This window comes from Trichosurus vulpecula, chromosome 1 (genome assembly GCF_011100635.1).
Source record: "Trichosurus vulpecula isolate mTriVul1 chromosome 1, mTriVul1.pri, whole genome shotgun sequence".
Taxonomy (NCBI): Eukaryota; Metazoa; Chordata; class Mammalia; order Diprotodontia; family Phalangeridae; genus Trichosurus; species Trichosurus vulpecula.
In genome coordinates, this window is record NC_050573.1 from 493,203,566 (window position 1) to 493,780,281 (window position 576,716).

Consider the following 576,716-nt stretch of genomic DNA (forward strand, 5'->3'; position numbering starts at 1 on the left):
TGAGGGAGCCTTATCCTCAAAGAATTTATAGTATAGTAAAGAAGATAAGATAAATATACAAATAATTTCAATATCTGGGGAGGCACACTCCCAACTCACGCATGGGTGCCATCAGATAACTTGCTCCAGGTTTAAGGTACTCCATGGGTATACACCTCAAAAACCATAGCTTCCAAGTGCCTGCTGATATAAACACATTTTTTACCAGTGAGCTGAAAAACACAGTTCAAAGTTGCTCTGTATTTATCGTGTGTGTATGTACATGTCTAGTATATATTTACACATATATATAGCCTAGTATATACATACATAGTATATACATGTATGCATGTATATGCACATATATGTAGTTTCCCCCATTACAATGCAGTTCTTTGAGAAGAGAACTTTTTGTTTTTCTTTTTTTTTTGTATACCGATGCTATATACTTGGCATGATATATGGAACATAGAAAATGCTAAACAATTGCTTTGTGATCAATTGATTGGTTGATAAACCTGGGGTTTAATCTCCTACAAATACATGCAACATCCACTGTAGGTGGGAAGAATGGACACATTTAAAGACTGCACGTAGAAAAGCACATATGTGGGACACACTCATGGAGGCCCATACAGAGGGTACACATGAAGCAAGGACATGTATGTGAAGAGACAAGTCATGTTTAATGCAGCAGGCCCAATAACATCTGCTGAGTGTCATCATCTTGCTGCCCTCCCTAGACCTACACCCACACTGATCTCACATGGTACATACTCTCTGACATACATTGTCTCTGCTACACATTGCTTCCTCCTGGTCTCTTACGACCATTACTTGATGGTTTTGTGCTGGTCCTGTTGTTGCTGATTGTCATTTCCAGACATGGCTCTGATAGACACAATTTTGTTGAATTTCTCTCTGCTTCTGGCTTCTGGCTGGGGCGCTACTCTATTCCTATTAGGGGAAGTGTGGACTCTCTTTTATCTAAGGCTCCAGAGGCTTATGTTTCAACTTTTTGAAAGTCAGGGTCTTTACATATCCAGTTGTTAGACTAGGGGACTTAAAATCAGCCAACCTACTGTCTGAGCTCAGCGTTAACTTATTTCTTCATTTCTTGGTAACAATGGATTAAGTTTTAAATGTTTCAAGCCGTAAAGAGTCCATTTCTCTAGTCCCTGTCTCTGGGAGATAGAACTCCTCTTGCCCTTACAAACACATTTCTCCCATTTCTCTGGTCCATTCCTATAGGGGAGCTCTTTTTTACTATTTGACTACAAACTGAGACAGAAGTTTTGTCTTTATCCTTGGTTATTAAGTAAAAAAGATAATTTTTCCCTGACTATCCTAAGATTTTTCCCCAGCGGTTCATACTTTCTGTTCCCCATCATCCCTATTTTAAAGCTCCTAGAGCTACTAGAGCTCTAGCCTGCTGGTAGCTCCTTCTCTCTTATTTTTAACTCTTTCCTTTCTATCTTAGCTGCAGCAATTTCTCTGGTTACTTATATAGCTGACACTGTCATACACATGGAGTTGTTGTCCCTTTTGGTTTTATCCTGGAATATGGGCTCCTTCTCATTGGAGGCTATTAGACACAGAGTCACTTAATCTAAGCCACAATATTCTCTTCCAATGAACCTGACTCCACTATGCTACTAGGGTTCCCTACTATTCCAAGCTTCTCTTCTTGCTCAAAACAGAAGACCTTGTTAGCCTTCTCACCAATTTTCTTGGACCTCAGAGCTTGGTGACACAGTGGACAGAGTGCTAGACCTGGAGTCAGGAAGACCTGAGTTCAATTCTAGCCTCAGACACTTGCCAGCTGTGTGACCCTGGCCAATTTGCTTCATCTCAGTCAGCTTCAGTTTCCAAATCTGCAAAATGAGAATAATAACCTTAAAATGAGAATATTAGCAAAGTTGCAAGCCTTAAAGCACTATATAAATGCTAGTTGCTGTTAGTATTATTACTACTTATTTATTATTGCAGCTTCCTGGTCTCCCTGGTTAACAAGTAAATGTAAGGTATCTAGAGCAAATGCCACTTGGGGCTACTGAATTAGTGCAGTGAAATAGAAACAACATTGGCTTTGGCATAAGAGGAACTTGTGTTCAAATCCTGCCTCTGATTCTTGTTCCCTCTGTGACCTTAAGCAAGTAATGAACTCCCCAGGGCTTGGTTTTCTTATTCGTAAAATGAAGGACTTGGATTAGATGGCCTCGGAAGTATCTTCCAGATCTATATCTATAAATGTCTTTTCCTCTTCTCCAAATCTTCCTATGTCCTTGAGCTTCAGGCTGATGAGTCATGTTTCATATCCCTAAACTCCTTTTTCACAAGAAAAGTAATACTTGGCACATATAGTACATACTGCAATAGCAACCATACATTATATAACATCAAATATAGTCCCTACTCCAACAAATGTAGAATCCATCACCGTAACAATAAAAAAACACTTCCTTGTTCTATTGAACCCTAGTTTAGAACACTAGAGTTATCCTTTATTCTCCACTCTCTCTCACCACCACCTTCCTCCCCGCCATGTAATTAATTAATTTTTAACACTCTCACATCTACCCCCTTCTCTGCACCCAAACAAACATCAAGAAGACTGGTAGAGGCTCTCTTCCCACCTAGATAACCAGAATATTACTAATTAGTCTACCTGCTTCAAAGCTTTCTCATCTGTAATTCATCCTCCACTTAGTTACCAAATAGCCAGTCAGTCAATAAGCATTTATTAAGTGCCTACAATGCACCAGGCACTGTGCTAAATGCTAGGGAAACAAAAGGAGGCAAAAGACAACCCTCACCCTCAAGGATCTCACAATCTAATGGAGGAGACAGGCAAACAAAGAGTATAAACAAGCTATATATATGTATATATATGATAAATATGAAATAATTAATAGAGGGAAGACACTAGAATTAAGAGGGGCTAGTAAAGTTTTCCCTTAGAAGATGAGATTTTAGAAGGAAACCAAGAAAGCCAGGAGGCAGAGATAAGGAGGGAAAGCATTCCAAGCAGGGAGGACAGCCAGAGAAAATGTCCAAAGCCAAGAAACAGAGTCTTATTTGTGGAACAGGAAGGAGGCTGATGTGACTGGATTGAAGAATATAAGATGAGGAGGAAGGTGTAAGAAGACTGGAAAGGTCAGAGGGGTGGTAGATAATGAAGAGCTTTGGACACCAAACAGAGAATTTTTATTTGATCCTGGAGGTGATAGGGAATCACTGGAGTTTATTGAGTCAAGGTGAAGCACTGACATGGTTGGACTTGTGCTATTAGCAAAATCACTTTGGTGACTGAATGGAGGATGAATTAGAGGGGAGAAAGGCTTGAAATATGCTGACGCAACAGCAAGCTATTGCAAGTCTAAGCATTAGGTGATGAGGACCTGTACTAGGGTGCTAGAAGTATGAGAGGACAGAAAGGGACATATCTGAGAGATGTTACAAAGGCAAGATCAACAGGCCTTGGCAATATAGGGAGGGTCAGAGATAGATAGGAGTCAAGGATGACTCCTAGGTTGCAAGCCTGACAGTATCAAAGAAGTTTGAAGAGGGGGTAAGGCAAGAAGGGAGGGTTTAAGGGAAAAGACAATGAGTTCAGTTTTGGACGTGCTGAGTTTAAGATATCTAACTCTAGATAAATGGCAGGCATTTGGAGATTGGAGATGAGCAGAGAGGTTAGGGTAGGATAGGTAGATCATTAGCATAGAGATAATAACGAAAATCATGGAAGTTGATGAGATCACCAAGGGAAGTGGTATAGAGGGAAAAGAAAAGAGGACCCAGGACAGAACCCTGTGGGACACCTACTATTAGAGGGTATGATCTGGATAATAACCCAGCAAGGGAAACTGAGGAATGCCCAATAAGTAGAGGGAGAACCAAGAAAAAGTGGTATCCACAAAAGAAAGAAAGCATCAAGGATAAGAAGCTGAGCAACAACGTCAAAGGCTCTAGGAGGTCAAGGTGAATGAGAACTGATAAAAGGTCACTGATTTGGAAATTTCGAGATCACTAGTAACTTTGAATAATCTTCCTAAAGCACACACCTGACCACGCCACTCATTTGGTTAGAAATTCTTGATTATCTCCCCACTGCCTCTAGGATAAAATACAAATTCTCAGTCTGTTATTTAAAGCCATTGATTATATTACTCCTAACTACTGTGTCAGTCTTGTTTTGTATTGTTCCCCTTCGTTCACTCTCCATTATAGTCAAGCTGGTCTTCCAACTATTTACCACCTCTAGGTCTTTTTCCAGGTGGTATCCCATACCTGGAATTCATTCCCTCCTCACCTCCACCCCTTAGACTAATTTCTTTCAAAGCACATGATAGGTCCCTCTCCTTACAGGAAACCCTTTCTGAGCTGCTAAACTGTTATTGGGAACCTCTTAAAATTACTTTGTACTACTTCATAAATACTGTGCATTTATATATTTCTGTGTGTTGAACCCTTATGTAGAATATAAGCTCCTAAAGGGAAAAGACTTGTTCTTGTTATCCCTAGTTTCTAGCAGAGAATCTCATGTTCAATAGATGTTTGTCGCATATCTGATTAGATTTTGAAATGAGCAGGTGCTATGTAATATCAATTTAGAGAAGTCAATGTGGTCCAGAATAAATGGGGAAGGTTCTTTGGAGGAGCATAAAAGATGGGTAGGATATGGACCAGAAGAGAGAGAAGAAGAATGAATTAAGCCTACCTTTGGTTAACACCATAAACAATGGTTCAGAGGCAAGAATGAGCCTGTCATTTTTAGGGCTCAAAGAAGACATTGAGAGAAAGCAGAGATTCTATGTTGGGAAACAGTAAGAAGTAAAATTGGATAATTTGGGTGGGATTGGATTAAGAGTTTTGAATGGCAGATTTTTGCAAAACAAAAATGGAAAATCATTGAAGATTTTCAAATAGGGCTTTTGAAGTGGCATTTTAGAAAGAGAATATGTGTGGAATTCATCACAATAATTCAGGCTCTAGGTGAAAGAGTCCCGGACTAGGCTTTCAGTGGTGAGAATGACAATGACACATGCATTTGAGAGATATGTCAAAAGAAGAACCACCAAGACTTGGTGGAACTGAATATAGTGGATGGCCTTGGACAAGTCACTTAATCTCTCCAGACCTCAATTTCCCCAATTACAAAATTAGAGTGCTGCTCATGAAGGCCTCTGATATTCCTGAAAGGGAATGTATGGCTTTAATTTTATGATCCTAAGATATTTAAAAATAAAATATACAGTAACAACAATATTGTTTTAAAACAATTTTGAGGGACTAAGTCATTTTAACTTATAAATAACCCAAATTAACTACAAAGAACATATGAAGAAAGACCCCATCTGCATCCAGAGAAATAACCAATAAATAGAAGTATGTATAGAATGGTTTCACATAGATACGTATTTATATCTAATGGTAGTCATCTCTACTGCAGGGGGAAGAAAAAAGGGGAAAAAAGAAAATCACATGATAACTTTATTATATATTTAAAGAGAACAACAGGCTGTATATAATAGATTTTCAGTTTCATGTGCATCTTTTTATCCTATGGTGTTAGGCAAATGCTTGTTTTATTAAGTTTGGAATAAAATAAATAAAAAATTTAAAAATATAAAATATAATTGGATACTTTGGACTAAAAACATTAATTGTTTAAGAAAGACTCAAAAGGGAGAAAGGATTGAGTAATAATTCTAGGACCTCTTTTTCATCAAAGATGAATACACTTACTTCAGAAATCCAGGAGCCAATGAGGAGTCAATGTACATAAAGTCCCTCAAATAAACAAAAAAGGAAACAGGAAAGCATATTTTTAGTGTTTGTTATAGATCTTTCCATAGATTTCAGTGAGCTAAATCTCTAAACAGAGAATATGGACTCATTATTTTCTGTAACAGATGAGTCTTCATTTTGTTTGCTTTCCCTCCCAGAAACCAATTGGGACTAAGTCTTATAGATTTTTCCAGAGGACCATTCACAATGTATGGATATTCTAAATATCAAACATTCAAGATGAGTGTTGGAAGTAGACACCAAGGAATGACAACTTCGGGGAACGTTTCTCTCTATGGCTTGGCCTAATTTTCTTCCTGGAAAGGAAAATTCTCTTTCTACTGCCAGAGAAGCCAGCAGACATGACTAGTGAGTGAACCCAAAGGCGCTAATGCAGGTGCAGGAGGAGATTCAGTTTTTGACAACAATGGGGCAAAAAGCAAGAACTCCAACACCCAGCAGTATAATCTATAGCACTGACAAATCCACCCTCTCCCTTAGCTCGTAGTAATTGAGGTATTTGTTTAAATACCTAAATTTTCTGCTTATTTCATTCCTGAAGCTAGAACTAGTGAGGGTGAATTCCTCCCAGCTTGGGGGAGAAGAACTGAGATGATTGCCACTTCAGTCACACATATCAGAATTTACTTTTTTTTGCTATTCTTTTATCTAATTCAATTAAACTGTTTACTAAAATAACGACACTGTACCATATTATTTCAATTGGAACTGTGAAGGGAGGGCTAAGTGGCTAAGTAGGTAAAAGCCAAGAAATTTTGATTGGTGAACAAACAAATGCCTCAGTGAGTAGGGGACAAAACCGATGGGTGAGTTGGGGAGACAGTTACTAGGTACCTTGAGAATATTAAGCTCGGCTGATATCCACAGTATTCTCAAACACCAGTGACATGTGTAAACTTGTTTCGGTCAAATTATTTTTAGAATTCGATTTTCTTTGGAAGTTTGCAGGTTATATTTCTTCATGCCTAAAGATATTTTTCTTTTGGTCGAAATGTTTTTCTCCACTTTTCCCAAGCTTTAGACTGTATTGACAATTCAGAATTGTATTGTTCCTCTGGATTACTTTCTCGAAGTGAAGAACATTTCTCACTGTGCCTCTAATTTTAGGCTATTGCTTCTATTTGTACGCTGTTGTTATAAGGTGTTGCTTATCATTGTTGCATAAAATGATAAAATTTTCACATTTGTTGAATTGCTGCATGTGATTTAAGTGAGAAAATAAGCAAAATGGATATTACATCCTCAGGACACTGATGTACAACAGTATACTTAGAGCTTCACAGAGGACTCTGGGTGTTGAGGTGTCCGGTGCTGTTGAGGACAAAAACATCGAGAGTGCTCTTTGTGTTCCTATGAATAATTTGGAGGGACCCAGAGCCCTTCCTAAATTGTATCAAAATGAAGAAAAACCTGCCTGCCTTCTATAAATTAGCTTAACCAATGGTACATTGCAGCATCCTTGGAGAGAAAAAATTTGGAAATTGTCTATAAAATGATCATAAGACCCCCCCCCGGATAAAAAGATCCCACAGAGGGTCAAAAAATGGCCAAACAATGAGAGATTGTTTGAGGATAGAGGGCAGGATCCCTTGTGAGATCAGTACTTATGAGATCAGCAACAGCTGGAGATGAAGCTCAAATTATATTCATACAAATTTGTGGATCTCATTATCCCCAGTTTAGAAAGTTTTTGTATTTTGTTTTGTTTTGTGAGGAGAAACGCAGGTCACACTAAGGAAAAACCATTTCAGTCACATCCAACTCTTCATGACCACATTTGGGATTTTCTTGGCAAAGATACTAGAGTGTTTTGCTGTTTCTCCAGCTCATTTTACAGATGAGGAAACAGAGGAAACAAGGTTAAGTGACTTATCCAGGGTCTACTTGTAGCTAGTAAGTATCTGAGGTTGGATTTGAACTCATGAAGATGAGTGTTCCTGACTCCAGGCCCAGTGCTCTATCCACTGCACCACCCAGCTACCCCAAGTACTAGATAGGGTATGCCATATCATCAGAGACTAGGGGCTGCTGTGAAGTGGAATTAATAGAAAGTCTCAAGGGAACAGCATTTGATATGTTCCATCTGAAATAATTGGATTCTGAGGTTGCAGTACTGGAATTTTTGCAAAGATGAGGAAATTGCCAGGCCTGGTGTCAAGGAGACCTGAGTCCAAATCCAGCCTCAGAAATACTAGTTGTGTGACCCTGGGCAAGCCACTTCATCCCCTTTGCCTCACTTTCCCTATCTGTAAAATGAACTGGAGGAGGAAACGGCAAACTACTCCAGTATCTTTGTGAAGAAAACCCCAGATGGAATCATCAAGAGTCAGGCAAAGTTGAAACAACAACAAAGATCAGTGATCGCTCAGCAAGCTTTTATCCAGTTCATAAATCCCTATGAGCACGAACCGGAGAAGTCTCTAATTTTGTGCTAATGAAGGTAGGCTGCTTCAGAGGCTGGTAGTCAAAAGGACAAGTGAAGAAAGAAGTGAACGTCACCAAACCATCACAAGTGAGTAGTGGGCTCATGAGCATCATGAATCTAAGGGTGTGCCTAGCTACCATGAAGGGGATAGAAGGCAAATTGCATAGAATCACTTGCTACAAAGAATGAGGCTATTTGAGGAAAAGCCAGAGGACGAAAAGAAAAGTCTATGGTGCAAAAGGCAAAACAAAACCAAAACCAACTTCAACTAGCTCCAAAACATTTTCTGATGTAGAGGCCACTGAAGCAGGAAAAGATACCATGCTTAATAACTGAAATTTGAAGATTGGTTCATGAAATCTACCGAGAAATGAAGCAAGGAGTAAAACAAAAAAAAAAACCCAAAGTATTGTTGGGCCAGAGGACTTAGAAGCCTAATGTGCAAATACAATTAGCAGAGTACACTGAAAAAAATAGAGCTATATGCTGCCACTGAATGCACTTAAGATAAGTGGGCACGATAGGTCAAAAGCTGAATGAGGTAAGATTTGATTTAGCAAAAGAGGACAAGGTCACCTCATATCCCTGTATACTTAAACCAAGTCCCATCCACAATCTTTCCTGGTTCCTTTACATTCAGAGGACCACAAGCAGCAGGGACTATGAGGATTGAACATGGAGGGTATCTCATTGTGTTGGATAGTGTGCATCAAGTGACTATTGCATTACAGTAATACTCTGAGAGATATTTGCAAAAGATATATGTTGCATGTTGGTGAAATTGTGAGATGATCAATCATTTTGGAGAGAAAACTGGAATTATGTCCAAAGAGTTATTAAACTTCCTATACTCTTTCACCCAGCAATACCACTACTTGGTCTGTCTCCAAAGATGATTAGGGAAAAAGGACAAGAACCTGTATGATCAAGAATGTTTATAGCAGCACTCTTGGTGGTAGCAAAGAACTGGAAATTGCAGGGATGACTATCAGTAGAGGAGTGGCTGAACAGGTTGTGGTATATGATTGTGATAGAATACAACCATGCTATAAGAAATAAATAGTTCAATGATTTTAGAAAAACATGGAAAGACTTGCAGGAAAAAATAAAGTGAAATGAGCAGAACCAAGAGAAATTGTACACAACAACAGAAATATTGTTGTAAGAATAACTTTGAATGAATAAGTTATTTTACTTATTAAATACCCAAATTAACTATAAAAGACATATGAAAAAAGATGCTATCTGTATCAAGAGAAAGAACTGATATATAGAAGTGTGTATAGAATAATTTTACATATATATATATATATAAGTATATACCTATTTGTATTTAATGGTAGCCATTTGGGGGAGGAAAGGGAAGAAAAAGAAAGAAAAGAAATTTATATGATAATTTTGTAGTAGATTTGAAAGGAATAGCAAGTTGTACATATTAGATTTGCAGTTTCATTTATAATCATCTTTTTATTTTACTATGTTATGGAAATATTTGTTTTATTTCATAAAAATAACATTAAAAATAAAAATAAGCAAATATATCCACAGACCATGCAGAGGCAAGGCCTCTATGGGCTTCCAAAGATCAATATTTAGGCTTTATCAGTGTATGCTCAGAGTTCCCTAAGGAAATTATGAGCGTCAGAGAAAAAGTAGACAATATGGTAACTATCTCCAGCGTCTGAGCATTGCCTAAAACCAATTCCAGCTCATTCAAAGTATGAACACAATATTGCAGGAAGTAATCTGCGTTACAACACCTGGACACCCTGTCAATCTGTATGGAAGATTACAAGAAAACAGACATCAGTGCAGGAAAGCAGGGGGGTAGACTACGTTGACAGAGAGCTGAATCCTTCACCTATAGAGAGGGCCTGGAGTTTAACATTGGTAACTCTCCACTTGCTATACCATAGAAGGATCATTTGAGGAATCAATTAATAAGAGAACAAGTATTTGTTTCATGCTATGTGTCAATCACTGTGCTAGCTAGGTACCAGAACTCATCTTAATGACTGAAGTGTTCTTATTGAATGGTAGAAAAATGGGGATGTGGCACAATGCACAGAATTCACCTCAGCCACTCCTGACCTTTCCAAGAGCCATCTGACCTCTCAGAGACAGAGGACCTCAAAAACCATTTGAAAGAATTATTAGTCCAAGGCCATTATCACAGTATCCTGTAGTCCATCCACATGTGGTTTGGAAGAAAAATGTAAAAATTCAGACATATAAAAATGACCACATTGAAGAAGAGGACTGATGGGTTCGAGATACCCTGGTGTTGTGGGCCAAGAGAGGCATAAGTTGACTTCCACATATATTCTTACAATGCCAGCCAGTACTTGTATTTTTTATTTTTAATTTAAAACACTCAGTTTCACAAGTTTTTGAGTTTCAAATTTTCTCCCCCTCTTTCCTTTCCCCTCCCCCCAAGACAACATGTAATCCAATATAGGTTCTACATATACCTTCACATTAAACTTATTTACACAATAGTCAAGTTGTAAAGAAGAATTATAATCAATGGAATGAATCATGAGAAAGAAGAAACAAAACCAAAAAGAGAGAGAGCAAATAGTTTGCTTCAATCTGCATTCAGACTTCGTAATTCTTTCAATGCAGATAGTTTTTCCATCATGAATCTTTTGGAGCTGTCTTTGAACCTTGCATTGCTGAGAATAGCCAAGTCTATCAAAGTTAGTCCTTACAGATACCATGTGTCTATAATCATGTATAATGTTCTCCTGGTTCTGCTCCCCTCACTCAGCATCAGATCACATTAGTCTTTCCAGGTTTTTATGAAGCCCCTCTGCTCCCCATTTCTTATAGCACAATAGTATTCCATTACTTTCATACACCACAACTTGTTTAACCATTCCCCAATTAATGGACATCCCTTTGATTTCCAGTTCTTTGGCACGACAAAAAGAGCTGCTATAAATATTTTTGTACATATGGGTCCCTTTCCCACTTGTGTGATCTCTTTGGGATACAGCCCTGGAAGTGGTATTGCTGGGTCAAAGGGTACACACTTTTTATAGCCCTTTGGGCATAGTTCCTAGTTGCTCTCCAGAATGGCTGGATCAGTTCACAACTCACCAACAATGTAACAGTGTTTCAGTTTTCCCATATCCTGTCCAGCATTTATGATTTTCCTGTTTTGTCATCTTAGCCAATCTGACAGGAGAGATGTGGTACCTAAGAGTTGTTTTGATTTGCATTTCTCTAATCAATAGTGATTTGGACCATTTTTTCATATGACTATATCTTTAATTTCTTCCTCTGAAAACTGCCTGTTCATATCTTTTGACCATTTATCAATTGGGTAATGACTTGTATACCTATAAATTTGACTAAGTTCCTTGTATATTTTAGAGATAAGGCCTTTATCAGAGACACTGGTTGTAAAAATTCTTTCCCAATTTTCTGCTTCCCTCCTAATCTTTGTTGTATTGGCTTGGTTTGTATAAAAACTTTTCAATATAACACAATCAAAATTATCCATTTTGCATTTGTAATGCTCCCTATCTCTTGTTTGGTTAGAAATTCTTCCCTTCTCCATAAATTTGACAGGTAAACTATTCATTGTTCTCCCAAATTGCTTATAGTATCAGCCTTTATACCTAAATTGTGAACCCATTTTGCCTTTATTTTGGTATACGGTGTAAGATATTGGACTATGCCCAGTTTCTGCAATACTATTTTCCAGTTTTCCCAGCAGTTTGGGTGAAATAGTGAATTCTTAACCCAGAAGCTGAACTCTTTGGATTTCTCAAAGAGTAGCTTGCTGTAGTCATTGACTACTGTGTCTTGTGTACCCGGCCTATTCCACCGATCCACCACTCTATTTCTTAGTCAACCCCCAGTACTCTTGTAAGCAAAAGTTGTGGTACAGACCTGGGCCAACTTTGGGTTAACTTATCCAACTGCGGATATTTTGTGCAAGAAGAGCATGAAATAAGTTTTTAGGATTTTGTTGGGGAGCTCCTGAGGCCCCCAAGGATCATTCTTTCAAGTTGCTTTTTATCTCCTTTTTGATGATTTTTTAACTGCTTTGAGAGCTACTAGAGTACTACGAGAGGGCTTTGGAATATGTTTTTAGTAAAAGGACTTTTTTACCTGACCCCTTGGCCTCTGAATGATACATTGCACATAATGTTGAATAGAAGACTAGGAAAATTCAGGTATATGCGGACTACTTTGAACAAGAGAACTAAAGACCAAATGTACCCTGCTAGGAGTTCAGGGTACCTCTGACTATCTGTTCAACAATTAGCAGTTTTTTGTTCAGGAGCTGAACCATAAATATCATTGCATCCTCATGGCATGGCAAAATAAGAAGGCAGGCTTTTTCTGGATGGAAGAATTCTACCTTGCAGCCCGAGGAAATCAACGGGGAGGCATCTGTCACTTTTCAGGGTCCTATGAGAGAGGTAGTGGAAAACAAAAACTACCTGCAAATGTTGGGATATATGGATGACCTCATCATAGGATCATAATAGTTTGAGAATTAGAAGGGGCATAAGAAGTTATCTAGTACATCGATTTTTAAAAAGTCATCTAGTTCAGCTTCTACCTTTTTTAGATGAGGAAATTAAGACCACAGAATAGATAATTAGTATTTCCTAGGTCACCCAAAGAGTAAGAAAGACAGGATTTAAATCCCAGGATCTGGGACTTAGAATCACAGAAACACGGAATTACACAATTAAGAGTCAGAAGAGACCTCAAAAGCTCTCTGGTCTAACCCATACACAAAAGGAATCTCTACTGTCATGTATTCCAAAAGTGGTCATTCAGCTTCTATTTAATGACCACCAAGGTGGTCTAACCTACAACTGCTCCAGGCAGCAAATGTAATTTTTGGACAGTTGTAATTGTTAGAAAATTTATCCTGAGATCTAGCCTAAATTCATCTCTGTAACTTCCGTCAAGTGACCCTGGTTCTGCCCACTGAGACCAAGAAGAACAAGTTTAATTCATCTGCGTTATAAGAGCCCTTCACATACCTGAACATGGCTATGATATCTCCTTTGAATTTTCTTTTCTCCAGGTTAAACATGCCCAGTTCCTTTAACTCATACCCATATTACAGGGCAAAGACTCTTAACTACCCTGATTGCTTTCTTTTGGAAATTCCCATTTATCATGGCCTTTTCACATTGTGGAACCCAAAGCTTCAGATGAGTTACACTGAGAGTACATTGAGATGATCACCTGCTTATTCCTGGAAGCTATCCACTTAATGCAGCCCAAGATTACATTTCCTTTTGTTTTTTGGCTGCTACATCACTTTGCTGAATGAGGTTGCAGTGCAACTGTTTCAACAATCCGGCTAGCAGCTGTTGTGGGGGTGAAAGACCAACACAAGCCCAACACCAAGAACACTACCAGCATGCTGCAAAAGCACAGGTTCTTTTGATCTGCTTTTCTAAGGCAAGCAACGTTAAGAGGTTGACAAGCTTACTTTAATTGAGCACACAAATATCATTCACTTAGTTCAGGGGGAAAAGGCCAGCACCCTGAACTTCAGAGCAAAATACAAACAAAGTACAAACATCGACAGACAGACCTTGTCTGATTCAAATCCCAATACGTAGTTACTGGAGTTTAACAAAGTCTCAGCATCCAGGTTGCAAGCTGGAGGGCTCTTAGCTACAGCTTCCCGGGAGTCTCCGCATCAGCACTACTGTGAGTGAGAGCCCTGTGCAAATGGCTCTGTCTTCTCTTCTTAAAGCATTTCAGACATCATCAAACGTCATCTGAATGACCAGGACTTAGGCTCCTATGATTGGCTCTGGAGTTAGCACCTCCCCTCAGTTAGCCCCACCTTGGGCCCCACCTTAGTTACAAATCCACACCCACATAGGTTTTACACCTAATAGGGTTTTGGGCCTGGGGCTTAGCACCTAGTAAGACTCAATGAAATACACTGAATTACTCAAAGGAAACAAAAGCCAAACTCTTCAAGGGCACTAGGTTGAACTAAGTGCTAAGAGCCCATTTTACTTACCAACACAGCAACAAAACCACCAGACCTTTTTCAGAACAGCTTGTATCTAACCTTTGAGCTTGATAATAATAGCCATCACCGTTACTAAGTAATGGCTAACATTTACAGAAACCATACTATGTGCCAATCACTGCACCAAGCACTCTACAATCATTATCTCATTTGATCTTCACCACAACCCTTGGAGGTAGGTGCTATTATTATCCCTACTTTATAGATGAGGAAACTGGGGCAGACAGGCGTTAAGTGACTTGCCCAGGGTCACACAGATAGTATCCAAGGCTATTTATTTAAACTCAGGGCTTTTTGACTCTAGGCCCAATTACTCCATCTATGGTACTGCACTTAGTCCAGCATTCTAGCCTGCCAGGATATTTTTGGATCGCAACTCTGTAGTGCAATGTGTTAATTACCTCTCCCAATATTTTGTTATCAGCAAAATTGTGAAGTATAATCTTTGCCACAATCCAAGTCATTGATAAAATTATAAAATAACACAGGGCCAAGCAAAATCCCTGGGGTATGCATGGTGGAGACCTCCCATCACTCTTACACTGAACTATTCCTCCTTGAATCTGACCACCCAACCAGCTCTGAATCCATCTGGTTGTATTCTCTAATCTGCATCTCTGCATCTTCTTCCCATGAACAGTATGAGATATGTTATCAAAGCTTTGCTAAAATAGAGGTATCCATATCATTCCCCTTAACGGTAGTCATTCTCCTTAGTTTAGCTATTCAGTTGGAAAAGGAAATGGGTTCCGTCTGGCATGACTTATCTTTGACAAAGCCATGCTGACTTTTTGTAATCACCATTTCCTTTTCTGATGTTTACCAACCATCTCTTTCGAGATGCATTCCATAAGTTTTCCAATAATCAAAGTCAAGTTTCCTGGCCTATAGTGCCCACTATTCTCTTTCTATTTTTAATTCAGGGCATTGCTTTCCCCCAATATGTTGGTACCCTCTTGTCTTCCATGATCTTTCATATATTACTAATAGTAAATCAATAATCACATTTGGCATTTTAAATGTGTATAGTTCATGTAAATTTGAATCCATTAAGGGCAGCTAGAAAATCTCTTACCACTTCCTTACTTATTTTAGTTATCAACTCTCTATTAGTAATTTTTTCTCTTTAATTTCCAGTGCAAAGTTTGTTCTCCTTGGTAGAGAAAACAGAAGCAAAATATGAATAAAGTAGTCCTGTCTTCTCTCTATTATTGGTTATCATCATTCCATCCACCTCAATTCTTTTACCTTTGCCCTTATTTATCCAAATAAGCTAATAATAATAAACATTTTTCATTGTCCTTGCTTTTCTTCAATAACTTCATATCATTTTTAGCTTTTGCATTCCTGGCATTATTTTTACAGAACCATACCATGCATCCTAGATCTATTACCTGGCCTTGTTTCCATCTTTTTTATATTTCTTTTCAAAAATCTAATTTGGTTGCAAGTTCCACGTACATCAATCTCTTCAGACAAAACCAGTGTTTCCTCTTCATTGAAGCTGTTTCCCTTTGTGTCTTCAGAATTTCATTCTTGGGGATTTTCTATCTCTTATGGACTGGCTTCCTCAGTGTAATTTTAGTTCATGGGAAACTATCTCTCCCTAGAAATGGTTCAAATGTTCTTTCCCAAAATCTAGGGTGTATGTGAGACTATGCACAGATGTACTCCTCTCTAACATAAACTCAAGGGAAGAATGGTCATTTTCTTCTTCCTTCCGACTCCCTCCACCTGAAACGGTTCACACCATTTCCATCAAAGCAACTACTTCTTTCTTGTTACTGAAAATCAGAGCCAGGATAAAATTTCCACTTATTGGCTTTCATCTTTTTAAAAATGTATTTTATTTTCAATTCAGAGAACAAAACAAGCATTTCCATAATGGTACCAAAAAAAAGATGGTTGGACATGAAACCACAAATCTACCATATACAACTTGCTATTCCTTCCAAATATACAAGAAAATTATCATGTATATTTTTTCCCTTTTTTTCTTCCCTCCTCCCCACAACCCTAGAAATGGCTACCATTAGACATAAATAGGGGTGTGTGTGTGTGTGTGTGTGTGTGTGTGTGTGTGTGTGTGTGTGTAAAATTATTCTGTAAATACTTCTGTTTATCAGAAAGAAAAATATAACTAAGATAAGTCAAGAAGTTATTTGCAATTCTTTGGAAGAAGGCAGGAGAGAGGGTGGGGTGGCAGGAGGCAAGGAGAGGAAGAGGGAGAGAGAGAAGGAGAGGAAGAGAGTGACTCTATTAGATGTCTAGATAATCGAAATTTCCCACAACTATTATATCACACCTCTGTGCCAGGCTTATTGTGTTTCCCAGACTACTAATCTATTCCCCATTTCTGCCCAGATGGTTTGCAGAATACTCCAATGACAAAATTATTTGTGTCTCCCTCTATTTACCTTCACCTAAATACATTCTTTTATTCTTCCTTTCCCTAGTTCCTAGATTTCTTCACATAAGTATACCATCTCAATATACAATGTTACCCCCTTCATGCATACATATACACATGCTTTTTAAAAAATCTATACCCACCCACAACCATGGTCCAATTATGGGTTTCATCCACCATGTCTCAATAACATCTATTGGATCAAATTTACTTCCTTACTTTAGGACCCCTAGTTACTTTTGTTTGTTGCCTGAACTTGGGTATGTGTGTGTAGGCATTTGAGGCCATGGGTTTTACTACTGGCTTCTTTCTTGGATTTTGTTTCCTATGAACTTCTTGATGTCTCAACTGCTATCCTTCCTCCTCCTTTGAAGGTGCTGTATGGTATCTAATTTGAAAGTTATGCATAGGCTGTCTTCTCCTCCCTCATCCTCTTCATTTTAAAGCCTTGATGGTTAGAATTGTAAGACATCCAGAAAATGCATTCTCATCAAGTTTTGCTTGGTATATACTCTATCCAGTCAATATTTCAAGGATTTTGTAAATGTAGTTACTCCCTCCACCAATTCACATTATGACTCTGTTACAAATTTATATAATGTCTCTTAGAGTTTCTGTGACCAAAAAATTCATCAGCCAATGGCTTGGTCAGATGACCCCCTCTGAATTTTTCTAAGATGACCCTTTGTCAACAGATATAGACTGTCTCTAGGCTAGTATTTGATCAGAATATGCATTTTGTTGGCATAGTTTTTGAGAACCCAAAGTTATATCCAGGCCACGATGAGAGAATGGAGTAGGAGTTTAAAGGAGATCTCGGCAAGTTATTTCTCATTTTGTAGAAATGATAGCATTTGGTAGAATCAGCCAGATAATTCATTCACTGTACAACTAAGTATATTCAGTGTGCCTATAAAGAAATAATTGAAATGAAAAAAGGAGGAAGAAGAAAAAAATAACCAAACTACATTGTATGCCCTTATTCCACCACTGGTATTATGTTGTTAGTGAATTGAATGAAATCATCATTCTTTTCCACTGTACTATATAAATAATTTCTCTCTATGGGCAAGTGAGCAAATGACATTTTCCAAAAATGAATAATGGGATGTTTTACAGAAATAGAAAGTTAAGGGGGGGGAGGGTGGTTGTTATTGTTTCTTGACAATTATAAAAGTAGACAGATCCCTTGGTATCCAGTGGAAGACCTGTACTTGAATCCCCCATTAGGCATAAGACCAAAGCTAACTTAGAATGCAGGAAAATTTCAAACATTTTCTTTCAGGCACAAGAAAGAGTTCTCATTTCAATAAAAATGGTTCAGTAAGGCTACTTTACTTATATGACTGGTGTCACCATTTTGACTACATTGGCCAGCTATCCACCAGTTGATTGGCTGAATCACAATGAATCGATTTGGAGAAAATGGTCATGGGTATAATCACAGCCTATCAGGGATGCAAATTATAGCAGTTAGGTTAACACCTTCCATCATTATAATGTATGTGTTCAAACATAATTTGACAAGTTTGTTGACATATGCCAAGTGCTGACATATGATGTAAGTGCTTCAGATTATGATTAATGTGCAAATTTAGAGGCAGAAGTTATCATCCCTGGCCATACAGAGCTTCACCTCTCTCTCTCTCTCTCTCTCTCTCTCTCTCTCTCTCTCTCTCTCTCTCTCTTCCATGGCCAGAAACAATTGGTTCATCAATGTACTGATGTGTACAACTGCTCAGGAGTTTCGTTGATAGGACACAAAGGGTTCAGCCCACATCATGAGTCACTACTTTTAAAAAAAGACTCAAAAACACATGTTGTTCTGACAAGGGATCTGTAGCATCATCTTTCTATCCAGGGAACAGTACATTTTTTTAATCCAATTTTAGAGATATCTTTCTGAACTAAGTACATTTGAGGTTACAACTAAACCAAATAACCTTTGTGATTATTCCAGAACATTTAGAATTATGTGTGTTTTGTGAGCAAAATATTTTTCTAAGACTGCTTAGTTCCCTCATATATAAATTCTACCATTCCAATTTCATCTGAGGAAACAATTTGTGAACAAAAGCTGTCTTGGCCCTGAATGAATTCTAGATCTAGAAGCTAATGATTTTTTTTGCCCAAAGGAAAACAAGTAAGCCAATGCTTATCTTAAGCATTCGGCATGAAAGTTAAAACATTTTCAGAATGCCAAAAAAAGCTACATTCTTTCTTTTGCCTGTCTACTAAACCAGTGAATAATTTGAAGGTTAATATTATGTTTTTCTAATTAGAAATCATTTGTATATTGGTCAGTCTGGGAAATATAAAAACCTATGTATCAAATACAGCAGAGAACTTAATGGTATTTTTCATGATACAATTACTCTGATTAGTTTGATTTAAATTTTCTTTGCATAGGATTAAAAAGTCCCATTTTCTTCCAAGTACTAAGATGGTCTATAACTTGGCATGTTTGTTAGACTGTCAGAAAGGGGGCTATTCAAATGAAGTGATGAAGGTAATGGATTTTATTCTTGCCAGTGCCCAAGGAACTCACTGATAATAAGAAACATGACAAATTTAGCATTTCCTAGGTAAAATTTGAATAGGTCCACATGCCAGTGCATTAGGGTGGCTAGACCCAAAGGCGCCAGGCTATTTGACGCATCCTGCTATTCAGTGCTCATATATTATGATTTTATGCATACACACACATAAAATAAGAAACCCTCTCTCTGGTCCCTTTGGGTCTTAGATTCATTTTATAACTGCCAGAGTCTCTTCAGTGCACCCAGGAGGGTTGAATTCCTACCCATCCATAAAGTCCAAGTCAAATATCACTTCCTCTTCTCTGATCCACCCTGCCAGTTATTACCTTCCCCTCTCACATAGCACTTTGGTTTGTATATCTCTGATGCCTTTGTAATGCAATATTGTTTACTATCGATGTCCGTGTTTCTATCTTCTCTCCATAATAATTTGTAAGCTCCCTGAGGTCAGGAATGCTATTTTATTTAAATATTATTCTCTTCCCCTTTGTCTAGCACCGCACTCTGCAAATAGTTGTTTTAATAAATATTTGCAAATGAATGAAAATAGAATTGGGTCTGGATGCTCTGCCCTAATTAAAACTGCTCCAATAAATCTGCTCAGAACATAGGTTGCCCTTTAGTTTGCAGAACTTCTATCCATGTGGATCAGAATCTCAGAGATTTAAATTTGTTTTGGGTGTTGGAGTTTCTCTGCCTCCTTGAATGGAAGACCACTGTTGGAGGGTTCTTAGGAAGAACCAACTTTCCATGGTGGTCACAGGAAACAGGTTCTTGTAGATCTTTGTGTGTCAAGATGTCCTTGAAACATACATCAAAGAGTGGTTTATCGACCCTCCCTGGAGACTCCCCTTTTCACTCTGCTATCCCATCCCCCAAGGTAGTAGCTATGGGGTTCCATTCCTGGTTCAGAGTCAGCATAGAAGAGTGCGTTCCATACTGACTGACACGCAGAGCAAGGCCATAATCTTGTTTCTGAGTATGTTTCCTAGGAAAACTAACAGGAGCATCTTGAAATCTGACCCATTATTTTGACCCTTTAGCATGAAATTCTAATCATATAAGCTACCTAGTCACAGACATCAAATGGTGAAATTCTTGTGGGAACCAGGAGGATGAGATGACTCAGTGAGGCAGTCAGTGAGGGAGGAGTTAATTAAATCTAGCTGAATAGAAAAAAAGACTTGAGATTCTTACAAATATAATCATTTCTAAGACAACCCCCCAACCTGACCACTCAATTCCATTATCAGTAAAGTGTAATGTAGGCATTTAAATTGTTTCTACCTAATATAAAACATGTGTAGCATGGACAGATAGATTTTTGATCTGCAAACTAGCCTAACCATATCCAAGTGAGACTATAATTTTTACCTTTGTGGGAAACAAGAGTACGGCTTACCCCTAACTCTACTGCCCCATCTCTAAGGGGGACATTGCTCTGGAATTATATCTGTCCACCACACATAAGATATTTGTGGTCTGGGTCCAAGATTCTTTCAGTGTTCAGGACAAGGGCCACTTTATCTGATTGCTCTGAAGAGGAGGGTAGTTAATTTGTTCTTGTCATTTTGTTCTCCTTTCATCAAACTCTTAGTACACATGCGAAAATAATTCTCAGATAACAAGCAAACCCATTTTTTTTTCAATCAAGTGGTAAACACAAACTAGGGAAGTTATACAGATCAGATTGGCCAAGGCCCCTCAATTTCACTTTTGCAAGATCTCTTGATTACTGCCCCCCCTCCTCTGACACTGACACCAGTCTCATGCAACTCCTCATCACCTCACATCCTGATTATTGCAATAGCCTGCTGGTGAATCTGCATGCCCCAAGTCTCTCCCAACTGCAAGTCATCCTCCATTCAGTCACTAAAGTGATTTTCCTAAAGTGGAGATCTGATCTTGTCACCACCACCTACTCCTCGCACACTCAATAAACTTAAGTGGTTCCCTAGTGCTTCCAGGAGAAAATACAAAATACTCCATCTGGTATTCAAAAACCTTCATAACCCAGTACCCTCCTGCTTTTCCAGTCTTCTTATACATTATTCCCTGACAACTAGTCTTTAGTCCATTGACTGGCCTCCTGGCTCTTCCATGAGCCCCATTCATTCAAAGGGCTCCATACCTCAACTCTGGGCATTCTCTCTGTCTGTCCTTCATGCCTGAATCACTCTCCCTCCTGTGCTCTAATGACCGACCTCCCTGGCTTCCTTTAATTCCCAATTAAAATCCCTCCTTCTACAGGAAGACTTTCCTAACCCATCTTAATTCCAGCACCTTCACTCTGTTAACTATTTCCTTTTACGCAGTATATACTTTATTTTGTATATCTCCTCCATTAGATTACAAGCTTCTGAGGGCAAGGGTCTTCTTTGCCTCTTTTTGTATCCTCAACACTTAGCATAGTGCCTATTATATAGCAGACACTTAATAAATGTTAATTAATTGATTTACAGTCAAAAAAATTTTATTAAGCTCCTGCTCTGTGTCAGAAATTGTGGTAAGCATTGAGGATACAAAGAAAGGTAAAAATCAGTCCCAGCTTTAAAGAGCTTGTGTTTTAATGGGGAAGACAACATGTAAATAACTATGTAAGTACAAGATATGTATATATGTGTGTATGTGTATATATATGTATGTGTGTATATATATATATACACATATATGTATGCATGCATGTATATATAAAATCTAAGATAGAAGGCAAGAATAGTGGGGATGGGGTGGGAGGAACTGGAAGAGACCTCTTACAAAAAGTCAGATTTGAACTAGTCTTAGAGGAAGACAGGAAAGCCAGAAGGTAGAGACAAGGAGGGAGATCATTCCAGGCATGGGGGACAGACAATGAAAGGAAACTGAGTAGAGAAAAGAGGAATTGTGTCTACGGAATAGGAAGAAGGCCAGTGTTGCTGAGTATGTGAAGAAGAGTTAGTATGATTAGGTGAAATACAGAAGTGGATGAGTTCTTCAACAGGGTCACCTCAACCAAATTGAGAACCACATATTGTTAGGGAAGTCCACCCTCAGCAGTTTCTAGGTTCGCGAAGGCTGGTAGTCAAGGGGTACATTGGAAGCTGGCTTACCCACGTGTCTGCAGCTCCAAGGAGATCTCCCACTTGTAGTTCTCTAGTTTACTCTCCTCTCTCCCCATCTTTCTCCAACTCCCATCTCCAAAGTCTCTCGATAGTTGTTCTCCAAGATCTCCCCACAATTACATAACACCCCGGGCAAGATTCTCTCAACCAACTAAGAATCATGTCTCTCTGCATATGCAGTACTCAGAATCACAGGACAGGGCTATCTGCCAGAAAACTGCCCCAAGCTTGGGACAGAAGTGGGGTAATAAAAGCAACACTGGGATTTAATGATTGGTACAAATGCATCAGATTTCACATTATTATTTTTTAACCATTTTAATCAAGAATGTCTTTGTTCTTTACATCAGTGAGATTTTACTTGGGTAAAATATAGATGGGTAAAGGGCAGCCAGGTGGCACAAGTGGACAGAGCACCAGATCTGGCCTCAGACACTTACTAGCTATGTGACCTTGGGCAAGTGACTTATCTCTGCTTTCTTCAGGTACTCATCTGTAAAGTGAGCTAGAAAAGGAAATGGCAAACCACTCCAGTATCTTTGCCAAGAAAACCCCAAATGGGGTCACAAAGAGTCAGACATGACTGAAAACAGAAAAGGAGAGCAAAAATGAAACAGCTTGATTTGTCCCAGGCCTTTTTCTCTCCTAGATATGGCCCTGGTGAATAGAATGGAACTATATACTCTCGAAACTAAACCTAGATTTTGAATCCCAAATAAGCAAATTTGCTTCTTTCATTCTGAATATCTTGAATTCATTTTGTTGTCATTGATGATGATTTTTTTTGTTTCTTTTGAAGTTGTTTTTTAGGGGGAGGGTGGGATGATATTAAATAAAACATTAATTAAACCAAACCACTCTATTTGTATGAATTCCCACAGGTCCATTTGGTCTGGTAAAATGTAGTAATTACAAAACAGTCTGAAGCTGATTGCAAATTGTCCTAAATGTTTACAGTCAGAGTATCACTAAGGAGAGAGCTATATAACTCCAGAGAGATTTCTAACACATTGGGAATTATTCAAATGATAGCAGATGACAAATAAATGCTGACAAGAATTGCCTAGGCATATCATGTACAAGTGTGGTTTCTGAGTTGGCAAGAACCTCTTAGGAAAAAGGCATAAGACTCATCAGCATATTTCTAAGTGTATGACTACCTTGTGAGTAGCAAAACCAAACAGAATGCCTGGGTACATAGGAAGGAGTTAGAAAATAGCAGAGAAAAATAGTACCATGACTTCATATTGCTATGAGGCATACTAGAAACACTGCTATATTTGGAGTCAAATGGCCTGTATTTGAATCTCCACCCTGTTATTTAAGAACTCTATTATTGTTGTTGCTGCTGCTGCTGCTCTTCAGTTGACTCAGTAATTTTCAAATCTTTGTGGCCCTTGCAAAGACACTGGAGTGGTTTGCTATTTCCTTCTACAGCTCATTTTACAGATGAGAAAACTAAGGTAAACAGGGTTAAGTGACTTGCCCAGGGTCACACAGCTAGTTAGTGTCTGGGGTTGGATTTTAACTCAGGTCTTCCTAACCTCTTGATCTGGCACTCTACCCTCTGTGCCACATACCTGCCCCTTGTATATATGTGTATAAACACATACTTGTGTGTATCTATATACATTATACATGTATATGTATATTTGTTTAGGGAACCAAAAAAAAAGCCTATCTCCTCCTCCAAGATAGACCTAATTGATAGATATAGATTAGATAGAGATATACACATGGATATAGATTAGATATAATTACATCATTGAGAAAATTAGAAGACACCAAAACTTGTACAAGGACATAGTGCCCTGGTTAGACATATGCCAGTTGGGATAATTAATCTGTAAGATTTTCAAATTCTGTTTTTCATAACAGAACATCTGCCTGAAGACTGTGATGTACAAGAACACATCTAACAAAGAACCTGTTGATCAAGCTGATCTAGCACTGTTACTATCTAAAGTAGTATACAATCTACAATGGCATGCTATTTTAACAATGACCAGAAATTACATAAATAAGTGTTCACTTTGGCATGATCATGTAAAAAGCAATAAATACAAATGCAACATAAAGAGATTCAATAGATCAAATTCAGTGAAAGCTAGTAAACAGAGAAGAAATACAATTAGAAAAAAAATTCAATGATTGAACAGAATTCAAAACACAGTCTAAATGACAATTGCAACGAAGGAAAGAAAACAAAATATTTTAACAGAATATGAAAGTATGCTTCAAAGGTTAACTGTATATCAAAATTATACCCCAAAATTGACAGTTTCCCCTAAAGAATCAGGATGGACATTTGGCAAAATGCTACATGGATTCTCTGAGTGGCCACTGTGGTTGAGTTTATACTTAGGTTTTAGCATGTTTTACACAACTGGCTTTCCAGTTTTTAGATTCCTCCTACCCAAGGGGAGGAGGGTAATATTGAAAAACTGGGGAGAGAGTTCTCTGGGACACAAATAAAATAGATTCTCTGAGAAGTCTTTGCATCTGGATCTCTTCTCCACTCTTTTTTTAGTGTTTCTGTGGGCTGTCTATTTCCTTCTTTCAAAAATAATTTTTAATGAGTATGTATTTATTTTGTCTCTCTCTTCCACATCACTCCTCAAAGAAAATATAGAAAAATGAAGCCTTTCTAACAAAAATGCATAGTCGATGGGATCATAAAGAAATTCCAGAACAAATCCCTGGGATACATGCATGAATACCCAGAGGAACATTGATGATGATTCTACAAAGGAGAATGTAATGGATCCATCAATTAAGTAGGAAGAGCAATGTCACAAAAACTCAGGAAGGAGAGAGTATTCTGAAGGAGGGAGTGATAATTAACAGTATCATGTTACAAGGAGGTCAAAAAGCATGTGGTTCCTTCAAACTCTATGCTGAAGTGTGCAATCTTGATCATGTCCTACCAAGGTGGGAAGTCTTTTGAGTGCAGCATTGGATTATCTATGTGATTTTAGAAGAACAGAACATTCAAGTTCAAAGGAAACCATTACAAGAATGGTGGCTACCAAGTAAAGATATTTTTTTCAACCACAGCAACTCATGAAACCATCCACTATTTTGGGGAGTGTGGGGGAGGGTTGGAGTACAATCAACAATAGTGGGAGAAAAATTACACTGATTAAATCACAAGTACACTTATTATCTGTGAGATATTGAGACAATAATTTAGCCTCACTGACTCTTATTTTTCTTATCTGTAAAATAAGGAGTTCAGACTAGATGACCTCTAAAGTCCTTCTGGATCTCAATATATGCTCCTATGATCATATGTACTTGACAATAAAATGCTTCTTTAAAAAAATTTGACTGTGAGCTTCCTCCAGTTTGTCTGTGTTCTTGGTTTCTAAGGACAGTTCCTCCTTTTGGTCCTTATATTCTTCTTTAGCTGTGCCCTAAACTATGAAGCGCAGGAAAATTTGAGATCCTCTGCAACTAGAGATAAAAGAACCAGTATAAAACGGTCCCTGCAAAATGAATACAATTGCAAAAATGTTCTACACATATGTATATATGCTCATTTATTAAAATTTGTTCATTTGGGGTTGAAAAACTTGAACATCAAGCACATAAAATCAAATAATTCATTAGCATATCTTTTTATAATTGATCTAGCCCTATTATTCAAGGTTATTAAGAAGGATGGAAATTTCTAACCAGTATGTAGTTCATCTCTTAATTAAATCCAGATCTGTGTTCTTTAGGAATTTCTAGGTTTGGCCTAGACCTATTCAGTTTTATGCAGAAAAAATTAAAACAAAAATTGAAAACATAAATTTCAGCACCAGAACTGTACTCCTCCCAACCACTGACCACAATCGAGGGCATGAATTGTTTCATTCCATTTTTGCTTTTGTAGTCCAAGGCTTGTTCGATTGATTAGGTCGATCTGTAAAATGTGGCACCTTTCCAAATGTCAGGTCCTTCTAAAATGTCTCTTTGTTCTACCAGTACATCTCCTCATATTCTTTCAGATGATTCCAACAATAGTAATGAATGTCCAAATGTTACAGGTCAGCTGTGCTTATCAGTGTTTCCAAAAAATTGACTTCCATTTACATTGTCAAATATTTACCAAATCACGGAATCAACTTAGATGCAAAGGTTATATAGAACTACCCAACCACAAGCATACAGAAAAGTAACTAAAGCAGCTTCACAATTCTGTTGGATTCTGATGACGGAGCTTCATCCTACTTTCAAAATCTCTTTGAACCTACTACATGTTTTCTTACCATCAAAATCATCATCATCCACAAGCATTTATTAGGCATTTATTATGTGCCAGGAACTGTGCTATAATGTTTCCTGATTATAACAATACAGTGGATGATGAATCTATTTCCAGAAATATGTACACCTACAGAGATTTAACTCTCCAATATCATTGTCAGTCACACAACAAGCCCTTCTTACCAAGGCAGGCCCCTTTCCGTATGCCCTCGATCCCATCCTCTTCCAGCTTCTCCAACAAATTGCCCCCGTTATTATCCCCATTTTTCCCTTCAATCTCTCTATTTACTGGATCTATCACTGCTGCCTACAACCATGTCCATTTCTCCCCTACCCTTAAAAACTTTCTTCTCCCTTTTGTGACTAAATTCCTTGAGAATATCATCTACAATTAGTGCCTCCACTTCTCCTCTCACTCACTTCTAAACTCTTTGAGATGTGGCTTGTGACCTCATCCTTTAATTGACACTGCCTTCTCCAAAGTGATCTCTTAAGGGAAAAATCAAATATGTTCTTCTCAATACTAATCCTATTTGACCTCTATGCAGCATTTGACACTATAAATCACCTCCTTTTGAATACTGTTTCCTCTTTAGGTTTTTATGGCATTGCTCTTTCCTAGTTCTCTGCCTATCTGTTCAACCACTTTCTCATTCTCCTTTCTTAAAGAAGTTAAGTGGATTATTTCACTTTTTTTTTTAATTTTTGGAGGGGGGAAGGCAGGGCAATTGGGGTTAAGTGACTTGAGCAAGGTCACACAGCTAGTGAATGTGTCAAGTGTCTGAGGTCGGATTTGAACTCAGGTCCTCCTGACTCCAGAGCCGTTGCTCCACTTACTGCACCACCTAGCTGCCCCAGATTATTTCATTTTTTTTAAAAATTAGGAAAGAATGAAAGAAAGTAACCTTTTACAACTGTAGCCAGGGGGCAAATTCCTAGCCAAGCATAAGACAGAAAAGATCATAAAACAGAAAATAAGAATTTTAATTACATAAAATATAAAAGCTCTTGCACAAACAAAACAAGTGTAGGTAGAATAAGAAGATAAACTGTCCAGTGTGGGAAAATATTTGTATCCAATACCATCAATAAAAAGTTACTATTCAAAACATAAAGGGAACTGATGGAAATACATAACATGAGGAACCACCCTCCAATAGATGTGTTTAGAGGATATGAAATTTTCAGAAGAGAATGTTGTATACTTGGTCAGATATATTTACTATGTCCAATGTTTTTACATAATTGTTTTTATTTGTTATAAGGGACAGTTCAATCTGGAGGCAGGGAGTCTTTTTCAGGAAATCGTTGTGATGTGGGTGCAAAAGAAAGACAAACATATAACTTAAAATAATAATAAATAAGTTTTCCTTGAATGAAGAATAGAATGGTCTCTGTTTCAGTGACTGTAGACCCTCAACAGAGAGCTGAGATCTCTAGAGGCTAGATTGATCTAATAAGATAAAATTTAATAGAAATGAAAGCAGGAATTTACATTTGGATTAAAACAGTTACCTGTTTAAGTACAGGATGAGGGAGGCATGACTTGACAATATTTTGTTTTGGAAAAAAATCTGAGGATTCTTGTGCACTTAATATGATAAACAGTGTAACATGGCAGCAAAAAAAAAAAATGTGATACAATCCTAGGATATTAAGTAAGAGATGTAGTATCCAAAACAAAGAAGCTAAATTTTTTACTTTACCCTTCCCTTTTCAGACCATGCCTGCAGTATGTGTTCATTTCTGGGCACATCATTTTAAGAATCATACTTGCAAGCTGGGTGGCATCCATGGAAAATTAACCAGGATGATGAGTGCCTGGAAGTCTAGCCACGTGGTGATAGGTTGAAGGAACGTGGGACATTTGGCCTAGGGAAAAGAACACTTGGGAAGGGACCTTCCAAAAACTGGAAAGTTTTCACACAGAAGAGAATCTAGATTTATTCTGCTTGACCATAGAAGGAAGAACTGCTGAGAAGAAAAAGCGAGATATTCCAGAGTAAATGAGCTACCTTGAGAAGTACTAGGTTTTCCATTAGTAGAGTCTTTTTTGGGTACAGGTTTGATGCCCTTCAGACAATACCAGTTTAGGTACAGGTTGGATTTGGTGATCACCTGTGTTTCCTCCATCTCTGACATGGTGGGGAGAAATCAGGTATTAATCAATAAGCATTTATTAAATACTTACTAAGTTCCAGGGACTCTGATAGATGCTGGAGATAACAAAGATAAAAATGAAACAATCCCTTCTCTCAAGAAAAGAGACAGCATGAACATGAATATATGCAAAATAAATAAAAGAATTTTCAAAAAAGTGGTCATTAGTGGCTAGGGGAATCAAAAAGAAATTTTTATGTAGAAGATGTTGCTTGAGCAGAGTTCTGAAAGAAACAAGGGATTCCTTATTTTCCATTTTTTAAAAACAATTTTTTTCTTATTTTGAACTTCACAGACACAAATAGACATGAGCAATTCCACGCAAAAAGAACATATCAAGAGGATTGTATATGAAACTGCAAATCTCTATTACATACAACTTTTTAAAGTCTATAATAAGTTAATTTCATAGCTATTCTGTTTGTCTGAGTCTCCCTCCAAACTTCCTTCATCTTCTATACAATTTTTCTTTAAATCCTCCTTTCTCCTTTTTTTTTAACCTCACTACCATTAGCCTCTTTTATGCCTTCCTGTTTTGTCCCTCCCCTATAAATTTGAAGGGTGTTAGATGGGACCTTCACTGTTTTAATGTATATTTCTCTATTAGAGATTTTCATGTGGTTTTTGATAGTTTGCACTTCTTTCCTTAAGAACTATTTATTCATATCACATTACCACTTCTCAGAGAATGGTTAATGCTCTTATGTATTTGAATTAATTTCTTAAATACCTTCCTTAGCTATCAGATCTTTATTAGAGAAACTTTTAGGTCATCAAAATTATACATTTTAACTCCTATTATCCTTTCAATCCCTTATTTGACCCAGAATTCTTCTAGTTCTTCTGGTTAAATAAATTCTTCTAGTTAAATAAATAAATAAATATCCTTCCCTTCCCTATTTAATTTATTATGTGACCATATACATCTGGATCCTATATCCATTTGTAGCTTGTTGTGATGTGTGATATGAAATACTGGTCTAACCCTAATTTCTGCCAGACTTCTTTCTGGCTTTTCCAGCGGTTTGTTTTCAAATCACAAGTACTTATTCCAAGAGTTGGGGATCTTTGAGTTTATCAAATAATGGATTATTTTGCTTGTTTCTGTGACTTGTACACCTAATTTTTTCTACTTATTAGCAATTTTCTATCAGTGCCAAATAGTTTGGGTGATGATTGCTTTGTATTATAGTTTGGGATCTGATACTGGTAGGCCCCTTACCTTCTCACTTTTTTCATTATTTCCCTTGAGAGTCTTGACCTTTTGGTTTTTAAATTAATTTTGTCATTTTTTTTCCTAGTTCCATATGGTAACACTTTGGTAGTTTAATTAGTATAGAACTAAATAAGTAAATTTATTTAGACAGTATTATAATTTTTATCGTATTGGCATAGCCCAACCATAGGCAATTAATATAACCCTAATTATGTATGTCTACATATAATATTTGGTAGTTGTATTCATATAATATCTATGTGTTTCTTGGTAGATGGACTTCTAAATATTTTATACAGTTATAGTTATTTTGAATAGAATTCCTAATTAAGTTGTTTTTGGGGGGGGGGTTGTAACAGAAAAAATCTAATGATTTATGTGAGGTTATTTTATATCCTGTTACTTTGTTACAGTTATTATTTCAATTAACTTGGTCGAATCTTTAAAGTTCTCCAAGTAGACCATGATAACATCTGAAAAAAGCAATAATTTTGTTTCTTCTTTACCTAAGATCCTTCCCACAATTTCTGTTTTTCTTAACATGATTACAACTAACATTTCTAACACAATGTCAAATAATAGTGGTGATAATGAACATCTTTATTTTACCCTAGAACTTATTGGAAAAAAAAAACTGTAGCATTTCTCCATTACAGATAAAGTGTTGTGATTTGCATAGACATTATTTACTATATTATCCAAAGTCCATTTATTCCCTAGTGTTTTTAACAGAAATTGGTGGTATGTTTTGTCAAGAACTTTTTTTTAATCAATGGATTTAATCATATGACTTTGCTGATTTTTTTTGTAATTAACATGATTTGTTATATCCACAATTTTCCTAATATTAAAGCAACCCTGCATTCTTATAAATCCAACCTTGTGATAGTATATAACCTTTTAAAATATGTTGCTGTAGCCACTTTACTAATGTTTCATTTACTATTTTAATTGTTATTCATTTGGAATATTGATTTATAGTTTTCTTTCTCCGCTTTGTGTTTTAGGTATCAAGACTATATTTCTATCATGAAAGGAGTTTGGTAGCATACCATATTTTCTTATTTTTGCAAACAATTTGTATAACATTGGAATTAATTTTATTTTGAATACTTGATAAAAGTCATTTGTGTGTCCATCTGGTCTTAGGGTGTTTTTTCCTTTTGAAGTAATTTATGGCTTCTTCAATTTTGTCTTCTGAGATTGGTTCATTTAAATTCTCTATTTCCTATTCAACTGATCTGAATATTTTAGATTTTTGTAAAAATTCATTCATGTGATTTGTTATAGGTTTTATTGGATAATATAATAAGCAATATAATTTTGAATAGTTTCTGCTCTATTTCTTGTGAACTTTATTTGATTTTTGATGCTAACAATTTGATTCTTTTTACCTCTCTATCAGAAGTCAAATTAACTAAAGATATCTACTTCATTGGTTTTAAAATGTAGCTCCTATTATTGCTTTAAGTTCTGCTAATTTGTCTAAATTTTTAAATTTTTATGTTTGGCTGAGGTTTTTTTTTAATGTACTACTTTTTTCATGTCAAATTCATTACATTGTTCTTTCTTTTTTTATTGTAAATAAAAAGTGTTTGTAGAAATAGAAATATTCTCTTAAAGGTTTCTTTGACTGCATCCCAACAGTTTTGCTATATTGTCTTATTGTTGTTATTTCTTTAATAAAGTTATCTATTATATCTATAATTTGTGCTTTGAGCTACCAATTCTTTATGACTAAAATTATTTATTCTCCATTTAAGTTTGATTCCTTTCTTCAAAAGTCTTTTGTTGGTTATAATTTTATTGCTTTGTGATCAAAGATATGTGTAATATTTCTTCTTTAATGAATATATTACAATTTTAATGAAATTTTTACACCATAGCAAATGGTTGTTTTTTGCAAAGATGTGCTATGTAACTGAAAAATATATATATATATATTCCTTTCAATTCCCTTTCAGTATAAACCAGAAATCTATATCTAACTTTCCTAAAATTCCAGTCAAATCCTTAACTTCTTTTTTGTTTATCTTTTTTGTTCAATTTGGAAGAGGTGTATTGAGGTCCATAACCATTATAATTTTATGTTTTCTATATCCCGTTAATTTGATTAATTTTTCCTTTAAGAATGAATATAACACACCATTCAGTTCATATATACAATAATTCAGTTCACATATAACATACTGTTGTATGTATGTATATAATACTATCGGTAATATTGTTATGATCTAGTTTCTCTGCTTATCTCCTTTCGTTACATACATTTTTACTGATGCCTTACTTGAACTAATTACTGCTGCCTTTTCTTTTTTTAGTTCAAGAAAAGCATAGTAAATTCCATATTAATCTTAATGTTTCAAAATTGTTTCTTATTCATATTGTTGGATTCTGCTTTCTAGTCCATTCTACTATCTTCTTCAGTTTTATTCATTCATGTTAATATTTCCAAATATCTGTATATTTCTCTCCAATCATATCTTTATATTTTTCCTGCTTTATTTCTCCCTCACTTTAAAAAAGGCAATAAAAGAGGAGTGGGATCACTGCTAGTGATCTATTAATTGAATTGGTCTGTTTGCACACCACTGCCTCTTTTCTTTTCCCTTCAACCAAACACTGATCATTGATTTTTATGTTTCTTTCCATTCCTTTTAGTCTTCCTTAATTACATACCCTATGAAGTTGTAGTCATTTTTTTTGCTGTGACTATCCCAACCAAACTACACCTGCTGTCTTAAACTCCCCATTTTCCCTTTCTCTCTGACCACATGTGTGTCCTTGTTGATTTCAATGTATTTCTATGACAAGTTTGAATCCACTCTTCTCTTGGATATGGCATGCTTTTGTGGGGAACCAAGTCCAAGGCTTCTGGAAATAATGTTTTGTACCAACTGGTACTAGGACCATAAAATAGACATCCTTGCAAGTGCCACTGAACAAAATAGGAACCAATGAAATGTGTGTATGTGTGTGTGTGGTCTTATTTTTTAAGTATGGGGAATTCAGTATAGTCCATTTCATTATAAACTGCTAAGGAGAATACAGTGCAATAAACTACATTACAAACAACTAAGGTCCCTTTCATCTCTAAATCTATGAACCTTGAAGGTGGGAAGTACAGACCACCATTTATACCTTGGCAAAACTGAAGATAGAGCTGCTAATTGCCCATTTACTAGAAAATAAATTCCTGCCACCACAAAGCACTTAGATGAATGGGTTGGCTGAGTCCAGATGAGTAAGTGAGAAAGAGTAAGATAGATTGCATTTAGGGTGTTATGAAAGACATTTCAATTTTTTCCAAGATGCTCCCTAATACAAAAACCAATCTTTTTAACGCCAATATTATTCTTATGATTCTGGAACATCACAATTTTCAAATAGCCCAAGTTGTAAGTTACCCAAGGGGCAATTTAACAATGCAGTTTAAGAAGATAGTAAATGGCCAGTAATGAATTTCCCACAAAAAAATAGCATACAAGACATCATGAAGGAAATGATTAGAAAAGGAAGTGGGTTGGTCATGTAGCAAGAGTGCCCTAGGGACAAGAGAACATACAGCCCAAGTGACACAATGGTACACATAAAATATCAACAGACCTTTAGAAGATCTTCAGAAGGTTGGGGAGAGTTTCCCATGGTGTAATTATGGGAAGACACAGATTAGACTTGTGTAGGATGAGTAGGTATGGATGGGTTGCTAACTACATCATGGGAGGGATCCAAAGAAAATGAGGTCATGGAACCATTAAGGGAGGAGAAGAAGAAAACAAGCATTTATTAAATGTCTATTATGTACCAGGCATTTTACAAATCTATTATTTGCTCTTGCCAACAGCCTGTGAGGTAGGTGATATTATTTTCCCCATTATACAATGGAGGAAACTGAGGCAGACAGGGGTTAATTGACTTGCCTAAGGTCTCATAGCTAGTAAGTGTCTGAGGCAAGATTTGAACTCAGATCTTCCTGACTCCAGACCTAGTGCTTTATCTACTGCATCACTGTATCAACTAGCTGAAGTACAAGGATTAGATTTAGAGATGTGATAAAGATGACTTTGCTTGATTTCAACAAAGCATTTCTCTAAATCGCCTATGACATCTTTCTGGGTATGATGGTAAAATTTTATTTAGATATGGATAATACAATAGATGACAGCATGACAAATCCAAAACATCGCAAAAGGTTGGAACACTGGGCTAAAACCAACAAGATGAAATTTACCAGGAATAAATGTCAAGTCTTGCATTTAAATTTTTAAAAAATCAGTTGTACAGGATGAGGTAGACTTGGCTTTGCAACAGTTCATGTTAAACAGACCTGGCATTTTTACCTGACCACCAGTTCAATAAAAGTCAATTGCATAGCACAGCTGCTTAAAAAACGACAAATTTTAGCTGCAATAATAAAAGTGTAGGATCTAGCTCACTGGAAATAATAACCATATTGCTCTCTGCCAATCAGACCAATTTGATCTATTGTATTAAATTATGAATACAACATTTTTAAAAGGACATTTGTAAACTGGAATTGTTTTTCAAAAGGTGATCATCACTGTGAGCGGCCTGTAAACCATGCTATATGAAAAAGAGCTAACAGAACAAGGAATGTTGAGTCTGGAAAAGAGAAAACCAAGTAGAGACATATGCTTTTCTTCCAATTATTGGAAGGGATGTCCTGCGGACAAGGCAGTAGTCTTGTTCTATATTGTTCCTGATGGCAGAACTAGGGTCAATACATGAAAGTCACAGGGATCAAACTTTAGCTCATTGAAGGGAAGGACTTCCTAGCCACAAAATTGTCTAACAAATACAATGGACTGCCTCATGAAGTAGTGAGGTTGCCATCGATGTAAGTATTTAAGCCAAGGCTGGATATTCATCTATCAAAAATGTTGAGGCATTACCATATGCTTTGCTGCTGCACTCTGAGGTCTACAGGATCATTCCATCTGACTGGCAGTTCAATCCTTCCATATAAGTTGTCTCCCCCTTTAGAATGGGAGCTCCTTGAAAGCAGAGACTGTCTTACTCTTCTGTTTGTATCCTTAGCACTCAGTACAGGGCTTTGTGCATGGTAAGCGTTTAATAAATGCTGCATTCATTCATTTGTATTACAGAAGGGATTTTAGCACAGTGTAGAAGGTTGAATTTGATCATCTGTAAAGTCCCTTTAATTTCTAGAATTAAACGGTTCCATGCCTAGAAAAAGTGCTTGTAAGTAAGTTAAGAATCCCAAGAGCCAGACACTAAGATATCACCTACATTATTTTTAAAAGACAGTTCAGATTCATTAGAAAAGAAAGGAGAGGAGGAAAAAATAAGTCTTGGAGTGCTACATGACAGGAGAAAAGGTGTAGTCTTGTTATGTATTGCTCTAGAGGGCAAAATGAGAATTAAGGGTAAAGTTCCTAGACAGTGGGAGTCAGGTCCCCTACTTCCTTTACAGTAACCATAATACTGAGTGTCATATTTGTAGTAGTAGACAAATATTTCTAAGTGAAATTGAAAAGAAGAGAGTCAATGAAACATAGAAATTAAGGAGATACTAAAGAGTCCATAAAAAGGAACAGTTCATCTGAGACTAAGGATTTGGAGGAAAGGAAGAAGCTAGTGATAGTGTTGTCCCCCTAAAAAGAAGAAAATAACTTAGATCACTGCTGAAGAATCTTTAAAATTCACAAAAGGGAATCAAAAGAACTTCAGAGGGAAACACAAATAAGCAGGATAGCCAAGAAAGTAATATGTTGAGATACATACATATATACATATATATACACATACACATATGCACATATATACACACATGCATACAGGTATAATAAACATACATATTTTAAAGCAATCTGTATATAATAGAGATTCACATATAATCTGTTTTGCTTTGTATTTGAAAATATTCTCAGTTTTTTGGTGTTCATTAAATTCAGAACTGATTTTTAAAAGAGATACCCTTTATCATTAGAATATATTCATTGAATAAGGAGAAGGCAATGGAAGAACCATTTATAGAGCACCTACTCTGTGCCAGGTACTGAGCTAAGGTCTTCACAAACATAATCTCATTTTATCTTTCCAAAAATCCTGTGAGATAGGTTACTGAAGCAAACAGAGGTTGAGTGATTTCCCCAGGTTCTAACAGCTGCTAAGTACTAGATTTGAACTCAGGTCTTCCTAACTCCAAGCTCAGCACTCTATGTCCAAGGATTGAAAAACTCTGAGCCAGGTCATAACTATGAATCAGAGCTTTAAAAAAAGCAGCTTTTGTACCTGGGGCAAGTAACACAAAATGCATATGAAACATCCTCAGACACTGTTGGCAAAGCCACCATGTGTATATGTAAGGGTTGAGTGGGATGGGTCAGAGAAAAGCTCATCTGGATATGGCTGCTAGTATCTGGTAGCTTCCTATTTTAATTAATTATTCTTGGTTGACTAGGTACTAGTTAAATTCTTTCTACACTGTTGAAAGATTTATTTGTACTGTCATCACCCTCAAAATCTTGATGCCCTGGGGCAAAACCCCTCCTAGTGTTGTCCTTGGGATGGATCTGGTTGAATTGTGCATGCGTAGTTCATCTCAATATTACTCATTAGCACACAAGAAAGTATCCTTGAGTAGAGGACAATGGAGTGCAAGAACCATACTGTCTTTCATTTCTTGAGCAAAATTAGCCTTTCTCAAGCTATATTCACTTATTCACTGCTTCCCATCCATTTATTACATCATCTTCCCCTCCCTGCCCCTCCACCTGGGGCTCCTACCCCATCCCCCACCCTGGGAGGGAGAAGGCAAAGGGGAGAATTTATTGTAGACAGAGCCCTATCTGGGGGGTGTGGGGAGATAGGGTTGGTGGAGAATCAATGGGTAAATTGGGATGCTTGTTCCAATTTGTCCCGGGTCTTGATGTTCAGGAAAGCAGCCTCTCTGTGTCTATGCAGAACAACTAAATTGTATGGTGGGCCTGGTGGAGGAGGGAGATGTCCAGAACATGATGCCTCAAGGTTCTGCCCACCTCCTTCTAGTTGAGTCCTCCTAGGATGGCATTCTACCTTGATGGCATTCACCAGGATCTGCAACAGGTTCCCTCCAGTGAGCAGGTGGATGATCTCAAAGGCATGGATCAGTGTGAATACTGTCATGTTTCTTGCCCTTCCTGCTGCCATGGATCATCATGGAGTTAGTGAGCCACTCTGAAATTGGGCACTGTGCCTTCAGAAAGTGCCTTTGCCAAGTAAAGCCCTGAGCTGTAGGGGAAGTACTTGGCACACTCCTCCTTCAGGGGAATGAGGTCCTGTGGGGAAGATGTTGATCTGTATATCACCTGTTCTCTACTTGTCAAACCACTTGATGTTAGAAGTCTTTGCTCCCTGCAGGCACTGCTGTCTCCCACTCAGTCATCTCTGTCAGTGGAGCTGGGCATGAGCTCAGGGTCAAACCAGCTTTTGCTCCAAGTGACTTGTTCTCACGCCAGAACAGGGTGGAAAAAAGCTTACTGCAGCATTATTTATCCTTCTTTTACTGCTGTTACAGAGGGGAAAAAAAGCAAAGAAGCATGGTTAAGGTCAGTAAATCAGAGCTGGAGTCAGGAAGGCAGCCAAGGTTTTTGACTCCATGTCCCAAGGTGTAATCAATAGACTGTATTCTATTCCTCCTATACTATTAGATACTGCACCAAATCTTAGTATTTGTGGATACTGAGGTTGAGTTAATGGGGAAAAGGAAGCTCAATTTTTGTACTTCCTGGGCATTCATGCCTGGAAATGTTCTTATTCTTACATAGACTCAACTGAGAACCAACACTTCTCTTTGAATTGGATGGGGGCCTGGGGAGTATTTAAATGAGGAGAGAAAAGTTAGTTTTCTATTTGAACTGTCCCTGATCCACTTACCAAAGTCATGTTATCACTCTGTCCCTCATATATTTGTTCTGCCTATGTAATGCTCACTGAACTGGAAAGGAAACTCCAATGACAGAAAAGATAAACTAGTATGAAAGAGAAATAATGATCCATCAGTCTCAGGGGTTTGGGGGGAGGGCAGGAGGGAGAACTGACCTATTTTAAAGATGCTGTTGTTTTCCTTCTTCTTACACCTATGATTGTTGAACAGAGTCCTTTCTTTTCTTTTCTTTCTAAGTACGTCCTCTTATGGAACACTAGGTATAGCTATGAGAACCGATCTTCAGGAAGCATTTAAATTTGTAATACCATGTATGACAGGGTTAAGTGACTTGCCCAGGGTTGCACAGTAAGTGTCTGAAGTCAAATTTGAACTCAGGTCTTCCTGACTCCAAGCCCAGCACTCTATCCATTGCACCATCTAGTTGCTGAATGCCTCCTGGGATGTTAGGTGGACTAGAACCTCTGGTGGGAGGGCTTGTCAAGCCCTTTTCAGGGCTGCTCATCCACCTTTGGTGTCCACCTGAATTTCCTGAACTTCCTCTCACCTGTGGCTCCAAGAAGCGGTAGTGTATGCAGCGGTCATACCCCAGTAAACCATCTCAGTAGATGGGCTAAACCAGGTTGAGGGTAACCAACAGGCCTCAAACCTGCCAATGAGTTAGGGGAATGTTCACCCCAAGCATGTGAAGACTTTCCCCAGAAGAATGAGTGTATGAGAACAACTTGTTATAAGGGCCCAGGCATTGTGGAGTGCTTAGAGCTTGATCAGGCATTGAAGACACCAAGATCATCCACTCCATTCAGGGCCATCACCACTCGTCTTGACTTTTGTTCTACCATTTGACTTTGATGACTCAAAAAGAAAGAATGAAGCTGAGGACTTTGTGCAAATCTGCCTTACTTGAATCCAATTCACATGCAAGTCAAAACATCACCTGTGATGCTGTTGGTCCTCTTAGAGAATGAAGGACAAAACAACAAGACTATGAAGTTAACTGTGTGGCGGGGTGCAGTATACCATTTATAGTACAACTTCCTGGGCTATTTCCCATATCCCCAGAAAGTGGCTGTCTACTTTTCCTTCAGGAACCTAGGGATAATCCTAAAGGTCATTGGGATTTTTTTGGTATCATCATGCATGAGCCCCCATCAGTGTGCTTCCCATTGATTATCAGTCAGTACTTCATTAGTTTTGGAAAAATAGGATTTATTCTAAGCATGTATAGGAGGGAAAGTTGGTACAAAAACATTCTTCCTCAAAAGTCTAGGACATACTCTCCCAAAATTACTCCCAGAGTTATGGTGAAAATGATCTTAAGCTTAGAGAGCACATGTGGTAAAATGATAATACTACAGTTATCCCAGATCCCAGAGGTTAGTGTCACAGTGCCCCTGCAATCCGGAAAACTCAAATACAATTTTTCGGCCCTCCCTTCATACCAGAGAATTACAATTTTTTTCTTTTTTTTTTCATGGGGTATTTACAGTATACCTTAATGCATATTTTGGGTTAAATATTTGGTCATAGGCTCTGTGTTATCTGCTGGCCTTCACATGTCATCTCAAACTTCTGCAAAAACTCCCCCCAAATTCTTATTTAATTTCTTATGCCAAACCACAGTATATTGAAACTACAATGGAGAAAGTCATGATGTGGAAGGGATAACTGTACTTCAGGTTACTGGAAGTACTTTTTTCCTTCATGGGATCCTCATAAAGGTACCCTAGGTAAATAGATCCTTGAGAGGCTCTGAATGTCAGTGGAGTCCTAAAGCTACTTTTCCTCAGTGTAACTATTTTGCCCTCCATGTGTCTTTCAGCTTCCTCCAACCCCTGCTGCTCTGGGGATACTGCTATTATTTGAAAGTCCAAATCTTCCAACATTTTGAGATTCATAAAGTCAAAGAGCTAGAGGAGGAGAGCACTCAATCTCCCACTACTCTAAGGACAATTCCTTTAACAACCACCATACTGGCTTGCTAATAGAATGCTCCTACTGGAAATGTCTTGCTATATGATATACATAGACCCAGATATATGTCTGATTCTTTCAACCACTCCCAATGTATTTTCCGTATGGCATCATCTTATTTCATCCAATGAGCAAAATACTCCACTCCTTTCAAACTGATTAAAAACTTGTTCATACCTAGCTTATATCTCCAATAAATTTATTCACTTGAGAAGTCTTGAGTTTCTGTGTTTAGTTGGGTTAGGGTGGACCTCCACCCTCATATATAATTTTTTGAAAAGATAGTTATGTAGACCCTTTGCTTTCCTTCATTTCTCCTGATGCTTCTTACCTTTTAGTCATTTTTGGCAGCTAAAGGATGCATTGGGTCTGAAGTCAGGAAGACCTGAATTCAAATCAATCTCAAACACTTACTTAACACTTATGTGACCCTGAACAAGTCACTTAACCTATCTCTGCTTCCATTTCCGTTTGTAGAATGCTGATAATAATAATAATAATAATGATAATAATAATAATAATAATAACACTTACCTTACAGAGTCATTGTGACGCTCAAATGACATAGTATTTGTGAAGCCTGACACATAGTAGTCACTATATAAATGCTAGCTATTGTTAATGTTATCACCTGTTGTTGACCCATGAGAAGGAAGCAGGGCGAAACAGGGGCAAGGTATGGAAAATATGGTAATATTAATAGCTCTGCTTAAACATTGGGTGAGGGGTTGGAAATTAAACTATTAGTAACAATAGAAGGCATAGGTTGTTTCTGTGACTTATAATGACCTAAGCCTTCCTCAATCTCAGGCATCCAATTGGATAATCAAAACTCCCATACAAATAGATTAATTAGAAATCAGCATCAATTGAACCAGCGCACATGGAGAGTATACAACTCCTACCAGAGCTGAGATGATGTGTTATAGCCCAAGACAACCACACACACACACACACACACACACACACACACACACACACACATTGCAAGACATAAAACTTGGCCTAGAAGTCAAAGGCTATTTTTAGAGCAACATATCTGTGTGTCAGAGCTAAGGACTGAACTTATGATTTGATTGTAAGGCCTTTGAATACAGGTCCTATATTGTACCTGTTTTTACCTTTTGCACCGCGTACAGTGTCAGAGCACAGTGTTTTACATATACTTCGATGCTTCTTTAATAATTTCGCTGGTGTTGATGGGATTGTTGGCACTACCCTCCCCCCCCCCCCACCTATCTAATGATGCGGTGCTTGGGTGCTTGTGCTTGGACTCCAGTTTTAAAAATCATATTTCCTCCTAGCTTCAAAACGCTATTCCTGACAGTTTACTCCCCAGCCCAAGGACACTATGCCTAGGAATAACTCATGAGTGAGCCCCAGTAAGACAAACTACCTTTCCCTGCAATTACTCGTAAGCAGGTCCCTATAAAATAAGCTATTTTTCCCCATCACAAGAACAAGTTGACCTCTAAAGAAATTCCTTTGTGAAAACAGGACTATCTTATAACCACAGAATTATCATGTATTGATTCCCAAAGTTATCACATTCAATCCAGAGGTCAAGCTATAGCCATCAACTCTCAAAGCTCTCTTGCTACAGATGTAACAGACCAAAGAATCACCCCTGAGAAACCCCTTCACCTGTTTTCTAGTAGTGAATGATGCCTGTGACCAAGGTTGTATGTTATCACCTAATTAGCACATCTGGCACATAATCCACCACTTTTTCTATAGAAGCTTTAGCATCATTCCTGTTAAGTTGCATTCCCTAAGGAGCTCTGCCCACTATATTGGTGTTACAATAAACCTTTGCCACCTTGACTCGAAGAATGATTGAGTCCATGAATTCATTCCAGATGCCCCTCTACTATACTAGTCTGTGGAGGGGTCCCTGAATCTCCACCCTCAAACCTCATCATTTCTTTGGTGCCCACTATGGGGCCAGTACTTCAGTCCTTGAGGGGTCCCCCCCTCAAACCTCATCAGTGTAAGCACTCTTTTTATATCTTTTCATATTGCTCATGTCTTTCCATAAAGTATTTGCACAAGGTGACTATTTTTGTTGAATTAAATTAAATTAATATCCCTTACGAAGTCAGTAAAAGAGATAAGGACTGGACTTACGATTTCATTTGAATGTGGAACTCTTAGGTTATGAAACTCCCTCCCCAGTATAGGTTGGCATTTTTCTTGAAATTCATAGTCCATACTAGATTGTTGCCTAGAGCACAACCACCATGTGTCAGAGGTAGGACTTGGATCCAGCTGTTCCTGACTTCAAGGTCAGCTCTCAGTCAACTATGTCACATTTCCTCACAGGGTCAACCCAATAAAAATGGTGAAATTGGCAAAATTTGTCATTAGCACCCTTCTTTGATCTTGGTATGCCCTTATCACCTTGGTACAGAACAGAGCAAGTCTTCCATCTGGGTTAAGGTTATTTACATGATTTGATTCCAAGTGTGTTGGAAAGGCTCTTTGCTTTAAAAAAATATACCTCCCTGTTTTAACAATCCAGCTAGCAGCTCCTGTGGGGGCGTAAGATCCCCCCACAGCCAGCACCCAGGAGGCTGCTGGCACGCCGGGAAAACACAGGTTCTTTTTATCTGCTTAAACAAGGAAAGCACGGTGAAGGGGTTGACCAGCTTACTTTAGTCCAGCATTCAGTTAGCATACAGACAACATTCATTTAGTTCAGGGGAAAACGCCAGCATTCAGTTAGCATTCAATTAGTTCAGGGGAGCAAAGAGACAAGCATCAACAGACAGGCCAAATACAGATTACAGTCAGCTAGTTCAGGGGAACAAACAGCCAGCACCCTGAAGTTCAGAACATTCATTTAGTTTGAGGGAAAATAAAACCACTATCCCGAACTTCAGAACTAAATACAAACAAATTACAAATATCAGCAGACAGACCCAATACAGATTCATTCACTTGCTTCAGGGGAAAAAGCCAGCACCCTGAAGTTCAGAACATTCATTTAGTTCGGGGGAAAAAACCAGCACCCCGAACTTCAGAACTAAATACAAACAAATTACAAATATCAACAAACAGACCCAATACAATTCATAGTTACCAACATCTGGGCTCAGCCCAAGAGCAAGGGCTGGCCCAGAGTCACACTCCCCACTGCTCCCACGCCAACCAGAAAAGGAAATAGAGCTCTTCAAGCTGTCCTCTCCCCTCTTATAGAGTTTTTGACATCATCAAGCACCGCCTGAATGACCAGGGCCGATTGGTTCTTGAGTTGGCCCCTCCCCCTAGCGTAGACTAGGTTAACACCCAATAGGGCATAGCTGTGGAGTTAACACCTCCCCTCAGCCAGCCCCATTTCTCATCACACAGGAAGTTCTCTTCTTCCTGGCATGGTTTCTGGGCTTCCTGCCCCGGAAAAGAAGCCCCAGCACCCAGCTCACCAATGAGGTAAGCTGAGTCACTCAAAGAAAACAAAGGCCATTCTGGCCACACTCCCTTATAGCTCTGGGAATGTCAATTGAAAACCCAAAGGAATACATCTCTAATGGCAAAATTTCTGGCACTGTAGATATCACCTGGAGAGATAACTTTGCAAGAGGAGATTTGTTTCTATGACCTTATAATCATACTATACTTGTATTTTCAAGACATCTGGGCTTGCCCCTTTAAAATTATTTAGTTGGTGTATTACTTGTGGATTTATTGTGAAGGGTAGTCATCAGTTAACTTAAGTACTGTCCTATGCTTTGATCAGTCTGTTATGACAAGGGAATGACTAAAAGTAGGGCTTATCAGGAAAAGTTAGAAGAATGCAATTCAAATACATGCATGATTTTTTCATGAATTTTTTTACTAACAGGCACAAGTGGTTTTATAAACTAAGGAGACCTCCAGTTCAAACAAATGATTGCAGTTGATAATTAAAATGTAAACATTCTAACCAATGAATTTGTCAATAGCTTTTCCACATTTTTAGACACTGGCAAAAGTTTGGTCTTTAACCATGAGATAAGCACAGACAGCAAATCACAATATTCAATAGTAACTGATCCGTGGTACCATAATTCATCCATCCATCCAGTCATCTATTTGTTTACTTGACAAAAAGTCATTAAGTACCTACTGGGTATAAAGCTCTGTTGCTAGTACCTGGGGGGAAATATAAAGTTTAGGTACAATAAGCATCATGCTCTCAAGGAGCTTTCAGCCTCATAGAGGGATAAGACACCTGCTTAGGGCTATGGGGCAGAGTAGGTGCTACTCAAATAACTTTTACAAGTCCTTCAAGCTCCTGGATAAAAAGGCTTTTGTGTTGGTTCTAAGCAAGATTTATTTAATATGCCTTGACCTTAATGAACTTGACACTGGATGTGGTCCTGGCAGCAGAGCAACCAGAGCTTTGTCCCAGGTCACCAATATTTAGAGTACTTATACTACTTGTGAAATTGAGATGATTGATTAATAGTTAAGAGTTTTAGTAATTCATTGTAACCAATTTCTAGGGCTTAGATTGGGATTTATTTTGTGTAGTCCTTGATAAAAAAAAAAGTTTGTGACTATGCGCCCAACTGGTCCTGCCTCTTTAGGGAGATGAAGAAGATTGATGGAGGATGATTCACTCTGGTAAGGAGATGTTTTTCCTAGCAAAGGGCCTCTCTGGTATAGGGGGCATATCTTGTTGGGGACTTTCAGAGGATGTTGTTCAACTCTGTGCTTTCCCCATTGCTGTGGGTTTTGGAGCAAGTCAGCATAATAATGGATCAATCACAGTCTCAGTTTAGTTGGCACTTAGTTTAGCTGACATTATGTAAAAAACTTATGTAACCAAACAGTATAAAAATCTGCTCTTTCAGGTGCATCTTTGCCACTAGGGGCCACTGACCTCTATTACTGGCAATTGTTAGGCTTGCTAATAAATAGACTATGCTCATACTTTTGTGCCTCATTTTCTCTTAAGCCCAGTTTTATAGAGACTTCAATGACATAAAAATGACCAAATTAAGTACCTGGTTAGCTAGAATAATTAGTTAAAATAAGAAACTACCAGAAAGCTTCCTTCCTCTCCATCCTACTTAATGTTCCCTCCTATCCCTTACAGAAGCCACAAGTAAATTTCTCCATTCTATTACCAACCCAGGGTGATGTCTTTTATGAGTGTCAGCGTCTCTTAAATGCAACATAATGTTCTTAGATTTCTCTCTCGATTTTAATTTGTCTTTTAAAGTTGATAATAGTAGATTTTTAACCTGGGATACAATCACTTTTAAAATATTTCACTAAATATATTTCAATATATTTGGTTTGTTTTGTGATCCTATGTGTTATATTTCATACATTTAAAAACATTATTCTGAGAACAAGTCCAAAAGTTACACCGAGCACCCAAAGGGATTCATGACCCCCCCGAAAAGGTTAAAACCCTCAGATTTAAGGGTTCATGTCATGCTATTTGGCCTGGGTATGTTTGTTGGTTGGTTTATTTGTTTTCTTAAGTTTGCTCTTTGTGACGCTTGCCTCAGATAATAAAATTGCTAATTATGACTCTTCCTGGTAGTATGTTATTAGTATATTATATTGTGCTATATAGTACATTATATTGTATATTGAGTTGAAGGGAATACCATTTGTTATATGTGTATGAGATTAATAACAGAAGGTTCAGAAATAGAAGAGACCTCAGAGATTATCCAGTCCAATCGTTGGAAATCTGAGGGCTGAAGACTCTGGTAGTGTGGAAGTTATTAAGAGATCTCTGAGTCTAAATTTGCATCAAACATTGCAATTTTTTAGTTCCAACAAATGTACTGCAGGTGTCAGTATGATAAATAAGCAAACCAACCTTCTGTAGATTCAAAAATATGCCTCCTACACATACATATTACTATTTATCAAATACACACACACATTTTATATATATATATATATATATATATATATATAGGCGCGATTAATAAAATAAAAATTTATTTGCTGAATTCATAGCAACTTCTTGTCGTATTTTATCTTTGTGATCAATGGATACTAAAAGGATAGTAAAACTACTATCTCTTGGGGTCTTTGTCATGAAAAAGATATTTTTAAGACCACTAGGCTATTTCAATTCACTACTTAAATTGGAATAGCCTATAAAAATATATATATGATGCAATCCCTTCCCTCTAAGGAAATATGACAGGCGTGTCCTGCTTTTCACATAAACGTTATACTATACACATAAACTGAATGAATGGTTGTTTTTAGGGTGATTCCAGAAAACATTTTTATGTCCTAGCTTTGTTCTTTTCCAATGGAATGGGGGGCAGACAGATTGTTTAGTGCCAATGCAAACTGAGTCACTAAAGGATTTTTTAAGAGGAAAACGAAAAAAAACTGGAAGAAGGAAATCACTTTAGTTCAATACAATTAACAGTATGGATTGTTTGACAAGGATTTAGCATATATTCATCTATTTTTAAAGTTAGTTTAATTTTGAAGAAAGGTAAAGTTATGGGGGGAGGTTCTCTACTTCGTATTTTTAAAATGACGTAGTTAAAGTATGCTAACAATAGGGAAATACAGTCATCTTTTTAGGAGGTAAAGATGGAAACAATCAGACAACAAACGTTGAATACCTACTATGAGCCAGGAGCTCTGCTAAGCTATAGGAATACAAACAAAAAATCAAACTAAACCAAACCAAATAAAATTCTTAAGTACTTCACAGCCCAATGGAGCAGTTAAAAGAGTTTGGAGATGGAAAAGAGTGAAGTAGGGAAGTTGCATACACATAGATGAAAAGGCTATAAGGCTATCCCATAATTAAGCAAACACTTGGGCTCTGACAAGGTAAGAAGATTCCAAGACACCTTTCATAATTATTGACACTAACTAGTCTCACATTTATATGCTATGGTGGGGCAAGGGAGGGCAGGATGTTTGTAGTGGTTTTGTCTTTCTAGTTGGCACTATATTCCCCCCTAGACAATTTGACCCTGGTCCCTTGGCACAAAGCCCTGGGGACAGTGAGATTTTTCTCTAGGGAGGGCCTCAGACTAGAGGAAGCTAACAAGACTACTCAATTTTATTTTTTCTGTGATTGTCCTAGAATTACATGGAAAGACCTTGGAAGTTACCAGGTTAAAGGGCCTCATTTTGCAAATGTGAAACCTAAGGGGGAGGACCTCAGTCCATGACAGAACCCAGCCCTCCTGACTCATTCATTTCAGGGGCTATATTCCAATAGCTCAACCACGGCTTTATACAGAAGAGAAAACAGAGGCCCACAGAGTTTGCTATTTTTCTGAGGTCACACAGCTAGTTAATGGCCTTTCTTATCCTTTGAGATAATCCTGCATTTCATCGGACCACAGGATAATAGAGCATAGACCTGAAGAGACCCTTACAGGCCATCTAGTCTAAAATCTAAAACCCTCATTCAATAGTTGAGGAAACTGGAACCCAGAGACATTGTGACTTGGCCAAGGTCATACAATATAAGTGGCAGGAAGTGGAACTTGAAAACAGCTATTCCAAATCCATTAACTAAAATATAAAATAGCTATATTCTAAAATACGATTTTTGAGTTTATTTATTTATTTATTTTGTAAGATAATGCTAGGATGACGTCAGGGAGTTGGCAACACTTTTCAGCCTCTGGCAACCTGGGACAGCGCCGACTGACTGCCCAACACATAAACCTGTCTGGTTCCTACTCGCTCCCCTCCCGTTCTCCAAATCTCCACTGCAGAGACAACCCTGCAAGAGACTGCAGCAGTCGCTCCAGCTTCCAATCCCCGGTGAGTGAACAGAGGGATGGAGAGACATTCAGGAGGGAGAGCCTGCTACGGCACCGCTGAACCCAGCATATAGGAGAGAGGGAGGGGCCAGAGGGGGCGGAGGGAGCTGCTTGGCCAGGGTGCAGCACTGGTTGCGGCTCCCGCTGGTCAATCTCATCCTGGAGCTTGTCCTGGGGCTGGGAAGAGACGCCTTTTGGGGAGAACCTGTGCCTTTGCGGCCAGACCTCTGGAAAAGGAATGGAATAAGTGGGAGGTGAAGAGGGAGGGGAGGAGAGAGAGAGGGAGAGAGAAGGTGAAGGACGATTCTAGAGGAAAGCAAAAGGGAATAGCGGCTACACTTCCACTGATGTGGGAACCGGAGAGAGCCTAGTGCAGGGTAAGTATGAGGCTGGAGACTCGCCTTCCCTGGGCGCGGACTCGCCGCCTTGGGGGGCGGGGGGGGTGTGTGCGGCATTGGGGGCGGGGGAGGTGGTGGGAGCGGTCACAGTCTCCTGCTCTCCGGGAACCCATCACTCTTGCCCACAGCTCCTTCTCAGGAGTTCGAGCCTCACAGGTGGTTCAAATGTGGGAAACATTGGGTGGGGTGGGAGGCTGTTTCCCCCCCACCAAAAAAAAAATAGTTCATAAACTCGCTCCCCTCGCCAGATGTCTTCAGGACACCCAAAACAGAGCCTCGATCATCCTCTACCCGCCTATGCACAAAACCCTAACACCCCAACCTTACCACTTCGCGGGAAGGTGTAGCTAAGGTTATTAAAATCAAACCTAAATCCGCTCGGCCATAGCAGGGGACCCCAGTAAGAAGCAGCTGGCTGCTGTGATAAAATACCTGCCAAGCCAGTCAATTGCAGGCCGATTGGCAACCCTACACTTACTTCGCTGGTTCCGTCCCTGTGAGAAGAGTGAGGGACACAGCTGTTTTGGAGAGGGCAATCGGAGGTTGGAGAGACAAACATTTAGTATCCTCCAACACAGAACATCTCTCTCTCTCTCTCTCTCTCTCTCTCTCTCTCTCTCTCTCTCTCACTCACTCACTCACACACACACACACACGTACCCATCAGTTCCCAAAGATGTTATCATAAAGACATAATGCTTGGTCGGGTCTCCAGTTCTTCCTCCAGAATGGAGTTTGTTGGCTGCCTGTGTTTATTTTTCTATTCTGTTAGACTGACAAGGGAAAGTTTGAGATCCTTTCGGGCAAAGTTACAAAGTTGTGGTGAGGTCTGTGGCGCACTTTTGCGAGTGGGTGCAGCTCTCTGCACGGGGGAGAAAACAGATGAGTACATTGGAGAAAGGGATGGAGGGTGGGTTTGCAGAGTACCTGGCCTGAGCTGGGATTGGGTGAAGCAGGAGCTGAGCCCTGAGATTTCATGATGTGTCTGAAGCCTTAGCGCTTTGTGACTGCAAAGCTCCACCATCTAGAGTCAGTCCAGGAATATCCATGATTAATTAGGCTAATCATGGGGGTAGCAGCTCTATTTCCGTAATTTGTCTTAGCCTGCTCTAAAAACTTGAGTCCAGACTACTCAGTGTTTAGGGTGTCTTTGGCTCCCCTATATGTGACGTGTTCTCTATGGATGCCTCTAAAGGGAGGTTGTTGATTTGGAGAAATATTCTTTTAAAAGTTGTTTGTTTTTAAATAGAATATATTGTTTTGTGAGATAACTTTTAGATCTCCTGTTAAATGAAAAACAATAGAAAATTTTGCTATTGATAGTTAATCTATGTTCAGTTGCACTTTGCAAACAGTATTTTTGCTAAATGTTTATGGAAATTAATGCAGAGCATATCTAATCAAAATGTTTACAAAAGGCAGATTTGACAACCAGTGACAGCCTCCTTATAGAGTTGACTTTCATTTCAATCTTCAGCAAGTCTGAAGATTAAAAAAAAAAACTTTCAGTATAAACATATTTATTTGGTCATTAAATCTGGACACGTTCCTCTAAGCCTGATGTTTAAAAGGCATATTTTCTTATCCATAAAATATGCCTGATTTGATAAAAAAAATAATCACATGCTATGAAAAATTGCATTCTTGAATCAATCATCAACATCATCTCCATCCTACCCTCCCATAGCTATTCATATTTATTTATAAATATTAGGATGAGCTTTAGAAATTTTTGCTTCTGGATTGATTTGTTGTTATGATTGCCCCTGAGTTCAGAATTGTTGGATATGCAATCACATAACCACATAGTATAATACGAATGGTTATTAGTAGTGCCTTTTTACCACTGTGGCACATTCTTACATAGTTTTCCATTTCTGGGAAGCTTTTCGCTTGTGCTGCAATATTGGATGCTAAAAGATGAGAGGGAGGGGTAATTTATCTGAGAGATTTAAAAGGATGTGATTACTGTAGAGCCACCCAATTTTTGTTGCTAGTTCCCATTTAATGTTAAAAATTAACCAGACGTTACTAGATTTAATGAAAAGCTTTTTTTTGGCTTATGCCAATTGTGCAAGATCTATTTCACTTAACCTTTTATAATTTGGGCAGAATTGCTTTTTTAAAGTCAGTTGTTTATGTTTAACACTATTATTGTTAACTCAACATCATCTATATTCTTTTTAAAGCATAAATGAAGAGTGGTTTTCACATGAAATAAAAAAGCACTTGATTATAGAAGAACATTGCAAACATCATTTTTAACCTAAAAATATCAGGAAAAAGTATGAAAGAGCAAACCAATTGATCCACAAACCTGGAAACCATCGTATCCACTAGAAGACACAGCATGGCCCTGCATCAAACCTTCACTACGAGATTTCTTGAAGAATGGTGCTTGGATAAATCACTATCTGGCTGCAGGAAGCACCAGAATGTCTGGAAAAAACTGAGACAAATACGCATCATAGGGCTCTGCATGGGCATAATGGCCATTTGCACGTTCTCACTTTCAACTAGTGCCTTTTTCAAGATAGAGACACACAGCACAGATCGGGCCAACAGTTTAAGTCATCCAGAATTAATGTCTGGATACCATCAAAGAACTCTGTTAGACTTAAAGGAGAAGGTTCAGGATGGTACTCCGGAGCCGCTTCCTGCAAAATATGAAAATGCAACTGAAGGTCCTCAAGGAGACTATCCAAGAGACCTCTTTTCCCTTCAGGAGCGAAGAAGAGGTGCAATAATTCTTCATGTCCTTGGAATGATCTACATGTTCATTGCCTTAGCCATAGTCTGTGACGAATTCTTTGTTCCTTCTCTGACTGTCATCACTGAAAAGTTGGCCATTTCTGATGATGTAGCCGGGGCAACTTTCATGGCTGCTGGGGGCTCAGCCCCAGAACTTTTCACATCTCTGATAGGAGTCTTCATAGCTCATAGCAATGTTGGCATTGGCACAATTGTAGGCTCAGCAGTATTCAATATCCTGTTTGTTATTGGGATGTGTGCATTGTTTTCAAGAGAGATCTTAAACCTTACCTGGTGGCCACTCTTTAGGGATGTCTCATTTTATATTGTTGACTTGGTCATGCTTATCATTTTTTTTCTGGATAATTTCATCACATGGTGGGAGAGCTTGTTGCTATTAGCAGCTTATATTTGCTATGTGACTTTCATGAAATTCAACGTTCAGGTGGAAGCATGGGTGAAGCAGCTGCTAAATAGAAACAAAGTCGTGAAAGTAACTGCAGCCACATCAGCAGCAGCAGCAGCAGAGAATGATGCAAAGGTTGGTTGTGTGTTCTTTTTTCTCTTTTTTATTCATTTAACCAATATTCTTTTGCAATTTGAAATCTGCCATTTGTGAAGTTGTGGTGGAGTCATGGGTCATCATAGATAATATGCAGTGTATCATGAATAACAATTGAGCTAACATATCATTATATGTTGGAGCTGGACATTAACCTCTCAGGTCACCCAGAGCTGCAGATGTGGAGGTGCCATTAGAAAAACTCTACCCTCACATTCTGCCTCCCCTCTCCCCACCACCTTATGGCTGTGGCTGTGGCAGATGCTCTTGAAAGACAGAGCCTGCACTATGGGGTAGTGAATGGTGAGTAAGAGTTGAGCCAATAGCCCCATTGACAAAGTAGTTTCAGGAAATAGTCTCAGAAGAATATGGTATGTTCTATGTAGTCATGAGCTAGCAGCTGTTCTGACCTCAGGTATTAGGATACTAGAAATTACTGACCCAATACAAACATAGGGTTATAAAAAATACATCCACATGGCTCAAAAGAATGCAGCTGTCCTACACAAGACAAGGATATACATTGAATTTATGGTCAAATGTCCAACTTTCTCCTTGTTCTGTCATGGGGACAAATGCTGGAGTGGCAGGAGATGGAAAGCAGCTTACATCAAGTGAAAGATCCACCAGATTTTGAGGAGGCAGAATGCTGCCGCCAAAGATGATTTTTACAGGGTCATGGGGACACCAGGGACCATATCACCAACACAAACCTTCCATTATGTATGAAACAAAGAAACCTTTATGTCCTAGCTATCAACATGTACCATCTAGCAGCATCCCCTAATTCCCATAGGATTTATAATACCATTTGTTTCACAGCTTAAGGACTTCTCCCTTGAAATTCTTCCTGCATCACAGGGCCCACTTAAATACAAGTAATGTGCATAGGTATGGCAGTGGCCTATTATGTTTTTGCCTACTGTGGTACATATGGGAGACAACATGGTATAGTGTATAAAAAGCTGGCCTTGGAGTCTAGAAGACCTGGGGTTTACAGCCCATCATTGACTTTTATTGACTTTGTGACCATGGCCAAGTTCCTTAACATCTTGGGGCCCCAAACAACTCTCTGAAAGTCTAAGTCCCAGAACAACTGCTTATCTACATTGGTAGAATGAATCTCTTGCCCCACCCTCACCCCAGTTCCATACACCAAGGAAATCACAGATCTGGATTTAAAAAATAGTAGGATATATAATATACTTTATTTACAACATTTATCTCAGAACTGAAAATGAAATATTTGTGAGTATTGATAATTTAGAAGTAACTAGGACAATCTTAGCCTTTGCCTTCTCTCTAGATGTCAGAAGGGGTAGTGGTTGAAAAGATTTTGTGTGTAGTGTTTATGTCAAAATATTCATGTGAATAGCCTTTCATACTGTAATTCAGTAGTGTTGGGAATTCATGGAGTGGAAGTTCCCATCACCAATGTTGATCTCAACTGATCTATGTCTTAGTAGCTAAGTCCTAGGCAAGTTTATTTTTTTAAGATACATAGGGGTCAAGAGACTTGTCCAGAGTCACATAGCCAGCTTATGTCAGAAGCGAGTTTTTAACCCAAGTCATCCTGAATCCAATTCCAGCATTCTATTCTTTATATCGGCTTTATCTGATTTTTTCTATCCTACACTCCAGCACTAAAAAAAATTAAGAATGTACCCCCAATAGATGTAGTTACTTACTTATAAACTATATGCATTTTCTACTTTCCTAATAGAAAACTTATACCAAAATGGTAATTTCAAAGATGACTTTTGATCATAGGGCAGTGACATGGGAGCAGGGAAGTGACATGGAGAGACACACTTTAGGAAAATCACTTTGGAGCTGTATGAAGGATGGATTGAAGAAGAGAAAAATTTGTGGCACGGAGACCAATTGAAAGGCAATTGCCACAAGCCAGGTGGAACATGATGGGGGCCTGACCTTAGCTGATGGCTGGGATAGTAGAGAGAAGGGGCAGGTATGAGAGATGGTAAGATAGAACCATCAAGACATGGTGATCAATTGGATGTGTAGGCTAAGGGAAAGTGAAGAGTCAAGGGTGAAACTGAAGTTGTGAAGGTTACTGGAAGAATGGTGTTTGGGAGTGGTAGGCTTGTGGGAAAAGACAAAGTAATCATTCTGAAATTCAGATTACAACACATCCATGCCCATGCATCCTTTGCCACTTACTCAGTATCACTCAAAATAGAAAGGGGATAGGTAGGAACTCTTACTCATCGTTCACTGCCCCAAAATGTAGACACAGTCTTCCAAGGGTGCCCGTCACAGCCATAAGGTGATCTGAGGGCACGGGATGTGGGGATAGAATTTCACTATAGGCACCTCCACAGCTGCTGCTCTTAGCCACTAAGCCATAGATCAATTGATGGGCATTTCCACACCATAAATTCCCCATGCTACTGAATTACAATATGAAAGGCTATTCACATGAATATTTTGACATAAATGCTACACACAAAATCTTTGTAACTACTACTCTTTCAGATGTCTTGAGAGAAGGTGAAGTGCCCAGAGAGGCTATTGCCCAGTTCAAAAAGGATGAGATCAGGAATTTGCACAACATAGGTAGGGGATTGTTGGAGGACAAGGGTATTTTTGTTGGAGACAAGCTGGAATGAGGGTAGGATGTGATTCAACTCAACTTTTCATCCTCCAATTTGTTTCTCACATACCCACTGAGACGAGTCCAGGCCTCTTGAGATGAGGCAGTGGTCCCCACTTCCCCACTTAGCAGAGCACCGCTCTATATCGTGCCACCTTTTCACATCCTAGTGGGAGGCATTTTGGTATAGGGGAGAAAGTGCTGAAGTTAAAATTAAAGTTAGCGTTAAGGTAAACCTTGGTTCCAATCTCACCTCTGCCACTTAGTGACTGTGTAACCATGAGTCGATCTCTTGACATCTCTGAGTGTCCTTGTCCTTCTCTGTAAAAAATGGAAACAATAATCCTATATACCTAAGGGTTGTTAGGAGAATTGGATGGGCATTTCATAGTTAGCAATGCGATTTTTAAGTTATATGAGGATTGTTTAGAATTAGCTCTTTAAAAGGTGTTTTGGGAGAGTGTTATACTTTTTATCAATAAGACTACATCACTGAACCTTTTGAGTAAGTTGACTATGGCATGATAGACTTAATAACACAGTTTGGCACAGTCAGTCCTCTTGCTCTATGTAGATGAGCTTCTATTGAGCTGGCCAGAAAGCAATCTGGATTCATAAAAACACATAGTCATCACTGAACTGTGCTCGAGGCTTCTGCTATTCAATGATTTGTTTGGAAATTTTATAATAAATATGTCCTAAAACATAATACTATATCTTTATTAACATGGGTCAAGCAATCTCTTATACTTTAATGGTCTATCTGACCTGCAGGCAGGAAGAGATTATGGAACAGGTAAACATAGTACAGGAAAAGTAAATTTGTGAAATTATTCTGCTACAAAATTACCTTTTATTTACTGAAATGTGGTTATGGAGATTTAGAGACTAACACTAATACATTCCTGAGGCTGGTTTTAAACAGAGAAGCAAATACATATGCAAAGTTGTCATACCAGCATCTGGGTGAATTTTTATGTATACATAAAACAAATGTTAGCATAAGGGTGGGATTTTTATCACAAAGAAAATAACAAGAATATTTTATTGAATTTGCATAAGCCCTTGCCAGTAAAATGTGATAACCATTTTTGCAGATGTCTCAAAATGATGGTGAAGGATAGAAGTGACATTGATGATAATTTTCTTTTCCTGAAGTGACCCCATGTATTTAACAGTTAGGCCCAAGTTTGTATGTATAATGAAACTTGTGAAGTGGCCATGTTAATTGTAATTTGCACCATATGTTTCCATTGATCTGGAATCAATGACCATATTTCATATAGTCATTATTTCAAATTGTGTGCATTCAAATACATGTGATCACTTCAGGAAGTTCATTATTCACACTAATCAGAATCTTCCTGCTATCAAAATCAGTTTCTCTTCAGAAAGATGTTATAACCTGATTATTTACATGTACTATTTCATTTGACCTTCACAAGGGCTTTGTGAGGGAGGTAAAGTTTTGTCATCCTCATATTAGAGGTGAGGAACTCAGAGGCAAGTGACTTAGCTAAGGTCACAAGCTAATGAGTAATACACGTGGAGGTGATCATAGATCATGAATGGGTCTTCTTGATGTGGGCGCTCCCTCTAATGGTGTAGATTTCAATAAGGACACTAGTATTTTGTATTCTCTGCATACATAATATACCCAATGCAGTGGAGGCCTTCCTCTGGTTGTCCTAATATTTTGTAAATACCAGGAAAGCACTTGGATTTTGCATCTGTTACCTCTCACTCTCAATATACGACTTATTTTCTGTTCTTACTTGTCTAAGAGTATGTTTATTTGTGTACATGTGGGTCTATTTCTGTCTACATATACATATCTGATAAGTGTGTCAATGCATACCATAATATTAGAGCTGCAAACAGCCTTGCAAAGTCATCACCATGATGCAGTGGTGCTTATTTAAGAAAAACATCTTTTTTAAGCACTCTCAAAACAACTTAACAACACCATTTACACAAAACAAAGTGCTAGATACAAATAAATCTTATCTGCTCATTAAAGAAGTCCTACAAGGAGTCTAATTTGAAAATCCCTTATCGGGGATTTTTCTTTTTGTCAGATATATTTAAAAATAACAAAATGGCATTTTTTCTAAATTAAGTCAGAATAACTCATCCAAACTGACCATTTCCCTTAGTTATGCCCAATTTGCTATATTCAGATATTCCATGTTTACATGGAAATTTTATACATAAATTCTATGTTTAATTTTAATGTAAAAACAGAGGAGAACAAAATCATAATGACTATTACCTTCCCAACAATGCATATCACTAACAAGTGAGATATATCAATGATTTTATAGCTCAAGTACATATATTCTTTTGCAAGTCTGTCTTTAAGGTTAACTTTTAAGGAAATTGTTTCACCATTGTTAATTCCTTTGATATAGATGTAGATATATTATCAATAACAGCAGCATTTACATATTATCTTAAGGGTTGTAAAATGTTTTCCTCACAGTAATCACATGAGGTAGGTGCTGCAAACATCATAAGTCCCATTTTACAGATGAGAAAATTGAGCTCCTGAGAGTTTGTGACTTGTCCAGGGGCACACATAATGTTATAAATGCTGAGGTGGGATTTAAAGATAGACCTCTCCTGATTCCAAGTTCAGGACTCTTCCTAGGATGCAATTCTGCCTCTACATTAATTGGAATTAGCTTGCAACCAAACTAAGAGCAGAAAAGCAAATTAAAGATGCCTTTACATTGTTACCCGATATATTTGCTCTTCTTCAAAAGTGATAGTAAACATTTATGAATTTTTAAGTTAAAATTGCATAATTGAGAGGTTATATGACATCCTAGAGAGACCCCTGAATTTAAAGTCATCAGACAACTGGATTCAAAATCCATTTCCAGCATTTATTAGTCACGTGACCCTGACCAAGCCACTTAATCTCACTGAGCTTCAGTTTCCTCTCTGGTAAAGTGGAGATAATAGTAACCATAGAGTTTACCAAACAGCATGATGAGGATCAAAAGAGATGTTGTATAGGAGATAATTTTGTAAACCATAAAACACTATTTAAATGTCAATTATCGTAATTATTATTATGCTGAGTAATTTTATTAAGGAAATTCCTTTGATTTTATTTCTGAGTTGAGTGAAAATATTTCTTGGCAATTGTTATCTATTATCATGCTTTGAGAGCTTTTTAGAAATCTTCCCTCGAAGTACTGAACATAAGATGTACTGTAGCATTATTTTTTTAGTCTATACACGTTTGGGCAGCTGCCCTGCTTCTCTAGTTGTTAATGTTGGCCTGTAGCCATATAGGCTGCCTTGCCATCCAGAATTCACTGCCCTGTGGCATTAGCAGGTGGACAGTCAGAAAATAAATTCCAAGCTAATTGCTTCCCTCAGTTCTTAGGTCCCCACTGAGAGGAATGTTCTCTCCAAGTATGCGGAATGAAAATTGTTGTGTATGTAATGGCTATTTGTATAAGCATTGTACCAGCTCCTTGTCTTATCTTTTGGATCCTAAAGCAGGATACCCTGAAAGATAGTTTTAGAGGCTCCTTAATCTATATGGTATGGTGAGAACAAGAAATTAGAAGACCTGGATCTGAAGCCTGGCTTTACTGCTTACTAGCTCTGTGACTTTGGGCAAACTATCTAACCTCTTTGGGTTTCAGTTTTCTCAGCTGTAAAATTAAAGAGTTGGCCTAGATAAACTCAAAAGCTCCTTCTAGCTCTAAATTTCAGTAGTATTGATTAAAGCACTCATTGTTTAGCTTCTACGCATTGTAAAAATAATTTAGAAAGACTTCTTGGAAAATGAGAAAGAATGTTAATTTCATTCATTTTAGTAAGTCTTACTCTTCCTTTTTTTGATCTTGAAGTATGGTTTTATTGGTGCAATTTTTAAAACTCCCCAGGAAGAAAATGCCATCATCCAATACTATAGCAATGTCTCTACCACTTAGGGTCTAAGAGAGCCATCAGGCACACTGAGGGGTTAAATAGCATTCAGGATCACACAAGTATGATTCATAGGTAGAACTTTAATCCAGGTCTCTCAGACTCTGAATTCATCTCTCTGTCTACTATACCACAGTATGTTAAAGGAGAGTAAATGCCAAGTAAAAAAAAGTTTACTCATAATTTATCCAGTTATCAACAAGCCTGCCAATTAGATCAACTAATATTTTATTAGCTTTTGGAGTTATTACAGCCCATTATTTTTATTTCAAAATATCTTCTAACTCCTTGTTTCAACAATCTAGCTAGCAGCTGTTGTGGGGGTAAAAGACCAACACAAGCCCAGCAACAAGCACGCTACCAGCACGCTGCAAAAGCCTTGGTTCTTTTGATCTGCTTTACTAAGGAAAGCAGCATTAAAGGGTTGACAAGTTTGCTTTAATTCAGCATACAAATACCATTCACTGAGTTCAGGGGAAAAAGCCAGCATCCTGAACTTCGGAGCAAATACAAACAAATTACAAACGTCGACAAATAGACCTTGTCTGATTCAAATCCCAATAAATAGCGTGAAACCAAACATCATCTGAATGACCAGAACTTAGGCTCCTATGATTGACTCTTGAGTAAGCACCTCCCCTTAGTACCCTGGGAGCTTAACACCCACATAGGCTCAGCACCTAATAGGGGTTTGGGCCTGGGGCTTAGCACCTAGTAAGACTCAATGAAATACGCTGAATTAATCAAAGGAAACAAAAGCCAAACTCTTCAGGGGCACTTGGTTGAACTGAGTGCTAAGAGCCCATTTTGCTTACCAACACACTCCTTTAAAAAGTTGCATGAAGCACATTAAATTAAAATGAATTAAATCAATTTTGTTTTAATAATTATTTGATAACTTTATAACATTCTTGATAATTGCATAGAAATTTCACAAAACCAGGGCTAGGAATCATTGATTCAAAGAGACAAAATTTGTGTTGCTATGGATGTTTATTTTATAACATTTATAACTTCCCCCTCCACCAAAAACAAGGACCACCACCATATGGAGAGGTCAGATATTACAAAGAAAATTTAAGAAATTATTCAAGGTTTTTGGAGCCTTGAAACTATTTTGTAATTATTTTGGTTGAAATAAGTAAATTTTGACGTGAACTTCAGAGTTTCTTTGTTATGCAGCAATTTTTATTTTTAATAATATTTACTATAATATTTTCTGAAATGTTTAGAGCTATACACAACAGGTCATGGCTTAATTCTTTGTAACAGGGTAAGAAAATATTGTAGTACTGCAGAATGTGACTTAGTTGAGTTTCAATGCACACAGAATGAGATTCTATATAGATAAGGCTGTTGTGTTATCTATATGCTGTCCATATCTCTGTTGTGGTAGAAGGTGTTTGGCTGGGAAAGCTGCTGTCCATGGTATTTTGCTTCTAGGAAATTGTGCTACAATTTGATAACTAGTCAGTCAAGTTCTGATGAAAGAAAAAGGCAGGAAGCTATAAAGATTTTTTAATTAAATTTGGAGGGTTGGTGGATCAAGTATCTTTAGATATGTGTTTTCTTTGATTTGTGCAATTACAATGCAAAATGTAAAACCTTTTATGTAAACTGAATCTTTAAAAATCAATTCATGTTACAAAGGTTCTAAGAGAGCAACTAGATAAAGAAATTCTGTAGTAAATACTTATCATAAAGTAAAAAATCATTTTATAAAGTGAATAATAACTCCTTCCTGTGTGATATTTTGTGACTATATGTATATATGTATATTATAATAAACAGATGAAACTAGGTATATTTATATAAGTTTGACTACATCCCCCAAAACACTTGGATTTTAGTAAAATGAAAATACAAATTTTGAGAAAGGTAAAAACCTCCCTAGGGTAATTAAAAATGTCTTCCAATAAAAAGAAATGCATTGCCTATTTTCCTCAAAAGCATTAAAATCTTGGCTCTTTTGAATGAAAATTGTTGGCTGAATAAGTGAGATGACATATTAAGGCATCTAGGGACATAGCACTGCAAAGTTGCCTTGCTTTCAAGTACCCTCTCCTGACATTAAAATGATAACAATCCTATGAAATGTTTCTGCTACAGTGACTGTTCATGGAGTGAAGTTCCCATTCTGGAGCCCTCTCAAAGGGGGTAGGAAGGATTTCATAAACTTCATTGCAGTGACTGGGGCCTATTGCTGAGGGTGTTCTCATTGACATTCATGTCACCTTGGTCTTTCCAACCTGAGTTGACACAAACCTTAGAGTCAAGACATCTTTGTAGTACCTCACAGAAGGCTGGGAACTCAGCTTCTCCTTCATCTTTATTAAAGATAGAACTAGAAATGTGAACCTCAGTTTTAGCAAAAAGGATTTTGATTGAAGTCCTGAATTGCTCTGGCTACTGAGAAGGTGATTTCATTCATACCACAGGATTGGTGAAGGAATTAATTTCACTTCAATTCAATAAGCATTTATTAAGGGCCTACTGTATACCAAGAACAAAGACAAGGAGGCGGAATGGTATAATGGAAAGACTGACAACTTTGGCTCAGAGGACCTGAGCTCATATACCACCACTGATGCTCACTGTGTGTCCTTAGGCAAGTCACAACCTCTCTGGGTTTCAGTTTTCTAATCTGTAAAATGGGAGGGGGTGAAATAGATGGTGCCTAATGTCCATTCTAGTCTTAGACCTATGAATCTGTTACCTCTGCCCTCAAGGCATTCACATTCTAAGAGGTGGAGGTTGGCATGTACACAAGTAAATTGAAAATATGTGAATAACAACAGCATTTATATAGATAGCACTTACTGTGTGCCAGGCACTACACTAAGCTTTACAGTTATTATTTCATTTGATCCTCACACAACCCTGGGAAGGAGGTGCTATTACTAACCTCATCTTACAGGTGAGGAAACTAAGACAAACAGAGGTCGTGACTTGCCCAGGGTTACACAACTAGTAAGTTTCTGAGGTCAGATTTCCATTCAGGTCTTCCTGACTCCAAATCCAGAACTTTATCCACTGCACCACCTAGCTGCCCTCATAAATAAATTAAAAATACATGCAAAGTAGTCCTAAGGAGAGAGAACTAACAATTATGGTGATCAGAATAGAGCAGGGGTGGGGAACTTGCAGCCTCAAGGCCATGTGTGGCCCTCTAGGTCCTCAAGTGCAGCCCTTTGATTGAGTCCAAGTTTTGCAGAACAAATCTTTTTATTAAGGGGATTTGTTTTGGGAAGTTTGGATTCTGTTAAAGGGCTGCATTTGAGGACCTAGAGGGACACGTGTGACCTTGAGGCTGCAGGTTCGACACCCCTAGAATAGACCATAGATAGAGGTGGCACTTGATGAGTCTTGAAGGAAGATAAAGACTTAGAGATGGAGAGGAAGCAGTGCCTCTTGACATGGAGGTTAGCCAAAGTCAAGTCACAGAGAAGGGAAATGGAATATTGTGCACAGGAAACAGTAATAGGGCAGTTTAGCAGGAATGGAGAGTTTACAAAGGACAGTAATGTGCAAAAAGCCTAGAAAAGTAGGCTAAGGCCATAGTGTGAAGGACTTTAAATGTCAAACTGAAGAGTTTGTATTTTTGCCTAGAAGCAATAGGGAACCCCTGATGTTTATTCAGCTGAGAAAGGGTATGGTCATACCTGTGTTTTTATGAATATCAGTTTGGCAAAGGTGTGAAGAATTGATTGGAAAGGAGAGAGACTTGAGGCAAATAGAGGTTATTAATTAGATGGATATTTCAATAACCCAGGTGAGTGAAAATGATGGAAAACCCCTAGAGTCCAGAATTCTTTTTTACCTACTATATGCTCAATAAATACTGCAATAGACTTGGTTTTCGGTATTAACAGAAATATTATGAATATGAAAACTTTTGAGTCCAATAAAATCCAAAAAAAATTGATGATATTTTAAAGTGTGATGGTATGTCCTAATATTAGTATACACTAATGGTATGTATTAATGGTTTGTGCTAATACTGTACTTCTTAAGTGTGTTTGCTAAGAACCATAGAATTCTGGCAGAACTGTGTAACTATAAGTTCATCTCAACATTTATGCCTTCCCACCATCTCCCCTACAGGAAGAAATTCAGGAATTTTGTATTGTTTTGTTTAATTAATGAGCTACTTAGAAAAAAAAACCAACTTGCTATTGTGGGAAGAGCATAGAAGTCTAGGAACCTGGAGAGCATGGTTATAATTTTGATTCTGCCACTCTCTGGGTGACCTTGGGAAAATCATTCAACTGGGTCCATTTCCTTATCTGTCTAATTATAGAGTTGAACTAAATGATTTTTTAGGTTCCTTCTAGCTCTGGTCCAATGCTCTGGAGTGCTAGTTATTTTTAATTATTGTTAGACAACTCTGAAGATGAAAGATTAATTTAATGCCTTTATGTTAGAGGGAGACCCAGATTGTGACTAGAAATTATAACTACATCACCCCCAAAACTACATTTTTTCATTTATTGATTGAATTCAGTTAAATAAATATTCATTGACAATTTTATAGTGCAAGTCTCTGTGCTAGGGCCTGGGGTGATGCAATGATAAGACAGATTCCCTGTCCTCAGTCAATCCAGCTTATCGGGAAGCGTAGAAAACATCAGGTGCTAGCTTATTCCACATACTTACTGAAAATAGACCTGGATGAAATGAATTCATTTTTAGCAAAAGGGATTTAAGGTAATCTGCCCTATTGTTCCAATTTATAATCTAGCTAGGGAGATAGAGTATGGTCACAAATAATTCTGATTACAAAATAAAACATATACACATGGGAGATTAAAACCAAGCGTAAGATTTCAGAGAAGGGAGGTGGTACCTCTCTTATGGCTAAAGGCTTCATGAAGAGGGTGGAATTTCAACCTGACCCCAGTTCAGTGACTTTGGTTGTCTGACCAGTTCAGATTTCCAAATGATCATATAACACCAAAGGCTGTCAAGCCATGGCTTTTCCCATGACTGTCATTCAGACTGTGAATTCTGAGTAAGGAAAGAACAGGCTGCAGCAAACAACGTGATGTGCATTCCTTGCAAAGACAGAGTCGTTTTTTCTCACCATATGGAAAACAAATGGAGGCAGAGCAGGCAGGGTGTGAAATGAGTGAGACTGAAAATGTTTACAAGGAAGCCTGAACAGCATTATAATCAGTTTACCTTCATGTTCACGAGCATCTGAATTACGAAGTTTGATAACGTAGCTACCAAATAGAGTGATTATGTTCATTTGCTTGTGAGGTAAATACAGTGACTTTGAAAGGGATCAACTTACTATACTATATTAAAATTTTTGGTTTTATTACTATAAAAATTATTAAAACAAATATTATCAAATTATTTAATATTTAATTTATTTAATAATTTATTATATAAATTGTTATTTAATTTAATACTATTTAATTAATATTTAATAATTTAATATATTATTAAAATATATTATTATATTATAAAGGGATCAACTTACTATACTATATTAAATATCATTTTACAAGTATGGCATCACCACCACCAATCAATCAATAAACATTTATTAAGCACCTACTGTTTACCAGGAATTGTACTAAGTTCTGCGGATATGGAAAAAGAGGCAAAAGACAGTCCCTGCCCCCAAGGGACTATCTAATAGGTACAGCAGGACCATCAAACAAGGCACAATATGACAACATGCAAACAAAGATATACAGCACAACCTAGACACCATTATTATCACCAACTTATCTATCATTTCTGTAACACTTTCAGGTTTGCAAAGTACTTTACACATAATCTGATTGTATCCTCAATAACCTCATGAAATATGGAAATTATTCTCCTCATTTTACAGATGGGAAAATATAGGGCTCACAGAGATTACATGACTTGTCCATGATCACACAACTAGTGCTAGAATCAGGACTCAAATGTGGCTCATCCTAATATATTAAATGCTTTATCTATTATACTCTTATCGCCTTTCAGCAAGTACAATACAAGACTAAACCTACCACTGATACATATTAGCATGTATGACAAGTCATTGAAATTCTGTGTGCTTCAGGAAACTCTCTAGGACTTAATTAATAAATATAGAGAGGATTTTGCCCCACATTGAGAAATGGAGATCCCAGTGCTGAAAAAAAAACCATAGATCTTTTACATACTTGAGTACTTCACATCATGTTTGTAGTTTTAAAAAATAGCAAGAATATGGAAGTCAAGAGACCTGTCCCAGTTCTGTTAGGCATGACCTTGGGCAATTCTTTGGCTCTCCTTAGGCTTCAATGTCCTTATCTATAAGAATTAAAATGAACCAGAAAAAAACATTCTCTAAATTCCATCCCTTTCAGCTTTAAAATTTCTATAATTCTATACTGACAACACAAGAATCTAGCAGCTAGGTGGACAGAGTTCTGGGTCAGGAGTCAGGAACACTCCTGAGTTCAGATCTGGTCTCAGACACTTACTAGCTGTGTGACCCTGGACAGATCACTTAACCCTGTTTGCCTCAGTTTCCTCATCTATGAAATGAGCTGGAGAGGGAAATGGCAAACCACTCCAATATCTTTGCTAAGAAAACTCCAAATGGGGTCAAAAAGAGTTAGACATGATGAAAAAAACAATTCAACAGCAAAAACAAATGCAGGAATCATCATTTGTCCTCATTTTAGGGATGAGGAAACTACAAGTCAGAGAATTTTAGAGACTTACTCAAGGCCAACCAGATAAATGCCAGAGATGGGGTCCGAGCCCAAGTCTAATCCATAGTCTTTCTACTATACCATGATGTCTTTTTGTTTGCCTAGTAATTTGTGGAATTCAAAAGACATGGTCCATAGCTTTAAGAATTTACAACTTAATTGTCTAGTTCCTAGTCATATTCATTTCTCAGCTCCCCCAGCTATATTCATGGTCCCTTTTTCCTTATTTCCTTTCCACATAAAATCATATCTTCCTCTTCTTTATTGGAGACATTTCAGTCATATTTTAGTAAAATTAATTCTTTTTAAAAGTTTACTGTAGGGGCAGCTAGGTGGCAATCCAGCCTCAGACACGTACTAGCTATGTGACCCTTGCCAAGTCACTTAGCCCCAATTTCCTCCAAGAAAAAAAAATTAAAAGTTCATTGTAACATTTAATCCTTAGCACAGTGCCTGGGGTGCTTAATAAATGCTCATTAGCAAGAATCATTGTAACACATGGCTGCAATTTACTGCACATTTAACCAAAAAGATTTTCAGGTAGTAAATAACATTTCAAAAGGATTTTTTTCTAATTAGAAATGTGCAATTAAAAGGTAAGTACCCTTACCATAGCAGAAATTACATCTTCTTTAACATACATGTGGGAAGCATGACATAGTGGATAGACAGCAATCAGGAAGACCTGAGTTCAAGAGCTGCCTCTGACATATTAGCTGCATTTCCTTGGGTACAGCCAGAACCAAATTAAAGTCCAATTGGGAAATATTTAACAAAAATGCAATAAAACATAGATAATATTACATTTTAAAACTAAGTCAATATATGGCCCACAAGAATCCTCATATATGGATTAGTGGCCTCTATTTCTATTTGAGTTTGACACCACCGTTCTAGGCAATGCTTTTAGACTGTAAGTTTCAGATAAGGTGCCAACATACATTTGGAGACGTTTACTCACCTTGGAGTTCCCTAACCAGTGAAAGCATAGTTCCATTCCCTTTCCCTATCCTAACGCACATAGGGGCTAGAATAGTGTTATTTATACAGTGACTACTTCTTGGGAAAGAGGATGCTGATTATGACCATAGGTTTAGAGACCACAGGAACCTTGGATATCTTCTAGTTTGAATCCTTATCTTATAGTTGACAAAACTGAGGACCAGAATATTGAAGAGACATGCCTAAGGATTACACAGATAGTAAATAGAAGAACCAGGAATTGAACCCAGGTCCTCTGACTTCAGATTCAGGATCACACTACAGCTCTCATGGCCAAGTTATTCTCATCTTGATAATTTCCCCAGATACAGGTAGGGGATGAGTAGATTTAGCTCTTATTTTACTATTTGACAAGCATCTTAAGGACTCTGGATTCTATCTTCATATCTCTGGTGACTAGATTAGGGCCTGATATATAGCAGATGTTTTTTAAATTTTTTATTAATTCTGAACTTAAATAAAAAAGACACACAAAAAACAATATTTCCATGTACACAAGAATATTTCCACAGACACAGCACAACATTAAAAAGAGAATTCAATTTAAAACCATGAATTTAAATTTCATACTGTTTACTTTCTTAAAAAACTATGTAATAAATATTATTCATAATTTTCAAGGCTAGCCTGTTTTTCTGTGCTTCCTTCTAAATTTTCTTTTGTTCTCTGCTGCACTTTTTTATTTTTTCCCCTCCATCCCCACCTTGCCCTAGAGAAGGCTACCATTAGACACAAATATGTATGTGTGCATGTGTATGTGTATATGTACGTATCTGTGTCTGTCTATGTGTATGTGTGTGTAAAACCATACTATACATACTTCTATTTATCAGCTCTTTCTCTTGAGGTAGATAGCACCTTCCTTCATAGGTCTTTTTATTTGATTTGAGTATTTACAATTCTCAAAATGAATTATTCACTCAAAGTTGTTCTTATCACAATATTTCTGTCACTACGTAAGACATTATCTTGGTTCTCCTCATTTCACTTTCATTATTTCATGTAAGTCTTTCCATGTTTTTCTAAAGTCAACCAGCTTATCATTTTTTATGTAGCAGGTGTTTAGTAATTGCTCGTTGAGTTGAATTGAAATGACAGATCTGTCAATGGAAGGCAGGGTTGTTGAGGGCTATTTCTTCTTCTTCCTATTTTTCCTATATCTACCATTCATTCCCCTAACAACCTACTTCATGCTAATTCTCTGATCCATCTTTTATTTCCACATTACCTGTCAATAAGCTATTGACTAAATGCCTAATGTAATAGTAACAACAAACATTTCTATAATGTTTACGTATCAGAAGACGTAGCAATGCAAAGATCCAGATCAGAGAACTTGGGTTCAAAGTCTGCTTCTGCTGCTTACTGTCCAGGTAATGTTAGACCGGGCATTTTACCTCTGCAGGCCTCCGTTTCCTATAAAATGGGGGTGGGAGGTAAATTATTGCTAATATCTGTTCCTTCTCTGAGTCCTTTGATCTGAAGCTGGTGATAGGGAGAAGTCAAAACCTTGGCTTTTAGCAGAGCTATTTGTCAGTATTAACCTAAACGGTAAGACTTACAAAGCTTTCCTAATTACAACTCTGAGAGGAGTGTGAGTTTTACTATCCCTATTTTAAAGATGGGATAACTGGCTCAGGGAGGACCTTTGACTTATTCAGGAGCATGTGGATAGTCCATACCAGGGCTGGTTTGAACCCAAGTCTTTTCACAATACCGCAATGGCTTTCTATGTGCATGGTACTTTATGGAATTCAAAAGACACAGTCATAGCCTGAGAAATTCCCACCTTAGTTGTCTGATTTACAGCCTAATTTATGTCTTAGGTCCCCCAGCTATACTCATGAGCTCTTTTTCTCTTACTTTTATCCCACACACAGTCATATCTGCCTTTTCTCTATTGAAGACATTTGAGTTACACTTTTTTGTAAAATTAATTAGTTTAAAAGCTGAATATTCTTGAGTTAACTTTTATCCATGGTACAGGACTTAGGATAGTGGCAGTTTTTGTCAGGGAGCTCTGCCTGTAGCAGAAGGGCATGATCTAAGAATGTGTCTGAGTAATGCTGAAGCCTAAGATTGACCACATATTTGGAACCTCATGGGAACTGCCACTGTGGCATGAATTTTTCCTCTAAGATAGGACGGTTCCTAGTCAGGGGGTGGGGAGCTCACAAATTTTTCAAACTGCTCCTTGGATGCTCTAGAAAGGTCCCATTTTGATAACTGTCTCGTGTGGAGTGGCTATGATGAAACGGCAAACTGGCTTTTGTTTCGAAGAGCTTCTTTTGGATCTCTGGTACCAGCCTAACTTGGAAGTACATTCATTCTTTGGAAGCTGTTGACTGGAGCAAGGGTTTACAGCTATGTTTTCAGAGTCAGCCACTGAATAAACATATATTAAGCACCTACTATACGCTAACCACTGCACTAAACACTGGGGATGCAAAAGAAGGCAAAAGGGGTCCCTAGTCTCAAGTTGCTCATAGTCTAATGGGGGGAAAACATGTAAACAGCAATCTACAAGCAAGCTATACACAGGATAAACTGGAAATCATTCACTGGCTGAAGGCACTAGAATTAAAGGGGATTGGGAGAGTATTCTTGTGAAAGGGGATTTTAGCTAGAACTTAAAGGAAGCCAGAGAAGCCAGAAGGCAGAGATGAGGAGGGAGAACATTCTAACCAGTTAAAATGCACAAAACAGTTTCTTTTTTGAGGACCAGCATGGAGGCCACTGTCATTGGATCATAGAATAAATGGAGGGAGGTGAGGGATAGGTGTAAGAAAACTAGAAAGGAGGTGTGGGCATCTTATGAAAGGCTTTGAATACCAGAGGATTTTACATCTGATCTTGATGGTGATACAGAGGCACTGGAGTTGAGTAAGCAGGAGGGTAATATAATCAGACCTGTGCTCCAGGATGATCTCTTTGACACCTGAGTTGAGGATAGACTGGAGTAGGAAGAGTCTTGTGCCAGAGAGACAAACCAGCAGACTATTTCAGTAATATAGTTGTGAGGTCATGAGGTCTTCTACCAGGGTGATGATGGTGTCAGAGAAGAGAAAGGGATGTAGGTGAGACACGTTACAAAAGCAAAACCAGCAGGCATTGGCAACAGATTGGATATAGGGGTTAGAGAGAGGGTAAGGAGTTGAGGGTGATACCCAGGTTGCAAGCCTGGATGACTAGAAGAATGGTGGTCACTTGGAACCAGAATCTCAATAACGTACTAAAATGTGGATTAAGGGGCCTTTTGTGTCAACTTACATCCTTTAATGTGGATATTTTGGCATAGGACATCTTGCCATTAGTCAGCCCACAAATTAGAACCAGTTTAATAGTTCTGTTCCACAAGAATTTGTTAAGTGCTTACTCTGTGCCAGGCACTGTGCTAAACTCTGAGCATATAAGTACAAGAAAAAAAAGCCCCTTCCCCAAAGAGCTTACATTCTAATGAGGGGAAAATAGGACATAAAAATAGAGCCGAAAATCTGGGGAAAGGGAGGGAAGGTACCCTCACCTGGGCATAGTGGCAAAGTCCAGTGCACACATTGCCCCACATCTTGCTTTTGACATGATCCACCCATGACTCTCTCTCTTCATGTTTGGGATAGCCTCCTAGCAGCAAAGTCTATTTTCTCTTCAAATCTTTTTCCCATTACCTCACCATAAGGCCCTCTAATAAACCAGTAGGTCTATAGTTGATCATTTCCCTTTGTTTATTTCATTTATCTGTGGTAGCTTAGCTTTGGGTTTCTAAGCTGACACTCCCCCAGCCTCCCCTCCCCCACTCTAAGAGTTACATCAATTTTTCAGAGCTGTGTATATTTATGGAAACATATGCAGTAACATCGATAGTGGTGATGACGATCCGTTCTATCATTGTCTAGCTTATATTGTAATTGCCCAAGCCTAATGTGCATCTTCAGAGGACAAAAATAAATTACAATCCTGCTTTGCACAAAAGCACAGAATGGGTTAACAACTGAGAATGCTTTAAAGCAGCTTAGAAAAAATATCTTCTCTCTGGCCTCTGCAGTGAATTGGCTATACTATCCGTAACTGGCAGCATGTTTTGGAAATTTCATGATCCCAACTAAGATGCAGATTTCATGAAATGTAGTTCAGATACGCCTCACCTCCCTTTTGACGGCTATATAGGACCATGGCAAATCTCATGTTTTCCACCAAGTTAAAAAAAATCCAATTAATTAGAGAGCCATAAATAGCTATGACCTTGAAAGCCTATGTGAAGGTGGGATATGAGAACAGGCTTAGAAAACATATGTTTTAGAGTGCTAACAGCTCTGAAAGTCATACACACTTAAGGAAAATAAATAGAACAGTACAAGATAGTGTTATGTTTTAGGGGGAGGAATATAAATGTATTGGGAAATATCACCACATGCTTCGCTGGCATAAATTATGCTAAAATTAATCTATCACCTATCCACTTAGCACGATGAGACAAGCTTCAAATGAGTGGTGGTAGCAGAAATGAGTATTGCATAATCATATCCTATCGATACCCGTTTTATGTCATTACCAAAGTATCCTTGTCTTCCAGCAACATCCTGTTTCATTTTATTGGCTTTTTTTTTTCAAAAGGTCATGCTGTTTGAGAGAGTGCCCCACGAATGTTTCTGTAGGTTTCTTTGAAAATGTCAGCCATAGGTTGAATCTGCAAGGGGTTATTTAACTTCTGGTGTTGAATCAGTATGAGGAGTTCTGTTGTTGTTCAGTCATTTCATTTGCGTCCCACTCTTCATGACCTCATTTGGAGTTTTCTTAACAAAAATACTGGAGAGCATTGCCATTTCCATCTCCAGCTCATTTTACAGATGAAGAAACTGAGGCAAAGAGGATTAAGTGACTTGCCTAGGGTCACACAGCTAGTAAGTGTCCAAGGTTAGATTTGAACTCAGGAAGAAGAATGCCCTGCTCTCTATCCATTGTACCACCTAGTTGCCCATATAAGAAGTTACCATCCAACAAAGAGTATTTTTGACCTCTGTTATACTATAATATTTGTCGTCAGAGCATCAAGAAAAGTGTAGTGTCCAGGACAAAAGAGGTAGCAGCTTCACTGGCCCCCACCCCATCTGTCCTCCTCTAGACCACTGTGTTTAGTTCTGGATGTCACTTCTGAGATTTGGCATTGATGAGCCAGAGTAAAGGTGAGAAAGGTGACTGGAGACCATGCAACAAGAGAATTGGCTGAAGAAACTGCTGGTGTTTAGATAGGGTTAAGAGGAGACTTAGCAGGAACATGATAATTGTGGTCAAGTATCTGAAGGCCTGGCATGTGGAAGAGAGATTCTACTTGTTCTGCTGCTTAGTCTCAAAAAAGAGAAGAAGAATCAATGGGGAGAAGTCATGAAGGAGATTTGGGATTGATTTTTTTTTAAAAAAATAAGCTTTCTAATAATCAGTGCTGTCCAAAAATGAAATATGCTGCTTTAGGAGGTTTGGGATTCTAAAATCACTGGAGGTCTTAAAGAAAAACTACCACCCAGCAAGAAGTAAATGCCTACTATGTGCCAGGATACAGAGACAAAAATGAAACAGTGCATTTTATCACCGGCAAAAGCTGATGGCCTCTCATCAGGAAGGCCACAAAGGGGATTCCTGGTCAGATACCAGCTAAACTAGGCGACTTCTGAAATCTCTTCCAACTTTGAGGTTCTGTGGCCACATCACCATGTTTCTTTATGAACTTTTAATAGGAACACGCAAACATGTAGTCTGAATTGTAAAGCTAGGACATAAACTCCTTAAGAACAAAAATATTTTTATTTCTGTATTTGTATGTTGGCACATAATGAGTGCTTAATCAATGCTTGTTGGCAGCTTGCATGATTAGAAATGTATAAGGTAGTATTATTCAGGAGGAAAAAAACTACTATATTAAGAAGAGGCTAGTGATATGTTGCATTACCAGATAACAAATAAATTAACAAATAAACAAGCAACAAAGAGAATGATTTTTCTCTTCATCATGTCATGTAGGTTTTCCATATTTCCTTATTTAATTTTTTTCTTTTTATGGTACAATAACATTCCATTTTATTGATTTATTAAAATTAATTCAATCATTCTTCATTTGCGAGATAGGGACATAGAGATTGTTTCTATGTTTTTTCTTTGTTATTACAAATAAAATAGCCATGAATTTTTTTTGTATTTTTATGATATTTTGGTAATAGAGTACTACTGTAGTAATGGATTAAAAAGTTTGATCCAGAAGTTTTAGTGCTTCATTTTTTGCATCTGTGTGTGTGTGTGTGTGTGTATAAAGAGAGAGAGTGTGTGTGTAATGTTGTGTAACATAGAATAGATATCACATGTATGTGTACATGTATGTGTATATATGATAGATACTATATACATACATAGACACATAGACACACATATAATTGCTATTGCCGTAGTCACTCTCACACCATCCAAGGAAATATGCATGAGCCCATCTTCCCCTATTTTTTAGTCATAAAACAAAGGTATATGGCTGCTCGGTCTTACTTTGTGGGATGGTATAAGAATTAATGAGATAGTAAGAATATATCTGATGCTTTGAGCGCATGGAAGAAAAATATCCAGAAATGAAGGTACATTTGTAAAATAGTCTCTGGAAATCTCAGGAAATTGAATCAGAATGATTTCAATTTGTGTGTGTGAAGCGTTCAAATAAATCATCTTCCTTGAAAGGATTAATCTACCAGGGGACTTTCTAAAGTGTAGATAAAAGTATCAACTAGTAAGCTGGATGATAAGTGCTTATTGAAGTATTTTCATATTTAAAATAGCTTTTGTTATAAATTTGTGGACCATCAACAACAACAAAAGACACACGCAGATGATGTAAAGGATAAAAACTAGCCCCCCAAAATAGACAAGCAACAAAGAGAATGATTTTCCTCTTCATCATGTCTTATGGGTTTCCTTACTTAATTTTTTTATTATTTTATTGCCCCATAAGTAATGTGAAAATAGCATGCTTCGATCTGCATTCAGACTCTCAGCAGTTCTTTCTCTGGATGTGGATAGTATTTTCCATCATGAGTCTTTTGGAATTATCTTGGATTATTGCATTGCCGAGAAGAGCTAAGTCTATCATAGTTGTTTATCACACAATTTTGCCATTGCGGTATACAATGTTCTCCTGGTTCTGCTCACTGCACTCAGCATCAGTTCATGTAAGTCTTCTGAGTTTTTAATGAAATCCACCTGCTCATCATTTCTTATAACATAGTAGTTTCCATTACATCCATATACCACAATTCGTTCAGCCATTCCCCAACCGATAGGCATTCTTTCAATTTTCAATATTTTGCCACCACGAAGAGGGCTGCTATAAATATTTTTTGTACATGTAGGTCCTTTTCCCTTTTTTATGATCTTGTGTATGTTAAAGGGTGTAAAATGTAAGAAGACTGGAAAGATAGGTGGGGCCAGGTTAAAAGTATCTGGTCCTAAAGAAAATAGGAAGCAATCAGAGTTTATTATTGATATGATCAGAGATATGCATTAGAAAAAAATCAGTTTGGTAACTGTGTGGAGGATAGCTTAGAGGAGAAAGAGGCTTAAGGTAATGATAATAATAACTGGCACTTATGTAGCACTTTACAAAGATCTCATCTGATCCTCGCAACAAACGTGGAAGGCAGGTACTATTATTATTCCTACTTTATAAGTGAGGAAACTGAGTCAGGAAGAAGTTAAATGACCTATCCAGGTCACACAGCGAGCAAGTGTCACTTAACCTCTTTGGGATGTAGTTTCCTTATTTGTAAAATGGGAGGAGGCAGTCAGCCCCAGTGGCTTCCAAGGTCTCTTTCAGTTCTAAATAGGTCATGCTTCATAGAGCTATTCAAGTGCCACCTTTCTCATATAAAGGCCTATACTTATCCATTCCTCCCCCCAAATTTAAACTTTTGTTGATCTTGTATATATTTTTGTGTATAAAAGCTTGTATGTTTATATCTATAGAGATATATATTCATAGACACATGTATACGTATATATATATGTGTGTACATACATCATGTACATATACATACATCTGAGCAAAATGCAAGCCTTTTGAATGTAGGAACTATTTGGTCAATTCTGTTCTTCTAATCATATGTCCCCCTGAAGGACATGTGAGGACTGGACCAGGGTCTCACATTTCTCATGTCAGTAGATTAGTTAATATTTATAAATAGTCTAAAAATTTTGTGACTTGGCATCCTCTATCCCCTTTTGTGTCCCCTTCTGACACTATCATTTGCAGAAGCAAAAGTGAGTTTCCTAGGATAGGGTTGTTATTTATTTCATGGTTCACCATCGTCACAAAGTTCATCACTGAGTACCCAGCCTATTTGTCTTGTCTCCTCATAGTTAAGTAGACCAGACCTTGGAAAACAGAAAATGTCTGTTGCCAGGATCTTCCTTGAAGCCTTCATGATATGGAAGAAGCCGTCAGAGCTTGAGCTCTTCAGGCTTAGCTTCTAGTGACCCAAGGTCACCTTCAGACTATAATGAAGAATGAAGGTATGAATTGTTGGATTGTAAATTAGGAGAAATGACTGGATATTCCAATTTTAATGATTTTCTCAAAATCCTTTTTTTTCAAATATGGCCTACTCATATAACAGGATTATTGATCTTTTTCTTAACAGCTTTGTTCTTGGTGACTGATTCAGAATCATTCTTTACAGCTAGGGTTGTCTGGGGTAATGTCATAGATAATTCAGCTTATGAATTCATTGTGCATTTGAAAAGCAGGAAAAATTTCTGTGTATAATATAATCCACTCCCTAATATGCTCTGGTAAAAGCTGATTATTAAATAGTTATGTATCTCATGGAACTTAATAGGTAAAATTCTATGCAACATCTGCTGATCTATTGGACACACAAACACAAAAATAGTACACTGGTAGTGCATTCCGGGAAGATGGCAGAATAGGTCAGAAATTTCTAGGCTCTCCAGATTTCCTCCACAATTTAAACGGACTCATCTTCCTGTAAGAGGAATAGTAAGAGTTGGAAAATAAATCACTTTGATATTTTGGTTCAGGTTTTAAGTCTATGTGTGGCTATCTTTCATTTCACCTTCTTTGAATTGATAGATGTACTTTATTTCTCCTTGCCTGCTTAAATAAATGCCATGGAGGAAATTGATAGACAGAAGACTGGATGCAATACAACCTTGACCCAGAGTAATTACGTAAGCATTTTTTGACTTCTAAGAAGAAATGTGGATATGAGTAATGTAGGAGAGTACGGGGTGAATTTTTGGGTACAGGAATGAAGATAATCTTTAATTAGAAGGAGGAGACACATTTTAGCAACTACTTGATTTATTAACTGAAATTCTTCAGATGTATCAGTACTAAGTAGTGGGGAACGTACTAGAAAAATGAGCACTTGCAATGCTCTGCATAATGGTGCTTTCTCTTTCCATTTAAAGTTTTAGAAGCATGTCGCAAAGAGCCTAAATCTATGGCTGAGAAGAACCTGTTATCTATCAGCATGTATATTCCATCTCCGAAAGTATTTGCCCAAAGTTTTCCTCTGTACTTTCATGAATTCATCCATTTGGCAAATTAATTGACTTACTGTAATGAGTGAATAGATGATGTGAATGAATGGATGGATGGGTGGAAGGCGCATTTATTAAGGCTATCTTCTAAGCACTAGGGATACAAATAGAAAAATGGTCCCTGCTCTCAAGGGGATCATATTCTCATTGGAGGATTAAATACTTATTGGAAGGTTTAGCTTCCACGTAAATGGAAAGATCCAATGATCCTAAAAGTGGCAAAGCAGGAAGGCCAAGATGGCCCCAGAGTACTCAGGATGTATTGGATATGCAGGTCAGATGGCAATGTATGAAAGTGTGCACCGCATGGTGTCATGATATACAGTAAGGCCCAATGACTCCTAGGATAGCAAGACTTAATGCATAGCTAATCTATCAGAAGTGTTGTAGCTGTTGACTCTGCTCTGCTGAAAGGGGGTCGGTGAGCTGTCAGTGATAATGTCCGGTGTCAAATGATGGAATGTTATGTGCAAGAAATAGGAAGGAGGCCGGTGTCACTGGATAACAGTGTGTGAAGAGAAGTAAGGTACAAGAAAACTGGAGGGGCTGGATCTTAGGCTATGAAGTGTTTAAAAGGCTAACAGAGGATTTTATAGTTTATCCTGGAGGCAACATTGGGGGTGGGGTGGAGAAAGGGGGACGTGACTTAGTCAGCATTAGGAGGATCAGTTTGAAAGATGAATAGAGGATGGGCTAGAGGAGAAATTTGAGGCAGTGCACAACCAGTAGGCTAGTGTAATGGGCCAAGAGTGGTGATGGGGGCCTACATCAGAGTAGGTGTGTGTGTGTGTGTGTGTGTGTGTGTGTGTGTGTGTGTGTGAGAGAGAGAGAGAGAGAGAGAGAGAGAGAGAGAGAGAGAGAGTGTTTGTGTGTGTAGGGCCAGATAGATGACACAATGGATAGAGTGCTGGACCTGAAGTCTGAAGGAACCAAGTTCAAGTTGGGCCTCAGCACTAACTAGCTGGATGACCCTGGACAAGTCACTTAACTCTGTTTGCCTCAGTTTCCTGATCTATAAAATAAACTGGAGAAGGAAATGGCAAACCATTACAGTATCTTTGCTAAGAAAACCCCAAATGGGGTCACAAAGAGTTAGACGCAGCTAGTCAACTGCACTGCAACCACTGTCTGTGTGTGTGTATCATACTTCCTTCTTCCCTCTGGCACTACAAGGAGAGAGACAGACAGACACAGAGACAGAGAGAGTATATACATATATATATATATATATATATATATATATATATGTATATATGTATAGTGTGTGTGTGTGTGTGTGTATAATTTCAAGCATTTCAAAATGTCCAGTAGGTAGCTGGAGATGTAAGAATGGAGATGAAGACAGAGCTTAGGACTGGACAAATTGATCTCAGAATCATTTGTGTAGAGATGATAATTGAACCCATGGGAGCTATTGAGAGCACCAAGCTAAATAGCATAGAGAGAAAAGAGAAGAGGGTCCAGGACTGAGTCTTGGGTGATACCCACAGTTAGCAGTCAGTACCTAAATGAAGATCTGACTAAGGAGAATGAAAAGTGGCCAGATAGGGGTAGCATTAGGAAAGAGCAGTTTCTCAAAAACCTAGGGAGAAGTGAGCATCAAGGAGAAGTGTCAAAGGTTTCAGAGAAGTCAAGGAAGATAAGGACTGAGAAAGATCATTAGATTTTGTAATTAGGAGATCATTAATAACTTTAGAGGAAGTAGTTTCAAATGAGTAATCAGAGAGGACACCAGCCTCCAGATAAATCAGAAGAGATTGAAAGGAAAGGAAGTGGAGGCTCGAGGAATTTAGCCACAAAAGGGGAGAGAGTTACAGGATGATAGCTAGTAAGAATGGACAGTTCAAGTGAGGGTTTTTTGAGGATGGGGACACTTGGACATGCTTGTAGGTACCAGGGAAGCATCCATTTGGCAGTGAAGAGAGTGAGCGTGATTGAAGGGGCATTCATCTGGAGAAGACAGTATGGAATGGGATGACTTGTGAAGGAAGGGTCTGTCTTAACGAGAAAAAGGGCCATCTCTTCATGTGAAATATGAGTGGAGAAGATGTAGCCAAAGGTATATGAGTGAAGTGAGATGAAGAGGAGGGAAGAAGAGGGTGCTCTTAGCAAATTGCCTAAACTTTTTCCGGGAAATACGAGGCAAGATTCTCAGCTGAGAGAGTAGAGGAAGAGAGTTATTGGTGTCTTACTGTCAACTGTTGAAAAAATAAGCTTCTAAAAGGGGTGGGCAGGAAATGCTATTTTATTTTATTAATGTAGAGTTGATAGAAACCCATAAGGGATCTGTTTACTTGGATGGGGAAAATTATTATTATTCCAAAATAATTGGTTTCCTTTGCAATGCTGTGTATTTTATCTTATGCATTTAAAAACATTACTCTAAGAAGAGTCCAGAGGCTTCACCAGACTACCAAAGGGGTCTATGACACCTTTCCAAGATTAAGAACACCTGGTTTAAAGCATCCTGCCCCTCTTCTTGGCTTTGGATCTGAACACAGGAAAGGTAACCAACAAAAACTATGACGAGTGTGGTAAGCTAGATCATGAAACATGCAGGAGGAACAATGAGGGGTACTTTTGAACATTGCTTTTTTAAAAGTCAAGTATAATGTGTTATAATGAATGCCCAAATTTTCTAAGGGATAGCAACATGGGGAGGAGGGCCAAATTACAAACCTTGGCTTGGATATGCAAATGTCTTATTCAGACTTGTAGAGATTGGCTAATTAATTGATATTAATATAGAAAATTAATATAGAAAATTGATATTAATGTAGAAAATTCCTTAACATAGAAAATTAATATAGAAAATTATTACTAATATGGAAATTTAATATAGAAAATTCCTTGTTCAACTGGATGTATGGTGGATAATTCATTATTTAAAACTAATGACACTTATTTTAGAGTAGAAAAGCTGAGTGACTCAGCTTGGGAATTCTAGTTAAGCGCTTGTCTTTGGAAGATCACAGGTCTTTTATCTAAAAGGAAACATAATAGAATAGAAGTCATCTATTCCACCCTCTTTGTTTTCTAAATGATGAAACTGGGACCAACTGAGGATAAATCATTGTCTGCGATCCCACAGTTAGCAAGTGGCATAGCCAGAATTCAAACCCAGGACCATTTATTCCAAAGCCAATATTCTTTCCATGATGCCACACTGTCTCCCAAATGCTGAGAATAGCCTTCTGTGTGGTAGGAACTTGGAATATGAGGACCTGTTTTCCTGTTATTTACCAGAATATTCTTTCACATACAGTTTTTAAAAATGTTCACATTGACCAGAAAGAATATTTGAATGTATTCAGTGGAAAATGGGATGATCATAGCAATGACTGACTGCTTTCAAAGATTTAAATTCACAATGATGTACAATCATAGAACCTCGGGGTTGGAAGGGATCTCAAGATTATCTAGTTCAGGACACACTTAAAGATGAATCCTTTCCATAAGGGCCTAGTCCTACCACAAACCAGGGTACCATTAGATCAGCAAAACTGTCTGACACATTTAAATATTATTTAGTGCCTCCGGCAAGGTAATTCAATAAATAGTAATTTTACTTTCTAGGGAAAATATTCAATTCAATAAATATTAACTAAGTACCTACTATTTTCATGCCATTATGCTATGAAAATGCTAAGATAAAAATAAAATAGCCCCTGCCCTCAAAGAGCTTACACTTTAACACCAGCAAGAGATAGGGTTTTTCTGGAAACATAGATAACATCCAATGTGGGATGTCCCTCTAGGTAAACATTCCATTTCTTTACTACTGTGACTTTAAGGCAGTCCACAATCAATCAACAGATATTTATTAGACAACTACTGTTTGCGGGGCACTGGGCTTCTTGCTAGAAATACAAGTACAAAGAATAAAGCAATCCTCACTTGCAACAAGTTTATGTCATACTGGGGAAGATGTTAATGCAAACCAAAATACATTCAGCATAAGAATAGAGTTAAGAAATAACAATATATACAAAGGTAGTTTGGGAAGGAGGGCACTAGAGTTATGGCTCCCAAGAAATGCTTTATACAGGAAATTCTATAAGAGCTGCAATTTAGAGGAAGAGAGTAACGAGGAAGGAGTGCATTTCAAGTAGAGTGGTGAAAAGACAGTCAGAGAGAAGGTGAGGTACTGTGAGAAACAGAGAGAAGACCAATTTGGCTGGATTGCAGAGTGAGGAAGAGGGATTGACACCCAATGGGGCTGAAAAAATAGGTTGGGGCCAGGTTGGTATAGGGTTTTAAAAGCTAAACAGAGAAACTTAGATTTTATTCTAGAGGCAATAGGAAACCCCTGGAGTTGTTGGAATAATGGAGTCACATAGTCAGATCTAAGGACAATTATTTTGATAGCAGTGTGTAGGATGGATTGGAGTAGGGAAAGATTTGAGGCAGGGAGACCAATTAGAAGGCTGTTGCAATATCCTAACAATATTACTTCTGCTATTGGCCTTCCATGATGCCACTGTTCCTTCCCAGTTGGAATGAAATTTCCATTATCATAGGCACTCTCCTAGGCATGACAACAAAGGCTAGGACTAACTCTGGACAAGATTATTAAGTAAGGGAAATGTGAGTCTGTTAACTTCTCACTTCCTTCTGCACCCCTCTCCCTCTTTTCTGCATTGACACATAAATATGCAATATCTTGATACTGCCTCCAACAACCCAGAATCTTGTTTGCCTCTTCCTGGATCTATTATCTTCCCCTCAGTCCTTCCCACTTCCTGAATAAAAATTTATCTATCTTGTTCTTTTCAATCATTTGGGGCCTTCTCTGAAAACAGATAGATAGATAGATAGATAGATAGAGATAGACAGACAGACAGAGGGATAGACAGACAGACAAATAGTCAGACAGAGGGATAGACAGACAGAGAGAGAGATAGACAGAAAAACAGACAGAGAGAGAGATAGGTAGATAGACAGAAAGACAGACCAATAGAGAGATAGATAGACAGACAGACAGATAGGTAGAGAAGTAGATAGGTATAGATTATATATGTATGTATATCATAGAAAGGCCATAAGAGCTGATAACAGCACGATTTACTACTTTCCATCAATATTTGTGTTTTAACAGGGGACTCCTCTGCAGATTGAGTGCTTTAACCTAAAGGAATTACTCTCTAAGGAAGGAATTTTACCCACAATTCCAAGCAACTAGGGGACAATTTTTATAAATAGGGTCTTTTTTTGGCAACTCTCTGGAATCATGTGGGTGAATGTCTATTCTCTCTACTCATAAATGTAGCCATGACAGAAATTTTTTCTTCAAAATGGCAAGTTTAAATGTACCATATATAAAAATGTACCCTAGGAGGAAAGGTTGCCTTCTTCCATTAGCATTTTCTGAGGTATTGGTTTATCAGATTATGTAGCTGTCACCTTGGAAGACACTAACAATTCTGTGCTAAGAGGATGGGATATGAGAGGTGATTCTTAGTGAGTGTGAGGAGAAAGGTTAAAGTAATGTAGGGACAAGACCAGAGAATGCAGGCCCAGAGTAATAAGAAAGGTAGGGCCCCAAAAATATGGTCTCACTCACTGGAGAAAGGTTTTTTTTCCCCATATTTCCCTGCCACTTGTATTCCAACCCCCTTCTTTCAGGCCTCACATTATTTTATGCCTAGAAACTTGATATTTGCATAGGCCAAATACTGCCCATGTTGTGTGATTTCAAGGGTCCTGGGGAAAGACTCCTCAAAATTCCTCCCCCATCAGCTACCCATTCACTAACGACTGAATCCAAATTTCCATCATCAGCTAAATCCTCCAAAAAGGATTTAGAGCATGGAGGGACATTAAAGATCATTTTATCTGACCCCTATCATTTAATAAGAGAGGAAAATGAGACCTAGAAAGACTTCCCCAAGGTCACTCTGGAAGTAAGTAGTGCAGACATATTTTGAACCCAGGACCTCTGTCTTCACATCCAGTACCATTTCTGCTACACTATATTCTTAATGCCAGGCCCAGATTCTCTTCTCTGACACACTATACTCCTCTCTCTTTGATAAAATGACTTGATTGTAAAATTAGTAACTAGCAGAGCTAGAAATCTAACCCAGGGCCCTCAGCCCCCACATCTAGTGCTCTTTCTGCTACGTCACACTGCTCTGTCTTTAAAAGGCTTACCATTTCCCCACCAGCATCAGGAACTAGCACAGTGGACAGTGGCATGCCACCTCTCACTGTTCCCTCTCTACCTCTTTCCGTTATTCTTGTGCTCAGTGCCCCCAGAGCATTTAGAAGAGCTCTATCTGCTTCTAACAGTCCCAGACACTGACAGACCTATCATTCTGCAATGAGATAAGGCAGATAGCCTTTGGAGAAGCAAGTCAAAGATTAAAATTCAAAATGATGTTCAATCACAGAATCTCAGAGTTGGAAGGCACCTCAGAGGTCATTCTAGTTCAACCCACACTTGAACAAGAATCCTTTCTATAATTTTGTTGCCCTTTAGAAGCGACTATTCAACTTCTGCTGAAAGACCTCCATGGCTAAAAAGCCCACTGCTTCCTAAGGCAGCCCACTCAACTTTGGTATACTTCCAAATGATAGGACAAATTTCCTTGCATCAAGCAGCAATCTGTCTGTCTCTGCACAACTAGGCATTGCCCATACTTCTGTCCTCGGAGATCATGAAAACGAAACTGACCCCCTATTTCTCAGCACAGACTTTCACACATTTGAATCCCTAAGTTTTCTTTTCTCAAAGCTAAATAAACATCCCTGCTTCCCTCAGCTGATCTTTGTATTGCCCTGTTCTCAATCCTTTTATCTTGTCACTGTCCTCTGGAGTTACTTTTATTTGTCAATGTCTTCCTGAAAGGTGGCATCCAGAACTGAGCACAATACTCTAAATGTGGCTTGACCAGGGAATACTAAAACAGAACTTTCCTCTCCCTTTTTCTATACTTCTTGATTTAGCCTAAGATTAAGTTTATTATGAATGATGATCCTATGAGCTGTTATAAAACATGATCTGCCAGTCACTGATTTCACTCAAATAATTCCATGTGAGTTTTATCCCTTTTTAAAAAAATTTCCACAACATTCAATTTGATGATATGAAAGACAGTAAAGGAATCAGCTGATTTTCCATAATTAAAATCCTATTTTTAATAGAAGAGAAGCTGGATGGCACAGTGGATAGAGAACCAGACCTGGAGGGTCAGGAAGACTCATCTTCCTGAGTTCAAATCTGGCTTCAGACATTAGCTGTGTGACCCAGGGCAAGTCACTTACCCCTATTTGCCTCAGCTGTATCATCTGTAAAATGAGCTGGAGAAGGAAATGACTAACAACCCCAGTGTCTTTGCCGGGAAAACCCCAAATGGAGTCACAAGGAGTTAGACCAACCGAAACAGCTAAATAGCAAAAAATTTAATATAATGAAGACGTTCAGGAAGGCATTTATTTTTTCCTAATGGACAAGTTTTTTAGCCTCAATATTTGAATGATTTTACCAACCATCAAATTACCTGGCCTTTCAGTTTGATTTAACAGTTGATTTGTCAGATAGGAGGTAACCAAGGGAATTGATGAGCCCCTTATTTCATTCACATTTAAAATACTGGTCCTCTAGATCTCTCCCTAGGTATGGGCTGAATAGATGTCTTATTTCTTTGTTGGAATGGTATTTTGAAGAAGTAGCACTTCTAAAGAGGACCTTGAGTAGGTAATCAGAACACATAGCCTAATGAATGGGAAAATATTGGAGAATAAGTACAAAAATCATGAGCTTGTAGTCTCAGTTCCCATTTTTCCAAATTCCAGTTAAACTTATGTCTTGGGCAATGGAAATAAAGAGCACATTATCCAAAGATTTAAAAAATAAGAAATGAAATCAGTTGTACGCTAGACTGTCTGGTATGCGCTGAGTTATATATGAAATGGACAAGCTATGTGAATAGTTCAGAGTCATTACAATTTTCCCTTTGTGTTATGCTATTAGCTCTGTAAATAAGCACTTAGAAAGCCCCTGAATAAGAACCATTCCCATTCCCTAAAAGGAGAATGTTTTGGCAATAAAAATTCAAAATTTCAAAAGAATCTGAGAACACTGTAATATGGTCCTTGTAGAGAGGTACCAGGGAGACGAACTGCATGATTAGATAATTAGATAAGAGCTCAGCCTGACAGCTTCCTTCTGAACTGCTGAATTTGTCTGGGAGCTATAGAAAGGTAATTCAGATGATAGTATACAGACAGGAAAAGGCACGCACCACAACAAGCATTTATTAAGCACCTACTATGTACCAGGCCCTTTGCCAAGCACTGAGGACCACAAGTAAGGCCCTGCCATCACATTCTAATGGGGAAAACATGTTTAAAAATGTTCAAGGATTCTCATTCTAGAAAGAACTATGGAACGCTCCAGTGTGTGGAAAAACCTCAACTCACAGTGAGTATAGCATTTTCCCCCACTATTTTAATCTCCAGGCAGCCTGGACAATGATATTTTTGACTCTCATGCTAGTCTCTCCTCCATCTAATCCATGAGTGCAGGGAAGCACCTAACTCCTCAAACCCAAAAGATTGCAGTAATAAAACTGTCCAGAGCTCTGGTGGTCATTTTCACAACCTCCCCTCAAACCATGAGGGATTTCTCCTCCAAAACCCTTTCTCTTCACCTAGCCAGGGGCTGAGCATACACAGTTACTTCACATAATGTGAGGAATGATCCAAGTTTAAATTATACACACATAGGTAACATACTGGTAATGAAACCAGGGTGGCATAGCTTTCTAGGACGGTCAAACTTTCTTCTCACTGTTTTGTCTCCAGACTACTCAGCTCCTGATTCATGCTTCATTCCAGTCTCAGGAGACACTTTTCTTCTCATTACAATCTAAGTACAATATTCAGTTTCAAATACAAACTTCCCTTTCCACGATCACCTGAACCTGAACATCTAGTGATTTTCTCCTTTCCTGAATTTCGTCCCGCACCTCTTCAGCAAGTACACCTTACCTAGGCACTTTATGGCCTTCTGCTATAATTCTTCCAGACCTCCCCCACTCTTCTTTCTACTCCTTTTTCTTAAAACGATTTCTTTTTTTTGTCCATCCCTGTCTCCACCCCAATTGCCAATTTGCATGCATGTCTTATAGCTGTCTGTCAATCAATAAGGAAATGAGCCTTTCTTTATATTTGATGAGTTTTGCCTTACATGGAAAAGGGATGCTATACTATACAAGGAAACATTTCTTTACAAGGCTGCACCTCCTGCTCTGCTTCCGTGCAAGAGAGGAATAGGACCAATTCTGTCTTTAGCTGAATATCACAACTCATAGGCACACAGATGTCTCATCCAGCTCAGCTCGCCCCTTCTTACCAGGCAATGTGTGAAATACCTCAAGTTTAGAGGAGCCTTTTACTTTGCCCACCCTTGCTACATTCTCTTCTGAAGCCAAGATTTTACTGAGATATAGGAGGGAACGGCAGTGACATAGCAGGAAGCTTATAGGGGAGAGATGTCAGGGTTCAAGAAGAGCTGCCATGAGACACTTAAACAGATGGTCGGCTCGGTGTTATCTTCCTAATGATGACTGAATAGGACCCCTCATGATCCACCAGTGTGACAGATATGCCTATGCATTTCTATGCTCCTTCATTCTCCCTCCTTGACACGTACAAAAGAGCCCTGCCTGTTCCTGTGCCTCCACCTTGCTTAGAGGTTAGTCCAGATATTGTGCTTATGCCCTAAGGAAGCTGTCTGTAAAAGGAAAGTACCCATATACATAAAAAATGTATAGCAACCTTTTTATGATAGCAAAGAATCAGAAACAGAGTAGATGTCTGTCGATTAAGGAATGGCTAAGCAAATTGTGGTATGTGAATGGAATGGAATATTTCTGTTTCATAAGAAATAATAAATGTGACAAATACAGAGAAACATGGAAGGATCCACACAATCTGATGCACAGTGAAGTAAGCAGAGTCAAGAAAACAATAAACACAATAGCCACAACCATGTAAATGGAAGGAACAACACACCAAAAAAAACCAGAAGTGAATGTAACAAAATCATAGGCTCAAACAAGACTCAAATGAAGAGATGTGAGAAGTCTCTCTCAACCCACCTCTTCATGGAGGTGGGAAGTCCACAGGTGTTATACATTGCACATGTTTTTAAACTTTTTTTTAATGTATCAATCTGTTGTGCTGATTTTTTTTCTTCCTCTTTTAAAAAATACTATTTGTTATGTGGTATGGCTCTCCAGAAGGGAGAAGGGAAAGGATACTGTGGAAAACTATGATGATATAAAAAAATAGAAAACATCAACAAATTAATTATGGGAATTAATATGGAGTCAATGGGGGGGTCATCTCCATGCCCCTAGGCTGGTTTTTGCTCTGGTGTACTTGCACTTTAACTAGCTAATGAACCTGCAGGTGTGTGACTGGGGTCTGCTTTAACATAGACTGTTCCCTGGGGAAATTTAGTCATGGAACAGTCCTATGCAACTGCCATGTAAGGCAGATGCACGCAATTGCCCTGCTGTGTAACCTCTTCATTGATTAAATTCTGCTTTCTAACCCACAAATTTTAGAATTAAACTAATTGAGACTTATGAAATAAGGTGCCTCTAAGTATCCTTTCATCCGTGACCTACTTCAAAGAGAGACTGTGCATAAGTTATCTTTGTAAGTAGGACCTAAAAATCCCTGACTAGTCTTTGGAAATCGGGCAGAGTGCCCCAAAGAAATAGGGATTTCACTTTCCTATTTTGTGTCATTTTTAATTGCTTTTCTTAAAAGCCATATTTATGTGAACTGTGCAGGGATTTTCTGCCTAAAGACGGATGCTTTGATTTTTGGCCTATGGATACATGACCCTAGTTATGAGGACAGCAAAAAAGAGGTGACTTTAGTTAGTGAGGCCAGGGCTGAGGCCTGTTTTGTAGATCAAAAAGAATTCAGAAAGACCTCCTAGATATTTGAAAGCTGCTTGTGAACTGCTTTTAACAATCCTAGACAGATGGGTGTCATTCTGTTCCTAAAAGTCCCTAAGGAGAGCGGTTACAAAACCATTGTCAACAACCTGTTCACCACAGAGGGTTATTTCCTATAAAATCCTTCCAAGTAAAATGTAAATCTTCATTCTTTGTGTGCTGCCATCATCTGAAACAAAGAACAGTTATTTGCCACCTCCTGTTTGTCTCATGATGTATTGGGTCTCTCTAGGTCAGTACATTTGAACCATCAGGTTTGGACTAGTGGATACAGATGCTCTCATGGTTTTCTGCTTTTTATGTCATGTCAACCCTCATGACATCTGGGTAAAGAAGAGCTAGGAGAAGATGGCAAAAGTGAAGGATATTTTGAATTATGTGGAAAAAAACAAGAGTCAAAATAATTAAAGCAAGACTAAGGTACTCATTTAAAGGAGATTTCCCAGTGCTTTTGAAAATGTATTTGGGGATAAAGGAGGTGATTGTGCAGATCTGCTAACCACCAGGCAGCCAGGTGAATTGGAAAGAGCACCAAAAATCTAGAGTCAGAAGATCTGGGACCCAGTTCTGCTGTGTTCCTCAGCACCTGTGTTACCTTGAGCAGGTTGCTTCATCTACATGACACAGTTTCCCTATCTGTTAAATAAGGGGGATCATGATACTAGGATAGTTTTGCAAGATGGAAATATAATTCTTTAGACTCATTGCCATCCTTCCTCAATGTGGTACAGTGGAAAGAATGCTAGGCTTGGAGTCAAGGAACCTGGGTTTGAATCCTAGCTTTGCCACTTACTAACTTTGTGTCTTTGGGCAAGTCACCTAACTTTTCTGTGTCATATTCCTCCTCAGCAAAATGAGAAGGTGAGACTATATGATCTCCAATGTCCCTTCCTGCTCTAAACCTACAAACCATAATCTGATAAATTATGAGATATTTTTCCTAAGGTACTAAATAAATGCTTGTTGAATGAATTGAACTCAAAGTTTATCACCAAATCGATAGAAAGGTCAGGTTTGTATTTTTTCTGTGTTATTGTAATCAGTCTCCATCAATGAGGAGAGTCTTATGTAAATGGACTTTGAGTGGTGACTTAGACATTAATGATCAGTTCCTTATAGCACAGAATTAGACTGATACCTCATAAGGGAAGAGTTAATTTGTTTAAATACTCTAAAGAATTGATGAAAAAAATATTTTAAGTTTTCATAGGGCACCAAAAATAAACTACACTCTTGATGTCACATACTAAATCTTTTTATTGTAGTAATACTCAAAGTTATAATTTTAGCATGATAAACATTAACTATTAATAGTTTCAGCAAATAATTCAATAAATATCCAGAGAAGCACGTACAATGTGGCATACCTTTAAATTGCTAAACATTTTCAATATTAAAAAATCCTTTGGAATTGTTTTTACTGGTTGACAGTCTTTTATTATGTGCAGTAATGCATCTGTCATATAAGACCTAAAGCTTTCCAAAACCAGGAAAATAAATTATATGGTGAAGACAAATGCATTGGTAGAATTGTTCTGTATTTGTTGCTGGATTTAGTTAAGGATACTTCTACATGTTTTCTTTAGAGAACAATATGAAGTAAATAAAAAAGGATGATTTTACTTTGATTAAAAAAGAAACACCATCTTGGAAATAAAGAAATAAAATTATGAAGAGGAGACTGCACTAAAATTGGCAAATGCTATCTCCACTTAAGGCAAAAATGGGTTTGTTTTAGAAAATCTAATATGGTTTCATCCATCAGTCATTGAATGGTTGACCATAGTTGTTGATTATAAGGAGAAATAAAAGGGAGAAATGTCTAAAGAAATCAATGTAGCAATTCAAGTATCTCACTGACAAACTGGTACCACCACCACATTAGAAAGACTTGTATAGTAAGAGGAAACTAGAGCAAGAAACAAAAGAGTATCTAGTCCCACCATAATAATGCCCAGTTAAGACTTATGATGAATGACAAAGAAAGTATTTCTGTTAACTATCATGGGGCAAGAAAAAGATCATAGGAGGGACAAGACTCCACTATGTAGGATAAATGAGACAATGATATTATATTTCCATCTTGCAAAACTATCCTAGTATCATGATTCCCTTATTTAACAGATAGGGAAACTGTCATGTAGATGAATCAACCTGCTCAAGGTAAGACAAGGTGCTGAGGTATACAGCAGGACAGAGAAGAAATACCATTTCTATTTTGATTTGTGGGATTTTTTTCTACCACGGAGAAAAATCTTCCAATTGGAAAGTATAGAACAAAAATAATCAATAGAAAATTGGCACACAAGACAAATGAATATATGGAAAGACATTTTAGTGAGTCCAAGTTACCTGGTTCAGATTCATGAACTTATTGAGGAAATCACTAAGCTTTGAAATATCTTAGGGAGTTGCTACAGAACTAAAAGACTGCCAAATTTTGCCCCAATTTTCAAAAGGAAGAAAGGAGTTAATCCTTCAGACAATAGACCAGTGGATTTGGCTTTGTTTTTTGTCAAAATTCTTGAATATATTATTAAGGATATGGTTTTTAAGCTCTTAGAAAAAGAAGGAAAGATCAGCATAAGCTAGTATGAATTCATCAAGAATAAATCTTGCCAGACTAACCTCATTTCTTTCTTGTCAGTACTCCAAAACTGGTAGATGAGAGGAGAAATGTAGATGTAATACGCATTAACTTCAGCAAGGCAGTTGAGAAAGTCTTTCATGACGTCCTTGAGAACAAGATTGAGAGAAATAGACTGGATTGGAAAACTGATAGTTGCATTCAGAATTGTTTAATTGACAGGACCCAAAGAATGGGGATTAATGGTTTGACATCGACCTGATGTGAGCTTTATTGGAATGCCATGAATCTGTTTAATATTTTTACAAATTATTTGAATGAAGACATAGTTGGCAGCTTTGTTGATTACATAAACCTGGGAGGAAAAGCTAATATATTGGATGACAAAACCAAGATTCAAAATTATCTCAACAGTATAGAGTAATGGTTTAAATTGAATAAAATGAATGTAATGTCCTGTAATTAGATTAAAGAAATTAACTGCATAATTACGTGGCATAAGAAAAGTGTCTGAATAGAAGTTCATTAGAAAAAAGAAACATGGTTGTAAATGTACTGAAAGCTCTATATGCCTTAACAATATGATGTGGCAGCAAAAAGTAATAATGTAATCAGTGGCAACTTAAATAGAAACACACCCATAATCAAACTCTAGTAGATAAGGAAATCTGTGAAAAAAAATTTATAACACATCCACCTCCAGAGAGTGAGCTGATGAACTCTCAGTGTAAATTGAAACATTTTTGACTTTATTTTTCTTCCTTTTTTCACAACATGGTGAATGTGGAAATATGTTTTGCATGATCCCATATGTGTGACAGGTATTGTATTTCTTGCTTTCTCAATGGGTGTGGGATGGGTACAGAGAGGGAGAGAATTTGAAACTGAAGATTAAAAAATGTTTAAAAAAATTTATGGTACCATTGTAAATTTCCTTCTTAGAAGTAACATAATTGAAAAGTAAAAAAAAAAAATGGAAATAACCCACTGGGTAAACTGTAATCATCAAACAAATAAGCTACGGACATTTAATTTATCAGTAGAATTATTTTTATTGGATTTTGTTTTTTTGCCTTTCAATGTCCAGACATGAGTTTTCACCTGAAATAAGGAATCAGGTTTCTTTCTATGATTCTGACATTATTGTAAATATCAGCCTTCCAATCAATATTCTTAATAAAAATTAAAACTCTTTCATGACATGTCAATGTTGTAACTTTTTTCTACATAAGAAGCACAACTTTTATTAACACAGTATAATGTCATCACAGCAACAAAGACTTTTTAAAGACTTTAATTTTATAGTAGTCACAGGAAATCTCGCATAAAAACATGCCTCTATCCTCCTATCCATTGGTTCAACAAAAGTTTATTGTATGACTTCTATGTGGAACTGAAATTAAAGTTACCTTACCATAAAAAAGAAATTGAATATTGGTAAATTATAATGGTCAACTTTGGCCCTGAGAAGAGTTAAATGCACCACCATCCCTTCTCTTTCAAAGGCAGGAGACCATGCATGTGAAATAGTGGATATGCTATTAGACATATTAATATGTTGGTTGGCTATGTCGAATTGTTTCTTTTTCCACTTTTCAAATATTTGTTGTGATGGACATCTTGATAGGTAATGGATGGTAAAGAGATATATTGGGAAATGAAGATGATATAAAAACAAAGGATATTAATAAAAGAATAATATTTTCCCACATTGTGATTTCATCAGCATAGGAAACTCCTTCCATTGCAGATTGATACCCTCTCTGAAACTTCTCTAGTGTTGTGGAGTTGCCTGGGGCACAGAAAAGAGACATGAATCCTAGATCTTCCTGACTTTGAAACCAGCTAGCTCTCTCTTCCTCTCTCTCTCTTCCTCTCTCTCTCTCTCTCTCTCTCTCTCTCTCTCTCTCTCTCTCTCTCTCTCTCTCTCTCTCTCTCTCTCTCTCTCCTATGTCATGCTACCACTCTGTAGCAAAAGACTTTAAAAAGCTCATTAGCTTACCCAAAAATCCTCCCCTCTTCCTAACCTACCTATTACTTTTGAAGGCAATACTATCCTTCTAATAACCCTGGCTTGTAACTTCAGCATCATCTTTGACTCTTCTTTCTCTCTCACCCCTCACATCCAATCAGTTTCTAAATCTTGTCAAATCTGCCTCTTCTGTATATTAGCTATCCTTTCTCCCTTCACAAAGCCATCACCCTAGTTCAGGTCTTTATCATAACTCATCTGTACCATTAGAATAGCCCCCTAATTGGTTCCTCAGCCTTGACTTTGTCCCCTTGCCAATCCCATCTCCACAGAGCTGCCAAACTGATATTTCTAAAGTGAAGACAATTATAGAAATTTGGTCTAATATAAAGACAGCCAGTCAAAAAGCATTTATTAAACACCTAGTATGTTTGAGGCACTGTGCTAAGGGCAAAGGACAGTCTCTGTTCTCAAGGTGCTCATACTCCAGTGGGGGAGACAACATGCAAACAACTACATACAAGGAAGATAGATATTGATAGATAGAGGTTCACAGATATAGATAAATACACAAATATGTATATATATAATACATATATGATAAATTGGAAATAATAAACAGGGGCAAGGTGCTATCACTGATTTGGAAGTCAGAAGATTGAGTTTTGATCTCCCTTCCATTAAACAACTATATGATGACCCTAAGGCAAGTCGCTTAATCTCTCAATGACAGTGTCATCTTCTGCAAACTGAGGATAAAGAGCACTGCCTTAGTTACTCGACTATGTTATTCTGTGGATAAAATGAAATAATCGATGTGAAAGGATTGCCATTTAGAAGAGCAAATAGACATGTTCTGTTTTGTTCCAAAAGCCTGGACTAGAATCAATGGCAGATTTTGGCTCAACATAATATATAATGTAATTCCTAAGAACTCCATATAAACTATAAAAGGCACTCAAAAATGTTATTCCTTGTATTGAGCCCAAATCTGCCAATGATTCTAGTCAAGGTTTAATAGTAGATTTTGGCTCAACACAAGGTATAACGTTTTCAAGTGTACTTTATAGCATTTATATAGAGGTCTCAGAAAAGAGGTCTCACAGAAAAAATTCCCCCCCCACCCCCCGCCATGGATTCAATGAAATGAAATCTTTAGTGACAGTAAATGACTGTTCAGTTCTTTTTTAAAAAATGAATACATTTGGCACCATACACATCTAAATCACTGTTTTCTGACTGGCAGCATTTAAAGCTGATGTATAATTTATGAAGTGAATCACAAAGCCCTGGGTCTGAACTTAGCAACTGACAGAAGTGATAAGCTGGTTGACACTCTGAAATGGACCCAGAGAAATTATTTAGCTAGGTGGCAGCTGGCCATTTTATTAGTCAGGTGAATTTGTGCTGATGGTGAGGGAAAGGAACAATTTTTGTTTCTTAACTTGCGCTGACTGGATGGTAAGATTTCTATCACTCGCTTTTCTGGAGAGCTGTTTAGTGAAGATGAATGAGGAGGGAAATGGTCCAAGAAAATATTTACCTTTTCATAATAATATATCCCAGGTCAAGGATACTGTACCATCCCTTCTACCTCCTCACCTCTAGTAAACTGGATTCTGCCTGGAGGCACCTTGACTTTAGTAGGTCAGCTTTTGCCTTTACCTTCTGCACTCCAGACCCACTGGAGGTCAGAACTTCTTCCTGCCCTGCTCCATACTCTTGGAGCAAGGCCCCAACCCTCAGCCCAATTTTTCAGTTATGTTTTCAGTATGTCTTACATACCTTCTCTAATAGAAGTAAGCTCCTTGAGGATAGTCACTGTTTTGCTTACTCATATGTGTACCCACAGCACTTAGCATAGTGCTTGTCACGTAACACTTCAGCAATGGTTTGTCTTCTTATTTATCTATTTTAATCCTCTGTTTAAGCTGTGAAATAAAATCACGGTATCTCTACCTGTGGCCTTCAGTTACTGGTATGTGGTCTTCATTTTTTTCATCCTTCACCTGAGTTTCTACATGCCAACCATATTTCCTGAGCTGTAATTCAGGCTTTTGGAGCAAAACAGAATATGTCTATTTGCTCTTCTAAATGGCAATCTTTTCATATCTATTATTTCATTTTATCCACAGAATAATGTTGTTGAATAAGTAAGACAGAGCTCTTTCTCCTCAGTTTGTCATCAAAAGGTTAAGTGACTTAAGGTCATTATACAGCTGCTTAATGGAAGGGCCAGGACCAAAATCCAATCTTCTTGTTTAAAAATTGTGGTACCATCTCGCATCAATTAATCACTTTGATAGTGATTGCTTCCAGGCATAACTATCGCCTCTGTATCTGAAGGATTGAAATATAAATTTCATTCACCATAGGTTATTTTAAGGGGGCTAAAAATAATTTATAGAAAAAAAATGCTTCCATAGTGCCTTCAAAACTGTCATTAAGCATTCGGCCTCAGACACTTACTAGTTGGGTGATCCTGGGAAGTCACTTAACTCTGTTTGCCTCAGTTTTTGCATTTGTAAAATGAGTTGGAGAAGGAAATTACAAGCCACAATACTGTTAAAGTCAAATCCTATAAATAAATGTTGAATATATATATGAAGTATAAACCAAAAAAAAAAAACCACCACATTTTCAATTATTCAAGGTTGTTGATGTTGCTTATTTCAATGCCTCAAAAGACCTATTGTATCATATATGGATCATTCCTCCACCGGTATAGGTTGTAATCTCTTCAGAACTTAGTGGACCACCTTCAAAAGTTTCTGTAGTTTAAAAAAAAATCATCACCTGGTAGCTAGCCCACTCATGATGAGTCTTTGTGAACTTAGCTAAACTTGTCATCGGTCAGTTGGTCAACGTTTAATTAAGTACCCACTATGTGTCAGGCATAGTGCTAGACATTGTGGATACAAAGACAAAAATGGAAGAGTCCCTGCCCTCATGCAGTTTAAATTCTATGGACAGGGGTTTGGGGAAAGAGGACAGCATACAAAATAAATAATGCAAGCTAATAGGGAGGAAAGAGTAGCTAAAAGCTGGAGTTATCAGGAAAAACTTTATGTATAAGGTGGAAAATAAACAGTTTTGAAGGAAATAAGGAAAAGGGTGAGGAGAATGTTCATTCCAGGAATGCAGAGCCAATACTAAAAATATTCAGAGATAGGATATGGAATGGCATTTGTGAGGAACAGGAAGAAGACCAGTTTAGCTATACCATAAAGTGCATAAATGAATGTATAATAAGGCTGAAAATAGAGATTGGGGCCTGATTATGAAGACCTTTAAATGCCAAAAAGTAGAGTTCTTATTTGATCCTTGAAGAAAAAGGATGCATAGGAATTTTTTTTTGAGTAGGAGAGTGACGTGATCAGGCCTGTGCTTTGGGAAAATCAGCTCAGCAGTTGTGCATTAGTTGAATTCAAAAGGGGAGAGACTTGAATCAAAGAGATGATTTGCAATGAGGTATTGCAATAGTCCATTTGAGAGATGATGAGAGTCTGATTTAAAGTGGGAGCTGTGTTTGTAGAGACAAGAGGATAGATGAAAGAAATGTTGTGAAGCTAGAATGAACAGGCTTTGTCCACTGACTGGATATTTGCAGTAAGGGAAAATGGGAAGTCAAAGGTATTGCTGAGTTTTCAAACTCAGATGACTAAAGGGAAGCTGCTCCCCTTTACAGACATACGGAATTCAAAAGGAGATTGGGTTTGGGAGTAAATATAATGAGTTCTGTTCTTAACATGTTAGGTTTGAGATACCTATAGGACATCTATTTTTAAAATGTCTAATGGGGAGTAGATATCAGATTTACAAATGGAATTCAAGAGAAAGAAAGGGATGGCATCTATATTATTTCAGAAGTCATCTACAGACAGCATGGTGTCAACAAATAAAGGAGTGTTGAGACAGAAAATGAGAAGACTAGGATACAGTCTTGGGATACATCCATAGTTGGGGAGGTAGTATAGAAAATGATCCAATAGAAGAGACCAAGAAGCAGTCAAGCAGATAGTAAGGTAACTAAGAAAGAATAATGAAAACTCAGAGAAGAGGAAGTATTTAGGAGAGGGTGTTCAGAAGTGTCAACTGCTTTGGAGAGATCAAGAAGGATGAGGGAAAGCCATCTTATTTGGCAATTAATATGTTTTTTCAGGGATGTGCTGCAACCAGCTTGAACCAGCTCCCAGGAGTCAATTATTAAATTTTCTATATGAACATTTACACCTCAGAACTCAGCAAATATTACAAGTTAGGGCTTGATTTATTGTTTTGTTGAGTACCTAGACCTAGAAAGTGATGGAGAAAATGTTAACAAAACAGATTAAATTGTAAAGTGTGTTATGCGTGTTTTTTTTCAAAGAGTCTATTGTTAAACATTTCCCAGTACACCAGTAATCACTGAGGCTACTTGGTAGCCATTAAAAATGGAAAAGCAGAGAAGTAGAACAGATTAGACTTGGAAGAAGCAGAAATAAGTTATCTCAATTAATAATGTTTGATAAGCCTCCAAACATAAATTACCTTGGGATGAACTCTTTTTTGACAAAAATTGCTGAGAAAACTAGAAAATAATATGGAAATGAAGTATAGACCAGCACTTTATATAGTCCAAAATGGATATGTGACATGAATATGAGTGTCATACCATAAATTTTTTTTAATTAAAAGAGAACAATAACAGATATATTTAACAACTCTGAATAAGGGGTAAATTCTAAACCATACAAGGGACAGATATGATCACAAAAGATAAAATGTATAATATTGATTATATGAAATTAAAAAGATTTCACATGAATAAAATTAATGCAACTAGGAGAAAAAGAGAAGCAGTTAACTGTGGAGGGAAAAAACTTCAACAAATATCTGTGATGAGTCTGATATACAAAATATAGATGAAACTAACAGAAATGTATTACCAAAATTAATTCCCTAAAAATAAGTCTTCAAGAACATTAACAAGCAGTTCTCAAAGGAATATTTACAAACTATTAATAACCATAGGAAAGAATTCTCCAAATCTCTAATAAGAGAAGTGCACATCAAAACAATTTTGAAGATTCATTGCCCACCCCAACAAATTTGCAAAGATGATAAAAGATGGGAATAACAAATACTGAAAGTTAGAAAGATAGTCACTATTGGTAGAGCTGCGAATTGGTCCAAGCATTCTAAAAAGCAGCTTAGAATTATCCAAAGACAGTAACTATAATGTCTAAATCAGGGGTGGGTAACTTGCGGCCTCAAGGGAACATGCGGTCCTCTAGGTCCTCAAGTGCAGCCCTTTGACTGAATCCAAACTTCACAGAACAAGTTCCCAGTCCCTGGTCTATACCTTTTGATCCAAAGATCCCACTGCTAAACATATATTCCATGTTAGTCAATGATAAAAAGAAAATCCTACATATATACCAACGTGTTTGCAGTAGTACTTTTTATAGTAGAGAAGAACTGGAAACAGTAGATACACATAGATTGTAGGTTACATAAGTTTTGATACATGAATGTAATGGAATATTACTGTATTTTAAAGGACAGTGAATAAGGAAAAGAATAGGAAGACATAAACTGTCGCAAACTGAAGTAAGCAAGACCAGTAAAACAATATCCTGTAAAACTACAACAATGTAAATAAAAAGAATGCTATGAAATTATACTGAATGTTATAAAATTGTCTTGGCTAAGCTTGACCTCAAAGAAAAGATATGAGACTGCACTTCCCCCATCTTCTGAGGACAACTATGGGCATGACACACTGAACATAACGTTAGACTTTTTCTATGTGTTGCTTACTTTTACTGAACTATTTTTTCCCTCTTTTCGTCCTTGGGAAGCGTGGGGGTCAGGAATACATGGGGAAGTGACACACTTAGGTCCTGATTGGTACAAACAACGAATCCCCTAAATGATCACATTTTTTAAAATTCAGGCTGTATATTTCCATTGGGCTAAAACTAATTACTATATTTTAAATAATTATAATTTCAAATAGTGCAAATCTAAAATCATGTGACCACCTAAAGAGATTCATTACTTATACTAATTGGGGCCTAATATCAAAACTTTATTTTTAAAGAGAACATTGGTAACTTCAAAGCTGTTTCAGTTAAGTGATCAATTCAGAAGCCAAGTCACAAGGGGTTAAGAAGTGAGTGGGAAGAAAGAGGTTGGTAACAAGTATACATAGCTTTTTCAAAGAAGAAGAGTAACTTAAAAATTACGTCCCTAGACTACAAATATTCTCTCAGAGAAGAACGTAACAACCAGCCTCCTGGCCCCTTTTGCTCTATTCTAGGAAGGAATCAAGTCTCCCTTGAATATGAGAGGATAAGATTCCAGACAACTCTATCCATACCTCCCGGGGAGCCACATTAAGCAACCCATGTAGATAGATATACCTTACATGTGCAGTGCACCCCTTACACTTAATTAATCTGTTCCTCAGGCAACAGAAATGAGCTATATAGCCAGGCCCCTACTCAATCAGGTATGTTGACACACTCTGCTAGTGGTGAGGTTGAGGCTAATGGATTGCTTTAACTCAAGATTTCTGAGCAGCAGTGGGGTAAGACAATCAGGTGGCTGCACTAAGTTTGGCATCAATATGGCAAGCTCCCAGTAGTTGGAAGCTACCAGGCTAGTAAGGAGAGGCAAGCCAGCCCAGGTTGGAGACTGAACAGTTCAAAACTCCCTTGACACTCAGGAGTGGGATCAAGCCCATAAGTGGCTATTGCACTTTGAGCCTCAGTGAAATAGGGAGAACCAGTCTTAAAAACAAATGAAAAACAGACTGTTACTGAAAAACTTCCCATCCTTGTAAAAGCTTCCAGGAAAGAGAAAAATAATTATACAAGTAACTAATACAAGGTAGATTTTTTTGTTTTAATTTTTCCTTTTTTAATACAAAGTTAATTAACATTGGTAAACATGACATTTTCATATGACAAGAAGTACAGAAGAGGATTGTACATGAAATTGTACATGAAAAGTTAATTTTTAAGTGTATATTAAATTTAACACAGTAGTAACAAAACTGCCTTTCTTCTCTGTGTCTCCTTTTGAACTTCCTTCATCTCTCTTCTTAGTATTTTTAAATATTTATTATGCTTTCGTCTTCCCTTTTTCCATCACCATCAGGACTCCGTAAGCTCTCCCTCTCCTCACCTGCCCCCACACATAATAGAAGCCCTCACTCATTCTGGTAAAGGGAACATCTTTGTATGCTCTCAACTAAAGAACTTCATGAATGGTTTAACAAATAAGCAGAATTAAAACAAATCCTCCCCACTGGCCATGCTTAAAAACATGTCTCATTTTGCACCTATAGGCCATCACCTCTCTGCCAAGTCAGGAAAGCACTATCAGTCTTCCGTAGTCATTATGGGTTGTTGTATTGGTCAAAATTAAAGAGTCTTCCAAATTGTTTTTCATTATGTTATTATGGTCATTGTATAAACTGTTCTGGTTCTACTCACTGCATTCTGCATCTGTTCATATAAATCTTTCCAAGTTTCTCTGATTCTATGATATTCATTGTTTCTTGTAGTATAATAATATTCTATTATATTCATGTAACATAAATTGTTCAGACATTCTCTAACCTATTGGCATTCAGTTTGTTTCCAGTTCTTTGGTATAACAAAAAGTGCTATAAATACTATTGTGCATACGGCTCTTTTCCCTTTTTATTTAAACTTTTGGAGTTATAAACCTGGTAGTGTATTGTTATTGCTGGGTCAAAGGATATGTATGCACTTTAACAACTTTTTGCATGGTATTCACAGTTGACTTCCAAATTATTTTCCAGAATGTACCTTACATATCTATTAGTAATAAATTAATATTCCTGTTCTCCCATAGGCCTTTCAATAATTTTCATTTTCCTATTTTATTACCTTTGCCAGTTTACTGGGTACAAGGCGAAACCTCAGAATCATTTCAATTTACGTTTTTTGAAGTAATGATTGTGAGCATATGCTTCATACAATTGTTGCCTTTCTTTTGAGAACTTTGTTCATATCTGTTAACCATTTATCTGTTGGGAAATCAATCACTTGTTCTGATATATTTGTACTAGTTGCTCTTACATCTTTGGTATCAGAACTTTATCAGAGAAATTCACTAGAAAGATTTTGTCCCAATTTACTACTATTTGTATTCTAACTGCAATGACTTTGCTTGTGCAAAAGCTTTTCAACTGTATGAATTCAAATCTCCCCCTAGTTATGGTTCTGAGATATAGCTTCTTCTCTTTGACTCTAATGTGTTTAGATGTGACCTTTTATAATTTTGTCACATGACTCTATTTGGAGCTTCAGATCTGGTATGAGATATTAGCCTAAATCTAATTTTTGCCAATCCATTTTTCAGTTTTCCTAGCAAATGGGAAGTCATTAATTACCCCCCAAATTTAACATCCTTGGGTTTATTAAACTATATTTGATTGCTTCTAAGTCTTATTTATCCTGCTCAATAAACATTTTTCTCTTTACTTAATCATTACCAAATAGTTTTTATGATTACTGCTTTGTAGTACAATTTGAGATCTGTACTGCTAGGACCTCATCCCTGCTTTTTAATTTTTCATTATATCCCTTCAGATACTTGGCTTTTTTTCCCTCAAGATGAATTTTTTTTATTCTTTTGTCTGTTACTGGAAAGTAACACTTTATATGGGTTTGGCACTAAATCTGTGAATTAATTTAGACAGTATTGTTGCTTTCATTATACTAAGTAAAATATGCAAGGTATAGAAATATTTCTGGGAAGATAAGAGAAATATAAGACCATCAGTGTAGAGCTAAAGGGTATTTTAGCAATCACTGAGAAGAATTCCCTAATGTATAGATAAGGAAACTAAGCCACAGAAAGCTTAAATGACTTGACCAGGCCACCCAAATAGTAAGAAGAAGATCTGGGATTTGAGCCACTTCCAAATTCGGGTTTTGTAGAGGAGTAAGAGTTTGTCTGGCTCTTGAATAAACAAGTACAGCTGGATGGGGGGAAGTATAATACTATTGAAGGGAATAGCATCTTTGTTCGTCTCAACTAAAGAACTGCAAGAATTATTTCATAACGTATTTGGTCATTGATGGAAATGTCTCTATAGAAGCCCATATTTATATAATTTCAGGTGGGAACATTAAACTCCTTATTTTTTTAATTTGGAGAAACAAAATTGTCAGGATACTCAGCATCCAATTATATAAGCAAAATGATAAAAAGAATCAGGCAAATTAGGTTTAATAAGATACAATTTGAATGATCATTATAGACTTTATAGACATTTATAAATTATATATTTGTTTTATAAAATTTTATTAAAGTATATAAATTTTTATGAACATTTCAAAATTTGTATAGATGTTTTAAATATTTTATAGACATTTTACATTCTTTGCTAAATCTTTTAAGCAGCATCTAAAAATTAAGATAGAATATACAGATGAGAGAAAGTAGCTAACATTAATATTTCATTTGCCAGCCACCTGCTATACCATACTTTGATTTGTACTAGGCTATCTTGTCTTGAAAAATGTAGAGAGACAAATTAATATTCCTAAGCACTTGAACATAATGGATGTAAGTAAAATGAATAGCATGGCTGCTTAAAATACCTCCAACTGTTTGAAACCAGGTTGACATTTAGCATTAGGATGGGGGTGGGAGGTGGAACTTATGGGTAATTTCACCTTAAATCTCTTCTCTTTAGATTTGACATTATATTCAGAGCTTTAACCATATACTAACTCTATTTTCCTAACCTTATCTCTTTATTTCTTGCAGATACTTCTATTTCCTCTAATACTTTCTTTGTATACTGTGACTTTAGATACAGTTTCAGGTGTTGTGTGTGTATGTGTGTGTGTGTTGGGGGGCGGGGAGGGAAGTATGTGCATATTGGGGAGAAAGTTGTAGTGTTTGGGAAACTAGCAAGTTTGCTCCCATTTTTTAAAAAATTGCATTCTACATTACAACCTTATTCAGTCTCATCGAACTAGCAATTAGCCTTGCCAGTTCTTAAGGCTATGGCTTGTTTGCTGGTCTGATGAAACATTTGTATACCAAAACGAATTTTCAACATCTTCCTTATTTTTATGCAGTGACATCCTGACCTTTTCTCCCTGGCAGACAAGTTTTAGAAACTTCTGCTGTCCTCCATATAGACTGTGACTAAGTGATAGTAAGAAATAGCAATCGACTCAGATTCTGTTGTAGTCATTTCTATTTTCTTCTCTATTGTTGCTCCCAGAGGCGATAAAACTTGGGAGCTTCTCAAATATCTTTTTGCAGAAATCGACCATGACAGAAAAGTCTATAAACACTTCATGTTTTGATATTATTCTTCCCTACTAATTTTTCACCTATCTCTATTCCTGTATACTCAAACTAATTCAAGACTTATATTTCCAATTCCCTGCAGTACCCCTGAATTTGGTTAATTTTATTACCTTAAATTCATAATTGGTCCAGATATGTCATTTTACTGATATGAGGAATCTGAAGCAGAAATTCTTATATCAATGCAAAGAAATAACTCTTCTACAACATATTTGTAGAGAACTGCCTCAGATTACAGAGATTAAGTGATTTGTTCAGGTCCCCCAGTAAATGTTGCAGAAGCTACAGTTGAATCCAAGTCTTCTTGATTTTAAGGCTGGCTCTCTACCCACAATTCTGTATTGCCTCTTTAAACCCAAAATATCCCAGACTGAATTCCTCATCACACACACACACAAACACACACACACACACACACACACACACACACACACACACACACACCCCAATTGGATCTTTTTCCCAACTTCACCATTTCTGATCATGGTGCTTCCATTCTTCTGATCACTAAACTTGAAATCTGAGATCAAGGCTAGCCTTACACACAGAACAGGCACCTGCCTCTGTGATATGATTTCAAGTCCTACCCACCTACCCCCCAAAAAGGCCCACTGTACCACTTCACCCCACCAATATCCCTACTTGCTAACTCATGCCTGAAATTCCATCTAAGGTCTTCTATTCTTTGAAACTTTGATTAATTTTAAAATGCAAACATCCTTAAAAAGTATCCCTTTAAATTGTTATCATTCATTTATTCCAAGGTATAAATTAGCTTCAAAAGGCAGGATGATGGCTTTGTCTTCAGCTAGGAAGACCTGGGTTTAAGTTTCTCCTCTGAACCCTCTGGCTTTGTGACCTTGGACAAGTTACTCAACCTCCCAATGTTCCATGCAACTCTTTAATACTTTTTAAACTACAAGGCAGTCACCATTTAGCCAATGGTATGTAGAAATTCCTCATTGGGAATTCCATACAATAATAAAATCAAAGGTCCAGGTACACATACACACACACACACACACACACACACACACACACACACACAAAATATAAAAAATAGTTTCATATTCTTTTATAAGAACACATCTTGATTGAGGACAGACTTTGAAGGGGATTAGACTCTGAAAAGAATGGGGGCTAAGGGAAAGGCCAAAGAGTAGAGAGGCTAAGAATGACAAAGATATATTTTACTTCATAATTTTTCAAAGGGCTAGTTCAATCTTGGGTCATCATTGATTTCTCTTGCACCTTTTCAACATTTAACAAATATTTTAGGTGCCTACCATACCCATTTAGTTGTGAAATACCGTGGATTTTTCCTTTGTAATATCTCTCAGATTTTCTTTTTCCACTCTAGTTTCTATTTTTCCTGACAGAATCTTTACCCATGGCCTGTTTACCTCATGTCTAAATGGATGAAAGAAATGGAATATCTTACCTCCCTGATAATTAGAAATAAGCAAACAGAATTCAATGGCTCCAAAAGACAATAAGAAATTTTAGAATAAAATCAAAAGACTTAAAAATTAGAAGAAAATATATGTCATATACTATCAAGAACTATTGACCTGGAAAGTAAGTCAGGGAGAGATCATTTATAACTCATAAGACTCCTGAGAACCATGACCATTTAAAAAACTCTGTATATTATATTTCAAGAAATCATAAATGAAAACTATACAGATCTGTGAGAACCAGAAGCCAAAATAAAAATAGAAATGAAATATCAATCACCTCCTGACAGAAGCACTAAAATGAAACTTTTTAGAACGTCATAGCCAATATCCAGAGGTTCCTTGTCAAAGATAAAATATTGGAAGCATCCAAAAAGGAAACCGTCAAGTACTAAGGAACTACAGTCAAGACTACATAAGACTTAGCATCAACTACTTTGAAATAAAGAAAATCTTGGAATATGACATCTCAAAAGGTTTACAACCAAGAATAACCTGCTTATAAACAAAAACAAAACAAAACCACACATCTAATAGAAGAGAGCATTTTAGGCACTCCTGTTTAAAAGACAGGAACTGAGTAGAAACTTTGAAATGGTGATTTGACTTTAGGAAGCCATTTAACTTCCATGGGTCTCAATTTCTTCATCTGTAAAATGAAAGGGTTAGCGTAGATGATTTCTTAGATCCCTCCCAGTTCTAGAACTATTATCTTCCCCACACTTAAAATTTTCCAAAAGTTCTTTGTCTGATCTTTTCCAAACTCCCTAGTTATTTCCAAACTGTGATGCCTCTACTCCAGCCATCCACCTTATTTTTCTCCCACTGGAAGTTGAGTTCTGTACATGAACCTTTGACTTTGATGGATATTTTGCTAGGAACACATGCCACCACTCACTTCCTGCCATTCCCAAATCGTGCTGCTGCATGTATATGCCCAACCCATTACAGCTCTGTATTTTCTTCCCCTATTTGGAATGTAAGCTCCTTGAGGTAGGGAATATATTGCTTGCTTGAATTTATATTCTCAGTGCTTAGTACAATGTTTGACACATAGCAAATACTTAATAAATGTCTTTTTTATTCATACATTCATTCATCAGGTATACATGATTTGGTCAGTGTAGGTCCTACCTCTACCAACATAAACCGCAATGCTTCTACATTATAGTAAAGAGTCTTCTGGAATTGTTGAAGGTGAAAAATTCCTCAGTCTGCTACTAACCTGGTGATAACTCTCCCTAAACTTACTTAAAATGGCTCTTGGAGTTGTCTGTCACTTGACCCATATGTAAAAGCTTCCTGTCATGGTCAAACCTTTCTGATCATGTATTCAGCTGGCGTAGTCTTTATAATCTTACAGTCTCCTCCATTAATGCAAAGGCATTAAAATAAAACATTAAGAAACGACCACATTCTACTTTGTATTTATTTAAATTTATCCATCTATATCTTATCCCATCTGCTACCACATACTAGAGTATTAATTTCAAGAGGGCAAGAATTGTATTTTTTTCTTTGTTTTTTTTTCAGTACCAGACCTAGCACTTTAAGCACAGTTTGTCATTGATAAATGTTTGTTGCATGTATACAACCATAGATCTTGAGGTGGAAAGACATCAAAAGCCATCTAGTCCAACCCTTCATTTCATAGATGAGGAAAGAATAGAGACTTTAAGTGACTTTTCCAAAGTCACACAAGTAAGATTCAAACCCAAATCCTCTGAGCCAGAGCCGCTATTCTTTCCACTCTCCTGTGCTCCTTCCCAGTTAAAATGGAATATACTAAATGAATGTTCATATGGTGCCTAATGCTGTACGAGATGGCTGGGATAGAAACTAGCATTTATTTATAGAATCATTTGATTTATAGGATAAAGGGACTTTATAAATCAACTAGTTCAACTCTCCTTTTTCCAAATGAAAAAATTAAAGAGAGGTCAAGTAACTTGCATAGGGAATTAGTGGTAGAAAATTCAGAAAAGAACTTGAATTCAGGTTTCTTTCTACTATACAATACTACCCTTGGTGACAAATACTGTATTTTGTACTAGATGTAATATGGGATTAAAAGGGGAAAGGATCCAAGGTCATGGAATATTAGAGCTGGAAGAGGTAAGATATTATAGATCATCTAGCCTAACCATCTCATTTAACAGGTGAGCAACCTGAGACCCAGATGCAATTTTTGCCTTCAAGTAACTTAGAACTTAGTTAGGAAGGCAAAACTAAGGCACATTAAAGAGCATTTAAATATTAAGTTTTATCATATTGACTTCAAGAGCAAAAAAAGATTTGGAAAAATCCCAAAATAAGCACAGAGGTTTTTATAGTTTAGGATCTTGAAGAATGAGTGCGATTTGGATGGAAGAAGAGAAAAGAAAATAGGAACAAAGGCATAAGAACTAAAAGTATAACAATGTAGTCTAACTTTATCTTCTACTTTTCCCCACCACAACCTTATTCATTAAGGAGACAAGATGTGGATATATATATATATATATATATATATATATATATATATATATGTATTTATGTATGTATGTGTCTATATGTATGTGTGTATGTATATATATATATATGTATATGTATATGAGCATGCATACAATCTGGGCTGAAAGTGTTTCTCATACTTCCTTTGTGTTACACCATGGCTTCTAGCAGAGTCCTGGAAAACAGCAGGTACCTAATAAATATAGCAAAGTGAGGTTCTAGCCCAGATTTTACTACTAACTGGCTTTGGGTCATTGAGTAAATCATTTCCTTTCCTAAATCTCTGATTTTAAAGGTCCCTTCTAGCCCTGACATTCTGCAATTATGTGAATTGAAAGTTTTTCAGTTTCAGTTTCAGGGATATGAGATTTGTTACAAAATTATCAGTAAAACAGTCTGCTTTGTAATCAAAATAGTTGCAAAGAATCAGATAATTTTATGTCTCTAAGGTAACTTAGAGAAATAAACTTTACAGTCTGGGACCATGTGAGTCTTAATATCAGAAACAATGATAGTCACCTGGTATCTATTCAAATGTACTTGGTATATTTGTAGGTGGCAGCTAAGTGGTACAGTGGATAGAGTTCTGGATTCATGAAAACTTGAGTTCTAATCCAGCCTCAAGGACTTAGTAGTTGTATAGTCTGAGCAAGTCACTTAATTACTCTCTGCCTTAATTTCCTAATCTGTAAAATGAGGATAATTATAGTACCCACATCCCAGGGTTGTTATGAGGTTAAAATGAGATAGTATTTGTAAAGCACTTTATAAACCTTAAAACACGATATAAATGCTAGCTATCAGTAGTAGTAGTAGTAGTAGTAGTAGTAGTAGTAGTAGTAGTAGTAGTTGTAGTAGTTGTTGTTGTAGTCATGGTTATAGTCACCATAGTAGTAGTAGTACCTATATCGTGGTCCAATTTTTGAATCTCCTTTTAAAAACATAGCCTATATATTGTGCTGATTGTATATAGGTTAGTCTGTATAATAGTTTCTATTCAGCCAGACTCTTTTGAATCCCAACTTGAAAACAAATTTTTAAAAAGTTTATAACTTATTTTAGTTCAGGAGGCATGTGTCCTGTGGGAAGGAAATGGATTTTTGTGTCAGACGATGTGGGTTCAAATCCTAGCCCTGCTGTCCAATTATGTGACCTTAGGATCACCTATGATCCTATCATCGAATGAAATCATCAGGTCTGGATAAGTGTGGATTTCTGATAGGAAGAAACACAGAAGGGAAGAAGGGGAAAATATAAATATACATAGTTACCAAAATCAATGAATAATTATTTTTGCTACTCAATTAAAACTTTTTTATAGAAAGTTTTTATTACTATTGTTATTTTATGAGTTAACAAATGGGAAGATTTTTTAAAAGTTCCAATTTTATGATTCTCTCTTCTTTTTATCCTGAGACCACAGATTATTTTGAGATCTCTGTACATGACCATTTAAGGCTTTTTATTATTGAACTGAAGCAGTAAGAACAATAGAATCCAAATGAAAGGTATGTTCTTCTGAACTGAAACATATTATTTCACTAAATTGTTTGAAAAGATAAAAAATATGTATTAAAAATATTGCCAGGCTAGCACTTTGGATGCTTAGTTGCTAGAATTGATGAGAGATCACTCTTATTAAATACATGAATAAATGAATGAATAAAAATGTGAGGTTTTTTGAGAGGGAGAAAAGAGAAAGGCTAAGGAGGTGCTGAAAACACTTGAGAGATGATGCAGTTTCCAAATGGTGGATAAAGATGTTCTCAAAAAAACAAATCAAAAAGGACCAGTATTTGTTGAGAGTGGTTTTAATTAATCATATGTTCTTTGTATTCCAGAGAGTTTTCTTTTTACTATTTCAGAAGAGATGAAAATAATGGATTATTCCTGATAGAAAGGTGTTCATTGATTTAAGTATTAAAAGTACTAAATAAAGGGAAAAGAAACATGGTTTGACATTTTTGACAGTGTAAAGTGTAATAATGATACAAGTGAATATAATCTTAGTTATAAGGTAAGAATCTGATTTACAATCACAATTACAGAAAAAAATAGTTCTTAATCATCTTATATGGCTTTTGCCTTTGAAAGCCACAAGCACCACTGTTCTAAAGTACTCTCAAATAAATAAAACATCTTTGTTCCTAGATAGGCTAAGCTGTCATGAGTACTAGGAATTTTAAACTAAGGTCATAGCATTGTCAGAGAACTCGGCAGCCTGATTAAGAGGTAGATAGTTGGAGAGCTTATATAATGGGCATCTTTACTTTGACTGCAAAGGAAGAAAAAAAATGCCATTCTCTAAGAATTATTTTCACCATAAATGATTAAAGTCCATAGATAAAATAGGAACAAACAGTAATTGTAGGACCTGAGTCAACATAAAGATTCAGAGGATAATCATAGGTGATAAATCTAGAACTGGAAGGAACATGAAAGGTCCTCTAGTCCAGTGGTGTCAAACTCAGATAAAAAAGGGGGCAATTAATCAGAACGTAAGGTTCCTACAGGCTCCATGTTGAGCTTGTTTTAAAATGTTATATTATCTATGTTTTACTGCATTTTTATTTATTTTGCTAAATATTTCCCAATGACATTTCAATCTGGCTCAAGTCCCACTTGAGACTGCTGTGGGATGCATATGGTCCCTGTGCTTGACCTCTCTGATCTGGTCCAAGTTCTTCATTTTATGGATAAGGAAACTGTAGCCCAGAAAGGTTATAAACTGCCCAGAGTGACACAGATTCAGACTTAGTCCCTTTCTACTCAAAGTCCAGTGCTTTTTACCCCACTGTATCAGGGTACTTTTGCTTTGATGTGATGCAATATATACCAATAAGTAAATGAAATCAGATTTTCCTGACATGAAAAGAAACCAATATTTTTCACAAATTCTCACTATAACTTCAAAGCCATTCTAATCACTTTCCTAGGCAAGAAACAAACATATTTTTTTTAAAACCTTACCCCTTCTGCCAAACAAATCATTGTATGAGTAGAATTAGCCTGAGGGTAGATGAACTAATTCTAGATGAACCAATAAAACAATAAACTATTGCTAATATACTAACACGTGAATAATGTTTTGTCTACAATTTAGGAACTGGTAATCTTTTTTAAGTGAGTCATCCGCATAACAGCAAAAGAATATTTAATGCCAAATAGATGTATTAGCCAGAGGAATTTGATAATTACAAAGCCTGCACAAATCTATTTAACACCCTGTTCATTTCTGAGAAGGTCACTTAGGTCTTTCATTTCCAGACAAATGCATCTCTCTTAACATTCTTTTTCAGTGAGAGTGCTGATTTCTCTTTAAAGGCAGTAGCCACATTGCAATTTAGGTTGACTTAATGCTCGGTGTTGCAATGGATAGTTGCAGTGCCAGGCCTAGAGTCAGGAAGATTCATCTTCCTAAGTTCAAATCTGGCCTCAGACACTTATTAGCTATGTGACCCTAGGCACTTAACCCTGTTTGCCTCAGTTTTCCTCATTTGTAAATGAGCTGGAAAAAAGGAAATGGCAAACCACTCCAGAATCCTTGCCAAGAAAACCCCCAAATGGGGTCACAAAGAGTTGAACTCGACTGAAAACAACTGAACAACAAAAAACAACTGCTAAATTGCAGGATTAAAAGAGAAGAATACAGATTTCTGGTTGCAGAAAGGAGAAGCTTCTATTTACATTTACTGACTCAGCTTCCCTGACCAGGCTTCCCTGAGCTTATGTTAGACACTGGAAGATTAATTAACTCTTTGAGGTCAATAGGACACTATTAAGTTACTGCTTCATGGCAGCTACCTAACAAGAGAGATGGAATACTTGGAAGATATTTGTCACATCCTTTGAAAGTATTGCCACAAAAAGTAATTTTGTCCAGGGTACCCAGCTTTTGTTTACAATATGGTCTTTTTTAGTATAGTGTCTTAGCACATGCTTGTGCCTTTCCGGGCAAAATTCATAAATAAACTAACTTTGTGTTTGTAAATCAGAATCCTCAAAGATCATTCATTCTCTAACCAGATTCTACAACTCTAAAGAAAGCATTCAACAAGTTTGTAATGACTGAAAAAAATGAGTGAATGAATGAATTAAAAAGCATTTAAATACCAATAATGTGACAGGCAACCTCCCCGGTAAGAGTGATGGTGAGAGAAGCTTGTGGGGTCTGTAAATCACAGGGATGTCGAGAGGGCCAATAAGGTTGTCAAGTGCCATGCCTCTTCCAGAAACAGTGTTGTGTTATTTCTTTGCTTATCCTTCCCAGAGCAAAAGGTAAAAGATGGGGTAAAGGAGATACTCTAGGAGGACAGGTCAGAGAATGGCTCCAGGGAAAGTACATTAGGTCTGGGGCTAACCAGACATTGTGATGCCTTATCAGGTAGAACCTCCTGACCTCAATGTGAGATTCCAAAGCTCCCCCAAGGGAGCCAAAATGGAGTAAATATAAAGTCTTGAGCCACATACTGTGCCTTTATTACTCATGTTACTCACTGTAAATTGGGTCTTGAGTTGCATTAAGTCATTTAGAGAAATACAGGAGTCAGCGTTATGTGTGCAGTGTAAAGTGTCCTATATTTGGAATCTGAGGGGCTGAGATGAATGACCTATAGTGTTCCTTCCAGCTCTAAATCTGTGACCCTTTAGTAAATGAAAACATTTTTGATTAGCTACTAACTGCAAGTATTTTAGAGGATAGTAAGAATTATAGAATGTATACCCTTATTTAAGGCAGGAACCTAATTGGAGAGATAAGATGTCACAATATCATAGAACCACAGGCCATTTCAACCATCCTTATTCCACCTTGCCCATTTTAAAGATAAGGAAACCGAGGCCCTCTGAAGGGAAATTAATTACCCAAGGTGACATGGACAGTAAATAGTAGAGCTAAGATTTAGGCCTAAATCCCCTGATTCCATCACTCTTTCAAGTGGAGAAAATCACTACAATACAAAGCATTATATCACCTATGCCATGTTACTGGTGTAGACCATAAGTCCCACAAGGAGAAAGTACATTTGGTTGGAATAGTGAAGACTTCATGGGCTTACTACCTGCATGAGGCTAAGCAAGTGACTGAACTTCCCTAGGCCTCAGGTCCTTCAACTGCAAGATGGTAGAGTTGGACTGGATGACCCTGGAGGTCATTTCCACTCCTAAATCTATGATCTTTTGGTTTCAACAATTATCTGTTAGGAAGAGGAAGACAATCTACCAAACAGTGATTTACCTCTCGTGTGATTTTTTTTTTTAATTCGGCACTTCAGCCTATTGGATACAGTAGTTCCCTAATGGCCTTAATTGAACTATTGCAATTTTTCAAATATTTCATTTAAGAGCAGCAAGAGAATCTGGCTTGGAGTTTTAATGTGACTGAATTCTGTCTGAACTCTGTATGATGGCGTCTTTGAAGTTTTGAGATTTGGAGGTGACTGGCTTAAGCACAAGCTCACAACTCCCCTATTTATAACCTCTTAAACAAACTGTTAAATTTCCCATATTTTCAAGGACAGTGATAAACTAAAATGGGACTTGGATCGATTATAGAATCAGTACTATTTTTTTCAGTACGAGTCTTCATTTTTTAATTTTTTAAATTTATTTAATTTCAGTTCTCAACATTCACTTTGTTCATACAAAAGCTTTTCAATTTAATGTGATCAAACATATTTTCTCTAAAACAGTAAGAAGATGACGTGTCCTCAAAAGAGTTAGAGCTGAGAAACAGATGCTGTTAGATCTACTATGAAGGAACATTTTTATCTCCCTCTTTAATTTTTTTTTCAATCAAATTGAGTGACATTTAGTCAAGCACTTAATGAAGTAAGAAAGATTACTCATTGCTAAATGTTATTCAGGTGGGCAAATTCTTAACTATCCAAACAAAAAGTCCTTCAGTCAGGAAGAGTGCTATGAAGTTACTCTTCTGACATGAACCTTTCCTTTCTCATCGGTCTTGATGAAATTTCATGGTCATTGGAAGCATAAGATTGTGAGAAATTTATGTTGATGTCGATGTTCCTATTGAAATGCCATGAATATTATTGACTCACATGAATTGGGGTAAAGCCACTTTGAACTAGTAGAAGGTCTGAGTTATAAAACACTTTAAAAGAAAAGCAATTCCATTACTTTTAGCAAAGATACTGTAACCAAAATGAAATTAATAAAATGCTGTCAAGGGGAGCATTTTTAGCAACAGCTTTTAGGATAGATAAAAGTGAACTATAATTAGCAGGTAATTTTGAAAAAAAATATACAATACTCTCCTAGAAAATTACTTAACTTTAAGTTCCCAGGGAATGTAATGAAGCTTTACTGATTCTGTAAGTTTGAGAAGGTGGTGAAGGAGATTGAGTGCTGGCCTGAAGTTAGGAAGATCTGAGATCAAATCCAGCCTTAGATACTTACTAGCTGTATAAATAGGCTAGTCACAACCTCTTTTCAGTGTCTTCAAATTTAGAATAGAGATAATAAGAACACCTACCTCCCAGGGTTCGTGTGAGGATCAAATGAGGTAAGATGTGTAAAGTGCTTAGCACAGTGCCTGGCACATGGCTGGTTGTTCTCCACGGTTCTCGAAAAGGACAGAAATGACATCACTATGTTGGGGTCAAGGTACAGTGTTGCTACTGTGGCTGATCAGACCAATACAAGCTCAGAATGCTCTACCACATATCAAGCACAAATAGTCCACTTAAACATTTGGATCAGAGGTGTCTAAATTTGTGCATCTCATGTTTCTTTCGAGCTACTACAATTCTGCTTTGCTCACGGAGCACAGCACCGTCTTTGATGTAGGCACACCATACTGGACATTCTGTGCCAATGTCTCCCATGTCTCACAATCGATTCCATACTTCTTCAGAGCGACCTTGAGAGTGTCCCTGCATCATTTCTTCTGACCTCCATGTGAGCACTTGCCTTGTGTGAATTCCCAGTGAAATAGTCTTTTAGACAAACGTACATTTAGCATTTGGAGGCACTATATAAATGCACTATTACTGTTGTTCTTAAAGACTGAGGATGTTCAAATCACACTTACTTAAACACTACAAAGATCTGTATTTGTCCCTGCCTTCCCTCTATTCTGCTTTTATCTCGTATAGGCCTGCTTATTTACATGTTGTTTTCCATATTAGAATAGGATTCCCTTGACAACAGAGAACTATTTTTGCCTTTCTTTATATCCTCAACATTTGTCATAGCATCTCACATATAGGAAACACTTAACAAATGTGGACTAACAGGCATTTTAGCAACTAATGCACTAATAGGCATTAGTCTCCATGAGTTGCTGAGACTGAAAAATAAATCCTTCACCTTGTAACTTCTGCTCCTCTAATCAAAAGTCAATGTTCAGTAAAGATTCCCAGGCCTTAGATTTTGGTGAGATGTTAATTTAAGTTTCCCATCACTGTGAGCCTTCACTAAAGCTCTATTCAAGATGGCTTTAGAGGTTGCACTGTATGCTCACACCAGCAGTATCCAAGATGTGGCCCAGATGACACGGGCTCAGGAATATGGCTGTCACCCAATGCCCACACTGATTAAGTCAGAAGGTGAAGACTGACTACTCACACCTTCATAGACTGGATTGCAATCTATATGGGGAGGGGAGGGAGATTAGTAATTTCTCTCAACTAACCATAAAATGTTGTCTCGTTTAGAACAAATCTACATTTCACTTCAGACCAAGGGCTCTTACCATTTTGTGTCATGGACCCCTTTGGAAGTCTGGTGAAGCTTATGAACTCATCATCGTCATCTTCATTATCATCAATATAACTAGCATCTACATGACCCTCTAACGTTTGCAAAGTATTTCACAGATATTATCTCATTTTTATCCTCACGGTAACCCTGGGGGAGGGAGGGTGTGCTATCATTAGCTCCATTTTGCAGTAGAGGAAATCGAGGTAGACAGAAGTTAAGTGGCTTGCCAAGGGTCTCACACACACACAATAAATGTCTGAGGCTGGATTGTAATTTAGGTCTTCCTGACTGTGCGACTTTCAAAGTATTTCTTCTCTAATGCATAAACTCTCTTTGTTACCAGTCAGCCACAAATGATGGACCCAGTATCTCCAATCATTCACACTCACAAGGTGGCCTCCCCTGTTAGACACATCATGAGCCATCAAAGAAACATAAAGCAGTATAGGCAGTCACAGACTCAGGGTCAGTCACCTAGCTGAATCTCCCATCTCTAGGTGATATTTGAGAACAATTGCAGGGGTGTGCTGGAGCCAGCTCTCACCAGGTGAGGATAGGTGATTAAATTCTCAGTATGAGCATTTATAAGGCAGCTAGGTGGTACAGTGGACAGCATGTGGGGCCTAGAGTCAGGAAGACCCATGGGATGTCCCAGGGATAATTATTTTTGTATGTACCTTGTTTATACTACAATCCTTGTGGAAGACTGGCTGCTGTCCAAAACAGCGCCAAACAATACAGAGAGACTCTTCACCAGCAAGTTGAACATTTAGATGGTGGATTGTTAGACCATGACAACCTACAAAACAGATAAAATACAAAATAATCTTCAGTCCTACCTAAGTCCTCTTCTGCTTCTGTAAAAATGTTAGCAAAAAGAGGAGCAAAGAGTTGCTAACAATCAGTATTTCTTCGATTATCGACCATTACTAACTGTCAGGCAGCTAGAGTACCAAGCCTGGAGTTAGGAAGACTCTTCTTCCTGAGTTCAAATCTGCCTCAGACACTTACTGGCAGTGTGAACCTGGGCAAGTCACTTAACCCTGTTTGCCTCAGTTTCCTCATCTGTAAAATGAATTAGAGAAGGGAATGGCATACCACTCCTGTATCTTTTCCAAGAAAATCTCGAAGGAGTCATAAAGAATTGGACATGACTGAAAAAATGACTTGACAACAACAACAATTGTATTAACTGTGGGGCCACTTACTGTGATATCTTTGCGAATGACCAGTGTCAGCGGACCATTGAGTAAATCATAGCTACATTGCCAACATCGCATAAAAATGAAACCGGAAGGAATAAAGAAATTGCAACTAAATGGAAGGGATGGCTCAGTTCTCCTCCAAAAGATGAACAAAGCATTTAGTGGAATTAGTTTGATCATGTGCAAATTGGCCACAAGAAACCAGTTCATAAGATAGTTGGTCCTTTTACTTTTCAGTACTCAGAAAGACCATAGGGAGAGGGCTACCATAAACACAATTATATATGCCCTGGTGTAAGTTGTGGCAACATGGTATATGGGTCGAGTTGACTTGGAGTTAGGAAGACCTGAGTTTAAATCCTGCCTTATGCTCTTAGAAACTATTTGACCTTGGGGACATCACTTAATCTCTCTGCACCTCAGTTGCCTCACCTGAGCAATGGGGGGAGGAGGGGTTGGACTTGATGTCCAAAATCTCTTCCAGTTCTCAATCTCTGAAGAACTTGAGTATTTTTTTTCAAACCAAGTAAATAGGAAACTTGAGTGCTCAAAGTAGGTGTTGAATAAACATTTGTTGAATGTGTTAATGATAATATACATGATGGCTTCAACATCAGGGAAGCATAAGAAAAGATGGGGAAAATATGCTGGAAGGCAATGATTAAAATGAATAAATGAAAATGGCCAAAGGCTTATAGCTTACTAATAAGTCTTGTCTCTCTGTCCCTATCTCTGTCTCTGTCTCCATTTCTGTCTCTGTCTCTCTCTCTGTCTCTGTCTTGGTCTAATATATATGTATACATATATATGTATATGTATATATGTATATACACACATATATATATATAAGACAAATACATATATATTAGACTAAGAGAGAGAAAGAGACAGAGAGACAGACACGCAGAGAGGGAGAGAGAATTGATTGCTAAGTACTTATTATGTGCCAGGCAATGTGTTAAGTCCTGGAAGAAGGGTACAAAAAAAACAAAAATTCCTATTTTTCATAATCTGCAACTTGTTTAAATAGGTAGCCTGAGTTATTTATAGCCAGCACAAAATATTAAATGACTCATATGAAGGTCCCCACTGTGCTGAATAAATTATTTATGAAAAATTTGTGAAAGGATATGGACAAAGAATTCCATAGAATGTGAAGGTATGGTTGGGTTTCTATCTGCACTGATGGAGAGAATATTCAAACAAATAAGAACAATCCATCTTTCAAATGTAGAAATATTGTTTTCATTTTGGTTAAGTAAACCACTGAGTTGCTTAGGATGTAATAAATTTTACAGACTAAAAATCATGTCTACTAATTGAGGCAGTGCCTAAAATAAATCTTACAAGCTATTTAGGAAATGATTTTGAACTAAATTGCAGAAGTTCAAATGATTAAAAACTGATCTGTACTTTTAAAAATAGATTACCATTAAAAACTGATTTACATTCTTTTTTCTAATTATATGTCTATAAGTTTTCACATCCCTGACTTGTGTCACTCCCAATTCCCCATTCATCTGCCACCCCCAAAAAGGAAAAAAACTCAATAGTATTTTAAATTCAAATCATCTTAGGACTTACATTCAAATAAAAATTGGTCAACCTTATTGGAATTTTGAATAGGCAACAGTAACAGCAATGAGCAGAAAGTATTTCATTATTTTCAAAGGTGACCCTTCTATTTCTATTAGTGCTAGAAAATTGCCTTTAGCGACTTGATGCAAGACCCAGCTTGAAGTCCTCCTATGGCAACATCACCAATTCCTAGCACTCCAGAAGCTGTTTCTTCCCCCAAATAGCCTTTTATCCTTACAAAACTCCCCTAACCAACTGGAGTTAGTGATGTATGTGTTTTTAGGCTCTTCATTATTTTGCTTGTGCAGTCTTCTCCACTTGATTGAAAGTTGCTTTAAGATAGGGATTGTATCTTTGGCTTCCTATATACCAAATCTGCAAGAAATAAATATAGCATTTCTATCTGGGAGGATTTGGGGGGGTCATCTAATAACTCCCTCGTTTTTTAGATTAGAAAACCGATAGAGAGGGTTAAGTAACTTGCCTAGTATTACACAGATGGTGAGAAGGATCAGAGGATTTAGGAAAGGAATATCTGGAGATCATCTAATCTAATCTTCTCATTATACTGACTGGGAAACTGAAGCCGTATGGGAGTAAGTGCCTTGCCAAGGTCACATAGGTAGTGTCAGAGCCAATATTTGAACTGAGGTTCTCCTAATTTAAATCTAGCGCTCTTTCTACTTTGTCCTCAGCAGAGCCAAGATTCTAATCCAACTCTTCTGACTCTGACTCCATAACACTGTGCTCCACATTCATTAGGTGTCATTAAATAGCTTTACTGTTAGATAGAGTACATGGCTTTTCAACAAAGATCTTTGTTCCGTTTGCATGTAGGATGGGGACCAGACATTACAAGTACAGATGAATCGACAGTATCCAGTACTGTTGTCAAAAAAAATTTTCAAAGTATGTGGATACCTGAGTCATCTCGCCATTCCATATAATTATAAAATTTTATCTTAAGCAAGACCAAATTATTTGTACAACACAGAATCCTCCACTAGTCCCCCTTAAATCCTTTGGGAAATTACATTTTTAGGTCTTGTCAGAACACTCCTAATTGCATGGTTTTTACAGTGGACATTTTTCAAAACTATGTGCAAACTAGGTTGATAATTATTTCTTTCTCATTACTCCTTGGTCTTCTTAAAGATACTGCTTTCTAAATTCTAACTTTACTCTCTCTCTCACTATACATATATATATGAATATATATGCATGTGTACACATATGTATGTTACATAAACATACATACATATTATATATGTATATATAAACATATATACACACACAGATATGAGATGCAGTATTATAGAGTAGAAATAGTACTTGGTTCAGATGCCACCACTGATAGTCACTACCTGTATTACCTTGGCAGGTCCCTTAACCTCCCCACACCTGTTTCCCCATCAATAAAATTAGTGGTGTTGATTGGGTAGCTTCTAAGTTCCCTTCTGCCTCTAGACCAATGATCCTATGATAATTTAAGTATTTTTAAACCATCAAATGCCTTTTTAAAAAGGCTTTGGATGTACTATGCACAAATTAAGTGTAAGAGTCATAATTAGACCCTTTTCAAGAATAAAATCATAGAATGTTAGAGCTAGAATAGACCAGGGAAATCATTTAGTGCTCTTCCTTTTACAGACATGAAAACTAAAGCCTAAAAAATAACCTGTTTTACCAGGATCACTACTTAATGATATCACTTGTATCTAAACTACTAGATAATGTAGCTATTAAGTGCTAAAACTTGGACTGGAACCCCCTTAGAATGGCTCTCCTGACTGCTAGTCATGGAACTATATATTTAGAGCTAGAAGAGACATCAGATGTTTTGTGCCCAATTCCCTAATTCTGCAAGTGAAGGAACTAAGTCCCAGAGAGGTCACGTCAGAGGGTCATATAGCTAGTGAGGCTTTGAGGTGGGATTCAAACTGAGGTTTTCCTGACTCTGACTCCAGCACTCTACACTATTCCATGTGGCCTGGGTTCCTTTTCTGTGTTGCACAGCCAATAAGAAATGATGAACCTAGATACAGTAGAAAGGAACCAACAATGACGAGGCAGCTGGGTGGAACAATGGGTGGAGAACTGGGCCTGAAGTTAGGAAGACCTGACTTCAAATCCAGTCTTAGACACTTCCTAGCTATGTGGCCCTCAGCTCCTTTACCTATAAAATGAGCCAGAGAAGGAAATGGCAAACCACTCCAGTATTTTTGCCAAGGAAACCCCAAATAGGGTCACAAAGAGTCAAATACAACTGAAATGACTGAACAACAACAAATTAAAATTTTTAAAGTGAGGTCGAGGAAATGAGAATTAAATCTAAAGACAAATCAGTTTGCTGTAATTCAGTGACTGGCCACTATGTCTCAATATACACCTATGTGTGTATGTATAAATATGACATACAAAGAAGAGAAAATGGACTTTAAATTGCAGTGATGTAATTGAAAAAATTTAAATTAAATATAAATAAAATTTTCATGGCAATGAGATTTAAGTGCTGGAATGGGTCATTTTGGAATCTCATCCTGGGCATCATTATAAGTGGATTAGGCCCATGAGTGTTTGAAACTGCATAAATGTAACCTGGTCAGAATCTTAGTGACCTTGGAAGATTCTACTATTCTAATATTTCTTTTAATACATTATTTATTTTCAGAAACAAATAATTGATTTCTTGTTTAAGCTAACCTGATCAGAATTACTGTCACATATTCTTTAAGCCTTCATTGTAACCAAGAAAAGGAAAATTTTGTTGTCTCCATTAGAATACATTTCTTATCCTTCTTTCACCCTTTTTCCCCTTTAAATGATATCAATCGAAGAAAATAATAGCACAGAAGTAAGTACTATGTCATCCTAGCTTGAACAGGAACTCATCTGGCCATTGTAGCAAGTAGTATTGACATGAGATGGACCTTTAATCTAACATAATACTCTTTGTAGGGTGAATGGAGGTCACAAGCTTAGCTGGTGCTATTAATTTGCACTCATGCCTACAGATTCTTGAATAGTCAATTTTTGATATCAATTAGGTCGATAATTTTTTTCAGTTAGAAAAGCTCTCAAGATGGGCAGAAAATAATTTGGATTTTTACAGTGAATTTTGAATTTCATTTGCTATGAAGATTCTAAGGGAAATTCTTTGAAAAGAATAAAATAGTTAGCCCAAGAGTGTAATGAATCTCTTATTTCTGTCAATGGGACTACATACATTAGTGCTGAGGAACTGATAGAGAAATAATTATTTGTGTTGAGCATTGATTTTCAGACATGTAGGTTTAATATCAAGAGAAACGAATATAGCATGTTAAAATAGCTCAGAGAAATAGGTTATAGGGAACACAGAGGGTGGTTAAGATACATTGATGTGTCATCAAGAAAAATGTCAGGAAAAGAATCATTTCAGAATAGCAGTGATAACCAGTATATTAAAGTTCTGCAATGCTAGCCACATACTTACTATAGAACCACATTCAGAATAAGACCAGTCCATAAGTTGAGTTTAGTTATTCAAAAAAAGAATGTCTTTTTAAAGTTTTCTCCATCCAAGACTCCAAGGACATCACTATAGGTTTCAATGCATAAATTATAAGCTGTGGATAAGCTCTTTTGAGAAGCATGAACAGTCATAGCTTGATTCCTGCATTAAAGTAATAGGGGTCAGAAAAGTCCTATATTGTAAGAAGTCCTTGTGATGTTCAAAATTTTTATCAGTGATTTTGAAAAAGCCATAAAAGATTGATGGTAAAATAAAAATGTTATTCAATGTTTAAAATACCATACATAGCTCCTCTTTTGCTACTTTAATCAAGACTATATCTAAAGCATGAGATCTTAATCTTTTTTGTATGATGGACCCCTTTGATGATCCGGTAAAACCCAGGGATCCCATCTCAGAATGTTTTAAATGCATAAGATAACATACAGAGGATTACAAAGAGAACTAATTATATTGAAATGCAATTTTTGAAATATTTTCAAAACAAATTCACAGGTCCTAAGTTAAGAACTCCTAGAAAATATCTCAGTTAAACACTTTCACCTTTGAAGTCGTCTCTTTTCATTCGGTTGCTTTTCAAGTGTTGTGTAATGGTCTATTCACTTTGCATTTGTAATGACTGATAAAATCCTGGATTTATATTTAATTAAACATACTTGTGAAGCAATGTGTGTCCTCAGTACTGTACAGTCAGCTCTGTTTTCTGCATTAATGGGAGTGTGGGGGCAGCATAATCCAAAGCAGTGGCTAAGAATACAAGAGATTTTGTATTAACTTAGAATTGTAGTCACATGGAGCTGGCCTGGGACAAAAAAGATACTGTATTTGTCAGTGAGACTATCTATAGATTTATAAACATGCAAATGTTGAATGGATTAAATATTGCAATGTTTCAATGTCACTTCCCCCTCCAATATAATGTTGTGCTGCAAAATGCATACCCATACTTATGGTTAACTGCTGAAGGAGTATTTATAATATTAATAAACAACAGCAAGGTATAATAAGAAAATCACTGGATTTGAAAGGTCTGGGAGATCGAGGGTAAGTGATTTGTCTCCGTAATAAAATATATAGTTTAGATTAGAAGCCAAACTTGAATCCAGATCTTCCAGAGTCTAAGACTAACCCTTTTACTCTGTGTTACATATAAGTACCATAAGAGATGTGTTTGTCAAATCTGCAGATGAAGATCATAGAATCATAGATTTAGAGCTAAAGGCAACCTCTGAGATCACAGAGTACAGTCATCTCATCACGGTTGATTAAAATGAGGCCAGAGAGATTAAATGCCCAAAATGACCACAGGTAGCATGTGGGAGAGCCAGAATATGAACATAGGGACAGCTACCATGTTGGATGAGGATCAAAAAAAAAAAATCTGAACAGACTAGAATGACAGGCTACATCTAATATTATTAAATTGAATAAGAATGAGTTTAAGGCCTGCACTTGGGTTTAAACATTCCACTTCAGAAGTATAAGATGGAGGGATATGTGGCTAGACAACAACAGCTACTGTGAAAATGATCTGGGTATTTTCACATAGGCTCAGTGTGAGTCAGTTGTGTATAGGACAGCCAAAAAAAAGAGAATGTTCTCTTAGGCTACATTAAGAGAAACATGGTTTCCAGAATAATAGAGATAATAACTCTATTGCATTTTACTCCAGTAAGGGAACATTTCAAGTATTATGATCCCTTCTGGGTGCCACAATCTAGAAAGGGTATAGATTATCTGGAGCATGTCCAGAGAAGGGTAACCAGGATAGTGAGAAGCCGGGAGACCATGACATAAGGGACTCCGATGAAGGAACTGAGGATATTTAACCTGGAAAAAGTAGCCTTAGCAAGGGATTATAACCATATTCATGTATATCAAGGGCTATTATGGAGAAAGATTAGACTTCTGCTCAGTCTTAAAAGGCAGAATTATGAGGAATGGGTGGAAGTTACAAAGAAACAGCTTTAGATTTGTTATAAGGAAAAGCTTCCTTTTCTGTGCTGGCTCTAACTCAGGCCAATCCAGGGATTCAGGCTTGTTGTTAGAATAAAATGATACCCTTCTACACCATAAAATGCAACAAAAGCAACTTTTACAAGAAGGACTAAAACAGACACAATTCGATACTAAGTCAGATGAAATGCTATGCCCCTCTGCCTCCACATTCACCTTGGCAATGGGGTAGGCAAAGTCAGAAAGACATTCCCACCAAGCAGTAGAAATTCCTGGAAAATTTCTGACATTGACTCCCCCATAGGTGGGGCCTTTTATTCTTCAGGTAACAAGGAAGTCAAATCAATGATGATCCAAAACAAAATAGCCTTCCTGCCCCCACAACTCATAATCTCTAAATGGAATGGACTGCCTTTGGGAGATGATGGATTCACCTCACTAGAAGTCCTCAAGGAGAAATTAGATGACTATTTATTGGGAATGTTCTTTGAGAAATTCTTGTTCAGTTATGGGTTAAATTATATAACCTCAGGGTCCTCTCCAGCTCAAAATCTATGATCCTAAGATGGCTTCGGAGGTCCCTTCTAGCTCTTAGAATCTGAGATTTAAAGTAGGTATCTAATAACCATAAACTAAAATATAGCATTGTGGGTGAGTAAGACAAAAAACACCTCCAAAACACTCCCCAAAATAATAAAGTAGTAAATAATTCATGTTCAGAAGAACATATCAATTTGGCAACTGTGAGTAGGATGGATTAGAGAGAGACTAATTAAGAAGCTATTGCAATACTCCAGGAGTGAGTAGATGAGGACCTGAACTAGGTTAGAGGCTGTGTGAGTACAGAATACAGAACAGAGGTGGGAGATGTTGCAGAGAAAGGACCACAATACTTGGCAACTAATCAAATATGGGAGTTGAGGAAGAGAGAAGAATCCAGAATGACTTGGGACATACTATAGCCTTTTCTAACTGGCTTTCCCATGCATTACTTTCAGTGTGAGCACCTCAGAAATGAGTAATTGCAACAAATCAGGGCTTGATTTATTAAATTCTTGATTGTTTTTAGGGGTGGGGAACCTGCGACCTCCAGGCCACTTGCGGCCCTCCAGGTCCTCAAGTGCAGCCCTTTGAATCCAAACTTCACAGAACAAATCCCCTTAATAAAATGATTTGTTCTGTAAAACTTGGACTCAGTCAAAAGGCTTCACCCAAGGACCTAGAAGGCCACATGTTGCCTCGAAGCCACAGGCTCCCCACCCCTGGTTTAGACTTTAAAAAGTATTAATAATGGAAATTAAACATAAAAGTGCATGTGCCCTACATTCCCCCCCAGCTCACTCCTATATTGCTGTATAAATTTTGCTTGAGCTCAGCAGAAATGCAGTAGGAGGTTCAGGTAATAAAGTCATCACCAGACTGAAGGCATGGTGACTGCATGGTAATAGTAATAATGACAATGATTAATAATAATAATAGGCATTTATATTGCACTCTAAGGTCTACTGATAGCTTTACAGCCATTACCTCATTTGAGTCTCACAATGCCTGAGTATCACTCAATGGTCATGCATCTCATTGACTAGAAGGAGGATTGTATCCTGAACAGAAATGGGCAAGTTAGAAGGAGGGATGGGTTTGGGAGGAAATGTACCTTTGAATCCTAGCCATGCTATCCACCAGCTAGGAGACTTTGGGCACCCAAGTTTCTTAACCTCCTGGGCCTCAAGTTTCCTCATGTATAAAATCAGAGAACCAAACTCTATGAGAGGTTCTTAACCTGGAGTCCTTAGACCTCTCCCCCCTCACCTCATGTGTGCAGATTTCAAGGGGTCTGTGAATCAAAATGGGGAACAATTACATTTTTTAAAAATGTGATTTGGTTCCTTTGTAATCCTACTTATTTTATCTTATGCATTTAAGTGCATTTATGCATTATTCTGAGGATTCCATAGGTTTCACCATACTGCCAAGAAGTCCATGAAAAAAAGAAGTTTAAGAATCTCTTGAAGACATAAATGATCTCTAAGGACCCTTGTAGATATAACTCTTATGATAAAAACATTCTTGATGGAGCTATTGCATGAACAGTTCCAATTATACGGAAATCATAACCTCGGAAAGCAGCCCCAATCCATTGCTGGACAACTCTCTTTGTTGGAAAGTCTTTTATATTGATTTGAAATCTACTTCCCAATAAGAATGCTTACACATTGCTCCCAGTTTTGTACTCTGGAGTCACATAAAACAAGATTGCTCTTACTTCTGCATGGCAGCCCTTCTTATATTTAAAATGACTATCAGGTTCTTCCAGCCTTCTCTTTTCCAAGCTAAACTTTGTGTGCTCCACATTTGGTTGGTCTAATTAGTGAGCAGCAGAGGCATCGTCACCTCTGTTTGCTTTTGGAAGAATAAATCCAGTTTTTCCCTCGCGTTAAAAGGCCATTTGGTAATCGATTCAAAGTAAGATATTTTATTTTGGGATACATACCAATCTCCTTTGCATTTCAAATTACGGGAATATTGTATTCTAGTATCTCCTTTTAATATTTCCAAAATAACAGAAGTTCTCAAGTTCCAGGGGTGAGGAACCTGCGACCTTGAGGCCACACATAGCCTTCTAGGTCCTCAGGTGCAGTCTTTTGACTGAGTCCAAGTTTTACAGAACAAATCCTTTTATTAAGTGGATTTGTTCTGTGAAGTTTGGATTCAGTCAAAGGGCTGTACTTGAGGGCCTGGAGGCCTCAGGTTCCCCACCCCTGGCATACCAGCCAAATTCGTCCAGGTAGTTGCAGAGCTGAGAATAGAAGCCAACTCTGTTGAACCATAATCCAGGGATCTTTATTCCTTGTTACCCTCACTTCCAGTGATTTCCTTGGAACATTTTTTCTTAGTAGGAAGGAAAGAAGGAATTATGCATTTATTAAGCACCTACAGAGCAGGTGCACTGTACTAAGGGCTTTACAAATATTATCTCATAATATGTTAAAATGATTGTACATATATAACATATATCAGATTGCTTGCTGTCTTGGGGAGTTGCGAGGGGAGGGAGGGAGAAAAATTTGGAACTCAGAATCTTACATGAATTTTAAAAACTATCTTTACATGTAATTGGGGAAAAAACCAAAATACTATTAAAGAGCAAAAAAAAAAAAACCCAAACCCAAATACTATCTCATTGATCCATACAGCAACCACAAGAGGTAGATCCTATCATTATTCCCATTTTAGAGTTGAGGAAACCGAGGCAGACCAAGATTAAGTGACTTGCCTAGGGTCACACAGCTAGTTAAGTATCTGAGGTTGAATTTGAATGCAGGTCTCCCTGACTCCGGGCCCGGCACTCTATCCACACCACCTAGCATCCTCCAGTTGGTCCTGCTTTCCAGGAGTTTACAATATAAAAAGGGGAAAGGTGAGATATAACTCAGATGCCAGCTCTTCTCTGTGTGGAGTCCTTACCTACAAGGAAATTGAAGCTCAGAGAGCTCGTGTGACTTAACAAATGTCATACAGCTAGTTAATCAGGGAGTTGAATTCAGGTCTGCTGATTCAAAGTCCACTTCTCTTTCAACCACCCATGCTGTCTCCCATTTAGAGTTCTTGAAATTTGTGAAATTACATGGTATGGAAAGGTGCAGAGTGGAATTCAGGAGAGAATTTTGATTGCATTATGCCAACATTCAACTTGACAGCTTGTTACAGATGGATTTCTCTTCCTCATATATTTTTCAAACATATCAGGGTAAATGTGTCCCATTTTCCTTAGGCTGACTTTAAAACTTCAAAAGGCCAGAAACCTGAATAAATTCAGAGGGTGTCATGAGGGAAATAAGTTGACACCATACTTTTAAGTTCCAGGCATTGGGGAAAAGAAAAATGGGTCATCTTTTAATGCATTAATAGGCAACAACTCCCAGGATGAAAAGTATTAGTCCAAATGGTGATAGGAGAATCACAGAATTAGGGAATTTGGTAATCATAGAATCCTATTATTGCAGAATTGAAAGGAACCTCAGATCATCTAGTTCAACTCATGCCTGAAGCATGAACCCCTCCATAAATTCCCCAGAACCGGTAAGCCAAGTTCTTCTCAGAATCTACCAGCAATGGAGATTTTACCTAAGAAGCTAATGGTGACTTTCCACAGGTGTGCAACATTGAACATTTTTCATATTTTCCCGATATATTGCTAAATTTTGTTTTATTTATTTCATTTTCCCCTCAATTTCTTTTTTTTAATCTCTCTGAAAGGAAGGAGAGTGATACAGGGAGAAACGTAGGCAATGTAAAGATAAGAGATCAATAAAAATTTATTTTTTTAAATTTATTTAATATATTTAGTTTTCAGCATTGATTTTCACAAGAGTTTGAATTACAAATTTTCTACCCTTCCCCCCACTCCAAGATGGCGTATATTCTGGTTGCCCTGTTCCCCATTCAGCCCTCCCTTCTGTCACCCCACTCCCCTCCAATCCCCTTTTCCCTTCCTTTCCTGTAGGGCAAGATAAATTTCTACACCCCATTGCCTGTGTATCTTATTTTCTAGTTGCATGCAAAAACTGTTTTTTTGTTTTTGAACATCTGTTTTTAAAACTTTGAGTTCCAAATTCTCTCCCCTCTTCCCTTCCCATCCACCCTCCCTAAGAAGTCAAGCAATTCAACATAGGCTACATGTGTATCATCATGTATAACCCTTCCACAATACTCATGTTGTGAAAGGCTAACTATATTTTGCTCCTTCCCAACCCATCCCCCTTTATTGAATTTTCTCCCTTGACCCTGTCCCCTTTCCAAAGTGTTTGTTTTTGATTACCTCCACCACCATCTGCCCTCCCCTCCATCATCCCCCCTTTTTTTATCTTCTTCCCCCTTCTTTCCTGTGGGGTAAGATACCCAATTGAGTATGTATGGTATTCCTTCCTCAAGCCAAATCTGATGAGAGCAAGATTCACTCATTCCCCCCCTCACCTGCCCTCTCCCCTCCTCCCGCAGAACTGCTTCCTCTTGCCACCTTTATGCAAGATAATCCACCCCATTCTATCTCTCCCTATCTCCCTCTCTCAATATATTCCTCTCTCATCCCTTAATTTGATTTTATTTCTTTTAGATATCTTCCTTTCATCTTCAACTCACCCTGTGTCTGCTCTCTCTCTCTTTATATATATATACACATACATATATACATACATGCACATTGACTTATATATATATATATATATATATATATATAATAAACACATATATATATGCATATTCCCTTCAGCTACTCTAATACTGAGATCTCATGAATCATACACATCATCTTTCCATGTAGGAATGTAAACAAAACAGTTCAACTTTAGTAAGTCCCTTGCAATTTCTTTTTCTTGATTACCTTTTCATGCTTCTCTTGATTCTTGTGTTTGAAAGTCAAATTTTCTATTCAGCTCTGGTCGTTTCACTGAGAAAGCTTGAAAGTCCTCTATTTTATTGAAAATCCATATTTTGCCTTGGAGCATGATACTCAGTTTTGCTGGGTAGGTGATTCTTGGTTTTAATCCTAGCTCCATTGACCTCTGGAATATTGTATTCCAAGCCCTTTGATCTCTTAATGTAGAAGCTGCCAGATCTTTGGTTATTCTGATTATGTTTCCACAATACTCAAATTGTTTCTTTCTGTCTGCTTGCAGTATTTTCTCCTTGATCTGGGAGCTCTGGAATTTGGCGACAATATTCCTAGGAGATTTCTTTTTGGGATCTATTTGAGGAGGCGATCGATGGATTCTTTCAATTTCTATTTTGCCCTGTGGCTCTCAGTCCTACTACTAACTTTAAATTTTCTTAAGAAAATTTAAAGTTGGTGGTAGGACTGATCCCAGACTCTTGCTAGTTCTCGGAATGAGCAATGGTGGATGGTGCCGAAATTAAAATCCTTCTGAAATAAAAGCCTGGCCATCTGTGATCACCACAGCTTCTAGAATGGGATAGAGAACACACTCATACTGTGCTGCAAATCATTGTAACAGCAGTCATTCCTACCTCTCTTTGGTTCTATGATGGAAGCAGGAAGTTGGAGACAGCAAGGCCCAGATCAAGCAATGGGATGTGCCAGGAGTGTGCTGGTGCCAATTTGACTAGAAAACCAGTTGCTTAGTTTTCAACATGAGCATTTATACCTTGACTTAATGTTCTGTTGTGTGTCTAGACTTTAGAAAATGATGGGAAAATGTCAATAATGCAGATTATACTTAAAAATGTGTTGTTCATTTTCAGAGAGCCGGTTATTAAATATTTACTAGCAATTCCTGTTAGCAATCATGGTCATCCACTTCAAGGTTGCATATTGGTTTCCGATCCTTCTATTCTCTCCTGAGTACCACTACCCTTAGTGTCACGTAGCTCAGCCAGATGGTTAATTTTACCCATAGAGTTCTGTTTTTAGTTTGCATTTGATTGCAACAGATTTTTAAAAATAATTTATGATCTGATCCTTTGTGGAAATGCCTTAGGTGATTTTAGACTTCCAGCATAATCACTTATTAGTGTGCTTCAAATGATGTTAGTCACAGGAAGGATGAGAAGTCTGTGCAAATTTAGCTTCAGAAATAATTAAAGAGCTTTTTAAAGGTCTAGAAATCGGAGCAAGAAACATTGAGCCAGTGATCCTTTTAATATAGAATACTAGGCAACATTCTTGTTAAATTATCATGAAGTACCTGGATGTATATGGTGCTGCATATCTACCTAAAATTCAATTCAATTCCACACATTTATTAAGCAGCTACTGTTAATGTGCTTGGAGGATACAAAGATAAAAATAAAATAATGCCTCCCCTCGTTCTACTTTCTATAATAGTACTATAAACTTCCATTTATTCATAATCCAAACAAGCAAATTTAGCCATGATCTTTTTCAGTACAGTACAATGGTAATTAATATTCCTAATGATGGCATGGTAAAACTCTAAAATGCCTTATGAATTATCAAATCAAGTTTAATTAATATTTAATTTCCTCTTACTACTTAGAATATTTTATTTGAATTCTTTCCAAATTGGCAATCCTGGCATGTATGGCAACTCTCAGTTAACAAGAATATAGTATTAACCAGAGAACCCAGATATCCCCAGATATTTACTATATACAATAGTATAGTAAATTATTTATTTCATTTATTTTATGGAATATAAGATAATACAGACCACTAATTAGATCTGAACTGTGGTATATCCCTGAGTAACATATATGCTACTTCAATAGGCCTGCATATATCATTGACTGAGTCACAAGCATACTGGACCCACTTACTAAGCCTGACTTTGGCCACTATTTTTTTTTCCAAACTAGAAATTTTAAAAACAGGACAAAGCTTTGTGTTTTGCCTTTAGTCTGAGAGCGAGATTCAAATCTTGCATTCTTACGTTAGCCAAACTGGGTGTGTGTGTGGCGGGGAGGGGGGTTAGTATATTTTAATGGTTCCTTAAAATATAGGACCAGTAGGCTCTTGGTGAAGGATGGATTTAACTGAACAAGGTCTAGTAGAAAATAGAAGACTTAGGGAAAACAATACACTTTATTTTGGATTTTTAGTCTTATAAAGTTCTTTGCATACATGTGATCCTCAAAGTGACTCTGTTAATCCAGTGTGTGTATTATCTTCTCCATTTCATAGATGAACAATTGAAGCCTGGAGGGGTTATGTCCTGCTTTTGCTCACACAAATAATAAGTGATAAGTTTGAAACCAGTAATCTCTTGACTCTAAGTCTGCTGCCCTTTCTACAAAACCACACTACCTATTTTGACAGATTTCTTCAAATATTTGCAAGACTGTGATATTTGGAAGAGAGACAAAATTTGTCATCATTTTTTCTCAAAGTGCAGGAAAAAATTAGCCAATAACATTTATGTAATACCTTAGGGTTTGCAAAACATTTTAAGTATGTTATCTCCTTTGGTTCTCACAACAACTCCATGAAACATGTGCTATTATGGTCCCCATTCTATAGATTGTGAAACTTAACTCAGAAAGGTTAAATGTCATGCCCAGGAACATTCAACTAGTAAGTATATGAGGGAGAATTCAAACTCGGATGCATCTGACTGCTAGTCTAACACTCTTTCCACCTAACCAAATTTCATCTCAAAAAAAGGAGAGGAATTTAGAGATTCATAGGTTGGGGCTTAATAGGGAAAATGGCTAACAATTCGGTTGTTCCGTCATTTTTCAGTCATATCTGACTCTTCATGACCCCATTAGGGGTTTTCTTGACAAAAATACTGGAGTGTTTTGCCATTTCCTTCTCCATCTCATTTGACAGATGAGGAAACTGAGGCAAACAGGGTTAAGTGACTTGGCCAGGGTCACACAACTAATAAGTGTCTGAGACCAGATTTGGACTCAGTTCTTCTTGACTCCAGGTCCAGAACTCTATCCATTGTGTCACCTAACTGCCCCAACAATTAGAGTTGTCCGAAAGTTTAAAAAAAAGCTGCCTTGGAAGAGAGTGGACCACTGTGCAATGAAGGTTTTCAAGTAAAAAAGGAGACTCCCTGTCAGCAGCATGATAGAAATAATTCTTGGTTAGGTCAGAGTTAAGCTAAATAATCTCTTAATGTCCCTTCCAATTCAGAGATTCCTGGGGTTCTGATAAAGTTTTGTCTGGATGTCAGACTTGCAGGGTCGTCAAGCATCCAGATTAGTGCCCTGAAAGGGAAAAGGAAGAGTGGAAAGATATGATCCTCGACAATGAAAAGCAATACCAGAGTTAGTTGAGATGAGCTGAAGAACCAAATATTTATGGTGACACACTGTAAAGGGTTGATTCATTGATCAAAAAGAAGAGAATATTCTCCTTATTCTGGCTTAGTCTATATAAGTCAGTACCCAGCAGCCTTTTTGGAAGCAGCTAGGTGGCTCAGCAGATAGAGCACTGGACCTCAAGTAAGGAAGATCTGAGTTCTAATCCACCCTCAGACACTTCCTAGCTGGGTGACCCTGGGCCAATCATTGAGCCTCTATTTGCCTTAATCCACCGGAGAAGAAAATGACATATCACTTCAGTATCTTTGCCAAGAAAACCCCATGGACAATATGGTCCATGGAATCATGAAGAGTCAGACACAATCAGCCTTTAGTGCAAAGTCTGAGCTAGGTATAGGGGAAAGGACTGGTTTTCATGGGTGTAGGCAGCTCCCAGCTACAAACTTCCTCTTCCAATGTACAGGGTGTTCCTAAAGCCTGGACACATGGGCAAAAATGCATATTTTCAAGAAATGAAATGAATGAAATTTTCAACATTTTATTTAATTGGAATATTAACAAACATCTTCCATATGATTTCCATCATTTGTGATGCAAAGGTTGACGCACTTTGCAAGATTCACATGAACTTGATGCAATAACTCCACATTGCCATCAATTTTAGCACATTCACTCTTTATACGTCCAATCAAGTGTGTTGCATCTGTGATTTTCATTGAGTACACCTTCTCCTTTAGCATACCCCAGAAAAAGAAGTCAAGGGGGCTAAGGTCTGTTAATATTTCAAATTATGTATTTTGCCTATGTGTCCAGAATTTAGGGACACCCTGTACATTGGCACCTTCTCTGCAACTCGTGGTCATAAAGAGTTGCCTGGCAATGAGAGGTTAAGGGACTTGCCCAGAGTCACATAGCCAGCATGTGTCAGAAGTGAGATTTGAACTCAGGTCTTACTGGCTTTATCTGCTAAGAGTTAAAAAAATGACAAGTGACAAATAAAGTGAGATATGAGAGAAGCAAGAGAAAAATGTGGCTGAGTGAAAAGCTGATATTAGAGAAAAAAAGACAATAGAAGAGAAGAGCCCAGGTTTGGAGAGACATAACTTCTCGGGCCAAGAGAGACATGGAGAGGGGGACTAGCCATGGGGTTCTTGAATGCCATCATTCTGGTATGCTGAGAGTTCCTAAAACCTCAGTCTTTCAGAGGAATTCCAAGAGTTCCTGAACCCCTCCCTCTATCCAAGGGATTTCTTGGACCACATTGAATTCCAGGAGAACTGTGAGCTATGGCTTTCTGGAATAAGAATAGGAAATTCCTGAGTAACACCAGTATCCCCCTTCCCATCAGATCTTTATTGTCTGAATCACTCATAGAAGTAACAGAGGACAAAGTCCAAGTCTGTCTTCCCCATAATATACTTAGTCCCTTGAAGCTTTAGCCATGAACCATCCTCTTCTCCCCTAGAGAATAGGGTTGCTCAGGAACTTTCCCTTTTCCCTCAAGACAACCGGATCCTTGAATTCTCCATGAACTTAACATCATCTAGGAAATTTCCTCTCTTCTGACCAGTAGCTTACAGTTCAGGAACTCAACATTTCCCCAAAAGGCCATAGGCAACATAGCTTAGTGGAAAGAGCAGTGGACCTGAGTTCAACTTCTGTCTCTGCTTCCTATAAGATTTATCTTCACATCTGTAAAATGAGGAAGATAGGATAGATGGCCTCTAATGTCCTTTCCAGAAATAAATTTATGATGCTAGGAACTCCCACCAATTGGCTACATGGTTCCCCTCTTCATGGCTGCAATCTCTTGATCTGAATAGTTAGGTTCTTCCCTTCCCTACCTGGGACCAGGATGACTGTTCTCTGGCAGTAAGGGTGAGAGGCACACAACTGCAGTGTGCCTCTGACCCAAGGTATCCAATGGTGACTTGGGTAAGAGTGAGGGACAGAGGCTGTGTATAATCACAAGTTTTTTTTTTCTCTCCTGGGCCCCAGGTCCCCTCCAATCTATGCTTCTCTCTCTCAGAAGTTCTCTGAAAAGAGAAGTGAGCACTTTTGTAGACACAACAAAAGGATTAGCTCAAACATACAACAGTCCTAAACAACTAAATTCTCCCCAGATCTCAGGAGTTGTCTTTAATCTTCTCCATGAAATTATCAATGGGCACATCCCACAATCCTCCATAGGGAGATGAAATCAAAGTTGATCGGGGAACTTTTCCTGACCAACCTCCTACAGATCTTTAAATTTGTGTTGCCATTAAGAGCATAACCAGTCCATATCACCTAGCTCCCCAATAAAAAAATGTTATTAGAATTATGTTAAATTACCCTACAAAATTTTTGGTATTGTTGAGAGGGGTTTGCAAAATAAAACAAAACAAAAAACTGGGAACCACTGCTCTAGGGCCAAGCAGAAGTCTAGTCCTTTTTCCAATATCCCTTTAGATATCTGAGGACAATTAGTCAGACAACAAACATTTATTAAGCACTATGTGCCAAGTACCAGGGATACAGAGAAAGGCAAAAATAGCCCCTATGCTAAGGAAGCTCATATTCTAATGGGGAAGATAAATTGTGAGTAACTAAATCCATACAAAATCGATCCAGAATAGATGAAAGGTAACCTGAGTGGAGAAGCCATCTGCAGTGGGGGTGAGGGATAGAAAGGGTTCCTCCTAAAAGTAGGATTTGAGGTAAATACTGAAAGAAGTCAGGGAACTGAAGAGTCAGTGAATTCTAGGCATGGGACACAACCAGCACAAAAGTATGGAGGCTGGAGATGAAATATCGTATTTGAGCAAGTAGACTGGTGTAGCTGAACAGCTGTATTCCATGCAGGGGAATAAAGTGTAGGTCTCTATGAATATATTAATCTGTATGTACTAAGATATCAAAAAAGTTCAAAGTTTTGGAAACTTCTGGAAAATACAAAACCTGTTGAGCATTGCTGGACTATATACACAATGGAAGGGAGGGCCTAGACTGCATTCCTCCAAGTTTTGAGAAGACAAGTTCATTGCTCCCCAGGTTCTTAGATGGTAAAATCAAGGCTATAGTAATAATATTTCCACCAGGTTGTTGCAAAATGCGTGCTTTTTAAGTTGTAAAGTGCTATGTAAATGTAAGCTATCATTGTTATCATTTGTTGGATGTCTGAATGACATTTTACCTTTTTCCTCAATTACATGTTAAAATTATTTTTGACAATTTTTTAAAGTTTTGAGTTCCAAATTCTATCCCTCCCTTTCTTCCTCTCCTCCTCACTCCCTGAGATGGTTAGCAGTCTGATATCGGTTATCCATGTGCAGTCATGTAAACGTTTCCATATTAGTCATTTTGCACAAAAAAAAATCTCAAAAAGGAAGAAGGAAGCAAGGGAGGAAGGAAGGAAGGAAGGAAGGGAGGAAGGAAGGAAGGAAGGAAGGAAGGGAGGAAGGAAGGGAGGAAGGAAGGAAGGAAGGAAGGAAGGAAGGAAGGAAGGAAGGAAGGGAAGAAAAGTAGGAAGGAAGGAAGGAAGGAAGGAAGGAAGGAAGGAAGGAAGGAAGGGAAGGAAGGAAGGAAGGAAGGAAGGAAGGAAGGAAGGAAGGAAGGAAGGAAGGGAAGGAAGGAAGGAAAGGAAAGGAAGGAAGGAAGGAAGGAAGGAAGGAAGGAAGGAAAGGAAGGAAAGAGGGAAGGAAGGGAAGGAAGGAAAGGAAGGAAGGGAAGGAAGGAAGGAAGGGAAGGAAGGAAAAGTAGCATATCATTGTTATCACTAATAAGTTATTATTGAAATGAGCTGAGTCATCAGCACATGCACTGTCAACACTGAAGGGGCCCTTAATCCTAAAAACATGGGACTTCAAATGAGGACAGCTAGGTTCAAGCCCCAGCTCTGCTATGGACTCTGCTCCTAACCTCTCTAAGCCTCAGATTTCTCATCTGAGAAGTAGTGATAATAACACTTGGTATTCCAACTACCCAAGGTTGGGAGAATCAGATGGGACAATGTACCTAGAAGTGGCTTATAAGCATCATTTAATTGAAGTCTCTCATTTAACAGATGAGATCTGTTACTCAATACTGTGACATAGAGGGGGATAGAACTTAAATTCTCCTGGTGAAATGCTTTCCCCCCCTTATTCTCATCAGTCCCTGCCCTTCCCCTTTTCTTTGATCTACGTACTAAACTATTTAAGCCACATCTGTACTGTGAATCAAATCAATAGTGATGGAAGTCAGTTCAACTTTTGTCACTGTTATAATGGTCAAACCCTGAACAGGGGGTTAGATGCTGAATAATATCATCAGTTTGGTCTTTTTTTTTTAATTGGACCTATGATTTCATTGGTCTAGGTAGAACCAGTGAGGAAGCTTCCCCTACCACTGAAGGTTGGCACTGGCTCCACAACTTGAGTCTTAAAGAACTGACTGCTTTAGTCACCACCTTGGAAGACTTAAATAACTACACAGGCCAATTGTGTTCTGATCAATTCAATCTTCATTCTTGGAGTGCATTAACCACTGAACAAACCAATGCATTGTTCATCTCCCAACCTGAAACTGGTCAAATTAGCATTTCTAGAGACTTGGTTTTTTAAAATCTAAATGCAAAACTAGAATTAAGTGAATCGACTCAGAACATAAACACTAAATATTTTCAAGTGCCATTTAATACCATCAAGGAGATGTTTAAAAGTTATTCCATCTGAAGGGTTCATACCACAATTCAAGGATATTCTATCACTAGACAATAGAGGTCAAGTTAGAATGCTGTTGCTTTTGAATCAAAAGCCATGGCAAGACTCCCATCGAGCTAAGAGTAGATTCAAAATGGTAGAGCTGAAAGGGAATCCAAAGAAGATCTACATCAACTCCCTTGTTTAGCAGATAAGGAAACTCAGGCTTTTGAGGGGGGTGAAGACCTCACATAACAGAATCATCAACAGAGGGCTGGACTTGAAGACAGGAGGACCTGGGTGCTCTGGTGACCCAGGGCAAACCACTTACTCTCTCTTTGCCTCAGTTTCTTCAGTTGTAACATGAGCAGGTTAAACTCAATGACCACTAAGATTCCTTTTTAGCTCTACATCTATGATCTTGTGAAGAAAAACAAAATGACCTATGAATTCACCTAAGCCTTTCTTAAACAAATTAATATTTTCCACCTGAATGCCCTTTAGGAATAATAAATTATACACATTTTCTATTTGCTACCTAAAGTCAAATTTTATTTAATTTGTCCTAAATTTATCTATTTAAAGCTTCAGAGTGTTCCCTAGCTTGAGTGCTCCAGCCAGCTGTGGGATTTTAGAGATTGGGATCATATCATACCTTTTCAGTTAGTGACTTTCCAGATAGATAGGATGGTTTTTTTAGCCTGTTCCCAAACTGCTGCTTCTTTGATCATTTTAATTGCCCTTCACTGGACTGTCTCCAGTTCACTTATGGTCTTTCAAATTTTCCATGATTGCAACTGCATATACTAATATAGGCCTGGAGGCATCATGAATTTGCACAAGAGTAAAATGATATTTTCTTTTTTTGTTGTTTGTTTATTTTCAGTACCCTTCATGGTGACAGGTAGCATTTTGTTGGCTTTGTGGTAGGAGTTAAGGAAGGGAATTGGGGGTCACAGTAGAGGAGGAGGTTGAATTCAGAAAATGAAGGGACTACTGTGTAATAGGGTAAAAAGCAACTTTGATTCATCTTAAATATACTTTGATTCATCTTAAATATTAAGTCCGTACTATGTTCAAGACATAATGTTAGGAGGCAGGTAGGTGGGGCAGTGGATAGAGTGCTAGACTTGGAGGTAGGAAGATCTGAGTTCAAGTGCTGCCTCAGACACTTCCTAGATGTGTAGCCCTAGTAACCTCTGCTTGCCTTGGTTTCCTCATCTGTAAAAGGGGGATAATAATAGTTATGAAGATTAAATGACATAGTATTTCTAAAACACTTCGCAAACCTTAAAGCATTATATAAATATTAGCTGTATCAGGCATCAGGGGATGCAAAGACTGAAAATAGTCCATGCCATTTAGGACCTTACATCCTACTGGAGGATATGACAGTGTAAAGAAGTAAGTACAAGATAATTGGAAGGTAGAAAATCATTAACAAATGGGGGTATTAGGTAAGATTTTATGGAGGAGGTAGCGCCTTAGCTGAGCCTGGAAGGAAGATAAGAACTCTAAGACACAGAGATGAGGAAGGAGTGTATTTCAGGCATGGAAGCTAGCCTACGCAAAGATACGCACAGTGACCGAACATGAAATGCCAATTTCGGGGAATGGCAAAAGGTCCATTTTTCTGTAACTTAGAGTGCATGGAAAGGAATCATGTGAAATAAGTCTAGAAAGGTAAGCTGGAGTCGGACTGAGAAAGACTTTAAATACCAGAGTGAGAAATTTGTATTTTATCCCAAAGGCAATGGGGAACTGGTCAAAATTTCTGAGCTGAGGAGTGATACAATTAGGTCTATGCTCTAAGAAGACTATTTGGGCAGCTGTTTGGAAAATAGATTGCAAAGGAGGAAGACCGGAATCAGGGAAACCAATTAGGAGGCCATTGCCACATCCAGGTAAGAGGTGATAATGATCCAGGTAATTAGGCTGGTAGTCATGGAAGCAGAAAGAAAGAGACACATGGGAAATGTAGACATAGAATAAACGTCTTGCCAACTGTTTGGCTATAGGGAGCAAGGAAGAGGAAAGAAATCAGGATGACTCTGGGTCTGTCATGGATGACTGGAAGAAAGTGTTCAGATAAAATCTATCTACAGTGATTCTAAAACCCCTTTCCTCAGTGTTAACTAATAGCTTAGTTATATACTCATCCTATACACACAGTTAGGATTATTTCTCCTAAATGTGATATCTTATACTTGCCCACACTACTGTTCAGATGCCACTTTCCTGCTTACTCATATAGCCTCAGGAAATCTTTTCCTAGGATTTTATGAGCAAATCATTTCACCTCTCAGTACCTCAGCTTTAGAACTTTTGTTTTTTTAACAAGGGATGAAGTAGTTTCTACTGAGCTCACAAAAAGCAGAGCTTGTGCTTCATATTAAGTATAGAAATTCTTTTAAAAACATGCATATGTATATACACACATATATATCTCTACGTCTGGAAAGCCTACCTCCCATCTCCTCTACTTGTGGAAGTTTTGCATATTCACTAAAGCCCAACTCAAAACCGTCACCCTTCCCTCTATGGCATCAAATAACTTCTTGCTTGCACCTCTCTAATATGCTTATCACATATTTTATAATATATTTTTTCATATACTAGATTATAAACTACAAGAAGTTAGGGACCATGTGTGTCATATCTTATCTTTCTATCTATATGTGTCTAGCTTGTTGTTGTCGTTCATCCCGAGTTCTCTTTTTTTGGAGTTGAGGGACTTGCCCAAAGTCACGAAGCTAGTAAGTGTCTGAGGCCAGATTTGAACTCAGGTCCTCCTGACTCTAGGGCTGGTGCTCTATCTACTGTGCCACCTATCTGCCCCCATCCAGAGTTCTCAAAGAGAACCACCAATCACCAGGGTGATATCTTGATTTGCAGCTGAATTGGATGGAAGTGAGACAGAACTGTGCAAAGTCATCAGCCTCACTTTCTCCTCCAGCATCATTGGAGTTCAGTGCCAAGGCAAAAGTCAAGACAGTGGCTAGAGCAGCAGGCCAGATTCAGGAAGATCTGAGTTCAGATTCGGCCTCTCAGACACCCTCCAACTGTGGGACTCTAGGGAAGTCCCTTATCCTCTTCCTTCCTCAGTTTCCTTAACTGCAAAATGAGAATAATAGCACCCACCTCCCAAAGTGGTTGTGGATATCTAATAAGAAAATATTTGTAAAACACTTATCATAATGCTCTAAACAAATCAGGCATATTTTTAACTGAATCTATTAAGGTCTTTATTTTCTTTAGATGGAATGCAGTGCCTTATACATAAAATGCCAGACATTTTCATCATTATTGTACCCGTACTTATTATGGAAAACATCACTGAATTGACAGCACAACAGAATTCAGAATTACACCCTCGAGTCAGTACTATCTACCATCAATCATAAGTCTGCCAAGCTCTAATAAAAAAAAAATGGTTGTTTTTCAAGGACCTACTCAAGATGGTACTAAAGGATGTTTTGTATTTAAACAACCACATTATTTTAGGGATGTTGTTTGCATCTCAAATATATTGTCCTTTGTCTTGCTTCTACTAATTAAGGAGCAGCCTCATCAGCTTAACCCTCACCTGTATTGCAGAGGCTTATCTCTTTCCCTGGAGGAAAGGAATGCCCTACATTGGAAAGGATAACAGTAACTACAGAAGTTTAAACTAAAATTTCCAAAAGGTAAGAAATCCTATGAACATAGAGATCTGACAGAATTATCTTAACAATAGATTCTTTCAGACATGGTCCAAGAGATCCCAAGAGTATAACATAAAAGCTGCATTTACTTGTTTCATACCCAATGGAAAATTCCTATCTTTTACGTCTTACTCTCCTCTGACATGTCTAGTTACACTGATTAGGTCCCTGTGGATGGTTCCCTTCCAGAGGAGCCTGTTGATTCATGCTTATTGTTCCAGAGAGGTCTCTCAATTCAGAAAGGTTTTTGTTGTTGTTGTTGAAATAAATCTGAATGGACAATAAATAATTCATTCCAAATATGAGGTCAAAGCTTAGCCTTGGGTCTTAGCTTCCCATGTCTTTACTTTGATCTTTTGTCTGCAGTGAATGCAGAGGTAGTTCTTTGCTATTGTTATTTAATAATAAATCTCTTTAGAGTTCCTTATTTTATTTCTTGCCATCTATTACTCATTTATCGATTGCCAACATTTCTTGGCATTTACTATATATAAAATTTACTATATAAATAAATTTTACATTTATATTACATAGAAATAAAATTTACTTATAACATTTACTACATATAAAATACCATACTAAATGCTAAAGGAGATGCAAAGATAAAGAAAACACAGCCCCTACCCTCAAAGAACTTACAATCAAGTAAAGGAGTTAAGTGGTAGCTAGGTGGCACAAGGCCTGGAATCAAGAAGACTCATCTTCCTGAGTTCAAATCTAGCCTCAGATACTTACTAGCTATGTGACCCTGGGCAAGTCACTTAATCCTGTTTGCATCAGTTCCTCAGCTATAAAATGAGCTGGAGAAGGAAATAGCAGACCACTCTAGTATCTTTGCCAAGAAAATGCCAAAATGGGGTCACAAAGAGTCAGACACAACTAAAATGACTCAACAACAAAAACAACAACAAGGGAGATAGGACTTATGCTCAAATAACTAATACAGAATAGCAATCATTTAATTTCATTAAAGAATTACAAAAAAGATGCTATGAGAATCCAGAGGGAGAAAAGTTCACTTCTGGCTGGAGACAGCAATGAAATCTTCTTAGAAGTGGCAATTGAAGCAGTCCTTGAAGGACAGATAGGATTACAACAGGCAAAGATTGGAGGAAGGGCACAGCTCTTGATGGTGACCATTCTCTAGGGCTCAACTTAAGCCTGCTCCATGAGACATCCCCTCACCCCCTATGCCTCCAGGAACAGATTCTTCCTCTGAACTTCCATAATATTGGTTGTCTATACCACTCATTCTACCATTTACTCAAATACTTCCTTGTTTTGCTATTATTTAAATTTCACATGCATATATTTCATCTCCCTGACTAAAGTGCAGCTGCCTAAGAACATGGATTGTGTCTTATCATGATTCTGTATCCCGTTTTGATATCTAATGCAGTTTAAGTTCCTTGTACAGTACCAGGGACCAAAAAAAGGTGATCAATGAATGTTTGTTGTGAATGAGCAAATGAATGAATGATGAAAAATAGACCAACAGACCAAATTATTTGACAAATGAGTAACTGGTCTGGTTTATGATTATTGATGTATCTACTTAGTGGAACAGCAATACCTCAAGAGCTTCTGAAGATGACTTTAGTTTGTGAGTATGACAAAGGAGTTGAATCCAATTGTGAAAATTAAGTTTCATCAAAGTAAAGCCAGTTAATTATCTCTTTACCTGGAGCATCAGCTAAACATTATTAGAAAGTGATACAGACACTACAAGTTAATCACCAATATTTATTTATGTCAATATAGAATGTGACTTTGTGAGCATTGAACACTTACTCCAGGCAGGACATTGTACCATATAAGGCTGATATTTTTATTATTGGATTATTTAGGAAAAGATGTATACTTCAAATTAGTCATAATTAGAACCTCTTCTCAAAGAGTTTAGTTATTTCTGATCTTTGGGGTCCTTTTAATGCATATAATAAAAATAGAAACAATAAAGTTTAGATGAGGTCATATGGCATGTTCAGCAAATGTGGAAACGATACCGAATTAGCAGGTTTATAAATTGGATGATAACATCAGGATATAAAAATATGCTAGTTAACATGCTGGAATAGTGAGCTAATAATTGCCTTTAATAGGATCCAAACTTGGATTTAAAAATTCCGCTGTACCAGTATAAAATAATGGTAAGCAGGAATAGACAATGGTGTATGGGAAAGAGACTGGGATGTGTAAATGGACTACAATTTCAATATGAGTAAATAGTTGGGCATGATATCCAAAACTTAATGTGATCTTAGGCTGCTATAACAGTAGAATTGTTGTTGCTTGGCCTTCATTCTCAAAGAGGTCCATGATATCAGGGAGGTGATGTCATGACTTGCAAGTGAATTGGATTTAAGTGACGCAGGTCTGTGCAAAGTCACCAGCCTCACTTTCACCTCTGGAGCCATCTGGGTCCAGTGGCCAGATACAGATCAGGAGAATGGTGTCTAAAATGACGGAAGTGGTAATCCCACAGAGATCTGCCTTGATCAAACTATATCTGGGGTAGTGTGCTCAGTTCTGCGAACCAAACATTCTAGAAAGGACATTGATAAACTGAGCACATCCAAAAGGAGGGTGACCAAGATTTTGAAGGAACTAGAGACCATGTCATAAGAGGGCTATATGAAGAAACATGGAATTTTAGACAAGAGAAGAGAAAAGTTAGGGGAGATGGGTTATGAGTCTTCAAGACTTTGAAGGTTATCCTGTAAAAGAGGAATTATAATTGTTTTCTTTGACTCCAAACAGTTAGAACTAGAAGGAATAGATAGGACTTGCAATGAAGCGTAATTTAGCTCGAAATAAAGGGGAAAGAAACTTTACAATAATTAGATTAATACAAAAATTCAGCTAACTCAGCAATTAGGGTTTCCCATCCCTGAAGGCTTGAGCAACTGGGGATGTTGTAGAAAGAATCCTGTGTACAAAGACAAAAGACTAGATGGCCACTGGTGACTCTTCCAACTTTGAGCTTCTTTGATTTTATACTTTGCTAGGAACTGTATTTGTCTGAAAAATTAAAGATTCATATTAATCAACAAACATGTATTGAGCACTTTCTGCATGCCAGGCACTGTGCTACGTACTGAGGATACAATGGTGAAAATGAAAATCTTTGTCCTCAAGGAGCTTACTGTCTATCCAGGAGAACGTCTATTTGTTGTTGTTCAGTCATTCCGCTCTTTGTAGCTCATATGGGGTTTTCTTGGCAGAGACAATGGAATGATGCGCTATTTCCTTCTCCGGCTCATTTTACAGATAAGGAAATGAGGCAAACAGGGTTAAGTGACTTTCCTAAGGTCACATAGCAAGTAAGTGTCTGAGGCCAGACTTGACCTCGGAAGATGAGTCTTTCTGACTCCAAGCCCAGCACTCTATCCACTAAGCCACCTAGCTGCCCTGTGATGCATATAAGTACATGCATAATATATGATGAGTTACTGGCCTTTTCGTCTATGAACAGTTTGGTTCCTGAAAGAGACATAAAAGGAACCTTATTGTGAGGAAAACTGGTCAAATCAATTTGAAAAGAAACATAACCTCTCCTAAGGAGATATACTTACTATTCTGAGGACCATAATGCCTTGCAGACATCATTAGTACTGTCATCTGAAGGTCATTTCTCTTTCTGTTCCTGGGGTCCTCAAAACCCCAACATTTTATCTGAGGGTCTCACATTGATTTTATCAGTTTTCCTTATACAAATGTTCTTTTTCTGCCTTCAGCAACCAAACTGTTCATATACAAAAGGGACAGCACTTTACATCTGGAAAATAAAACCAGCAATTTCCATGAGAGAGAAATTAGCCCCTGGAGAGAATTTTAAGGGTCTCATATGGTAGGTGGCATTTGAGGCAAACATTGAAGGAAACGCAGGATTTAAGAGGCAAATCAGAGAAAGGATTCCATTTCAGGCATGGACCTCTCCACTTAGCCTGCTCTTACCTCAAATTCAACATATTTAAAATAAAGCTAAGAAATTTCCCACACAACCCTACTCACTCTTTCTGAAAAAACATGGAAAGTCCCTCTCTTACCTTACCTATTTTTATTAACTTTATCCTCATTCTCCCAAGTTCAAAAATCTCTACATGGTCCTCTTTCTTCACTCCTTGCCCCGAAAAATCCAATCAGCAACAAAGGCTTATCAGCTCCTCCTTCATGATATCTCTCACATCTGTCCCCTCTCTTCCATCCCTCATCACCTCACAAGTGAGTTACTGTAATAGCCTGTCAACTGTTCTCTTCTGACTAAGCTCAGAACAGCATTGATGCTTTCAACAGTGTTTTCAAGCCTGTTCAAAAATCTTCCGTCATTCTCAACTGTTTACAGGATCAAGTCCAAGTTCCCTAGCTCAGCATTCAAAGTTTCCTTAATCCAACCGCAGCCTACCTTGGTTTTACTCCCAGGGTTTTCCTATGTAAACTGTCTATTCTAGACAGACGGATCTACTTACCGTTCCCCAAATATACTAATGCATTCCTTTTTATGTAGCTCATGTCCATCTCTCTTGAAGATCCTCACTCTATCACTCCATTTATCTTAATTTTATCCATCCCTCAAAGTCCATATCAACTTGTTCCACTTGTGTGAAGTCTTCCTTCTTCATCCCAGTTCATGATGATTTTTCCTTCTCTTGAATTCTTTTTATCTTATTGTATATTTGAACAGCATAGTATAGTGGACAGAGAGTTGGCCTTGAAATCAGGACCTAGATTTAAATTCTGCCTCTAACACATACTGACTGTGTGACTCTAGGAAAATTATGTAGCCTCTTGATGCTCTAGATGACTTTCTGAGACTATAAGTTGCACAGAAGGTAACAATTTGCATTGGTAGGGGGAATTTCCTTATCTGGAGGACCCTATATTAATGAAATCATAGGTCTCTTCCTATCCCTGTATACCACTGATTTGATAGCTAATCATGTATTGTCTTCTATTGTTCTTTATTACTGTTTCCTACATATGTGACCTTATGCAGGCCACTTCTTCTCTTGGGGTCTCCTCATTTGTGAGATGAGGAAGTTTAGATTCTAAACTTTTCACATTTAAATCCTATGATTCATCTTTAACTTTTTAATGTGTATATAACTTGTTTCCCCAAACTCAACTGTAAGCTTTTTAAGGTTAGGGCCCCAGTATTTCTTTTATTTCTTTGCTTCTCCCGCAATACCTCATAGAGCTTTGTGCACATGGTTAATGCTTAATTAATTTTGTTGAAGAAATCTGTTTCCCATTTATAAAAATGAAAACAATTCCACCTACTTTGAATAAAAATACTGTTGCATTTTAGTAGGCTCTCCACTTGCTCTTGCAACCAGTCATCTCAAAATGCAATGTCCCTTTTTCAGTCCTCATCTTTTCTGAAATGCTTCTCTCTGAAGCACTTGGCACTACTGACTTCCCTTTCTTTCTAAACATTCTCTGCTCCCTTGGCTTCCAAAGCACCATGGTCTCTGGCCATTTCTTCCAGAAAGTCTTCTCGGACATTGCCATTGCATAATGACCCTAGTGCTCAGTCCTCACATAACAATTTTTTGGTGACTCTTTATACTTATCACTTAATATTAGACATTATAGCAATCTTTGTTAGAATCTCATCCCTTTTCTATCCTCTATCTCTTCACCCTCTACCTTATACACAAATTTTTTTCTGATTCTCCCCCAATTTTTAAAAGCTCCTCTTCCCAAAACTACTTGTATTTATCTTGAACTTTTTTGTCTGTGTTCGTGTTGAATGCCCCTAGGAGACTATAAGCTCCTTGAGAACAAGGACTATTTTGTTTATCTTTGTATCCAAGCACCTAGCACAGACCTTGGTACACAATAGGTGCTTAATAAATGCTTGTTGGATTGTAATGGATCATATGCTGAGGTTTTGAGAGGTTGATGATAGACTGTGTTTTGTATATATTTAAGGGGCTGCCAGGACATGAAGGTCAAGATGTCCTATAAGTAGTTGGAAACACCCAACCTGCCCTTAGGAGCAAGGTCAGGATGGAGTCTTTGGTATATAAGAATAAATATAATTGCCAAAGCACTGGAGCACTACACCTCCCATGTGCAGGCTGTGGCATAGGCTGTCCCCTGTGTCCCTCTTAATCTCTGCCTAGATGTCCCTAGTTTCATTTAAGGCTCAGCTCATGTGCCATTTCCTGGGGAGAGCCTTTTCTAATACCTTTTGGTGTGTTCTCTCCTTCTTCCTCAAATGATGTCTATACTTATCTGTTTGTATGGTATCATCCCTGAGGAGAATGTAATCTCCTTGAGGGCAATTGACTGTTTTTTACTTTCTCTTTTTTCCATCCAACACCTAACACAGTACTTTGCCCCCAGTAGAGGCTTAATAAATGTTTATTGGATTGGATTCAATTAGATTGGTGAGAGTGCTGAGAGGAAAAAGGGAGGAGGGCAGGACTTTGGAAAATACATGCCTTCAAGAAATGGGAAAGGAGTCAGTAGGAAGAAACAGAGAAAGGACAATCATAGAAGTAGGAGGAGAATGAATCTGTCAAAGAAGTAGTGAGGTGTCATCAAAATGAAAGTGAGAAACATTATTAGGAAGTGCAGGGAGAATAACAAGAGCAGGAAAAGAATTGTTAGTAGTTTCAAATGCAAGCCAGGATAAAGACTAAGAAAATTATATCCTGGGGGGAGGGGAGAGGAGAAAGGGGGGGGAGGAAAGAAGGTGGGGCAGGAATCTTCACAAAAGAAAACCTGGAGATCAAATGACCTAAATTGGAATTTCTTTCTTTGGTTAAACCTTATTCTTGAATGTATTTAAGCACGCAAAGTACAGGTGTACAAAGTGTACAATTTTTAAAAATTTATTCCTCTTCTCATATACACAATTACATTTTGGACATATGAACATCCTGAAATATAAATCCCTCAGGTCTGTGTCCCTTAGAATGTAGTAGCACTGTTGGGAGTTAAGAAAATTGATTTTCAAATGGGTAAGATTGATGATTTTAAAATATACTATAAAGCAGTAATCATCATAATTATTTGGTATGGGTTGAAAAATAGAAAAGTTGATCAGTGGAACAGATTGGAGTCACAAAAAGCTCAAAAGCATTTTGTTTAAGAAACCAAAGGTCTTCATCTACTGTATTAAGGACTTAGTACATGATGAAAACTGCTGGGAAAAATGAAAAGCAGTCTGGTAGAAACTAAGTTTATGCCGAAATCTCATACCATATACCTCAATAAGCACCAAATGGACATATGACTGAGACATAAAAGATCATATCCCAAATTAATGAGAGGAATAGGGAAGGAGATACCTTTGACAGCTACGGATAGGAAAGAGTTTTTAACCAAACAAAGGATAGAGATCACAGGAGGTGAAATAGACAACTTTGATTATATGAATTTGAAAAGTTCCTGCAAGTCAATTAAAATTAAAAGGGAAACATTTAAAAGGCAGAAATATTTATAATTAATTTCTCTGATAAAGCTAAGCTATTTAAGATACATAGGGAATTGATATATATAAAGGCAAGAAGCATTTCCCAAAAGATTTGCAGAGACAGGCAAACTATCAACGACCAAAAAACTGTTCTATATTACTAATAATAAGAAAATACAAGTTCAAAATCAAACCTCACACTTATCAGATTGGCAAAGATAACAAAAAAGAAAACTGGCAATTGTTGGAAGGATTGTGAGAAGACAGGCACACTAATACACTGTTGGAACTGTGAAGTGGTCTGATAATTCTGGAAAGCAATTTGCCACTATGCCCCAAAAGTGAATGTATAAATCTTTTGACAGAGTGACATCACTATGAGACTTATTTTTAAAAAGAGATAAGAGAAATGAATCATGTATAAAAATATTATAGCAGCACTTTGTGTTACAGACTGACAAAAATGTGGATATCTATCAATTGGGAAATGGCTGAATAAATTATAGTATATAAATATAATAGAATATTATTGTGCCATAAGCAATGACAAAAGGGACAGATTCAAAGAATCCAAGAAGGACTTGTTTGAATTGATGCAGAATGAAATGAACAGAAGTATAAGGAAAATATATATGATTACTAAATCAAGAATTAAAAACAACTGTGAAAGACTTAAGAGCTAGCTATGGTCACCATATCTAGTTACAGCTCCAGAACACTAATGATGGATCATGCTTCCTACCCCCAGTAGAGAATTGATGAGTTAGAGGTACGGAAGTGTACATTTTCAGACACAAACAATATATGGATTTGTTTTGTGTGGCTATAATTATTTGTTAAAAGGAAGTGGTTTTATTTGGAAAAAGGCGGAGTAGTGAAACTGAAAAAGGAAGGAAGAACATCAATCCACATTTTAAAAATAAACTGAAAAGAGCAAAAGGAAGTTCAGAAAGGAAAGGACAAGCAGGGCAGTGTTGTAATCACCCTGTTAAATTTGAATCGTTAAAAAAAAGTTATGCATAGCAAATAAAACGAATAATTGTACATAACTGAAGTTCACAGTTGCATATGTAATCCTTTTCTTAGTTTTTCTGCGCGTATTGAAATGTTCATAATTTTCAACGTTTAGCAGATAATATAAGAAAAAATTAAAGAAAATAGAGGTTAATTAAAGGAAATGTTTGAAACTCGAACTTGCTTATTAACACCAGAGAAGTAGAGCCAGGCAGATTCTAAGATCTGCACACTTGCTAAACATCACATGCATCTCTAGCAAGGCAAGCAGTATATGAAGGGCAGGAAGCAGCTCAGATTGCTTCAGTCCAGCTGGGGCAAGGACATCAAGTTTTCTTCTCTCACCTAGGTGCTGGCTTGAAATATCTTGATTTAGATTTCAGGGTCAAGTTGCACAGTGAGGCTAGTCACACTTATCAAACAGAAACACAGAGATTTCCTCCAACTGTGTGGACAGTAGTTGGTGCTGGTCCAAACCATAAAAAAGTATAGAACTAACAAAAAAACCTATACAGTTTGGAAATATATTACAATTATAAAGGATAGGATGGCTAGGTGGTTTAAGCCAATGGGCTGCAAACTGAGGGAATATGAAGTGCACTGCATTAGATACTGGGGCCTGTTGTTGTTGTTGATCCGTAACAAGGGTAGTGTATTGATTTGCACATGAATTAGATGTGAGGCAGAGCTGTGCAATGTCGTCAGCTTCATTCTCTCCTCCAGAGTCATTGAAGTCAAGTGACAAGACAAAAGTCAAGACACAATGACCCAGGATGCAGTGGGTAACCTTGACCTTTCTAAATTAAAGTCTACAAAGAGGAAAGAAAACTCAGGCCTTGCCCTAGAAGACAGGACAAATACAAGTACACAAAACATTTTAATAGAAATTATTCCTTCCCTCTAAGCCTTGATTTCCTTCTGATTTTAAAAATTTCCATCAGTGGCATCACAATTCACCCTATTTCCAAAGTTTGAAACTATAATGTTGGGTCTCCCTTCTCCAGCAATTTACCAAGTCCTATTGATTCACCATTACAATATTTCTCACGTGTATCCTGTCTTGACCACTTCCATTGCCTCTACCTTAGTATGGGCCCTCATTGTCACCCACCTATTCCGTAATAATGTGTTCTGTAAAAAATCTTCTTGTTTCTACACTCTCTCTCCTCTCCAAACCCTCCACTTTATCACTACCAGATTTATCTTGGACTTGGAGTCAGGATGATTCCAATTCAAATCCCACCTTGGACACTAATTGCGTGACCCTGGGAAGGCCATTCCTTATCTTAGGCTTGCTTTCCTCATTTCTAAAATGAGGATAATAACAGCATCTATCTAGGGTTGTAGTGAGGGGAAACCGAAACAACATGTTTGGCACTTTGTAAATCTTAAAATATCCTATAAATGCTATTATTAGCATCAGCATCTCCTTTACAATCACATAATTTCTTTTCTCAGAACTCTTCAGTGGCATCTTATTAGCTTATCCTTAAAGCAGTAGTTCTTTTGTCTGGCATTCAAAGACCTCCACAAGTTGGTGCCATGATCCTACCATTCTGGCCTTATCTCCTACTACTCCTTTCCATGTAATCTATGCACGTCAAACCGGAAAACTTGTCACTTCTCAGGATATCTTGAACTTTGGCACCATTGTGCTTTTTCATTGTTCTCTATGCCTAGAATGTCTTCCCTCCCCTGTTCCTTTTGAGCACTAACCACTTTTTAAAATCAAATGTCACCTCCTCCAGCATACCTTCCCTGGTTCCCCCTGTTCATGACCTTTCTTCCCATAGACTTTACATATTACTTTGCTTACACTCCTCTAATGCAAATAAAGACATAATTTTATACCACAGATACCTGTGTAGATCTCATAGCCCCCAAAAGACTCTAAACTCTAATGGGGAAGGGACATTGTCACATATAAACTTTGCACCTTCCCTAATACTTAACACAGGAGTCTGTGCAGAGTGGGCACACAGTAAAAGAGAATGACCTGAGAGATTTAAAGGTGAAAAGACCTCCTAGTGTGGGAGGAACCAGAAGAGATTTCATGGAGGAGGTGACACCTGAGCTAGGATTTCAAAGCAAAAAAAGGATTTCAGCAGGGAGATGCCATGGTGGAGAGACAACACCAAGGCTGGAGGATGGTGTGAGCAAAGACAAAGAAGCTAAAACAGCAAGATCAGGGAATAGTGAATAGTCCAGTTTGACTAGAACTTACAATTGTTTTGATAAGACAGAATGGATCCAGGTTGTGAAGGGCCTTAAAGGTGAGGCTTAGGCATTTGTGCCTTATTATATGAGCAATAAGGAGATGCTGTAGTTTTTTGAGTGATGAGATGATATGGTTAGGTCTGTGCATTATAAAAAAGCATTCTAGCCAAAATTTTATGTAAAACCTTTTGGTAGAGCTCTATTTAAAATAATATTGAAAATTGCAGAAACTTAAAAGTAACCAGACTGGGTCGATTAATCCAAAAAGATGCCGTGAGAATGTTTCGGGCAAACATTTTTGCCACCTTGTGCATAGACAGCCCATGTGTTCTAATGAAGCACTACCATGGACTTACTCTGTGACAATGAACTGACAAACATTTCAACTAACAAATATTTATTAATTGCCTACTATGTACCAAGCAATGTATTAGGTGCCATGGACAGAGACAAAAATGAAACAATCTCTTTTCTCAAGGAGCTTACAAGTGACAACTTCTCCATGCCTCCTTTCCTCACCAGTTTTTTTTAAAACAAAACTTTGTAGTTCTGTGAACTTGGGTAATAATAAGGTGGCATACATGAAAATAGAATTATGATCTGATAATTTCATTTGCCAAAGGTAATGCAATTGGATACTTGGGAAATCATTAGCTGAACCACCTCTAGTTCAACAGCATATTCATGAATGGTTGGGTGATATTTTCAACAAGCCTTATTGGGCCAAATAATTACTGCAAAAAGCACTAGACTTAAATTGCTTAATTTAAATAAAAACATAATCTCTCACATTCTGAGTTTTTTCCAATGACATTTTTATTTTAGCTAATAAGCATATGTCTCTTTAAATGTGGAATTATCTTTGTAGTTATCTGTTTTGCTTAAAAATTTAAATAGACTATTTCAGCCACATCAACATGAAACTCTTAAATATGAGATTTTACCTAATTTATCTATTTAATTTAATATCAATCTTTGTATATTCTAATGTTTATCTTGTTATATTTACTTATCTTAGTGTATTTAGATTTCATCTAATATTTGTCAAACTCAGTCATCAATCAACAAGCAGTCTTTAGGCATCTACTAGGTGGTATAGAAGATACAGCACTGGGCCTGAAGGCAGGAAGACTCACCTCCCTGAGTTCAAATCCAGCCTTAGACACTTTCTAGCTGTGTGACTCTGGGCATATCAGTTAACCCTGTTTGCCTCAGTTTCCTCATCTGTAAAATGACCTGGAGAAGGAAATGGCAAACCATTCCAACATCTCTACCAGGAAAATCCCAAATGGGGTCACAAGGAGTGAGGCATAACTGAATAACAACATGTGCCTACTATATTCTACTGCCACCTTCTTTCTCTTCATTCAAAGAGGGGAAAGAAAGAAATTTCTGTCTTTTTCAATTCTTGAAAGATTTCTCAATGTAGAAAAATGTAGGTTGAAAGAAGAAACTGATCTTTGTTGTATGGTTTCATTGTGTACTATAGAAATCATTTCTACCATTTTAGTTATCTTTAGTGAATCCAAATGGGAATAGTAGCGCCAACCTCACAGGGTTAATGTCAAGATCAAATGAGATAATTTATTATCGCATTTTACATGCATTAAATTGCCATGCTTCTGTTATTTAACTAAACAAGGACATCTTTTAAGAAAAATAGTGTAAACATTGTTTTAAAACTTTAAAACTTTTTAAAATAAATAATTGGTCTTCTATCAGTATTAGTATCAGTCTAGATACTTAACTTTGTAGTTCATGTTTTCCTAACACTTTAGACTATAAAACTGTTTTAAGGAATAAAATTTAAAAGCAAAAGTACCCAAGAAATGAGTAGCCTTCTATTTGACCAATTAAAATTTAAAGTTGAGCTTGAAGTGACCATCCTCTCTGTGTTGATTTTCTTCAAATGTGTTGTATACTTCAATACAGCTATATATCTTTGATGTGGATGCTTACTCATTGATACATAGTTACTGAATCAACAGTTGTAAATTAGCCAATTAACAAGCATTTATTAAGTGCTAAGTGCATTTTTAGTAATAATGTATTGTTAGGCACTGTGCTAACTACCTGGGATACAAAAAAAAAATTTAAAAACAGTCCCGTAATCAAGAAGCTGTGGAAGACAACATGAAGGCATTACAAGATACATACAGAGTAGACAGAAGGTGTTGTGGAGAATGAAATTACAAGATTTGGCAACTAATTGTGTATATAGGGGTGAGTAAGAACGAAAAGTGAATAATGACACTGAAGTTTCAAACCTGAATGAATAGAAGAATAGTGGTATCCACATTAGTAGTAAGGAAATTCAAAACTATATGCTTGAAGGCAAAGATAATGAGTTGTGTTAGATACGTTGAGTTTAAGGTGCCTATGGGACACACAGTTCAAAATGTCTAAAGTCAGTTTGTGATATCAGACACCAACTCAGGAAAGGGTCTTTTGTTGTTGTTCAGTTGTTTTCAGTCATGTTTGACTCTTTTCACCCCATTTGTGGTTTTCTTGGCAAGGATACTGGAGTGGTTTGCCGTTGTCTTCCCCAGCTCATTTTACAGATAAAGAAACTGAAGAAAACGTGATGAAGTGACTTGCCCAGGGTCACACAGCTAATAAGTGTCTGAAGCTAGATTTGAACTCAGGAAAATGAGTCTCCCTGATTCCAGAACCGGATCTCTATCCACTGTACCACCAAACTACCCTTAGGAAAGGGTCTAGAGCCAGACAGATAGATCTGGAAATCATTTGCATAGTAATAACCATTAAAACTATAAGACCTAATGAGATGACTAAAAGGGAGTGTATAGAGAGAAAAGAGAAGGGCCAGGACAGAGCCTTGGGTAATCCCCACACTTGGTGGATATGACATGGTTGGTTAAAGATCCAGAGAAGAAAAAAATAATACCATCCAAAACTAAATTTTGTTTCAATAGGATGGAGAAATTAGCTTGTACTAGATGTATTATGTGGATCTCTATATGTTACATAGAGAAATTGTTATATTATTTGTAAATAATCTGTTAGAAAATGAACAATTCACTTATGTCACTTCATTCATGGGGAGATTTAATAGTAGTATTTATCTAATACTTTTTATCTAGGCATTTCCCAAGATTTTACTAACTCATCCTCATTTTACTCTTTTGAGATATTCAGATCACACATATTAATGGCTCCATTTTATTAGCAGACAAATGATGGATAAAATGACTCTCTTGTACGGGTGTCATCTCTAACTATTGGTGAAATCAGCACAAAACTAGATTTGCCCATTAGTCAAACCCTATCTTTACATAAGAGATTACATTCACTTCTTCATCAGACATTGATCAGGCACTTACTATGTGTAAGGGACAATATGCTTAGCACTCAGAGACATAAAAAGATACAGTTCCTAAAATGTGGTCACTGCATTGTAAAAAGAAGAAAATGAACAAGATAATGAAAAGAATCAAGGCTATCATACAAGAAAGGTTGGATGACCTAGGCTTTAGCCCAGAGAAGATAGAAGTGGGGGTGGGGGAAGGTGGGACACAATAGCTACCTTTGAATGTTAAAAGGACTGTTATGTGGATGTGGGGCTGGGCTTGTTTTACATGGTCCCAAATGGCAAAACAGGAGGAATGAATCAAATGTGCATTGAGTGAGATTTCGGCTTAATAGAAGAGAAAAATCACTAAGAGAGCTATCCAAAAGTGGAATGATGGACTGCCTCAAAAGGTGCTAGATCCCTCCTCTCCAGAGGTCTTCAAGGATAGTCAACTAGGGTAGATACTTTATTGGAGATGTTGTAGAGGAAATGTGTAACCCTTAATAAATGCTTTTTTGATTGTATTGAGGTGGTCAGTATGTTGATTAAAAGTCTTTAGAGTACTTTTCAATGCTGTGATTCTGTGTTTTGGTCATTCATCCCTATACAAGGAGACCTCTTTCCTTTAAGGAATTCTATAAAGTAAGGAATTGTTTTATAAAGTGAATAATCGTGCCCTCCCATTTGCTAGTTTGTGGATGGAAAATTTCTTGTATATGATTTATGTGTGTTGAGATACCTGTATGTATCTATGCATATGTGTGCATTGTGTATGCATGTGTTATGTTATATTTGTATTTGTGTGTAATATGTGTGTATATGAACACACAATACATGTACATACATGTACATTTATATATGCAATGCATAATACATATGCATATATAAACATCATGTGTATATATACATGGATAGGTATCTACATGTATGACGTATATAAATATGCAATGTGCGTGTGCAAATACATATATAATATTTGCATGCATGTGTGTATATATACATGTATCTTAACATATAAAGCTCACATATAAGAAAATTTACATCTGCAAAATATCACATGGAAAGGCAAAATTCACTTTATAAAACGATTTTTTACTTTACGAAAATGATTCATCATAGAATCCCTTTAAAGAGAGACCTCTCCTACTACAGGGATTGATGACAGAATCATAGAAGTACATCATTGAAAAGTACTCCAGAGGACCTTTAATCAAACTCACGCTGACCAGTTCAATCCAATTGAACTGAATATACATATATGCACATATATATGCATGTACATTGTGTATGTGTACATGTATACATATTAAGTAACATCATAGAGCCAATAGAGCACTAGTTTTGGACTGGCAAGATCTGGAGTCAAGTCCTACCTTGGCATACACTGGGTCTATGACCAAGTAAATCACTTAACCTCTCTGTGGCCCCTAGTCCCTATGACTATATAAATTGCAGAATATTTGCCATCTTTATTGATAGAGGGAGCCCCTTCATTGGGAGTTCCCTTCACCAATGAAGGTCCAGCCCCTTATTACCACCCAAAAGAACCCCCAAAATATGCAAGATACAGTTAGGATTTACCTTACATAAATTCATGTTAAAATATAATCTTCAAGAATATCTTTTTTTATTTATTTCATTCTGAACTTAAGCAATAAAACGAGAATTTTTATAACATAGTAGAGTAGGAAAAAAAGATTGCACATGAAACTGCGAATCTATTATGTACAATTTGCTCTTACTTTTAAATATATAATAAAATTATCATGAATTTTCTTTTCTTTTTTCTTTTTTTATTCCCTTCCCCACCCTAGAGATGACTACCATTAGACACAAATGTGTGTGTGTGTGTGTGTGTGTATGTATGTATGTAAAACCATTCTATACATACTTCTATTTGTCAGTTCTTTCTCTGGATGCAGATAGCATCTTCAAAGGTCCTCTGTAGTTAATTTACGTATATATCATTGTCAAAATGACTTAGTCACTCAAAGAATCTTGAGCATTTCTTGCTGCCCTTTCAGTTTCTAACCCAGTGACTACCACTTTTAGGTTCTAAAACACTTGTCCTTACCCTGTTTCACCAAGAAGCACATCTCAGAGGGTGTGGATTTCTGGAGTGGCTGAGAAATATCTCACATCACTTTCTTATGCAGACATTTTCTGGGAGGCAGCTTGGTAATATGGAAAGGGGGTTGAATTTGGAATCACACAACCCAAGCTCAAATTCTCACTCTGGCATTTATTGCCTGGGTGACCCTGGGCAAGTCACTTGACTTCTCTCGACTTTAGTTTCCCCATCTAACCCCTATGAGGGGGTTAACTAAGTATCCTCTAACATTGCTTCCAGCCCTAAATCTCCAACCCTGTGAACAGCTCAACAGCATTCATTCCCCCACTGCTGTACCACGCTCTGAATGATACTTGTACTTCTCTGTTTGGGTTAGAGTCTGTTTTTTGTGAAGACTCCTTTGTCTTTGTGGGGAATAAAAGGCCTTTTCAAAATGCACCCAGTTGTACAATGCATTCTATTTTATTAGCTTAATTTTTTCTTGACCATGTTTTCAAAGAAGTTGGAGACAACATACTATATGAATGTCATGCGTTGGAGCTTCTTTTTAAGCAGCTTTTTGGATGCTTGTTATTTACATAACTATAACAGGTGGTATTGCCATATGAACCGGAGGCTATTTTACCTCTCAGAAAGCAGCCAAAACACACACGAAAAGGACAATTCAAGTGATGCCATCACCTAAGAAATGTGCCTCCTTTCAGCAAGGTCCATACAGAATGAGTGAATTGACTATCAGGCCATCTGCCTTTTTCAGCCACAATAAGATGCCACTTGCATGAGCTCGTCAATTACTTAGCCCTTATCCTTGAGAAAACTACATCATCATGCAAATACTTGATTCAGCTGTATCACATAGACAGAACCATTTCTTTTCCTTTTCACTTCCCTTCATTTTTAACCTTGAGAACTGTAAGTACAAATATATTTTATACGTTTTATTGACCCACTCTTTATTATGGCAGTACTCTCACTATTGGTTAGCTCTATTGGAAGAAACGAAAAAAGGCTTCTTTGAAATCCAATTTTTTCACCTCTTTTCACTTCTGGGAAAATCAGGGCACCTTCAAAGTTACAGCTATAAAAGGAGCAGGCCCATTATTCCATTGACATAGGGAACTCCCAGGAGAGGAATCTCTTTTTATCAATGCAAATCGACACCTTCTCTGCATTTTGTAGTCTTAGAGAGAGGCCTAGAGCCCTGAGAGGTTGAGAGACTGCCTCAGAATCACATAGTGAGCATGTGTCAGAGACATGACTTCATCCAGGCCTCCCTGGCTTTGAGGCAGTTCTCTGTTCACTCTGCTTCACTGTCACCTGCATGCAGCTGCCTTATTGAAACTAAACTCAGTGATGCCAAGATCCCAATCATTTGAGGGAGAACCCACTCCAGGGAAAATTGTAAATGTTTTTATGTAAACAGTTTCTTTTTTAATATCCATTCATCTCCATTTTGAAGCCCTGATATCTGCCATAGTCAACACTTTATTCTGTGGGATCTCATCCACCAAGTAAGTGCCTCAAAATTGATTTTTTTTTAAGAATTAACATATGTGGGAGTAATTTATTTTACAGAATACAAGGCCTCACATTTAAATAATGGGGTATTCCATGGGAGCATTTTGTAGCACAACTCCATATAATCATAATAAAGAAGCAAGGCATCTATCAGAAAAAGGGTAGGGAGTGTCCAGGTGTGATAAAATTTTTTGATGGGGGTGCAGCTAGATGGCACAGTGAGTAGAGCACTGGTCCTGGAATCAGGAAGACCTGAGTTCAAATCCAGCCTCAGGCATTTGACACATTTAACTAGCTGCATGACCTTGGGCAAGTCACTTAACCCCAATTGCCCTGCCTTCCCCACTCCAAAAAATAAATAAATAAAAAGTTTTGATAGTTTAGGGGAAAATGTGGGTTTAGAGAATGGAAGGGAAATCCAAATCAGGAAAATGCAATTTAAAAAATAGTTGTACCAAAGCATTCCCAGAGGTAAGGGCTTCATGTTAACCCCTTCCACACCAACAGTATTCTATAAGAACAGTTATTGATCATAGGATTTAGACGTGGACTGGACCGTGAAGGTCACCTAGTCCAACAAACGTATTTTGGGAAACTAAGGCACAGAAAGGTCATTGTCACATAAGTATGCAAATGCAGACTCTAAACCCATCCCTCTTTCTGGTGTGCCATGCTGCTTCAGTCATTTGGCAGAGCCAAGGCTTAAACTCAGGTACTTTGACTCCAAATCCAATATTCTTTTCACTATATAAATGCCTCTGATTTTAAGATGAAAATCAATCTAATAATATTGATTTGTTTTGAAGGAACTGAATTTCCAGCCAACTTTCTAAAATGTTACTATTACATAAAGCAAAAACAAAACAAAACTATAGCTTCCCTATATTCGATTTACCCCCCACCCCCAAAATCACTTTTTTTTTTAGTGCAGATTGTATACTTCATTGCAAACAACAAAGTCCTTTTCATAAGGGATGCCTATGAGTCAAAGAAATGTGCCTGTGTGTTATTTTTAGAGATCAATTGCCCACTTCTGAAAACAACATCCTCTTAGCTTTTTAATATTGAACAAAAAAAATGTCCTGGTTTGTTTGTTTTTGTGTGGGAGGAGGCTAGCTTTTTAAAACAGTAAAAATGTTATGACTCTGGTAAAAACTACAGAATTCTCATTCTTAAAGGATCACATGTGCTAAACATACTACTCATTTTCTACAAAGTTGTAATAGAAAGGAAGATCCCTGAGGGCAAGGACTATTTATTTGTGTCATTGCATCCCTGCTGTACCAAGCATAGTATCTTGCACACAGTGCAAGTGCACAGTGCATTAACGAATGTCTGTGGTATTGAAGTCCCCTTTCATGAACCTAAGGACAGTCTTTGTGATTTCACTGATCTAGGGAACTCCCAGATAAGGAAACTTCCAGATAAGGAAACTCCCTTTAGCAATGCAGGTCAGCATCTTTTCTGCAATTTATCATTTTAGGGAGTTGCCTAGAGCAGAAATGCAGCCTGCAACCAGAATGCAGGGACCAAATCATGCCTTATGTTTTACATTTAAAGTTTACATTTTAATGGAGGAGAGGGGAATATACATGTATGCATATACATACAAACATTTGTACATATATACACATCTATGAACATATGAGATAAATACAGAATTGATAGAAAGTAACCAGAGCGGAGGTCACTAGCAACTGTCAGGACAAGGAAAGGCCTCCTGGAAGAGTTGACCCTTGAGCTGATTCTTAAAGGAAACCAGAGATTCAAAGAGTAAGAAGTTGGGAAGGAAGGCTTTCTAGGTATGAAGAACAAGAAGTCAGAGAAAGAGAGACAGGAGATGGAATATAACACGAAAAGAGTTGTAAGTAATCTAATGTGGTGGATTATAGACTTTGTACAAGGAAACAGAATATAAGATCAGCAAGTTAGGAAGGGGCCAGGTTGTGAAGACCTCTAAATGTAAAACAGAAGGCTTTAGACTTTATCTCATAAACAATAGGGAGCCACTTCAGTTTATTAAGTTGGGAGGTGAGATGGTCAGAACAACATTTCGGAAAGATCTCTTGGACAGCTAAATGAAGGATGGATTGGAGTGGGGAGAGTCTTGGGCAAGGAAGAACACTTAGAAGATTATTACAATAGTCTAAGCAAGAAGTCATGAGGGCCAGAAACAGGATGATCACTGTGTGAGTGGAAAGGAGACAGAGCAGAAATGTTGTAGAGAAAGAAATGACTAGATTTGGCAACTGAATGAAAGGAGATGGGGTGGGGAGTGGGGGGTGAACAAGAACAAGCAGTCACTGTTTAAGATAAAGCAATGATTTAATTAAGCTCAGTAATTTCAGAAAAAAAAAACGTGGAAAGCCTTGCACGAAATAATGAAGAACAAAATGAGCAGAACCAAGAGAACATTGTATACAGTAACAGCAATATTGTTTTAAGAACGGCTGAGCAAATAAGTTATTTTCACTGTTATAAATACCCAAATGAATTATAAAGAACATATGAAGAAAGTTGTATCTGCATGCAGAGAAAGAGCTAATAAATACAAGCACCTATAGAATATTTTTACATATATATACACTTATTTGTGTATAATGGTAGCCATCTCTAGGGTGGAATGGAGGAAGGAAGAAAAAAAAGAAATTTACGTGATAATTGTTATATATTTAAAACCAAGTTGTGCATTGTAGATTTGCAGTTTCATGCGCAATCATCTTTTTATTGTACTATGCTAGGGAAATACTTGTTTTATTCCATAAATTAAAAATAAAATTTTTGAAACAATAAAAGAGCTATTTTCCAATGATAATTCTATCAGTTACATTTAATCATCATAACAAAGTTGAGCATCATCAGGGGATTCCGAGTTGAGGTTCAGCGGTGTTTCTCATTCCGATTCCAAGGCAAAAAAAAAAAAAAAACCTTCAGAAAGTGGTGTGTGGTTGTGAAAACATGGGGGTGAGAGGTCAGCACATGGCCTTAGATGAAAATCCTCCATAAGGGCAGCCGTCCTTGCAGACTGTATCCTGGGAAAATTACAGCCCAGCTGTGCAGCATGTCCTGAAGAGGGCATCAACGTGTGAGATGAGCCTGGCTGTATGCTGCTCCTGGTAATCCATCCCATTTCCAAAGAGACAACACAACTGGGTTCAGCTCACTATAAACACCTTTGGCAAGAGGGATTTCAAAAACCTAATGAAATTGAATTTAAATAGGGTTTTATGTCTTTCTACTTCCAATTTCTTTCATTTTAAAGCAGCCATGCTTATACCAAGTGACTTTTAAAAACTGTCTTTAGCTGAGAATGTTTGGTTGTTATATGAGTCATTTTATTTTTACTGACGGTTAAGGAGCTCTTCAGGGGATACAAGAAGGCAAAGCTATGCCAACTGACAATGGCATTTCTCCATGATCTATATTCACAGTAAAAACAAAAGAAAAAACAAACCAAAAAAAACCCACCTTCCTTCTTCTTTTTTGGGGGGTGGGGGGGTAGGGAAGAGGCTGGAAGGGAGGTGAAAAAATCTAGTTCCTTTGTGCCTCTGCTGAATCAAGAAGTATGGAATTCATTGGACTCTAGGGTTAGAAAGAACCTTCAAGGCTGTGCCTTTTACATTTTACAGACAGAGCATCAGAGATGGGACTAGAACCAAATCTCCTGACTCTCATTGTAGGTTTCTTTCCACTTAAGAACACTGTCATCCTTAAGGTGTTCCCTAAACGAACACTTTAAGTCTTTTTGCCTTGGCCTGCAAGCTAAAAGGCCCAGTATTCATAAGACATTGACAAAGTGCAAATATATATATACACACACACATACACATATATATACATATATATACATACACATATATATGCATAAGTATGTGTGTATATATAATTTGAATATTAATCCCAAGCCTTTGAAATTGCATTTATGAGCATCCCAACCATATCTATAGAACAAGAATATTTAATTTCTTTGCATTGAATATAATGCAATTTAATAAATACTTAGTACCTACTATGTGAAAAGCACTATACCGACCTAACAAAAGTACAAAACTGGCTTCAAAGAAATTATAAAGCTAGGTCTTGATTGCTTCAAATAAAGAATCCCCTGAAGTGGTTGCATTTTCCAAATTCACATTCACACACATACAAACACACACACACACACACACACACACACACGCACACACGTACACACAACCTCTCTCTCTAGCTATATACACACATACATAAACGCAGCTATATACATACATATATCCACTGGGCTTGAACAAATTACCATACTGTGTATAATCATAACTTTGAATAGTTTGAAATATAGGTATTGATCGAGCAGAAAATTATAATGCTACAGATAAAACAAATGATATTTCAATACTTAAAGGATCTGATGACTTTACTGATTTGGGCTTTCTAGCCAAGGATACAGATTCCAACTCCCTCTGTGCCTTAGTAGACACCCATCATAAGTTGTTGTAGTTCAAAAAAAAAACCCTCAAATTTTTAAGATAATATAATAGATAATTACAATAATATAATAGATAATTATGATCAGAAGTATATTTATATATAATTATAATACATAATTCTGAAATTCATTAAATATTTACTATGTAGGTATATTATCCTTTAACATCATTATTTTTGTTATATGAGTATTTATACATATATGTGCTATAGATGAATATATTTAATGCATCTAAAAGCTAGATGGGACCAGTTATTATTTCACTGGTATAGGGAACTCTTGATAAGAAAAATTTCATTGACCAGGGCAGATTAGCACTTGCTCTGAAATTTACATAATCTCAGAGTTTCTGGTGGCATTGAGAGGCTGAATGAATTGCCATGGATCTCCTAATTATTATAAATCACAGGCAGGACTTGAACCCATTGCTTCTTGACTTTGAGGCAGGCTCTGTATTCACTAAGCCATATTGCTTGTCAGTGCCAAATATAATCTGTATATTATATGTACATATACATATATATGGACATCTAACAAACAAAATATGCATTTAAACATTCATTAAAAAATTAATTTGGGATAGCTAGGTGGTGCAGTGGACAGAGTGCTGGACCTGGAGTCTGGAAGATTCATCTTCCTGAGGTCAAATCTGGCCTCGGACACTTACTAGCTGTGTGACCCTGGGCAAGTCACTTAACCCTGGTTGCCTTGGTTTCTTCATCTGTAAAATGAGCCAGAGAAGGAAATGGCAAACCATTCCAGTATCTTAACAAGTAAACCTCTCGGGGTCATGAAGAGTCAGACATAACTGAAATGACTGAACAACAAAAAATCAAATAAAGGTGTACTATGCATTTAAAATTTTTAATGTACAATTATTCTAAAAGGGAAAAGAGCATTGAATTATATAGCTACACTAAAATTAGCCTCTATAACCACAGAGAAATGGATGAAAGAGAAATTTTGTTTATATTAAAATTTATCCTAATATTTATAGCAAAAACACCCAATGTTAAGATACTGCCCAAAATAATGATAATAATGAACATAGCATTAGGATGGGTTGGCAATTAAGGTTTGGAGGATTTTAATAAAAAGGCTTTCTTTCCTTTCTTTGTTGTTTCTTATCCAGGTCAGGGTACATCAAACGTGATATATTTTCTGCCCATAGGTGGCAATAGCTGTGCTATTCACTTGCCCATATGGTCCATGATTACTATAGAATGTGGATAAGATGTGATAATTTGGAAGTCAAAGAGAAAGGAAATTAATTTAGAAATAATATTTTCACACAGAATACTAATAATAACTCATACTTTCATGTGAGTTATTATAGCTTACAAAATATGTTCCTTGAAACAACCCTTGTGAGGTAAGTAGTATATATATATATATATATATATATATATATATATATCATTGTCCCCGTTTTAAAGATAAGGAAACTGAGGACCAGAGAGATTAAGTGTTTTGCAGCAAGGACTCAAACCTTTATCTTCTGATTCCAAGTCTAGGTTTCTTTCTCCTGATCCATGTTTCTTTCTCCACATGACACTGCCTAAAATATGGAAAAGGGAAAAAGTAATTTCACACATTTAAAAAAAAAAACCTTAGAAAGTTTAGCTCAACTTGTGAAATACCACAGCATTTCCCAGAGTTCAAAAATATTTTTTATTACAGCATTGTTTTTGAAGTATAATGGGCTATCATGAGACTATGGGCAAATCATTTTATTTCTCTGGGTCTCTGTTTTCTTATCAGTAAAATTTGAACAGCAATATTTGTACTACCTACCTTGTAAGGTTGTTGTGAGAAAAGCATTTTACAAGCCATGTTGTTGTCTGTCCTTTGTTCTCGAAGAGGACCATGACATCAGGAAGATGGTGCCCTGACTTGCAAGTGAATTAGGTTTAAGCGAGGGAGCACTGTGCAAGGTCACAAGCCTCACTTTCTCCTCCAGAGTCATCTGGGTCCAGTGGAAGAAGATATATAAGTGTGATCTTTTATTATATATATTATATCTGTTTTAGGAGGAAGGAGTTAGGCATTTTTACCCCATTAAAGGCTTCTTCTAGCCCTGATCATTCAACTGTTCACTCTCCTCATTTCCATGGATCTACCTAACAAAAAGAGTGAAAAAGCAGATGGGTGGTGCAATGGATAGAGCACACAGCCTAGAATCAGGAAGATCTGCATTCAAATCCTGCCTCAGACACTTCACTGTGTGACCCTGGACAATCACTTAACCTTTGCCTTAGTTTCAACATCTGTAAAATGAGGATAATAATGCACCTTCCTCCCAGGGTTCTTGTGAAGATCAAATGAGATAATTGTAAAGCACTTAGCAAAGTGCCAGGCACATCGTAAGCACTTTATAAATGTTAGTTATTATAAGTTATATCATTACTTTAATTTAAATATATTAAAATGTTAAATATTAATAAAATAAATAAAAATATTTAAATAAAATGAATTGTATGTTCGAGACACCTCTACAGGTGCATCTTCTTAGTTTTTTTCAGCTACATTATTCATCCACTTTATCTAGCTAGAGAGGCACTCGTGAAAATCCTGGTGTGGGTTAAGATTCAAGATGGAACTAAATGTAGTTGGGAAAGGAAGAAAAGAAAGGACCTGTGAAGAGAGTATTGTTGGACTGAGGAAGGTTTTCCCCTCTCTCAAGAGAAAGGAGTCCCAACTCTTTTTCTCCTTTTACTGTCTTCTTATCCCCAGCCTTTCAGAGGGTTTAACCTTTTAGAGAGTAAGGAGGATTCTCCTAACTTTATTCTCAACCCTACAGAGCCATATTAAGGGGAAACAAAAAAGAAAGGGAATCTTGAGTCCAAAAAGAAATTTAAGCAGTTCAATTTATAAGCATCAGTAGAACCACCTGATTAACAAACTTTGTGTGTAAAGATGGCAAATGTACACACCAGAATTCAATTCAGTAAGTTGTTATTAATTACCCACTTTTTGAAGAAGACTGTGCCAAGTACTGGGAGTTACAAAGTTTAGGTGAGACACAGTCCTTGCCTATCTTTTATGGTCTTACTGTCCTCGTCCCCCTCCTTTTCCCCGTTCTCCGTGGCTGCTGAGTGGGTTGACTGGATATACAGGTCAGATGAGATTGGAATCAACAGCTCCACTCCTTCTGATGAGATAGAGGATATTTGTCATTGCCTCCTGTGGTTCTCCAGGACTTACCATCTTCCCTGTAACTATACCCTTGTGGTCCCCCAGTACTGTCACATGACCTACTTCTGTAACCTAAGGACCACTGAATCTTGCTATCGACTCCACTGAAGCACCCTTAGGATACCTGAGCCTCTCCCTCCACCCTGCTGCTAAACTTTCTTTTATGTGTTGTTTTCCCCAATTAGATTATAAACTCCTTGAGAGTAGACACTGTCTCACCTTTTCTATTTGTATCCCCAATGCTTAGCACAGAATTTGTTACAAAGTACTTAATAAATGTTTTTTCTTTCATTCATATGCACAGATAACTATAATACATAATAACAAGTGCATTAGAAAAATTCAAAAATGCATTTGCAAAAAAAGCAAAATGCAAGCATAATTTATAAAATCTAAAAATCTCAGTATCTTCCCTTGCACATTGTTTCTCTGAAAGATACTGTATACATCTAAATAAAAGTAAGTCTACAATTTATTGTTTGTTTGGGTGACAGGATTATCAATTTAGAGTTAGAAGAGAACATTGTAATGCTTTGTAAGAAAATAAGAAGTTAAATGACTAGTTGAAGGTTACACAGATGAGTGACCGAGCTGAGATTAAAGCCCTGGTCTTCTGACTCCAACCCTAACACTCTTTCTATTGTCCTGCCCTACTACTGTAAGATGTGCAGCATGATGATCTAACAGTGGATTTGTAACAATCCCACTCATTTCAACAGAGATGGGAAATTTTTTTATAAAGCCATTATTAGTATAATCCTTTCCCTCAAGCCATTAACCTTTTCCTTCCTTGTATCTTTATTAAGGGTGGATTTGATATAAGCGTGGCCAACTAAGAACTCAAATGAGCAAGAATCATAACAAAAGTTAACTGAAAAAGCAAGGCCCCTACATTAATTGATCATAAAGAAGTCTTCACATGACTAAGACAAGCTGTTCTTCTTTGGCTGAGAAATAAAAATCTGAAAAGCAAAGGGAAGAGAATACCTGTTGCCTTCATTGCATCACTCAGAAGAGATCACACTAGTCAACAGAAATGAAATCAGATTTAAAGACTCGCTCTATTTGGTTCCCTTAATAGCTTAATAGGTTTAAAGGATTGTTACTCTCCTAAGCCCTTTAGAGCTTATAAATCCTAATGAATTTGCTCTTAGAAACACTTGTTTTTGCAAATGCATCACAAGCAGTAGTATAAATCTATTTGAAAACCTTCTGTAAAGTTGCGGTCAGTAGTATTATAAAAGTATTTACTAAAGTTAGGTATGTGGAGTTATAGCAGTAATTATCACATAATAATATTAATAATAATAATAATCCTATTTGGAATCATTGTGATGATCAGCTTGACACAAAAGACGGTGGAGAGACCAGCACTTTTTAGGGTTCCAATACCATAAAAAGACAAAAACCCCTAAAATAATTCCCAAATCGCCACCTACTAGAAATGTACACATCCACTTAGCCCCAACCACTAATGTAGGAAAAGCACAGGTGCTCATAAAATTGAAGATATGCATATGATTATTGTGTGCCAGTATCACATCAAAACAAAATTGGAAACAGATCATACTACTTATAGGAAAGTGCTTAATACCTCGTTTTGTGAATTATAACCTCAGTTTCAAGTCACACATTAATATACTGCAGCAGGTTAATGTAAGGTAATCTTGAGGAGTAACTTCATTCTTAATCCTAGATAAGATGAAAGAAGAAAAACTTGAGAGACTACTTCAGTCTGATGACAAAATGTTAAAGAATGCCAAGGTATTGAAAAATATACACAATACAAACTCCCAAAGTGTTACATGAGAGTGAAATAGATGGGGGAAAATGCTAATGTCTCAAATACTTTTGAAAAGGAGATGAGTCTACGTGGAATGGAAATTTTTTAAAAAGCCCTTTTTAAGTTGGTTGGTACTGATCCTACTAATAGATAAATTCAACCAAAAAAATCTGGTGTCACTCACAATCAATATTCTCTCACAGTATTTGATAGAGTATATTATAACATTTCAGAACATACACACAACAGTTTGTGCTGGAACCATCCCATGAACAAGGACCCTAGGCGGAAAGGTGAGGCTATCTAGGAATACTACTATGGATAGGTATCAAACTCTTCCTTGGTAGAAGCAGCTTGCAAAAAAGTGTTAAAGACCTGAAGAAACACATTGGAAGATTATATGAATATCTAACTTGACTGAGCAGTAGAATACTTGAACACAAAATCACTCATTGAAAGACAAAAAGGGGAGGGGGCAGAGAAACCATTGAAATGGAATCCAGAAGGCAAAAATGCATCAGAAATTCATCATACCCTTGGTCAACGATTGAAAGTGAAAGCCAAAAGTTTAAGGTGATACAAGGAGTCAAAACAGTTCAGAGAACAAAAAGAATCCAAAATCCATCAAAAACTATGCTATAGCAGCTTGAGAATCAAAGAAATTAAAGGATGAACAGAACCTATGAAGGAGGAAATGGAAATTTTCTCTATAGTCAAATAAAGTTTAAAAAATACAAGTTGGATAAAACAAGTATAGCACAGCTTCTGGACTACTTCTCAGCTCCTACTGGCTTTGGCAGGCTAGTCTCCATGAGACAGCTGACCATTTCTTTCCTTAAGTTTATAGGGGTAACCTGAAGGGGTAGAATGGGATTTCCTAGTACTATCGCTTACCAACACCACCACCCTGTGTGCTCCCCACTATCATTTCATCAATTAATATCAACCTCATTTACAAAGAAATATTTATGGAAAAGGTACAGCAAATACTGAAGTACATTTCTCCAAAATGTCTGGGATACCTTCTTTCACAAGTATACATGGAATCCAGGGGGAAAGTGGGCTCAAACTTAGAGAGTGCATGTAGCAAAGGGGTGACTCCCAACTGTTGATTGGATGAATGTCTTTTTCTTCCCTTTTGAAGTCCTCATGAAGTTCCCCTGAGGTGTGTAGTTCCTTTTCTGGGCCCCTATAAAATCCTGAAGTTTGATTTTTGTCCATGTATCTAGTTTTTCCTCTCTCAACTCCTGGCTGAATTCATTGTTATTGGTCCATTCTCTCCAATGATATAGTCAATGGGAGAGAGGGGAAATGTAACACTCCCTCTTAGCTTATTCCCCACTACTCTCCTGGCTTGTGCATCTGGTTACAATCGGGCTTCTTAGAGCACTCTCAAAGCATTCCATCGGTTCTAAAACTTCCTATGTTCGTACATAACTTACAACTTTAATTGCTCGATTTAATAGAAGTCTGAGCTTTGCGGATCAATTTTATTAGTATCAGGTGGGTTGATTGAAGATTGTTCACACCTACTCCACACCCTTAATTGATTGATTGATTGACTCAGTGAAGTCACCTTGACCCTCACCCTTACACAAGAAAAAGGGAGCTTGGAAACAGTTAATAGAAGATTACGTTAAGGAAGGAGACAGACTTTAGCTTCTGGAAAACTTGTAAGCAGCAAATCAAATAAGACCCATAACTATTGGCCCAAACACTTCACCGTGGCATAGGGATTACTACCAAGTATTTTGTCAACTTCCTCCTTCATACAAGCCCTATCCCACATTTCTTAACAAAAGATATCACATACTACCAAAAGATGAGAACAAATATAGGCCAATTATGTGTTTACGTGCTTTATACAAAGCATTCACAACCTGTATCACTCAAAAAAATCTGTAAACAATCATAGGAAAATATTTTAGTTAAGGATCAAAATTCCAAAGCTTGTAAATCACTATTGATCCGGTGATAATTGAACAAGCAACCCGACAGTGCCATAACATTCACATCCTTTCTGGGTCCTCTCCTGACTCTCATTTCTTTCTCCACCATGATCCTTTGTGGGTTCCTTCTCTCCTCACTCTTCCTTTTGTGTGTTTCCTCCCCTTATTAGAATTTAAGCGCCTTGAGGGCCCAGAGTATATTTCTTTCTTTCCTTCTTCCTTGCCTTCTTTCTTCTTTTCTTCCGTCTTTATTTCTTACATTCTTTTAGTATTTTTATGCCCAATGCTGAACACAGTGCCTGGCAAATAGTAAGCACTTAATAATTATTTGTTGACTTCATAAAAAGTTCTAAATTCTAAATCAGCAAGTAAAAGCAAAATTTAAAGTGTTAATGTGATACAAGTCAAAGTAGCAAAAATAACAAAATAAGTAACTCATTATCAAAAAATGCTGTTACAGAGCCTGAGAAATAAAGAAAATTCCCAAAGAAAAAAAAAGATACAGAAAATTCTCATTGTCTATATGGTGTCAAAAAGTCCAACAAAATGAAAATGCAGGCTGGACCAAATGAGACATAAAAGCTAGAATATTGCTGTTGCTAGTGAGTGGCATAAATAGTTTTCTCAAGGAAAATGACTGAAATTCTCACTTCTTTGTAAAACAAGGAAGTAGTAGAGCTGGATAAGATCCATAATTATTGACTCATATGCTTCACAGGGCACATAAATTTCTAGCAGAGCACTTTACTAACACTTCACAAGAGATATGATCTCACCTTTCTTAACCAAAATCATCCCATATTGATTATCTAAAGTCAAAGAAAACAGAAGCCATGCAAATATAAGTCAATTATATGTTTACAAACTTTATGCAAAGATTATAGCTTGAATCATACACAAAAAAAATTATAGGCACTTATGAGAATATTGTCTCTGGAACAAACCAGGTGTGTCAAAAAGCCTAAAGGGTATAAAGAGCATCTTGATTGATTTGATCATTCATGAACAAGCCACTTGATAGAACCACAATATTTCTGCTGTCTTTATGGATTATCCCAAAACCTCTGATTCAGTTCTACACTCATGTGCTACTCTTATACTACAAATATGTTAACTAGACCCAAGTATAGTAAGAATGCTAAAGTACTTGATGTCCATATAGGAAACTGTTCTGTACTTAAAACATGCCACTCATGCAAGGGTATCAAGAACAATTAGTATAAAACACAGGATTTCTCAAGGGGACTCTCTAAGCTCATTATGGTTCTACCTATTAAGTCCATCATCTCTCTTAAATAGAATTAAGTGTGATTTCCAAATTGAAGGAGTTGAAACAAAATTTTGTATTCAACAAGTCCCTTTATATGTGTGTATGTGTATGTGTATGTATATATATATGGAAAACATAAAGCTATGTGGTTCAATCAAAAAAACGTATTAAACATCTCTTTCATCTTGTGGAATCTTTCTGTAATGATATTCAATATCATTTGGACTTGAGAAGTGAAAATTCTTAATATTTGGGAAGGAAATATAGAGACTGAAGACCCTTACCTTGAAACAAGAAATCATTTCAAACAGTTGATTGAAGGTGATTCATGCAGATACCTTGTTCTTCTTCAGGCAATATGCATCAGGCATTAGGCTATCAAGGAGAAAATTGAGGCCAGATAATATCAGGAGACTTACTGGTATCCTAAAATCAGAACTGAATGGGGAAAAACACATTTAAAGCAATTAACATGTCTAATACTGGTATTAATTTACATGTTTGGAAATGTAAAATGGACCACAATAGATACAGAAAGCATACTCACAAAACCATGTATGATATTAACAAAACACAGAGCCCATCAGCCAAAGGCAATTATAAGGAAGGAATTGATAGACATTCTTAGATCATATGATAAAAAGTTTGGAAATCTTCAGGAATATTTTTGGAACAAGCATATATTACTTCACCAAGCATTACTAAATGATGGTAGTGTGTAAATGCCATTGAAGTTATTGAATGCCACCAAAGATAGTTTGCTTCCAGATGGATCCTATTAAGCAGCTCAAATCCAATAATGGAAGCAAAAAGCCTTCAATGGGTGATATCCGCAAGAACTCAACCAACGATATGTTGAAAAAGGACAAGAAAAATGAATGTCATGGATTTGTTAAAAAAAAAAAAAAAACAACAGAAGTTTATGCTTTCAATTTCAGATTTTGGTCATTGATACCAGATATGATCAGTAGTTTTCTCTCAAGTATCCTGGGCTTAATGATCATGGTAGATTATGCAAGGAATTGGGAGAAACTATGCAATACATTACTGATGGCTGTAAAGATTTATCACCTATTTAACACCTAGCCAGACACGACCTGGTGGTTAGAATTATATCTCAGAAAATCAGTATTTTTCATGGACTCTATCAGTAAATTCCAATACAAAAAATATTGAACTCCTAATGTCCTGGAGAACTCAGTCAATAATTAGAACATTATCAGAGACCTAACGCCCATTGCCACTTGGAAATAACATTAATTTGTAAAATTTAAAAATAATATTCTTGATAGAGCAGCAGCTAAATAGAACAGTGTGCCTAGAGTCAGGAAGACCTGAGTTCAAAAATGGCCTCGGATACTTACTAGCTATATGACCCTGAGTAAATCACTTAACTTCTGTTTACCTCAGTTTCCTCAACTGTAAAATTGGGATAATAACAACACCTATCTCCCAGGGTTGTTGTGAGCATCAAATGAGATAATATTTGCAAAAGCATTTAGCAGATTGTCTGGCACATGGTAGGCATTAAAAATGTTTATGCCTTCCCCCCTCCTCCATTAATAGATTGTTCCACACCAAATACTCTTAATCTAAAAGCTACATGGAATGAAAATCAGTCAAAATATAGAGACCTAGCAGAGGATAACAAGATCATGAGGGAACAAGGTGAGGTGCATATATATCATCCCCATCCTCTTGTCTGTTCCTGGAGTTGTACCAAGGAAGTTTTCTGAGAACCTACAGAGGATGAGTTTATATCGTAAAACTTTTATTCAGCTACAAGAAGCAATTCTATCAGCCCACACAATAGTCTAAAGAACATAAAATACTACAAGAATAATAGTGGAATAGCAACCTATCCTAAGACTGCTTCTATGTTGGCTCCACCAAAATAGATGAGAATGAGATAACAAATAAGATTAGTAACAGATTTACATAGTCTTTTGTAGCTTCACGACAACTGTGAGGTAGGGACTCAAGGCATTATCATCCCCATTCTACAAATAAGGAAACCGAGGCTTTAGAGGCTAAGAAAGCTTAAGTATCTTTACCAGGGTCTCTTAGCTTCTAAGTGTCAGAGGTGAGATGTAAGCCCAAATGTCATCTGACACCAAGTCCATCATTTTTTTCATTGCTTTATACTATCCTTTGTTCAACGTGAACATAGACTAATGTAATTACTGGCACTTGGTAGTGAAAAGACAACTATACTTGGAGTTGAGAACTAAATTTGAATTCTGGCTTTCTCTCTTATTGTGATGAGGTGGATGAATCATTTCATGGCTCTAAATCATCATTTCCTTACCTTCAAAATGGGAACGATCGAACTTGAACTAGCTACCCTTGTCTCTGTTATTTGCCCTCTGCTTTCTGTTTTCACCTCATCTGGGCTGGGAGAAGTGAGGAAATCAGCTGATCAAGGTTGTTCTAACTCATCCTTCCCCTCTCCACAATTCCGAGGAAAAGCTCTAATGGTCCATCTCCACTGCAGGTGAATGGTAGCAGATATTTATTTATACAAAGGTGAGTTGTGTGGTCTTTCCTCTTTTTTTATTCTATGATAGACTTATCAGTCAGTCACCAAACATTTATCAAGCACCTGCGGTGTTCCAAGCACTGTGCTAAAAATGGGGATACAAAGAAAGGCAAAAGTCTCTGCTCCCAGGGACCTTACTGTCTAATTGGGAAGACAACGTGCCAACAATGCACAGAGAAGCTGCACGCAGGATAAATTGGAGATAAAGGGAATGCACTAAAATTAAGGGGGATCTTAATGCAAAAATTCCTAGCTATAGTGCCAGCTTGTTGTTGTATTTGTCCTTTGTTCTCGAAGAGGACCATGACATCAGGGAGAGGATGACATGACTCGCAGTTGACTTTGATTTGAGTGAGGAAGGGCTGTGCAAGGTCACCAGCCTCACTTTCTCCTCCAGAGCCATCTGGGTCCAGTGACCAGGATGACTGGAGATGGCCCAGGATGACTGGAGATGGCCCAGGATGATTGGAGATGGCCCAGGATGATTGCAGATGGCCCAGGATGACTGGAGATGGCCCAGGATGATTGGAGATGGCCCAGGATGCACTGGCCCTTTCAGGCTAAGGTCTTTTCAGGTTCTCACTTTGAGTGAGGTACTGCCCATTCAGTGAATAGGCTTCCTTAAGTGCTAGCTATAGCAGCTGGGAGGTGACCGGGAAAGGCCTCCTGCAGAAGGAAGGATTTGAGTGGAGCCTTGAAGGAAGGAAGTCAGGAAACTAAGCGGTAAAGGTGATTGTTCCAGGCATGGAGGACAGCCGGTGAAAAGGCACAAAGATGAAAGATGAGTGTCATATGTGAACTGTAGATGGTAGGGGAGGAGAGGGGTAAGACTGGCCAGGAATGAAGGAGCTGGGTTATGAAGAATTTTAAATGCTAAATAGAGGATTTTATATTTGATCCTGGAGATAATATGGAACCACTGGAGCTCATTGAGCAGGGAGTTAACATAGTCAGACTTCTTCTTGTTGTTCTTCAGTCATTTCAGTTGTATCCAACTCTTTTTTTTCGAGGCAATCAGGGTTAAGTGACTTGCCTAAGGTCACACAGCTAGTTAAGTATCAAGTGTCTAAGGCCAGATTCGAACTTAGGTCCTCCTGAGTCCAGAGCCACTGCTCTATCCATTGTGCTCTATCCATCCTAGCTGCCCCTATATCCAACTCTTCATGACCCCATTTGGGGATTTCTTGGCAAAGATACTGGAGTAGTTTGCCATTTACTTCACCAGCTCATTTTACATATGAGGAACTGAGGCAAACAGGGTTAAGTAACTTGCCCAGGGTCACACAGCTAGCAAGTATCTGAGGCAGGATCAGAACCCAGATTGTCCTGACTCCAGACCTGGTGCTCTATCCACTATGCCACCTAGCTGACCATGGTAAAACTCACAGTTTTGAACAGAGGTGGGAAACATGTGGCTTTGAGGCCACATGTGGCCTACTAGGTCCTTGGGTGCAGCCTTTTGACTGAGTCCAAGTTTTACAGAACAAATCCTTTTAATAAGGGGGATTTGTTCGGTGAAGTTTGGATTCAGTCAGAAGGCCACACTTGAGGCCCTAGAGAGTCACATGTGTTCTTGAGGCCACAGGCCACCCCTGCTTTAGAAAAATCACCTTGACTGCTGATTTAAGGATAGATTGGAGTGGAAAGAGATTTGAGGCAGTGAGTTGAGTTAAAGGGCTATTGTAATAACACAGGTGAGAAGTGATGACGGCCAGAATCAGATCTGTGGCTGTGTGAGTGGGGAGAAGTGGATAGATATGAGAAATGGTGTAAATATACAAACCGCAAGATTTGGCAACAGATTAAACCTGCAGGAATGAGCAAGAACAAGAATTTGAGAATGGTGACTGGGAAGGGAAGGTTTGGGGGTACACATCATGAGTTCCATTGTGGACCTGTCAAGTTTGATACTCACATTTACTTTAAGAGTGTCAGAAATAGGGCTTTGCATTCCTAACAGAAAGGTGTTATAGTCAAAAGGACAATTACTTTTAATTGATAATTTATTCTGTACTTTAGATTGCAGAGGTGTCAAACTCCAGACTGTAGGAATAGACCTGAACCAGATTAAAATGTACTTGGGAATTGTTTAACAAAATAAATAAAAATACAATACAACGTAGAAAATGTTAATTTGTGGTTTTCTAAATCAATATATAGCTAGAGCCATTTCCATTTGAGTTTGTCACCATTGCTCTAGAAAGATCTGGGTCTGAAGACCATTTAAAATATTGATTACATATGTAGCCATGGACAAATTCACTTAACTATTCTGAGGTTCAGTCTTTCTGTAAAATGTGAAGAATACCTCAAAAGTTCATAATGAGGAACAAATAAGAGAATGATTTCAAAGCGTTTTGCAAGCTTAAAAGTGCTATATAAATGTTTACTATTAACAATAACAATTATCGTTGTAACCATGCTAATATGCCAGATTATGTGGTTTTTCTTGTACTGAATGGTGACTTTAACATTAGAAATGGTGTATGTCATAAACACAGATACTCTTATAATGATATAAATTTCTGGAGGAATGCCTTCTATAGGTTTATAAGGAATTGAGAGTATTTTTGCCTTTCTTCTCTTGTCCTTCCCCCAACTGACACCTCCCAATACCATTAATAGAAAGAAATAGAAACTTTTTCCTTATTCTCCAGCTTCAGGAAGCATGTGCCTACAACTTGTAATACAGTCCTAAGAAAATAAGGTCCCAAGTTCATTAGACCAGGCATTCATAAGGTTTTGATATTTTATGTCAGACTAAGATTAGGTTCTTGGTGTGGGCCATATGGGGATGGCAGGAGACTTAAATTTCTGGAATACCCCATATAGAAACTGCCCCCAAACAATGGTTGGTGGTGCTGACCTGATCCTCCTACCTCTCCTCCCCTTCCTCCTCCTCCTCCTGCTTCTCTTCCTTCTCCTCTCTGTAAAGATGGAAATTGAAGTCTCCCTTGTAGATAGGGTGGGTTAGATTCCAGATCTATCCATGATATGTATGGGTAGGTCTTATTTATATTGCAAAGAATTTCTCACATATATCCTACATTGTTATGAATTTTAACGTCTTCTTTATGGCCACTACAACTAATGCTATTGCTTTGTAGTTCCCATTATTCTTCTCTAATCCTCTGCCACTGTCATAGCCTACCCACCTGCATCTGCCATTGTTTAGGGACTAGTCAGACAATCAGGAGTTACTTCTCTTTCCACATACACATCATGTAGATCACAGGGCTGACTCTTAAGTCATCCATCCCAGGCTCGAGTGGAAGTAGGGTGGCACTCATAATTCCAATTCCTCATATGTTGTCATTACATATATTTAATGTTTTTGCATTTTTACTATGTCTTCCTCTTATTCTCCACCCTGGACAGGCTGTGTAGCATAGTGAATGGAGAGATGACCTTGAAACCAGAAAGACCAGGGTTCAAGTCCTGACTCTGACACATCCTGACTGGATATCCCTAGGCAAGACACTCAACATATCAGTGCTCTAGGGAACTCTCTAAGAGCCTAAGTCACAGAGCAGCTTTGGCAGAAGAGGCTTCCTCATCCAGGAGTTCCCTGTTGAGTAGGGACTGATGAAATCACAGATCTAGTCCCTATGCTTTCTTTAATTATGATTTCTAAAGTATTAAGAAAACTCTTCATTTTATACAATGAATATTTTATTATTTTATTTTTAGCGTAAGAGAACCACACTCAATCCTTTTCTTTTGTATTTTTACAGATGCCTTTTGTTTTTTCATTGCATTGATTTCAAGATATAGCTCTTCTCCTTTTCCTGACTAATAGACCTTTCCCTAGAGCTAAAAATTGTAAAAGAAAATGACTTACTCATTTAGCTCAGAGCTTAATGGAGGCACTAACAGTTAATAATCAAAGAGTTAACTAACCAAGGAGTGAAAACTAGATTCCACAGGTGGAAGATGACCTAGTCTTCTTTCATTTGTTCCCACTAAGCAAGTAAGGTAAAGATGATTATACTTAGCATCCATTGAGATTAGAGTGAATATTATTGTTTGTTTTACTGTAGCTGCTGTTTATTTTATTGTATTGTATATTTTGTTGTTTATTTTATCACATATTGATGTGCCAAGTAAATAGCATCAGTGGTGGTTGGCACAGAGTACTTTAAACTAGATTAAATGTCTTGGACAAAGAACAAAGTCCTTCTTATGGAGCAATGTACTATCTGAAGTCGTGAAAAGTACAGGATTATATAACCTGAAAGGGAGGGGAAAGGAAAAACAAGATGTACTGCTTTGTACTAAATTTAATGGTTTTCAGTAGTCCTGGGGGGTAGGTGGGGATGCAGAACCTATTACAGAAGAGAAAGTGCTCATTTAATTTCAGGTACATGGTGTTCCAGTGAAATGTAGAAAATATAGGAAAATGTAATCCCTACACTACCAGGTCCTTAATTCCCTCATATTTTCTCTCTTTCAGAAGGGAACTCTGATCTGCATAAAAGAACACTACCCTTATAACCATGAATGCAATCTCATTGCCTGAAAAGGCTCAGAGCCAGAAAACCTAGTTTTGATTTGAAGCTTTTACATATATTCTCTGACAAACCTTGGACAGTTCCTAAACTGTCCTCAGTCGCTTCATGTGTTACCTGGGAGAAATAAAACAAGGCCCCAGATATTTCATTTGTACATAATCAGGATAAAAGACAAAATATTTAGAGGCTCTGGGAAGAAAATATTGTTTAAATTAGAAGCATAGTCAATAATGTGCAATTAGGGAAAGATAATCGTTATGACAGATAATTTTATAACAATTCCAATTGAACCATGAAAGTCATTTTATCATTTATATTTCGGTATGGGAATTTATTGCAAACCAAATAAATCAAGTCAGACCATAAATTCCTGCCTCAGGAGGAGTGGGGAAGCTGTCCAGTTCCCCCATCCTGTTTTCTTGGTCCATTCCAAACTGAAGCCTACTCTTAGCCTATGTTTCAAATAGAGAGACCTTCCTCAGAAGAAATTTCCCTCATAAGAAGGTGTTAGGAGAGTCTATATTCCCTAGAGCTTAGCTACATACAAATGAGGAGGCTGAATTCGATGCTATTTCTAAGGCTGCTTTCAATTCTCAAATTCTGTGATTCTGTAAGCTGAAATGTCAGCAAAGCTATGCTTCAGGAGATTAGGTTCTGTCAAGAGTGAATGCCTGAAAGGTAACAAATAAAGGTTATAAACAAATACATACTTTTCTCAAAGAAATATTTTCCTAAGAAGATATAATATATACACATATATAAGAATTGATCACATATGAGAATAATCATACATATACATACATACACACATGTACTTATGTATAGATGAGAACTGATCTCACCATTTAAAAGAATCTCCTACACAAAATATCTTTGTAAAGCAAAGAATCATTTCATCATCACCTCCATTTATCTTTTCTGTATTGGAGGCCAGGACTTAATTTGCCATTTTATTGGTATAGGAAAACTACCAGTTTTGATCAACATGTCCTCTGCAACTTACAGTCTCAGGGAGGTGTCTAGGACACTGAGAAGTTAAAGGATTCACCTAAGGTCACACAGCCAGTATATGTCAGAGAAAGGACATGAACCCAGCATCTTTCTATCTCCAAAGTTTGCCTCTCTCTCTCTCTCTCTCTCTCTCTCTCTCTCTCTCTCTCTCTCTCTCTCTCTCTCTCTCTCTCTCTCTCTCTCTCTCTCTCTCTCTGTCTCCAATATATTATTGCTGCCTCTCTTTTTGCCTGGTGGGCTTTCTTGAAGAATGTGAAGAATGATACAACTTATACATGGGGAAGAGAAGGAGCTGAATCAGAAAAACCAAATCTGTGGAGCAAGATTTGCCATAGTAAAGCAATGAAGTAGTTAATTGAGATTCAGCTATGATAGTTTTATCTGAGGAAACTGGGATTACTGAGCTGTGTCCTAAAAGCCTAAATAAAGTACTTAAATGATATTACTTTGCACTTTAATATTATGTGGTTGATCTTTTCATGCTAGCCTTTTTAGCCTCAGAACTACTGAGAAATGCATGTGTATGCTTAATTTAATCAATGTTATTTGATGATAATTAGGCAGACTCCATTATAGAGGATGGCAGAAGTATCAAGGGCTTAATGAGGAAGAATTCTCCTCATTTTAGAAGTAGCTGAAGAAGAGAGGCATTCACTGAAGCTGATTCTGATGTTCCAGAGACTTAATTAATTAATCTTTAGTTGCTAATGACATGACTGACCTCCTGCCTTGGCTTTTCTTGGCCCTGCAATAATATTCTGAACTGTTTTCTCAGTTGGATTATTGCATCAGTAGTCTGCAGCTTGTTTGTTGTTCAGTCTTTCAGTCATGTTCAACTCTTCATGATGCCATGGACCATGGCACATCAATACTCTCCATGGGATTTTCCTGGCAAAGATGTTGAAGTGGTTTGCCATTTTCTTCTCCAGTGGATTAAAACAAGCAGAGGCTAAGTGACCTGCCCAGGGTCACACAGCTAGTGTCTGAGACCAGATTTGAACTCACCACTTTTTCCAGCCTCAGACACTTACTATCGATGTGACTCTGGCCAAATCACTTAATCCTGCTTGCCTCAGTTTCCTCATCTGTAAAATGAGCTGGAGAAGGAAATAGCAAACCACTATCTCTGCCAAGAAAACCCCAAATGGGGTCACAAAGAGCTAGACACAACTGATCAACGACAAATAGCACTGAGAGGTTGCCTTGCCAAGCATCATGGCCAGGTTTTCCTGGCTTCAAGGCTGCCTCCCTATCCATTATATCATATTGCTTCTCATCTTCCCCGGTGTTTGTTGAGTGGATTACAGAGTATCCCTAGAGGGCAGCTAGGTGGCACAGTGGATAGTCTGCTGGGTGGGACTGGAGTTAGGAAATAAGTTCAAATCCAGCCTCAGGTACATCCTAGCTGTGGGACCCTAGGGATGTCACTTAACCTCCCTCTGCCTCCATTTCCTCAACTGTAAAATGGGGACGATAGCAATTACTTGAAAGGGTTGTTGTGAGGATCAAGTGAGATAATATTTGTAAAGTGCTTAGCTCATAGTAGGCACTTAATAAATACTTATTCCTTCTGTCCCTCTCCTTTATAAAGTAGAATACCACAAAACATAATTATTGGATAGTCCACTCACTATGATTTTGAATTTAAAGGCTACCCTGTTACCTTTAAAGAAAATATGTCATTTATACCTAGCAAGGTATGAAAAAAGAAAAAGATTTTTTTGTATACCATATATGTACATTATGAAATAATGAGTAAAGAGACAACCTTCTACCAGTCTCCCTGGTTTATTGTGAGAATCAAATGAAACAATATTTGTAAAGTATTTAGCACAGCACCTGACACATAGTAGGCAATTAATATACTTTCTTTTCTTCTTGCCTTTCTTCCTCTGACATATATACACATGTCATAATATCACACATACATTATATATGCATATATTATGTATGTGATACATACAAATACACATACAGATATACTGACCATGTGTCCTTTGGCAAATCACATAATTTCTCCGTGCTGATCTGCACTGATAAAGTGGGAGTTCCTTATACCAATGAAATTATAGATTTGGTCCCCCCAAAAAATACTCTCAGCCAAAGGGCTTGTTTGAACCAAAAATGTTAACAGTTCAAAAAGGATTTAGATTATAGCTAGTTATTAAAGAGAAGTTGTGAATGTTCAAGAAACAACTCTTGTCTCTGAAAACCGTTCTAAGTGTTAACTACAAAACTTTCCAGCAAAACATCCAATTGTGGCCAAAAACAGAAAACTGAGATTGAGTAGTCATTAGTTTAGCCCATCATAAAATTTGTTTGTTCCTGTGTTCTGGTCTATTTGTAGGTCATTTGAAAATAACATGCATTACTGGGTATCACTGTTTCACAAATAATACTGACTTTTTCCATGTTCTCAATGATGAGCCCATATAGAATGACTAATGACTTGCATAGGAGAGTTCTCTGGTCTTATACGGTTTCTAGGCACACAGATGTAGGACAAAATGCAATCTACAAAAACACCTGAATAATAAATGTGGATACATACATGAAAAGGAGATAGAACATTTAACATCGTATGTAATGTGTTTGGGGTTGGTGAATTTATAGTGCAGTAAATGAAGTAAAATTCACAAAAAATGTTTCATTTAGGTCAAGCCATCTTAATATATTTCTTTGAAGGAGAGTATAGAATATTCTATAGTAATTTTTTAAATCTAGTGTTTCTGCAAGTAAGTTCATAGAATCATACGTAAGTATTGAGAATCCATCCAGAATCCACTAGTGCAAAAGATGAGAAACTCTGCCCATATCAACCCTATTTCTTATTAATACATCATTCTCTTAATCCATTAATGCTGAACTTTGATCACATGTTAGGTCAAGAACCTATAGGGTAGAACCATAGAAAGACTGGGACCTTAGAGATCATATAATCCTTTATTTTATAGAGATAGAAACTGAGATCTCAAGTCAGAAAGTTATTTGGTGACAAAATTGGGACTAGAATCTAGAAGTCTGAACTTCCAATCTTGTTACTTTTTTTTTCTAACACATCATGATAGTACATGATTTCCAGGACTTTAGCTGTACGGGAGAGAAAGGTTTTGAAGTGTCCTTTCTGGGAAACAAAGATCGTGCTAATGTTGATTTTTATGTAAAGAGAGAAAGGATGAGTGTCTGAGAGAAAAGTATACAAAAACTATTAGAGATTTAAGAGTTAAAAAGCCACTTAAAAATCTTTCCTTCTGTTCAATATCTACTCATTTAAATGAGTCATGTGCTAAAAATAACAACATCCTAAAGAAGAAATAGTCTCCCTTGGTGATCTCATTGGCTCCCATGGGTTCAATTATTATCTCCACATTGATGAATCCCAACTCCACTCTTAATTTCTCTGCCAAACTCCAAACTCCCATCAAACTCCCTGATTCTCCTTCATCTGAATGTCCCATCAACATTTCAAATTCTAGTGTCTAGAGCAGTCTCTTACACATGGTATGTTCTTTTTTCTTTTTGAGAAATTGATACCATTTATTTTTATATTACGTTAATTTCAGACTATATCCTCCCTCCCCCACCCACTGTGCACTCCCCTGTCTCCATCACAGGAAACCATCCCTTGTGACAAAGATTAGAACATCAGGAAACAAAAGCAGTTCAGCAAACAGATCAACCAAGTCTGACCAGTATATACGTGGTATTTTGTGACTGATTGTCACCATCTCTTGTAATGAAGGAAAGGAGGTGCATTTTCTCAATTCTTTGGAGCCACATTTGATCATAATGATTACAGAATTGTGTCCTTTTTCTTGTTCTTTCCATTTACATTGTTGTAATTATTGAGTATACTTTTTAATTATCATTTTTATTATGAACTTAAAACACATTGGCAGTCAAGAACCTTTCAGTATAAAAAGAACAGGAGAGAATTGTATGTGAAACTGTGACTTTCTTTTGCATAGCTTTTTTAAAGGATGTATTAAATCTAAAAACTGCCATGCTTGTCTGTGTCCCTTCTCAATTTTCTTCTCACTTTCCTGTGTGTATGTTTTTAAATGATGCATTGATGTGCTGTTCTGTACCCCAGTAGGATTTCTCCACCGAGCCTGTTTGACATTTCATATTGGCTGTCCCAGAGACATCTCAAATTCAACAAATGTAAAACAGAACAAATTATCTTTCCCTCTCAAAACCTTTTGTCTTACAACACCTTCAATTCACAAATACATACATATATAGTTAGAGGTGTGTATATATATATATATATACATACATACATACATACACATATATACATACATACATACATACACATATATACATATATACACATATACACATATATACATATACATATATCTACACTGGATGTCCCAGAGACATCTCAAATTCAACACATGCAAAACAGAACAAATCATCTTTCCCTCTCAAACCCTTTTGTCTTGTAAAACCCTCAATTCACAGATATATACATATATATATATATATATATGTATATATATAGATATATACATATACACAAACACACATGTATGAGTGCTACCTAGAGAACTAACACTTGGGAGGTGATAAGGTTATCAAAAGAAAGTACAGTATTCAATGGTCATTTCTGCAGTCTTTTTTATTTTCAATTTTATCTATTTCTTCAGTTTCCAGGATTTCTTCTTTTGTGCTTTTTTTACCTTATTTTCTAGTTTTTAAATTGCCTCCTCAGTTCTATAAATCTATTTTTCTTTTTTCTTTTTATTTAATTTTTAACATATGGAATAAAACAAGCATTTTCATAACAGTGTAATAAAAAAGATAATTATACATGAAACTGCAAATCTATTACATACAACTTGCTATTCCTTTTAAATATATAATGATGTTATCATATAAATTTCTTTTTTTCTTTTTTTCTTCTTTTCCTTCCTCCCTCAGTGATGGCTACCATTAGACACAAATAGAAATATATATGTGAAATCATTCTATACATCCATCTATTTATCAGTTCTTTCTCTAGATGAAAGCAGTGTCTTCCTTCATATGTCCTTTGTCTTTTTTCTATTTTCCTCATATATGTCCTCTGAGATCATTTTTTTCTTCTGAGGACTGCTTTTAATACATCCTACCGATTTTTGTAAATTTCTTCATAGTTATTGTTTTCTTTCATGTACTATTGTTTCTGTAATTTATTCTTTGTCAAACTTGTTATTCAGCACATCATTTTTAGGCCTCCATTTACGTCTGTATCTTTTGCTTGTATTCCCTGTACTAATTATTATTTTGTTGTACTATATCCTATAAAGGATGTGTTTGATGTAGGCCTTGTAATGGACTGCATATCTGTTGTCTTAAAAAGCTTATCACCAGGCTGGCTGCAAAGTGACGATTCATTTTATTTTATTTTTATTTATTTATTTTTGTCACAGCAACTCTCAGTATCTGTTTAATAAGTTATAGAGGTCATGATTGGTATACTCACACCAAATATTGTTTAAACAATAACAGCAGCTCAGATTTATATAAAAATTTGATATTTACAAATTGCATTCCTCACAAAACCTTATGGGTGGGTAGTGTTGTTGTTGGTCAGTCGTTTCAGTTGTATCTGAATCCTCACAACCCCACTTGGGGTTTTCTTGGCAAAGATCCTGGAGTGGTTTGCCATTTCCTTCTCCAGCTCATTTTTACAAATCAAGAAGTGAGACAAACAAGGTTAAGTGACTTCTCCAGGGTCAAACAACTGGTAAGTGTCTGAGGCTGGATCTGAACTCAGAAAGATGAGTTTTCCTGACTGCAGGCCTGCGGCTCTATCCATTACACCACCTTAGGGAAACAGCGTTATAATGGAATGAATATTTTGCTCAGGTTCAGATCCTTGCCAAAGTCAAGCTCTGCCAAGGTCACCGTCTGACCTTAAGAAAATTACTTCTTCCCTTAGGTTTCAATTTTCCCCTATAAAATAAAGATATTGGATTAGATGATCTCTCTGAAACATTCTGGCTTAAACTCTGCATTTATGTAACAGCACTCTCTCCTTAGCTTCAGCTAAGTAGCACCATGGATAGAGCTTTGGGCCTCAAGGCAGGAAGATAAGTTTAAATACGGCCCCAGGACTAGTTAGCTAGCCTCTGTTTGCCTCAGTTTCCTCATCAGCAAAATGGGGGGAAATAATAGCACCCACTTCGCAAGGTTGGCATAAAGATCAAATAAGATATTTGCAAAGAGCTCAGCCCCATGCATGGCACATAGAAGGTCCTGTATAAATGTTAGCTATTATTATTATATTATTATAGCACTGACAAAATGGAAGTTGATTTTTTTAATGACTTTTTAATAGTGAAACATTTTCCCTGTGTATATCAGGCTTGTATTCTACCAAAAGTTGGCCTGGTCTCCAGTGGCTGTCATGCCTGCTTTAAAGCACAAAATATTAATGAGGCCAAGGTCATAGTCTCGATTTCTATGTAGGCTAGTTAGCGCCACTCGACTCCATGGCCGCCAACTGCACCCCTAAGGCTAATCTAGCTAACCAGCCAACTTACACACGCTGTAACTTTCAGGGAACCTGAAGGGACCACGTAGATGGGTCAGGGAAAATCTGTCACCACTTCCAGAAAAATAATTCCTCTTCCTAAGGGAAATATGCATGTATGTGTCTGTCCACGTCTCTCCTCTGTTCAAAAATCTTGAATACCCATAAATAAAATGCAAACTTCATCAGGTATTTAAGGCCATCCATGGTTCCATGAGCCCTTTTCATCTAATTTCATGCCACTCTTCTTCCCAGTCTCTACATTCTAGTCAGATTGGATTCTCAGCTATTTCTTAGTCTCATTCCACCTCTATGCCCTTGTGTGGATCTCAGTTGAACTTTTTTTTTTCTTCAAGAATTGCATCATCCTATTTAGATTTGGGAATTATCTGTATAAATGAAGTTTTCAAATTCAATCCAATAAGCATTAATACTTTCTGTGTGCAAGGAATGGTGCTTTTGTCTCTGGGAATATGAAAACAAATGCAGAAAACAGGAAAAGTTTCCCTTTTATAGGAGGTGGTTAAAAAAAATACACATATACATATATACACACATACTCATATACTCATATATACACATCGTTGTTGTTGTCTAGTCCATTCTTCGTGACCCCATTTGGGGTTTTTTTGGCAAAGATACTGGAGTGGTTTGCCATTGCCTTCTTCCGCTCACTTGACAGATGAGGAAACTGAGGCAAACAGAGTTAAGTGACTGGCAAGTGTCTGAAGCAGGATTTGAACTTGGGTCTCCCTGATTCCAGGCTCAGTGCTCTTATCCACTGTGCCACCTAACTGCCCTACATATATGTATACATGTATACATACACATGTGTATATGAAACACATACACGTATACGTGTGTTTCTATGCACATATAAACATCTTCCATTGTATAAACATGTGTGTATATACATAGATTGATGGATGTGTGTATATGTATGTATATATGTATATATTCATATAAGTATATGTAATGGAAGAGGTTTTCTAAAATGAGAAAAGGGTGAAGTCAGATTTTAGCTAGTGACTTTGACTTTAGTTCCTGGCAAAGGTTTAGAATACATCATTAAACATTTATTAAGTAAATGTTTAATAACATTTCCCCATCTCCTGATCTAAAAGAGATCTCTTCCTCCTCAATTTTTTTTGACTGGACTCTCTTTTGACCTAATCACCATCTACCTCATATATATCATACTTATTTCTGCACATAACATATCTTCCCATTAGATGGGGGGAGGGAGGGCAAGGAGGGGCAGTTCTTAACTTTTTTATCTCATGGACTCCTTTGACAATCTGGTAAAGTTCTGTGGAACTCTTCTTAGGGTTATTACTTTTAAATAATTGAAGGAAATACTAATTTTCAGTTAGAGGTTAGTGAAAAATTTTTTACCCATCCAAGTGTAAAATCTTTCTGTGGAACCCAAGGTTAAGAACCCCGGTGTTGGAATGTAGGATTCTTGAGAACAGAATATCTTTGAATCCTCACACATCTTCTACAATGCTTCACATATAATTGGTGTGTACTTAATGTTTATTTAATTGTTATCGAATGAAATATTGTTTGAAGTGAGTGAGATATTAGCTGGGGCTTTAGCATCCCAATTTTTGGATAAGAATGTCGAGTGGTTGAAAAAGAATTCATATTGAATTCCAAACATTCCACTTCCCCCTTAGCTAAATGCCTTCATTCTAGCATTATTGAACTACTTTTTTGGATATTATCTAGGATTTTTAGCAGTATAGAAGCCTCCCATTCCAGAAACCCTCTCCACCACTGCAGATTGGCAATTGACCTGTTAATTATGGTCTTAGATGGTTGCCTGGGGCTTCAAGAGGTTCAATGACTTGGCATGGTCACACCTGTAGCCAGCATGGTCAATCAGCACTTCAACTTGGGGTTCTCTGACTCCAGGGCCAACCTTCTGACAACTATGCTAAGGCAGCTTCTTGATAGAAATGATCTTAGTTCACATTTGTTAAAGAAAGGGGAAAGTTAGGATATGATTTATTCTTCTGTTTGGGTTTTTTTGTTTATTACTCAGCACTTTCTATTCTAGAGGTATTTAGAGGGTGACTGATGTTTAGTTTATGCAGGATATTTAAGTGAAAAATCTGTCATTTTCCCCACAATTCCCTCCGCTTCTTTATGGTGTCAAATATTGCTTTATTTAACAATTTAGGCAGCTCTATCAAGAGTAAGTTCTCAAAAAAAACACACCCATTTTTGTTATAAACAGTGATAAGAAAGGTGTTGTGGAGTACAGCATTCTAGAACATGTATCATCATGTCCAGTCAATAGAAGGCTACTTTATAAAGCTACTGATTTGTAGGTCTTAGAAAAGTCCCTTCTCTAATTTTACCTGGTTTCAAATACTGGTTCTGCGGCTTACTTCCTGTGTGATGTTGGGAAAGTTGATCACTCTGGGCTTGTTTCTTTTTTGATTAAGTGAGGAAGATCAGATGATCTTTTGAGGTCCCTTCCAGCACTAAATCCTTGCAGGCCCTAGATTCCTGCCTTCATAATCCAATATAAAGATCATGTCAGGGATGTGCTACAATCAGGCTTCCTAGAGCTGGTTGTTAAATTTTCAGTGTGAGCATTTACCCCTCAGAAATTAGCACACTCCCCAAGTCAGGGCTTGATTTATTATTTGACTGTCTAGAAAGTGACAGAGAAAATGTTAATGTTGATTAAGCTTTAAAATGTAGTTTTGTGCATATTTTTCATAGATCTATTTTTAAACATGTAGTCTGTTAATCTGATTTTTAAAAGGATGTTTTAATTAAAACTTTGTAAAGCAGTCCAAATCCCCAATCTTTTAAGTGTTCTCTTTTATTAGATTTTTCTACTCTATCTATGGAGTAATGTTTACTTTGGTTCTCCTCTAGCCAATACAATTAAATAATACTTTCTTAATTTCATTTAATGTCTCAGAAATAGTCTCCTATTTTTGTCTTTCTGGAAGCTCATGTCCTTTCTTTGTGCTCCTTAATGACATAGCTTAGCTGGTTGTTTTTCTCTTTCCATAGGAGGGGAGGGAGGATAAAGGAGGAAGAAGAGCATTCCCAGTCACTCTTCAGGTCTAGCTTTAGTCATCCTGGTTTCTTTTCAACTTTAGTAGGCACCATGATCATTTTCACTTGGGTGCTCAGACTCTTCAAGAAATAGACAAATCCTTTGAATACTTTTGATCCTTAAGTATTGTCCTCCACCCTATCCATTTCCCTTTTGTTTCCCTAGACTCACTGAGATGAATGTAGTCTCTTCAGCCTTAAAATAAGATGATATTCAACCATCTCTTCCTCCATCTATTTTCATGGAGCACTTTGTCTAAATCTCTCCTTTCCTCTTATTGCATTCTACCTTAGAACATGTTTGTGCAGCCCTTGCCACACAAGTTCTTACAATCAATTAATTAATATACATTTATTAATCACTAACTGTGTGCCAGGTGCTGTGCCAAGAGCTGGGAACACAAAAAGAGGCAAAAGACCATCCCTGTCCTCAAGGAGATTACAATCTAGTGGGGGAGAATGCAAACAAATATATACCAAGCAAGCTAAATACTGGATAAATAGGAGATAATTAACAGAGGAAAAGCACTTAGAGGAATTGAGGAAGATTTCCTGGAAAAAGTGAGATTTCAGTTGAGACTTAAAGGAAACCAACTAAAACCACAACCTGAAGGGAAGATAAACAGTCCCTTTGGGATGAATTCCCATTCTTCTTGCTTAAAGACATCACACAGAAGATCTGGAAAAATGACTCCCTGACACCATCGAGTGTGCCAGCACCTAGTCTTCTTGCAGTCATGGGGTCACAACATTAAGGAAGAAGAAAAGTGAACAAAACCCTTGGGGGGGAGGAGGGAGGAGCAGAAAACTTCCACTGGGTAAACTCTTCCCAAAGGACCTCTGTAGTTTCCCATAGAGGAGATCAAGGAAATACTGTATACTCTAATTTCATCAGATAACATCTCTATTGTCCTGATCATATCTGGGTGCCACATTTTAGAAGGGACATTGATAAGCCAGAAAACATCCAGAAAAGGGCAACCAAGATGGTGTAGGGTGGTCAGTAGTGTCAAAAGGCTGCAGAAGGGTCAAGAAGAACGAAAAGAGAAAAAAGGCCGTTGAATTTAGCTACTAGGAGATCATTGGTTACTTTGGAGAGAATAGTTTGGGTGGAATGATGACCAGAAACAGGCTTGTAAGAGGTTAAGAGGAGAGACGGAGTAAAGAAAATGGAGGCACCTCTTATAAAGGTCCTTTTCCAGGAGCTGAGCCACAAAAACAGAAAAGACATAGAACTATGGTTAGAGGAGATGGCGGATCAAGTCAGGGTTGTTGTTTTGTTTTGTTTTTCAGGATGGGGAAGATATGTGCATGTTTGTAAGTGTTGAGGGAGAAATGAACCCAGGGATGTAGAAATCCCAAACTAAAATTCCCAAGGCGAGGCCACCTGGAATGAATTCATGGACCCAAGCATTCTTTAAGTCAAGGAGGCAAAGATTTATTACACTTTACGTAAATAAAGCAGGCAAGAGTTCTTAGGGAACCGGCAACCATACAGGGCTACAGGGAAAGTTTAAGTACAAGATTTAGGGATGAAACTTGTCAATTAGGTGTTTTGAGGTGGGATCAGGGAGTGGTCAAGGCATGATTAGGGGTTGGTCAGTTCTTAAAGGAACATGCACTTTTCGTATCTACTGCGTAGGTATCTTACCCAGAGTTCACTGGGAAGTAGCCCAATGGGGGGCTACCCGGGGGTGTGGTTTTGCCTGTGAAACGTCACTAAGTCACCAAAAGTTCACAGTTGACTGGGAATATCCAGGTGGATTCCATCACGTGTCTTGTTAGAGAAGATTAATGTAAGGGAGTATGCATTTGACTATGTCTAGGATACATATTAGACTCAGTCAGTTATCAGCATCCGGAATCAATCTATAATTGGGCATAGCTGCTTACTGAGGAAGAAGCAGAGATAATTTGGGGGCACACTGCCCTTTAGCTAGAGAGAGGCTGCCTGGGAAAGAATATGTTTGAGAACTAGTTGTTCTGGTAAGGCATGCTGCCCTTAACCTGGAAAGGGGCTGCCTGGGCCAATACTTTGAAGCTAGGGAGAGATGAGGCACCCAGGTGGAGGCTAAGGGGAAATGTGATGTTAGAATTAGGGTTGAAGCACAAGCACCCCATCACAAGCAGTAGACAATGAGCCAGTAGAGGGGGAGATTGAAAATAAGAGATAGAGTGGGGAATGACAGAGGGGGAAATCTGTAAGAGGAGACAGGATGGAATGGGATCACTTAAATAGGTAAAAGCATTAGTCTTAGTAAGGAGTGAGGCCACTTCATTGTGTGAGACAGAGTGAAAGATGAGAGGGTGGCAGAAGGCATATGAATGATGTGACATGAAGAGAGGAGAAGAGGGAGCTCATAGCCAATGGCCTCAATATTTTGCTGTCAGATATGAAATAAGCTAGGTGGCACAGTGAGTAGAGCACCAGCCCTGAAGTCAGGAGGTCCTGAGTTCAAATCCGGCCTCAGACACTTGACATACTTATTAGCTGTGTGGCCTTGAGCAAGTCACTTAACCCCAATTGCCCTCCAAAAAAAATTTTTTAAAGATATGAAATAAACTTCTCCGATGAGTGGGTGGAAGGAGGGGTAGCCAGGGGAGTTTGAGGAGAGATGTAAAGGTTTAGAAAAGCTGCTATGTAGAAAAGCTGCTATGACATAGTGAGTTGACAAGGCAGGTATAGAAGGATTGCCTAGCAGCAGTGAGGGCCCACTTGAGATGATGTCATGTAAATTTATAGTAGGCCCAATCAGAACAGTTGTGTGATTTTTCTCCATCTTTGATCAGCAGCACATATGTAGGAGCAAAGGCAGCAAACAACTTGCCCAGTCGCACAGCTAGTAACTGTCTGAAATGCAATTTGAACCCGGGTCTCTCTTATTTGAAGGCCAACACTGCATCCTGCTGCAGTTCTCTGGGAACTCTAAGGATTTCTTTCCCCTGTTTCTGATAGCCAAACAACAACAAACAAAATTTTAAAAGCACCTTCCCTAAGAGCGTGTTTCCAGAATTCTTGGGCAGCTCTTCTTATACTTCTGTTGCTATCAATGATTAGTTATTAGCTTTAGTGAAACCCTATGCCTTCAATGAAATGGGTCTGCTCCCCACAACTGTAAGATTCAAACTACTTACTAATGGCACTAAACCAAACTGAAAATGAAGTTAAAGGAAGAACCAATGGCAACACAAGCCACAATTACCTTATCAATAAGCTTGGTAACCATTCTTCTCTTCTGTGGACTTCAGCCTGATCTAATAGGACTGATGACTCTTCCCCTTTTTATCCAAATGTTTTCTTCCTGGGGGCTATTGCTATTTCCTAGTCTTTTCATTATCTTTTCTATATTGATTCTCTTTTTTCTTGTCTAGCACTCAAATTATTTATGCTTTTCTGGTCTGTGTATGCTATAGGATTTAGAGCTCTAAAGGACCCTAGCGTTAATATACAGTTATCCCTTCCATATTGTGACTTTCCCCAACATGAGTTAGATATATCATGGAGTTGGCATAAGAAATTAAAGGGAAATTTTGGGGGAGTTCTGTGGAAGTCACACGTGACATGCAAAGGCCAGCAAACCACACAGAAAAAATTTAGAAATTCATAAATGCATAAAATATAATATCAACTGTTCTAATACCATAATAATTCAGACTTCTTCTCTGATACAAATGGAGAGCCAAAAGATTTTACACAGATTTTCCAGACTGGGATGGGTGAAGTGGGGGGGGGAGGGGGACACTGTGTCCCTAACCCCCATATGTGGAAGGAATAACTGTAATATATTTAGAACTGGGACTTCAAAGATCTTCTCTAACCACTTTATTTCACAAATGAGAGAGAAGACCCACAGAGGTTAAATGACTTATCCAGGCCACATAGTAAGTAGCCAAGCCAAGATGAAAACTCAGGTTCACTAACTCCAACACCAGCACTTTTTCTATGGCTTATTAAGTATCATCAAACAAATACCAGTAAAACTCAAAGTGGCTAAAAGTGGAGACTTCCTGTATCACAAAAATCTTTCCCACCCTGCCTCAAATGTGCCTACCCGTGTCTTATTTTGTCTCGATATAAGTAGCCACCAGCTTTTCCTGCTTATTTCCAGGATCAGTGCTGCAGGGGTAATTCCTTCCCTCATCACTCATATGCCCAGTTTTTTGAGAAGAGAGACAAAGAAACCTAAGTGCAGGCAGTTTGGGGATGACTTGAGGTAGACCTGGGGCTTTTGTATGCTGAACGTCTGCATTTGAAACCAGCAACAGCAGGATTCTTAACCAGTTCTAAAAGCTTTGTAAACTCAATCTCCCTCATAAACAAGGCCAGAGAAATTGTATTGGGTGTGTGGGTAAGTGGAGGAAGAGGAGATGTCATTTATATATTGTTCCTATTTGGGTTAAGCACATGCCTCAAAAAAGAGAGTTGGTTCTTATCTTGTCAGAATCTTTCCTATGAGACAATGTGTCTGCCAATCTGATCCTACTAGATTGGAAATACAGCCTAAAGGTGCATCCCTCAGAGCAAATGACCTTTCTTTGAAAGGCTAGTCTAGTTAGGCATCTCTGATATTTCTGAATTGAGTGTTTCAGGGCTTTGGAAGAATTCATTTCAAGTGAAAGAAAATGCTTCAGCACCAGGGACTAACAGCCCCCTGCTTACTGCTAAAAGGGATACAGGACTTTTTAGTGATGATTTTCTATTTCCAAGAAGAAAAGGGATTAGTTGGTATAAAGACACAATTTCTTAACAGTGGTTTTCAAAGTGGAATCTTAATATAAGGTGGAAAGAAAGAATTTTAAAATGAACTGTTAAAGGACATAGCATATTTATTAACAAGCATTTGGGTTTCTTTGCAAGAGACATCAGGGGAATCTGGAAGGAAAAGTCTTTATTTCAAAGTATTCTTTAAGGAAAAAAAACAAGTTTTAGAACAAACACATAAACTCACACACACACACACACACACACACACACCAATAAACAAGTAAATGGAGTAGTTTATCCTGTATCTTGGCTGCCATTTCATTCAATCAAACAAGCATTTATTAAGCATCTATTGTGTGATGGGCACTGGGAATACAAAGGCAGAAGTGAGATAAATAGTGCCTGGCCTCAAGGATTCAGAGGGAAAAAACCATATGTTACTTTGTGTTTGTATCTTGTACAAAATACACACAAAACAAATAAAAGGTAATTTGAGAGAAGAAGCCTTAGCAGCTAGAAGAGGGAGAGGGGGAAGGGGAAAAATCATGAAAATCTATAAGTTAAATTAGGAGGCTTTTGTAGAAAGCTAGGGATTCTAAGAGGCAAATGTGAAGAGGAAGCTCAGTCCAAGCATGAGGGACAATCAGTGCAAAAGCTCTGAGATGAAACATGGATGACCAGTGTGAAGAAGAGCAGGGAAACCATTTTGCCTAGATTGAGAATATGAAGAGGAATAAGGTGATTAGCCATCAATGCCTTCCCTGCTTCTTTCCTCTAGGTCTTTCTCCCCCTCCACACCCCAATCCATTTTACCATACAAGCTCCTCACCATTCTGTCCTCACATAAAACATATTTATACCTTGGCCAACCCAGCAAATAACCTCCACCCCCTTTTACCTGATCTCTGTGACCTCAAATCTTCCCTGACTTCCCAAATTAAAAAGTATAGGAATTGCCACAGTATATGTCCCTTCTGCTCCTATGCTCACAGTAAGATAGATAATAACCCCATCAAAAACTAGACAGAATGATGATAGGGTCTGTAATAGGAGCAAAGTTCCCTTAAGGAAGGAGCTGCAGTGAAAGAATGATCTGCCCCTAAGGAATGAGTGAGCAAAAAACCCGCAGCCTCTCTAAATAAAGGTGACATCTGTGAAGGTGAAGTTTAACTTTTTATATTTGTGCTGGATCTGATCTTATCCACACACTGAGCTCCCTGGCAAATCCATGGATTCATAGCAGTGAGAGAAGTGCTTTGGGATAAAACAGAGACTAGTCCCATGGAACAGTGCCAGGCAGATTAAAGCTGCATAAGATATAATGCTTTTTGACTACATGAGTTTTGATGGTGACACTTTGGTTTTGTGATTCGTCTAGTCAGGAGAAGTTGCTTGTTTGTTTCTTTTTCCTTTAATTTGCCAATCAATCAGTGAGTATTTAATAAGTGCCTGCCTACTATGCACAAGGCACTTTGCAAAGTGCTAAGGATACAAATATAAGGAAAATAAAAACAACCCTTACTCTTAAGTGGCTAAATGGGTGAAGCAACAGTGGCATACATATTATTTTGAAGAATAAAGCAACTTGTAAATACTGAGTAATTATCTAATAAATCCAGGTTATAGCGTAGAAGTATAAAATCCATTCAAATTAACAAATATACCTTAAAGCCAAAGCTTAACCCTCAGGGTCCTATAAACAGACAAATATTTGAATGTTTTTGAAGTTAACAATAATAATAGCCAGTGTTTATATAGGGGCGGCTAGGTGGTGCAGTGGATAGAGCAGCAGGACTAGAGTCAGGAGGGCCTGAATTCAAATCTGACCTCAGACACTTACTAGCTATGTGACCCTGGGCAAGTCACTTAACCCTGTTTGCCTCAGTTTCCTCTTCTATAAAACGGGCTGAAGAAGGAAATGGCAAACCATTCCAGGATCTTTGCCAAGAAAACCCTAAAAGGGGTCATGAAGAGCCAGACACAACTGAAACAACACAACAACAACCACACAATGTTTATATTGTGCTTTAAGGTTTGAAAAGTACTTTAAAAATATTTTATCTTCATAACAACCCTGCAAAATCAGTGCTATTATTATCCACGTTTTTCAGAAGAGGAAACTGAGATAGACAAAGGCAAAGACAATGCCCAAGATCATATCTAGTAAGTGAGGCTGGATTTGAACTCAGGTCTTTCTGAATGAAGGTCCAACAGTCTAACTACCCTTTTATCATACTTTCATCAAGAGCTATTTTCCTTTTATTTATAAGTTCTTTCTTTATAACCTGTTTTAAGTGATTGGGTTGCTCTTAGGTCTTGGGTGGTTTGACTTGGTAGGCTAAGAAATGGCTCAGAGCTGAAGATTCTTGTCTTGGTTAAGAGCCAACACCGAGATAAGGTGTGCTCACTGGCCTCTGTTGTCCCTTTCCTACAGAGGGGAACCAAAGGAGTGCTGAGCAACAGCTAGTTGAAATTACTGCAGGGTAGGTAATTGGCTAAATGTGAAGCAGTGTAGAAGGTCCCTATCACCAATAGCTGGTCTTCAAGCCTCGACGGTCTGACCATTATGAATGTCACTTAAGGGATGTGAGGGAGAGGATGGCCTTGCGATGATTTTATTTTTGCTTGACTATGAAACAAATTCCATATTTATTTCTTCTTTTTTTCCTTTGCTTATTTTCCCTGGTTGAGGGAGATTGGTGGGAGAAAAAAAAATGTTTGATAATTGAAAAAATGCATTATAAAATAGAAAGTAAATAAGCATCTTTCTTCGCTGTTCAACTCTGTTTTGGCTGTTTCCTATTTTGCAGGCCTTCTTAGTGGATATATTTTCTACACACTACATACTCTCTGCACTGTGTGTGTCTGTATGTATACAGACAGCACATGGGATGAGAGCACAGTCGTTAGAGAGAGAGAGACAGAGACAGAGAGAAAGAGAGGCAAAGAGAGAGAGACAGAGAGAAACAGAAAGAGACAGAGACAGAGAGTCAGAGATAGAGGGAGACACAGAGAGGCAGAGAGAGACGAGAAAGAGACAGAGAGAGACAGAGATAGAGAGATAACAACAGTGCTCTCATCTCTAATCGAAGAAAATAATTATACTACAAATGGGATAAAGGAAGTAGAATACTTCCTGAAAAGACCCTCTCAAAGGTCACTGATTACCTTCTTTTAACCAGATCGAATGGTCTTTTTTCCCCAACCTCATCATTTTTTTTTTACTATTTTCTCTTTTAGAATGCTAAAGTAATCAAGTGCCTTTGATTTAGTCTTACTAGGTACAAAACCCCAGGCTCACACCCTTTTGATGATTAGATGTGAACCCTTAGGGCCCTAAAAAGGGTATAAACTCAGAGGTTAGCATTTTGTTTGAGGCTCTCACTCACTGGAAGAGTGTTGGTCTGGAGACTCTGGGTAGCCCCTGGAGCCCCCCAGCTTTGAACAAAACCCAGATGTTGGTGCTTCTCTGGTAACTATTGTGATTTGGTCAGACAGATAAGAAACCTGTCTATTGAATTGTGTTGTTTGACCTGTTGATAGTTTCTGCTTGTAATTTCTATTTGTATTAGCTCTGAAGTTCAGGGTGCTGGCTTTTCCTCCTGAACTAAGTGAATGATATATGTATGTTTGATTAAAGTGAGATTGTTAATGCTTTAAAGTTGCTTTCCTTAGAAAAGCAGATCAAAGAATGTGTGCTGGCAGCTCTTCTGTGTGCTGGTGATGTTGGTCTTACACAGCCACAGTAGCGGCAAGCCACATTGTTGTTACAATCATCCTCGACTTCTCTGTGTCATTTGACACTACTGACCACCATGGCCCTACTACATACACACACACACACACACACATACATACATACATACATACATACACACGTGCTCTAGTCCTCCTAGGCTTCTATGAGACTTTCTCTCTGTCTCTGTCTCTGTCTCTCTCTGTCTCTCTGTCTCTCTTTCTCTCTCTCTGTCTCTCTCTCTGTTCTCTTCTACCTCTTACAACTCATTATCTATTTCTTGCCTTCACCTCCTGTCCCTTAAACATGGGTGTTCCAAAAGTTATCATTGCAGTCCTCTTCTCTCTCTACACCCTTTTCCTTGATCTTATCCACCTCCATACCTCCCATTGTATCTTCTATATACATGACCCTCATATTTGAATCTCCATTCCTAATCCCTCACCCAAATTCTAGTCTGGTATTTCCAGCTCTCTGCCGGATTTTCCCACCTATGTGTCCTACAGGCACCTCCAACATAACATGTACAAAACTGAAATTATCATCTTCACCCCTAGATCTGCTCCTTCCCCTAAATTTTTTATCTTCTTAATAGCACCCCTACCCTCTTAGAACCCCAGATCATAACTATGGAGTCACCTTTATCCCAATGCTAGGCCTGGAGTCAGGAAGACCTAAGTCTTCAGACATTTACCAGCTATATGACCCTGGGCAATTCATTTAATCTCTGTTTGCTTCAATTGGGGATAATAGCAGCTCCCAGGATTGTTGTGAGGATTAAATATTTGTAAAGTATTTAGTGGAGTGCCTGGCACACAGTTGTTCAGTCGTTCAGTCATGCCCAACTCTTCAAGACCCCATAGACTATCAGCACCCCAGGCCCTACTTCGCTGTCTACCAAAGTCTGCCCAAGCTCATGTTCATTGCTTCCATAACATTTTCCATCCATCTTATCTTCTGCTGTCCCCCTTCTCCTTTTGCCTTCAATCTTTCCTAACATCAGGGTCTTCTTCCAATTACTCCAGTCTTCTCATTATGTGGCCAAAGTGTCTAAGCTTTAGTTTCAGTATTTGACCTTCCACTGAATATTCTGAGTTAATTTCTTTACTTATTGACTGGTTTGAGCTCCTTGCTGTACACGTAGTAGGTGCTATAGAAATGTAGTTATTTTTATTACTATTACTATTCTTTCTTTACCCCATGCAGCCAAAACATTACCAATTTAGTTATTTCTTCTTCTGTGTTTCATTACTTATAATGTCTCCCTCTTCAATCTTAACCACTTTACTTCAGACGTCATCTCTCCCAAGGCAAAATTATCATTCCAACCTGCCAACTGGTCTTCTTGCCTTTGATCTAATCCCTCTCCAATCTAGCTATCTTCCTTAGTGCTGCCAAGTAATCATCTTAATGTCACCCTTCTACTTTAAAAAAAAAAACTACTCCAATTACCGTACATTGCCTACCAATTAAAGTACAAAAACCTCAACGTGACGTTCAAGTACAATGTGGTTCCAGCCCACCTGTCCAGCTCATCACCTAAAAGCCATAGAAAGCCAAGCAGCCAAGGAAGTACTGAGAGACATGTGGCTTTCAGTGGCAAGATGATCAAAAAAGACGCAATGTTGTTATTGGAGAAAACTCTATACAAGGAGTTCAGGAAACATTACTACCCCAACACAAAGGTATGAAGTCATAATGATAGGGGATTTGAACTATCTAAACATCCATCTGTTCTCACTCTGCCAAAAGCTTCATGTACCATTCCGGAGACAGACTGTGCCTGCTGTCCAAAGCCAGCCTGGCTAAGTAGGTGACGCTCATTAGGAGAGCTAAATGATGAATTCTTTGGCCACAGCTAACTATGTGACCGCCAAAGGCAAATTAGTGAAAAGGATGCAATAGGCAAATTAGATTCTCATCCATCTGGGATGATATTGGTTTTTTTGTTTGGGGGAGTTTGGGTTTTTTATTTTGGTTTGTTTTTTCCCTAGACCTGTGGTTTCAACTCCAGATGAGAAAACTCCCTCTAATAATGCAGATAAGCCTTGGGACACTGGTTAATAATAAGGTAGATAAGCCTTGGGACACTGATTAAGTGACTCTCAGGATCACACTACCAGTATGTGTCAGAGGTGGATTTGAATGTATGCCTTCCTAATGCTTCAGTCGGCTCCCTAATCTCAAACCCCAAGATGCCTCCCAAAGGGAAAGCTTTAAGGAATGGTGATCTCTGACGTTTCAAAGTTCCTTCCAAATCAGTGATCTTTTGAAATTGAAAAATAAAGGCTACCGAGAGATTTAGAATCCATTCTAGTTGTCTAGAGACAGTTAATAAGAGTACTGGGCCTGAACTCAGGAAGATGGGAGTTAAATCCAGCCTTAGATACTGTGTTACCCTGTGCAAGTCACTTAACCTCTCTTTATCTAGATTCCCTCAACCATAAAATGGGGATAATAGCTAACACCTATCTCAGAGGGTTGTTGTGAGGATCAAATGAGATGTAAAGGGCTTAACAGTACCAACCACAGAGTAGGTACTTAATAGGAATATGGGGGTTCAGTCTCCCGGTTCTGTGTTTAGGTTGCCACAATAGTCCTTAACTTTTTTTGTTAGTCACATCTCTACTAAAAAAAAAATATTTTTTGGCATTTTATCTATCTAGAGGTCTTTCAAAAAGAGCATGTAACAGTGGCAAGAAATCTGGATTTGGAATTAAAATCAGCTCCTGGTTTCAAATGCCAGTTCTGTTTTTCTTAATCTTGGTTACATGAACCTGCAAAGGTTAGCTTTCAGGGTGCTTGGATAAAGAAAAAAAAATTACACAATTATTTCAATGTAATTGGTTTCATTTGTAATCCTATGTATTTTATGTTATGTATTTTAAAACTTCATTCTAAGAAGTGTGCATAGGCTTCATCAGACTCCCATTGGGGTGTATAATGCAACACACACACACACATACACACACACACACACACACACACACACATACACACACATACACATGCCAACCCTTGTGTGTAGAAAATAGCTTTTTTCCAGTTTATTAAACCTGGCCTGAAAAAAAATCCATGCCCTTCAAGAAAATAAAAGAGGGGAAGGAGGGAGGAAGTGAGGGAATAAACACTTTTATATGGATCCTACTGTGTGCCAAATATATTCCCAAATCTCTCCACACAGTCTCCAGCCCTGTCATTGTATTCGACCTTAGATTTATAAAAAGACCCACCAGTCCCAAAGTGCCCAGGCAGAAAGCTTCTTATTCCATCCAATTATCTTGATCACTCCCGCTTCCTTTCTCTGTTTTCCTTAATTGTGAGGGTGACTCCAACGGTGAATAGCTTTGGAGGCAGGCATACACCATTACTATGCAGTGTTTCAAATTCAAATACTATATGGGCTTTTTCCCTACTGCAGGAACAGACTGTCAGTGCTTTGCCCAATTGCTGCCCATTGAGTAGAATTGAACCATCTGTAGTGACATTCAAATCTCTTTTCCTGTAGAGTTGAAACTAATTGAAAACTTGTCAGAGTGTATAAAATGCATTCTCCTACCTTCTGGTCCACCTTGTATCTGCCAAGGCCCATTTCATCTACCATCGCATTGTCAGTTTTTAGAACAAATGGTTCCTTGTAGAATTCCACATTTCTGCCTGAACTTAGTTAAGAGTCAATAATTTGTTGTATCCCTTCCGTTCGGAAAGGGTAAGTGCTTCAAAAACACTAAATAAGGATACCCATAATGATGATAATAAGTTTTATAGAAAAGTGCATTAAGGTTTGCAAAGTGCTTCAGAAACATCATCTCGTTTTATCTTCACAACAGCTCTGGGAGGTTTTTTGCAGATGAGGAAGACAGAGATCAAGTGACTTGCCCAGGGTTACACAGCTAGTATCTGAGGCTGAATTTAAACTCAGATCTTCTGATTATAGGTCCATTGTGCCACCTAGAGGCTTGTGTTTTTAATCACTTGCACTTTTAAATATTATGGCAGTAGATAACGTCTCTTATTAAGCTAATTTGCTACTTCCTTCTCCAGCTCATTTTACAGAGGAGGAACTAAGGCAAAAAAGGGTTAAATGACTTGCCCAGGGTCACATAGCTAGTAAGCTAATGTTCAGCAGCACATTAGTAAATAATCCCTTTTTTACGCTTCTCAACTTAATTTTTAACAGTGCTTAGTCATCAATATGGGTTTGTGGCAAATAAAGTTTTAATACTTCAAGGATCTTTGATTTGCTGAGTGTGGCAGATTGTAACCCTACTTTGTTTTAAGAGTTAGCCTTTAGGAATTACTGAGGCTGAAAAATTCATCACTCTGCACTCATGCTGGGGGTGACCCTCAGGACACTTAGCTGGACCAGTCTTTGGACAAAAAAACATGCCGTCTGTTGGCAGGCTCTTCCTCCAAATATTTCCAACTTGGCAGGATGTGCTCTGCTGGTGTAGCACTCAATAACACAGGGTCACCTCCACTCTATGATGAGTAGAATTTGGGAGTAGGAAAAGAGCAAATAATAAAGATATTTTAGTACTTTTTAAAGTATATACAATTAACCTTGGGAACCATAGGGGAAACTAAGCATAATTGCATCTTCTCAGACTGCACAAGCCCCATTTTGACATGCCAACTAAACTTTCCAGAGATAGGAACCCCCAGTTAAATAAGATTACCATTAGTATAAAACTGAGAACCATTAATGTCAATCTTCTGATCATTGAAGGACTTTTATATTTGATGGCCCCTTTACGCATCAAGAAGCAACAAGATAATGGGAAGGGTGCTGAACTTGGAGTAAGCAGAAACCAGGATTCAGATACTGGCTCTGTCGCTTACTAGCTATATGACTGTAGGTCAGTCTGTAAGCCCATTTCCTCATTTGTAAAATGGCAGTAGTAATACCTGTAGTGCTTAGCTCACAAGATTATTGTAAGGCTCAAGTGAGATTAAAGCATGTGAAATCTGTAAATGCAGTTTATATACTTAAATAAAGTATATTTTTGTTGTTTGGTCATTTCAGTTCTAATTCTTCATGACTCCACTTGAGGTTTTCTTGGCAAAGATACTGGAATGGTTTGCCATTTCCTTCTGCAGCTCATTTTACAGATGAGGAACTAAGGCAAAAAAGGGTTAAGTGACTTGCCCAGGGTCACACAGCTAGTTAGTGTCTGAGGCCAGATTTGCCCGGATCAGCCCTGGCACTCTATCCTTGCTCCACCTTGTAGTTTATTATTAGCATCAACTCACACATAAGTTACTTTTGTGATTCAAAACTACTGCCCAAGTTTCCACAGTGTTATATAATTTAGGAAACAGTTGGAAAGCAAGAAAATAAGACAGCCACATGGTTGTTAATTAATTAGTTATATTGAGTAATCAGGTTCTCTAAGGGCCTTGAAAGCCAGGTAGAGATAGGCAGAATAGATCAGAAACAGAAATACCAGTTTTCAAGGGCCTGATGGCAACAGGAATATAGAAGAAGGAATGTATGGAAGAAAATTCTTTATTTTCTATTGTATTATAACTAACACAATCACCTTCATTGCAGATCTCACATTCCTCCAATCTTCTGGTTCTCACTGAAAGCAGACATTGCCCTGAAGATGTCAGGTCTCTTGGCCCGTTCTCCAAGGCTGACTGCTTCTTCTCTCATACCTCTTGATACACAGGACCAAGAGGAGAAGTTGGCATATTCCTTATTCCCCACTACCACTTCCAGACTCTGTCCCCTCTTGACACCATCATTCAGCAATCGCCTCTCCTGTCCAGTCTGGACTCTGGTTATTACCGTCTGTGGACCTCCAGGTCATTCTTCCTCCTCTTAAATAATTCACTATCTGTCTCTGCCTGCTGTTCCATCCCAATTGTTACCTGTTTGTATACCCTGAATCACAGGATCATAAACTTAGAGTGGAAAGAAACCTCAAAGACCATTGAGTTCCCCCAGTTGCCCCAGCTTCCCAGCTCCTCAGCTTCCTCAACTCCCATGTGCTCTCTCCTGGATACCTCAACTATGCATTGGAGTAATTACACCACAAACCATGTGACCTCCTGATGCTTGATAGATTGTACTGAATCCTTTGTTCTTGATGAACTCATCCAAAGAGGTAGAGAAGCACAGTGATCCAAGGTCAGAGACTTGCGGAAGGCCCATAATTAGGGGGTCAAAAAAACAATCGCTACTGAAGGAGCCAGAGAACAAAGAGTGTCACTAAACCCAAAGGAGGAAAAAGTTTCAAGAAGTAATAGCCAGTTAATAGTGTCAACTGCCTGAGAGATCAAACAGGATGACAACTGATAAAAAAGGTCATTTACTCCCACCCAGCTTCTAGGCCTTCATGCTAGCTGGGCAAGAATTTTCAGTGGAACTACAAGCCAAATTCCTCAATAGTTTGGAAAATCCTTTGTAGTTGGTATCAGTACCATTTGCAGATATTCCTCAAGCTTTCCTGCCTTTTTTGTTAAACTGATAAATCTGTAAGACTATAATATGTTTTGATGCTAATGAAGTAGAAAATCCTAAAAGATTATAACAGAATACTCGCTTGTGCTTTCCCCCAGTAGCTAAGAAATTTTAATGGGCTAATGATAATCAGGTGCTAATGAGCTGACTAGGATCAAAAGTTTAAAAAAAATTGGTAGTAGAAAATCAAATGTGGATTGTGCTAATGAGTTTATATTATATTACTACTACCCAGCATTAATATAGCACTTTAGTATTTTCAAAGTGCTTTACAAATATTATCTCTTTTGATCCTCAGAACAATACTGTGAGGTAGGTAAAGTTATTATCCCTATTTTAGAGATAAGTAATCTGAGGCTCAGAGATACCAGGGAAATTACCCAAGGTCACACAGTCAGTAAATGTCTGAGGCAGGATTTGAACTCAGTTCTATTTTCTTTATTAGTCTAATTCTCTATCCACTATGGCACACACCTGCCTCCAGATCTTTTTCACCTAGGATCTAGAGTTAGAAATTATCTCAGAGGTCATCTAACCCCCTAATTTTACTCATAAAGAAACTGAGGCCAAGAAAAGTTTAGTGATTTGCTCAAAGTCACACAGGTAGGAAAAGAAGCAAAGCTGGTGTTTGAACCTAGGCTCTTTGAATTCAATTCTAGCATTCTGATTTATTGTCTAGCTGTGAAGCTCCCTGTCTATAATTGTGCCATTGATTACCCGAACCCAAGGGCAGGACTTTTCATTTGTCCCTATTAAATTTCATTTTATTAGATACGGCCCATGGAAGTCTTTTTTAGATCCTAACTGGTATTCAGCATTTAATTATTCTTCCCAGTTCTCTCTCTCTCCTGAAAATTTAATAGATATGTCACCCAATTGAAAATATTTTATCATTTTATGAAAAAATAATCAAAAGCAGCACAGGGCCAATCACTGATCTTTCCTCAAGGACTCCTTTCATATAGTCAGCTAATCAATTACAGCCACTTTTTGGATATGGTCTTTCAATCTGTTCCAAATCTACTTAACTGTACTGTCATCTACCCAATATCCTTTCATTTTGCTCACAAGAATAAAATGAGTTTTTGTCCATTGCGTTGCTGAAATCTAGGTATATCGTATCTATGGCATTCCTCCAACCTACTAATCTAATAAACCTGATACAAAAACAGAAATGGAATTTGTCTGGCATGATCTGTGCTTGAGGAACTCATACCAGCTCTTAGTGACTTTAGTTGCCTTTCTTTCTAAGTGTTCATAGACTACCTCCTTAATAAGAGTTCTAGAATTTGTCCAGGAATCTCTGTTTCATGGCCTGGAGCACTAAAGACAATCCTAGAACCAAAACATCAGTTCTATCCCCAGAGAAACTTCTCTACCACCTCCATCCCATCCCACCTCATGATGCATTATGCAGGATAATACCTAGTAAGGGTTGAGCTGATCACAGAGGGTCCATAACACATAGTAAAGAGGGAATCACTGACCTTTAGCAACACTCATAAGAGCTAGGACATAGATAAAAATGCATAGACGTACAACGACCACCCACTTCTTTGTTCCTAATGAGACACTTTTGGCAATTTTCTAGAACAAGAGAAGACTCTTAATCATATTGCTGATAAGTTCGACCAAAGTGAGAATTTGGGCAAGAACAACAGGGACCCTGGTGCCTATAATCCTGAACATCTTAAAGAGTATTAATTTACTATAGTGCCATTTACTGTGAAAATGGTTCAACATTCAAAGCTTTGATTTCAACTTTTGCTCTCCTACAATGATCATAGCCTTCAAATTTCCTGTGTCCCTGTTTATTTTTTTGTTTTGTTTTTGTTTTGTTTTGTTTTCATTTTTTGGTGGGGGGAAGGCAGGGAAATTGGGGTTAAGTGGCTTGCCCAAGGTCATACAGCTAGTAAGTGTGCCAAGTATCTGAGGCCAGATTTGAACTCAGGTCCTCCTGACTCCAGAACCAGTGCTCTACTCACTGTGCCACCTAGATGCCCCTCCCCTGTTTATTCTTTAAAACTGTGTACCCATGTAGTATTCAGTCAATCAATAATCATTTAGTAAGGGCCTACTCTGTGCCAGGAACTGTGGTAATAGTTAGAAATACCTCCTCAAAAAAGGCAAGAAGACTCTATGTTCTTAAGGAACTCACAGTCAAATGGGGGAGACAACATGAAAACAACTATGTACTATCAAGATATATAAAGGATAAATTGAAGGAAATCAATAGAGGGAAAGCATTAGCATTAAGAGAGATCAGGAAAGGCTTCTTGTAAAAGATGGGATTTTAACTAAAACATGAAGGATGTCATGGAGAACAAGAGGCAGAGATGAGGAAGAAGAATATCCCAAGCATGTAGGACAGCCAGGGACAATGCCTGGATCCTGGCAGGGATAGGGAGCCAATGGAATTCGTTGAATAGAAGGATGACACAAGCAGATTTGCACTTTCAGGTGATTCTGTGGAAGATGGACTGGAGTATGGAGAGACTTCAGGCAGGAAGACCAACCAGAAACTATTGCAGTAGTCTAGGTGTGAGGCGATGAAGGTCTACAATGGGTTGGCAGCAGTATCAAAGAAGAGAAGTGGAAATATAAGAGAGATACTAGAAAGGTAAAATCAAGAGAACTTGGCAATAGATTAGCTAAGGCAACAAAAACAAGTGACATGTCAGGGATGACACTTATGTTGCACGTCTGGGTGCCTTGGACAGCAATAAGAAAATTCAGACTGGAGAGGATTTGGGAGGAAAGATAATGAGTTCTGTTTGGGTAATATTGAGTTTAAAATGTTTACAGGATAACCAGTTCAAGATGTCTAATAGGCTATTGGAGATGTGAGTCTGGAGGTTAGGAGACAGGTCAGGGCCAGATAATTAGATCTCAGAAACATCAGCCTAAATATAATAATTTAATCCATAGAAGCTGATGAGATTGCCAAGCTGCCTATAATATTTAGTAAGGAGAGAGAAGAGAAGAGGACTTAGGACAGAGCCTTGGGTGGGGGCAGGGGAGGGGGAATACCCACAGCTAGCTAGCAGGACCTTTCTAGCAAAGAAGACTGAGAAGTGGTCAGATAAGTAGGAGAACCAAGATAGAGTAGTGTCATGAAAACCTAGAAAGAAGAGAGTATCGAGGAACAGACAGTCATCAACAGTTTCGAAGTCTGTAAAGAGGAGTACAAGTACAAGGAGAACTGAAGGAAAGCCATTAGATGGGGCAATTAAGAGATCACTGGTAACTTTGGAGATGGCAGCTTTGATTGAACAATGAGGGAGTTTGTAGTGACTGTAGAGATTATAGATTGTAGAGTTAAAATAGAGAAGAAAAGAAATGGAGGCATTAACTTTAGATTTTCTCAAGGTGTGTAGCCTCAAAAAGGAGAAGAGATGACAGCTAATGGGGATGGAGGGAACAAGTAAAGCGTTTTTGAGGATGAGGAAGACATGTTTATAGGCATCAGGGAAGCAGCTGTAGACAAGGAGAGAGTAGGGATTGTAGAGAGGAAAATTTGTTGAAGACAGGGTGGAATGCGATCACTTGGGCATGTGGAGGGGTTTGACTTGGGAAGCAGAAAGGCCTCTTCTTCATGTAAAAGGGGTTAAAGAGGATATTTGAATGATGTGAGATGAAAAGAGGGAAGAAGACAGAGCTCTGAGCAAATGGCCCCAACTTTTTCAGTGAAATATGAGGCAAGGATCTCAGCTGAGAGGTGGAGGAGAGGGAGGGAAGGAGCTATTCATGGAATGTGTTTTATGCTTTTCTGCTAAGAATTGAAAAAAATAAGCCTCTAAAAGTTGTTGGACAAGAAGTGCTACTTGAAGAAAGAAAAAGTAATTGGGTTACAGCAAGGGGTGTTAACCTGGAGTCAACAGAACCCCAAGGGTTCTTGGATGGAAAAAAGTCTTTATTTCAAAATAATTGATTTCTTTTGTAATCCCATATGTTTTATTTTATGTATTTAAAAATGTTACTCTGAAAAACAGTCCATAGGCTTCACTAGACTGCCAAAGGGGTCCAAAATACCTTTCTAAGTTTAAGAACATGTGATTAAGAACACGTCCCTCTTCTTAACTTCAGAGCTAAACCCAAGAAAGGAAACCACCAAAAACTAAGCCTAAAGTTTAGTAAACTAGAACATGAAGCATGCAGGAGTAATAATGAGGGACCTTTTTAACATTACTTTTTAAAAATTTAAATAATCAAAATATTAAATACTATAAAATAATAAATATTTAAAATAAAATTTTTAAATATTCTTATTTTGCTGACATAAAATCCTTTATTCCATGGATGGCACATAGATATTTATTGTATTATAGGTCGAGTCCTATATGTAATAGTGAAAGCTTAAACAGACTTCCCTTCTGTTGGCCCTCCACCCTGCATTTTAATCACCTTGGATCATATTGCCCTTGGTCCATTGGACAAAGTTTCAATGAGCCTTTCCTGCCCCATTGTTTCCAGCCTCCCATCCAGAAGTAACTATTCTCTTTCTGGGCCTTGTAGCCCAGAGGCAACATGTAATAACAGAAAGAATGCTGGAGGTGGAGTCAGGAGCATTAGCCTGTAGACTAGCCAATCAGGGCTCATGTTTGAATTAAAAGGTAATTTACATCAAACAAGTAAACTAAATACCTTCATTGAAGGATACACAGAATTAAGTTGAGATCAACAGCCCCTTCATTTCCATCAGACTTGAAGCAATGGTGCTGTTGGGCATAATTTGCCTTCAGCCAAAGTTTGCTATTATACTCTGAAGCATAGGTTCCCAAAGTAGGCCATAACACCCCCTGGTGGGCACTGGAACTATTGGGGGTGGGGGCTATAGTAGCTTTTGGTGCAACTGGGGGTGGGGTAGGTGTTGAATAAAAATAAGGGGCCAATGGAAGCGTAAGGAAAGAAGAGAAGAGAAGAAAATTTTGAAAAAAAACCATTTGTGTATGTTTCATCTCTGGTGTAACAGAGTTAAAGTCATAATGATTACATTATTTTCCAAATAAACACACAGAATGCAAGTTATAACTAATCAGTAGTAAAGTCCTCTGACAGGTCTTAACAAGCAAGTGTTGGCAGGCAAGCTTGTCTCACATTGTCAGGAAGTGCAGCGTGCGTTGGCAGGAATATGTGCAGTATAATGGCTTGTTTACAATACGATAATATACCGTTACATGATGCAGTATTGCATCATCAGAATTTCAATGCAGGAAAAAACCTACAAATTTACAATAAATTATTAAATTTAAGATGCGTCATTTTTAAAAATATATATATCTCTTTGAAATGGCGCAATTTTTTAAAAAAACTCTTAAGGGGTTAAAAAAATAGATTTCTAGGGGGACACTGAGTAATTTTCTATTTTTAGAAGGGGGCAGTTGGCCAAATAAATTTGGGAACCTCTGCTCTGAAGTATGTGGCCACACTGATACCAGTGTAGGATACTGCCACAATGCCAAGATAGCCCAAATCTCCCATAAAACAAAAGGTTTTTGTGCCCCCGTGGAAAGAATGGATGGAAAAATACCGGCAGTGCCTTTGAGACTACCAGATTGTATTTGCTAACATCACCTCAGGGGAGGCAAGGAGCAAAGAGAAATTTGTGATGTGAATGACTTGACTGATCTTATCTCCTTGAACAATCTGTAGAAGCTGAGAGCAAATTATTGACTCACACCCTCTGAGCCAATCCATGGGCTACTAATCTTCTGCAGCCAGCTGTTGCTTTGAATGCCATATCTGACATTCATGAGCTGGGCTTCTAATTTCCCTAAGCCTCAAAATGGAAGTAATGACATTCCTACCACTTTTCTCAAATGGGTTGTTATGAAGAAAAACACTTTGCAAATCTTCAAGCACCACGTAGACAGGAATTACTTTTGCATTGGTAAGTCAAACTCCTCCGAGCTTCAGAGTTTTCTACCCTGGTTCCTTCACCATAGTTTGCATGCTCTGGTCCCTTTAAAAGATGCTTACCTTTGCGCCTTTCCTCTTCCTCTGACTAGTTTCATAAAATATCCCTAAGCCGATTCTCCAAACTGACTTGTTGAGAACGTTGTCTTTTCCAGCTATATGAGCTACATAGGTACTCCGAGCCTTGTTGCTTGTGTGGGACGCCTGGTAGACCTTTCTTGGCCTTATCCAATAAAGGCAGTTCTATGGTGCTACTTATAGAACAAGAGACTTAGCATCGGGGTGATCCGAGTTCAAATGTTGCCTCAAACACTAGCTGTGTGACTGTGAACAAGTCACTTAACCTCTCTGGGCCTCAGTTTTCTCACTGATAAAATGGGGATAAGAACACCTACCTCAGAAGATTGTTGTGGGGATTAGTGAGATGGCCTAAGTAAAGTGCTTGCTTTAAAGCACTGTGTAAATGTCAGCTGTCGTTATCATTATGGTTATCGTTCCTGGTCTCTGTCACACTGCCTTGCTCTCTCTTACCGAACCTATGCTCCAAGGCCTGTCCATAGATCCCCATTATCCCCACTAGCTGGACTGAGTCAGGGAGAACTATGTTCAATTCATGCTTCTTCACTTACTAGATATGTCACCCAAGGCAAGTCATTTAACTATATATAATTTGAGTTTCCTCATCGATAAAATCACAAGATCATGAGGGGATCCAGTGAGATAATATATGCAAAGTGCTATATAAATATGAATAATAATCATTGTCATGATTATTATTGGAAGCATAGGTCCAGGGTTCAAATCCTACTTTGTGTTCTTGGTCAAGTCTTTTCACCTCTGTATATTATCTGCAAAATGAGGAGAATGGACTGGATGAAATATTGGACTGAATGATCTCAAAGGTCTCTTCCAGCTCTTGGTCCCACTCAGTCACTCATTCAACAAATATTTCTTTAGAGGCTACAATATGCAAGACACTAGACACTGTCAAGGTATACGTGCTGAATCTCATGACCTTTAAATAGACATGTCCTAATGTTAAATTTTAACATTAAAATAAGAGCATAAATCCTGATCTCACTGAATAGTCACAATGATTTTTCTTTGCTAAGGTCTTTTTCTTTATGCTCATTGTTTCTAACCCTAGCTTGGGAGGTAGGAGAAAGTGGGAATAAATGGGAAAGGTTTCCTCTCCTTTTAAACCCCAAAGACAGCTTTTTCTCAGACAATGAGTTGTACTCAGGACCTCTATTGGTGATATGCGACATTAAAAATAAACCCTTTTCATTTCTAAGTTTCTATTCCATTTATTCATATCCTGTTCTGGAACAGAAATGGGCCACCACAATATCAATGCTGGCTAATAATTATTTGTCTCCCATTTAAACCACAAGGTATAAATTTGTTAAGTGAAAAAGCAGCTCTGACAGTTAATCTCCATGTGTGTCAAAAGGCTGAGTTTACTGTGTTGGATAATTTCCCCAGGGAATGGTTCTGGCTCATGTTTGGAGAAAGGCAATAAAAGAGCCTTGGGTCAAGGAGAACAGGTTTATATGATGACTTACAGAGCAAAAGTATAGAATCTAATGAAGATTCCTTTCCATCCATAACTTTTTGACCATAATTTGGTCATCAGTGACATTTTCCTGTATGTCTATTTAATAAGAATAAGAATAAGAATGACAACTAGCATTTATATAGTGCTTTGAGGTTTTCAAAGCCCTCTGCATATTATCTCATTTAATATTGTAAAGACCATAACCCCTTGAGGTAGGTGGTATTATTATCCCAATTTTACAGAGAAGAAGACAGAAGTTGGGGGGGGGGGGTGGCGGGGCGTAGCCAAGATGGCAGCTGGAAAGCAGGGACTTGCATGAGCTCCCCTCCAGGTCCCTTCAAAAACCTATAAAAATGGCTCTGAACAAATTATAGAGCTGCAGAACCCACAAAATAGCAGAGGGAAGCAGGTCTCCAGCCCAGGATAGCCTGGATAGTTGCTGGGTAAGGTCTATCCCACGGAGCTGGGAGCAGAGCTGAGCAGAGCCGAGTGTGGGCTGTGCCCAGACCAACCAGACTGGGAGCCGGGCGGAACAGGCCCTAGCACCCTGAATCAGTGAACTGTGGCAGTTACCAGACCTCTTAACCCACAAACATGAAAGACAACAGAGAAGGTTAGTGGGAAAAACTTCAGGGGACAGAGTGAAAGGAGTTCACAGTTCAGCCACCCACCCCAGGGACAGCAGAGGTGGTGCAGCTACAGAACTACAGTTGCAGTTGCTCCCAGCCCCAGGCCCACCTGGTGGGAGGAATTAAGTGGCGGATCAGAGCTGAAGTGCAAAGCCTGATTAAGATCTGAATCACAGTCTGTGTTGGAGGTTCTTGGGGGAAGAGGAGCGCTGGTGTGGCAGAGCTTGCTGTGTAGAAATAGCTCTGAAAACAACAGCACAACCCCTCAAGCTTGGGACAAAGTACTCTCTACTCTACAAGCAGCCATACCCCTATGAAAAACTCAAGGGTCAAGTAGTTGGCTGGGAACATGGCCAGGGAGCAAAAAATGCTCTTAGATTCAGTCTCAGACTTTGGAATCTTTCTTTGGTGACATAGAAGACCAAAACATACAGCCAGAAGAAGTCAACAAAGTCAAAGAGCCTACATCAAAAGCCTCCAAGAAACACATGAACCAGTCTCAGGCCATGGAAGAGGTCAAAAAGGATTTGGAAAAGCAAGTTAGAGAAATAGAGGAAAAATTGGAAAGAGAAATGAGAGTGATGTGAGAAAACCATGAAAAACAAGTCAATGAATTCCTAAAGGAGACCCAAAAAAACACTGAAGAAAATAACACCTTAAAAAATAGACTAACTCAAATGGCAAAAGAGCTCCAAAAAGCCAATGAGGAGGATAATGCCTTCAAAGGCAGAATTAGCCAAATGCAAAAGGAGGTCCAAAAGACCACTGAAGAAAATACTACCTTAAAAATTAAACTGGAGCAAGTGGAAGCTAGTGACTTTAGGAGAAATCAAGATATTATAAAACAGAACCAAAGGAATGAAAAAGTGTAAGACAATGTGAAATATCTCATTGAAAAAACCACTGACCTAGAAAATAGATCCAGAAGAGATAATTTAAAAATTATTGGACTACCTGAAAGCCACAATCAAAAAAAGAGCCTAGACATCATCTTTCAAGAAATTATCAAGGAGAACTGCCCTGATATTCTAGAGCCAGAGGGTAAAATAGAAGTTGAGAGGATCCAACAATCACCTCCTCAAAAAGATCCCAAAAAGATAACTCCTAGGAATATTGTTGCCAAATTCCAGAGCTCCCAGGTCAAGGAGAAAATACTGCAAGCAGCCAGAAAGAAACAATTTGAGCATTGTGGAAACACAATCAGAATAACCCAAGATCTGGCAGCTTCCACATTAAAGGATCGAAGGGCTTGGAATATGATATTCTGGAGGTCAATGGAGCTAGGATTAAAACCAAGAATCACCTACCCAGAAAAACTGAGTATCATGCTCCAAGGCAAAATATGGATTTTCAATAAAATAGAGGACTTTCAAGCTTTCTCAGTGAAAAGACCAGAGCTAAATTGAAAATTTGAGTTTCAAACACAAAATCAAGAGAAGCATGAAAAGGTAATCAAGAAAGAGAAATCATAAGGGACTTACTAAAGTTGAACTGTTTTGTTTACATTCCTACATGGAAAGATGATGTGTATAATTCATGAGATTATATTATGTATATATATATATATATATATATATATATGCATATATATATATATATATACATATATATATATATATATATAGGCAGAGGGCACAGGGTGAGTGGGATGATATCTAAAAAAAATTAAATCAAATTAAGGGATGAGAGAGAAATATATTGAGAGAGGGAGAAAGGGAGAGATAGAATGGGGTAAATTATCTCACATAAAAGTGGCAAGAAAAAACAGTTTTGTTGGGAGGGAGAGGGGGCAGGTGAGGGGGAATGAGTTAATCTTGCTCTCATCGGATTTGACCTGAGAAGGGAATAACATACACACTCAATTGGGTATCTTACCCCACAGGAAAGAAGGAGGAAGGAGATAAAAAAGGGGGGATGATGGAAGGGAGGGCAGATGGGGGAGGAGGTAATCAAAAGCAAACACTTTTGAAAAGGGACAGAGTCAAGGGAGAAAATTGGATAAAGGGGGATAGGATAGGAAGGAGCAAAATATAGTGAGTCTTTCACAACATGAGTATTATGGAAGGGTTTTGCATAATGATACACATATGGCCTATGTTGAATTGCTTGCCTTCTTAGGGAGGGTGGGTGGGGAGAGAAGAGGGGAGAAAATTTGGAACTCAAAGTTCTAAAAGGAGATGTTCAAAAAAAAAGTTTTTGCTTGCAACTAGGAAGTAAGATATACAGGTAATGGGGCATAAAAATCTATCTTGCCCTACAAGAAAGTAAGGGAAAAGGGGATGGGGGGGCGGAGTGGGGTGACAGAAGGGAGGGTTGACTGGGGAAAGAGGCAATCAGAATATATGCCATCTTAGAGTGGGGGGGAGGGTAGAAATGGGGAGAAAATTTGTAATTCCAACTCTTGTGAAAATTAATGTTGAAAACTAAAAATATTAAATAAATAAGTAATGATTTAAAACTAAAAAAAAAAAAGAAAACAGAAGCTCAAAGACCTCATAATATCACACAGCTAGCAAATGTCTGAGACAGGATTTAAACTCAGATTCTCCTGACTCCAATTCCAACATTTCAACCACTATGCCACCTAGCAGCTTCATTTTATATAAATCAAAGAAAAAAGTGCCTGAACTTAGAGGGTTCGAGAAAGTGATATGGTGCTCGCCCTTGTATATAATTTTACCAAAATACTGTGATACAAAGAAATATCTAGAAATAACCCACATATAGTCTATATAAGCTCTAAGGGTTCTTATCCCAACTTCCTCTCTCGCAGTCAAATCTCAGGTCCTGAAACAATACTATATCCCCCTCCAGGGCTCAAGAGGATACCTCTGAAGAATTAGCAGTCATTCTCTAATGCCATCAGCTTGAGCCCCCACTGGTATACTTAGTTCCAAGATTATCATATGAGAATCATAATAGTCAGCAAATCTTAAGTAGTTCTTATAAAATAGTACTTATTTCCTAAGTTGTCCAGTAAGAACAGTTGGTAAAATCATCCCCCCAAAAGTCTGTAATACCCTCTCCCCCAAATACATGCAAAACCCAAGGGGAAATAAGCTTAAACTTAGAGAACATGTTTGGAAAAGTGGTAGCACAGATCCTGGTTGCTGAAAGCCCTTTTTGCCTATTGCTAAGGCGCTCAAGAAGTTCTCAAAGGCCCTCTTTGCCTACAGAAGGCTTTAGACTATTTCCAATTTGCTCAGTTGCGATTATATTCCAATTTGCCAGAGTCTTTGGAGGAAATAAAATGGTTGGTGTCACTTTTTCTGGAGAAAAGGCAAAAATGGACTAATTTATCCACAGGTACAAGTTCAGGCCAGAAAACTTGAAAAATCCTCCACAAAAAAGAAAAAAAAGTTAATGGCATCCTGCCTTGCTTTACTCCATGGCAAACACAGCCTACCAGTCACAGCATTTTCACTTTCACAACTCCCAAGAGAAGAGAAAATTAATTTAGCTTTGGGAGCCAAGCCCCATACCAATGTGCCATGTTTGGTGGTGCAGCTCTGGTGCCCTTCTATTTGAGGTTAATTTTCTCATATGGTAGTTAGGGAGGGTCCACACTCAAAGTCCGCTCTGTTCAGCTTCTCCCACTTAGCAGAAAACTCCATTTTTAACATGAGAAACTTGAGTATAGGGAGCAACTGAAACTGAATTCTGTATATGCCGAGCCTCACTTAAAATGTAACTTTCATCGGGTCATGAAAAGGTATCTCAGGTTAATTTTATTCATTTGTATGAAAGAAATGCAAATGCTGACATCTTCAAAATGACGCTATCCAGATAAGCTGATCTAATGTCTCAAGCCACCCTCTACAGAGGTCTCCAATTATGTTCTGACTCTTTTGTTGGAGACGTTATGATGTAAGACTACACGGCAGAATTGGCGTGTGGAAACACTGAGCATCCTACAGAATTAATAATAATAGCATTCTGATAGCACTTTAAGGTTTGCAAAGCATTTGCTTGTATCATATCATTTGATCCTCATAACAACCCTTGGGAATATATGCCATTATTGTTCTGATTTCACAGAAAGTAAGTCTAAGAAATAGGAAGTGACTTACCTAGTACTACAGTTAGCAAATGTCTGAGATAAGATTAGAACTCAGGTCTTCCCGGTGCCAGGTCCAATACGTTAGCCAATGTACTACCGAGCCATCTACCATGTTACACAATGTAATGCACATAGATGAAATCTCTGAAATTCAGTGCTAATGCAGGGAAGAATGACGTATCACAATTCAGCAGCAGTAAGTTAAATGGAGAATATGCCATTTGCCCACAGAACGCTATAATCAAGATATTTTCCTGATTCTTTACCTGGAAAAAAAGTAGCTTTTAATAGTAATAGTAGCTAAAAATTAGTATAATGCTTTAAGGTTTGCAAAGTGCTTTACATATTATATATTTATATATATATATATATATATATATATATATATATATATAGTCCTTTTTCATTCTCACAACAACCCTGTGAAATAAATGCCATAATTTTCTCTATTTTACCAATGAAGAAACTGAGGCTGAGAAAGAATTAATGATTTGCGTAGGGTTTCATAAGTGTCAGGTGAGATTAGAACTCAGATCTTCCTGATACCAAGTTCAACAGCACACCCTATTTAGTAATTGATACGTTCTAATCCTACTAACATCACCCCAGCCCAAGAAGCAAAGATGCAGAAATAGCTGCGTCTGTTTCTCTTGTAACTAGTGCTTGAATGGAAACATGTCACAGGATAAACTATTGACTTGTCTCTCTGTTTGGTTTTGCCTTTTCCTCTTTTGTAGTCATCCACTGCCAACGACAAGGATGAACAGACTCTAACGGTAGGAAGCAATGCCTGTGTTTATATCTGCACGTCTTCCTACAGAGAATGGGGAGTCGGGGTGGGGATAAGAGTGGGAGGAAAGAGGGAACTGATGGGTACGACCAATTATCCCTACCCTTGGATATCTAGAAGTTTTAATCTGCTAGTGGGTTTTCATAAGATGCTCTACAATTAGAGATAATTGCATTCCAACATAAACTGACAAATTATTCATGCTACTAGGTTTCAAAAAAGTTGTCATCTTCACTTTTGTTTGGCATGAATTTTCTTGGGAATTGAAATAACACAATGCTTCCTAAACAAGTCCCAGGAGTTCATTGCTGGTATTTAGAGGCTGTTAGGGGATCTGTTCCTTCTATTTGATACATAAGGAAGCAATCTGCCTTCCACCTTCCAGCATTTTTTGGATAGGTAGTTTTTACTGGTTAAAACAGAAACATTACTGGAAGGAATCTATTCAGTGCTACTTGCATGATTCCTACTCAGAACAAGCTCCCTTTTGGAAGCCACCAGTGGTCATGTATACATCGCTGAGTTCTATAGTAAAAGGGAATTAGAAGAACAGGGTTTTAAATTCCTTCTACACACACACACATACATACACACTCATATATGTAGATATACATATATCGATATATTCATTAAATAGATATTGATATAAATATACATAGATCTAGATAGATATACATGTATAAATATAGATATACATATACATATACATAGATCTAGATAGATATACATATATAAATATAAATATACATAGATCTAGAGAGATATACATACATAGATATAGATATATTCGTATAGATATAAATATACATAGATCTAGATAGATATACATATATAGATATAGATATATTCATATAAATATACTTAGATCTAGATAAATATACATATATAGACATAGATAAGCATTGAGGGAACAAGTTTGTGTAAGAAAGCTCTGCCTATGTCCCTCTAGTTAAGTTTATTTTGTTAGTTGTTAATCTGTTTTTGACAAATGTCCTGCCAAAAAATACCCTTTCCAGGCTCTATACAACTAACAAACAACTCTTTATAAAGAGATACTTATATAATGGGTACTGAAGCAGAAGATCCTCACATTTATTTTGTTTAGCCATAGACAACAATTTTGCTTCGGTACAATTTGCTATTTCCCTCCTCAAACCTACCAACTACTTTCATTTAAAAAAAATACCCAACAAAGCCAGATAACACAAGAAAAGACTCAAGAGTTTGGAAGGGAAAGGAGACAGCATAGAGATGGATACCTGTATGTGACACCTTCTATTTTGTCCTGGTGTGTTCAAAACATGTGTTTTCACTTGATGATTCACTACTAAGAAACCTCTTTCCCCTCTAGCTCATGAAGTCTGGAAATGTGGTTTCCAGCATTATAGTCACTATTGCAAAATTCCACTGTATAGAAAGTGTTTGGATGTCCTGTGGAGTTTGATATAATGACATTTCATATAAGCCAAGCAACATAAGGGTTTCACGTAGAGTGTGGGGAAGCTTGGAGAAAGTGCTTTATTTTCACCTGACAACAGTTGCATCAAACTTTTCTTCCAAAAGTCAGATAAAAGTGTAAGTTCCTACTTTATCTTGGATTTTTGCCCGTATAAATTTGACCTGCCTCCCTTCCTTTCTCATTTATTACAATAATCCCTCCAATGGCAAAGGGATTGTGGCTCTATGGTACAAAAGGGCACCAAAAAGGTAGGAGATGAATATGATACAGAGAATGAGAAATTTTAAGGGCTTAGGAACAAAAAACTTTGTAATTTTTATTTTTAAAGAAAAAGAAAAATAATTTGGAATGCTATTTCTTTAACTCTTCATGGAATCTAGATGACTTTCCTATTGTCATGAATTGCTTTTCCCAATCCCTCTTAATTCTAATTCTTTCTCTCTGTTAATTGTTTCCTATTTATCCTGTGCATAGCTTGTTTATACATATTTATTTGCTTGTTGTCTCCCCAGTTAGACTGTAAGCTCCTTGAGGGCAGGGACTGTCTTTTCCCTCTTTTTGTATCCCCAGTGCTAAGCACAGTGCCTGGTACATAATAGGCACTTAATAAATGTGTATTGCCTGACTATTAAGTAATATTATTTAGTAAATCTGTCATAAATCGATAGCTCTAAGAGACCTCAGAGGTCATCAAGTCCAACCTTTTCATTTTACAGATGGGTAAACTGAGGCTCAGTGAGGTAAGTGACTTGCCCACCATAGCATAGGTGATAAGTATTTGAGGCAATTTTTGAACCTGCAGCCTGTGGTTCCAGAGCCGGTATTCTCTCCGTGATACCACACTGTTTCCTGGCTCTGATTTAATGCCCTTAAATGTAGCTGCTATTAGAGTCAATCAATCACCAAGCATGTATGAAGTGCCCACTATGTGCCAGGCACTTTTTTAGGTCCCTTGGGTATACAAGTACCAAGAACTAAAGTCTCTGGCCTCAGGGAACTTCCATTCAATTGAAGGAGAAAGCAAGTAAAAATATAAATAGATATGAAATATGTGTTAAAAAATACAAGGTGATTTTGGAGGGGATGAGCCAGTAGCTTAGCAAATAAAGAAGGGCCTCGTGTGCTGACTCTGGAACTGAGCTTTGAAGAAAACTTAGGATTCAGCAGAAATTCTCTGCACATTCACTATAGTTTGACATCCTTAGGCTGGTGTTTCCAACAGAAGAGGAAGTCCTTCTTCCACTTTGGTATTGGAAATCACTTTGAGAATATTTGAGAAGAGAACATATGGACATATGGTAGAGACAAATGACAACCAGTCCAATTAAGCAACCGATCAATAAACATTTATTAAGTTCCTACTATGTGCCAGGCACAGATCAGAGGAGTGGACTGGAAGTGACAACTAGTTTAGCAGAAATGTGGTTAGTGGATTTAGCAGTTTAGATTGCTGGAACTGGAGTTAGAAATACTTGGTTCAAATCCTACCTCAGGCATGCATTGAGTGTATGACCCTGGGCAAGTCTGTTTGCAGAGACAGAGAGTGAACAGAACACTGGCCCTAGAGTCAGGAAGATCCAAGTTCAAATCTGGCTTCAAACACTTACTAGCTGTGTGACCCCGGGCAAGTCAAACCTCTATTTGCCTCAGTTTCCTGAACTGTAAAAATGGGGACAATAGCAGCACCTACCTCACGGGGTTTTGTGAGAATCAAATTAGATAATATTTTTCAAAGAGCTTTGCACAGTGCCTGGCACATAGTAGGCACTATATAAATGCATATTCCCTTCTCTTCCTTCCTTTTCCCTTCTCTGGCCCTCAGTTTCTCCATCTATATATAACTGGACTCAATGACATTTAAGGTCCCTTCTACCCCTACTGCAATCCTATGGCTGATTTTGTCGTAAAGATGAAATACATAGTGTTCCAGCTGCCTCCCTTCTGTTGACTAGATCCTTTCCTTGTCTCTCCATTCAGACTAAGCCACGGCTCCAGCGAGGTGGTAGCTCTGCGTCTCTGCATAATAGCCTGATGAGGAACAGCATCTTCCAGCTCATGATTCATACCCTTGACCCACTTGCTGAAGGTAAATACCAAGATTGTTTTTTTTAAGTTCCCATAGCACTAAACAAACAATTCATCTTTTCACAAAATTCTTATTCATGTTTATGTTTCTGTATCATATCATGGTACCCTAGTCTGGTCTTCCCCAGGGCACTCTCTAGCTCCCTGTTGCTGCTTGAAAGCCATTCCTTTGGCCTTTGAGTGATTTTCCCCACCCCACCCCTTGTATTATTAGTGATAATAGTAATAACTGCGGACAACGTGCTAACTTATTCTCCTGACCCTTGTCTTAAATAAAGTTTGCCTTGATGTAAAAAGGATAGCAAAGCTAAACATTCCCTGTTTCTTCTTTCTGAGGTTTCCAAAGGAAGTTACGTGTAAATAAAAATCTATTCTGTGCTTTGTAATTTTGATGGATCTGTGATTTTCAGCAGTGTGGGGTGACTCCCCCCGCCTATGTAGCTCACAATCCCTCTATAGTGAGACTTTTTTATTATCTTGCGGCCTTTTCTTAAGTTCTTACTTTTTAAGAGAAAGAAAACTAATTTGGAATATTTATCTCCTTGATTCTCATTGGAATCTAGAAGGCTTCCCTTGCTGTGTGAATCTTTCTTCAAATTCTCTGTAGAAAATACAACCTCCAACAATATGTCAGAGGCTTTTCTCTTGTTCTTTTAATATCTTAGGGACACTGACATAGCACTTACAGATATGTGTATACCAGTGTCCCTGTGATCTCATCAATGTCAGAATCCTCTCCATCAGTGCAGATCATAACTCATCCATCTCACCCCCGAATATACATCTATCACATAAAAAAAATGTGAGTCTGCGTGTCTTCTAAATGGATGTGATGAATTATTAAATGGTGAATAGTTTTCATCATAAAATGGTATTATTGTCTTGGTAATTACTTCTAGAGGGGAGATTGAGAAAACACTCTGAGAGGGTTTAGTCTCTTAGGATCATAAAGTTAGGACCAGAAGGTAAAAGAGATCACCTTGGTCAACTATCTCATTTTACAGGGGTGGAAATAGTCTGGAGAAATTAAGAGGTTAAGTGACTTACCCAATAATAATCACTAATGAGATTATTAGCTATTTAATAATTAGCTAATTATTAATTTAAAATAATGGCTTGCTTTTATATAGCACTTTCGGGTTGCAAAGTGCTTGATAAATATGATCTCATTTGTTCCACACGATGACCTTGAGAAGTAGGTTCTACTATTATCCTTACTTTACAAATGTGGAAACTGAGGTGGACAGAGGTTAAGTGACCAGCCCAGGGTCACGCAGCTAGTAATCTCAGGCTAGATTGGAACTTAGGTCTTCCTGACTCAGTGTCTAGCACTTTATTTGCTCCACCAATTTGAATCCCTGTTTCTTGACTCCAAATCTAAGTCTTTCTCCTGCATTGGTACCCCCTAAAGAGTCACTTTGTCATAGATCATAGGCTTGTAAATCTCAAGCTGAATCCATGTAGTACAAAATCTTCATTTTACATTTAATGGAAATCTGGCCCAGGAAAAAGAAGTGACTTGCCCTGGATCCCACAGATAATAAGCATTAGAGGCAGAATTTGAATTCAAGTACCCTGACTCTCTTTCTTCTGTAACCACACAACCTTCATCAGTTTCTTAGACGCTAATAGGACGTGGGAGAAAAATTAAGAACAACTTGACTCATCCCTTGGGTTCTATTACAAACAAGGTTGTGAGGAACTCTTTTGAGTGTTAGGGCATTGTCTGGAACCCTCCCCTTCTCTCCCCACCTCCCCTCAAAAAAGCCCAGGCTTTTGCTACCTTTGTCTTCTTCCTGTTATTCCCAAAATCCATTCTTGAGATAACAAGGCAAGGTGTTAATGTATGCCCAGTTTAAATAGCATCTGTAATACCATTCTGCAGATCTCTGCCAACGTGGCTTAAAAGATCTAAATTTCTCTGTGGATTTTTGACTTGTTCTGAGGCAAAGCAGGACTTAAATCGGAGATGTTTGTGACTCAGAGTTGGCCCATTAATGCTTTTCCAGAAACACCTGGTGCTTGTTTGAGCCTTGCTGTAATTAAACTGTTTATCCCTGCTGCAGTGAGATGTGCCATCTGAAGCCACGCTGCTGCTTTCAAGGTTAAACCTCTTCCCGAAACATGTGAAGGGCTCCAGTGGTGTGAATCAGGGAGAATGCTGGGAGCCATAATCATTTCAGGACTTGAGTGATTAGCAAATATGTAAAGCACTTTAATATTTTTAAATTGCTCTATAGCACAGTTGGCAAGGAAACAGATTGTTCTGTTATTTTTCTCCAAACTGCAATCATTTTTCATTCTCCCCCAAAATAAATACTCAAGCCCACACCTCTCAAAAATAGGAATCTATTTTTTGGTTCCAATCTAATCACTTGAGTTCACACTCCCCAGTAGGGGGGGGAAATCTCCTTTTAACAGGGCCCACCTTGCGAGTTGCTTTACTAAGTCTCCGTAAAAGTTTATAGCTCTCTGTCTCTGTCTCTCTCTCTCTGTCTCTCTCTTTCTCTGTGCATGAGTGTGTCTCTGTGCGTGTGTCTCTCTCTCTCTCTATCTCTGTGTGTGTGTCTCTCTTGTCTCTCTGTGTGTGTCTCTGTCTCTGTTTTTTTTGTCTCTCTGTCTCTGTATATCTTTCTGTCTGTATGTCTATGTGTGTATCTTTCTCTGTGTGTCTCTCTGTCTCTGTGTGTGTCTCTGTGTGTCTCTGTCTCTGTGTCTCTCTGTCTCTCTCTCTCTGTCTCTGTCTCTCTGTCTCTCTCTGTCTCTGCGCATGAGTGTGTCTCTGTGTGTGTGTCTCTCTCTGTCTCTGTCTCTGTGTGTGTGTCTCTATGTGTCTCTGTCTCTGTTTTTTGTCTCTCTGTCTCTCTCTGTCTCTGTCTATCTTTCTATCTGTATGTCTATGTTTGTATCTTTCTCTGTGTGTCTCTCTGTCTCTGTGTGTGTCTCTGTGTGTCTCTGTCTCTCTGTGTCTCTGTGTGTATCTCCCTGTGTGTCTCTGTCTCTGTGTCTCGGTGTCTCTCTCTGTCTCTCTCTCTCTCTGTGTCTCTCTCTGTCTCTCTGTCTCTCTCTGTCTCTCTCTCTCTCTCTCTTTCTCTCTCTCTGTGTCTCTATGTGTGTATCTCTCTGTCTCTGTTTCTGTGTGTGTGTCTGTCTGTGTGTGTGTCTGTCTGTCTGTCTCTCTCTCTCTTTCTCTCTCTGTGCATGTGTGTCTCTGTGTGTGTGTCTCTCTCTGTCTCTCTCTGTCTCTCTGTCTCTGTTTTTTTGTCTCTCTGTCTCTCTCTGTCTCTGTCTATCTTTCTGTCTGTATGTCTATGTGTGTATCTTTCTCTGTGTCTCTCTGTCTCTGTGTGTGTGTCTCTGTGTGTCTCTGTCTCTGTGTGTCTCTGTATGTATCTCTCTGTGTGTCTCTCTCTCTGTCTCTCTGTCTCTCTCTCTCTGTCTCTATCTCTCTCTTTTTTTTCTCTCTCTCTCTGTCTCTGTTTCTGTGTGTCTGTCTCTCTCTCTCTCTCTTTCACACACACACACACACACACCCCTGTTACTTTAAAGCACTACACATAAATTGCTATGACTTTCACTTCTTTCAGAAATATATTGTTTCAGTGTGACATATTGATTCAACTCTCAACCCCAATCATAGGGTCTGATTTCCTTTGACAGCATATCATGACACTACAAATTTGTAGAACATAGACATCACCCATAAATAAAAAAGATATTAATTTTTTAAATTTTAAAGAAAGAACAGGGGGAGTTCAATCTAGAGAAGAGATGACTCAGAGGGGACGTAATAACTGTCTTCATGTATTTGAAGAGCTGACATTCAGAAAAGGGTTTTTTTCCTTCCAAAAAGGATTTCTTTTTAGGGGCCCCAAAGGGAAGAAGTGAGAGCCATGGGTATAAATTGCCAAGAAGCAAGCTAAAGGAATGTTGGCCCAGGGAAGGTACTGGTAGAAGGTCCCTAACAATTAGATTTGTCCAGAGGAATGGGTTTTCTCAGAAGGTAGTAGGTTCCTCAATAATGGAGGTCTTCAGCAAAAGCCTGGATGATCACTTGTCAGGGATATTAAAGAGGAGATTTTTGTTCGGGTGGGTCAAGATAATCTTTTAGGCTGCTTCCAATTCTGAAACTCTGATTCTTTATCTCATATGAATGTCTTGCGAGTTAAATTTAAAGCAAACCTGGGAGAAAGAAAGAAAATATAGATCTCCTTGCATTTCTTGTGTCTAATTTTTCATTCCCAGGAATCTTTGACAGCTCTTCACTGAAACCTGGTTTATAGACCCTCACCTAAATGAGCCAGTACCAATTATGAGTCAGGGAAATACAGCAGCATCCCTTTAGGAAAGGGCTAGTGAGTTCCACGAATAGCTTTAAAACTTTGACCCAATGTGCTACAGCTTGGGCTCTGGATTGATTCTACCAACTCCCACTGAAACTGGCAGGCTGGATCCCCAGGGAACAACTGCTACATCTCTCCTTCAGGATTTAGGGAACTTTAACCCATGGCGGGTCAAAGCCCCTCTGAGGTGCTAAGATGTGTTTTCCTAATGCTATAGCTCGTAAGTCTATAATAGTGTCCTTCTCCCTCCCTCTACCTATCCCCACTCCATGATTAATCAATTGATATCAATTAATCAGTCAGACATAATTATCTTTTGGAAAGGGATATTTAATAAGGTGGTATGTTACTATACCACCTTATTACTATAAAAGTTGGCACAAAACATGGTCACAAGAATATGACTATACTCTTGTGTACATATGTATATATATGTATATATGTTATATTATGTTATGTTATATTATTATTAGATATAAATAAATATAAAATAATTATATATAAACACATGAGTGCTTATACAGTCCAGGGGAAAGAGCACATGGGACAATGAGGTAACATACCATTCCCAGTTGATAAGGTCCATTCCCCCCACTTGCAAGTTCCTCTTAGGAACTGTCCAGTTTTTCTTGTGGGATCCTCATAGAGTTTTAAAGCTGCTTTTCCTCAGTGCATCTCGTTTGTCCTCAGCTCCTGGCACAAACACTACCATCTCTCCCTGTTAACACACCAATGAAAAAGCCCAAAACCTGATCCTCCTCTGATCAAGGGAGGAGACTGAGGCTCTGCTTCTCTCCCCCTGTCCTAGTGATTCCTCTTAGGGCCTTGGCCAGAATTGCCCTGTCCTTGCTCACCACTGAAATCTCTTAGATTCCAAGCTGATTTGCTGTTTTATACAAAACCGAAAGGATGTGACCAAGTTTCTTCAACCAATACCCACAGACTTCCTTTAGAGAATCACTCCATTTCATATAATGTCTTTCTAGGACCTCTTATCTAGGGTCCTTGATTAATTGATTTATGCAATAGAGGTGTTATCACATCATTAAACTCATTATTTTTAAGTAGGGTGATGTTTGATTGACTCAGTTGATCCCTACCTTACAGTGTTCTCAGTAATCTCACACTGTTGAAGGGGAGAGCAGATGATGATAATGACAGTGGTGATGGTGATGGTGATCGGGACGGTGATGGTGATGGTGATGGGGATGGGGATGGTGACGGTGAGGGTGATGATGACAATGAGGAGGAGGAGGAGCAGGAGGAGGATAAGGATGAGGATGGTAATTTCCCTCAGTTAAGGTTCAGCAGAGACTTATCCAGACAATCCACAAAACTCTTCAAAGTTGCAGAATTCTGAATTGTGCCTACTTTGGGAAAAGCGAAGATTCAATCTGGGCAACCCAGAAAACTCTTTAAAGTTGCAGGATTCTGAGCCTACTCTGGAAAAAGAGACAAATCAGTCTCCCTTACATTCTAAATGGTTGAGGGATGACTCATGGACTCATTGTCATTCTTTTTTTTGTCTTTGAAAGAATGATGCTAAATGCCCTAGAAAGAATGTCTTTTATACCATGATAAAAATATAATATCCACAGACAAGTAATTCCCCAGTTCCTTTTAACGCAAGAATTTTCTTTATAAATTTAACTAAACTTTAGAGACCTCATTTTAGTTTGAAATGTAGTTTTGATACCAATTTTCAGCTTCACTTCAAACCCCATAGCATCACATTACTAAAGAATATTCCTTTTTTTTCCCTATGGCCTAGAATAATAAACAAATTTGACTCCTCAAATTGCCCATCTAGTTTCTCCTTTTTTTAACCACTCGTATTTATTCATTGTCCCTAAACTTGACTGCCATCGGGTCCTTAGAGCTGTTCATAGAAACCATGAAAGGATTCCTGAAGAATAATATTCTAATTATTTAATAACAGTTTCAAATAGCATAGAAATCAGAGGAAGCGTTTAAGGTAATAAATCTTTCTTTGGCTGAAGCTAAGAGGAGACAAATAATTTCGGGGCTTACACTCAGATACACACACACACACACACACACACACACACACACACACACACATGTAAACATACATATTTACTCTTCTACTCCCACCAGGTCAGAAGGGAAACAGGAAGTGAAAGGCCAGATAGGTGAATGGAAAGTAGCTTCTCCGCTCCTAGGACTGAGGGGAAAGGATGATGTTTGTGGACTGGGTTTCAGGTGTCTCACCAACCTCCTGGTCTGCTGGTTCACCTATCCTCATTCATGACCCTTTCTGGTCCATCTTCTGTTCTCTCTCACCCAGACACCCCAGCAAGCGGGAGAGGTCCTGGCCAACATGGATGTTGGCCAATACGGACTCTCCAAGGAGTGGTCTTTTTCTCTTGGCAGTCTGTCCACCTGAACACTCAGGTTTCTCACTTTCAGTGCTTCCAAAGTCAAAAGCCATAGGAAATGAATGATCAATGAACAAATGTCTGTTAAGTGTTTGTCAAGCCTATGAGCGGGGCACTGTGCTAAACTCTGGAGATACAAAAACAAGTAACAGAATAACTCCTGCTACCAAGGAGTTTACGTATGTAAAAAGACACAAGATTTCATTCATATATATATATATATGTGTATGTGTGTGTACGTATATATGTATGTATATACATATGTGTGTATACATGTATATGTACATACATATACATATAGTAGATACTGCCGAATAAATACAAAGTAAATCATAAGCCACCTAACCTCTGTCTGCCTCACTTTCCTCATACATAATGTGGGGACAATAACAGCACATGCCTTACAGAGTTGTGAAGATAAAATGAGCTAATATTTGTAATACACTTTGGAAACCTCAAAGGACTATATAAAAGCTAGCTGTCAATATTATTATTAAATACAAAGGAGAGAGAGAGAGAGACGCAGAGAGAGAGACAGACAGAGAGAGACAGAGAGAGAGAGAGAGACAGGAAGAGAGAGAGACAGAGACGGAGACAGAGGGAAGGAGCTAGAATTTGGGAGGATTGTGAATGGCTTAGTCAATTGATTCTCGACCTGCATCTTGAAAAAAGTGAGGGATTCTTTGAGGCAAAGTTGAAGAGGGAGTACATTCCAGGCATGAGCAATATCCAGCGCAAAAGCAGAAAGATGGAAGCTGGAATGCTATGTATGAAGAACAAAGAGAAGGCCAGCTTGACTGGACCATAGAGTATTAATGAAGCTGGAAAGACAGCTTGGGGCCAGGTTGTAGAAGCAATAGGGAGCCGCTGCAGTTTATTGAGGAAGGAAAACAATCAGATGCACCTTTAAGTAAAATCACTTTGGTAGCAGTGGGGAAGATGGTCTAAAATCAGCCAATAATCAATCAATTAACATTTATTTAGTACCTGCTATGTATCAGGCACTGTGCTGGGGATACAAAAAGAAGCAAAAGATAGAATCAGCCCTCAAAGAGGTCACAGTCTAGCGAGAGAGACAACAAGCAAGTACATTTGTACAAACAAGCTGTATATAGGACAAACAGGAAATAATTAACAGAAAGAAAAATTACTAGAATTAAGAAGGATTTGGGGAAAGTTTCTTCTAGAATATGGGGTTTTAGTTAGGACTTAAAAAAATCAGGGAAACCAAGAGGAAGAACATTCTAGGTACTAAGAACATCCAGAACTGCCCAGAGATGAGAGATGGAACTACAAGGAAGCCAGTGTCACTGGATCAAAGAATATCTGTTAGGGAATAAGAGCTAAGAAGCCTGCAAAAAGGAGGGCTCAGTGATGAAGGTTTTTGAGTGCCCAACAGAGGATTTTATAGTTGATTCTGGAGGTGATAGGGAGCCACTGAGGTTCATTGAGTAGAGGAGTGACATGGTCAGATCTGCACTTTAATAAAATTACTTTTGCAGCTGAGTGGGGAATGAATGGATTACTATGGAGGGGGAGACTCGAGGCAGGCAAACCCATCAGCAAGTTATTGAAATAGTTCCAGCATGTAAAGGGATTTGATGCAATTAGGAGACCAATTAGAAGGCCATAGCAATATTCCAGGTGAAAGGTAAAGTGGGACTAAATTAAGGTAATGGATATTGAGTAGAGAAGGGGTCAGATGCAAAAGATGTTATAGGGGTAGAAATAGCAATTAATTGGGTTTGATCAGCTAATGGAAAAGGAAGGGAATAAGCATTTATTTAGGGCCTACTCTGTGTCAGGCACTGTGCTAAGTGGTTTACAGGTGTTATCTCATTGAATCCTGACAATAACCCTCTGAGGTAGATAAAGGGAAGTGAGGATGCAGAATAACACCAAGATTATACATCTAAGAGTCTAGTAGAATGGTGGTGGCTTCAACAGAAACGAGGAAATTTGGTGGAAGAAAGGTTTGGAATGGGGTCTGTTTTGACATGTTAAGCTTGAGATTTCTCCAGGACATTCAGCTTGTAGAATCCAAAAGACAAATATCTGGTCGTTAAGCTAGAGTTGAAGAGAAAGAGAAAGGCTGGATTTGTAGATCCCACAATCACCTGAATAAAGATGATAATTAACCTCATGGGAGATAATGAGGTTATCAAGAGAAAAAAGAAATGGGGGCCCAGGACTGAGCCTTGGGGTATACCCACAGTTGGGGGGTATGAGATGGATAATGAGCCAGCAGAGGAGAGAGACTGAGAAAGAGTAGTCAGGCAGGCAGGAAGAGACACAGAAAAGAGTAGAGTCACAAAATCCCTTAAGTAGAGTGTATCTAGGAGGAGGGGGTGATCAACAGTGCCCATTCATGAGCAGAAACTTCCTACATACAGTCTTTTTCATAGCAACCCTAGGGGAAGAGAGATGCATGCCAAAACTAAGAATACAACAGAATTTAAAATTATTTAATCACACCCTTATTTATTTAAACCTTTATTTAATCAAATTAAATTGTTTAATCAAACCCACACATTTGACATGTTAGGAAACTGAGGCAGCTCACATAGGTAGTGAGTTGCAGAGCCAGCATTTGGATCCAAGACCTCTGACTCCAGGTCTAATATTCTACCCACTGCACCATACATTCTAGTCCTAAAGTGATCAACTGGCAATGCCTAATTTAGCAACTTCTATACTGTCTTAGCACTGTCTAAAGCACCACAATTGTCATAGTTCTCTATGCATACAGACCAATTACTTTTCAGTTCCATGTTACCCAGTCACACTCTTCCCCTACCTTCCCTCTTTGACTAGCCCAAAAGAATGGTATTATAAGCAGGTAGGCTACACAGAAAGTTGGATGATAAGTTTACCAAAGTAAACTCAGCTTTTCCTCTTTTATAGTGAATTATAAGGAGAAAATTGGAAAGAGAAAACTTCTTGCCTAAAATCAATTCAATTCAATCAACATCTATTAAGTGCCTACAATGTGCCATGCACTATGCTAAAATACTATAGGGATATAAATAAGAAAAAGGAGGATAGTCCTTGCCCTCAAGAAACTTAAAATCTGATGGAAGAAGACAACACCCAAAAGGAAGCTAGAAAGAGGTGGGGAGGGCTCCAGATAAAGTAGTATTTTCCATGATCCTCTGGTCTTGTGCTCCCTCATAACTTTTCTAGAAGTTTCTGTCTCTTCTTTACATAACTCATGGCTCATTTACCAAAGCTGGACTGGATTCAGCCTTGGAGACTTTCTTCCTAAGTAGATGTCTTTGGTTTATACTTCAACCCAGAGTTTCCCATGGGAACATCAAAATTTGGCTCATGTCTAAGCCTCCACCAAGAAGGGGAAAGGGACCTCAGTTCCCTTGCAAGCATACAAGCTAACAAAATACTGGGAAAAGAACAGATATCATTTCACCAATCAGAAAAAAAGAATGTTTCCCTTAACCCACAAATAGTCAAGCTAACTCCCTTTCCCATTCTAGATGTCCTTTGCCTTCAAGGGTTCTTTGTAGTTTTTATCTGTAGTATTACCTTATATATCCTGACCTCTTCTGCAACAGTAAAGAATTCACAGGTGCAGGGCAGCTAGGTGGTGCAGTGAGTAGAGCACCTACCCTGGAGTCAGGAGGACTAGCTGTGTGACCTGGGCAAGTCACTTAACCCTGATTGTGTTGCCTTCCCTCCTCAAAAAAAAACCCCAGAAAAAGAATTCATAGGTGCTAGAGGGTCAACCAATACTACCCTGCTACAGTGAGACCCACCTTCCCAGGAGTTTTTACAGTCTCACCTCAGATTTATATTATAAACCAAGGGTTAAGGCCCATCTAAGTGTAGGAAGAAGACAGAATTCTTATAGCATTAATTTCCTCCATGTCCACTCTTCTTGATTGGGCCCAAGCCACAGGTTCCATAGTAGCAGTATGACAAAAGCCGATTCTTCTTTCATGTCTCTGCCTGTTATTGCTCCTCCGTTCCAGCTCCTGTCGTTCCCAGCTTGAACGAGGTCACTGGCATAGTTAAGGAACTCCTCCATTTGTCCCAGAAATTCCTTTGCTGCCTCTGTTTCATGTCATCCCAAGGGCCATGTGGTTCCCTGGTTGCATGGGCTTTTCTCCAAGAAACTGAATCTACGTACAGCCTCTCTCCTTTCTTATTTCCTCTTTCACCATCCCTTTTAAAGGCCAAACCGGAGGGCATAGCTCAAGTTTCTATGCACTGGGGGAAGTGGACTAGCCATGAATTAAGTATATGCCAAAAAAAGAGACCTCATCAAGGGAGCCATTTGAAATTAGTGACAAAATCTTATCCTGCAAAGTGCCAAAATGACATAAAATTCATAGAGATTCTCACATGGCTTGGATAAGCAGGGAGTCACTAACTAGAATCCTTCTGGGTGAAGTGGAATGGACCTTACCCTCTCTTCTACTACTCTACCCTCCAGATCCCTGGGGATTGCCATCTGACCTGTTGATATGTCCTAATGACCCGTTGACCTTGTTATCTACCCTGCTGTTAAATCCAAGTTCTTCCCAGCTGTCCAGGTCACTACATGTGTTGTTTCCCTATATTATAATGTGTGCTCTTTGAGAATAAGGATCATATAATTTTTCTACTTGTGTACCCAATGCTTAACACACAGCGAGTGCTTAATAAGTCTTTTTTCATCCATTCATGCATTCATTATCAAGGCATCACAAGAGGGAGAAATAGCTTCTCCTGGCATATCTGAACAGATTTTTGAATAACATTCAAAATTTGTTTTTTGTATTTGTTTCATTATAATAATTTTATTCTTAATTTATATTTAAAATTTAATTTATAATTATAGTTTAATATATTTGATATATTATGTTATATATAAATTATATAATATATTTTATTTAATTTATATTTATAATTAATAGCATACAAAGTAATCTCAAAAATACTGTATTTGATATCATGCCTGCCTGGAGGGTATATGATCTAAGTGACCGTCTTCAGCACTCTCAGCAGTTCTGAATGTTATGTCTCTAGATTTCCTTTTCACCTCCTTTTGCATAATAAACCTTCAGTCACTTAATGAGATAACAGAAAAATGACGCGAACCATATTTGGAATTGGGAAACATAGACAAATTTTCCCAGGGGTTACCTAACTTCACATCATCACAGCTTGTCTCCACTGTTGTTACTTCTCAGTTAACACATTTGTGTCACATTAGTTCAAATTGGTCCTTGGAGCCTCCTATGAACATTTCTTGTCTTTCTCAAGGACAATTGCTTTTCCTCATTTAAATACACAGCAGATGTTTTGACATCTTGATATATTCCTTTCCATCACATGGCCAGCTTAGCTCAACTGTGAGTGCAAGGATAGAGCTTTGGTGAACTGAACTCCCAAGCACCGTAATTAAATGAGTTTTTACAAATAAGAACATCAAAAAAAACCTCACTTTTTTAACCAGCCTATTTTCCCTCTAGGTATTAAATAGTCAGTTAATATTTAATTCCTATTGGGTGTAAAGCATTGAACTAGCAATTGTGGTTGGAATACAGAGGAATTAAAATATATAGTCTCTACCATGAATAGGTTAACAATCTAGCTGGAGAGAAAAGATATACTTACATGACACAATAAATGGAATAATAAAGAAATGCATTTCTATGCTTATTACAATAACCTAGAGATATTGTCTACCAGTGCAGATCACAGCCCCTCTGTACTTTAATTGACAGCTTCATGAGCTGCTATGATTAAAAATGGGGCAGCTAGATGACATAATGGATAGAGTGCCAGGCTTGGAGTCAGGAAGACTGATCTTCCTGAGTTCAAATCTGGCCTTAGACATTTACTAGCTATGTGACCCTGGCAAGTCACTTTACCATGTTTGTCTCAGTTTCCTCATCTGTAAAGTGAGCTGGAGAAGGAAATGGCAAACCACTCCAGTATCTGCCAAGAAAACCCCAAATGGGGCCCCGAAGAGTCAGACTCAACTGAAAAATGACTGAACAGCAACATGACTAAATATATCTATTGCCTCCTACCCAAAATTCTGATGTCGAGCCTCTCTAAATTAGGTTAGCCTGATCCTTGGATAACTGGACAAATTGTCCAAAAACCATCTTCGTGGTTTTTCCAGCTTAAAACGGGCAAGAAGTTGGCCACACAACCTTCATAAATCCATCACAGTGAGGGAATAGAGACAAGATATCCACAGGTAAAGCAACTAAAAAACACTTCACAGAAAGACATACACACAACATGCATATATCAGCATCATAAAAACTGACCATCTAAGAGCTGAGAGGGCATAGTATATATGTATAAACAATCAGGTGAGATCAGTCGTGGATGGCTTATGAGAGGAAGTAAGTTTTGAAAAAAAGTTGGAAAGAGTCAGAGTAGGAACTGAAGAAGGAAAAGCAATTACAGATATAGGAATGGGTATATATAAAACACTGAAAATTACTTATTGCTTGCTTAGAAAAAAGTATGTTTCACCTTAAAGAGTGGACATGTAACTATATAGACTGTATTAAAGTGCTCATTGGCTTTCAAATTCTCTTAAAATAATGTTGTTATAAAGGATAGTTCTTCATAAGCAACTATGTTATGTGACATATTATATACACACTTCTGTATATAGTCCTGAGGGCTCCCTAATAGATAAGTCAGGTTCTAGGTACTATAGTTCAGAAGCCCCAACCTATGTATTCACTCATACTAGTTAGCCAGAAGATACACAGTTCAAGACAAGGCATTTAATGAAATGGAAGCATCAATGAAGGAAGCATTTATTAAACACTAACAATATGCAAAACACTGTGCTAATCTCTGAGGACACAGAAAGAAACAGCTCCAGCTCTCAAGGAGCTCACATTCTAATAGGGAAGACAACATGTACAAAAGAAAGGCGAAATAAAGAAAAGTATAGATAACAACAAAATATTTCTCACACGAGCTTGGAATTTACTGTCCACAAATAGAACTATCCCTAGCAGGATAGACTTGCATAGGAATCATGCTTGATAAATATACACATAGAGAACACATGTGACCAAGACTACCCACATGGAGGGGTACACACACAGGAAACACATGTAGTTAGAGGGACAAACCACTCATGCCTCTCATACTATAGAGCTCTCCTGTTTTCTGGAGAGATTCTCAAATTACTCTCTCCTAGGCCTGATCCCCAGTAGACATCTCTCTTTACTATTTAATGTTGGATAGCCCATTGCCACTGCTCTTCAGCTATCCGGGTCCACCTGCTACTCTGTCCACATCCTGGTGGGAGGCTGGGAATGTGGGAGGGAGGGTTGATGGTACTATGTTTATTAAGCCTTTTTCAGAAAGGATGTTTCAGCCAGTGGTGAACCACTTTCCCTCAGTCAAGTTGCCATATGAAAACTAGATGACCAAGCTAGGCTCACATCTGCTCCTTGAATTCGTTTGTCCTCTACTGTCTCCTCTGATTCATTCAGTTCAACTCTCATCTGAGTTATGGTCAGTAATCCATTTTAGTTCTATCATCCCCCCACCCCTTGGCCTGGCTGAGGGAAGTACGTATTTTCAGAGCTCTATTTCTTCAAGAAAAAAGAGCTGAGTAAAACTGTTATGTGGAAAATGCTTTCAACATCCTCCCCATCCCCATCATACTCCTCTGCTCTGCGCAAATCACAAGGACTGAGCTGGTTGGAGAAGTCTAAAAAGGCATTCGTCCCACTTCACCCAGCAACAAATTATAGCCTATTTTTTTTCCTTTGGCTTTTGTACATTCTTCTCCCATTAAAATTGCAGACCCAGTAAATTACATGGGGTATATTTAAATAGCTACTAGATATACCACTAGCATCATGTTAAACATCAGAAATTAGCGTATAATATTGTATTGGTAATTATTCTAACTCAGTTACACATTCATATTATTATATCATGCAGTGCACATAGAAGCATGCTTCAAAAAGAATACTTGTCACACAATCAAAAACAGAAATGATAACATACATTTGGAATGAAATATGTCTCATGTCATACATAACTTTTAAATACTCAAGTAGATCCATGATCTTATTGATATGGTTATTCATTTCTTCAATAGTGCAAATCACAAACTATTCATGCCTACCTATCCTGTATGAGTCTCATCCACATCATCTCCTAATTTCCTCCAGCAGGGTCTACTCAATGGGATGGGGTTCTTGTTTGCTTCCCCTTCACATTGAAAAAATACCAGTGAAGCTGATGGATTATTCCTTACATAACAATCTCATCTTTTTTACTCATGCTTTTATTTTGTGACATCTTTTACTTCAGAATAAAGTATGGCCCATCGACAGAGAGCTGGCCTCAGAGTCAGGAAGACTCTAGGTTAAGTCTCACATCTGCCACATACTGAAAGCAAGTTACTTAACTCTCACTGCCCCAGGCAACTCTCTAACAGGAAAGGCTGCAGAAAAGGTTCCAATCTGCATTGATAGAAGCTCCTCATCAACGAGGAACATCAAGTTCCTCCTACACCAAAAACATCTCGAGTCCAGATTTGAACAATGCCACTTCTTCATAATTTACTGTCTGTAAGGCATGGCAACTGGTCACAACTACAGTGCACTTCTCCATTGTTTTCTAAGTAGCATTCATTTTTAATCTCTTGGAGATTGGAGTGTTCCATTTCTTGTAACCATGCAAAACAACAGAAGAATATTGGTGATAGAGGAAGGGTGAGCTTTATTATAATTAGGTTCATTTTTTAACTTACCAAAGGCAATCCAGCCTGCTCTTCTATTTAATTCTGTACTCAATCACTGTTCACTTGCAGGGTCTGTCCAAGATATATAAAAATATATAATCTATATATTTTATATATTGATATTGATAAACAAGCTCTATTATTTTGTTTTCTTTTGTTTTGTTTTAAGGAGAGAGAGACTGGCATGTTTGTAGGCACTAGGGAAGGTAAGGAGAAAGTGAAGATTAGCAACAGAGAGGGTATGAGAGTGGAACAATCTACTGGAAAAGACAAGAATACATATAGAGGTGACTGTCCTTGGCAAGCAAAAGGGCCAGAAAATAAACAGGGTTCAGTCCATTTCTTCATATTATTTAGTAAATACCTGATATCGCTTCAAAATATCTATAGCATCACGTAAGGCACTTTCAATGTCTTTATCCTTCAGGTCATAAGACATTCCTTTAACTAGAAGTCCTATTTGTGGCCCAAGGTGAGTTTTTTGCTGTTCTAGACATTTAGCATCCATTTTGGAAGATTTGGTTTTTTTCTTGTTAAAACACAATATTTCGATGGCACGTTGACATTTTTGTTCAGTCATTTCAGTTGTGTCCATCTCTTCGTGACCCCATTTGGGGTCTTCTTGGCAAAGATACTGGAGTGGTTTGCTATTTCCTTCTCCAGATCATTTTACAGATGAGGAAGCTGAGGCAAACAGATTCAAGTGACTTACCCAGGGTCACACAGCTAGAAAGAGATCACATTTGAACTCAGGAAGATGAGTATTCCTGACTCCAGGTTTGGCACTCCTATTGCACCACCTAGCTACCCAGTAAAAAAGTTATTTTAAAACAAAACGATCTCACCTGTTTTTTAAAAATTAGAAAATCTTGCTGTCTAATCACAACCTTCTTTTGTTCTTTGCAAATCATAAAGGCCATTCTGACTAGAGAAGGCTGAAAGGGCTTGTAACATTGGTCCCTCTTTTCTCAGTAAAAAAAGTCACCATTTACTTTCCCTGTTATTCTCTATCTTCCCCATGTATGGATATAGTAAAAGGAACTCTGAAGGGAGCCCTCTGTGTACTACATTCTAGACCCCATCATGTAGTGTATACATATCAAGAAACAGGCAGAAGACACCAGCAGAGACCAGGTGACTGAGAGGTGATCTTTTTTTTTTCTTTTTTGTTTTTTGCTGAGAGGTAGTGGGGCAAAGGTCACCAGACTTTTCAGTCTTTTCCAATTGGCCTAGTCCTTATGGTTTACATAGAGCAGAGGGACAGGCTTGGGAGCAAGGTGGAATAAGGAAGGAAAGAGGAGGAGGCAGGGGTTGAAAGTAGTTTCTTCCCCATAGTTTCTACCATTTCCTTTTTGATTAAAAAGAAAGATCCCTCAGGGTACCTGCTCCAGCAAGGGGTTGTGATAAGAGCAAAAAGGGGTTTCTGACCATGTGAAAGGAGAGTTGAACTGAGTCAAAAAAGTCGGTACAGAAAAGTAGAGTTCAAAGAGCAGATGTAATCTTAGACCATATACATGCAAAGCATAGGCATATGCAAAATATATATATAATATATTTAACATTTATATTTGCATATATCATGTATACTACATGTATGTATGCATATAGATATTCCAAGTATACATTGTTTTGCATGTGTGTGCATATATAGATGTTTCATATATAGTTATGATACATATTTAATATATTTATGCTTTCCTAGAAGATTAGTGTTTAAGAAATGAGCAAGAGGCAATGTGAAAAAAAAGAGTGCTTTAACACATACATTCAAGTTCAGCATAGATCTCTTACTGAGGCTAAACTTTTATAAATGTCTGGATGCTATGTTTTCCCTATAAGCATTAGTTATAAAACAGGAAATGTTTTTTTTCCTGACTTCTGTAAAGAAGATCCCAATACGTTAATTTGTGAGTTCAGGAGAAGCTCATCTTTATTGTTTCCCCCCAAAGTGTTTATAAAATATCCTGAAAGTCATTATTTTTAGCCTCCTCTGCCCAGACATGACAATGGAGAAACCTAAACATTTGGGCACATAGGTGGTGTATGGGACCTGCAGCCAGGAAAGTCTGAGTTAAGATCCAGCCTCACACACCGCCTGACTGTGTGACCCTGGGCAAGTCATTTAATCTGTGTGCCTCAGTTTCCTCAACAGTAAAATGGGTGTAATGATTGCACCTTCTTGTAGAGTTGTGAGGATCAAAAGGTAATATTTAGAAGGTGCTTAGCACAATAACTGGCACGGAGCAGGTGCTTAGTAAATGCTCATTCCCTTCCCTTGTCCCCTAAAGTAACAGGAAATATCTGGCTTTCACTTCTGTCAGATAAACATATTTAAACAGCTCATAAACAGATCATAAACAGATAAACAGCTCATATTCCTACAGTGCTTTAAAATCTATAAAGCACTTTCCTCACAACAGCCTGTGAGACAGAGTACGTAAGTATTCTCTCTCTCTCTCTCTCTCTCTCTCTCTCTCTCTCTCTCTCTCTCTCTCTCTCTCTCTGTCACACACACACACAAACACACACACACGCCAACTTAACAAGTGAGTAAACTGAGGCAGGAGGTGAAATAGTTTGCTGGAGGTTAGAGCATCCAAGTCAAGGGTCAAACCCCGTGCTCCTCATTTCAAATACAGAGCTCATTCCACTGAAGCACTCTAACCATCAAGAGCCAAAGTCTTCAAAATCTGAAAACAAAATAAAATAAAATTTTAAAGCCACCGCAAGCAGAAATATTAATGCCTAGAAAGAAGAGGCAATGTTCTTAATGTCAGTCATAAAGTGAAGGCAGAGCTAAATAGCTTCTTTCCTTTGGGGACTTTAAATCATTACCTCTCAATTTCAAAGTTAAAGATGGGAAAAATTGAATTCCTAGCTCTTTATGTTACAAACATCACAAATACACTTTCACTTTTACCATAAAGAGACTGAGAAGGTGCTCGTTAAGGTAAATGGTTTCCATGTGAGGGAAATTATCTATTTTAGATGAGAGAGCATTTTGCTTTTAAGTTGAGGTTGCATGGGTGGTGGGCCCCAAGGTGATATTGATGACATTCCAACTTGAAGCAGAACAGAAAGAACCCACTAAAGGAAGTAGGCCCTGAAGCTGCATTAAAGTGTTGGGGTGTTGCCTCTGTACACCTCAAGATAAAAGGCAGCTGTTGTGGAGCTAGGTTGGAAACAGAGAAGCCAATAGTGGTTAGAGGCTAAGGACACTTTCCTCCCTTCTGCAATGCCAAAGCAGATGCTCAAATCAAATGAATATTTGAATATTCATTTAATTATACTAAATTTTGCCACAAAGAATGGACATTTCATCCTCAATGTCCTTAAATACACCTCTGAGTTCATACCGGTTGAATGTGAGGCCTTGGAAATTTTGGAAGAAAACTGTCCTCTCACCTGGTTGAATACAGATTGTCTTTAATGTTCTATTTGAGGCTAATTTTATCCAATGGAGGTGAAAGGGTGATCTTAGGTTGGTTCACAAGGAGATTTTCCCAGCTGTGGTTTGTGATGCACTCCCTCCTATGGACTGACAGCATTACAAATATATTTCTAAATTGGGTGCATATCCTTTCTCTAAATGTATCACCATGATCAGACCAATCCCATATAGCTTCTTTGTGTCTATTCCCACCCTAACATCCAATTTAATAAATATTTATTAAGTGAGAGGGCACTATTGAGGGGAGGAGGAGGTGGGGAGTATAAAGGTGAATAAAACATGTTTCTTGCCCTTAAGAAGTTTGCCATCTAAGCAGGACGATCAAACAGCCACACAAATAGCTATCATACAAAGCAAAATATAATCAATGCGTAGAAGTACAAAGGTGAGAGGAACCAGGGGAGGGTTCATGGAAGGGGTGCTATCTGACCTTGGCCAGGCTTCCCAATATTGGCGACATGTGGGCCTCAAGTCCGTCTTTCATAAAATGAAAAGGTAGGACTAAACGATCTCTAAGGTCCCTTCTAGCTCTAAAATCCACGATCTTATTAAATAGAGCCTCCAACATAATTCTGCAGTGGCCGGTGTTTAGGTCCCATATGTAATTATCCTTAGGATCCTAATGGGTTGCCATGTCTGCCTTGGGAGTTTTTCTTTCTATTACTAGTAAAGACTCGTGCTTGAATTATTTAGAAGCAATTTCAGTACTTTCAGCTATTGGCTCCACAATCCTGAAAAGCAAAACAAATTGATCTTAAATACCCAAATGGATCTCTGATCTCATCAATTTGGAAGTTCCCTCTCAATATGCAGATTGTTAAAAAAAAAAACATGGTAACTCATCCTCCCACTCACATCTTATGCAATTCTTGTCCATGTTTTCCCATAAATTCACTCTAGGGGAGCCACCAAATATTCCATAGCTTTCTCTTGATATCATGAAGATATCAGTGATATGCTCTGGCTGTCCAACTGTCTATGTTGAGTTGTTTCTAACTCTTCATGATCCCATTTGGGGTTTTCTTGGCAAAGACACTAGAGTGAGTTGCCATTTCCTTCTCCAGATCATTTTACGGATGAGGAAACTGAGGCAAACAGGGTTAAGTGACTTGCCCAAGGTCACACAGCTAGTAAGTGTCTGAGGCCAGATTTGAGCTCAGGAAGATGTTTTCCTAACTTCAGGCCCAGCATTCTGTCCACTGAACCACCTAGTTGCCCCCGACCTCATCTTAGAGCACAGTTATGTTTGTCCTGATAAAAACCTCTTTGAAGGTTTTGAAACGAATTCCAAATTTATGGTTCACGGGATCAGCCTGAAACCCACTTTTGCTTGGCAAAACTTTTCTGAACCCAGCATATAGCTAAGCTTAAGGAACTCAGAGTCTGAGAAAGAAGAGAAAGAAGACTTACCCATGTGGAATATTTAGAAGCCTATTCAGTATTAAGATGATTATTACTGCTAAAAGATGTTAGAGTGTTGTTGTTCAGTCATATCTGACTTCATGATCCCATTTGGGTGGTTTCTTGGCAGAGATACAGTAGTGGTTGGTCATTTCCTTCTCCAGCTCATTTTACAGATTAGGAAACTGAGGCAAACAGGGTGAAATGACAAGCCCAGCATCATACAACTAGTAAGTGTCTGAGGCTGGATTGGAACTCTGGGAGAGAAGTCTTCCTGAGTTCTCTAGAACTTTATGGATAGAGTGCTTCCTGAGCACTCTATCCACTGCACTGCCTTATTACCCATCTTCTCCCGATACACACATGCATACATATACACACAAATACAAATATATGTATATGTGTTTTTATAAATATATCCCTATATACATATATGTGTACATGAATGTATGTTCATTCATGTATCCACTTATATCCACTTGATCTTTATTGTGTGAATGGTGAAGCCAATCTCTTTTGGGTGATTACAGATCTCATCCAAGAGCTTCTGCAATGTTCTGGGTCTTGATGCTAACAGCACAAAATCATCTACTGACAGAGGCCTCCATAGGACTCACTATTCACAAAGGATCCCTCCTCCACTTGAACTTTGCCCCGGTCTTCTCTATCACAGTATCAAACACCTTTGGAGAGCATACCTCTCCATGGCTTATGCCTTCTTTGAGGTTTATGTCCAGAGGATTATTGAATAGTGTTATTTTTTAGCTAAATATCTCAAGGAACCTTGAATGATTCTGATGTTTAGATGAAAGACATTTTGTTGTAAAAGAGTTGGTAAGGGCTAATACATTGTTCTACTCATTCAAATATGGTTTTATTTTGTTTGTAATCAACAAATAATAAAGACAATGGAATTTTCCACATCTCATAGTTAATTTTGAAATGGTAAAGATGTGGTCTATTGTTGAGTACTACTTATGAAAATCTGTTTATTCTCTAATAATATCCCCATCAAAAATGCCCTCAGTTCATGTGTAAGTGATTCCCATGAAGATTTTGTGTAGAAATGAGAGCTATTGGTGCTCTTTCAGTCAACTCTCTTTTTACATAACAAGAACCAAGATTTTTGGACTTTTAATATTGTCCTCTCCTTCAGAGGATTTGTATATATGTCCTACAATACCCTCCCTCTAACACAGATCTCTTTTCTATGTAATCAATCCAGCTCTTGTTCTCTTTAGTCTCCCTTTTTCCCCTCTATAAACACATCCAAGTCTATGATGTTTAGCATCCAAGTTCCCCTCTTCCCGATAGAGAAAATTGTTTGTTTTAACACTTTTTACAAATCTTTTCTCTTTTTCTTCTTTTTTTTACCTTCTATTTTCATCCTTGAATGTCCTTGGAAAGACTTTGCTTAGTAGATGTCTTGCCAAATATTCTTTAAATTAGTTTTCTCCTCCACTGTTTCTCTTTGCTTTATGAGATAGTACTGCTCATAATTATCTATCATCCTTCTCTGTAATGTTTTACAAACAAGTTTATATTCTAATCCAGTGTCATATTTGGCAGCCGTCACCCTCTATTTGGCAAGTCAAATGTTTGCTGACTCAAGCACTTTCTGGGTTCTTTCGGATCTCATTGTAGCAATTAATTGATCTTGGCTAATCTGGATAAATCATTAGAGTCAGTATTGATGTCATTTCCATTGTCCATTTCCCATTTATGATTATCAATTACTTGTTTAAATAGTTCAAGGTTATGTTATGTACACCGTATCCTTTTCTCATCACTTTTTCACATTTTTCACTAATTCTGATCTTAGCTCTGACAAGTCGATGATGTGACTATATACAGATAGCTGACTCAGGCATAACTCCTACATCAATTACAAGTCTTTTCTGTTCTTTTTCCTAGTCTTTTTTTCTGTATGCTTTTAATTCAGTGTTTGCCATGTTCAGAACCTACTAATTTTTTTTTCAAAAAAATCATGATCAAAAGGGATAAGATTTCTTATGATCTGCAAGTTTTTGGCCTCTTACATTCCTTCTTATTGAACCGTGACTTCGCATATATTTCTCATCTTTCTCCCTTTGTTCCACCTTTACATTAAAGTCCCCAAGTATCAGGGTATATGTTGATTTAATTTCTAGGGTCTTATGAAGTTCTATATAGAATTTTTCTACCCCCTTATTCTGTGTAACTGATGCTGGGAAAAAAGCTGTAATTATTTTCATTATTTTGATAATGGTCTTTTTGCAAATACTTATCGTTATCACTGCAATATGCAATGATCAAATGTCCCGTGAAATAATGTCTCTTCTTGTCTTTCAGTATGTGCTAAAACCTACTCTAACAAAATTTTTCTTTGCCTCTCTTTGAAGAGTACCTGTGAACCATCTTTCTTTCTTCTGGTTTCACTTGTAGACAGAACATCAAGATTTATATAATTCAGCTTATCCAGTAATACAGTATATGTACTCGTTAATCGTTTGAAAACTTAGTCTATTAACTAGGAATTGTTCAGGTCCAAATCTTCTCTCCAATATGAAATTCTTCTATGTTCCTTGTCCATCAGTGGTAGATTATTCTCAAGAATCTCACTGCTAGAAAGAGCTACAAATTCTAGCGACACTTGTATGGATTAGTTCATGAGAGACTCAATCAGAGAAACTGAAAAGTAGCAATGCACATACCAACCATAAGAACATACGTGAAGTTTCCTTCTTCTAGTGACTACTTTGCTGCTTTTAGAATATTAATAACTCAAGTTTCTAGAGTACTTTGATGTTTACAAAGTGGTTTTCTTCATGGCAACCCTGTGTGGTTGTTAGTACAAGAAATATCATAATAATTTTACATATGGGAAAACTGGGAAGTGACTTTAGCATAGTCACTTAGCTGGCAGGTTTCAAACCTAAGTCTAGTTATCTTTCCCCAGCTAGGTGGCACAGTAGATAAAGTGCATGACCTGGAGCTAGGAAGACCAGAGTTCAAATCTGACCTCAGATACTTTCTAGCTGGGTGACCCTAGACAAGTCACTTAACCTCGTTTGCCTCAGTTTCCTATCTTTTCCGAGAAAACCCTTCACGAAGAGATGGACACAATTTGACAATAACCATAACAAAAAAACATGTTGTCTTTTTTAAGCTGATTGCCTTTTCCTTTCTTAATCTTCTTTGAGGGTTTTTCTGACAACTACCTTGTTTTGTTTTTCTTTTTTCATTATTCAGTGGGTCAGCTACAGTATCTTCAATTTTTTTTCTTTTTATTTGCTTTTAAGGAGAGGTCTGTTTATTATTTTTAGGAACTCAGGTCTCCTTCTCTAATATAATTGCTGGACTAATCTTTCTGTCTATCAAGCTCCTTAGTTGAACAAAAGTAATCTCGAACAGCAGAGTTTCTAATTACAGTTTCGGCATTTAAAGAGAGTGACTACCCTTTCTATGTATGGTGAGAGGGCAATCACTCAGCAGAACATTTAACTTATTTCCCTTTTCAAATTCTAGCTCAGATCTGTGATACATAGCTTACAAGAAGTTCATTAACCTTGACAAAGGAAAAACTCATTTAGAATACACTGGCAAAAATTTGGAAGCACAATTGCTGATTTTTAAATTTCACTTTCAAAAAGTATTTACGTGAGACCATGGTGGGGCAAGAGGCAGGGAATGATTAGAAAGGCATGGTTGCTTTGGCCTTTAGACTAATCAGGAATCTTTACTTCACCCAAAAGTCACCACCTATTTAATCTGAGAGGCACAGTCCATTGTTCTAGAGCTGCCTCTGACTTTTGGCTTCCTTCTTAGCATTCTAAGGTCATGCCAAATTTAAAGCTGGAAGGTACATTAGAGACCATCCAGTCCAACCTTCTAATTTTGCAAAATTGAAACTCGAGGCATAAGTCCCACCAGTCTTGGAATAGATGATGAGTTGCTCAACAATACATCTCATATGGAAATTTTAAAATAGGACCAAATAGAGTGGCAATAAAAACTTAGATGAAATATAGAGAATTGTGCCTTTTCAATCCTTTTGTGTTCCTTCTCACTTTTTATAATGGATTTTTTATTTGTTTTAGGTAAGTCTGAAATAAAATGAACCACTGGTGTAATGTGCATTTTATCATCTTTACTTGACTTTTTTCCATTTTTATTTTGTTCTCCTGCCATCACCTACTTCTTACTTCCCACATTATCCTTCTTTTTTCCTTCCTGTGGCATCTGCTGTTTTCATTTTGTTTCCTCTCCTCCCCCTTAGGACGTCTTCTCTGTCTGCTTTTTCCAGACTATTTACTGTCCAGGTGCACAACAGTGAAGGAATCCACCTGGGGGTAACGGCTCCAGCTGTGAGCACACACTGTGGGCCTATTCAATGCAGCACTAATTCCCTCTGACTGACAGAAACTGCTGAACCCATCCAAGCTGCAAGACAGTATCTGGGAGAGCATCCAAATGTGGCCTCCATTTTCTTAACTAGCATTTTCATGCCCCGAGCTCCAAAATGCGGCATTCATTTTCTATTCCATTTGCTGAATCTTTTCCTTCTGGTGGCCATGCTACAGATGGAGCACCTCCTCTAGCTCACTCTCCCCGATGGCACTCACACTTATGGGCTGGGTCCCCAGAGAATAGCTGCTACCTCTCAAAGGTTCTAGGCATCCTCTTGGTACACTGTAGCTCACCAACCCCCAATGATATTCTCCTATCATCAGTCAGCCAATAGACCCAATTATCTCTTAGAAAAGCATTTAGTAAGATGATGTAGTAAACACTGTAGCTACAGAATATTCCCATCCAGAAAACTGGGGCATACTCTCCCACAAATACACACACAGAGTCTACAGGAAGGGTAGGCACAAACGCTAGTGATCTATCTATACAAATAGGTTAGATATCTGACCGAGCCAACTCAGATCTCCTGATATCACAGGGCCTAGAATTCCTTTCTGTCTTCAGAGCTCTCAGGCAGGACCATGTTTGGTATAGCATCAGTGCTGAGTATGGTCACTGATCAATATGTTTCCCAGATCAGTCTGCTACTAGATTGGACTTAAACCCCCCACTGGACACAGTATCCCTGCTAGACTCCCCTAGGCTTGAGATTCAGGCTTCATGGGCAGATATAGTTTCTTTCCCCTCCAAACAGCAACTACAATCCTCAGCCAGGGTAATTCTGTGCTCTTTTAGAAAAATAAAACAGAGACCTCTAGCTGAGGACTGGCCAAAGCCTTTCCATCTCTGTCCCCTTGGGGCCTGGGCTCTAGTGCTTAGCATCTCCCCTTTAGAGAAGGGAGAGGGTAGGAAGTTAGCTTTTCTAACCTAGAATTCTCTCTACATATGGCTGCATCCCCTAGTTGAGAGACCACACCCTAACTTATGGTGACTATACAGTACATTTCTCAAATCTTCAAGCTAGGCCAAAACCAGGCAATGGCCATATGTCCATTGATCTACCAAATACCTCTAAGGTTCAAGGTTCCCCAGTGTTTCTGTTTATTTATCTCTTAGGTTCTCCAGAAGATCTATGCAAATAAATAAACTGGAGGAAAAAAAGGTAGTGAAATCCATTCTTTCTGCTCCTCTTTTCGTATGCAAATCACCTGCTTAGAGCCCTATAAGCTTTATCAGGTGTAAGATGATCCACTCTCTTCTGAAAGGGGGTTTGCCCTCCTCAAAGAGCAAATGAAATGTTTAGGGATACAACATTACATTTATTTCATTGTCTCTATATCTTACCTGCTTTTGACCTGCAAATTTGCTAAAGTCTGAAAGGGACACACCCTTACATGAATGGAAGTATTGGATCTCTCTCACTAGTAAGGCCAAGTATTTTTCCCTTTCCTCTCAACTGTACTTATTCCTTCCTTTCAATTATACTTCAAACAAAGACATGGCCCTATTAGAATAGTATATACTTATTTGAGAGAAACATTAGTAACCATAAAAGAAGAGATAACTAGACTTAGGTTTGTTAAAGTATTTAATATAATAATATTATTTATTAATTAATATAATTAATTATTAATATAATAAGTTAAATAAAAGCAATTGGGCATACAGACTATAAAAATGTGACTTTTGAGCACAAATATTCATGTTTAGGATGTCTTCTATTTTAGAATTTTAATTCTGCTATTAAATGCATGAAGTGTTGACAGTAGCATAATGAGAATTGTTCTACAATTGCCCTCTTTAGATCAGTCTTACTGCTTTATACCTGTAGCAATGTTTGCTGGGCTAGTAAGCAGGCAGTCAAAGCATGAGTCATGGTATCCCACACATTGACCTTTCTGTGAGTTGGGTTACCCTGGGACTCAGTTCTCTTATGGTATGACTTTCTAACCATTTCTTCGGGCCCTCTGCCTTCTGGGATGTGGCCTCCTTTTAAACTGGCCACACAGCAAAGATAAAATGTCCTTACCTAATCCACCCAGCTATGACTCCCACAGTGTTACTGCTCCATCTTGATGCCCAGAGAAAACTCAATGAATGTATTCTCTCTGCTATGGAAAACTAGAATGAATAACGCTCTCTCCTTTGAATACAAGCCCCCAACCAGAAATCTTGTTCTGGCAGACACAGCAGTTTAAATACTTACCTATCCAGCACTTTCCCAACAGTATCCTGTCCTACAGAAGGGAGATGCACATAATACTCCATTCACGCATTGACCCACACAGTTTAAAATGTTTCTTTATCAACAACTTTATCACATTTGCTGGCATAAGACAAAAAAGTAAACTTTTAAACATAAACACATCCCAAGCCCTGCGGGAAGCATCTTGTTGAGAGCACGAAAAGGGGGGAAGGGGAGAGAGGCAATGAGGATCACCAGTTAGTCTTCAGCCCGAACTGATCGATCAGTTCAGCTTGTTCCCTGGACTATATGCATCATTCACATTGCCTTTGCTTGTGACTTCCTGCAGCCCTCCGAGACCTTCCATTTACTCTACATGGCAGTGTCTCCTTAGGTTCCCACCTGCCAAGCTCTTGCTGCCTTCCCTGTTTCAGACCCCCCCCACAAAGTCCTTTCAGCCTCAAGTTCAAGGCAGTACTCTTGGGGATGGGGTGTGGGCAGGTGAAGTGTCAAGTAGGGAGATCCTGAGAAATTTCTCTCTAAACCTACAGGCTTCCATTTTTAGCGTACAGAGTCTTGTCCAAGACGACACTACATGGGCATACTACATCTGCCTTATTTGTGGAGAAGTTCATGTAACCATGAGCAGAGGTCCAGATACTTTCCATAAGTATTTAAGCAGATCTAGAAACGTGGAGAAGGGAAAAGTAAGTCTTTCAGGAAGTGAATACATATTTGATGGTCATATCTGATGACCATAGTTGAATCATTTACCTTCTCTAAGCCACAATTTTCTCACCTGCAAAATGGGGATAATTAGGCTTACATAATCTACCTCACATGAGTGTTGACTGGAAAGCATTTTGTAATCTGTATAGTGCCATATAAACATGAGCTGAGATATTATTATACCATGAGGTTGACAGGAAGTGACCATTGAAGTACCTTTGCATGTGAACTCCTGGTTTATAGAGCTATAACAATATAAAGCCAGTGAAAGTCTTCCTTCTGTATACATTATGTTAATGTTAGTTTTGTTCTTTGAAGTTGTACAGTTTTTTAAAGAGTATGCTAAAACTCCAAACAATTAAGAAATACATTACTTTAAAAGTTTGTGGCAAAAAATTTAAAACCCTGTAAAATAGATTTCCTAGGGTAAGAAATAGATCACCAAATGTAATATACAAGGTTAGTTGTCTTGCATTTTTAGACATTGAAAAATATATAGTCTTTTTTTCTACCATCTAATATGATACCATGAAAATTCCCCCTGAAAGCTAATGTAACATTTTTTTCCTGAAAAACTTTTTAATATATACTTTCAATACATGTTGAAACTCCACAAAAATGCCCATTGAAAATGAATAAATTAGCATTGGATCATATTGGCAGGTACGATGCAGGTATGATGGATTAGGTGTCAGGAAATCTGACTTTGAGCAATAGCTGTATTATATGCTAGCCATGTGATGTTGGGCAAACCACTTAACTCTACTGAGATTCGGTTTCCTCACTGTAGAATGGGGGGGGGGCAATAAGCATAATAAGAATAATACCTCCCTAGGCTGTATTATCCAGTTAGATGATGATCACGGTGATGGTAAAGATGATTAATCTCCATTTTGTAACCTACCCGGAAGGTTCGTTATGAGGAAATCAAATATAAGCCATAAAGCACTTTATAAATGTGAACTGCTATTACTCTTTTACGATGTGTGCTGCTACAAACATGAATCAAAGCTAAAATTATGAAGCCACGTACAAGGTAAATAAAATGGTATCCCTTTGACGCTTAAATTTTTGTAGAAAGGTTGTGCCTAGTTTGTTCATAGTATACATATTAGCTAGACTCATCATTTAGATGTGTCTCAGGCAAGGGTCTTGTGGCCCTAAGCTTCTTTTGGCATGACTAGAGACTAGTAAGATGGAATAGAATATAGTTATTTTTTTCTCATCTTCCAAGCTCCAAGGATGAAAATTCTATTGACCAATTCATATGAACAACTTACCAGTAATTTATAGTCTTAGAGAGTTGTCTGGGGTGCCCAAGAAGTTAAATGACACAGTCACACAGAGAACACATGCCAAAGGCAGGTCTTGAACTCAGATTTTTTTGGTTTTCTGTAATATAAATTTTAAAGATGGAAGAGGCCTTAGAGTTCATTTTGTTGAATCTCTTCAATTTTTAAATGAGGAAACTTAAGCCCTGAGAGATTAAATGACTTGCTGTAAGTCACACTGACAATTTGTTGCACTAGAACCTGGGTCCCCTAAATCCTAGTCCATTACTCTTTTCACTGAACTGTGATGCTTGAGTGTTGGCCTAGCTGTCAGAAGAAATGGGCACTCTAATCCTGAGTTCTTTCGCATGTGATGACTTACTGTGCCTCCCTAATCAAATGATAACCTCTAAGTGCTTTGGCTTCTTGTTCTATTAAATGTGGTTTAGCATCCCAGCGGCAGGGTATAGTGAAGAGAGAACTGGATTTAGAATCAGGGAATCTGTGTTTGATTCCTGGCTCTGCTATTAAATAACTATGTGACCTTGAACAGGTCACCCCCCACACACACCTCAGCCTCCTTATCTGTAAAATGAGGGGGTTGGACCAGATAATTTCAAAGTACCTTTCCAGTTCCAAATCCTGCGATCCTATACGTACTTCCTTGCAATTTTGGGAACATAAAGTGACATATAACACTCAAGTCTTTGTAGGAAAACTAACATATAAAAGTGAGGTAGTCTTATTCTCCTCTTTATTGGGAAAAAACAGCCTAACAAAGCAACAAAGAAATGCTTTCAGTCACATTTAATGTATTTTCTTAACAACTGAACCAAATGCACGCTCCAACCATTTTCAGCAAAGACCTCTACTCACAAATACCCTTGAGAGAAAGGGAAACCTTTAAACCATGGTCAGTTTTATTCTCTGTGCGTTTTGTTTGTTAACTGGCTTAAGTTGTACTGAGTTTTCTTTTTGAAACAAACATGCATCATCTCAAACCCTTCCCACCAAAACACACCAGAAATGAAGGCACTATAAGAGCAACCAGATCACAGATTTGTCCTCTTTTGATCATACAGGAGATGGAAAAATAATGTGGAATATGCCCTTACTCAGCTCATCATAGGACAAAGATCAGTAACAACTGTAGTCTAGGATATTGCTAAGCAACATCACAGAGGGAACAAAGCTGCAGATGAGGTGACAGGTTCATAAGGAGCCAGAGTATCTGGGAACACACTTGGGCATTTCATTACAAACCATCTGGCTAAACAACAGTAATGACCATATATTATTGTTCAGTGTTCTCATATGGTAATCCTTGCATAATTAAGTCTGTGTATCATTCTGTGATCCCAACCTATCATTCAGGAGCACATAATATATTTTCTGTGACCTACATATTTCACCACAAGTAATCCAGCTGTACCTGATGGAACATGAATGTACACTGAGAAGCTTCCATTCCCACCCAGCTCCCATTTTTAAAAGTTATTTCTTAACTTATATGAAGGCAGATATGGGTGGCATAGGCATAAATTGGGGGAAATAAAAAGCGATATGTGCTTACATAGTTGCACCAAGATGACTACAGCTGACCAACTGTGTGACTCTGACAGGTGCTTTGAAAAATCAAGAAGTCTAACACCCGTGACAGCTCAGAAAATAAGTTGGATACAGTCGAGGTATTGACAGGGTGTCAATACCAACTAGGTGGCTTAAAATACTTTAGCAGACAAGCTAAGAAAGAGATACCAGGAGAGGCATCCCTGAATCTTCAGAGACATCAGAGACACAACCTAAGTCTCAGAGGAGATCCAGAGTCCTGAATCCTCAGAAAGAAGTTCACGTAACAGGGTTTCTTATCTGTCCTACCCAGCCCAGCTGTGTCCACCTCCAGAAATTTCTAAAACATTTTAACTGATGGTATTATTCTAGTAAATCTATCTCACCTAGCCTCTGGATTAGCAACAAATATAGCTGTGCAACCTCCTTCAATCAATCAATAAGCATCTATTAGGTGTGTACTATGTGCCAAGCACTGTACTGAGCACTGGGGATACAAAAAAGAAGCAAAAGACAGTCCCTGCCCTCAAGGAGCCTACAATCTAGCAGGAGAGACAACAGCTCAAAGGCCAAGATGTCATGTGCCAGGATGATAGCTGAGAAATGAAGGATGGGTATGCTAAATCCACAAGAATGTAATGGGAATAAAACACACACAGGGATATCCTCTCCCACAGATTATGACAGCACTAACCAGAGGAATACAAATGCCCAGTACGTAAAGAACATATATACAGAAAGTGCACCAGTGGCCAGGATAATTCAAGCTCCTAATATCAGCAAAAGCCTCTCTGGTTCTGCTTCTTCAGAATCTTGGCTTTAAGGTCTTGCATCTTACAGAAGGTCATCCCAGAAAGCTAGTGCCCTTAGTTTGAGCTTTTTTGGGGGGGGGGTTCCCCAAATGTTCAAATGCCCAATTCCCAAATTCACGAAAAAATCAGAAAGCGGTCATTTCTCTAGTAGTTACCAAATAATACTAGGATTCAGGTTCCCTCAGGTTTTTTTTTATTCTAAGTCTCTACCTTTCACCCATGTAAATGAGTGGAGCAGAGAACAGCTAGGGGCTATTCAGCAAGGACAGGGTCTTTAGCACTGCTAACTACTCAAGGCTTTCCTGGTCCTTTTCATGTATAGATCAGGATGCTCAAAGTCTGAAAACCCTTTTTGCCCCCATATCCTTACAACCTGAAAACCTGGCCTTAGAAAGAGGAATACCCTTATGATCTCAAATTACTTTCTGAGCATTATTTCCTATTTTTCCTCCCCAACCTCTGCCTCACTTCTAAATCTATTCTTCCTCTTCGCTACAATTTCCAGTCCCTCTCCCCTTCCCTGTTCTCCCAATGCGTCCATCACCTCTACTCTGGCTTTATTTTCTTCTCTTCACAGTTTTGCTCCTATTAATGTATCTCCCCCTCCATCCTCAAGTCCTTGCTCTCATGTTCTTTCATCACCTTCTGCCAGTCCTCAAGTTTGGGTCACTCCAACCATCTGTCTTCTCTACTCCTACTCATGCACGGATGAGTGCTAGTAGAGGAAGTTATAGAGCCATACCAACTGGATATATTCCAAATTCATGTTACCTAAACTTCATCAGTCCTTTGCTGCTGCACAGCATTCCATGCAGTCCTCCCTAACTCCCTATCTCACTCCCCTCTAAAGCTATTCCAAACCTTTTATTCTCTTCTCAAGTCCTTCAACCCTTTATCTTTAAACAAACAATTTTGCCTCTTCCTACCTTACTGAGGAAATCATGAGTTTTCTCATCTCCACTAATCCACACTCAAAATGTCTCCAGTAAAATCAATAAGCGTTTTATTTAGTGCTTACTATATGTAAGGCACTGTACTAACTATTGGGAAAACAAAAGAAGGTCAAAATATCCCCCATCCTCAAGAAACTCACATTCTAATGGGGAAGACAATGTGCAAAACTACGTATGTATAAAATAAATACAGGATAAATTAGAGGTAAGCATCATAAAGAAGGCATTGATGCTGAGGGGGACCAGGAAAGATTTCTTACAGAATATTTAAATTTAGCTAAGATCTGAAGGAAGCCAGGGAAGCCAGGGGACAGAGACAAGAAGGATGAACATTCCAAGCATGGAATCAGGAGATGGAGTGTCTTATTCAAGGAACAGCAAGGAGTCCAGTGTTAATGGATTATATAGTACATAGAAGAGAGTTATCTGCTGTATATTGATATCAAATGAGGCATAAAACAGGGAGAGACATGCTCACTGAAGGTATTAACAGATGTCATGGAGAATATCTTGGGCAAAGGCCAAATGGAAGAGGGGCTTTCTAACATTGGAAAGATGCTCCCAAATCTCTTTTTTTGTAGTTGTCTTTGAACTTAATGCCTGGAGGCCCAGAAAAAGACAATATTTCAATAAGATCCTCAGTTACTCAAATGTTTGGGCTATCTATCTACACTAGAAAAACAAAGTGGATGGAAAATAGTTATTGTTCATTATAACATGAAATTGCATTTGCAACCCATTAAGTCAGTCCATCGGTATAGTCATTGCTAGCAAGCAATAGATCTTGTTTCCCTTGTTTATATGATTTCTTTAAAGTATATCATTGCTGACATTTTGCTGCAGCTTACTTGTACGCCATGCTTCTATCACCTTTTGTGCAATTTTGATTCTTCTGAGATCATGTTGTTCCATGATTCACCAGATGATATGCCATCAACAGGAGACTACAAAAAAAGTTGGCCTTCTGAAGAAGCATTTGACTTGCATACACCAAAATCACTGCAAGCTTTCCCAGAAGTTATCGGCCCCTAAAACCAGTTGGTTATAAGTGAGCAGAAAAGGAAGGAGACCAGTCACACAAAGTTTAACAGATGGGCAATCTTGAGTGTGCTGATAAAATCTATAAAATATGAATAGAAAGAGCATTGGGTAGATCCTATATGAAAGATATGGACAAGGAGGACAAAGGGTGAAAAGGTACAGATGGATTGACTATCTTATTTGCCACCTGCCCATGCCTGTGCATCCTATATGAGTCTTTCTTGTCCATGACCTCCCATAAAACCATCGTGGAGGAGTGAGGTATCCCCAATATGTGGCAGACATTCCTCTCAGTCACTTGACCTTGCACAGATACCAATGGACGCTATAAATTGAAATGTTCTTTTAATGATCCCAAGTTTCTCCCTGAAGAAAAAAAAAAGCCAATCTTTTTAACATTGATATTTTTTGATAATGCTATAAGACTGTGAGTCACAGAACACTGGAGTCTCAGGAGAATTGAATTTCGGGACTGCCCAAAGAGCAATGAACAAGAACATAGTGGGAGTAAGCACGCAGCAGCACATTGCAGATAAGAAATTGTGCAAGAAAAGTTTTATAAAGGGTGGCAGCAGAGAAACATATGACTGGAAAAGAAGGTGGGCTAGCAAGAACAATGGCTATCCAACCAATGGATGACAAGCATTAGTTTTAAACACAAAAAATATGCATAATCCATTGAAAAACCCTTAGATTATGAATCCTAATGCATGAAATTAAACCTACAGTAATGACTACTGTTTTTTTTATTTTTTATGAAGAATAAATCATTATTTCCATCAATTGATGCTTTATTCTCAAAGATCAAACTTCTGTCCTGATGCATTTCACCACCTCTAATTTGGTTTTAAATAGAACTGAATTCAATATAGATTCCTTTGTTGGCTTCCTTCTTTATGCATGAGAATCCTCTGTAGTCTGAAAATAACGGGAGCATTCACAGGTGCTGCTTCTGTTTTTCATATTTATGCGGTGGTATTGGAGCCTGGAGGGTTTGTAGTGAAGTGGTTTAAAGAATACTGAAAACTCAGGGGTGGCTGCTAAGAGAGAAGGAAAAGAAAGGAGGCTAGCTGCATGGTCTCCCACTCAGTAGGAGAGTGGGAAGTGAGAAACCTGAATTCTGCTGTCAACTATCTATTAATCATGTGGTTTTCTGCAAGTTCTCCTACCTTATTTTTTTTCCCTCTGGAATTCCATTCCATAGTGAACAAACTCACTTTGTCTTGGACTTCTTTCCTTCACACTCTGTCTATCTTCTAGCCTTCACTGAGACCTGACTCCCCTCTGACAACACTATATCCCTGGCTATCCTATCCACTATTGCTAGTACTTTTACCCACACTGCTCCAGGAAAAGGAATCGGAATCCTTGTTTTTCCTCAACTGCTATTTCCAGACTCCCTCTTTACCACTATTACTCAGCAACCTCTCCTCCTTTGAAGTTCACAGTATTAAAATTTTCCACCCAATCCCGATTTTGGTGACTTTCTCAGCATCTGGCCCACTGTCTTTTTACCCTCCCCAACTCCTACCCTAATACTAGGGAAATTCTACACCCATGTAGGTATTCCCTCAAACTCTACCGGCTCCTAATTCCTCAGTCTCTTTAAATCTCATGAGCTACTCCTTCATTCCACCTCAGCCACACATAGAAATGCTCGCACACTGGATCTCACCATTAACCACAAGAGTTCCACATTTCAGATTTTCAAATACTACATTCATTTATCTGACCATAGCCACCTACTTTTCCATCTCGCCTTATACCTCATCTTTCCTAAACCCGTTCTTTGCCCACTTTGAAACCTCATCTCGGGCCATTACTCTTACTCCAACTTCACTTTCCTCCCTTCCCACTCTAGACCCTGTCATTAAGCAATTCAACTCCAACACTGTCATCAGCTCTCAAATCGCTTCCCCCCTTGACCTATCATGAATGATCCTCTGCCAAACCTCATCTCTGTATATTACTCACACCATCAACCTCCTCCACTCCTGCTCATTTACTGTGGAACAGACCCAGAGGAAGTCTTCCAGCCTTGCTGATGGGGTACCTCATAAACCCATGGTATCCAACTTCAACTGGGCCCTAACTATAGCAAGGAGATTGCTTTATTCTTCCCACCCCACTCCCCGCAAAAGAGTTTCCAAACCTCTTCTCCTAAAAAATTCTTCAACTTCGAATTTATTGAGAAGTTGGCATCTATTTATTCCATATGTACTTTGATATGACCTTATTGTCTCTCCGTTACAATGTTAGTTCCTTGCAAGTAGGGATTGTTTGGTTTATTTTTTTCATTGTTTCATTTATTCATTTATGTATTTGCATCCTCCGCACCTGGCAAAGTGCCTGGTACTTAGTCAATGGGCTTAATCAGTGCTTATTGATTAATTATATATTGCTGTACCCCATAGAGATATTATAAGGAAACAATTGTAAGAGAAATATATAATACATATATAACATAATATAAATATAATATATTTACACAAATATAATACAAATATATATTATATTGTATCTATAATATATATTATATATAAATATAATTTTAATATATTGATATGTGCATTATATATGATAATATAGTAATAAATAATAAATATAATGTATAAATAACATATACATATATGCATATATATTATTTATGGCAGCAGCTTTGGGGATAGCAAAAATAGATGTCTATCAACTGAGGAAATGTTAAATTGTGACATGTAAATATAATGGAATATTACTGCAGTGGCCACTTAGTATAGGGCGTAGAGTACAGGACTTAGAGTTAGAAAGTCCTGAGTTTGAATGTCATCTCAGGCATTTACTAGGTGTGTGACCCTAAGCAAGTCACTTATTCTTCCTGAGCTTCAGTTTCACCATCTGTAAAATGAAAGAGTTGGACTTAATGACTCCTAAGATCCCTTCTTGATCTTGTGACACTATACTCCATAAGAAACTACAAATATGAAGAACACAGGCAAGCCTGGGAAAACATATGAACTGATACAAGGTGAAATAAACAGAATCAGAAAAGCAATACTCAAATTGACTACAACAAAATAAATGGAAAGGACAAACCAAAAAAATAGATCTTCCTAGGGAAAAAAGCAACAAGATTAAGCACAGAACTAATTGTTTAGAGATCTTCTGATTGAATGTGGAGTGGCTTTGATAATGAAATTATCAGTGTGGAAAAATGGTGCCTGGGAGACCCTCCATATCTCTCTCCTTCCTAGCCTGAAACTTAATTGATTGATTCCATTTGACTCCTAACCCAGTTATAAGGAGGCAAACTTTGGGTGATGAGGCAGGGTGTCGGTCATCTTCTGTGCTGAGTCTGCTAATTTAGGGGTTATATTCATCTGGGGAAGTCAGTTTTTCAGTCCATCCTCCAGTTAACTATCAAAGTGATCTTTCTAAAGCATATCTGACAGTGTTGCCTCCCATTTACTAAACTATTGACTTCCTATTACCTCCTGAATCAAATATAAAATCCTTTGTTTGGCTTTTTAAAGCCCTTCATAACCTGGCCACTTTCTACCTTTCTATTTGTCTTATGGTGTACTCTCCACAAACTATAGAATCCGTCACTAGACTCCTTACTTCATCTCCCACCTCCATGCCTAGAATGTTCTCTCTCCTTCTTTTCTCCTCCTGGCTTCCTTCAAGTCTCCATTAATATCTGACCTTCTGAGCAAAGCTTTTCCCAGTCCCCCTCACTTTTAGTCCCTTCCCTACCTCCGGTTTACTCTGGATACATATGTGTGTGTGTGTGTGTGTGTATATGTGTACATATATGTATGTATGTATGTATATGAACATTGTTGTTTGCATGTTGCCTCCTCCATTAGAATGTGACCCTTTGAGGGCAGGAACTCGTTTTGCTTCTCTTTCTATCCCTAGTGCATTAGCATAATTCCTGGCTCTATGCCTAATAAATGTTTGTTGACTTGTTGGAGCCCTGTCTCAGATTCATTCATCCTGAACTGTCTTTATCCACCAGTATGGATAGCAAAAATCTGCATTCACTGATGTATCTTGATATGTAGGACTTCATCTAAGTGGGATCCTGGCCATGAAAGTGCTTCCTTTGGGTTATGTGTGTATTTTATGCTTTTCTTTAACAGCCTTGTGTTGCTTTTCTCTTCCTATGAGCCTTTGCTTCTCTTACCCATCATGCTCAGACCGCTGAGGTACATATCCAAGGGAGACTATCATGTGGACTTCCTGAGTTGCAATGCCAGCTTTTGCAATTCATGTCCTTCCAGATTCAGCTGCCTTTGAGCTGCTGTAGTGCTACGTTATTGATAATGGTAGTCATTCACATCATTAGGCTATTGGCATATTTACAATGACTGTTAAATTTACATGCTTAACAGTCCTTTTTTATCCCACTTACTTCTTCTTTGGTCCAACAGCAGGCATCTTTTCACTCATGGTTCTGTACTGGTGGTTGATTCTGTGGAATACCCCATTCTGTTTTCTTCCTCGCTCTAGCCGCTAAATTTGATAAAGTCATATCATTATTGGTACTTTAAAACAAAATCTTGGCCTTCCTGTTTTAAAAAATATATATGCTTAGCCATATCCTTCTGATCCACATATAAGATGAATTCTCTTTCCATGTTCTTGTACTCTCGTTTTATAAATTACCTGAGTGATCACAAAATTAACATTAGTTAACTCCAATCTTGCAGCAACATTTGTGAATCTTCTCACCAGGTTTAGTCATCTCCACAATGTCAAAGTTTCATTTCCTCTTGGTACAAATAAACTATTAATGTTCTGGCTTGCTCATCTAAAAGAACATTTAAAAAATTAAATGTCATCGATCATAAACAGATGTTTTTATAGAATGTCATACATAAGATCATACATAAATAGACAAAAGATCTATGATTTCATCAATGTAAAGAATTCCCACCGTGTCCCTCTGCCAACCCATGTAGGATACAATAGATCATCTTAGGGAGTTCTCTGAGGCATTAAGAGATTATCCAGAGTGTAACAGCAAGCTTCAAAGGAAGGATTTGAACTCAAGTCTTCCAAAGTCCGAGCCTAGCACTCTGTCTACTATGCCATGATGTCTCACTATTACAAAATTGTGTGTGTGTGACCCAGCTAGATAAACACCATAAGCCACTCTAACAGAGACTTTGAATATTATTACTGTGCCTTTAAAAGAAAAATAGACTTTGGGGGACGTTCAATTAACTGTCTGTCATCTTTGAAAAAATCTGTATGAGACACTCTGTGAGACCAAAAGATTATTTCCTGATGAGATTTGGAGGGTAAATTGTTATGGAAAAAGAATTTGTAAGAGACTAAGGTCAGCTATCACGCAGAAAAAGTCTATGGGGAACTTAGACAGTTAATTGTCATCTTTGAGGAAGTCTGAGAAGATGAGAAAATTGAGTTTAAATGCCATCCTGAAGAGGAAATGAATGAGTTGGACTGTCTTTTATCCCTGATGAGAACTGAACTGAGTTCGCTCTTATTCTGTGGAAGAGACATTCTAAATAAAATTCCTGAGACTTTAACTGTCATTCCAAGAGAACTTAATTATTGAACCACTGTGGTCCAGTGTTTTGAAAGAGTTTGAAGCTGTAAATAATGGTGAAAGGTGACTCTAGAGGTGACCACCCTTCAGCTGATACAGTGTTGAAGCAGTTATTTATGTCCATGTATCATTTGTTACTATTAGTAAATTATAGAGCCAGTAACATTAATGTTTATCAAAATCTATGAGACTGATGTTTGAGACTAAGAGAGAAAAGAAAGTTCTATGGGCAAAGAAAATTCCCGGGTTTTACTGGGGTTCCCAGGCTCAGAGTTAATTAATTAATTAATGAAAGAGATTTTGCATTTTTAGTTCTTTCTAAGGATACTCCCATTTATACCTACTGGTCTGCCTTTGAACCTTATGAAAGAATTAATATGGTAAGGAGTCAAGTAGCTGACTGAGGAATGGGTATTTAATGTGTTCTCCTTGTGTATACTTGAGAGGTTTATTCTCATATTCTCTATCTCATAGCTGCAAAAGGATGAAGGGATTTCTACAGTTGGGTTTTCAAACTGTAGACCCACAGAATATTTTCAATGAAGAGTAATCATGCCTCTGGGGAGCCCATCCCGAAGAGGAGAGGAGTTTGTTTGGGGGGGGTTGAGGTGGGGTTGAGGAGGTACCCTAGAGGGGCATCACATTGTGTGTACATATGTATGTGTATATGTTGGGTTTTGGTGTGTATGTCTATATGTGTCTTGTATACATATATATACATATGTACTGTGTGCACATGTATTTGCGTATAAATAGGTTATAAAAACATAAACATATGCTTCAAGGCATAATAGATAAAAGGCCACCTCAAAGTCAGGATGACCTGGGCTCAAGTCCTGCCTTTGATTCATACTGACTGTGTGACCCTGGGCAAGTCATTCAGCAAGTGGAAAAAGTTTAAGAAGCCCTACATCTGGGCAATTCTCTAACACTATAAGATTCAGAACATTTATTGACCTTGATTGGTAGAGAGAGTTTCCTCAAGATTGACACATTAATGAATTCACAGGTCTGAACAAAAACAAACATGTACGTGTGGTAGGTATGTATACCTATTTGTGAAGACATAGCTTCACTGTCTAGTATATGCCATGTTCTTATGCATATTTTGTAAAAAATAAAATAAAAATTTTAAAAAACTGCTTTCTTTATGCCGAAGTACTGAAAAACTCCAACTTTGCTTTCTTTTATTCCATATGCACCTCAGGGAATAATAGGAAGCAAATTAAAGTTTGTTGCTGGTCTAAAAGCTATATGATTCTTAGCATGCTCTAAGTCCTTCTCTACCGTTGTGCTATTCTTCTTGATGGAATGGAAGGCAGACAGACATCCAGAGAGGAGGAACATTTTTATACTGTTCTTTTTCACTGGCTTCATGGCCTTTTACCAGATGGCTTGTAGCATGCCAGGGGGATGACAGTCAATGGCCAGTGTGCTCCACTGGTACCCTCAAATATTAGAAGAAAGTGAGGAAGGCCTCCAGCATTTTGGTGGACCTCCTGAGGAAAATTTGAGAAAAGCACAAGTGAGAGTCAAATGGGATGGGCAGACATTGACCACTTGTAATCAACGTCATTGGTGGGGACTCTGAATTAATGAAAACGCTGATCCATCTGAGCATTTGAGACTGTATCTCAGGAAAGGAAAATGTGAAAATCTGGGCAGAAACATGAGTGGATTGCTAACAATTATGGTCTTACTGTTTTTAATCATAGATATTGTACAATATATAAAATACCATTATGTATATTTTGAAGTTGCTTTTATTATCAAAGAACTCGAAACTTACACAGTATCATGTAACATATTACAATATTCTATTAGATTTCTCTATTCCTTGTTGTTGAAATGAAATTCAGTTTCATCATAGCGCACCTATGTCCTCAGTAATATAGTTCTAGCAAAATCCAATACTGATAAGATAGTACAGAAACTCAAAACCAGAGTGACTTTTTTTTCACTCTCCAAACCACCACATCCTTACCTTTGCTTTACATTAAAATACCTTCAGGTGACACTTTTTGGCAAATAAATTATTTATTGTTCAGTTCTATCTCATTTTTTCCTTGGCAAAGATACTGGAATGATTTGCCATTTCCTTCTCCAGCTCATTTTACAGATGAGGAAACTGAGGCAGTCAGAGTTAAGTGACTTGCCGAGAGTCACACAGCCAGTAGGTGTCTGAGGCTGAATTTGAACACAAGTCTTCTTGACTCCAGGCCCAGCACTCTCTCCACTGCACCCCCTAGCTGCCCTTGATAAATGATAAATATGTTCAATCAAGCACATTCTTATATTCCTCTACGCAAATATATAAAGTGTTTCACTTACACATTTATGGATACCTAAAACCCCGATGGCTTCCTTGGAAGTATTCCAAGTTAGTAGGCTATGCAAGAGTGCTGAAGAAAGCAAGACTATTTCATGAGACTGCATTTTTTTTAAGTTTCCTAGGAGTAGGTTTTCATGAGGAGAAATGCATACGCATGTGGATGTATGTTTATATAGATATATAGGCATGCGAATATAAATATACATGTACACATATATACATGTAAGTATATAAGTACATGCAAACGGACATCGCATATACACTTGCATATGCACTATACATAGATATGCATGTACACTACTGTGCATGTACATACACATACACACATGTACACATATATACATGCACAGACAATACACATCTACATATATGCCTAAATGTGTGTGCACATATGTACATGTGCACATATAGATGTGTGCACATATACATATATGCAGAACTGACTGTGTCACTTCCCTACTGAATAAACTTCAGTGCCTCCCCAGGTGGCTTAGTGGATACAGTGCCAGGTCGGGAATCAGGAAGACCTGAGTTCAAATCCAGCCTCAGACACTTACTAGCTGTGTGACCTCGGTCAAGTCACTTAATCTTGTTTGCCTCAGTTTCCTGATCTGTAAAATGAGCTGGAGAAGGAAATTGCCAACCGCTCCAGTCTCTTTGCCAAGAAAACCCCAAGTAGGGTCACAGACACAAGTGAAAAACAACCAAACAATAAAAACCGCCTATAGGATCGTGGTTCCAAACTATCTTTCCAGTCTCATATATCACCCCTCTGCCATACTCTGAGAGGCAGCCAAATTCTCCTTCTCTTTGTTCCTCACACGAACACTCTGTCTCCTTTCTCCTTCTCTTTGCACTGGCCATCCTCCATGTATGTAATGTATGTAATGTACTTCCTCTTCATCTCTGTCTCATAGAACCCCTTTTTTCCTTTGCATTTCAAAGGACCCTTCGAGCACCCTTCTACGAGCTTTTCCCAACCTCCGCAATGACTAATGCCCACCCTCCCAAACTACCAAGTATTTAACTGTAGTTATTTGCCTTCGTTCTCTTTCTATCTATCCTGTGTGTCATTCTATATGTAAATATATGTGCATATATACGCTCATTTTCTCCCCCATTCAAATGTAAGCCCCTTGCAAGCAGGGATCATTTCAGTCTTGGAATTTGTTTTCCTAGTGCCTGGCATATAGTAGGTACTTAATAAATGCTTCTTGGTTACATATATGTGTATGCACATGTAGATATACATAACCAGATCCCAGCTTACCATAAGTCTTCAGACTTACTTTTTCTGGATATCTTTTCAGACAGAAAGGATAAAATGTTACATCTTAGAATCGAGATTTACACATTTTCGTCCTTTCCCATACCCAGCTTCCACCACTACCACCCACCAATGTATGTGAAGAACTTCCCAGCCTATGGCTTCAACTGCATCCTGAGAGACAGTGAACCAGAGCGGAAAGTGCTGGATTTGATGTCAGAGGAACTTGGTTCACATCCTGGTTCCACTACAGGATAGCTGGATAAATTGGGGCAAATATCTTAATCCCTCTGGGTCTGGACTTCCTCTTCTGTAGAATGAGGAGGTTGTACTTTTGATCACTAAAATTCCTTTGGGCTCTGAGGATCCTTTCGAGATCACCAGAGAGAAAGGAGCTGCTTCTTATGTTCCCTTCCTTTTCCACAAGAGCAATAAGTGACTGTCATGTCTAATTGTCACTGCTGTTTTACTTACCATTCTGAGTTTCGTTCAGACATCCCAGGGAATTGTACTTCTCTCTTGTGTCCAGAGCACACTGTGTATTTAACAGCTTCTAACAATACTCTACACGTGTTTCATTTGTCCGTCTCTAATGCTATACATGCTTATTCTAACAAGGTAAAAAGGGAAGAGAAACTCTAGGAACATATTTTCATTTTGAACTAAGCAATGTGTTGTTTTCCTGTATTATCATCTTTAACCTCAGGAAGAAGAGAAATCATTGTCATTTGCTGAGCTCATGTGACTGTTATTTGGTGTCGAGGAGCCTTGCTTGTTCGTTGGGTGTTTTGCCCAATATCTCAGCTTCAGACATGCCCAGACACTGTCCTTATACAAGCGTCTTCCCTTGGTGTCACCTCTAGAAAAAGTGACAGATCAGTTCTGATATAAAATTGTCTTTGAAAATTATCTTCACCTGTGCTGTCAGATATCCAAAGGACTTGGTCTTGGTGTGTAACCCATGACAGACATACAGACCAAGGTATTTCCTGACTTCCTTTCCACCAAATTGAGTCGATTATTTTTTTTTGACTTGTGCGATCCTGTCTTTTAAGTGATTTCTGGAAACAGGCAATGAAAGCTGTCTGTTATGTAGCTCCTGTTTGCCTATCCCTATAGAGTTAAAATTGCTGAATTTGACAGTATAACAATGAACCTGATTAAGAACATGTAAAAACAAGTTTCTTGAATTACTGCTCAGTTCCTTATCTTTGTGTCTTTTGCTATGATATTGTAGAGCTTGGATCATATGGAAAACTAAAATATTATGACACAATGACTGAGGAAGGTAAGAATAATTTTAGAATTGTTTGCTCTGGCTTTTTTTTTTTCATTTTGGAGTGTCTGCTGCTCATCCATCTGTTTGTTATATTTATTTTCTCCTTGCATGACTTCAGTACCATCGTGTGGGATACTATGAACTTCTATTTGCATTTTTGTCTTGTTTTTGCCATTGTGTTTCTTTGGAAGTAGAAGCATGCGGTATCATGGGTGACCATTTTGTTCCATCTAAGTTATCCACTATTGTCAAAGATGCCCAAAGAATTGTTATATGTGTTTAATATGAACATGGGTACGTGGGATTTTTGTTCTACCTGCTCTCAACCTCAGATGGCAATAAATATATCCATCCATGCACAAACATCCTCCTTTTGGTGCAGCCACCGAGGAGAGGAATATACAATATGTGTGTGCTTTGTGTATGCAGTGGGAGGAAGTCAACTCAGAGAAAAGTTTGCATGCCACACTCCTTGCCAGACACTTCACCAGGTAGAGATATTTTTTATTTGCTACTGCCATTGTCATTTAGTTTTTATTTATCACAGATGGGCCAGACACCAATCCAAAGCACTACATGGGACGTAGCATCAGCTTCCTAAAATACATTTGTTATCTATAATCAATTTGGAGTTTGAGATTCTTTTTAACCCCTACCCCTTCTCTTAAAAAAGGACATATTTGTGATTTTGAAAAATGGTGGGGAGGGGGGTTCCCTAATGTTCATAGCAATGTTGAAAAGAAATCAAAGATGGTCCAGTCAGAAAATCAGCAAACCATTTAAATGACAATATGAGAAAAAATGGGAAGAAATGTGATGCTAATCCTGCTTTGTTTTGGTGGCCTTCATTGCTGTGGTTTTCAAGAGATCTCCCAACTATTTTGCATGCAGAACTCACATTTTGTAGTAGTTGGGAAGAAGAAGCATATTTGCTCTCTTCTAATGTCTGTCCTTCCGGCTTTCCACACCATGTCGGTGTGGCCACATTTACGACTCCTCAGTCCTTTCTTTGGTTTTGCTCTCATGCAATTTAGTGCATTTCTAAATGATGTTTTCTAAAGCAGCAATCTGCCATTAGGATAAACACCTAGATAAAATCCTAGTTAAAGTATCCTGCTTCCAACTCCATTAAATGTACCATTAAATGTCTTAAAAATGGGAGAAAGGTAAGAGAGCTTGGTGCAAGGCAAAGTATGTAAGAATGAGGAGACCTGGGTTTTAGCCCAACTTCAAATACCAGTATAATTTAGTAACCTTGGACAGGTCACACCCCATCTCTGGGCCTTACGTTCATCTGGAAAATGAAAGGATTGAATAAGATGACTCCTCTACAATCCTTTCCATTTCCAATATTTTATGAGCCAGGAAAGAAAAGGAACAGATATTTATGAAGGACGGTTCTCTACCTGGCCCTTTTTTTCTTGGCTTCTTTTTAGACATTCAGGTCCTCCTTTTCTGGTGGCTCCAAGAAAGGCTCCCCTTTGTGGGATAGCTTACCTTCTTCTCTTTCTTTCTCTCTCTCTCTCTCTCTCTCTCTCTCTCTCTCTCTCTCTCTCTCTTTCTCTCCCTCCCTTCCCCCCCCCTCTCTTCCTCCCTCTCTCTCACACACACACATACACACACACACACATCCTGCTTTTTCCTTCTCTCTTTTCTTAACTAACCCTCTACCATCTGTTATGAACTTGGGAATGCAAATTCTCTCATCAGAGTCCTTAGTTATTTTCATCCCCCTCATAGTCTCCTTTCCTTCTTTCTTTGTAAACATTAACAGCTCCAGCACTGGATTCAGCCAATCTTCTGCTGGCTCTCTTCTCACTACATAGACTAACAGAAATCAGAGGAAGGAAATAGTCTAAAAATTTAGTTCAAGGATAGAAGGTAACTGGCAGTAAGTAATATATTTCTCGTGACAGGAAGAAAATCAAATTAAGACATCTAGAGTGTACCAGAGCTGGTCTTTGGCAAAATCACGTAGTTACTTTCCCCTTCAACACATTTCCTCTAATGTTATTTCTTTTAAGGTTTTCCTCCTGGAGGTCTGACATATTCACTCCCAGTATGTCCCACTCACCACTAAGGTGTTAGCCGTTATACAGATTAAAGTACTAATACTCCTTAAACGTTTTAACAGGCGATTCTAAAAAAGATCAAAAAGCCTTCAAGAGCCAGAGAAAATCATACCACATAGGCAGCTAACTCTGATCCAGAACCATGTGATGTGATTCATTGTAACAAGAGCACAGCATGATTATAGAGCTCAGAATTACCAATACAGTGCCCAGCTTGATCTTTCTTCTGATTCTTGAATTTCAGACTAATATTGTGCACGTATAGATGGTCATGTCCTTTCTTTGCTCAAAAATCTTCCATGGGTCCCCATTATATACCCATCAATCAACAAGCATTTATTAAGCACCTACTATGTGCCAGGCACTGTGTGCTTATTAAGTACCTACTATGTGCCATGCACTGTGCTCAGTCTAGGGATACAAAGACAGTTCCTGCTCTTACGATCTAATGGAGGAAACTACGTGAAAACATCAATGTACAAAGAAGATATATACAGGACCAATTAGAGGTAATAGAGAGAAAGCACTAACATTAAGGATGATTAGAAAGGTTATCACAGAAGATCAGGTTTTAGCTGATCTTTAAGGGAAAGCAAAAAGCAGAGATGAAGAGTAGGGAATGTTCCAGGCCTGGAAAATAGCCAGTAAAGAAACCCAGAGTCTGGAGATGAGGTATCTTGTTTGAGGAGAAACAAGGTGGCTGGTATCACTGGATCACAGGGCGGGAGGGTTGGAGGGGGTTAAGAAGACTGGAAAGGTAGGAGGTGATTAGGTTATGCAGGACTTTACATGCCAAACAAACAATTTTCTATTTTGTCCTGGAGGTGATAGGGAGTCATTTAGCAAACAGAAGTCGGGGTGGAAGGGCAAGATAGCCAATTCTGTACTTAAAAAAGATTAACTTGACAGCTGAGTGGCAGGTGGACTGGAGTGGGTAAGAACCAGGGGCAGGGAAACCAACCAGGAGTTCTTTTCATGGTGTATAAGACCCTCCTCAGGCTAATAGGACCCTATTTTTCCATGCTCTAAGAATTAATATGCAAGCAACTTATAATAACCTTCAGGATTATTTTCCCCCACTTGGAAGGATTGATAGGCAATGTCTGACTAGTCTCTGAATAAGAGAAGCTCATTTTACACTTAAAAATAAAGGTTCCATGTTACTATTTCTTTCCTTTTGAAACTAAATTACTATATGTTCCCTTATTCTTCTCCTGGGATGCATTATGGGTATGGCATAGTGTGATGGGAAGAACGCTGCATTTGAAGTCAGAAAACCTGGGTTCAACACTATTTACCTCTGCCAACTCCCAACGATTCCCAGTTAGAAATTTATAGCTATGTGTACCTTGCAATTTCCAAACAATGATTCTTCTTAGCAACTCCCTAGCAAAGGAGTGAACACCAAAACTAACTGCTTTCTTTTCCACAGGTGCCAATTTAAAATCCAAGGATGTGTGCCAGAACAGAAGCTTTTAAATAGCAAATGTAAACAAGGTTTGGGGGCAGAGAGAGATTTAAAGTGATTTCATCACAAAATGAATTAGCCTTTCCTAACGCAAATAATTATCCCCTAATTTATCTGTTTTGTAAATCTGGATCAGGTTGTCTTAAAGCAGGGCACATCTGTAACTGATGTCTGCACGTAATTTTTAAATTAAGTGACAGGGCTGTTACTACCGTGCAGACTATGTAATTTCCAACCCAGCATGCCCCTTCCTAACTCAGAGACAATTGGTATCATTCCAAAAGTCTGTAGAGACAGCAAAGTAACTTTCCAACTTCCAATTATCAGAGCAGTGCCCTAGCATACACAGAGAGGATTTCCAACATTGCACTAGGTTTCATTCGTTTATAATTTAGCTCATTCAATACAACTCGCCATACCCTGAGGACCCTTCTCTTCTGTTAACCTGAACAGATATCCACTTAAGAACCAACTACAAATATAACTGAACTGTATTCATAAAATCGACTGGTCACTAACCATATGCTACTGTATCATAGATGGAGTCTTCCAACAAACTCTCTCTCTCTGTGGGGCTAAATCTGAGGGAGACAGTAAATTGAAAGTTTATCTAGATATTTAACTAGACTGTAGGCACAGTGGATAGAAAGTTGACTTCAAACCAAGAGCTCCTGCTTTGGAAACATATTGGCCGTGTGACCCTGGGAGAATCATAACTTCTCAGGACTCTAGGTCAAAAGTGTCAAGCACAAGGCATACTATGAGCTGCATGTAGCCCATCATACTTCCAGTGCAGCTAAACCAGATTAAAATAGAATTGGGAAATATTTAACAAAATTAATAAAATTAAAATAAAGCATAGATAATGTTAATACATGGTTTTCCAAGTCAATATGCAGTCAGTAAATATGTTATCCATATGTATAGCTTAATGGTCATCTATTCCATTTGAGTTTGACACCATTGCTCTAGAACAGGGGTTCTTAACCTTTTTGGGGGTCATGGACCCCTTTGGTAGTCTGGTGAAACTGATGGGCCTCTTCTCAAAACAGTGTTTTTAAGTGCAGGAAATAAAATACAGAGGATTATCAAGGAAATCAATTATGTTGAAAGTTATCCAAATATTTTTATAAACAAATTACAGACCCCAGGTTAAGAACCCCTGCTCTAAGACTAGAAGTTTCAATGAAGGTACCACCTTCCTCACCCAGGTCTTCTCTATACTGTACCAAAGAAATCTTAGGTCCAGGCCTTACCCCTGCTAGCTAAAGTATCTAATGAAAGGTAATCTATCAGCTCTGTCGGTATGCCCAAACTGCTATGTGCAAACTTCTCAGCCCCAAATTACTGCCTTTCTGTTATCAGTTTCTTTTTATCAGCAAGGATAAAAACAGTCAGCAGTGAGAGCAGAAAAGTTGGCTCCCATAAGTGGAAGAAAGGAAGGTAGGAAGGAAGAAAGGCAGGAAGGAAGGAGAAAAAGAAAGAAAAAAAGGAAGAAAGAAAGAAAGAAACAAAGAAAGAAAGAAGAAAGGAAGAAAGGAAGAAAGGAAGGAAGGAAGAAAGGAAGGAAGGAAGGAAGGAAGGAAGGAAGGAAGGAAGGAAGGAAGGAAGGAAGGAAGGAAAGAAGAGAAATTTTTCCTATACAGAAACTGTTAAGGTGATAACAGTTTGCAAAGGATTGGGACTTGCCCCAGGAATCTTAGAACTAAAAATGTAAAATTGCCATTACAATCAAATTGGAACACTATCATTATAAATTACTAGGATATTTCTTCCTCCAAATCTTTCCTTAAAGGTGGGGGGTGGGGGAGTATGGGAAAGAGAAGAAAGTAGGAATGTAATCTAACAAGAGACTGACATTTTAAATTAAGCTAAGTAAATTCTACTTCTAGTCGATGAAGTTCTGGTTAAATCTGAAATTAATTGAACCCTGCCATCTGAGCTCTCAGTCACACTTAGCTGAGGAGTCTAGACATGCATTGAAATGGCAGCACACAATTGGTGACTGTTTTTGTCTTCAAAAATACAGAAACTAGACTGCTACCTAATTTTTTCATAAACCGATATTCTCAGAGAGGATGCTAACTTTAGTCTAATGCTGAGGGCAGAAGGCTTTGCCCTATTAACATATTAAGTTAACCTACAATACCCCAAGGAAAACTACTTGCTCATAATAAGAGAGTTGGACTAGATGACCTTTAAATGTCCTTCCAATTTTAAGACCTATGATTCTTTGATTCTATTAGTATATCATAAAAGATAATAGCATCCAATGAGGACAGCCTATTTTAGTAGACAGAAGATGGTCAAGAAGTCGAAAGAGGGGGGCAGCAAGGTGGCCCAGTGAATAGAGCACTGGCCCTGGAATCAGGAGGACCTTAGTTCAAATCTGGATTCAGATGCTTGACACTAACTAGCTGTGTGACCTTGGGCAAGTCACTTAACACCAATTGCCCTGCCTTCCCCGCTTCCCAAAAAAAAATCCATCCTCGGACACTTGCTAACTGTATGAGCCTGGGCAAGTCACTTCACCTCTGCCTCAGTTTCCTTCATCTGTAAAATAGGGATAACATAGTACCTACCTCGCATGTCGTTGTCATGATAAAATGAGAGAATATTTATTAAGCACTTTGCAAAACTTAAGGCTCCTATATAAATGCTAGCTCTCATTCTTATTACTGTGTACATAAGTAAGCATAGCATGAATAACCGAGAAAGGAGAGATCATTGAAGACTAGGAGAATCAGAGAAGTCTTCCAGAGGAGGGAGCTCCCGAATGAAGCCTCAAAAGCAGACAAGGATTCTAAGAGATGGAGCTGAGGAGAGGGAGCATTCCAGGCATGGGCAGCGGCTAGTGCGAATACATGAAAGTGGAAGATGGAATACTAAGTTTGGTGAATGGCCGTTAGTCCAGTTTGACTAGAAAATAATTGATGAAGAAAAGCATTGTGAAATAAGACCAGAGAGGTATGCAAAAGACAGAGTTTAAAGGACCAGAATTTATATAGGCAATAAGGAGGCGGTGAGTTTTTGGTTTGGTTTTGTTTAGCAAGTAAGAGGTATATATCAGACCTCTGCCTTAGGCAGATTGTTTTGGCATCTGCCATGATGGATGAATTGACAAGGGAAGACACTGAAAGCAGGGAGAATAGTTAAGAAACTTCCGTAGTGCTACAAGGGAGATGTGATGAGAACCTGCTCTAGAGGGGTAGCCATGTGAGTGGAAAAGAGATAGATGGGAAAGGTGTTTTGAAGGTAGAATAGATAACACATTGCCAATGATTGGATATAGGGGTGGTTGAGGGTGAGATAAGATCAATCTTGACCCCAAGCATACAAACCTGGGGAACTAGTAGGATGGTGATACCCTCAACAGAGGTAGGGGTGTGGTTGAGAAAGGTTTAGGGAGAGAGATAGGAAATTCTGTTTTAGACATGTTAAGTTTGAGATGCCTACAGTACATGTAGGAGAAACTAGTCAATAGGCAGGTGCCTCCCTCCCAAAATTATCTTCTATTTATTGGGTATATATTTTACATATATCCTATTTTGTATGTGCTTATTCCTGTACATGTCTCCTCCCTTGAGAACATAAGCGTCTTGAAGGCAGGGATGGATTTATGTAGGTCTTCATATCCCCTAAGTCTAGCACCATAGAAGGTACTTAATAAATTGTTGGTTGGTCGAATGATGCATAACTAGAATACAGGAGAGAGATTAGGTCCAGGTATATAGATCTAGGAGTCATCTAAGTAGGGATAATACTTTTACCATGGAGGCTAATAAGATCTACAAGACAGTGTATATAAAGGAGAGAAAAGGGCCCAGGACATAAATCCCTGGGGAACTCACATGCTAAGAGGGAAGTTAATGAATGATGATTCAGCAAAAGACACTGACAATAAATGGTCAGATAGGTAGGAAGAAAATAAGGAAAGATGAAGACTACCAAAGGAGGAGAACTTCCAGAAGGACAGAGTGGTCAACAGTATCAAATGCTACAAAGAGACAGAGTAGAAAGATGACTGAGAAAAAGTTGCAAGGTTTAGCAGTCATGAACGAGATCCTTGGTAACCTGTGCTAGTGACCTGGAGGAGAGTCATTTCAGTCAAATGTCTAGGCTAGAAGCCAGATTGCAAACAATGGGTACAAATGAGTCTTCCTAAGACTTCAGTAGCATTTTGGAATAGAAAAATAGTAGGGTCTGTGAATGTGTTTTAAGGATTGTTAGGCCTAAGTATGTGTGTAGACATAAGTAAAAAGGGAGTAGATAAAAGAATGGGGATGAGAAGAGAAGGGGGAGAAAGAACAAAAAAGAGCAGAAAGAGAAAGAAGAGAGGGGGGAAGAAGGAAAAGAAGTAGGAGGGAGAACTATTGATGGGACAGGCTCCTGAAGGAGAAGGCAGGGAATGGGACTGAAAACACAATTGGGGTTGGAACTGACAAAGAGAAAGACCAACTCTTCCTCAGACATAGGAGTGAAGAAGGAAAGAATGACAGAAGAGATAAAGGATGATCAAGGTATAGAGAAGAAAGAGTTGACAATGGACGGCCTCTATGTTCTCAGCAAAGTCAGAGGAAAGGACATCTGCTGGGGGAGGGGGAAGTGAAGGAAGCAATAGGGGTTTGAGAAGAGAAAGTTTTGTAACAGCTACTAAGGGGAATGGAATAGAGAGTTAGTTAAGGAAGAATAAATTGGTGCCATGCACCCATAATGGCCCAGGTAAGATTAGATAACAGGGAACCAAGTTGGTTTAGTAATGGGGCTTTTTGAAACAATGTTGTACAGAGAAGGCAAATGGTAGGTGTCGTCCATGATCAAGAAGTGGCAAGGTGAGACGAGTAGCATATGGATGAAGGATGAAGGAGGAAAGACTGTGCCTGGTGGAACTAGAATGCAACAAAGTCAAAACTGCGATAAGAGGAAAGTGATACAGGGACCGAATGTGAGGTGGGAGATACCGTGCTGAGAATGAGAAATCACATTAGGAGCATCATGGTAGATCATATCTTTTAGTACTGTAAGGTACCATGTTGTTGTTGCGATCATTTTTCAGGAGTGTCCAAATCTTTGTGACCCCATTTGGGATTTTCTTGGCTAAGATCCTGGAGGAGTTTGCCATTTCCTTCTCCAGCTTATTTTACAGATGAGGAAACTGAGGTAAATAAGGTTATGTGATTTGCCCAGGCTCACACAGCTAGTTAGTGTTTGAGGCTGGACTTGAACTCAGGAAAATGAGTCTTCTTGACTCCAGGCCCTGCACTCTATCCACTGCACCACCTAGCTGCCCATAAGGTATTTTAAAAGTCATTTACACCAAACCCTTCATTTTATAGATAAGAGAAACAGGCATGGAAAGGTTAAGTGACTGAGCTGAAATTTGAACTAAAGCTACTTGGATCCAAATTGACTACTCTATCTACTGTACCAAACTGTGTCCTTTGTAAGATAGAGGTGGAAGGACAGATTATGATCAGAGATGACAGTTTCTGAGTTCAAAATCAACAAGACAGCATGATTATATCTAGTGAGCTCTAGAGTATCACCTTCACATTGGATGGAGGAGATAAAGAAAAAAGTGGGAGGAGGGGGGAATAGGACTGTGGCCTTGAGGCCACATGTGGCCCTGGAGGTCCTCAGGTGCAGCCCTTTGACTGAATTCAAACTTCACAGAACAAATCCCCTTAATAAAAGGATTTGTTCTGTACTCAGTCAAAAGGCCAAACCCAAGGACCTAGAAGGCCACATGTGGCCTCAAGGCTGCAGGTTCCCCACCCCTGGCACCACTGGGCATAGGAATTGAAGAGTTGTTGAACAGTTAGCCCAGGGTGTTTGAGAAGATATCAATGTATATATCTATCTATTTGCAAAACAGCAGAGAGGTCAAATAGAACAGGACTGAGAGAAAAGTCTATTGCATTTAGTTAAGAGTGTATTGGTTATCTCGGAGACAACAGTGTCAGTAAATGTTAGGGTCAAGAAACTAATTGAAAAATATGGAGAGACAGAGATAGATGGATAGATAGATGGATAGATGGATGATAGATGGGTAAATAGATGAATTAGATGTCAGATGACAAATGAATTAAATAGACGATACATGATAGATGAATTAGATAGATAGATGGATATATGCATTAGATAGTGATAGAGGGTGATTGTGATAGAGGGTGATAGAGCATTTTAAAGCACTAATTATCTATCTGGTCGGTGCTGGGGAAACAAATGAAAGCAAGCAAGATATTCCCTGCCTCCAATGAGCCTACACATTCTAAAAGGGGAAGACAATATATAAAGGGGAGGGGGCAGAATAAGGAACAGTATGAGCACAGTGGGAGGTAGCTAAGTGGCTCAGTGGATAGAGGACTAGGCCTGGCATCCAGAAGACCTGAATTCAAATCTGTCCTCAGACACTTATTAGCTATGTGGCCCTGGGAAAGTCACTTAACTTCTGTTTGCCTTAATGCACTGGAGAAATAAATGGCAAATCACTCCAGTGCCTTTGCCAAGAAAACCCCATAAGCAGTATCGGTGTGCTATGAGGAGTCAGACATGACCAAATGACTGAACAACAACATAAGCACAGTGGCATGGTGTAGAGATGGCCAGGAAGCAACATGAAGGCTTGGTTTGGAACAAGATGAGGCAAAATCGTACCCATCAGAACCAAGCTTCCCAAAAGCAGAGTCTAAGGCCCCTGAGGGGAGGAGGTAGGATGGCTGGAGAGGCAGTCACAGTATGGTTTGAGCTGGTGACCGGGAATTGAAGTGGAGGCCTTATTTCAGGCAAGACAGAGTAAAAGCTCACCTAACACAGCCCAAGTTAGCTCCAAGGGCAAAGTCCAAGGGAGGACATAGAAATGATAGCGAGAATAAAGGTGGCATAATTTGGAACTGGTAACCAGGAAGTATAGACAACACTTTCTAGGAGGTTGTCTGGGAAAGAGCAGAGAGATACATAGTGAAGTAAAAGTTTTATAAGGTTAAACATGTTTATAGAAAGGAAGGAGCCAATGGATTAGAAGACATTTTTGATAAGAGAAAGTAAGGGAATGGTTAATGAGCCAGGCTCCTGGCCTGGATGGAATTAAGGAACCAGAAAGAAAAATGGAAAGGTTAACCTTGGCAAGTTCAAAGACCACTTCTCATTAGATACTAGAGCAAAGAGAGAGAGACAATAGAGGATAACTAAAAGGGGTTTGGGAATGTAGAGGAGTGAGGAGAAGGAAATGTGGTGATTGGCCTATTTTTAACAGTGAACACGCCCTTATAAAGAACTTAATATGCGCTCTGCACTGGAGGCAGAAAGAAACACAAAAGCATTCTCTGTTCTCAAAAATTCACATGCTAATGGAGATGACAATATATTAGGTACACACCAGATATATACAGAGTAAGTGGGAAGCAATCTGAGAGAGAAGACACTAACTTCTGGGGGCACCTGGAAAGGCCTCCTCCAGAAGGCAGGACTTGAGATGAATCTTCAAGGGAGCCAGGAAAACCAAGAGTAGGATTAGGGATCAGAGCATGCCAAGCATAAGAGACAGCCAGGAATTACAGGTAGGTCAATGTAGCTGAATTATAGAGTGCTCAGAGGCGAATAAAGCATAATAAAAAAACACAGACTAAGAAAGACTAGAAAGATAGGAATGAGTCAGGTTATTAAGAGTTTCCAATGCCAGAGAAATTTCTATTTGTTCCTAGAGGTAACAGGGAGCCACTAAGTGGGGGTGGTGCCAAGATCAGATCTGTACTTTAGGAAGATCACTTTGGTGACTGAGTGGAAGATGGACCGTAGTGGGGAGAGACTTGAGGCAGAAAAACGAGCCGTTACAATAGCCCTGGCAAGAGGTGACTAAGGCCTGAACTAGAGTTCTGGCAATGTGAGGGGAAAGAAGGGGACTAAAGATGCTAAAGATGTTGGGAAGGGAGAAATGACCAGATGCAGCAATACATTGGATATGCGGGATGAGTGAGAGTGAAGTCAAGAATGATCCTAAGATCATGGACCTGTGCTCTCAACAGTGATAGAGAAAAGTTTAGGAGAAGGGAAGGTTTGAGGGGAACAATAATAAGTCCTGTTTTAGATGTGTTGAGTTTGAGATACCTATGGGACATTCAGTTCAAGATTTCCAAGAAGCAATTGGTGATGTGAAGAGAGACAAGGGCTGAACATATAGATTTGGGCATCATCTCCCTAGAGATGATCATTGAACCCAAGGGAACTATTGAAATCACCCGGTGGAATAGTATACAGCCAAAACAGAAGAGCATCTGGAACAAAGTCTTTTAGGTTCTTTGCTAAGAGGGAGAGAGTAGGAAATGTATATGAGGAAGAAAAAGGAAAAGTTCTGGAATAGCCACTATGGAGAATATGATAGAGAGCCAATCATGAAAGGCTAAAAGGAGTCAAATCAAAAGTCGGTCAACAAAAGTCAAACAAGTCCACAAGCATTTATTTGGTGTTTTCTGTGTGCTAAGGGTTTGCTGGGAACACAGGTACAAGTAGAAATAAAGACAGTCCCAGCGCTCAGAGAGTTTACATTTGAATAGGGGAAGACAACAAATAAAACTGAAAGGGGAGTAGGACAGAAGTGAAGGTACCCTAGGGGGTGAGGACCATTGTAGAGAAAATCTGGGAGAGTCAAGAATGCAGCATAGAGAGGAATGAAGACATGGCTGTCATGGGAGAAGTACTTAAAATGGAGTTGTGGGAGGAACTGGGCAATCAAAGGGAGAAGCCAATGGAGAGAGAGTACTTCCAGTATGTTAAATCCAAGAGTGAAGTGAGCTCAGGGTGAAGAGGTTTCTGGGCCATTGCAGAGAAAGTCCTGGAGAGCCAGGAGTGCAGCATGGAGTGAAATAAAGGATTGCCATACTTCGATAAAAACCCAGTTGAGATTATTACAGAAATTTATAATAAACCCACTTGACAAAGTAGCATGACTTTTTCTATGATCACGCATAAGCAAGTTACTAGGACTGGAAAAGTTTAGGTAACAGAAGACTGTAATATAGCAAGATCTGACTGGTGATAAGGCAAGGAGTCAAGGTATTTAAGGATAACTTATAGAGTATAGTTGAACTTGAATAAGAATTTGTGTTGGCTGATACAGATAGACAGAATAACTCTCATATTAGTGATGACTGAGTGATGGTGGTTAGAAAGAGAGTCTGAGAATGATGGTGAGGATCAAGGAGTGTGCCACCTTCTTCTCCTAGCCCTATGTGTTGGGGGACATGGAAGAAGAAGCATCCCATTACAGTCAAAGTGGCCAGTGATGCCTTGTCTTCTAGAGAGAGCCAAGTTTCCATGAATGGACAAAGGAAAAGTTGTAAAGAGGAATTCTGTTAATAAATAAGCAAAGTTTTCAGGGAATAAATAAGAATAACAGACATTTATTTAACCCTTAAAGGTTTGCAAAGCGCTTCCTCATAGCAATCCTGTGAGGAAACTACTAAACGTATTATTGCCTTGGTTTATAGGTAAGGGAAGAGTGGGGTTAAATGTACAAGGAGTCTCAGACTGCAAATCAGACTACAACCCCACTGCTCATTCACCAATGCCCTGCCATCCCCAAATCTTACTCTCCAGAGGTTCTCATTTAGCAATTCATTAACTCCTTAGGGATTTACAATGATGACCCAAGGACTCTTTAATGATACTGTGAGCAGTAAACAATATTATGTGTAGTATATTCAATTACTCTGGGGATTCACAATACATTTTTGTTGTTATTGTTGAAAGGGTTCAATGAACAAAAAATTCTGGGAACAACTGCATCTACTCCACTGTGTGTCATCCTGGCATGGAGGTGGCCTTGGACTCTTGATAGCTATCTCAATGGAGCACAAGCTCCAGCAGGGCAAGTTAGCCTAGCAAAAAGTTCTCCACAAGGGGATGATTTTTTTTCCTTTTAGCTGTAGTAAATCATGAATACCCTCCATCAATGTATAGAGTTGCAGTCTGTGTCAGGGAAGGGAGCACCCACATTCAAATCCTAACATTTGTTAAGCTTCTACTTTGTCTAAGTCATGTGCTTGGTGGGAGGTATCAGAAGACAGAGATGAAGTTCCTGCCCTCAGACAACCTGACATTTTACTCTTGAGGGTAGGGGATGGGGATATAAGAGACACGCAAGTAGACAAAAAGGTTTGGAATCGTTATCGTGGATAATGTGATAGATAATCAGGGAAGGCCTATGTGGCAGAGATAGCCAATTGGAGAATAAGTAATAAATTTGTAATGAACCCAATCAACTCCATTAGCTCCATTAGCATTTAGCTGCACGTGAGTAAGACCAAAGAAAGCAAATAGTAGGACTAACCCAGTGGCAGGGTTTGGTAAGGTATGATTGAAAAAGGACAACAGAGAAAAGAATTTGAAGTTATCTCCTGCAATATTGGAACCAGACCTCAAAGGAAGAGAAGTCATTTCAGTGCAGAGTTATGAACAGAGAAGGATAAAGCAGCTGGAGGTCATGACTGTGTGGAGTTGGGATGTTTTTAGGAGAAGTAAGGAAGATGGGAGGTAGAAGAGCGTAAGGTTGTGCCTGTGTTGGAGTTTGGAATCATGGAGGTAGAGCAGTTACTGATAATGGTCGGACAAAGGGCCTGATCGCTCCTAAGGGTGACTGAAGTGGAGTGAAAATGGAAGTCATAGCAAGTTGCTGCTGTTGTTCAGGCGTTTCAGTTGTATCTGACTTTCGGTGACCCTATTTGGCAAGTTCTTGGCAAAGGTACTAGAGTGGTTTGCCGTTTCCTTCTCCAGCTCATTTTATAGCAGTTTAGGAGGCTGATAACTGTGATACCATGGTGTTCAAGGAGCATTAGTGAAACGATGACTGTTTTAAAGCATTGAAGAAGTTTTTTTTAATAGCAGGGCAGGGTCCAAATCTGAAACAATACAAAAAGGTTATGTTGTCTAAATAGAATTTTGAGAATAGAGAGAAGTGATACAACCCATTTGCATAGAAATGCCCAAGTTATTGGCTTTCTTAAATTATTTTAAAGTATGTTCTTGCTTTTGTTTTTCTATTTCCAGGGAAGGAGTTTTGGTTAAGGAAGGGTAGAGAGGGTAAATCTTGGTAAACCAAGGAACTGTGCTTTTCCTTTGATAAATTGCTTTGGAATATTTCTTTTTCTCAGATACCTACGAAATCCAAGGGGGTGGGTAAAGAAGCTGGTTGGTATAAGTTAAGGTGGGGTATGTGACAGTGATCTCGAATTTCTCTGAATCAGATTTGAGAATAAAGCAAATCTGTGTTCTGACCTTTTTCCTGTAGGTATTGTGAGTTATTTATACTGTTCATGGCATCAGAAAGGCCAGGATAGTTTCTTTCAAAATTGGTAATTTGAATGAACGTAATGGTTATTAATAAACAATATTCTTTCAGTGATACTGCATATCTGCAAGTTATGAACTACTTGAATCTCCAAAGAATTTAAAGTTAGTGTCACCCAAAAGAAGATGGAGAGGCACATGGCTGGCATGAGTAGGCTGCAGCCCATTCCCCCATGAAGAAATGTATGAAAGAGGTGGTGTAAGTGATTCATCAGAGAAATGTGTAAATAGAAAATAAGTGGGCAAGTCATGTGGTAAGAGCAAGAAACAATGTATAGATAGGATAGATAGATGATAGAGAGAAATAAAGATATAGAGAGGGATAATAAAAAGGGATGGATGGATGAATGGATGGATGGATGGAGAGAGGGGATGGAGGGGAGAGGGGGAGAGAGAGAGAGAGAGAGAGAGAGAGAGAGACAGAGACAGAGACAGAGACAGAGAGAGAGACAGAGAGAGAGACAGAGAGACAGGGAGACACAGAGAGAGAGAGAAAGAGGGAAAGAGGGAGGGAGAGACAGAGACAGAGACAGAGACAGAGAGAAAGAGAGAGAGAGAGAGAGAGAGAGAGAGAGAGAGAGAGAGAGAGAGAGATCTTAGAAGATAGATTAAAGTATTTTACCAGACTCTGTGCTAAGTACAAGCAAAAAACAACAGTCCCTACTCTCAAGGAGCTTGTATTCTAAAGGAGAAAGAAAACATATTAAAAAAGAGAGCTGGAAAGCAAGGGGAAAGGGGCAATATTGAGAGGGCAAGATGGAAAAGTCCAGAGAATTGAGAGATGAGCTAAGAGAGAGTCAAACATGGATGGTTCGGGCTCTTCAAGAAATAGTGGTCCCAGGCAGGAGCTCACCATTCTAGGAGGGGTGCAGTAGTGAAGGCATCTTCTGGGTGAGAAGGCTGCTGGAGAGCATTAAAATGTTTCTACTCTGAACCTTCATATAACGAATGTGCCACTTGTGAAATACAATATATGGTTAAACTCTAGATTTCTAGAAAGAGGCAAAGAAGAAATATAAATCCTTTGGGGGAGTATTCTCAAAGGTGCTTTTATTTTTTTTAAGCTAACTACTATCACATTAAGAAACTTTTTTAAAAAAAATTGATAGAAAATAAAGGGCATAAGGAAGGAAAATATATTCAATAAATCTATTTTCAAGTTTCCTATACTATTGCCTACTCTCGCCCCCACTTCCCTCCCCTCGTTCCAAAAATAATGAAATAAAAATATGACTGTAAGTCTTGCTCACCAAGCTTTATCCCAGAGATTCCTGGGCACTTTATTGCTTTTTTTGTGCCTGTCAATCAGTGTTTCTTAGTGCGTGAAATGTATTGGGGCAGCAGGGAGCTAATCTGATTGCCAACCTAAAGAGTTCCTTTTGTAATACTGCCTATTACAGGTTCAATGGTGAAGAAGTGAGGGAATTTTCAGGGGTTATTTTAATTAATTAACAGCAGAGCAGAAGCCAAATCCATTTCCTTTGAGTGAAAAGGCTATCAAAAGGTTATTATGTGCTGCAGTTTGGGGCAGTCTGTTTTATGTCAAAGCGATTTGGTCTAGGATCCTGATTCTTATTTGTTCCTTCAATGCCTGCATTTTCATTCTCTGGCTTTATACTTTGATTTTCCCCTCTAGGACAGGGGCTCTTAGCCTTTTTGTGGGGGCCATACACCCCATTGGCAGTCTGGTAAAGCCTATGGACCTCTTCTCAGAATAATGTATTATTGACAACATTCACAAGGGAAATGCTAAGTTTCAGTTAGAGGGTATGAAAATAAAGATGTCATGTTTTTTCCCATACAAGACCCCCTTAAATCTATCCCTGCAACTCTGGTTAAAGAACTCCTTCTAAAACAGCACTCTCCCAGCCACAGCCCCCCTAGTCCTCTGGGATATGATCATTATTTATTTCTGACTAAGGTATAGGAGAGTGGTATGTTATATTCCAAGTTGTGATCTAGTCTCCGTTATATGAGACTTTTTCAGAAGTTGGTTGTTGTTCAGTTGTGTCTGACTCTTCATGACCCCGTTTCGGGCTTTTTCGGCAAAGATATTGGCGTAGGTTTCCATTTCCTTCTCCAGCTCATTTTGCAGATGAGGAAACTGAGGGGTTGAGTGACTTGCCCAGGGTTACACAGCTGAATTCAGGAAGAAGAGAGATGAGGCCCAGCACTCTATCCACTGCACCATGTAGCTGCCCTCGCAAAAGTTTACCTTAAAATATTTTTAATCACTTATCCTTCTCAAAAGTGCCTAAAAATCACCTAGAGTCATAGGATCTGAACCTCAAAGTGACATAGAGAACATCTATTTCAACTCCTCAGTTTACAGATAAAAAGAACTGAGGCTCAGAGAGGCTAATCAACTTGCTCACGGTCCCACTGATGGTGCTAAGTAGCAGGACAAGGATTCCAACTCAGGTTTCCTGACTCCAAGTCCCATGCATATTTCCATGATACTATACTGACCCAGAGTCAGAATCATAACCTAAGAAGGACATGTAAGCTACTCTGCTTCCAGGTGACAATACAAACAGATAAATACCTCTCTTGTCTTGAGAGAAGAATTTTCATGTATCATTAGCTTCAGTGAGTAACCTACCCTTCAGTATAGGATATTCTTTACCAGAGCTAACCTGAAACCCATCTTGTTAAATGAGCTCCTCTTCTCTTAATCTGTCCTCACTGGGGATAATGAACAGCTACTCATCATCTTCCAATTTTAAGATTGTGAATCTTGATCTTAAAAACACACATGACAGGTTCCCATATTCTAGAGCTATTAAAACCACCCTTTTGATGCACTCCCATGATTCTTCTGGGGCAGCTAGGCAGTGCAGCAGGTAGAGCACTGGGCTTGGAATCAGGAAGGCTCATCTTCATGAGTTCAGATACTTACTAGTTGTGTGACCCTGGGCAAGATCACTCAACCTTGTTTGCCTCAATTTCCTCCTCTGTATAATGAGCTGGAGAAGGAAATGAATGGCAAACCACTCTATCTTTGCCAAGAAAACTTCCAATGGGGTCACAACTCACTCAACTCATAGATTCTTCCTTTGGAAAAGGACAGAGTTGAGCTACATGATGTATAAGATCCCAGATAGGTCAAATATTCAAATATTCTAAGATTCCATGACTGTGAGTATGTCTTGCAGAGGTAGCCATTTAGAACTGGCCTACCTCAAACTGGAACAAAGGAGAGAACACAAGCCTTGCTGGTTATAGGATTTAAAGGAAGTATGGTCTCAAAGGATTTTAGATCTGCTGGGAATTAAATTCATATCCTGTTTGTCCTCAGAAAAACGTATTGCAATTTCTTACCACACTCTGTCCCCTGGCCCACTCTCTTCATGTCTTTAGCCTTTTCAACCTTAGTATAAGCTAAGGAAAGATTGTATATTCTCTTTCTCAGTAACATAGAAATCTTGGGGTATTAGTGGAGAGAAGAGGGGAGCTCAGGGGTGGGAGCCTACAGATGGATCTATACCTCGTTTGTGAATCACTGTTCTAACACACCCAAGTACATTTTCATAATCTTCTGCCCTGTTTCTATAATCAGCTCCTATGCTACCTACCCAGCAGGGCTAATCTTACATTTCCCTAGCATTTAAGGAAATCATGTGAGCGAGGCTAGAAACAGACTTGTAAAACACAGCATAAATCAATTCTGGGACATTCTTTTCTGAGTGGTTCTTGGCTTCCAGAATGTAGGGGAACAGAAGTATAATGCTACTGAGGATCCCAGTGTTACGCACCCGCCCCTCCTGCACCTTGTAGCCAACCAAAAAAACTACCCCTAACAATTTAAAAAGGACAACATCTCTTCTTGGGAGCCAGGAATCACTTGAATCACTATAGGTTACTCTAATGGATCTAGGAAAACTGATGGGTCTGGTTGGTTGGTTCAGTCACTTTCCTAGTCTACTAATGAGCTTCTTCAGCCAGGGAATAACAAAAACATGTTTAAAGGTACCTTCTATTAAAAGTTCTGTTAAACATGTTTTTAAGTTTTTACAAGGTTTTAACAGTTTTAAACAGTATGTGACTAGTTAATTTTCTGCATAATTTTTCATGTTATATTTCATTTTCAGGAGCTAGTGTTAGACTACTGTTTCATACTTCAAGAAGAGAGAATAGAAGCTTTCAGTGAGCTTGACTTCAATTACTGGAAAAATTTGGAAAACATTATTAAAGGAATGGTCATTGATTATCTTGAAAAGGCAGCATTGATCACAAAGGTTCAGTATGGCTTCATCAAAAATAAGTCAACCCACACTAAGCTCATTTCTTCTTTTGACAGAATTATTAAACCGATAGATTGGGAGATGCTATAGATTAAAAGTGTACCTACATTTTAGCTAAGTATTTGGTGTGATTCTTAAGAAAAAGAGGGAGAGATGTGCACTAGGCAATAGAACAATTAGATAGATTTGGAACTAAGCTGAATGGTGAAATCCAATTAATCAAGTGTTTATTAAATACCTATGGGTAGTCATTAATGGTTCCGGGGGAACTTAGAAGTCTCTAGGCGTGTGTGTTTGATTCTGTATTATTCAACACTTTTACCACTGAATTTCCCCGACCATTAAAACAATAAGAAAAAAAATATGGCATACAATTGGGGAAAAAAACTTAACTCTGAACTATTCAAAGAATAAATTGGCGATCACAATGAGAAATGGACAACAGAAATGTCAACTATGATAATCCAGTTTAAACAATGTAAACTAATTGCCACAACAAGGAGACCAAAAGGGTCCAGAAAGCACCTTAGCAAACATCTGAGTAACTTGCCAAACAGCAAAGAATGGTTGCCAAAAGCAACACCAGGTTAGATTATAAACCCATTTGTAAAAATCTTATTAAGAATGATTGGCAGTTATGAGCACTGTTGTCTCACAAAGCAGAAAAGGGCAGTGGAGGATAAAATGAGCTTAAAGAAAGTTTGGCAGGCTATTACACTAAGCAAAGTCTTCCTAAGGCATTCAAAAATAAAAATGGAAGGAGAACAATAAACAAGAAAAATGGGAAAGATGTGTTAAAAAGAAAACTTTACCAAACTGTTTTCTCCATCAAGTACAGTGGGATTTTGTTTAAAAATAACACTAGCATACAGGAGGGCTGCTAGCACAGGTTCACTCTTGATCTGGTCAGACAGGAAGGCAGCTTCAGAGAGGTTAATAATCTTCCTTTATTCTAGTCTAGTCTTCTCACAAGAGGGTTGCTGATAATGGGAGCACCAAGTCCTACAGCATTCCCTAATTACCCTTCTCACAAGGCCAGCAAGAAGCAGGGGGGCAACTACCCCTACATCTCGATGGGGTCAATCGAGACAGGCACAACTTGTATACTCCCCTAAATCCCCTCAAGCCTTAATGGGGGCCAGTTGAGGCAAACACAGATTGCCCCCCAAGCCTTGTTGGGGGCCGATCAAGGCACACACAGCTTGTGCATTCAACCCTGAGGGTTCCCCACTCACTGACCAGTGCCCACCTGCCTTCTAGGGCATCAGGCAAAAAAGGCATATTTCCAGCAATAGGCTCCAATTTTATATTACCACATCCCTATAACTCACTGCACAGTCACAGCAGATATTTACAATTTAAGCATAAATTTTTATATTATTTATCATTATATAATGCTGCACAAGCATGGTGGAGGTGTTTGGAACCATAATCGTGAGAGATCGTATCTGATACCTGGAAACAAGAGATTGTTATGGCTATGGATCCTGGGAAACTGAACTCTAAGAAAGAATAACAAAAATCCACTTTACACACACTAAAATCCACCTTACTTACAGACTTCCATACTTGTACCCTAACATCACAGTCACAGATGTACTAATATAGGAGGTGGAAATAGCACTAAACAGAATAAATAAGGGTGAAGAGACTAGAATGGAGCAAGTATATAAGGAGGAAATCCACACTGGAAGTGAACCATTGTAAGAGAATTGTGAGAATTATATACAAGGAGCCTGAAGGAGGGGAATATATCAAGGGCATGAAAAGAAAACTCAGACTTTATTAAGATTGAAATAAATAATGGAGAAACATCAATAATAACCAACCCATATACTTACTCTTCAGTCTATAAAAGTCATTATGAAAGTCATCTATCAATGAATCAACGGTATCCTTAATGAAAGTGGTATATGGGGGCAATTAAGCTTCCTCAAGTGATATTCAACAATGGACCTTGTCTTTATCATTTCACAATTAATTGGAAGATGTAGAGAATATAAGATCCCATTGTGCGTATTGTTTGTTGATTACGAAAAAGCATTTGTTTCAATAGAACAAAACTTTAACCCTCACAAGACTCTTTTACAAGATGTCTCTCATCCACACTTGACAATTATTCAAAATTTCTTGGAAGATGTAACAATAGAAATAACCCTGTTCAATAGCCCTTTGATCATAAACATCAGGTGAGTCATAAAACAGGGAACTCTATACTTACCACAGATGTTTACGTCAGCTCGATAGTGTTCTTATGACAATTGGAGAGTTTACTTTTGAAGATATTACATAATTATGTCCCTCTGGGATCTACTTCTGACTCTCTGAACTTCTTTTTCCTCCATGACCCAACAGCCTTCCCATCCTGGAAGATCACTCCACCCCTGCAGGCCCATCTTCTGATCAGTCAATCTCTCTAGGAACCCCCATGTTGAGGAATGTTCCCAGGCCAGCCTTGTTCATGCCTTCATTCTTCTTTGGGCTGTCCTTCATTCCACCTCCTACTCTCCCCTCTTCCCATCCCACTCCCAACTTTTCAGCTTCATTTTATGTGTTAGCTTCCCTCATCAAAATGTAAGTCCCTTTAGGGTAGAGTCTGACTTTCTTTCTTACTGTGTTTGTATTCCCTGGGTTTAAGGTTTTGTGAGAGAGAGAGAGAGAGAGAGAGAGAGAGAGAGAGGGAGAGAGAGAGAATATGTTATTTTATGTTTTTGTTTTTATTACTTGTATTAAACTACTCTAGTATTGCTTAGATTAGAGTACTTCCTGACCTCATAAATGTTTTTAACTTGTTTTAATGAAGAAAGTTACACTAGAAAATTTTCGAGACCTTGCCACCAAAGGGTTGAAAATGAGCAGCACTTCTTTTACATCATCTGATTTGTCATTAAATGGTTGGGGAGACCATTCCTGAAATTATCATTGCTTTGGTTTCCTTGCTGCCTAAGGCAAGAAAAACCAGTTACTATGGGAAATTGGCCTCACAGGTTTAAGCAGAATTCCCATTGCCCTTAAGAGAACATCTTTCTGACCTATCTTTTCTGATTTTCTCACCATAGTGAATACAGAGGCAGAGAGGAGTAATGTCTTATTTAAATTCAACCAAGAATTATATCTTTTTAAGTCTTGTTATAAGTAAAAAAATTTTTTAATATTTAATAGTCTTTGGAGGTCTCAATACATTCTAGTCCCATGCCTGAATTGCCAAGACAGGCCTGGCCCATAATAGGGAGGTATGTCTTAGTAGGCAGCAATTCCTCTGAAAAAAATCTGCGGATTTTTACTGAACAACAAGCTCATATTAGTCAACCCCATGATAAGACAGTTAAGAAAATAGATGTAATCAAGGCATAGCACCCATGAATAAGAATATGATAGACCTGCTGCTATACTCTACCCTGATCAGACCACATTCGGCACACTGTGTTCAGTTCTCGGTGAGGGTATCCAGAAGAGGGCAAGCAGAGTAGTCTAGTCAAGTCAACAAACATTTATTAAGCACCTACTGTGCGTCAGATGGAAGAATTTCAGTTCATATCGTATGAGCATCAGTCAAAGGAAGTGGGGATGTTTAGCCTAAAAGAGAGAAGCTTTGGGTGGGGGTGAGGGAGGAAGGAGGCACCAAAATTGCTGGCTTCAAGAATACAGAAGAAAGATTAGATTTATTCTGCTTGGTCCTAAAGGAGAAGAGCTAGGCACAAGGAGTAGAAGTTGCCCAAAGGCAAGTTCAGGCTTGATATAAATACCCAGCGCTCCAGATTTAGAATTTTAGCAAGTGTCCTTGCTCCTATTAAAACCTACAACTATTCTGCCCTACCCTCTGTCTTTTCCTCCTCTATCTGTCTTTTCCTCCTCTATCTTCTTCAATTCATAATTTATTAATCAAATAATCGACAATTCTTCACTAAATGCCTATTATGTGCCAGGCTATGTGGATATAAGTACAAATAAACAAACAGTCCCTACTTGCAATGAAAACTAATGTATACAAAACACTTGCTAGGTTTTGCAAGGTCATAAAAATTAAAAGATAATGTCTTTGCTCTTATGGGGGATATAATACCTATACAACTAGCTATGAGATGAAATAGGATATGGTTCATTCAAGAGAGATGTAAAAAAAAGGGAGTCCTAAAAGGATGAAGGAAAGCCTCATTACTGACTCAAGCAGGGATCAGGGAAGACTTCATGGAGTAGGTGGTATTTAAAGGAGGAGATGGTTGGGAAAAGATGTGCCAGCTATTGAGAGTATATAAGCAAAGGCAAAGAAATAGTAAAAAGTGAGGTGGAATGTATGTGGATGAAGAGACAGGATAGACTGAAATGTAGATGACATGGAAGGGAAGAGAAGGGAGGCCACATGAAGCTCCCTAAGGTCTTGAGTTGTAGGCTAAGGAGTTTGGTCATTTTCAGATGGTTTGGTTGGTTAGTGACCAAAATGACATCACTATGCTAGAATCAAGTTCCAGTGTGTCCGACTGTGGCTGATCAGACCAACACGAGCTCAGAATGCTCTGCCATGTGTCGGGCACAAATAGTCCGTGTGAACATCTGGGGTGGATTCTCTAAATTTTCATATCCTGCGTTTCCTTTAAGCTGTTTCGATTCTGCTTTGCTCATAGAGCACGGCATCTTCTGTGGGAACACCATGTGGGAACACCATGCTGAGTGGTCCTGTGTCAGTGTCTCCTATGTCACACAATCAATTCCAAAGTTCTTAAGAGAAACCTTGAGAGTGTTCTTGTATCGCTTCTTCTGCCTACCACGTGAACATTTGCCCTGTGTGAGTTCTCCCTAAAATAGTCTTCAAAAAAAAAGACCATTTTCAGGTAGGCAATAAAGAGCAGAAGAGGAGTGACATGATTAGATCTGTGCTTCAAGAAGATTGATCCATTTCTGAACTGACTGTTCACCATGCCTGGACTGCATTTCTTTCTTTCTTCTACCACATAGAGTCCCCCTTTTCCTTTATGGTGCATCTCAGGTACCATCTTCTGCATGAAGCTTTTCTTGATCCTCCAACTTCTAGCACCCTCTATCCCAAGCTACTTGAAGCTAACTTTTTAGAACAAAAATAAAAATCAAACAATCCTAAGCTCTCTTAGTTCTCATGTTTGTCCATTTGTTTGCTTGATATTTACACATTGACTGTGGCACAAACAGAAATCACAGGTCCAAGTCCATGTCCAAGATCATACCTCTTTTTAAAACTGAATTTTCATTAGCATTTATCGGTAACACTTTCCCAACACAGCTCATCACTGTTTCACATCTCTTGCTGGCCTCAGGTGGATGATTCCATTGCCTTCTTCACCAAACAGCATCACCAACTTCCTTCCTAGACAACAGCATTCAGTCCTGCATTGCAGGGGTTTCAGTCTTCTAAATTCTGTGGAAAATGTATCCTTTTTTGAGTTGGAAGCTTTGATGCAAGCTCCTACTTCATTTAGAAACTGCAGACTGTCATTAAACTCATTTATATGGTCATGTTTAAAGGAGAAGCCAAATCAAAGAACTAGGATGCTTGACTTACCTTCCTGTCCATTGTCAATTGCCCCGGTAATAATATAGTTCAATTCCAGGGAAGCTCTTCCTGGGATCCAGCTGTCTTCAATCAGGCCTGTGTTAAGCCTCGGCCATAATATTTAAAATAAGAGTTAGGGGAGCAGTTACAGATGCTTGATGTTTTGACCGGTTTTATAGTTAATTCAAAGGATCTTAACAAAACCAGGCCTTTTATTGGTCTGAGAAAATTGGGTAAAGAATCCATGAGGAAAGGGAGGTAAGAAAGCAGGTTATTTATATACATTGACACGGCCTTCTACAAGGGCAGGAAAGAGCAGTCCCTGATGGACTATACAGGGCAGCTGCAAGGCAGCTGACTCTACTTCTGAATCCTTCACAATGATCCTCTTCATCCTTCTCATTCTCTTTCTCCCTCACACCCTTTCTTCTCCACCTCCTTTCTCTCTTTCTTTAGGACGCTTCAGAGAAAAGGCTTCCATACTTCACAAAATTGCCAAGAAGAAGTGCCAGGTGGATGATAATGAAAGGCATAATGGGACTGCCAACCATATGGGTGAGTGCAAGAGAACACACTGACTTGTGTTTCTCAGGATTCTACTTAAATGTTGAATGTAGTCTTAATGTGCAGCCGTGGATATCCGGAACTTTACAAGTGTCACAACTAAGCCTAGGGGTATAAGTTTCCATCTGTCTTTGTGTGAGCATGGGGTAGAAGAGTCAAAACATGTCCAGAATGTCCTCTGGATAACTCAGAGGGATGCCTAAGGAATCCTGGTAGGAGCCTGAGATAAGATTTCAATTCCGTTCCATTCTACGAGCATTTTCTCTAGCCGTCCCCCATGCCTGGATTGTTCTCCCCTATTTCCACCTCTTGGTTCTCCAGGCTTCCTTTAAGGTCCAGCTAAAATTCTACCTTCTACAGGAAGCCTTTACCAACACCCCTTAATTCTTGTGCCTTCCCTCTTTTAATTAATGCCTATTTATCCCAAGTATAGCTTGTTTGTAAATATTGTTTACAATATTTACAAAATTTACAGTATTTGCATATTTTTGTGTAAATTTACAATATTTACAAATACAAAATTTACCATATTTACAAAAATCATTTACTTATTGTCTCCCCCATTAGGAGAGCTCCTTGAGATCAGGGTCTTTTGACTCTTTGTATCTCCAGTTCAGCTCAGTTCCTGGAATATAGTAGATGCTTAGTAAATGTTTATTGACTGACTGACACATTAGATGCCTACATTGTGGAAGGAACTGTGTCAAGCACTAAGGATACAAAGACAAAAGCTTAACAGCCCTGTGCTCAGGGAGCTTCTACTGAGGGGAAATACATAGATGAGTCAAAACAAAATATTTACAAAGTAAATTTAAAGTAATGGTGTCAGGGGCGCGTTAGACTCTAGTGTCTAACAGCTAAGCAAAGACCACAGTTTTTCAGAAAGTCCACACAAGGATAGTTTTCCTCCAGTAGAAATGTATTCTCTTAGCTAATGAGGGAGCCCTTTCTAAAGGGCTTGATGAGGACCCAGCATTTCCTCTGACGCCGCTGCCTAGAGCAAATTCATTGAGTGACAAAGTACCAGCTCCCAACAATATGACACACTGTCCCTGCTCATCCCCACTCCTTTCTGATGAATTCAGCGATATCACCACACGTCTATTTCAGTCTCTTTTAGCTGTGCATCGTGTGGTAACCAGATCATGACATCCCAGCATTTTATTTTAACTGGGAACGTAATGTTCCTATTCTTATAACTGTAAAGCTAATATAGCTCTTGAATTCTAAATTCAAACTAAATTTATCCCAATCTCTGTTTTATAAACTATCCCATTATTTAGCAAACTAAAATTGTCTATAAGCAAAATGGGATCCTACTATATTATAAGTACGGTACATCTATTAGGGGAGGTATAGTTGTAATGATTGTGCTAGCTTCTCATTCAGATTAGATCTTTGTTCTCTCACCAAGGATCAGTCTAGCGTTAATTGTTAAGTAGATACCTATTGCCAAAAGAGTTAAACCTTATTAAATTGCCCAGAAAAAAAAGTTCTTTAAATAAACTTGGCTTTTCACTGTGTCACTAACCTCTAGGCTTTCACCTTCTACTGAAACCCAAGCCTACAGTGGCAGCATGGATACAGGGAAGATGAATTTGACTAATGATTAGAAGGCCTGGGACCATCTTTTTTCCTCTCAGCTTCATGCTGCATTTGCAAAAAAGACTGTTGGTACATGGAGTCAAGTGGTACTGCTCTGTAAGCAGCATTAACATAAATAAAATTCAAGGTTACACAATTGTCATACTTCAAAAAAGGATCCTGCTGATTTCCAGACAACCTGGAATCATTGTTCCCCTTGAACACTGGAACAAACGTTCAGGTCAAAGTCAATGGCTATTAGGAAGCAACTTATAGTGACCTCAATGATCCGCTAGATTCAAAGTAAATAATATATTTCCTATCCAAGGTGGGGCTTTCCATTCTTATACAGGCTGTCTCTGTATCTATTACTTGCACAAAATCCCCCTTGTCTTAATTTGACTTAGAGTCATACTTATGTTGTATGGACAAGCTTATTATCCTATAAGGGATTCAAAGAAGAGTTTGTTTTCCTAAACCAACCTTTGTGAGAAGCTTCAGAAAGCCATCTACGTGTTTGCAATTTGGTCACCATTGTTCTTAATTATCCTTTTGGCCTGAAACATTCTTCTTCCCTTTTGGGGAAAGAGTAAGAAAGAAATATTCAGGGGAAGGGTAGAAGAGTGTCATTTATAAATTAAGTGAAGCTTCCCTTATAAACTGTTCTTAAAAGTCTCCTTGGTAAAACGCCAAAGATTTTACCTGAACTAGAAAATGGTATAACTTAGAGGTGGAGTAAATAAATACCCACCTTAATACTTGTGAAATGCAGTATTTAACAGGCAGATCAGAATGGACCAGAACCAGGACACTCCCCTGTATCAGAACCAGGATGCAGGGCCCCAAATAGCCAGCACAGCAATTCAGAATATGTCAGGAAACAGGATACTGGAAAAGAAATAGGAAAGATGAAATCCTGGCTTTTAAAAAAAAATTCACCTGTTAGCTTTGGCTCCTACCAGCCCCCAGAGACCATCAATTCCACCAAGAAAACTTTTTCTCTTTCTCCAATAATCCTACTTCTCTTTCTGACTTCCTTCTTTCTATCAGTGGTACCACTATTCACCCAATCAGCCATTTTAAAAACATTACTGTTTCCCTTTCCTTCATCCCCCATTCATTGATTATCTTTATTCTTTGTGTATGTGTGTGTGCATGCATGGGTGTGTTTTCATTTGTGAATGATGTCACAGAAAAAATAGAGCTCCCAAACAGTACAAGTGTTGAAGTGGAAGTAACCCCACCCAGCGAAGGTTCAGGACCTGTGCAAAATGGAAATCTCTCCCATGGCATTGAGTCAACAGAAATACAGGTACGTCTCTCTTTTTGTACTTCTCTTATTCCTCTTGAATGTGAAGTCATATTATTGAATCATAGAATTTTATTTCTTCTAGACTAAGTCAATGGTCATCCCACCTTTTACCTTACCTTCCCAATGTTGCTACAAAATTAATGAATGCAAACTTAATTCTTTGTCCGCCTTTCATTAGTGAAAATGTCACATAAGGCCGAGTCCCCATCCAACTGACAGGGGAAGGCCATTTGCTCTTCCTCCCCTCACCCTTTTCTCTGCACATGTTGGTTGAAATTAATTACCATGTTCTGGTCCCATTCTCCAGTTAGGTTGGCAACTGTCTAATTATTGTTTGATCTAGATGGTATAGTTGAAAAGTAGACATGTTTAACATTCTTTAAAAGCCTTACTAAAACAAAGATTGGAAGACTACATGGTACATTCAAAAGAACACTAGATTTATTGTCACAAGACCAGGGGTTCAGTTACCAGCTCTGGGAAATATTATCTGTGGACATGTCACCAAACCTCTCTGGGCCTTACTTTTCTGATCTGGAACAATGGGCATGCTTGCAGTTGTTGTGAGGAAAGCACTTTGCAAAACTATAAAATGATATATCATTTTAATGTAATTATCATTATAATAATAATATTATTATTATTACATCTGTGGCTTCTGTCTGAATCTACTAGGCTTAAAGTGTTTCCTGGGCAACTAGATTATGGGGGCAGGGATACATCTTTACAAAGCTGTGCTAGTGGTAATAGAGTGCCTGATTTCTTGACAGTATTTTTTACATAAAAGCCTCTTTTGCAAACTGAAAGGACTCCAGAGAATGTTGTAAGTAGCACTCCTGTCTCCTCCACCATCATTTACTTCTGGCCTTGAGTTCTGTTGTCCCATTATAAACAACTCAAAATCTGAGTTGGCAAAATTATTTGTGCCCACATGGATAAGCAGTATGGGGCAGGAATCAGAAAACTCAAGATCTATTAGTAATGCCTCTGATTTAGACCTTCAGCAGGCAGCCCACCTCCTGGAACACTGTGGTCTGGATGGCAGATGGCTGCCTTTGTCCCTATCAGGAGAGAGCCTATGACTATCAGAAGAGGCTAGTACTCTGAGCTTCCCTTTTCTGGGCTGAATTGCTTTAGGAAAATTTCCAATTCTTAACCCAAGTTTTTCCATCCATGAAATGAGGGGGTTGGATTCTGTGGTCTCTGTTGTCCCTTCCACCTCCAAATCTATGACCCTATGATCCTAAGAATTTAAAAAAGCAGGGAAGAGAACTATGCGTGCCAGCCTGTGGAACTGGCAACACAAGAAGCAAGATGTTGTTCAATCAAAGGCCCAACTGCTGGGAGCCAGGAACCCTAGATTTTAATCTCAGCTCAGCCACTAACTAGGAGAAAGTTATTTAATCTCTCTGGATTTGCCTCTTCTTGAAAATGAGAGAGTTGTACTGGCTAACTTCTGAGTTCCTCCCCCATCTCTGATATTCTTTGAGTTTATGAATAGCTCTGAAAGTAATTTTGAAAATGTAAAGTTCTCTGCGAAGGTACAGTAGTATTCCTAATGGTACTATTTTCTTTATTCTTCCAGTATTGTGTCCTTCTGCCTTCTTCTGAAGTCCCCACCATGTATAGAAAAAATGATTTACACATAGTGGGCTTTCATTGATTAATTTATTTGAATACAGTCAGTTTTACTTGAAAGTCAGGTGGACTTTGCCAGATCAGTCAAGGAGCATTTATTGAGCACTTGCTGTGTGCCCAGGCCCTGTGCTAAGCCCTAGGGAATACAAAGAAAAGGAAAAACACAATCCCTGCTCTCAGGGACTTCGCATTCTAATGAGGGAGAAGACAGGTAAACAAGTATGTACCTACAAGATCTATACACAGCATATGTGGAAAGTTATCTCAGAGAGAAGGGGGAAAGGGGGGAGGCAAAAGGGACCAGGAAAGACATCTTGCAGAAAGTGGGATCTAAGCTGACTCTTGAAGGAAGCCAGGGAAGCCTGGAGGCCAAGGTGACGAGGGAGAATTCCAGGCATGAGGAACAACCAGTGAAAGGGCCCTGAATTGGGAGATGTAGTGTCCTGTTTGAGCAACAGATAGAGTACATGGAAGGGAATAAAGGGTAAAAAGACTGGAAAGGCAGAAAGGGGCCAGGTGGTTAAGAGCTTTAAAAACAGAATGGAGATTCAGACTAAGAGCCATGAGTCTAGAAGCCTGAGACCATACAAAGCAGAGTTTCACAAATAGTAAGTCATTTTTACTACTTTGGTTATATTATCTTCTTGCTGATAAAAATCAGAGGCTTGAGATATTTCTTTGAGCATTTTGTTTAATCTAGATAGAAAGAGAATGAGGTATAGAGTACTGACTTTGTTAATGGAGATGACATGCCTGGCACATTCTATGTCATTGTAGTTATTCTCTACATATAGGATGAACTATTCTTTTTCTAATTTATTTTATTTTCAATTCCAATTTCTCTGCCTCCCTCCACCTCCTTCCACACCCATTGAGAAGGTGAGAAAAACAATATCTGTCTTATGTATGAAGTCATGAAAATATTTTCACATTAGCCAAGGTGCAAAAAAGGCTAGAAAAATAAATAAAATAAAAATAAAAAACTATGCTTCAATCTACACTCAGAGTTCATCAGCTCTCTCTCTCTCTCTCTCTCTCTCTCTCTCTCTCTCTCTCACTCACTCTCGTTCTCTCTCTCTCTTTCATCATGAGTCCTTTGGAATTGTAGATCATTGTATTGATGAGATAGCTAAGTCTTTCACAGTTGATTATCGTGTAACATTGCTGATCCTTTGTACAATGTTCTCCTGGTTCTGCTCGCTTCATTTTGCGTTAGCTCATACATATCTTCCCAGGTTTTCCTGAAACCATCCCCCTTAACATTTCTTACAGTATAATAGTATTCCATCACAATAATACACCATAACTTATTCAACTATTCCCCAATTGATGGATATACCCTCAGTTTCCAATTCTTTACCACCACAAAAAGAGCTGCTACAAGTATTTTTTTATATACAGGTCTTTTCTCTTTTTCTTTCATCTCTTTGGTATACAGACCTAGTAGCGGTATTTTTGGGTCAAAAGGTATACAAACTTTGATAGCCCTTTGGGCATAGTTCCAAATCATTCTCCAGAATGGTTGGACCAGCTCACAACTCCACCAACACAGCATTTAGCATACCTATTTTTCCACATCCCCTCTAACATTTGTCATTTTCCTTTTCTGTAATTAGCCAATCTGATAGGTGTGATGTGGTATCTCAGAGTTGCTTTAATTTGCATTTCTCTAGTTATTAATGACTTAGAGCATTTTTACATGCCTATTGATAGCTTTGATTTCTTCTTCTGAAAACTGCCTGTTCATGCAGGATGGACTATTCTCTGTAGACTCCATCCTGTATAGTTAGTCTGGTGTTTTAAAAAACACATTTATAACTGAAATAATTTAATATTAACACCTTATCTCCTAGGACTGTCTTCAGCACACATCTTAAATAAGTAGTAAAATCATTTTTTTAAATCCAGTCCGAGACAAACCTCTTTTGGGTGGGCCTTTTGGTTATATATCTTACATGCTGTAAAGCTTAGAAATCATCTGATTTTTAAATTACTCAGTGATAATTAGCTCCTGCTAATTGCCCCGCTGATGTAATCCTTTTGATTATAGCAGACACAGCTGAGTTCAACTACACCTAGGAATAAACCAACTTTACTAAATAGGCTTTGCCCTGTTGATGATTCAGACAGAGAAATATCAAAGAACTGTTCTCTTTCACCCAGAACTCACCATTTTTTTGCATTTTAAAATGACTGCTCTAGTCAGCTGCCAGGCCAGTCCATGTGCATTCATGTATATGAAATGATCCTGTAAAAGGACCTACCTAGCACTGAATTCACAGACCATCATTCCATGCCACTTTGGTGTATAATGAAAACATTTAAATATACATGGACTTGAAGGGGGGAGGGAGGCCAGGGGAAGGAAAATCTCCTTCAGACTCTTTGAAATCTGAAAAACATCTAGCTTCTGAAAAATTCTATTCTACTCCTTAAGGTGAGGTTTTCCTTTCGAGTTATGTGTGTGTGTATATTTTGGTTATGTTTGTTTCATTTTGCCTTTGAGATTTCTCTTTGTCCCTGGGGAAATCAGAGTTTCCTTGCTTTCCTCTGTAAATAGTTGCCTCCACATACCTCCAAGCATCCAACCAGGGGTCCCCATGGGAGAACAGAGGTTATAGAAGCCAATCACATTTCTAGGAAAAGAAAAAAAAAAGTTTGTCTAGATGAGTTATCGAATTTAAGAGTTGAAAGTCACTTTAGAGGTGATCTAGTCTGGCCTCTTTGATGGCTTTTTCCTTCTTTTCTCTATTTTAACATCACATATTGCCTTTCCAGTGTTCAGCACTTTGGGAGTTTATTTCCTCATTTATTCCCTTCTAGCATTAGACTTTCTAAATGAAGTACAGTTTCTAAACTCTCTCTTCATGAAAAAAAAGCCTCCCAGCAGCTGGGATTCTTCCTATAGGTGACCCTCAGTTTTATGAAGATGGACTGTATTCCTTGCATTTTTAGCTGCTTTGAACATTGTGACTAAATAAAAAGCAAGGAACTAGGGCTCTAGGGAGTGAAAGATTTGAAAAACTATCATGCACACTTGATGAGACGATCCAAGAAAGGGTAAAAATAAAGTGCATAAAAGTAATTCCCCTACTGTTAGATTTGAATCTCTGAGAGAGATAGCATTATTATAATGAACAACACTCAAAATAGGCTATGAGAGAAAGATGCTCAAGTGAGTTTTTCTATTAATATTGATATAAAGTCTTAAATTGATATACTATCTTTCTTTTCTTCTGCATTTATCCATGAAAAGGTTTTATGGCCCAAATCTGGAACACAAAAAATAGTTTCCTGACCTCCTCCTTCCCTGCCCCCCACCCTACCCCACCCACCAAAACCCCCAGCCATTCTAAGAGCAGCTTTTCTTCTGTAAATGACTATGGTGGAATAGCCCTATTCATATTATTGAAAATATAGAAAATGGCTAAGGTTTTTTAATCCCTTCTGTTAAATTGGTTGTCTGACGTCTTAGGCTGTCAATACTTGAAGAATTTAATCTCCAGCCATTAGCCTCACTGAATTTAGTCAGCTTGTTGGGGACATTTGCCTTTGACCCTTCACTTATCACTGAATCCCAGCTTCAGGCATGATGCCTTCTGAGCCTTAGCTCCCTTCAAGTCTCTATTCAAATACCTGTCTTAAAGAGGCCTTTCCTCATTCACAAAGATGTCAGCCCCCCCTCCCCACCCCTTCATCCATCACTGTGTATTTTTTGGTATATATGCTGTAACTACTTGTCTAGGAATAGGTTATGTCCCCCTAGTAAAATACAAACTCTTGAGAGCATTTTTTCTTCCTAGCTCCAGTCCCTGGCACATTGTAGGGACTTAATATAGGCTGGCTGATTGATTGACTTTGCTTACTTCCTATGCCTGTTTAACCTTCCAAGTTCAGAGATATGTTTCACTCTATCCCTCACTGTTTCCTCCTTCTTCTTCAGTTTGCACCATAACTGGACAATAATTCTGATTTCTCTTTTCTCTTTTTCTTTTGCCTTATGTCTATACACACTCCAGACCGCAAGCATACATTTTCTAGGGTTTATTTACAAAGGAAAAGAGAATATACATGTTCAAAAATAGCATACCAGGATAAAGCAATTTGAAATTCACATAAAAATACCTAGTCTCTCAAATTGTTAATAAACTTGCTTAGCTACTTTGGCTAGCTACGGTTCCCCAGACCTAAATTACTCCATTATGGTCCTCACCTAGAGGCCACCAGGTGGCACAATGGATAGGATGATGTACCTGGAGTCAGGAAGACCTGAGATCAAATGTAGCTTCAGATAATGCCCAGTGGAATTTCAGGATATAAGCCACCTGGAAAAGAAATGAAGGAGTAAATGGGGTATGTGTGTATGTGTGCGTGTTTGTGTGTGTGTGTGTGTGTGTGTGTGTGTGTGTATGTGTGTGTTTGTGTGTGTATGCACGTGTATCTACCCCAACTGGGTAATTTGAAAGTAGGGAGAAGGGAATGACATATTTAATGTATAAAAAGCAAATGTTAAAAATCTGTCACATATTCATTCCACTGAACCATGTGGCTCATATCACCGGATGCTTCCCAGCATGTACCATTATCATGCTTCCTTAGGAAAAGAACTACTTTGGTCTCAGAGGGAGGAAAAAAAACAGTCATGAAACTCTATTACATATTATTACCACTAAAGTTTTATTCCAGTGCTTCACAACATAACATATAATATATTGATTGCAACATTCATGAAGGCTGTTCCAGCAGAATACAACCGTTGGGAAGTCCTATCACGCAGTAATGAACTGCATACCTCTCTGCGCAGAATGAGCCTCACTAATCTCAGAGAAGTTCAATCACCAGGTTTCCTTTAGAGTAAGGAATATTTCAATGCCAGCAGCTGTCAAAGACCATTTACTAATCTGCGTTGGTATGGTTGTGGTCATGACTTCATTTAGGGTTTTCTTGGTAAAGATACTGGAGTGGTTTGCCATTTGCTTCTCCAGCTCATTTTACCGGTGGGGAAACGGAGGCAAACAAGGTAAGTGACTTGCCCAGAGTCACACAGCTGGTACATGTCTGAGGCTAGATTTGAACTCAGGAATTTGAGTCTTTATGACTCTGGGTCTGGTGCTCTATCCACTGGGCCACATAGCTGAATGGGTATACTTCATTTCTAGACTCCAGGTATTTTCACTGTCTTTTCCCCTTGCCTGGAATACTTCTGCCCCATCCTTATCTCTACCTCCTGGCTCTCCTGGCTTCCTTTCAGTAAAAATCCCATCTTCTAGGACAGGGGTGTGGAACCTAGGGCCTTGAGGCAACATGTGGCCTTCTAGGCCCATAAGTGCCATCTTTTGACTGAGCTATTCTGTAAAATTTGGATTCCATCAAAAGGTGAGACTTACGGATCTAGAAGACCACATGTAGCCTTGAGGACACAGGTTCCCTACTTCTGTTCTAGGAGAAGCGTTTCCTGATCCTCCTTAATTCTAGTACCTCCCATCTATTGATTATCTCCAACTTATCTTGTATATATCTTCTTTGCACATGATTGTTTGTTTGTCTCTGGGAGCTCCCGGAGAGCAGGGAGTATCCTTTGCCTTTCTTTGTATCCCCAGAGCTTAACCCAGTACCTGGTACATAATAGGTGCTTAATAAAGTCTTAGTGACTGACTAACTGATAGAGGGAGAACTCATCTGGAGGAAATCATAGAACCTTGAAGTAATAGACTCGTTTGAAGTTTAAATAGAACAACATTCAGGTTTCGTCTTTAAAGGTCAAATTCAAGGGTATCCTCTGAAGAGCCTCCATTTATCACTGACCTAAAGCGCATTTTAAGGGCTGCTTTTTAATACAAAGAAAAGAATCCAATATCTACTAGAATAAAATAACAAATGTTAATAACATTCGTCATTCTATTCCAGTTGGTAACAAAATCATATGAAAAATTTATGGAGTTCTTTTAAATCATCCTACAATTGCCTTTATGTTCACAAACCCTTTATGATTTGCATCAGCAATTGATTTGTAAAACCCAAGAAAATTGCGCCAAACCCCATATACAATTGCATTAGGAAAAAGAATCTAACTTGTCTTCAGATTGCATCTTGGAAATCATTCAGGCAACCTTCAAAGAGAAGGCAAAAGCAATCACATTTCACCAGAATGTCTCTATGCATTATTATAAAATAATGCCTCTCTTTTTTACAGAGTCAAACAGCCTCATCACAAAACATTTTAAAACCTTCTTCTCATTTCAATTTTTTCCCCCGAAACTGTGATTTCATCATTATAGGAAATTCTCTGTTCAATTCAATTACTTCAATCTATTACTTCAAGGTTCAAGATGAGAGAAAGGGAAATGGAGAAATGACACAAAGATGAAATCCACAGTCTTTGGCAACAGATTGGATTTGGGGAGAGGTGGTGGGAGATACAGTAAGGAGTCCTGGATGACTCCCAGGTTGTCAGCATACGGTACTTGGAGAATGGTGTTGCCCTCTCTACTAATAAGCAAGGTAGGAGGTAATGGGAGGATTTAGGGGAAAAAATAATGAGTTCAGTTTTGGACATGTTTATAGTTTAAGGTGTCTATTGGATATCCAGTTCAAGATGGCAATTAGAGATGTGAGGTTTGAGGCCTGCAGAGAGGTTGGGTAGGGATAGGTAGATCTGAAAATATATCAAATGGTTAATTTGAAAGCAAAAAGATTTTTTAATCCCACTCATTTGAAAGCAAAAAGATTTTTTAATCCCACAAATTTGAAAGCAAAAAGATTGTTTTTAATTCCACGAGCACTTTTAAATTCTGATAATTGTTGTAGGTGAAATTGATCAAAAATACAACTGATTGAAAAAATGAGAAATGAGAGAAAAAAAGAGTTGTTTGTCTAAGGGGAGTAAAAAAATTTAACCTTCCAAAACTTAAAGTTAGACTTGGAACTTAGTGTTCCAAAGATTTATAAAAAAAAAAAATTCCTACAAATCAAAGAGTCATTAAATGTCACACCTAAAAGGGAGCTTGGAAGTCTTCTCCAGAGGTTCTTAACTTAGAGTCTATGGAGTTTTCAAGAATATTTTGTTAAGTGTATTTAATGTAATTGGTTTACTTTGTAATGCTAGGCATTTTATTCATTTAAAAATATCATTCTGAAGTATCCACAGACTTCACTACACCATCAAAGAAGTTCATGAGACCAAAAAAAATAAGTTAAGAATCCCTGTTTTGCAAGTTATGGTATATGGTTATAATGGAATATTACTGAGCTAGAACAAGTGGTGAACAGTATACAAACCAAGAAAGACTTAAATAAACTGATGAGAAGTGAAGTGAGCAGAACCAGGAGAACACTGTACATAGTGACAGCAATATCATAATGATGTTCAAATGTGAATGACTTAGCTATTCTCACCAATACGCTGATCCAAAATAATTCCAAGGGACTCATGATGAAAATTGCTATCCACCTCCAAAGAAAGAACTGATGGAGTCTGAATGCTGATCAAAGCATATTATTTTTCACTTTCTTTATTTTTTTCATATTTTTTTCCTTTGGGTCTGTGTCTTCTTTCACAATATGACTAATATGGTAACGTGTTTTAAATGATTGAACATGTAAAACTTATATCAAATTGCTTACTGTCTCAGGGAGGAGGGAGATGAGGAAAGGAAGGAGAAAATTTGGAACTCAAAGGGTTTTTTAAATGAATATTAAAAATCATCTTTACATATAACTTGGGAAAAATAAAATATTTATTTTTATTAATTTTTTGAAAGAACCCCTGTTCTATTCCAATCCCATTATTGTAAAGATGAAGCCCAGAGGAGGGAAAATGTAGAGCCAGGATACTATTTGAATAATTTTTACCAGTGTGGTGTAAGGAAGACATTTAGCTTCAGAATCAAGAAAACCTACTGGGGAGAGAAAGCAGAAAGTTGAACACCTTCCTGATCACTGGGCCTTGACCCAGTCACTCTTTGTTTGAAAAGAAAAAAAAGAATCAGTAAAAGGAAAATGTCTTACCTTTGGCCATAGGAATGTCAAGCAGTAGATTTAACCAAATAAATCCTTAGCAAGAGAGGCAGCACTGTGTAGTTGATGGGAATGCTGGCCTGGAATACCTCTGACAGACCAGCTGAGTGACCCTGGGCAAGTCACTTAACCTCTTAGTGCCCCAGGTGTGGAACTCCTGCAAAATTCTCAAGTGCTTCTGAAACCAGATTAAAATGTAATTGGGAAATGTTTAACAAAATTAATAAAAATACAGAGCACTATAGAATATGTTAATTTGTGGTTTTCTAAGTCAATATGTGTCCAGCAGGGCTCTATTTCTATTTGAGCTAAACACCACCACATAGGCAACTCTAAGACTCTATTGCAAAGAATTCCCTCACCTGGGAATTCCCTTCATCAATGAAGTCACAGATCTAGAACCTATCCATAGCAAGATCTTCACTGTCATCTCATTTTGCTTTAAATTCATAAGGATGGGGAACCTGTGGCCTTTCCCCCTGCAAATTCAGCCAATTCAGCCATAGGAAGCTATGGCTGTGGAACAGTACATATGATAGCAAAATGTTGATTGGCTGCCTAATTTTGCTGAACTTATTTTTTCCTCTTTTTTAGCCTCTTGTTACAAAGGATGGCTTGACAGGTAGGGAAGGGAGACTTACTAGGAAATTAAAAAGTGATCTAAAATCAGGAGATATTAATAAAAACTTTGAAATTGTAAAAAGAAATAATAAAACTAATAACACATACCTTCTTGACCAGCTCCAAGAATACAAGTTTAGGGACCAAAATGAAACTTCTTATCCTTCATGACAGGTACAGTATTTGAACTGATGTCTTTCAGGTCTGCCAGACCATTGGCCATAAACTTTCCCAGGGTTTCTTTCTCTACATCCCAATGTCAAGTGCAATATAGCATCCGTTCCTTCTTCAACTTTTAGAGTTTCAAAGCCTTAAATTTCTTGAGCACAACAAGAAGTTTCTTGGGCTCAGAAGGAGAGAGAGACCAGAAAAAAACAGACCAGCAAATACAGTTTTATTAGGCAAACCGGACACATATGCCCTACTTTCATATTTTAAGTTTGCAAAATGTCGGTGGTGCTGGTGGAATGTTAAAGGGAAGCACCTGCCTGCCATTTGTCAGACATTTGTTCTTCATTTTAAAGCCTTATTCTGCACTAAGACCTTACTCTTTAACAGAGTCTCTATTTTACCTGTGAGAGGTCCCAACTCTTGCATTGTTCATTTTATGTCAAACACAATATTGTAGGAGCCACAATATTCTGTACTACTTTTTCATATTTTTTCATTTCTCATTACAAAAGAGGATTCAACAGGTAGGGGAGGAAGAGGGACTTTAGGAAATTAAAATGATATAAAAACAGAAGATATTAGTAACAACTAAAAATTGTAAAAATTAAACTAAAAATATAAATGCCTCCCAGGAAACTTTGTATTTGACAGGAATTATACCTAAAACCTAACTTCCAGATTTATGTTTCTCTCACTGTTCAGTTTCTCCCCCAACACACTTACATCCCCTCATAAGCAATCTGATGAGATTTTAATCTTGTTTACAAAGCTCTTCAATTCACCCACATTTAGGAGAAGAAACAGATCCTTTATATTCACTTTTCTTTCAGATGTTTTGTGAAAAACTTCTCTCTCATCGTGACTCTTTATTTCTCTCTTTGCTCTCCCCCAAACCTCCCAAGCAAGCACACTGCCTCTAGAATCCCAGGCCCTGGGTTTACATCTCCTCTCTGATGATTACTATAAATATGTGACCTTGGGAGAATCATTTAAACTCCTTGGATCTCTCTCTCTCTCTTCATCTGTAAGTGGTAGGGGAGCAGGAGGGGTAGGCTACAGTGCCCCTGAGGTCCCCCAGCTTTAAGTCTATGATCCTATTATCTATAGCTACTCTGTATCTCATCATTTTTGTCCCACTTATTCTATATCATCATTTTTCACTTCTCCTGAATGTCCTAGAAGAAGGAACTTTCTTTTTTCCTGAAAGAGACATCGTGATAAAAATGGAAAGAACATAGGACTTTGGTGTTGACTTCTGTGTAACCTTGGGAAAGTTTCTTAATCTCTCTGAGAGTCAGGTTCCTTATCTATATAATGGTCATATTATTGACTACTTCACAGGCTTGTCGTCAGAACTAGACATATGTAAAAGTACCTGGGTGGGGGGGAAGAACAACTAATGATATTATTTTTAATAATATTGACACAGACCACATTTTGCAAACATTCAAATATCAAAGCAGAAATTGATTATACATTTTGTAGATGAGTCTATGAGAAATCATTCGACTGCCTTCATTTTCAAGATACTAGCTTCTCTCCCTTCCAAGAGTCTCAGTCAAGCACGAGTATATACCCGGACTTACACTCTTTTTGCTAGTTCCCAAGGAAACTTAGTTGGAAAAGTAAAGTGGTTAATCTATACCAAGGATGATGTATTTTAAATGTTTCAGCAGAGAGTAGGAGTAACAGTCCTTTGTTTAAAAATGATGACTTATTGAGTATATTCTTCTTTGATTGTCTTGGGAAAAAATCTGCTCTGGTTAAAAACTTTTATTCTTGAGCACTGAAAATATTTGTCTGAAAATACTTGTCTCTTTTTTTCAGTTTTTTCCTAGACATAGTATAGCAGAAGTTTCATCGTTGTAAAGGACTAGATCAAACTTCTGTAAATGTCTCTTGGGGTTCAGCTCACTTGACTGACCACAGAATCCCAAGCCCTGATTTTAGTCCTTAAGGTTAACCTATGGATAACCCATGGGTTCCACTGGTATCTATACAGTGCCAAAAAGATTTAGATGGCCCCCATGGCAGATTTCTAAGAGTATATGACCAAGAGCTGCCCCAGATGGGCGGGTTTGGATGGGTTACAAGCTGCTCTGTTGAAAGAAGCATCTGCATTGATTAGATCAGAGATTCGTGGAAGTATTGAGGAGTAATAATTAGTTGCCACCTCCTCTTCAATCAAACTGTTCAGAAGTTCTCCACTCATCCGGGGGCAGAGATGCAATGAGTAACTATGTGCTAACAGTCTTGGTTTTCAACATATTTCCCAGCTTTGTGTGCTCAGTGAAGTTTTATTAACACCTATTCTTCACTTCTCAACCACCTACCCACGCCTTCCTCATTTCTGTCCCAGGACTTCTTGTCAGTGATGGAAGCGATAGGAAAGGGCAGAGAGAGGTGATTTCTACAAGCTGGCATTTTTTAAGGGAAAAAAGTCCCAAAGCTTATAGTTATGAAGACAATATTAATCGAGGTGATGAAAATGTCATTTTGTAGAATTCTTTAAAGTTTTCTAAGGACTTCATTCTCTCAATCCTCACAAAAATCCTATGAGATAAACAGGATGAGTGACATCACCCCCATTTTGCAGGTTTCACAGTTCAGCAATTCACCAAGGACACACAATGCCCATGGTGTCAGAACCAGGATCTGAACCAATGTCTTCTCATCCTAAGTCCATTTCTCTCTCCCCTCTGGTTTCCCTGGTTGCCTAAGTTTCTGGAGAGGTTCAGCACTGAATTCAGGGCCCAACTGTAGTAATTAACTCATTCCTAGTTCCTGGCATATCTATTTTTCTGTCCTCCTGTAACTGGGTTTTTGTTTTTTTTTTCTTTTGTACTATCCAAATCATTTATGGAAGCTGAGTACATTTTGTGATGAAGGAATGAAGAAGGCATCAGCATAAATCTTATAGGACTACATTTTTTAAGATAAATGAGCCATCCAAATCATTCCCTCTAAAGCCCTTCTAAATTCAGAGAAACTGTACACAATCTTGTGAGACTCTGATCTCTAATTTCATTTCTATAAGAAATCATCCATAGCTTACAGTCTTAGAGAATCCCTGGGCCATGGAAAGATTTAGTGACTGGCTCACAGTCAGACAGTTAGTGTATTTCTGAGATAGAACTTAAACCCAGGTTTTCCCAGTTCCAAAGCTGGCTTTCTAGGCATTAAGCCATGGAAAAAGACAGCGATCATGTCCTGCCTGAATCTCTTCTTCTCCAACCTAATCATTCCCAGTTGCTTCAGCTAATCCTCAGATGTCATGGACTCAAAACCCTTCATGATCCAGGTTTCCCTTCTCTGGATACTCTCCAGGTTAGCTGTGTTTTTCCTAAACTGTTGCTCCCATATTGAATATTCCCAAGGTGGTTTTGTGAGGACAAAGCACAGAGGGATTATCACCCCCTTATTCCTAGAACCCATGCCTCAATTAAGGCAGGTGAAGATCATCATTAGCTTGTTGGGTTGCTACATCGTACTGCTAGCCCATTGCAAGCTTATATTCACACCAAAAGCTCCTACATCATTTTCAGTGGAAAATGCATCAGTCAGCTATGCATCCCGCATGTTGCACTCATGAAGATGATTTTTTAAACTGAAGCATAAGAGTGAATACATTTTCTATGTGACACCTTTCCAAACACTTGAAGACCCAACTATCGTCCTTCCTAAGTAGTCTCTCTTCGTGCTTAATGTTCCCAGTTCCTTCAACTGATCCTCTGTGTTGAGCGGAACATTTTATTTTCAGTTTGTCTTAACACAGACCTAGAAAGGTGCAGAATCTCAGTAACGAAATACAAAAAAAACATGGAGCACCCAATGAGACAGTAAAATGAGCCAGTTTTATTGAGGGGAAATACAAAATGCAGGTTAGTCAGGGGAAGTGGTGGAAACCAGTCAGGTCTATTGGGCCCACAGGAGGAATCAGGCACTCCACCCCTGCCCTGGGTCCCAGAGGCAATGGTGCACCCTCTCCCCAAACCAGTGAAATCTGGTAGGTTTTTATAGGGTTCTTATCTGGGTCTGGCAGGACCAGGCTTTGGAAGAAGGGGATGAAGGCCTAGACCTGAAGACGGGTGCTGATTCATATTAATAAAGAGCAGAGAAGACTGTGCTGGGAAACTGAAGAGAGAGAGAGAGCTGATATTCAAACTCCCTGCTGGTGAGAAATGGAGCTTTGGGCTAGTCTCACTCAGCTTCCTTGTCAGAGGTTTTAAGCTTCCATTAGGTTTCTTCCTTTATGGGTCAGGATCTTCCTTATGTAACACTTACCTCCCAGGTTTGTTGAGAGGATTAAATGAGAGAATGATCGTCAAACAGTCAGCACAGTACCTAGCACGTAATAAGCACTATATACATGTTAGTTATCATTATCATTACTCCTTACAAGGCCTCTCTCTGATCTTCCTTTCCCTTCCATATGCAATGTTTAATATGTTCATTCTATTTCCATAAGGATGAAATGATTAGGAGGAGTTGACAGAAGGGTTGACAGATTAGTTAACCAATTAGAAGATTGTAGGATCATATACTTACAACTAGAAAGAACCTTAGGGACCAACCAAGTCCAACATGCTCATTTTACAGGTAAGGAAACTGAGGCAGAGACAGGTAAAGTGACTTGCCCAAGGTCACACAGACAGAAAGTGTCTAAGACAGGATTTGAACTCAGTTCTTCTTGACTCTAAATCCATCACTACCCACTATACCACCTTAGAGGAGTAAATCAGGAAACCAAGGGAAAACTGGCTGCTTAGGATCCTGGGATCATAGATCTGTATCTTTAAGGAACCTCAAAAGCCATTTAGTTTAACCCCCTCATTTTCCAGATGAGGAAACAGACGTAGGAAGATAAAGGCATTTTCAGGGAATAACAGGTACTTGAGTTCTCTTGTTCAAGCCAAGTTTGAGGTCCTAATTGGAGAAATTTCTGAGGTCACTATGTGCAGAGCAGATATTCACCTTCATGGAAGAAAATGGATATTCCTTAACACATGCTTAGCTCCCTGTCTTTACAAAACACAAATTAATTCATGCATTTTCTAACAGGCAGCTGGCTATTGCAGGGAGAGAAACCCAAGCCTTTTGTGGACTTAAGTTAGTACAGTAAAAAAAATTCAACTAAAAATAAGAAAAGCAAAAAGTACCTTTTTCCTTCAAATGGAATGCAGACTATTTAGAACCTTGAGCCTCAATCATCTTAATGGTCTCTGAAAGTTTGCACTAAAGGACAACTAATGGGAAGCTGTTTACACTAAATTTAAGAGCTGAACTTTTGTTTCGTGGCTTAACCAATCCTTCCTGAGCCATGCAGCAGCATATCAAACCTTGGGGGGGGGGGGCGGGGAGAGAAGGTACAATATTACTGAATCCTGAATTTAGTTGGTCCCTTTGTGGGGATAATAAAAGTGAGTAATCCAATATTCTGCCTTCCAACATGAATCAGACTGGCTTCTTTGCTGCCATGTGGGCAGCTCTGAGGTCCTCTGAGACAGCTCCTCAGCGACTGGAGATGAGTTGTTATCGCTGATCAATAAAACTAAACTTGGCCGTAGCCTATTTTAAGATGCCTTCCCGGTTTTTATTTTAATTCTCTGATGGAAAAGAGGTTATAAAAATCTGCTCTCCACACTGCAATACTTCTCCCCATCCTTCATAGCAACAACAGAAAGGAATGAGGAATTGAACCACTTCCAAGAAGTTTCTTTTTTTTCTTCCTGTAGTACAATGCGGCTTTAAGCAACTAAATACAATGTCATTTCTTCTTGGCTTTCCTCTTTACTGGAGGGGAAAGGGCTCTGTTGACAGATTACTATCTATACAAATCACTTTAGGAAAAAGATCACACAGTCATAGATTTAGAGAGAGGAGGAACCTTAGAGTGCCCCAATTTTAGGGTCAAGCGATCTAAGGGCCAGAGAAGTCAGTAGTGTGCTCAGTGTCCCATAAAAGATATTGGTCAAGTTACACAATAGGGCTGAACGCCTTCCAGGTAATAGGATAAGTTCTCTTGAGGTCAGGCCAGTTCTAATCCCCTGCCTGCTTCTTTGGCAACACAAATAAAATTCAAAGTCCTTAGTCTGATATTCAAGGCCCATAATTATTTGGTTCCAATCTTATCTCCCAGTAACACCCTATATGAACCCCTTACTTCAGCCAAATTGACTTATTCATTGTAGCAAGTTTAACTAGTTTGCTCAGTCACTTTTGACATTTCATAACTTCATTTGGGGTTTTCTTGGCAAAGATACTGGAGTGGTTTGCCATTTCCTTCTCATTTTACAAAACTGAGGCAAACAGGGTTAAGTGACTTGCCCAGGGTCACACAGCATAAGTGTCTGAGGCTGGATTTGAACACAGGAAGATGAGTTTTCCTGACTCCAGGCCCAGCACTCTATCCACCTCACCACCTAGCAGCTCTTAACTAGTTATGCTGATGGCTAATGTTAATTTTATAATAAACCATTTTTAAAAGAATAATTCAAAGAAAAGTTGAACTCTGAAACCAGGATATAGACCCAGAAATGGAAAGCCATTTTGCAATGTGTTATAGTGGAAAAACCACCAAACTTGAAGCTAAAAGACTTCAACACTGAGTCCCTCTCTGTCATTAATAAGTTGTGTGACCTAGAGCAAATACTGTTGCCCCTCTCTGGTCCTCAGTTTCTTCCTCTATTAAAAATAAAGGATGATTTTGCCACATTAATGAAACTGTCTTGGGCTGGGGTCTCCATCTCTGGCATTCCAGCTCTGGGTCCCTGGGCTTCTGATCAATAAGCATTCACCATGCATAAACCACACTCACCTTGGTACTATTTCTCTCCACCAGATTGTCTTCCCCAATTAGAATGTAAGTGCTCTGAGGGTAGGGATTCTGTTTTTGTATTTGTATCCCTAGCACTAATCACAGTGTGTGGCACATAGAGCTTAATGATTACTTTTCTATTCGTTCATTCATTCATTCATTCATTCCCTCATAGCTCTAATATTCTGTGATTGGATAACTATGATTTAGGCACTGTCTGCCACAGAACAGGGTGAGATTTCATTAGATATAATTCCAAGAATTCACCCCACCCCAGCCTAATTTGAATTACTCCTTTTTATACTACACCACCGCCACCAAATCATGGCTTCTTTTCTCTTCAGAAGGAGCTCTGCAGAAAGAAATGTTTGCATATTCTATGACTGTCTTTTGCCCCTCCCCTCCTCCATTTCTGCTGAAGGAGCAGCCATCTCAAAGGCTTTGGGGAACAGGACATTAGAGATAATTGTTTATACAGGGTAGTCATATGTTTAGCCTTTATGCATCTAAACAGACAATTATTTTCTGCTGTTTGCTTGTAGCAGTGGCTGCCCAGTGACTCCAGCAGATGGAGAAAGGATATAATCCGTAGGTTGTAAGTATAGAGGTTATTGATGAAATGTCACCATCTGTTGGCATCATTAAAATGATATGAGTCACAAAGAGTTGCTTTGGTTTCATCTAGAAGGTTAATATGGAGTTTAGAAAAAAAGTTGCTAGATGGTTAGGGGAGAACATACTGAAGGGAGAGGTTTTGGCAGACTCACCAGGAAACATATAAACCTTAAAGCACCCTTCAAATGTGAGTTACTTTATTTTTAAAATTTCATTTTATTTTTAATTTATGGAATAAAACAAGCATTTCCATAACATAGCATAATGAAAAAGATGATTGCACACGAAACTGCAAATCTATTGTGTACAACTTGCTATATTTCTTTTAAATATATAATAAAGCTATCATGTAAATTTTTCCCCTTTTACTTCCCTTCCCCCCATCCTGCCCTAGAGATGAGTTATTTTATATACATATATACACATATATACTTATATACACATATGTGTGTATATATCTGTCTTATATATATACATATATGTATACATACACACATATGCAGAGAGATGGGCTTCTACACTGTAGGATCTTTCAAGAAGATTATAATATTAGCCTTGTCTGCCCCAAAAATCTCTCTCCTGCTGGCATCAATCCGCATTAATGTGGCTTGAAATCCCTACTATTAAGACAATTAGAATATTGGTTTAGAACTGAATGGTCCAATCCCTTCATTTTACAGGTGAGGGCCAAAAAGGTGAAGTAACCTAACCAAAGGCACCTAGGTTCACCTCCCTTCTTTCAGGTTAAACTAGAAAGGTTAGAGACATAGTCTTCAAAAGCATCCAGTGAAAGTACACCTGTTGCTGGCTGATGCTCTAAATATCCCTCTGGCTACCCTGTCCCATTAATATAATGAAAGAGGCTATAAGATCAGAAATTAACACCTTGAAAGGAAGGAAACAGGAATTAATAAATGCTTGTTTCCTTCCTTCCTTTAATGGTATTGAAACTCTAGCTCCAAGGGGAGGATATGCAAAGTGGGCAAATTGTGGAGATGGAGCATGGTTCAGAAAGCCATGTGGAGTCAGGCTTGGTGGGCTTTGCCTGTAGTCTCTGTTTGTAGGGAGGCTAAGGTTGGTAGATCACTTGAGCTCCAGATTTCTGAGCTACAGTAGACTAAGTCAATGGGTGTCTGCAGTGTCTGGTGACGACATGAAGGTTGGTAGGGAAGGAAAATGGGGTACCAGGCTATTGAAGGATGGGCAAACCAGCCAAGGTTGGAAAAATCAAGGCCATTAAAACTCCATTAGAGAGGAAAGGACAAAAGAGGACACTTCATTCTTCAGTGTGTCTGATTCTTCATGACCCCATTTGGGGTTTTCTTTGTCAAAGATACTGGAGTGGTTTGCCATTTCCTTCTCCAGCTCATTTTACAGATGAGGAAACTGAGGCAAACAGAGTTAAGTGACTTGACCAGGGTCACACAGCTAGTAAGTATCTGAGACCTGAGTTGAACACAGGTCTTCCTGACTCCAGGCCCTGTTTTCTGTGCACTATGCTACCTAGCTACCCCAGGAGAGGAGTTAAAATAGGGAAGAGCAGAGCCAGACCAGATCCTTGCATGAAAACAATATTTCACCCCAACCTCACAGCTAGCTGTTCCCTAAACACAGCATTCCATCCCCCGCTGGGCCTGAAAAGTATTCATTCTTTATTTCCTCCCCCACAATCTTTGCCTTCCTTCCAAACTCTGCTCAAATGTCACTTTCTAGTCAAGCCCTCCCTGATCTTCCGTGCTTTCACAGCTGTTAGTGATTTTACCTCTCTTCCATTTCCCTCCTGCTATTCCTGTTGGTATACATGCTTTATCCCCCAGTTAGGATATGTTTCCAGAGGATGGAGATTTTTAGGGTATTTTTTTCTTTTTCACCCCCAGCACCTGGGCTTATACAAATAATAATAAATAAATAAAATATAATAAATACAAATAATGTATAAATATAATAAATAATAAATGTTTGCTGAATCTAATTTTCTTAATCACAGCCCCATCTGCCAGCTCCTTGAAGAAGACACTGGCTTACTTTTGCTTTAAATAATTTTCAGCATTGTAGCTTGGTACAGAAGCAACCCAGAGCCTTGGGAAACCTGGAGCTAGTTATTAATAGGGTCTCAAAAGAAAGCATCCGAGGAAAAGTTGCTATCGATATTTTTAGATACCAGGCCTGCCCCACTCCTATGCTTTCATTTTTAAACAAGGCAGGGAAGGAAGTGATTGATGCATTCTGTAATTCCGTTTCAGAGGATCCCAGTGTGAAATCTAAGGGACACAAATGATCTGGGAATAACTTTTAGAGTGACCTTCCACATAGTGGCTTTCATCTGAGGCTAGCTGGCTTCAAGAAGCAGCAGCATGCCCTCAGGGGGTTCAAAAACAATACCTTCACAGCAAAGCCAGCTACCATGCTAGAGGTTGCCGGGCCAGTCTTAACCCTGTGTGAGGTTGGAACTCTCTTGTGATTCCCAAACCTTCTCTGAGGATTAGTCTGTATAGGTTGTATTTGGCAACAAATAAATTGGCAAAAAAAATGTCTTGTCAGCATTTACCATTCAATCAAATAAACATTTATTAAGTATCTATTTATGTTCTGGGGGCAGCTGGATGAGGCAGTGGATAGAGTACCACGCTTGGAATCAGGAAGACCTGAATTCAAATGTGGCCTCAGACACTTATTAGCTGTGTGACCCTGGGCAAGTCGCTTTAACTTTGCCTCAGTTTCCTCATTGGTAAAACGAGCTGGAGAAGGAGATAGCAAACCACTCCGGTATCTTTGCCAAGAAAACCCCAAAAGGGGTCACAAAGAGTCAGACACGACTGAAACAACCCCAACACCACTATGCAGCAGAGGCTGTGGAAAAAAAACAGAAAAACTAAACAGTCCCCTGCCCTTGAGATGTTTTACCATCTTACAGGAAAGAGGCTGCAACATGTACACAGTACCAATACAAATTAATATGAAATAACATCAGGACACCGAGATATCCCAATAGTAGGAGCTAAAAGCTCATTGCAAGTAGGTATTATTTCCTTCTTTATACAGCACCTGGCACATAAAAGGCACTTAATAAATACTTGTAAATTGATCGATTGAAAAAATGAAAAGCTTTTCTTTCTCTCTATTTTTTTTTTGGTTCAAGCTGTAATGTGACATAATAGATATTCTAGCTCTAAATCGTCAGTTTGTTTTAGTAGTTTTTCAGTTGTGTCTGATGCTTCTCCAGTTCATTTTACAGATGAGGAAACTGAGGCAAACAGGTTAAGTGACTTGCCCAGGGTCACACAGCTAGTAACTGTCTGAGGCCAGATGTAAACTCAAGAAGATGAGTCTTCCTGATTCCAGGCCTGGTACTTTATCCACTGAGCCACATAGCTACCCCTTTATAGATAAAGAAAACTGAGTCTGAAAGAGAGTAAGTATTAGACTTGGAGTCAAGAAGCCCTAAGTTCAAATCCTGTCTCGGACAGTTACTAGCTGAGTGACCCTGGGCCTCTTTTTCCCCGTTTCTAAAATGGGGGATAATCATAGCACCTTCCACACAGGGTTGATGTCAGGATTAAATGAGGAAAACATTTGTAAAGGGCTTCAAAATTCAAAATAAATCCTACCTATTATTAGTGGTGGGGTCGTTGCCCAGGGTCACATTACTGGAAAGTATCAGTACAAGGATTTGAACCCAGATTGTGCAACTCTACAATCTCTTTGCCACACGCTCTCTCCATGATCAGAACTGTACCTTAGGGAGAATAATCTGGCAACACGGGTGAGGTAGATTGGAGGAGACATGAGCAGCAGGATGGACAAGGCACATCAGAAAGTTATTGTAATACCCCCAGGAGGAAAGCAGTGAAGTCTTGACCTGGGGTAGCTAGTGCAGTGGGAATGGAACGAAGAGGAAGTATCAGACAGACTTTTCCAAGAGCATTTTCACTTGTCTCTCGCTTCCTCTCTTAAGCATAATTAGGGCGGGTTTATTATTGGAGCAGGAGAAGTTGTAACACGGTCTTCTCTTCTAAAGGAGCATTGAGCCCTTAGATAGGGTCAGGATGATCTGAGTTCAAATCCAGCTTCAGACACTTATTAGGTGTGCCTGGACAGGTCGCTTAAACCTATCTGCTTCAGTTTCTTCAACTATAAAATGGAGGTCATAATGGTACTTACCTCTCAAGGTTGTTGTGAGGATCCGATGGGTGAGATAGTATTTGTAAAGCACTTAACACAGTGCCTGACATGGAGTAAATGGTTAGCTAAGTGCTTGTTGCTTCCCTCCCCCTTGGAGCATGAATAATGACGCTTGCAGTATGGAAAGCAGAATAAGGGGTAAAAGTAACAAAACTGGAGTGAGGTTGGATGGGTAAGTAAATCCTGTGTAGGTGGGTGCTGGGAGAACGCTCAGGTTCTGGCCAAGCACCAACGTTGCATTCAAACTGCCTCAGGCTGAAAGAGCAGCACCAGGGGCAAAGATGAAAGCGGGACCCAGCCTCCAAGCTCCAGCGGCCTGGAATTTACCAATTTGCCCAAGTAAGGCTTATTCCCTTCTATATGGGTCAGTACGCATTGGTCTAAGGAATATGATGGAGATGGTGGTGGTATTCTCTTGCTTATGGAGAAAATCCAAAATGGGATCTTTTTCCAACCCTTCCCCCTATGCCTCAGCTTGAACTGTAATGGAAATAGTCTCTTGTCTCTTTTATTTTTTTTAGCAGAGCAATTGGGGTTAAGTGACTTGCCCAAGGTCACACAGCTAGTGCATGTGTCAAGTGTCTGAGGCCAGATTTGAACTCAGGTCCTCCTGACTCCAGGGCTGGTGCTCTACTCACTGCACCACCCAGCTGCCCCCTCTTGTCTCTTTTAAAGAGCTGGAGAGATCTCTTCCTAAATTCCTCTCTGTGCCTACATAAATCATACAAACCAAATTTAGGCATCTGCCAGAGGCTGTGTTTATCAGACACATGGACATACTTCAGAGGGCAGAGGAGTATAGTCATGAAGTAAACAGCATTTGCACTGGACCCTTTGGGCTAGAAGCCAAGAGGGTAGAGTCCTGTCTCTACCTCAACTGCTTTCACCTGGGTGGAGCTGGTAACTCTGTTGGGAGTTAGAGGCTTGAGCTAACTCCCTTTGGGAGCCAGAAGTATCCCTGATGGTTAAATGTCACCAACATGCCAGTCAATTCCTGATTTCTAGGCATCCCATCAATTTTGATCACCAGTGACCAGCAACACTAGCCCAAGAGAATTCCAGTGAAGCTAGGGCTTCGCAGTTGGGGGAGGTTGCCCTATGCCAGGGTCAGCCATCAGCACCCTAATCTGACTCAATAATCATGTGTGACTCTCAAAATGGAATCCCTTCTGTCTTCTCCTCAATATTCTCCAAACTAAATTTAAGAACATTACCAAACTGGCAAATTCTGGACCAGTCATTTCTAGAGTCTGAAAGGACTCCTTGAGCAACAGCCAAGCAGCGGAAGGGGGACATTTGAAATTAGCAAGATTTTAGAACTGGTGTATTCCCTTATATTACAGAATAGGAAACTGAGGCACAGAAAAGTTAATAGGCTCCTCATTATCATCTGGCTCTCTAGCAGCAAAGGTCTGACCAAAGTTCATATCCTCTGGTTCTGCCTAGTACTGTGTCTGTTTCAACCTTAAAAACTAAAGGTTCCAATACTTCATTTGTATTTTTAAAATTCTTGTATTGTCCCTACCAGAAATCAGTGTCTCTGTTCTGTTCACCTCCAGTGAGCCTATACAACTGCCCCTATTTCTTACCTCTCCTTTCCCCACTGGAACTTCATACTATGTTATTCTTCTCACAAACAATATTAATTTATTTATAGGGAATTGTTGGATATTAATATTAATTAATTCTTACCTTTTCTGGATTTTTTAAAACTTCCTTTAAATCTTTAGCCTCTTATATTTTTTCCCTTGATTATGCCTTGTTGAGTTTTTTTAGTTCCTTTTTTTAACAATAAACTATCAATGAGAGAATTGCCTTAACTGCTTAGCCTTTTCTAAGAGTGTTTGCAAGTCAAATGCTCCACTTGTCTGTTTTATTTTTCAAATAACTCTCTTTTGTTGAAGATCCATCTTTTTTTCCACTGATGATTGGCCTCAGCTTTGTGAGGTCACAACTTTGTTTTGGGGAACATCTTAATACATTCTTTTCTGCATTTTCTCATGGCTACAGAGTAATCCTGAGTTATTCAAACTGATGTTCCTTCACAGCTGAAACTCTTTCTCTTGGATGCTTGAAATATTACTGTTTAGTTTTGAAATTGTGACATTTAATCACCTCATGCTTCAAAGTTTCAAGTATAGAGTTTTTCTCTGGTGGCAATGTATGAATTTCATCAATCAGTAACTTGTTATCTGTGTTCAAAAACTTCAGGCAGTTTTTAGGTATTATTTCCTGGAGTATGGTATTCCAGTTTTTTGGTTTATTATGTTCTTCAAGAAAATCTCTGATCCATAAGTTAATGCTACACTCCCATCTTCAAGATCAATCACTTTGGCTTACATAGAATTCATGTATCTTTGATATTTATTATCTTTTGAATCTCTTCTGTCAAATTTTCTATCACTTCTGTATTATTGAGTTCCAAATCTGGCTCTTTCAGAGCCTCTACTTCTCTGGACAGATTGTCCTTCATATATTATAATTTTCTGTCTTGTTTTTTTTCCTCTTTAATTCTGCATTAAAGCTCTGATTTTCAACTTAATTTCCATCCTAATATCTGCTTTAAATTTCTTTATTTCTTTTGAATCATTCTGGAGTTTTCTATTTTTGTTCTATTCATTCTGTGGAGGCCATAGAATTCTCTTTTTTACTACGATTTTTTTTGGTGCATTTCCCTTTATAGAATATGTCCATTGTGCTATGATCTTTATTTTAGTTTTTACTCATTCTTCTATTTTTATGAGTCTCTCTGTTAACATAGCTGCTTGGGATTTAAGCATATGTATATAGTTTATATGTATGTGTGTGCATGTGTCCTTTTTCTCTCGGACTTTTTCATTTTTAAGCTATTTTCTTGTATTTATAGTAGCTTGTCTCTTGATTTGCCCCATTTTAAGCTATTTTCTCATATTTGTGGTAGCTTGTCTCTTCATTCACTCCTAACTGTTTTCTCTCTCTTCCACTGATACATAAATGCTGGAGGCTTATGATCTTCAGCCTCTTGTGGTGGGGATATGGTTGTCTGGTTGGCTCCCCTGGCCAGAGTAAACTCTACGAAAAGGGATTGATACCAGTGGCAGTTAGTACCCCTTCCTGGTGGACACAGAGCCCCTAGGGTTTCCCTTGAATACATTCTGTACTATTGTCTTCTGTCTTCTGCCACCTCCCCTACTAGAAAGGAACTTCTTTTAGTTTCTGTAGCTTGGCAGAACGAGTGTACCTCCGCAATTAGACTCTGAACCACATGCACAAATGCAAGGCTATTTGTACTAGCTGTTGCCTGGCTCAAGGTACTCAAGGTTGAGTGTAGGGATATTGGGAGCTCTAAATATTTTTCTAATATTATTTCTTTGATGATTTTACCCTGTGAAGTATTTCTTTCTTATAATGTGGATTAGGCTTTAATAACTCTATATTTGGTCCATGTTTCCTTTTTATTTTTTTTGAGGGTGGAGGTTTTTAGATTGGAGAGGTTTCTAGAAAAGAATTATTCCATCTTGCTTCACTTGGGACCCAAAATCCAAAGTTTTGATAAAGTTTCCCAAGGTAACATTTGTCCTCTATACATATCTGCAGTATTATCTATCAAAATCATAAAGTACTTTGGAGATTGCCCAAGCTATCTTGCAGCTTCTAGAAAGAAGAGCACCACACTGTTTCTGACAGCTGTGGTCTGCATCATTAGACATTTGCAAAGAAAATTATTTCTACAGACATTTCATTTTTCACTCTTGGGTCTTACAATTGGGAAAGCATAGATACTCTTCTTTAAATCTTAACTACCTCAACCCCATATCCATACGTACACCCTCCTACCACAAATGTTTAAGCTCATTTCTCCTTATTTAAGCCTGGAACAGAAGTCACATTCTTTCATACCCTCTCACTCTAGACAAAACTAATATAGAACAAAATCATAATTATTAACAGGTAATATGGAGAGGGCACAATACAATTAACTGAGCTGTTTCTTTTCCATGACAGCTGCTTCATAATCCCTGAGAGTTGTGAGGTACAGCCTCCACAGATGTGAAGGCTAGGACTCTATGGGGGACCAGCTACCCCACTCCGTTTTCCAGGTTATCTATGATGCTATTCTCCTCTGGGACACCATACTCCAACAGGCTATTGTCGGTGTCATTGCCACTGCATCTGCCCCTTCCGCCCCACTCTCACTCTCTTCTTCACCACCATAGCTCATCCCCCCAAATGAATTTGTCCCAGATAGTTAATTAGGGTTCTGATGAAATATTTGAACTGAGAAGAAGTTGAGACACAGGAGAATGTGATTTCTCTCTTTCTCTCTCCCTCTCTCTCTTTCTCTCTCTCTCTCTCTCTCTCTCTCTCTCTCTCTCTCTCTCTCACACACACACACACACACACACACACACACACAAACTCAAGAGAGATAGATCTCTTTACAATAACAAAAAGTAAGGAATCTTATTCTAATTTGTTTTGGTTAAGGGGCCCAGAATTTCACCTCCCACCACTAAAAGCAATCCTTTATCGGCTTTAAGATGTCTCATCTTCATTTCTCAAACTCGTCTCCACCAGCCTAAATCAATCTAGTTTCTTGGATTTACCATGTAAGCTTGATTTTCCACTGTCACTTTTATCCTCTTGATCTGCAGCTCTTAAATTATGAGGCTCAAAACTGGGTACACTTCACATATGCTTCTATATGCAAATATAAGTAAGTGTCTATAAATCTGCAAAACTATATTCCAATTTCAGTCTCCGTCTATTGATATGGTGTCATGTGATTCAACGGCCATCCTTCTCAATTCCATACTTTGATTTTCAGTAACCTTACACTGAGAGGTCTATTTAGAAAATACCTACAGAAGAATGTTCTATTTGCCTTTGCTGAGGATGTTATTCTTGCATTTGTGGGCACAAGACAGGAAGAATATACATACGGATGTGTGTGTATATCCACCTTGCCCATCAACATTTCAAAAATAAGGCAATCAGCTCATAAAGGTGTCCTCCCTCTTCTAACACCCAAAGAGATAACAAGAGCTATTTGAATTCCCTAAAAGGTGTGGGCGTGGGAATATAATATTTTAAGAAATTTCGAAACTATGTGGGGGGAGGGGGGGAATAACATTTCTCAATGGAAAACTCTAAAGGAAATTGAAATATATGCAGCACTTTATCAGTCTTTATTGAACTAAATATACTCTTTTGTATATATTTCAGTGTTTCTTAGGCTAGTAAATTTAGAACTAGAAGGGACAAAAGAAATTTTCTCATCCAACCCTCTCATTTGACGGATGAAGAAAGTGAAGCCCAGAGAGGTTATGACTGTACCAAAGTCACACAGGTAGTAAATGACAGGCAGAAATTGAATCCATATCTTCGCACTCTGAAGTCATGGAGCTTTTACTGTACCATGGGTATTCCTTCCAACAATACAGCCCCCAAAGCATCCATCTGTACATATCCATATATGTGTGACTCTCTTTGATGTTCTCCAATGGATTTGACAGGTGGGTCTGCCCAACGTGCCAACAGGGTTCTTCCATTCTTTTGGTATTATGTGGATACCATGGAATTGGTTAGATTTGACCAAGATGAAGGCAACCATGATTAATGCAAAGGGCTCTAGATTTGGAATCAGATGTTGTTGTTGTTGTTGCTCAGTTGTTTCTCACTTTTGGTGACCCCATTTGGGGTCTTCTTGGCAGAGACATTGGAGTAGCTTGCCATGTCCTTCTCCAGCTCATTTTACAGATGGGGAAACTGAGGCAAACAAGGTTAAATAACTTGCCCAAGGTCACACAGCTAGTGTCTAAGGTCAGAGTTAAACTCAAGGAGATGAGTCTTCCTGACTCTAGGCCTGGTACTCTATCCACTGCACCACCTAGCAGCCCAATTAGAGGGGACCTAGGTTTAAATCCTATCTCTCCTATTTGCTACCTTGGAACCTCAGGTGAGTCCCTGCACTTCTATGGGTTTCAGCTTCCTCATCTGTAGGGCCTTAGATTAAAAGATCCCTAAAGTCCTCCCAACTCTAAAGCTCTAATCTTCTGTAAAAGTACAGGAAAAAAACCTAAACAAAAGCTAAGTAGAGCTGCTTCTAGGATCTTTTCCCTCCTCCCTACTTTTTTGAAAGTAACTTGAAAATACATTGTGTATTTAACACTTAAAACTACACCCTCTCCCCCCTGCACTAGGGGTCCTTTCTGCTCTGGACTTATGCATGTGGTGACTGGGCACAGTCCTAGAAGAGCATGACCACCTAAAGGAAGGATTAGGTTCCCTTTCTCCCTCTCCCTCCTCCCTCCCTCCCTCCTCCCTCCCCTCTCTCTCTCTCTCTCTCTCTCTCTCTCTCTCCCTCTCTCTCTCTCTCTCCCTCCCTCTCTCTCTCTCTTTCTCTCTTCTTCTCTCTTTCTGCCTTGTTAAATTCCCCCAACCCTAGTGCTTCAGAGGGAAATTACTTATAACCTATTTTTATCTGATGTCTAAGGCCTTCCCAACCTGGAAAGTAGAGAATACTCATTGTACAACATAAATTAGGCAGGGGACAGATATTTCTTTCCAACACACAAAAGAAATACTAAACCCAGACTCACAAGTTTGCATTGACAAGACTTAAGCAGTCAATAACTTACATCCTGCTGGGAGATTGAAACTTAAACATCAGAAAAGAAATCCATTTGTGAGACTGCCGAATAGACATTTTTTTTTATTTCACCTTGGCTTTGTACTATGTAAGCAATTCCCTCTAGATCCATGTCCTTTGGAAAACCAGGCCAGGGACCGAACTTCTCTAGCTGGTAGTCACTTTCTCAGAGAAACAAATAAAAAGTTGACAAGGGTGTCTCCCAAACTCACCATGTCACCTTCCAAGTCTGGATATGTTGATTTCTGGATTGTGGTTCAGTCACCTATGATCAGGCAAAGAAATACAAAGCAGGAGAGGGAACCAAAGGTCCTGGTTCAAACCCACCTAGCCGAGCCCCCACCCTAGCTGACATATGGTCTGCTTCTGGGGGAAAGGGAACTATCTTCTCATAAAAGAGTTTGAAATAGTCCTAACCCAATCCATTGCCTGCAGCCAGGAGGAAAAGACACAACTGAGATCCAGTCATCACTTTTTTAAAGATCCACTGAGGCTCCTCCTTTTCAGCGACCAGTAAGAGGATTGCTTTGTTACCTCCAAAGCACTCAAGCAAGACCTTCCATGCAGAGTTTTACATGTGCTTAGTATGTGCCAGGAACTGTGCTAAATGCTGGGGATTTTTTGCCTTTTACCGTATCCCCAACACTAAGCACAGTACCTGGCACATAATATTGTTCGTCCGTCGTCTTCGAAGAGGACCAATGACATCAAGCATGAAATTCCGACTGCGAGTGAGTTGGATTTAAGAGGGGCAGACCTGCGCAAAGTCATCGGCCTCACTCTCCCTTCCAGAGTCATCAAAGTCCACTGGCAGGACAAAAGTCAAGATGACCGGCCATGGTCCGGTATGCGGTGGATTGACCGTGGTATCTTCAATGTCTGACCAAGTTCTAAACGCTCCACAGCACCTGCTTCAGCCACCTTCAGGGCTGTTGGAAACTTCTTGTTCTACCAGGGAAGTCTTCACATGCTTAACCTACCAACAATCCCCCTCAACCTGGTTTAGCCCATGTTCTGAGACAATTTTACCAAGGTGTGGCCGTTGCATATGCTACAGCTTCTTGGAGCCACAAGTTAGAATCGGATGAGAGGCAGACACCAAGGGTAGATGAGCAGCCCTGAAAAGGGCTCAGGATTAGTCCTCTGTTGATATGACTATAAACAAAGATACTCATGGTCAGCTGTAAGCAGGCAGGACAGCATTATGCATGCCCTGTTACACATGTATCTTTGGGCCCAATAACGTGGGATTTAGAGGTGTTGGTTTTCTTCTCCTTTTAACAAAACTTTCTTCTGTCATATTTCAAACTGTGGGTTTGCAAGGAGATTATTTCACTTAGGTTATTTGTGAGTACTAGGTTTACATTTCCCCAGGTTTCCTGGGTGGGGTTACTAGCTAAGAGAAAAACCTTCCATATCTGCTCGGGCCCTTGATGTCATGAGAGTCTATGACACCAGGTTTGTTGACTTGGGGAGAAAACTACAGAAGTTCTCAGGGAGAAAAGTGGATTTTCCCCACATTTTACTGGAAGTTTCTTTAGGGTCTTACATCTATGTGATTTTTACCTACCTCAGGTTTTGTGTGAAGAAAGCATTTATTATTTAATGTTCATTCCTTATGGCAAAAAAAGCTTGATAGATTATTTTGATTTTTAAGTACTAGGTTAAACTGAAAGGATTTAAATGAATAGTAATATATAGAAACAGTTTCTATTGTCACGATCTGATTTGCACATTGAACTAGATGGGAGGAAGAACGGTGCAACTTTATATGAGGGATCTAAAAAGCTAAGTTCAAATTTCAGTCCTATCACTGATTACCTACATGGCCTGGACTAAAGCTGACCTTTCTAGGCCACGTTTTTCTCACCTACAAAATGAGGGGGTTAGACCAGATGACCTTTAAGATTTCTTCCTGTTTTAAATCTATGCTCTGTTCAGTTAATTTGTTTATTCTACATGACAACTGAAATAAATGTGACTCTGATTTAGCTTTTATCTGAAAGAATAAATTAGGGGTGAATAACCAAGCTACGTGTCTTTGCCTAAACATGTCTTCAGGTAAATCTATTTGGAGAGTCAACTTTTCAAGATAACACAAGACTAGTGTGTTGTTGTTTTCCCACTCATCCCTATTATCAAAGGGGAAAAACATAGCACAGTAAATTTGTAGGAATTTCATTTGAAAATAATCAAGAGTCTTTGAAAAACTGAACATAAGAACTTTGTAACACATAAAGAATATTTCCTGGCAAGTTCAGTTCGATAAAATTCAAGTAATTCTGACAACTTGTATTAGAAATGTGTAGTAATTTTACAACACACAGAACATAAAATTTCCAAAATTTTTGAAGCCATAATGGAATGCAAGGGAGGCAGGAAGTATTTTTCCTTTCAATTGAAGGGGAAAGAAACAGAAATGTGTGGAAGGAGTGGGATGGCATTTAAATCGAGGCAGTATTTGCTTTTTTTTTCTTTGCATCCTTTATAAATCTAAAGTTACCATGATATTTGGAATGATGGGGGAGAAATGACTAAACCATTTCTAACTTCTGACCCATAAATCCCCCTGCTGGACATATACCCCACAAAAGTCAGACAGAAAGTTCCCACATATCCTAAAATATTCATAGCAGCATTTGTGTGCGTGTGTTAGCAAAGAACTGAAAACAAAGTGGGTTACCATTGATTGGAAAATAGCTAAACGACTTGTGGTATATGGATGTAATAAACTACTACATAAGAAACTATTTATTTAGAGAAGCATGGGAAGACTTACATAAACTAATATAGACTGAAGTAAGCAGAACCAATAAAACAATATGTTCTACAGCAATGTATGAAAAGAATATTAAAATTAAGGTGAAGTCTTAGCAATTGTCATGGCCCATCTTGCCCCCCCCTCTCTCCCCCATTTCACTGGGGAGATGGGGGCTATGGGTATGCAATGTCTCATAAACTGTGGAATGAATACAAAGTGTGTCAGTTTTTCTTAACTGTTTGTTTTTCCTTGCTATTAAGGGAAGGATCCCTAAGGGTAATATGTATGGAAATAACTTCAATGTAAAAACAAAAGACTTCAGTAAATCTAAATTAGTTAAAATACTTTGTTATATGAATCTAAAAATGTATCTTGTATAATTTGGTTTATTGGTGTAATTCTTATACTTGTATTAAATGGAAAACTTAAATTTATTCAGACAGTAATTACAAATACACTGATTGAAGGTTGCTTTTAAATGTCATTAATATTTGTTACAAATGGAACTACCAGCTGCTGAACTTTAAGGAACTGAACATCCTTTAGTTTTTGCCAATTCTAAAGAAAGAGGCCAAAACTTGAGAACAGAAGAAACCATTAGCGTCTTATTAGAAGTATGAAAATTGTTGTGTATTCCAGACTTTGTGTCCTCTACTTTTGCAAACCAATACCAAAAGTATTGACTTTTAACAAAGGAGTTAAAATTTTAAAAAGAATAAGCAAAAAACTCATGGAATAGAACTTTCGCCGTGTGGATCTTTTGTCAAATGTGTCTCATTTTCTGAGCTGTCACTACCAGCAATTTCTGCTTTCTCATTTTTGTCATCTTCCTCAACTTGTAAAAAGATGAACTTAGAGGGTAGGATGTAGTGGAAACACCATTTAATTGTGAGTCAAGAGACCTGGGTTCTAAGAACCAGCTTTCCTATTTGTTAGCTGTGTGATCTTGGGCAAGACGATGAATCAACAAGCATTCATTAAGTACCTTTTACTGCTACGCTCTAGTAATACCAAAACAAAAATAAAACCATTCCTGCCCTGAGAACTCAGATTCTATCGGGGGAGGCAACTTAGTCATTTATGTAAGTATAGGCACCATAAGCACAAGGCAGTTTTGAGTGGGAGGGCACAGCTCCACAGAGGATGAGAAAACCTACGTGTTGAAGGCTGTACTTGAGTTGAGTTTTCAAGGAAACTTAGCCTTTCTAGGACTCACTTTTCTCCTGTGTGCAATGAGAAGGTTACGTGATCTCCAATGTCTCTCTCAACTCTAACATTACAGGATGTGAGCCGTCTTGACAAATAAAATAACTTACATGTACATAGCGCTTACAAGTTTGCTATCAAGATCGATCAGTTATAAACTAACGTTTATAAAGTTCATGAAGTGCATTTAGGTTTGCATTGCCCTTTATCTGTGTTATATTTTGGTCTTCGTATCAACCTTATGAGGTAGGTGTTATCGTTATCCCCATTTTATGAAGGAGGTCAGGTGACTTTCCCCTGGGTCACAGAGCTTGTAAGTGTCAAAACTGGGATTCCAAGCCGGATCCACTTTCCACACTGCCTCAAAGGGTTTTACTGGCCCATCACTTCTATAAGTATGGTCCATGCTCCTCCATTGAAACAAGACAGTATTAACATTTTTAATGATCTGTAGTAAGCTATAAGCTCACTAAGGGTAAGGCCTGTTTCACTTTTACAGTTGTATCCCCAGTGCCTAGCACTGCCTGGCACAAGGCAGGTGCTTACTAAATTGCTTGTTAGATGACTAGGTGGCACAGTGAATAGAGCATTGGGCCTGGAGTCAGGGAGGCCTGAGTTCAAATTCAGCCTCAGATACCTTATTAGCAGTATGACCCCAGGCAAATCATGTAATCCCTGTTTGCCTCAGTTTCCTCACCTGTAAAATGGGGGAAATAACCACACATACCACAATGGGTTGTTGTGAGGATCAAATGAAAAAATATTTGTAAATATTAGCTTAGCACAGTGCCTGATACATCATAGGTATAATAATAATATAAAATATTATTATTATAATATAAATGCCTATTCCCTTTCTCTTATTGGTTGATCCACCTAATTTAATTTTTTAAAATCAGATATCATCACTATTATCTCATCAAAAGCAGGGCAATTCATCCCATAAATAAAGGTTAAGTTTTTGCTCCTTCCTTAGGTTTCCCACTGGCCTAACCCTTGAGAAAGCAGTGGCACTCCCACAAAATCTATCAGGTCCTGCCAAGTTGGAAAAGTTTTCAATGTAGGACCTTTTGACAGACAGTTGTCCAAACGCCAGCCTGGCTAAGTTAAGAAAAACTTGACATCAGAGGGCTGACTTCCCAATGATAAGATTTGGGGCTATAGGGCATCATAAAAGTTTCTATAGAATAGTTGCAAAATGCATTTTTGGAAGAATAACTTTATGTTATACCAAATTTCATATAATGCCAAATTTAGTCTGCCCATGTCCCTTGAAACCCCAGATCTTTTGAACTATTAAAGCATTTCTTTGATATATTAAGGAAGAATACATGGAAAAGGTCATCTTTTAGCTCTTTTGCTAGAGAGAGCTATGATCAATGGTTCCTAAAAGTCCCTTCCAATTTTTACATTCTCTGGGTTTGAGACATGTTGAGTCTGAAGTGTTAACTTGCAAATAACAAGTTTTTCAGAAAGCTTCTGTGAACTGTTACACTGGCCTTTGATTAAATTAATCAACCACTAAGCCTTTGTTAAATGCCTACTATGTGTCATGCTCCATGCTTGCCACTGGAGATACAAATACAAAAATAAAACTATCCCTACCCTACAGAAGCTTATGTTCTACTAGGGGAATACAACATTCGTCTGGAAGTGGTGGCTGAGGGAGCTTTGAGCTGGGGCCTAGCCACTAGAGGCTGTCACAGGGATTGCAATGGGAACCAAAGACCAGTGGCTCTCACCTATTTCTCTTGAAGTTGAAAAAGTTAGGGGTCTGGGCTACTCTGTTAAAAATGAGAGGGGGGGGGGGGAGGGAGGGAGGGAGAGACTGGACTACTACTGTGCTATGGGAAATGATGAGCTAAATGATGTTAGAAAAATATGGATAGATTTGCATGAAATAATGAAGAGCGAAATGAGCAGAACAAGAGAACATTTTATGCACTAACGGCAATACTGTTTTAAGAACAACTTTGAGTGACTAAGTCATTTTGACTATTATAAATACCCAAATTAACTAAAAAAGACCTATGAAGAAAAATACTATCTGCATCCAGAGAAAGAACTGATAAACAGAAGTAGGTATAGAATGATTTTACATATATACATATTTGTATCTAATGGTAGCTATCTCTGGCACAGGGGAGAGGGGAGAACAAAGAGAAAAAAAGAAAAAAATTAAAAATAAAGAGAGACTGGAACATTATTGAGTTTCAGTGTTGACATAGTTCCTTGTCTCCCTGTGGCATGGGTTGAATGTGACAAAAGGTGAACGCTTAGAGAATAAGTAATAAATGAATACAATAACTGAAGCATTCCCATAAGGTTCTTTCCCACTCAAGCTTTATTTTCCTTATATGGCATCCCCAACACTCTTCATATGTCTTTTTCCAACATAGGCTTCAGACACAGGTGAAGATGAAGACGATCAGCCACTCAGCTTGTCCTGGCCAACCAATACCCGCAAACAGATCACCTTCCTGATTGTTCTTCCCATCGTGTTTCCGTTATGGATTACCCTCCCTGATGTCCGAAAACCTGTAAGTAGAGACTTCTTAAGTGTGGAATAGACTGCAGTAGATTCGCAAAGCAAAACAAGATATTTAGATGTTAACCTTGTGCCTGAACACCTGACTAGCTTCCTGCCCGGGTGTATGTATGTGTACATGTACAGAAATATGTCAACATTTGCTTTTTTTGCTGGGCACCATTAATTCGGTGGCTATTCTTTCATTTCTAAACAAGTAAATAGGGACCAAGTTTGGAATTCCATGTAATTTATTTACGGTGAGGCAGACAAAAGCACAAAGCATTGGTTAAGTTAAAAGGGAGATTCATCCTATGTCAACACTGCTAAACTCTGCTATTAGGAAGGTCCCTCCCATAATTTATTGGGTAAAGCTAGGAAATGTGGAGAGAAACCACACTGCATACAGAAAATATCTATAAGAATATATTAAACATTTCCTATTTAACTATTTATATTCGACTGAGAGAATCTTACCATTAAGAGGAGCAATAAATTCTAGGAACTAAATTATGTTAACATAATAAAACCGAATTTAATCCCAAGAAGGATATAATATCCTACATATGGGCGTACATAGTTATATAGATATACGTCTGTAAGTCTATGTTATATGTTATAGCATACACATCTATATTTAAGACATAGCTTAAAACTGCACTAAGACTTTTGGTATGTGTGTACAGAAGACTTTGTGTATGTATGTATGCATATATGCATGTATGTGTATATATATACATATACACAAATATGTACATACAGTTGTATGTCTACAAGGATATTTATGTATATGTTTGTATATGTGACAACTGGGTGGCACAATGAACAGAATGTTGGATTTGAAGTAGAGAAGACAGTCCAAATTTTGCCTCAGATACTGACTAGCCATGTGACCCTGGGCAAAGTCATTTAACCTCTCTCAGCCTCAGTTTCCTTATCTGTAAAAATGGGAATAATTCTAGCACCTACCTCATAGGGTTGTCGTGAAGATAAAATGAGATAAAGTAGAGAAGGCACTTTGTAAGCCTTAAAGTTCTATATAATGCCAACTGTTGTTGCTTTTCTTAGTAGTGTTATGTATACATATGAAAGTGGAAAGGAAGTTATAGATTAAAGATATTTCAAAGAAAAATTGACAGTTTGATGAGATCAGATTCTAGGAATGAAGGAGAGAGAGGAATCAATGAACCTGATAACGGAATAAATGATACTGGTAATAACAAATTAGAAAGGGGAGCCTATATGGTAAGGAAGATGACTCCTTTGGCTTGGGACATGTTGAATTTGAGATGCTATCACTCCTCCACTAACCAACTACAGTTGGATTCTGAATAGGTTCCTTAATCTCTCTGAAAGTTCAGTTTTAACTAAGTTTCCTTGGATATAAAATGAGCATACTGGAGCATGCTCTAACTCTGCCATTCTGCCCTTGCACATTTAATATGAATAGTATCAAAGATGTCTACCCTAAAGATCCATATCATTGTGCATGTCCTTTCATTCAGTAGATAGTTATATTGAGCATGTTTTGTGTATAATAATAACATTTTAGGGTGGTTGAAACCTATGACTTCATCAGCATAGAGAACTCCCACCGGAAAGTCTCCGTATGTCAGTGCTCTCCAGTAACCCATCTCTGACTTACACACTTAGGGATTTTCTTGCAGCATCTAAAGGTTAAGTAACTGGTGGCAAAGCTGGTGTGCGTCAGAGGCAGGATTGGAACCTACGTCTCTCTGACTCCACAGCTGGCTCTCTACCCACTCTGCCATGCTGCCTCGCTGATGTAATAGCAATAGCATATGTTTAACAGCATTTTCAATGATTACAAAACCTGAATAGTACAAATAGTATTATTCCTTTTTGTTGTTGTCGAGTTGTTTAAGTCGTGTCCAATTCTTTGTGACCCCATTTGGGTTCTTCTTGACAAAGATAGTGGAGTGGTTTGCCATTTCCTTCTCCAGCACATTTTACAGATGAGGAAACTGAGGCAAACAGAGTTAAGTGACTTACCCAGGTATCTGTGGCTGAATTTGAACTCAAGTCCTCCTGACTCTAGGCCTGACACTCTATCCACTGTGCCACTTAGCTCTCTATTCCCTTTTAAGTGGAAAGGAAATTAAAATTGAGAAAGGTTATGACTTGAAAATAGTCAAGTCACTAATTCTAAATCAGAACCAGGATTTGCATAAGTATTCTTCTCTTTCCTTTCCTTTCCTTTCTTTCTTCTTTACTTCCTTTTTTCCTTCTTCCATTTTTTTCTTTTTCTGATCAGCTTTAGCCCACTGCAGCTCAGAATTCCAGAGCTCAAGTGATCTACCAGCCTGTCTCCTTGGTAGCAGGAATCATATAGTGCTCTTCCCACTGGGCTACAGAGATTTTTTTTAAATGTTCGATCCTGAGGGATCTTATCTTATAGTCATTTGGAATGCTTCAGCTGCAGGGTTCTTCATCACCTCTCTGTACCCAGTTGAGTCATAGGGGAAAGTACAACCAGTGTAGTTTCAAGGGCCCCAGGTGGTCTGTTCTTTGGAACACAGAAGGAGGAGGAAGGGTGAGGGGTCTATGATGGCCCTTCACAGAGGTCACCTTCAGACTTGGCATCCCCAGCTTTACTGAGTTTTCAGTCACTTCTCCTACTCAGTATGGGATGCCTGGGTCTCAGTCACCCACGCAACACAGCCACTCAAAGACAAAGAACAGGTTTTATAAGGGAGAGGCAGTTTTTCTCATCCAGGTAACTTTGGTTGATTTTCTATTTCTGATATCATAGGCAGGGAGAGGCTAATGAGAGAGACCCGAACCTTAAAAAATGGAGAGTATAAGCATAGCATCTACAAGTTCCCAGAAAAAGAAAAATGAACAAGGTGGAGATATTAAGAAAGAAGAGGAGACATACACAGTTGTTAGGACATTCAAGGGCACTGAAAGCACTGCCAGTCAGTCAACTAATAAACATTTATTAAGCACCTATATGAGTCAGGCACTATTCTAAGCACTGGAAATACAAAAAAAAAAAAAAAGTAAAAGATAGTTGCTGCCCTCAAGAAGCTCCCATTTTAATAGGAGAGACAACATACATATAACTACATTCAAAAAAATTATATACAGGATAATTAAGAAATAATCAACAGAGAATATCACAGAGGCCCATAGGTTCCTGGTTTGAAGGGCCCCTCACAAACAAAAAAAGAAAGATTATTTAATGATTCAAAATTCTAGGTGTGATAGTTGTGTCTGTGAATGCAGTCAGAGCATTCAAATTCTATTTTCATACTACCATCTCAAGGCAATGAAATGTCTGGCATTTCCTAATCAGATTTAACTTTTTCTCATTTTTCTGGTAATATGAACTGAAAAAGGAAACCTCTTGGTGAAGGCTATTGTCTCCTGAATCATCAGTTGCTTCAAAAATGAGCAGGAATAATGTGAAAGTCCTATAATCTGAGTGTCAGTCAATGAGTATAATTTTTAAAGGGATGGAGTGTGGGAGGAGGAGGACTAAAATATGAGAATAGGTAGTTAACTAGCAGCCCACCTGAATGACCAAACAATTGAGCAGTGGAGGATAATTAGGAAACATTTAGCCATTCTATGAGGTTCTCTTCTGAAGTTCCCAACTGCACATTAATTACTACTCAAGGAGGAATCAAACATGATTGCAATATCAATCGGTAGTATACAAGGTAAGAGCTTCTCTGAACTATTCGCTAGAAAGACCATAGGCAATATGTGCACTCACTAGCATGCATGTGTGCATTGTATTTGCCAATTTTAGTGTCTTTCAAACCTCAAGATGGAAGCACATAATTTCATAATTTATTGATTTTTTATTCATTCATCAAACCTGTTTTGAGCATGACTTTGTCAATGAAAGAATAAATGAATGAATAAAAAAATTATTAAATGTTTAATGTGTGTGAAATGCTGGGGATATATATAGATATATAGATAGATATATATATATATAGTACAAAATTTGTAAAAAAGTGTTAGTGTTATGGGAGATAGAACTCTCATGCTATGGGGGAATACATAGATAAAGTGGACATGTTCTTGCCATCTGTCTCACAAAGAGACTAAAACAAGTACATGAATAATTATAATACAAGGTAATATGTGATAGCAAGGTGGCAGCAAAAATATTTGCAGGCAAAAAGTTAAGAGACCTCGATTCTAATGCATACCCTACCCTTCACGGATGTGTGACCTTCAGTATGTCACTGGTTTCCTTCCGAATTTGATTCTTCCTCTGTAAACTGAAGGTGTGGAACTAAATAAGCTCTAAAGTCCTTTCAAGTATTAGCATTGTATAATACAAGTGTAATATACATAGTAATACAACTATTCCGAGAGGCTCATAAAATTCAACAAGCATTTATTAAGCACCTACTATGTACATATGTGGAATAACTGTAGAATAGGTCCACACTACTATTTCTGAGAAATGGGAGGCCAGTCTAAGGATGATTAGGACCACTGACAAGTGTTTTTTAAGTATTGTGCCAAATAATACTGTGCTGGTTCAATGTAAGACTTTATCTTGAGACTCTGTTTCCCCTTCCTCTCTTTCACCTCAAGAGATGGAAGAAAATGCAAAAATCTGATAAAAAGTGACAGTCTGCCTGGAGGTAATGATAGCTTATAAGGGTTTTGATTTAGAGCAATAGTTCAAATTTCACATGGCCTTTTTCTAAAAACTTTTTTCCCAATGTATTTTATTTCATTAACTATTTCCCAATTACATGTAAAAAAAATTTAACATGCAATTTTTAAAATTTTGAGTTCCAAATTCTCTTCATCCCTCCAGCACATCCTCCCCCTCCTTGAGAAAGCAAGCAATTTGATATCAGTTATACATGTGAATTCATACAAAACTTATCTCCATATTAGCCATGTTACAAAAAAAATAGACAAAAAAGAATTAAGAAAGTTTAAAAAGTATTCTCCAATCTGAATTCAGAGTTTTTCACCATTAATCCTTTGGAATTGTCTTGTATCATTGTCTTTATCAGAGTAACTGTCTCACAGTTGATCATCCTTACAATACTGTTAGTATGTGCAATATTCTCCTGGTTCTGCTCACTTCACTTTGCATCAATTCATATAAGACTTCCCAGGTTTTTCTGAAACTATTCTGCTCGTCATTTCTTATAGCACAGTATCATCCCATCACAATCACATACCACAGCTTGTTCAGCCATTCTCCAACTGATGGATATCTCCTTGATTTCCAATCCTTTGCCACCACAAAAATTGCTGCTATAAATATTTTTTATTCTTCATAGGGTCACGAAGAGTTCAACATGTCTGAGTGACTCAACAACAACATACATACATATTTTTGCACAAAAAAAGTCCTTTCCCCTTTTCTTTGATCACTTTGGGAGAAAAACCTTTTTTAAAGCTTAAAAACACAGATTATAAATAAAACTGATAAAATGTTCTGAGCTGCCAGGGAAGCTATTGATTTCCCACATAGAAAGTTTGAAGAGGGGGGTTGTCTTTCAGAGAGATGAATTTGTTGTAATCGTTTTTCCATGGGCTCCAGATCCCCCTATCATACTCTCTATAACAAAGCTTCTTGACCTTCTTTGTGACATGGATCCTTTGGCAGTCTAGTGAAGTCTTTGACTCCCTTCTCGATATAATGTTTATAAATACCTAAAAGAAAATACCATGATTTCAAAGACAATCAATTATAAAGAAAATAATGATGTATTTTTCCCACCCAAGTTCACAGACCAAATGAAATCTATCCATGGACCTCTTGAGGGTCTTTAGACCCCAAGTTAAGAGCCCCTCCTCTCTAGAAAAAAAAAACATAAATTCAGGATGCAATTAAGATTATCTCACCTTTATCTGGTATATCCTTGTTTAAAAACATGAATAACCAGTAAACAAAATTTTAAAAAGCAAAAAAGTATTTAGTAATGAACTACGCTGCCTGTTGCATATAGTAAGGAAACAAAATGAAGAAACAGAGAGTAGGGTTTACTGCTGTTCCTTTCAAGGGTTTCCCCTCTCACTCACTTTTCATAAACCAAGCTTCAGGCCAGGGAAAGTAAAAGGCCACAGTCTCAGCAAAGCTTAGAAGAACCCACCCTAGAAAGAAGCTTCCATCTGCTTCTGCTGCCGCTGTTTCTATTCAGCTCTTTCCCCTTGCATCCTTCTTTTTTAATTTATTTTTTTTTAGTTTACATCATTCAGTTCCACAAGTTTTTGAGCTCCAAATTTTCTCCCCCTCCCCTTCCTCCCCCCTCTACCCACAAGACGGCTTGGAATCTGACATAGGTTCTACATATACCTGCACATTAAACTTATTTTCACAATAGTCAAGTTGTAAAGAAGAATCATAACCAACGGAATGAACTATGAGAAAGAAGAAACAAAACCAAAACAGAAAAAGAGAGAGAGAGAAAGCAAATAGTTTGCCTCAATCTGCAGTCAGACTCTGTAATTCTTTGTCTGGATGTGGTTAGCTCTTTCCGTCACGAGTCTTTTGGAGCTGTCTTAGAACCTTGTATTGCTGAGAAGAACCAAATCTATCAAAGTCAGTCATCACAGATACCGTGTGTCTGTAATTGTGTATGATGTTCTCTTGGTTCTGTTCCCCTCACTGAGCATCAGATTATGTAAGTCTTTCCAGGTTACTATGAAGTCTGTCTTCTCATTTCTTATAGCATAATAGTATTCCATTACATTTATATACCACAACTTGTTTAGCCATTCCCCAATTGACCCTGTTACAGTAGAAAACTCTACCATCTAATTCCTAAGCCCATGTTAGATTCTTCTTTTCCCACACTGGGAAAAATGCCCTTCCCAGGATCTTTAGTGATTTGGTCCCCTTCACAAGGCAGTCAGTCCAAGCCTTGACATTAGGACAAACATTAGAAAGATACTGAGAAAGTTAGACACCTTGTTTCTCCCACTCCATACTCTGATTCAGGGGAATGTTTATTCTCTAGTTTGTGTATTGTTCAAATTATCTACTGGGAAGAAGAAAACGTAAGCATAAAAAATAAAGAACAATTCAAAGTAGTATGAGCAGCATGAATGAAGGAGTGATACAGATCATGGACACTATAAGAGATTATAATTCTTTTTTGCATTATAATTAGCAAGCAGTATTTTTGTTAAGTCTGCCCTGATAAATTACCAAATGCCACAAGAAGACACATCTAGGGGAGGGAGGGAGACAAGGAGAAAGGGAGAGAGAATTGCTGATGGATAGATCTTAAGGTACCGTTCTTGATACAGCATGTTTTCAATAGCTTTTAAATTACCCACAGAGACGAGCATCCAAAGCTTTGACAACAATTACAAAGAAACTCTGACTGTTGATGCAGGAATCCAGTTTTAGAATAAACAGTACTCCCACTGGAGTTTTTCTGCTTCATCTATATGCAAATTATATGACAGTATTTGTTAGAACATGTATTTTCAGATAATTAGTATGGGCTTCACTTTTATAGTTTTTTAATTAATGTTTTTGTTTTTAAGCTAAAAGATAATTAAAATGTTAAGCATAGGGAAGAATCTATCATTTATTAAAACGGTAAATGATAAATCAAGTAACAACACTGAAGTCAGAGCCTCCTCAGCACCTACCTTACTCCTTAGATCAAGTTGGCAGGAAATGAGAAATTCATTTAACCAAATGTTGAAACATAGAATTTTATAGCTGGAAGTAAAACATTAAAGATCACTGTACCCTGAGGTCCTAGCCCAATGTCAAGTACATGATAGGTTCTTAATAAATTCTCCTTAGTTAATTGGTTCATCATTTAGACCAAGCCTTTCATTTTACAGATTAAAATGCTGCGGCCCAGAGAGGTTAAGTGACTTGCCAACAAGTTAGTGGCAAAACAAAGAGTAGACCTCGGGTTTCTCGATGCCTAATCCAGTGACATTTTCACTGTGTCAGAGTAGGTCTGGTGTATAGAAATATTCCTTGAGCTCAGAGAATGCGAAGATTATTCATCTGTTACCAACCAAATTCTCCCTGTGGCTTCCAGCAGCCACAGGGGTGGGGAACCTGGGGCCTCCAGGCCACATGTGGCCCTCTAGGTCTTCAAGTGCTTTCAGAATTCAGTCAAAGGAACACATTTGAGGATCTAGAGGCCCACGTGCGGTCTCGAGGCCCCAGGTTCCCCACCCCTGATAAACTGTCAGCCTCCCTCTATTGTATCTCCTCTGGTCAGACTCCAGGAATCAAATAGTATCCAATGACTTTTTCAGGCCCAACCTATACCCTCCTGATGTGCTAATAGGGGCTTTCTGTTGTTGTTGAGTTGTTTCAGTTGTGTTCTCCTCTTCCTGACACTTTTTGGTATTTCCTTGCCAAAGATGCTGTTTGCCCTTTCCTTCTCCAGCTCATTTTACAGATGAGGAAACTGAGGCAAACGGGGTTAAGTGACTCGCAGGGTCACATAGCTAGTAAACGTCTGAAGCCAAATTTTCATTTAGGTCTTCCCAAATCCCAAACTGGCACACTATCTACTGTGCCCTTTAATGGGGTACAAGAGGGATTTGCTACAGTAACTGTTCTCAAGAAGTTTGCAAACTGAAAATAAAAAAATATGCAAATATGTAACCATAATAAAAAGAGTGTGCGAAAGTATAAAGAAGAGAGCCAAGCAAAGTGCTGGGAGAAATTTAAGCAGGGAGAAATCCCTCCTCTCCTGGGATGATCAGGAAGGGCTCCAAGGAAGAAATGAGATTTGAGCCACTGTCATTAATCTTTCAGCAATCATTTAGAATGGGATTCTACACTACCAGAGAAGAGCAAGCATTCTGCTTTTCAATATGGGAAGATATTAAACTTGACAAACTATAGGCCAATGAATTTGACCTCAAGTCCTGGCAGAATTGTAGAATGTAATATTTCAGGGAGAGTTTCGAACAGCATCGTCATATTAATAGCTAACATTAATATAGCTCTTTGAAGATTTGCAAAGTACTTAATATCCTAACACCCTTTGGAAGTACATGCTATTATTATTATTATTATTATTATTATTATTATATGAATTTATTTTCAGTTTTCAACATTCACTTCCACAAGATTCTGAATTCCAAATTTTCTCCCCATCTCTTCCCTCCCCCCACCCCAGGACAGCATGCATTTTGATTACCCCTTTCTCCAATCTGCCCTCCCTTCTATCACCACCACCCACCCTTCTCTTATCTCCTTCCTTCTATTTTCCTGTAAGGCAAGATAGGTTTCTATACCCCATTGTCTATTTATCTTATTTTCCAGCTGCATGTAAAAACAATTTTAAACATTCACTTTTAAAGCCTTTACTTCCCCATTCTCTCCCTTCCTCCTCGGTATAGGTTATACACGTGTAGTCATGCAAAACACTTCCGTAACAGTCATGTTGTGAAAGACTAACTGTATTACCCTCTATTCTGTCCCACTCTCCATTTATTCTATTCTCTCCTTTGACCTGTCCCTCCACAAAAGTGTTTGCTTCTGATTGCCCCTTCCCCAATCTGCCATCCCTTCTATTATCTCCCCTCTCTTATCCTCTTCCCCACTGCTTTCCTATAGGATAAGATAGATTCCATACCCAACTGAGTTGTGTATGTTATTCCCTCCTTAAGCCAAATCCAATGAGAGTAAGGCTCACTCGTTCCCTCTCATCTCCCCCCTCTTCCCCTCCATTGTAAAAGCTCCGTCTTGACTCTTTTATGTGAGATGATTTACTGCATTCTACCTCTCCCTTACTCTTTCTCCCAGTTCATTCCTCTCAACACTTGATTTTATTTTTTAGGTATCATTGCTTCATATTCAGCTCACCCTGTGCCCTCTGTCTACATATATACACATTATATCAGTAAGGCAAGATTCATGACTTCAAGGATGACCATGAACATACCTGAATGGTTCAGAATCGCAAAATATGAAAAATCCTCTATGTAGAAGGCAGAGGAAGTATAACATTTATTTAGACTCCAGAGGATCAAATCCAAGAACCAATATCCCCAATTCAATATAGAAGCAATTATATTCCAAAACCAGTAAGCCCACCTCAATGTAGTAACAAGGAAATTATAACACAGTATTATAGCAAGGAACCAAGTCATCCTATAGCCTTCCCCCTGCTAGGGCTTTCCTGTAAACAATCACTCATGAATCCTAATTCTCCACTCAGCACTCTCTTCTGCAGCTCTGCCAATGCTGGGTCTCTCAACCTCTGCTCTTCAGCACCCTCTTGATGTCTGCTGCCTCAGTGTCTTCCTCTCAGTTCTGGGGCTCTCAGTCCTTCTGCTCTCAGTTCTGTTCCTCTTCAATTCTCTTCTCCTCTCCAATTCTGCTCCTTTTCAATTCTGGGCTCTCCTTTTATACAGTCCTAGCCGGCATCCGATTGTCTAGAATTCAGGTCTCTGATTGGCTAAATTCATGATTAACTAGAGCTAAGTGCACATACCATTGGCTCTGGTCTTAGCAACTCCCCTTAGGGTCCTGAGGGCTTAATGCCCACATCTGCTTAGTAAGTAGGGGCTTTCGGCCTACTTACAATCAAAGATATAATCAAGCTTTCCCACCTAGGCCCACCTGAGGCCTATTGAACGAGTGGGGAAGTTCTTCTATCACATTAATACTACACACATATATACATATATGTACACATATACATATATATACATACACATATACATATACATACACATATACATATACATACACATACACTTACACACAAATATACATACATACTTATGTATGTACCTATTCCCTCTAGCTACCCTAATACCGAGAAAGGTCTCATGAGTTACAAATATTATCTTTCCATGTAGGAATGTAAACAGTTCAACTTTAATAAGTCCCTTATGGCTTCTCTTTCTTGTTTACCTTTTCATATTTCTCTTGATGTATTTGAAAGCCAAATTTTCTATTTAGCTCTAGTCTTGTCAACAAGAATGCTTGGAAGTCCTCTAGTTCATTGAAAATCCATTTTTCCCCTGAAATATTATACTCAGTTTTGCTGGGTAGGTGATTCTTGGTTTTAATCCTAGCTCCTTTGACCTTTGGAATATCATATTCCAAGTCCTCTGATCCCTTAAGGTAGAAGCTGCTACATCTTGCATTATCTTGATTGTATTTCCACAATACTTGAGTTGTTGGTTTTTTTTCTGGCTGCTTATATTATTTTCTCCTTGATCTTGGAACTCTGGAACTTGGCTACAATATTCCTAGAAGTTTTCCTTTTGGGGTCTCTTTCAGGAGGTGATTGGTGGAATCTTTCTATTTCTATTTTACCCTCTGGTTCTAGAATATCAGGGCAGTTTTCCCTGATAATTTCTTGAAAGTTAATGTCTAGGCTCTTCTTTTGATCATGGTTTTCAGGTAGTCCAATAATTTTTAAATTATCTTTCCCTGATCTATCTTTCATGTCAGTTGTTTTTCCAATGAGATATTTCATGTTGTCTTCTATTTTTTCATTCTTTTAGTTTTGTTTTATAATTTCTTGATTTCTCATAAAGTCATTAGCTTCCATTTGCTCCATTCTAATTTTTAAAGAATTATTTTCTTCAGTGAGCTTTTGGACCTCCTTTTCCATTTGGCCAGTCCTGCCCTTCAAGGCGTTCTTCTCCTCATTGATGTTTTGGACCTCTTTTGCCATTCAAGTCAGCCTATTTTTAAAGGTGTTATTTTCTTCAGCATTTTTGGGGTCTCCTTTAGCAAGCTGTTGACTCGTTTTTCATGGTTTTCTTGCATCACTATCATTTCTCTTCCCAATATTTCCTCTGTTTCTCTTACTTGATTTTCAAAATCCTTTTTGAACTCTTCCATGGCCTGAGACCGTATCATATTTTTCTTGGAGATTTTGGATGTAGGAGTATGGGCCTTGTTGTCTTCCTCTGCCTGCATGCCTTGAGCTTCCTTGTCACTAAGTGTGTAAGCAAACATCTTTTTGCCAAGAAAGTAACCTTCTATAGTCTTATTGTTTTCCCCCTGTTTGTTCATTTTCCCAGCCAATTATTTGGCTTTTGAGCTCTTTGTTAAGTGGAGGGTGTACTGCCCCAAGTTTCAGGGGTTTTGTACAGCTGTTTTCAGAGATATCTCTAGGGACCTGTAAATTCTCAATTCCTCCAAAGTGGTATGATCAAAAGAGAGGTGTTTACTCCTCTTCTGGCCTGTGCTCTGGTCTGTGAGCAACCACAAGTACTCTTTTCTGCCCTGGAACCGTGAGGAGGGTTCCCTCTCAACAGTTGCCACCAGCTCTGCCATGCCAGCACTCCTCCTCACCCCAGGACTGTGACGCATTTCAGCCACTCAGTTCTCCCACCATTTGTAGGCTGAGAGCTCCAGAAGCAGCCACAGCTGTGGCAGTGGCTGCCACCACCCTGGGGCTGGGGCGGGGCTGTGGCCAGACCACATTCCTCTCTCACCTTTGAAGCTGTCTTTGGTGTTGTGGGTCGAGAAGACTGGGAACCACCACAGCTGCCAGTGATTCAGTGCCCTGAGGCCTGCTCCTCTGAGCACGGTATGATAGACCTTTCCTGTCAGCCTTCCAGATTATCTTGGGCTGGAAATCTGCTTCGCTCTGTCATTTTGTGGCTTCTGCTGCTCTAGACTTTGTTCAGTCATTTCTTACAATGATTTCCAGGTTGTGGAGAGAGCTCAATCAGGTCCCTGCTTCTACTCTGCCATCTTGGCTCCACCCCACCAGCAGGTGCTATTATTATCCTCACTTTATAGAAGTGGAAAATGAGGCAGATAAAGGTTAAATGGTTTGCCCAGGGTCATGCAGATAGTAAATCTCTGAGGTTAGATTTGTCTCTAATGGGCATTCTTCACAGACTGGCCCCAACTTACCTTTACAGACTCATTATACATTCCTCTCCTTTGCACATTCTATAGTCCAGCCATACTAGCCTTCCTTGTATGTGACACTCCCTTGTTCCACCTCTATGCCCTTGCATTGGCTGTCCCTCATTCCTGGAATGCACACCCTCCTTGCCTCTTTCTCTTAGAATTCTTAGTTTCATTCAACAATCAACTCAAGTGGCACCTTCTGCAAGAAGCCCTTCTTGCCCCACCCCACCTCCAACTACTAGCACCTTCCCCCTCAAAAATTCCCTTCTATCTATTTATATATACTCATATTTATTTCCCTCAGTAAAACATGAATTCCCTGAGGATGGAGGCTGATTCACTTTTGTCTTTGAAGCTCTACCTAAAATAGTGCCTGGCACATAGTAGGTACTTAATGAATATTAATCAAAACTTTTTTTATAAAATACTAGCAAAAGGACCACAGGATTATATCCAAGAATAAAGGAATATGTTGAGAAAATAAGTTGCTGTGTTCAAGCTATAGTCATACCAGGGATGCAAGAGTAGTTCAACATTAGGAAAATAATTATCATAATTAATCATGTAAACGAGAGAGATAAAAATCATGAAATTATTTCAATAAATTCAGAAAAAAACCTTGAGAAAATTTAACACATTTAGAATCCTAAACAGCACAGGTATTGAAAAGAGTCCTTCTTTATTGTGATCAAAAACATATTTAAAACCAAGAGCTAGCATTGTTTGCAATAGGAAAACCTTAGAAATTTTCCCAAGTTAAGCAGTGTCAAGTAAGTGTGTCTTCTCTCCCCCACTTCTATTTGAATTTTTAGAGATGTTAGCTAGAATAATAAAATAAAAGAACAAAATTAAAGGTATAAACATTGTCGAGGAGGAAACAAAACTATTTCTATTTCATGGTATGCTTAGAAAACTACAGAGAATCAGGTAAGAAACTAATTGAAGTGATAAATTGCTATAGCAAGGTTGCAGGATGCAAAATAAATCCATGAAAATCTTGAGCATTTCTATACGGCTCTAACAGAATCCAGGAAGCAACCATATTAAGAGAAAATCCATTCAAAGTAACTGCATAATACATGAAATATCTGGAAGTTAAGTTATCAAGACACACACAGGATTCAAATAAACATAACTACAAAACACTCATAACAAATGAAAGACCACATTTAATTGGAAAGACAGTCATTGTTCATGTCTGGGCCATTCCATTATAAATCAAGGGGCAATATTACCTAAATTAATTTATACATTTAGTGCTAAACCAATTAAATCACCAAGAGAATATTTTTATAGAACTAGAGAAATAACAATTAAATTCATTTGAAGAACAAAAAGTCTAGATAGAATCTCAAGGAAAATCATGAGAAAAACCATAGGTGAATAGAGGTTAACATTTCCAGATTTCAAAGTATGCTATAAATAGCCATCAACACTGGTTCAAAAAACAGAAAAGTAGCTCAGTGGAAGATACCAAATAAGCAACAAATAAGAACAATTGCAAATAGTAATAATGTTTGGCTTTGGGCAAGTTACTTCACTTTTCTCTGTAAAATGAGGGAGTTGGACTAGCCCAGGGATGGGGAACCTGTGGCCTCGAGGCCACATGGTGGCCCTCTAGGTCCTCAAGTGCGGCCCTTTGACTGAATCCAAACTTCACAGAACAAATCCCCTTAATAAAAGGTTTTGTTCTGTAAAACTTGGACTCAGTCGAAAGGCTGCACCCAGGGTCCCTTTTAGGAGACAGCCAGGTGACTCAGTGGATAGAGTGCTGGGCCTGGAGTCAGAAAGACCTAATTTCAAATCCAGCCTCAGATATTTATTAGCTGTATGAGTGTGGGCAGGTCACTTCACCTCTTGCCTTAATCCACTGGTGAAGGAAATGGCCAACCACTCCAGTATCTTTACCAAGAAAATCGCATGGACAGTGTTGGCATGCTATGGTCCATGGGGTCACAAAGAGTTGGATACAACTGAACAACAACAACTGGGTCCCTTCTAGTTCCAAATCTGTGACTTTATAAGACAGCTTTGTAGTCTAGGCTTAAAGATCAATTAAAATACCAAAAAGCACCTTATAAAATTAGATAAAGTGATATCCAAATTTATGTGGAAAAACAAAGGGACAAGAAAAGCAAAGGAAGTTTGTAAGAGGAAGAGACTTGCATCGCTGACTCCTATGATCTCCCACATTAACTCCACATGGATCAACACCCTAAAGTGAAAGGCAGCCAGGGTTAGCAGAAAGTCAGTAGACCCAACTATGTGAATGTGGGCAGATCAATTTACCTCTCTGTGCCTGTTTTGCCAACAAATGATGAGAAAAGCAACCACAAGGAAAGGATTGTTGCAAAACTAAATAGAGCCCTGTAGCTGATGCTAAAGATCTGTTGAAGGCTCGAAATCAGTAAAGAACGTTGCAGTTTCTTGTGTTTTAAATGTCTCTCTTAAAAAAAATCATAAATTTTCTACATGACTACCCAAGGTCAACTCTCCCAACTGTTGAGAGGACTGTCATCCAAAGGCTCATTTCTCTGGGCAAAAAAAAATCAAAAACTATAATTCTTCCTCAAAGGATACTACTTTACACTCCATTTAGTGATAATATGTGAGGACTGCTGTCAGAATTTCATATCCTTCGAAGCCTCAGAAATTGGCCTCAATTTCTTTCCAACAAAGGACACCAACGAAATGCCACTGTGATGTAGAATTTGAACTTTTTTGATCATGCACCCCATCGATAAAAAGTGCTTAAGCATGCCCTCCCAATACAGGCAAACTATCTTCATTGATTTTAAAATTATATAGATTTATTTCATTTAATAGTACCCGAAACCTTTTAATTCTCATTTAAAAAGTAGTGTGAGTGAACATGTCTCATTAATTTGAAAATCTTGGTGGAGTGTGTTGTGAATCGGCAATTCAAAGGTCTAGTTCTAAATTCAGTTTATTCTGATACTTGGTTTAATGGTTGCCATAGATGAAAAAAATACCTCACAAATATTGTTGTGATTGTTTAGTTGTTTTCAGTCATGTCCCACTCTTTATTACCCTTTTTTTTGAGATTTTCTTGGCAGAGATATTGGAGTGATTTGCTAGTTCCTTTTCCACCTCATTTTATAGATGAGGAAACTGAGGCAAATAGGGTTAAATGACTTTCCTAGGATCATATAGCTCATAAGCTTCTGAGGCCACATTTGAACTCAGGTCTTCCTGACGCCAGGCCCAGAGCTCTATCCACTGTGCCACCTAACTGCCTAACTCACACATGTACATAAATCCGAATTGGAAAATGTTGGCTTACTTACTGACTAAGTCATGAAAATCATTTTTCAGTCCCATCCACCAATCATGTACATGTTTTTGTTGAGATTCAGTCAATAAATTTCCATCTTCCCTGATTGGAGGGGAGGGGCGGCTAGGTGATGAAGTGGATAGAATGCTGGGCCCAGAGTCAGGAAGACCAACATTTACTAGCTGTCTGACCCTGGGCAAGTCACTTAACCCCTTTGTGCCTCAGTTTCCTCATCTGTAAAAAGGGGATAATAATAATAACAGCTGCCTCCCAGAGTTGTTGTGAAGATCGATAAGATAATAATTGTATCGTGCTTAGCACAACAGCTGGCACATAGTAAGTACTGTATAAATATTAGCTATCATTGTTGGGGAGGAAGGTGATTTGTCTCTAGAAGTCAGATCCCAGGTCTTAAGGGTAGCTGTTCCAGGTGGGAAAAAGGCACGAAGTGTAAAGGCAGCTGGTCAGATGCCTGGGGAGCCCTAGTTTCCTGGTGGTGAGAGGGTGTCCAGTGGGTCAGTAGGTGGGAAGAATCTTGGGAGTGGCAGTGCAGATCAGAGAGAATTCTGTGCTTGGCTCCTTGAGCCTCAAGACCACTCACAGCAGCAGCTGCCACCACCACTCCCCTCTTGCTAGATGCTGCTGCAGCTGCTTGATCCTGGATACCCCATGGGCGCTATTGTGCCTGCTCCCCTCAGATCCTATTTACTGCAGCTCCCCCAGAACCTGCTCAAACCTCCCCTGTTCTCCTTGGTTGGGGGTGGGGCGGTGAAATGGGGAGGGAGAAGAAAGCCTGGGTGGAAATCAAGGTATGCTCAGGAAGCAAATCTCCCTTCATGGGCCAGCCTGGCCCCCTGGGACAATGAAGAGCCCTCTTCACATCAGGGTCACATGAAGTATCTCTTTGGTCAGTCATTGGTTATACAGCACACATTGGTTATATAGCACACACTATACATATATATATATATGTATATATATATATATATATATATATACAGAGAGAGAGAGAGAGAGAGAGAGAAAGAATGAGGGAGAGAGAGAGAGGGAGAGACAGAGGGACAGAGAGACAGAGAGAATGGGGGGAGAGAGAGAGAGAGAGAGAGAGAGAGAGAGAGAGAGAGAGAGAGAGAGAGAGAGAGAGAAAGAAGAGAGAGAGAGAAGAGAGAGAGAGAAGAGAGAGAGAGAGATCCTTTTTAAGAGCAAGACCCCTGGAAGGGTCTGGTCCCTTCTCCAAAGGAAGCAAGGCCTGCCTGTCTCTGTTGCATCCTGCATGCCTGTTCTGGACCAGGACTAGCTAAGTCCAGCCCAATGACTCAAGCTCAAGATACAGTGAAAAATTCACAGACCATAAACAGAAAAACAATAACATTACTTATAATAGAGGAATGAGATGCTAGGTGGTGCAATGGATAGAGTGCTGTGCCTGGAATCAGGAAGACTCATCTTTCTGAGTTCAAATCTGGCCTCAGATACTTACTAGCTGTATGATCCTAGGCAAGTCACTTAACCCTGTTTGCCTCAGTTTCCTCATCTGTAAAATGAACCGGAGGAGGATATAGCAAGCCACTCCAATATCTTTGCCAAGAAAACCACATGAAAAGTCAGATACAACTGAAACAATTAAACAATCTAATAAAGGATTAAAAAGGACATTATTATTAGAATTAGGCACTGCTCCCCTTCTACCTCCACATTTTCCAGGGCAGCAATCATGGGTCAGAAAGATAGCCTGTAGGGCAGTGGAAATACCTCAAAACTTCAGGAATATCAGTCCCCACAGATTGGGCTTATTATATCTCTATTTCCACCGATGGACAAAATCAAAAAGACACCTTCTTTGCCTTCCTAAAGAGAAATAATCCCTGCCTATAATATGTTCAAGCATTATACCCCCTTGATTTCCAAGGGTTGGGAGCAGGTACACAAAAACCCCCCATCACATCCATCCCACCTTGAGAAAGCATGTTGTAGTGTGAGTACTCTGGGGGTTCAGGTGGTGTGGAGAGAGGGCCAAGAGATGTACAAGGTGTGCATTACTTCTGTTGTGGGAAATGGAGAGAGGAGAGGAGTATATGAGGATTGGGCAGAAAATGACCACCAGTTTCACTGCCTGCTTGTCAGGGAGCCTCAAATGTACTTAATCTACCACAGCCTGCATTAGGCTCAGGCAGGGAGAAGCCCAATGAACAGTTGTTCTTCATTTCTTATATTTTCTTCTTATACCACTAGGGATCATCTTACGTATCTCTAGATTGTGCATGTTTCATGTTTAAGACCATTGATCTTGTTTATATAAATTAATAGAAAATGTTCTATTTATGTGTGATATATATGTTAATCAACTTTTAATTATAAAAGACATACTTTTGATTGTACATTATAATCTATATTGGATTGCTTGCCATCTTGGGGAGGAGGACAAAGGGAGGGAGAAAAATTCTGAACTTAAAATCTATGAAAAATTAGTGTAGGAAGCTATCATTATGTGTAATTGGAAAAAATGAAATACTATTTACAATTTAAAAAAGAAAAGACATGCCTTTGCTTAAAGAACACATACTTGTGACCCTATGATGGGCTATGAGAATTACAGAAATAGAAGGTGGCTCACTAGGGTGTTTTGTTTCCAGAGTTAGTGTAACAACAATGCTACTTGCCAGTTCTGTGGATGTGTAAGGCCAATAACACCAGCACACAAGAGGGCTGCTAACACAGGTTCTTTAATCCACTTTTCTAAGGAAAGCAACTTTAAGGGGTTAACAATCGGGGGGGAAAGTCAGCACCCTGAACTTCAGAGAAAACACAAACAGATATTACAAGCAGAAATTATATAAACAGAGCAAATAACCACAAATCAACAGACAGGGCTTCTAGCTGTCTGACCAAGATATTATATACATAGTTACCAGAGAGAGAAGCACTAATATCTGGATTTTTCAAAGCCGGAGGGAGGCTTCTTAATGGCTACCCAAAGTCTCTTCTGGCCAAATCACAGGAAGAGTCTTCCAGTGGGTGAGCCCCCAAAGCAAAACTTCTTCTCCCACAGTTCTGAGAGTTCTAGCTTAACTCAGAGTATATATACCCTTTTTCAGGGCCCAAAGGCTTCACACCTCTCCTGACCTAATTAGCAAAAGAGTATGGGCCTTCCTACAAAGACAAGACTAAATCAAAGGCATTTGATTGCCTCAGTGCTGAGAAGCACTCCAAAAGAAAAAACAGTAAAAAGTCCTATTTTGCTTGCCCTTACAGTCAGTCCATTTTCTATTGTGATATATAAACTGTAATGCCTCAGTGAAAATAGATGTGATTTTGATAAGCAATATGGCATAGTAGGATAGGGTAGGAAAGACTAGGGTAATTTCAATCAGGAGACCAGTCCCATCTCTAGCATTTCCTAACTGTGTGACTCTGGACAAATCATTTAATTTTTCAGTACCTCTATTTCCTCGTGTACAAAATGGAGATAATAATATCTGCATTGCCTACTCCACATGATTGATTTAAGTACTCTTTAAGCTGTAAAACATAAGTATGACATTATTATAATGAATAATTATCTGCACCATTTTTTTCTAATGTAACTAAGCCTAGATGTGGCCATGTGTATTCACACAAAGTAGCTGTCACTGAAAATAAGCTGGTTAACTTGCCATAGCTTTTCTTGCCATTTCATGGAACTTTCATATGTACAACAGTCTTTTTTAAAGTGACTTTTCCTAATGACCAACCACAATTCCAGAAGTACCATGATGAAACATGCCACCCTCCTCCTGACAAGAGGTCATGGACTCGGAACTTTTGGACATGGCCAATTCCAGAACTGGTTTTGTTTGACTATGCATATTTATTAGAAATTTTTGTTTTCATTATCACCCCCCTCCCAATTGCAGGGGAGGGAGTAGAAAGGAGAGAAAATAGAATTTTTTCCATTGAAAAGATATTTTAAGGATGTGACTTTTCCTACTCTCTTTTTCCTTGCTATTCAGGCATTCCCTTGGGATTCTTGGCATACTTATTCCTTCAGGCTATGGCTTAACCTCAAATTTTCAATTTGCTTACTGTTCCCCTCTTTCACCTTTTTTTTTTCTTTCAGTCCTCAAGGAAGTTTTTCCCCATCACGTTCTTTGGAGCCATCACCTGGATAGCCATTTTCTCTTACTTGATGGTCTGGTGGGCACATCAGGTAAGACCTCCTTTGATTATCTACAGTTTCATCCATTCCCTGTTTCTGGGTCTAAAATGCTGAGGTTGTTCTCATGGATATAGGATGGCACAAGCTACATAATATTCCTTATATTTGCCTGCACCCTTAAGGCCATATGTAGCCTTCTAGATCCTTAAGTGTGGCCTTGAGGCCACAGGTTCCCCACTTCTGGCCTAGGCTGTTGAACTTTCCATTTAATGGAAATAAACTTTATTGTCCATGCTTATAATAGAAGGAAATTTCAAACTTCATCTAGAGCGGAAGTTCTAATCCTGGGGTCTGTGACTTGTTTTTTTTTTAAAATATATATTTTGATAACTGTATTTCAACATAATTGGTTTCCTTTGTAGTCCTATAGAATTTATTTCACACATTTAAAAGCATTATTCTGAAAAGGGGCCTATAAGCTTCACCAGATAGCCAAGGGGTGCATGACACTAAATTAAGTTAAGAACTCCTAAATTAGAAAGTAATATATTTTCCCATCTAAGTTCATAGATGCCCAGAAATCTATATGTGGAGCTTTTTGTGGACCCAGGTTAAGAACCCATGGTCTAGCATTAAGTACATTTAATTTTGTGAAAAAAAAACACATGTTCTAGAATACTCTATTATGTGTTATTTTACTTGAATCTGTTCCAAATGGAAGGAGGTCACTCTGCTGCTCGATATCACAGGGAAATTTGTGAGAGATGATAATTATATTAATAACTCCAGTTTATATAGCACTTGACTATTAACAAAGAAAAGACTTTTTTTAAAACCAGAGACAGAAGCTGTGAGCAAATCTGAGAAAAGGCTAGAGGCAGGCTGTGAAGGATCGGAGCTGGTAGACTTAGAAGGAGATGCCTATGGGATGTCCAAAGATGACTCAGACACAAATCAGTTCTTGACTTAAAGCAAATGGAGAGAAAAAGCCATACCTAGAAAAACGTAGAATGTCAGAGAAGGAAGGGGACTTAGAGGTCATCTAGTTCAGCATCCTCCTTCAATTAATGAGGAAACTAAGACCTAGAAAGAAAAACTAACTCAGCCAAGGTCACAACCAATGACACAAAATCCGGACTAGAATTTGGGCCTCTTCATGCCCTGTTCCTGCTTATTACTGAGACCTTGGAAGATATTTTGAGATGGAACTCTAACCCTTCAAATATATTCCCAGTTGGAAAATGGAATTGAGTTTTATTCATTTAGATTAGGTGACATCTCTTATTCTGAACTTTTCCTCCTGTTCAGTTTTTCATAAGTAACCATTTTGTGACGTTTTACGGCCAAATTATACTTTAAGCTGCGATAAAGAGCATGGTAACTTCTAAAATCCTTCTGTCTCTAATTCCATCATTCGCCTCCATGAAGTTTTCTCAAAGAAAGCCAAATCTTCTCTAATGTCTTTAGCATTTATTCTTCTGTCATACAATTAGGGCCTTATTGGCTGATAGCCTGTACTGTACAATTTAGTACCTTCTTTGCTTGACTCTGGGATCCCATCAATGTAAGTGATCCCTCTGATCATGCAAGCTACAACCAATCCACACCTTATCGTCACATGCCATTCTTGGCCATGTCCTCTCAAATCCTCCAGAAAGAATCTCGCTGACATGCTGTGAGTTTCCTCTGGATCTTCTAGAATTCCACGAATTCTAGTGCCATATTCAGATTATGCATCTGTTATCCCTTGTTCTCATTATATGATTCCCTGCAGTTCCAATATAAGATTCTGAAAAACCAGCTCGCTAGACTGCCATCATTTATGTATCAGTTTAGGCAATGAGACTTTTCATCCATTTTGCTATTCTTGTATAGATTGTCAGGGGTATCATTTTTGAGTGACTATAATCTCCTTCAAATCTGACTTCATACACTTCCTAGCTGTGTGACCCTGGTCAAGTCACTTAAGCTGGTTCGCCTCAGTTTCCTCATCTACAAATTGAGCTGGAGGAGGAAATGGCAAACCACTTCAGTATCTTTGCTAAGAAAATCACAAATGGGGTCACAAAGAGTCAGACGCAATTAATCAACTCAAGAACAACACAACAATCTCACCAAGGAAGCCATGTAGTACTCTTAGACTTCATGCAATCAACATAATATCATATGTTGGCAGGAGTATCTCATGGGTCTAAACATCTGCAGAGAATTCCTTTTCCATGTATACGTTGAGTAGATATCTCCCACAATGTAGCAAATACCTTTGCTACATGCATGTACATACACAAATACATGTATGCACACATATGTACACATTTGCCAAAGGTATTACTATATTGATATATAGATATTTTATCAAATTAGAAGAAGGGATAAAGATAAGATACTCTTGTAATTATAGACACTCTTAACTGTCCTATTTTTGTTTAAATTGATATCAGGGTGTGAATATCAGGCTATCAAGAAATGGACAGAGCTAAAGACAAGGGCACTGATTATCACCATTTCTTGTAAAAGTTTAAGTGATAAAAGGAGTCACTACAACAAGGAAACCAAGAGAACCCATAAAAGTCTTCAACCCACAAACATTTGATATACTTGACAAGGAGACAGTCATAGAAACCACGGGCAACACTCGTTTAGAACAGTGCAACCTTATTGTCAAAACATTACAGAGAAAGGTGATGGAATAATGGGAACAGAAAGCAGTATTTCTTTCACAAAGGAGAGGAGAACAATAGAAGGGAAAAACTTCATATAAGACTCCATTAAGCCAAACCATAATAAGGGTACTTATAGATTAAAGTGGGAGGATGACAAATAGAAGCAAAATGGAACTATAACCATTTATTCTCATTATCAATGGCAGAGGGACTGTCACAGTTGGCCTCTCGAGGCTCAGTATTCAATGTGCTGCATGAAGTTGTCTAAATGGCTCTTCAGAAAATGAAGTTAGAAAGGGGAGCTAGATCAAACACAAAAGAAATCCATGTTGAATTCTGAATTCAATTCTGTCCAATTCTGAAAGCATTGAGAGATTAACTTTCAAGATATCTCACAGGAGGAAAAAACCTGAGAATTGTCTTTGATTTTTGTATTTAAAGGTGGAGGACTTTGCTTTACATAATCTCAAGGCAAGGTCTTAACACTTCAAAACAGACCAAATGGGATTTAATGAAAATTCAAAAGCTAAAGAAAAATATAACATTAACAAAATGGCACTGCAGAAAATCCACTGAGGATTAAGCATGATGCACCCAGCCCTCCAACAAGAGGATAAAAAAGCAATTTTTGATTACTACTAATAGGCTTCCGACTACTAGTTATATACTTCACTTCAGCTGTCTTACTTTCCTCTGTACTGGCAAGCATCATTGGTCTTCCGAAGAAATCCTCTTTCTTATAACTGCCATTATTTCCAGAATCCCATGAAGACATTTCTTGCAACAACCTTTCAGAAATTATTCATTTTGACAGATGCTTTTCAGCCCACCCACTTCCAAAATGAATGGAATGTTTGTCATATTTTTGTGGTGAACAACAACACAAAGAAAACCCAAACATATTTTATTTTTTCTTATAATCAATCACAGAAACCAGTTAGGTATTTAGTAGCTCCAGCCCCCCTCCCCACTACCTGAAGATCAGGTATGTTACATTTCATCCTCGCCCAGGGTTCTACTCTACCTTTAAAGTGGTTGGGGGATGTCCATACTCTCTGGCATTGGCACCAGCCCCTGCTGATGATGTTTCCCCATCTGTAGTTATCTAAGCACTCCAATTCCATTTTACCACTTAATAGTCCGATTTACTTTTATATAGGAGCCTTTACTTCAAATGTATAACAAGAGAAAACATATAAACATTCCTACCCCCAGTACTTAGGGGCGTAATTCCCTCCTGTTCCACTTTATACTCTGGGAAAGGAAGAGAATTAGGTTCACAGTTAAGCACATTCTCACCAAATTCCAAGTTCAAAGCCCAACAACTTAGGTTCCAGTGCCAGGTCACCCTGGCTTCCCAGGGCTTCCTTGCTGTGGTGGCTAGCTGTACATCCAGTCTGGCATCATGGCTCTAAGGTTGTCATGACTCAAATCTGGGTCTCTTGGGGATTCCACCTCCTGTTCCTAGAAATGAAAAGGACAAATGGAACAAAAATAAAACAAAACATCAAGTCTGTTTCTTGGAGTTATGAGAAGGAAGGGGGAAGTTAGCCTTTTCCATCCCACCAGTTCAGTTCATGGTGCCCCTGCTATGGATGAACTTGGACCTCTAACTTTCTGAACGTTAAGGGAAAGAAGAGCATGATTGCTCTAGTCTCATGGTTTTAAAAATGCAACCTGTTCTGGCTACCTAGCCAATAGAAAGAAATTACTCCCATTCACATGGTAATGTAATGCAGAATGACTTGTCTTAGAAGTACATTCCTGGGATTTTCCACAGGACTACCTCCAAAGCCTCAGTTATATTTAAAACTCAACTTCTAGCCAACTTCCACCTCTTCCTTTCTCTTCTATCCTCTCCAAAATGATCAGATTGCATAAATCTTTTTCCCCCTGCCTTGATGATTGTGAAAAAGCTAAGAAATTAATTCATTTTGTAAACAAAAGTTTCAACTTCAAATGATGCATGAAAATAATCTCTTTACCTGCACACACATACACACACACACACACACACACACACACAAACACTTTTTAGTTCTGAAATATTGATAGCTGAACCAGATGGCTTTATGGGAGTTTTATCAGCCCTGATTTTACCAAAATATAAGCAATTTGAATAATCCAATTCCTCAAAAGTCATTTGCAGAAAATATTCCTCTTATTAGAATTCTTTACATATTTGTTTGGCCTCCCTTCTAAAACTTCATTCAATATTTAGTTTCCTCTTTTCGAATTACTAATTTTTATGAGGAATGAAAATCTGTGGCAAAAAAAAACTTCTATTTTTACAAAAGGGGAAAAATTAGTTCTAAGAACCAGGAAAGTTTTATGCCTCATTTGCCACTCCATCACCACCACCACCACCACCACCACCACCACCACCACCACCACCACTGCCATCGTAATATAGCATTTTTACATTCTTTCATTCATTGTTGATCATGGATCCAAACAAGGAGAAGCAGCATGATTTAGTCATCAGAATTGCCTTCTGGTCCTGGTTCTACCACTAGAGAAGAGGAGGCTCAGGGTAGACATGAAAGCTTCATGTATTTAAAGGGGTGTTATAAAGAAGAATAATCATTCTTGTTTGTTTGGCCCTGGATAGAAGAAATAGGGGCAAGGGGTAAAAGTTACAAAAAGGCAAATTGAGCCTTGATATAAGGAAAAACTTCCTAATAATTAGAGTATTCAAAAGTAGAATCAATCTTCTCTGAGAGTAATGTGTCCTCACACTCCCACATTGGAAGTTTTTCAAAGGCCAGATTATGGTATTCTTTCTCAACTATGGTATGCACTAGAGGGCTACTGAAGTCCCTTCCAGCTCTGAAACTGTGATTCTGCGTGACCTTGGGGAAGTTATTTTGCCCCCTTTGAGACTTAGTTTACTTTTCTATAAATTAGGGATTATATATATATATATATATATATATATATATATATATATATATATATATACACACATATATATACATATATATATATACATTATATGACATATATTATACATGATGGCATATATGTAAAGCCTATTTCATAAGGTTATTGTGAGAATCGGATGATGTCTGTGTATGTCATTTTAAATCTTAAGGTACTATATTAATGAATGATATTTATTAATAATTAATTGACCTTTCAAGAGTCTCAGTTTCCTCATCTGTGAAATGAGGGTGGGAACTATTCTGTATGGTCTCCAAGGTGCCTTCTAGGCCTAACAGTCTACAATTCTTTGGTTTCTTTGTCTGTTTTCTCAAAGCACCAGTTCAATGCAGTCAAAATCAAAAACTTTGAATTGCCCAAAATCAATCTAATTTATTCATACAACAAGCATTTATTGAGCACCTTCTTTGTGCAAGGAACTATGTGAGATGGAAGAAAAGATACAAGAAGGATAAAATTTAGTCCTTGAGTTTTAGAAACATAAATCAAAAGATAGAGATAAATGGATAATTCCCTGGATGAAGAAATCTGATAAAAGTTTCATAAGCGATCTTGGAAGAGTGATCTAGCAAAAGCCACAAGCCTGTTGACGTAATTGCATTCTTATGGGCAGCAAAATGACAACCTGATTCTTTTTTTAAGTGCAAGAAAAATGGCAAATTAATTTTAATGCCAGAAGTTAAAGGAATGCAAATAAAGATTAACAGTCCAAAGCATTTTAAGGATGGGTTCTAAGCTATTAGATAATGATTCATGAAATGGATCTATCCATGATTATAATCTGTTCCTTGATGATATTGTGCTAATGTGCTGCTTCAGTCAGAAACAGCCCATAAAATACTGGTAGTCATTAAGTAAAATACTGAAAACAATAGAAAGTTTTATTTTGCCCTTCTATAAAAACTGCATTTATCTACTTACTTCTTGGGGTGGTTGTAAGAAAGATCTTTGTAGATCACCTTGAAAATGTGAGCTATAAATTATTCTCTTCACCTGAAATACTGCATGCAGTGATAGTCACCACACCTCAAAAAAATATAATGTAGATTTTTCATCCACATCTGAAAGGAAAATGACCAAAATGATCAAGAATCATAGATAAAACAAATCTGTCATTGTACAGATAATATATCAAGGGCTGCCCCATTCCCCATGACATGGGAATATCATTGTGTGGTTCAAAGGAAGGCAAAATAGATATCTCTAGCTTCTTTTCTACCCATCCTTCTCCAAGGAAGACTTTATTCCTTTACAGGATAGAAAGCAGGAAGGCTCCCACTCTGTTCTCCTCAGAGAGAAGGGATACTGAGCTAGAAGTATCTGCTCACTTAAATGTTGTTAGCCTGAAGGAAATGATTTGTGGGTTCAAGCTAACTTCTTATCACTATGCAACAGCCTGGAGAGGAATGAGATAAGGGCACCCTCCTTAGATGGAAATTCTATGTGGAACTATTCACTGAAGGGGCAGAGGGTACTTCTAATATGTGAATCCTAGGGCTGGAGTGAGGCTTCATGATGAGGAGAGGGGGCGTAGTAGAGGAAGTTCAGTAGCCTGGAGAGGAAAAGCTGAAGTATTTATATGAGTGTAAGCTGAAGATATCTGAAAATCCAAAAAACCTAGAAAGACTTATATGAAGTGATGAGAATGACTTACTAATACAATGATCCAAGACAATTCCAAAGGGTTCATGATGAAAGATGCTATCCTCCTCCAGAAAAAGAACTGATAGTCTGAATGCCAATTGAAGCATACTATTTTTCATTTTCTCTATTTTTTTACATTTTTTTCCTTTGGGTCTATGTCTTCTTTCACAATATGACTAATACGGTAATATATTTTGCATGATTGAACAGGTATAATCTATACCAAATTGCTTACTGTCTCAGGGAAGGGAGAGGTGAAGGAAAAGAGAGAGAAAATTTGGAACTCAATTTAAAAAAAATAGTGTTAAAACTGTCTTTACATGTGCCTGAGGAAGAAATAAAATATTATTTCAATTCCAAAAAAAATTTCCAGATGAATTGTTACACACACACACACACACACACACACACACACACACATATATATGTATGTGTGTGTGTGTGGAAAATCAAAAAAGGGTTGGGTAAATTCATGGAAGATTGCTTTATAAGGAATTATTCAAAGAAATTAGTAATGTTTGAGGTACATCCCTCAGCTTTGGCAGTTGACATCACAAGAGGAAGCTTTCCACAGAACTTTTACTGATGTTACTGCAAGTTTCAGACTAGTATTTTATTTGTATTACTTGTCTCAAGGAAACAGATTTAGATTCTCTGTAAAGAACCTTGGAGCAAGAGCTATCCAAAAATGGAATGGGTTATACTGGGAAATGGTATATTCCCCCTTTATCTGGAATTTTTAATGACTACTTTAAGTGGATAATAGAAGGAATTCTTGTTCAGGGTTTAGAAGAGACCACCTCTGAGGTCACTTCCGATTCTGAGATTCTGAAACCTCTTTTTCTGCTTTGTCTTATGGAATACTGGAGGAGAGATTGTATTAATCTCAATAACACCTCTTTTTTGCTTGAAAACTTTCAAACATTTGGATTCTCCCAATCTATTGGGTCTGAAGTAGAGGCAGCATGACCATAATAGGTAGAGAGCAGCAGGAGGACCTGGGTTCAAATCCTGCCTCTATCACATACTAACTGTGTGACCATAAGCAGGTCGCTAAACCTCTCAATGCTCCAGACAACTCCCCTAAAACTCTAAGTTTCTTAGGAGGTGCTGGCCTGCTTGATAAAAGGAATTGCCTCTCCTGGGAGTTCCTTACACTGAAGAAACTGCACATATCTAAAAAGATTGTCCTTCTCAAATGGCTCACGATATGAAATGTGTGTAGCTTTATATGCTCTTGCTTGTCAAGTCAAGTATTTATTAAGCACCTACTATGTGCCAGGCACTGAGCTAAGCACTAGGGATACAAAGAAAGTTTTAAGCAACAACTACAATAACCCCCACTCTCAAGGAGTGGACAAACAAAGATTTGGCCTCAAAGTACATGGATTTGAATCCTCGCTCTGCCATCCACCAGCTATGTAAACTTGGGCAAATCCATTTGAAAAGGACAATCTTACAGATCCCCCTAATAAGTTATAACTAATAACTCAAAGCCCATCATTTTAGAGATAATCTCTCAGATTCTTTCATGATATAGAGGGGAAAGCAACAATTTAGAATGAAAGGACCTAGGTTCAAAACCTTGCTATCTCACCACTCCCTATCTCTGCCCAAGTCACTTAAATTTTCTCAGTTTTCTTGACTATAAAAAAAATTTACAACACAGTTTAAATGATCTCTAAGGTGTCTTTCGGATATAACTCTAATCATCTTTCTTGCCCACTACCAGCACATCTAGGTGGCACGGAGCTTCCCTGCACATTTCCAAATCTTATTGTCTCCTTGGAGATGAAAATTAGCCAAGGGTCCATTGATTAAGTACTGCTGTCAATCACCAAATCAATGATGCAGAGATAGTTATCTGCAGAGTTTTATCATGCTCAGAGCACAGGCTCATCTGTGGGGGGTGGGGGGGAGTCCAAAGCATCAGCTTCAACATCCATATATAGAATGTGAATATTTAAGCAGCATAGAAAGATGGAAATTTAAAGAAAGCAGGAGGGGAAGATGAGGGTATAAATGTCTAGAAACAAGTAACAGAAGGCAAAAGATAAGGATACCTGCCAGCTAGTCAACATAAAAGCTCTGGCTTCTTTCCCAGCCTTGATTCTGCAGATGTTGTGACCTTCAAGCTTCCGATGTCTAGAAGCTCAAAATAAAGACTGAGGCAATGTCTTCTTCTTATCTTAGTGGTGGCAGAAAAGTCTGAGCCAAAGCTTCTTCTGCACCAGTCTCTCTCTTATCATAGTGGCAACAAGAAGCCTGAACCGGAAAGTCTCTTTCCACACCTCAGTATGAACACAAATGTAAATATAAATATACTCAATTGCATTCCACTTATTGTAGTCCTACTTTAATTGAGATTATTCTCAGTTCTCAAATAATTTGGTGGGCACATCTATGTTTCCACTTGTAAAATTGGGGTAGTAGTAGTTACACAGACTACTTCACAGAGTTGCTGTGAAGACCAAATGAGATGACGTATATTTTGCTTTGCAACATATGCATCATAAACCATAAAATGATAAGTATTCAAATGGGTCTGTGATCTAATCGATGGGAGTATTCCAAGAGTGTGCTGGAGCCAATTCATGCTAGCTCAGGATAGCTGATTGTTAAATTTTCAGTGTGAGCATTTACACTTCAGAATTCAGAAAACACTACTGGGTTTTTTACTTTTGTTGTTGTCAATTGTCTAAACTTCAGAAAGAGATGGAGAAAATGTCAATAGGGCAGATTACATTTAAAAGTGTGTTGTGAGTATTTTTTGCTGGGAAGGTGGAGGTGAAGAGTCGGTTATTAAACATTTCATTACAGAGCATTCTCTCATATGACAGAAATTTCAACTCTTCCATTCCTTTCCATCCCTTGTGCCTTTTGTCCAAGTTCTTTCATAAGTTCACTACCTGATTTGATGGGAATATTCCTCATTTTCTCCTATTATCACTAGAATACCAATGGATCACACAAGCTGTCCACCAGTCTCGACACATGACCAGTCCATCACTGTCCCTCATACATGTTTTCAATTACATCATGTACACTGTTTTTCCTTAGTAATTGCTTATTTGTAATGTTTTACAACCTGCCCAAACCTACCACTTGTCTCTTCATTGCCCTTACAAACATTATGGATGTTTGATATACATCCCTAATCTCAGAGAGATTATATTTAAAATGATGGGTTTTGAGTTATTAGCTGTAACTCATTAAGTTATGTCATGGAAATCAAGCTTTCCACAAAACTGTCCTTTTTCTTACTCAGTTTCTTACTAAGGGCAAAGTTGGCCTTTCTTCTCTGCCTAGTACTGGCAATGGGGTGGTAAACCATAAAACATTATTCAAATGTAAACTGTTACTACTATTATTACTATTATCACATTTAGGTTGGAGAAACAATTGGTATTAGTGAAGAAATTATGGGCCTCACCATCTTGGCTGCTGGGACTTCCATCCCTGACCTCATTACCAGTGTCATAGTGGCCCGGAAAGGACTTGGAGATATGGCGGTATCCAGCTCTGTTGGGAGCAATATCTTTGACATCACGGTGGGGTAAGTAGAACCTGTGCTGTTGAATTCATAGGGGAATAGTTTTGCTTCATTCTGACTTTTTCCACATAGATGCACTCACAGATAAAACAGCAGTCTCCAAAAATGAGGCTAGCTGGTCAAAAATTTAAAATGTTAGCTAAAAGCAAAGAGCCTTCACAGCTGTCATTTTCTGCTTTCAGTCCTCTTAGATAAATAGGGTACTAGAGTCCTCCTGTGGTTCAAATATTTAAGGAAATCCTTGGGGAAATTTCACTTCCTCAAAAAAGTTACAACTCCTAAACTGTTTGTATGTTGCAGAACAATGGGGACTCAAGTCTGTTTGAAATACTTTTGCACTTTCACTATACTCATTGTAACAACAATGTGGCTTGCCGCTACTGTGGCTGTGTAAGGCCAATAACACCAGCACACAGAAGGGCTACCAGCACAGATTCTTTGATCTGCTTTTCTAAGGAAAGCAACTTTAAGGGGTTAACAATCTCACTTTAATCAAACATACATATACCGTTCACTTAGTTCAGGGGAAGAAGCCAGCACCCTGAACTTCAGAGCAAATACAAACAGAGATGACATAAACAGAGCAAATAAACACAAATCAGCAGACAGGCTTCTAGCTATCTCTCCAAGCAATACACCAACAGTTACCAGAGAAATAAACACCAATGTCTGGGTTTTCTTCAAAGCCAGGGGACCCCAGTGGCTATCCAGATTCTCCACACCAACACTCTTCCAGTGAGTGAGAGCCCCAAACAAAATGCTAACCTGAGTTTATACACCTTTCTTAGGGCCCAAAGGCTTCACATCTAATCAGCAAAAGGTTGTGGGCCTGGGGCTTTGCACCTAGTAAGACTCAATCAAAGGCATTTGATTACTTTAGTGTTCTAAAAGAGAAAACTAAAAAAAAAAAAAGTCCCGCTTTAATTAATATTACATCATTTCATCCTGACCCCAGAGAATTCCCTTTGACACTAGTTGGAATTTGGATCACAAAAAGACCGAGATCTGAATCCAACACAAGCATCCATTTACTCTCAGCAAAGAAAAAAAAAAAAAAAAAAATTTTAAAAATGCTGGCATGATTTGAAGCTGCCATTTATGTAAATATCCTCATGGAAATGTTCCAAGACTCTCAAAAATCAGAAAAATTATAGGTCATGTCCCATTTGCATGACCTGTCGTTGTCATTATAATTCTTTTCAAGGGAGGGACCAGATGGAAAAGAATGATTCTCTTTATTATCTAATTTTACTTATCAGAAGTTAAAGTGCTATCAGTATGATAGTGCTAAATTCTCTTCTAAATGCCAAAACCCTGCAATTACGTCCATTTTCCTTCATTTTTCTCATGTTTCTCTTCTCCTACCACATCTTCTATAATAGAGTCCATACAGAATTCCAATAAAGGTGCAAAAGTACCATGTTGGGGTAAGGAAGGCTCTCAGGGGGCAAACTGTTCCCATACAGGTCTAAGCTCCAGTACTCATTTTTGGCTTGGCATGGTTTGACATACAACAAACTTTTGAATTCATCTCCATTTTCATTTCATAGTTTAGCTTCCATTTCCACTGCAAACCATAGCATTTTTGACCAGCCTTTATGGTTACTGAGAAAATAAATCTCTTGGCCCTAGTCAGTCAATAAACAAGGATCTACCATGGGGCAGACACCATGCTTTGCACTGGGGATACGAAGAAAGGTTAAAAGACAGTCTCTGCTCTCAAGGAGTTCACACTCTAAGAGAGGAGACAATATGCAAAATAAAATGTACAGAAATGCTACCTACGGTCTTGGTTACCTATCAAAACTGCCATTCCAGCAACTGCCTGAAGTCAGATTCAATAGTTTCCTGGGGTCTTCCCACAAAATTTTCCTAAATTGTACTTTCCCTTTCTAGAAACATAGCCCAGAACAGAAATCTAAGTAAAAAAGCCTTTCTTGGGCCATTTTATTCAATTTCCCTTAATGTTTTGAGTCTTTACCCAGTTTTTTTCCCAGACACCAACAACTATCATGCTAGTGTAATTGGAAAAAAACATTGAATTCGTAGTCAGAGGACCTGGTGTTGAATTCCAGCTCTGTTAAGTGGGTGACCTTGGGCAAGTAAGTCACTTAAGCATTCCAGGCCTCATTTTCCTCCTTTGTAAAATGAGCAATTAGACCAGATGAGTTCTGTGGTCCCTTCCAAGTCTAATATTCTGTGTTCTACATTCTAAGCTTCCTTCAGATGCCAGATCCTGTGATTCTGTCTTCCTTCCACCACTCATTTCCTGTGGACTCCTTTGGTCCTTAATGTATCATAATGTTAATTATGTCTTCTTGTTAACAAGTCATATTTGCCCCATGTGTGACTCCCTGGGAGCTGGTAATATTTCTAAAGCTTCTTTTTATCCTCCACACCCCCCGCCCTCCCCCCACCACAGCACCTAGCATAGTGACTTACCTGTAATAAGAAATTGTTCAATATGAGTGAATAAATTAAGGAAGGAACTTAGCCCATCGCCAACCCCTTTTCCTTCCCTATTACTATCCCAAACTGCCACCATCCCATCTAGATAGCATAAAGTTTGTGTCAACATGTCTAAATCCTGTTTTCCCAAGTATAAACATAACCATTAATGATAACAATGAGGATGATGATAACTACCATTTACGTAGCACTCTGAGGTTTGAAAAGCACTTTACACACATCATCTTATTTAATCCTTGTAGCAGCCTTGTAAGTGCTGACATTATCCCCATTTTACAGGTGAGGAGACGGAGGCTGAAAGATGTTAAATGACTTGCCCCAAATCACACAGCGAGTAAATGTCCGAGGCCAGATTTGAACTTAGGCCTTCCTGACTGCAGGTCCAGAATTCTATCGACTCTTTCCACCATGCAACCTAGATTAACATGTCAGATTACTTTTCATTTGCTGAGGTCCTGCCTTGTTTGGTATCACTCTTAATAAACATACGGTCTGATAGATGGGGGGAGGGAGTGGTTTATATAACCACAAAATGTTTTGCTATCCATTGCTTGTCTCATTCTTAATATTGCCTAGTGACCTTGTTTTGGATGTATTTTCTATAACCGAAAACATGAAATATTTCCTTCACAGTCCCAAAAGAAAAAGTGTGTGTGTGTGTGTGTGTGTGTGTGCCAAAATAAGCTGGTGACAGACACCCTGAAGTCTTACCCTAATGCACTTCAACTTAACTAACTAGAATTAATTAGTCAAGAGTATGAATCTGACAGCAAGAAATAACCAGTTCAAATCCTTTCTGAGGTAAATAGACATAAATTTATTTTTAAAGGCAAGGAAAAAAATGTAGATTTCCTGCTAAGATTGTATTTGCCAGATATCTTGCAAATCTAAATAAAAGACCCTCAAATTAGAAAGGATAGAGGAGGGAAGACTGGCTATATACCCCAAGTTAGATACTGTAGAAAGTAATTTCAAAGAAGGAAGAAGAAAACTAGCAGGAGACGTTTTTTAAAGAAGTCAGTAGTAAAACCCACGGCCTCAAATATCTACACATAAATTCCTCCAAATTAGGCAACATCCAAGAGAAAAGTCCTAAGGCAAAGAGGCAAATTTGACCTCGTAGGTGTCACTGAACTTCAATAAGATGAAATCCGTTAGTGGACTATGGCTCTGGATGTGTATACCTTATTCAAAAATAAAAAGATAGATAAGTTACACTCACTAAACAGAGAGGTAGTATAGCATTGTATATTTATAAGTATATTTGCATGAAGTAATCCAGGAACTAGAGGGAGAAACAGGATTGAGAGTGTTTGGTTAAAGGTCAAAGAGAGGAAGAAATAGAGATGATACTGCCATTGGAGCATACTATACACAGAGAGAGGAAACAGATGAAGAATTTGTGAAACAAATCATAAACCAGATGCAGGGGCATGATACAGCAGTCATAGGGGACTTCAATTATCCAAACATTTACTCTCTCTCTCTCTGCCAAAGTCAGAATAGCTGCTGCCTTTTTATTTGCTTTAGTGATAGTTTCATCCTTCAAAAGGTAGAAGAACTAACAAGAAGAAATTCTATCCTGTATCTGATTCTTGCTAACAGGGAACTATTGGTTTCTAAGGTAGAAAAGATACAATCTCCACCTTAGGGGGAAGTGACTGGCTCCATGCTACTATTTGTGAGAAAGGAGAGGGAACCTGGGCATTAGATTTGGGGAAAACAAATTTCAAAGGATTCAGAGGAAAAATAGGTAGAATTCCATGGACTAAAATGCTTGAGGACGAAAACTCCAGGCCAGAGGGGATAAGAGATGCTCAGAAATGAAAATGTAAAGACACAAAGGGGAACAACTCCAGTGAGGAAGAGGAAGATGCAATTTGTCTGAAGAAACTGATGGAAGTAATTTCATCCAGGGAATTCATAAACCAACTTTAAAAAAAAGAAACATATAGAAGGTGGAATCAAGGCCATGTAACAGAAGATAAACATAAGAGGACTGTTACATATAATAGGGATCTAGGTGGGACAGTGTATAGAGCACCAGGCCTAGCGTAAGGAAGACCTAAGTTCAAATCTAGACTCAGACACTTAAAAGCTGTGTGACCCTGGGCAAGTCACTTAATGCTATTTGCCTCAGTTTCCTCATCTATAAAATGGGCTGGAGAAGGAAATGGCAAAGCACTTTAATATCTTTGCACAAATAAATATATAATGACTAAATACTTAATATACAACCAAATACTTAATATCTTTACACAACTAAAATGACAGAACAACAATAACAATTTCTTCCAGAAACCAAGGCCCAAAGTCAGACACAATTGAAAAAACTTTGTTATATTAAAATGTTGTCAGGAATGCTGAAGCTCAGAATGCACTGAGGCTGGTAAAAACATAAAAAAGGGCAATTTTAGCTATCTTGGGAGAAAACAGAGCCTCAAAAAAGGGACAAGATCTTTATTTAGGGTGGATGGGATGATGATAGCTTACAACAAAGAGGAAGCAGTACTGTTCAATTATTGGGGGGTTTTATGTTTTCTATGTAAGGAAAAATAACCTCTGAACTAGAAATGACAGAATCAAAATGACTGACAGGTAGTTGGTACCCAAGATAAATAAGCAGATAGTTTAAATGAGCACCCCATTGCTCCTAATGAATTCAAGTTGCCTGGCCCAGATGAAAAATACTGGATCCTGAGAGAAATGGGGGATGTGATCGCTCAGCCACTGTCAGTGATATTTGGAAGATCATGCAAAATGAGTGAAGTACCAGAGGATTGGAGAAGGGCAAATGTACTAGTTTTCCAAAAAAAAAGGAAGGAGACCAGAGTCTGCAAACTATAGGCCAATTGATTTAGATTGCTAGGAAAATTCTAGAGTAGATCATTAAAGAGAAGGTTTGGCAAATATCTAGACAGAGAACCAATGATTACAAAAGGCAAGCATGACGTCAGTAAGATCAGGTCATTCCAGTCTAATGTAATTTCATTTTCTCATAGGTTTACTAAACTAGGAGATGGCTGGGAATTACATGGATATAATTTACCTAGATGTTAGCAAAACTTTTGATAAAGCATCTCAGACTCTTCTTGCAGAGAAGATGGAGGAATATGGATTAGGTTATAACAAATCAGAAAGATTCAGACCTTATTGGTGGCCAGACTCAAAGAGTAGTCATTAATTGTTTGATGTCAATGGTAAGTCTCTAATAGAGTACCCAGGGACCTTAGCTTGGCCCTGTACAATTTAATATGCTTTATCGATGACTTGGATAAAGCACAAATGGCAGGGTCATCAAATGTGCAGGTGATTCAGAGTCAGGAGGGATAGGTAACATAGACAATGACAAGTCAGGATCCAGAAGGACCTTGACAGGCCAGAGAAGCAGTGAGACAAACTCACATAGATATGCAGGCCACATGTTGACTTAGAAAACCACAAATTAACATTATCTATGTTATGTTGTATTTATATTTATTTTGGTTAAGTATTTCTCACTTACATTTTAATCTGGCTTAGCCCTGGGATTTTGGGGACCCCTTTGTGGCATCAGGATGTGAATTTGATACCTCCAGGCTAGTGCACTGGACTGAATCTATGAAGAGGAATTTAAATAGGGATAAGGTAAAGTCTTGAACTTAAGTGCAAAAAAATGGTCATTTTCACAGGTATAAAACAGGGATAGACAGCAAAAGTGCTAAAAAAAAATTCTGAGGGTTTTAGTGGAAAACTCAGTATGATTCAGCAGTGTTATGGGTCAGTCGGAAAAGCTGATAGGGTTTTGGGCTACATGAAGAAGGGCATGGCTGCCAGCAATAGGGAGGTGCCATAGCAGTCCCACTGTACACTATCTTCATCAGACCTCATCTGGAATATTCTGTTCATTTCTGGCTGCCACACTTTAAGATGGATGTTGATAAGCTGGAGAGTTTCCAGAGGAGGGCAGCCAAGATGGTGTATGAAGCCTAGAGAAGACTCACGGGGAACATGATCACTGTCTTCAAGTGTTTGAAAGGCTGACATTGGAGGCAGGGATTAGATCTGTTCTGTTTGGCTCTATGGTACCTAACCAGGAGCAACAGGCAGAAGTTGTAAAGAGGCCAATTGGGGGTTAATGTCAGCAAAAAATTTCCTAACATTTAGACAATCCAAAAATGGAATGGCCCACCTGGATGACCATTTGTCAGGTATGGGGGTTCCTTTCATCAATGAGCTGGACTAGATGGTCATTGAAGTCCTTTCCAAATCTTAAATTGTGTGATGCCTTGAAACTCCTGCAACACTGAGAAGAATCCCAGGGTCTAACTTAGAGTCAAGTATGAGTTGGCAGATGTCATACTGAATAATATCCTATCCACACACATCTGTTCAGTTCTATCATCTCCCAAAGAAATGCTGAAGTTGCCTTGCATTTGGGCAGTGGTGGAGAGAAGGAGGGAGGAATTTTCTAGAATCTAGAGGATCCTCAGGAAATGAGGCCCTGGTCTAAGTCAGCCTCAGCTCAAATGGTCCCTTGGAGACCTTGGCTAAGTTTCATGGCTGTCATATAGGTTCAACTAACTCATTAGGATATGCAATTTAGGATAAGTACTCTACCCAGTTCTCCAAGCTGTTCTGATTTAATAGAATATCCCTGAGGCCCACCAGGAATCAAATCAGCCTTTGCTTACTATTTACCCCCACCATGTATTTCTTCACTAGAATTCACCTCACTGTTAAGCTTCTATTAGCTTCCATCATCAGAATAAATTTTTTATATTTTTACAGCAGCTATCAGCTGACATTGTTCGGTCATTTTAGTCATGTCCATCCCTTTGTGACCCCATTTGGGGTTTTCTTGGCAAAGATACTGGAATGGTTTGCCATTTCCTTTTCCAGTAGATTCATTTTGTCAGGCAATCAGAGGTTAGATGACTTTTCCCAGGTCACATGACTGAGGCTAGATTTGAACTCACATCTTCAGATGATGATCAGATGGTGGACGGTGACCATTATTTCAATCTTTTTTATCCCCCTTCAGTGATTGAAGCAGTTTGATTTATGTGTAGTAGGTGTTTAATCAATATTTGGATGGATAGATGAATGGATGAAAGACCCTACTTTGAAGATAGTTCATTACTTAACTACTACTAATAATAAGTCATTCATATAACGCACTAAGGTCTAGAATAGGTAGGGAACCTGTGGCCTCGAAGCCGTAGGTTCCCCACCCTGGTCTAGAAGGTCTGTCTTCACAACACTGTGAAGTAGGCAGTGCAAGTGTCAGTATCTCTCTTTTTTACAGAGAAGGACACTACGGTAAGTTATTTGCCCATGATTATAAGCTAATAAACACTGGAGACAAGACTTAAAACCGGGTGTCTTGAGTTCAAGTCCTGAACTCTTTCTACTATACCCTAATGCCTCTCCAGTATTTTCTCCTTTCACCCATCACTCACTTCCCAACTCCTTCCGCTTTGATGATACTTAGTTGGCCAGGTTGGACTGCAGTGCTGCCTCAGCCTCCTGCCATGTTGAGAAATTTACTTCTCACTGGCTTCACTCCCTGCCTCAAATAGCTTCTGTGACGACAGGACTGGTCCAATGTTTTCTTAACCAAGTTTCTATCTCTCCCAAGCACTGCTCCAGTCACAAACTTGGAAGTAAGTATTCATAAGGGATTGTTCATTGTGACATCATCTCTTTACATTTCTACAATCATATCAAAACTTAAATTTAGAAAATATTGCTAAGTTCAAATGAAATTTATAAATCACTTTATGCTGTGATGTAGAATAAATGCATTGCTTATCTATAGAATCTTTATTTCCTTTGGACCCCCCACCCAAAAAAATTGTCCTCCAATCAAAAAGGAACAAAGCCATTTCATTCCCTGACTTCTGACTCAGTTCTAGCATAGTAAACCAAAAAAGACATCCCCTTCCGATGAGCTCATGAGAGTCTTCCTTTCTTTTAAGTGTCTTTTAAAACATATTTGATCAGTACTTGCCTCTCTCCGTCCCTACCTTCTTGTTTCTGCTTCTTTTTCCTCACAGACTCCCACTGCCCTGGCTCTTATATTCCGCTATTCACAGATTCCAACCAGTGACAGTAAGCAGCAATGGTCTCTTCTGTGCCATCGTTCTCCTCTTCATCATGCTACTCTTCGTCATCATCTCTATCGCTCTCTGCAAATGGAGGATGAACAAAATCCTGGGATTTACCATGTTTGGCCTGTACTTTGGATTCCTGGTAGTCAGTGTCCTCCTGGAGGACAGAATTATCATGTGCCCCATCTCCATATAGCTGGAAAAGCCATTTCTTAAATAAATAATTAAGACAGCAATGGATGGTCCCCAATCCCTATCCTCTCTCAGCCTGGGTCCTCTAGGCCCCCTGAAGAAGAGGCAGCTAGCACATAGCCCTATATTTTTGTAAAGCTTATCTCCTTGGCTTAAGGAGGGATGGATTCCAAGTTCACTTCATGTGCTGCTGCCTCTGTCACTGACTGTCACAGCCACACAGAAGAGACAAGGGCAGTCATTTTGTGGCTTTTCTCTACTTGCCACTGACAGGTCGTACTCCTCGCTGGTCGGAGGTACATAATGCTATAACAACATGAGCTAGAATGTCGGCTATATGTATACATATATACATATACAAACCACCAGTTTCTATGTATTGCACCTCTCTTTCCATACATATATTAATATACGCTTATACACACATGAAGAAAGAAGAAATCTATATACGTATAAATATGTATCATTTCAGGGATAGCTCTAGAATCTGTTTAGTACCTATTTGAGGAGGGGTACCAACTTTCAGTCTGGCCTTGTTGGAAAGCATCATCTAGTGGAATTAGGGTTGATCAAGGGAAGGATTGCCTTGAGCAACCTTCTTCCCTGGAACCAACATCCAATTTAGGCTTGTACAGACTCTTGAAATGGGAAAAGGTTTTAGAAACTGTTAGACTCAGTGGAGAGGACCACTGTTGTATTTCATAAAGACTGTGCCACCCTGTAGGTGCCCCCAAATGCTCCTACAAACTGGCCTGAGAAGCCAGAATAGCCAGTCTGCATGTGCAGTGACAGCTTGGAACCCACGAGGTTCCTCAGGCTACTTAGCTGTTAAGACCCAAACCGACATTTTGGAGAGGGGAATGAAAAGGAAAGCTCTCCTCCTCTCACTCCAGCATGCAAGTAGATGATATGACTGCTAAATCAATTAGCTTTATTCCTAAAACAGCAAGACTATATAAACTATACCCCTGTCACTCTAATGCTCTCGCCATCATTATCATCACGAAAAGAAAAAAAGATATTTGAGCTGTGATCGTTACCTGTAACACTTGTCCAGTAACGTCAGATCCCTACCTAGTTTGAAAGAGTTTAGTTGTATGGAATGGATTACCATCCTGAGAGAAGAGCTCTCTGGGCACACAATGTTTTTGAAAATCCTTTCAGTCTGATGATAGACGACTTTGGTGCCCAGAAAAGTCAGTAGCCCTATCATAGAGATGTGTTATCAGGAAATAAATGAAGGTTAGGGCTAGGCTATGCAGAGATGCTTGAGAAAATAGTGTTGGGGTTTAGCATTCTACAGGTTTCTTTCTGACCTCTGAGTTACTCTGCGCTAGGCCAAATGGAGGGCTTATTTCAGATCAGTATTTGGTTAAAGGTCATGCATGCCACTTCATTTTCCACCATAAGAGCCGCCTTCACGTATACTGCTGGCATGTACCCTGCTTGTGAGGGAACTAGATTGCCAAGGGCTACACGTGACCATTTTTCCATGCTGTTTTCAGAGCTGATTGTGATGAGGCTCTTGTCACATGGATTTTCTCAGTGTCACACAGGCAATCCATCATATTTCATTCAGTACTTTCCATCTCTAATTTATTCCTTGTGCAATTCTGCATCTCTATATAGGAGCAGAGAGGAAAGCTGACCCTCTGCCCTCCACTCAACGCCCCCCTGGCAAAAAAAAAGACAATTGGCAAACAAGAAAATCAAGTGTTTAATTTCTTCAGAATTGTAATTGCAACAAAAGAAATAAAAAAATCTGAATTCAGGGTGCCCCAATATTCTTTATTCTTCCCACTGAGCCTCTCTGTTGATATATATCATGTGATATATGTCATGTCACACAATTGGGGAATTGCATACCCATTGGTCTTCATTGTGTTGTGTCACTGGTATCATCAATTATTTTAATATTGGCAGGTATGGAGATGCATGTGCATGATCACAGAGACAGTATACAAGGCCCGCTGTTAAGAAAGAGGAAAGGAGGGCCACAAATCCCAAATCAATCAGTACTCCGTAGTAACTGCTGAGGATCCAACCTGTCATTGACAGATAACTCCTGACAAACTATTACACACACACACACACACACACACACACACACACACAATCACAATCAGACTCCTAAATAGGGAATCCTACTACAAAGATAAGGAATAAAATAAACCACAGACTAGTAGACAAGGCCTTACATATTAGTTAACTTTCAAATGCCTACATCCTGCCATCCTCACCTTCCTTTGTATGCATGCCTTTACAAGGTATGTGATAGTTAAACATAGAATATGGCTTAAAAAGATGGGGACTTCAACTCCACCAAGGAGTTTCTGTTTTCCAAGCTAAGAGGGATACATCCTCTACAGACTCAGGGTCACAATTCCCCATAAATAGTTTCCATCTAATGAGAGTTAGCAAACTGATGTAAACAGAGAACCAGCATCAAAGTCAGTAAAACCTAGATTCAGTTCCTTCCTGGAGTATATTCTGTGACCATGGGAAAAATCACATAATCTCTCAATACCTCTTGACAATTCTCTATGACCATAAATTGCAGAACATTTACTAACCTACATTGCTCAAAGGCTGGGAGTTTCCGCACCAATAAGGCAGCCAGGTGGCCTAGTGCAAAGAGAACTGAGGAAGACAGAGGTGGGATTCAACCTGTTTACACCGGGTCAGTAGAACTGGAACCTAATTTTAGGTTGAGTTCGGGGAACTTGTTGTTAGCAGGGGTGGGGCCTGCGCCTGCCAAGTCAGCAGTGGGGGCTGCACCTCAGCTCAGTTTGTGGAGAACCGGTTGTTAATTCATTTGAATCCCACCACTGGAGGAAGACTTAAGTTTGAATCTACTCTCAGATACTTCCTTGCTGTGTGACCCAGAGCAGTTCTCTTAGCTTTCCTTGGTCTCATTTTCCTCATCTGTATAATTAAGGAACTGGACTCTATGGCCCATAAGGTTCCTTCTAGCTCTAAATCAGCGATCCTGCAAAATCATACGTCTGTACTAAAACAGGCAGGCACACACACGTGCATGCACACACATGTGAGCTCCCAAAATAAATCATTAATAGCTGAATGGGGGGTGACACACGCAGAGGGAAGGATGATTATTCAGACATATGACTTAATCAGTGGAACTCCCCATGTGGAAACACCCTCCACTAATTTGGGTCAACATCTTGTTTGTAATTAGGGTCTTAGAGACTTACCTGAGGCACTCAGAGGTTAGGTTACTTCCCTACAGTCACAAAGTTAGCATATGTTCCAGATAGGTCTTGAACTCAATATCCTGACCCCTTCCTGACCTTCTATCCACTATGCCGTACTGTGTCCGTATATTTTGGGGTTCGTAGATCAGTGCTCACTCTCTCTGTATGCCATACAACTATACACAAGCATTCCCTTCTTGTGCTTTCAACCCATTCCATTGGGCCTCATTGGTAGGGTTCGATTACCTCTATCTACACAGTTCAGGAAATGTCCAATGTGATAGTGGGTTGTTTGTTGGTTTTTACCCCTCAGAATATCCAATCCCTCGCAGTTTCTATTTTGTTGGATCTATTGGGAAAATTGTTATTTAGATTATTGACTAATTCTTCCATGAACGGCAGCTTTCTTCCAAAGGTTACGGGAGAAACAATGTTAGCTGGAATTTATATAGCACTTCAATGCTTGTAAAGTACTTTATAAATATTATCTCATTTAATCTTCTCAACAACCCTGGAAGGTAGGTGCCATTGTCACCATTTTACAGCTGAGGAAACTGAGACAGACAGAGGTTAAGTGGCATGGCCATGGTCACATAGCTAATAAGGGTCTGAGGCTGGCTTTGAACTCAGGTCTTCCTGACTTTCCAAGCCCACTGCTCTCTCTGCCTAGCTGCCCCTCAGAAACTCCATGCTTTGGATCCCCCTTAATTACCTCTCACTAATTCACCCAACCACCTTCTCTCATTCAAGATTATAGATTTAGAAGTAGAGGGGACCTTAGAAACCAATTAGCTTAATCCTTTTCATATAAGTAAACTGAGGCCCAAGGGTCCTGAAGTGACTCACCAAAGGTCACAGAGGTGAGAAGCAGTAGATAGAGGTGGTACCTGAAGCCCCAGTCTCTGACTCTACAGCCAAAGCTCTTCTGTATTACCAAGTCACCACTGGAACCTAGCCCAGGCAACCTCCTATCTCTTATTCCCCTGGTTGGTTCCCTTCTCCCACATGTTCTTCCTTTAGCTTAGTCCCATCTCTATGCAAGAGCTTCCTAGGGTGATGTCCCGGAGCCTTGACTTTGCTCTCTGGTTCAGGCAGAAAGACCTCATGTGTTTACCTGCTCTACACCTCATCTTCTCAGTGTTGAAAACAGTTGGATGGGGAAAGAAGACTCATATCAAAATTGAAGTGGAGTCGGCAATAAGAAATGTAACAAGGTGGCAGCTAGATGCTTAGAGAGAAAAAACGAGAGCCACAGATCTATCCCCCTTGATCTGCCCATCAATAGACGCATCTGTCCGCCTGTGAATCTTTGTGTGCTCGCCATTGACCCCACAGCCTGCGTAGATGCTATAAAATACAACTAACACACAAAATATTCCCTACACATTCACATTTTCATTTCACTACCACTGATGTCGGTTGTAACTGTACAGAACAGGGCCATCAATCATCAAAAAAACTTCAGAGGAGTACAGGTAGGCATGCCTATATTTTTACAGACAAGCATGTATATTTATGCCATTTCCATCAAGTCCTGTGTTCACTGTTGAATTGAGTGACCACATTATTCATCATAAGGAGAATAGCCGTACAATGACTAGCCTCGATTCCATAAAGATCCAGTTTTAGCTACTCCTTATTTCAAGTTGAACTTCTTCCGTAGCCACTCTGTTGGAGTAGGGGGGTGGGGGGTGGGTGCTATATATTGCTACTTTAGAGACAAAACATGTTCTGTCATAGCAATTGAGTAGGGAACTATTTTCATAGAGAACAATGCTGAGCCATCAGGTATACGTCTTGATATCTGGGTTACTCTTATCAAAACAGCTGCTCATTGATGAAAGTAAAAAGTAGATTAGACTAGTAGATCGATTAATTAGAAAACTGAACAGATTTAGGGAATACAAAGAAATTGCCATGAGTGATTGCAAGTCAGCGTAAATGAATAGAATTTTAATTGCTATGCTCTAAGCCTATTCCTGGCCTGTGAGCGAGTAAGGAAATTGAAGGCCCAGCTCTTCTCATGACTAAGCCAAAGAGAGCTTTGACATATTCATGAGATCCTATTTTTCAGAAATCACAAAGTCAAGGATGAATGCGTTGAATAAAATATATTCACTGAACATTGGGAGCAGTTGGTATTTCATTTAGTCTGCATGCCCTGTGTGCATGAATTTCTCCAGCAAATACCCAGGAGGGCCAGCCATGCATGGAATAGGAGAAATCACCTGCTCGAAGTCTGGCATATCATTCTTGCTATGTGTGTACTGTTTTGATATAACCTGTTATTTTCATAGGCTCAACTCAAAGGTCAAATTGTAGTAACCTCAGAGGTCATCTAGTCTATCACTATTATTTCAGGGCAAGACTACTCCCAAATCAAGCCAAGCCAAGTTAGACTTATCCTTTTTCAAAAAGACTCCCAACAAGAAAATTCTACATCTGCTACCAAATTCTGAAACCGGAAAAATTGCCCTTAAGCCCAAGCTAAATCCCTCATGCCACAGTCCAAGTCTGTTTGTCCATATTTTGCCCTGAGGAGTATTGAAGAATAGTGAGACAGTTTTCTATAATTGCCCTAAGTGAATTTTATTATAGGTCAAAATTAAATCACTCTTCCATCTCCCTGTCTCCATGTTTAGTCATCCCAGTTTCTTTAGCCTTTATTCTGCAGTCTAGATCTAGGATAAAGAAATTACCTATCCTATATAAGGCTTCAAAATTACACACCACCACCCCCCTACTATGTGAGATTTCTCTATCAAGCATTCAACTCAATGTATCACAAAATAAATGCTGATAAGCATTAGAGAGTAGAATGGTGGGGAGGGAGATTGAAAAATATGTTTTAGTTCAAACATTTTAAAATGACCCTCATTACATATTAGCTGTCTACTTTACTTAACTAGTTCTGGCTCTGTCTGGGCCTTTTTCTCTTTTTCAATCTCTTGATCATTATATGGTTTTCCTCTAGACTTTTCAAAATTCTCCATGCTTCAGTATTGATCCATTGTTTCAGAAAAATTACACGATTCCTATTATTACTGTCGTAGTACCCAGCACATTGGGGCCTTGCTCATGGAGCTGAATAAATGTCTGTGCAATTGAATTGAAATGATTCAATTGGATCGCTATGGAACCTCTCTAAAACAAAATTCAAAATAAGATGGGGCAGGTGGGCTCCATTTGATATAGTTCAGTTGGGAAAAAACCAATAAAACCTTGTTATGAGCCAAATATAGGAGGTACTCAGTAAATATTTGTTGATTTGCTTTGCTGGTTCCATGGCATTCACTCAGAGGAGTACGGTAGCAAAGCCCAAGGGTAATCAAAATAATAGGAATTTCCATTCATTCGATTAATATTTGTTGAGTTCCTACTAGGCTGACGGTTGTATACATACAGAACTTTGTAAATCAAAGAATGCGCTGAAGGAAGACTGGAACCATTCTGGGATCCCACAAGATGCTTCAGGAGCAGTTCACCTTTGTCATTTCAACTACAAGCAAGAAAACAAGAAAGACTACTTGCATTCAATCTTGTCACTTTTTCAATATAACCTGTTGTTTTCATAAGTTCAACTCAAAAGTAGGCAATAGTAAACTCAGAGGTCATCTAATCCATCACTATAATTTCAGGGCATTAATTTCAGAGTTTGCAGGATGCCACTCTTGGGGTAGGTCTGGTATGAATCAAAAGCTGGTTAATGAGGATGGGGAACAGAGAATAGAAAATGGCTCTTGGGTCAACAGAAGATCAACAAGTGGTTCTTGCATTCTGCCATATTATTATGATTTTTTAATTAAAATTTCATGACAAGGTTTTACATTGACGTTCAATAAAAACTATCCATAAATGTAAAGCAAGATACTTTACTTTTAATGATTTAATGAAAAGAGAATGGGAAGAGAGGAAGACCAAATCCCCCAACACTCTAATTCTATAGATATTAAAATATACACACATATATATTGCTGTATAGGTTTGGGGTAGGCATTCCCATTCCATATAATTTGGATAAATCCTAAATTTTTTCCATTATTAGATGAAATCAGAGGAATATAAATGCCTTTGAGGTTTTTTAATTATTTGTAATATTGAACTTTCTATTACTCCATGAGACGTAGCTGTCTTAATTAAAGCCATAAAATAACAATAATTCAAATATTCAGGTGTTTTGAATGTAGGTATTCAACTAAATAATCCATTAGTCACTTATTTCGTAGTAATCATTGTAAACTAAGATGTGTCTTTTCTGGGGTTTTTTTCTTAATACTTTTAACTGTTGTATAAGAGCAATCCTACTTTCCTACCAATAGAATTAAAGCATGTCCCACTTTCAGAGAACTCTATATGAAAATCAACTTAAAAAACAGAAAAATAAAAAATGAGTCTTCACTTTACCAAAGCATTTTTAATTTTTACAGAAGAAACCATTGCCCAGTTACTTTAGGTGGCACGCTCTCTTGGTGCATTTGAAATTTTTCAATTTAAAAAAAAATGCAACTTAACCCACAACATTTCAAGAAAGGAATAAGACTACGAGTAGAGGAATGAATAAATTAGGAAACATGTATCAAAATATCAGAAGATCGATGACCACATCAGTAGGAGTTTTCTCTCCATTGGTGTAGACCATACCCCCCTCCATGCCTTAGAAATGTTCTTTCTGAGCTACTGCGGCCAAAATAATAATAGTTGTGGTTGTTTGTTTGTTGTTGTTGTTGTTTATTGTTATCACCCGGTTACCAGTGCTTTGGTGATGAACCTCTCCAATCTTAACTGAACTAGTCCTCAAACTACAGAAACAGGATCCATCACCCAGCCCATACTCAAAGCCTTTCCAGTTCGGTATCTTATGTTCCATTGGCATGATCTACAAGAACCCAGGGTTCACCTCCATGCCAAGATGAGGCATCAGATGGGACTTTTGCCAAGGAAATCTAAAGTAATAAACAAATATATCCATAAATTAATGTAGTTTAAGCCTAAAAATTCCTTTATTTAAAATGGCAAGTAGCAATTTGTGAGGCATCGCTGTCTCTTGATGTCTAAGATTAACTAATCATTGTCTAGGAGGAATAGTGGGTCAAGGGTAGGACTTGGAAGCAGGAAGGCCTGAATTTGAACCCTGCCTCAGACATTTACAGGCTATGTGACCTGAGGCAAACACTTAAATTCTCTCAGCTTCAGTTTCTCAACTATGAAATGGGGATAATAGCATCTATCTCACAAAGTTACTGTAAGGATCAAATAGGATATTATGTTATGTGTACATATTTTTGCAAAACTCTAAAAATGCTACATAAATATTAGTTATTATTTATGGATCTTATTTATGGGTACCTGATTAAAAGCAGATTTCTAAGAAAATACACTACTGACTTCGCCCTTAATGCTATAGTATCTGGCCCAGTTTATGATAGGCTATATTGAACATAATTAATTACAAGTGATAATAGTATTAAAGTTTGGACCATCCTCCCACTCACTCTCCCCCCCCCCACCACAGACACATATGCACCCATATTTTCCAAACAAAACAAAAGGCATTTTGTGCTAACCAAAAAATACTCAATTCACAAAACCACAGAGTTTGAATTGGAAGGGATGTCAACTGTGGTCTATTCTAGTCCAATGAATACCCAAAAAAATGCCCGGTCTATAATATACCCAATAAATGATCATGCAAATTCCACTTTAAAACTTCCAAAGAGAGGGAATTCACCATCTGTCTAAGCAGCCCCTTCCACTTTTGGATAGTGTGAATTGTTAGGAAGTTTTTTTCCTGACATTGAGCCTAAATTTGCATCTTTTCAATTTCCACCCGTTATTCCTGGTTCTGTCCTCTGAGGCCAATAGAAACCTACCTCATTACATCTTTTTGATAAGATTCTTTAGTAAAAAAAATCCCTGTATAAATTGGCCTCGTTTTCCAGAGTTGTCTACCACAACTCAGGGTGGAAATCCCTCCATTTCTGGGTTAAAACCAGAGGTAAATATGGCTAAACTGTTACTTCCTGTTTAAATGTTTACATTAATTGAAGAGTTGGGTTAATTGAAAAGGTGAGAAGAGGTAGATGAGGAATATTTTAACCAACCATTTCTTTTTGTTGAGAATCATTTTAGCATATGAAAAACAACCCTGTCTAGAGCAGGCAAACCCTTCAACTACCACTATCTGTCTCCCAATTGGACCCTGTATACAAGCCCAAGATGTGTCCAAAAAGTTAAGGCTGAAGATTGTTCCTGCTACTAGACATAAAATCTTCAGGGTCAAACGACCTTGTTTCTTAAAGCAGCCATCTCCCTCAAATAGTGACCAGAAACAGAGGAAGCAAAAAGTACCTTCCTGCTTCACAGGTTTTCTTAAATGCAAGGTAGAAGAAAGCTAGCTAGTTCTCCAAGCAAAAAGTGTACATTAATATATACTTATTAATTGGAAAAATTAAGAAAGAATGCATTCAAACAGTGTCTCAGATGTGGAAAGGAGGTATGATCTAGACCTGTTACTTTGTGGATATGGCGAAACTCTTGGCATGAAAACACGCTCCATTGATGCAGATCAGCAACTTGACCATAACTTGTGGTTTTAGAGATTTGCCTGGAAACTGAAATTGACTAACTTGACCATAGTCACCTGTGTGACGAATGCAGGTCTTCCTGACTCCGTAGCTGACCCTCTGGCCACTATATCGCACTGCTTAGATTCATTGGCTTAAAACAAATGAACTATCCTGTTGATTGGCTAACTTAGGGCACATTAGGAATGACAAGTTGCCATTTTTATAAAGGTCCTTTTTACAAAGTCTTCACATGCTTTATTTCTTTGCTTTTTTTTTAAGATTTTAATGTCTTTTCACTTCAAGTGAAGTTCTTGTCATCAGTCAATTGATAAAATTATTTTAATGCAGTCCCTAATTTGTGTTCCTTGCCTACATGTTTGCGTTGATCATTATTCACTGGAAGATAATCTTTGTCAAAACCACTGCATTCTTTTATTCTCTACAAATAAGAATCTGTACATAGGATGAAAGCTATACTCATTTGTACATAAGCCACTTGAGATTCTGTGTTTCTGTCCCATGTTTCATTCTGATACAGGGAATTTCACTGTGTTCCTGTTATATTTTTCACACTAATATGTCACCCACCTGTGTGTTACTACTTCTGATGATAATTTGCTTATATACAGGTCACTTTATGCAACTAAGTCTTCTAAATGTGAAATGATAACAATAATAATAATAAAATACTGAAGTGATTTGTTTGGTTTCTTCTTCAGCATGGTCTGTACATGATGTTCAGGAGCTAAGTGTGTCATTGTCTGGGTGGTGAGAGTGAAGTGAGCAGCCTAGATGCCCAAGGCCTCTAAATCGATCTCCACTCTTCAGAGTTCCACTGTTCTCAGGCCAAATACCAGCAGTCAGCAACCAAAGAATCACATACTCCAGAGACTTGGCCTTGGGGTCAGCTTCATCATCAAACTTTTTTTTTGTCTTGCACAGTCACACTTCCACTGATGGGTGCTTTATGACAAAGAGACAGAAGAACCTGTGGCTATTGGCCCACACTAATGGAATGATGGATCTAGTACTCAGGAAACAATTTGGATTCCTACTTTGCATCTTAAAGCATCCTTCCCTTCTACATTTCCCCCTTCTACAAAATTACAGGAAAGCTCCTTTATTTTCAAAATGCTAGACCTAGGATAGCCCCAAAGAGTAGTTATTAATAAGTCAATAGCAAGTTGAACATTGACTAACTGGAATGATTAGAAAAGGCTGTGGTTTGGTCATGTGACAGGAGCCAGGGATAATAAATGGAGTGGGGTATATAGGTATTCCATTGGTAACTTCAAATTTAAAAAATTGCAGAGGAATGGTCTTACAATGTTGGATGGATTTTTTTGGCAAGTCTATTGAAGAGTACAGACATGAGTCACCTAAGATGAGAAGGCATGGATAGGTTGTGGTCTGTGCTGGCAGAGAGAATACCCCCATCATTGACATCACAGGTTCATTAAAGTATTGAAGATGTTATCTTGGCAGGAGGTCTCTAGTAGGGAAACTGGAGCAGCATAGCGGATAGAGTCACGAAGGCTTGGAGTCATGAAGACCTAAGTTCAAATCCAGCCTCACATACTTTCTAGTTGTGACCCTGGGCAAGTCTCTTTGCCTCTTTGCCTCAGTTTCCTCAACTGTAAAATGAGCTGGAGAAGGAAATGGCAAACCACTCAAGTATATTTGCCAAGAAAACCCTAAATGGGGTCATGAAGAGTTGTACATGACTGAAATGACTGAATAACAACAACAGCTTTAGTAGAAAGCCATAGGCTTTCATAGGGTCTGTCCCTGTTCTGGGCAATATTTTTGTCAACGACATTAGAGAAAACATAGGTGACCTGGTATGCTTGTCATTAACAGATGACACAAAATTGAGAGGAACAACAAGCATACTGCGTGACAAAATCAAGATTCAAAAAGATGGCAACAAATGAGAACAGACTGACTCTTGTTGAGATAAATATATGGTAGAGATAAAGGTAAAGTCCTATACTTACACTCAGAAAATCAGCTGTGCAAGTACGGCATATGGGAGTCATGACTAAACAATAGCTTCTGTGGAAAGATACCCAGGGACCTGAATGGCCTCCATGCCCAATATGAGACACTAATATGTGTGAAAATATCCAAAACACTAAAGTTTTCTTCTCTTTTTAAAAATCTTTTAACTCTCCAAATAGAAACCAGAAGTTCCACAAAAAAAACCAGAAGCTTAGCTCAGTTCAAGAGAATGAAATGAACTATAGATTACACACTATAATAATTACCATTCAAAACAACTTTAGACTAAAACAGTATATGAGGCATTTTTGTCTTTCTCTTGCTTTAGAGTGAACAAATAAATCCTACGCGGTAAGAATATCATGTGAGACAAGCATCAATAGCCTCTCTGCAACATCATGTTTAAGAAAATAAATATAGAAACAAAATTCTTGAACTCCTCTACAAAAACATATGTAATAAATGTAATTTCCCTCATAGTTATGGACAGTCTCTGGAATTTATTGGGGATCCTGGCAAGCCCTTCTAGTGGACTGAGCTCCAGAACACATGACTGGCATGTGAGAGAGCCTTGGGGGCAAAGAATAGCCTCATCTATACTAATTCCTTGGTACTGGCCATGGGTCAAGCCAAGTGGTCTGGGGCCACAGGAATAGAAAATCAAAGACTTTCCTCTTTGGGGTAAGGACCAATGGAAGAAGTTTATCATTGCCTCCCACCGTATACTGTCATTTGTTAGAGATGTCAGCACCCATCAGAAACATCAGATGCTAAACAATCAATTTGGGGGTCATTATAAGAACAGCAGAGGTTTGGGAATGAGTCCATTGCCAACATGGTATCATCACACCAGTGAACATTGGGTCAATGATGCCACAGTGAGCTACGCACAAGATCATATGATCCCTCTAAATACAAGGCAGACTTACCTTACCAACTGGATTCCTTGTGTCCAGTCAAGTACCCACCTAACCCAAGTGGCTCCCAAACTGTCCTCAACTGGCAGGATGGTATTCTCCCATTTCAAAGCAACAGGTTTGAACCTGATAACCAATATCAGCATCATTATGCACCTGATTGCCCAAATCTGTGGGAGCCATGTCTGTGACAAACCACCTTAGAAGAGGAAAAGGTTCAGTGATTTCCAGGATCTAGTCCCCAAGAACACTTGCCTATTAGGAATGGATTATTTTTGGACAATGTTCCAGTTGACCCTCTCTGGCCCTTCCCTATTTCCCAGCCCAGGCTTGCTTTGGCCTCATGGTCCTTCCTCCTTCAGAGGGTGTGTTACATCCTAGAGAGCCTTCTTTCTTATAGGATAATTTAAACCACTCCTTCCCAGAAAGGGCTTGAGTCATCAATGGTTGATATTATTGGGAGACACCTAGTTTTTTCTAATAGTATAGAGGAGATGAAACTGTAGCTAAATAACTATGGTGGGTGTATATTTACTCACCAAAAAAGCGGGCAACAAACTATAATTTTTTCTTCTTTTATTTTTCCCCTTAGTACTGCCTATGCCAGGAGGCTTATTTAATGAATGCATTTAAATGGTAAAAGATCTTCTAGAAGAGCCTCAGCACCCTGCCTCCATAGGGGTGGTATGTGATAAAACCAGTATTCCTCTATTTCCCCACAACAGAGATTGATTTTCCCTACAAGACAACAAAACTGTCCCCAGGACCTGATTGGCCCCTGCCTCCCTTGACACAGCTTCCAGATCACGTAAGGGCATAAAAGGTCCCCCTCATATAGATACAGTGGCCTTCCAACTTGGTAGATATTTGAAGACCACATAAGTAACCACACCATGACCAACTGACCAGATTCATTTCCATGTGAAGACTAGGGGAGTCATAGAGAAATTAAGTATCACTATATCCTTGTCCCATATCCCTGTGGTGTAAGGGCAAAGTTAACCTCCTAATGTTGACTGTTCAATGACTTAGGAGTGCCTCCTACAAATATCAAACCTAAAGTAATAGGGCACCCTATTACTGTTAGAGTCCTCGTATCCAGAGCAGGGTAATGATAATGAGGGGACTGGAAATTTTGCCATGTGAGGATTGTTTAAGGATGTTTAGCCTAGAAAAAGGAAGTTTTAGGGCTGTCTTTAAATACTCAGGTCATCACATTAAAAAGGGTTTAGCCCAAGGGGCAGAACTAGGAGTAATGCTGTAAAAAATGATGAAAGGATAATTTCAGAGAAACCCGGGAAGACTTGAATTGATGCAGAACAAATTGAGTAGAACCAGGAAAATAATTTACATAATAATAACAGCATTGTAAAGACAAATAGCTTTGAAAGACTTAAGAACTCTGATCAACATAATGACCAATCACAATTCAGAAGAACAGACAATGAAGCAAGCTCACCATATCCTGACAGAGAGATAATAGATTCAAAGTGCAGAACAAGACACATTTTGAACCAGCATGGTTAATGGCACAAATTTTTATTGCCTAACTATTCATATTTGTTACAATTGTTTTGTTTTTCTTTTTTTAATGAGGAGAAGGTAGAATGGAGAGAAAATAAATTTTTGGTTAAAACAATAAAATTATATTTTTAAAATATAAAGTTAATTAAAATTCTAAAAGAACTAAGACCAAAGGGTGGAAGTTGCAGAGTGGCAGATTTCAATTTGGTACAAGTTAGAATTATACAAGAATGAAACAGAATCACTAGGAAGGTAATGAGTTGCCTAGAGGTTTTCAAGATCATTTATTAGGGATATTGTAGAGAAGATTTGAATTGAATGAGATGACCTCTGAGGTGCCTTCCAACTTTAAGACTCTGTGATATCATCTCAATGAATAGCTTCATTCTACAGATGAAGAAGCAGAGGGCAGAGAGGCTAGATAACTTCTAGAAGTCTCATAATATAAACTAGTGACAGAATAGGGACTAGAGCTTAGGAAAATCTAAGGAAACCTTAGGAAACCAATCCCCTGGCCAACATTATTTCCGCTATATCACATAGATGTTCTCAAAAAGAGGTTAGATGGATTAAATTGTGTTTAGCACAGCTACTCCTAGAGTATAGCAATTTAATGTGATCACTTGGAAGGGACTTTTAGGAATCTATGTTAGCCCCATAATTGTAAGTTTAGCCCAAGGCACTGTCCAAGGCCTTCCCTTCTCTTTCTTCATGCTCTCTCTAGTGACTTCATCAGCTCCCATGGGATGAATTAGCATCCCTATGTAGATGAATGGATAGATGGTAGATAGATAGATAGATGGATAAATGAATGAAAAAAAGCATTTATTCAACATCCACTAAGTGCTAGCCATACTGTTAGGCACTGGATACGCACATGCAAAAGTTAGACAAACTCTGCCCTCAAGAAGGTTATGTTCTAATAAATGGGCCCTGGTTTCTTGGTCGATGGCTAAGTGGAAGATGAAGCATAGTCTGGGCCATCTAAATAAAGTAGGTTAGGTGAGTTGTCTCTCACTCATTCACCCATCAGGACAACTCAGTCCCAAGGCAGAATGCCAAAATGGAATGGATTAACTCCTGGTTGAGGGTTGGAGGGAAGGATTTGTCTTTGAAGATCCAAGTCCCAAACATTACTATTCCTGGTAAGGAAAAGCAGAGCACCAGCATAAAAGATGTTTGTGCTGGGTAGGCAGATGATTCCCAGCCCTAGTTCTTTTCCAAGATCCAATCCCATATCCTCTGGGGTCTATTAGATATTTTCAACTAGATGTCCCAGAGATGTCTAATCTCAGTCTATCAAAGATAGAAAATGTTGTCTTTCCCAAAAAAACTCAACCCTTGAATTAGGACCACTCATTACAGCCATTTGAATGAGAGATCACTGTGTAAATTCAAGAAGTATGATAAGGAAATTTAATCAATTTCTCCTACCCATTTCAATTCCTACATTTGGCCTCTCCGAACAAGTGATTATGTGCTAATTTTGAAACTGGCTAAAGAGTGGAAAAGAAAAAATAACACCTAAGACTTCTGTGTCCAAAGGAAATTTATCACATAATATTTTGTATAACTGACCAACACCTCCAGAAAACTGGAGATAGTAGGGGGTTCTTTGGTCTTCCAACTCTGCATCCAGATGCCTTCCTTTCCTTTATACAAGAAGATGTTCTATCTCTGACTCATGTAGGACTGGTCTCTTCTTTTGTGGGGTTCCAGCATGGTATTATTTGTTACCTCTGTTTCCAGGTCCATGCTTTAGGATCTTTGAATTTGAATTAAAAACTGAATTTGGATTGAATTGAAAAATCTTTTAATTTGAAGGTGATGAGAATATGGAACTGGAATGTTTCCTGCTTTTCTCATGGTTGGCTAACAAAGTGGATGTGAGGAATTTTGTGGAGAATCCCAGGTACAAGCCTTCACTTTCAAATCTTAGAATCATTTGTTTTGCTATGAGAGAGATATCTCCTCTCTGAGTTCACATCTTGGGTAACCACTGCCAAATATATATTTACAACAACACAGAAATTATAGAAATAAAAATCTAGGTTTTATTATTGTGCTCAAGCATAGATTCAGGCCTCAGAGAAAACCTGAACCCTCATAAGGATTCTAGGAAGGTTTCTTATGGGCAAAATTACATCAGAGTGACAGAGAAATAATTCATTTGCATATTACAATCTTATACATTCCTCTTAGGCTGTAAAAGTTAAAGCAATTATAGATCCAGAATCCCATACTTCTTTCAATGTCATAAATGGTTAATAAACTAAGTTTAAAAGAGTAATGATCTCATACATTCCCTGAGGAAATAAACTTGATCAAACTCTATAGGTAAGCTAAGATTAAACTACATTTTGAGGATTCATAAATAGACTGAATGAGGAAGAGGATTTACATGTCACCAAGGAGTCAAGAATAGTTGAGAATTTTCCTCTGGCTTGTTACCTAAGGAATGCTTAAAGTTCTTAAGCAAATTTTCACATTCCATGGAATAGGGTTTGGTCAGATAAGTCTAACATTAAGACAGACTTTGGGTTAAGAAAAATTGCAGGAGGAATGTTCTTGAGTCCCAAATAATGAAAGGAAAATCAAAAATTTAATAACAGTTTCCTTTAAAGGTCAGCTCAAGGGCTGCCTCCCATAAGTGGCCTTTCCTGATGCGTCTAGTTGCCAGTGTCTCCCTCTCCGCACCAAAATTACTTTGCATCTACTTATATTGTCATAGACATAGAGATGAATGACCAAAAGATATTTGTTCAAATTCAAGGCATCACAGTAATACAAGTCTATGTTCCAACCACTGTTGCTGTAGAGGCCAGAGTTGATCAGCTCTATGGAGACCTACAACATCTTCTAGAAATTATTACCAAAAGAGACGTCACATTCATCATAGGGGATTGAAATGCTAAAGTAGGAAATCAAAAGATAATTGGAAAAGCAGGCAAGTTTGGCCTTGGAGTACAAAATGAAGCAGGCCAGAGACTAACAGGGTTTTGTCAAGATAACTCACCGGTCATAACACTCTTTTTCAACAACCCAAAAGCTGACTCTACACATGGACATCACCAGATAATCAATGTAGAAATCAGATTGATTATATACTTTGCAGCCAAAGATAGAGAAACTTTATACGGTCAGATAAAGACCTGGAGCTGACTATGGATCAGATCATGAGCTTCTTATTGCAAAATTCAGATTTAAGTTGAAGAAAGTAGGAAAAATCATCAGCTCACAGAGGTGTGACCTAAATAACATCCCTTATAAATATGAAGTGGAGGTAATGAATAGATTTAAGGGATTAGATCTGGTAGATAGAGTACCTGGAGAACTATAGATAGACATTCACAATATTGTGCAGGAGGCAGCAACAAAAATCATTTCAAAGAAAAAGAGGAGCAGAAAGCAAAATAGCTGTCTGACGAGGCTTTAAAAATAGCTGCAGAAAGAAGGAAAGGAACGAGAAAGGAGAAAGAGAAAGATATAATCAACTGAATGCATAATTCCAAAGAATAGCAAAGAGAGAGAAAAAGGTTTTCCTAAATGAGCAATGTAAAAAAATAGAAGAAAACCATAGAATGAGAAAGAAGATCTCTTCAAGAAAATTAGAGATATCAAGGGAAAGTTTCATGCAAAAATGGGCACGATAAAAGACAAAAATTGGTAGGGATTCAACAAAAGTAGAAGAAATTACTAAGAGGTGACAAAAATATATAAAAAGAACTATGCAAGAAAGGTCTTAACATTACTGATAACCACAGTGGTATGGTTACTGATCTAGAGCCAGACATCCCGGAGAATGAAGTCAAATAGGCCTTAGAAAAAATTGTTAACACAAGGCTAGTGGAGGTGATGAAATTCCAGTGAAGCTATTTAAAACCCTAAAAGATGATGCAGTTAAAGTGCTGCGTTTGGTATGCCAGCAAATTTGGAGAACTCCATAGTGGCCATTGGATTAGAAAAGATCAATTTAAGTCCCAGTCCTAAAGAAAGGCAATGTCAAAGAATGGTCAAATGACAGAACAATTGTGCTCATTTCACACACTAGCAAGGCTATACTTAAGATTCTGAAAACTAGGCTTCGGCAATATGTGAACCAAGGATTACCAGAAGAGCAGGCTGTTTCTGAAGAGTCAGAGGAACTAAAGACAAATTGCCGACATTTGCTGGATTATGGAAAAAGCAATGAAGTACCCGGAAAACATCTACTGCCACTTCACTGACTGTGCTAAAGCCTTTGACTGTGTGGATCACAACAAAATGTGGCGAGTCTTCAAAGAGATGGGAGTACCAGATCATCTTAACTTGTCTCCTGAGGAATCTGTACATGGGCCAAGGAGCAACAGTTAGAAACAAATGTGAAACTTATTGGTTTAAGATTAGAAAAGAAGCACAAGGCTGTATATTGTCACCTTATTTATTTAATTTATAGTCAGAGTATATCATGCAAAATGCCAGACTGGATAAATCAAAAGCTAGAATTAAGGTTTGCCGGGTGAGATGTCAACAATCTCAGATATGCAGACAATACCACTCTCACGGCAGAAAGGGAAGAGATATTAAAAAGCCTCTTGATGAGGGCAAAAGAGGAGAGAGTAAAAGCTGGCTTGAAGCTTCATGTCAAAGCACCTAAGATCCTGGCAACTGATCCCATCACTTCTTGGCAAACAGAGGAAGAAGAAATGGAAGCAATGTCAGATTTAATACTCTCAGGGTCAAAGATCACTGCAGATGGTGACTGCAGCCATGAAATTAAAAGACCCTTGCTCCTTGGAAGAAAAGCTATGAAAAATCTGGACAGAATCCTAAAAAGCAGAAACACTACCTTGCCAACAAAGGTCCATATAGTCAAAACTTTTGTTTTTTCAGGAGTAATGTATGGCTAGGTTATAAGAAAAACTGAGTGCTATAGAATCAATGCTCCCAAACTGTGATGCTGGAGAAGACTTTTGAGAGTCCCTTTGACAGTAAGGAAATCAAATCATTCACTACTTAGAGAAATTAATTCAGGGTGTTCACTGGAAGGTCAAATACTGAAGCTGAAGCTTAAGTACTTTGGCCACACAATGAGAAGATGGGACTCATGGAAAAAGACTGATGTTAGGAAAGATTGAAGTCAAAAGGAAAAGGGGACAGCAGAGGATGAGATGGGTAGATATTATCAAGGAAACAACTAAAATGAATCTGGACAGACTTCAAAAGATAATAAAGGACAGAAGAGCCTGGCATGCTGTGGTCTGTGGGGTCACAAAGGCTCAGAGAGGACTGAATGACAGAACAACAATATAGAAATTAAAGGGACCTATGAGTGAGTTGATAAATGCTAAACAACTAGCTCTCTGAAAGAAAAATGTACTGTACACACTTTTAAGTTTAATCTGCATTATTAACATTTTTCTCCATAACTACATAAAGTCTAGATCACTAGTGTCTAATTCAAATAGAAACAGGTGTTCTTGAAGCATATTGACTTGGAAAACCACAAATTAACATTATCTTCATTGAATTGTATTTTTATTTATTTTGGTTAACATTTTTCAATTATATTTTAATCTGAGCATTCTGTAGAGATCTGTAGGCAGCTAGGTCTCCCAGACCAAGAGTTTGATACCTCTGGCCACTCTAAACAATCAATAAAAAAATACGTCAATTCTTGACTTGTATTATTTGCCAACTTGTGAGGTATACATGCCCTTACTGAATATTTAACTGTCCACCCTTCTCTCCAGTAGGTTAGAGCTGGCTCCAACAGACCATTGAAGACACTTTGGAGGTTATCCAGCACAAGCCCCTCATTAAAAAAAAATTCAAAAACTGAGGCCTATAAAGGTTAAGTGACTTGATTAAGCATGATTAAGTAGCAAAGTCAGAAACTGAGTCATGAGCATCTGAGTCTAAACCCTGCGCATTTTCTACTATATCATACTATATCTACCTAATTATTGGTTCACATGTTGTCCCACCTCTCCCCCTTACCCCCAATAGAATACAAGCACCTTCAAGGCAAGGACTGTTTTGTTTTTTTAATCTTTGTATCCCCAGCACCTAAAACAGTGCCTAGCATCTGATAGGTGTTTAATAAATACTTACGGGTGAATGGCTGGAGTAAGTTACTATGAGGACCAGCTGACTAAAGACTTGGGAACACTTCTGCTTCAAAAAAAAAAGTTTGTTTCTTTTTTTAAACCCTAAGGTAATCATTAGTCATAGAATCAGCATATAAATATCAATGTCCATGTCTCAAACAGAACTTGGGCATAGTGCCTGGCAGTGTCCTGCTCTCCACTTCCATACACCTAACAGTCTGCATGTTATATTTCAACATTTTCTCCTCTTTGCATCAGTCATTGTTCAGATTTTACCCGTATAAAAATGGTTGTGGAGCCAAGAGTTAGGAGAAGAGGTGAAGGGAGCATCCCATGTGGTTTACCCCAACTTCACAACCCCTTAAGGACCATTTTGTAAAGTCCTTGAAAACAGGAAGTCAGCCTACACCCCAAAGCAAGGCACGGGAAAGATGCAACCATGGAACCACCATCCCACATGGCTTGTTCAGCTCAACTAGTCCTTGCTAAAGTGGGGATTGTAGCTCTTCACAACATTATACTTGCCATCACAGTGTGGTGAGAATTCAGTATCTGCCAGCTGTTTGCCAACTATTTGATCTTCTCACCAGTTTTTATTTAGCCCTGGTTTACTGAGGCATAGGAGAGCAGCTGGGATCTGCAACGGCAGACTGCCAGGCCAAACACTTCCTGACAGAAAGCCCCAAGTGTTTCTGCAGAAGGTGAGTGTGAGAAAGGGCTTTATAAAGCATTGTTCATAAACGAGTTATCATGACTTATCAAAGTTGGCCAATTTTCTCCTTAAAGTCATGGGATCATTCAGTTCAATTCTCTAATGTCATGACTCCATCATCCACTGTGTTAGTTACCTATAATAGTCTCATATATAGGTCTTTTCCCTCTGTCCTTGACCTCTTAAATCTGTCCCTGATAACAGTACTGCTGGGTCAAAGAGTATGCTTCGTTTGATATTTGGATGGTATAATGGGGTTCACCTGGGCATAACCAGATCCTCTAACCTATCTAGAGACTTCCTACATCCCCTACTACCTAGGTAGGGGTAGCCTCCTTTGATCAGCTTCATAGCTAGAAAGGCTGAATCTTTAAAAACCGGCCAGACTGAGGTGGTTGGTCTCTTTTTTGCTAAATCCGGAAGGTTAAGAACACATTTCATCCTCACTGGAGGCACCATGAACTGAACTGGTGAGAGAGGAATGACTCCCTTCCCCTTTCATTCTCTTACTCCACCTCCAAACAATGGACCTGGGGTCCCTGCTGGGGGGACCAGCAGAAGCCCTGGGTCTTTTGTCCTTCTCAATTCTAGATGCCAGTGTTGGAGCTGTGGTTCCAAGCAGTATGTTGCAGCCAATCAGCCCAGCAGAAAAGCCCAAAGAAGCCAGGGGGCCTAAGGCTCAAGCCCAAGGATGGTTTGGATCTTGAAACTGGAACTTGGTTCTATAGGAACTGAGCTAGGCTAGGCACCTTATCCCCTTTCTATCCCCAGAGATTGAAGTGGTACAGGGATAGCGGGAGGATTATGCTTCTTATATGTCATGGAGTAAGTCTGCACATTTGTGATTATACCTTTTCAAATATATATTCCTTTGTAAAAGCTAATTTGACTGTTAAGTGGGTAAATGGATGAAATGGAACTGGGGTACAGAAGATCATCATACAATTGGGGGAACACTATTGTTGGGGGCTGGAGCCATTTGCAGAAAACCTAGACATTCCCCAATTCCCCTTAAGGTTGCCAAAGAACTCTAGTGGAGGGATGAAAATGTAACATACCTGGCCTTTGGGCAATGAGGGTGAGGGTATTCTGCATAACAGGGATATAGTTCCAAATTACAAAGATTATGCCAGCAGAGGACAAGTGTTCAGCTGTTTTCAGTCATGTCCGACTCTTCAAGACCCCATTTGGGGTTTTCTTGGCAAAGATACTGGAGTGATTTGCCATTTTCTTCTCCAGCTCATTTTATAGATAAGGAAACTGAGGCAAACAGGGTGAACTGACTTGCCCAGGGTCACACAGCCAGTAAGTGTCTGAGGCCCAATTTAAATTCGAATCTTCTTGACTCTGGGCTCAGCAATCTATCTACTGGGTCACCTAGCTGCTTCTAATTATAAGTTTAAGGCTGGCAGAGAAGGTACCAACTGGAACTGGTAGAAAGGGTTTCCTCTCCTGGGATTTCCTATACCAGTGAAATCATAGGTCCAGTTTCTATGCCTATCAAATAACTAGTCAGTGATGACTGGCTATTAGGGTATTTGTACCTCTTTCTGTCAGTAGTTCAAAAGAAATGTAAGATGTGCAAATTTAGAGACATCTCCATTCCAAATGTTCACATGGACTATTTGTGCTCAATTTGTGGTAGAACCTTCCAAGCTCAGCCAATCATGCCCCAACATAGCAATATCATTTTGGTCCTCTTCGAGAACAAAGGACAACAACCAACCAACCAACCTCTTTCTTTGAATGAAGGATTGGCTCAAATGAACCAATGGCATTCCTGCCAAAGGAATTTTTCATACCAAAAAATCCCGAGCATAGGGCCTGGGTTTAGTGTTTTCCCTACATACCTGCCAGAGGAGAAAGCTTTACCATCCAAAAGCCCATCACTTTAATAGGTCATTAGCAAGGTTATAGTTAGTTAACTAATGACCAAACCTTATGTAGAATGAAAAGAAAAAGCTGCTATTGCTGGAGTTGTCTAGAATTTTAAACAAATAGTAGCCATCAGGTCAGAATCAAAACTGAATCCTGCAAAGGACCACTCTCCAGAACAAGGCTTGGCCATGAAGAAGTAAAAAAGGACATACTTTTATTTCTTGGGTCCAACAATTAATGGCCCAAGTCACTAAAATGGGATTTGGTAAGGGAGGACTGCGAACATCTCCTCTAACATCCTGTGGTTCACTCAGATGTACTGCAATTCTCAGTCATCGACAACCAAACAATTCATAACAAAGAGAAGATTCCATTAGAGGAAAGGAAGGAGGATCTCCAGAGTCCTAAGTCAAACAATAACAGGGTCATTGAGTAGAAGGACCACTGGCCTGCACCGTTGGGTCTTAAGTAAATCACTTCCTCTTTGTGTAATAATTGTGCAATCATTTCTCTATAAAATAAGGGAATCGGACTTAATGGCCTCCAGGACACCTTCCAGCTCTGATATTCTAATTTCAACATTCTAAGGTCCCAGGCTGTGTCCAACGTGTTGTGACTCTCATCATTATTGTTTTCTCATTAACCTGTTTACAAATCGGTCCTTGTTTCTTAACGGTATAAGCAATATATAATGCCAGGTAGCTGGGAAAGCTCTGAATCGCTCTAAAATCACACACACACACACACACACACACACACACACACACACACACCTACTGTCTGATCCCAGAATTACCTATGCTACTGGTACTTCAACCTTTTTACATATGGTTTTGATCCTTATTTAAATGTAAATATCCCTCCTGGTCCAGATGATCCTCTAGAATTCTTTGCTATTTAGAGTTAATGTAGGTTTTGATTGGCAGAATAGTGTGCTTTAAATTCTAGGAAAGAAACATCTCCAAGTAGAGACAAGACATGGAACAGGGAGACAAGAGTTGTCCAAGACCTGTCTAGTTACTAGTCACTGCCATAGAAATCGGTATTCTTTTCAATGCACAAATAAGAATAATCAGACTTTAAAAGAAGAAGAGGACTTAGTCCATCTAATCTAGAAACTTTTTTCATATTGCAGAAGACCTTATTTATTTTTAAGATTATATTCAAAATACTTTATTTCTTTTTTTTAATTCAGTTTTATTTTCAATTTAGAATTTTCTCCCTCTCACCTCCCTTTTTCCCATCCCTTGAGAAAGCAAGAAAAACAAGACCAATTGCAAATATGTAATCAAGCAAAATAAATTCCCACATTAGTAATGCAATGTTTAAAATTTTTAAGAGACATAGTTTCTGGGTAATTTAATAATTTTATTAATAATGCCAGCATGCTTATTAGTAAAAGGATGGTCATTTGGACATCTCTCTCTTAGATCAAAGACCTCTCATGGAGGTGGGCTTATAGTTTATATGCCATTGGAAGAGCAGGTGTCCCTGAAGGTGGAAATCAACTCTGATTGGTTAATAATTAATGAGAGAATGAATATTATAATGAAAGGCTAGCCCATTGTAATGGCAAGTAAAGTGGGACTTTTGTTGTCTTTTGTTTTGGAGTGCTTCTCAGCACTAAGGCAATCAAGTGCCTTTGAGTCTTGCCTTTGTTTCAAACAAGAGTCTTTGATTGAATCAGGAGTCTTTGACAACCTGCTTAAGTCATGGGAAGGCTTAGGTTAAGTGGATTTGAGTCACGTGGTCATGACTCCCTCTGACCTGAAGAAGTGTAAATATACTCTGAGATTAGCATTTTGCTTGGAGCTCACTCACTGGAAGAGTGTCATGTGATTTGACCAGACAAGACTCTGGGCAGCTGTTGGAGCTCCCAGCTTTGAAAAACCCGAAAGTTGGTGCTTCTCTCTCTGGTAACTATGTATATAATGTCTTGGACAGGCAGCTAGAAGCCTGTTTGCTGATTTGTGTTATTTTGCTCTGTTTATATTATTTCGGCTTGTAATTTCTGTTTGTGGTTCCTCTGAAGTTCAGGGTGTTGAACTAAGTGAATGATATATGTATGTTTAATTGGAGTGATATCGTAAACCCCTTAAAGTTGCTTTCCTTAGAAAAGCAGATCAAAGATCCTGTGCTAGCAGCCCTTCTGTGTGCTGGTGTTATTGGTCTTACACAGCCACAGTAGCAGCAAGTAGCATTGTTGTTACACCCGTATTACCATGAGAGTCTTGGGGTACGGTGATTTGAATCACCCACATCTTGGTCAAAGAGACCTCAATTTCCATATCACCTGCCTGACAAAAGATAGGATCCATATTTTCCCAGACCTGTCTGAGAAACACAATGAGCAGGAATACACCCATTAGTCCAAACTTAGAATTTTTTTTACCATCTGACTAAATCTCAGTCATCCTGGCTGGGTAAGTCTTTGAAAGAGATTTCCCACACTGGCTGATTTCTGGCTGAGGAAAAGGGGAAACGACTTGGTCCTAATCCAATAATTAGTTATTAATACAAAAGAGATATAATTTTTCTCAGTAATGTCATGTGTGTATATGTACATATTACAAACATATTTATACATATATACATGTGTATATGTATATGTATGTATATATGGTCATTTTGTTGATCAGACTTTCTAAGTCTTTCAAAGTTGCTCATCTTTATAGTATTGTTGTTATTGTGTACATTGTTCTCTTAGTTCTCACTTCACTTTGCATCAGTTCATAGAAATCTTCCCAGGTTTTTTTGAAACTATCCCCTTCATCATTTCTTATAGCCCAATGGTATTCTATCACAGTCATACACCATAACTTTCCCAATTGTTAGGCATCCCTTCAGTTTACAATTATTTCTTTGCCAACACAAAAAGAGCTTATATAAATATTTTTGTATGTATGGGTCTTTTTCTTCTTTCTTTGATCTCTTTGGGGTATAGACCTAGTAGCAGTATCACTATATCAAAGGGTACACACAGTTTGAAATCTTTTTGGGTATAGTTTCAAATTGCTTTATAGAATATCTAGACCAGCTCACAGTTCCATCAACAATACATTAATGTATCTATTTTCCTACAGCCCCGCCAGCATTCATCATTTTCCTTTTTTTAATCAACTTTTTTTATCAACCAACCTGATGAGTACGAGATGGTACTTCGGAGTTTTAATTTTCATTTCTCTAAATATTAGTGATTTAGAGCATTCTTTTCATACAGTTGTTGATAGCTTGCAATCCAGAGGTTCTCAACCTTTTTGGTATCATGGACCCCTTTGACAGTCTAGTGAAACTTATCAAACTCTTCTCATAATAATATGTTTAAAGGAAATGCTAAACATCAATTAGAGGTTGGTAAAAAATAAAGTGGTCACTTTTTTATCCAAGTCCACTGACCCCCTAAAATCTATCCATGAATTCCCCTGGTTAAGAACCCCTGATTGAATCCAACCTCCCTCATTTTACAGGTAAAGACCACAAGGTATTTATGCAAAGTCTGTCACACGATCACTTGTGTGACACTAGTCTGAGCCAGAATGAGACTCCAAGACAGCTGATCTAATTAGATAGATAAAGCTAAGTGCTGAGGATACAAATTCAAGCAAGCAAGAAAGTCTCTGATCTCAAGGAGATTACATTTTAATAAGGGAAGAAAACATGTAAAAGGTTGCTTTTATGAAGGAGGGCTATGTGGTGGCATCATGATTTGGAGATGACTGGGAAGTGCCATGAGGACCTGTTTCCAGGCAAACTCAGTCAAACCCCACTTACCAGAGGCCAGAGCAATTCACCAGATGGAGTACAAGTTTCCATGGGGAGGAGGTGGGGATGATGGCAAGAGAGAAAGCTGCATCATTTAGAGATGACTAAACTCCATTGGTTTGGCAAGAGGAATCTTCTGGAACCATTACCACTGATGGAACATTCTGCCCTTTTCTCCACCAGGAAACCCAGGCATTTCCAGGACTGACCTGAGCCTCAAGTTGGGAACGTGGTCAACCTCAATTTTCCCAATTGGAAGTCAAAGGGAGATGTTCCGAAAGTGGTCTCTTGACTTATACTTGTTCACCCCTGGTCCCAAACACCTTAGGAAAAAGAACTTGGGATCACTAGTAAAATTAATATGATTAACCCATGGGATCCCAGACCAAACTGAACTCTAGTCAGACTCACTGAGGATAGGCTAAGTGTATTTTATAGATAGATACATACATACATACATGGATACATAGATATAGATAGATATAGATGTACACACACATATAAATGTATATGTATAAACACATACATATACACATATGTATGTTCATTGTATGTTCATATGCATGTGTGTATATGCCTATACCTGTGTATAGCTATACATGCAATGCATATGTGTATATACAGTGTATATGTATACACATGTATATTGTGTAGGTATGTAAATAGCCCATCTATATGTTCTATATAACCAAGGTAATTTAAGAGGATATTATGACATTATGGTCAGGAGAGAAGAAGGGAAGGGGAAACCTTGTCATTTGCAAGCATGATGGCCACCTAGTAGGGCAAAAACACAAAATCTTTGTGAACCAGAAAAATGAGGGTCTGTTTCAAAATTACATACAAAGAGTCTGGGTGATTCTGTCAGGGGGTTCTCCTCCTTATACCCTTTCTGGGCATATACCCTCTGGTGCCTGAATTGCCAATACGGAAGCCACAGTTTTCTCCTCAGAGCATACTGTCCTGTGCCTAAGAACATTCTCTTTTGGCATTCTCTATTCCACTTTCCCAGCTGGGGGTGGGGGTGGAAAGAATTATCATCTTCATATCAGGCTGCTTTGACATCTGCCACAATTTGGCAGGAATTAATCGAATGACAAAGAGACTGACTCAGCCTCTCTGGGAAGCAATAATTTGGGGGAAGTGAAAACCAGAGGGTGAAATGGAGTGAAGGTGAGAAGAGCAGCCTGAGTCCAAGATCCTCAGCTTGCCAGGTGGGGTGGGAAGGTCAGAGTCAATGGAAGTCAGACAAGTTGTGTGAGCTTCTCCAGAAGAAGCACCTCTGCCCTCCCCTGCCATACCTTTCCTAAGCAAGCAGGCTCTTGGGAACCAAGTAAGGCCTGGCACCCGCGCAGCCTACACTGTTCAGGAGTTCATAGTCCTTCACTAGCATCAGCAGCCAAAGTACTGAACAGCAGGCACTCCCTGAAAATATGTTCTAAACGTGTGACTGCCAAAAACTGGGACAAGGTGATTGAGGGGATCGGGGAGGCAGAAGGGGAAGAGAACAGAAGGAGGAGAAGCAGAGGAAGGGAGTGAGCAGAAAGAAAAGGGGAAAGCATGGAGACACTGTTCCATCTCTCTAACTCATTCCAAACTCACTCTAGGGGACCTTGGTAGCAACCATCATAGGCTTTTATGTATAATCGCCAGAAGTCTTGCTAGACTCGCTTTGGACCTATTAACTCTTCCTCTGTGGCAGAGGCCTTACACAGATCTCTTCCTAAATGTGAAGGAAGGGATTTTGAGGGGTCTGCTGTAGTTCCTTTGGCCTGAGTCCCACAAGATTGGAAGATTCAGCTCTAAGGAAAGAAATCAAAGGAGTGAAGATTCTCTCCTCAAACCCTCGCTGGCCTGAAATCTCAGAATGAGCATCCAGGAATAAGGGTGATACGAGTCCAACCATGGGGAGAGAGCTGGACATGTGCTCAGACCCTTTCCTCTGGGCAACACACTCAGGCCCCTTGCTTAAAAGACATGTGGGGCCAGCAGCCAACGGGCTTGGACCTCATAACTAAGGTCCATGGTAAAGATGATTAGCAACTGAACCCAGAGAGGCAGTTTTGGTTTTTTGGGTTTGTTTTTTTTAGCAGATTGAGTGTAAAACGTGGAATCAGTTTGTATGCCATTTCAGACTAATTATGTAGCCCTGAGCAAGTCACTTAAATTCTCCAAACCTTAATTTGCTCATCTCTGAAATGGGGATGATAATATTCCTACCTCACAGGGTTATTGCGGGGATCAAATGAAATAATGTATATAAAGTGCTTTGCAAATCTTAAAGTTTAAATAAATGCCAGATATTAAATAAATACCGACCAGGAGGTATTGCTCCCTTTCTAGGTTATAAGAAAATGAAACTGTTTCTAGCTTATTTGGGTTCTTCCCTAGTTCAAAACATGGAGAGGGAATTTCTCTCCCCTCCTCAAATCAACAGCCATGCATGACAACAATGTTGCTAGCAGCTACTGTGGCTGTGTAAGACCAACAACACCAGCACACAGAAGGGCTGCCAGCACAGATTCTTTGACCGTCTTTTCTAAGGAAAACAACTTTAAGGGGTTAACAATCTCAGTTTAATTAAACATGCAAATATCATTCACTTAGTTCAGGGGGAAAAGATCAGCCCTCTGAACTTCAGGGCAAATACAAACAGAAATTACAAATATCAACAGACAGACCTTGTCTGATTCAAATCACAATTCATAGTTACCAGAGAAGCACCAACATCTGGCATCTGAGTTACAAAGCCAGGGGTGCTGTTTCAACAGCTCGCCCAGAGTGTTGTCACCCTTTCAATGAGTGTACCCCCAAAAGTGAAACACTAATTTTCCAGTACATATACAGTGTTCAGGGCCCCTGTGGGCTCGAGGCTCACCATTTAGGGTGTGGGAAAGTACCACAATCATGTACAAACCAATGACTCTTGACAGCCTCAGTGCTGAGAAGCATTCCAAGACAAAAGATCCCACTTTACCTGCCCCATTCAAACAAAGGCCAGACTCAGCAAAGGCACTTGACAGCGAAAAAATCCTTCTCTGATTACCATTACACCGTGGCACATACATGCATATGATTACAAAGACATGTGCTAGCATAGGTGAGCCTGAGAATGGACCTCAAGTCCCAGGATATCTCTTCTGCATTAGGTTTCTCTCCCTAAGCACACGTAACTGAAAAGAGATCCTCAGAAATGGACATTTCCAGACTTGGCAGCTACCTCGGAGCGTGTTGTGCATGCTTTTGAGGAATGGGCCTTCATTGGCTAGGTCCCTCCATTAAATTCATTCATAAGCTTTCTGTGTTTTAAGGATTTCATTTGTGTTGAAAAAAATAAATAGCCCTCCTATAACTGAGATCCACTTTGAGAGTTGTTGTTTCTGTCATGTCTGGCTCTTTGTGATGCCATTTGGGGTTTTCTTGGCAAAGATATTAGAGTGGTTTGCCATTTCCTTCTCCAGGTTATTTTACAGATGAGGCAAACAAGGTTAAGTGACTTGCCCAGAGTCACACAGCTAGTGAGTGTCTGAGGTCAAATTTGAACTCAGGAAGATGAGTCTTCAGGACTTCAGACCTGGCACTTTATCCACTGCACTACCTAACTGCCCCCTGTATATTAAGTACCCTTTTCTAGAAGAGGCCTTATTAATCCCTTTTAAAAGAGACCCTCAGACACAAGCCTTACCAAAGCTTTGATTTAGAGGTTCAACTCCAGGACCAGAGCTTATGAGTCAGAGAGAATATAAAGAGCCTCATATTCTTTGGGATCAGGCTTCCCCAGAACTATAACTGCTTCCCACTTGAGCCTGGATCCTTTTCTGAGAAGGGACCCCCTGCCCCCTTACCATGGCTTTGGGTGACATAGATGAATAAAGAACAGAAAGAAAATGTTTAGTAGTTCAGGAATTCCATATCACTGCAGTTAACTTCATTAATATATCCCACTGCGGTAGAACTTACAGTCTATAGTAATTGTAAAAAGAAAGAAAATCAACAGGGGACCTGTGGGGGAAAATAGCATTATTATTTATTAATATTGCTTAAATCTAGCTTTATGTAGCTAGAAAGTTGTCTAACCCCAAGTTTGCAGGAGAGGTCAGGCTGACCTCAGAGAAGGGCAGTAAGATGGCTTCAGGGAATGTTTAGATCCCACTCAGCTCTTGTTTTTGGGTCCACCCAAAGCTTATGTTTTGAGTTCCCCAAATTAGAGTGAATGTTTATACTTACCTGCTGATATACATCTCAAGTAACCTTATCTGGGAACTGCACTTTTCTGGAAACTGCCTACAGGCAGTTCATATGCTGGCACTTTTGTATGAACTCTATATAAATACAAACCTTACGGAACCTTGAGGAGGAAGACACACTGTTCTCTGGCTCTCTTCTCTGCCAAATGACCAAATAAAATTCTTTCTAAAACATTTTCCTAAAACATTTTTGGGATTTGTTCTCAACTGACAGAATATCTGAACAAATGTCTATTTATGGTTTTATTTCTTTAACTTTCCCGTAATGCCAGTGAAGGAGTTCTATAATTGTATCATTAAGGCAATAAACGCAACAACTATGACCTTTGTGATTATGCCTGTATAGTTCGGAATCACAAAGTATAAGAGACTCTCTGTATAGAAGGCAGAAGAAGTAAAACATTTATTCAGACACCAGAGGATCAGTTCCAGAACCAATAATCCCAATCCAACATAGCAGTAACTGTATTCCAAAACCAGTAAGTTTACCTCATTATAACAGCAAAGAACTTAAAGCACAGTATCACAGCAGGGAGCCAAGTCATTCTGTAACCTTTACCCCTTGCTAGGGCCTTCCTGTTAACATTCACAAATCCTAACTGTCTGCCTGCCTGCGTCCTCTCCCCTTGCAATTCTCAGGGTCCTTGCAGTCTTCTGGGTTCTCCAGTCTGTGGATTCTCTGTTCTCTAATCTCTTGATTCTGTGGCTTCTCAGTTCTCTGGTCCACAGCTCTCTGAGTTCTGTAGTTTGCTAGTCTCTGAGCTCTCTGCAGATTCTGAGTTCTATGGCTACCTTCTGGGTATTTATACTCTTTTTAAGGCCCAAGGCCTTCATGCCCAATCAGAGAAAAAATGTAGGCCTGGGGCTTAGCACCTAGTAAGAAAAGGGTCTAGGCCTGCCTCTAATCAAACCTCCCTTAACTGGCCCCACCTGAGGCCTATTAAATGGGTGGGGAAAGAGCTTCTATTACTGATTGGCATCACAATAATATAGTAGAACAATCAGCCACTGGTCTTATAGTTAGAAGACCTGAGTTTGAATTCTAGACTGTCATTCAGTGGTAACTGAGTGACCCTGGGCAAATCACTTGATCTCTCTGGGCTTCAGTTTCTTCATCTGAAATTAAGGGGCAGTGTGAACACTGTTGAGGTTTTAGGGGTGCTCGGGACCCCAAAATACCAACACTGTAGGTCCTGCCCAAATGAATTCTAGCCTTCTTACAGCCAAAGAAAAATGAAGTTTATTAAAGATCTACCATATTGGCCAGACTCTTAAGAAATCTCACCATTGGGTAGACAGTCAAGGAATCTGAGCCTTTGTAACACTTGTATTGACAAGCAGGCCAGAGCAATCTGACCCAGACTGAGTCTGAGCTAGACTGAATCTGAGTGCCCTCATGAAGTCAAGATGAGACTTATATACAAAAAGATTGTGGGAGGGTTCCAGGGTTGTCCAAGTAGTCTGGGGTGACTAAAGGAGAAGGGTCTTGATGGGACTTAGGAGATCAGACTCCAGAAATGAGATTAAGGGTGGGAAATACCTGAAAGCTACCTGGACATGACAGACAATGGAGGGCTAGGCTAGTTTAGGGATAACAGATTTGGGTATAGATATTTTGATAGGATCAAGGGTGGGAAGTGGCTGGAGGCAATCCTGAGGTAATCAGACAATGGAGGGTTAGGCTAGGTTAAGGGTGACAGATTTGGGCATGAAAAGCCAGATCAAGTGGGAAGATTCAAGGAGAGCTCAAGGTGGCTCCCAGAGCCTATTCCCCATCAAACATGTATAATGTATATGAAATTGCTTACTGTCTCAGGGAGAGGAAAGGGGAGGGAGGGAAAAAATTCGGAACTCAAAAAAAATTTAAATGAATGTCAAAAATTGTCTTTACATGTAACTGGGGAAAAATGAAATATTGTTTTTTTAACATTGTTTTTTTAGAAAGACAACAAAAAGTGGGGCAATGTGATACAATAAAAAGAATGCTGAATTCAAGATCCAGAAAACCAGTATTTAAATCCTATCTCAACTACTTCATATTTGGGCAAGTTATTTACCTCAGTTTCCTCATCTGTAACATAAAGAATTTAGACCTAGTGCTCTCAGTCCCCTTCGAGAGTTACATCTATAATTATTTCTGGAAGGGACTTGTATTAGATAATTCCTTGGGTCTCTTCCAAATCTAATATTTTGTGATTTTTATCAAATGCTGATTGGTTCTTAGTCATTGGCTGCAGACATTCAATTATCTGACCAGTCTTATATTCACAACATTTTGACATTTACATTTAAAAGAAGAGAAAAACACCTTGCCCCTTGCCTTTCCTAGCATCCCAGAAGAAAGTAGTTTTGGCTAAGTTATCTGTTCTCCCCTTTGAAATCCTTTGCCATACACTAATGGACTGAGCCAATAAGTCAAGGTGAACTGGGCCTTTTCAAAGGTTAATTCTTCTCTTATTTGGCAGACCTTGGAAGAGATTTCATGCTGCTTCCTCCAATAGCTGTCTCTCTCAATGTTAAGGGGCCCCAGTTGTATTCTTCAGTCTAACCTGCAGCACTGAACTAAGAGTAATTAATTATTCATTGCCAGACACAGCATTTGCAAGGACAGCATATAGAGGTGAAGACTATGCAATTGGGAAGGACTTCTAAGAAGCAAAAAGCAAATGAATCACAAGCAAGCAAGAGGACAAGCAGAGCATTTGTTAAGAATTTACTGTGTGCCAGACACTGTGCTAAACACTGAGGCTACAAATATCAGCAAAAAGAAAGATATTCCCTGCCCTCAAGGAGCTTAGATTCTAGTGGGAGAAAACAACATGTAAAAGGGGGCTGAATTAAGGGGTTAAAGGTGGAGGGAGCAAAGGCTATTCAAGTCTCTTCAGCCTCTTTGCGCTTCAGATGCTTCTGGCTTCCAGCTTTGCAAGAGAAGATGGACAATGCCAACCCACATCAAGTTGCTAAGGAAAAGACTGGGAAGAAGCCTACATGAGAAGAGGTGGCCATTTCCATTGTGAGAAACACTGCTGTGGAGATCACAGAACTTCTTAGGTAAGGTCAAACCCTGAGGAGGACCCACGTGATAGCCCCTTAACATGACTGTGGGGATCACAGAACTCCCTAGGCAGGGTTGACCCTGAGGAAGACCCAAGTGATGGCCCCTTAACATGGCTGCAGGGATCGCAGAACTCCCCAAGGCAGGGTCAGGAAGTAAACCAGAGATGTGCTTTTTCAGCTCATTGCTTTCCTGGTTGCATAACCTTAGGAAGATCCATGTGATAGCCCACTCTCACCCAAAGAACTCAGAAACAGAGTGGGCAGAGGAAGGCGTTTATCACACTTCTCAGGAGAGACTGGGTGCGGTGCTCACTGGGAACACCCACACCAATACAGAAGCAAGAATGAGGTTAACCAGTTCTACCTTCCTTGTCTGAGTTAGGGTTAGTTTACATTCTTCATTTCCCTACATTCCCTTCTTAACTTATGCAGATTATGTATGCAGATTATTCAGATTGCATATGCAGATTATGCAGATTACCTAGGCATGGTAGTGACAGTACTTGACCAGAGCATGACCCCTCACCCTTGAACTGGTTGTCTCAGCCTAGTCTTTCTGGTCCAACCAGTTTGTCCCAGCCTAGCCAGGATGGCCATTGTCTTAGTAAGCGAGCTTCCTCACAGCTATTATCTCCAAATAACTTCTGTGGGAGCAAAACAAGATACCACAATATCCCTTCTTACACCATGATATCCCTATTCCGGGCTTGCTACATTAGAGACCTCAGGGAACTTCTCCTTGGGTGAGATCTAAGACTCCCTCTATTCAATGAGATGAGTGACCTTAATCCCAATGAGAGAGCTTATTCACTTTGTACTGTCTGGTGTCTATGTATATTTTCTCTGATTTCTGTTGTATTACAGGCTTGGATGAATGAGTTTCTTTGCTACATCCCATGTGTGTTTATTGTGGAGCTGGCATTTGGTGGGAAGGGCATCAAGCCTTGGATACAAAGCTTAGAGTCCTGCTTCCTCCATTAATAGAACAATGATCCAAAGTTAGATTCAATCTGAAAATCGCATCCCCTAGACTAACAATAATTAAGGGAGAAGACAAATACAATTAATTCTAGCATATTCTCTGAGGAGAGCAGAGTGGACAAACTTTGGGACCCAGCAGGACTTAAAGTTTCCTTTGGAGAAGGATGGGGGGATAAAAGGCTAGAGATGTCTCTTATTTACCTCCTTCAAGTCAAACAATACCACTCCCATGCTACAGGTGGGGGACAGCCCTCACTGTATGTATTAAAAACATCTACTTATAAGGTTTCAAAGTCTATCTAATGGAGAACCCCCATAGGTGATAGATAGCCCCTACCTACATTGACCAGAAGGAGGCAGCACCGTGTGAAATGCATAAGAAAAAAAGCTCTAGACTGGGGGAGTCCGAAGAGCTAGGTTCAAATCCTGGCTCTGCCCAATAACCTGTGTTATCTTGGGCAAAGGCACTTAAGCTGTCTGAGCTTCAGAAAGGATCAAATGAGGAACCTGGATTGAATAGTTAATTGCTCTTAGTTCAGTGCTGCAGGTTAGACTGAAGAATACAACTGGGGCCCCCTTAACATCCAGAGAGACAGCTATTGGAGGAAACAGCATGGAATATCTTCCAAGGACTGCCAAATAAGAAAAGAATTGACCATTGAAATGGCCCAGTTCACCTTGGCTCATTGGTTCAGTCCATTAGTGTATGGCAAAAGATTTCAAAGGAGAAAATGGAGAATATCCAACATTACTTTCAGCTGTCTTCTGGGATGGTAGCTTCCTGATAGTATTAGGTCATATTAACACAGTTTTCTAGTCACTTAAGTGCATAAAAAGGCCCACCCACATGGAGTCCATGTAGTTAGACTAGTTCTCTCCATTAAAGGCAAGGAAACCATGCCCAAGACTTGATTGGATCAGGAGTCTAAGACTCAAGATAAGTTATCCTTAAAGTAACTTCCTTTTAGTTTCAGGCCATGTTAACACGGCTATGTGGTTACTTAAGGGTATAAAAAGGCCAGCTCATATGGAGTCAGGGACACTCCAGACTTGGTGGCTGTCCCAAGGGCTGTTGAAGCACTGTACAGATTCTCATGAGGGAGTCCAAGTCTACCTGAATTAAGTGCTAGATCTTTGTCGAGTATCATTTCTATGCTATTGAATGACCTACAATTGTTTAATTCTGTTCTAATATTGGACCTAAACAATGAGGGCAACTGTCTGTGTCAGGCCTAGTTCATAATATGTCCTAGTGACATTGGTCATGTAGACTCTTCTTTGTGTCCATAGGACAGCATATTATACACTGAAGACCTCTGCCATCATTGCAATATATGTCCCTGACAAAGAGCATTTGATTTGGAATCAGAAGACTTTCACCTCTGCTACTTACTTCAATTCCATTTGATACTTGGGTTGGACTAAATGATCTATAAAGTCATTTCCAGTTCTAATAGTCAGTCAAGAAACATTTATTAAGTACCTACTATGTGCCAGGCACTGTACTAAGCGCTGGGAATAAAAATATGATAAAGAAGCCCTCAAGGAGCTCACAATCTAATGAGAGAAGACAACACATAAAAGGAGGCTGAAAAGGGTGGGGGTGGGAAGAAAGGTACCTGACGATGTCACATCATCATGATGAAATCCAGTCCAAAGGAGCACAACTAGGAGGGAAATGTAGAGGTGGCTGGGAGAAAGCCTCCAGGTGGTGAAAAACCCATAGCAGGAAAACTGGAAGCCACCAGGGGCAGCAGTGAGAAGTGTAAGCCCATCTCTAGGGAGGTCGTGAGTGTTTTATTGCATTCCAATTCCAGACCTGGATCAATGGACTGGCCTCAATAAGGCTTGACCCAGAGTTCCCAGAGAAGTTAAGTGATTTGCCCAAGGTCCTACAGGTAAGTAAGTAACAAGGCTGAGATTCCAAAGTCCAAGTAGCAATTCTTTGTAAGTGTAAAATAGTATGAATTGGTGTTATTATTCACACTAAGGAGTAATCACTGAGAAAAGCTGTTACCACTCCCAGTGGTATTTACATTTTAAGTGGCATTAAATCAGGGAAGGGTGAAACCTGTGGATCCTTGCTCAGAATAATGTTTCTAAATGCATTAAATAAAATATATAGAATTACAAACAAAACCAATTATATTGAAACACATAGTTATCAAACAATTTCTTAAAAACCAAGTTTGTGGACTCCAGGTTAAGAACGCCTACATTAAAGCCTTAAGTTTTTAAAATAGTGGAGCTCTGGCTATAGAATTTTAGGCATCAAGCAGAGACATCGGGGTCTCTGTATCCCCTGGAAATCATGGCACATAGGTAACTGTACATCTCACCTATTCATCAGAACAAATATATAGGTGTGCATGAATACATGTGTGTATATATGCATATGTGTGCATATATGCATATATTGTATATGTGCATGTATATGCATATTATATGCAAATTAATTGTATATACACATATGTATATATAAACACATATATTTATCCCATCTAATGCTGTAAGGGCAAGCAAAGTGGAACTTTTTGTTGTCTTCTGTTTTGGAGTGCTTCTCAGCACTAAGGCAATCAAATGCCTTTGATTGAGTCTTGCCTTTGTTTGTAGAAAGGCCCATATCCTTTTGCTAATTAGGTCACAAGAAGTATGAAACCCTCAAAAGGTGTGAAACCCTAGAGAAGTGTGAAGTGCTCTGACCTTGAAGACGTGTGTATATATACTCTGAGGTTAGCATTTTGTTTGGGGCTCACTCATTGGAAGAGTGTTGGTGTGGAGACTCTGGGTAGCTGTTAAGGAGCCCCTCATCTTTGAAACCCCAGATGTTGGTGCCTCTCTCTCTGGTAACTATGTGTGTATAGCTTTGGTCAAATAGCTAGAAGCCAGTCTGTTGGTTTGTGTTATTTGCTCTGTTTTTATCTTCTCTGTTTGTAATTTCTGTTTGTATTTGCTCTGAAGTTCAGGGTACTGACTTTTCCCCCCAAACTAAGTGAATGATATATGTGTGCCTAATTGAAGTGAGATTGTAAACCCCTTAAAGTTGCTTTCCTTAGAAAAGCAGATCAAAGAACCTGTGCTAGCAGCCTATTGGCCCTACAACTCCACAGCAGCTGCAAGTTGCATTGTTGCTACAAATACACAGGTTCCCAAAGTGAGCAATACCGCTCCCTGGAGGTGCTCAAATGATGGGGGGGGGGCAGGGAGAGGGGTGGTAGTAGCCTCAGATGCAATTGGGGGGCATTGAATAAAAATAAGGGGGCGTTGGAAGCATAAGGAAAAAGAGAAGAAAATTTTGAAAAATAATTCATACATGTTTCATCTATTGTGTAACAGAGTTAAAATGGTAGTGATTATATCATTTTCCAACTAAACACACAAAATGCAAGTTATAACCCATCAGTGGTCAATTCTGCCAACAGGTCTTAACAAGCAAGTTTTGGTAGGCAAGTATACATAGGCAGGAATACATGCATGTAATGCTTTGTTTACAATACGATACTTTTTGGTTACATGATGCACTATTGCATCATTAATATGCAATATTGCATATTGCATCATTAAAATTTCAATGCAGAAAAATCAACACATTTATAATAAATTAATAAATTTAAGATGCATCATTTTTAAATCTTTTATTTTTTTTGGAAATGATGCAAATTTCAAAAAAAAAGTCATTAAAGGGTTAAAGAAAGTAGATTTCCATGGAGGTGCCGAGTAATTTTTTTTTTTTTTGAAAAGGGAGTTATAGACCAAATAAGTTTGGGAACCTCTGATCTAATGATCTAATGCTGTCTGTTGGTTTCAAGGAAATGTTATTCAGCCATGCCCAACTGTTGGTAACCACATGGACCACAGCATGCCAACACTGTCTGTGGGGTTTTCTTGGCAAAGATACTAGAATGGTTTGCCATTTCCTTCTCCAGTGGATTAAGGCAAACAGAGGTTAGGTGACTTGCCCAAAGTCACACAGCTTGTAAGTGTATGAGGCCACATTTGAACTCAGGTCTTCCTGACTCCAGGCCCAGCACTCATTTGCTGAGGAAATATTACAGGGAATAGTTTAGCCCATACCATCTCATTTGTGTCTTATGTGGCCAACCAAACGACCCTGCCTCAAGGCAAAGTATGTAAGAGGAGAGGAGAGTTCTTGATATTATGATGAGGTTTGATTATAATGTCTTAGTAAAATTTTAATAAAACAGTGATAATTGTTAGGGTAACACCTGGCTGGGCATGCCAGACTGCTTAGATTTGTGTCTATGTGTGTGTGTGTGTGTGTGTGTGTGTGTGTATGTTTGTATGTGTATGTATATATATGTATGTCTACTATCTATTCCTTTTAGATGTTGACCTGCAACTTGGCCTCAAATACGTCTGTTTCTAGTGAAATATGTGATGAAATCAAAAGTCCTACTTGCTCTGCAACAATAAGTGCATTTCATTGCTGGGTTTTTTTGACAGCAGCTGATGTCTGTTTTATCAAGTGGCAGATGGTATATTAGGTTCCTACTGCTTTGAAGTCTGAAGCATGTGCCTGTAATTTTCTAAAATGGGAGAATGGTTTCATTGAATTTTTTTTTCTCTTTTTGACAGGTAGGGTGGGAAATCAATTTCTTTCAGCTGCCTGCAAAATTGGTCTGAAATGATAACTCCCCAAGTCATAGAAATTGGAGCCCTTTACTACAGGAAAATAATAGAGGACTTCAGGAGTCCTAGTGAGATATCTGGAAATGTTTGCACCTTCCTCCAAGTTTCTATCTGTCAAAGAACTGCTGCTTCAAATAAAGTTTAATGTATTTGAACTTTTCATGTAAGATAGTTTGTGAAAGTTATCTGTCTTTATACCTTGCCCCACTGTTAGGATTCAGGCTCCTTGAGGGCTAAAGGTATCTTGCTTAAACTTTATATCTTCCTCCAGAACCTAGCACAGTGTTAACTGGTAGGAACTAAATTCATACTTGTAATTTCTCTGAGATGATAGGTGCAGAGCTAAAAGGGACTTCAGGGCTGTTTAGTCCAATTCCTTCTTTTTATAGATGTGGAAAATAAGTCCCAGAAAGGATCGAGTGATTTCCCAAGATCTTATCTTGACCCCAGGGAACTTGGAAGCCATCAAGATTAGTCATCATTGAAGGAGCTTCCTGATAGTGTCAGGCTATATTAACATGAATATGGGACTACCTAAGGGTATGGAAAAGCCAGCCCACATAGAGTCAGCAACCCTTCAGACTTGGTGGTTGTCCCAAGAACTGTTGAATCACCACACAGATTTCTATGAAGGGGTCCAAGTCTACCTGGACTAAGTGTTGAATATCTTTTCTATGGTATAACTAAGTAAACCTTTAAAAAAAAACTCTTGTATACCCTACAATTGTTTAATTTTTTTTAATTTTGGATCCCAAGATTTTTAACATATGTACTTCAGTCTTTTAACAATTAAATCCATAACTCAAAAGAATTAAAGAACAAAGCCCATATTAAATCTAACACTACACAAATATTGGACATGATAAAAAAAATTATCGGTTATTGTGACTTGGGATTATTACATGGGATCTTAGACGTTTCCTTGTATTGTTCAAATTGAAAATTATTTAATTAATTCCTTCTGTGAAAGTTCCAAGGTTTCTGCTTGGGAAATTGGACCACCCCTGTCAACAGCTTTTTATTGCTTAGGCTTTTTAAAGCCTGAGCCAAAAATCAGTTATCTAGTATCTCAGAGTAAGAAATTCTAAAAGCAATGACTTATCATACTTAGGCCATCATACTTTAAGCCAACCTAGTGATAACAGGTGTGAATTCAAATTGTGTATAAAATTTTATATTTCTAAGTATGTAGCTATATTGGGATTTGGAAGGTGAATACTTGGGCCAGATCCTTATCTGTAAGTCTCAAAAATAGGCAAAAGAACCAGGGAATTGAGAATTTGTCTAGCTCTCCAAGGAAGTAGGGGAAAAGGTTATACAGATCTGGGAATTGTTACCATGTGTCTTTAAAGAAAAGGAAATTTATGAATTTATGGATAATATTTTTTTTCTTTTGAAGTACTAAGAGTATTGGAACTTGGTGATTAAAATGTTACCATTAACGATTATAAATCCAGATTTTATTTGATTTAAGCCAAAACCTGTCCTGAAAAAAGTCAGAATGTAGTCTGACCATCAGATTATCATGATAATTATGGTAAATTAGAACCTAATATAAAATACATTTGTTATTTGGCGCAAAGAAATATATTAGCTGTATGAGCCCAAGCAAGTAACCTCATATCTATTAACCTCAGTTTACTGTTTTTTAAAGGACTCATAATAGCACCCCACTTCCCAGGGTCCTTGTGAAGATCACATAATCATAAAGTGCTTAACACAGTACTTGGCACTGAGCAAATGCTATATTAATGTTAACTGTTTTTATTATTCCTTTATTTAGATATAATTGCTTCATACTTGATAACTTTATATGGGTTTTTGGATGTGATCGGTGTACAATGCCAACAGTGCTGAAATTAATGATTTTCTGTGTAAGATAATTTGGAAATGCATTCAATTGAATTAAGGCCACTTGATTGGTATTGGATTGATTTGCTTCAAGTTTCAAATACATGATATTATTTATGGTATTTTATGTTTCTAAATTTTCTTATATTGGGAAATTTGGAAAACTATTGTTTCAGCTATGTTATTAGAAAAGCAACTTCTCTTATAATCTAGACATTGTTAGATTAAAAATTGTACCATCAAACGAAGGTTTAAAAATGGGTTAGAAAGCTGTTACACCTTTTTATCAGCCCTGATGACCATGTGCTGTAATATTCTGAAGTACTGTAATTGAGGACTTAAGCTTCCTGTTTTGCCTATATTGAAGAAGTTTCATTTAAAGTAATTTAGCTATCACTTATGAAATTGTGAGCTTGTTAACTAAATTATTTGGGGTTATTGTCATTATGTTAAAACGTACCAAGTTTTTATATAGGTATTTTAAAAGGAAAATTGGTAACTGATTAATGTGTGGGAAAGATATGATAAAAAGACCTTGCAAAATCTCCTTTGTAAACTTACAAGGATTCTTGGAGCCATCTAGTCATAAATTCTTATCAACCCTGTGTAAGACCTTGCTGTGGTTGTGGAATTCCTATTGAGTAAATGGGATACAAATACTCCTTGCAAAAAAATGGGAGTGTAATTTTCAAGTCTGCTTATGTTGTAAAGTGAGTTTCATCTAAAGATATGTGTATACATGTATGTATATATGTACATGTGTGTACTTAAGTGTGTGTATTCATCTGGAGGTTTACAGAAATTGTCCAGTGCTGTTTTTCTAGGGGGTTAAATGAATTATCACATCTCTACTATCTATGTGGGATTCCAAAATGTAATTATTTTCTTGATTTTTAGTGATATATTTTATAAGAAGATGAATTTATGCTCTGGGAGAAGGCAAAAGGAAGGAAAAAAACATTGAATAAAATTTTAAAGGCCTGGTAAACTTTGTTATTATGATAAGGCTAATTTAATTGGATGGAGAGATATAGATATAGATATAGATATAGATATAGATATAGATATAGATATAGATATAGATATAGATATAGATATAGATATGGATATGGATATGGATACGGACATGAACACGGACACGGACACGGATACGGATATGGATACGGATACGGATACGGATACGGATATGGATATGGATATGGATATGGATAATATAGATATAGATATATAGGCATTGATTCACATAGAAAAACTTAATCTTCTCCCCAATGCAAACACTTTTTGACTGGAGGAGGGGAGGGCATGGGTTCTTAGGAATTTGTAATGATTAGGATTTTATTTTCTTTGTATGATACTTAAAGAAATTCTATACCAACCTAGTTTTGATAAATTCCAGTTTTAAGAATATTTTTGCCTTAAGGTTGAATACAAAATATCTGTAAGTTTAGAGATTTCTAACTAATTTATTTCATGAAAGTCTAGTGATTATCTTTCTAATATCAAGATAATTTCTAAGCTATTTTTAAGAAATATAAGTACTTTTAGGAAGGATTAAGTAAAAAAATCTTTCATGTACATGTTTAAGTAAAGATCTTTTGTGTGATTTTTAGAAGGTCTGATAAATTTTTAAGCCAATTTATTGTAATAATTTAATGGTATGGATAACGATTGTGTCCTATGATTAGTGAGATTTTATTGTTTGAAGAGAAAGCTTTTTTGGGACCCTGAATATTCTTTTTGAGTTTCATTCTTAGGTCTGTTTTGTCCTTGGACTGACTTTAAGTGAGTGCTTTAAGAAAAACATTAGCAGTCAGAAGTTAAATGGAAGTAACATCGGAGATTTAAGGCTAGTGAACATCTGTCCTCAGGAATAAGGAAAAGAGGTTACCTCGGGAAGGCTGAAGTTGGAATCTTCTCAATTCATTTTCCCATACAGGAAAGCTATCCACCTGATTCCATGTGCTAGACTACTTACAGTGGTGTAGGCCTGGAGGACCAGTCTTGATGCTGTTATAACCATGTCCCTGCTTTTAACTCTTAGCAAATTTCTACTATCTGGGTAGACCGGCAGTGGAAGTTTGTTATTGCAATACTGAATCTATTAGTTATTAGATTAATACTAAGACATCTGAATTACTGTTATAAACTGCAAGTGGGAAAGATCTTGCTATTTTGATTTGAATTTGTAGTCATTCCAAGGCCTGAGCAAGAGTTAAATTAGTGCTTGAACTTATCTTTTGTATAGGATTCCACTCCAGAAGCATCTCATTCTTTCAGAATGATCTGAGTGTAATTAGACAAAGGTAGAGAAGCTCATGAAACAAAGATATTAAGTTGTGAGGTTAAGGTCAGGAACTTCTTTTATTTATGTTTTAAGGAATAGGATTTCAGTACAGACAGTTATGTTAGTGAGTTGTAGTAACTTATGAACTATCTTGTATTACCTTAATGGGAAATCTGATTTTACTTAGGTTTGTTATTTAATCTGGGATTTGAACCTGTGTGTAGAGCATGCTCTGAAATGCATGCAAACTACTTAAAGATGTTCCCATTGTTTAAAGGGATTCTGATAGCAGCAGTCTATGTTTATATCCATTTGAACACAGTTAATAACTGAACACATTTTACAATAGACAATATTTCATATAAGTTCATATAAGTGTATACAGTGTGGGATTATACTTACAAATCCTATCTCAAGTCTTTTGTTGTTTGTTATTAAGCATCGTAATGCCAATAACTTAAATATAACTTAATAACTTAAATAAAAATAACTTAATAACTTAACAATCTTAAAGCAAAATCATCTGTATAATGATGAACCTAGGGATGAAAAAGCATCTACATACCATGAGTATTAGTTATATCAAGAGAAGTTGTGAGTTTTCACCATGAATCTCTCACTGGTACCAATATGAGATTATAGTCAATATTTGTTATCAAGGAAATGTGATCCTTGAAAACTGAATTTACTCAAAACTATGATTATTGGAACTTGATATTTAAGACCTTATGGGACTATAACTGACATTATCCTCAGTCTGACTCCAGGTATGATCATCAAGGAATGCTGTTAAGCCAATGAATGATCCATGATGCCAGCAACCCTATGGGGTTGACATTCATGAACTGCAGGTGGAGTTTTTCATAGAAAAGGTTGGGAGAATGACAATTGGCAGCAGCTAAAATGGGATTATCTTGACCCAATTTCCCCAGATAGAAAATATCACACCCGGCTGACTTTAAACCTGGCTCACTGCAAGTGACTATCTACATGATTCTGACCTGGAACTGACATCAAAATAAGGGAACATTTTCCTTTATTGTACAGCTATGTCCCTGATTTTTTATGGCAACTTTCTATGATCATGATTGGTGATCTGTGATCTATCTCAGCACTGAAGGGGTCGTGAATAGAAAAAGTTTAAGAAGCCCTGGTCTATCTTATAAATACCTTTAGATGATATCCACTTTTACCAGGTGTTATTCATTTGAACATAGTTAGAAATTGAAAATGTTTTGCTATGAACAATTTATTTAATAAATAATCTTCTATTGTAGCTAATCTGGCAACTTTTGAATGAATTCATTTTTTCATTAGAGTTCTTCTTATAAAAAGTGTTAATTCCTTAGTGGAATCTCATCCTCCTGATGGAGAAATTAATAATGCCAAGTATAAAAATTGGGTTCTAATTTTCTGTTTGTATTTGAGTTTCTTAGATGTATCAACATGACAATTAGCTAACCTGAAATTGTTAATCATCTGGTCTAAAAGGCTCCAAATTTGATTTTCTAGTAATAGAGACATAAAGTTTAAGCTAATTTTCACTATTTGATCTGGTTGTTGGCAAAGTAAAATTAAAATTATGTTAAGACCAATTTTGTAAGAGATTTTTAGCAGAGAAGAGGATCTCTACAAGGGACCTGAACCAGAGAAGCCAGTCAGCTGGAAACTCTCAGAGACTACACCCAAACCAAAGGGTTACATCAAATATTTCCAGAGAACCAGACAACTGTATGAGATGAGAATTTTATTAAATGGACAATTTTATTTATTTTATTTTATTTTTACTGTCTACTTTTTTCTTTGTGCCTGTTATCTGTAAGGTCTGCTTATCAAAGAGGATTGCCCCCTTTGATTTTGTTAAAGCACCAGTCTATCTTTCCCTTTTACCCTCACATTGCTTCCCCTCATAAGCCCCGTAGTTAGAAACCCTTGATGAAGCGTTTGTCATATCAGTTCATGATTTATTGAGGAGACTGCATCTCTCAATAGAATCAAGTGGGGGAATGGAAGAAATTATTATTATCAATAACCAATTATTTGGGGAGATCCAGACTTGCCCTTGTCAAGATATTGGGAGACAAGGCCCAGCAAGCAAGCTGTGCCCTGAGCTTGGTGTAACCACAACCCTTTGTGCTCACCCTCTGGATGATCTCAGCCACAGCAAAATCCCAGAATTGTTTCATATAATTGTTGTATTCCTTTGACCGGCACCAGGTGTTCTCTGAGCTTGGACAAACCCCCGCTGGACCCATGTTCTGGTCATGAAGCACAGCTATGAATCTAATTTGTCACGTGTTGCTGTTGCCCCCGTTGCCAGGACCACAGCTCACTGCACAGTCATTGGTATAAGTATTGAGACTTCCCCACATCACCTTGTGTCCCCCCAACTAGGGGCAAGGCCCCAATACATGTGTCCTTGCTTGCTAACCATTTCCCTCACTTTAAAATTAAACTTCTGTTTGATTCCTGAGTCTCCTGTCTCTGTTCTGTTGGACTCTGGCCACCCACAGGTTAGAGGCCATTCCATCCAATTGACACCCATTTTTCTAAAGTCCTCATTTCAAAGTTCAATCTCTTGAAAGAAGTTAATGATAATGTGATTGAATTAACTCTCCCCAATCTTGGTCAGACCCCACCCAGCTTTACAAGGTGGGGAAGCCCATTGTTCTACTCAGGTTTGGGTGAGGATAAATCCTTTGATTAGATTGCCCAAAGCTGCAGGTGGTCTGGGTATAAAGATAATCTCTTTATCAAAAAGTGACATGATGTCACTCTCTCGGCCCCTCATTGGAGTGAGCCCACTTCTCATTGTAATATTGGTTTTCTCATTGTTAACCAACCAGAGTTGATTGTCACACTCTGGAATAGAATACCCATTTTTCCAAGGGAATATAAACTGTGAGCCATGCCACCACGAGGGTCTTTGGCATTTGAGAATGCCACTGACCTCTTTAATTGAAATGCTAGCATATTAATGAAAATGACTAATTACCCAGAAATCATGTCTCTCAAACTTTTTAAAAATCATGAAACCAAGGCAAACAGGGTTAAGTGACTTGCTTAGGATCACACAGCTAGTGTGTCTAAGGCCAGATTTGAACTCAGGAAGATGAATCTTCCCCACTCCAGGCCTGGCACTCTATCCATTGCTCCATTTAGATGCCCTATATACGCGTGTGTGTGTCTGTATACACACACGTGTATATATACTCATATGCACATGAGTTGTTGGGGGTTTTTTTGTTGTTGTTGTTTTAAATCAGAGATCCATTTATTTAATAATCAGGCATCTAGTTCCACACAGGGTGGAATGAAGAAGAAAGTGAAGAAAATGTTGCAGATTTAAGTGGTGCCACAAAGCTCCTTCCAGAATCTGGGCAACATCAACATGAAGATGAGGTGGTAGAGGAGACAATAGCTTTGTTCCCTGCACATGGCCTTGTTCTTCCCCAAGCTTTTCCCCACCCATTCATCTACATGGGAAAAGGGAAAAAGTTTAAGATTTGAGAACTGGGGCACCCCAGACCACAGAATTGCTTAGTATTTACTGGGCAAATAACCATTACTTGGCTTATAGGCTAGTCTTCAAGGATGAAATTTTGAGAGGTATATGGAAATTCACCATAAGCTTCTGCATGCTCTCTCACAGAGGAAATGAGGCACCAGGACTAAGACAACTCTTTAAAGAACAATTCAAATGCATTGGCTAATGGTGAGTCAACATATTGAGGGTTTTCTCTCTTTTTTTCTGAAAGGGCTAGTAAAAGCTTTAAGCCAAGAAATCATGGCAACATCTAACGAAGAAGTGGTCAAGATTTCACTTGAGCAACAAACTAGAATCAGTGGAGCCTACACTGAGCCAAGGTCACTTAAGACCATATTGTGATGAAGGCTTTCTCTAGGTCACTCTTCTGTGTGTATCTGTAGAAGGATATTCCCCAGTCTAGTCTACTAGACTAGAACTCTGAAAGTCTCTAGCCTAAGATGCTTATCACTGGGGTGATCTGGCAAAGTTATTTAACCTCTCTCAGCCTCAGTTTCCTCATCTATAAAGTAGGGATAATAATAGCACCTACCTCACAGGGTTATTGTGAGAAGCGAATGTGATAACATATGTATAGTTCTTTGCAGAGTTGCCTGTTTTTATTTTCTTATTATGTCCTTTAATTAAATGTCTTTGCTTTGAATTGTGCCAAAGGATTTGGGGATTCATATCAGGGAGAGAGGCTTGGAAGACTCAGAGCACCTTGAACCTAGGGTAGACATCTGCTGGTAGCTCTGTGAATTGAGAAGTGTCCCCAGGTGCTACATGGAAAAGAGAAAGAAACTGGCACAGAAGTAATTCAATAACACAAAACTGGAATCAGAGGCTATGCTTACCCTTCAATTATGACTTTTATCAAGTGTTCTGATATATCATGGACTCTTTTGGCATTCTCGTGAAGCCCAAAGACACCTTCTCAAAATAATGTTTTTAAATGCATAAAATAAAATACACGTGATTATAAAGGAAATTAATTATATTTAAATACAGTTATCAAAATATTTTAAAAGAAGTTCACACACCCCCAGTTTAAGAACCCTTATTTAGACTTTGGTCAAGGACTCCAATAGCAGAGAAAAAAAGGAGCGGAGATTAGATAAAAAAAATCTGTCTTTCTCCTTTTGGCAGAGAGGTAGGCTCGTAAAGAGGCATATTGTCACATACAATGTCAGAGGACATCACAATATCAATTGTTTTTCCTTAACTGTTTTATTTCATTATAAGGAAGGCAGTTTCAATTGTGGTAAAGGAGCCTATATTCAGAAACGACTATACTGTAAAAAGATAATATTAATTTTTTAAATGTTAAAATAGAAGGTAATACCAGTCTGAATTATCTAGAATTTTTTAAAGAAATAATATTTTATTATTTACAGTACATGTAGAAATGCTAAACTCTATACAAGTGTCAAGAGAAGTTCTAACAGAAGAGTGGATAAAGCTTCTACTTGGGTTACAAATTGAAAGAGTCCTAAAATGTAAGATTTTTACAGCAAATGCGTTGAAGATAATATTAGCACCTATTTCACCTATTATGAGGCTCAAATAACATATATAACAGAGAGACAGAGGGAAAGAGAGAGAGAGAGAGAGAGAGAGAGAGAGAGAGAGAGAGTGATACAAGTCAACAAGTATTTATTAAGTTCTTACTATGGGCCAGATACTATGTTAAGCACTGAGAATCCAAATACAAGTAGAGAGTATACTTCTATATACATCCATCCCTACACACAGACACAAACACAAATACCTCACATATATATACATATATATGTATGTATATATATATGTACATATATATATAGTGCTTTGCAAACCTTTAAGTACCCTATAAATGCTATCTATTATTAATCAGGTTCTAAATGTGTCAGTCTTTAGAAATATTTTTCTAGGATATAGCCTTCCCACAACAAATACCAGGGTAATTTTTTAAAATGAAATCATAATCTTTTTCTAGGTACTCAGCATAAAGTGCCATTCTCTGTCCAGGCAAATAGCTATTCATCATTGCTACATTTGACCTCATAACTCAGGTTAAAGCAAATATCTGGGTTCAAAAATTTCTAGGAAATTGGTTCTCAGGAAGATGAAACAATCACAGACTTATTATTATGTGACTAGCAAACAAATGGCATATGTATATATATATGTGTGTGTGTGTGTGTATATATGTATATATATATATATGTGTATATATATATATGTGTATATATATATATGTGTGTGTATATATATATATATATATATATATATATATATATATATACACACACATATGCAATGGCATTATAAACAGACAGAGGTTGGTCCCCATATGCAACAAACTCACCCCAGTCTGAGGGTGAGGGAGATGTGTTGGGGAGGGAATGTACTCAAAGTTAGGTTTCAGGTGGCAAAATTACATACCCTAAGAATGGGCTTGGTTGAAAACAGGTCATCTGTGGCAGATGCAGGAGGGGGCACTCCTAATCAGACCCGGATATGGTGGAAAAGTTCTTGGGGTCACCTATCAATACCAAACTTAAGAAAAGTTCAGTAAGGGAGAGTTTGTTTATCTGGACCATAAACTAATGGAGGATCTAACTTAAACTATTTAAGACCACAGAACAACTCAAGTTCCCTGGAGCAGGTCAAGAATTCATCCACTCAGAAAGCTGCAAGCCTTATGTTTCTGACATAGAGTTAACAGCAGAAGAGTACAAACTATTTATTTTGCCTGTGTTTTTATGGCCATTAAGGCCACTTAGCCTAAGTGACTCCATCTTGAAGTACTATTATGAATATAGCTTCAATTATAACCACAAAATGAACAATATAATGTTTATAATGATCACAACCATACTGAGTTTTTAAAGGATATTTTTAAATTATTATCTATTTCATTAGTCAAAATAATACAAATAATAATGGTAATGACTTTTTAATAGTTTTGTAAATGGCTATTTGTTTGCTCATTCACTCAGACCAGTAATTTATCCTGTACAAATAGAAAAGAATTCTGATTTCAAGAGTCAGTTCTACTGATTTCAGAGTGTCCTCTTTCATATGGGCTTTTAGGTGCTCTGTGCAAATACTGTGTATTTATGCAATCCTAGACATTCAGAAGAGGAATTGGTAACCTTTTAAAAGGAGTATTTCAAGGATCTAGTACCTGTTACTCCATCAGGATAGAGATCTGAAGGGGACTATGCCATAAAGGATAGGATGGCAGCAGGGAGCAACTCTTGCAAATAATTGGGTAGAAGACCGATCTGTGTCCCTCTGAAAATTAGTCCAGATGCTATCATCAGCCCTCATATTAATCCCCTATATGAGAAGTCTCATTTTTCAGACACACAGCTCTTCTCAAATGCTTTCCTGCCCCCTCTCCAACAGTATTCTTCTATTTGAGTTCCATCATTTCTATTTGTTCTTACCTTTTTCTACATTGTTTAATTAAACTGACTCATTTGATGAAAATGTTCTCCATTCAATTGCCCAGAAAAAGTAGTTTAGATTTTCAAAGGTCTATTGCTGTAATGACTCAGCTATCTCTGGAACAAAGAGAATGGACTTGCTTGAATAGAGATAGAAAATGCCTGGGAGATTTGGAAAAAAAAAAAAGCTCAAGTCAACAAGAATTTAATTGCTTACTATGAGCCGTACTGTTCTAAGTGTTGAGAATATACATACAAGTTGAAAGACAGTCCCTGAACTCAACTCAACTCACTGCAGTGAGGGAACACAACTCACAAAAGAGGGATAACAATCGAGGGCATGATAAAGTCCAGGGAGTTAGAAGTGCAGCTTGCAGAGGAATGAAGACATGGCTAACCTGTGCATCCTCCTCGAAATAGAGGTTCTGGGAGAAGCCAGCCAATCAGAGGAAGAGGAAGAGGATGAAGGGACAGAGGGCATCTCTAGGGTGACATCCAGCTCATGTCTGTATATACAGGGTGTTCCTAAAGTCTGGACACACAGGCAAAAATGCATATTTTCAAGAAATGAAATGAATGAAATTTTCAACATTCTATTTAATTGGAATATTAACAAATAACATCTTCAATATGATTTCCGTCATTTGTGATGCAAAGGTTGACACGCTTTGCAAGATTCACGTGAACCTGATGCAATAACTCCACATTGCCGTCAATTTTAGCACATTCACTCTTTATGTGTTCAGTCAAGTGTGCTGCATCTGTGATTTTCATTGAGTACACCTTCTCCTTTATGTGTTTATGTGTGTTATGTGTGTTTTTCCCCAGAAAAAGAAGTCGCTGAACAACACAGAGTCTTTGGTGAAATGGTTAATGAGGTGTTAATGAGATTTCCAATGTGTCCAGGCTTTAGGGACACCCTGTAGAATTTTGCAGTTTACAAAGTGCTTCAAATACATTATCTCATTGATCTCCAAAACAATTCTGTGAGGCAAATATTAAAATTATTATTGGCCACGTTTTACAGAAGAGAAAATCAGGACTCAGGTTTAGTGGTTTTAATAAGGTCAAACAGGGGCAGCTATGTGGCACAGTGAGTAGAGCACCAGCCCTGGAGGTCAGGAGGACCTGAGTTCAAATCAGACACTTGACACACTTATTAGCTGTGTGACTTTGGGGAAGTCACTTAACCCCAATTGCCCTGCCTTACCCCCTCAAAAAAAATGTCAAACAAATACTACAGGGACAAGTCAGGGGGTTAAAACCAGGAGTGCTCTGAGCCTAAATCACATATCCTTTGTTAGAAATGTTCCGCTTAGTCTCAAACTCAAAACTATGGAATGGGTAAAAGATGTAGAGAGAAAGATTTCAGTTTGAAATTTATGTACAATCAGAGCTAGACAAAAGTGGAATGGATTGCCTCAAGAAGTGGTGGGTTCCATACAACTGGACATCTTCAAGTGCAGGCTAGACAACCAGAGTATAATAAAGAGGATTCTTGCTCAGACGTGAGCCTCTGAGATTCCAACTGGAAATTCTGCAATTCTATGCTGAGAGTCTAATGGAGAGGCACTGAGGCTAGCAGAAGAGGGACTAGCATATCTATCCTCTCTGTCCTATGATCAGCCATACAGTTGTGGGCTTATTTCAGCACCAGAGGAGCCTCCCTCTGATTAAGGGGCTTAGACTCCTATTGTCATCCATTGCTCCCTAATAAACCCCTGTTCCATTGTCCCAAGGACAATGTTTACTTTTTGGCTCAAGCCTAGAGCCTCCCCAAAAACAGGTGGAATAGAAAAGAAAGGAACTCAACGTACAAACATGAATTGGCTATGGGTCAGGTAGCTGATTCCTTTTTTAATTGAGTCATTTCAGTCATGTCTGATTCTTCATGTCCCTATTTGGGGTTTTCTCGGCAAAGATACTGGGGTGGTTTGTCATCTCCTTCTCATTTTTACAGATAGGGAAACTGAGGCAAACAGGTTACATGACTTGCCCAGGGTCACACAGCTAGTAAGTATCTGAGGCCAGATTTGAACACCAGAAGATGAGTCTTCCTAATTCCAGGCCTGGCACTCTTATCTATTGCACTACCTAGGTACCCCAGCTTATTCCTACACAGAGAAAAATGATAAGCATAAATAACAATAATAAACTAAAATTTATATAGCACTTACTACGTGGCAGACACTGTGCTAAGCACTATTCAATTATTATTTGATCCTTACAACAACCCTGGGAAGCAGGTGCTATTATCACCCTCATTTTACAGAAACTGAGGCAGCCAGGGGTTAAATAACTTGCCCAGGGTCACAAAGCCAGTCAGCGTCTGAGGCCAGATTTGAATTCAGGTCTTCCTGACTCCAGGGCCAGTGCTCTATCCAGTGTGCCACCCAACTTTCCCAAAGAATAAACTCAAAGAAATAGAGGCAGCCACGTGCTCACAGATGCTTAGAGGCTGGATGAGAGATAGAGAATCTGTTCCCTCCTGCACCTGACTCTCAGGACCAATTCAAAACATTCACAGACAGAAGGGAGACAGAGACAGACAGACAGACAGAGGATTCCAGACACTCACTTCTATGTGTCTTTCCTGTGTTTTCCCCAAGTCATCAATTCTTTTAGCTTAGTAGCCAAATAGGGAACTCATCATAATTATACAATACTCCACCCTGCCTGGCTCTTCCCCCACCCCCACTCTGCATTCCCCAATCTTCCACAGGCTGGGTTGGTAACAAGAGTATATCTGGGCATGCTCCAAGAAGGCCCTCTGGGCCTTGTGCTACAATACAAGGCACCTAGGACAGTGCACGGGTCCTGGAGGGAGAGCTGGAATACCCTCTGCTTGCTTCCCATTGCCATTTCCAGACTATTCCTTTGCTGTCATCACTCAGCAATATTTTCTCATTTGAATTTATATTTTGAAAATTTTCTACCCTATGTAAATAGGGTGTTGTGTACTGGCTTCCCATTCTCCTTCCTTTCTGAAGGAGTTTAGCATCTGGCCCACCATCTTCTTATCTTCCCCAACTAGGGAACTTCAAAATCCATATCGATGCTCCTTCACATTCCCTAACCTCCAAATTTCTTAATCTCCTTAGTCAATAGTCAATAAATATTTATTAAGTACCTACTATGTGTCAGTCACCATGCTATGTGCTAGGGATACAAATACAAAAAAAGATAGCTCCTGACTTTAAGGAGCTTGCAATCTAATGGAGGAAACAACACACAACAGAAACTTTGAAAAGAGGGAGGTACCCAGTTCAGGGGCATGGTGAAGAAGTCAATCAGAGACATTCCAAAATAGAGCAACCAGATGAGAAATGAGGAAATCCATAAATCTTATGACCTGATCTTTTGATTTACCTTAGCCCACACTACTAAATGTCACCATTACCCAAAAGTGTTCTACATCTTTAATAAATAAATAAATAAAACTCAAAATTTTTTTAAAAACATAGACATTCCGCTCTCTTAGAGGTTCTTAACTTGATAGATAGATTTTAGGGGATCCTTGAATTTGGATGAGAAGAAAAATTAAAACTTAATTTTTTAAACTAACCTCGATTAGATAAAGCATTTACAATGTGTCAGGCAGTATGTTAAGCACTGAGAATGAAAATACAAAAAAAGACCAGTCTCTATGGGGACATAAAAGGGAGTTGAAAGGGGGAATGGAGAAGGAAGGTAGCATGGGGATAAGGTGGAAAAGTAATCTGTAGTAAGGAGCTGGGTTCTGTTAGAAGTGAGCAATGCTGGTTTGAGCACTTCCTCAAATGGAGGTTCTTAAGAGGAACTCATCAATCAGGGGAAGAAACGGTAGGAGCAGCAGCATCTCCCTTGTGAGAAGATTGCAGCTGTTGAGGTAAAACAGCATTCTAGAGAGTCAGGAGTCAAGCTGATTTATAGAATTTATAACTGAAACTTAGCATTTCTTTCAGTTATGAATGTAGGCAACAAACCACAGTAGTAGTAGAATTCACCAGACTGCCAAAGGGGTCTATGACACAAAAAAGTTAAGACACCTGAATTATCTGGCCATAATTTCCCATCGTTCCATCTCTCCCTATTCCTCTCTCCTCCTAAATCTATTCATCACCCTGACTTCCAGTTCCTTTACCCACCCATCTCTAGTACTTTCTCAGGCTGTTGCCCCACTACAATTTCACTTTTTTCTTTCCCAGGTTCCATTCATAGTGAAGCAGTTAAAATCCAAAGTCATCAATTCTCTAATCTAGCAGTCCTCAAACTTTTTGTTCTCAGGGTTCTTTTATACTCTTAAATATTATTGAGTACTCAAAGAACTTTTGTTTATGTGTGTTACAGCTATTGCTATTTACCATATTAGAAATTAAAACATCTTAGTATTATTATGAAAACATTAGACTTGACTTCATGAACCACCCCCTCCAAGGGTCTTGGGGATTCCTGGGGGTCTCAAAACCACACTTTGACAACCACTGCTCTAATCCTTCTCTGACCTCCCCCCATCGTCAACCTTGTCTAATGACTATCCCTTGCCAAACCCCATCCATGATTTACTCCTTCAGTCTGATTCCTCTACTCTTATTCACATGCTATTAAACGGAGCTGAAGGAAATCAAACAACTACGCTGACTGGATACACTATAAATTCATGCTATATAATTTCAACTGGGCCCTCACTACAGCAAGGCAGTTCCTTTGTTACAAACAGAAATCCTTCTATTTTATTTTTCCCTAACTGATTCTTTATCTCACTCTTTATAATAGTGTGATGCCAATCAGTGATTAAAGAACCTTCCCACTCATTCAATAGGCCTCAAGTAGAGATAGTTAAGGGAGGCTTGATTAGAGGCAGGCCTACACCCTTTACTTACTAAGTGCTAAGCCCCAGGCCTGCACCCTTTCACTGACTGGATGTGAAGCCCCCAGGCCCTAAGAAGAGTGTATATACCCAGAAAGTAGCCATTGAGGTCCGAATTCAGCCCAAGGAGAAGAAGTTAGAGCTCCAAGACAACAAAGCTGCAAAGAGAGTGCAGAACAGAGAGTGGAGACCAGAGAGCTGTGGAGACCAGAGAGAACTGAGAGGGGAGAGAACATAGGCAAGCAGACAGTTGGGATTCATGAGTTTTTACAGGAAGGCCCCAGCAGGGAGGGACGTTACAGGATGACTTGGTTCTTTGCTGTAATATTGTGTTATAATTTCCTTGTTGTAAATTGAGGTGGACTTTCTGGCTTTGGCATACAACTGTTGCTATGTCAGGTTGAGTTATTGGTTTGAGGATTTAATCCTCTGGTGTCTAAATAAATGTTATATTTCCCCTGCCTTTTACCTAGAGAATCTGTTATACTTTGAAATTCCAAACTATACCATCACGTTCATGGTCATCTTCCAGGTCATGAATTTTGCCTTACTGATACAAATAGCTATTCCTAACCTTCTCTTCTCTTCTCAAGTCTCCCCAACCTCCTCCTCCCCATACTCTCTGAGCTAAGGACTTCACCTCTTACTTTACTGAGAAAATTGAAGCTATTCTCTATGAATTCCCTCTTTTTCCCTAATCTTCATCTCAAAACCCTTTGACATCACTCTCTATTCTCTTCCTTTTCCCCAATATCAGATAATGAGGTGCCATAAAGGGCTTTTGGTTCCTTGCCAAAGTGAATCCCTCTACATGTACCCTGAATGCCACTTCTTACCATCTTCTCCAGTATATTTTCCCTTCAATCAGCACCATTCTCTTATCTTCAACCCTTCTCCATCTACTAGTTCCTTCAATAATGTCTTCAAACCTGACCATGCTTCCACACCCTAGAAAAAAAAACTTCATCTCAAGAAGATGCTACAACTAACTTCTAAGTTTCTGCCCAACTCTGATATTCTTTGATTTTGTGAAATATAGCTTGAATGCTGCAAAGAAAGCTAGAAATAACTTATATAAAGCTAAAAATGGACTCAGACGTGTACAGATAGAGTCTAAAAGGTAAGAATGTAGGTAGAAGGCTATAAATGCAGCCAGAAAACTGGAAACACTCATATAAAGCTACAAATAGAACTAGAACATGGGAAACATATATAGAAAACCAAAAATATGTTAGAAACCACGTAGTACATCTAGACTGTTATAAATATAGTTGAGATATACACCAATCCAACTAAATAACTGAGAATGTAGATATAAAGTTACAAAAGCAGCTAGTAAGCTAGAAAGGAAGGTAGAAAGTTATAAATATAGCTAGGAAAGCTACAAATACCCAGAAATCTTAAAGTCATGTTAGAAAGTCATAGGTTCAAATGTAAAATTGGAGATAGACAGGCAGACAGGTAGGTAGATAGGTAGACAGATTGACAAGTAGACAGCTAGAATGCTACAAATACCATTTCAGTGATGAAAATCTAACTAGAAAGCTCCAAATCATGTTAGAAATCTATAATTACAATGGAAATAGCATTTAAAGACTATAAATGTAACAAGAACTTTATATTTGAAGCTGGAAATCTCAGTAGAAATAAGCAAATGCAACTAGAATGCAACAAGATCATTTAGAGAGCCACAAACATGGCTAGAAAACCAGGAATCAAAATTTTAAAAGCCACAAATAGAGCTGAAAAGCAAGATGTACTTTTGAGGAGTTAGAAAATTGAAAATACAACTAGAAAGTTGAAAAACAAGTTTACAAATGAATCTAGAAAACAACACATATCTATAGAAATACAGATATGATTAGAACATTGGAAATCTAGCTTGACAGTTCAAAGTCATGTAGAAAGCTTCATATACAATTTCAAATCTAGCATGAATTCTCCAAGCCAGAAATTTACAAATATTCTTATAAAAACAAAAGCCTTGCTAGACTTTGTATGCTACTATTTGAATACAGCAATGAGAAAGGCAACTGGGGAGGGAAGCCAAGATGACAAGATAGGAAGAAGTACAGTTGAGTTCTATCTCACAACTCCAAAAAGATCTTTTAAAAAATGTGTCAGATTGACTTCTGATTGGGAGATCCAAGGAAAAATTATAGTGAGGCACTTTTCCAGCCAGGTCATCATAGGGAGACTCATCCCAAATCTCTGGATTTGGGACCTCTTAAAATCATGACAAGAATCCATAAATACAGCTAGATAGCAACAAATATATTTAGAAGACAGTAAATATACCTAGAATATTGGATATCTCATTGCAAAGTCTGATTTTTGCCTTCCTACTCTGAATTCTGAAAGCTCCTGATCTGAGCTTGGGTCTGAGCAACAGGCTTCTGAGCTTACCCCAGTTAGAGTTACAGTAGACCGCTGCTCAACTCAGCCACTCTCAGCCAGCTAGAAAGCTCTCTTAGTTCCGAGTGACAGAACTGCAGTCTCCTCTTTGGTCTGGGATTCCTGCTCTTGTTATTCCACTGCAGGCTTTAGACTAAGCTGTAACCCTAAAACAAAGACCCCACTCTACTCCTAGAATCACAGATACACAGTGACTGCTTGATTCTGAACTTACTTTTTATAGCCTAGGGCCTGCAATGCCTCCTTACCCTAGAATGCCATCCCTAGACACAGGCACCATCTTCAAACAGCCCCTGGATTTGTGACCTAGAACTGAGGGGAGAGCACAAGCATTTACAGTTGGCAGTTGTTCCTGAATCCTACATAAGTTTAGACTGGGTTTGGGACCTCTTCTTGACCTGGTCTCCCCTACACTGGAATTCTCTGAGCAGTCATTCCTCCATAGACACTGTCCCTTGCATCACAGACCTTTCTGTCTCCCTCTGATGACCTGGTTGAAAAATTGACTTCCCAATCAGAATTTAGTCTGATGCATTTTTTTAGATCTGTTTGAAGGAAATGTGAGGTAGAGTTCAGCAGGACTTCTACCTATTCTTTAATCTTAACTCCCCTCCCCAGTTGCTTTCTCATTGCTGTATTCAAACAATAGCACACATAGTTTAGCAAGGCCTTTCAGTTAACAACTCCATCACATTAGCTAGTTTAAGAAAACAAAACCAAGTTTTAATTACACAAGGATAAACAAACGTTTAAGAAATGGGGATAAACCTCCCCAACCCCAGGGTAAAACATCAGGCACAGAATTAGATAGCTATCCTCTTGGAGGAAAGAAGAAAAGCAGAGGAAGGAAGAATGAATAATCACTGGATTCCAGCTACAACCCAAATGGATTTTAGCGGCATAGAATCCATCTGAATGTGGCTTGGGGATGCTACAGCCCTCCCAGACACACCTCCATTGTAACCATGCCTCTAACACTTCCAAGCCTCCCAATCTCAGTTTCTTTCTTTCTTCTATGCACAAGTCAAAAAGGTTGGAAGGGTCAAGCTTGCCATTCGTCAGGCCCTCTATTAGTCCCAAGGTCAGTGCAAACTGAGGGAAGGAGGAGAAAGTGAGGAACAAGGGGCTGAGTCTGAATATGTAGGCATCTCTCTCCAGGGTCCTGATCCCCTTGGCAATATCCCCAGCATAAGCATCCTAAACATCTAGAATGGCCATCTTCCTTACCCCTACCTTTTAGAATTCCTAGCTACCTTCAGATCAAAGCATGGGTACTACTTTCTCCAGGAGCCCTATCCTGATCTCCTCAGGATTAGTCCTCCCTCAAAAAAATGACTTTGTATTTACTCTGTATTTTGTATATACTTCTCTGAATACATATTGTTTTCCTCCAGCAGAATACGTATAAGCTCCTGAAGGTCATGGACTGTCTCATTTTTGTCATTGTATCCTCAGCAGCTACCATAGCAAAGTGCCTGGTACACAGTTGGCAATAAATACTTGTTGATTTGAATTAAATTGAATTGAGTAGCTTTTTCATTACAGGAAGAATGCAATTGTGGGGTTTACTCCAAACATGAAAGTAACTACAAGAGCATGGTTTTCTCCCTCTTTCTACTTTGTCATGGAGAAAAGAAAAAGCAAGAAAGGCTGGGAGACTTTTAAAAGAAGCTACCTACAGCAGAAAGCAAAATTTCTCTCTGGAGAGGTTCAGTCCTTAAGAGTAGAGTTTAAGAAGCAAATTAATGCCTTTTTTGGATAACTTAAAAGTAGTGAGTTAAGGACCAGCATAAGATCATCTATTTAAAAGCTAATACCCTGAAGTACTAGGACTTTTTGGTGCAGAGCACTTGCCCCTGGAGGATTCTGACACTTCAAAAAGTTATAAAATGAATTTAATGTAATCCCAAAGACTAAAACCAAGTTTAGATTAAGTTGGGATTCATAACATTTGAAATTTAGTCAACACCAGAGCTGGATGTTCCCACTTTTTTCAAAGTACTCTGTACTTCATCATTCTTTAAAATATGAATGTAATTTTAGAAATTAGTGTGTAGCACCCCTCTGGGCTATACCTAACTCTCTTATCTCCTACCAGGAGTCACATTTATTAGAACAGTTTCCTGACTCCACTGCTGATGGGGCTGATTCCCTGAAAGATGTGACTGTTCTCTTCTCTAATACAAGATGCCATGGATGACAGCAGGGTGAGGGATGAGACATGATTCTTTCTCAAGGGCTTGGTTCTTCTTCCATAGCTGGTTCTCTTCTCTGCTGCAGAGATCACACTCTGTAAGGCTATCTTCTGTCTCAACTGTCTACTAATGAGTATGTCTTACTTTTTGAAAGCCACCAGGAACATGTCACATCCTTAGTTTTCCAATAGTTAGCTGCCCTTTAATTCTATCAGTTTTAGTCACATAACTTCTTCACACCTTGAAAATGGTTAACAGGGTATAAACCGTTCTTTATACCTTATTTAAAATGTTAACATCTCTTTGTTACTTAACCTTTACCTTCTGTGATGTCTTCAACTGGGCTGGATGTAGGAAATGAAATCAATTGATCAAGGGTATTCTGCTCTACTCTTCCCTGCTAAAAATTTATTTAATTAATATTCATGCTTATTGATATTAAATGCCTCTCTGTACTGGACTCTGCTCTTTTTGTGTCTGCCTGCCCTATTCTGCCAGTCATGTCCAGGATCTGAAGGAACAGAATCACACAGACACAGTCACCTTAAGCTAACTAAAGGGCTTAGTGCTAACATGCCAACTATACATGGAACACTCACTCCCACAAAAGAGAAACAAAATTAAGATGCTTCTGCATCATTGCCATTCTTCATCTTGATTGGCTCTATAGAATGAAACTACACATATAAACACTCCCAGGAAACTAATTCTCTCCAGCCAAGTATAGAATGATTCTAGTTGGTTTGCAGTTGTTAGAAGCTGAGTGGTTTTATCCTGAGTTAGACAAAAGAAGAGAATTCTTTTGAAAATGCACCAGTCCAAGGTAATTAAACCTCAAATACCTTTGAACAGATCACTCATGATTGAGTTAGATAAGCATTATACCCAGGAGCTGGTAGAATTCCTTTGCATCAATATTTTCAGCAGTCATTCTAGCTATCTCTCCATATATATGCCATACCCCCTTCTCTCTCTGAATGAAGAGTCTGATCTAACCAACCTCCCACACACCTGTGCTAGAAACCAAAGTCACAGGTGACCTTGACTTTCTGTCTCTAAATCCACTCCTAATTTGTTGACTCATACCCTGACACTACCTTCTCGCTCTCCTCAATTTCTAGAACTACTTGTTCCCAGATTCCATTTTGCCACGACCCCATCCCAATGTGGAGCAGACTTACCATTAATTCAGTAAGTTCCTACTATGTGCCAGGCGCTGTGCTAGGTGCTAAAGCCTGCCTCCCTAGCTCTCTGCTGCCCTCTGCTGATGCTGGTTATGGAAGCGACTAAAGATTCAATTGTGTTCTAAATATTAAGAAATAATATTGCGATTGATTAATTGGCTATTCGATTAATTAGGGCACAGCATCTGCCTGAACAAAGCGAACAACGGCATGGTTCAAGTGCAAAACCCAGAAGCTTGTATTGGGCGAATACAGCACATGTGCTCACATGGGGAACAGTGACCTGGTCCATCTGCTCCAAAGATTGGGGAGCAGGAGCATAGGAGGAATATAGAATGCCTGGAACCAAGATGTTTGTACAAACTCTGTCCATTTGGGGCTGGTATTAACCAGTTTGAACCAGCCCTGTGGTTGCTGGCACATCAGAAGTATTCTGGTTCACCCAATGGACACCGCAAAGGATCGCTGGTATGTCAAACTCGAGCAACACTTATTCCGCCTCTTGATTTGGCTGATTTTGATTCCCAGATTATTTCAGCTTCTCCTGGATAATAAGGGAGCTCAAGCAAATCAAAGTGATTAGTAAACTCCTTATTCATTCCCTTTCTTTATGAGTGTCCTTATCTTGTTCTCTCTAGAACCAAATCTAGTCAGTCTTCCATAAATAGAAGCTAAAATCACTTCTAGGGAAGGGCATTAATTCATGAAACTGAGATCATTAGAAGAGTTTGACTTATTTGTGAATTCTTCTAATTTAACCCAATTAAGAAAGATTGTTGTTTGTTCACTTTCAATAAGACTAAAAGAAAAATCCTTAGAGGAAGTGTTTAAAGAAGAAAGAATTGGTTTCAGGAAGATATTTCCTTCAAGGTATCCAGTGTGACTATTGTTCTGTTTGGTAAATCAAAAACCCTAAATTTAATTTGCTTTACTTTGCTGGGTAATTTTTTCCTGTTTCGTGATTACTATGAAATATAAGTTGGAAGTTGCTTAGGGGAAGAGAGGAAATTCTGATTAGCAGAGGAAATGCTACCTGTCTGGACTACTCTCCAAACAGAAATTATTGTATGTTTACAACTTGTCTCTAATGATTTTTGGCTAAACTACAGAGTACAGCTTGTTTTCTTCCACATGATAAAACCCAGTTGTGAATCAAAGCATTTTATCATTAGTATACTAGCTGAATAAATAATCCAAAACCTTATAGAGACATCCTGTTAATTTTTCCTTAAAAATCCTTTCACATCAAGCTCAACAATTTATTGGTAGTTTGCATTTTGTAGATTTTATCTATAAAGGGTTACAGATTTATAAATATAATTGGTCCATTGATCCTGAGTTATATTTGATTTAAAGAAAATTGATTACTGTCTCTATCCTTGTGTTTATAGTAGGGGGTTTGTTCATTTCCCTTTGAATCCTATTAAGGATATGACTGATAAGACCCACAGTCTCCTCCTTTCTCCCTTCTCCTTAAGAGATCTTCAAAGAGGCAGCCAGGGATAATTTGCATAACTCATGTTAGCTGCCCTGGAGGAAGATGGGAGCTAGAAAGAATTAATGTGCCTTTCTGAAAAACCAATGGGAGAATCTGGAGAAGGAATTATATCATATGGATAGACCCTGAGCAGGAGAGGAAGGAGAGGAGGCAAATAACTATTGATTCACTGTAAGCCAACCTGGAATGAAAAACAGGTGTTCATTTGAGCAGATCAAGAAAGGTGCAATCACACAATCTGAAGAAAGATCCTTTTTGTGAAGGATGGAATTACAGAAACCAAGTATAAAACAACAGAAGGTTTAAATAGGCCAGACAGGAAAGAGCTTTTAAAATGTCAGCTGAGGCTCCAGTGATCAAAGGCAAGGAATCAGAGAAGCAGATCTGAGAATCACAAAAGTGACAAAGGGAGCAGTGGGAGGGGTGTGAAAGACTCATGATCCCTGCTAGTAACAAAGAAAAGTGAAAGAGGAGCAATGACAAGAATAGAGTGGCTTAGGAAAGAGGGACAAGTCACAGACCACTGAAGTGGAGGAACAAACCCTGACATTTCCCCTGGGAGCCTTTCCCAGGGTTGTTCTGTACGTCCTTAGGGCAGAATGCGGCCCAGCCATGGGATGGAAGAGACTCTTGACTATTTTGTAAGATCCTATATATAAATTTTTCCTATATCCTCTACTAAGTAAGTAAAACTAGTGTGTATTTTCAAGCCTTGTGATCCCAAAAGCTTATAAGAAGGATCAGTAGCTGTACTGGAGGAAGTGACAGATACTTGAAAACCTTGAAATCTCAAGGTTCCACCTGAGGGACAACAAGCCAGATAAGTGAAAGGTCCCCAAAGTATACTAAGTTCCTTTGTGTCAGGGAAAATACAAGGGTCAAAGTCCAAGTGTAATTTCTATATCAAATGTGTGACTTTATCTCAGTCCGTAGTAAACTTACTATATTTTAAAATCCATAAAAATAAAGGTCATATTCTTATAGTTCTAGCAGTTCTGAACAACCTTTTTTTTATTGAGAGCAAATCATTCATAGAAAATATCAACTGAGGCTGTTATAAGTTTTAAAAATGACAGAATAATAAAAAGTAATACATTATGCACTTTTAAAAATATTCTATTTTTCCAACTACACGTAAAAACAATTTTTGACATTTTTTTATTTTGAGTTCCAAATTCTCTCCCTTTCTCCCCTCCCCCTTCCCTGAAAAGGCAAGTAATTTGATATAGTTTATATATTTGCAGTTATGCAAAACATATTTCCAAAGTAATCATGTTGTGAAAGAGAACAGACAAGAAAAACAAGAAAAATAAAGAAAGTTTTTTAAGTAATACTTCAATCTGCATTCAGACTCCATCAGTTCTTTCTCTAGAGGAGGACAGCATTTTTCATTATAAATCCTTCAGAACGATCTAGATCTATGTATTGTTGAGAAGAGCTAAGTCATTCACCATGGATCATCATACAATACTGCTGTCACTGTGTACAATATTCTCCTGGTTCTGCTCATTTCACTTTGATCGATTCATGTAAGTCTTTTCAGATTTTTCTGAAAGCATTCTGCTCATCATTTCTTATAGCACCACAGTATTCCATCATAATCATCTATCACAACTTGTTTAACAACCTCCCCAGATGATGATCATCCCCTAAATTTTTAATTCTTTGCCACCACAAATTTTAATTCTTTACTATAAATTTTTTTTGAACATATGGGTCCTTTTCCCTTTTTTTTAATTTCTTTGGGATACAGACCTAGTGGTGCTATTGCTGGGTCAAAGGATATGCAGTTTTATAGCCCTTTGGGCATAGTTCCAAATTATTCTCCAGAATGGTTGGATAAGTTCACAATTCCACCAAAAGTGTATTAGTATCCCACACTGTGCACTTATAAAACAAAAAATAGAGATCATAAAACTATTTAGTCAATAGATGTAATGAATAATAAAAATATGCTTCAATTCCATATTATGAGGTGGGGGGGAAGCTTAAGGCAGAGTAGAACGGTAGAGATAGGGATGATGTACAGTGGAACAGAGGTGCAAAGGAGAGACAGTTAAAGAAACATGATGCCCTGAGCCCCCTACCTCTAGCCTCAGAGAACTACAATTTGCCATGAATTACTCTGCCCTACTCTCTTTTCTCTCAGCTCATTCATTCAACCATTCAACAGCTATTCATTAATGACCTGTTATGTTGAAATGACCATACTTAGCATGAGAAGAGATTGAAGGACAGCTATGAAATAACAACAGTGTGGTATAATAGAAGGAGCACCTGGGTTTAAATCTGTCTTCCTCGGCTTATTACCTAAGTGACTTTGGGTAACTCACTTTCTAGCCACCAGAGGTAGCTTGTGAGCAAGTTCAGTCACTGGTAGTTCACCATGTTGCTAGGGAGCATCACATTGGTAACTAGCTAAAATCCTCCTGCTGGGCCAGGGTTTCTTAGTATTTTGTGTCATAGAACATTTGGGTAGTCTGGTCAAGCCTATGGACCCCTTCTCAAAATAATATCTTTACTTGTTATTGTTGTTGCTCAGTCATTTCAATCAAGTCTGACTCTTCATGACCCCATTTCGGGTTTTCTTGGCGAAGAATACTGAAGTGGTTTGCCACGTCCTTCTCCAGCTCATTTTACAGATGAGAAACTGAGGCAAACAAAATTAAGTGACTTGCCTGGGTCACACAGCTAATAAGGATCTGAGGCCAGATCTGAATTCAGGAAGATGAGTTTTCTTGACTTCAGCCCCAACATTCTATCCACTATGCCACCTAGCTGCCCCAGTTTCTTCAATGTATAAAATTAAATACATAGGATTACAAAAGAAACCACTTATAGTGAAATACAGTTACCAAAATATTTTAAAAAACAAATTCACTGATGTCAGGTTATGAACACCTGTTAGGCTATCATGCCTGACATGAGAGGTCCCTGCTCATGCACCCTTCCCTAGGGGCTAGCTTTCAAAATGTAGAGGATGACTTGCCACTCCAGCTCCTTTGGCTAATGTGGCGTTAACTTTTGCTCACAGCACACAGCTTTCTTGCTTGTGATTTCTTTCTGAAAAAGAAAAAGAGGATATATATAGGGTTTTATCATTCTATATTTGATCTCTGATATTTCTGTAAGGCGTATGGAAGATAACATCAGCCACCTCGCTGCTTCTATTCAGTGTCACATCTTTGGCTAAGCTGTGGCTTCGCCCCCAACTCACTGAGCAAAAAGTGTCTCTTGTCTTAAGAAGGGGAAATACTTTCTATTTCTTTTCAAAAATGTGCACAAAAGAACTAAGCCAAAACAAGTTTTTAAGTATATGTATTTTAGATAACATGGATAATGGTGGGGGGGGAGCAATTCAAGAAATGGAAGCCTTTTCTCTCTGATTGCCACAGCTGTCTAGCCTTCATGTTGAGTAAGGAACAAAACAAGTACTTAAAAGGGTTATTGCTGGCAGTGGGAGAATCTTTTACCCAGGTTGACAGAGAAAGAGCAGGAAAGAGCTGTTGTGTGGGCTGAGGTCCCTCATCCAGTTCACCACTTCCTTCTGCTTGTGATTGTGCTATCCTTTGTTAACACCAGTATCTATGAGTCTACCACAGCTTCTCAATCCCAGCTTTCAACAAACAATTCTAAGGCTATTCGCTCTGATTCCCCTCTCCAACCCAGCATGGCCTTTCCTACATCCATCCACAATGACATCATTGAGTACTCATCCTTCTTCCCACAATCCTTCTTTTAAGTCAAGATCAACGGCAGATCCCCAGAGTATGGGAGACGAGGGGTATGAAACTGTCCTTTCTTCTAAGATAGTAGACTACTTCCCCAAGTGTCCTGAGTCACTGTCCCCTGTAGGTAAAACCAAAAAGTAAGTTACAACTTAATCTCCCTGAGCCTCAGTTTCTTCATGCGTAAAATAAGCAGACTGGATGACTTCTGATGTCTCTCCCAGTTCTATGTCTACCCTCCTATGACTTCTGCTCTCCTGGACCTCATAGTCAAACAGGAGGAATACCACAAACACAGACTGTAGTATTGTACAATAAATATACAACTACGGTGAAAAATAAACTATAATAAGAATGTAAGAGAGCTACAAAGTGATATGTGAGATCAGAGGAATCAAAAATCATTTTCAACTCAGATCAGTGAAGGTTTCACTCACAGACTACCACACAGAGCCCCGGAGAGCCACACACAGAAAATAGTAAGATTTTACTGGAGTCATATCCCCATCTTGTGGCCTTTTGGTGTATCATCATTAATTATTTTTAAAGTAATGGTAGAGATAGTATCTCCTGGTACTTTCCCTGAAAGACAAATAAAATTTTGTGGAATGTCTACTTCTCCCAATCCAATCCAGCTGAAAACAGAATATAGAACTAGGAAAGCTCTGATTCTCTAAGTCCAATGCCTTCATGTTAGGGACCATAGATAAAAATAACAAAGCTTTATGTATCTGCAATTCCTTCTTTGAAAAATGACTGATTTATTATTCCTCCTAATTCTGTAATTCTGTTTTTCTCTAAACGTTCTATTCCAACTCCTATCTCCATGACTTTGCACAAACTATACCTGAAATGCATTCCTTCCTCATCTCTACCTCAAAGAATACATTTAGTTGTTCTTCAGTTGTTTTTCAGTTGCGTCTGACTCTTCACAACCCCATTTGGGTTTTCTTGGCAAAGATACTAGAGTGGTTTGCCATTTCCTTCTCCAGCCCATTTTACAAGTGAGGAAACTGAGATAAACAGGGTGAAGTGACTTGCCCAAGATAACATCGCTAAGTAAGTGTCTGAGGCCAGATTTGATCAGAAGATGAGTCTTCCTGACTCCAGGTTCAATTCTCTATCCACTGAGCCATCTAGCTGCCAATATACTTATTGTAGATAATGGCAATATTTAGAGTAGTAATCATTTTCAAAGTTGATGTTGGCATCTATTATAGATGAAGCCTGAATTAGGCTGATGTGGCAGTTGGAGCTGGAAATAGGAATAAAATGAGAAACCTAATGGACAGTTAAGAAAAGGATGTTAACCTAGCCATATCAGGCAAGAATACAGTACTGGTGGGGGCAGCTAGTTGGTGCAATGAGTAGCGCACCAACCCTGAAGTCAGGAAGACCTGAGTTCAAATCCGACCTCAGACACTTGACACACTTACTAGCTGTGTGACCTTGGGCAAGTCGCTTAACCCCAATTGCCCTGCCTTCCCCCCTCAAAAAAGAATTAAAAAAAAGAATACAGTACTAGTTCAGTTAAACAAAGGAGCAGCTAGGTGGCACATTGGATAGAGTACTGGGCCTGGAGTCACCAAGACTCATGTTCCTGAGTTCGAATCTGGCTTCAGGCATTTACTAGCTATGTAACCCTGGGCAAGTCACTTAAGCCTGTTTGCCTCAGTTTCCTTGTCTATAAAACAAGCTGGAGAAGTCAATGGCAAACTGCTCCAGTATCTCTGCCAAGAAAACCCCAAATAGGGTCATGAAAAGTTGGACATGATTAAAATGACTCAACAAAATCAGTTAAACAAAAGATCACCAGATTGAACAATGACCAAGAAATCCAAAGAACAATGGCAGAAAGTTCCTTCATCCATAGGCCACAAACTCCTCCATTTAAGGAGAAGGAATAGGACAGTAGGACAGACATCCCCTCCACCTGGGACAGGGAACCTTCAAGTCCTTTTCAGCTTTCTTTTGTGTATTATCTCCCCCCATTAGATTGTAAGCTCCTTGAGGGCAGGAACTCTTTCTTTTTTATATTAGTATCCTCAGTATTTAGCACAGTGCCTAGAATATAGTAGGCACTTAATAAATGTTTATGGTCTATTAACTTTCCATCCCAAGACTATATATACAGAACTGCACAAAAAGTCAGCCAGAAATCCATGAGCAATTAGAAGAGGGACCATTATTAAAGTCGATGCCAATGCAGGCAAACAAGCACCTCATAAAACAACCTGAAATGAGCCCAGAGCCTATAAATCCTGAAGAGGCAAAAGAATGGAGGGTTCTCATAAGAAAACCACATGGAAGTCAGAAACTGGACCCTGGAAGCCCCAGGAAGCAATAGCAACCAGTGAGGCACAGCAGTGTTCAGAACAGGAAAACCTAGGTATGCAGAGGCTCCAAGCGCTCCCCAGTACTCTTTCCTTAGATATCATACAAGGTTCTGAAGATCTAGCATTCTGAACCTTATAGTTCCAGAGCAACTTAACTCCAAGAGGCAGAGATAAACACACAGGAAGAGGAATCCAGACACTCACCCCACCCAGAAGCACAGCAGGGGTCAGAGCCTGGACCTGGCACAAAATCCCAGTTTAGGAACTAAACTGAAAAGATGAGCAAAACAAGGAAGGTATTCTTGTAGTTCATTCATTTTTCAGTCATGTCTGACTCTTCATGACCCCATTTGGAATTTTCTTGGCAAAGATATCGGGAGTGATTTGACATTTTCTTCTCCTCATCATTTTACAGATCCGGAACTGAGACAAACAGGGTTAAGTGACTTGTCCAGGATCACAAAGCTACTCAGGTCTTCTTGACTCCAGGGGCAACACTATATCAACTACACTACTGTATTGGTAATTAAATGGGCTTTTAACACTTATTCAATCAAGTGCCCTTGAAGAGTTTAGCCTTTGTTTCCTTGATTAAATTTAGAGTCCTTGATGACCTCCTTGCCTCAAGGGAAAGCCTAGTTTACATGGGTTGGAGTGACATGTTTGTGACATCAGAGGGTTTTAGACCATATGGGTTTAAGTCAAATTTTTGTGAAGCTTTTAGGTCATATGGGTGAACCCCTTTAACCCTGAACAAGATATATAAACCCAGAGCTTGGCGTTCTCCCTGTGGGCTCTGAGCCACAGGAGGAGTGGCGCATAACTCTGGGCCAGCCATTGTCAAGTTCCCTGGCTCCTGAACTCAGATGTTAATGGTTTCTTGGTAACTATGAATTGTATTTGGTCTATTTATAATGTATGTTTGTAATTTGTTTGTATTTGCTCTGAAGTTCAGGGGGCTGGCTTTTTCCCCTAAACTAAGTGAATGATATTTGTATGTTGGATTGAAATAAGATTGTTGTTAACCCCCTAACATTACTTTCCTTAGTAAAGCTGATCAAAAGAACCTGTGCTGGCAGCATTCTTGTTCTTGGGCTTGTGTTGGTCTTTCACCCCAACAGCAGCTGCTAGCTGAATTGTTGAAACAACTACCTAGATGTTCCAAAGAATATATTGACCAATATACAAAATTATTGTAGATCTAGAGATCACCACTCAAAAACAAAAAGCCTACAAGGAGAGATCATAATAACTACATGGGGAAAAGGGGGGGCAGGAAATGGCTTTTCCACAAGGATTATATGAATACCTAAAAGAAATATAACAAGAGATAAAAGACGAATTAAAAAGGAAAGAATGATAAAGAGAAAAAGTAGCACAGAAGAGAAAATGATTAAACTTACCCAAGTAATGGGCACCCCAAAACTAAAAGAGACTAATAGAAATTACTGACTTCATGAGATCAAATCAAATCAAATCAAAAGAATGAAAAATAGAAAAAAATGTGATATGTATATCACAAACAGCTGACACAGGAAAAAAGTTCAAGGAAAAATTTTTAAATCACTAGACTCCCTGGAAACCATAATTTTTTTTAATGGAGAAGGACACTATACTTTTTAATGGGGCTGGACACTATACTTCAAGAAATCATAAATAAAAACTGCTTAGATGTGTTAGAAGCAGAAGACAAAATAAAAATCTGCCAAACACCTACTAAAAAAAGAATCACAAAAGGAAAAATCCCAGAAATGTCATAGTCAAAATCTAGAGCTCTCATGTCAAAGAAAAAAATACTGCAAGCATCCAGAAAGAAGAAGGTCTTTTTATACAAATAAAATCAGATTTAAATAATTGGAGAAATATTCATTGTTCATAGGTAAGAAAGACTAACATAAAAATGGCAATCCTACCTAAACTAATTTATATATTTAATGTCATCAAATCAATTTAAAAAATTATTTTACTGAATTGGAAAAAATAACAAAATGGATTTGAAAGAACAAGAAGTCAAGAATATCAAAGGGACTAGAAAGAAATGTGAAGGAAGGTTTAGCAGTGCCAGATCTTAAACTATATTATAAGGCTGTAATTATCAAAAACTATCTGGTACTGGCTAAGAAATAGAAAGGTAGATCAATGGAACAGAGTAGACATACAATTTACAGCAGCAAATAAATATGGTAACCTTGTATTTGACGAGTGTAAAGACTTAAGATTTGGAGATAAGAATTCATTATTTGGTTAAAAAAGATTAAGAAAACTGGAGGGGAGGGGGAGCCAAGATGACAGAGTGGAAGCAGGGACTTGCTTGAGCTCTTTCCCATATCCCTCCAAATGGATGTTAAAAAATGACTCTAAGCAAATTCTAGAGCTACAGAACCCATGAAATGACAAAGTGAAACAGGTCTCTAGCCCAAGACACCCTGGATGGCCACTAGGAAAGGTCTATTGCACCAGGCTAGGAGCAGAGCACAGCCCACCATGGCCCGTGCCAGGACAGACCAGGCCAAAGCAGACCAAGGGGAACAGGCCTCAGGGCCCTGCATCACTGAGCTGTGATGGTTTCCAGACTTCTCAACCCACAAACACCAAAGACAACAGAGTAGGTCAGTGGGAACACTCTTTTGAACTGGGTTAGAAAAGGGCACAGTCTGACCCCAGCCCCAGGGCAGCAGAGGTGGCTGCACTGGCAGTAGCAGCAGCAGCAGCAACTGCTTCTGGGAGCTCCAGACCCACAGACAACGGGGGGAAGCAAGCAGCTTATCAGAGAGGGAGCACAGGCATCTCTTTGCTGGCACTGAGGCAGAATTCTCTTGATTTGCCCTGCTTGGATCTGGATCGCAGTCCTGGTTGGTTGTCCTGGGGTGAGGAGGAGTGCTGGTGTGACAGAGCTTATGGTGGTTGGGGAGAGAGAGTCCCCCTGGCAATTACAAGGCAGAAAATAGTGCTTGAGATCACTCACAGACCAGAGCACAGGCCAGGAGAGGAGTAAACACCTCTCATTGGATCATACCACCTCAGAAGAACTGAAAATTCACAGGTGCCTAGAATTAGCTCTGAAAACAGTAGCACAAAAACCCCTGAAGCTTGGGACAGAGCACTATCCACTCTGGAAGCAGTCATACCTTGACAAAGAGCTCAAAAGTCAAGTAATTAGCTGGGGAAATGAGCAGACAGTGTAAAAAACCTCAGACTATAGAATCTTACTTTGGTGACAAAGAAAATCAAAACATACAGCCAGAAGACAACAGAGTCAAAGATCCTACATCAAAAACCTCCAAGAAAAATATGAATTGGTCTCAGGCCATGGAAGAGCTCAAAAAGGATTTGGAAAAGCAAGTAAGAGAAGTACAGGAAAAATTGGGAAGAGAAATGAGAGTGATGCAAGAAAACCATGAAAAAAAAAGTCAACAACTTGCTAAAGGAGACCCAAAAAAATACTGAAGAAAATAACACCTTAAAAAATAAACTAACTCAAATGGCAAAAGAGCTCCAAAAAGCCAATGAGGAGAAGAATGCCTTGAAAAGCAGAATTGGCCAAATGGAAGGGGAGGTCCAAAAGATTACTGAAGAAAATAATTTCTTAAAAATTAGATTGGAGCAAATGGAAGCTAATGACTTTATGAGAAATCAATAAATTATAAAACAGAACCAAAAGAATGAAAAAAAGAAGACAATGTGAAATATCTCATTGGGAAAACCACTGACCTGGAGAATAGATCCAGGAGAGATAATTTAAAAATTATTGGACTATCTGAAAGCCATGACCAAGAAAAGAGCCTAGATATCATCTTTCAATAAATTATCAAGGAAAACTGCCCTGATATTCTAGAACCAGAGGGTAAAATAGAAATTGAAAGAATCCACAAATTACCTCTTGAAAAAGATCCCAAAAGAAAAACTCCTAGGAATATTGTAGCCAAATTCCAGAGCTCCCAGGTCAAGGAGAAAATATTGCAAGAACCCAGAAGGAAACAACTTGAGTATTGTGAAAACACAATCAGGATAACACATGATCTAGCAGCTTCTACATTAAGGAATTGAAGGGCTTGGAATATGATATTCCAGAGGTCAATGGAGCTAGGATTAAAACCAAGAATCACCTACTCAGAAAAACTGAGTATAGTACTTCAGGGGAAAAAATGGATTTTCAATGAAATAGAGGACTTTCAAGCATTCTTGGTGAAAAGACCAGAGCTGAATAGAAAATTTGACTTTTAAACACAAGAATCAAGAGAAGCATGAAAAGGTAAACAGGAACGAGAAATCATAAGGGACTTGCTAAAGTTGAACTGTTTACATTCCTACATGGAAAGATGATATTTGTAACTCATGAAACCTTTCTCAGTATTAAGGTGGTTGAAATATACATGTAAATGTGTGTGTGTGTGTGTGTGTGTATGTATATATATATGTATATATAGACAGAGGGCACAGGGTGAGTTGAATATGAAGGGATGATATCTAAAAAATAAAATTAAGGGGTGAGAGAAGAATAAATTGGGAGAAGGATAAGGGGAGAGATAAAATGGGATAAATTACCTCACATAAAAGAGGCAAGAAAATGCTGTTATAATGAAAGGGAAGAGGGGGTAGGTGAAAGGGAATGAGTGAACCTTAACTCTCGTTGAATTTGGCTTAAGGAGGAAATAACATACACACTCAATTGGGTATCTTACCCTACAGGAAAATAGGGGGGATGGGGATAAGGAGGGGATGATAGAAGGGAGGGCAGATTGGGGGAGGGGGTAGTCAAAAGCAAACACTTTTGAAAAGGGACAGGGTCAAAGAAAAAAACTGAATAAATGGGGGACAGGATAGGATGGAGGGAAATGTTTTGCATAATGATACATGTAAAACCTATATTGAATTGCTTGCCTTCTCAAGGAGTGGAGGTAGGGAGGGAAGAAAGGAGGGAATTTGGAACCAAAGTTCTAAAAACAAATTCTAAAAATTGTTTTTACATGCAACTGGGAAATAAGATATATAGGCAATGGGATATAGAAATCCATCTGGCCCTACAAGAAAGTAAGGGGGATGGGGTTGGGGTGGGGGGAATGGGGTGATAGAAGGGAGGGGAGACTAGGGAAAGGGGAAATCAGAATACATGCTATCTTGGGGGGAGGGTAGAGATGGGGAGAAAATTTGTAACTCCAAATCTTGTGGAAATGAATGTTGAAAACTTAAAATACATAAATTAATCTTTAAAAAAACTGGAAAGCAGTATGGCAGAAATTGGCCCATAGACCATCATTTACCAAAATAAGGTCAAAATGTATACATGACCCAGATATAAAGAGATATATTACAAGAAAATTTGATGAACATGGAACATAGCACCTAACAGACTTATGGACAGGTGAACAATTTATGAATAAACAAGAGATAGAGAGCAGGGTGACATGTAAAATGTATACTTTCAATTGCATTAAATTTAAAAGTTTTCATATAAAAAAAACAAATGTATCCAAGATCAAAAGGAAAACAGAAAATTGGGGAAAATTTTTATAGACAGCTTCTCATATCTCAAATATATAAAAAACTTTGTAAAATCTACAATAATACAAGTCATTCTCTAATTGACAAATGGTCAAAGGTTATGAACAGCCAGTTTTTAGATAAAGAAATCAAAACAATTTATAGTCATATAAAAATGCTCTAAATCATTATTGATTAAATAAATACAAATTAAAACAACCTTGAGATATCATTTTGTACCCATCAGATTGGCTAAAATGATTGATGGGGAAAGCAACAAATTTTGGAGGGGATGTGGAAAAACCGGGACACTAATTCACTGTTGGTAGAATTGTGAACTGATTGAACCATTTTGAAGAACAATATGCCCAAAGAGTTACTAAACTGCCTAATCCAGCAATACCACTACTAGATCTACTTCCAAAGATGATTGGGGAAAAGGAAAAGAACTCATATGCTCTAAAATATTATAGTGGTTCCCTTTGTGGTAGCAAAGATCTGGAAATTCCAGGGATGTCCATCAATTGGGGAATGGCCAAACAAGTTGTGACATATGATTGTGATGTAATAATACTGTGCTATAAGAAATGATGAGCTAGACATGGCTACCATTAGACACAAATGTATATGTGTGTATGTATGTGTGCAAAATCATTCTATACAAACTATATACATATTTGTGTCAAATGGTAGCTATCTCTAGGGCAGGGGAGGGGAGAGGGAAGAAAAAAAGAAATTTACCTGATAACTTTATTATATATTTAAAAGAAATAACAAATTGTACATGATAGATTTGCAGTTTCACATGCAATCATATTTTTATTATATTTTATTACAGAAATGCTTGTTTTATTCCATAAATTAAAAATAAAATAAATTTTTTAAAAATTTCAAGTAGGTCAAGTACCAAGGAACTAAAGTCAGGATCACACAAGACCTGGCTTCTACATAAATGAAAGGAGAGCTTGGGGCACAATATTCCAAAAGGTAAAAGATATCAATTTACAATCAAGAATAATTTATCCTAAAAAGCTTATAATTCTATAGGATAAAAAAGGGGGGGGATGGATCCTTAATAGAATAGAGGATTCACAAGCATTCCTGATGGAAAAAAGAGCTGAATAATAACTTTGAAATACAAACGCAAGAATCAAGAAAAGTCTTAAAAGGGAATTTATTTGAGCATTTGGAAGGAACTATATAATATTATAGTGCTTAACATTCTGATAGGCAGAAAATGAAAAAAAAAATGTCTCTTCAGATCCTTAATGTCTTCAAAAGGTATTGAGGGAGTTAAAGAAGAAAAACAGGACTTGGAGATGGATTGGTTCTCTTCAGAGAATTTTAAGAGGTGGTAAAAAGAAAGAAGGTAAAAGGAATATACTAGCAGAAAGGAGGAAGAAGGAAGAGGAACTTGCCATTTTTCCTGAGAGGTGCATGAGAAAAAGAGTATGCAGAATACAGGAGGGAGTGAGGGGAGTGGACATCAGATGAACTTCATTCTTACCTAAAGTTGAGAAAGGAGGCTTGAACATACACATACACATATACTCATTCACACTCATAAACATACACATTGTTTGAAATAGAGATATAGCAAACTCATCAAGGAAACAAATGAGGATAAGGAAGGGATGTTATCAGAAAGAATACCACTAGATCTCTGGGGCCCAATTGAGAAGAAAAAAAACATTAGGAATTGCTGAGAAGTCATGTTCATCCCCATCCCCTTTTCCCAAGTTTGTCCTGTAGCTCTTGACTTCTGAACCACCAGAGCTTTGATCTTTTCACAAGTACATGTGATATGCATATGGTCATCTTTACCACAGTGGTAATAGAAGGTAATTCTGCCTTTGTTTTTCTGCTGGTGGTATTGGTTGTATACATGGCTAGTGTATATCCAACTTATCCAACTTTTCAGGTAGTCTAGGTCTGCCCATGCATCTACTTCTGACCAGACTTTTTGTGAGTTTCTTCAGTTGATAATGCAACCTACAGGACAACTCTTCTGCTTAGTTTCCTTGGACTATGAATGAATAGATAATTTTCTAATAGATGAGGTTGGATATCTATAAAAGTAGGACTCTTGTTAGGTCTTCTCTATTCAATCATATGATTACATGTCTTTTTCATTTGATACATGGTCATGTCTGCATAAGTACTGGTCTCCTCAAAAGCCTGAATACACCTTTAAGACCCCATATATTGACTGTAACCTGACCCTCCCTCCCAGAGCCAAGCAGGTTACATCTCCCTTAGGGTTCCAGTGATTAGCACCTCAGTTTCATGTAATCTCTTAACATCAATTAGCTTTTACAAAAGAATATTTATTTCAAAGACGTAGTCAAACCAAGCATACGAAAATTTTAGTTTGGGGTGGGAGTGGTAGGGAGAGAAGGAACTAAGATGCTTCTGGGAAAATTGTGATGACATGTATGATATGTGCCTTGGAGAGACAGATTGTGGAACATACATAGACATCCTGTAGCTGGTTCTAATCAACTAACCAGTTATATACAAATGAGGAGCCTCTTTGATTAGCTGCAGAAGAATTCCAAAAAATCTCTCAGCTTTAGCTAATATCTCTTTACTCCATTCATTTCCAAGGGATCTTGGTGACTCCTTCTCTCACAGTATTCAGTGAAGGGAGTGGTGCCTCTCACCTTAGGAATTTCACAAAGTCAGGAAATCAAGTCACCCAAGAGTCATGTTCCTAGTGTCCTCTATTTCATCTTCTTGGGATCCTCCAAATGGAGACACTATCTGAGGGACTCTGCAAAAGTACTATATCCTCATTCCATAATCTTTTATCTTGCTATCTTTCCTTCTGCCATATGACCCCTAACGCTGAGCTTGTTCTTCATCCTCACCACTTGCTTTCTTTCTCCATCTTGATCCTTGGTGAACTAGTTAGTTTTATATGATTCTCTATGCTTGACTCCTTTGCCCACCCATTCTATTGCCAATCATGCCTTGCCACATGCCCCAACCTTGGAATATTCCCACCATTCATTACTTTAGTTCCTATTTACATTCTGCTGAATAGAGGTGGAGAAAATACAAAGCCATTCTGACTGAGTCCAGTAGAAATATAAATTATATCATCTCAATTGAGCCCTCATTGCTGCAAGGCAATTTTTTTGTACCTCCCAAATTGATTCACCATCCCACTCACAACCGCAAGGGCTATTCCAAACCATTTCATGCTTCCTCAAGCTTCCTATGGCACTCCTTCCCTTACTCTCTCAGCTGAGAACCTTGTCTCATATTTCACTGGAAAAACTGAGGTCATTCATCAAGAGCTCCCTCCCACTCCTCCTTCTCATCTTATATCATATGGATGTTTTCTTCCACTCTTGTGCCTCGCACAAAGACTTAGCCCTGGGGGGCAAAGCCAAGATAGTGGCTGGAAAGCAAAGCAGGGACTTGTGTGAGCTCCCCCCAGGTCCCTCCAAATACCTATAAAAATTGGCTCTGAATAAATTCTAGAACTGCAGAACTCATAAAATAGCAGAGGGAAGAAGGACTCTAGCCCAGGACAGGCTGGATGGTCGCGGGGTAAGCTCTATCACACAGAACTGGGAGCGGAGCAGAGGAGAGCCGAGCAGAGCCCAGCATGAGCCATGCCTGGACCAACCAGAATAGGAGTTGGGCGGAACAGGCCCTAGTGCACTGAATCAGTGAGCTGTGGCAGTTACCAGACTTCTCAACCCACAAACACCAAAGACAACAGAGAAGGTTAGTGGGAAAAGCCACTGGGACAGAGTGAAAGGAGTTCATGGTTTGGCCACCACCCCAGAGGCAGCAGAGGAGGTGCAGCTACAGAACTACAGCTGCAGTTACTTCTGGCCCCAGGCCCACCTGGTGGGAGGAATTAAGTGACGGATCTGAGTGGGAATGCAGAGCCAGCTTAGATCTGAATTCAGTCGGGGTTGGAGGTCCTTGTGGGAGGAGTAGTGCTGGTGTGGCAGAACTTGCTGTGTAGAAATAGCTCTGAAAACAACAGTGCAGCCCCTCAAGCTTGGGACAAAGTACTCTATACTCTACGAGCAGTCATACCCCCCACGAAAAAACGCAAGGGTCAAGTAAGTTGGCTGGGAACACGGCCAGGCAGCAAAAATGGACTCAGATTCAGACTCAGACTTTGGAATCTTTCTTTGGTGACAAAGAAGACCAAAACATACAGCCAGAAGAGGTCAACAAAGTCAAAGAGCCTACATCAAAAGCCTCCAAGAAAAACATGAACTGGTCTCAGGCCACGGAAGAGCTCAAAAAGGATTTGGAAAAGCAAGTTAGAGAAGTGGAGGAAAAACTGGGAAGAGAAATGAGAAGGATGCAAGAAAACCATGAAAAAAAAAAGTCAACAACTTGCTAAAGGAGACCCAAAAAAATACAGAAGAAAATAACACCTTAAAAAATAGACTAACTCAAATGGCAAAAGAGCTCCAAAAAGTCAATGAGGAGAAGAATGCCTTGAAAGGCAGAATTAGCCAAATGGAAAAGGAGGTCCAAAAGACCACTGAAGAAAATACTACCTTAAAAATTAGATTGGAGCAAGTGGAAGCTAGTGACTTTATGAGAAATCAAGATATTATCAAACAGAACCAAAGGAATGAAAAAATGGAAGACAATGTGAGATATCTCATTGGAAAAACCACTGACCTGGAAAATAGATCCAGGACAGATCATTTAAAAATTATTGGACTACCTGAAAGCCATGATCAAAAAAAGGGTCTAGATATCATCTTTCAAGAAATTATCAAGGAGAACTGCCCTGATATTCTAGAGCCAGAGGGTAAAACAGAAATTGAAAGAATCCACCTATCACCTCCTCAAAAAGATTCCAAAAAGAAAACTCCTAGGAATATTGTCCCCAAATTCCAGAGCTCCCAGATCAAGGAGAAAATACTGCAAGCAGTCAGAAAGAAACAGTTGAGTATTGTGGAAACATAATCAGGATAACACAAGATCTAGCAGCTTCTACATTAAGGGATCAAAGAGCTTGGAATATGATATTCTGGAGGTCAATGGAGCTAGGATTAAAACCAAGAATCACCTACCCGGCAAAACTGAGTATCATGCTCCAAGGCAAAATATGAAGTTTCAATAAAATAGAGGACTTTCAAGCTTTCTCAGTGAAAAGACGAGAGCTGAATAGAAAATTTGACTTTCAGACACAAGGATCAAGAGAAGCATGAAAAGGTAAACAAGAAAGAGAAATAATAAGGTTCTTATTAAAGTTGAACTGTTTTGTTTACATTCCTACATGAAAAGATTATGTGTAAAATTCATGAGACCTCAGTATTAGGGTAACTGAAGGAAATATATATATATAGACAGACGGCACAGGATGAGTTGAATATGAAGGGATGATATCTAAAAAAATAAAATCAAATTAAGTGATGAGAGAGGAATATATCGAGAGAGGGAGAAAGGGAGAGATAGAATGGGGTAAATTATCTTGCACAAAAGTGGCAAGAAAAAGCAGTTCTGTTGGAAAGGAAGAGGGGGCAGGTGAGGGGGAATGAGTGAATCATGCTCTCATCAGATTTGACCTGAGGAGGGAATAACATACACACTCAATTGGGTATCTTACCCCACAGGAAAGAAGGAGGAAGGAGATAAAAAAGGGGGGATCATAGAAGGGAGGGCAGATGGGGCAGAAAGTAATCAAAAACAAACACTGTTGAAAAGGGATAGGGTCAAGGGAGAAAAATGAATAAAGGGGGATAGGATAGGAAGGAGCAAAATATAGTTAGTCTGTCACAACATGAGTATTGTGGAAGGGTTTTACATAATGATACGCATGTGGCCTATGTTGAATTGCTTGCTTTCTTAGGCACCATGGGTGGGGAAGGAAAAGGGAGAGAACTTGGAACTCAAAGTTTTAAAAACAGATGTTCAAAAAAAAAGTTTTTGCATGCAACTAGGAAATAAGATATACAGGCAATGGGGCATGGACATTTATCTTGCCCTACAAGAAAGTAAGGGAAAAGGGGATGGCGGGGGGAGTGGAGTGACAGAAGGGAGGGCTGACTGGGGAATGAGGCAACCAGAATATATGCCATCTTGGAGTGTGGGGGGGAGGGTAGAAATGGGGAGAAAATTTGTAATTCAAACTCTTATGAAAATCAATGCTGAAAACTAAAAATATTAAATAAATTAAATAAATAAAAAAGAAAAAAGGTAACAAAAAAACAAAGCATTAGCCCTTCTTGCTGAGGCAAATCCCTCTGTATTCACACAGGATCCCATTCCATCCCATCTTCTTCAGCAGATTGCTCCCTCTGTCATCTATATCTCCCACCAATCTTTAATCTCTCTTTGTCTACTGGTGACTGCTTCCATCTTACCTACAGACACATCCATGTTTCCCTGGTCCCTAAAAAAAAAACCCTCACTTAATGCTACCACCCTATGTATTTTCTCCCTTTAATGCCCAAACTCCTTGAAAAAGCTATCCACAACAAATGCCTCTACTTCCTCTCTTCTTTTAAGTCATTTTTCCATCATTTCTGACTCTTCGTGACCTCATTTGGGGTTTTCTTGGCAAAGATACTGGACTGATTTACCATTTCCTTCTCTGGCTCATTTTACAGATGAAGAAACTCATCCTCTCCTCTTATGCCTTCTAAAGTCTTTGAAACTCATCCTCTCCTCTTATGCCTTCTAAAGTCTTTGAAACCTGACTTCTGACTTCACGATTCAACTGAAACTGCTCTTTCCAAAGTTACCAGTGATCTCTTAATCAACAAGTCTAATCATTTTTATACAATTTTCATCCTTCTTGACTTCTCCGTAGCTTTTTGGAGGGGAATCTCTTTTTAAGGGGGAAGGCAGGGCAATTGGGGCTAAGTGACTTGCCCAAGGTCACACAGTTAGTACATGTGTCAAGTGTCTGAGGCCGGATTTGAACTAAGGTCCTCCTGACTCTGGGGCAGGTGCTCTACTCACTGCGCCACCTTGCTCGCTGCCCCTCTCTGTAGCTTTTGACACTCTTCTCTTTGACACTCTCATTTCTCTAACTTTTTATAACACTGTGCTTTCCTATATCTTCTTCTACCAGTCTGACTGCTTTTCATTCTCCTTTGTCGGATCTCCATCCAGATCATGTCCACTCACTGTGGGTGTCCTGCAAGAGCCTCTCCTTGTCCCTCTTCTCTTCTCCTTCTATATCATCTCACTTGGTGGTATTGTAGTTCCCATAGATTCAATTATCATCTCTATGCAAACTCTATTTATTCATCTCTCCTGACTTTCAGTCTCACATTTCCTAATCCCTTCTGGATGTCCCACTGACATCTTAAATATGCCTGCTTCAGTCCATTTTCAGTCATGTCCAACACTTCGTGTCTCTATTTGGGGTTTTCTTAGCAAAAATGTTGTGAGTGATTTGCCATTTCCTTCTCCAGCTCATTTTACAGATGAGGGAACTAAGTGACTTGCCCAGGGTCACACAGCTAGTAAGCATCTGAGGGACAGATATGAACTCAGGAACATGAATCTTTCTGACTCCAGGTCCAGCACTCTATCCACTGTATCATCATTGCCCCAATATGTCTAAAACAGAGCTAATTATCTTTCCCCTAAAACTGTCCCTTCTTCCAAACTTCTCTATTACTGTTGAGGGTACCAACACAGTTCCAATCACTCAGGCTTACAACATAGGTGTAATTCTTGACTCCTCACTAATATTGACCCCACATATCCACTATGCTACCAAGCAACCCTCTTATATGACCCTTTCCCTTCACTCACACAACCTCATGTCTGGACTATTACAATAGCCTGATGATTGGTCTACCTACTTCAGTTGTCTCCCCATTCCAAAGTGATCTTCCTAAAGTTAAGGTCCGACCAAGTCACTCCCCTATTCTAAATCCTCTAGTGGCTCCCTATTGTAAAAACCTTCAAGATAAAATATAAAATCCTGTTTGATTTTTAAAGCCCTGGCCCTTCCTTCCTTTTTACTCTTCTCACATTCTGCTCCCCTCCACATACTCTACAATCCAGCAACATCGACCTCCTTACTATTCCTTACACATAACATTCCATCTGACAGTTCTGGGCACTTTCACTTGCTGTCCCCTATCCCTGGAATGCATTCCCTTCTAACCTCCATTTCCTGGCTTCTGACTTCCTTCACACCTCAGCTCAAATCCTACCTTCCACAAGAAGCCTTTCCCAGTTCCTTCTAGTGCTGGTTCCTTCCCTCTAAGGTTGCCTCCCATATAATATGTGTGTGTGTGTGTGTGTGTGTGCGCGTGCACGTGCATGTGTGTATGTATATATGTATGTATAATGTTATATATGTGTATATCTGTATTTTTATGTATGTAGTGGTTTGCATATTGTCATTTCCTTTAGCATGAGAGTTCCTTGAGGGGAGAAATCATGCTTTTACCTTTCTTTTCATCCCCAACACCTAGCACAGTGCTTCATACATAGCAAGTACTTCACAAATGCTTATCTGACTCAATCCAAGCAGATTATATCAGTAGCTATAAGAATCATTTTATGATTTATTTATGAGTAGGAATACATTACCTTTCCTATAGTCAATTCATCTTGTACAGTCAACACTTGTCTCCTTTGTAGGAAACCTCTAGATTTGTGAGCTATAATCTAATTTGCTATAATTAGCATCTGTTGTTCAGTCGTATTGGACTCTTGGTGACCCCGTGGACCATAGCACACCAGTGCTGTCCATAGAGTTTTCCTGATAGATACTGGAGCAGTTTGCCATTTTCTTCTCCAGTGGATTAAGGCAAACAGAGGTTAAGTGACTTGCCCAGGGTCATACAGCTATGTGTGTCTGAGGTCAGATTTGAACTAAGGTCTTCCTGACTCCCACAATCTAGGATGTTAATACAAAACTAGCAGTAGAACAATGACAGGTTATGTGAAAAAAGAAAGCTTATTCTCTCTAATTAGAATTAGGCTTCCCCAGAACTGGAACCATTCCAAACACTGGGTACAAAAACCTGACTCTAACCTCCATTACCCCCCAAGCTGCAGTCTTCTGGACTTATCCATCATGTCCCAGAAAACTTTTCATCCTGGAAGATCACTTCCACCCTGGAATTTACATGTCAGAAACACCTTCTGCCCCTGAGCACTTGAGGGCGCTCTCTCTCTCTCTCTCTCTCTCTCTCTTTCTCTCTCTCTCTGTAATTAGAGAGTAGAAAGCTCCTAACAGAAACTCCATTTAAGGAGAGAGCCCAGGGCATCCATCTCTTTATTTCTAACCAGGCTGCATTCCTCTGGATTTATCTTTCCTGCCCCTACAGGTGCCAGGTACTATCTCCATATCCTTCTCCCCTTTTCAGCTTCCTTTTATGTATTATCTTCCCTTTCAGAGCATAAACTCCTTGAGGTCAGGAATTGTCTTTCATTTTGCTTGTATTTATATTCCCAGTGCTTAGCACCAGTGCCTGTCCTCTGGCTGAGAACACAGAAGAACAATTGCCTCCTACTCCTGTTGGCCCAGTAGTGTTGCCTCAGAGACAGACTTGCACTACTTAGTTGAACATGTCAGAACTAGAAGCAATGGGAAGCAAATTCAGGCTTAATGTAATGGAAAATTTCCTAAGAATTATCCCAAAGTGAAATAGGATGCTCAGTAGATAGGGGGTTCCCCTTCACTAAAAGACTAAAGGAAAGTGTGAACAACCAATTGTTGGGTTTGTTGCAGAGGAAACTATTTTTCAAGTATGTGCTGGACAAGAACACCTTTGAGATGCCCTTCAACTCTGAAATTCTGAGCAATTAAAATTAAAATGCACATCTTTCCTCTCTGTTAACAAAAGTTAAACTATAAAAGTGAAAAAATGATACCCACTCTCAATAACAATCACTTCCCTAGGCAGTTTGGCTGAATTATTTAGGTAATCTACTTTGATGGGGCTTTCTCAGGTACTTGCTGGAAAGAGCCTGCCGTGTCAAAATAAAATGTATCTGGGAAGACATATTAATTGATGCAGAGTAAAGTAAGAAGAGCCAGGAAAACAATGTCAGCAAATGGAAATGAAAAGAAAAAAAAAAGAAAAAGGAAAGTGAATTCTGTGTACTTGTAATGACTAAATTTGGCCCTGGAAAAGAGATTTTAAAATGTACCTCCTTCCCTTGGAAAGGTGGGGGATTGTAGACACGAAAGAACGCACATACTGAAAGATTTGGTAGGTGTTTTACTTATTTATGCTATTTGCATTTTTTCATTTCTTAGTTCAATCTTTGTTACAAGTAATAGTTTACTAGGTAAGAAGGAGACGTATTTGAAAATGGAAGTAATGTAAAAACAAAAGATAAAAAAAAATTAGGGTCAAGAAACAAACCAAAATGAATGGTTTAAATTTCAATTTTCATGGCCTAAGAGTTATTTTGCAATTACTTTTTTAATTCTTAATTTTTCCTCCAATTATGTGTAAAAACCATCTTTAGCATTCATTTTTTAAATTTTGAGTTCTAAATTCTCTCCCTCTCTCCTTCCCTTCACATCTCCCTGAAATGGTAAGCAATTTAATATAGCTTATACATATTGCAGTTAATTTTACGGGCTACTTTAGGACACTTCTATTCTTAGGACAAGTTTCCTGTTTTCAAAAATAAGCCTGAATTATGTTTGTTTTTAACTATTAACTAAAAAAAAAAAAAAAGAACGTTAAAGAAAAAGCAGTGGACTGGAAGTTTGAAAGGCGGGATTCAAGTCCTACTTTATCCACTGGGTGACCTTGAACTGAGCGCCTTCACTCCAGACACACTGTAGGGGAGTAGAAGGGACCTTGGGCCCTGGAATCAGATCTTACGAGCCGCGTCACTCCTCTGGCCATCAGTCTCCTCTGGATCTGATGGTCTTTAAGGTCGGCTCTAAATCTATAATGTTAATTAGCACTCATATAGAACGTTGAGGTGTCCAAAGCACTTTACAAATGTGAACTCATTTTACCCTCCCAACAGAAGTAGGCGCTATCAGCAGTCCCATTTTTACTGATGAAGGAACCCACGTAGTCAGGAGTAATCCAAGAGCTACTGAGTGTGAAAGGGTGGACTTCAACTCGGATCTTCCAGACTCCAGGACCTGCGCTCTATCCACTACACCTCCAAGCTCCCTTAATGGAGACTAAGCCTCGGGTTCAAATCCAGCCCCAGAGCTGGTATCTTAAGAGTTAGGATTGTGAGTCCTAAGCTTCCTCCTGTGTAAAGTGAGGAGGAAAGGTTGCTCTCTGAAGTCCTTTCCTGGAGCTAAAATGCTAATTCTACAAGTGCCCCAGCTCAGGGTCCGGAGACGAGCAACCTAGGGCACAGGACCCTCCCGCTTCAGCCCACCCCTTCTGATAGGCCAATTTTGTCATGTGACAAGCGGCCTCTCATTTCCCCCATTCTCACTGGACCTGGGGCGGAGGGGCGGTGGTGGTGTGGATGGAAGTGACGTAAGCGGGTACCGGAAGTGGGCCGAATTTTCCCCTCTCGGTGTGTCCGGTTTGAGCTCCTTCCCCCTGCAGTCCCCGAGCTTAGTGGCGGTTCTCCAGCAGAGGCAAGATGTCCATTGAAATCGAGTCGTCAGAGTAAGTGCCGGGGACTGGGGAAAGGCGAGGGTCTGGGAGGGCCGGGCCCCGCGAGAGGGGAGAAGGAAGCGGGAGACCAGGGACGGATCCTGCGGCCTGGGCTCCGGGGCCGCGTCCGACCTGACGGGCCAGCTTGGAGCTGAGCCTCCCCGCCCCCCGCGTCCAGCGGCTCCGTCCCGCCTCTTTTTGCGTTGGCCTTGATCCCGCTAAGGGAAATTACCTATAACTAGAGGGTCACGGAGCAGGCAGCTTGGAAGGGACCCCAGAGTGCCCTCTAGTCCAGTATCTTCATCTTACATATGAAGAAACTGAGGCCAGAAGGCGGCGGACGTGACTCGCCAAAGATCACACAAGGGTCGTCTTAGAATTGGGACCAAAAACCCCAGGGTTCTTCGCACTCCCTGTCCCCATCCATTACGGTGATAACCACTGAGCCACTGCACCGAGGCTTCGTGGGTTTGCATTGTTTGCAGCCAGCCTGGTTCTTGCTGTCATCGTGTTCCCCAGGTGCATTCGATCTGCCTCCTTCCCTCACTCCCCAGTGTTTCCAAGTTTAAGGGCCCAGTTTCCTCATTTCTGTTTCTCAGTATAGTTAAGAGCTAACTAATAATAAAGCACTCTGTATTCATAAAGCATTTCTGTATATTAAGGTAAAGGGAACAAGTTTAAACTTTGCACTTATACAAGTAAGTAGTGAAAATACCGCAACACTAGTAGAAATAACGTTTGTTTATTTGTTTGATTGTTTATTTGTGGTTCTTAACAACAATAAATTTCAATTCCTGGTCAAAGCATTGGCCTGGCTAGCGAATTCCCCTGGAACATGAGTCCGTTAACCAAGGGTTATGTGTTCATTTTGAGGTTTTTTGTTGTTGTTTTTTTCAATGAGAGGCAACATGATATAGACTATAGACGAAAGAGTAGTGGACTTTGAATCTGGAAGACCTGAGTTCCAGTCCCATTTCAGTTCCCTACAAGCTGGGTTACCCTGAGCAAGCTATTTAACCTCTCTGAACCTCAGTTTTATCACGTGTAAAATTAGGAGGTTGAGTTTGATAGTCTCCATGGTCCCTTACAACTCTAAATCAGTAATCCTATAGTTAAACTCATGGTATATTTCTTCTTTTTCAGTGTTATACGTCTCATCATGCAGTATTTGAAGGAAAATAGTTTACATCGAGCCTTAGCCACTTTGCAGGAGGAGACGACTGTGTCGCTGAATACTGTGGACAGCATAGAGAGTTTTGTAGCAGATATTAACAGTGGTCATTGGGATACTGTTTTGCAAGCTATACAGTCCCTGAAATTGCCAGACAAAACACTGATTGACCTCTATGAACAGGTAAAATTTATGTTTATGTTCATCACCTTTGAAGTAAATGGTAATATGTTCAGGCATTAATGCCATTCGATTTTTATTTCTTTAGTAGCAAAAGATCCAAAGGAGAATTGTTTTTAACTCAATAATGAAATTGTCCATGTTCAAGACATTTAACTTTGATGAGAATTTATCTCCCTTCTCTGGTCAGCATTCTGTCCTTCTACCTCTACCACTGTCTCACTCCTCCTAAACTTGTTCTTCCTCCTTACTGTGACCTCTGGTCCTTCAGGCCCTCTAAGTTCTCCCAGCTGTCACCCTTATTCAGGCTTCATTTCTCTCCTGTACAGTTTTAGTCCTACGATAGCCAGTTCACTGATCTCCACCTTTAAATCTCTTCTTCTTAAGCCCGTTGTTCTCAGCCCAACCTGGTCCCTGCCATCATAAAAGTTTCCTCTTTGCATACTCCAGAGCTAGTGGAAGTTGCTACAGGAAATAGTGAAACTGCATAGACTGAATCTATTATTTAACCTCTCCTGAGCTTTCAAACACTGCACAATCCTTTTCTTTCAGTTGCTGTCATATACCTTCTCAACCTTGCAGCTTTTCCCCTAACACCTCTCAAAAGATAACCCCCTTTGCTTTACCAAGAAAATTGAGACCATCCAAAGGATCACCCTCATCCTTTCCTCCACACCTCAGAACATTATGTCTCCACTCATCCTCACCTCTTTTTTTCAGGTCTCAAGAGAATGAAGTGATCCTTCTCTTTGTAAAAGTTAATACCCAAATTTGTATCTTTGATCCTTTTTCCTTTAGCTTATGCCAGCAGTTAGTTTGTCTCACATCTTCGGCTTCTCCTTATTGCCTAGCTTTTTCCTTCTCACCTACAAACATGTTCTTTCCCATCTTCCCTAATCCTGTAATGCCTGGAAATCACCATCCAAGCATCCAAATCTCGCTTCCCTTTCAGTTCTGAAAGTGCTTGAAGCTAGGCTACGTTTGCTTCCACCATTTTCTCCCCAGCCCCTTATAGTGCAACTTTCAAGTTTTATCGCTCTGCCTTAAAAATCACTATTCAGATTCTCTCTCAGAGATGACTAATGGCCTTTTAATTATTAAGTCCAGTGGCCTTTTGTCGGCACTCATCCTTGACCACTATGCTCTCTCCTTTCATAGCTTGTTCTTCTAAATTCGTGTGCTTCCCTTGGCTTCTACTCTTTCAGCCTTCTTCCTCCTTTTCTGACCAGAAAAACCACAATCTTGGAGTTGGAAGGGACTTCAGAGTACATACCAGTAATTTAAAGCTGGTTCAATATTAGGAGAACTGTAAGTATAATTGATCATGTTAACAACAAAAAACAACAGGAAAGCCTTTTGACAAAATACAACACCCATCCCCATTTAAAACACTAGAAAGCACAGGAATAAACGGAGCTTTCCTTAAAATGGTAAGTAATATCTATCTAAAACCAAGATCAAGCATTATTTGTAATAGGGATAAGCTAGAAGCCTTTCCATTAAGGGGTGAAGTAAGGATATCCATTATCACAATACTATTCGGTCTTGTTCTAGAAACACTAACTATAGCAGTAAGACAAGAAGATCTTTTTTTTTTATTTTTAGTTTACAGCACTAAGTTCCACAAGTTTTTGAGTTCCAAATTTTCTCCCCCTCCCCCTCAAAATGGCATGTAATCCAATATAGTTTCTACATATACCTTGGCATTAAACTTATTTACGTAATAGTCAAGTTGTAAAGAATTCTGGCCAGTGGAATGAATTATGAGAAAGAAGAAACAAAACCAAAAAAGAAGAGGAAAAAAAGAGAGAGAGCAAATAGTTTGCCTCAATCTACATTCAGACTCTGTAGTTCTTTCTCTGGGTGTAGATAGCTCTTTCTATCATGAGTCCTTTGGAGCTGTCTTTGAACCATTTGTTGCTGAGAAGAGCCAAGTCTGTCAAAGTTAGTCATCACAGAAGCAATATGTCTGTGGTTGTGTACAATGTTCTCCTGGTTCTGCTCCCCTCACTCAGCATCATATCATGTAGGTCTTTTCAGGTTATTATGAAGTCCATAACGTCCCCATTTCTTATAGCACAATAGTATTCCATTACATTCATATACCACAACTTGTTTAGCCGTTCCCCAATTGATGGGTGTCCCCCTGATTTCCAGTTCTTTGCTACCACAAAAAGAGCTGCTATAAATCTTTTTGTGCATACAAAATTTTTTCCCACTTATATGATCTCTTTGGGATACAGCCCTAGGAGTGGTATTGCTGGGTCAAAGGGTATGCACATTTTTATAGCCCTTTGGGCATAGTTCCAAATTGCTCTCCAGAATGGCTGGATCCGTTCACAACTCCACCAACAGTGTAATAATGTTCCAATTTTCCTACATCCTCTCCAGCATTTATCATTTTCCTGTTTTGTCATGTTAACCAATCTGACAGGAGAGATATGGTACCTAAGAGTTGTTTTGATTTGCATTTCTCTAATCAATAGTGATTTAGAGCATTTTTTCACATGCCTATAGATATCTTTAATTTCTTCCTCTGAAAACTGCGACAAGAATATCTTGAAAGGATGAACATAGGCAGTGAGGAAACCAACCTACTACTTTTTACCAATGATGTGATGGTTTACTTAAAGAACCCTAGAGAGTCAACTAAAAAGCTAACTGAAACAATTAACAACTTCAGCAAAGTTGCAGGATTTAAAATAAACCCACATCAATCATCAGAATTTTTGAATATTGCCAACAAAACCCAACAGAAAAAGACAGGAAGAGAAATTCCATTTTTAGAACTACCAACAATATAAAATACTTAGGAGTCTACCTGCCAAGACACACTGTATGGATACAATTATAAAACAGTTTCCTCAAATACAGATCTAAATAATTGAAATATTAATTGCTTAATAATAATTAGTAGTCTGAGCCAATATGATAAAAATGACAATACAACCTAAACTATTCAATGCCATACTAGTCAAATTACCAAAGAATAATTTATAGAGGTAGAAAAAAAAATCATGACAGAATTCATCCGGAGGAATAAAAGGTCAAGAATATCAAGGGAATCAATGAAAGGAAAAAAAAAACTGGAAGGAAAGGAGAGTAGCAGTACCAGGTCTCAAACTACACCACAGTTTCACACAAGGTAAGAAATAGATCAATCAGTGGAATAGATTAGCTACACTTTATAAAAAAGCAAATGAGCGCAGTTACGTAGTGTTTGATAAACCCAAAGATCCCAGCTATTGGGGCAAGAACTCACTATTTGACAAAATTGGGAAAACTAGAAAGTAGTCTAGCAGAAGCTAGGCATAGAGCAGCATCCCACACCAAATTAATGAAAATTCTAAATGGGTACACCATTCAGATATAAAGGGTGATATATGCAGATTAGTGGAACAGGAAAGAAATTACCTGCCAAATCAATGGGGGATAGTTCATGATGAAACAAGATAACAGGAAATAAAATGGATAATTTTAATTAGATAAAGTTAAAATGGTGTTGTGCAAACAAAACCACCGCAGCTAAAACTAAAAGAAAAGCAGGAAATTGGGGCGGGGGGGTCATGGACTCTTAGCAGGTTTTTCTGTCAGAGGCATCTTTTCTAAAATATGCAGGAAGCTGAGTCAAATTTACAAGAATGAGACCATTCCCCAGTTTATAAATGGTTAAAGGATATAAATAGGCAGTTTTCAGAGGAAGAAATTAAAGCTTTCGATAGTCATATTTAAAAAATGCTCAGAATCACTGATAATTAGACAAATGCACATTAAAAATACCTTCTCACACTTATCAGATTGGCTGAGATAGAACTATGCCCAAAAAGCTATTAAGCTGTATTTACCCTTTGACCCAGCAATGCTGCTACTAGATCTGTAGCCCAAAGAGATCAAAGAAAGAGGAAAAAGACCCATATGTTCAAAAATACATATATATATATATGTGTGTGTGTGTGTGTGTATATATATATATATATATATATATATATATATATATATATATATATATAGCCTCTTCTTAAGTGGTACCAAAGAATATTGGAAACTGAGGGAATGCCCATCAATTGGGGAATGACTGAACAAGTTATGGTATGTGAATGGGTTGGAATATTACTATGCTGTAAGAAATAATGAAGAACATGGTTTCAGAAAAACGTGGGAAGACTTAACTGATGCAAAGTGAAGTGATCAAAGGCAGGAAAACAATCTGCACAGTAATAGCAATATTATAAAACTAACCAACTGTAAAAGATTTAATGACTGCAACACAATATCCCACCACAACTCTAAAGGACTTGTAATAAAACATAACTGTCCACCTCCAGAAAGAGAACTGATAGACTCAGAGTGCAGTTGGAAGAATTTTTTCTTGGAACAAAGATAATGTGGAAATTTGTTTTGCATATCCATATGTTTTTATTATGGGTTTTGTTTTTCTTGCCTTCTCAGTCGATGAGGGAGGTGATAGGAGGAAGGATAAAATTTGGAACTGAAAATAAAATAGAATTTTTTTAAAAAATTTTTTGAATTAAAAGAGTTCATCTAGCTAATTCAACTTGTATTCGAACAGGGATCCCCTGTGCAGCATTCCCCAGAGGTGATCATCCAGCTTCCACTTAAACTCCAGTAAGAAAGAATCTCTTACCTGCTGAGGATCCTATTCCTTTTTCCAGCAGTTGTAATTGTTAGAAGTGTTCCTTGTATCAAGCCATAATGCGCTACTCTGTGCCTTCCAACTCCACCACCACCAGAGGTCTGTCCTCTGGGGCCAAGCAACACAAATCTCTCCTTTTCCACATGAAAACCTTTCACAAATTTGAATAAAGCTGTCATGACTCTCCTCACTTTGCTCTTCTCTGTGCTAAATAACCCTTGATCTTCATATAACATGGTTTGGAGGTCCTTCTCCACCCTGATTGCCCTCCACCTTAAATGTCTTTCCCAGAATGTGGCACCCAAAACTGAACACAGTACTCCAGATGTGGTCTGACTAATGCAGAATCCAATAAGATGTTACCTCCATCTTTTCTCAGTGCTGTGCTTCAGTGCAGCCTTAAGGTCTCCCCTCATGTAAAAGTTATTGTTATGGAGTTAGGGAGAAGAATGATAAAACTCATATTAAAATATAATAGCAGTAAGGATGTGCTGCAGGGCACCAAAAGAAGGGAAGAATCAGTCTTAGTGGACCATTCCTTCTCAATCTTTTTTCTGGTTTATCCTCCTACTCCTGGCTTCTTTAGGGGTTTTAGCACCTTCCAGTGCTTTGTCCTAGGCTTTTTTCTCTTTCCTTTTTAGTGATCTCCTCTGCTTCCATGGGTTCATTCGTCATATCTATGCAGTTACTGTCAAATCCACATAACCCTAATCTCTTCCCTAGTTCCTTGATCCTACATATCCATCTGCCTGGTGGACATCTTCACCTGGATGGCCCACCCTCCCCAGGAAGGCAGGCAATTCAGCACAGATTACGCATGTATCATTATGCAAAACACTCCCATAAATAGTCATGTTGTGGAAGACTAACTGTATTTTCCTCCCTCCTATCCTGTCCCCCTTTATTCAATTTTCTCCCTCGACCCTGTCTCTTTTCAAAAATGTTTGCTTTTGATTACTTCTTCCCCCATCTACCCTCTCTTCTATTATCCCCCCGCTTTTTTATCCCCTTCCTCCTACTTTCATGGGGGGTAAGGTACCCAATTGAGTGTGTATGTTATTCCCTCCTCAAGGCAAATCCAATGAGAGCAAGATTCACTCATTCCCCCTAACCTGCCCATGCTTGCCTTCCAGTGAACTGCTTTTTCTTGCCACTTTTATGTGAGATAATTTACCCCATTCTATCTCTCCCTTTCTCAATATATTCCTCTGTCATCCCTTAATTTGATTTTATTTTTTTGGATATCATCCCTTCATATTCAACTCATCCTGTACCCTCTGTCTATGTATATGTGTATTCCCTTCAACTACCCTAATACTGAGAAAGGTCTCATAAATTACACATCATCTTTCCACGTAGGAATGTAAGCAAAACAGTTCAACTTTAGTAAGTCCCTTAGGATTTTTCTTTCTTGTTTACCTTTTCATGCTTCTCTTGATTCTTGTATTTGAAAGTCAAATTTTCTATTCAACTCTGGTGTTTTATTTTATTTATTTATTTAATTTGTTTAATGTTTTTAGTTTTCAGCATTGATTTTCACAAGAGTTTGAATTACGAATTTTCTCCCCATTTCTACCCTCCCCCCCCCACTCCAAGATGGCATATATTCTGGTTGCCCCATTCCTCAGTCTGCCCTCCCTTGTGTCACCCCACTTCCCCCATCCCCTTTTCCCTTACTTTCTTGTATGGCAAGATAAATGTCTATGCCCCATTGCCGGTATATCTTATTTCCTAGTTGCATGCAAAAACTTTTTTTTGAACATCTGTTTTTAAAACTTTGAGTTCCAAATTCTCTCCCCCTTCCCTCCCCACCCACCCTCCCTAAGAAGGCAAGCAATTCAATATAGGCCACATGCATATCATTATATAAAACCCTTCCACGATACTCATGTTGTGAAAGACTAACTATATTTTGCTCCTTCCTATCCTATCCCCCTTTATTCAGTTTTCTCCCTTGAACCTGTCCCTTTTCAAAAGTGTTTGCTTTTGATTACCTCCTCCCCCATCTGCCCTCCTTTCCATTGCCCCCCCTTTTTTATCTCCTTCCTCCTTTCTTGTGGGGTAAGATACCCAATTGAATGTGTATGTTATTCCCTCCTCAGGTCAAATCTGATGAGAGCAAGATGCACTCATTCCCCTCACCTGCCCCCTCTTCCCTTCCAACAGAACTGCTTTTTCTTGCCACTTTTATGTGAGATAATTTACCCCATTCTATCTCTCCCTTTCTCCCTCTCTCAACATATTCCTCTCTCATCCCTTAATTTGATTTTGTTTTTTTAGATGTCATCCCTTCATATTCAACTCACCCTGTGCCTCTGTCTATACATATATGTATCTGTATATATATATTCCCTTCAGCTACCCTAATACTGAGGTATCATGAATTATACACATCATCTTTCCATGTAAGAATGTAAACAAAACAGTCCAACTTTAGTAAGTCCCTTAGGATTTCTCTTTCTTGTTTACCTTTTCATGCTGCTCTTGATTCTTGTGTTTGAAAGTCAGATTTTCTATTCAGCTCTGGTCTTTTCACTGAGAAAGCTTGAAAGTTGTCTATTTTATTGAAAATCCATATTTTGTCTTGGAGCATGATACTCAGTTTTGCTGGGTAGGTGATTCTTGGTTTTAATCCTAGCTCCTTTGACCTCCAGAATATCATATTCCAAGCCCTTCGATCCCTTAATGTAGAAGCTGCTAGATCTTAGGTTATTCTGATTGTGTTTTCACAATATTCAGATTTTTTCTTTCTGGCTGCTTGCAGTATTTTCTCCTTGACCTGGAAAATCTGGAATTTGGCTACAATATTCCTGGGAGTTTTCTTTTTGAGATCTTTTTCAAGAGGCAATTGGTGGATTCTTTCAATTTCTATTTTACCCTCTGGCTCTAGAATATCCAAGCAGTTCTCCTTGATAATTTCTTGAAAGATGATGTCTAGGCTCTTTTTTTGATCATGGCTTTCAGGTAGTCCAGTAATTTTTAAATGATCTCTCCTGAATCTATTCTGTAGGTCAGTGGTTTTTCCAATGAGATATTTCACATTGTATTTCATTTTTTCATTCCTTTGGTTCTGTTTTATAATATCTTGATTTCTCATAAAGTTACTAGCTTCCACTTGCTCCAATCTAATTTTTAAGGTGGTATTTTCTTCAGTGGTCTTATTTAAGTTATTGGCGTTAAGATGCTTAATAACAAACAACAAAAGACTTGGGATAGGATGTGTAAGTGTAATCCCACACTGTATACAGAGAACAACTTATATGAAATATTGTCTATAGTAAAATGTGTTCAGTTATTTACTGTGTTCAAATGGATATTAACATAGATGGCTGCTATCAGAATCCCTTTAAACAATGGGAACATCTTTAAGTAGTTTGCATGCATTTTCCTTCCTAAAGCAGATTAAAAGAACCTCTGCTTTTGCAGTGTGCTGGTAGCGTTGTTGTTGGGCTTGTGTTGGTCTTTCATCCCCACAACAGCTGCTAACCAGATTGTTGAAACACTCTCCTGGGCTGGAGATCTGTTTCCCTCTGCTATTTCATGGGTTCCGCAGCTCTAGAATTTGTTCAGAGCCATTTTTTACACGTGTTTGGAGGGATTTGGGGGGGAGCTTAAGCAAGTCCCTGCTTTCCTACTACCTGATACTGTACTTTTCAATCCAGCACAGTGCTTGTCACGCAGTAGGCACTTAATAAATATTGATTGATTGATCATATTGGAAGGATATTCTCCAAATGCAACATGCTGCTTCCTACCTCCATTCTTTGAAACAAGTCATTTATTTGACATGTACTCCTTCCTCATCTCTGTCGTTCAAAAACTTCTTTCTGTAAGTTTAAACACACCTCATCTTTCTCATCTCCCAACCAATTGTTGGGAATAACAATAATATCGTTACAGCACTTTGGTTACCTCCTTTTCCCCCATCACTCCTACTTTGTATTGTATTTACTTGTGTACCTGTTACAGCCTACCAACCTCACCACTGCACTGCACAGCACACATGCGCACGTGCACACACATATACATATTTTTCTCACCTCCAGGAGAATATGTCTTTGAGGGAAGGTACCAAGGATAGTCTTTCACATAGTAAGCACTTAATAAGCTCCTTAAGGTCTGGAGTTCTTTCACGTTTGTCTTTGTGTTATGCTTAATAAATGTTTCTTGATTGAATAGCTTAAAATAAAATGGAGAAATTGCCTCATATCTCCTTTACTGTTATGAATACAGTCATTACCAGAAGGAAATCCTTGATGTTGATGGCTGCTGACTGCTCAGGGTGGTGGTTGCTGAAGGTTGGAGTGGCTGTGGCAGTTTCGTAAAATAAGACAACAATGAAGTTTGCCCCATGGATTGACTCTTCCTTTCATTTGAACACTTAGAGGCCCTCGTAGGGTTATTAATTGGCCTGATTTCAATCTTGTTGTGTCTCAGGGAATAGGGAGGCCCAAAGAGAGGGAAAGAAACAGCATAGGCAGTCAGTGGAGCAGTTAGAGCACACAACATTTATCAGTTGAATTTGCCATCTAATATGGCCACAGTTTGTGGTTCCCCAAAACAATCACAATAGTAACATCAAAGATCACTCATCACAGATCACCATAGCAGATATTATAATAATGAAAAAGTGTGAGATATTTCGAGAATTACCAAAACATGACACAAATGCAATGTGAGCCCCTCCTGTTGGAAAAATTGCATTGATAGACTTGCTTCATGCAGGATTGCTACAAACCTTCAATTTGTAAAAAACTCAGTATCTGCAAAGCGCAATAAAGCAAAATATAATAAACTCATGTATGGCCGTATCTGTATGCCGAGAGGAAGGAAAACCAGTAGATAAAAAATGATGGCTGGAGATTGTAGAATTTAAGCAATTTTATAGTCACTTTTGTAGGCCAACCAGGTAAAAGAAAAATTTTAATTTCCTAATAACTGATGATATTTTAGCTCTATTTTTAGCTGAAAAATTTAACTGAAATTTTTAACTATGAGAAGTTCTTGAAAATGCTAATTCTTTCTTTCTCATAATTGTCTAGGTTGTCCTGGAATTGATAGAACTTCGTGAATTGGGTGCTGCTAGATCTCTTCTGAGACAGACTGACCCCATGATCATGTTAAAACAAACTCAGCCAGAGAGATACATTCATCTTGAGAACCTCTTAGCCAGGTCTTATTTTGATCCTCGTGAGGTATGCTTGTAACACTGAAAATATTAGCAAATCTCTTTCTGTGTTTCTCAGATTATTTTTCCTCATTAACTGGAGTTTTTTTTTTTAAATACCTATATTATTAGAAGACAAAAAAGTGTTAGATTGCAAGGGACCTTAGTGATCATCTAAATTTTGTAGTGATTCTTAACCTAGTGCCCGTAAACATTTTTAAAAAATATTTCGATTACTGTATTTCAGTGTCATTTTCCTTTATGACATTGTACCTTTTGTTTTATTCATTTAAAAACATTCTGAGAAAGGGCCCTTTGGCTTCACTTGACTGTTAAAGATGGGGGAGGGGAGTCCATGACAAAAAAAAAAGATTGAAATCTACTAATCTAAACCAACTCCTTAATTTAACAGATAAGAAAAAGTGAGACCTCTATATATTATATGATTTTCCTAAGGTCACACAAACATAACGAGGCAAAAACTAGGACAAAAACCCAGGGCTTTTGAATCTATTTTCTAAATACTTCCCACGTTGGCTAAAGTAAAATTGTTCAGAAAGTTTAATTCTGGGGCAGCTAGGTGGTGCAGTGAGTAGAGCACTGGCCCTGGAGTCAGGAGGACCTGAGTTCAAATGGTGGCCTCAGATACTTGACACACATACTAGCTATGTGACCTTGGGCAAGTCACTTAACCCCAATCGCCTTCCCTCCCTGCCCCTGCCCCCCCCAAAAAAATTCTAATAGACTTTCCATTTTAGCATAGATACTTTTTGGACACACATATTTGGAGGGACCTTTTGAATATGTATGGAAGTGTAAGAAAATGTGGATGCTGGTGGACACACTTTACCAAACCACCAGCCTCAGACCTTTCCATAGTGTCTCAAGTACGAATTATACTGTCTCCTCTAAGATGGTCCTATCTTTAATTAGCATGAACATGATAACTGAAATTCAGCTAATCTAAGAGCCCAGTTTTAGTAATTGTGCCTCACATTTACACAGTACTTTAAAAATCCTTTGCTCACAACAACTCTGGTAGTAGGCAGTACAAATATATTTGGCATAGAGAGGTGAAGGTTCCAAAGTGAGGGTGCCACGGTTCACATAGTTTATAAGTGGTAGAGGTGGTACTTTAATCAGTATCTCCAAATACCATTGTGCTTTCCTGCCTCTCACTAGTTTGTCTTCTTCCTTACTGCAATGTGTAGCTCTCACTAATGGGCTGGCAAGAAGTAACAATGTGATAGTACTAGAATGTTGAAGATGTAAGCAATTGCATAGAAAATAGAATGAAAGTAATATTCTTAAATTTCTCAGTTAAATTGGACATTGTTTAAAATGAATGAATGAAACAGAACGACTTCTTGACTGTAAGAGTTGTTGGAGAGAAAAGTTATCCTGGGAATACATCATCAAATATTTATTAATTCCTACTGTGTTCCAGGCCCTGGGGAAGCATAGACAAAAATGAAACAGTTCCTTCTCTCAAGGTTACATTCTATCAAGGGAGATAGGATGTTCATGCATAAAAATATGTACACGATAAATACAAAGTAAATTTGGCGTGGGAGTAAGGCACTAGCTGTGGGTGGAAATCAGGAAAGGTTGTATAGAAAATAGCACTTGAGCAAAGTTTTAAAAGAAAAAGATCCTTAGAGGTGAAAGTGAGAAGAGAATAGGCATGCGGGACATAGTAAAAAGATATGGAATTGGGAAATGGGAAGTTTTGTCGTGTGTGAGCAATAAAGAAGGCAACTAGTGTTTTATAAGCCTGAAAAGTTACACTGGGGCCAGATTATGAAGAACTTCAAATGCCAAACAGAGTAGTTCATATTTTATCCCAAAAACTAAATAAATCAGGTTCTTAACCTATATGTGTGTCCTAGACCCCTGAGCAGTCTGGTGAAGCCTGTTGAACCGCTTTTCAGGATAATGTTTTTAACAGCATAAAATTCGTAGGATTACAAAGGAAACCAATTATAGTGAAATTGTTATTTTAAAAAATTTAAGTTTATGGAACTCAAGTTAACTAGACTTTATTGAGGAAGGAAGTTCATGGTAGGACCTGTGCTTTAGAAAAGTCACTTTAGCAGGAGGGTGAAAGATTCAGAGAATAGAGAAGCCAATTAAGAAGGCTAATTTGGAGGCCATTGTAATAGCCTCATCTGCAATGCAAGTGAAAAACAATGAGAGCCTGAACGAGGTTGGTGTCCAGGTAATTAGAAGGCATCAAGCTTTGAGAAATGTTGTACAGGTAGAAATGATAAGTTTTGGTAACTAGCGTGCTAGTGGGGAGAGATACAGAATGATCACTGGAGGACTTAGTAGAAACTAATAAGAATTTTTTCAGGGATGGACAAGACTTGGATGTATTTATAAAAATCAGAGAATGAGTATGTGGGGTGAAGGAGCATGAGGAGTCAGAGATATAATTGTGAGGTTGGGAACTTGGGAGCCTGGAATGATGGTGGCTCCCCCAACAGAAATAAGGAAATTCAGAAGAGATATGGTTTTGTTCAGAAAGATAACAAGTTCAGTTTTGGACATGCTGAGTTTGAAATACTCACTGGACAATTGGAGATCCATAGCTAAAGCTGAAGAGAGACAAGAGATGGATAAATTTGAGAGCTATCTGCATGGAGATGATAACTAAACCCCAGGGAACTAATGAGTTCACCAAGTGAGTGAGAGAGATTAGAAGTGGGCTCAGAATTTAATCTTAGACCCACAGTTAAGAGACATGATATAGATGATGAACCAGCAAAGGAGATTGGGAAAAAGCAGTCAGACAAGGAAAAGAACCCAGAGAGAGCAGTGTCAAAAAAGCCCAGAGAGAACTAAGTGCCAGAAAGGGTTGTGAAAACTGTCAAATCTTACACAGAAATCAAGAAGAATGAGGTTTTAAGGCCTTTCACAAGCTGGCCCCAACCTATATTTCCAGCATCTTTATACCATAATCTCCCTCCTTCATACTCTAGTCCAGCCAAGCTTGCCTCTCCTTCATAGGAAGCATTCCTCCTCCTGTCTTGTGTGTTTTTGCTGGCCCATACCCCATGCATGGAATATACTCTCTCCTTACCACTTCTTCGCAGATCTCCTTCAAGATACAACTCAAATATCCCAACTGCTCCTACCCACCCAACCTCCCTAACTGCCTTGTACTTTTTTGTATTCATTATGTATATATTTATTCCATATGTATATGTCATCCTCCCTGATAGAATATAGGCTCCTTCCTTAAAAGTAGCACTTGTCTTACCTGTTGTATCCCCAAGCTCAGCACAGTACTGACACCTAGAAGTCACTTAACACGTGCCTGTTGATTGATTTAGCAATTAAGAAATTATAGAACACTTTGGAGGGAGAAACTTCAACTTAATGATGAGAGTCTGAAAGCCAGATTGCAAAGGATCAAGAAGTGAATGAGTGAGAGGAGAGGAGGTGGAGACAGCCTTTTCTTGGAATTTTAGTGTGCTAGTGGGGAGAGATACAGAATGATCACCGGAGGACTTAGTAGAAACTGGTAAGAATTTTTTCAGGGATGGACAAGACTTGGATGTATTTGTAAAAATCAGAGAAGGCATCAGTAAATAGGGAAATATTAAAGTTTAAAAAGAGAGGTGGGGATAATGATGGGAAAAGATGGAAGGGAATGAAACCAAAGATGAAGAGGATCACCTCTTTATCAAAGACTAGAGTAAAAGAGGAGAGAGTGGAGGATGACAATGATGTCAAGGGGTTCCAAAATGTAGAGAAGAAGCAGATGACCTCTCTTTTCTCATTAAATCGTGTTAGGTCCTCAGCTGTAAAGGAGGCAGTGGGGAGGAGATGGTGTGGAAGACTTGACAAAAAAAGAAAATTGAGAACAACTTCTGAAGAGTGAATTAGAAAAGGGGGAAGAAAAAAGAAGGGAGAAAAAGTCTCATCTCGCTGTGTGATATGTTGAGTCTCCTTTTTTGAAACATTTTTAATAATGTTGTGAACAATGACCAACAATTATTTAAACTGCTTTAAACATAATGGAATGTACAAGGTGACTTCATGTTGCCTCTCATGATTCTCTGAAAATTAGATGTGCAGATTTGGGACCTTTTAAAAAATAAACCCATAATCCACAGTTCAGATAGTTTTCTATAACGATAGTGGTTTTCAAGTGATAATGGGATTTTTCAGAGTGATTTTGTCAGTGCCTTATGACACTTCTTCACTTCTGGCCCTTTACCAGGCATATCCTGATGGAAGCAGCAAAGAGAAAAGAAGAGCAGCGATTGCACAGGCGTTAGCTGGAGAAGTCAGTGTTGTACCTCCATCTCGTCTCATGGCATTGTTGGGACAGGTAAAGGACTACGCATTATTGTGCATAAATTTACTTTACAAATTTTAAAAGTTCTTCCCCCAAACTAGGTTCTACTTATATGTCAGTATGATCCCTCAAGGCTACCATGGAAGGTACACACAAAATTAAATCTAATCCTTCTTCCTTTTTTATTGATACCTTTTATTTTTATATCACCTTCATTTCCAAATATATCCTTTCCCCAGAGATCCATTCTATATAACAAGAGAGGTAAAAGCCATTTCAGCAAAACTAATCAACACATTAACTCACTCTAACAGTATATTATGCTGTGTTCCTTCCCACTTCTGCAAAAGGGAGGGAGATGCAGTTTCTTCTTTATTCTTCAGGGTCAAGCTTGATCATTATAATTACACAGCATTCAATTTCATCTTCTTCATCTTTCCTTTCACTAACTTTGCTTTTTTACTGCCTTCAGTATTTTTTCAGCCTCATGAGGATCCTTGAACTGTTTGCCAGTCAGTGTTCTGAGAATTATCAAAACAAATTTCTACTATGTTAGGGTTTTCATATGTTTTAAATTGGATTTCTTTAAATATCTTTTTAGGCTTTGAAGTGGCAACAGCACCAAGGTTTGCTTCCTCCTGGTATGACTATTGATTTGTTCAGAGGTAAAGCAGCTGTAAAAGATGTGGAAGAAGAGAAGTTTCCTACACAGTTGAGCAGACACATTAAGGTAGGGTACTTACAATATTTTCTTTTACTTGGCAAACTATAATTTTTTAATGTAACTTCAGTATTTTATCTAGTGTCTGACTCCTCTCTGCTGTTAGGAATATTGCAGCCCTAATCCCAGACATAATTACTCAGATTTATATAGTGCTTTAAGGTTTGAAAAGTACCTTCCTCTCAATAGTGCTTTAAGATAGATCAAGTACTATTACCTCCATTCTACAGATGAAAATAAATAATTGTTTAATTCAGAGAGGAAATGGGGCTCAGAGAAGGTTCAGTGACTTGCTCACAGATGCAGAACAGTTTACAGTCAGACCCAGGATTTGAACCTTGATTTCCTTAATTTCAAGTCCTGACAATTAGTATTAAAAATATGAGTAATTTATTTAATTTTATACATAGATTCATGAAAATTAGAAATGTGAATTTGGCATAATTTCTAGGGATTTATTTGTTCAGCATTATATTAATCTGTTTTTTTTCTAGTCTGTACTATTGATTATCAGCTGGCTTTTTTCTACTTTTAATATCCATATTATTTGTGAATCATTTAAGAAAGTTTATGTTCAGTGATATTGCCATTTGCATTATGTTACAGCTTCTGCACTTTATTTTGTAATCTGTGTGTGGGTTTCAAGTTGAATTTAATACAAATATTGCAAAGCATTTTACAGTCTTTCGAATCTGTAGTAGTGATAGGGTGTATTGAACTGGTCTTTTACATTACATCTCAACTTTCACAGTAAGGTTATTTTTGATGACTATTAAATGTCTATTAAGTACTTAAGCATTTTTATAAGCAAGAAATAGCTAAAGAGAGGCTTTGTAACATAGTAGATAGAGAATTAACCTGCATTTATCACATACTACCTGTGTGACCATGGGCAAGTCACATAACTCCTCAGTGCTGTAGCCAACTCAAAGACTATAAGTGAGAGATGAGTTGCCCTTCTACATCAGTGGAGGGAGTTCCTTGTATTGATAAAACCAAGACCCCTTGAGGGGTTATGTGATTTTCCTCTGGTCTCATAGGTAGTATGTGACAGAGACAGGCCTTGAACCTAAGTCCTCCTGACTCCAAAGTTAGTTCTTTATCCACTATACCACAATAACTAGGCCTCTAAATGGCAAAGTGGATAGAGTCCTGGACTTGGAGTCAGGAAGATCCAAGTTCAAATCCTGCCTAAGACTCTTACCTAACTATGTGACCCTGGGCAAGTCACTTAACCTTATCTCAGCCTTAGCTTCCTCATCAGGTCAATACACCTCACCCCTCCACCCCCCAAAAAAGTAGATAAAGAACATGTGAAGATTTATGAGTTGTATTTGTGTTTGAATGTATTATCAAAAAAAATGTATTATCTCATTAATTTAAGTAATGAAAAGTGCCTATATGTAGGAATCAATTATATTGAAAATATATTAATAAAGGAATTTGGGAAGTTTTCAGATGTAACTCTAAAAAGTGAAAGTGATGCCTGTAAATACTTATCCCTAAGAGAGAAACTAGGTAGAATCTGATGTAGTCTGTTACAGCTAGTGGCATTTTTTTGCTGTTAATCCTGTTATAAAGTAGTATTGTTGAACTGAAAGTCCTTGGCAAAAATACAGTCTAAGAAAAGGACTTTGCTTCTGCTAGCAAATCCTAGAATTCCAAAGAAAAGACCCCTTTAGAAAGCAGACATTTGCTTTTCTCTCATTCTTTCCTTCACAACTTTCAGTGAGATCAACCAAGGAATTCTTAGTTTATTCTGTGAGATAGTCCAGCATTGCCAAATGGTTAGGGTTCAGATGAAAAAAAAAACCTTCAATAAAATAAATGCTTTCTTTGTTTTTGTTTAAAACAGTTTGGCCAGAAATCACATGTGGAATGTGCTCGATTTTCTCCAGATGGCCAGTATCTGGTCACTGGCTCTGTTGATGGATTCATTGAAGTATGGAACTTTACAACTGGAAAGATTAGGAAGGTAATGTAAATTTAAAGTGCTCAAATTTTCCTAGTGAAAGAGTGGATGACTATAGATAGATTTTTTTTTCAGCTATGAAATCTGAACTCTCAAATGTGGTAGAGAAAAGAATATTCCTGAAACTGTCACAGAGAACTGAGTTGTTAAGAAAATGGAAGACTGCTAGTTGGAACAAATCTATAAGTTCCTATTCTGTGCTGGGTACTGTGCTAGGCTCTTGGAATACAGAGATGAAAATGAAACAGTTCCTGATTTCTTTTGGGAGAAAACAGCATGTACACAGAGAAGTAATTTTTGGATGGGAGGGAACTAGTAACTTGTAGGATAGCACTTGAGTGAGCCTTGGAATGTGTGGAGGTCATGTGACCAACAGAATGGAAGAATGGGCATTTTTCTCCAATCCTCACGACCTCTTAGACCTCTCCAGAATAAGAGTTATATAAGCACAAGAGATAAAGAAATTTCAGTTGTCTTCCATGCTCTAAGACACCAAGAACTTAAACAAAATGAACAATTCAAAGAACTAACTATAGAGAAGGTTAATCTTTAACTCCTAATGTACTCACACAACATCCCCTCACCTACTGCCCACCACACTCCAGTAGCAGTGCTAAACAAGCTAACACAACCGAATTCAACCTTACCCTTCCCTCCTTCCAGTACCATGGACATCCAAAAGGCAGAACCTTACTCAAGCTGGGTCAGCAGCATGGTAGTGCTCTGTACTGCAAAAGAGCTCAACCAGAGAGCTAAAGATCAAAAGGAACATGTGTAGGTGGCTCTGTGGCACTCAACTAAGCCTCAGAGAGAGCCCAGAATCCACCTAGGATCAGTTCTATACCTCCAGAAATGACATGGGGCAGCAGCTGAAGCTGGTAAATCATGAATTACTCAATTTGGGAGGAGGCTCTGAGATGGCTTTGAGGTCCAGCCCCAAGAGAAACCACCATCAAAGGGGAAGGGGTCAGAATATAAGCAATTGAGAACTATAAGAAAAGGGGGGTGGGGGCAGGGGACTGAAATTGACGAAGATTTCAGGAAGAATAAAACTCAAGTCAAGACCTTGAGCATAAATAAATAAACCAACAAGGAAAATTTTAATAACAGAAAGGATTGTAGCCTCCAGATTAGGTAAAAGAGTATAGACATCTATAAGTAAGTATTGCAAGACAAAGGAAAATGAACCACTACCTTATGAGGCAGAAGATCCTGTGGATTTCTGTGAGTTTATGAAGCCACCATAGGATGTTGCTGGATGGTTTAAAAAAGAATTGTGAAAGCTGAATTTATGGCCTATAAAGCAGAAAGGGAAAATACAAAAACTTGAATTCATGATGCCAAGTCACCACAGAAACAAAAGAGAGACAATAACTAATTGGGAATGCAAATACATGGAAGTGAAGGACAGTCTGGGAAAAGCAAAAACCAATAATATTAAAAGAAAATATGATTTCCTTACAAATTGAATTTTTTTGATTTTTTAATCAGGATACATAGAGAGAACTTAAGGATTATAGGGCTCCCAGAAGAACCCAGGCAAAAAATATGAATGTGATAATGCAAGAAATAAGAAAACTGCCCAGAACTTCTGAACACAGAAAACAAAGTTACAATTAAAAGAATCTATAGATTACCTCCAGGAGGAAAAAACCTATGCACAAACTTCAAGAGACTTAGTGATTAAATTTAACTATTCCACTGACAAACAACAAATTATTCAAGTAACCAGTAGAAAAAACTCAAAACACAAAAGAAATTGAAATAACCCAAGACTCTGATGCACCCATCCAAAGTCACCAGAGAAAATGGAATATGTTCATGAAAAGCAAAGGAGGTCGAGGTACGATTCTATTCTACAAATCTGAGCCGAACCATTAATGAAAAAAGATAGACATTCAATAAAAAAGAAGCATTTGAAACATTCCTAGAAAGAAAACCATACCTCAAAAAATTATTTGCTTTTCAAATACCTCAGACAGTGGATAAACAAGAAAGGTAAACAGACAATAGCAAACAAGGGTAACAACAGTAAAATAACAGGAATGTTAAGAGATTTCTATCTAAATGTATACAAGAAGGCCAAGGTAAAAATGGGTCAAATAGAAGTGTGGGTGGAGAAGGGCTTGAAACATCAAAAACTAAACCTCACAGCATACCCCATCTACAGGTGAATTATTACTTTTTTTTTTTAGGACTAAATTACAGAGTAGGAGAATGCGTAAAAATGCTGAAGAAGGGAAGAAGAAAACAAAGGGGAATATATGAAGTACCCTAATTAAGTCAAAAGCTCGCAGCGAAGGATAAGTAGCTTCTTTAGTCTCTTAGGAAGAAGAAAGTATACAAGAGAATGGGCAAGGAAGGAAAGGGAAGGATTTGAGGGGGTAGAGGAGATTGAGAAATAGGAAGATCTTGTTTTAGTGATGGCGAAGGTGCCACTGATGAATGCTTCCATGGGAGAAGAGAGTCTATAGAGGGAGATCAGGAGCTTACAATAGCTAGAGTCTTCAGGGCTTTAGTAATTAGGAGAACCACTCATTCTGGCTCAGGAGAAGGGGGTCAGAGCTCCTGGGGGCAGCTGACACTGAGAAGAGTAGGAGAACGTAGACCTGGGAGGAAATTTCAAGGCAGGTGGGGGGGAAAGTAACCATGGAAAAGGCAAAGGTTAAAAATGAACTACACAACCAGGGACATAGGAAAATTTCTTTCGTGAGGTAAAATCCTCTCTATCACCTGCAAGAATGGGTATTTCTAAGTGGAAGGCACAGCAGAAAAGGGGACCAAAGTGGGGAGGGCAAAGGTCTACGAGGTAGTAACAGAAACTAGACCCAAAAAGGTAACATAGAAGCTTTCAATCCTGAGGAAAACAAAGAATAAAGAAGGATTAAATAAGCATAAGGGCCATAAATCAAAAGGCTGGAATAAACAAGGAAGATAAATAGTGAAGAAAATAAACGAAGATCTTTTTCAGAAAAAAAAGCCAAAAAAATGAAATTTTAGAAGTTGAAGGGTGATTTTACTTGACTGGTTAAGGGGGGAAGAGGGGAAGAATTTAAAAAGAACTAATAAGCAGAGCTTGTAACACTAAAGAAAAGGATAATAAACAAGAGGTGGAACTTACAGGCAAAGGGAAGAGAGCTGATGGGAATAGAGCTGCTTTAAAATACACTAAGCTGAAATAACTTGAGACACTACTGTGTTTACACAGGAAAAGGGGAAAAAAATCCCAATTTGGAGAAAGAAATATTAAAGATAAATGGAGGAAAATTAAAACCTAACTCATAACTTTAAATGAGAACAGACCAAACAATCCAGTAAAATTTTAAAAAGTGGCAGACTGCCTATGAAAACAAAACCTCACAATCTGTTGTGTAACAGAAACACATTTTAAAAACAAAGACACACAGAATTAAAATTAGGGATAGGAAAACCAATATACCATGCATTAAGTGAATCCAAAAAAGCAGGAATTGCAATCATGCTGTCAGCAAATCAGAAGCAAACATTGAAAATAATAAAAAGGACAAACAAGACAATTTTATTATACCAAAAGGAACCATAGAAAACAACCAATAACAATACAAAACATATGCTTCAAATGCCTTAATATCTAAATTCATAAAGGAAAAATTAGCTGTACCACAAGAAGACGTGGTGACGCGATAGTGGCCGAAGATTCATTGTCTCACAGTTTTGGATAAATCTAACAGAAAGATGAACAAAATGGAACTGAACAAATTGCTGGATAAATTAGAACTAAAAGATTTATGGCTTCTTCTAAATGAAACTACTTTTTAAAAAAATGTATATTTCTCAACACCACATGGAACTTTTTTTTTAATTGACATGTTTTACAACACAGGTATTACAAATAAAGGTGAAAAGGCAGAAATCGTTGAGCCTTGAGGGAAGCCAAGTAGTCTAGAAGAGAGACATGAGGAGGGAGTTCATTCTAGACATGGCAAAATAGGAGATGGAATATCACGTACAAGGAAGAGCAACTAGTGCACTGTGGCTAGAACAAAACTCTGAAGGAGAATAATATGCTTTAAGCCTTAAAAAGTAGACTAAGGCCAGACTGTAAAGTGTTTTAAATACTGAACAGAGGAGTTTTTAGTAGAGGCTAGAGTTTTTCATAGAGTTCATTATAGTCTTTTTAGCAGAGTAGTGATGTGGCCAGACCTGTTTTTTAGGAATATTAATTTGGCAACTCTTTGGAAGATGGATTGAAAAAAGTAGAAGACAAGAGCCAAGAAAATTAGGAGCATTTGCAGTAGTCCAGGTGAGAGATGATATGGTCCTGCACTATAGTAGTGGCTATTTGGAGTGGAAAGAAAGGGAGAGAATTCAAGAGATACTATGAAAATGGCATTAAGAAGACTTTGTGACTCATTAGAGTCAGATAACTGCAATCTGGGTGCAGATCTGAGCCCCTGAAAGGATAGTGCTGCCCTCAACAGGAGCAGGGAAGTTATAAAGAGGAGAGGGTCCAGGGGGAAGTAGGGTAGTGAGGTTGGAGAGGTTCTTTTCATACACCCGTTTGGAAATACCCAGTATTTCCTCTCAATCACTCCTCAGCCCCTTGCAGTCTGGCTTCTTAACATATTACACCCAACTGAAACTGCTCCCTCCACTGTTACCTATGATTTCATAATTGCCAAATCTGATGGTCTTTCTCAGTCCTTATCCTTCTCAGTCTGCCTACTGCATTTGATACTGTTGGCCACTTTCTCCTCTAAGTTTTCATGACACTGCTCTACTAGTTTGCTTCCTCAGTATCCTTTGCTGGCTCATCACTCCTATTACACACCCCTAACTCGATATTCTCAAAATTCTGTAAAAGACCCTGTTCTTTTCTTCCTCTCTAGAGTCTCTCTTAGTAACCTCATCAGCTTCCATGGGTTTAACTATCATCTCTATGCAGATAACTCCCAGAGCTATAAATCCAGCCCTATTCTCTCCCCTGAACGTACATTCCACATCCCCAGTTGCTTATTTGATATTTCCAATTGGATAAACTCAACATGTCCAAAACTAAACTTGTTAACTTTACCCCTAAATCATCCCATCTTCCACATTTTCCTATTTCTCTTGAAGGCACCACCATTCTTCTAATCTCCCAAGTCAGTAACCTCACCCATCATCCTCAAATTCCTCACTCTCCCTCACCCCACAGATCTGTTCAGTTGTCAGATCTTGCCGTTTCAATCTTCCCCTTATATCAGACCCCTTCTCCCCACTCACATACCTACCACCATAGTTCAAATCTTCATCACTTCTCACTTAGATTATTGCAAAAAGCTTTCTAATTGATCTACCTGCCTCACATCTCTCCCAATTCCAATCTGTCCTGCACACTGCTACCAAAGTAATTTACCTTAAACCACAGAACTGATCGTGTGACCTTCCTATTCAATAGACTTCAGTAGCTTTCTGTTGCCTCTAGAATAAAATATAAACTCTGTTAGGTTTTAAAGTCCTATATAATCTAGCTTCCAGCCTGTCTTTACTGCTTTATTGGATACTACTCACCCCCCCCCCCCCATACTCTGCAATCTAGCCAAACTGGTCTTCATTCTGTTCCTTTCACACTATCTCCAGTCTCTGTGTCTTTATACTGGCCATGTCACATGCCTCAAATGTATTCTCTGTCTCTATCTTGTAGAGTCCCTCTCTTCCTTTGGGTTGCAGCTCAAGCACTGTTTTCTGCATAAAGTCTTTCCTGATCCCCCCAAATGCTAGTGCTTTCCATCCAAAACTACTTTATATTTAACTACTTGGTATATTTGTATTTATTCACTTTATATTTATGCTGTTTATATTTGTATACGTGCTTGTTGTCTTCCCAGTTAGAATGTGAGCTTTTTACAAGTATGGATTGTTTTATTTTTTTTTGTAAACCCCAGCACCTGGCATATGTTTATCTCATTCTGAACTCTGTATCCTATTTAAATACAAAGTTCTGAAGTATTTATATTGAATTGCTTTCTTGGTTTTATTTTTTATAGAAAAAGCACAATTGAGTTAGAAAGTATGTTCTCTGGTCCTCAGACACAAATAGGAGAAATTGATTTGTCTGGACCATGATGCCATTAGTCAAGGCACTACTTCCTATGTAGTAACAGTTTGCCCAAATTTCAGGCATGGTACTTGGGAGGTAATAACAGCTCCTAGAATGCTAAGCATGCAAATCCAAATGTATAAATTGATGGCATATGTCACTGAGCACACAACCTTGGCATTATTTGCATGGATCTTTAACCATTTGAATAAATCAAAATCATTTGTATATCAAGCGTCATTTGTGTGCATGGTACAGAGCTTAGTGATATGGAGTTTTACAGAATGTGAAAAAATTAATTGTTGCTTATTTTAAGGAATTTACAATCTGAAATAAATGGTCTTTTCTGAACAGTCCAATTATATCTGCCTTCATTTTGAGGTTGTGTTAGTAATGGTTGAATATCATTTTCTTTAGGATCTCAAGTACCAGGCACAAGACAATTTTATGATGATGGATGATGCTGTACTTTGTATGTGTTTCAGCAGAGATACAGAAATGTTAGCAACTGGGGCCCAAGATGGGAAAATAAAGGTATGAATTAATTGTATGAGCTCCTTCTCTCAGAAATCTTCCATGTTCCGTTGCAACAAAATTAGGAAACTGTGTGGCTGTATATTTACCATTTCAAGGGACCAGCCTTCTGATGATCCTTTATTGCTTGGATTTTTTGACTGGTAGTCTATTGGAGACCAGGTTGAATTCAAAAGGAGGGCCCCCCTAAGAAATTAACTTGGGCTCTAAATTCTATTTAACAGTGTTGAATTAAAAGGATTCAACTATTGCTGTGTTTTACTTAGTTCAGCTAAACAGATCATTTCTATGCTATTTTCACAGAATTTAGTTTTTTCGCATTTTTAATAATAGATACACAAACAGAAATTGTTTCTTTGTTGGTTGTGTATGATAAAAGGAATGCTGTCACAAATTTAAGCTGTTTTTAATTTCTCTAGGTGTGGAAGATACAGAGTGGACAATGTTTACGGAGATTTGAAAGAGCACACAGTAAAGGTGTCACCTGCCTCAGCTTCTCTAAGGACAGCAGTCAGATCCTTAGTGCCTCCTTTGATCAGACAATCAGGTACGTTTGGATGCAAAAATACCATCTTTAGTATGATAAGAAACATGTTGCAGAGGATAAAGCACTTCACTAGAATGCATGAAAATTTCCTCAGATACTTAAATAGCTATAGCATCATAACAGATCACTTAAGTTCTTAGAGTTTTCTTTTTTGTAAAGTAGGGGTAGTCTTAGCACCTACCTCTCAAGGTCGTTTAAAGTAGTATTTTGGTGTTTTGTGTGACTGTACATGTATAAGCTATGTCAAGTTGCTTTCCTTCTCAGCGGGTGTTTGGAACTCAAATTTTGGTGGGGAAAGGAATGTCATTGTTTTTACATGTAATTGGGAAAAAATTAAATACTAAAAAAGATTTTTTAAAAGGATTTTGCAAACTTTAAATTGACATATAAAAATGAGTTGTTAAAATAGTACAAAGATGAGACTGGGGCAATTGTGACCCATACGTCTCCAAGATCATACTTAGAATATTCCAATCAGGTTGGGTCTTTACCAGGAAAATATAGCCCAGAAATGGTTCAGATCACACAATTCTAACAAACAGGTTTGTAGGTAATCATCAAATGACAGGGTAGGATACAAAAAATTGACTTTGGGTTAATTAAGTGCAGAATTCCCAAGTATTTAAGTATCTTTCAAAGTAGCTGTAGGGCACTAAATCATCCCCAGTATTATAACTTAAAGCAAGGTGATTTCAAAAGTATTAATTCTTTGTAAGTGATTTCAACACTATTCAACTCTGGATTTAGAGTGTCTCCTTTAAGAGAAAGCTATGTTTAAGAAAGCTGTGTTTCCTATTTTTAAGTGATTTTTCCTTCTTGACATTGCATGCATTATAATTCCATGTTAAAGAAGTGTAGTACAAATATCTGGTAGTGTGGTACAAAGAAGGCTGGATCAAAATTCAGATCTGCCTATGACCCTTAACTTCTGTACGCTAATGTGCAAGTCATTGAGCCTCATTGAGCCTTGGTTTCCTCATCTGTAAAATGGGTATAATGCCAGTAATACCTTCCCTCCTGACGTTGGGGATCAAGTGAGCACTTAATAAAAATCAAAGCATGACAGAAATGTCAGACATTATTGTTGTTGCATTGATTTTATTAAAAATTTATTCCATGACAGAATTCACGGCTTAAAATCTGGGAAAACCTTGAAGGAATTTCGCGGTCACTCTTCCTTTGTTAATGAAGCTACTTTTACTCAAGATGGACATTATATAATCAGTGCATCATCCGATGGCACTGTGAAGGTTAAGTAGCTTGCTATTGAAATAGGGTATTTGGGGATATCTGTTTCAACTTCACTCTTTGAAGCCTTGTCAGTGGTGAGAGCTATCCGTCACATCTGAACTCATTTCAGTTCAGCGTACACTTTTTCATTATTTTTCCTTCCTTTTTCTAAATAATAGAAATGTTTTCTCTCCATCCCACCCCTCCATTGAAAAGGAAAGAAAAACAAAACCATTTTGACAAATACGCTTAGTCAAGGAAAGCACATCTTTATGTTGGCAGTATCCAAAAAGTTTGTCTCAGTCTGTATCCCAAGTCTGTCATTTCTCTCAGAAGGTGGGTAGCGTGTTTTACGATTGGTTAAGAGTTGTTAAGTCTTTCAGAGTTGTTCATTTTTACAATTTTGTTATTGCATAAATTCCAGCAAGTATTTATTAAGCTCCTGTGATGTACCAGGCACCGTGCCAAGCCTTGAGGATACAAAACAAGAATGAAAGGACTCTTGCTCTCAGGGAGCTTACTTTCTATTGGAGTGAAGTGGCATGTACTAGCAAATTAAGTACACAAAAGAAATACAAAGTATGTTTAAAAAGAAACTAAAGTATGTCCTATTGTAACATGGTTGTATTTAAATTTTGACAACCATGATATTCTATGAACAGTTAACTCCCTTCTTCCTCTAGTGGTAAGTTGGGGCTAGAAACTGCAATCATCCTTTTAAACATTATTATGAATGAAAAAGTAAATAATGCTCCTTGATGGCAGGGGCTGTCTGATTTTTTTGCTTTTGTTTCCCCTTCATATTGCTCAGTGCCTGGCGTGTAGTAGATTAAGAAACATTTGTTGAATTGAAAAGGTAGTTCAGGAGTACTTACAACTGTCTCATAAGACTTAATTGAAACTTATTGTGTGTAGCCTGGACTAAAGAAGACTTATAGGACAGATGATCATTGTCTTTGAATTTGAATATTTGAAGGGTTATGATGTAGAAGAGGGATTAAGCTTACTCCATTTAGCCTTAGAGGGGGGAATTAGGAGCTGTGGTTAGAAGCTATAAGAAGAAAAATTTCAGCTCAAAAAGAACTTCCTAAAAATTAGAGCCATCCATAATTAGAATAGTCATGCCAGTTCATATCATGTTAGGTAACTGGGTTCCCCATTACTGGAGATATTTGAGCACAGGTTCACTTGTTAGGGGTGTTGTGGGGAAGCCTCAGGATTCAGGTGGAGTTAGATCTTTATTTAAGCAAATACATGTTATATGTGGGGCAGGATGCTAACAACTATGGAGAATATTTAAGAAATACATGGTACATAGGCCATGCCTTTCAAGAACATGCAGTCAGATTGGGAAACAAGAAATAAGTGTACTACATAAAGCAATATGTGGAAAAAGGACTAAGGAAGAAATAGTTTAAAACCAATAATGAAGTTTGTTTCACTTCTTTTAGGGCATAAGCATTTAAATACAACATGATCAGTAGCTGTTTGTTATATTCATTCTTTCATATACAGATCCAGATATAAGTTGTAATATGTAAAATACTTCGGTTCTTATATCATTGCACAAAGTGTTTCTGATGGCTAATCAGTGTCCTTTTGCAAGTAAAATCAGACATCAAGATTCTTAGGTACGTGTATTTGATTATGCTCTGATAGGAACAGGAACACTGTTGAGTAAGTTGAATTAGGTGGCTAATGCTGTTACTTATGAGAGATGTTGGTACTGGCATCTGTTTCTGCACAATACTCAACATTGTTTTATGCATCATTTCATTGTCCCAAAATGTACTAAATGATTTCCCAAGGTGTAACCTGTCAGCCAAAACCACCTTATCTTCAGCCTACCAAATGTCAGCATGAAACATACATACTCATACATATTCATTCTTTTATCTTTGCAAAGTAAAAGAAGATGAGGACTTGAGAAAGGAGAGGTGTTTGGAATAGGCTATAGGAAATAATGATTTTTTTAAATTGATAAATGATGGGGAAAGGGCTTTCTGCACAACCACAAAGTCCCAGTTCAAGTAATGAAGTGTAAATCTATAAGAGACAAAATCAGTGATTTTCTTCCCTAGCTCTAAGCATTCTAAATGCAGATGGTTGTGGCCACCAATGCTGCAGATTAGCAGAGCAGAAGCTGGTCAGTGGGCAAGAAATTAGAAGGTAGTATGGAGCACGTTGAAATGACTGATTTGGGGCTCTAGATGGGTAAATGAGCAAGAGAAACCAAAGCAGATGTGAGGGACCTCAAGAATAAGGAAAACTTCAAAGACCAAGGGTTACAGTGGCAATGGAGCAGATTCAGGAGGATTAAGGAAGTTTTTAAAAGGTCAAAAGGAAAGGAAATTGTGGTTGGAAAGACACTTTTGACCTTTGAGATCTCAAGTATAGCTTTCTCAGGTAATAGTATAATATAGAACACGACCATGTCTGTGGGTGACAGGTAGGAATCCCTGGAGTTGCCATGGATATTAAAGTCAACAATCCTGATCTGAAAGTAGTAATAGGGAGACATGGTCATTCTACCTCATCCTGAGAGCTCAGTAAAGTAACTGTAGCAGCGGCTTCCATTGGAAAGGGTTGCCAAGGATGTGGTACCCTTGGGTGATAGCCACCTTTCATTTCACTTAGTGCTAGAAAAGGAGCAATTATAGGGAAACCTGTTTTGAGCAGGAATTTGAAAAGGTAGAGTTAGAAGCGGTTTGAGCTTGGGGAAAAGCAGGAGGGAGATGAGCGTCTCAGAGAAGGCAACAGGAAAAATGTCATTCACTTGCAGTGAGAGAGAAAGCTTGTCCATTTAGGGGCATTATTGTGCCATTTAATTCTGCCTTCAGACTACAGCTGAAACACTTTGTTTAGCTTTAAGTGCCAAAGTTTAGGAAGGACACTGATGAGTTAGAAAAAATCCAGAGGGCAACCAGAATGGTAAAGACACCTAAGCTCTTCCCTCAGGAAGACTGGTTGAAAGAACTCAGGATATTTGGCCTGAAGAAGAGAAGATTTAGGGGAAACATGATAGTTGTCTTCAAGTGTTTGAACAAGCATCAGAAACTGAAAGAAAAACTAGATTTGTTGTGTAAGGAAAAACTTAGGAACAGTTAGATGTTCGTCCTATGGAATCAGCTGCCCTTTGACCGATTTAATTCCCATCCCCACCCCAGAGGTATTTAAGCGGGGTATGTATGATCATTTATTTGATTGTGTTATATAAAGGAGATTCTTTTTCAGTTTTGTGATGATATAGATGGCCTCTGTGGTCCCTTCCTACTGTTAAGAGCCTAATTCCTGACCTGGGGCTGTGGTTCAGGATAATTGAAATTTAGGAATGGGGGAGGGGAGTGGAGAGGGAGGAGTAAAATGTTACTGTGGTGGTAACATCCCAGGACAGCCACAGAACTAACCTGTTAAGTAAATGAAGCTCCTGATGTGTGGCTGAACGTCCCAGGAGCTCACTTTTAAGGCGCTGGTCCTGACCAGAGTTCTCAGCTCTGCTGGTCACTCTGGTGAACTGAGATCACAGCTCAGGCTTGGTCCTCAGTGACACAGCAAGGTCCCCTTGCTTCCCAGAGCCTTTGATCTAGGACTTTCAAGAAGAAATGTATAGAGATGGGCCTCTTCTGGCCAGTGTACCTACAGATGCCTGACTGTCAGGGCCTAGTTTAAGTAGCCTTTGGCCGTGGCCAAGTGGTAAGAGTACTTGATTTGGAATCAAAGGACCTACATTCAACTCCCAGCTCTACCCCTCAGATTAATTTCTGTGACCTTTGGCAAATAACTTCACCGTTCAGCATTTCAATTTCCCAATCTGTAAAATAAAGGACTTGGAATATATATATAATTTCTCATCTCCCAACTCTGTGGGCCCTTGTATGAACTCTGTATATTCTGTTATGGATACAACTCTTGTTTGATTCATAACACAGCATTGAAGGAGGCGAGAGGAATTCGGGTGGAGAGGTCTATCCTTTATGTTCTTTTGGTAGAATTCATACCAAAGTGATTTTAGCTGAGCTGTCAAAATTTCTGCTTCAGTGCCTGAGAACTGAGGAAAATATTGTCTCCTCATAGCCCTCTCTCGTTGTCAATTGTAACCACTATACAGGAAGCAAGAGGCAGAAATAGTAATGATAATAATGAACAAATACTTACTGAGCAGTTGCCAATATGTAAGGTATAGAATATATCAAATTAGCATAAAAAGCTTTTCATTTTTTGGTTTGTGTTGCCCTAGTTGTCCTTTTAAAAAAAACAACTTTTTAGTCCTACAATAGAAGAAATAAATATGTTTTAAATTACCTTCCTGTGTTTCTTGTTTTGATAGATTTGGAATATGAAGACCACAGAGTGTTCAAATACTTTCAAATCTCTTGGCAGCACTGCAGGGACAGACATCACAGTCAACAGTGTTGTCCTTCTTCCTAAAAATCCTGAGCACTTTGTTGTGTGTAACAGATCAAATACGGTGGTCATCATGAACATGCAGGGCCAGGTGAGTGATCAGAAAGTATACTGGCTCCTTCAGGCACATACACAGCAGTGAGTTTCAGGATCATCATTTCATCCAAGCTTAGGCTAAAAAATTGCTATTGTTTTATCCTTTCTTTTGTAACATTTTCCCTTTATGTGTATACTAGGTTTGCTTTACATAAATAATTTAAATTCCTTAGCTTTATGAAGCATCTCTTTAAAAGTTCCCCCATGACCTTTATGTTTCTCTATTCTATTTGGCTGTGTGCCTTCCTTTATTGTTATATAATCTACCAAATTTCCTTGCACCTAGTAAATTATTAATTTAATCTAAATACTAGAATCTGTAACTTATTAAACACTCATCATAAAGTAGCTCCCCTAATCTGATTTGCTGTCTCCATTCTTTAGGGTCAGCATGGCAGTTTTTGTCATGTAGTGCTCTGTTCAATTTTGGTGTAGATACAGAAGTTACTATGTGAACATTTGGAGAGAAATTTCCCAGTGAGGAAAGCTCTTGACCTAAAGTAACATAAGCTAGCAAGGTAGTAATAACACATTTCTTTCATTTGATTGTCTCTGTGGTGATTGATTCTCCTTTATCATTGGGATTAGCATCTTCTCGAAAACTTACAGTCTTAGAGAGTTGCCTGGGGAACAAGAGATTAAGTGGCTTGATGAGTATCCTGACTTCCTGTTTTCAGAGGCCAGCTTTGTAGACACTATTTCAGGCTATCTTTCCCCAGTATTAAAAAATTAAATGTTTAAATGAACATTTCCCTTATTAAAAAAATTCTTAAATAAATTAAAATTTTTAAGTAAAGTTAGACTTTGGTCCAGTGGTTAATTGATTTCAAAGGCTATAGTAAATATAATATGGTGATTCACGGAAGTAACAGGGCATAGTAGACTAAATCATAGGATTTACTCACAAGTTGAATTTTCAACTTGGATCTACCATTGAGTTTAGTTTATTCTAAGCTCTCTATGTCTGTGCCTTTGAATTATATTCTTTAAAGTGGGTTGGGCTGATTCTGCCTACCAGTTTAGAGAGACGATGAAGGATTTTTCATCTCATTACAAATAGAAGTACTACCTAAATGCAAAATAACATGTTCATGTCATAGACTTGTTAATCCAGAGACAGTTTTGTTTGTTCCAGGGCTGCCAGGTATGTTCATTTTGACTGCACAGTACTTGGCATGAACCTATAGCAGGCACTTAATACAGGCTTTTTCACTGATTGTAGATTGTCAGGAGTTTCAGCTCCGGTAAGAGAGAAGGTGGTGACTTTGTCTGCTGTGCTCTCTCACCACGTGGTGAATGGATCTACTGTGTGGGTGAAGACTTTGTGCTGTACTGTTTCAGCACAGTAACTGGCAAACTGGAACGAACATTGACTGTGAGTATTACAGATTCTTTGGCCTCCTCAAGGAGTTAACATCAATGCTCTTGTCCATCTGTAGCTCTGAAATTCTTAGATTTTTCCTTAAGTAGACTGCTTTCATTACAATAATGAGCCAAAGAGTTATGTCAGTGTGGAGCAGCTGGATAATAGAACCAGATGGCTTAGAGTAACCTTAACATTACCTCTTTAAATATACTTCTTATAAATATACAGCCTAATAGAGAATTAGTAAACTCTAGCTTAACTGCTGATGCTGTAAGGCCATGTCACTTTTAAAAATATGACAGGAAACAACTGCAAGGCAAAAACTTCTAGGGTCATAGATGGAAGGACCCTTATAGATTGTCTAGAAAAGTTAGGTCAACCCCGTAATGGTTTGGGCCAAAAGTCATCATGAAACATGAAAACAAAAAGTAATAGATTCAGTATGTTCTTCAAGAGAGGTTCTAAACATGGTCATTGTTCAGTTAATTTTGCATGGAGAGTTCTTTGAGGAAGTGGAGATATCGTGAGATAATAGCGATGTAAACAAAATCAGTAAGACTTTTTTTGAAAGATAAACTTCCAGAGTTTCAAACCAAAATGTAAGTTAGTTTCTGAGTGTAGATATTTGGGGTTATAAAAGAAGAGGACACATTTTCTTATACACTTGGAAAAGCAGTATCCCTCTATCACAGAGATTCTTCATTTGGGGTCCGTGAATTTGGTTTTTTATACATTTTGATAGTTATTTCAGTGTCCTTTCCTTTGTGTTCCTATGTATTTCACACATTTAAAAATATTATCATAAGAAGATATCGGTAGGCTTTTCCAGATTATCAAAAGGGTCTATGATACCAAAAAGGTTTAAAAAAAAATGTGTTGAAATAGTTCCCCCTTTCTGACCAAACGCACAAAATCAGGACGAACAAATAAACATGTAGTAATGAAAGAGGAAAACATTACCAGATGAGTCAAATTAAGCCTAGCAGTTCTTGGGAGATGTGTCATGACCATATTGCCTTCACACTCTGATGAGTAGTATATAAAGAACATTCTACAATTAGTTTTATAAGAGGAGTCATCAAACTAATGTATCATATCACGGTATCAAATAGATTTTAGTGTCTAATAATGAGTGCTGATTTTTCAGAAGCCAGCACAAAGCAACTTAAATGTATAGAGATAGAGGATAGAGAATGGAATGAGCTCCTGGGTTCTTGTCTCAGCTCTGTCTTGGACCCCTCATTTTACCTTTCTAGGCCTAATTCTGCTTTGTAAAATGAGAGGGTTAGACTAGATGGCCTCTGAGATTCCTTCCCACTCTAAAGGTCTCTGCTTCTTTATATAATTTAAATTAGCTTATCTTTTCTGGAACTGTTCTTAAATACTAGTTAAATTAATCTCAATAAATTTTTAGCAGAGGTGTTAGAGGTGTCCTCTAGCTCCATAAGCTTATAAATGTAGGTTCGCTGTGTTTATACCTATGTTCAGTCATCAGCTTAAGCATGGTCTGATGTTAGTATAAAAACAGTGACAAAACTGGGAGGAAAAACTAATTCTTTTGTTTTGCACAAATATTGTGGAAGAAAGTGTGTCTGCAATTGTAGTTTGCCAGCATTTTATATTGTAGTTAATTTTTGTATCATAGTTTACCAGAATTTTTATATTTAAGAACTTTGAACTGTCTTCAAAAAGACTTACTTTGTAAACATTTCCTAGTAACACATTGTGTACTTGGTATATATGGCTTAAAGGAAAGAGCAGCAGCCTAGGATCCAGAAGACTAGAGCTGTAAGGGGAGTATCTGTCCCACCCACATCATGGAGCACCAAGATTAAATAAGATTTATGTTTGGGAAAGCATCCAAGACATGAGAGAGTGGTGTTATCAATTCCAAACACTAGTCTGGTGTGAATTACAAATCATCCCCTTTCTTTATTAGGGCAGCATCAGCCCTAAGACCAATGTAGCCATGGACTGATGAGAAAACTCCACCAAGGAGTGCAGAGTGACTGTAGAGTAGACATTCTTCCTAACCCACGTTGGTAATAAGTCACTTGTAACACTTAATAACTGCAAAGTATTTCATACACACTATCTCATTGGCCTTTTACAACAAGTCCTGTGAGGTAGGTGGTACAAATATTATTTCCATTTAAAAGATGAAGAACCCGAGTCTCAACAAGATACTTGCCCAAGATCCTACAGCTACTTAAGCAGCAAAGCTGGGACAAAAACCCAAATCTTTTGACTCCAAGTCTAGCACTTTATTTTTCTTTTAAAAAAAAAAATTAATCCCAGGCCCCTTCCATTATGCCATATTGCAAACAGTTCCTATCCTAATCTTCCCCATCCCCATTCCTTCTGGAGTACAGGTTTAGCCCTTTGCTGTGTTGAAGCCGGCCTATTCAGGCGGAAAACAGCTACGAGGGGGCTCTTTCCATCCTGCGTTAACTTCCATGATGAATCATAAGATCATGGAATATAAAGCTGGAAGGGACTCTAGGGGCCATCTAGTCCAACCTCCTCATTTTACAGATGAGGAAACTGAGGCCCAGAGAGTTTAAGTGATTTTCCCAAGACAGCACTGCTAGACACAAAGGTGGAATTTGTACCAGGGCCCTTTTGACTCAAAACCCAGTGTTCTTTCCTCTTTATTATCCTGTCTCACTCTTAGACTAAAAACTAAGCCTCCTCTAGTAGCTACAAATCTTCCCCTTGCCCCACTTTACCCTGCCTGTGGTCCAAACCCACAGCCTTGAATATAAACTCTTGTCATCTTTGAACTGCCCTCAAGTTCTGGAGTCTGGGGGAAAGTCCTCATATCACTCTGTTTCAGAGACTATATAATAATTGTCTCTATTCCTCAGATTCCCACAGGATGAAGGAAAGGCAGGAACACCTGACATCTTCACTGGCATTTCATGAAAGAAAAAAGAGCATACTTAAATGATTTAGCTCAATAGCCCTTTGAAATTGAAATATCCCTTTTTAGTGCAGTAACAAGAACTTCGGAGGCAGGGTGATGGGGTGTCCCAGGCAACTCTCTAAGACTTGTGTAGTCCTGGGCTAGACTGGACAAGGAGACCTTATGCCAATGAAATCACAGGTCTAGGGTTTAAATTAAAAATAAAATAAAAAACAAGGACTTTAAGGTTTTCTGTTTGCATTTGATGAGAGTTACAAGGTTGAGTTCTGGTACTGTTCTAGGAAGGGGTCTTTGAGACAAAAGAAGTTTAAATACATGTTAAAGGGTCTTTTCCCTTTTCATGTCTTCTGATACTATCCTAACTTCAGGATGCTATGTGAGGAACATTAATTCATTGTGTTTTGTGAAATAATCTGTTTTGGGCATCAGTCTCTCCCTGTGGGGTAGAATAAGAATAATGTCCCCCAATAGCATGAAAAAACAATGACTGCATTGATCCCCCTTCCAGAGAAGAGTAGGTGAGGCAACCATAAGGAATTCTTGTTCTTCAGAACAGTTGACTAGCCCTATCCTGACATTTGGATTTCGTTTTGTTCTAGGTTCATGAAAAGGATGTGATTGGCATCGCTCACCATCCCCATCAGAATCTGATTGCTACCTACAGTGAAGATGGGCTCTTAAAGCTCTGGAAACCCTGATTTCATGACTTCGTTTCTACCAGCTTAAGAGTATGCAACTTAAATGGAGACATTCATGTGTTACCTTTTTTTGTTTTTATTTTTTAAGGAGGAAAATTGCCTAAATGTGTTCTGAGAGTAATTTTTGCTGAATTTCTGACTTAAGTAGAAGTTACCTTTTTTTGTATATTTTTTAAAATATTAGCTGATCTGCTTCTAAAGAAGCAGGTACTTAGTGGATAGTATGTTTTCAGTAATCCTGTACCTGAAGAGTGAAACAGTGTCATGAAGAACGGGTTCCACTCCTTTTGATTATTTGTAATGCTAGTTAATATGTACTTTCCAAAGTGAAACTTGTAAATAATGAGCGAGCTCTGATTTTCCATCACTGTTAATTAACCATTTTCAGTTTCATTTTGTTTCTTTGAAATGCTTTGATAGAATAAATTTTACTACCTACATAGGAACACTTTTAACGTGAACATTTCGCAGAAATTGACTTTATTGATCTGATAAACACATCCTTTAGACTTAGAAAAGCACATGTAGGTTTCTGTGACATTTCCAATGCTATCAGAGGATAATGATAGCTGACCTTTTTTAAGACATTAAAGTTTGCAAAATGTCTTATATGTGTTGTCCCTACATGTGAGAAAACTGAGTCTTAGAAAGCTGAAGTGACTTGTCCCTGGTTACACAACCAGTGAGTATCAGAAACAGGAGTAGAACCCACATTTTCCTCGACTAGTTCCAGAATGTTATATGTGCTGTACCATAAGCTGTGGTGACACAGATTTTGTTGATAGAATCATAGGGGGTAGGGTCTGTGATTTATTGGTGTAGGGAACTTCCAGTCAGGAAACTCCTTCAACCAATGCACATCAGCACCTTTTCTACATCATAAATCTTAAAAAGTTACCTAGAGCACTGAGAGGTAAGGGAATGTTTTATGATTCCCTTGTATTTCACAGATCCTTTTACACTCCCTTTTCCCTCTCACTATTCATTTTTTTTGTGGCATACTGTAAAAACCAACACTCATTAACAAAATCAACACTGGAGCCTCTCAGGCCTATGGATGCAGAAAACAAAGCCAAGGAGTGTGGAGGGAGTGGCCCCAGGAGCAGGAGCCCAGATGAGGTGTTAAATAGAAATGGGGGCCACTAAACCATACATGAGATCCCCACAGGCTACATATTGTCTAAGAAAACCAAGTATTAACATCTTTGTTTTATTTTATTTTTTATTTATTTTGTTTAATATTTTCCATTACATTTTCATCTGGTTTGGGCTGCACTCTGGAATGTTGTGGGCCACATGCAGCTAAAGGGCTTTGTATTTGACACCTCTGCTCTAAAACAGTTAAGAGAGATTCCACAGTTCTAAACAAGGGAAAGAGGGCCCCAGCTCAACAGTTTTGCTACTGGCTTCCTGATTTTGTTCATTCATACCTAGATTATGTCCTAACTTAAAGGAACTCTTTTTTTTTCCCTCAACTTCCTAGTTTAAAAGAGTACAAGTGGAGATCAAGAGTCTGAGGGCTCTCTTTTTAGCCTTGACAGCAAGCCTCATTTGGTTCCTAGTGAACATATTTGTGTTGTATGACTATGAGTCTTGGAATATCTTTGAAAAATAAAAGTTCTGAGTCACTGAAAAGGCAAAAATGTGTGTGAGTAGGCCATAACATCGCCAAAAAGAAAGTATGCATTAGAATCCACATAAAATGTCATCAGATGATCTAAAAAGAGACCTAGATGTGAAGTGAGAGCAAAGAATTTGCCTGCTCCATTGATACCAAATGTCAAAATATAGACAAATCCTCTTGGAGGACTTAAGAGGTCATGTTACAAGGTTACTCAAGAAGAAAAAGGAAGGATGAATTGCCATCTACTCCACTAGGGGGAGTGCCCACCATTGTTAAGTGTGAAAGCCTTTAAAGTTCACATTTTTAGGTTTTTTTCCTTTATCTTTTTTTTGATCTGTTTTTGTTTATTTGTTTCTCATGAGGCATAGGAGTCATCAGAGTGCTAGGCAGGCCACACCCACAAACAAGAGAAATACCTTTTTTCATCTTTCTTTTAGCTCCGTAAGACCTTTCAGCTTTCACTTTTTTTTTTTTCATTTTCTTTCACTTTTTTCACTTTTCACTCTTAGGAACAAATGACCCTCACCCTAAAGCATCTCTTAGGTTGATAGGACCGTAAACATGTTTACTCAGAATCCAGCAGAGTTTGAAGTTCAAGTTTCCTCTGAAAGACCAATACGCCAGGTCCCAAAGGTAGCTGAGGAGTACTACTAAGAAGGGTAATGCTACCTTGTACCCAGAACCATCTAGTATGTCCCGATACCAAGACATTTGAAAATTAAACAGCAATTTATAGTATACGTTATTGCTTGACATTATGCAGTTCTCCCAATCAGTCCAATCTAAGGCATAGTCAAAACTAGTATTTTAGGAAAAAGCAGAAGGAGGAAGCTTTACAAATTATAAAGAGGCCCACAGTAATTGATATGAAACCATAATTCTAATCCAACACCTGTAACCCAGTCAGTTGCCTCATGGATATAGGTATACATAGCCATGATCTTATCATGGTCTCTATCAAGTCTTGAGGCAAAGCCATCTAGTGAGTTGTAATCCTTTTTGAATGCTATATAAGGGTGGGATCACATAGTTTTCCCAATACTAATTGTCGGACAGTGTTTTTTCAACCACAAAGCACTTCGCAAAATGTTACCTCATTTTATCTTTACAACTTAGGTCTATATGGAGCAATATCCCATTTTGCAGATGGAACTGGGGCTCAGATATTTAGATAGCTCACCTAAGGTTGCACAACTAGTAAGCTTCAGAGCCAGGATACAAGGTGTTCTCTGACTCCAAATCCAGTTTTTCTGCTTAACCCCATACTTCCATTCCAGTGGAACAATGACTTTAAGGTGTTGCCCTCTGTACTGTAGGTTTCTATTTGTTTAGCTATGGTTTGGGCCTTCTGAAATGCTAGTTTTGCCCATGTGACAGCTCTCTGATGATGCAGAGAAGTTGAATGCTGAGAGTTGACTCTCTCTGGGCCAGAACAGGACCTCTTAGCTTGCTAAAGTGAGGAGGCATGCACTGAGACACTGGATTGGTTGAGAGGAGAGAAGCTGAGCACAGGACTTGGAACTGAGTGCCTGGAAGCAGAATTAGGAGTTTTGTCTGTACTTCCAAATTATGGAGTAAAAGTGAAAAGATGGACACAGGAAAGACAAGTACAGAGGGGCAGTTGGCCATGGCTGTTACTGCACTCAAGCAGGCTCCACACTGGCAATCAATGTCTTCACCTATCTGGGCAGACAGAACACTTGAGGCCAGAACATCAAAGTATATCCAATTGGGTAGTGATCTTTCCTCTGCCTGAGGATTCAGGCAAATGGTGAAATGCTGCTTTCCACCTCCCCCACTCTCCTTTTCTGTCTAAAAGGACAATCCAGAGTTTTCTTGGTCTTTAAAGCTGTTTCCTCACTGTTTATTACCAAAGCCAGGTATTATTTTCTGTGAAGGGGAAGGCAGAAAGAAAGTGGGCGGTGAATGGAATATTAAAAATAGAGATGAAATAATGAGAGTGCACATCAAAACAATCCTGAGGTTTTACCTCACCCAGAAACTTGGCAAAGATGACAAAAGTTGGGAATAATCAGTATTGGAGGGGTCGACTAGTGCATTGTTGGTGGAGCTGTGAATTGGTACAAGCATTTTGGAAAGCGATTTGGAATTATCAAATTAGGTGACTAAACCTTTTGACCCAGAGATTCTGCTGTTAGACTTATACCCCAAGGAGGCCACTGATAAGAAGAAAGTGCCCATATATACCAAAATATCTATAGTAGCATTTTTCTTGATAGCAAAGCATTAGAAACTAGATAGCCAACAACTGGAGAATGGCTCAACAAATTATTTTATGTGAATGTAATGGAATATTACTGTGCTGTAAGAAATGATAAATATGATGACTACAGAGAAGTATGGCAAGATGTACAAAAACTGATTCAGCGTGAAATAAAGTGACAAGAGCGGCTAGGTGGCACAGTGGATAGAGTGGCAGGCCTGGATGTCAGGAAGACCTGAGTTCAAATCCAACCTCAAACACTAGCTGTGTGACCCTGGGCAAGTCACTTAACCCTGTTTGCCTCAGTTTCCTCATCTGTAAAATGAGCTAGAGAAGGAAGTGGCAAAAAAGCACTCCAGTGTCTTTGCCAAGAAAACCCCAAATGGCGTCACAAAGAGTCGAACAGCACTGAAACTACTGAACAGCAACCAATCAGAGGCAAGAAAATTATAAGCAATGACTACAGTAATCTAAAGGGGAAGAATAAAACAATCAAAACGGAATGTTGCAAAATTACAAAGAACAAGCACGGCTCCAGAGATGTATTAGGAGACCCCTTCCACCTCACTCCTTTGCAGAGATGAAAAGTCCACAAGTATGGAACAATGAACATTATTTTCAGACTTTTGTGTGTATCGATGCTGAATTTTTTACCTTTTTAAAAAAATATCCATTATGTAAAATAACCCTCTGAGAGGTGGACTTTTAGCTGAGACTTTAGGAAGCCATGGAAGGTAGGAGGCAGAGACGAGGAGGGAGAGCATGGCAGGTATGGGGGACAGCCAATGGAAACTCAGACTCAAGACTGTCATATTGGAGGCTCAGCAAGAAGGCCAGTGTCACCAGATCACATAGTACATGTAGGGAAGTATGGCATAAGAAGGTAGGAAGAGGCCAGAGGCTTATCAGCCAGAGGATTTATATTTGATCTTGGAGGTTACAGAGCCACTGGAATTTATTGAATAGAAAGTGTGATGTGATCAGCCCCCAAGCTTTAGGGTGATCAATATGAAAAGGCAATAAATCTCAGGTAAACACAATGATTATCTTTGGCTCCAAATTATTAATGTTAAAGCACATATCCTTCCTCTTGGTTAACAAACGACAAACTAAAAAATAAAACTTCCATGTACTCAGTCACAATTATTCTATTTACATGTGTTTTTTCTTAACTGGTTTATGAGAAGGTACAAGGTGAAAGGTGTTTTTTGGGAAGTGACAATAAAGAAGGTGTTACAAGATATCCCACTTTTATCAAAATTATATTGGCTCTATGATGGTGTTTATTTCTGTTCCGTGTTGTTTGTCCTCCTTGGTTTCAGATACCAGGGGTAATCCCCACCAGACCCAGGAATTTAAGCCATGATGACCTTGGAGCCAGAAGTGCAGGCTGGTTGGTGCTGCCAGCCAGCCCACCTGGCATAGAAGGCCCAGGAAGCCAGAGTGCCTGGGAAACAGGCCTGAGAGGTGTTTTGGACTTGGAATTGGGACTGTGTTCTATGGGAACCAAGATAAGCTCTGAACCTAATCAATCCCCCTTCCTCTCCCTAGAATCTAAGGTGTCGCAAAAGGAGAGGGGGATTATACCTCCCAAGTGTTGGCAGAATTTGTGTATTTGTGATTATGCCTTTTGAAGTAAATATTCTTAGGTTAAGGCTTTTTTTAAAAATGTCAGTTTCCTAGGAGGCAGTGGTATAACCTCACAACTGCATGGCAGCTATGAAGAGAGAAATCCCATGGGTAAAATAAGATGAGTTTATCCTGAAGCACATTATTCTCTGCAGAGAGGAGAGGGAGTGCTGGGCTAGAATTTGTCTATTTGCACCCATCAAAAAAATATTGCTAGTTTGGGGTGAAATGATGTTTAGATTCAAGCCATTTTCCTGATTATTATCCCTTACCAGTGAAGGCATACTTGAATCTGTATCTGACACCACATATAGAAAATATCACACATAGGAAATAGCATATAAACCTCTTTATCCAAGTTTATAGTAAATAGAAGCCAAAGTGGTGATGCAGGTGAGGGTATACCAGACAATACACATGAATAAGCTTTTTTACTGGGAGTGAGGTATCTCAGTTCACGAAAAGTTACAAGTCTAATCTAAGGAGGAATTCCCCAAAGTCTCTAGGGTAATAAGCCAAAGGGCTGGGTCCTTTACATGTTGGCTTCTTCTTAGTCTTTTTCTCCCTCCAGAGACCTCTCCCTGAAGAGAACTTGGGACCTCATGGATCCTCTCTTAAAGCTCAAGCCGGAAACCAGATGCTCCACTCACACAGGCATGGGCATGTGGTAATCATCCTCTCCACCAAAAAATGTTTTATGTACATCAGGCTTGAGCCCTGAGTTACATAATGTATTCTGTGACCAGTTTTCTCTTTCCTCTATTTCTATTTTAAAGTACTCTTGATAAGGTTCACAGAGACCAGCAGTCTCTCTTGAACAATCAGTTAACTACTATTAATAGTTGTGAAATTTCTTATACAGGGTAAAGCTAGACCCTTTATAAAGGAATCAGCTTCTTGGATTCCAAGGAAGGCTGACATGGCTCCACAAATGCCACCAGAAGTGAAGAACTCAAGGAAGGTAACTTTTCTAACTCTTATCAGGCTTCATCCCTGGTCAAGGACTTCTCAGACCTAAATTTTCAGCTATGGTCCAGGAATCAAAATCCCATTCTTAGATATCATATTCTTAACCAGCTGTTCACTTCCCAAACCCACCTATGCCTTTTGAACCTTAAATTTTAAATGCCACATGGGCCCCAAACTCCAGTTTCTTAACTAGATCTTCATAATCCCTAGCATTGTTTCCAAGACTCCATCTGTGCTATCACTTCTTCTCACATGAATTACTAAAGGGAGCTAGGAGCTGTCAGGTTTAATGTTTCCTAGGATACTCTTCATCACATCCTGAATACATGCCCAAGGCAGACAGACAGCATGCCTCCCTATTAACCACATCAGTTAAGTATTTAACTTCCTGGGTATTGTTTAGCAGGGACTCACCTACCACCACTTGTCTCCTCCTCCTTCATCCTTTACTTCTGGTGACATTTGTGGATCCAGGTCTGTCTTCCTTGGAATCCCAAGAAGCTGATTCCTCCATAAAGGTCTAAATTTACCCTCTATGAGAAATTTTGCAACTATTAATAATAGCTAACAGATTTTTTCAAGAGAGACTGCTTGCTTCTGGTCGTAGCTCTGGGTACTACTACGTCAGCACAAGTTGAAGCCAGTAACCACTATGACTCGGGAGACTTAAAGATATGGAAGCTATTGATGACTCGAAACAGTGCATCAACCCGGGCTTCAATGAACCAGGGAGGGCTGAGGAAGAAGAAATAATCAAATCAGTTTGACACTGATAAACTGAATTCCTTCCCTGTTGCTTCCATTTCAAAGGGAGGAACAGGAGAGTAGACCGCCAGGGTGGCACTACAGAGAAGGGACCCAAATGGTAGACAAAAAGAACTCTCAAACCACTTGAGAGCAGTAATGACATTAATCTTGAACTCCAGCACTGATAGAGGGGAATCTTAAAAACAGAAATTGTCCGGAGAATCCCCCATCGTGGCTTAGATCCATCTATCCAGATCTGATGAAGCAGCGAGGCAAACAGTTGCTTAGTGGCAAATCCAGTTAAAAGAAGCACAGGAAAGGAATGTGATTCTTTTTGGAATCTTCAGATTGGTGGGATATGCCCTTTTAGTTTTGGCTTTTGTATGAAAATCCATCCATATTTGCACCATTTCTTACTTTGCAATTTGTATTCTTGGGATTATCTAAGTACTTTCCAAAGGGTGGAAAGAAGGCAGTTCGAGCTGAAATAATGTCACACTAATCAGTCACACTATAGATACCTGTAGCAAAGTGGAAGATGTCTTCCTGTCTTCATCTTCTGGCACCAATTCTTGTTTTGGGGGTGGAGGTGGAATCTGAAATATGAAAGCTGGAGAACTCTAGAGTATCTTCTAAAGCAGATTTCCTGTTCTCTATTACACTTTCATTGCATCCTTGAGTTTAGAACCACTGGATTATGAATGGAATGGCAGGATTTCCCAGTTTAGAAGTGTTAAGAGTAGTTGCATCATTCTTTGCTTTTTCATACTTAAATTAGTTCTAGCAACTGCCTTCCTCTATCTACATTCCCTTCAGATTGTATGCTTTCTCTTACGGTTTGTGCTAAAATGACCAAGGCACTTGTAACTTAGTTAAACATTGTTTTAGACAGTCCCAAGAACTTACTACCTGTATTTGTTTTTCCTCCTCTTATAATACATGAACCCATCTTATGAATCCATCCTATAACTTTTAAAATAATAAACATTTATACAGTTTTTAAGGTTTGCAAAGCACTTTAAAGAAAGATTTTTATCCTCGTAACAACCCTAATAGTATGTAGTGCTTCACCTTATAGATGAGGAAAATGAAGCTGAGAAAGGTTAATTTGTCCACAACTGGAGTCTGGGGCAGGATTCTATCTTTAAGTCTTCCTGACTCCAAGTTCAATGCTTCATTCCCTACAACACCAATGTCAGAGATGCAGCTCTCAGTTCTGACGACAATATCCTTTTTGGTCCAGGTTTGATTTTGGGAGGAAAAGAGGCACTGAACATTAAACAAAGAGGTTTACACTGCCATAACACAGCAAGAATATGAAATGGATCCAATGGACACCACATCCCTTATCTTCATCTGGAAATGACAACTACCAAGTCTGGGAGGCCCAGATTCCATGTGGTTGTGACTTCTTGTGCCCTTAGATGACCAGGAAGTTGTACCAAGGAAGCCTAAAGGCTCACCAAGTTGTGTGTAGGAGGGAACAAGCTGCATCACAGAAATGGTGATCAGTCCTATCACAACCTACCTAATTCAAATTGCTTAGTCATATCTGTCCTTTGTCATTTTTTTTTTCCCAATCTCCACAATACAGTTTTAAGATTCCCCTCTCCTATACTATCTACATCCAGAGAAAGAACTATGAAGTATAGATTGAGGGACACTTTATGCTCACCTTTTTTTCCCCTCTCTTTTGTTTTTGTTTTTGGGGTTTTTTTTTTTGGTTCTGTTTCTTCTTTCTCATGATTCATTCCATTGGTCATAATTCTTCTCCACAACTTGACTAGTGTGTAAATTAATTCGACGCAAAATTATACATGGAATATGGAATTCCATGCCGTCTTGGGCAGGGAGGGAGGGGAGAGAAGTTTACAACCGAGTGTTGTAAACTAAAAATAAAAAAAAAAATTTAAATATTTTTTTATTTTTAGTTTACCACACATGCTACATAATTTTGAGTTCCAGATTTTCTCCCCTCCCCTCCCCCTCCCTCCCCAAGACGGCATGGAATCTCATATAACTACCATGTATAACTTCGCACTGAATTTATACACTAGTCAAGTTGTGGAGAAGAATTATGACCAATGGAATGAATCATGAGAAAGAAGAAACAGAACCAAAAAAAAAAAACCCAAAAACAAAAGAGAAGAAAAAAAGGCGAGCATGTAGTGTGCCTCAATCTGCATTCAAACTTCACAGTTCTTTCTCTGGGTGTAGATAGCATTCTCCATCATGAGTCCCTTGGAGTTGTCCTTGCACCTTGCATTGCTGAGAAGAGCGAAGTCTGTCAGGGTTGGTCCTCACAGAATCCATATATCTGTGGTTGTGTACAATGTTCTCCCGGCTCTGCTCCGCTCACTCAGCATTATGTCGTGTAGGTTTTTCCAGGTTGTTACGAAGTCCGTATCATCCCCATTTCTTTTGACACAATAGTATTCCATTACCTTCACATACCACAGCTTGTTCAGCCATTCCCCAATTGAAGGGCATCCCTTTGATTTCTAATTCTTGGCTACCACAAAAAGAGCCGCTATAAATATCTTTGTACATATGGGTCCCTTTCGCTCTTGTGTGATTTCTTTGGGATACAATCCTAGAAGTGGTATTGCTGGGTCAAAGGGTATGAACATTCCTGTGGCTCTTTGGGCGTAGTTCCAAATTACTCTCCAAAATGGCTGGATCATCTCACAACTCCACCAGCAATGTAACAATGTTCCAATTTTCCCACATCCTCTCCAGCACTTATCATCGTCCTGCTTTGTTATTTTAGCCAATCTTACAGGAGAGATGTGTGTAAATTAATTCGATGCAAAATTATACATGGAATATGGGATTCCATGCTGTCTTGGGCAGGGAGGGAGGGGAGAGGAGGAAGAAAATCTGGAACTCAAAATTGTGTAGAACCGAGTGTTGTAAACTAAAAATAAAAAAAAAATTTTTAAAAATCCCCTCTCCTTACTAAACAGTAAAAACAAGCATACCCTTTGACGCTATTAATTCCACTGTGGAAAATATGTAACAGAAGTGCAACCAAAACAACAAAAAACCCATCTGTTTTAAGATTTTTCATTGCATTGTAATAGCAAACAAACTGGAGGCAACTCAAATATCCAAGAGAATAATGGCTATGTATAAACTGTGGTACATTTGTGTAATGGAATTACTGTAATTTAGTAATTAAGACCCAGAAATGAGGAATCGGAAGAGATCTTTAAGAAATAATTCAAAGGACCTAGAATTATGTAAAACATTGGCATCCTTTGACCTAGAGATCCTGCTACATATTCCAAGGTCAAAGACAAAAAAGGAAGATCTCATTACATCAAAAATTCATGTAAGTGTTTTTATGCATTTTTTGGAAACAAAACAGATGCCCAACAAGATGGGCAATACAAACTATAATACGTAAAGCTAATGGAAATAGTAAATATGGACAATAAATATGAAGACTTCAGAAGCATGGAGAACCTTACGAAACTGGTACAGGAGCAGGAAAATGTCTACAATGTTACAAACAAAAAATCCTGAAATTTAATGCCTTGTATGCATCCATGTACATCTGCATAATCACCATGATGTCTAATGACAATATTTAGGTTTAAAAAACAGATGAGAAAATGAACTTCCCCTCTTCAGCAGATATATTTTGAGGACAGATATGAGTAGAACAATGAGTATATATCAGACTCAGTTGATGTGTTAATGAGTTTCGCCAAACTGCATTTTCCCCTTTTTCTTGGTTATTACAAGGGGTGATTCTCCAGATATGGGAGAAGACTTAAATTTGGAAACAGAGGAGATGTAAAAAGAGATAACTTTTTTAAAAAGAATACAAAAGGTAAAAAGAACCAGAAGCATTTACTTATTGCAACCATATAAGAGGAAAAGCACCAAGAAGGAATTTGGAAACGGTGATTGGAAAAATTCTGACATTTTGTGGATCAAAATTAATCTAAATGAAAATACAAGGTAAATTTAGTTTATGTTCAATATTAAATTTATGATGAAACATTTTAAAAATGTAATGCCACATGATTCGTGTCATTGTAATGAAGTCCTAAGCAAGCTAAGCTAAAGTTTTAAAAATGGAATATTCCTGAATTACATGCCAAATGGATGAATTCTATTGACAATTTTTAGAAAACATCCGTCCTGACACTGTAGATTTTGTTTTCCCTTTGAAGCACTGTGTGTTTCAAATTATACTTCATTTTCCTTTTTCACCTCTACTAGGAAGACCAACAGATGTAGTGACACTAACAAGATAATACAAAGATTCTCCTTTTCCCTCACATTATCATGGTCATCACATAAATTGTTTTTTTCTGGTTCTGCTCACATGGCTCTACATCATTTCATACAAATTTTGGTAAATTCTTCCTCATTGCCATTTCTTAATCTGCATGCTTTTCATTGCATTCGTACAGCACAATTTGTACAACCAATCCCAAATGGTAATCATGCCAATTTTTGTTTCCAGTTCTTTGATCCAACAGAAAATACTGCTATAAATGTTTTTTTTTATCTTTGTACCCCCAGCACTAATGGAAGCTAGGTGGAACAGTAGATAAGAGCCCCAGGAAGATGCAAGTACAAAAAGCAGCCTTCAAGCTGTGATTCCAGGAAGTCACTTAATCCTGTTTGCCTCAGTTTCCTCATCTGTAAAATGAGCTTGAGAAACAGCAATCCACCATAGTATCCTTGCCAAGAAAACCCCAAATGGGGTCATGGAGTTGAACGCTAAGGACATAGTACTTAACAAATGCCTAATTAATTGCAGGTAACTGACTTTTCCCTCAGTCTTTAGCCACCTTAGGATATATGACTCATACCAATGTGTCAAAGGGACTTTTGGGGCACAATTCCAAATTTCTTTTCACTACCTCCCCCCCGCCCCAACAAACATCTAGTCAGGCAAAACAAATTCTCACATTGACTATATTCAATAGTCTCAATCTGTATTCTTGAACTCACCACCTGAATTCTCTGGAGTCATGATGAGTCATTCCACTGACCAGGTCCCAAGTCTTTCAAAGCTGTTTCTCTCCACAATATTGTCACTGTCAAAGCATTTTTCCTGCTTCTGCTTACCTCACTCTACATCTATTGGTAGAAGTCTTCCTGGGTGTCTAATGAAACCCTTTCCCTTCATTTCTTACAGTGCAGTAGTACTCTTTATCACATTTATATTCTGCAGTTTGGTCATTATACAATTTGTGATGTTTCCAATTCTTTGCTACGTATTGAGCTCTCTTATTCTTCTCTTTCCTTCCTGTTTCCCTGCAGAGTGAAATCCTTTTCTGTACCCAACTCTGTATTTTGCCTCCTTTAACTTTCTATTTTCTGTATTATTTGCCCAAAACTACTTCAAGATGACATCAAGTTCAAATCTGGGCATGATGCCCTAGAATGGACATTGATAAAACGGAGGGCCTCTAGGATGCTGAAGGGCTCAAACTATGTATATCCCAAGGGAATCAGTTGAGGAAACTGAAGATACCGAATGTAAAAAGAGAAAGACATGTCTCCAAATGTTTGGAGAGCTCTGAGCTAGAATAGGGATTACTTTGTTGGTCCCCACAGGCAAAACAAAGAATATGAAAATTCTGGTCCACACATGGAAAAACATCCAAACAGGTGGGCCACCTTGCAAAGTAACTGCTCCCTTCTCACTAGATACTTAAAAGTGAATCCTGAATGACCATTTATAGACTGGAAGGGATTTCCATGGTATCTTTTAATTCCTGAGAGTCTTATCCCCAATTAACTAAGGCTCAGAAGGGTGACTTACTCAAGGAAAACAGGTACCATGGTTTTACAAGTTTGAATACTCATAATGTTTTGGGGAATGGGTATTTTGAAGAACTAGCTCTATTCATGAAGCACCTGCTGAGAGGTAGTAGAAATAGGGAAATATCTGTCACTGTTGTAGTTGTAGAAGAGTAACAGGCAGACTGCAGCAGGAACACTTGAGAGTAACAAGGGCTGTAGATTTGCCAAGTTTAAATTTTATCCCTAAAAAGTATGCCCTGGATGATGAGTAGTAGTGACCAAGTTTAGCCACTGCTTCACCCATCTTAAGACTTCATTCAGCCAGATTAATACATTTACCACTCAAGGCTCAACTTAGTGCTTGTTCTTTGCTAGCCAAAAAAGGCTATTAAGATACACAAAACCTGGGGGCGGGGGGATATCTGAACAGTCTGACAGAAGCAAATCCATCTCCATCAAGAGATAACGTGAGAAAGGGGAGAAAGCCTTCCCCCACCCCAAGTCTCCTTTCATTTAATCTTCCTGTTTTCCTTCCCCATCTTACTTTGCCCCATTAAACAACTTGAAGGGACACCCATTTTAGGCTGGTATAAAACCCACCTTTATAACCACATAAATGACACACAACCATCAATACATTTCAGTTAAGCTTCAATCTTGTTGAAGTTAACAAGTACATTAAAACAGATAAAGGTACCCCAAGTCTTTTTCTTTATACAAGATGCTTCATGGACTAAAGATTTAAAAAAAAACAAAACAAAAAAAAAAAACCACTCGTGGCAAACTAATGCCTGGCTGTTTTGATTCCAAAGGACAGCAGCAGGAGTTTCCCCTTCCCAGTTCAGAGGTAGAGGACTATAGGTGCTATACACATGGTAGATATGTCCATTGGCTTAACGTTACAAGGAAGGGATTTATCATGAACCTGGGTGCAAATAGTTGGTGAAATGTTAAAATTTCAGAAGAATTAAGCCAGTCAAATCCCTATTTGTTGCTTCCTATTCACACCTGCCCCATATTTGGATTTAATAACATTAAAAAACCCAAGTCTCAATGTATCATACAGGGTTATCTCTTGCTTTAGCCCTTCTAAAAAAAAAAATACTAAAGCACATTGCCCCATGGTATATTTTGGGATTATGCCACTGAGGAGTCAGAAACCAGGATGTGGTGTGTCAGGAAAATTTTGGAAAAGCCTGGCTGTAAGACACAGAAGACTTCTTTCCCTTTTGATCTACAATCCACTGAGACATTTTTCTTACTTACAGAGTTACAATGGTTACTTTTATTGTAGTCTTACTTTTCATTCTTAATAAGCAGTTGAAATAGATGTTCTCTGTACTTTTGGGTTTTTTGCTTGTATAGGCCCAATATTAAGTTTCTCTACGCCATCCTGAATCAACATTTACTAAGGCAGATTTCGCCTTCACACTTTCTCCTGAAAATCTACTAATAAATTGCAATTACAATATGTTGTAAAGATGCTATTTACAGATTGCTTATATGATCTTGACGATGGAAATATAAACCTTGAAACAAACATTTACAACTACTGCTTGCAATTGGGTCAAGCATTAAACTAGTTAAAACAAACATTAAGCTAGTTGGCCTAAATATAACAAAATAAAACAAATTAGTGGCTCTCATCCTGCATTCATTGTACATGAAAGAACCCCTTTCTTGCTTGTAATCTGCTAAAACTAGTTAAAGGAGAACAAAATTAACTTAAAATTAGGTGGCTGTCACCCTGCATTCACTGTATATAAAGAATCCCTTTCCCAATTGACATTTAAGAGTTACCCCTTTTCTTCCCCTGCTCAGTCTCCAAACCAAGTAAACCCCAAGTAGTAGTATTGGGGTTCCTATTACAGTGAATGGACAGAGCCAGAGGTAGGGCTGGTTTTGACTAGCATTGTTTTTTAAATAACAGCATAATGGCAGAGCAGAAAGGAATTCATTCAAAAACCTGAAACCCCAAGAGATTTGGGGTTATCATAAACTGTAAATAAAATGCCTTCAAGAATGGGGTTTAAATTTACCCTTGGCATACCACATGGAATCAGAATTATTTGTTATATACAGACAACACCTAGGCAATACAGCAAAAGCAGAAGTATCACAACAAATCCCAATTTGACAAACAACCATACAGACCAAAACATCAACATATTAAAGTTTTCTGATGGTGAATTCAGTACAAAATTTTAATTTCAGAGCTTAACAATTATAAATGCTTGTGTACATTTAGTCAACCAAAAATCAAACCTGTCTAAGCCACTGCATATACACATTGAAACAAAAAGTACAAGTCATGAAAAAAATGCTTAGGGGGTTCTTTACCATAAGGAAATAATTAACTATCTTGCACACTGAACATCATAAATTGCAAAGTCAGCATTTTATATTACTGATTTTATTAACTTTTTAAAACACAACTATAGTTGAATATTACAACAAAAACAATAGCTAGTAGTGAGTGTGTTAAGATTGATTGTAGTCCTTCACTCATTCACTATTGCATACAAAAGCCAGCATTACAATGAAGAGTATCACTGGCCCCCCCATTAAGAGGTTTGACACTGAACCCCACCTCTGGGATGATGCTCATCATCCTCATAAGCTTCTCCATTGTAATGGCGTCTTCTTTCTTGAGATGGGTCAAAGTCCACCAGTTCTACCTGATCCATATCTTCAGTCTCCTCTACTTCCTTTCTTTCAGGCAGCAATTTTTCCAACAAAGATAGCTTGTCTGATGAAAGAAAGCCATTCTCTGGGAAGTTTACCTGCAAAAAAAGGTTTATTATTCTAATGTTTCTAAAATTACAGGTGACAGCACCTAAGTTTTCCTGTAGGAATGGTAACACAACAACTAAATTCTAAGCTTCCTTCTACACTGATAACAAGTATTTATAGGAAAATAAAATACTGAATACCAGTATGTTAAGTCAGTTTTTACATAAAGGTAAATAATATAATCATATACTCCCTCCAGAGTCAGCTGTCTTGCTTACATAAGCTCCTTTCAGTATATAAGTATTTAAGATACTCATTTTGCAACTTACCTTAAATTCAATTATTAGAATTCCTTTCTCATAAGGTCGGCGATAAATGGGCATACCTTCATTCAGCACACATTTGATATCTCCATGTTTAACTATCTGACCTAAAAGGGATAATACATGGTCATTGTTGGGAGAAAGTATATAAAACACTGTTGGGAGAAAGAAGGGGTTAAATAGAGTAAATGGGATCCCTGATAACCAGAAGGACCACATCTGGGAAAAATAACTGGTTTTGGTCCTGTCAAAACTTATAGTTGTGTATGGTTTGTTTTTTTTTTTAGGAAGCTGCCAGAGGACATGAGTTATTTTCTGTAATTTCTTCTACGTCGTAAGATATTACAGATAACTGTCAGTCAAGAAACAAAGCCCAAACTCTCCCCTCCTCCCAACTCAACTACCTTTAAATGTTCCCTTAAAGCAATTAAATTAAATATGTGGTTAACTGCTGATAACTTACCAGGATGAGAAGTAATGACTATAGTTCTATTATCAAGAGTTGTTATTGGCTTCTGAAAGCCACACAAGGCTTCAACCAACTGGATATCCATACAGGTGAAAAGGTCCTCACCACGTCTATTAAAAAAAAAAGTATGTATTATTGGCTACTTAATACCTTTTAAGACAATTTGAATCAGTTTGAATAGTTTTAAATGTTTTCTGTGAGACAAATTATTTACCATCATTTAATGTTTTCTGAGTTATCCTATTCTAATTTAAAGAATTCTTACAATAGGTAAAAGTTATCCAGTAATACTCCAATACTCAGATACTCAGAGGAAGACATATCAAGGTTGCTTTAAAAACACACAGGGGTGGGGGTGGAAGGGCATTCCCCTTAGGTACCTGTGCTAAACAAAAGCATTTTCCCCCCTTTATGCCATATAGACAACCCCCTCTTTTCCAATCCCCAACAAAAATGTCTATAACGAAATGTTTAAGAAAAACGTTCAAAAGTTTGCTAATCTATTCTCACATACATGATAAAGACATTTTTAATGAGTCTTAAGACAGACGTTATTAGCATATATCCTAAACATTATTAAATTTTTATCTACTTTTAAAAAAATTAGTATCAATGCATTAGTTTAAAATTAAAATATCACACTCCTTACTTCTCCCCCCTCCCTCAACTACACTGCAAGTTGCTGGGAATATGGTAGCACTTCATCAATCATTCTTAGAATGAAAGTTCTTAGACTTAGGCACATCACCACCATCTTTCTCTTTCACTGATTTACCCTAGCATGTCGTATTATGTATGTCATATTAATTTTACAGCTGATGCAAATATTGAGAAAGACATTAAAGAAAATCCCATGGAATTTAAAAGTACAATACAAGGTGGTCCAAAAGTCTTAGCACAGTTTTAAACTACTAAGACTTTTAGGACATCCTGTACTACAAATTTAAGAAACTGATTTCTGGGCCAAAGATAAAAGTGTGCACAGTGTTGCATTTAGTTAGAAAGCTCTACTTCTACAGCAGGCTTTTTTTTTCAAAGACCACAATTACCAAAGGATAAAAGTTACAAGGCTAATTTTGATTTGACACAAATAACTCTGCTGTTCAAAAATGGAAATCAGTTACATCATCAGATAATGAGATCTCCCATCTTTGAAGTATTCAAGCAAAGACTGGATAACCATCTGCCAAATAAAAGATTTAAGATTAAAAGGGTAGCTTAAGAGACCCCAATCTAGTGTACCTGCCTTCATTTCACAGGTGAAAAAATGGTAGACTTAATACTAACTTACCCATGGTTAGAGGCCCTGACTCAGCACTTTAAAAACTAACAACCATGATTTCAGCACAACTCAGCAGAATGGGGATTCCCATTATGATCTTTTCCAAAATTAGTCTAGCCCAGTCATCAAAGGCTCCTGACCTTCACAAGTTTCTCTTCTAAACTGTTATCAGTGGTTAGTAACCTTAAATAAAAAAACCAAACCTAATTCAGCTTATTCTCTTCCTGTTAAAGCTGGAGCCCATTTAGGAGTAACTGGACTATCTATACATAAACATGAACCTCAATGTTCAAATTATTATTATTTTTTTTTTACCGTGTAAAGATAGCATTGTCCTTCTGATCCAAAACAATGATAATATCCCCTGGCTCAAGTCCTGGCTCCTGGTCACCTTCCCCATGGAATGTTATCTTCTGACCATCTTTCATGCCTAAAATAAATAACTCATTTTGTGTTGGTCCTGAAACAATTCTAGAACACACAAAAAAAATTCTGGAGGGGGAGTGGAGTTGCAGGGGAAATAGGAAGTCCCAAGAGTTATTAACTTGTACACAATACAACTATATTTTAAATTTCCTAAGGAAAGGAGCCAAATCTCTCTACTTGTTAACTTCACATTGTAATACTGGATACAATACTGGTTTAATTAGAAACTGCAATAAATGTGGTACAGATCAAATAGGACAGTTTCTGCTGTCCTGTATTACCAATTTCTGGTAATACAATCATAATCTAATAAAAATATTCACTCAAGTCTTTTGTAAAATCTAATATAAAATAAGAAAATTCATTATTCATAGCTTTTCAGTCTAAATGCTTTGTTGCCTATAAATATCTCAGGCCCACAACGTAGTAGTGAATACTTTCTACTATACTTTTACTCCTAAGGTATCATTGGAAATTACTATCTCACAACTGACTAAAACATGTATCTATTTTCTAGATCATTTCAACTTAAGTCTGTTAGAATCAAAGGCATTTAACTAAATTTCCAATAGCCAAAATATGAGGTGGGTTTTGAACTCAGATTTTCTTTTTTGGAGGCAATCAGGGTTAAGTGACTTGCCAAGAGTCACATAGCCATTAAGTGTCTGAGGCCACATTTGAACTCAGGTCCTCCTAACGGTGTCAAACTCAAATAGAAAAGGATTCCTGCAGGTTGCATATTGACTTAGTAAAATACAAATTAACATTATCTATGTTGTTATATTTTTATACATTTTGTTAAACAATTCCCAATTGTATTTTAATCTGATTTTAGCTGTGCGAATTTGACACTTCTGCACTAGGCCATACAGGCTTGAGCTGTGAGACACGAAACTTAGGGCTTTGATTCTAGTAGCCCATTCTAGGTACAGAAAAAGCCAGGATAATAGATGTCCCTCTTTGTGTCCACATTTTTAACTGTATTATTACTTAATTACAAAATAAGGCTAAGGAAGAAGATAACTAAGTGGGATCCAATGAACCCCCAATTCAGTTCAGTAGAGCAAAACCAATTCCTTTAACAACTGCAATTAACAAGATAAAGATGTTTTTGTTCCCTCCACCTTTAAAACACATCAAAACCCATCACATTAATTTATTTTTAAGCAGGAAAAAAAATGGGTTATGTTTTCCTTTTGAAAACCTGAGCACCAGAGCCAAAAAGAATGCTTTAACTCAGTATTAAAGGACAATTCTATAGTACGCCAATTAAAAATTTAGGCCTTAAATACTACAGGAGAGCCTTTCCTTGACCCAGTTATATAATTTATATGACTAATTTGAATAAAGGTGTACGTTACATGTTTTAAAGAAATTACAGGTTTGCCATTCCAGTTTTTCTACTAGATCCAGGCATTATTAAATTTTAAAAAGACCAAAATGTACTCAATTCATTCACTTTAGGCTTCCAGATGTTTCTCTGGTTACCAAATGAATTTAAATTTACTGATAAGCATCCTATAAACACTCTAACTAGCATCTATACTTTCAGAATAATATGATTACTATGAGATATTTACTAAAGTGGTTCATCTCACTCTGAAAAGACCAGATATATCCTTTATAAATGAGTTATCTATGTAATATATGTTCATAATCATAAGATGACTAAACATAATTGGAACATAAGCTTTTTAAAATGTGTTAAGTGACTAAAGGTTAAAAAAAATCACTCAAGATACTTACCCTTGTCAATATGAACCTCCAGAATCTTCTTCTCTCGAACTATTTTCCTTCCATTACAGCTTTTACATCTATCTTTAGGACTGATTCGTTCCCCATGCCCTTGGCATTCCATGCAAACTGATTGAATTTGCTGAACCATTCCAGGTCCTATCTGATGAATTCTTATTTGCATTCCAGTACCTCTGCAATTGGGACAGCATTCTACAGCTCCTTTCTTACCACCCCGTCCTGAACCACAGAAAAATTAAAATTTCAACAATTGAAATAGGTTTACAACAACAGAATTAAGTATTAAAGGTACATACCTACATGCCTCAAAACATTATCTGCTTCTTACAGTGAGCTACCACAAACAGGAATATCTAGAAAGCTGAAGATGTATGTAAGGTACAGGCTTACCTATGAATGAGTGAGAAAGCATTTATTAAGTACTTACTATGTACTAAGCACCCTGATAAACACTGGGGATAAGACAATCCCTACTCTCAAGATATTCACATTCTAATTGGTGAGGGAAATAGCAAAAAATAGTTCAACTACATAATGGAAAGGCTGGTGGAATTTAGGATAGTTGCTAAAAATAGCAATGTCAATGTGGGAACAGGCTACCGGATGAAGCAGGAAGGATGGCAAGGCTTAGTGGTCTTTCATCTTACCAGGATTGAAGTTCTATCACCCCATTTATCCAAGCAGTATAAAGGGCCTCATCTACCTCTCAGGTCAGACAGGAACCCAGGGCATGTGTTGGGAGCACTTCCCCAGAGCAGGTGCTAGTGCCTACTCTAATTCTTTTCTACCCTGAACTCTTACCTATCTACAAATAGCTTAACTGTAAAAGGTTTTACAGTGGGAGACCTGGCATTCTACCATTTTCTACTTCCTTCCCTCTCTCCCTTTCCTTGTGCCCCACTTTTCTCCCACCATTGTGCCATCCACATACAATCTGGCTACACTTCATTTTGGAATTAATAAATAGAAAGCTGAAGTTTCTCACTTGAACCTGTAAGTTTATTTTGGAGAAATGGGCAGGTGGAAGAGATGTTATCTCTTCTCTACCAGGATTCCTATCCTAGCAGGCCTTTCTAGATATACAAGGATGAGAAAACAACCTCATCTAGTTCTCAACAAGTCCTTTCATCTATCCCCACTGTTCCTCACCAATAGGGTCTTAATGTATTTTCTTCAATTTCCTGCTTGCTCCTCTAAAAATTTCTGTTGACTAGATGCACTATCTCTGATGTGAGATGGCAAACATTTTGCTACTGCACCCAAGCCTAAAAGTATTGTAATTCTTGAGCATAACACATTAATAACTGAAGATCTCAAAGTGAAAATAAGATTTTTAAAACAGGAATTTGTAGTTATGCTGTAAGACTACACAGAAAGATTTCAAAAACATACCTTCACATTTATCACAAATTACATTCTTTTGCAAAGCCAGTTTTCTCGTTGCACCATTATACAAATCTTCTAAGGTCACTGACAACTGATGAACGACATTTTTGCCTGCAAGCAAGTAGTGAATAGCTTTACTCAAGTATCTATACATTTCAGTTTTAAATTCAAATTTGTGATGTATAACTAAATATAACCAAGTCTAAAAAAATTGATTCCACTGTGTATCCCGCGCATATTATTAATACTGGATACCTTCTTCCTTGAAGTTCTATTTTCTTCAACTGAAAATCTATGTGGGAACAGCTGAAATGATAAGAAAGCCAGTTCTAAACCACTATTTTCAAGAGGGCACAGAGGAAGCAGTACTTACTTTCAACCTTTTACTTCCTGGACTCCAGTCTCATTTCTAGCTTTTAAGATTTATACATAGTCAAACGAGAGACAACAAATTTAAGTCAAAGTTAGGAACATATTTTAACGGTGAAATTCCTTTTTACTAGCACAATTGAAAATTTTTAACCCCATCCTGAACTTTATCACAGATAATCTTTTGTCTCCTGAATTTTTAAGGTAGTACACAGAGTTACCAAACTTAAAATTAGGAAGAGGAAAGTCTGAATTCTGCCTGCCTCAGGCATTTGCTGGTTGTATGGCCCTGGGAAAGTCATTTAACCTTTTTAAGATAGCTTCTTCTGTAAAACAGTGATAAAATAACTTTATCACAGGGTTGTGAGGACAAGAATATATGCAAAGCACTTTGTAAACCTATATAAATGTTACTTATATTTTAAATGTCAGGGTATTCCATGGACAAATTAGTTTGGGAAAAACTACTCTATGTTGGAGACCACTGTTTAAGTCAACATACATTGTGTATTTGTACTCATTTTACAGCATTTACAGCACATTTTTCTTAAATAATTATAAAATTGCATATTTTCTGATACAAAGTTGGGGAACTAATTCACATGAAAAAAACACGCTTCCAGCAAGCCACTATTTGGAAACTTCTAAAATAAGTGCTAGTAATCTTAAACAGAAGTAGAATGTCCTAACCACTAACTCTGTTGAGCTTAAATCTGCCCCCCAACCCCCAACTATTTTTCTTTCTGCATTGTGAAGACAACAAATATAATGACATTTATATGCTGGAGAGATCATTGTACAAACTAGGCCTACTCTTTCTCTAGGCTCTTGGGAGTGGGGAATAGAGATTAATTTTCTTATGACATTGTTTTACTACACAGACCACAGTGTTATTTTTATTTGGATGCTCTTAAAATGTGGTGCCCTGAACTAGAGAATACTCAAGCTGTGATCTGACCAGCATCAAGATCAAGACTTTCTTTTCAGAGAACTAGATACTATGCTTCTAATTAATTCAGCCCAAAGTTAACTTAGCACACATACCACATGTTTATTAAACTGTGGCCAAAATCTATAGCTTTCCCCCACCATGAAAAATTGCAGTCAAACCAAATTTCCCCATTTCCTCACTTAACTGGATTTTGAGTCTTACATGTAATCACTATTAATACTAAATTAAAATATATTTTCGTTTTTTAAAATACCGTACAAAATCTGAGAATTTACAATATCCTTAAAGAAACCATTTAGATCAACTACTGTTATGAACCAGAGCTCTGTTACATGACTGAAATAAGCAGCAGAGAGATCTGATCTAAGACTGGAACAATGGAACAAGAGATAAAAGGAATAATGAATCACAGAACATGGAACCCAAGCATGTTAGGGACATCTAAAACAATCCCCTTACTTTACACCAAGGAAATTGAGGCCCAGAGTTTTAACTATCCAAAGGCCACACCAGACTCACAACCAGATTTCCATTATTTAAAAACAAGGAACTACAACTTTCTGGAAACCCCATTAGGACTCATAGATCATCATAAATAAAACCATCACTTTCCATGATAATTTAATTCAAGAGATTTAATTCAAAGGAATGAGGTCAACTGTTGTTCTTGATCAATAAGAAATGACTAAACAGAAAAACAAAAAAATCTTGTGAGAAAATTACCAGACCACCTTAAGAGTCAATGGCTTAGAGAAGGTGACTTGCCCCTTACTAAGTATGAGGTGGAATCTGTGTCTAATGTCTTCCTGACTACAAAATCCAGCTCTACCTACTACAATACCCTGTTCTCTACAAGCCCATTTCCCAACTATAAAATGAGAGAGATGGATTCAACCAACCTAGGTCTCTTTCAACTCTTTAAATTCTTCTAAGCTTTTGCTTTTCTACCAAAGGAGTTACACCTCCAGTGTGAAGAACAAGTTAAAAGAGCTTGAGAGAACCAATACTCTTATTAAGTGAGGCTACAAGAACACCCAGCTCAATGAGTTCAAGTCACCAGACCTGGAAGAAATACTTTACCAACTTACTGACTTACTGAAAGAACACAAATAGGAATACATAACAATCTTCAATCATTTTTTAAAAATAAATTGAGAGAATCAAAAACAAGAGATACTAGAACACTAAATACTCCCAATTTTCAATGAAGACATCAATTCTTCCAATTTTAAGTCAGTGATAATTTTTTTAATTGGAGTAAAGATATGGTTTCTGAGCATTTATAAAGGGAATTTGTGATCACTGAGAGCCAGTTTTATCAACAAATTACATCAGATGACAATAACCCTTTTCGAAAAAGGGTTAAGAGATATCTACAGCAAGGTGATGTCTATGGCACTATCCTTACCTATCATCATTTCTGGATTTCAGCAAGGCATTTGCTTGGTATTTAATTGTGTACAAACTGTGAGATGAGCTACATGGTAAATAATTGGGTAAAATCTACACTCAGTGATTAGGGCTAAATAAGAATATATGAATATAATGGAATATTGCTGTGATATAAGAAACAATGAAATAGGCAGCTTGGGAAGAAACTGCAAAGACCACTACTGAACTGATGCAGAGTAAACTGAGCAGACCTAGAAATATTTATACAACAGTCACAACACTCAGGATAGAGAAAAACCACCAAGATTATTAGAATTCTGATCAATACAATGAATGATAAGCTCCCAAAGTCCAGAGGGCTGAGGATGCCACACAATACCTACCCTCCTACTACAGATGATAAAATGCAGAGGCACACACACAAAACTTCATTTCGCACGTGGACAACGCTAGCAATTTGTTTGGACTACACCTGTTTTGAGGGGTTTTTTCTCCCTTTCAAAAAATAAATGAAGTAATGGCAACGATGGGGAGGCAGCAGCAAAAGCTTACAAAAACCTCAATGACTAGACCCAGAATAGTGATTAATGGATCAGTGTCAAATTAGAGGGAATTCTCTAGTTGAGTAAGCACAATAGCATTTTCTTTTGCCTTGTTCTTTTCAAAATGTTGCCAATGGCTTAAAGATGGCACGCTTTTCAAATTGCAGATGACATAAAGCCAACAAAAAGGGGATAATTCATGTCAAATAACATCAGGAATCCACCCCAAAATCCAATTCCAGTAAGACTGGACACTGAGGATTAATCAACACTGAGGGTTGTTTTTTTAAAATCTACACAAATATGCACAGGATAGTTGAGAGGTGCCTATCATGTGGAAGTTTTCATGTTTTAAGGAATTTCAGGTACAAAGTCAGTGTAACATTGCAATCACACACTGCTGTACCTGAATAAACTTTTGAAGCTTAACAATCAGCTCCCCCAATTAGTGCCACCTAGTATTCTCTTTGTTCTAGATTGGCAAAATCTTCTTACCTCTCCGTTCCCTTTGCATTCTTCCACCTCCTCCAAAAAACATATCAAAGATATCCATTGGAGAACCAAAGCCACCACCAGAACCACCCTCTTTGATGGCTTGTTCTCCACCTTTGTCATATAAATCTCTTTTCTTTGCATCAGAAAGTACTTCGTAAGCTTGAGAAATCTGCTTGAACTATGAAAAGAAAAAGCCATACTGTAAAATAAGTTCTTTTAAGAAGATTTAGCCAAGATGGTGAAATCTAAGTTCTAGTCATTTCACATTTAATAGATTTATGTTAAACTATTAAAATAATTTTAAGTATAGATACATATGCCTATACATACACTGACTACAGCTATGTAAATAACAGCAATAAAACTTAAAATAGAAAAAAAAGTCCAGGCTAGTACTGCAACAAAAACAGGACAACTGTTATCAAAGTTAATGGTATCAAAGAAATTTTTTCTTTTACTCTATTTTTAGCACATAGTAAGAATTTTTAAAAAGCAGAAAGTACTTGCCTTTTCTCCTTCATTTGGGTTCTTATCTGGGTGATATTTTAAGGCTAGTTTTCTATATGCCTTTTTTAGTTCTTCCTGGGAGGCATTGGGTTTTACCCCCAAAACATCGTAGTAAGTCGTTTCCTTCACCATTTTTTATAGCCTGCAATTAAAACCACAACTTTAAGGTACTTTAAAGTTTCACCTTAAAATCAATTGACACCACACAATCAGATTATACATTTCAGAATGTTATAACCAGGCCAACATCCAACCTTTGAACTAAGAATTAGGCCACATTTCATAAATCTACATAATGGAAAATATCGATTAATCTAGCACATTGGGAAACCCTAAGGCTTTTAACTATTAACCATTCCAATCTCCCTATCCTAGTATTTCACACTCTTACTTTCTTTTATTTTTCTCCTTCCTACACCCTAAGAAGTATGTGGTTATAAAATAAAAAATGACAGTGTAAATAAATTGGAGGCTTTGAACAGCTGAGGGCTTGCTACACAACCACATATTACCCAATATCTAATGAGAAAAATCTTGTCCCTGCATAGATTTGTATTCTTACAGCTTTGTGCTCCTCCCTCTCTTTCAGGTATCCATGAAACTGGCCTCTTTTCCAAGCTTCGAAGGAGACACCATCACTGGACCTCACCGTGTATTCTCCCCACACCCTCAATCCTCTTCTTCCTCATCCCCATACCGCCTGGCCTCCTTCGAGACCCAGCTAAAATCAATCTTCTACGAGCAGCTTCTCCAGATCCTCTTCCACTACAGTGTGGATGCTGTTTATTATCTCAAATTTATCCTGACTGTATCTCGTTTACGTACAATTTTGTGTTGTCTCCTACATCAGATTTCCATCTCCTTGAGAGCAGGACTGGTCTGTTACCTTTCTCTGCATCCCCAATACTTGACACAGAGCCGGGCACATAGCGGGCGCTTACTCAAAGATCAATGCTGGACTCCCGACGAAACGATGTTTAAGGACCACGGGCTTCCGTGACGGCCAGAGTTTAATCCTGTGCAATCTATCCGTGTCACCTGACGGCCCTACCTCTCAAGCCACGAGGGTTTTAGGGTTTTTTTTTTTAAAGCACAGCCACAACGGCGGGGACACGCGGGACATTCTGGCCATCTCCCTCCTTAGCACAGCCCGAGGGAGGCGAATCCGGATCTCCCCCTCTTTCCAAGCTGGAGCTTCCACAAGAAGCCTTTCCAGGGGCGCCCTCCCTCCAAGATTAGCATCTCCCGATCCATTCGTGTCCACGTATTCATTTGTGTGCCGTCTCCCCCATTTGAATGGGAGCAGGGATTTGCGGGGTTTTTTCCGCCATCCTCGGTTATCATCAGCGCTCAGCACCGGGAGCTGCACACAGTAGGGGCTTAAGGTACGCTTGCTGACCCGGCTCGAGGTCACCACCTCTCTGGGGAGGCGTTCCGGAGGGTGGAGAAGGGGGGCGCTTGGAGACGAAGTGTGTGTGTGTACGTACGTACACACACACACACTCACACACACTCACAACGGAGGACTCCTCCAAGGGGAGATTGCGGGGGAGCGGGGACGCGCACGCAGAGGGAGCGCGCACGCAGCGCCCCCGTACCCCCGCAAATAGGTGCGCCCCCCCAAGAACCGAAGAGACCGCGGTGGGGGGAGGGAAAGAGAAGAGGATGGAGGGGAAGCGAACATCTCAGAAAGATGGGGAGAAGGGTTGGGAGAGGGGAGGGAGGACGCCAAGCCCATTGTCTAGCGCCCAGGCTGCAGAGCGGGGGCGACACCCCCGGAAATCTGGGGCACCGGCCCCCGGACCCTCAGGAGAGGGGCCAACGGCCCCCCCGGGTCCCGTAGGCGCTACGGCTCCTCACCTCCAACGAGGTGGGGGGCGGGGGAGGGACGGGGAGCCGAGCTGTGGGGTGAGGGAGAAGGGATGGACTTACCGGGGAGCGACGCTCACGGTACGCCCGGTGTCGAAATGCTCACGTCCGGGATGGGGTGAGGGGGGACCGCCCAGGAGCCGGTTGGGATGTTGGGGGAGCGAGTGGAAGAAAGAGAGGATTGGGGGAGGGGGGCGCGAGTTCTTGTGCGCGGAGCTCGGGCAGCCGCAGCTACTGCCCTCCGCTTCTCGCCGACTTTTCTGGAAAGTTCCGCTCGCGGCGTCGCATCCGGCGAGTTTTGTAGCCGAGCGGGGGCGCGTCACCCTCAGGAAGTCCCGCCCCCCGCTCCTCCTCCACTCCGCTTCTCCCCCTCCCTGTCGGCCGTTACCCGGGTAACCAGGAGGGGCCGGGGCCAGACTCGGGAATATTCTAAGTGGGGGAGAAGATGGAGGCGGGTGCTGGAGGGGAGGCGGAGGAGAGGAGAGGCCTCCGCCCAGTCATGCTGCCTAGGGCCCCGGGAGACCGAAAGTTCTCGGCCCCATCCCTTCCCCCGCCTCTCGGAGCTCGGGGAGCCGAGCAGGGGACTGGTTGTGCTAATAAATGGCGGCGGAGGCCGTGGCCTAGAGAGAGCGGGCTGGGGGGTCCCGGCACTCCGGGGCCGGGCTGGTGATGGGTCCGCCCTGGGCCGCTCTCCTGCTCGAGCCGCCGGAGGTTGAATAATGGCTTCCACATCCTTCCACGAGTTTCCCCATGTCTAATGATTTTCTCATGCCAAAACCTTTGGGTCTCTAGGTCTCAGTAAGGATTCACTTTTTTTAAGTCAGAAAAATTGATGTTAGGCGAGATCCAAACATTTCTGCTAAAGACATAGAAGGGTGTTAGAAAATTGGTATAAATTTGAAAAAGTGAGACTTAGCAAGCAAATTTCAATAGACAAGAAACACCTAATGGGGGGAAAGCACCTGGGAATTTTGGGGTTAATAGGGATGGGATTCCAGATTTGTGGTCTCATCAGTTTGGAAAGTCCTAATGTAGAAATTCTAACTGTTTTGAGTGACTTCGCATGTATAATCGATATCTTATGGCTTGCCTTCTCAAGGGATGGGGGAAGGAGAGGGAAGAATTTGAAACTCAAAATTTTGTTAAATGTCAAAAAAAATTAACGTAATTGGGAAATATTTAATGGGATAAATTAAAATAAGTTCAAAAAAAAGAAGAGGAAAGAAATTCCCTCCACCTGGGCAGTTTGGCAACCTATCGGTAACAAAATCTTGGAGGGTTCCCTCGGGGCACTGAAAGGTTAAGTGATCACATGATCGCACACTGGTATCAGAGGCAAGCTTTGAATACAGGTCTTAAGGATTCTGAGGCTGGTTCATTATTCATTACACCAGAAGGCCTTTTGGACATTTGAAAGAAAAAAATAAATTTAAAAATTTACATAGCTAAGCACAGTTTCCCTGCTGATGTTTTAGCCATGTTGGTGTGCTGGTCAAGCCTGGCAGCTACTCCTGTCTCCTCTTGGCTTTTTGTACTTAGGCCATCAGGAGGTAGCTAAAGGAATTGAGGAAATTGAGCTGAGTCCTCTCAGAGAGCCAATTAATTCTAAAGATGCATTTAATGGAAAAAAAAAAAAAGCCTGAACTACAATGTCTTTAGCTCCTACCAGGCCACCTCTTAGAGACGGCAAGGTCCTAAAGGTCTTCACTATATAAATGGCTTCAGGGCTTCTTCTAGATAAAATAATCTCCAGGGTGTGAGAGGCCTGGTGTAGGAAAGTTAACAGAGAAGGACCTGGGTACAAGTAAATAAAAACTAAAAAAGAAAGAAAAAAATGACAAACAGTCCTGTGTAAGTAAGGACTAAGTCCTAAACCTTAATGAATTGGTCTGTGGGGATGGTGATGTAAATCTTTGCATTTCACAGTGTCCATTGATCATGCACAGGAAAAGTACCAGAACATCTAGGCCACTGCATAGATGATATTTCTAACAGTCACTGATCCTTCTCCCAGGTCAGGGTCATTTGCATTAAGGTAGCTAAGTCTCCATTGCAAACAGTGCTAGTGTTGATAATGAGATCTTCTCTGTTAGCACCCACCTTTCAGCTCCCCAGATAACTATGTCATCTTCCTCCCTGGGAGCAAGGGGCTATTGTAGGGCAAGGGGGGAGAACACCAAATCTATGCACCTTCTGGGGTTTGTGCTGAGGAGCTGTCCTCTTTTTCATTGATGGCTGGATAAAGACTCCCTTCTTGCTATTCCAGGAATTCAGGACTGCTACTAACTCAGGGATGCCCTTTTTTCCAGGCAAATTACACATTCACCTTCATATGGTTCAAAAGAAAGGCACTTCCCAACAATACAACCCCTTCATCTCTCAATGACTTTCCAAGAAGGATTTGTCTGAACTGTCCCGGGGAAAAAGAGACTTGCCAGTTGAGGGAGAGCTGAACCATTTTCCTGGGGTAAGTGGAGCCCCTCATGGGGAAGGAACTTTGAGAGTAGGGACTCTGAACTGGGGATGAAATAAGGAAAGGTGAGAGAGGGTCAACCAGAACTACATCCAAATGCAATCTGTCCTGATCAGTTGTCTTCCTGGAAGCTAAATCTGAGAAACGAACTAAAGAACCCCTTCCTTCCTAGGGCAACAGTGATTTGCCCACTTCTGAGAGGTGTGGCACCCAACTCTTTTAGGGCATGATGATGAAGTCGTACAAGTCTCACTAGACTCTTACCATCCCCTCAAGCTATTATCCTATGTCTTTCCTCCCTTTCTCAGCCACAGTCCTTGGAAAAACCTTTCACGCAGAGGTACTATTCTTGGCAAGCTGAAGTGCTACCCCATCATCAGAGACTTATTGAAGAACGAAATAATGGGGCAAGATGAAGTGAGAGGGGAGTTGAAGAAAAGGAGCTCTTGTTGAATAACCTCAATTTTTTTCAGTGATGTATGAGTTGAGATCTTCAGCAGAGAAGGTGGGGATGGAGGAAGACCCCGGGATGTCAAAGGTTTGGTACAGCTGCTGTGGAGAGTGGGATGGAGAGTTGATTAAGGAGGAACAGAATGATTACCTTGCTGCAGTGAAGGTCTATTTGAGATTACATAACTATTGGAACTGATATGGCCTTGTGATTTCCTATAGCTCTACATGAATAAGAGAGAAGAAGGAAAAATGTAGGAGTGACCCAAGGTTGGATTTTGGCAAGATGTTGTCAATGGTAGGACAAGGGGCAAAGGATTCAAAAGTATAGAGTTGAATTGTTTAGATGATGAAAAAAGGAGACAGTAGCTGGTGAAGAGTTAATAATCTGTGCAAGAACTCAGGGATGGAGGAAATGAGGGTTATAGTGAGTATAAAAAACATAGATATTGGGGGCAGCTAGGTGGCACAGTGAGTAGAGCACCAGCCCTGGAGTCAGGAAGACCTGAGTTCACATCCAGCCTCAGACATGTGACACACTAGCTGTGTGACCTTGGGCAAGTCACTTAACCCTAACTGCCCTGCCTTACCCCCTGCAAAATAAAAAAAAATAAAGAAAACATAGGTATGGTAATATGTAGGGAGAGATAGAATATTTTGAGGAATTTTGGAGTTAAAGAATTTGAAGTGGAACATTTGTGGGTGATGGCAAGATCAAGGGTATACTCATTTCTGTGTGAAACAGAAGTTAGGGTACTTGAGGGAACATCAATATGCGTATTAAAGTCCCTTAATGACGCTGTAAGAGTTAGAGTGTAGAGAAAGACTATGAACCAGGAACTGAATTTATTGAGGAAAGAAGGATAACGTCCTAGAGTACATCAGATAACAGCCGTCAGGATCTGGATTGGGAGATAAATTTGGAAATCATGAACCTCAAAGGAGGAGATCCTGCAGAGTCACAGTGACAGAAATGGTAATGGGGAGCAAAGGGCATTCCTACTGCTATCACAGCCAGTAAGTCAGAGGTATGAGTGAAATGCAACCAATATTGGAAAGGTTGGAGAGGGAAGCAGAGTTAATAAGTGGAAGCCAGGTCTCAGTACCATGACATGGAAGGAGTAAGAAAATCAAAGTTTTATATGAAAGGAAGACTGTTAAAATAAGGAGCAAGCATTTCAGAGAGCATAGTGCAAAGAGGTGGTAAATATGAAGTAAGACATTGTGGCTTACACTGAGGTGTGTGGGAGAAAGCAAGCAGGCAGTTGGGGTTAAGGAGCAGGGTTGGTATGTTGGCAACATGCTGCAGAAGGCCCTTGGCAGGGGTGTTGGAGGGTTGAAGGGATCTTGGCTTGTGGTAGCATAGTACTGGAAAAGGTTCTGAAGGCCAGAAAAGCTGGCAGATGGTTGATGAGGTCTTGTCCTGGGGTGGATTGCCTCGGCCAGGTAGCAGGAGAAAGCTCTGGAAGAAGGCTAAGGACCAAAGTCAGGAGGCCAACTTGGTGAGGGGTTTCAGGGGGAGGTGGGCTAGCTGTTGCAAGATACGTGTAAAACAGAAGGCTCATCATGTGCAGTAATAATGATGGTCCCAGTTGTGATAAGATATCGTCCCAATGGTTTTTCTTACTAGTTGACTGACTGACTAGGTCCAGGGGATGACAATGCTTTATATACTTTTTTCTCTCCCATGGGAATTCAGGGCTTCACCTTCCCCCATCTCAGCTTCAGTAAAAGAGAAAAAAAGTCTCCTGTCTCTTTAAGGGCACAAAACCCTCCCAAACTCTCCATCATTAAGTAACACTAGTCAAAGATGGTGACTACCATTTTTTTAAAATATCAAGGCTAATAAATTTGTAAGCAACAAAAAGACAATAAGCATTTGAGGAACAGTTCGTTTGGAATGCTAGTCCCTGCATAGCGGGTGATAAAGAACAGAAGGGGCTTTCCCCACCCCACCCCCTTCATTTTTCTCCTCCCTGGGAAGGGAAAACAGGTACTTCCAATAGTGAATAGTCCATAGAAAACTACCACAGACAGAGAAGAAAAGGAAAGTGAAAGGGACTAAGTGTATGTATGGCTTACCAGCCCTCTGCAACCTGCCACTTCCTCTGGCTTTGTTTGAAACAGTCCCTCATACCCTGGGTTCCCCAACATCCTTCTTGGATCTCTTTTAGGGCAATGGTGCTGTACGTGTGTGCTGTTTTTCTGCCTGAATATTCTGGAGGCAATACCTTCCCTGACAGATTTCCACCATAGCAGTGTGGCCTCTTTGCTCAAACAGCTCCAAAGCTTGGCCAAAACAGATTTTTCACCTCCTTCTTCTTCCCAGCATTCTCAACTAACTCCTGTTTTAAACGTCAGAGGTCCTGTAAACTCTGGGTAAAAGGCAGCTTGGTTGCCGTGGTTACTCTCCACATCTTGGGTCCCCCAGGCAACACTCACTATACTGGCAAGTAAAGTAGGAGATAAAAGCTATCTGCTGAGAGCTTGGGGAGGGGTTGAGATGAAAAGGTTCAAAATGGTTAGGAGAGGATAATGGTAAATCAATCAGTAGGGAATAAAAATATTGACCTGTAGCAGTTAAGGACCAAGTTGAGATTAGACTAATTAGATTAAATTTATAGTGCATTCAGCCATCAGGTCCAGGGCCAAGGAAATTGCCCAACCTCATTCAGCAGCACCGGAATAGGAACAGAGAAAGAAGGAAGATAGATGATTGATTGATAGATAATTTATTAAGTACTTTTTATGTACTGGGCACTGTGCTAAATCCGGAGATTTACAAATACAAACAACACACGGCTTGTCCTCAGGAAACTATACTCTGATTGGAGGATGGAGAGATGCATATAAAGAGAAGCTGGGGTGGGGTACAGAAGAAGTCTAGGAAGTAGCTAGAGGGCTTTGTTCTGGATAAAATGAAGTAAAAACTCACATGGATTGGAGTCCAAGGTTGTGATGGGGGAGCTAAGGACTGTGGAAGGCTAGGTGGCATAGTGAGAAGATGGTCTAATGATGAGAGTAACTCAGTGTTAATGTTTACTAAAGATGAGTGAAATGGGATAAAGGGATGAGGAACTAAAAGTAAAGTTGTAAGAGGCTGATGATAAAGTGAAACTGTTATCATGAAGACCCCGGGATCAAATCCCTCCTGAGATGTTTCTAGCAATATGACCGCAAGCCAGTCACTTAAAGTCTTAATGCTTTAGTTTCCTGACATCAGTAAAATGAAGGGGCTGACCTCAAAGGCCTCAAAGGCTCCTTCTGGCTTGAAATCAATAACCCTACATCACAGGGTTACCATGAGGATAAAATGAGATAATATTTGTAAATCACTATATAAATACAATTTATCATCTGCATAGTACCTTCTGGCTTTAAATTTTTGGGGTGAGGGCAACGAGGGGCTGGGAAATTTCAGTCCGGCCCTAATTTGCTCCAAACACAAGTTTCTAGAATTGTGTCTGTGTACCTATACTATTTCTGAGGTTACAGAAAAAAGTTACTTTCTACGGAGGGAGAAGTGAAGGCCAAAACACTCAATTTGCTGTAAATCCCTTTAAGTGTTCCATAAATATTAACTATCACTATTATCTTGAATATGCAGGTCTTCCTATTCCTTCCTCTCTAAAAGGTGAGGCAGGGGGATGGAGCCTATTAGGATCATTGATTTCAAGCCAGAAGGGGCCTTAGAGGGGGCTGAGTTTAGCCCCTTCATTTCACCAGGAGGAAAGCGGAAGCACGAAGAGTCGATTTCCAGTTCTAAGTGTCTCAGGCCGGGTTTGAATTAACATCTTCCTCACCTCATGTCCAGCACTATAGACCACTGTGACAGCGGGCTAATCTAAACTCCTCGTTTAGCAGGTAAAGAAACTGAGGCCCATAATATCATATGGCTTGTTCAGAGTTAGGCAGGTATGATAATTGGCATAACTGGGATTCGTGTCCAAGACTTCCAAAGGAAAGATCCAGCTCGCTTTTCCTTTCTTTCCTATTTGTTTTTAAAGCTGCATAAACTGTGTCCACACAAGGAGGGGCAATGAAAGCCCGAAGCCACCGGGCAACTCTGCCAATGTCCTCTCCCTCTTCTTGGCTCCCCGGCTTTTGTATTCTCAGAGAGTGGCCAACGCTGGGTACTAGGGTGCAGCTTTCCCCGGACTTGCTGGTTACAGAGGCATTACAGCAAATAAACACCCATGGACAATGCCTTTGTTATTCACCCGGCACGGATTTTTAAAACCCATTCGAAAGTGCCAGAAGGGTGGTAGAGAGGTGAAAGGTGAACAAGAAGGTGAAGAGACCGGAAATAAAGGACTCGGGCTCCCCGGGCCAGCGCCCTGGGCGGGGACAGCCCTGAGACAAAAAACGGCGAATCTCCCGTCGGTCATCCTCTATCTGCTTCGAGGATTGGCCGAGAGCGCAACAAAGGAAAAGGGGCGGGACCGCCCTTCCCGGCCAATCCCGCATAGTGAACGCCGTGATCGCTTCCTTGTGACGTCATTTCAGTGCGCGCGCGTGCTGGGGGGAGGGGCCAGAAAAAGGGGAATCGGGATTTACAGCAGAAGTGCCTGCCAGGGGTAGGCCTTGCCGTTTTCCTGGGGACAGTTTCACTTAACATCCGAGAGGTGAGCTGCCAGCCTCGTCATGGCTTTTGCCCTTTTTATGGTAGTGTCTGGGTCCGAGGGGGCTTCGCCTCACGCTGGCCACCCACGTGCGTGTGGGAGGGGGGCGGGGCGTTAATTCCCTTAGGAAATGGGGCGGGGAGGAGGTGGAGGAAGTGTCGGCCTGCTTGTGCAGCCGGAGAGCCTGGGAATCCCCCTCTCCAGAAAGGCCTTGTGATCTCTGCAGCTCCTGTTAAAACAAACGCGTCTGGGGAACACTAAAAAATATTGCTTACCTTCCGGTGTTTGCGGGAATAGAAAGAACGTTGTTGCTTCAGCTGCGTATAATCAATCAACCCGTACTTCTAAATCTTAGAATTGGAATAAAATCAGCCAACATTTATTGTGAGTCTACTCTGTGGCTCCCAAAGTGGGGGGAAAAGACAGTGTCAGTGCCTGCTCTCCAAGAAGTTTACAATCTCGTACTGCCTGTTATGACCAATACAGGAGACTGCAGCGATCTGAGTTGTTCTATGATAATTGTATAAGAGAAGTATAAACAGTGATCGAAGAAATCAATCAGCAAATATTTATGAAGCGCCTACAGTGCTGAACAGTGAAGGGCCTTGAAGGAAGGAAAAGATTTTCAGCAGCTAGAGAAGGGGATTTGCACCATTCTAAATGGTGTAAATATAAGACAGTGGTGAATTGTTAAGGAGCAGAGAAAGGCAGGATTTGGTTGAAGATCTGCACAACCCGGTTAGGCTAGCATAGTCCCCTCGAATAGTGTCTTTCAAGGAGTGTAGCCTGAATAAACTGCAAAGGAACTAGGTTGCCAGCTAAAGGATTTTGTATTTTGTTCTGCTAACAAGGGGGAGCTCTTGAAAGTCTTAAACAGCTTGAGAGGGACTTGGTAGTCATCTAGTTTTTGTCAGTGGTTGCTGTTTGAACAGTTCAAGTGATAGGGAGCTCACTACTTTATAAAGCAGTCATTGACCATTTTGAGATAGCTATAGTTGTTAATGAAGGTTTTGAGGATATAAAAGAACTATGGTAACACTATACAGTACATAATAATTAGTAAAGAAATGTTTAAGTGAATGTCAAGTTGCCCGGTCTCCACTCCTACGGAGCTTACAGTCTTATTCCGGGAAGCTAGTATTATACTCAAGAAAAAAATTTTAGAAAACAACATGACTATGTAATTAAAAGTCTCACAGAATAGGTGAGATGTAAAGGATAAATAAGATTTGGATGGACATTTCAGTTTGTGGAATGAGTATGTAGGCAGGATTTAATGTAGGTTTTAGAGTTAGAAGAAAGCTTAGAAATCATTACTAAATTCCTTCGTTGTTCATCTGAGTAAACCAGTTTCCAAAGTAGTTGAATCATTTGCCCAAGATTACTCACACAAGAAGTAAATTGAAGAGTTTGGATTAGAATCCAGGTCTTCTGACACCAGATTTAGTGCTGTATGGAAGCTGAGGTTGGTGAGTCCATATTATGGAGTGTTCCGAGTGCTAAAGCGAGAGGAGCTTGAACTTCATCCAAAAGGTTAAGAATTGGCTACCTACTTGGGACACATACTTTGAGAGGACGAGAGTTGTTATTTTGGTTTTTCACATTCACTTCCATAAGATTTTGAGTTGTGAATTTTCTCTCCTACCCTTTCCTCCCCGCTTCCCAAGACGGTGTGCAATCTGATATAGACTCTACTTACACATTCATATTAAACATATTTTTGCATTAGTCATGATGTAAAGAAGAGTTAGAACTAATGAGAGGAATCACAAGAAAAAGAAACAAAACAACAAAAGAAAAGGAGAGCAAATAGTATACTTTCGCCTGCATTCATCCTCCAAAGTTCTTTATCTGGATGTGGATAGCATTTTCCATTCCCGAGTCCTTTGGAGTTGTCCTAGATTCTTGCATTGCTGAGAAGGGCCAAGTCTGTCAAGGTCAGTCATCACACAATATTGCTGTTACTGTGTACAGTGTTCTCCTGGTTCTGCCTATTTCACTCTGTGTCAGTTCATATATGTCTTTCCAGGTTTTTCTGAAGTCTGCCTGCTCATCATTTCTTATAGCACAATAGTATCACACTACATTCATATACCACAACTTGTTCAGCCATTCCCCAGTTGATTCAGACATCCCTTCAATTTCCAATTTTTTGCCACCACGAAAAGAGCTGCTATAAATATTTTTATACATGTGGGTCCTTTTCCTGTTTTTATGATACAGACCCAGAAGTGGTATTGCTGGGTCAAAGGGTATGCATAATTTTATAGCCCTTTGGGCATAGTTCCAAATTGCTCTCCAGACTGATTGGATCCATTCACAACTCCACCAACAATGCATTAGTGTTCCAATTTTCCCACATCTCCAACATTTACCATTTTCTTGTTTTGTCACAGCCAATTTCATAGGTGTGATGTGGCCTAGAAAGAGCATGGGATTTAGCCAAGTTCATACGGTATTAAGTGGCAGAGCTGCACTGAAGACCAAGAGGAGAAGAGGAGGAGGAGAGAAAGGAAAAGAGAGGAAAGGGGAAATAGAGGGGAGAGCTGAGAGAAGAGAGAGAATGGTTGCATACAAAAAATGAAGAAGATGAATAGCATCATGGTTCTCTGGTCCAATGAAGTGAAAGAGAATGAGGGCTCACAGAGTTGTTGAAATTTTGGCAGATTGGGGGGAAGGGAAAGGAAGAAGCGTTTATTAAGAGCCTACTATGTGTCAGGCACTATATACTAAACTCATTACAGTTACTATCTCATTTCATCCTCACAACAGACCTGGGAGGTAGGCTCTATTATTATCACCATTTTACAGTTGAGAGAACTGAGGCAGATAGAGATTAAGTGACTTGTCCAGGGTCACTCAGTTGGGAAGTATCTGAGGGTATATTTGAACCCAAGTCCTCCCATCTCCAATCCCAGCGCTTCAGAGCATCATCTAGCTGCTCTAATTAGAAATTCATTGGTGACCTATGCAAATATTCTTTCCAGTAGAGTGATAGAAATAGAAACCAGAGGGAGAAAGAATGTCTCTGATTTGTTGAATGAACAAGTAAGAGTAATGAATACGTGATTTTTAGGATATTCCTGTAAGGTGTTCAATCATGATGGTTACTTAAGAGATTACTTAGGGTCAGGTGAAGGTTTTGTTAGTTTTGTTGTTTTTGTTTTTTTTAAGGAGGGGAAGACCTGTGTATCTTTGAAGACAAAGGGAAGAAGCCGGTAGTGAGAAGGATTGGAGAAGCTTGACAGAAAGGGTATTATGGAATTATACAGAACAGGAAGGGCACCTAGTCCAGCCCCTCATTTTATAGGAACTGAGACCCAGAGTGGTTAAGTGATTTGCCCAAATCACAAAGTAAGTGGCAAAACTAAGATTTGTACCCAAGACCTCTAATTTCAAATCCTTCACTTCACTTTATCAGGGTGCCTTTTTGAAAGGGCGGAATTCAGTGGTGGGGGTAAACTAGATTTGATGATTTGTGCCATAGAAGGTTAAGGAGCTGAAAGAGTCTAACGTATTATTGAGGGTTATGTTGAAATGAATGACCATGTTGGCCAAGGAGACAAGAAGGAAGGAGGTTGAGTAAACTGGAAACAGTCACGTGATTGGAGATCCCTAAGGTATGTCAAAAGCTCTTAGTATGTTAGAGCTCAGGCCCCAGTTCTTGGACTATTTGGAGGTCCTTGAATCTGTTTGTCCACCAAGCATTGTCATTTTGGTCATTATTTAGGTTTGAACAAAATATGCAGTGTGCCTCAAATAAGTAAATATACCTTCTTTAGGATAAACAGCGTCTCCCACATATTTTTCAAATGAGTGTTACTGACTTTCTAGCAGCTTTCTATCATAGTAATACTTTCTCAGATACTATTGGTACAAGTTAGTCAGTAAACATGCATTAAGAACCTACTATGTGCCAGTCGTGGTGCTAACAAATATTAATAGTAAAACTGCTGTCATGTGTATATACTCTATGAAATTCTTTGACAGTAAAAACGGGTTCTTATGAGTTACAGAATGCAGAGGCAAATGAGAGAGGTGGAAGACAAGAAATGTCCTGCCTCTAATTCAGGCCTCCTAACGCTAATGAAGTGCAGCATGGAGATGAGGGAGAGGAGAGATTAAAGACAACGCTGTGTTTTGAACCTCTATGACTGAGAGGATTTGGGGTATTTTTGAGAGAAATGGGGAAGTGAGGAAGAAGTTTTCAGGGAATATGATAAGTTCAATTTATGACCTTCATGCATAGATTTCCAGGAGACAGTTGGAAATGCTGATATACTCAGAAGATAACCTAGGGCTGGAGGTTGTGTTTGCCCTTCGTTTTTGAAGAGGACAATGACATCAGGGAAATGGTGACATGACTTGCAGTTGACTTTGATTTGAGTGAGGGAGGGCCTCACTTTTTCCTCCAGTGGTCTGATATTCACCAGGATGACTGGAGATGGCCCAGGATGCAATGGGAGACCCTTTCCCTTTTAGGCTAAGGCCTTTGCAGGTTCTCACTTTGAGTGAGGTAACACCCACTCAGTGAATAGGCCTCTTTAAGTGAGCCCCTTCAATTAAAAAAAGGAAAAAAAAAACATACTGGGAGGGGAAGACCCTCAGGGTTGCTGTTCCAAAGCAAACAGTTACCTTTGACATTGGCTCTGAGCTAGTAGGGCCCAAAATACAGCCATTAAGTGGAGCTTGGGCAGGGACCTATTGTGGTCCAGTCTATGAGCTTCTGAGTGAAATGGGTTTAAGGTTTGGTCTTTGAGAAAAGAGAAAGAAAGGAAGGAAGGTATAGGAGGTATAGCTTTGGTAGTCATCCATCTATAGAAGTGATAGTTGAAATCATATATTCGATTTTATCACTTAGGGGAAGAAAATACAGAGTTTTGGGGCAGTCCTTACAGTTTGGGAGAGCACAAGAAGCAGAGCTAGTGAGTGAAACTCTGCAGTTGAAGGATAACCAGGAATGATGATGTTATATCAGATGAAAAAAGCATTTCAAAAAAGAGGCACTAGTCTATAATGTGAAACAGAGAGGTCAAAAAGGGAACAGACTGATTAAAGATTCGATTGTTAGAAGGCCTTTGGTGATTTTTTCCAGTTGATTTGGGGATGAGTGGATTGTGACAATAGATTGTGAAACCGTAAATACAAAGTTCTTAACTTTGTGTCATGGACTCTTTTAGCAGTCTGCTTAATAAGCCTATAGCAACCCCTTCTCAGAATAATGTTTTTAAGTGTACAAAATAAAATACATAAGATTACAAAGGAAACCACTTAAACTGAAATAATTTTTTTTTTTCCCAATCCAAGATCTCCTGAAATTTATCCATGGGCCCCTTACGGGTCAGTGGACTCCAGGTTAATAACCCTTAAAGACTTTCCCAGCTTTAAAACATGTATATGCTATACTTGTCATACTGTTGGAATCAAAGTACTTGGCTACTTGATAAATGTTATGTTTTATAAATTAAATTTGCCTGTTGAGGCAAAAATGACAGAAATTTTAAAAAGACTACACATATACCTGCAGGTTTAATTCCAGACTACTTCAGTAAATATTGCAGTAAAGTGAGTCACATGAATTTTTTGGTTTTCCAGTGCATGTAAAAGTTATGTTTAGATTATACTGTATTAAGTGTACAATAGTATTATGTTTCAAAAAAAACCCCTTCATATGAATACCTTAATTTAAAAATACTTTATTGCTTAGAAAATGCTAATCATCATCTGAGCCTTCAATGAATTGTAATCTTTTTGCTGGTGGAGGGTTTTACCTTGATGTTGATGGCTGCTGACTGAACAGGGTGACGGTTGCTAAAGGTTGGAGTGGCTGTGGCAATTTCCGGAAATAAGACAGCCATGATGTTTGCCATATCAATTGACTCTTCTTCTAACTTGAACACTTAGAGTCCATTGTAGGGTTATTAATTGACCTAATTTCAACATTGTGTCTCAGGGAATATAGGGAGGCCTCAGGAGAAGGAGAGAGATAGGAAATAGTCAGTTGGTAGAGCAGTCAGAACATACAACGTTAATCAAGTTCACTGTCTTATTATATAGGCACCCCCCAAAACAATTATGCTAGTAACATCAAAGATCACTGATCATAGATCACAATAACAGATATAATAATGATGAAAAAGTTTGAAATATTGACAGAATTGCCCAAGTGTGACACAGAGACCCTATATGAACACTCGCTGTTTGGGAAAAGGGTGCCAGCAGACTTGCTCAAGGCAGGGCTGCTGCAGACCTTTAGTTTATAAGAAAACACAATTTCTTTGAAGCACAATAAAGCAAAGTACAGTAAAATAAGGTATGTTTGTAAGTTATTTTTTTTCATCTCTAATTCATATGCTTTCATTTTCTATTTTTCAGTAAGTCTAGACTACTTTTTGGAGGAGTTTACTGGCAAAGGGAAGAGGAAAGAGGATAAAAGCTTGGGGATAGGAATATATTGTACCTTGCGCATAGTGGACACTCAGATATTTATTGAATGAATGTTCAGTTAGTGGTCTCTTTCCCTTTGTAACTATGAATGGAGAAAATTTTAGCATATAATGAAGGAACAAAAATTTTGTCTCTTTTTGTTGCAATTGATTAGACAGGTTTAATTATCAAGCATAACATTACTTTAATGCCAGCAGTGTGACGGGCATTACAAATTCATGTTTTAAAGCTGAGTTACTCTTTTTCCAATAAAAATTATTCATTTTGTCCTGCCATTTTTCTTATTTTAATGCCAGTATTTGGATCCCACTTCTTCCAGTTCTGTCCCCTGATGGACCTAATTAACATACTAATCTCCCCTATAGCTTCTGTCTCCTTCTCCTTCCTTTCTGACTTTAAATGTATTCTTGTTTTCCCTATCAAGAAAAACCTATACTTAAGTCTTCTATTTCTTGTTCCCCTTTCATATTAAAGTTCTCAGTTGAGTATTGAATACTTAGAACTTCCATTTCCTTATTGCCAAACCTCTTTATCTCTTGCACTCTGGTTTCCTTTTTCAATACTTCATTAATACCACTCTCTCTAAGGACATCAGCAATGACTTCTCCTAGCAAGATCTAATGATCTTTCCTTGTTTCTAGCCAAATGTAGCAGAGGTTGGATATGAGCACCTCTCCCTTTATCTCTCCCTGCTACCATTAGCCATTTCTTGTAATAAAATGAAAATATTCCCCTTGCTTCTCATATTTTTCTTTCTTCTTCACTAGCCCTTTTTTTTTTCTTTACTTATTTAATTTATTTACTATGAAGCACTCCAGAACTTAGTAGTTTACCCGCTGTTCTTCCCGCATTATCCTCCTTGGAAAGCTTCATCTATTTTTAAGACTACCAAATCTACATATCTAGCTCTGACCTGTGTTGTTAGATTCCATGTTTCCAGCTACGTATAAGACATTTTTACTTGGATAGCTTAATTCACCCGAAAGTAGCATGTTGAAAATGGAATTGCTCCCCGTCCCCTTCAAACCTGTTATCTCTTCCTTAATTCTATTACTACTGTCAAACTGTTTTTGTGATCACTATGATTCAGTGTTGCCTAGTAATGAAATCTGCGTCACTTCTTATCTCCTTTACCTGTTCTTTGGACAGTAGGCAAATGCATTTGCACAATCAGGACATAGTCAAGATTTTGCCTTATTGGCATTTGTTTTAAAGTACCATCTTCAGGAACATATTATGTCTAAAAACAGTGATCATCTGTATTATTATCCAATTCAGCTTTTATTAGACACCTGTTACGTGCAAAAGGTATTATCTTCCTATTCCCTACACTCGCAGTTTCAGAGTTATGTTTGACTGTGTCCCTTATGTCTGATGTATTACCACACCTTATTTATTTTTCCTTTGATTTCTCTTAAGACTTCCCCTCCCCACCTAGGTTTTGGGGTATCTTGTTGCTCTCTCTTCCTCTAGGTTCCCCCATTCTTAACCATCCTGCATACAGCTGCTAGAATAGTATTCCTCAAAAACTTCACATCCTCTCGTTCCATGCAGTGGTTCCCTATTGCCAGGATTTCAAATCTGAACTCCTTTCTTCTCTAACTTCATCTTATTTTAAGCCAAACTAACTCATTTTCTGTCCCCTGTATGCAGCTTACTCTGGGCCTTGGTAACTCTGGGTCTGGACATATGCCATTTCACTCAAATGGAATTTTATGTGTTTTCCCCCTACCAATTCATGTATTTCTAGGCCTGCTTTTAAGAAGCCTTCTCCGACTATCCCCACATACCACTTAGTTTCTCTATTTGTATAGTGCCTGCAGTGTAACACATTCACTTTGTTTTTCATTATCCTGTACTTACAAATAGAATCTGATTTTTTAAAAAAGATAATTGATTTTTAGCCATTCTTTGGACGCAGGGCTTCATGAGATGGATTTTACCAATTAGATCTCTTGTGGAGTGTTGGAATGGGTAGCCCAGGTAATAGTAAATATTGTTTGTTGCTTGGAGAGGAGGTATACCAAAGACCAGAGTCTTGCCTCAGCCTCTTATGAGTACGTAATATTAGGGCTATTGGCTTTCATTGTCTTTTCCTTTTTTTCAGTGTGTTATCTTAGGTCAATGACGCAGGAATGCTGGTTAGTGAAGCAGGACGACTGCCACCAACGAATCAGACTGCCACATTTAGAAACAGTGGTGATAGGACGTGGTCCAGAGACCAGGATAACCGATAAGAAATGTTCACGACAACAAGGTAAGTAGTGGCTACCCCTAGTCTAAAGAGATTTTTGATAACTGCAGGGTCAGATTGAAAAGTATCCGGTTAAGAAGAGTTGATAGTGTTGGAAAATTCTGCGCTAGCTCCCGAAAGAGAACCCAGTTGTTGAGCTTTTTCACAGGTGCTTGGTTATGGTTTATTCCCAGTTCAATCAGCTTTGTGATGTGACACTTTTCCTTTATCCCATGATTATGGGAGGGACTTCAGTTGCCCTTTCCCTTAAAGACAAAGATATAGAAAAGATAAAGAAATAGGTTTCAGATTCCCATTGTAATGAAAAAGATTAGCTCTAAGGCCACCACTAGCAATAAATAAACATGGGAGGTTGAGTTAATGATGGCCTAAGGTGGGTGGGGGTCCTAACTCTTGAAATTGTGTCCTTTGCTATCTAGTTTCTAACCTCATCACTTGAATTCGCTTGCCTTCTTTAAAGTAAGAGTCTTTAAAAACATTTTTTTAATTTCAGTTAACAAAAATCTATTTTCTTTCTCTTTCAAATCTTTATTCCCTCCATTGAAAAAGAAACAAAACTACTATAATAACTCTTTATAGTCAAGCAAAACAATTTCTGCATTGTCTATGTTCAGAAATGTCATTTATTACTTAATCTGCACCCTGATTCTATCAAGAAATAGATAACTTGTTTGATCACGAGCCCTCTGGAATCACAGCTGATCGTTACGTTGATCAAAGTTGTTAAGCCTTTCAAAGTTCAGCATCAGTGTGGCAAGCCTCTGAGAGCTGAGGAGCGTCAGGTGAGGAGCTCTCCTGAGGAGAGCTGAACCAACCCAGGTCAGAAATGAAGCAAAGCAAAACCCCCAGACCTTCTCCACATGGATTGTTGACATGCTCTGCCTCCCCTGTCTTGTACTTGGGAAACTGATATTTGAACCAAAGAATACCCGTATTATTTCTCTTAAATTTCATCCTGTTAGAAGATCCAAATTGTAGAAGATACTGAAAACCATGCAGAGAGCTCCAAACTTTATTACCGGAGAAGTAACATGATCAAATATGCAAATGACAGATGAATCTGGCAGCAGTCTGTAGGATGGATTAGTAGGTGGAGACTGCAGGTGGAAAGACCTGTTAGGAGACTATTACAGTAGTCTGTGTGGGTGGTAATTAGGTCTTATACTTAACATGCGTCAGTTAGTCAACAGACATTTATTAAGCACTTACTCTGGGCCAGGTACCATTTGGAAAACAGGGATGATTGAGATGAAAAAGATTCCCGATACATGTATGTATTTCAGGGCACTGGTCACTCTCAGGCCTCTGCGGTCACTCTACCCTGGATCGTACAAGCCCTGCATCTTGCAGCAAGGCAGCAGCTGCATGTTGAGAGACAGCCGGGCTGAGTTCCTCTTTTTATTGAGGGCAGATGATCAACATAGGATTTTGAGAGTTCTCCCAGGAGAGCATGTTCAACCAATCAACCCCTCGTGGTGCTGGTTCTTTAATACTGTTAGTTAGCCAGTCTTGCTGCCAAGTGCTAATGACATGCCCATCAACTGCCTATTCTCAAATCCTTATCTCGAGTCCTGAGCGGCCCTAGTGCTCCCTACACCTTTTTGTACCCAGTTTGCCCATCTTTCAGGCCTTTCTGATGTGTGCTGGAGATTGCTGTTAGAGCGAGATCCTAAAAGAAACAGGCGGGGAAGGGGAGTGAGGGCACTGGGCCCAGTGAGAGCAGCAGCAATGCCTCTTTCTCAGTGGTGAGGGACAGAAGGAAGAGAGGGATTGGGGGATGATGCTCACAAGTTTTGGGAATTGACAAAAGGGAAGTTGAGGAAGGTCCCTCCCAATAACTCCAGTGTTCTCAGGCATGTCTAAAAGGTTGTTTGGAGTGTGGGAAACCTAAGGAGAGGGGGAAGGGTTTGGACCAGCCCTTGTGGGAGAGGAACTAGAAACAGCGACGAGAAGGCCCCGTGGCTGCCTCCACAGAGAAGCTTCTGGGCAGCGCCAAAGCATTGTAAGAAATAGCTGATGGATGCTGATAGTGATCAGTGACCAGTTTGTCCTGACCGCTAGCAGTACGTGTGCAGCAGTAGTAAAGGATGGACCAGTTCTCAGGACGTTCTCTAGTGATGTGACAGTCCACACGAGGGAACCGTTGTCACTTTTTTTGAATCCAACTATTGTACTAGTTTGCTTAAAAACTAGAAATAAACCTTTTACTTTAAGAGGACACAAATTGTGTTACGATGCACTAGAAAGAGGACATAGAAGCAAAGAACGATGTTTGAATCTCAGCTCTGTCATTACCTACCTGTGCGACCTTGAGCACGTTACTCTTGACCCCTTTGGACCTTGGCTTCCTTATCTGCAAGAAAAATAAAGCTAGCTTTTGTATAACACTTTAAGGTTTGCAAAGCACTTTACATATATTCATTTATTTGAGCCTCACAGCCACCCTCTGAGATAGGTTCTCTCTTTATCCTCACTTTACAGGTAGAAAACTAAGGCCAAGAGGTTTTAATGATTTGCCAGAGGTCCCATGGCTAGTTTGGAGAGCTAGTGAGGTCAAACTCACGACCCTATCCGTTACACCTCCAGCTGACGTAGGACTAGATGAGCTGGAAGGAAACTTCCAACAGCAAGGGTAGGATCCTATGAGCTAATCAAATAAGCCAAGGGGCTGGTATTAAGGCTTATTATTAATAAGGTGACACTTGGTGGAGACTACTTGTGTTCTATTCATAAATAAGGTATGAAGTCAACACTTCTTCACTCCACAACCTCCCTGCAGGGGGAAGAATCATTTGACAGTCTCATATAGACCCACTGGGCACTACTTCTCCCCTAAAGATCTTAAGGACTGGTAAGAGGTGTGCCATGATATTTTTATAATAATGCAGTGGCCTATTCTCTGAACCATTTTCTTTCCTTAGGTTTCACTATTAAACATTTTACATACCTCTTTCATTACTGTAAACGAATGGTATGTGCTGAGATTTGAATAAATGAAATACATACTTTCAGAGAAATATTAGCAGTAGGTAATGTGTTTATAAAGCCAATTACCTGCCTCAGAATTATGAGATTCTGGAGCAAGTTATTCTGTTCTTCACGTTGTTTTTCAATGCCATGAAGTACATAGACTTTTTCAGCAAAGAACAACAGTGCCCCATTTATGGTAGAACCTCAGGGATCTAAAATAAAAGGTTTGGTTTTTTAAAGGAACACTGCTGTCTTGTGGAATTTCCTTAACCTGGGGAAATTTGGCCAAGTGCTGCAAATCCTGCTGGGCCCCTGAATGGCAAAGTATTTGTCAGTCACTTACTATGTACAAAGCACTGTGCTAAGGATACAAATAGAAAATAAGATGGTCCTACCCTCAAGGAGCTTGCATTCTAATAGGAGTAGTCAGCATTTATCGGAGAGTTCAGCTTCAGGATAAATAGGAAGGCCCTGTAGGCCTGCATAGTGCCGAAGCACCTGGTAAGGATTTTACTTAGTCTCATTGCTGTCGATGAAACCATGTCTGCTTGTGATGTTGAACGTCTGACAGTGCCAGAGACTTTGGAAGGGACTTTCTTCCCGGTTTTCAGTAGCTGTGGCTGCTCAGGAGGCAGCACCTGTAGCAACAGTCGCCGGGCTGCATCTCTACATGGGTGGCTTCCATGAATGATGGCTTCAGGAGCTGGATTGGAAACAGGGTCAGTGGTCTGGGGCTTGATGCTATTCCTCGGGCTTTGGGTATAGGTTCCCGAGCTTCATCTGTTGAGGTATGAGAATAAGCAGTGTCACAGTGAAGTCAACAAAGTATTGTTTTTCCCTTGCGCCCAATGTGCAGTTTTGAGCAGCCTTTTGTTACCCTGAAGAACTGTCAGGTAAGCTTTCGGGCCTATGTCTCTTGGGTCCTTCAGCCAACATTATAAATTCTGAAGCTGTCTACTTGTGCCAACATTAAAAAGAATTCAAAAGACTTATGAAGGCCTTAAGAAATGGTGGTTGTGCAGGCTTCCCATTTGGGAAGTGATTTGGGGAAACCTTGTGGGACCACACCGAGTCCTGTTCCATACTAAGATTTTTTCTTTCCTCCAGAAAGAGTAGGAACAAATTGTATTCTTAGGATATTAATTTTTTTTAATCTCTTTCAGTACAGTTGAAAGCAGAATGCAATAAGGGTTATGTCAAAGTAAAGCAGGTATGTGTTTATTGGTTTACTTGTGTTTACTTACCATCTTGTTTTTTGTTAAATCTTTTAAATTTAATTGTTTTATTAACCAGTTTTGTTTTGACAAATTATACAAAACCCCAGCGTCCTCAGTATTGAATCCCTTACAATATATAAGCCCTCAAAATAGTTAAAGAAAACAGTATAAACGAATAAGCCCTAGTACCTACAACCTTAGACTTTGGTTATTTTTCATTTTGTTCAAAGATTAGTTTCCTGTATTAGTACCAACATTGTCCAGTGCTTTTGATTTAACTTTTGTTGCCCTTTGGAGTTGCCCTTATTTATATAATTGTGATATTGAAGGTCCCTAAAGAGTAGGGTCTTGGGAAAGGGCGGGGAGAGGATCCCATTGCCCTAATATAGTGTCTTTCACTTGGTTTTCTTAAATGTTTGTTAAATTGAACATGTCCTACTTCATGCTATTTCCCTAACATGCTTTACCCTCAAACAATCATTTATTTTAAGTTCTTTGCCAGGCACTGCGTTGGGTTTTAAGGATTCAGATATATAGAATGAAATTATCCCTACCCACAACATGTTGACAGATAAGAAAGTACAGATTGCATGTAAGATAATTACACAGTAATTTGGAGGGACACATAAGGGGAATCAGGAGAGGTCTTTTGAAGGAGGTGACCCTTGTCCTGAGCTTTAAGGGAAGCTCAAGATTTCAAGAGGTGCAGGTGAATAGGTGAACATCCTAGGCCAGAGGGACAGACAGACACACAGCCTGTGCGAAAGCACCAAGGTGGTGTGTGGTGATCAGCAAGTCAGCCAGTTTGGCTGGAGCCTGCCAGTGTTTAAAGGGGAGTAATGTGTGATCAGCAAGAAAGATAGGAGTCAGATTGTGAAAGGCTTTAAATACCAAACAGAGGGGTTTGTATTTATCCCAAAGGGTCATGGGGAGCCACTGAAGCTTTTTTAAAGAGGGAAATCAGTCCTAACAGTAAATAACCAAAGCAAGAATTCTTTGTTTTATTATGAAGAAATGCTTTCCCGTCATGATGGTGGGAATTGCATGTGTGTATGGAATGGACTGTAAGCTGGAAAGGTCTTGGGGTGAACCCTTTCCTGGTGATATGGAAGAGGATGTTGGCTGGATCTGGAGAAAGTAAAGGGAGCTGGCAGCAAATAAGGTAGGGAGGTGAATTGGCCAAGTTGCTTATTGGTCTGGCCCAGGCTTGCAAATGGAGAAGGTAAATGTACCAGTTCTGTTCTGCACTTTTTAGGTTTATTTTATTTTTTATATTATTTTCCTTAGTTGCCCATAAATTTCTTTTTAAAAATCCAGCCTCTCATAGTATCTCTCGGGTAAGCTAAGGGGAAAGGAAAGGTTGGTTATACCAAGCTGAAAGCATTTTTTTTTTGAAAGCATTTTAATGGTAACATTGGAGAGATGAAGAAGGGCTTGCCACCCTAGTAACTCTGGTGTCCCAGCCAGTAAGGATAGAATATAGAAAAAAGAGAAAACTAAACAAAGTCTTATTTTTCCTGTAGTAGTCTTATTTCAGCTACGTTGAAAAATTTCTTTCTTGGTGCAAAAATGTTTTGAATTTCAAATAACCATCTTAAAAGTGGACTTCTGGAAGCCATTCCTCTAATTAGGGACTTCTGTTAACTGAGGAGAGCACATATGCATGTGCCCCTAAAAACCCTTTCCATTTTGCTGCACTGCATCAGATTTGCTCAAGCTACTTGGCAGAGAAAAGACTTCTTTTACCTTAATCTGAACCCTGAGTTGGATGTTCTCCCAGTCATTGGACACAGCCCCAGAACATTTAATACGCCTCTCACTTTGTCCAAACCAAGCAGTTTATTTGGCTAGGGGAAGGCAGCATTGGGAGCTAGTTTCCTAGTACCTGGGAAACGCAGTAGGTACTTCCTAAGTGTTGTGTAATACTGAAGAGGAAACCCGTCTTTTCCTTACCATCCACCTCCCCCCCTTCTCCATCCCTACCCCCTCAGCTTTCTCTTGCTCTCTATGCTCCGAGGCTGTTCAAACAGACTGAATATGAGAAAAAGAGAGAGTTCTCTGAAATCAGATTATCATGTTGTTTCTGATGAAAATCTGTGAGCTAGGAATATGGCAAGTATACCTGTAAATGTAAATGTGAAGCACTGTATAAATGTGTGTTGTCACTCTATTCTCTAGCAAGTTGCTTCAAACCTACCCTGGCTGCATTGGTCCTTCTGCTAGTTATTTCTCACTTTAAATACTAAATTATTTTCCTTCAGTACCCTTTCTACCACCCCTCCCTACACATCTGATCTATGACTTCATAAGGTGGGGAGCTCTTGGTAAGAAACTTCTTCTACCAACACAGATTGGCACCTACTCTTCAACTTCTAGTATTAGAGAATTCCTGGGGACACTGAGAGGCCAAATGACCAATGGCACACAGCCGGTGCATGTAAAAAGTAGGACTTGACCTCAGAGCTTCCTGATTCCAAGGCCAACTATCAATCTACTCTGCTATGCTTTCTCCTCCTCTCTTCTTTCCTAAATACCAGAGTCCTCTCTCATGTCCACTCTTATTCTTATTTCTTGGTCTTTCTTATCTGTTGGATCAGGCTCTATGTTGAACTATAGCAACGCTTGGCACCTGGTTTTGTTTTTTTTTTTAAAGCTTCTGTCTCTTTTCCTGAAAGTTAAGGGAGTTGTTCTAGAAACACCATAATTCTAAGGATTAGTGAAAAACTGAAATAACCTCAGGGAGCAGTTGGTTTTAGCTATCTAGGCCCTTTTGGATTTAAATTAATAAAATCAACAAGTCTTTCCTTTTTATCCTCCCTGTTGCCTATCCTCTTTCTTTTTTTGATACAAAACTTTGATTTCTAGGGAGTAGCTCTGTAGCTTTAGTTTTCTTGGAACGAAAGTGCATTGTTTAGGTTCAGAATTTTTTTTTCTTCTCTCTGTTGTCAGAAAGTTCTGGTATATGCAGCATAGGTGTATTTGTATCTCTTAGGAAACTCTCAGTGTTTTTTCTTTCGTAGATGGGAGTCAATCCAACCAGTGTTGATTCAGTAATTATTGGGAAAGACCAGGAGGCAACACTAAAGCCAGGACAGATTCTCCACATTGTGAATGAACTTTACCCTTACACTGTACAATTTGTAGAAGAAACTGAGACACCTGTCCTAGGAAGAGAAAGGAAGAGAAAGAGGCCTTGTGACAACAACCAGAATGAAAAGGATGAGGACAATAAAGCCAGAAAGGTGGTGGAAATGGAGCCCTTGGACCCTTCAGAGCGCACTTCAATTCATAAGCCAGGCAACACCAAAACTGCTGAAGCTCTCAAAAAAGGTGGTAGTACTCCCAGTGAAAAGGTGAGTGAATGGAGGTAACTAGGTAGTGATGACAAGAATGTTACTTTCTCATGGCAAGAAAATCTTTGGGTTTTTCCCTCTAAATGTTAAGATAAGTAATTTTTTTCCCTTCAAGATTAAACATGGGGGTGGGGATTTTGTTTTTATTTGTTTGATTGACATGGTTTGTTTTGACATAAGCACATCCCAGCAAAAACACAAAGCCCCCACAAAATACATTCTAAAAGAATGAAGGAAGATCCCCTGACAGTGATGTTTATTATAGCACTTCTCTTTCCCACTTTTTAAGCATCCCGTATGCTAACAGAAAGGCTGTGTGCTTTAACTCCAGTCATATTGTCTGTTGTATTTGACCTGTTTTGTTGTTGTTTAGCATCATGTTCATTTACGTTGTTATCTTTATATCTAATGTTCTTTTGGCTCTGCTGTCTTCACTTTGCACACTTCATGTAAATCTTCCCATGTTTTTCTAAATTCTTATTTGTTCTTTCTTACAACACAATATTCCGTTATTTTCATAAACTACAATTTCCTCAGCCATTTCCCAAATGTTGGTCATATAGTGGTTTAAAAAAATTTTTTTTTTATGTTTTCTGTTTCTTCCATCACTATGGTATCTCATGTATCCCTCCCCCTCCTTGAGAGCTATCTTCTATGACAGATAGTATTTTTTTAGAGAGGGGGGAAAAAAGTCAGCACAACTAATAAATATAATGAGAAATTCTGAAAACGTGCAGTGTGTAATGCCTGTGAACTTCCTATCTCCATAAAGGGTGGGTTGGGGGGGTGTCTTCTCGTATCTCTTCATTTGAGTCCTGCTTGATCATTATAATTTTGTTACATTTACTTTTGACTTTTTGGTGTGTATTTGTTCTTTCCGTTTACATTGTTGTAGTTACTGTGAGTATTGTCTTCTTGGCTGCTAACTTTACCTTACATCAGATCATATAGGTCTTTCCGTGCTTCTCTATTTTTATCACACCCATTTCTTACACCACAGTAATATACTGTTACATTTGTGTACCACAATTTGTTTAGCCATCCCCCAGTTACTGGGCATCTACTTTGTCTCAAATTCTACTTATTCATATCCTGTGGCCATTTATCTATTGGACTATTAGTCATATATATTGATTGTCTATATATTAGATACCAACCCTTAGCAGAGATAGTTGACGCAAAGATTTTTTTTTCCCGTTTGACTGCTTCCTTTCTTATCCTAGAAGCATCAATGTTGTCAGTGAAGAAGCTTTTCAGTTTCAAGAGTTCACAGTTTAAAAAAAATTTCTTTAAAATAATGTTTATTGAGATCACTTGTTTTTATATAACATATTTCTCAGTATTTCTCTCCCTTTTTCCTCCCAAAAAGCCATTTCTTAAACAAAGAATTTTTAAGAAAGCTAACCAGCACCTAGGAAAAAAAAACAGATGACATTATATACTATGTCCATACCTGTGATGCCTCATTTTAGTCACTTCTTAGTATTATTCCAACTTAATTTTCAACATAGTTGGACTAATTCACAGCTCCACCACAAATGCATTAGTGGATCATGTAGTTTGTTGACAGATTTTTGCTATTACAAATAATGTTGCCGTGAAAATTTTTAAACACAATTCTTTCTTATTGTCAGTTACCACCTTGAGATATAAGAGGGTACGATTGATTTAGAAACTTTTCTTTCATAATTCCACATTGTTTTTCGGAGCAGTTGTTTCAAGTTACAGTTGAGCAATAATAAATTAGCAGATTGTTTCCCATAGTCCCTTCACCGCTGGATTTTTACATCTTTTATCATATTTTAGCCATTTGATGAGTATGAGGTGATCCCTCAGAATTTTTAAAATTTGCATTTATCCAACTATCAGTGATTTTGAACAGTTTGTTGGAGGGTGGTTTGCCCTTCTTTGGAAACTTTTCATATCCTTTAAAATGGTTGGGTTTAAAAATAAGATCATGGTGTAGTTGAAGTTACCATTTGACAAAGAATTTCAGATATGCAAAAAGCTCTGCCTTTTGACTTGTTTTTCCATAAGGTATTACATGATGTTAAGATTAGTTAAAAATATATTAATAAATTTTGTGTTGATTCAACAGATACTTCCTAACAAACACCCAAATAAACCTCCTTCTCAAGTACATTTCCTGAAAAAATTAAGTTGTTAACGGAAAGGAGTGCTGTGTCATTAGTATTATCTCAATGTTCTTTTTTTTTTTTCAATGTTGTTCTTATACTAGGATTTTATACATCTCTTACTATTGTTTAAATGTGGGAATTTAATGAGAAAGAAAAGAATATTCATGGCTGCTAATTTTTACCTTTTTTTGAACATAAATGAGAAGCTTTTGTGACAATAATAGTTAGTAGAAAATGATGGTAGAACAGATTGGAAATCCATAATTCCAAACAAAAAAACTTGTGGCATTGTGAGGAAGGAAGGGTCTTTGCAAACCCTGTTACTATGGTATTCCGTGCACATTGTCCTCTCTTATACTGTAGGCATCCTTTGGACATTGGAGTCAAGGTTTGAAGATTTCTATGCATGACCCCAAAATGCAGGTAAGATGAAGCACTATATTTGAAGTATTTTTAATTCTTTTCAGAAAAAAAACATCTCACAGAAGCCATATCTATACTACCAGTGGGATAGAGTGAGAAAAATGAATTTCCCACATCTGCAGAACTTCTTAGAAAAAAAGCTGTGTCCCTTGGAGGATTTTTGGCATGTGTATACATGTGTATGTGCATCACATACTTTAAAAGCCCTATTAAAAAAGGTGCATGTTAATATATCATGATGCATTTTTAAAGAGCCAGTCATCATATTCTGACTATTAACGGAATTCGTCATATTGGCTGTCTTGTTTGTGAATAACAACCAAACGTTTTTTATAAAGGGCTTCCAGATTCATTTTTATTTAGAAAACCTTATCTTATTTTTTGTTAATGCTTTTTTGTTTTTATATCACATTCATTTCTGAATATATCTCTCCTCTGCCTGAAGACCTATCCCTTGTGACAATGATTTTTTTTTGAAAGAGGGAAAACAGTTCCTCAAATCTACCAAACATCTTTCCCATGCAACTCTTCTCTAGGGCCCACCTGGGTCATTATCACAAAATATTGTTTCATTTTGTATTATTTCCATTTATATTATATACATAATGACTAGGGTAATGTAAGTGGAAAGGACAGATTCATTTTAAATTGCATTCCTCTAGTGAAAAACTTTTTGACTCTGGCTGTGTGTGTGTGTGTGTATGTGCGTGTGTGTGTGTGTGTGTGTGTGTGTGTGTGTGTTCATTCAGAGAAAAAGTCTCTTTCCATAGCAAGCTACTTTTTAGGGATCTTGAGTCCACTCCAGCCAGGCTGTTGGAGAGGACTGGAGTCGTATGTGAGAGACTAAGATGGAAAGGTAACATGGCAGTTGGCTCCAGGCAGAATTCACTAGTAAAATGAGAAATCTTGTTTCTTTGTATGTGTTGTGTTTTTGTATTCTCTTCTCTTTGCTAGGTTTACAAAGATGACCAGGTAGTTGTGATTAATGACAAATATCCTAAAGCTCACTACCACTGGCTTGTGTTACCGTGGATCTCCCTTTCCACTTTGAAGAGTTTAAATCACCAGCATGAAGAGCTTCTCAAGCATATGCATGCCATAGGAGAAAAGATGATTGAAGAGTGTGTGGACGCTAAACACCTACAGTTTCGGCTGGGTTATCACGCCATTCCTAGCATGAGGTAAGACTTTCTTGTAGTGTTGGGTACCATTTAGTTCTATCATGATGAGTTTCTGATCCTTAACTACAGTTTAGGCATGTTTACTATCAGCTTTTTGAGGATTGGCCTCACTAAGTACAGAATGCCCCATCACTGATATTCTGACCATTTGGTGATGAATTATTTGGCCATGGTAATCCATAAAACAGAAATATGCAAAATGATACTCCCTGTGCAGCCCTTTCTGATTGTGCAATGAGAGCACAGAGAGTAGAGGAAGCATAGGATGCTAAGAATTTTACTATTTATAAACTTTAACTCATCTGTTGGTACCTTCAGTGTAAGATCCTTAACCAGCAACCAGTGAGTAAACATACTCCAGAGAAACTGAATTCAATTCAATAAACATTTATTAAGCACCTACTATGTGCCAGGTACTGTGCTAAGTGCTAGGAATACAAATAAGAAAAAGACAAATCCTGTCCTCAGGGAACTTACTGACTAATGGGGAAAGGCAGCATACAAAGGGAGGTTAGAAAGGTGAGAGGAGACCGCAGAAAGTATTCAGCACAAGAGCTTCTTATTCTGTGGAGTTGAAGCCAGCAGAGCTGCCGATACAAACAGTGAGCTGGGAGTCCAATTTCTGCTCTCTATAAAGGAAAGCTTTGGGAAGTTTGCTCCTGTGCCCTCTAGCTCTACAATCAGAGGCAGTGGAGGAGGCTGAGGGAGGAGTTGTCCAGACTTGAGTGAGCACCATGGTGGGGAGTGAATTGTGTCAATCTGGATGCTCTCACCAAAGGCCAAACAGTTGGAAGAGGAACCCCTAAGTTCTCTTCAGAGAGGAAAATAAAGAATTTGACAGCGTTGGTTTTATTGGGTATCCAGAGGCAATAATCCACATTCCATGGAATGTTTGGTCATCTCACATTACAGGGCTTATCATAAATATCTGAATGAAAATACTTGTAGATTTTATGTACCCACATCTGTTGCAGAGTATGTGAGTCTACAAAGAACTCAATAAGACTGAAGTATGTCAGCATATACTTGAACATTCAGTGACTTCAGTGGAAAGGTAGGATTAGTGAGGATGGCAGAAAAACATGTTGTTTAACATGGCTCAGGAATAATGAAGCCGTGCCCCTGTGCAGGGAGTTGGCCTTGTCTTCTGCTGCTCTGACAGGCCAGGACCCCTCCCTCCCTCACTCACCGTGCTGGCTTTCTCTTCCCTGGCCTCCTCTCCTCTCACAACGCCTGAGAGTTCTTGGCAGTCTTCTTGGGCAGTTTTGGATCAGAGAGAATCATTACTGCTTCTCTTTGGGGTTTTTTCATCATAGTTCCTTCTGGTTCATTTTTGGAACGTCGTTGAAGTGTTTGAAGGAGAGTTGAGTCCCTCTAGGTCCTAGAGTCTAGGACCTTTCCCATTTCCAGCTTACCTTGAAATACACTAATGGTCCTCCACTCCTGGAGCACTCTGCCTCTTATTTTCTCTGACTCCCTTCAAGCTTTAATCCCCACTTCTGCAGGAGCTGTTTCTCAGTGCCCCTCAGTGCCCAGAGGAGCTTTTCCCCCAGATGGCTTTCTGTTTACCAGCTACATAGCGATTTATATATATTGTCTTTCCTATTAGAATGGAAGCTCCTTGGGGTCAGTGACTATTTTTGCTTTTCCTTATGTCCCCACAGCTTAGCACAGTGCCTGTCTAAGTATGTGCTTAATAGATGGTAGCCAACTGATCTCACTAGTCTTCTGAAGTGATGGTCATCATGCTGATCCAAGTTTGGGATTCCTTCAGTTTTCCTTTGTGTTACTGTGTTGTAGTATAGATATTCTGGTTCTGCTTATTTCTTTCAACATCAGTTCATGAAAGTCTTCCTAAGTTTCTCTGAATTCTTCATATTCATCAGTTTTTTATAGCACAATTACATTCACATTAGTTTTAAAGAAACCATTTCAGGACTGGAAAATAGTGGGGAAGCTAGGCAGTATAGTGGATAGAGGATTGGATTTGGAATCAGGAAGATTGGAAGTTTGAGCCCTTCCTCAAACACGAGCCGTGTGATGCCAGACAAATCGCTTCACTCTTCTCAGCCCCAGTGTCTTCATCTATGAAGTGTGGATAACAGTAGCATCCACTTCACAGGGCTGTGGGGAGAATTAAATGGGGCAGCATATGTCATATTTTCCAGACCTTAAAGAGCTATGTTAATGCCAGCTGTCATCGTCGCCATCGTTTTAAACTTCTTAAAACTGCATTTAAAATAACTCTTCATCCTTTTTTACCTTCTCCCCCATCTAGCCACGTGCATCTTCATGTTATCAGTCAGGATTTTGATTCTCCTTGCCTCAAGAATAAAAAACACTGGAATTCTTTCAATACAGACTATTTCCTTGATTCACAAGGTAAACAACTTAAAAAAAAACTTGTTTAATTTTCCTACGTTATTGTATCCCTGAATTAAGTAATAGTATAGATCTCACCCTACAAAGTGCACCCTCTGACAACCCCCAAGGACTGTCCAGATACTTGGGTTGGACTTGAATTTTTTGTATTGAATGTTTGAAGGAAATGAACCATCTGCTGGGCGGTGGACTTCTTTCATCACACAGATTTGGTATGCATGGAGTAGTTGTTATATTTTGTTTGGAAAAGAGGTAAGCAATGCCTACTCTGGAGGTTTTCTGCAGTCTCTCAGGGGTCTTCTATCTCACCACCACATTGTTAGCTAGACCCTTTTCGAGATACTGCTCCTGGCAGGGAAGAGGTGCTTGTAAGCACAAGTCTCTGAGGTTAACTTGTTCTGTGGTTGCATATAAACGTCTGTGCATTTGCTGTTGTTTTGGTTCTCTCAGATATTTTCCCTGTCGCTGGGATGGATGATCAAGAATTGGCTGTGGTTTGTGTAGTGTACCAGGAGGGAGGTAACATTTATGGTCAGAGTAGAAAGATTGTTAGCCACATAAAGTCTGGAGCAAAGCCAGTTCGGCGAAGCTAAATCCCTTTTCAGGCCATTCCTCCTTTTTCTCATTCTTCCAATCTGAAGTAAGACTTTTTGGTAATTCATTTCTCCTTTTGTTTGAATATAAGCCTTGCTGCAGTGAGGGTGGAAGAAATTATATTATTATATATTGACCTCTGTTCTCGAGACCATTTGCCAAGAGGTCAACCTTCTCCCACCTTCATCTCACATGACTCAGCTGCCTTCCCCTGCTCTCTCCTCCTTCACCTCCCTCCCAAATGGAGATGTGCCCCTTCTTGCCAAGTCAAACCCATCTACATGCACAAATGATCCCCTGCAGCTTTTGTAGCAGATTTCCTCTTCTTGTCCCCACACTCTCGCTAATATTCAGTCTCTTCCTCTCTGTTGCCTATAAATATGCCTATGTCCCCCTTACCTCCAAAAGCCCTTGCTTAATATTCCCATCACCAAAAACTGTTGTCCCATTTTTCTTTTTTTTTGTGGCTAAATTCAATGAGATGGCTTCCTACAGTTGATACCTTCACTCTGTTTCCTCTCACTCTCTTCTTGGCTCTGTATAGTCTGGCTTCCAACCTCATCATTCCACTAAATCTATCCTCTTCAAAGTTATTAATGTTCTTTTTGCCAAATCTAATGATCTTTTCTCGGTCTTCCACTTTCTGACCTCTTTGCAGCCTTTCACACTGCTAGTCTCCCTCCTCTCCCTATGTCCTTATGACCCTGCTTTCTCCTAGTTTTCCTCCTACCTCTCTGACCATTCCTAAGTCTCCTTTGCTGGATCTTTATCCAGGTCATGCCTTCCAGCTGTGGGCATCTACCAAGGCTTTGTCTTGGTTCTTCTCCCTCTCTGTTTTTTTACTTGGTGATCTCATTAGCTTCTGTAGGTTCAGTTATCATCTCCATGTAGATGATTTTCAGACACACACACACACACACACACACACCTGCCTATTGGATATTTTGTGCTGGATATGTCCTAGACAATTTAAATTCACCACATCCAAAATTGAACTCATCGTCTTTCCCACTAAATCCTCCCCTCTTCCTAAATTCCCTATCACTCTTGAGGGCACCACTTTCTTCCCAGGGGAAGGGAAGGAAACAGCATTTGTTAAGCACCTACTATGTGCCAGGGACTGTGCTAAGCACTTTACAAATATTTTCTCCTTTGATCCTTAAAACAACCCTGGGAATTAGATGCATTATCATTCCCATTTTACAGTTAAGAAAACTGAGGCAGGCAGATTTTAAGTGACTTAAAGGGTCACATAGTATACGTAAGTATCTGAGCTAGATTTGAACTCAAGTCTTCCTGATGCCAGCTCAGTGCTGTATCCACTGCACCACCATGGGTGACTCCATGACCGCACTCTCCCTCCCCCACAGCCAGTCTGTTTTTAAATCCTGTCGATTCTACCTTTGTAATATCTCTGGCACTTGCCTCTTTCTCTCCTTTGACTTCTGCTAACCAGGGCACAGGCTCTCATCACCTAAACTATAGTCTGCAGGTGGGGTCTCCCTGCCACAAATCTCTTCCCTCTCCAGTTCATTCTCCACTTAGCTATCAAAGTGATCTTCCTAAGGTACGAGTTTGACCATGTCACCCCTCTCTTCAGTATCATGTATAAAACCCTCTGGCTTTTACAGCCCTTCAAACTTGACCTCTTCCTACCTTTGCAGTCTTCTTACATGTTATTCTATGACCCAGTGACAAAGGCCTTTCCATCTCCCTACTCAGGGCATTGTCACCGGCTTCTCCTGTACTGTCATACTCTCCCTCCCTTCCCTGTTCCTTCACATTTAGACTAAAACCTCACTTTCTGTAAGAAACTTTTCCCGCTGAGATTACCTACAGTTTATTATTTAACTTTTATATGTAGTCATTTACATTGGATTGTGAGCCCATTGAAGTCAGGGACATTTTTTGCTCTACTCTGCATCCCCAGCACTTAGCATAATGCCTGGCACGTAGAAAGTACTTAATAAATGCTGACTGACTTGATTTGACTACCTTATCCCCTGCTGCCCTACTTTACAAGCTCTGCATTGAAAAGGCTATCATTAGGAACTGTCTTTTGCCCAAGGTCATAGGACATTAAAAAAGTTTTTAAACTTGATATCTTTTTGTTTTTTTGCATCACTATGGTATCTCATAACTGCCCTCCTCCCTCCCAGAGAGGCCATTCCATATAACAAATAATATTTTTGAGAAAGAGATAAAAATCAGCAAAACCCATCAGTACATCAGAGTCTGAAAGCATATGTAGTGTTCCACACCCATGGACCTTCCACTCTGTAAAGTGATGGGACAGGAATTTTCTCTTACTTCTTCAGGGCCAGACTTGTCCTTTGCAATTTTACAGCATTCACTTTTCCTTGTTTTGTGGTGGTTCTTTCCCTTTATATTGTTGTCGTTGTGAATATTTTGTTCTCTCTGCTAAACTTCACTTTGCATCAGTTCATGTAAGACTTTCCATGCTTCTCTTTATTCGTCATAGTCAATTTTTTTACAGCTTAGTAATATTCCATTACACTTATGTACCATAACTTGTTTAGCTATTCCTCAGTCAATGGGTATATATTTCATTACTAATTCTTTACTACCACAAAAAATGCTGCTAAAAATATTTTGGTGTCTATGAGGACTTTGTCCTTCTCAGTGACTTCCTGGGGTATAAACCTAGTAATAGCCTTCCTGGGTCAAAGAGAATTAATTTTCGTAATTCCAAATTGCCTTCCAAAATGGTTGTAATGATTCACACCTCCATCAACACTGAGGTGGGCTGCCTCTTTTCATATTCCCTCCCACGTTGACTATTCCTGACTTTTGTCATCTTTGCCCGTTGTCAGGGCATGAGGTAAAACCTCAGGGTTGTTTTGTTGCCTGTCTTTTACTGTTAGTGATTTTTAAGCATTTTTTTTCATATTCTTTGCAATTTGTTTGCAATTTTTCTTTTGAAAACTGTTCGAATACTTTGTGGAAAGCCATTGGGGAATGACTTTTAGGTAGATACATAGATGGGCTGATAATTATTTTTCTCATATGGCTGTTTCCCTTCTTATTCTAAATGCGTTAATTTTGTTTATTCAGAAGCTTTTATTTCGTGTAATCAAAATTATCTGTTTCATCTTCTGTAATCTCCTCTGTCCTGTTTGGTTAAGAATACATCTCCTACCTACAACTATCAAAGGTGTATGTTCTGTGTAGGGTATTTTAAAGTACAGTAATGTATACACCTTAATGAAATTTCATCTCTTACAGAAGACATGAAAGTGTAGAACCAAGCCAGGTTTATTTTTTTCTTATGTGAGATCTAGTGTCCTGTGAGTGGATTCCAAAATACTATACTATGCTAAGTATGCTATACTTAGAAGTTCCTTAGTTCAGTTATCTTTACCTCTTCTGTTTATCCTATTGAGAGTAGTCTAAATCTCTCTTTTTTCTCCCTACAGATGTAATAAAAATGATCCAGAAAGATGGAAAAGTGACTGTTCCAGGTGGAGTATCTGACCTTTTGAAGCTACCACTGCGTTGTCATATATGCAAGGAGCAGCAACCCACCATCCCCCAGTTAAAAGATCATCTCAGGAAACATGCATCAAAGTGATTTTGTTGAACTTATCACTTTTAAGAAGAGAATCTGAAGTCTGGGTGTTAGGAGTGGACTTATACCTAATACCTTTTCTGGATTTTTTCAGAAGCAGAAGAACTCGTACTTGTTTAATTAAAATGAATCTTTTTAAAATGCCATGCTGTATTCTTCTGATCATGAAAATGGGTGTTTGGTCACATTTCTGATTTAAGAATTTACATTTGCCAGTAATAGGTGAGGTCAGCTATGTGTTGCAGTAGATAGAGTGCTGGGCCTGGAGTCAGGAAGATCCCAGTTCAAATCTGGCCTCAGGTACTTATAGCTGTGTGATCTTGGACAAGTCACTCAACCCCCATTTGCTTTAGTTCCTCATCTGTAAAATGAAGACACACTGGAGAAGGAAATGGCAAACCACTCCAGTATCTCTGCTAAGAAAACCCCATGGACTTTGCCTGTGGGGTTATGGAGAGTCAGGCACGACTGAACAGCAACAGTAATAGGTCATCTGTTGCATGTGAATAGGACACCTCAGGCCATTTAGACATATGTTTTTAGAAGTTGGTTTTCTAGTAGTAGGGGTAGTAAAACTTAGTTGCCCATCATCATACGGTTAAGTGTCAGAGCAGAGACTTCAAGTCTGGTGTTCTTTTGACTACATCACAATCCTCAAGACCAAAGTAAAGCCGAGTGACCCACAACCTCGGCCACTGAAAAACAGGGCTGTATTGTATATTTTCTCTCTCAATGATTCAGATGACACTGGTTTAGGGCATCAAGTGCTACTCTCAGAGACAGGAAGAACTAGGTCCAAAACTCACATTCAATCTTTGGGACCATTGACGAGGCAGTTAATGCTTCAGAGCTTCAGGTGATACTACAAGTATACATTACATGTGGGTTGTTAGATCACTAATTATTAATTGATTAATAACAAAGATTTATTAAAATATTAGTTATTAAGGGCCTATTGAAGCAATTTTTATTGGTCTGCTTTAGGAAAGTGTCTGTTCAGACTCTAAGGAAAACTTAAATGTAACCTGGAGGATACGGGTTTGTAAATTTTAACAGTCTTGGGACATAAGTAATTGAGACTTCCAAAAGGTCAGATCAGAAGCATGGGAAGTTCTGCATCACTGAAGGTTAGTCAATACAGAAGAATGTGCATAGAACCAAATACCCTTTTTTTTCTTTTTAAGACAAATAAAGATGCAGAGGTAGCATTAATTCCTATAGACTCTAGACTAATTTTGTAGTTTCTCACCTTTAAAGATAATGAAATGATGAAGTTGTTCTTGGTAGAGATAGGTAAAACTTTTTTGGGCTGCAGTTTTTTGAATTGTCTCTGCTGAAGAATAATTTTTTTTTAAATCCCTGCAATATTTGCCAGAGACTAAACCTGATTATATTATGACTATCTAGCATTCAAAAAAACCCGATTTGGGAGATTCACTTTCCATTAATATGGCAACTTAAATAAAAATCCATGGCTGGTCTTGCTAAGATAATGTTATTTCAAAGTTAACTCGAATTGTGTATACATTTAAGACTTGGTTAATGTCTTGTTTTTACTGAACTTCTTTCTTTAAAAAAAACTTGTTGCAAGCAATGGTCTGTTGAGTGGGAAAGGGAAGAGCAACATCATTGGAAATGAAGATGATTAAATACTATAACATATTGTTAAAGACCTTTTTTAAAAGAAAAATAATTTACTCAGCAAAGGTCTCCACTGAACCAGGATGCTTTTCACAGCTGTACAAGATGCTGCTTTAATTACTCTGTCCAGCGTCAGCTTCCCCCTGAATGCTCAGCTTTGGTGGGGGAAAGTGGTTCCACATCCTACCATAAAAAAAATATTTTTTAACAAACTACAAATCTGTGCTTGACAGAGAGGCGGGGTAGAAGAGGAGACGCCACTGTGTAGGGAGGGACTAAAGGATCTCAGATTTCTCCTAGTCAAGTACCACAGTGGTGCTTCCCCGCCCCCTCCTGCCTCCGGTGGACAGTACTGATTCTTGTGTGCTCTGACTTGGGCCTAACCATTTCTTGTGTCCTTGACCTCACCCTGGATTCTGATCTTTGTGTTTAGGAACGTGATCTTGTTTCCATATTGCTTTCTTTCCCTTAACAATTCAGTTTGGCACTCCTGACCCAACTGTGTTTTAGCCTCCAGTTAACCCTTGCTAGAAGAGCTGAGTAAGGTGAACCTCGACCCTTCCTTTGACATCACCACTAGGTAGCGGACCTTCCCCCGGAGAGCACAGGAGAGGCCTTGACTGTCCTCCGCACAGAGTTGACTGCTTCTGGTCAAGAATTCAAAAACAAACAGGTAGTTGGACTTGCCCTGCCTATTGCTATACTTTGCTCCAGGGAACAAGAAAGCTATACCTGGAAAAACCAAGAGGGAATTGCTAGCAGAGCTCTGTGTTCAGGTGTTCTTGTGAGCTAGTCCCCAAATGTACATTTTTAGTTTTCAACATTCACTTCCATAAGTTTTAAATTTTCCTTCCCTCCCTCCTCTCCCCCTTCACAAGACAGCATATAATCAAATTTACATTTTTAATACACTTGTATAGCTTGGAAGGAAGAAAGGAAACAAGCAAATTTATTAAGTACCTACTTGTGCCAGGCACCGTACTGAGTGCTTTTACAACCTTCTCATTTAATCCTCCAACCCTGGGAGAGAGATGTTGAGGAAACTGAGGCCATGGTTCCATAACTTGCCCAGGGTCACACGGCTAGTGTGTGTCTGTGGCTGGATTTAAACTCAGGCCTTCTTGACTCCATGGCCAGCCCTCTCTCTCCTGTCCCACCTAACTCATAAGAATAGGGAATGTCTCACAGGTGTGACTTTGGAATGGCTAATGAAGAGGTGGTGTGTGATAGTGTAAAGAAACTGGTAGATGTGGAGTTAAGGTCTGTGTCCAGATTCCAACCCTGCCAATACACCTTTGTGGCATTGGGCAAGTAATTTAATTAGAGGTCCAGTTTCCTTGATTCTATCTCTGAATCTAGCCCTAGGTCCTTTCTAGCCCTAAATCTAAGACACTTTGTCTTGTCTCCCCCTTGCTGGAAGATCTTTTAGCTATCCAGGTGGCCACGGCACCTATATACACCTATCTAATATCAGATACAGAGGGGAGTATTTTTATCTGTGAAGAGGCCAGTTTCGGGTTAGAGTGGTGAGTCTCAGTGAGTCCAGCCCTTTGTTTCAGGTACACGTGACTCAGTGAAGAGAATGAAGATCTGATTGCCCAGTTCGCTTGGCCAGACTCTTTACAGTGGCAAGAGCAAAAAGGATGTTGTCAGCCAAGTGTGCTTTCACCGAAGGGTTCTGGTGACTCCGCAGACAGCTGTCCCCAGATGCCTGTGCAAGGATGGTGGCCAGGAAATGAACCCTGCCTGCAAGGACAGGAGGTGACATTTTGGCAGAGGGATTTGCTATTCCCTGGAACACAGTGAGTAATCCCTGGATGTTCCCTTCCCAGGCCAGAAGGGAAATGCTGTTCTGTACTGGTACAGTCAAACCTACATCTAGGATATGGGATCTAGGCTCTAGGATCATAGATTTAAAGGTATAAGGGACCTTAAAGGATCTCATTTTCTCGATGAGAAAACGGGCCCTGGGGAGATCCTGTGATTTAGCATAAGAGATCACACGGGTATTAAATGATCCCAGGACTCAAAATGTAGCATTCTATCTACTTTATACTCCTCCCCTTCCCCCGCCTAAATCTCTCCTCTTATACGCCATCATCACACGATAGGCCTTTGCAGTTTTTTTCAGTGGCCACCAACTTCATGAATGGTCTTCCCTCCTTCTCCCCAATACCATTTTAGGGCTGTAATGAAACAGTAAATCTTTATTAAGAAGAAATCAGTCCTGTATAAAGTGTGCTTGCTCCATTGTCAGTCCCTGGAGTAGCCCCTCTCCGTGATCACTATTACAAAGCTATCAAGGCCTTGGCTTAGATTTACAGATTATCTATTTTTCAAGGAGCTGGTTGAACCTCTCCACCAGAGAATTTCCCATGTTTTAGGTCCATTAATGTATAGGGGTTCGGGGGTACCTGCCTACCTGGACTGCAAGGCCACTAAGGGGCAGTAGCGGCACAGGAGCTAGTTTCTGTCAAACTCAAAATAGCATCTTGCTTTGAATGCAAATACAATTTTATTAAAGAAATAGAGGTTAGCTTACTTTTAAATGTAATCAAATTTTCAACCTGGTGCATTTTGCATACATCTACATATGTGAAAAGACTATATATTTCCACAAGGGGTGATGCAGTGCCAGAGCTGCTTGGGAGCGAGAGAAGCTTTTGGCTTAAGAGAGTCTTCAGGGGAGATGAATGGAGAGAGGGAGAGAGAGAGAGAGACAGAGAGAGAGAAAGAAAGACAGAGAGAGAGAGCAGACGAGTGAGCTGCAGACAAGCTGGGGAAGCTGACTCTCCAATATGTCCTTGATATCTACCTTACCTCTTAACAACTCAGAGAAAACTTCTCCTTGGTAACATTAGGCCATCTTTCTTGGTTGGAGCCAAGGTCTTATCTCGCTCCCATCTAAAGAGCTTATTCACATGTGTATCTTTTGGTATATTCTAATTTGTATAATTTCTCTGATTTCTGTTTGCTTGGATAAATGGGTTCACTTGTGATTCATCTGTTTGTAGTGGTCTTTTGTGCAACCAGCATTTTGTGGGAAGGGGCCAAGGGGATGGATGTCAACTCAGAGCTTTCACCCTTAAGAGTGACCAGGAAAGTGGCTTTTATTCTGAAGCTGTTGTACCCATCCCACAGACCAGCAATATTTAGGGTTGGGAGGATGCAGGGAGAGTTCAGTATCCCTCTTGGAGATAGGGGAGGGAAGGAGCAAACACCCAGGCATGCTCCTTCTAGTCTCCTCAAGGTGGAAATCACAGTCTCCCTTGGGGACTGGTGGGCCACATTTCAGAGTTACCAATTCATGCTACCCATGAGCTATGCATCTATACATTTACACAACCCGTGCACGCGCGCGCGTGTGTATATCTACACACATATGTATGTATATATGTATGTGTACATACGTATACATATATACATCCACACATATATCTTACATGGGCACAGCCATCGTAGCTTTATTAAAAATTGTTGAAAACCTTGGGTTTTTCTATCTTCATTTCTTAACATATCTCCTCCCCTCCCTCCCTACCAGTGAGGCTTCCTTTATTAAAAAGAATTAAAAAGAAAGAGAAAAAAATGATCGCGAGCCAAGATTAAGCTGACTTTCATTGTCCTTGGATCCATTCACCATCCCTGTAACTTTCTGAACCAAAGGGCTCCTCCCCAGCTATTGCTTCCCTTTGTTGTTTTGTCAATTAGAATGTAAAGGCAAGGGCAGGGGGCATGCCCCAGTAATCCCGGCTACTGGGAGGCTGAGAATGGACCAGATGGCCTTATAACCAAACATTTGAAGAGAATTTAATCCCTATATTGCATAAGTAGTTTTCAAAAATAGAGAAGCCAAATACTATGGATCCACAAGACAGTACAAACCCCTCCAACCTAAAAAACTACAAAAACCAGAAAAAGGAACCTCAGATATGGCATACCTAAAGCGGAACCCACAAGATAAGGACCGCCACACAAAGTGGAAGCTTCATGAAATAACATTAGAGGACTAAACTGTCACGCGCAGAATTTCAGTTAGAAGGTCCTCAGAGGCTTATCTTCTCTAACTTGAACAAGATTCTTCATACAACATGCCCAAGTAGTTTGAAGCCGTCCAATAAGGGGGAGTCTAGCCCATTCCACTTTTGGGTATCTGTAATTGTTAGAAAGATTTCCTCTGATCAAACCTAAATCTAATTCTTTGCAACTGTCACCCAGTGGTTCCTAGTTTTGGCCTCTGAGGCAAATATTTCAATTAAATTAAACAAATAATTAAAATACTGTTTGCCAGGCCCTGTAGATACAAGGTCAAATAGGTCCTGCTCTCAAGCCTCATCTTAGTGAGTTCAAATCTGGATTCAGAAACTTACTAGCTGTGTTCCCCTGGGCAAGTCCCTTCACCCTGGTTTGCCTCAGTTTCCTCATCTGTAGAATGAGCTGGAGAAGAAAACGGCAAACCACTTCAGGATCTTTGCCAAGAAAACCCCAAATGGGGTCACAAAGAGTTGGACACAACCGAACAATAACTAAAGTGAGCAAAGCCTCAGGGATACAAATAAGAAAAAGATAGTCCCTGCCCTCAAGGAGCTTATGATCAATCCTTATACAGATTTCAATAATGTAAAAAACATCAGTACTTAGCCAAGCAATCGGCAAAGGAAAAGTTTCAAAATTATACCAATGCAACTGACTTGTGAGGCAACTCTCACCAGAAAAAAGAGAACCAACTGTACATTTACAACCTATTTAAAAATATTTCTCTAGGCTCTCACAGTCTGGTTTCTCAAAATTCAAAGGTCTGGAGCAGCGAATCTCTCTAGTGAACCCACAAAAGCAAATGGTTCCTCAAGGGCATCTCCATATTAAAACTTAGAAGCCCAGGATACCTATATATCATATTTACTTATTATGTACATATTGTTTCGATAGTGCTATGCCTGGAGTCAGGAAGACCTGAGTTCAAATCCAGCCTCAGACATTTACCGTGTGACTCTGGGTAAATCATTTAACCTCTGCCTCTGTTTCCTCAACTGTAGAATGGGGATAATAGCAGCACCTACCTCTCAAGGTTGTTGCAAGGCTCAAATGAGAAAATGTTTATAAAGCAGTTGGCATCCTGCCTGGCGCATAGTAGGCACATAATAAATGGTTTTTTCCCTCCTCCCTTGCCCTCTGTTCTTTTTTATACTTAGACTTAAACTGTTTTCCTTTTGTGAAAGCAAAATGCCCTACAATTGTGAGGCCCGTGCCTCAAATCCACAAGTAGTTCATATCCTTTGCCCCCTTTCTAACTGAGCCCACTTTTCTTCCTGTTCTGATGTGCGTTTGTAATTCCATTTGGATTTCCCCTACAGTAGCAAGAACCCATGGGGGAATTTCAGGTGGCTTAAGGGACCCAGAGGAAATTGCTTGGACTTCTGGGGATTGCCTATATTAGAGGGACCCCCCAGAGAATTTTAGCCTGCTCTCTGTAGAAAGAGACACTTTTAATCATTGGAAGAGTTTCCACTAAGGACAGTTGTCTTATTTGACAAAGGAACAACACCACATTGACCCTAGGTCTCAAATCCCTGCAGGGAGATATCCATGTGGCATGGAAGCTCAGTGTGGATCAGGTTTCTGTTCCAGACAGAAGTCAATTTTTTTTCTGGGTTGAGAAAAGGCCTAAAAGGCTAATAAAGCTAAGCAAGCAGAGATATTTGGTAAACTTTGTAAAATGCTTATATTTTGTTGGCTTATTACAGGAACTTTGTGAAATGCTCCTTGTTCTATGAATCTGTGAAACTTTGTATTGAGAGAATATTGTGATTTTCATCTGCGCTGTTACGGGAGAAATGTCTCCTCTCTGATTTCACGTGGTGGGTAAATGCTGCCAAATACACATTTACCACAACACAAATTATGGAGGTAAAAGCCTAGGTTTTATTATTATGTTCAAGCATAGGTTCAGGCCTCAGAGAAAATCTGAACATTTTTGAAGATTCTGGCAAGGCTTTTTATAGGCAAAGTTATGTTAAGAATAACAGAGAAATAATTCACTTCCATATTGCAGCCTCGTACATTCCTCTTGGGCCATAAAAGTTAAAGAGATGATAGATCCATAATCCTACACTTCCTTCAATGTCATAAAAGTTGAACAAGTTTAGTTAGAGTCATAATCTCCTATATCTCCTAAGACAACAAACCTCATTAAGCAAATTGTAGGTAAACTAAGTCTGGTTACAGATTAAACTAGGAGTAGAGGATTCACAATAGGCTGATTGAGGAGGAAGATCTACGTGTCTCCAAGGAGTGACAGACAACTGAGATTCTTTCTCTGGTTTCCAAGGAATACCCAAGTAAATGTCTACATCTCATTTGTTCAGGTGAGGTTAATATTAAGATAGACTTTGAGTTAACGAAAGATTGCAGGATGAATATTTCTGAGTCCCAAATGAAGTAAAAAATCCACATGACAGTACATGTAGGATTGTATGATCATTAATTATTAATGTATCAATAACATTGGCTGTTTGTAGATGTTACTGTATGACACTGGAAAAGCAAGAGAGAGGGCAATGCTTATGCTTTCTCAGAGACCAGAGAGAACTGTTCTGAATTTAGGACTAGGACTGTGGGAAAAAGCATGTGAGGGCAAATTTCAAATGAGAGGAAGTGTATATCCTGGGATTCTCAGCATGCCCAGTTCATGTACCATGGAGACCACCTGAAGGGCCTATGCAACATGCTCTGTTTGCCTAACACGGAACTTGAGGCATCCCCTACCACAAGGATAGGGACAGTCTCCTTTGACAGGCTGCCTGTGGCTTTAAAAATGGCAAGACCGAGCCAATTGACCTCTTATTCAGCTGTTCTTCTGCTACCCTTTTTTGGCCATACTCTTTTCCACGACTCCTTCTGTTTGCACCCCATGTGGACTCCATGAATTGAACCAATGAGAAGGAAGGACGTGCCTTTCCCTGCACCCTGTCTTTTCCCCCAGCTCTGAGAAATGGATCTGGTGGTGTTTGTTCCTGTTGTGTTATTTATCCTCAGTTTAAGGTCTTGGATCCTCACTGATGAGGGAGTACAAGTCATGGTGACCTTGGAACCAGGATTACAGGCAGAGATGTGCAGCCAGCCATGGAAGGAAGCCCAGAGAAGCCAGGGTGGTGGAGTGAACTTAAAACTAGGACTGTGCTCCATAGGAACCAAGCAATAAACCTAATCCCCTTCCCCTCTCCAGATACTGTGGGTGGTACGGAGGAGAAAGAGGATTATGCCTCCCACTGTTGGAGTGGTAAATACGTATATTGTAGAAGCTCCTGTGTGACATATACTGAGTAACTTCAGCATAGGGGGAAAGCTAACAACTGGAAGCATCATGAAAGACCTTGTATTGGAGATTATACTTTGAGTTAAACTTGGAATCCAGGGAGCTGAGGATTCCAGGAGGAGTATGTGAAGAGGGAGGTTGTGTGAGGAACCAGGGACAGCCTATGCAAAGACACAGAGATAGGGATGCATTGTGGCTCCCCCTTAGTGTCACCACATGTACCCATATTGGGTGCAGGCAGCATGAGCGATCTCACAGGCTTCCGCTTTAAGGTCAAACTGTGGAGGTCCTTGCCTGATTCCACCCCCGCCCCGCCCCCCCACCTTTCAAGAGGAAGCAGGCAATGATTCTGCCCAACACCACCAAGGACAGCGAGAGCAGATAGAATAGAAGGCCGTGGATGAAAGAAGAATTCAGCGCCAGTTAGAGGAGAAAGAAGATCTACTGTTTGACTGGTGTCAGCTCCTGGGAACCAGATGCCCCTCCCAGGTTAATCTTATCTCCTCTAATCTCATCCCTAAATTGCAAACTCAAGCCTTGACTGACAGCAACTCCCTCAACCTCTCCCCTCTGGTTGGAGGGTGAAAGATGAAACTCCTCCTAATGCCTGCCTTTATAGAAGGTAGAAAGTGGACTTTTCAATTCACTCCACAGTGGTTTCAATTTCATCGAACAAGATGCCCCCAAGCACCTAGTTGGGTACCCCTGGTCTCTCCCCTTTCCTGCCTCATTTTGTGTATTGTCTCCCCACATTTGACTGTATGCTCCTTTAGGGCAGGGATTATCTTTTAAAGCACTTAATGAATGTTTTTTGGATATTGGACTAGAAGCCCAGCTTTGGTCAGTCCCGCTCCCTGAGTTTACTCTGGGCAGAAAGCTTGCTGGCCCTCAGCCTCTTCTCCTGTTGCTCTTCTCTCCTCTTTGAGCCCCCTCCTTCCCACCCCTCCAAATCTGAGGGGTTTGGACAGTGGTGAAAAGGGGATGGATCCAAAGAATGAGGAGGGAGATCAGCTTCTGGGAATGAGACAAATTCTGAAAGACCAAAAGACCAAGGGAGAAAAGCTATATGGAAACCTAGCTCTAAAGCACATAAACCAGAGGAACTCATAATGACAGAAAAAATTAGAATTAAAAGAAAAAGTATCATTGATGAAGAAAAATGTGCCAAAATTCCTTGATGAAAAAGAATTATGTATACATCATGAAAGAAGCAAGAAACTAAACAATAGTTCAAAAAAGAAAAAAAAGTTTTACAAGAAGATTTTAGGAATGAAGTTGATTTGAAGTCTCAGATCTTAACGGTCCTAAAGAAGAAAAGCAACAGGATAGAAAAAAATAGAAAACATGATGGAGAATCTGTCTAAAGAAATAGTCTCTGAGAGAGAGTGACAGATCTGAATAACAAAAGCAGAAGAAAATTTGGCAGAAAAGAAGCAACGGGCTTCAACTCTTAAAAGAATAAGAACTCTTTTTTTTAAAATGAATTTTTATTGATACCTTTTGTTTTTACATCACAAAGATTTCTCTCAGTATTTCTTCTCTGCCCAAAGACCTAGCCCATATAATAAAGTATATTTTTTAAAAGAAAGAAACAGAGGAAGAAGAGAAAAATGTCAAAATCAATCCATCAAAAAAGTCTAAAAATATATGCAATGTTCCACCCCCATAGATCTCCCACCTCTCCAATGAAGTAGGCTGAGGGAGGCTTCTCATGTCTCTTCTTTGAAGCCACACTTGTTCTTTGTATCTGCCAAGTCTCTTTTTGTTGTTTTTTGATATTATTTCCATTTACATTGTTAAAATTGTTATGGATAGTTTTCTTGTCTCTTCTTACTTCATTCTCTATTAGTTCATGTACAACTTTCCAGGATCTTCATTCACCACAGTCATTGTTTTCATATTCAATATTCCATTACATTCAAGCCTTTTCTTAATCAATAGGCATCGATTTTGTTACCAGTTCTTTGCTACTACAAAAATACTGCTCTAAATATTTTGGTGTTTATGGGAACTTTCTTCTTATCAATGACCAACTTTGGGGAATAAATCTAAAAATGGACTTTCTAGAACAAAGAGTATAGGCATTTTAGGAACTTTATTTGCATCATTCCAAAATGCTTTGAAAAATGATTATCCTGATTCACAGCTCCACCAACAGACTAGCAGTGTGCCTGTCTTCTCACAGTCCTTCCAACACTGACTATTCTCATCCCTTTTCATCTTTGCCAATTTGCTGGTTGTGAGGTGAAATCTCAGGGTTGTTCTGATTTGCATTTCTTTTATTGATTTGAAGCATTCTTTCATATGGTTGTTAATAGTTTGCAATTCTTTTTTTTTTTCCTTGAGAACTCACATCCTTTGACCACTTATCTATTGGGGAATGGTTTTTTGTCCTCTCTCTCTCTCTCTCTCTCTCTCTCTCTCTCTCTCTCTCTGTGTGTATGTGTGTGTGCAAACACATGTGTATGTAGTTGAGTGTGTATGGTCCCTATATGTCTTGGATACTAAACCCTTATCTGAGAAATTTGGTACAAAGATTTTTTTTTCCCACTTGACCAATTCTCTTCCTATCTTCAATGTATTGTTTTCATGCAGAAGCTTTTCTGTTTTATGTAATCAAAGTTATTTGTTTTACCTTTCGTAATTGCCTCTATTCCTTGTCTAGTTAAGAATACATCTATCTATAGCTATGAAAAGTATATGATCAGTTTCTGATCTTTAACATTCTGATCATGTATCCATTTTGAATTTATTGGGAGGTGTGACATAAGATATTGGTCTAAGCATAATTTCTACCAGATTACTAACCAGTCTTCCCAGTAGTTTTTATTCAAATAGGGAGTTCTTTCTAAGTAATTTATGTTTTGAGGTTGATTGCATATTGAGTAATTTAATTCTGTTGTTTCTGTTTCTCTCTTGTCTAGATGGTTCCATTGACCTACTTCCCTATTTTTTAACCATTACCAATTAGTTTTGATAGCTGCTGCTGTATAATATAGTTTGAAGTCTAGCAAATCACTAGATTTCAGTGCAATTAGGCAACTCTTTAAAACTATAAAGTTAAAGAGAAGATGTTGACCAATATAAGTATAGGATGCTTGATATATACAACCACTGAAATCATAGGTCAAGTCCTTGTCCTTATTCTTATCCATGAATGTTTGATACAGTTCACTTGGAAATCCATCTACTCCTCTTCTTTTTCCCCAAAAAACTTTGGGAGTTGCTTTCTGGTCTGTTCATTTTCTTATTTTGATAACCTGTGTATTTTATATATTTATATATGTATTTTTGTCTCAAACTCTTTCTGTGAGATAAACATGATCCAGATTTCCAAATCACGAAGAAAACTGAGAAAGATCTCTATAGGCTAATATCAATAATTAATATTTATGCAAAAGTCTTTAAAATACTAGCAAAGAAATTGCAACATCTTTAAAAATCAAACAAGAGATGAGAGATCACAAAAGACAAAGAGTTTTGATTATATAAAATTCAAAAACTTTTTTCACAAATAAAATCAGTGTAAGATGATAAGCTATTATGTGGTAGAAAAAAAATTTTGCATTAAATTATTTCCAGTAAAAGTCTGAAATTCAAGAGGTACAGGTAATTGACACAAATATCTAAGACTGAGTCATTTCACAATAGATAAGTGATCAAGACATATGACTATGCATATTTCAAAGAGAAAGGGCAAAAGATTGACAACCACATGAAAAAATAAGAGATGAAAATTAAAGCAAGGTTTGGCTCCAAACCAGAAAAGTGGGAAAGATGACAAAAAACAAAACAAAATGGTAAATGCTAAAGGGACTTTAGGAAGATGGATATTCTAATATATTGTCATCAGAGTTGTGAATTGATCCAACTATTACAGAAAACAAGTTTGAACTATGACAGAAAAGTCAGTAACCTTGACGCTGTGATCTCAATGCTGAGTGTATACCCCAGGAAAGTCAAAGTCAAAACCAAGGCTACATATATACCAAATATAGGATATATGCCAAAAGGCCACATATATTTTCATAATGTTACTTTTGTGGTAGCAAAGAAAACTAGGGGGAAAAGTAGGCCCTATTAATTAAGAAATTACTGAACAAATAAATTTTGCTATATGAATGTAATGAAATGTATTTTAACTGTAAGAAGTGTTGAAAGTGAGAGAAGATTTGTGAATGGTTATAGAGTAATGAAAACACAATCAAGAGAACGATATACACAGTGATCACAACGACAGTGTGCAGAATTCGGATGAAATGAAATGAAATGACCAATCTTGGCTCCCCATGACAAATGATAATTCACACTTCCCTCCTGTTGGAATAGATAGGTGGTGGACTACAATTGTGCAAAGTGACATACACTGATATGTGTGTTTACTTAATTTACACAAGGGAGAAGTCTATTAGGATGCGTGCATGGTGGTATTATTGTGAAATGGCAATGAGTACGTCAATAAAACCTTTTACAAATAGTGTGTTTGAATTATCTTTCATTCAGATCTTCTGGGGGAGGGGGAGAGAGAAAAAACCTGTATAGATGAATCATGCAGTGTATAGTGCTACGAAACGGCCTCTGTCTTATGGGGTTTCTCGGACAGCAGAAGAAGTATGTCTACACTTGGGCATTCAAAAATAAAAAAAAGCAACTTAAGTAATTAGAGCAGCTTGAGGAAAGAGGCAGGGCAAACCCACGAGGTCAGTTAAGAATAATTTGTTTCAGTTTAACATTAATGCCCTTCACATTGGCAGGAAGCCCTCTACATCTCATCCTCCCTGTCAACTGGGTGTTTTTCCATTTGTTTTCCCTGGAGCAATGATGGATTTCCCCGGTCTGTCCTTATTCTCTCATCCGGTACCTCATCTTGACCATATGACAGACATTTCTGAGATTCCTAAATGGATTTTGGAGCTCTATCTGTGGCTATGATATGTTAGGGGTATGCAGGGAGGTCACAGGTATACGTGGTGATCTCTATCACCATTCTGATCTCTTTAATTTTATTGGTTTTCCAATATTAGGGGTGGAGGTAGGGGCAGAAGGTCTGAAGCAAAAAGCAGCTGACATAATTTCTAAAACTTTCATTCTGAATCATGAACACTAACACACCCACTCCTAGTTGACACGCTCTTCATAGTGACTGCCAATGGCTATAGCAAAGTGGAGTCTTTTTTTTTTTTTAATGGAGTCTTCCTGGAAAAGTTCCCCTTCTCATTTATTCTTTCTGCTCTTTGCCTTCTGACTCACCCTTCTGAACAATCCTTCCTGTTTCTAAATGTTTCTTTTCTTTCTTCCTTAGCTGATCACATCCTGCATCTTATATTTGGTTCCTCCTCAAGGGGTTCATGGTGTTCTGTGTGTTTATATTCCTAGCAGCTTGTGTACCTTGATTTTCAGCCAAATTTGATAACATTTCACATGCATTTGTGCTAATTCCCATTATCCCTTGTTGCAGTCTATTTGGTTAATTGGTCATTATCCCTAACCACACAGTTTCATTGGCAACGAATTTATCCTTGTCTTTCTTCTGACACTAGCGCAGTGCATAGCACATAGTAGGCATTTGTTGAATTGAATGGAGTAGTCCTGGCCATTTCTATTAAAACATAAACAAACATAGATGATTTGACATTGATTAGTTGCAGAGTAACCAGGATGATGAAGGGCCCTTAGATCATGGCATATGGAAGGAAGGAAATGATAGCTAACATTTATATAGTGCTTACTATGTGCCAAGCAGTGCACTAAGTACTTTACAATGATCTCATTTGAGGCAGATGCTATTATGACCTCCCTTTTTCAGCTGAGGAAACTAAGGCAGACTGATATCAAAGATTTTTCCCAGGGTCATAAAGCTGGTAGATGTCTGAGGTTAGATTTGGACTTGGGTCTTCTGGACTCCAGGCCCAGCAATCTAACCACTGGACCACTAACATGCGTCTTGACGATGGGTCTTAGTGGACTATCTCTCTCAATTTAGAGAGAGGGGGAGAAGGCTATCACTCCCTTACCTATGGTGGCAAGCTGGCTACTCTCTGGATGGTGATCTGCCTGCAGAGAGAAAGGAATTTTGTATTTACATAGCAGGGATAGGGTGGGCATGGCTACCTTGTGCCACCCCCCACCCCCAGTCATACTCCATTTTCCTATTGTTTCTAGGGGATTGGCTGTGGAAGAGACGATTCCCTGAGCCTCTTCTCCTAAAGACAACAGAAATACCTTTGTATCCGAGGTCCTTTGAGCCTTGGAGTGGTAGTTGCAACACAATGGTATTTTTTAGTCTAGGATTGTTGGCTTGTGCTGCTTCAGAGACCTCACAAGTCATACACTAGAAATAATGGAAATTGTGGTCAGGGCTGGCCTGGAGCCACCTATCTGAACTGTAGTGGCTGAACTTAACTCTCTAGTTTCCCATCTCTAAGGAAGGATACCCTGGTGTAGGCATGGGGCATAATAAACCTCTACGAAATTACCCTTTCTGCTCTTTCTTAGTTTGGGAGTTAATATTAATGACCACACCTTATATTCTGGTACTGGGGAACTTATTTCAATATTTCAATGAATCTGTGATCTTGATGGTATGACTACTGCCTTCAACAACAGCTTAGAACCCATCCATGCCCTTTCCTTCAGTTCAGCTTGTATCCGTGTCTTCCCATGAGTTCTCCATAAGAAATCTACCCATCACGTTAGGGGCCTTTCTCTAATCTTCTTTACATTATTACATAGTGTGGAATTCATGGACTGTTCATCCACCATACTTCATCTTAACCACAGGACTCATCTATCTTCTGGTCATACATATCTCTGCTGATTTTTATGTTACTTCTCTTGTAATCAAACAAGATTGGTATTCTTGGTTGATAATGAGTTGCAGCTTCCACACACCCAGCATGTGCCTCTCCATTATCCCCTGGAAGACTCTCAACTTTAATTCTTTGGAGACTATGACTTTCTATGACTCACAGCGATAGAACTGGGAAAAGATTGTTGTTAAAAAATGAGCTTTTGTTTCAGGGAGAAGCTTAGGATCTTTAAAGGAACATCGCAGTTTCCCAAAGATAATCCAGCTCATTCTTCTCCTTTTGTTCAATTCTGGGTCCATTGTCCAGGGCGTTGTCTTTGTCCACTTACAGTGTCTGTCTGAGATAGTGGACTATTGGATCAACTCAAGGGGTTGTTCATTCAACTGAATATCCTAGGTAAGGGTAAGAATATCAGTAATTGTTGTTGCCAATTGTACTTCATGTGCATCACAAACCTTACATGCATCTGCTGTTTCCATAGACAACAAAATAGCTTGGCTATTGGTAGTAATCAATGCCATTGCCACAACCATTGCCTTGAGAGGACTGGGAGTTGATAACCAATTAGGGATTGTTATAGTATTAACTTCTCTTGTGGAGTCCATTAAGTGATTATTGCCATGAGGGCTGGTTTAATTTCTATGTAGGTTCCTGAATGAAGTCATTGGGTTAGGAACAATCTAGGGGCTATGATGTAAGATTTGGAAGGAGGAACTATCTCATTCAGATTTGTGCCAAAAGATGATTTTTCTACATACCCATCAGAATCTACAAGAGGAGTTAATATTTTAAATTGTATATTTATTGCTGTTTTTCTTTATATATCACTTTATATATCACTTTCATTTTCAAATATAGATACCCTCCCTCACCCATCCAGAGAGACAGCCCTTGTAACAAAGATTTTAAAGGAAAGGGGGGAAAAACACATCTTCACAACCAAGCAACGTATCAACTGCGTCTGATAGCATATGTAATATTTCATACCCATGGTCTTCTATCTCTGCAAAAAGGGAAGGGAGTTGCATTTTTTCCACTCTTTTCTGGGGCTAAACTTGGCCACTGTAGTTATACAGCAGGAGGTTTCAATTTTCTTTTCCATTTCCATTGTTATAGTCATTGTGTATATTGTTTCCTGGTTGTGCTTTCTTTATTCTGCATTCTTTAATATGTCTTCATGCTTCTCTGAATTATTCATATTTATCATTTCTTGTGGCGCACCAATATTCCATCACATTCACATGCTATGTATCTAAATTGTAATTTACAAAGCCATTCCCCAATTGATGAGCATCTACTTAACTTCCAATTTCTGCCAGCACAAAATGTGCCTCCATGAATATTTGGGTGTGTATGTGACCTTCCTGTCTGCCTCTGACTTCCTTGGGGTCTCTATTCCTAGCACAGTGGAATCTGTGAGTCTCAAAGACTATGGATATTTAATCACCTTATTTTTTTTCAGCATTGTTCCAAATTATCTTGACTTTTTTTTGTCTGAACCTGTGATTTCCTTGATGTAGGGAACCCCCCAGTGTGAGGACTCCCCCTATTAATTTTTGGTCTTAAAGAGATGCTTGAAGCACTGACAGCTTAAGTGACTTGCCCAGAGTCTCACAGCCAGTATGCGTCAGAGGCAGGACTTAAAAATTGGTCTTTCTGACCCTGAAGCCAGCTCTATACATTATGCTATACTGCTTTGTAGCTAATATAGTTTGAAAAGCCTGTAGGTTTTCATTTTCAATTTTTAGGGGGGTAAAACATATATACTCTGTCTGAAGAAAAAAAAAAGGATTTTTGTTCAGTCTGTTCAGTCAAACAAAAAACTCTCCAATGATATTGAGATCACTTGTTAGTCAATAAACATTTGATAAGCACCAACTATATGCCAGGTAACAGGCTAAGCACTGGAGATACTGAGCTTGGTGAGTGACAGTCTCTGCTCTCAAGGAGCTTACAGTCTAATGGGGGAAGACAGTGTGCAAACAACTATGTACAAACAAGGTATATACATACAGGATATATGGGAAGTAATTAACAGAGAGAAGATGCTCCCATTAAAGGGCATTGGGAAAGGCTTCCCCTAGAAAGTGAGATTTAGCTGGAACTCGGAAGAAGCTTGGGAAGTCACCAGGCAGAGGTGAGGAAGGTGAGCATTTCCACCATGAGGACAGCTAGTGAAAATGTGCAGAGTCTGGAGGTAGAGGAAGGAACACAAGGAAGGCAGTACAAGGAACAGAAAGGAGACCAGGGTCACTGGATTGCAGAGTATGTGGAGAAAAGGTGTAAGGTGTAGGAAGACTGGAAAGATAGAAAGGCAGATTATAAAGGGCTTTAAGTGTCAACCAAAGCATTTTATATTTGATCTTCAATATAGTGGGGAGCCATTGGAATATAATAAGTATGTATTGGAGGAGGGTGACCTTGTCAGACAAGCACCCTCTGAAATGGGATTAAAAGACAGAACCCCACACCAATATTGTATTTTTAAAAATCATAGCATTAAACACTTGTCAAAGGAAAGATGTTCTTGCTTTTGTACCATATCATAGTTGGTTAGATCCTAAAGAAGATAGGGACATGCAAGGGGCAGGTAGGTGGTGCAGTGAGTAGACCACTGACTCTGGAGTCAGGAGGATGTGAGTTCAAATCCAGCTTCAGACACTTGACACATTTACTAGCTGTGTAACCTTGGGCAAGTCATTTAATCCCAATTGCCTTGCCTTTCCCCTTCCAAAAAAATATATAAAAAAAGATAGGGGCATGCACAGCTTGAGTTCTTCATGGTCACAAAGACTTCTAGCTTTTTTTTTTTTGACCTTCCAATTATTTCAATATACCCAGTCCCCTCTCCTATGGAGTTTTCACCACAAAGTCTCACAAGCCAAAGAGAAAGCTCAGTCCCTAAAGTCCTTTCAGGGGTGAGGTAAAACATCCTCAATAAACATAGAGCATGGTGATGAGGAAGATGCAGAAGAGATTCTAGGACTCTCTTGAAAGCAAATAAAAGCTTCATCGTCTGATCACCCAAGGAAATTTTTGCTCAGAACTCTGTCAAGTATGCTGGGTCTGGGGAAAAGCGAGAGCTGGTAGAGAGAAGGAATAGATGACTCAAGGAGAATGAGGAAAATCAAAAGTCATATGATGAGAAGACACAAGAGAATCATGAGTTAGATAGCAACTGCTGCTGTAGCTGCAGGGTCATTGATTATGTCCTCCTGGAGTACGACCACATGATCAGCTACACCAAGTGTGGTAAGTACATGAATGAATGAATGTATAAATAGATATCCTATTCCCTGGCAATATGTGATCAGAATTGTGCACATGTCTGAATCATAGATGGTCCCCTACCCTTCTAAACAAACTTGACCATTCAATTTTATTTCATGCATTTCAGATAAGCAAAAAGGACCTGAAACCATTCATCAAAGGCAGGACTTTTAAAAATTCTCTAGAATCATAGACAGAAAAATTCATTCTGCTTAGTTTGAGACCAATTCATATTTTTCTTGGAGGCTTTTGATGTAGGATCTTTGACTTTGTTATCTTCTTCTGGCTTTATGTTTTGATCTTCTTTGTCACCAAAGTAAGATTCTATAGTCTGAGTTTTTTTATGCTGTCTGCTCATTTTCCCAGCCAATTACTTGACTTTTGAGCTCTTTGTCAGGGTATGACTGTTTTCAAAGTGGAGAGTGCTCTGTCCCACGCTTCAGGGGTTTTTGTGCTGCTGTTTTTGGAGCTACTTCCAGGCACCTGTAAATTTTCAGTTCTTCTGAGGTGGTATGATTCAAGGAGAGGTGCTTGCTCCTCTTCTGGCCTATGCTCTGGTCTGTGAGTACAAGCACTCCTTTCTGCCATGTAACTACCAGAAGGACTCCCGCTCCACAGTCACCACTAGCTCTGCCACACTAGCGCTCCTCCTCGCCCCAGGACCACCAACCAGGACTGCAACCAAGATCCAAGTAGGGCAAAGCAAGAGGATCCTGCCTCAGCACCAGCAATGAGATCCCTGTACTCCTGCTCTAATCAGCCGCTTGATTCTCCCCACCGTCTGTAGGCCTGGTGCTCTGGAAGCAGCCACCACCACTGCTGCTGCTGCTGCAGCAACCTCTGCTGCCCCGGAGCTGGGGCCAGATCACTTCCTTCTCTCACCCAAGTCCAACAGAGTTTTCCCGCTGACCTGCTAAGTTGTCTTTGGCATTTGTGGGTTGAGAAGTCTGGTAACTGCCACAGCTCAGTGATTCAGTGCCCTGAGGCCTGCTCCACCAGGTCTGCTCTGGTCTGGTCTGTCCTGGCTCAGCCCATGCTGGGCTGGGCTTTGCTCCCAGCACGGTGTGATAGACCCTTTCAAGCGACCCATCCAGGTCATCTTGGGCTGGAGACTTGTTTCCCTCTGTTACTTCATGGGTTCTGTAGCTCTAGAATTTGTTTAGAGTCATTTTTTTACAGGTATTTGAAGGGATTTGGGGGAGAGCTCAAGCGAGTCCCTGCTTTCACTCCGCCAACTTGGCTCTGCCCCTCCTCTGCTCAGTTTGATATGGAAATACTTATAGAAACATGATATGAAATTATCCTTATAAAATCTTGAAACTGGGAGTAGAAATAATAGAGGGTTCCCATGTCCTTCCAAATGATGAGAACCTCTTTTGTTTTTTGTAATTTTTTTTCCACATGGAAGAATTTAAAACCTTAAAAAAGTCAAAACTGTTTACTCGATAATCAGATAGCCCATTACTCTCTTAAGAATATTCCTGCTGTTTCCTGTCATAGGCGCTGCATCACTTTTAACTTAGCTACTCAGATGTTTTATACCTGCTGTCTTCTTCAAATGAAATCAGTGACTGTAAGTGAATCTCACTGTATGCTCTAAGCAGGGGCACAGAATAAATATTGACTCTCTTAGTCAAATATATTCCAAGTGCTGCTAATTGACTAATGTAAGAATCTACGTTATCGCTCTTTGAGTATTTCATTTCAGTATACATAGGGGCAGCTAAGTGAAACAGCAAATAGAGCACCAGCCTTGGAGTCAGGAGGACCTTGAGTGCAAATCTGGCCTTAGACACTCACTAGCTCTGTGGCCCTGGGCAAGTCACTTAACCCCATGGCCTCCCCCCAAACACACAAACAAACAAATAAATAAATTCCATATAAATAGAAACAGCATCTTGTAGAGGGTAGAGTTGGGAAGGCCAGGGTTCGAGTCCTTTCTCTGTCGCATCCTGCCTATATGACCCTGGGCAAGTCACTCAACCATTATGAAGTGTTCCAGGCAACTTTGTAGGACAGTTGACAACTTTCATTTATAGAGGGAGTTTCCTCACCAGATATTCCCTGTATCAATGGTGTTAAACTCAAATGGAAACGGGGCCCACCAAACCCTACATAAGGAGCCCCATGGGCTGCATATTGACTTTGTTGTTGCTGTTCAATCATTTTTAGTTGTGTCTGACTCTATGTGACCCCACTCAGGGTTTTCTTGGCAAAGATCCTGGAGTGATTTGCCATTTCCTTCTCCAGCTCATTTTACAGTTGAGGAAACTGAGGCAAATAGGGTGAAGTGACTTGGCCTGGGTCACACAGCTAGTAAGTGTCTGAGGCTTTCAACTCAGGTCTTCCTGACTCCAGGCAGGGAGCTCTATCCAATGTGCTGCCTAGCTGACCCACATGTTGACTTAGGAAACTACATTAATATTTGTTGTTCAGATGTTTTGGTTGTGTCTAAATCTTCATGACCCCTTTTGGGATTTTCTTGGCAAAGCTACTGGAATGGTTTGCCATTTCTTTTCCAGCTTACTTATAGATAAGGAAGCTGGGGCAAATTGGGTAAGTGACTTGCCCAAGGTCACACAAGTAGTAAGTGTCTGAGGCCAGATTTGAACTCAGTAACACAAATCTTCCTGACTCCAGGCTCCACACTGTGCCATTCAACTGCCCCTATGTTAATATTATCCATGTTTTATTGTACTTTTATTTATTTCTTAAACATTTTCCAATTATATTTTAATCTGGTTTGGACTTCCTTTGGGAATATTGTGGACCAGGCTACTTCTTTTCCTCAAAAAGTATTGGCATCGCCCTTGTGACTCAATTGTCTTGGGCTGTTAACTTCCTTGTCACATGTGGTAAAAGTCATGAGGAACTCCAGCTGGTCTCTGAGGCTTTGGACTAATAGACCAGAAGCATGACCAGTGCTGCATGACCAACACCATGAAGATAAATCAAATATAACCTTGATGAATATCCTTTCCTCCACTTTCAGTGTCCTTCCTCTGGTATGGCTAAGTAAACATCCTTTTGCTATTTGTTAGATAGATTGCCAAAGTCTCATTTTGTTCCAATCTCAAGGCTGAAGTACCAGACCAGCCTGGTCCTCTCTGGCCTTTGATAGCCTGTAACATAATTTTGCACTCTTGTACAGTGAAGGCATGTTTTGTTTTTTGTTTGTTTGTCATTCCTCCTATGCTATCCTGTGAACTCATTTCAAGTTTAGAAATACACTAGGTGGCGCAGTGGCTACAACACTGGCCCTGGAGTCAGGAGGACCTGAATTCAAATCCAGTCTCAGGCACTGGTTAGCTGTATGATCCTGGGCAATTCATTTAATCCTGTTTGCCTCAGTTTCCTCATCTGTAAAATGAGCTGGAGAAGGATATGACCAAGCAATAGTAACAACAAGAAAATACATTTTAAACAAGTGTAATAGGAGCAGTGAGGTTAAACTTATATTCTCTCCGCTTCCAGGGACGCATGCTTCTTGATGAAGGACATAAATGACAAGGGGCTCCTGGTTGGACCCTTGATCTCCGTGAAGTGTGTGTGCGAGTGCCTGTGTGTATGTGCATGCCTGTGTGTATGTGCGTGCCTGTATGTGTGTATGTGTGTGGATTTGTGTGTGTGTGAGTAATGTGACAGAGGATTGACCACTGAGCCAGGAGAGAAGCTGTCCGCTCAGACTTAAAACGAGAAAACCCTTACTTTCTTAAGAATCAGGCAACAGCTAGGAAGATCACATAAACACGGCAGCAAGAACATATGCTTGTCTAGCCAAGCCTGGACTAGGACCTCAAATCCCTGGCTGCCTCTTTTGCATTTGGTTTCTTTTCCTGAAGACAAGTAACTGAGCAGTAGTCCCAGGATGGATGTTCCTAGCCTTTGTGGCAACTCTGTGAGTTGGAGAAGTTGGGAGCTCCTGGAACCAGCTGTCGTTGGCCACTATCAGGTGATCTCTAACAATTTTTTGGACAGCACAAGGAGGGTGTTGAAAGTGAAAGGATTAAGAAAGCCTAAGCCATGTCCTGGCTTGCCGGGAGACCTGGACTTGGGATTGGTTCAGACAGATCAGGTCAGAGGGAAAAGTGAAAGAACAGTTGTTCAGAAATTACACAAAGTATTTCATGTTTTAGTTGCCAACATTCTGGGTCAACATAATAGGAGTGATGGATTACTGTTTGTTATATTTAGCATCTGTCAATATGTACTTACAAGTGTGTTATATTTGAAGCATTTCTTTTGTGGTAGAGAAAATAAATAACTGTCCCATACCCTATTTACTTTGTGTGTTGAATACCTTTCTAGAAGGTCCTCTGCTAATACCTTTTGGGGAGACCCTAGACCTAAGCCAAACCTAAGCTTTAAGATAATTTCCCTGGAACTCTAAGCTGGGGGCATAATGAGCCTCTGAGGGCAAAAAATGTCTCATTCTCTCTCTTTAGTATCAGGTTCCCCCAGGATCAAACCCAGTCCTGATGAATTCAGAGCAGAAGCCCCTTTGGGAGAGAAGCATCCCTTGGATTTTGGGTGAGGCATGGAAAACAACCCAACAACTTTATTACTCAACTATTTGGCTCACCTTCTGTGCCAGAGGATATTTGTAAAATACTTACATTCTTATCTTGATTGAGGAGGTATCTTTATAAAGAGACAGAATTTTGTCATCAAATCTATTGGGTTTTCTTCATTTAGAAATCTTAACCCAACATCATTTCCCCTTATAACTATAACAGAGTTTTGCTTGGCAGAGATTATTTCTTTCATAATATTGTTTGGATTCTGTGATAACATTTGTGACATGTGTTGCCGAATTATCAAGGGACCCCTTAATATCTCTTGTTGTTGTTCAGTTGTTTCAGTCATATCCAACTCTTCCTGATCCCACTTGGGTTTTCTTGGCAAAGATACTGGAGTGGTTTGCCATTTCTGTCTCCAGCTCATTTTACAGATGAGGAAACTGAGACAGACAGCATTAAGTGACTTGTCCAGGGTCACATAGCTAGTGTCTGAGGTCAGATCTGAACTCATGAAAATGAGTCTTCCTAATTCCAAGCCTCATATTCTACTGCATCACCTAGTAGCCCCTTTAATGTCTCTATCTCAACTCTGATAAGAATCCAAAGCTTCATTTTCTAATCACTGTCAGTTTCATACCCCTTGAATTGTTATTTTCTATTTTTTAAATTTCTTAACTATGTTAGCACTCCCACTCCCCGTGACACTGACAATTAAGAGATAATTTTGTACCACCAATTTTTGCAATAATGAATGGATGAAAAGAGCATTTGTTAGTTGTTTGCCTTGTACCAGGCACTGTGCCAAAGTGTGGAGAATACAAATTAAAAAAAAAAGATGGTTCCTGCCCTCAGGGAGCTTTATATTCTAGAGAAAGATAACATTTTTAGGATAATGGTGGCTAGGGAGGGGTGTTATTGTCAGAGAAGTCACAGAGATTGTAAATTGGGTCATAGGGCAATTGGCTGAAAATAACTTCTGCAGGGCAAGGGTGGCAGCATGTGATAGTGAACTGAATTCAGAAGACTAAGTTTTGCATCCCAGCTCTTCACCAGCTTGGTGATTTTGAGCAAGTTATCTAACCTCATTGATGAGGATAATAATATTCGCATTAATTACTTAAAATCAAAGAAAGAATCTTTGTTGACAACAAAGTTTTCCAAACGTTCTTGTTCTTGAGTGACACTGTAGTAATTGCATTGACCGATGTCATTCTAATGCTTCTTAATGAAATTTGTAGTCATTCAAGGGAGAAAAAACTAACAATATTTAACATGTATATAGCACTTACTATACAACAAAGATTCTTTCTTTGATTTTAAGTAATTAATGCAAATATTACTATCCTCATCAGTGGGGTTAAATAACTTGCTCAAAATCACCAAGCTGGTGAAGAGCTGGGATGCAAAACTTAGTCTTCTGAATTCAGTTCACTACCACATGCTGCCACCCTTGCCCTGCAGAAGTTATTTTCAGCCAATTGCCCTATGACCCAATTTACAATCTCTGTGACTTCTCTGACAATAACATCCCTCCTTGGCCACGTTATCCTAAAAATGTTATCTTTCTCTAGAATATAAAGCTCCTTGAGGGCAGGAACCATCTTTTTTTTTTAATTTGTATTCCCAGCACTTTGGCACAGTGCCTGGAACAAGGCAAACAAGTAATAAATGCAATTATAATTATTATCTCATTTGATAATACAATGGCCCTGAGAGATGGGTGCTGTTATCATCTCCATCTTACAGATGAGGAAACTGAGGCAAAGTGACTTATCCAGGGTCACAAGCTAGTGTCTGAGGTTATATTTGAACTTGAATCTTCCTGACTCCAGAGCCAGCACTGTGTCCACCATGCCACCTTGTTCATTCAAGTCTTGTCTGGCTCTTTGTGACTCCATTTGGTGTTTTGTTGGCAGAGGTTCTGGAGTGGTTTGCCATTTCCTTCTCCAGCTCATTTTATAGATGAGGAAACTGAGGCAAACAGGGTGAAGTCACTTGCCCAGGGTCACTAAGCTAGTAAATGTCTGAGGCAAGATTTGAACTCATGAACATGAGTCTTCTTGACTCCAGGCCTGGCACTCTATCTGCTGTGCCACCTAGCTGCCCAAATAGCCACATAGGAAAAACACATATTGTTTGGATTTTGCCATGTTAGCTCAATGGGCAGTGCATGGAGCTTATTAGCTCCTCTGGGACAAGCACTTATCCCAGAATTGTATAGGAGGAGAATGGACTGGTTTCATCAAGAACTCCTTGAGATGAGAAGACGGGAAGGGCCTGAGATTTCCTCATGAGAAGGGAGTGCCTACACTGATTAAATCATGGGACTATCTAAGAATCAACCTAACTACTTCACAGTTTAGCTGTGAGGATCATGGTGTGATACTCTAGCTACCAGGCAAGCACAGCCAGAGAGATGCTGGACCACAGAAGTGACTGAATAGACTTTGCCCCAGAATTCACCAGTTTGGTGATTTTTTTGAACTTGGAATTGAGACTTGGAAAGGTTAGAAGAGATTCCACCTTGTGCACCAAGCCTGTGAAGAGTGGTGGGCAGGCTCAAATATGTGTGTCTGATCTCTGGATTCTTGCTCTCCTGGCCTGCTTCTTTCAAGATTTAGGCATGGCTTCTGGCTGTTCTAAGAAGGTGGCAATCAGAACTGATGGCAGGGAAGGAGATTATTGAAAGCCAACTGGTGTAGGGTGAAATTCAACAGCTGGGGCTGTCTGGGTGCTAGACTTCTTACTGCTAAGGGGGTTACTGTAATTCCCGGTGGAATCATGGGATGTTCACTTACTGGCCCAACGCTGCTTCCTGCTCCATTCTGGTAGGAAGGAACGGAGCTGAGATATAAGCACCTCTTCCCCTAGGCTGCTAGTCAAAAAGCATCCGTGGTTAAGGACCACAGCTGGCATTCATATGGGGATTTAAGGCTTGCAAAGTACTTTACATATTCTTTGATCCTCCCAACAACCCAATTAGGCGGTGCTATTATTATCGCCTGAAGCGGAGACTGGCATAGAGAGGTTAAGTCACTTGTCCAGGGTTACACAGCTACTATCAGGGGCAGGATTTGCCCCTGATCTTTCTGACTTCAGCTCAAACCCTTTATTCACAGTGCTTAGTAGCTGTTTGTACTGTTTATTTTCTAATTGGAATCCTTTTCATTCTTATGTGTGTCCTGTTGCGGATGAGTTGGTTTCAGTCATGTCCTGTTCTTAATGATCTCATTCGGGGTTTTCTTGGCTTAAGATACTGGAGTGGTTTGCCATTTCCTTCTCCAACTCATTTTGCAGATGAGGAACTGAGGCAAATAGGGTTAAAAGACTTGTCCAGGGTCACATAGATAGTAAGTGTCTGAGGTTGAATTTGAACTCAGGTCTCCTGACTTCAGGGCCACCATGCTACTCACTGTGCCACAGTTGTGATTAATCAGTCAGTCAATGAACACTTATCAAGCATCTGAGATTTGCCAGGCACTGTGCAAAACACTGGGTCTTCAAAGAAAAGTAAAAGACAGTACCTGTTCTACAGGAGTTCACTGTCTAATGGTGGAGACAACATGCCAAAAACTATGTATGCAAAGGAAATATACAGAATAAATTGGAAATAATTGACAGAGGGAAGGCATTCGAATTAAGGGGGATTGGAAAAGGCTTCCTGTAGGAGGTGGGATTTTAATTGGCACTTGAAGGAAGCCAGGGGAAGAGATAAAGAAGCAGCTGGCTGGTGGCTAGCTTAGATCTCTCTCTACCTAATCTTTTTTTTTTTAAGTGGGAAGGCAGGGCAATTGGGGTTAAGTGACTTACCCAAGGTCACACAGCTAGTAAAAGTGTGTCAAGTATCTGAGGCCAGATTTGAACTCAGGTCCTCCTGACTCCAGGACCAGGGCTCTACTCACTGCACCACCTAGCTGCTCCTCTCTCTACCTACTCTTCACAGATTCTTGCTCTTATTCTACCTTTCATGCTATAAGAGGGGAATCAGGCTATAAGTGGGAATTCTTGACAATGCCATACACCCCCTTCCCCTCAACTAGCCAACACATTTTACTTTAAATAGTATTACAGATTTAGAACTAGAAGAGACAAAATTATTGTTGTTTTTGTTATAATTTATGTATGTTCTGAGATTTGCCCTTCTGTAAAACAAACTTCTAGCTTCTGCTTGCTAATCCTTGGCCTCCAGATGGCACTGCTTCCTCTAATTATTTTTGCCTCATTTTTGAGTTATATACTTAAATCTTGGAAGTTTATCTTTTCTAATACTTGGGGTTTTTTTAACTTTGTCCTCATTTGATAACTTGGTATCACTCCCCTCTTCTCTGTGACCCCTGCTTCACTCAGGCTGAGGGTAGGATATTTTGGGTAATCAATTTCAATTCTTTTGCATTTGTGGTGCTCCATATTTTGGAGTTATATAGCATTACAGGAAGAATGTTGGCATTTAAAAGATGGGTTTTTGTGGCAATAAGTAGTTTAGGATCATTGAATTTCCCAAATGCAATCTGGTTTGATTTTCTCCTCCTATTCAATTTTGGGCACATCATCTGTCCAAGACATCCATGTGAACTAATTAAATGGACTGCCTATCCAGCTGCATGCATGCCATAAACTGGGAAGTCTGCATTTTTCATCCCTTTTAAAAATTCATTTTATTTATCCAGCAAATTGCTATGGCTTTAATCAGAAAGTTTTGTAGTGTTCTGTGGTTCAAATCTCTTAGTTCAATGCTATTTGGGAATAATAGGACATTTGAAGAACTCTTCCATCAGTAGGGAATCTGGAGTCAGGAAGACTTGATTTCAAATCCAATCTCAGATCCTTACTAGCTGTGTGACCTTGGGCAAGTCACTTAACCTTTGTTGACCTCAGTTTCCTCAATTGTGCAATGGGGATGATAATAATATCACCTACCTCCTAGGGTTGTTGTGAGGATCAAATGAGATAATATCTACGAAGTACAGTACCTGACACATAGTAGACCCTTAATAAATTCTTCCTTCCTCATTTCTGCTTCCTCCATTCCTTCCCTCTCTCCCATCTATATTTCCTTCCTTCTTTCCTCTCTCCCTCTCTTTCTCTCTTCCTCCCTCTCTTCTTTCTGTTCTTTTCTTCCCCTCTCCCTCTTTTTCTTCCTTCCTTCCTTCCTTCCTTCCTTCCTTCCTTCCTTCCTCCTTCTTTCCTTCTTTCTTTCCTTCCTTCCTTCATTCCTTCCTTCCCTCCTTCCTTCTTTCCTTTTGTATCATCCATTGAACATTGCAGGCAAGACTGATGATGCAAAGCTGCCTCACTTGATGTCATTCCTCAAAAAATTATAGTGAACAAAGCAATCTTCATGATTGCATATGTCACAGAGTTATATAATTTTAATAGATACTACTATTAGTATCATGACAAAGATTGTAAATTGGGTCATAGGGCAATTGGCTGAAAATAACTTCTGCAGGGCA

The 576,716-nt window shown here is 38.7% G+C and overlaps 4 protein-coding genes across 8 annotated transcripts; 3 read left to right on the forward strand and 1 right to left on the reverse strand.

Moving 5' to 3' along the window:
* The first annotated feature begins 47,836 nt into the window (after positions 1–47,836).
* SLC24A2 (solute carrier family 24 member 2) lies at positions 47,837–366,284 on the forward strand. The gene is made up of 10 exons (XM_036747980.1): positions 47,837–47,941; positions 50,152–51,254; positions 213,757–213,795; positions 217,246–217,354; positions 286,179–286,277; positions 289,064–289,182; positions 324,240–324,380; positions 344,591–344,680; positions 355,269–355,435; positions 363,940–366,284. Exons 2-10 carry the CDS (start codon positions 50,313–50,315, stop codon positions 364,187–364,189), a joined length of 1,956 nt encoding a protein of 651 aa, XP_036603875.1. The 5' UTR covers positions 47,837–47,941; positions 50,152–50,312; the 3' UTR covers positions 364,190–366,284.
* An 83,698-nt stretch (positions 366,285–449,982) lies between these two features.
* Positions 449,983–486,614, forward strand: SMU1 (SMU1 DNA replication regulator and spliceosomal factor). The gene is made up of 12 exons (XM_036738204.1): positions 449,983–450,132; positions 451,264–451,474; positions 461,168–461,320; positions 465,521–465,631; positions 466,200–466,328; positions 468,175–468,294; positions 474,770–474,886; positions 475,306–475,433; positions 476,557–476,683; positions 480,991–481,158; positions 482,386–482,538; positions 486,055–486,614. Exons 1-12 carry the CDS (start codon positions 450,107–450,109, stop codon positions 486,151–486,153), a joined length of 1,542 nt encoding a protein of 513 aa, XP_036594099.1. The 5' UTR covers positions 449,983–450,106; the 3' UTR covers positions 486,154–486,614.
* A 13,770-nt stretch (positions 486,615–500,384) lies between these two features.
* DNAJA1 (DnaJ heat shock protein family (Hsp40) member A1) lies at positions 500,385–513,994 on the reverse strand. Its single transcript, XM_036738216.1, has 9 exons — positions 513,682–513,994; positions 511,750–511,891; positions 511,243–511,420; positions 507,499–507,603; positions 506,098–506,325; positions 504,241–504,355; positions 502,638–502,753; positions 502,181–502,281; positions 500,385–501,901 (listed from the first exon to the last, which is right to left on the reverse strand). The coding sequence occupies exons 2-9, from the start codon at positions 511,879–511,881 to the stop codon at positions 501,683–501,685; spliced, it is 1,194 nt and encodes a 397-aa protein (XP_036594111.1). The 5' UTR covers positions 511,882–511,891; positions 513,682–513,994; the 3' UTR covers positions 500,385–501,682.
* Positions 513,995–521,040: 7,046 nt separating this feature from the next.
* APTX (aprataxin) lies at positions 521,041–547,852 on the forward strand. Of its 5 annotated transcripts, XM_036741206.1 has the most exons (9): positions 521,069–521,166; positions 524,338–524,416; positions 529,718–529,867; positions 533,998–534,044; positions 537,072–537,404; positions 539,906–539,965; positions 540,920–541,146; positions 543,425–543,528; positions 547,560–547,852. In XM_036741206.1, exons 3-9 carry the CDS (start codon positions 529,735–529,737, stop codon positions 547,712–547,714), a joined length of 1,059 nt encoding a protein of 352 aa, XP_036597101.1. In that variant the 5' UTR covers positions 521,069–521,166; positions 524,338–524,416; positions 529,718–529,734; the 3' UTR covers positions 547,715–547,852. The 5 variants fall into 5 exon arrangements, with proteins under 5 accessions (XP_036597100.1, XP_036597101.1, XP_036597103.1 ...); XM_036741205.1 differs by lacking the exon at positions 524,338–524,416 and having other exon boundaries at positions 521,041–521,166; XM_036741208.1 differs by lacking the exons at positions 521,069–521,166; positions 524,338–524,416 and having other exon boundaries at positions 529,785–529,867; positions 534,003–534,044.
* The last annotated feature ends 28,864 nt before the right edge of the window (positions 547,853–576,716 follow it).

Excerpts from the sequence above, each read along its gene's own strand:
- APTX (XM_036741205.1), top strand. The coding sequence starts at position 529,735 with ATGACGCAGGAATGCTGGTTAGTGAAGCAGGACGACTGCCACCAACGA. Across the intron at positions 534,045-537,071 it reads GTTATGTCAAAGTAAAGCAG|ATGGGAGTCAATCCAACCAG; the intron begins GTATGTGTTTAT and ends TTTCTTTCGTAG. Across the intron at positions 539,966-540,919 it reads TGCATGACCCCAAAATGCAG|GTTTACAAAGATGACCAGGT; the intron begins GTAAGATGAAGC and ends TCTCTTTGCTAG.
- SLC24A2 (XM_036747980.1), top strand. The coding sequence starts at position 50,313 with ATGGCCCTGCATCAAACCTTCACTACGAGATTTCTTGAAGAATGGTGC. Across the intron at positions 51,255-213,756 it reads CAGCAGAGAATGATGCAAAG|TCATCCACTGCCAACGACAA; the intron begins GTTGGTTGTGTG and ends CCTCTTTTGTAG. Across the intron at positions 289,183-324,239 it reads TTGAGTCAACAGAAATACAG|GCTTCAGACACAGGTGAAGA; the intron begins GTACGTCTCTCT and ends TTTCCAACATAG.
- DNAJA1 (XM_036738216.1), bottom strand. The coding sequence starts at position 511,881 with ATGGTGAAGGAAACGACTTACTACGATGTTTTGGGGGTAAAACCCAAT. Across the intron at positions 511,421-511,749 it reads ACCCAAATGAAGGAGAAAAG|TTCAAGCAGATTTCTCAAGC; the intron begins GCAAGTACTTTC and ends TTCTTTTCATAG. Across the intron at positions 504,356-506,097 it reads GGAGGTTCATATTGACAAGG|GCATGAAAGATGGTCAGAAG; the intron begins GTAAGTATCTTG and ends TATTTATTTTAG.
- SMU1 (XM_036738204.1), top strand. The coding sequence starts at position 450,107 with ATGTCCATTGAAATCGAGTCGTCAGA. Across the intron at positions 475,434-476,556 it reads TCCTTTGATCAGACAATCAG|AATTCACGGCTTAAAATCTG; the intron begins GTACGTTTGGAT and ends ATTCCATGACAG. Across the intron at positions 476,684-480,990 it reads CATCCGATGGCACTGTGAAG|ATTTGGAATATGAAGACCAC; the intron begins GTTAAGTAGCTT and ends TTGTTTTGATAG.